We start from the raw sequence: 576716 nt of genomic DNA, 5'->3' as shown, positions 1-576716 counted from the left end.
GTTCCTGTCTGAAAGGATCTTAAAGGATAATGTGAAAACAGACAAGAAAAAGTAGTCGATTCAGAAGGATGCTGAGCTCTGTGAAGGCAGCCAGCATGGGTGCTCAGCAGTCCACCAAGAGGCTCTCAGAGACGCCTTCCAGAAGACGTCCAGACACCTTCCACTCAGTAAGAGCTGAAGGACTACTTGGGACTAAACAAAGGTGTTTCAACCTCAGCACTAGTGACAAGTTGGGCCTGATAATTCTTTGCTGGGCGGTGGGGGTGGATGTGTGCTGTGAACCATGGCAGCTTCTCTGGCCTCGACCCACTGGAGTCCAGTCTACTTCACTCCCCTTTGAACAATTGTTCAAATAAAAAACATCAACAAACAAACACTGCCAAATGTCCCCCAGGGGCAAAAAGATATTTCTTCTACCCAATGTCTTCGCGTTAACAATAGAAGGGAGTGTTGCCTGAAATGTGGCCAACACGAAATACTGACTGCCTTGTGGGGTCACAACATGACTTCCTCATGAAAGGCATTCTTTGTGGCCAAAGGTTGACGGCGTGCAAGAGCTTGGATTCCTCAGGCCGTTCTCTGGCACATGCCTGGCAAAATTCGTTGACTTGTTCTTGTTTCAATAGGATGAATCCCTTAACCACCAAGTCCTGCTGCAAATCACTTCCTTCTGAAGAAGCTTCTGTATCTTTGCTGAAGATAATTAAAATTTCTCCACGGGGGCGTGCTGCTGCCCAGTTACGAAAATAACAACAACGGTTCAATCTCTGTAACCCTGAAAAACCACAGCAGCTTGATGATTTTGGTGTAGGACATGGCAGAATACATAGAGGTAGACAAGATAGATACAGGTATAAATACAGAGGCTGTAGTGCGTCTCTATTGTCCGTATTGTGTGGCTGGATACTTTCCGGACAGCCCTGGTGTACATATATATAATGGAATGCGTCTTTGTTTTTCAAAAATCACAACCAGAGGCCACTTACATTTTATTAGTGCTTTTGCAGATTCCGCAGTATTCTGTGCATTTATCTCTGGGTCCTCTGAAGATAACATATGATAAATCTGCTTCTTTGTCAATAGGGTACCCAATACCAGGCCCAGAACTGCTCTATTATTCCTCACTTCTGACAGTTGCTCAGGAAGGCAAAGTCTAGTCTCTAAATCCTTACAATCCTTTAGTGCTGTGTTCTCACAGAATGATCTGAATAAGAAATAACAATACCTTCCTCACAGGGTTATAATAGAGATTAAAGGGTAATTAACACACCTTTTATCTTCACTGATTGGAAAAACTGTCCTTCCCTGATTGGAAGAACTAATTCTCCTCATGCCTGAGCATCTCCAGAATGGGAATGCACCTTCAAGTCATTCTACAGCATCTTACAGTCACCTTCAGGGAGAAAGCAGACACAATCCATTATCACATGCCCATGCACAAACTTGTTAACACTGATGCCGTAACTGGCAACTCCTCAACTTTCAGTCCCAGGTCCCTTCAAAACCAGTCGAAGAAAGTGTGTCATGGTTGTTGTGTGAAAACCTTCTACTGGCACCTCAAGAAAGCACCATACCAAATCTTGCTGAAGACGTACCAGTGGAATGGGAGGAAACCCCAGGGCTAATAAGAGAGCATTTTCTGAGAAATGCTGTGTTACCCACAGAAAACAAGTTTAGGTAGAGAAATAAGAATCCTAACAACTCTGAGCCAAAGAGTGATTCAGTAAAGATAGACTCTGAATGCCAAAAAAAAAAAAAAATCTTAGGAATACCTTAATTTGTTTATATTTCCCTTTTTATATCTGCACTAGAGTGATTGCTATGTGACAAAAGAATCAATGTCTAGCAAAGTCGAAGACAGCTCTTTCATTATGTATAACACTGAATTCTCTGTAACAATAAAGCAATTAGTGATAATTTAATTGCACTTTTTTCTAGTGATGCCAGCAATGATGGTGTAGCTCGGATTGAGGCTGTTTTAGGGTGACAAGAAGGCAATATAGAGAAGGCCAAGGACAGTGGCTCCCACCTCATCCATCCCAACAAACTGCAGCTGTTGTTGTTAGGACTTTTTAGTTGTCAAATCTGATTGAATCAAGAGGCAATGTTTGAGGAGAATCTGAATATTTCATACATAAAAATAATCCCCCAAATCAAGGGTGACACAGATGATACTGCATTATAATGTAAAAATTAATGTCTACCCTAGGCGTTGATTTCATTTCTGAATTTCAACCTTCAAACCATGACTGCAAAGCGTAATTTACATGATCCTTCCTTCTCCTCTCTCATTGGACATCATTTCTATGTGGTTAAATCCACCAGCATAAGGAATCTGAGCAAGAAACTAGAAATCAAAATAACACTAACCCACTGGGAGACACACCCATAATTCAATCCTGTGTGTATTTCAGCTTCTAGTAGTTTTGATTAAATCTCACTGGAATTTAAACTTTATCAGCAGAAAGGGTCAGCATTGGAATATGGAATTCTACCCCATATAGCCCCCAGTCAGGAAAGATACTCAAAGAATAAAAATTAAAGAAGAAAAGAAAAAGGGTGAAATATTCGGGGGTAGGGAGGTGGGGGTTATTACTAATAATATTTTAAATTCAAGAAATTATCTGTTATTGGCCAGAGACATAGGAATATGTACAGAACATTTGTTTTATAAAACAATAAAATGTGGGGTACATTCCTTTCCCAAGGTGTAGACACCTCCATTTAACAGATGTTTGGTTAAAGCAAGGCAATTTTAATATTCCTTCAATGTTAAGTTTTCTACTTATAATATACTGATTAATTTTTCTTAAAACTTTGCTAGAATTTAATAAGAATTCTAATTATTAATTTGATTCCAAAATAAAAATTTCTGTCTAAAAGTTACATTAGAATACATCAGCTCATTCCACATTAAAATTACTGCGGAAGAATTTTCCTGATAATATTGTCCAAAAATTACTTCAAATATATGAATAAATAATTATATACTAATCTAGTAATCTTAAAAAAAAGTTTCAAATTAGGCTTTTGTGGGATTATGGTTCCCTGGCACCCTGGACCAGCTACAGGACCCTCTCACTCAGTTTCATTTGCCTTTTTTTTTTTTTTTTTGAGACAGTCTCATTATGTCACCCTCTGTAGAGTGCTATAGTGTCACAGCTCACAGCAACCTCAAACTCTTGGGCTTAAGCGATTCTCTTGCCTCAGCCTCCCACGTAACTGGGACTATAGGCATCAGTTTCATTTTCTTTTTTGAAAGATTTTTTTATTTATTTTTATTTATTTATTTTTTTATTATTAAATCATAACTGTGTACTTTAATGCGATCATGGGGCACCATACACTGGTTTTATAGATGGACACATTTTCATCACACTGGTTAACATAGCCTTCCTGACATTTTCTTAGTTATTGTGTTAAGACATTTACATTCAAAATTTACTAAGTTTCACATATGCCCTTGTAAGATGCACCACAGGTGTAATCCCACTCAGTTTCATTTTCTTTTTTTTTTTTTTTTTTTTTTTTTTGTTTGTATTTCTTTTTTTTTTTTTTTTAATTTTTTTATTAAATCATAAGTGTATACAATGATATGATTATGGGGCATCATACACTCACTTCATAAACCATTTGACACATTTTTATCCCAGTGGTTAACATAGCCTTTCCGGCGTTATCTCAGTTACTGTGCCAAAACATTTATATTCTACATTTACCAAGTTTCGTAAATACCCCTGTAATATGCACCACAGGTGTGATCCCACCGATTCCCCTCCCTCTACCCACCCCCCCCTTTCCCACTTCCCCCTATTGTTAAGTTGTAGTTGGGTTATAGCTTTCATGTGAGAGTCCCAAATTAGTTTCATAGTAGGGCTGTGTACATTGGATATTTTTTCTTCCATTCTTGGGATACTTTACTAAGAAGAATATGTTCCAGCTCCATCCATGTAAACATGAAAGAGGTAAAGTCTCCATCTTTCTTTAAGGCTGCATAGTATTCCATGGTATACATATACCACAATTTATTAATCCATTCGTGGATCGATGGGCACTTCGGCTTTTTCCATGACTTAGCAATTATGAATTGGGCTGCAATAAACATTCTGGTACAAATATCTTTGTTATGTTGTGATTTTTGGTCTTCTGGGTATATGCCCAGCAGAGGAATTACAGGATTGAATGGCAGATCTATTTTTAGATCTCTGAGTGTTCTCCATATATCCCTCCAAAAGGAATGTATTAATTTGCATTCCCACCAGCAGTGCAGAAGTGTTCCCTTTTCTCCGCATCCACGCCAACATCTCTGGTCTTGAGATTTTGTGATATAGGCTAGTCTCATTGGAGTTAGATGATATCTCAAAGTAGTTTTGATTTGCATTTCTCTGATGATTAAAGATGATGAGCATTTTTTCATATGTCTGAAGGCCGTGCGCCTGTCTTCTTCAGAGAAGTTTCTCTTCAAATCCCTTGCCCAGCCTGCGATGGGATCCCTTGTTTTTTTCTTGCTGATGCGTTTGAGTTCTCTGTGGATTCTGGTTATTAAACCTTTGTCAGAGTTATACCCTGCAAATATTTTCTCCCATTCTGAGGGCTGTCTGCTTGCTCTGCTTACTGTGTTCTTAGCTGTGCAGAAGCTTTTTAGTTTGATCAAGTCCCAGTAGTGTATTTTTGAAGCTGCTTCAATTGCCCGGGGGGTTCTCCTCATGAAATACTCACCCAGACCAATTTCTTCAAGGGTTTTCCCTGCATTCTCCTCTAGTATTTTTATAGTTTCATGTCTTAAGTTTAAATCTTTAATCCAATGAGAGTCTATCTTAGTTAATGGTGAAAGGTGTGGGTCTAATTTCAGTCTTCTGCAGGTTGCCAGCCAGTTCACCCAGCACCATTTGTTAAATAGGGAATCTTTTCCCCACTGAATGTTTTTAATTGGCTTGTCAAAAATCAAATAGCGGTAAGTAGCTGGATTCATCTCTTGGTTCTCTATTCTATTCCAGATATCTACTTCTCTGTTTTTGTGCCAATACCATGCTGTTTTGATCACTATCGATTTGTAGTAAAGTCTGAGGTCTGGTAGTGTGATTCCTCCTGTTTTGTTTTTATTTCTGAGTAATGTCTTGGCTATTCGAGGTTTTTTCTGATTCCATATAAAACGAAGTAATGTTTTTTCAAGATCTTTAAAATATGACAGTGGAGCTTTAATAGGGAGTGCGTTGAAAGTATATATTGCTTTGGGTAGTATGGACATTTTGATAATGTTGATTCTTCCTAGCCATGAGCATGGTATGTTTTTCCATTTGTTAACATTTTCAGCTATTTCTTTTCTTAGAGTTTCATAGTTCTCTTTATAGAGATCTTTCACGTCTTTTGTTAGGTAAATTCCCAAATATTTCATCTTCTTTGGCACTACTGTGAATGGGATAGAGTCCTTAACTGCTTTTTCAATTTGACTGTTGTTGGTGTATATAAAGGCTACCGATTTATGAATGTTGATTTTGTAACCTGAGACGCTGCTGTATTCCTTGATCACTTCTAGGAGTTTTGTAGTAGAGTCCCTAGTGTTTTCCAGATACACAATCATATCATCTGCGAAGAGCGAGAGTTTGATCTCTTCTGACCCTATATGGATACCCTTGATCGCCTTTTCTTCCCTAATTGCGGTGGCTAAAACTTCCATTACAATGTTGAAAAGCAATGGAGACAATGGGCAGCCTTGTCTGGTTCCTGATCTGAGTGGAAATGATTCCAATTTAACTCCATTCAATATGATATTGGCTGTGGGTTTGCTGTAGATAGCCTCTATCAGTTTAAGAAAAGTCCCTTCTAGACCGATTTTCTTGAGTGTTCTGATCATGAAGGGATGCTGGATATTATCAAAAGCTTTTTCTGCATCAATTGAGAGAATCATATGGTCTTTGTTTTTTAATTTGTTTATGTGCTGAATTACATTTATAGATTTACGTATATTGAACCAGCCTTGAGACCCTGGGATAAAACCAACTTGGTCATGATGTATAATTTGTTTGATGTGTTGCTGGATTCTGTTTGTTAGGATCTTGTTGAATATTTTTGCATCTATATTCATTAGTGATATTGGTCTATAATTTTCTTTTCTTGTTGGGTCTTTTCCTGGTTTGGGGATCAGGGTGATATTTGCTTCATAGAACGTGTTGGGTAGTCTTCCTTCTTCTTCTACATTTTGGAACAGGTTGAGTAATATAGGTACTAATTCCTCTTTAAAGGTTTGGTAGAATTCTGACGTGAAACCATCTGGTCCCGGGCTTTTCTTTTTAGGGAGGTTTTGTATAGTTGATGCTATTTCTGAACTTGTTATGGGTCTGTTCAACATTTCCACTTGATTCTGGTTAAGTCTTGGAAGGTGGCGTGCTTCCAAGTATCGGTCTATTTCCTTCAGATTTTCATATTTCTGAGAATAAAGTTTCTTGTAATATTCATTAAGGATTTTTTGGATTTCTGATGAGTCTGTGGTTATTTTGTCTTTGTTGTTTCTGATTGATGATATTAGAGATTTTACTCTTTTTTTCCTGATTAGGTTGGCCAGAGGTTTATCTATTTTATTGACCTTTTCAAAAAACCAGCTTTTTGATTTATTGATCTGTTGTATTATTCTTTTGTTTTCAATTTCATTTAATTCTGCTCTAATTTTGGTTATTTCTTTTCTTCTACTGGGTTTGGGGTTGGAATGTTCTTCCTTTTCCAGTTGCGTGAGATGTCCCATTAAGTTGTTAACTTCCTCTCTTTCCGTTCTCTTGAGGAAGGCTTGCAGTGCTATAAATTTCCCTCTTAGAACTGCCTTTGCAGTGTCCCAGAGGTTCTGATAGCTTGTGTCTTCATTGTCATTTTGTTCCAAAAAATTGGTGATTTCTTTCTTAATCTCATCTCTGACCCAGCTATCATTCAGCATAAGGTTATTTAACTTCCATGTTTTTGTATGGGTATGCAGATTCCTGTTGTTACTCAATTCAAGTTTTATTCCATGATGGTCCGAGAAGATGCATGGAATAATTTCTATTCCTTTAAATTTACTGAGGTTAGACTTGTGACCTAAAATGTGATCAATTTTGGAGTAAGTTCCGTGGGCTGATGAGAAGTATGTGTATTCAGTTTTGTTGGGATGAAATGTTCTGTAGATGTCTGCTAAATCTAAATACTGGATGGTTATGTTTAAATCTAAGATTTCTTTGCTCAGCTTCTTTCTGGAGGATCGATCCAACACTGCCAAGGGAGTGTTGAAATCTCCAACGATTATGGAGCTGGAGGAAATCAAGTTACTCATGTCTGTTAGAGTTTCTCTTATAAATTGAGGTGCATTCTGGTTGGGTGCATAGATATTAATAATTGAGATCTCGTCATATTGAGTATTACCCTTAACAAATATGAAGTGACCATTCTTGTCCTTCCTTACTTTTGATGGTTTAAAGCCTACTGTATCTGCAAATAAAATTGCAACACCTGCTTTTTTCTGATTACCATTTGCCTGAAATATGGATGACCATCCTTTCACCCTGAGTCTGTATTTGTCTTTTAAGTTGAGATGTGACTCTTGTATGCAACAAATATCTGGCTTAAGTTTTTGTATCCAGTCAGCTAACCTATGCCTCTTTAGAGGACAGTTTAAGCCATTCACATTGATGGAGAGTAAGGATAAGTCTGGTGGAATTTTGGGTATCGAGTTTTTCAAAGGTCCAGTGGACATTTTTAATCCTTTCGCCAGTGTGGAAGTTGGAGTTTGATCCGAAGTTTCTGAGTGAGTTTACTTTTGTGGTATAGGATTGGGTTGGTCATTGTGGAGGATAGGTCTGAGAACATCCTGAAGAGCTGGTTTACTTATGGCAAATTTTTTCAACATATGAATGTCATTGAAGTATTTAATTTCTCCATCATAGATGAAACTCAGTTTAGCTGGATACAAGATCCTGGGTTGAAAGTTTTTTTGCTTTAGGAGATTAAAAGTTGATGACCAGCCTCTTCTTGCTTGAAAAGTTTCAGCAGAGAGATCTGCAGTTATTCTAATATTCTTACCTTTGTACGTTATAGTTTTCTTTCGCCGGGCTGCTTTGAGAATCTTCTCTTTCATGTTAACTTTAGTGAAGCTAATTATGATATGTCTGGGAGATGGCTTTTTGGGGTTGAATCGTGCTGGGGTTCTGAAGCTGTCTGCTATCTGAATTTCAGATTCTCTAGGCATGTCTGGAAAATTTTCTTTCATAATTTCATGTAGAAGGGCCTCTGTGCCCTTGGCTGCCACATCATCAGCCTCCGAAATTCCTATAACCCTTATGTTATGTTTTTTCGAATTATCTGAGAGCTCTCTGAGTGAGTGATCCGTTTTTGCTCTCCATTTCTCTTCCTCTTTGAGAGATTGGGAGCGTTCGAAGACTTTATCTTCAATGTCAGAAATCCTTTCTTCTGCTTGCTCCATTCTGTTACTGAGGGATTCTACTGTATTTTTCATATCTTTGAGGGCTGTAAGTTCTTGTTTCAGTGTGTCTAAGTCTTTGGTGGTTTTGTCTTTAAATTCGTTAAATTCTTGAGACAACTTTTGAATTTCTCCTCGAATTCCTAATTCCATTTTATTAATCTTGTCTGCAAACCAAATTCTGAATTCGACTTCTGACATCTCAGCCAGTTGTTTATGAATGGGATCTTCAATCACATCTGCCGTATCTTTTCTTGGGGGGGTTGATCTATTCTGGTTATTCATGTTACCAGAGTTTTTCCGCTGATTCCGCCCCATGGTTTACTCCCTTTGGTTTTTCCCCTGGGGTTTTATCGAGGGCCCGTACAGTGTTGTGGCCTGAGAAACTGGGGCCCTGTCTGGTGTGGTGGAGCAAAGTGGTTCTGTCTTGTTTTCAGCTGGTTTCTGTTCGATCCTATTGCAACTTCTACTCTGGCTGTAAGTCTCAGCTGTGTGAAAAAATCAGCAATTAAGTCACCCCGCCTGCCCACCTCTGGCCCCAGTTGGAAAAGGAGAATCAAACCTTCCTACAATCGCACACCCAGGGCACCACCTGAAAAGTCCTCAGTCTATTAGCCCAGTTCAAAAGGTCCGAATCAACTGTCTCAATCGGCACTTGTCTCAGGTGGAAGGGTTCAAGAGGTCTCTGGGAACTGGATCACAGGGGCCTGGTGACTCCTCTGAGACAGCTCACCCCAGTGCAGCGTGGAGTCAGGAGGAGCCACCCCGCAAACAGAGCAGTCTGGGAAGGTTGACGTTTCCTTCCCCACTTTGCCCCTCCGTCGGACCCAGTCACTGGTATCTCTGCAGATGGCTAACCCAGTTGCCTGCAGTGAACAGACACTCCAGGGGTTTGCACCTGCCTGAATCGCGAGGAAGTCTGCCAGGCCCCCGCAGACTGCCGCTATCTAGCAGGAGGAGATGGGGCCTGACATCTTTGAGTGTTTGATGCAGGTGATGGGAAGGAGGTGTTCACTCAGGCTTAGCCCCGTCCCTGATGGATGCTGCTAACAGAACAGAACAGACAACTTTGTGAGGTTCTGTCTCTGTTCCTGTCATCGCCTACAGGAGACGGGCTGTTTTGAGTTCAAACGTCTTTGCTGCTGGAGAATTGCGTCTGAACACCTCTCTGAGTCGGCCCCGCCCTGGAGGCTTCTGGGTTTGTGAGCCGTGACACCGGTGGCCTCCTCTGGTTGCCCAGGGAGACAGGGGGTGTGGCCTCAGAATATCCAGAAGTGAGCGTTCTGCCGTTAAAGAAAAAACGGCTGTTGATCTACCTCCAGGGAACTGCTGCTCTGGTGTGGGCACTCAGGCGACCCTTTTCTCCTCTGTCCCGCGCCCCAGAGTCAGCACTGAGCGGCTGCAGTTTGTGCTGGGTCCACACCCCTTAAGAGATCCCCCAAGAATCAGAACTCTTGGGGGATGGGCCCCCAGACCCGGATTGGGAGTGGGGCGGGGGGAAGCTAGAGTTTCATTCAGTTTCACGCAATACTACGGTCCGGGGAGGGCTCCTGCACTGCACCGCAGGGAAGTGCCGCCAAGGCTTGATTTCCCCTCAGCGGAGTGCCCTCTCCTTGCTCACGTGTCCCAGAGTCAGCGCTGACCTGATGCAGCTCAGGCACTGTGCACTCCCCTCGAGAAATCACCCAAGGAGCCGAACTCCGGAGGGATAGGCCCTCAGACCCCGAGTGAGAGTAGGGGCTCTCAGCTCTCAGCGGGGAGGCCAGAGTCTTATTCAGTCTTGTGCCCGGGGAGGGCTCCTGCACTGCACCGCAGGGAAGTGCCGCCAAGGCTTGATTTCCCCTCAGCGGAGTGCCCTCTCCTCGCTCACGTATCCCAGAGTCAGCGCTGACCAGACGCAGCTCAGGCACTGTGCACTCCCCTCGAGAAATCACCCAAGGAGCCGAACTCCGGAGGGATAGGCTCTCAGACCCCGAGTGAGAGTAGGGGCTCTCAGCTCTCAGCGGGGAGGCCAGAGTCTTATTCAGTCTTGTGCCCGGGGAGGGCTCCTGCACTGCACCGCAGGGAAGTGCCGCCAAGGCTTGATTTCCCCTCAGCGGAGTGCCCTCTCCTCGCTCACGTATCCCAGAGTCAGCGCTGACCTGACGCAGCTCAGGCACTGTGCACTCCCCTCGAGAAATCACCCAAGGAGCCGAACTCCTGGGGGATTGGCCCTCAGACCCCGAGTGAGAGTAGGGGCTCTCAGCTCTCAGCGGGGAGGCCAGAGTCTTATTCAGTCTTGGGCCCCGTATGTCCGGGGAGAGTTGGTGCACTGCACCGCAGGGAAGTGCCGCGAGGCGTGACTCCCCCTCAGCCCGGTGCCCTCTCCTCACTCGCGGGCCTCAGAGTCAATGCTACCAGTCGCAACTCGGGGACTGTCCACTCCCCTTGAGAAATCACCCAAGGATCCGAAGTCCTGGGGGACAGGCCTCCAGACCTCAGTGGGCGGGAGGGGAGCGCCGGGGATTCAGGGTTGCCGGCAAAGGATTCCCAAAGTTTTATTCAGCCCTATGTCCGGCAGGAGAACGCCACGGCACCCCAGTAGGGGAGGTAGGTCCAGTTTTTAGAAGGTCTTTCCCGTGGAGTGTAGTGGGAGGGCCTTTAATTTCTGCCCGCTTGTTAAATTGTGGGGCTCCAGAGCCGGTCTCATGGGGGAGGGGGACTCCCGTCCGCTTGGTGGTGGATTTTGTACCTTTTGTTTGCGTCCTTGTGATCACAACTTGCCTCAGCGGTGTTGATGTGCGTTCTTCAGCCTTCTCTCTTGGTGAGGCTCAAGTCCACCAGGATACTTACTAAATTCCTGTCCCTTAACTCTCCTTCTGGACGGGAGCCTTTGTTGAAAGCTGGCTTCAGTCCGCCATCTTCTCTTGCCATCCCCAGTTTCATTTTCTATAAAGCTTGGGAATTGTCCCAGCTTTCCCGGTCCCCTTCAAAATGAGCCACTAAACCATGTCTGTGTCTTTGAGAAGATTACCCACCAGAGGGCAGCAAAGCACCTCATAATACTTTTCTTCAGCTCAGTTACCCCAAGTCAGACTGTGGAATTAGGGGTTGATTGGTTTGGGGGGTTTCTGTTTATGTCTTGCAAGTCATTATCACATTAATAAAGTTACACTTTTTAAAGCTGGACATTGAGGACTTAGGACATTTGTCATTGATTGTTTTAAAGGAAACATTTCTGAGCACATCCCCAAATTTCTCTTCATGAATAAAGTTCTTATTTGTCAATCATGCTTACAACTGTTACATTAATGGAGGATGGAAGATAAAGACTTCTAGTCTTTACCAAGTAGCCTATTAAATTAAATGCAGTGGTTTTGGCAGAGGGATCCTCTATAAGATTGATGCTCTATTATGTGAGTCTGAAAAGCAGAGACAAAGGAGAATTGCTAGAGCCTCTGAAGTACCATCATCAAAGGAAATGAAACACGCTCCGTAATCTAATTTGTGAGCCTCTGTAAGTATAAAGTCATTGCAAACTGAGGAACAATAAACTAGCAAGATCTGATGTACTCTGGACATCACTAAATAATAATTTTATTTGCACTGCAAACAAAGAATCATATAAAGCAAAGAGCTTCTATTGACAGCCCTAAAAAGAAAGACAGGGCATGGTATTGTTGCACTGATTCTTTTTTATGGGATTTTAAATCATTCTCCTGGAACTGGAAACCCCTTATAGTTACAATGGTGATGAGAAAGCAGACGGTGGAGACTAGTAAAAGCAACAAGGGAGCAGTGGGAGGGTGTGCGTTCCAGCCAACACTTAATAGGTGGAGCACAAAAAGGAATCCAGCTGGCTGCGTTGTGTCCTGGGCATCTGTTTCAACTTCACACTGGTGCGGTGATGTGGACCACTTTGAAAGTTACGATAGTGGAATTCAAAATTGCAAAGCCAGGGAGAACAGATGCTAGACACTCGGGGACGTACATGATACTGAGATTATTGCAAACCTGATGAAAGATGTGAACGGGCCCTTTTATTAAACACAAAAAGAGTCCATGCCACAATAAATGCTGTGAGCTTGAGGACTCAGAGCGATGATGTGGCAGCAGGAGTGCACGAGAAATAAAAACTAAAGGGCAGAAGATGGGACAATCCAACAGCAACAGGTAAAATGTCTTGGCCAAAAGTTGGCAGCAGGAATTTAGAAGACATTGAAAAAACTTTACAATAAAAAATGGGGTAGGTTGAATATAGTGAATAATCATGCACCTTTTCAGTGTACTATTCTTAAATAACTGGAAATATATTTGAATAACAAAATATGTTTCTGTAAGCTTCAGGTGGGCAGAATGCTGGAATTATTTGTAGCAACCCCCCTTTTTCTTTTCTTCTTTATCTTTTAGATCTAAGATTATTGGATTTAAATATTAACCAGATATAGAGCACAAAACAGGAAATCAGAAACCTTTGTTTTTTGTTACTTGCTTATGATGGGATCAGAAGAGATGGTTTAGTTTTGTTGATTCAGGATAAAATAAGAGAGTAAAACTTAGCCACATCCTTCAAAAGCAGAGCTAGAGGGACGTCTGTCTCCTGAGTTTCTTCCAAGTCATGCTCTGCCTCATAAATGAACAACTAAACTATTCTTTACCCATAAATGTGCAGCTTACACAATATTTGCTTCCTTTTTTTCAGTATAATAAACATTATTCGAAAATAAGCCTAAAGTTGTAAATAACCTAAATGCTCAATGATGAGGAATTCTTTGTCATCATTATAATCATTCAATGAACTATCAGGTATTCATTTGAAATGATGTAGAAGATTATCCAGTGGCTTGGGAGAATGCTAGGTTGCTACAGGAATAAAAAGAAGCTACAAAACAAAATAGCCACAATTTTGACCTAAAAAAATAATGATACCAAAATGGTAGCAATATTAATCTCTGGTTCCTGGGATCATTCCAAATTAAGAATAAAAGATTCAAGCATAAAAAAAAAACCAAAAAGTCAACAATGCAATGATCTCTGATTTGCAGAGCTATGGGTGTGTGTGTGTGTGTGCTTTTCTACAACACTAAGACAACATCTTTTTTAAGACTCCAAAGATCCCATTTCTACTGAAACCTGTGCAAAGAAACAAAGCTCAGAGTGTCCAGAGCTCGTGAACAAGGAGATTGAGCATTGTTTTCACATAGACATAAGCTCTTCTGATGGCTTACTGTCCATTTGGCCTTTCATCAAGACCAACCACCTGCCCGGTCACTAAGAGGATATGAGTCAGGCCTCCAGGTAAACTGAACACAATGTGTGTTTGCCCCTGGAAACTCTCTCCCAAGCTGCCCCGATCCACCCACCACCTCATATCACCAGAGAGGCACCTTGAACTTACCAGATGTCAAACCATTGACAAGAAGCAAATTCAGTTAACTTAGAGAGATACTAACCATATACTGAGAAAAAAATTATATGAGCATGTAAAGCATGATTTCATTTCTTATTTTTTAAATGTATAATACTATGTAATACTAATAACATCTGAAAGGTAGCCACCAAAATGTTAATACTGTGGTTACCCCTCTCCCTAGACTTAGCCAGGAAGAAATAGAGCTCCTGAACAGACCAATTTCAAGCACTGAGATCAAAGAAACAATAAAAAAATCTTCCAACCAAAAAATGCCCTGGTCCAGATGGCTTCACTCCAGAATTCTATCAAACCTTCAAGGAAGAGTTTATTCCCGTACTGCAGAAATTATTCCAAAAAATCAAGGAAGAAGGAATCTTCCCCAACACATTCTATGAAGCAAACATCACCCTGATACCAAAACCAGGAAAAGACCCTACCAAAACCAGGAAAAGACCCAACCAAAAAGGAGAATTTCAGACCAATGTCACTCATGAATATAGATGCAAAAATTCTCAACAAAATCCTAGCCAACAGATTACAGCTTATCATCAAAAAAGTCATACATCATGATCAAGTAGGTTTCATCCCAGGGATGCAAGGCTGGTTTAACATAAGCAAGTCCATAAACGTTATCCACCATATTAACAGAGGCAAAAATAAAGATCATATGATCCTCTCAATAGATGCAGAAAAAGCATTTGATAAAATCCAGCATCCTTTTCTAATTAGAACACTGAAGAGTATAGGCATAGGTGGCACATTTCTAAAACTGATTGAAGCTATCTATGACAAACCCACAGCTAATATTTTACTGAATGGAGTAAAACTGAAAGCTTTTCCTCTTAGAACTGGAACCAGACAAGGTTGTCCTCTGTCACCTTTACTATTCAACGTAGTGCTGGAAGTTCTAGCCAATACAATTAGGCAAGACAAGGAAATAAAGGGAATCCAAATGGGAGCAGAGGAGGTCAAACTCTCCCTCTTTGCTAATGACATGATGTTATACTTAGAGAATCCCAAAGACTCAACCACAAGACTCCTAGAAGTCATCAAAAAATACAGTAATGTTTCAGGATATAAAATCAATGTCCACAAGTCAGTAGCCCTTGTGTACGCCAATAACAGTCAAGATGAGAAGCTAATTAAGGACACAACTCCCTTCACCATAGTTTCAAAGAAAATGAAATACCTAGGAATATACCTAACGAAGGAGGTGAAGGACCTCTATAAAGAAAATTATGAAATCCTCAGAAAGGAAATAGCAGAGGATTTTAACAAATGGAAGAACACACCATGCTCATGGATGGGCAGAATCAACATTGTTAAAATGTCTATACTTCCCAAAGCAATCTATCTATTCAATGCCATTCCTATCAAAACACCAACATCGTACTTTCAAGATTTGGAAAAAATGATTCTGCATTTTGTATGGAACTAGAAAAAACCCTGTATAGCTAAGGCAGTTCTTAGTAATAAAAATAAAGCTGGGGGCATCAGCATACCAGATATAAGTCTATACTACAAAGCCATAGTGATCAAGACAGCATGGTACTAGCACAAAAATAGAGACATAGACACTTGGAATCAAACTGAAAACCAAGAAATGAAACTAACATCTTACAACCACCTAATCGATAAACCAAACAAGATCATACCTTGGGGGAAAGACTCCCTATTCAATAAATGGTGTTGGGAGAACTGGATATCCACATGTAAAAGACTGAAACTGGACCCACACCTTTCCCCACTCACAAAATCGATTCAAGATGGATAAAGGACTTAAATTTAAGGCATGAAACAATAAAAATCCTCAAAGAAAGCATGGGAAAAACACTGGAAGATATTGGCCTGGGGAAAGACTTCATGAAGAAGACTGCCATGGCAATTGCAACAACAACAAAAATAAACAAATGGGACTTCATTAAACTGAAAAGCTTCTGTACAGCCAAGGAGACAACAACCAAAGCAAAGAGACAACCTACACAATGGGAAAGGATATTTGCATATTTTCAATCAGACAAAAGCTTGATAACTAGGATCTATAGAGAACTCAAATTAATCCACATGAAAAAAGCCAACAATCCCATATATCAATGGGCAAGAGACATGAATAGAACCTTCTCTAAAGAAGAAAGATGAATGGCTAACAAACATATGAAAAAATGTTCATCATCCCTATATATTAGAGAAATGCAGATCAAAACCACCCTGAGATACCATCTAACCCCAGTGAGAACGGCCCACATCACAAAATCTCAAAACTGCAGATGCTGGCGTAGATGTGGAGAGAAGGGAACACTTTTACACTGCTGGTGGGACTGAAAACTAGTACAACCTTTCTGGAAGGAAGTATGGAGAAACCTCAAAGCACTCAAGTTAGACCTCCCATTTGATCCTGCAATCCCATTACTGGGCATCTACCCAGAAGGAAAAAAATCCTTTTATCACAAGGACACTTGTACTAGACCGTTTATTACAGCTCAATTTACAATTGCCAAAATGTGGAAACAGCCTAAATGCCCACCAACCCAGGAATGGTTGGTTAACAAGCTGTGGTATATGTATACCATGGAATACTATTCAGCTATTAAAAAAAATGGAGAGTTTACATCCTTCGTATTAACCTGGATGGACGTGGAAGACATTATTCTTAGTAAAGCATCACAAGAATGGAGAAGCATGAATCCTATGTACTCAATTTTGATATGAGGACAATTAATGACAGTTAAGGTCATGGGGGGGAAGGAAAAACAGAGAGAGGGAAGGAGGGAGAGGGGTGGAGCCTTGGTGTGTGCCACACCTTCTGGGGGCAAGACATGATTGCAAGAGGGGCTTTACCTAACAAATGCAATCAGTGTAACCTGGCTTATTGTACCCTCAATGAATCCCCAACAATAAAAAAAAAGAGAAAAAAAAGAAAAAACCACATAGGCTTCACAAAGATGAAACTTAGAAAACACTAGAGAATACAGCACTATCAGTCCTTGAAGATGAGAAGATATCAACTGGCTAGGTTAATGAGAAGAATGAATAAACCCTAGGGGAATTATATGTTATTATACATGAAACATAGTTATCATTTCTGGACTTGCCACTCATGAAAAACAAAAGGTAGCCCTGAGATGTCACACTGTGCTTACCTCAAGATCTGACTGGTCTTAGGCTTCTGTCTAAAAGGAGTCTGGCAACAAGCAAGCTCACTTTTACTGGTCAATTTTCCAAGTGCTCTAGTTAATTCACTATTTTTTTTCTTAAGGTTGATTTTTAAAAAGGTCAACAAGGGGTTAGACTCCATAGCACGTCAGTAATGCTGATGTGCATGGACTGATACTACAGGTAAGAAAATTCTTAGAAAAAAAAAATATTGCGGTTCCCTCCATGTGGTGGGACGGGTGCTGTACATTTTCTTATTTTTGCCTACTTCTGTTTTCTAAATTGTGTACAATAAATATGTGAAACTTTAAAGAAAAATGAATAAGAGTTATTTTATGAATTTAATCAAGCCAATAATTCCGGGTCCCTTATTTATAAATAAACCAGTATAGGTACAGGACTAAAAGTTTCAAAATATTAAGACTTTTACTAAATTTGTTCAAATACATTTACTAAATTTAATTTACTGTTATTAGTAGCACCAGCCTCCCATGTTTAACGGAGGCTAGGTTTGATTTGTCCCTGTGACATGTCATCTCAACCTGCCCCACATTGCCCCGTGAGTCCCCCTACAGGCTCATTACTGGTATACCTTCCTCCCAACTTCTTTGAAACTTCTCTGCCCTGATTCTCCATCAGGGCCAGGTGGGATCAAAGGCCCAAAGAGATTACCAGTGTCTCAGTAAGTTCTTTAGGACATTCTTTCCTGAGAGATGAATGTCTGACATCTATCACGCTGGGCCTTGAAAATGTGCATTCTGCATATGCCCCCATGAAATAGAAAGACAAATTGTCATCCCTAAACTAACAAATGAATGCATGCTTTTGGAGACTAAAGCTCACTTTCTTGACCTTCTGGGAAGCAGGCTTTGGTCTCTTTTTCCTAAGTGCCCCAGATGGCAGAAACAGCAGTCATGTAGACATAAATGTACTGTACGTATAGAATTTTCTAATTTGCCATATTATTGCACACTCCATGTGGTGGGACTATGTAATGTCCCATATTGTGATGTTCACAGCCTTGTCAGTATGTTTGTATACCGTCATTTTTCTGATATGGAAACTGAGGCTTGGAATTGGAACCAGACTGACCTGGACTAGCACAGAGGTTGCATCACTGCAGAAGTCACGCTACTATGAAATGGCAGAGTGAGACCTGAGTCTTTGACACCCATTAGGTGTCCTCTGCGGTACCACAGTTCACTTTGAGGTCAATCACTCCGTAGTATTACCAGCTGAAAGTCTGTTTCACCAGATTTGCTTCAGATGGAGATAAGTGGAATTCCTAGGGGGGGGCCAACCAGGACTGAGAGATCACCATTGGGCCATTACTTCTTAATCTGGACTCACCTTAATCCATGTCTTAATCTGGACACGTCTGTAGAAAGGTCTTTTATTGGATAAGTCTGTCCTCCATGTTTCAAGAGGTACAGCATCCCTATTCCCTGGCTACTAAACCCTGATTGGGACAACCCAAAATTTCTTCACACATTTCCAGACACCCCCAGAAAAACTATCCCTTCCTGGGGTGAGCACTGCTTCAGGAATCAGAGAACCTCAAGAATCCCTGTTCTGCTAATAGGTGACAACTCAGAATAACAATTAGATCAATAGAAAGGTAATTACTGGGACAGGGAAGATAATCGGAACCAGACTGACCTGGACTAGCTCAGAGTTTGCATTGGACGGCAGATTTGATAGCTGATGTAATCAGCAGCCATTGGCCAGGTAGGCCACCGAGATAAATGCAGCATGAGCTTCCTGAGTGTGGTGTGATCTCATTAGAATGGAAAAAATAAATATCTGCATCTTCGAGGAGTATGTGTCTCACCTAGCTGTCCTTGAGGTGGTGATGATGAGCTCTCCAGCGTCCCAGACCCTCATTAATGTTAAATTCTTTCTAATTGGTGGAGGAGCCACCGAGACGGCACTAATGGATCTTGGCAGAAGTAGCAGCGTCAGGTTCTGTAAATGAGAAAAGCTAGGCAGCGACCTTTCAGAAAAGAGGCAGACAAGAATGAGAAGCCTCTACGATTCCTCTACCTCCTGGAAACAAATAGTTTCTTTTACTAGCACACAATGCTTTTTCACAGATATCATCTTCAAGGGCCATTTTCTCCTAGATGTTGTTAACAGATGAATGAGGTTTCCTGTTTGACTAGGAGAGAGGATTGTGCACTAGATCCTTTGGGGAGACCCCCTCCCATAAATCCAACTTATCTCCATCCATAGCAAACCGTCTGAATTGCACGAGCAGCTGGTGAAAGGGGCTTTGTGCTGGCCTGCTTTTCCCATCACAAGCCCTGCCTGGTTCTCAGACAGCTGAACTCAGCCCTTCTTTTTGTCTTGGCTGGCTGTAGGCCGACAGTTTGCTTTTCCCTGAGTGAAGACTACACAGCACAGCGGCGCCTAGACCTCAAAGGAGTAGGGCGCCAGCCCCATATACGGGAGGTGATGGGTTCAAACCTGGCCCTGGCCAAAAACCACAAAAAAAAAGACTACACAGCAAAAGCAACCCTGCTCTTATTCTAGGCAATTTGCTACACCTTCTCTCTCTCTCTTTCTCCCCTGGGGGGTGGGAGATTCAGAAACTTTAGCAGTCTGTCCTCTCATGGAGAGGACACAGTCCCTCCCACCGTATGTATTACTGAGCACCTCTGCAGCCTTACACAAGAGAGAGTTTCAAGAAAGTATTTCAATTCCATCTTTGTTTGAGTCACCAGTGAATTAGATATTCTACAACCCCCATGGGGTTGTGAGGTCTGACAAGTTCATGAACTCACCCTAGACAAAGGGCAAGTCCCGCACTGCTGATCATCCCCACGGTCACTGGATGGCTATGGGCAGCTCTTCGGTCACTTGATGGCTACGGGCAGCTCTTCAGGGTGATCGCAGTGATACGTAGCAGGGAGGGGTGTGCACTTGGTCTGGAGTGAGTTTGCAGACTTAATTGTCAGACCTCTTATTTAAAATCCTTCCCCTGAGAGCAGACTCAGGGATGCTCATGCTCTCTCTCCAGAATTTTGTTTCACAAGTTGCAAGTCCAGAGAACCTAGTCCTTGAGGTTTTTAAAGGAGTGATTGAGGTAACTCCTTTAATCTCAGGAATCAGATTTACCAGGAAAAAACGATTATGGCTCACCACAAATCTCTGCCTAACCCTGTCGAATCTCTAACAATTGTAAATAGCTATCTGCACTTGACCAAAATAACTCACCAATAATAAATCATCTTATTGTTTGTATTGTTCAATGTGTCTTATATAAAAATTTACATAATAGATTTCTGGCTGCATTGAGAGCTGGGGCTCTTTTCTCTCCTAATGGTTAGACAGACCTCTGTACCCCTCAACTGTTTCTTGATTCTAAGTTTACCACTAAGTTCTATGCTCTCATCTAGAGAATAGTTTAATAAAAATCATTGCCTAGTATGAAAGGCTCCTTACCCTTTCACTTATTCACTCTTGAATCTTATTTTTTTCCTCTTATTTTAGAGGTTTTACTACTTTACTGCTTGGGCTATTTTAATGTAAGCTACTATTCCCTTCTCTTTGGCTGTAGGTAGGATATGAATACAGTGTTTAGAATTTTCTAAAATATTCCTAATCTCAAATATATTCCCTATAATTTAGTTCCCTAAAGCCAGAACGCCACTGCAGCTTCCAGTGCAGTGATAAAATATTCCCAGACATTTGACATTCAGCAGCTCCATTGAACTGATGGGTTTGACTCTGAATCTTGACATCATTTGTAATAATCGCTTCTTCCCAACCCTGTTTTCCTGTCACTGCAGCCCCTTCTATTATAGAGTGGAAAGCCACCTCCGTACATGGAGGATTTTAAGCACCCTGGGAGTAATTTAAATACCTTGAAGAAGAAAGAAAAAAAAAAAACTTTCTTAGTGGCTTTCATTGAAAACAAAAATGTCACAAGTAGAAATGCATCCTTTGACTCAGAGATTTTTCTTACTTGAAAATTCAAGGGCAGGATTAATGCAAATGTCTCTGCCCTGATAGCGTTTACCTTTGGATGTTATTGAGTTTATTGGATTCCTTATCTGAGATCACAGTTGATAGAGGGGAAGGGATAAAAGGGCCGCAGAGACTAAAGCCCATAGCAGGAGGGAACAGAAGAGGACAAAACTGACTAAAAGGTGACAGCCTGCCGACAACACAGCCCCGCCTGTGTGGTGCCCTCCTTCCTCCCAGGACACCCGTCTCCAGGTCACAGAGCTCCCTGGACCTGCTCCAGGGCCGACTTCTAGCTTTGATGGGCAAGTGCTGCAACAGGACAATCTGACGAGTGTCTGTGTGGTTGGGATCACATCAGTTCTCAGAAGCCGAGCATCAGGTGTGAGGATGGGCTGCTCTCGTTTGAACAGAATATGTCTTTAAAATGCTGAAAAGTCCCAACATCTTACAACTACGTAGTGAAAAAGAAAAAAAAAACAACAACCAGCCGGGAGGCGGATGTGATATACAGTCATATTTCTCTCTTCTCTTGTAAGCAGTATTTCTTCTGGACCTCTGGCCCCACTGTCAAGCTGCAAACAAAGGGGGGATTCTTCACTCTTGAGGCCTTGTGGCAGGCGCAATTGGGCTGGTGCGATTTGGTTTGAATTCCAGGCCAACAGCTCTCTGCAGGACAAACCCAAGTTTCTTCCAGATGAGTGTTTCCACAGTTCCACGAGTGGAAAATTGTTTCATGGCAAGAAAATGAGTACAGCACTTTTAGCAACTGTTGAAGCCAGAGCTTGTAGAATGATTTTATTCCCACTTGACCAGTTTGTGTTTAGTGGGAGAACTGGCCAACCATGTGAAAATAATGGCACTTCTAAGGTATGGGGTATCCTCTGTACTATTAAAAACACACCTGTATAGGGCCGTGCCTGTGGCTCAAAGGGGTAGGGCGCCGGCCCCATATGCCGGAGGTGGTGGGTTCAAACCCAGCCCCAGCCAAAAATTGCAAAAATAAATAAATAAATAAAAATAAAAGGTAAAAAAAAAAAAAAAACCACTCACCTGTATAAACCTTACTGAACTTATTCAACAAAAATATATAATTTCTTCAATGTTAAACCTGAGTTAGAAGTTCAAAATTTCAAGAATATATAAAGTCTCCATGAAATTACAAATAAATACAAATTTTACTGGCACATCAGAAACAAGTTAATGTAGTAGCTTTTCCCTTTTAAAGAAAAATCAACTTTAAAATACTTAGAACTACATTCCTCTTAGTAATATATCACAAAAATTGAAAAGCGAGTATCCAATGTACTCAATACTAATATGAAGCTGGTAGATGACCTAATACACACCCACGTAAGAGAAAAACTCAATTCAATTCAAGATGGGGGGAGGGGGAAGGGGAGGGGGGAGAGGGAGGGAATGGGTGTGCTCCCACTGAAGGGGCATAATGTAAGGGCATACAGCACACGTCTTGGGTGCAGGACACAAGTACAACAAGGACTTTCCCTAACAAATACAAACATTATAACCTACATGTTTGTACCCTCACGTTAATCTGAAGTAATAATACAAAATACTTAGAACTGATTTAAAATGTAATTTTTCACTGATTACCGTGCACTCGTTATATACGGGAAATCATTCTGGAAAGCGGGTGGTTGTTTCTGTAACAGCCTCCTCCTCCTTCCTTGCTGGTAGAATCCCTGTATCATTTGCATGTCCACTCCTTCTGCACGTGATTCAAACAAATCCATCTAAAGCCCATGCTCACTTCATCTCCCATGCCCGTGATTAGTTTAGGAGTGGGTAATTAGTTTAGATCTGGCCAAGATATGAGAGGAAGTCTGGGGACTGCTAGAAAATTTTCCTCTCTCTCAAAAAAGAGAAATCCAGTAATACAGTCCCATTCTTCCACAGTATGTAGTATAATCTTGTGTCTGCAAAGGATGCTTTGAAACAATGAGGGGAGATCACCAATCCCTTTCAGTGCCTTGAGAGAATGGAGAGCAGAAAGAGGGAATCTAACTGCTCAAGCCAACTGATTAATCTTCTCTGGAACATCTCTGAATTCCTTGTCATATGACAGAACATATATCTTCATTGTTTAAGATCATTTATCCAGAGTTTTCTATTACATGGAACTGGGATCATTCCTAAAGATACATCATAAATACCCATAAATAGTTGGGTACATTATTTTGGTTAAACAACTATGCACTAAAATAAAACATCTCTAATTTGTGCTAAGCTCAACACTCTAATCAGAAATTGCTCAACAATCTCCCCTTTGATTCAACAAGAAGGGGGTGGTATTTGCAAAATATCTGTGTTTTTGTATTTTATAAATGGTTCTAAAAATTAAGACAAATAAACTATTCTAAAAGAATCTTATCCTTTTTAATTATTCCCTTATTTGTTAATCCATAATTCAGGAAGTAGACAAAATTAAAATTTTGAATCTCTGCATCTATATACATCAAAGGTATGTTCTCTAGTTATATGGATAAATCAAGAAGTGAAATGGTACTTTTTTCATAGTAATTTTAGAAGGATGATGAAATAGCCCCATGAATTGCAGTGGGAAAAACTAAATGTGAACATGTGAATGTGTTTGATTTACCTATAGCTAAAAGGAAACTTTGGTTAGGAGCAGGGTAGTAGGTAAGCAGGGAAGTGGCCAGTTTGTTATTTGATTAAAATTCGAGTTGGCCATCTTTGGAACCAGGTTCTGACTCCACACTCTTTTCTCACGCCCATTGAAATCATTTACACTTTCCTTTGTTTCAGAATTATCTGCCTTCAGCTGCCAGAGAAAGTTTGTTTATATTTCTCTAACACCAAAGCTTTAAGGTCACTTCCTACCATTAATTCTCTGTGACCAAGTGTCACTTGTGTCACTTGGGGCATTTCCTGTTCTTATTCTCAATAATGCTGAGGAAGAGAAATTCTCAATGGCCTCTCATTTTTAGCCGTCCACAGCAATCTTCAAATATGTGATGGCATAGTATTCATTTCTTACTGGTCGATGACAATTTGATAGAAAAGTGTTCACATAATGTCTCCAGTACAGATTTAAGACAGTAGAACCTCTACAAGTTGACCACCCAAGGGACTGCAGCAAACTGGTCAACATACAGAGGTGGTCAACATAAGGGATCAGGCCTACTGTATTGATATGTACATGTGGTGCGTGTCTAGTCCATGAAAATTGGGTCAGCTTAAGGAGATGGTCAATGTAGGGAGGTGGTCAACTAAGGAGTTTCTTGTTTGTGTTCCCTGCTGAGACTCTATCTGCAGAATGGGCAGCTGGAACTCGATCTGCAGAATGGGCAGCTGGAACTCGATCTGCAGAATGGGCAGCTGGGATTCTATCTGCAGAATGGGCAGCTGGGACTCTACCTGCAGAATGGGCATCTGGTACTCAATCTGCTGAATGGGCAGCTGGGACTCTACCTGCTGAATGGGCAGCTGGGATTCTATCTGCAGAATGGGCAGCTGGGACTCTATCTGCTGAATGAGCAGCATAGTATTTTCTTCCATCATTGGAAACAGCGAGGTTGAGTACAGATTGCTTCAAAATCAATGCAAGTAAATACTAGACATGAATATCAAGAACCAATTGTTTTGGTCATTCTCTTCTGAACTAAAACCAGTAGAACTGTAGATTCAAATTGAGAACATTCAATTAAGTAAAAACAAATAGTTTTAATTATTGGTACCTTTGCAACAAAGGAATAATCAGTTAATAGAATGATTATTTTCACTTTCTGATCAGTTATACCAAGATCAAAAGGTGAAAGCTTATTGAAATTTTCCAATAACTACATTTGAATAACCTTCAGTATCTGGTCATATTTGACATACCTATAAAAACAAAAATATTTTAAAACTTCTGATTTGATGCTATTCAGACAGAAGTAATTCTGCTCTACTCTACGAAGGTTCAGGCTATCTCAGCAGTACAGTGACCTGTGGAATCGAAAATTATCCACTATTATGTTTTATTTTCATCCAAAATTGATGTTTTTACACATTCAATGAAGCTATCTTTTTCACAGACTACCTGTGTAAAGACTTGTGTGAGAAAACTATAAAATGTCAGGATATAAGAATATAAAAAGAATATAAAAGCCTGTGTAGATTAATAGAAAAAAACATTATATTCCTAAAGGGGAAAATTTTCCACAGGAAATTTGACATTATTTTTAAATTTATCAGAAAAACTAAACTGGCACAAACAGTGAAGCAAATTCTGAAATGGTTAAAAAAAAGAGGAAAAGAGGGAGGACTTACCTTACAGATAATGAAGGCATATTACAAAGTTATAATAGTTCAAGCAGTATGGTAATATTGCGAGAATAGACCTAAGTCAATTTAAAACACATGCAAACACTATATAAATGCAAGAACAATCAAAAACTATCCTGCACATCACACAGCAAAAAGAATCCAAGATATAAGAGGGTATTGAACAGAATATGATGTCCATAAAAGAATGGGAAGAAAATATGGTTAAAATGTGTCAGATGGAGCTCAGAAGCTCTCCCAGGGCATAAAGACAGAAAACTACTAATAAATTAAAAAAAAAAAATGGATGTATATGATTGCATGTGAACATGAAAAAGAATTCTGAACAAAGTAAGAAGGTCAATAGCAGTAAAGCTCTTTTGGAAGATATGATAAAAGGACTTAACATGTTTACCAGAGCAATCTTTCCAATTAAGATGAACTCGGTGCCTCACCCCCATCATAGAAATACGGGCAAAGGCAATTCACCAAAGAGGAATTACATAAATGGCCATAAATATGAAAAAAAATATTGATTGACCTCAGTGATAGTCAAACAAACACAAATTAAAACATCCACAGTATATTTTTATACAAAACATTTGATATTTGGAGTCAACATACAGCTGTTCAATGTAATCATATCCAGCCCCTACAACTTCTTTCCCATGAACTAAGTGTAAGGGAAAATGCTCATGACAGATTTCAATTCAAAAAGAATATTTCAAAACAGTTTATGTTGAATGTAATTATTCAAAACTATGTGCTTATATATAAATATATGCACAGAAAAATAGTTGAAGGCTTACAGGTGTGATCTCTAGGTGGTGGGAAATTAGCTTATTTTATTTACATTTCTTTTTAAGGTTTTCTGTATTTATCTTTTATTTTGTTAATCAAAAAACAGTAACAATCGATGGCCCCTGTGGGGTCTGATTTCCAGATCTTGCCTGCACTGGCTTTCCCAGAAATGACCACTTGAGGACACTTGGACCCCTGTTTTGCCCGATTCAGACCCAGCCTTGCTCATAGGGTCCAACTACCACCAGTTTTATGTCCCTCCTTGAACACATACAGAGAGAATTAATCAGAGCCTTTCTGTAAGACATGAGATTTGTCGAATCTATGAAAACTAAGTAGTAAAATTTGACACACCAGCTAAATATAAGTGGTGCTAACATCCAGTTTAAAATAACTTCTGTACCTCAGATGAGGGCACAGCACATGATTAACCCAGAACTTTACCCAATGGCTGCTGTTATTCCCGCATTTTTCAAATGTTTTTACTTGGACCTTTTAAAAATAAACCATACCATTGGGCTTTATGTGCTTATATGGCAAAGTTGCTCCCTGCGATACCGTCACGGGGCTAAAGCATAAAGTCTAGTTAAGAGTTCTTGCCAAAACATGAATCAGTTGTAGCAGAATATTCTGCACTCTGTTCTTCTTTTTTTCCATTCTCTAATATTTCTTCACATCACAGCCCAAACAATTGCTCATAATTAAACTGAGCGGAGAAACAGGCCCTGGCAGGAAATGTACTTGGCAGAAACGCAATCGCCCTCCATTGTCTTCCACACACAGCAATTACACAGTTCCTTCCATTCCCAGAGAGAGAACGGGTTTTGCAGAGCAACAGCTGAAAATCAGAGGAAGGAGGCAGCTTATTTACATATTTCTAATCAGGTTAATAGATAATCTTTTTATGGGAAAAGGAAATGCCTTGAAGAATTAAATGATCATTTTGAGAACCTGCTTTCACTTCCTCCAGCAGCTGCACCACATGTTGACCACAACCCCTGCTCCCCAGTTACTCATGTCTGCTGAAAAACCACCAGGTTCAAAGGCAAATCCAGCCAAGAAGCGTGATGTGTTCCAGAGTCTGGAAGCTCAAGAGAAGTTAAATGCCATCGTGTTGCTGTTAAAGTTAAAAATGTATCATCACTCAGTTCTTCAGGGTCTGCTATTTATTCAGTATTCACCACGGATCCCAGTGCAGAAAGAGGATTTAGAATCTAAATTTGTACACTGAGACAGGGTAAGATAAGAGATGTCTTCTGAGTTGTTTGGCTTCGGCTTGTTTGAATGACACAGAATTGTAGCCAAAGTCTGCTGCATCCCCACCACTGATGCTTTATCAGCCTAAGGGGAGGCCGGGAGAGTCAGGTAGGGAGCCAAGGCCAAGAGCGGTCAGCCTCCAGACATGACTGATCCAGGCCTTTCCTCTTGTGCCTGTTACCAGCTCTTTGCAGCCTGGAACTTACAGGGTTCCCTAAGAAAAGGTCAATTTGGATAGAAGGGCCTGTTTCCACAAACCCAAGAAATACCAGAGATATCCCCGTAGTTCAGCCTCCAAATTACATCAGACGGGCGAACACTAGCTCCATGGGAGTGTCTCAGCCACTCAGGGAAGATGAGCCTCTCTTTGGATGCCAAGAAGACATTACACTTCCCATTCAGCCATTGCTTGAAGGCTTCAACTCCCCCCCCCCCATTGATTTCTCCCGGGCAAAACCCCTACATGCCATCAGAGAAGGGAACACGAAGAGACGAGTGGAAACAGTGCCCCATGCCCACAACCGGGTCCCGGCTCCATGGAGCTGCCATGAGTCCCCTTGTCACTTGGTTGAACCCAAAAAACCGGAAAGCAGAGGAGCCTGGGATAGGCAACAGGAGGGGACAGGGCAAAAAGTGTTCTTCCCTAGGAAATGCGGGACAGCTCCAAAGTGGTCGATCCTCTAGAACAGGGTTTTCAACTCTTTTCATCTCACAGCACACTTGAACCTATAGTTAAACTTCCATGGCATGCTTAAATTACATTGATCAAAAATATATATATATATATACATACTGTTCTTTGAATTGCTTTCAAAAATCACTTAATGATCTTTACAATTTTTTGCAGCACACCTACAATCCTCCCACACTGGCTGAAAATCACTGCTCCAGAAAATAAATTTTGAGGTGTGTCCTACACCAGAAAACTAATCCCAGGGGGCTGGACATATGCAAGTTCCTGGAGGGAAAATAGTCAGCCCTGATTCATGGTGTAAATGGATCTTGCACAAATCTACAAATTTTAGAGACAATCAAAGTGGACACCCTGACCCTGCCACTGGACACAGAGCCCAGCTCTCCTGTTCTCTCCAGCTGGAAATAATAGTCTTGGAAATACAGGAGGCAGGAGCAAAATCAGAGAAACTGTAGAGATTTGATCTAAGGGAGCATTTACACGGGACAAGGCAGAGACCAGCCTACGAGGCCGGCTGACAGCCATGGCGGTTCTCTCCTCCTTACCCTGGCTTGTCCACGTGCCGACACATCAAGAGTATTCAGAAAGTATTAGCAGAAAGACCTCGGTGAAAAATGCCCCCATAAAGAAGCGAGAATATGCTTTCCACACTAATAATGAAAGCAGTGCCATATAAGGCAGGAGTCTCTTGTTTACAAGTGACAGGCTCAACTCAAGAGGAAATTTGTAACTTGAGCCAAAAGGAAATTTATGAGCTTACATAAACAGGCCAGAGTCAAAAAAAAAAAAAAAAAAAAAAGACTCAGGCACCTCTAGATTCAGAAGCTTCAATCACACCATCTGGGCTTTGTCTGTCCCTCCAGTGTCTCGTTTTTTCTTTCTTCTTATGTTGGCTAATGTCTGCAGACCAGTTTTCCCAGAAATCGGGAAGGTGGCTGTTGTCATGGTACTGGTCATTCCTTTGTTTGGGGGCATTTGGAAGTCCTATGTTCAGGGAATTTCTCACCTCATAAGTCTTGGTGGGGCATGTGCCCTCCCAATATAGAAGCTGAAAATGTCAGATGCTTCATTTTCCAAACTCCTCTGCAGCTGGGGTTCAGGCATGGAACACAGACTACCCCACCCAGACACGGCCTTTCTAAATTTGGAAGCAGAAAGCAAAAGCAAGGGGAAAAAAAGAAAAAAACAGAAAGAAAGAAAAAAAGGACAAGAACTTGGAAGCCTGCTCCACAGCGAGTCCTGATTCCTGTGGCAGCGGCAGCAGCAGTATCATAGTTTATAATGTCTGACATCCTTGTGCATGGTGTCAGCTCTGGAGGCTGGCTCAGGGCTCAGCCCTGGTAGCAATGGTGCCCTCACTGTCTTGGCATAATATGGGGCCTTATTCCCCATTGTTGATTACCTGGCCATTTTCAGGGACTCCATCTGCTACTCAGTAACATGTTTTTTAGGGGTTTTTTTGTTTGCTTTGGTTTTTTGAAATGGAGTCTTACTATGTCACCCACAGTAGAGTGCCATAGCGTCACAGCTCACAGCATCCTCCAACTCTTGGGTTTAAGAGATTCTCTTGCCTCAGCCTCCCAAGTAGCTGGGACTACAGGCGCCCAGGCCAGGTACAAACCTGCCACCCTCAGTGTATGTGGCTGGCACCGTAACCACTGTACTGCAGGCACTGAGCCTTAAGTTAGTTTTTTGATTTAAAAAGTTTTAATTGATAAACAAAAATTGGTTAACATAATTTTTTGAAATATATATACATTATGCAATGGCTAAGTCAAGCCAATTCAAATGTATTACCTCACATACTTTTTTTGGTAGTGAGAACACTTGAAATCTACTCTCAGCAATTTTGAAGAATATACTATTATTAAGAATAAATTGTTTAGCCAGGCATGTGGCAGGCGCCTGTAATCCCAGCTACTCGGGAGGCTAAGGCAAGAGAATGGCCTAAGCCCAACAGCTGGAGGTTGCTGTGAGCTGTGACACCACAGCACTCTACCGAGAGCAACAAAGTGAGACTTTATCTCATAAAATATATGTCTATATATTGTTATTACATACAGTCACCATGTTTTACAGTAGATCTCCCAAACTTACTCCTCCTGAAATTTTGTGTCCTTTGAGCAACATATCCCTAACCTCCTCGTAAGACTTTTCATAAATTTTTTCCTGCTCAGTCAGCCAGAGTAGCTCTCCACAGCTTGCAAATTAGAAGCTGACTACTAACAGCTGCCCTAGACACCCCGTCCCTGCTAAGCAATCCTGCTGCCGAAAGACCTCCTCTCTCCTCGTGTGCACATCAAACCAGAAAGGGTTTTTATCGATACTTTGGGATCATATGCTCACTTCTACCCCCAGACATGTTGCTAGAGGAATGAGACTTTAGTTTTGGGCCCAATCTGTGTAAAATGTTCATTTCTTGGCCAAGAAGAGTGAAGATCATAAAAGATTGCCTCACAAAGACTTTATGGAATGGAGGAGGTGAGGTTTCCCAAAGAAATAGATGTCCGTGGTGATCACTTTCCTTTTACACAGACTTACTCCTAATTATTCACCAGACTGTTGAAACCCACAAATGCCAAACTGCAGGAAATTGAAAGAGCAAATCATGTGTTCTGGTTCTACCTTCCCAGAACAGGAGACCTTAGAAAGTGAAAAAGCCACAGAGTGTGATAAATAAAAGGGATCTGTGTGTATAATTTCTCAGAATAAGATATGTTTCCTTGTCCTCAAACTTTGGAACGTTTGCAGACAAGACTTTTAGGAATAGCTAAGCATCATTAGGAAATCAATGCTTCTAAACAAAATCCTATGCACTGCTGCCTTCTAATTATTAGTCATCTAGGGTCACCTAGGACTGGGGGAGGTTCTTCAGAATCTTGTGGGAAGACCACGCTCCTGGTGGAAGCTTGTCAGGAAACCAGTTTTTGTAGAGGGAAATAAACAGTTTCAACTATCTCTAGCGTCACCCTATCCCAGAGAGCAGGAATCCCACCAGGTCCCTGAGTAGAGCTCTGCACCGTGCCAATGCTCTGAGAAACGTGAGCCCAGCCAGAGAAGAGTGGGAGAAAACCAGAGCCAAAGAGAAAAGGATGGAAGGAATGTTAGAGACGGATGAAATCGCAGCAAAGTCAGCAAAACCCTAACGTAAACCGTGACAGCTGGATGCCGAGTCCTGCAGATGGAGCCTGCCCCAGATGTCTCCCACTGGCCCTCCAGACCCACTCTCCACGCTTTGCCACCCTGCTCTCAGACCATATGGACGGACTCGGTCAGCTCCTTGTCCACTTGGTTCCAGCTGAGGTCAGCCAGTGGGAGGCCCCGGTAGAAGGATGGGAAGAAAGTGAGTCTGAGATTTCTCCTCCCTGCGTCCTCCTAGCCAGCTGACAGCTCCCACTGGCAGTCCCCTGGGTGCAGCCGCCCTCTCAGGTTTTGGTCACTGCCCATTTTCCTTGCCCTTTCTGGACAAAGGGGGTGGGCACTCTCTGCTTTTCCTGCTCCCATGCATGGCACCATTGCTTTCTGATTTCCTGTGACCCTGCCCACACTTTGTAACTTGTCCCTTCGCACAGCGGTCTTCACACCCCCTCGTCACATCCTGTTCGGACCATGCCTGATGTAAAATCAAAACATTCCCTTCGGGCGGCGCCTGTGGCTCAGTCGGTAAGGCGCCGGCCCCATATACCGAGGGTGGCGTGTTCAAACCCGGCCCCGGGCAAATTGCAACCAAAAAATAGCCGGGCGTTGTGGCGGGCGCCTGTAGTCCCAGCTACTTGGGAGTCTGAGGCAAGAGAATGGCTTAAGCCCAGGAGTTGGAGGTTGCTGTGAGCCGTGTGAGGCCACGGCACTCTACGGAGGGCCATAAAGTGAGACTCTGTCTCTACCAAAAAAAAAAAAAAAAAAAAATTCCCTTCAAGACTTCATGATTATCCAAATATGGCTTGGGGTGGGTGTGGGAGAGGAGCACACGCGTAAAGCCAATGCAGGGAGAAAGCCAGCTGAATGGCCCTGAAGGTCACAGATGCATTGCATTCAGATCACACCCACCCCCACATGTCACTGAAGTGGTGACATTAGATAAATGCATCGGGGTGTGGAAGGTTTTGAAGATGGAGATTTAGGGATCATTCACACATATGAAATAAATAAAACTAGTGGATGAAGTTGTTCAGGAAACAAGAGCTGCAAGCAGCAATTCCCCAGAACGTAAGTGTTTAGTGGGTGAAAGGAAGAATGACCAGTGACAGAGCATCAAGAACCAGGATAAAAAACACGCAGAGTGATGTCAGCCAAGCCACAGAAGCAGAGAGTTTTCACAGGAAGAACAGGCTGGTTAACAGCATGAATCCAAGAGAAGGTCTTAAGGATTGAAATTTCTCCACCTGCTGCAATGCTTGAGGAGACAATTATAACCCTTGTCCCAGCAGTTTCCAAGGAGTGGGACTGTGGAAGGCCCTGCTGCCAATCCTCCAGTGGGAAGGAAAGGGGAGGGGGGAGGCCGGATATGAAGATACGCTTGCAGGCATCTTCACTGAGAAAAGAACAAGTAAGATATGGCGGTAACTAGAGAGGTAAAAGGGTAAAGGGAGGATTTCTTTTTTTATGAGAGAAATGTGAGCATTTTTATATGCAGAGAGAGAAAGTTTCAATGTACAGAAGGACAAAGGGAGGCAGGCTCCAGCAGGTGGGACTTGGATTGAAGGGACCTCATCCTTCATCTGTGATGGGAGAAAGGCTGAGCGGCCATATAAACAAATCTCTTAGAGATGGAGGACGAGTCATGGTATATTATACCTTATGGCCTCAATTTTCTCAGGAGGTTAAGAGGCATAGAAATTGAATGTGGGGAACTGAAATAGAATGGAGGTCTTGAGATTCTGAATAGTTATAGAAGAAAATACTCTAAGGCTGGGCTGAAATGGGGAGGCCATAAAACCTAGATTTTAATGATCAAGCACTTGGGGACAGGAGTGCCTGGTGACCACAGCAGGAAGAAAGAATTCAGCAGAGCTAAGATATAGATTAATATAAATGATATATAGATAACTAGGCTAAGGCGAGATAATGCACACTCACGCTCCCACCTTCTCTACATCCTACTCCCCTGCCCAGAAGGTCTATTCATAAAAGCTTAAAACTATCAGTTTAGAGGAGGCAGGGTAGGGGAAAGAATACGCCCTTTAAATGGTAAACATGCACACAGTGGTAACATACGGCATACTTTTTAAGTTCAATTTATCTCATTGAGATTTCTCGTTCTTTTATGAAGTTGTATCATATTCAGTGGTCTTAAGGCATCATTACTCCTTTAGTCAGACTTATTGATAAACGTTTACATAGTTGCTTTGACTTTTACCTTTATAAACAATGTTGCAGTCAACAACATTGCAGGTACAGTCATCTGCATTGGTACAAACAGAGAGAAAATAAATTCCTGCAGGTAGAATGGCTGGAGGAAAGCGCATGGAATGTAGTATTAAACGTTATTTCACTTTACATTCCTGCAGGCAAAGTATGACAGTCCCTCTCTCCTTACCACCTCTCTAACACAATATTTTATTCAAATTCTTTACCTTTGCTAATCTGATAAGCTGTAAAATGGCATCTCCTAATGTTAACTTGCATTTTTCTTAAGACAGGGGAGGTTGAGCATCTTTACATATACTTAAGAGTCATTTGTCTTTCTTGTTTCAAGATCTATCTGTTCTTTGTCTTTGCCCATGTTTATATTGAGCAGGTAGTTTTTTATAAACCCTTTTATAGACAATTAATCCTCCTTTTCACAAATACCACCTTTGAAAATTCAGCTACACAACAAATTTATTTGTAATCCTTAAATCAATACTCTTAGGGCTTTCGTGGTCACTCGTAAACACACACACAGAACAGTAAAAAATTTGCTACCTGATAAGCACATTCCCAGCTGAGGTCACAGGGCAACACTGTGCCTTCTTGTCCCAGTTCTCATACTGTAAATAAGCATCTTTTCCATGGTCTACTTAGTGCCACATTTTCCACATTTTTGTGCTTTTTATTGATGATTTTGCTGTTTAAAATGACTCCGTGCATCGTGCCGAAGTGCTACCTGGAGTTCATTAAGTGCAAAAAAGGCTGTGATATGCTTTATGGGGAAAATCCCTCTGTTAGATAAGCTTTGGTCAAGTACGAGTTATAATGCTCATGAAGATGAGTTCAATGTTACAGTTCGATGTAAATGAATCAAAAATATATATTAAATAAAGTGTCTTTAAGCAGAAATACACACATAACAAGGCTATGTATTGATTGGCTGAGGAACAATTTTGTAGCCAAAAGCTCTCACACTGAACAAACCCCATATTTCTCCTAAGACAGAGGTTCTCAATCTGTGGGTCATGACCCACAGGAACTGAAGTTATATTTACTATACATCTTTGGTTATTATAATTTAGTTAGAAAGAGGGGGGAAAGAATGAGTTGAATAGACACCTGAATCCAGGTATTACCTGCCATCTGGTCTATGGACCTCTGCCCAAGTAGAAACACATTGTCTCTCTATCCACTCAAATAAAACTCACCTGGTAGAGAGGAAAAGCAAGATTATATGACGGTTACTTCAAAGAGGAGAAATTAGATTCTCACAGGTACTATTTCATTTAATCCTTGAAATATTTATTTGGGGATGGCATGAACCCATGGCCTCAGTTACAAAGAAATGCATGAAACCTTTCACTATTCTTTCTACAAAAGTTATAGTTGGAACATTGTTATATTTTTAGTTTCACGTTAAACTTCACCCAACATAAGCTACAGAATCTGCTTTGGACAATGGTAATAAACTTTCCCTTTAATCAAGTTTGCCTGGGGATCATCTTCAAAAGAATGAGGACCCACCTTCCAAGCAAAGTGAGAGTACTTTGTCAATTATCAACTAAGACAGGCCACGGTCATATGTGAATGAAGCTGAAAGTGAGGAATGGACTCCAAATTGGAAGTAACACTTGCAGGGCCTCAGCTGGTCAAATCTCGGTGAAGGCTGATTTTTGGATAGCAACACTCTTGCACCATGGCACCACCCAACGCCTCTCCTTACACACAGTCCTCCTCGCCAGTAATTTGACTTCAGCAACAGATAAGAATCTGTGACCTAAATGCAAATTATCCCCATGACACGGATGCTGAACTTTAAAAGGAGACTAACGAAATCATCGTATCTGACAAGCATTTCATTTTACTACCACTGGGGCAGTAAGCAGGTCACACGTCATTCTGGTGAGCCTCTTTATGCATTCTGTATAATTTACACAATAGCACCCCTGAATTTTCAGTGGTTGGTGATTAATCCCACATTTGGGGATTTTAGTGCTCTGGAACTGGGTCTGGAATCCTCTCGTCCCCACTCCTAATTCACTCTTGCTTACTCCAGAACACTTGTATTGCACGTGTGTTCTCTATAGCCTCACAATTCTATTACAGAAATCCAGTCGCTTTATTGTTCTTACAGAGCACAGCCTTATTAACAGGGGAGTATCGCAGGAGGTGAAGTTGGGAAGTACGTTCGCTGCTCATTCCACCATCCTTTCTTTGCCTGCTGTGAACGAATTTGTATCTCCTGAATACACCCCCCAAAATTCATATGTTAAGGCCCTAACCCCAGTGGGACTATGTTTGGAGATGGGGCTTTTAGGAGGTAAGATGGTTAAATGAGGCTGTAGGGGGAGGACCTAACCTGATAGGACTGGTGGCCCTTATAAGAAAAGGAAAAGAGAAAGATCTCTCCCTCTCCCTCTCCCTCTCCCTCCCCTTTTCTGCTCCTCAACCCCCCCCCCCCAACACACACACACATCCTTTTTCCTCCTCCTCTCTCCCACCACCTCTCCATGTGAGGACACAGTGAGGAAGGCAGCTGTGCACAGCCAGGAGAGAGCCCTCACCAGAACTCAACCACACGGGCACCCTGGTCTCAAACTTGTAGTCTCCAGAAGAGTGAGAAAATGAATTCTTGATGCTTAAGCCGCCCAGGCTATGGTATTCAGTTGCGGCAGTGAAGCTGAGCGAGGCACTGCCTGCCCTTAACTCACAGGCACGGACGCCTCTCCCACATGGGTTCTGGGCACTGCGCCGTGCACATACTTCATCACACGGTCCCCTCATCTCAGCGACACTGAGTCCTAACCATTCCTGAGAACTCCTCCCAGTTAATCAAAACCTCTCTTTTCTGACCACTGTTCTTTTGTCTTAGCCAGTTCAGGCTGCTATAAAAATTTACCATAGATGAGGTAGCTTACACAGCAAACATTTATTTTCCCACAGTTTTGGAGTCTGGGAGCCTGAGATCAGGGAGCCAGCATGGTTGGGTTCCAGGTTGCAGACAGCTGCCTTCTTGGAGTCTCATGAAGCAGAAAGAGAGCTGGCTGGCTCTCTGGCCTCTACTTGTAAAGGCGGTAATCACTTGTGAGGGCTCCGCCCTCATGAGCTAATTGCCTCCCCAAAGCCCCTCTGCTAGGTATCGTCATATTGGGAGTAGGGTTTCAACACATGAGCGCTGGGAAGCACGCACATTCAGTCCATAGCAAGCACTGTTTCCCTATCGGCTGGGCATCTGCCATCTGCCCCATGCTGCAGTCTCCATGTCTGGTGAAGATTTGAAGTGTCACATCCATTTCCCCCCCTTCTCCTAGCCCAGCCACCCAGAGGCAGAGCAGGTCTCCTGAAACCAATCCAGCTGCCTCTCACAGATTTTGATAAGGACAGAAAAAAACCAACAATACAGTTAATTCTGGAGATGGGCAGAGGAGGAGGGCAGGAGCACCACCCAGAATGTTAACACCAAAGGCAAATTATCTCCTCACAGTTGTACCCCGCACTGCTGGGACACGACCCAAGTCTTTAGCTACCTATTCAACAGTCCCCTATCTACCCTGTTGCCTTCTTCAATGACTTTATTAAAATAATAATTTTTTAAAAGCTAAACTGTGATCATTTTAGACACCGAAGCAGGCTACTTCAAGAGTTACTTAAGGGCAAAGGGACATTTTAAAGCCCCCCTTCCTCCATAGCTCGATGCTTTAATCCATTTGCCAATATTTAAGTGAGTATGAATCTTAGTCCACACAAAGATGGAAGAAATATGTATTTAATTTTTTTCCTTTGATTAAACTAAATACAACTCTCAGACACATTCCTGCTAATTTTGCAAGGCATCCACCCCTCCAAAGCCCCTTCTCAGCATATGAAGTTGAGCAAATTTTTTTTTTTTTTTTTGTAGAGACAGAGTCTCACTTTATGGCCCTCGGTAGAGTGCCGTGGCCTCACACAGCTCACAGCAACCTCCAACTCCTGGGCTTAAGCAATTCTCTTGCCTCAGCCTCCCAAGTAGCTGGGACTATAGGCGCCCGCCACAACGCCCGGCTATTTTTTGGTTGCAGTTTGGCTGGGGCCGGGTTTGAACCCATCACCCTCGGTATATGGGGCCGGCGCCCTACCGACTGAGCCACAGGCACAAATTAAGTTTGACCTTGGCCATCTGGTGACAACAGTGATATTCAGCAACAGGGTATACAGCACTTTTTCTAAGATGAGTTTGCAAACTTCAGACTTCATGCAGTCACACCAAGATCCAAGAGGCTAATAAGTGCATGGAAATTAGGGGAAAGACACTTAATGGTCACTTTCTCCCTGGTGACCCTGCCTTCCTCATTAACGGCCCACAGTGCTTTCTGGAATTGGCCTCAGTTTGCTTCCGCAGCAAGAGTGGGCTGCGGTGTCTACGGTATAACTGCCCTCACACCCCACCTCACCCCAGCTTTTGTTTTTATTGGTTTGTTTTATTGTTGGGGATTCATCGAGTATACGTGGAACCAGGTTACATTGATTGCATTTGTTAGATAAGGACCTTCTTATAATTGTGTCCTGCCCAGGTTTCTAAATTGTGTGGGCCTTGACCATGGAATTGGGCATGGGTTTTCCTTCTCTCTTTTACCTACTTTAAATACTTATATAACTCTGACCTTTTATTTTGATCTATGGAAAAAAAATCTCTTCCCCTCTGATTGCCCTTAAAGGGCTTAGCATGAACTTGTCAAAAGTGAGGCTAGGAAACAAAAGCCATGGAGAGAAATCTTTCACTGACAGCTTCTGCTGTTAGCACAATAACAAAGACTTCCTCTAAGTCCAAAGAACAACAAAGGGCTTGGTTACACTGTGAAACTGGGGAAGAGAAAATACAAGGAGAAAACTAATATTTTCTTAAACTCTTCTGTTCCACTAACATTAGGTCCTAAGTAGAAATATTGAGGTAAGTTTTCCCCCTGGAATATTGCTAGGCAGCTGGTGAGAGTATCAGCCTGGGGAAAAGACTCAGTCTGTTCTGCTAATGAAAGCTGTAAGCTACTTCACTCTCTGGGCTACATTGTGTCAACTTATTCATTCAACAAATTGTATAATGCACTCAACAAACTGCTGGACTTTGAAGGAAGGAGTAAATGTAAGTCCTGAGGCTTGAAAGATACATTTTGACCTTGGGGAACACACAAGCGGCACCTAAGCCAACGCGTCCACTTCTAAGATGCCATGGAGTTCCCCACCCAGGAGGGAGAGTTAACACGGCCTGGAGGGAAGTGGTCTGAACTGAATCTGGATGGATGAGGATCAGGAGTGAATGATGACCAGGCAAGGGTGCTGGAAGGGAAACACGGGGACGGGTGGCAGTGGCCACTGGAATGACAGGATGCTCCTGGAGAGGTTGGTAGGTGCCAAGTCTCAAAGTGGCTTACCTTCCATGGTGAAGAGTACGTATTATCTCCTAATAGCAATGAAGCGTCTTGGAAAAGCTTTGGTGGAGGGATGTGTCATATGCTAAAATTTACATCTTTGTTTTGTTTTGGCAGCTTAAACAAAGCCAATTTCTTATCTTACAGTTTTTATCTTATAGGCCAGAGATCTGACACAAGTCTCACCAGGCTAAGAATCAAAGCGCTGGCAGCACCGTGTTCCTTTCTAAAGGCTCGAAGGGAGAAGCCCTGTCTTGCCCTTTCCACCTTCCAGGCTCGCCACATCCCTTAGCTCATGGCTCCATACTCCTCTTCAAACCTAGAAAGGGCGAGTTGCATCGCTGACATAATTTTATGCCTCCATCCATTTTTTTATTTCTTTGACATTTTAAAAAATTGAGGTATAATCCACTTCACATAAACATAGCCACTTTAAAGTGTAAAAGTCAGTGGCACCCAGAACTTCCACAATGTTGTGTAACCACCACCATGTCAAGTTCCAAAACGTTTTTATCACACCAAAAGAAAGCCAGTACTCAGTACGTAGTCAGCCCCGCTTCTCCCAGATCCTGGCAACCAGTAATCTCCTCTCCGTCTCTGCAGATTTGCTTTTCCTGAATATTTCTTGTGCCTGGAGTCACACTGTGCCTGACATTCGTGTCCGGCTTCTTATACTTAGCGCGATGCTTCTGAGATTTACCCACGTCCTGACAGGTATCAGCACCTGTCCCTTTCTGTGGTTGAATAGCGTCCCATCCTATGGCTCTACCACACTATGTTCATCCGTTTGAAACCACCCTTACAAATTAACAACGGGGTGCAAGGTGAGAACTGGGGTAAAGGCCTAGCTAAAAATAAGGCACAGGCTCAGCTAAAAATGATGATAGCAATTAACCACTGACCCCTGTCTGATACTCTGGAGTCACATAGCTGGTGGTTGTAAAGATTCTTAACTTTGTCCTTAGATAACATCACCTTGTGGAAACCTAAGGGTAATTTGTTTGTTTTCTGGTTTTATAAATGTATTTGATGTGTCTGACAATCACCACTTAGTTCTCATCCATGTTGACTGTAGATTTTTGGAAGTGGTAACACGCACATAGGTAACTAGAGTATAGAGTTAGTTTGGTGAATCTTCATCTTCATTACATTTTCTGGACAACTGCACAGGGACAGGTATGGGACATTCCTTACGCCTTTGGCCCAGACAGCTTTGTTGATCCTGGTATCACCACTCACATCTGGAGACCCCATCTCTTTCGTGACAAGTTTCCAGATCTCTTTGAACACCCAGGATGCATGTTTCCTGAAGCCCACTCCAAGATGTACCTGTGAATGGTGATGGTGGGTTCTCACCCACCACCTCGTTGACGGCAGACTGGCCCTTCTTCTCGCCATTCTGCAGGGCCCAAGTTGGAAAGAAAGAGCACAGGGGACCGTGAGAGAAGGCCTGTGTGTTGGCTGACCCACCCAGACCAAGGAACCAACTCAGCTGGTCTCCTGGCATCCCCGCCCCACCTGGGAACCTGGCCCTGCCTTCCCGTGGACTGGCTGAGCCACCCAGACAGCGGCCACACCAGGGACCGACAGCTCCACCCTGAGCCCAGCCAGTTAGCAGACCCTGCTTGCCTATCCCTCTGCCCACCAAACTGCCTTTAAAACCCTGTCTTCGAAAAGGAGAAAGAGGGACGGAGGGAGGGGGGTGGGGCCTTGGTGTGTGTCACACTTTATGGGGGCAAGACATGATTGCAAGAGGGACTTTACCTAACAAATGCAGTCAGCGTAACCTGGCTTATTGTACCCTCAATGAATCCCCAACAATAAAAAAAAAAAAAAGAATTCTTACGTTAAAAAAAAAAAAAAAAAAAAACCCTGTCTTCCAAATTCTTGAGGAGAGCCTATTCTCAAAGGTTTTTAAAGCATATACCTAGCAGTGAAATTGCCGGCCCATAGGATAATTCTTTTTAAAAAACCACCAAACTATTTCCCACGGAGTTTCATCATTTTATGTACCTACCAACAAAGTAAGAAGTTCAATGTCTCCACGTCCTCCACAAAACTTGTTCTCCTTTGTGTGTGTGTTTATAAGTTCTGTTGTAGCCTAAGGGGAGTGAGGTGGTAGCTTGTTATAGTTTTGATTTTCATAATTAATGATGCTCAGCATCTTTTTAAGGTTTCCTTTTTAAATATCATAAATGAATTTGGAGGTTGTAAGAAAGATGGATTTACAGGAAGTAAAAAGGAAGTAGGAAAGCCTGTTTTCCAGATTAAATCTGATGACACCATAAACAGTGGGAGCAGGGAAACAGAAGAGACAAGCTGAAGAAATATTTAGAAAGTAAAATTACAAGAATTTGGGACTCGTTGAACTTGGGAATGTGAAGGAAAGGGAGAGGTGAAAACCCTCCCACTATCCTCATCCATAAAATGAAAGATTTGTTCTAGAAAACCTCGAATGCTTCCCAGAGCTGACATTCCTTTCTCAGAGTGACCTCACCTTGCAAATATCAAAGAGGTTTATCAGCTGAAATTTACTCACGGCTCCTTAAATCAATGTTGCATGCATAGATTACTGCTTCTAAAGACAAGCCCCCATTATCACAGGGATAGCTAAGACAGGACAAAATTAAAATTGAAACAATTCAATCTATAGTTTAAAAATTATTAATTTAAATCCATGTAATCTCTAAATATTAGTCATCCTGGGGTATGTAACATTCCACAAGTCAAGTGCAAGGATTTGTCGTGTTGAATGAGCCTGTTGCTCTATCAGAATAGGAACATGGATTCTAACGGAAATTATTTTTTTTTAAAGTCTGTGCACTACAAATAAGTCAGTGCTCCAATTCCCAACTAAAGGTGCAAAAGTTTTATTTTATAATAGCACAATTCCCTCATTAGAAAGGCCAAGATCACATTTTACAATGTGTAATTTCTTTGATTTGGGTTCTAGTTCTCTCCTCTCTTGCAGGAAAATGCCAGACAAAATTGGCAGACTTCAAATTTTACCTTAGATCAGACCTGATTAGAGCCCAAACTGTTTCAGTAGGAACACTTCCTCAAAGTTATAAATGAATCAGTAGAAACTCATTCATTATACAACTCCTCCCTTAAAAATTTAGGAATGAATCTAATTTATAGAATAAATTTGAGTAATATGATCCTAACAAGCACCTACTATTAAAAAATAAAAATAATTTTATGATGTGTGCAAATGCTAGCTAAATGCATTTGATAATGCTATAGCACCACACATTTTATGTAAGACCCACTCAATCACTATAAAACTATCCTTTTCTAAGATCGATGACTCTTTTGGCTATATTAGGTCATTAAAATAGCTAACATACAGAAGCATTTCGCCCTTCACAATCTTTATTAAAACATCTTTCACTTTCTTGAGGGCTTTCCTCCCCTTCATTCAGATATAATTGCTCATTTTTTTCTTAGCTTAGTCGTCTTTATGCAACACATTCCATTCAATCATTAAATTGAATTACCATTCTGCCAAGTAACTTCTATCCTCTCAAACTTATTCCTAATAAAATATAACATGTACATTTCTCTAGCACTCAACCTGATCATGAGGTCACCTGCACTGAGGGCTCGCGGGGAGGCCATGATAAAGGTTGAACTGTGAGATTAGCTGTTTGTCTCCTTTATAATAAACTATAAAAGTCAATAGAGCACTTTCTTGAATTACGTGAGCTGTTTTAGCAAATTATTAAACATATAAGGAGATAGGAAGCTCCACTTTTGTTGTCAGTTGGGCAGAAGTTTGGGTTACTTGGGGATCCCGTTTGCAGCTGGCATCTGATATGGTGGCAGTCTGGCTGGACTAAATTCTTTAACTTATGGGATCTGACACTAATTCCAGGCAGATAGTATCAGAATAGGATTAATTTGTTGGACACCCCGTTAGTATCAGAAAACTGGAGAACTGATTTGAAAAAATGATGTATATTTGATATTGTGAAAATAAACAGATCACACACCATGCTGTTATTTTCAACCTATTTGTAACTTTGAATCTAAAGCATGTACCTTATAGACAGCAGACTGTTGGGTCTTGTTTTTTGTCAGGCTGACAATTAATACCTCTTGATTGGATTATTCCTTCACACTTAATGTTATTATTGCTTACAAACTATTTTGCTTTTTTAGTTTCTATATGTCTCATATCTTTTGTATTCCTTTTTTTTTCCTTTCCTATGCTCTTTTTGTATTAAGTGGATGTTTTCTAGTGTATAATTTTAATCCCTTTAATGATGTTTAGATCATATTTTTTGAATTATTTTATTATTTACTAGAAGGAGTACAATATATACCTTAATTTACTAGAATCTACTTCGGATTATTGAATTAATTCCTCTAAGATATAGAAACCTTGTTCCAGTATAGCTCCATTTCCACTCCAGCCTCCCAAATTTAATATTATTGCCAGCTCTGTATGTCACAAATCAAGAAACGCAGCGCTATAGTTAAGGTTTTATGTGATCTTATGTCTTTTAAAGAAGCTAAGAAAGAAAGAAATATATTCAAGGAGTTTTTCATATTAGCCTTCTTAGTTAGGAGTTTCCTTCTCTTCTTTTCTTCCTATGGATTTTGAGTTACTATAAGGTATTATGTTCTTATTCCAATATAGTTTTATTCCCTCCCCACTCCCTTGGGTCAAATATATGGTCATATATATTCTACCTCTATTATGTCATAGGCCTAATATAATTTCATAGACATTGTTCCATGAAATGTTAACGAGAAGAAACATGGTACTTTTTTAAACGGCTATCTGTATAATTACGAGCACTCCTTGTGTTTTTCACATGGATTGAAATTACTCTCCAGTTTAATTTTCTTTCAGCCTCAAGAATCCTTTAGTATTTTTGATAAGACGAGTCTGCTATAAAAAAATCTTCTTTTTCTCTCAGAATTCTTTCTTATCTTCATTTTCAAAAGGCAATTTTGTGAATTTTTTCATTCAGCACATTGACTACGTTACCACACTGTGTTCCAGACTCACTGTTTCTAACAAATACTCAGCTGTTAATCTTCCCAGGAGTCACCTGTATGTGAGGAGTCGTTATTCTCCTGTACTTTCAAGATTTTCCCTTTCTCTTCGTCTCACTAGAGGCATCTAAATGTGGATCTCTTTGTGTTCATCCTTCTCGTGGTTCACTGGGTTTCTTGAAGAGTGGGTTAATGTTTTTCATCATATTTGGGAATCTTTCAGCCACTATTTCTTTAAATACAGATGTTCCTGAATGTAAAATGGGGTTATGCCCTGATGAGCCCATCATAAGTTGAAAACATCATAAGCCAAAAATACATTTAATATACCTATCAAACTTCATAACTTAGCCTAGCTTATCTTAAATATGTTCTGAACACTTACATTAGCCTACAACTAAGCAAAAAAATCTAACACAAAGCCTATTTTATCATAAAATTGCTAGAAAGATTTTGAATCAAAATCCAAAATTCAAAGTACAATTTTCTTTTGAATGTGGATAGGTTTCTCTCCATAATAAAGTAAAAAATAAATAACTAAATGAAACCATCATAAGTTGAAACGATTTTATCTTTTCAGCCTCTTCACTCTCTTCTCCTTTGGTATTTCCATTACATACATTTTGGTGCACTCAATGCCATCCCACATTTTTCTGAGACTCTTCAACTTTATTTTTTAATGCTTTTTAATTATATAATTTCTATTGAACTATCTTTAAGTTTGATGATTCTTCTTCTGTCAGGAAAAATATACTGTCAAATCTCTCTAGTGCAGTGGTTCTCAACCTTCCTAATGCCGTGACCCTTTAATACAGTTCCTCGTGTTGTGGTGACCCCCAACCATAACATTATTTCCGTTACTATTTCATAACTATAATTTTGCTACTGTTATGAGTCATAATGTAAATACGTGATATGCAAGATGCTCTTAGGCGACCTCTGTGAAAGAGTTGTTCGACCCCAAAAGGGGTCACGACCCACAGGTTGAGAACCGCTGTTCTAGTGGGTTCCTATAGAAGTAGCTTCTGGCATTACTTCTGGACAATTCCTTTTCCAAAACCCAGCAATTCAACTCTGCCTCCTAGAAATGACCCAAGCCTGATCTCCAGTTACTCCCTCTTGGGGGATTTCTGGCCCTTGTCTCTACTAACTTTCATGGAAGGTTGGTCATCATTATGGGATTCTTGCTACAACCCTTTATTAACTTCAGGCAAACATCAACAGTTCTGTTTTTAAATGAGAACATTTAACTATGGAATTGAGCAGTGATTTGTCCAGAAAATGAAGGACTAAAACCCAGAATTTTAAGCAGTTACTGAGTGTAAGAAGCACCTAGGCTTTATCATAAAGACATGAATATTATCTAAACTGATAATGAACATGCAACTAATAGTTATTTAGCTATAAAGAAATTAGTTACTTAAAAATGCTGGTTCAAAGGAGTATGAGATAGACTGATACGCATAGAAAAGAAAAGAACGTGCTAGAATAAGATAGCTGTATGATTTACAAGGGAGCTAATATCCTGTAAGGTAATAAAATTTAACATTTGTGAATATCTTTCTTACAAAAATTATTTGATCTTACCATTCAAAACTTATTTGAAATGTGTTAATCTGCTATATATTGACATCGAATTTCATAGAATCTGGACCTGAATCAATAGTAAACATGAAGTGAAACAAAGAAAGATGCATTCCCAGATAATTAGATAATCATTGGGTGGACCTGTTAGAAAACGCTTCATCATGAAAATACACACAGTAATCATTTTGTCTTATTTCCAAGATTTGGATAGTTTTCAAAAATATAGACTTGCCCCGTAGCTCAGTGGCTAGAGTGCCAGCCACATATACCAGAGCTGGCAAGTTCGAATCCAGCCCCGGTCTGCTAAACAACAACAACTACAACGACAACAAAAATACCTGGGCATTGTGGCAGGTGCTTATAGTCTCAGCTACTTGGGAGGCTGAGGCAAGAGAATTGCTTAAGCCCAAGAGTTTGAGGTTGCTGTGAGCTGTGACACCATGGCATTCTACCCAGGGCGACATAGTGAGACTTTGTCTCAAAAAAATAAAAAATAAATGTACATAAAGTATTTATCACAGAGCCTGCCACATAATAAGTGCTCAAAATTTTATAGCATATTTGTTATTCCTGTGGCTCTGCCACATCCTACTTGATCAATCTTAGTCAATATCTCTTTGTTTTAGGTCTCTTATCTGTGAAATGGGGATAATGGTGGATTCCAAATAGTGGATTGTGACCTGCCTGGCAGCCGGTCATTTAACCTATCTTGGCTTACCAGGCTAATATAAGCCTGTGTAAGTATTGTGAGTATTAAAGGATTTAATATATGCAAAGCTCTTAGTATCTGGCAAATAGTAATCACTAAATAAACAGAAGTGAATGTCGTCATTCCCCAGAACATTTGGTGTCACATTGACAACTGACATTTTTATAATATAAGGAAATGAAAAGGAGGAAAAAAAAATTATTATAATGGCAAGAGGGTGGATAGTGGATACCCAAGCTAGTGGATCCCCAAAGATCTTTTGCAGTTTGAACTCAAACAGAAGTGCAAGCTATATATAGCTGGACTGGGAATCTAGCTCAGTGTTGCCTCAAACATTATTAAAATGGACGTATTCCAGGGTTCTGAAAGGAAAGACAAGTTTCATATTCTTGTCTGTCTGCTTTTGCCCTCATCCTGACAAAGTAATAATATATAACACACTCTCACCACTTTCTACAAGAACTGCCTGAGGTTTCTAGACCCAATCTAAGCCTACTGCACCCATGACCTTTCCCTGGGAGATGAAAATGTTAATTATTTTCTGCTAAGACCAGCTTCCACGACATATTCGACTGCCTTATTTGATGTGGAAACAGAAAGCAAATGCCATCACCAACCAAGCACTCTACATAATCACAGCACAAATAGCCAAGAAGCTAGAGCTATTTTCACAGTCTCCTTTTCTCCTATATATGTACGAGGAACGTCTGAAATGTGTGTGGAGAAGACTAATCATTATCATACCAGTGATCTCCTCCTAGCCCTGGTACACTGGGGAACACATTGTAGATAAGGGTCAGCTCATGCTGCCATGAATAAGACAGCCTTTTGAGCTTTGTGGCCATCTCTTTTCTATGACACATTATACGAAGGACAAGAACATGATTATAAATATCTAGAACCCAGCAATTATTTTTTTTAACACAACTAACATTGATGAAAATAGGCTTGATCATCATTCCAGTACATAGAAGTTACGACGCAGCCATCTGGAGTTGTTCCTCTTTCCCTCCAGGTTGCCTTTCCTCAGTGAAGAATGCAGCTTCTATGAAATCAGAGACCTTAGCACGCTGTCACAGAGGGTGTGTGTTTCCCTCAATAGATATATTTCAAGAATGAGATGGGGTATAATGTGTCACCTGTGTAAACAGGTGATTATGTTGAAAGGTTTTATGACCTTTCTCAGAAGTGATTCATCCTTCTCTATTTGTTTAGTCAGATACTCATTTATTTATGTTTCCTCTAATGATAAAGGTAACAAATGTATCACCAATAGCAGATAATCCATATGTCATAGGAAAGCACAAAGGAATAGCCAAAAGCTCTCAATAAGTCTATCACCCAAAGGTGATCCTACTGACGTGTGTTTATGTACCTCTAGTGCCTTTTCATGATAGAGGGATAGAAATAAAATGAGGGAAAATAGAGAGAGATCAAGAGAGATTATACCTGTGGATTGTGACCTGCCTGGCAGCCGGTCATTTAACCTATCTTGGCTTACCAGGCTAATATAAGCCTGTGTAAGAAACCAACTCAAAATTGAGTGCCTTTAAAAATAGCAACAATGGGCGGCGCCCGTGGCTCGGTGAGTAGGGCGCCGGCCCCATATGCCAAGGGTGGCGGGTTCAAACCCGGCCCCGGCCAAACTGCAACAAAAAAATATCCGGGCGTTGTGGTGGGCACCTGTAGTCCCAGCTGCTCGGAAGGCTGAGGCAAGAGAATCGCGTAAGCCCAAGAGTTAGAGGTTGCTGTGAGCCGTGTGACGCCACGGCACTCTACCGGAGGGTGGTACAGTGAGACACTGTCTCTTCAAAAAAAAAAAAAAAATAGCAACAATGGCTCATGCCTATAATCCTAGCACTCTGGGAGGCCCAGGCAGGTGGATCGGTTGAACTCAGGAGTTCTAGACCAGCCCGGGCTAAAGAGAGACCCCTGTCCCTAGCTGGGCTTTGTGCTGGGTAGCTGTAGTCCCAGCTACTCAAGAGGCTGAGGCAAGAGGATCACTTGAGCCCGAGAATTGGAGACAGCGATGAGCCATGATACCATGGCACTCTACCCAGGGGAACAGAATGAGACTCTGTCTCAAAAAAACAGACAAACAACAACAAAAACAGCAACAACATTGATTTTGCTCACAAAGCTGCAATACGAGCAGGGCTTGATGGAGACAGCCTCATTTTCTATCAGGGCGGGTAGCTCAAAGCCTGGGGCTGGTATGATCTGAAAGTTCTCTAACTTAATGAGCCTGATGCCGAGGCTGGGAAACACAGACAGCTGGGGCTAGAACACCTGGGCTTCCCTGGGCATCCCGGCAGTCTGTGCTCTCTCTTTCCAGGATGTCTGCAGCGTGGAAGCTTCAAGTGAGCTAGACTTCTACTATGGGAACTTTCGGTTCCCAAAGCTTGTGGACCTACAGAGAAGAGAGGAGGTGAGAAGAGCAAGAGGAAACTATATCACCTTTTATGACTTAGCCTTGGAAGCCCACAGTACCATTACCCAGCCATGCTCATGCAGAGGGACGAGTGTCGATGACGACGTCCTGGACATGTTTCAAAACCATCAGGGGGGTTGGCAATTAAATAGTTAGCAACTGACCATTTGAATAAAAAATTAGGGAAGGATGAATCATTTCTGAGAAAGATCATGAAAATCTTTTAACACTAATATCTGATTGCACTGTGTTACATCACATCCCATACCATTCTTGCAATATACAGGAAATGCCAAAAAAAATACACCTGTGGCAATAAACATTTGTTGGCTAAATGAGTTTAGGAAGTCATGAATATTTTCCTACATCAAAGAATATTTTACAGTATGTATTTAAAGAGTGGCATATAGACAGTAATTTATTTAACCAATTTCAAGTTAGTCACTTAGATATTTATTTACTTTGTTATATAGATAATTCTATGATCAATATGCTAGGACTAGTCTCTATTTTCTTTCAATAGAGCCACAGATATAGAATTTCCGGGTGAAAGAGATAAATATTTTTAAGGTTTTTGAATAGCTACTGAAAAAAATGCCCTTTCAAGTCCTTCTTGCTTACCACAAGAGGGTCTGCCAATTAGACTAGTAAGCCAAGATATAAATGCGGGGTGGAATATCACTATAAGTCTGGAACCAATAATAAATTATTTTTGATATTCTAATACATCACATAGAAAGATAATATTATATATGTTTTCAGATTTATAGACATCCTGTTCATTAAGAGAAAAAAATGGAAGTAGAAATGAAATTCACCCTAGAAAAGAAAGCCATGGAATCCTGTTTTCTTATTAGTAATAGTGCATCAAGTTGACTCAATGCTTTGCATTGACACCAAAAGAGAAAATAATATTAATAACAGAATTAAAACGTCCTTAAGGTATAAGCAATCTGGATGCTCGTCAGACCCATGGCTATTCTTGCTGCTAAAATGAGAAACTTCCTTGAGAGAGGACAGTGAAAGGTCATGGAAGGGGATTCTTACTGGCTCTAAACCACCTGTGTCTCTTCTATAAAACTAGAGCAATAGCAGGGTTGTGCTAAGAACAAGCTTTAACCCAGAAGGTGATCAGAACCATTCCTGGCACACAGATGCTCTAGATGTGAGCAGAGCAGTGGTTAAGAGATCAGGTCTGGTGTCCGACTGCCTGGGTTCAAATCCTCTAGTCACCACATCCCGGCTGGTCGTTGGTGTTCATGAAACATGAGCTATGATGATTATTTAAGTCCTATAGTAAACACATTGGCAGGTCATCCCAGGCCTACCTTGTAACAGAACGCTGAGGTAAACCAATGACATCCCACCAGGTCTCAATTCATTACGATCAATAATGCAGGAGGCACAGCTGGGTGGCTCAGGTGCAGCGCTCTCTGATGGAATATGAGAAAGGACCAAGAGGTTAAAAGTTATACCAATTGCCCCCACACTGCTGCTTTCAACCCAGCATTAAACTGAAACCACACTAAAATTGCTTATGATCACAGTACTATTTTTTAACCACTAAAACCACAAATTTAACCATTGATTTCTAGCAGAGGACCAAAAACATGGCTACCATGCGTCAAAATAGATACTCCGCATCTGTTTCTCCAAGTGCCGTTTTGATGGGATGAATTAGATTCTTAATAACTGTTTTCTCAAACACCAGGTCACAGTGAATTCATCTTTTCTCAAAGGATGCTCATTTTAACAGCTTCCACATACTTCTTAATATGAAAAACAGATTGTGAGAGAAAAGGACTATACCTCGCACATATTAGAAAATATCAAATATATATAGTATATAGTATACATAATCTATAGAATTCTATAGAATATTAAGTATAGTAAATTAATTAAATATTTGGAATACATTCAAGCATTGTGTCTACAACAATGAAGTTCATACATTCATATGTTTAGGAGGAGTAACTCTACATGGTTTCAACTCCTCATTAAGGAAGTCGTAAACACTTTTATATTCACTTGTGTTTTCTTGGATCATGATTCTAAGCCAATATCCAATCCAAAGGCTACTGAAAATGTGGTTAAAATATAACTTCGAGTACAGAACTATGTTAAACGAAATGGTGTTTGTTCTGATAGTATTTCATATCAGTTGTGTTTCTCAAACTAGCATTATTTAATTCCTTTCCTATTAAGTGCTTTGCTGTGGGAAACTTTTTAAATTTTATAAAATAATTTTTCTTACAATTGACTCAGGTCACACCTATAGAATTTTGGTCTCTCAACCTTTTTCCATTTTTGTTTTTTTATTTTCATTTTTTGAAATGAATTCCTTCCTATTGATCTACTTCTAATTTTGTTTTAAAATATGGCCTAGTCTTAATAAGCGGTGTAAATGTTTTTCTTGTTGGAACTGGAAATTATGCTTCCCAGTCCCAGCTTTCTTTTAGCTCTGCTTTCAATTACAGTTCAATTTCACCCCATTGTTGGCCCTATTATGAGATGCATTATATAAAACCTAATTTGCATATACAGAAACATTAGAAGCACATCAGAGGTAATTCTTAGTTACTTAAGTTCTAAAAATATTGTCTTATCTCACATCTGGTGAAATCATGTAATGTTCACTTTTTCTTATCCTCTGAAAACCCCCTGTGAGCTGTTAGCCTTAGATGAAGTCAACCCCAAAAGCCCCCAAAAGAAGTTTATCAAACCGTGGTACCGCTTATATCCGTTCTTGTTTATTCACTCATAAAAACTACAAATTCTCTTTGTAGTTTTTAACAATTCAGTTTTACCTATTTCTAAAAACATAATGTCATTATATTTATACTTAAGAAAATGAACATGATTGGTGATTTCTTTGGAATTCTTTGTCTCTCTGTCACACACACACCCCCAATCCCAAAGTCTCATATAAAATCTACTTTGGTTATGGCCCCGGTAGTTTCATGTAGCAGATACTCAACAAAAACTAGTCTAAGCAAGAGAATATTCTTTTAAAACTCATATAACTAAAAAGAGCAAGGGGAGATTTTCAGGCATTGCCATACCCAGGGGCTCTGGCAACAGGCAACGTCACCCGACCTCAGTCTTAACCAATCCCTCACTCTTTCTTTCTCTCTGTCTCCTTTTCTTCATTCTCACATAGCCATCTGCCTACATGGGGGTAAAGCAGTCACTTCCAGCTTTGGCCTTACAGCCTGCCAGCTCAGAGACCACAGTGAAGAAGATAATTCCTCCCTGCAGTCTTCAACAAAAGGCCTGAACTGAGCTATGCTGAACTGATTTGGATCAAGTGCTCCAAAATGATCCAACCTCTGTGGCCTGAGGCTGAAGCCTACTCATTCAACAGGCCAGGTCATGTGTATCCCAGCTCCAGGGATAGGGTTTGCCTCCACCCCCCCCAAAAAAAAAAAACACCAGTTAAAGTAACATATTTATTTTATCTATAGTCCAAAAACTCACTCAGACCAGGCCTGGTGGCTCACGCCTATAATCCCATCACTTTGAGAGGCCAAGGTGGATGGATTGCCTGAGCTCACTGGTTCAAGACCAACCTGAACAAGAGTGAGACTCCGTCTCTAAAGATAGGTGGGCATTGTGACAGCTGCCTGTAGTTCCAGCTACGTGGGAGGCTGAGGCAAGAGAATCACTGGAGCCCAAGAGTTTGAGGTTGCTGTGAGCTGTACCGTTACGGCACTCTACTGAAGGCGACAAAGTAAGACTGTCTCAAATGACAGTAAAAAATAAAAAGTCTTTAAGTTTTAACCTGGTAGCACAAAAAAATTGTAGAAGAAATTGTAAAGAAGCTAGAAAGCAGATGCACAAGACCTATGAAAGCTGAGAACTAAGCCAGCAGGGGGGGTCCTGGGGGTGGAACAAGAAAATCAGAGCAGAAAGGAGCTGGGGCATCAACTGAAAGTAGAGGAAGTAGACAAGAGGAGGAGGTTGCCGTCCAGACTTGCTTCCCGAGTAGCCTGGGGACTAGTGGTATAATCTGGAGAGGTTGAAGTAAAGAGACTCTGTAAGTGGGACCCCAGGCAGGCCTGGGTGCAGGATGTGGCTCTGAAAACATGTGGGCCTTAGAGGACATACTGAGAGGCCCGTTCATCCCTCAGAAATCAAACATTCTAAATTCAAGCCTGGCTTTCTAAGTCACTTTAAGGGTATAGTTGTCCTGGTAGAAGGCTAGAACATATGTTATGTAACAGGCATCGTCTGGTTTATAATTTTTGTGTCTGTATCACACGGAGTATTCTTGTCTCGGGTCCTACAAGCAGAGTTCAAAACTAACAGGAAAAAGGAATGTGAGGAATACAGACTGTGAAGGGAACAGCAACAAAACAGAACACACCACACTATAAATGACATTCTCAGAGAGACAGGAGACTTTGGAGAGGACAGCTCAATCTTCTCCCAGGACCCCTGGCCTACACAGCACCCCCACAGGGCTTCCCATGCTCCCCACAAGAACATCTCCTTGGCAGAGATGCCTTATGTTCTCATTGAGAGCAGCCGCCTTCCACAGCCGCCAGGCCACCATGGGTGGGAAGAGGGGTCACGTGGAGCTCTGTGTGCTGTGAGCAGGACCTCCCTCCCCTCAAACCACACCATTAGGTCTGAGCCTGTGCCTCTGGTGACTGAGGAGAAGATCAAACCAGAGTCTCAGCCTGGTTCTGCAATCCTTTGAACTGGCCCAAACACACTGCCACTCCGTAGCACAAAACCCCCACTGTGACCTCTGGAATAGAGGCTTGGATACCAACTAGATCAATAGCAAAATCCCTACCCCCTCATCTTTTCTGAAAATTCCCCTTTGCCTCCGGTCCTCAAAGGGACGTGGCTTCTCCTAAAGCTATCGTTTTCCCTGTGCCTACCTGTGTGGTCTCCCACATCCCACACACCAGCAGGCCTGGAAGGAAGGGGTGTCACCCCTCTGCTCCTTGTCACCACTTCCTCTTCCATCTGTCCCTCCTCCCTAGCATTGCCCTCTAGTGTCAAAACACTCCCTTCTCCAGTTCCACTTCCACTTTTCTAGATCATCTTCTTTCTCCTCCAACTCCCAACATCTCCATTCCATTTGCATCCTTCCCCTCCCCCAAGGCCCTCGCATCTTATTTCATCAAATCAATAGACATGGTCATGGTCAGAAGAGACGCTGCCGGTGTTACACTCCCATCCACCTCGCCTACCCTTACACTCTACCTTTACTCCCCCTAAAATGGGTGAGTGGTTCTAGCTCCAGTCTGAGGCCAACTGCTCTAACTTTACTGGATTCCACACATCCCCCACCAGAACCTACTCTAGCACAGATGTACTTGGAGTCCCATTAAAAAGGGGGGAGGGAGGAGGGAGAACCTTTGAATTCACATCCATCTCTAGCTCTGACCACAGCATTCTACTGTCCTTTCAGCAAAAATCCTCCAAAGATTATCTAACTGGCTGTATCAAATTCCTCTTCTTCCTTCCCCCTTGAATTCACCCAAGTAAGATTTTGGCCCTTATCACTCAATCAGAACAGGTTTTCTGTTGTCAGTGCAATGATTCATCTAACAGCAGCATCTGATGCAGTGAATCACTCCCTCCCTCCAAAAACACTTTCTTCTCTTGGCTTCCAAGGTAATGCTTTCTGCTTTCTTCGACCATGTTGACCATTCCTCCCACATCTGTCTTCGTAGCTGGGGTCTCTACCCTGTCCCTTTACATGGGGGCATTGGTTAGGACATTCCTTAACATGCATCTGACTTTTTTTTTTTTTTTGAGTTTCTGGCCGGGGCTGGGTCTGAACCCTGCACCTCTGGCATATGGGCCCGCGCCCTACTCCGTTGAGCCACAGGTGCCGCCCCACACCCTACTTTTCAAGTCTTCTTCATTCTTGTTCTTGAATGCACGTTTGAATATTAGACAACCCTTGAAACTACCTTTCTCCCATCTATAGACGTGAAACTAATTCACTGATATCATTCAACAGACAATTATACGTTTCTCTACTTACCTATTTTATTTAATAGTGGACAATAATATGAGACACATGGTCATACTTTAAAAGCTTATAAAAAAAACAACCTAGAGACTGTAAGGGGGCAAGTTTAAGAAGTCCTCTGGATTCTGATGCTAAGTAACTTTAATAGTTGCAGCGAACTCGCCAAAAGTCATTTTTATTTTATAGTCTTTTTCTAAAGTGTTCATTCCTAGAAGTTAACACTGATTACATTGTGCTAAAGAAAACCATCAAAATAGCCCATAAGCCCCAACTGTTTGATTTTAAGTAAGATTTTTACTCACAAAATGAGTAAAATTTGTAAAATTCTCTCTTTTTATAGGTAATTTAAAAAGGCTTAGTAGATTTGTTCAAGAACAGTTTTAGGCCAGGCATGGTGGCTCATGACTGTAATCCCAGCATTTTGAGAGGCTGAGGGGGAAGAATCACTTGAGGCCAGGAGTTCCAGACCAGCCTGTGCAACATAGTGAGACTGCCATCTCTATAAAAAAAATTATAAACATTAGACAGGTATGGTGATGCACCTGTTGTCCCAGCTACTTGGGAGGCTGAGGCAAGAGATTGCTTGAGCCCATGCATTTGAGGCTTTAGTGAGCCAAGACTACACCACTGGACTCCAGCCCTAGGTGAGGAAGATGAGTTAAATTAGGCTTTCTCACCTGGAGGCCACAAGCTGCCCAATTGTTTTGAAGCACTATGATTAAGCCCGCAGATTCTGTGTTATCTTAAGTAATTGTCATTAGTGTTTTGTTTGGAGCCTCTGTTGTTCTGGCCACTATATAAGGATCTGAGGCTTTTAGCCTATGGGACTTCCTAAAGCAATTTCTCATTTGGAGGGTTGGAGGAAGACATTCCCTATGCCACCTGGTCTGCCCTCATGAGCTGAATAAAGGTGGATGTCCCACACCTGCTCGCTGGCCACCATGAGTTGAATAAAGAGCATGTCACAGCTACCTTGGGTTCCTCAGTTCTTTTTCAGTTTGTCTGAATCCAGCACAAACCTTTTGGCCTAAACCATTGACACTACATTCTATCTTTTCAAAAATCCAAAAAACTATTTTAAAGATCAGTCTTGGCAACAGAAAGCATGTTCACTGGAGGATGGAGTCTATGAGATGTCAGACATGGGATTCCCCCAAGGCTTTACCCAACGAAGCCCTGGAACCTGCCAGGACTTTCTGACTCTACTTGTGTGTTGAAGAGTGTTCTGATGGAATGTCAGCAGCAAGCAGAGTTGGGTCTAGATCTCGTCCCCTGTCATCCATTGTCATTACCATCATTTGGAGTGATACAAAGGCGTCCACAATTTGTATAAAAATGAAATGTATTTTCAATCGGGGCCAGCGGAAACTAACCATCCGTATGTATCAGAGGCCAGAGTTGCTAATTTTCACTTTTTTGTGTGCAAAATGTAGCCTTTATGCTCACTTTTTCCTTTTTAACATATCTGACTGTAGTATATTAATAAGGAATGGATATTCCAGGTGTTTGACTTCACTCAGGCTTTGAATTGTCCCCAGGAATGAATATAGTATGGCGGTAAAGACAGCAAGAGGTACGGGTTTATTTGCATTTTAATTTTTGCCAGTGGGATGTATAGAGATAGAAAAGAAGCTTCATTTAAGGATGACATGCAGTTTCTGTTTCATATTTGGCCAAGTCAAAATTATGAAACACGAGTTAAAAATATTCGGTATAAAGAGATGCTAGTTCAAAAACTACTTCAGCTTCTCACCAACAGTGCACCTTTACCGTTGAATAAACAGGAGTGGTCACATGTGATAAGACTGGCATTTAAGGTACTTTTTTCTTCTTTACCTTTAGAAACTCTATTAATATGCTATTGAGTTATTACACCCATTTTTACCCAGAGAAAATATTCTATATCTTAGTATGTTCCATAGAGGCCCTTTATTTTAATTACTAACATTTGTTATACTAGAGAAAACCGTTTTCACAATTCTGTTCATAAATTACCACTATCAACTAAGCCCTGTGATGTTTGAATAAAATTATTACTTGGCAGAATTAACGTTTAATAATGTTTATGTGATATACTTTTCACATCAGTTTTTGTTGTGCTGCCCAGATTTAGAAATATTCTTTTGTTAATGATATTTCATGTTATTTTACCAAGAGATAATTAATCTTTACTTACAAAAATGTACTTTGACAGTACTTATTTTCCACACTAATTTTACAGACACCAAACTTTTTATCCATAAAACATGGTTTCTTGGGTATTTTCAAAACTTCAGAGTGAAAATGATCAATCTATAATTTTATCTGAAGCTGAACTATCCAATTATTGTGAGGATAGGATGAAGACATTTTCAAATATGCAAACTCTCCAAACGTCTATTACTCACGCGACATTTCTTGGGACGTCTTCAGAGACTATGTTCTGATAAAACAAATGAACAACCCAAGATAGAGGCAGGCGTAAATCCATCAGGCAGTTGTTCCACACAGAGGAGAAATGAAAGGAGGCCAAGGGTGATGTTAAAAGCAAGTCCAGGGACAGAGGCTTAGACCACAAACAGGTCTCCAGGAGCTGTTAGCCAAGAAATAACGCTACTGATGGACAGCCTGATCCGAGTATGGTAAGAGAAGATCTACGTATCTGGAGGAGATTCATGGAATAAATTAGAAAAGACACACCCGTGATGGTTACGTGAATCAGTTCAATGTAAGCATTCCACATTGTATATCAAATCAGCACATTGTACCCCATAAATGCATTCATGTACACGGACATGATTTAATAAAGAAAAAAATCTCATTTGGGGATGTTCTTTTAGAACACCAAAAAAATCAAAGAGAGGGCGGCGCCTGTGGCTCAGTCGGTAAGGCTCCAGCCCCACAGACCGAGGGTGGCGCGTTCAAACCCGGCCCCGGATGAAATGCAACCAAAAAATAACTGGGCATGGTGGCGGGCTACTTTCGTCCCAGCTACTCGGGAGGCTGAGGCAAGAGAATCGCTTAAGCCCAGGAGTTGGAAGTTGCTGTGAGCTGTGGGATGCCATGGCACTCTACCCGAAGGGTTTAAAGTGACACTCGGTCTCTACAAAAAAAAAAAAAACAAACAAAAAAAAACACTTAAAAAAAAAAAAATCAAAGAGAAACAAAGGTATGCAAAATAAAAAATATATTCATAGTGTGTGACCTAAGTGTGAATAAAATTTACATGGGAATAATTATGTAAGCAATGAAGATTGAGCTAGCCAGACATCATTATATATTGTACGTGAAGAAGGAAGCTGTGTGAGTGTTTATGTGCTTGTGAAAATGTTCACAATATCCTAGGCCTTTTGGAAAGGTTAAGATTAAGAAAGGTTAGTTAAGAAAACTAAACCCTCACCTTCTGAATGGCATGCCAAGCCAATAGATTGTAGTCAACACTGCCAAAACTAACACTAGCAATAGAATCTTGCTATTTAGAAAAACAGAGAGAAATAGTTAAGTAAATTGGAAGTAGTCACCTATGTGAAGCAGAAACAGGGTTGACGAGTGCTATCTTTTGGTAATAAACATAATGGAACTATTTAAACAAAAAATATAAAATTTCTTAAAAAGAGAGAAATGTAAGAAAAATATATTCAGAATTCACTTACTCTTCTTCATCACTAGTATTCAGCTTTACGTAGGAGAAAGAAATCTTACAGAAGAGGATCAAAATGTTTCAAATATACACAGTGGCTATAAGTGTGTAAGCCACCCGTGTAAATCCTTAGGAAGTGGTAACGAACTTTTGTGGATGACTATCAGTCATTCCTTTCAGAATCAGATATACATTAAGGTCTCTCTACAAGAAACATGAACTTAACTTTCACAGAGTTCCACAGACTTCCTGAAGCTTTGGACATTCATATATCATAACTTAAGAACCCTTGTTTTGGAGAAAATAACTAATATGCAGATATAATGTAAAAGTCTTGAAATGGACCCCATGAAAAGGGTTCTTTGACTCACCTGAGGTTCATAAAATTGGCTGTGATCACATGGCAAGGAGTAAGCCATTATGTCATTTTCTACAAGTCTACTGTTCCAAACAGATCTCAAATAGAGCCAGACTTGGGGCCTCTTAAATTATTTCCTGCTCACAGCAGTTTTAAGACCACAGGACAGTGTTGCTCTCGGGTATTCAATAGATCTCTTTATGTGAAGAGTAAAAGAAGGCACACGCTGGGGACTTGCTTGTGCAGGGTCTCCATACATTTTCTCTCCATCAGCAATGCTTTGTTTAGTTAGAAAATGTAGGTCCATAGCCGGGTGTTGTGGCGGGCGCCTGTAGTCCCAGCTGCTTGGGAGGCTGAGGCAAGAGAATGGCTTAAGCCCAGGAGTTGGAGGTTGCTGTGAGCTGTGTGATGCCATGGCACTCTACCGAGGGCCATAAAGTGAGGCTCTGTCTCTACAAAAAAAAAAGAAAGAAAATGTAGGTCCACAGTTTCATCTTCTGGACCCAATTTGGCCATAAAAGATTAAAGAAACCAAAACCACATACTTTTCGTATTAAAAATGATGAAGGCCCCATGGAATTTGGGATATGAATGTTTGCAGTTAGCATAGAAAGTCTTCAAAACACTACTGAGACAAACCAGCATTGGCCAGGAAAGCATAGTTTCCAGATTTGAGTCATTTGTAGGGGTCCGTTGTGGGGTTTTTGAAATATATTATAGAAGACATGCACAGAAAAGGACTATATTAAGAAGCATTAGGTAAAGTACTAGTTTGGAGTGGCTTTGAACCAGTGAGCTTTTGCAGTTGTACAATGACTATCTGCTGAGTAAGACTTTACACCAATCACTCCCTTCAGTGATTTGTAATTCACATACAGCCTACTGCCAGATGAAAAGGATGCCAAGGAACATTTGTTACAAAATGCAGTAAGTCAGTCTCTTTCTCTCTCTTTTTTTAAATACTGCAGCCCTCCCTACCTGAAAGGAAAAAAATAATAAGATTTTGCCAGACACTCCCATGAAAGAAAAGAAACTTCATTTATTTTTCAGCCTTTCAAGAACTCATCAATTTCAAAGTTACCCTCCCTCCGAAATTTTCTTTGGAAGAATATAGAAAGCTACCTCAGAAAGTATTAATTTTCCATATTTAGGCCTGTATTCACTTGATTTTCACGACAGTCCTCTCTCAATTCCGTTGATTTTTCCAAAAAAGGCCCTCGTGAACAGGAATGTTTAATGAAACTCTTTTTCACTATCAGTTAAGAGGCTTCCCTTACACATTCTTCTGCACTAAAAGCCAAACAAAGAATCCCAAAGGATTTTAATAAGAGGAATTAAGAATAAAATTGGACAAACTACAGATGAATACATCACATGTAATGAAATTGCAGGTGTTGGGTTTCAAGGCAGCTGCCTGTCTCCCAAAATGTTCAGGTTTCAGGTGACTCCTTGGATCCTTGGTTCTTGGAGCACTCTTGGTTGAAAAATGACCAGATACTCCAAAGAAAGGCAAGCATGAAACAATGTTATTGAGGAAGAGAAAGATAGGTTTACAGAGGAAGGAAGTTTATAAAGCAGGATACATCTGCCACAGACAGCAAACAGGCCTCCATTGCCAGGGCAAGTAGGCCAAGAGGCCAGGGTTATGGTCAGCGGTTTACTTTCATACCCCCAGGTCAGGCCTATTTTGTGGAATAAAAAATAGGCCTTGGAACCAGAGTCTTACCGCATACGTGGATCTCCCAGGAGCCTGAGAGCCCCTGGAGGGGTGTGGCCACATGATAATTAGTCTTAAGGCTGTTCTAGGTCCATTGTACCTATCACTACACTGGAGAGTCTGCTATATCCTTTTTGAGTTGGTACGCCGAGTTCTGACTGGTAGATTGGTAGGCCATTCCTTTCTCCCTAGGTGTGAGCAATCACTTGGAATAGAATTAAGGTGGGTGGCACAGAAATGGGGCCTGCCCAGCCCCACTCACCCCTACCACTTTGTCCTCCTTCCCAGGAGAGCAGTTCCTACTGTTTTGGCTTGTATTTCATTATGTCCCCCAACATAGGGACATAATTTTTTTTTTTGAAACAGAATCTTAGTATGTCGCCCTTGGTAGAGTGCCATGCCATCACAGCTCACAGCAACCTCAAACTCTTTGGCTTAAGCAATTCTCTTGCCTAAACCTCCCAAGTAGCTGGGACTATAGGCACCCGCCACAAAACCCAGCTATTTTGGGGGGGTAGTTGTCATTGTTGTTTAGCAGGCCCGGGCTGGGTTAAAACCCGCCAGCTCCGGTGTATGTGGCTGGCATCCTAGCCGCTGAGCTATAGGCACCAAGCCACAGGGACATCGAATCATTTACCACTTAAGAGGTGATTCCACTAACAGAGGGCGGTGTAATCACCATGACCTTCGGAATTAATGGGCGACTCTCCAGCCATTCCATCTCTCCAGATCACCTGCCAGCCACTTCCCCTTCATCAGAGAGCACATTGCTTTAGATACGCATTTTTAATCCTGTCACCTTCTAACGCATCCACCTCAGTACTGAAAATAGGATAATTTGCAAGTAGGTATTTAACAGTATTTCTAAATAGTGGGAAATGATGCTCAGAAGAACAGGCACCCCTTTGTAAGGCAGAAGCCCTATTTTCGCTGGCTAGTTATTTACCGTTGCTAACTGTGAGATGGCTTGGGGCTATCAAACCTTTGAGAGTTAGAACTCTCCTGGATGTCTTGACCAAGGATATACATTTATCTTAGCTCAGTGTCCCGAATGCTTTAGTAGACATCTTGTTTAATTCTGCTTTACTCAAAATATTTGAAAGACAACTACTTCGTGCCTCTTGGACCCACCCTCACTCATCCAGAACAATCTAGGAATTCAGTATACGTTTTCTGCCTTAGTTGTCCTCCAGGTTCTGGCTGAAGTTCCTGGTTGCCTACACTAAAACCATGGTTCTTGACATTCCAATTTTATCTAGATAATCTTCTTCCTCGCTATGAGTGCCATCAACCTTGGCAATCCCACCCTGCTTGCTATTGATTGGTTTAAGAATAGTCCTGTGATGCAATTTTGCCCCCTCACTCTCCAAGAGAGGTCTCTGGGGGTCACCCAGGATAAACGTGCCCTTAAAAACCAAAAAGACTACACTTTCTCTATGGACCTGGTAGTGCCTGGGATTGCTGCAATCTCTCATTCACAGCCCAAGGACAGAGCCAATGCTCAGAGGACAGTAGGGCCAACGAGATCATAAAAAAGCCAAGACAGAGCTGACAAATCATACCTGGAACCTGGTTTATCGCAGGACTTGTTACATGAAATAATGATTCAATCCCTTACTGTTCAAGCCAGTTGAGTCCAGGTTTTCTGATCCTTTTTAGCAGGAAGTAAATCCTTAGGAACTTTACCCAAGGATATTTCTCTTCCATCTCTGCTTTGTCCTTTGCTAGAGTTGTAACAATTCCCACCCTGGAGTGCCAATCAGCAGTGAAATAAACCAAAATGGCAAAGATCCATAGGCCAGAAGACTCACAGAATTTCCCATAACATCATCTGAAGTAGCCCAGATTTCCCAAAAAAATCTCAAACTGTACCTTTGGAAAATTACTGGAATCTAAGACATAGTAGTTACTAATGAAACAGAGCAATGCCTGGACAGAGAGCGCTTTCGCCATTCCATCGTCATTCCAACGTCATTCCATCAGTCGTTTCTGTTCATGTTGGGAGTTTAAAGAAAAAAGTGACAATTCATAAAATAAACCAAAAAGAACTATCAGCAAGTCACAGAAATAAAGTTCAGAGATATAAATTGAAAAAGAAAAGAAAGGCAAACGTAATATAAAGATATAGTTCTTCCCCATTGAGGGAACTTAATATAGTTTTCTTAAGAGATTTCTTTCTTCTAAATAAATTTTATTTTAAAATCACAACAGATAAGGGTTAGAATAAACTTTATTATCAGTTGTATAATGTTAACTTTAAAGCCTCATTTCTTACTCCTGTAAGTGGGCTACTGAGCATTGTTGGGTGGCCACAGAGAACTAAGTGTCCTCAACTTAGACTGATAACAAGGTTTCCAAACTGAACCAAATGTGCGGTAGAAACCCACCAGGCAGAGGCAGTATTGAGCTGTTACTAGTTGCTGTACTGACGCTCAACACTTTGATTTTGGAGTAGAGGACAGCAGTCCCACTCAGTCTCTGCACTTTCCTGGAACATCTGGGTGGACGTCATTCTGCTTTGCTTCAAACAGACAAAATTCACGCTTCAGATGGAATTGATAGAAAGTGAAAGACTAGGTCGAATGTGGTAAGAAGCTGTAAAAAGATTAGTAATGGCTTTGGGTGGAAAAACAATTATGTTGAATTACAAACACATCTGCCACATACCCAGAAAACTATCAGAGAAGCCAGATTTTCTTCACACATTACTTCTTGGATCCTTTTCCGTTTTCAAATAGAATATAGTGCACTAGTTATTGTAAGCATTTTCTTTAAATAAACTCAGAAAAAAACTAAGAAAGTCCAATATTGTTTCCTACAGAAACTTTTTACTCCCCAACTACTTACCCAACAGGAAATAAAAGCAACAACCTCTATTTCTTCTCTTTTTTTTTTTTTTTTTTGAGACAGAGTCTCACTTTGTCAGCCTGGGTAGAGTGCTGTGGCGTCACAGCTCATAGCAACCTCCAACTCTTGGGCTCAAGTGAGCCTCTTGCCTCAGCCTCCCAAGTAGCTGGGACTACAGGCATCCGCCATAATGCCTGGTTGTTCTTTACAGGCAGGGTCTCACTTTTGCTCAGGACGGCCTCAAATCTGTGAGCTCAGGGCAATCCACCCACCTCGGCCTCACAAGTGCTAGGATTACGGGCGTGAGACACAGTGCCCAGCCCAACAACCTCTATTTCTGTATTGCTTTACAATTTCTTTCTTTCTTTCTTTCTTTTTTTTTATTAAATCATAGCTGTGTACATGAATGCGATCATGGGGCACCATACACTGGTTTTATAGACCGTTTAACACATTTTCATCACACTGGTTAACACAGCCTTCCTGGCATTTTCTTAGTTATTGTGTTAAGACATTTACATTCTACATTTACTAAGTTTCACATGTACCCTTGTAAGATGTGCCGCAGGTGTACTCCCACCTATCACCCTCCCTCCGCTGCTTTACAATTTCAATATCTTACATGGGTATTCATTTGATAAAGAACATTCATCAGTTTATTTACATGAATTCATTTGATAAAAAACAATAAGCTTAAGCTCCTTGCAGCTCTATTTAGAGCCATTCTATAAAGAAAAGGAAGGTGCGTTCATATCTGCTATCTCATTCATTCAATAAATACGTATCCCCTGCTATGTGCCATTCAATGTTCTAAACTCGGGGAACACACAAGCAGGAGAAAGACACACTTCCTGTCCTCCTGGTGCTTTACAGCCTCGTGAACAACATAGAATTCTCTGGCACATTATTTAGGTTTTTCAATACCAAACAGCTTAGTAGCTTAGTTTTTCTGCCCTGAATTATGTACGGAAGGAGATTTAAATAATTATTTGAAGAAGCAAGGCCCCGAAACTAACAAATTGAGGTATATTAATGTTTAATGGAATTGGGAAAGTTCATTAATTCATGATAAGGAAAAGTCTTTCTCAAGTAAGAGAATAGACTTTTCCATTTACTATAAATCTAGCCAGCAACGCACATCATGGTACTTCTTACATCAATTCACAGATTAATGAGGAGCAGAGCGTATTACATTTGTTTGCACATCTATGCACACATCAACTCCCAGAAGTTAGCAAAATTATCCAAATTTTTCTCATTAAAACACATGCACACACGTAAGTGAGACTCGGAGAGGTACGGTGACAAGCTGAGAGTCACAGGTGTGGGGCCCCTCTGGTCCCAGGCCCAGATTTTTCCGCTCTAACTTGCTATTCTTGAAGATCCATGACTCATATGAACTTCTCATTTTGAAGAACTAACCAGAAGGACCAATTCCTACTTCACTGAACTGCCAAAACACATTTCCTATGTACCTCCTGTGGCATTTATCACCCTAATTTTATGTTAGGTTTACGGGCATTCTGTCCTATACCTTCCCCTGAGCTAGGACTTGATGGTCATCCACTCTGGTTTGTTGAATGAATATGTGACTGTATTTGTTTGCTTTGTTTTAATTAAAGAAAATGGTGGATTCTATGATACAATGTCTCCCATAAAAGGGGAGCTGAAATTGCCCAAGCAACACGGGATGGTTAGAGCAGAACCCTCAGGGGAGAAGGTCTTACACAGAGACAGCTATGCTATTATTGAGCACCTACTGCATGCCAGGCACAGTTCGAGGTCTTCTACATGTGTTCCATGGGAGAGGTCAGTACTGAGGATTGGTGTGGGCAATGTCACTCACATGAGCTCAGGAACTAGATGGCCTTGGTTTCATGACAAGGGTTTGCCACCTTGCAGCTGAGTGCTTTGGGCAAGTATTTAACCTTTCCGTGCCTCTGTTATTTTGTCTCATAAGTTTACCATGAGGCTTCAATACCATGCTTAAAAAAGCTCCTGGCAAAGAGTAAGTAAGCAGTTGAATGTTACATGTTACTATTATTTCACCAAATTTAAAGATGAGAAAATAGAAGCCCATGGAGAGAATCTGCCTACAGGGTGCAAAGCTGGTGAGCACCTGTCTCTTCAGAGGGACTGAAGAGGGGCTTGGGTCTGATCTCTCCTCTCTAGGGGTTTATCATTTCCAGGCTGTCCCGCACATTATGGATTAGAGAGTCATTGCTAGAGCACTATCTTCATATCATGCTAAAATACACTTAACTTGGGGGGAAAAATGGAGTAGGTGGCCCAGCACCCACTAATTATATGCCTAGCCCCTTGCTGCTTTAGAAATGAGGGAGAACAAGTTCTGAAAATATTGGACATAGACTGCTTCCTATGTGAGGCTAGGGACAAGGTCACAGTGACAGGTCTGGGTAGGGTGATGTTCTCCAACCTCCAGCAGCCAGGACAAGACTGAGGGCTCTAGGGGCTGGGAAACACCAAAGATACATGTAATTTGTAATTGTCTACTTTGTAATTTGTCTGGGGTTGTCATTCTTCATACCTTACTGGACATTCTTCCTAAGGTGATAAAGTCAGTGACAAGAAAACTGGGGAGCTGTGTCACTTCTGATATTCTGTCCCCTTCCTGTACACAATTCGTTGAAATCTACATGAGGAAGTGTCTATGTACAGCTGATGCCCAGGGACAAGGAAAAATAAAAAATAAATCAGAGTCTCTCTTTGGAAGAAAAACTTGTCCTTATCCAGGTCAATTAAAATTATTAATCTGAAACAAAACAAAACAATAAGAAAACAAACAAAAAACCCAAACTAATTTACTATAAGACTCTTGTTACCCCTTGTATGCTTCTACTAAGCAAAACATCTGTCAAATTATTCTATGGTTTCCATTCTCTGGGGTTTGCTTTAATTTAATAAAACATTACCCAACTTAATAGAATCCTAGTTAGTTGGCATTGAGGTCTTTACTTTTTTAGATTGGCTGTGTGCAATAATATAAGGAAACTATTTTGAACACATTTCAGTTTAAAAAATTATCCCTTTCAAGGCTCAGCCAATAGAGTTTTCCCAGGATGATCCAAGAGCAAAACACGTTCATGGTTACAGAAGGCCACTGTGCTGTACCGTCCCCTCCAAAAGGCCTCACAGGGCAGTGACTTTCCTTGTTTGCAGCTGGCTCTGGGGTGACAGATGGAAATGATCAGAAGCTGAGCAGTGCCCTGTGGCTTCCTGGAGGCTGCTGGAACCCCCTTCACACTGGAGAGCCCGTTAGAGCTGTCATTTGGCCTCCTAGACTGGTTGTTGCAAATTGTAGGTCAAAGTTCTATATTTATGGTCTGGCCACTGGCCACTGGGATGTTCGAACTCTCATCTTCACACTGGAAGGCCTCTAGAGTCATCCTCCCAAGAGCACTAAAGGCTCAAGTCCTGTCCTACTTCTCCAGCCGGAGGCTCTTTTTCATTCCCCCACGAGAGCTGGAATGCTAGATAAGCCCTGGCTTTAGTTCCAAAACCCACAGGACCCTAGAAAGCCAAGTGTGTGTGCCAAGCGGCTCTGACCGCGGACCGTCTCCATCAAGGACCTGGTTGCAACTACAAGCCTTACAGTTTTAGAAAGGAATCTCTCTAAGAGGCCAGAAAGGATCATCTGTGTCACACAGGCTCGATTTATTGGTATAAAAGGCTAATGATAAGCAAAGACTTGTGAAATCTTAGTTGTTATTTAAAAGATGAAAAAGTATTTAGCAACCTTTCAAGGATAAAAACATATACAAAAGCTTAGAGGACTTTTGCCCTCTGCCTGCAAGTCCATCCACAGGCCCAGGGAGGCCCTCGAACTCTTGAGAAGACTGTATTAGGCTAATAATTCTTTCAGAATACAAGGGGATAAATGTGCTACAGCCTTCCCACGAACCTTTTACCCCCAAAAGCCCAGAGTCAGGACTGAGGTACCTTGGCAGAGACAGGGAAGTTACACTGGATGCCGAGTTCAAGAGGAGGTCAAGTGCTATGCAGCAAACACCATCCCATTATAATCTATTTGTGGAAAGTATGATGTGTATTTTCGTTAAAGGACAATCATACACTGTGGAGAATTAAGTTGGCAGTCTCGCATTCAAAGGATCCATATAATTGACAAATAAAGAGGAAAATTTCACAAAAAAATCTTTTGACTTGAAAGATGAAGTTGCTGAGATGACAGATTAAAAAGCAGATTTATGCAGCATTAACTGAGGTCAAAGTGCCCCCAATGACAGAAAGTCACACACCTTTCTCAAAGGGACAAGCACTGAAAAATGGGGCCCTGCCCAAGCCATTCATTTACTATCCAGCCAACCACAGAGTTACCCAGTAAAGCATGAAATTGTGTCTGGAGGCTGACGGTGGCCAAGCCCAGAGAGACAATCCATCATTTTCTGGAGTGGCTTTTAAATTTTTTAAATAGGGAAGACACTCCATAAAAAAAACTAGATGCTTCATTAGATGACGCGTCTAATTGGACTAAGAAAACAGCACTGTTTAAACTCTATGTACAGGACAAGTCAAAATGAGGATTATTTAAAAGGACCTCCAAAAATAAATTAGTTAAGAGCATTTCCCCCCAGTGTTTTCAGATCTTAGCTTTGTGTAGCAAGAGGCTGGCTGGGTAAATGGCTAAAGCATTGTGAGGTCTTGTCTCTGGGCTTCCTAGAGAAGTATTAATACACCATCACAGAAATACCTCAGCTCCCTGAGAGCATCTCAGAGCAAAACTATGCTTCCTTTAACTCTCACCAAAATCACTTCCCACAAGCCCAAATCTTGTACTAGGTCCTTTCTAACACCACGACCACCTCACCTTAGCAAGACACCCCACAGTTCCCCAGGAGTGAGATTACCCTCACCCCAAACCCCAAATTTTCTTCCACTTACAGGTGAATTCCTGGCAATCTTTAACCGGAAAGCACTGACAATTTAATAATATACAAAAGTTGCTGATGTGATTTTATAGTTCAAACTGAGGCCACGAACACACCCACCAACAAAAACCATTATTGGTCAGGAAATTCAGTCAGATTTTTAAGAATCACTTCTATTCGTACATAAAACAGGGTAAAAAAAAATCATTAGATATTCAATGAAAAAAACAATCATTAGACAATGTTTATTTGTAGCCCCTTTTCCTGTCTCTGCCTCTCAACAGACTCCTAGGCCATGACCGCCCCTCTCTGCCCTGTGTTCCTAAGCAGGAGAGATGCTATGCTGACTGGCTCGGCCAACTCTGGGCCATCGATTGTACAGAATCTGGGGAATGGGAGAACCAGCAGTAAGCAAGAGACTTGGGAGAGGTGAAATCAATCTACGTGATAAAGAGCTGACAGCTGACGGGGTAGATGGAGGACAGAACGGGAAGAGTCTTCTTCTACTGGGTGTCGAGGGGCCAGTGTTTAGAGATGAGTTGGCAGCCAGAGAAGAGGGAGACTTTGCAGCAGCTGCAGCAGTAGAGACATTGGATGTAAAAAAAGATAAGGAAGGGCAGCACCTGTGGCTCAAAGGAGTAGGGCACTGGCCCCATACACCAGAGGCGGTGGGTTCAAACCCAGCCCCAGCCAAAAACTGCAAAAAAAAAAAAGATGAGGTAGAAGAATTCGGGGAGGTTTTCCTGTGCTTTATCAAAGTACCCTACATATAACCCTCAACTTTCTCTCCATTTACCACTTTCTTAAAACAAACACAAAAAGACAACAACTTGGTGTTTGGGGAGAAGGGATGGGAAAGATCTCCATTTCTTCTCTTTATTTTGTTGCTGCTGGTCTTTTTTTTTCCTGTGGCCTCCCTAGTCGCCGTGTCATGTGACAGTGGAGTTTTAGGCAGGATTCATTTAAAACTTGGCTCAGGAGTGCCTGGTTGTGCCCCTTTCCTGGGTTTCTACCCACTTCCAGGGGAGGCGAGGCCGAATGGCCTGCCTCTAACTGCTGTCATTTCCTCACTGCCTGGTCTGCCTTGACCACTGACCCGCGGATTCCCTGGGGACAGGGCCTGCACCATGCTGGTTTCTCTGTAGGCAGCCCAGTGCCTGGCCCAGGGCAGTGGCTTATTTTATCACTAAGTGTCACCTGGCCTTTTGTCTGAGCATCAGCACCTGCCTTCCTCACTGACAACACCTCAGAAAGTGCCATTTCCAGTCACCCACCCTGACAAATCCCTGCGAACACTCCAGCCATTTCTCTCTGTTTTCTTTCCCAGTTCGGGCTTTCTTTCAGAATAATGGTGATGAATGTTGTTATGAGCACCATACTAAGCCCTTTCTTCTCTCTTTTTTTTTTTTTGAGACAGAGTCTCAGTATGTCGCCCTCGGTAGAGTGCCGTGGTGTCATAGCTCACAGTAACCTCCAACGTTTGGGCTTAAGCGATTCTCTTGCCTCAGCCTCCCAAGTAGCTGGGACTACAGGCACCTGCCACAATGCCCAGCTATTTTTTGGTTGCAGTTGTCATTGTTGTCTAGCTGGCCCAGGCCGGGTTCGAACCCGCCAGCCTGGGGGTATGCGGCTGGTGTTGTAACCACTGTGCTATGGGCCCAAGCCATAAAGCCCTTTGTTTTCATTATCTATACTGACCCTTACAGCAATTCTGTGAGGTAGGCACTGTTTTGCCCATTTTAAGGTCAGACACCCAAGGCTTGGAGGTTCCATGACATTCTAGGATACAGCTAGTTGGTAATAAAACTTGGGCCCAACCTAGCTCTTTTGAATTTCAGGCTTGTCACTGTTATGCTGGGAAGGACAACTGAGTCTCATGCAAAACCCTTCAAAAAGGCCCTATCCTGTGTCAACAGACCCTTTCCATCAGCTTCCTACATCCCAGCTCTGTAGGACTACAGAGATTCCCTTCAAGTGTCCCTACAACTTTCCTTCTGTTGATGCCTCCTTCAGATGTCCCCCTCACATGGCACCATGTTCAAGGCCAGCTAAAAGGTCTTTTGTGCCATAAAGGCCATCTCTGCTTTCTCTACCTCTTCTTTGAGCCACAGGCACTGCCCTCTACCTCTTCTTTGGCTATGACCTTGCTTCTCCCTCCCATTTATTTTGAACTTCTCTCTTCTCAACACATATTATATTATGCCTCAAATTGAAGCTATTCTGATGCACGTCTTTTCTTTGTCCTTTCCCTTCCCAACTAGGCCTAATAATGGCAAGGACATATAGCGCTCACTAGGTGTCTAAGGATAATCTGAGCACTGAACATATAGTAAGTATCTGATCCTTAAAACAATCCCATTAGGTATATTTTCATCCTCTCTATTTTTCAGATGGGAACACTTAGAAAGAACAATAAACATGCCTGAGATCATAAAACTAAAATTCAGATTCAGAAATTATGATTTGTAGGTACAAAAATGTCAGTAAACTTGCCTGGGGTCATTAAACCACTGAGTTGCAATGGCAGGGCTTCCACTCAGGTGACACAGCACCACACCCACGCCATGTACCATCGAACCAGGCGGCACACAGCAGCAAGTTCTGCCAAGTCAAACAATGAATGAATCCACGGCTGAATGAATGCAAGCCAGTAAATCCACTGTACAATTAACCAAGCCAATCATAGTATCTTATTTAGTTGGTATCCGGTTAGCCCAATTTTCTGTTATCAGAAAGAATTTTTATGTATCCATCATTCACTTTTTGAATTAAGTCAACAAATATTCTCTGAAGATTCGATGCCAAACCCAGGGCTAGAAGCTGGATGAGTTTGTATCCTCAAGAACTCACAATCACCCTGCAAGAGAAGCTTACAGGTGTCCGTCATTTGCAGTGGACACCTATGGCAAAAATGTAAATAAACAATCCCCACCCAAAACCCAGAGATGGGCACAAAGCCCCCATTGAGGAAGTTTAACTCGCAGACTCCTGGAGGAAAAGGCCTGTGTAAAGCCGAGAAGACTAAATTAAACCACAGCAGTGGTGAAGAAACAAAGGACACACAGAGAAATAAAATCTGATTTGAAACACGCCTTCAACCCACAGTAACATTTAGCAAATTAATCGAATTGTGTGAATGCTGTCCATGGAACTGGTGTGCTGGAAGGAGGGAGATTCAATTTCTAGCCTCCCCAGAAATTCAGTTAGGAAAATGTATTAGTTAGCTATCCGTACGTGCTGCAGGGCTGAGGTTCTAAAATGAGAAACTCCTTCATCTAAGATGAAACATGGTCTCTCCATTTGAGGTGGGCAGGATGCTGGGATTAGGAATACCCATTCTATTCTGGGTTAGATATGGGCCCAGAAACCACATCCCACAGGTCAACCCTCAGCGAGGTAAGCGAGTGAGCCCCTTCTTTCCTGGCTACACTGGGAAATTTGGGCTTTTTTTCTTTTTTTTTGTAGTTTTTGGCGGGGGCTGGGTTTGAACCCGCCACCTCTGGTATATGGGGCCAGTGCCCTACTCCTTTGAGCCACAATTGCCGCCCTGAAATTTGGGCTTTTAAGAAGCTCCAAAGAGGGGTTGCTGTGGGATCCTGGAGGGACCTTCCCCACTTTTCTTCTTCCCAAAATACTTCTGCTCAACCCTAAATCTTCGTGAAGAAAGACATGCTTATTCTCAGAGAGGACAAAAGGGAATAAGAAATTTGGATAACAGTACCAGAATGCCAGTGTTCAAGTCCCAGTTCTACCACTTATTAGCTGTGTTGACTTTGGATAAATTACTTAGCTTCTCATTGCCTCAATTTTGCCATCTGTAAAATGGGAAATAACCCACCTCATTGGATTCTTAGGGAAATTAAATAAACGAATGCAAATAAAGCATTTAGAATAGTTTCTTGCCCATAATGAGTGCTGTGTAAACCTTGGTTGTTATTATCATTAGAGTGTGAGCCAATGGAAGGAAAAAGATACATCTCATTTTTATGGATTTCCCTACGCCTGTGCTACTCCCAGAATAAATCACCACAACTCAGCTCCCGAGCGATTTGCTTTGGTTGATATCAACATCTTCTTGGCAAGGATGATATAATTTTCAGTTTTTGCCAAGTCTCACTTAAAAAGAATATGTGTCTTGCAGTTTTGGGATACTGACTTTTTGTCTTTATTTATTTTATCAGTTACAGAGAGAGGTATTTTTAAATCTATGTCTCTGTGTGTTTGTCTAGTCTTTTTTTTTGGCCGGGGCTGGGTTTGAACCCACCACCTCCAGCATATGGGGCCAGTGCCCTACTCCTTTGAGCCACAGGTGCCGCCCTGTCTAGTCTTTTAAAACTTTGTTTTATGTATTTTAAGAATATATTATTAGTGCATGTACATTTTGAATTATGTTTTTCTGAAATATTGACCCTCTTTATTATTATAAAATGTCTCTCTTTATTTCTCTAGTACGATGCCTTGTGTCAAAGTATTCTTCGTTTGATTGTGACATGGCCGTGCCAGCTTTCCTTTGGTGAGTGTTAGCATGGTATATATCTTTACCATCCTTTTACTTTCACCTTATCTGTGTCCTTCCATTTAATGTGTACCTTATAAACAAGAAGTATTTGAGATAATGTTTAAAATCCAATCTGGCAGCTTGGCGGCCCTAGCACAGTGGTTACAGCACCAGCCACATACACTGAGGGTGGCAAGTTCGAACCAGCCCAGGCCAGCTAAACAACAATGACAACTGCAACAAAAAATAACTGTAGTTCCAGCCTATAGTCCCAGCTACCTGGGAGGCTGAGGCAAGAGAATCGCTTAAGCCCAAGAGTTTGACATTGCTGTGAGCTGTGATGCCATTGTACTCTACCAAGGGCAACAAAGTGAGTCTCTGTCTAAATAAATAAATAAAATTAAAAAACAATCCAGTCTGGCAGTCTTTGTCAGTCTGGAGTTACAGTATTTAATCCACTTGTATCTAAGGTAATTACTGATATATTTGGGTTATGTCTCCTATTTTTTTAATGTCCTTTTTATTAGCGGGATTTTGCTCCTTTGATCCTGCTTTCTTGACTTCTGTTTAGTTTACTAATTAGCTCAATTAGTATTTTTAAGCATTTCATTTTGCTTTTCCTGTTAGCTTTTAGTTAAACGTTTTTGAATTATACTTCTAGAGAATATAAAATGTAACCTAAAGATGGTAACACGCATTTCAATCCTCCTTAATTAGTAGTATCACCACTGTGTGAATAATGCAAGAATTTCAAAACAGTTTAACTCCATTTCCCCTCCTCCTGGCTTCAAGCTATTGTTTTTAAGTGTTTTACTTTCACATTTCATGAAATGTCTCTCTCTATCTCTAGTAATATGCCTTATGTTAAAGTATACGTCATTTAATTATGACATGGCCATGCCAGCTTCGTAACATGCACAAATGTTATAAGCCCCACAGACGTGATAATTGTGGTTGCTTTAAATGTAAGAGATAAAATAAAATACAATGTATTATTATTATTATTTTGAAACAGAGTTTTACTATGTCGCCCTCGGTAGAGGGCCATGGCGTCACAGCTCACAGCAACCTCAAACTCTTAGGCTTAAGCGACTCTCTTGCCTCAGCCTCCCAAATAGCTGGGACTACAGGCACTCAACACAACACCCAGCTATTCTTCGTTACAGTTGTCATTGTTGTTTAGCTGGCCTGGGCTGGGATCAAACCTGCCAGCCTCAGTGTATGTGGCTGGCACCGTAACCACTGTGCTATGGGCACCGAGCCAATAAAATACAATGTAAAACAATTTTTTTTCTTATTTACCCAGTCTAAGATGTCTTCCTACAGGTTCTTATGGTCATTTTCTTTCAATCTGAAGAAGCTTAGGAATTATTTTATTGCAGGTCTGCTAATGACAACTTTGCCCAACTTGTAATTGACTGAAAATGCCTGTGGTTTGCTATAATTTTTTGAAAGAGTTTTTGGGGGATATAGAATTCTAGGTTGACAGATTTTTTCTTCATTCCTATGACTTTTGCTTTTATACTTTTTGTTGAAAGTTGGCTGTGTTAATGTTGCCAAATGAAGATCATTTAGTCTGAAACACGTGCTTGTTAGATGCCTAAATTTGACATCTCTCTCCGTCACATAATGTAAACTGCTTAATGGCAGGAACCACACGTAACTTGTTCATCACCAGAGTCTAGAATTATGTCTGGTACATCTATATTCAATGTATATTTTCGGAAAGAATCTATAAATGAATGCATTTTATATCATGAGCACAGAGCAGTCACTTAACAGAGCGTGAATGAAGGCATTGTTCCTTGAAAAGAACTGTTGCCATTCAGACTGTTGCATAGACCTCTAGCTCAAATTAAATTTCACCACTGTACAAACATTTTCTTAACCACTTTAGTAGTTTTGATCAACTCTACTTATATGTAATATATCCTGATAATAAAATCTGAAAATAAGACATTAGCAGATTCTTCCTAGGTTATTTATTACATTGAAGATGAGTCAGGCCAAAATGTGTTCCTTTGAAATTAGTTTTCAGATAAATTTGCTTCATAATATAATCTCCAAAGAATGAAAATTTATTAGACACAGATATTAAAGGAAGTTTCAAGTGATTTAAATTAAATAAAGATGGTGCGCATCCTCAGAAAGCATCATCCTTAACAACTATCAGAGCCAGACTTACAGATAGGTAAAATTTCTTCTCCTTCCCAGGGGAAGGAAGACCCTGTATTTTAAAACATATCAGTCCTGTTGTTTACTGTCACTTTTTGCACCCTCAGCACATTTAGTCTTTTTGTCTGTTTACAAGTGCTACCAAATCAACTTAGGTTCACCTAAGCAATTTTACGTGGATGACTTGTAGATTTTCCCTATATCACTTTACAATCCAGGAGGCAAGCCTTTAAAGCTCAAATACCGACCTAACTCTAGTTCTTTAATGATACAAAAAATCTGGCTAGGCCTTAGTCAGGGAGAACTATTCCTGGGCCATATCCAATAAAGGGTATAGAAAAATTATGGAGAAATGGGAAAACTGACCATTTCTTCGAGTCAGATTTTTTAAACGTGGCTTTATCTTTTGAATTACCAAAATGGCAACCATTTTTCAAATAAGCACAAATGGGTGCTATAGAGTTCACTACATGATCTTTAGATAATCCATAGCCTGGACTTCTCTAATAATGGGAAGACCAGGGACCTGGCTATATTTGAATTTTGGAACATTCAGCTGAGATCAAGTTTTCTTGGTTATGGTGTCAGTCACATGCACCGAGGCTGGAGGATTTGAACAATGACAACTGCAACAAAAAAATAGCTGGGCATTGTGGCAGGCACCTATAGTCCCAGCTACTTGGGAGGCTGAGGCAAGAGAATCGCTTAAGCCCAAAAGTTTGAGGTTGCTGTGAGCTGTAACACCATGGCATTCTACCATGGGCCACATAGTGAGACTGTCTCAAAAAAAAAAAAAGAATAGCAATGAATACATTATATGTTTTATCAACAAAAATTTGTTGTACACCTGTTATGTGCTTATGTGCTCAGGACAGAAAAGTGAATAAGCTAATTCAACATAAAGATTGTCAAGCAGCTTGAATACAGTAGGGAGAAGGGGACTGAGAAGAGTAACAGAGCCAGGACAGTGATCAGGAAAGTGCGATGATCAGCAAAGAGTGAGATGTACAAGACTTGGCCAGAGCGATGGGGCAGAGATTGTGGGGTGGAGATGGAGAGGGCGTGGGTAGAGACAGGCAGCATTCACAATGAGGCAAGTGCTTTTCTGGGAACTAGGACATGGAGATGTCCGTAGTTCCTGGCTAGGAACACATTCCCCGCTGTAGTGGGTGCCTTTGACTCAGCTGGTCACCATAGAGAGCTACTCCAGCTCGATGAAGCTCCTGTTATTGATACTAGCTTCTTTTAAGTACTGATTAACATGTTAATATCAGCAACTATTTGTTGCATACTATCTCTGTAAAAAGCATTGCACGGAGGGTGCGGAGGCTGCCACGCTTCATCCTCTACTAACTTAAAGTGGGCACTTTTTATCCATGTAATGGATGTGGTCACAAAGCCTTGGGAAGGGCTTTTCTGTGCTATTCTGTGCTCAGGTTCACAGAAAAATAAATTGTTAGGCCAAGGTATTAACCTGCATCTGCCAGCCAGCAGAACTACTGTGTTTGGTGGAGGTCAAAATATGTGACTATGTATCCAGAATTATAACAATATTTATCCAGCACCTACCATGGGACAAGAATTGTGTTAAAGTCACAGATCCAAAGGAACCTATAAGACAGTGGTTCTCAACCTTCCACTGCCGTGGCCCTTTGATACAGTTCCTGTGGGTCACAACCTACAGGTTGAAAACTGCTGCTGTAGACTTTCTGGCTTAATCCTCCCATTACAGGTGTGAGAAAACAGAGGCTCATGGAAGGGTTGAAAGACTTAATAAAGTGTCACACTCATTTTGTGAACTATGAATGGGAGAGAAAAGCTAACTAGTGTGGAAGAAAGGACAGCACTGGGGATTTTTATTTTAAAACACTTAAAAGATCAGGAGTATAAATATTCCCTTTACAGTTGCTTTCCTTCAGTTAGTCACTTAGAATAAATATGAATTGGAGGAAAGTTTAAATTAAAAAAAAATTAAATGACATTAACTTTTCCCAAAAAAATACTTTCAGGGTAAAAACTATGGCTATGTACCTTTGTGTTTTTGCATTTTCACAGTATGCCTGTCAGTACCCTTCCCGAAATTATTATTCTATATGTTCATAATGACTTGTACAGATTGGTTGGAGACTGGTCTAACTAAACACGGCAACTCAAAGCAGCAGTTCCCCCCTCAACGAAGGACTCCTGGCTTTTACCTGGAGTCAGGAAGACTTTTAACGTTCCCCATACTGGCCCACCAAAATCTCAGAGTTTGCCACTACAATGGCATTACATGAGATGCACTGAATTAACATCTGGGTAAGGTTATCAGTTTTTTTCATCTGGAATATTCATTTTTAAAATTTGGCTCATACTCCCCATTTATATTTTGGAAGGTAAACAAGATCTCGGATACTTGCAGTAACCATGGCACAGGCGTCAACCTGGCTCAATTCTTAGTAAGCACATAACAAGAGGAAAATCTCTATGAGCTAAGAAACACCTAAGTATTTTGGGCAAATTGCACTGGGGAAGGAGATCAGGTTGATAATAAATATTAACCAAGGGTGTTCTTTCTATAAACCACAAAGGTAAACCTTAATCAACGTCCAGGAATTCTTATAGATTTCTATTTAATTCAGTCTGATTAAGAGGCTATGATTTATGGGAGGGCCCTGGCCATGATGAGTCCTGCCTTTGGCCAGTAAGAAAGCAGTGAATCAGAGCAGCCGTTTTCTCAGTACATTCCATAGAAAAAGCAGAAGTAAGAGTGAAAAAAAATAACTTTCATAAAAGGTCTTGCAAGCAAATAGGTTTGGAAAACCAGGTAAAATTTAAGGTCAATGATGTTGTTTTAGAACAGCCTCTTCAGGCTCAGCGCCTGTGGCTCAAGCGGCTAAGGTGCCAGTTATATACACCTGAGCTGACAGGTTCGAATCCAGCCCAAGCCTGCCAAACAACAATGATGGCTGTAACAAAAAAATAGCCAGGCATTGTGGCGAGTGCCTGTAGTCCCAGCTACTTGGGCGGTGGAGGCAGGAGAATCACTTGAGCCCAGGAGTTGGAGGTTGCTGTGAGCTGTGATGCCATAGCACTCTATCTACCCATGGTGATAGCTTGAGGCTCTGTCTCAAACAAAAAAAAAATTAAAAAAAAGAACAGCCTCTTCAAACTTATTTGCAGACAGCCTTTCTTTTGCAATCTCACCTTTTATCTTTTCCTTGCTGTGTGTCCTCATGGCCTAGGACGAGTCCCTCGCCCCTGTCACACACAGATTTCCCATTTAAAAAATAGAATAACACTTTAGATCATGGGGTTAATCTGAAGATTAAGTGGAAGGTTGTTAAACTTGCCTTGTAAAAGGTAAAATATTATACAAATGTTTATGTGTTAAGGCACTGCCCTAACGTTGGGTAGTAAAGTTTAATACACACATCCTTCACACTTTTTGCTCATTTAGACAGATATCTAGCCCTTTTACAGATTAAAAGTATGAAAACTTTTTCTTAAGCAACCTCATCTCTGCTTAGGCTACTTGGACCACTGTTCCTTACAGTTCAATCCAGAGCCTCGTTTTTGCATTTGTCCATTCTGTTGCTGGAATATACTCATACATAGCATTTTTCAAGGTGTGAAATTTGGGGGACACACAGGATTAAACAACGTTCAACAGATGTCATGTTTCCATCCAGCAAGACATCTCAGAGCCTTGTCTGTGCATAACATTATGAGTCTCCCACCAGAGACTCCAAATATGATTTGCAGCCTATTTTCCAAATTTGCTTTACAACAGAATTTGTTTTGTCCTGGAGTGCCTATGAGCACCAATGGCTCTTCGAACACACATTTGGAAACGTGCTAGATAGGCCTGGCAGAAATAATAGGGCTTCACTGATAAAGATAAGGAACATCTCAGAGACTGATGCTGGGAGAATGGAGACTGAAGACCCCATTCTTGGCAAAGGAAAGCACCCTCAGGAAAGGAGGAAAACTAAAAAGTAAGCTGAGTGAGTGGGAACAAAGAAAAGTCAGCTAGTTCATGTTTAAGCTAGCCACTGCTAGCAAGCTTCTTGCCTTTTCTGAAATTCTAGCCTGTTGGGGATACAGCTTAAAAACACCCTGCTGAGTCTGTGAGCACTCTGAAGAGAGTAATGGTCATAGAAGAGGCTATGACAAGTCCTAAGAAAAGATACTTCTAGCGTTTCCTGCCCATTAAACAGGCAAAAGCAGATACCCATTGTGGAGATTTGTATTTGCCTGGGGCAGAGACCAAGGGAGTGTCTTGAGCTCTGAGATATGGGCAGAAGAGCTTTTACCCCTTATTGCAGAGGAAAATCCTGCGTGGTGGTGCTGGGAAGAAAATGCCTTGCTCCCATCAGGATCCCTCAGAGGAGATTAACGCTACTCCACGGAGAACTAGCAGAGCTTAACACTTCCCTAGAATGCTGAAGGCCAATAATAATAACAATAGCAGCTGATATGATCAATGGAGAAACTGCTGACTTTTGTTCCCTCCCTCTTCTTACCCTCTGGGCAAACAGACTTCAATAAAATCAGAGTGGAGCAAACACTCGGGCCATTGCCAAATCCCACCACAAGCAATGGACTCCTGAGCTCCCGCTTTTAATTCTACTCTCTGTCTCTTGTCTTTCTTTACCTTCGCTCCTAACTCTATATTTCTTCAGTTGCTCACTGCCAGTTTCCACAGGTCTCAGGGAACGCTGTTCTTGGGGCGGGACCCCAACAACCATACCATGCCACTGCTACAGATCAAAGGTTTTAAGTATTCTAGTTCAACTTGAGTATGAAATCAGGAAAGTTAAATGAGCAAATTGCACCCAGTTTAATTACATTATCGAAAAATATCTAAACAACTTTGCGAATAGCAAAATCTTGAGTAAACCAAATTTCCCAGGCTATGAAGTAGCTGAAAATATTGAGTTTCCCAGTTAATTCAGGTAAAATTTTAGGCTAAAAATATTTATAAAATTTACAAGTAGACCTTTTAGGCTTTTTCAATTCCATATTTATTTATTTTTCTAAACATCAATTGAGACATGTGTTGGTGGTTCAGGATCTTTGTGCCAGATGTTGTTTTATTCAGTGACTATTCGGTGGTCCTACAGAAGTACAGGGTTCCGGGGGTTTGGCTCTAATCTCCTCAGACTCTTTCCATTTCAGTCTGGGTAGGAAACAGTAACAGAAACTTATTTTGAGGGAAGGCCAGTTTCCACTTGTTAAGATAATGAAAACATTTGATAAAATTGGGTTCTTTTCTTATATATTGGTTCTGGATAGATGTCATGCATTTGATCTGTGCCTCTGTGGGAGCATTTTGAAGTATTTCTCATGATTGTAACCTAAAAACATGTCTGTAGAAACATCGCTACTGCCAAACATATGCATGACTGATTTTTCATACTTTGAGCAGCCTGCATTCTGTTCTGGCACCCAGGCAGGGATTATGTTTGTCTTAACAACAAACTCCAGTAAACAGATCACACTGTGTGGGAGAATCAAATTTGAAAGAGGCCTCAGTTGAACTTTCATTATTTGTCAATTATTCATCATGGAACCCTTCTTATGGTTTATGCATGACAGGTTGTTAATACCAGGTGCTTGAAGGCACCTATTTAAAAAATAATATTCCTAAAGAGTTTTATTTAGCAACATTAAGAAATATTTGCAAAGCAATGGAAATAAAGTTTCATTAACTTTAAAATAGGGTCGACTTTTAGGTTATCATCCTGTGTGATGTGGAGGATCTTCCAGAAGTTATTTATTCTCAATCCCCATCTCCAGGAAGAATACTTTCAATTTGTTATTCTTTTGGGAACAAAACAGAAAATATATCGGGCATGTTACATCTTGGTGGTGAAAATTCCAGAATTCCTGATAGGAACACAGTCTTCCCTATAAATGTGTTTCTAAGAATCTCCACCAAAAACGCAGTTCAGGAAATCTTAGTAACGGGCAATATGTTGTCCTCTTTTGTACCCTCCACTGTCCCATGCACCTGCCAGGGGCCGGTAAGCAGTGAGATGATCCCACCAGAGGAAGAAGTCACAGACTCATCCATTTTCCCCTAACACTCTGTCCAGCTCTGAACTCAACAGAGACATCTGTGAAGATGGTGAAATCTGGACCACACTTTCCACACAACCCTGCCTCTACCTCTCAGACTTTCAGAACTTCAATACCTCATCTCTACGGGTCATTGGTACTTTTGATAATCAGCACCAGGAAGCAGACTCTTTCCTAAGGAGAGCTGCCACATTGAGCATATAAAAATATACGATGCCCAGTTACATTTAAATTGCAGATAAACTATGAATAATATTTAGCATAAGAATGTTCCATGCAATATTCAGGACATATTTACACTAAATTATTTTCAATGTTTATCTGAAATTCAAATTTAGCTGAGTGCTCTGTATATTATCTGGCAACTCTACTTCCAAGACAGGCACCTTAGGATAGGTGTAATGAATTAAAAGCTCTTCCTTAGGATGAAATAAAAATCAGTCTTTTACCCATTGGTGATTTTTTTGACATTCAGAAAAAGCTAGGGAATCATTAAAGTCAGACTTGGGTTTGTGACCTCGGGTGGTTTAACCTTTCTGTTTTCTCCTCTCTAAAATGAGATATTAGTACCTCCATTACGTGGAAATTATTATTATTATAATTCTTATAAGCCCTGAGTAATCTCATCAGGCCTTGTTAAAATAGTAGTTGTAATCAGTCACAGTTCTGAATTATGTTAAAGAAATTCTCAAAAAGACTATTTTCACAAAGGTAAAGCATTGAGAAGGTTGTTTTGATTTGCATTTCTCTAATAATTAGGGACAATGAACATTTTTTCATATGTTTATTAGCCATTCATGTCTTCTTTAGAGAAGCTTCTGTTCATCTCTCTTGCCCACTGATATATGGGATTGTTGGCTTTTTTCATGTGGATTAATTTGAGTTCTCTATAGATCCTAGTTATCAAGCTTTTATTTGATTCAAAATATACAAATATCCTTTCCCATTGTGTAGGTTGTCTATTTGCTTTGGATGGTGTCTCCTTAGCTGTACAGAAGCTTTTCAGTTTCATGAAGTCCCATTTGTTATTTTTGTTGTTGTTGCAATTGCCACAAAAGTCTTCTTCATGAAGTCCTTCCACAGGCTGATATCTTCAAGTGTTTTTCCTATGCTTTCTTTGAGAATTTTTATGCCTGCTGATTATTAGTTTATGACTAAACTCATATCTAGTCATTGTGAAGTCAGGCTCCTAAATCTGTCCCTTGGAAAGTACAAAGTTAGGTTCCTGTTGACCTAACACAGAGGTTTTAATAGTTATTTCTCAACAGTAACTATAACCTTGAGACTACATTTATTTGCTATAGAAAATGAATGCTAGTTGCAAACTTATTCTTGTTAGACTACCTAAAGTTTAAGGAAGTTCATTAACCAAATTGTGATAATTTGCATGTTAGCTGGATTTCACTGATATTACATTGATAGGAAGCAGTACGTAAAGTGTGTAGATACCCTCGCAAAGTAGATTTCCTTACAATAATTAAATTGCAATCATTTTTGTGGAAAAATAACATGAAATCTTATTCTTCCACATTATTCAATCCTCTTCCAACATGGTTCTGAGCTGCCCCTGGTCAATTACTTATAGAAGCTGGCCAGATGCCCATGTATTGTAATGAGGTACCACAGAACTTTCTCCGTTCCCCTGTGCGGGGCACTGCATTTCTATGAATGCAGCTCGGGATCATTTGACAGAAACATCACCAACTCACTTCCACTGAGCTGTCAACTACCTCTTTTTCCCATATATATAATGCTATGGATAAATTTATCTTATATTCTGCATTGCGTTTTCTTACTCCCAAATGTGTAAGACTTGAGAAATTTTACTGTTTTTTTAAAAATAGGGTATTAATTTAGCATGTCCAGATAGTTTTTGTATTCTCCTAATTATCCACCATCTGATTGGTTCCCCCCCCCTTTTTTTTATTGTTGGGGATTCATTGAGGGTACAATAAGCCAGGTTCCATCTGATTGTTTTAAAAAGTACTTTTGGATATAGAAAATAAGCTTTGAGACAACATGACTGAGGAATCCTAGGTTTAAAAACTAAAAGAGACCACCACTATGTAGTCACATGGGGAGGAGGGTTTTTTTTCTTATAGGCAATTGTTTGGTAACCACCATTTAGCTTAATGGAGAGTGGCCAGGTGGGTAATCAATCCCCGTAGTTACCAACCTCCCAGGGAGTGAGGAGGGAAGGAAATTGACGCAGAGGATAGCAGGGTTTTGTGGTATTCTGAGCTCAGTAGGAAAACAGATGAGACTTTCTATGCATGTGTTTTTGAATGTCTACGAGAATCAGATGGTCAGTCTTCCCTGATGTTTTTACACAACCCTGTTCGTGGGCACATGCCACATACCAACTGAGGCTCTGGCATTAACAGTCAGAAATGTGGTTTTGGAACAGCTTGCTAACTGGCAGCAGGGAAGAAAAAGGTATTTTCCTCCAAAGACCATCCTTGATCTTACGAGACTCAAGCACCACATATCAAAGAGATAAGAGGCAACTATAAGCCAGGATCACGGATCCCTGGCAGAGAGGATGGACTCCTCCATCCAGCTGGGATCATAATTCAGTCTAACCCTAAATGACGTTGACACATTATCTGCTAAAGCCGAGGATTCCCCTGCAAAACTGAGCACAAATCAATTGTGCATTTGAATTTACATGACAATGTCAAAGGGCCACATTTCTTTTTGCTTCCCAGTCACCATTTTAAATACTCCTACTTTTCTCTTTTTAAAATTTCTTTTTCTGCCTTTCTCCTTCTAATCTCTCCCCATATTTAGTTCCCAGGTAAGTAATATTTGCATATACCGGATGAATTTGATTTTTTAAAAAATAGTTGCTTTCATTTTGTGATGGTGGTGGAAAAACAGAATGGGGGATATGTATTTTTAATTTTTTTTAAGTTGCTTAAGCATTACAAGGCAAGAAACTGATATGGGTGGGACAGAAAATAAATCTAAAAAATAACTGCATGCACAAGTAATATGGTAGAGCAGAAAGACTATGGGGCTTTGGGCTCCAGCCAGAACTGGGCTATTAAGCTTGAATTCCCTTCTTGAGTAGCCTTGGACATGTAATTCCCAGAGCTTGTTTCCTTTTCAGCAGTTTGGGATAACGCTTACCTCAAAGCAATGGATGAGAATTAAGAAAACATGTTTCCTAGCACAGAGACACCTGCAAGAATCTTAATTCCTTTCGACCCTGCCAACAGCATGGGGGTAAAGGGAAGGTAGAAAAGGAAACACATACTCCAAAAGGGTTTTTCTCTACATGCAATAAAAACTGTAAATTAGCTTGGTCCCCTAAAGCTGATGTATGTATATGGTATGAAAAAATCCTATGTCAATTGTTTATTGGTTGCTTAACAATAATTCATCAGCAAGCTGGCTCATGGCTGCTATAAAAAACTCCAAGCAGGGGCAGCACCTGTGGCTCAAAGGAGTAGGGCACCAGCCCCATATCCTGGAGGTGGTAGGTTCAAAACCCACCTGGGCCAAAAACTGCAAAAAACAACAACCCCCCCCCACACACAGAAAAAAACCCCACAAAAAACTCTAAGCAGTATACACAAAAGCTCCTTAAACATAATCCTCCTTAAACAAGGATTAAACATTAAACTTCAGTTCAAAGTTCGCAAAGTAGTGCCCTGCTCATAAGGTGTTCTATGCACTTTAATTTTTTAGAGAACACTATGAAGCTGTTTCTCTCAATGCGAAAGCAATTTCACCTACACAGACCAAATGTCAAACCATGTTGGAACGTGCCTCCAGGGAGGGAGAGGTCACAGGTGCATGTTTTATTTGCTGCCAAACTTATTTCTTTTGCATGATAAGAGCATGGATCTTTTAACATGCATGAATCACAAATGTGAAATCCCTTGAAAAAAAGTTAAAATGAAATATTAACCCAAATCAGCTAATTAATTCCTGGGAGTGCCTAAGCCAACAGAGAAACATTTAAGTGCCAATGACAAGTGTTAGTCCCAGCCATGGGAATTAGGTGTTCCCCATGGAGACAATCTAACATCTCTGTGTCTCTGTGTAACAGCAACCTGGGGCCTCCAGTGTAACACTGGGAAGGGAGTTAATTGAAAAATGAGTAAGGTGGGGCGGCGCCTGTGGCTCAGTTGGTAAGGCGCCGGCCCCCTACCTGTGGCAGGTTCAGACCTGGCCCTGGCTGAACTGCAACCAAAAAATAGCTGGGCGTTGTGGTGGGGGCCTGTAGTCCCAGCTACTTGGGAGGCTGAGGCAAGAGAATCGCTTAAGCCCAGGAGTTGGAGGTTGCTGTGAGCTGTGTGATGCCATGGCACTCTACCGAGGGCCGTAAAGTGAGACTTTGTCTCTACAAAAAAAAAAAAAAAGAAAAAAAGAAAAATGAGTAAGGTGAGCTATAACCCAGATGGAATGTGGTGAGCTTTAGTGAGTCCCCAGCCTGTCACCATATTTGAAGAATGTTCAGTAACTTCCCTACTTCCCTGTACCTCTCTCTTAGGGACTGGTTGGCGTCCATTTGTATTCTAATCTTTTTTGTTTGTTGTTTTGAATGTTAGACAAACTCCTGTGTCTTGGGGCAGACCATGTTTGCTCGGATGTTTGTGTTACTCATTTCTAAATATTATAAGTAACTTCTTTAGTAAAGTGAACTTTTGAAGAAACATTCCTCTTCTAATCTAGACTGTATTGAAGCAGTAATTGAATTTCAGTGTATCATGTTTTCAACCACAAACTGATGGAAAGGATTTTAAGAGATTTTTTGTTTCCCCAAGATTTTTAAACCAGTTTATCCATTACATAAAAACGTTAAGGGATTAGAGTACAGCTTTTCTGATTTAGAATTGTGGCAGGCAGTTTTCAAAGATGGCCTTCGACAATCCCTGCCCACTGTAATCATGTCCTGGTACAGTCCCCTGTCCTTGAATTTGGGTCAGACCTACTGACGTGCTTCTTAATAATAGGATATGGCAAAAGGGATTGGAGGTCACTTCTATACTTCGGTTATGAGGCTATGACTTCACCTTGCTAGACTCTACTGACTTCCTTGGCTTCAACACTTAGATAAAGCAAGCTGCCAAGTGGGAGGGCCCCATGTGGCTAGAAACTAAGGATGTCCTCTTGCCAACAGCCAGCAAGAACTGTGAAGCTCTTAGTCCAACAGCCCAGGAAGAAAGGAATCTTGAAAACAATAAATGAATGAACTTGGAAGTTTGGAAGTGCATTCTGGCCCAGATGAACCATGAGGTGATTTCGGCCTCTGGCTGCCACCTTGATTGCAACCTCATAAGAGATTTGGAAGCAAAGGACCTAGCTAAGTCTTCCTCAGATTCTTGCCACAGAAACTGAGAGATAATTTATTTGAAGTCAAAAAGTTAGAGCAATTTGTTGTCCAGCAAAAGACAACAATACAACTATCACCCTATTTCCAGTTTTAAAAACTAAAATAATTACTATAAATAGCAGTGTGTTTGGCTTATAATAGCTTAAAAACATAACTGGAGATCATAAGAGCACAGCATGACATCACCAATTTAAAAGAATAGTCATCCCTAAATTTATCAATAATTTATTCTGAGTATTTGGATAACAAGTGATTTCATTTTCGTTTTAGGACTTTTATGTATTTTCCAAATTTCCTATAATTAACTAATTTTAAAATCATAAGTTGACAATAAAATGTGTCACTGAATGTATAAAATATTCTACTCTCAAAATGCAGTCACGAAATATCAAAGAAATGTAATAAATAAAAATTCTTCACTGAATTAACTACCTTTCAAACATGTTTTCACAAAAGCAAATGATTCCGATGTTTTCAGAGGTTATAAGAGTGAATAAGAGAACTCATGCATTAATGTACTAACATAATTTGAAATTTATTTGGTGATGGAATCAGGATAAATCCCCAGGACCACCTTATAAAGCACTGTCAGACTGGCCAAAATGAAGCAGGGAAATCTAAATGTACATCATTATTTATATATTTTTTATTAGACCTTTTTTCTTGGTTAGATGACATTCATTATATATGTCTCCACACTTGAAATATATTTTTGGAAACCACTTGACTTTAAAGTAACACACCTAAACAGTCAATGAAGAGGTCCAACATTTATCTGTGTATCTTATTGGAGCACTTAAGCAAAAGATAGAATATTTAAAAGTCGAATTCAAGTCAGTCATTTAGGACTGTGGTTCCCACCCCCAGGCTACTGACCACTACAGGTCCACAGCCTGTGACCAGGCAGGACGCAGAGCTCCATCTCCCCCCCACCCTATCCTGTCCCTGTCCATGGAAAAATCGTCTTCCATGAAATTCAGGAACTGGGCCACACAGCAGAAGACGAGAGGGAGATGACCGAGCAAAGTAGCTTCATCTGTACCCGCAGCTGTCAGCTGTGCCAGCTCACACGCCCCATCACTCACATTGCCACCTGGGTTCTGCCTCGATGGGAAAACTCTTTCATGAAACCCGTCCCCCATGTCAAAATGGTTAGGGATGGCTGGTTTTAGGTACTTATGCGGCAGCAGAGGAGGAAACAGGACTCTTTGGTTAAGTGTGGAGCTAAGTGATGACATAACTTTAGAGGGCAATGCATTGTGCATCTTGTAATGGTCCAAGTGGAAAAGTGTGCAACATATTAGCTGCCTTGGGTCAGACCGTGACTTAGCAAACCAATTCTTTAAGGTCGCTACCTTTTGGAATCAGATAATCTGATGAAACACAAAGCAATGGAACATTTGTCTACTTTTGGAACATAAGGCATTTTCAATACTCCCCAAAAGAATCTAAAACTATGTTAAGTCTGCCGCTCTGGAAAATCCAGATGTGGCATTTTTTCCTGAGAAAGGCCATGACGACGTCTTCCTTACGAAGTTGCCATCTTTAGAAGAGAATGCACAGGCCCTGGTGTCATGGTGAGAGGCGGTGGAACGGTCATTGGTGTCAGCATCAAAAGATTATCTACTCAGTCATTTTCTAGCTGTGTGACCTCGGACAAATAACCCCATAGCTTCACTTAAATATTTCTTAAAATTTAAGTCATATTTATCTACTAATTCAATGACTGGTTGAGAATCTCATATACGATACAGATTTGCGTTAAGAGCTTTATAAACTACAAATGACACACAAATGTAGGAAAAAAGAAATCAGTATGCATGCAATCAAGTAACTAAGATACAAAAATTTCTCAGGAGAAACAACTAGAAATCAATCCACTGTCAGATATGGCGCTGTAAAAATCTAAGAAGACATTGCTTCACACCTGTTCTATTCTCCTGAATTCACGGGTCAATTCTCAAACATACGTGTTGTGACTGAACTACTGTCTAACAGTGGTTCTCAACCTTCCTAATGCTGCGACCCTTTAATACAGTTCCTCATGTTGTGGTGACCCCCAACCATAATATTATTTTCATTGCTACTTCATAACTATAATTTTGCTAGTGTTATGAATCGTAATGTAAATATCCGATATGCAGGATGGTCTTCGGTGACCCCTGTGAAAGGGTCATTCGACCCCTGAAGGGGTTGCGACCCATAGGTTGAGAACCACTGCTCTAGACTGTATGTCCATCGACAGGTTATTTTTGAAACAAACTTTTCTATAGTGGATAATAAAACACATAGCCTTGTGCATTTGCCTACCCGGTTGACTCTCCTTTCAGAAAAGTGGTCTTTGTAGCAATCCATCGTTAGCTCATGCCCAGAGCCCTATCTGGTGAGTATGAAGTAAAATCTCATACGCCTGAAGCCTAACACGCCCGCCTTCCTGAGAAGCCAGAGCTACACCCTGCTCAAGTCTACTCAGGGCTTTGAAGCACAACCACAGCTGACCAGCGGGTTCTCCCACGCGCTCCACACAGCAGGCTGGGGAGGGGCTATGATTGCTTTCTCCACGCAGACTCTGCTGGAAGCACACTCAAAACCAATGAAGAACTGGAACAGCTGAGACTAATTAATTTAGAGAAATGCTGAGGCCCCCCAAATTTACATTCTGGCAACCTTTACAGCAGGCGTCCTCAAACTGCGACCTGTGGGCCACATGAAGAGGTGTGAATTGTATTTGTTCCCGTTTTGTTTTTTACTTCAAAATAAGATATGTGCAGTGTGCATAGGAATTTGTTCGTAGTTTTTTGTTTTAAACTATAGTCCGGCCCTCCAATGGTCTGAGAGACAGTGAACTGGCCCCGTTTAAAAAGTTTGAGGATGCCTGCTTTAGAGTTTAGACAATGCCCCCAATATCAGTCCCTCTTGGTCAAACATTGGCTCCTGTGTGCTCATGTAGACTTCTCCAGCCTCCACTACCCCAGTGTTTTTCAACCTTTTTTTTTTTATCTCACGGCACTCTTCAACCTATAAACTTCCACAGCACACTTAAACTACGTTGATCAAAAAAAAAAAAAAAAAGAGTGAAAAAAAATGTTTACTGTGCTTTGAACTTCTTTCAAAAATAATTTATAATCTTTAAAATGTTCATGGCACATCCTCTCAAGATCCTCTCAAGGCACAGCAGTGTGCCGCAGCACGCTGAGCCAAACTCCCGCCCACAGGGTGCCTTCCTCCCAAATCCTTTCCTCTGGGTACCGCAAGACCTGATGGTGAGGCAAATACCCATCCCCAGGCCCCACTTCCTTCCATTGCTGTACTGTTGAGCCCGACAGAAAACGCTCTAGCTCTCCGTTAATTAACTTCTGTCCCGTTTGTTCCTAAATCAGTGTGTGGCCTGGAGAGTTGGGTAAGTTTGAATCCATGGCCTCAGCTATTTCAAACCTCTGTTTAACTCAAATATCTTACCTGATGACCATTTCCCTAACTTCAGGTAGGAACCTGTATCTTCTAATTTACTGAGAAATAAGACCAGGCCTCATCACCTCCCCATAAGGCGAACTCCAGCCCTTCACATCAAAGACATGTCCCTCCCCGTGAGGCCAATTCTTCCAACCTGCTATCTGAAGACACTGAAAATGAGGAAATCAACAGGTGGTCATTGTAGTAGCACAAGTGAGAGGCAGCAGGGCTAGAACTATAACTGAAGCTCTGGAATGTGTCCCCTCAGCCTCCCTCTAGCCCAGGTGTGCATGTCCTTCGTAACTAGTGCCAGAGGAGAAAGGAGGGAACTTCGTGATACAGGGTCCCCCCATCTCAGGGCTGGACATAACCCTCATTTTCTAGGCCCAACCAGGCTCACAGACCACGTCCTCTAGTCCAAAGCAAGCTCATAAAACCAAATCTGACCTCTCAGCTGCCACTCCCAGAGCTGGGAACACACCCTAAAGGAAACCACATTCCTACACAGGCACAGTTTTAAAATTAACTTCTGCCCTTAACCCCCTGGTGCTGAATGGTTATGACATTTCATCTCCCCAGCCTCCCCCTGCCCACCCACAAGATAAAAAAGCGGTATATAACTCCCTGGACAGAAGGCCCAGATGGGCTGCCTGCTCAGGAACCGGCCTCTTCGGCTGGTGGAAGGCTCTGTCCTTCTTTCTACTCCTATCTATCAATAAAATCGATCCTGTCACTTATTGGCAGTGATCTGTGGACTCATTTCTTCGAATCTCTGAGACCAAGGACCTGGCTGAGGGAGAGATTCCGATGACTCCCATGTCATACTTCTGCTCTAGAAAAAGATGGTCGGGAAGAGGTAGAAAGGAGAAAGTAGTATGGTGCAATGAATCCTAAAACTGGTTGTATGAAGGGGACCTCATAGGATGTGGGAAAAAACTGTCTGTTTGTATTTACATTTCATCAAAAAGGAGAGGAAATTAAGCTTCACTGACACCTACTACAGACCCACACTGTGGCCATCTCTCCGGTGACATCCACAGCATTCAAGTCCTCTCACCACCTACTACAGACCGACACTGCTGCCATCTCTCCGTGACATCCACAGCATTCAAGTCCTCTCACTGTCCATATCTGAGGTGACCTAAGGGCAGGGTGGAGGTCCCAAGGGCCCTAGAAGTCTTTAATTTGCTCTCAGCACCTGCAGCAAAGTTTATCTCCAGCAAGTTGGGTGTATGCACAGATTTTTATTGTCTCTTTTTCACTAAAGAATCTTTACAAAAAATGGCCTCAGCAAATCCCTGCAAAGTATCCACGGATTTAAGGCACTCGTAATGCAGGAAATAAATAAACAAGAAAATGGCAGAGACAACACTTCTCTCTCTAGAACAAATCCTTCATCAGCCACATCAAGAGTTAAACCAGATAAAGTCTCATCCAATTGGCAAAAAATGTGGCCAAAAATGTTGTCCAGATACGGATGTACACCAATGTTGTTAAGATAAATCTCATTTTAAGATTATAGGGAGCCTTGGGCAGCGCCTGTGGCTCAAGGAGTAGAGCACCGGCCCCATATACCAGAGATGGCAGGTTCAAACCCAGCCCTGAACAAAAACTGCAAAAAAAAAAAAAAAAATTATAGGGAGCCTTGAGAAATTAACTAAGGGTAAAAAAATACATGCAAATAATATGTTAGAAGAAATTAATATATATTGAAGGTGTTTATTAAAAAAACTTTTACTTATAGGAAAAAAGATACCAGCAAAGAAATCCGGAAGCAATTGGCATAGAAGTTAGAGACTAAGGCTGTGGGAACTAAATTTCTAGTGTTTGCCCTGGAGCAAAAATAGATGTACTTTAAGATTAGCAACTTTAAGATTCTAATAAAAGAATGTTTCATTTTTATTTGGGAAAAACTTCTGAAAACTTCTTAACCTCTATTTTATTCTCATCTCCTATGCCGTTTTTGATTTCCAGCAACAGAGTTCACTAAGAGTGTGAGTAAACTAACACAAAATTCCTTTGAACACACTTCATTTACATACAGGATGGACATAAAGTTCATGTGTAATTTGAAATAGTTTAACATGGTAAACTGGAAGCAGTAGCAAGGATAAAAGATCTCCTATTTTTGTTGTCCTTCAACCTAACTAGGTAAATTTAACATTTACATAGACATACGATTACGTAAAATCAACCCAAGTTGCACGGCTTGGTAGGTGAAGTTAGACATTTTAAATAGTCATACTGTTTCTTGTGCAAACACCTTGTTCTTGACTCTATTTCCAGGTGATTTTGGTAACTGTCAAGTCAATCCCCACCATGAATAAACGGACCTTAGTTAACTAAAGTACTAAAAGACATAGCTTAAGTGGCTTGGCCTTTTTTGGGGGGGCTCAGGTGACAGTGTCATCAGACAGACAAAGGGAAGTGGCAGGCACTTGCAAATGTACTGTTGGGGTATGAGACCCCCCCATCTGAAGATAAAGGACACATTTAACTTCCCTTGTTACAAATATAGAAAGCAAGTTTTAAAACGACCCAAAAAAGGGAAACAAGATCCTTTCTTCGCCTCCTCCCTTTCATTTCACAGGTCAATCCAGGACAGCTTTGGTGACACTTCCTGAGCCCTTACACCTACATCTGAGATTCGGCCAGGCCTCTGCACTTCTGCACTGATGTCACACACAAATGCTCTGTTATTTTAAAGGAAGGTGGCAGTGCAAGACAAGCAGTTTTGATTCTTAGGACAAAAAAAAAGCCTACTCATGATTCCGCTTCCCTGATGCTTAGAATCCATTTTTCCAATTAAGATGTTTAGAGTTGAGGTTCATTCTAATGTCCTATTTTTTAAAGAAAAAAAAAGGGGGGGGAGAGAGAAAAAGAAAAGGAAAAGAGAAGGAATGTGGACAGGGTGGGGAAGAAGTGTTCCTGTTCCTTTCCCTAAAACTTTTAGGAGGACTCTTCAGAAATCAGCCTTGAGGCTCAGGAGGAAAGAAATGATCAGGCACCAGTCGGTTAGAAAAGCTCCCCATGAGAACAAAGGCATACCTGGGAGCAGTTCCCTAAGGGTTCTTATATTAAACCACTTATCTTTTTCAAAAAGCTTATTTTACTACTGAAAAAGCAAAATACCTAGTTCTTTAATAGGGATAGCGTTCAAAAAGGCTGAGATAAAATCATTGCCTTAAATTTGTCTTTGTAATGGAAATGTGATCATATGCAGGGAACTAAACGAGTAGAAACAATTTCCACTGCCTGCTCAGATGGCACCTTCATAATCAAATGCATGAACTATACAGCATGGGATCTCACTGGCTAGAATGACTCCATCCTCTCCCACCTCAGAGCCACACCTTGACAAAGAAGGAATTATTATTGCTTAAAAATGGCACCTAATTTATGCTAACGGAAACTGCAGGCTCTTCAGCGTGGCCTCTGTTACTAAGGCCAAGCAGGAAAAACACAATACTGTTTCCTTGAACCTAAACCCCATCACTCCCGCTTAAAATAAATTCACAAAGTTATGCAGATTGTTGGGACTTACCGTGGCCAAAAGGATCTGCTCTCCTTCCAATGCTATCTGCTATTTTTATATTTAGAAAGATTTTACAATTTGACATTTAAATGCACGCAGGCCGGAAGAATACTACTATATCACCTTAATAAAATCAGTCATCCTGTCCTGTCGTCTGCTCTCAGTTCATGATGTTTAGTGATAATTAATATAAGAGAGTAGTCCTGTAGCCTTGGTGTCACTGACAATGGCTTGCACAGGCTGGTACTTATTAAGCATATTTATAGAATGAGTAGTTAACACGGTTTTAACTCCCTGTTTTTTTATATTTCCCCGCTTTAGCCTATTTATTAATAGTAAACATATATACGTAACATTTATTTAGCAAATAAACAACAGAAAAAGCTCACTTTAAATAATCAGGTATTCCATATATTCAAGTGAATATGTTTTATTAAATGCATACTAATATCTTTCTATAGTATGTGAGTATACATAATAAATTAAAATGTATATATTTATTAAATATAGATATAATACCAGAACATGATTATTTCAGATGAGAAATCAAAATAAACCAATTTTTAGGTATCTTTTTGGTCACTCCAAATTGATATTGCTCGTAAAAAAATACACTAATTTTCCCTGGGGGGGGGAAAAAATTAATTCCGTAGCAATGCAGTTAAGGGACGTGTTTTATTTCATAGCTTTCTGCAAGCAAAATTGCTTTGATACAAAACGAGTTCGATGATACAGGTGCTACTGTCCACTCAAGCAAAAGAAAACCTCACATGTAAATGGATCACTTCGTAATTATATTCTTACAGTATAATAGGTCTAATATCCAGGGTGCGCCTCGTGGAAAGCAATGGCACAGAGAGGCTGCAGAGAGTTGAGTATCAGAGTCCTGGCAAGTGCGTGAAGTAACTTCCTGTGAGTTCTCTGTCACATACTGTTTAGAGAAAAGAATTGTGTGTGCATGTATTTGTCTTTCTGTCTTGCATCTTTTAGTTTACGTTTAAATCATCTCAAAATAGATTCCCTATGTGTGTCTTTCGGCTTTTCAGAGTTTCCATCAAAAGAAGACGGTGTCATGAGGTATCCTGAAGGTCAGCGGTAGGTGCAGTGCTGTGGCTGGCAGATCATGGAGACTTACCTGCAGGTACGGTCACTGATTTCAGTGTTTGCTCTCCACGGTACAGAGCAGAAATGTTAGTTCATGTTAAACTCTTTCTTCCCCCTCACAATGAGACTTAAACCCCAGACTATCTGACAAGAAAATTATACAGATAAAATAAAAAGACAAATACACAGATAAGGCCATCTGCAGAATTTTAAACTCGCCTCCTGCAATATTTCACAAGAATTTCTACATCGTATTTTACATGGTTCAAACTTAAATAATAAATGCTCGAGGAAGAATCCTGGCGGGACCAATTGCACTATCTCTTTGAGGACTTGTCCAATCTGCTGGCAGGTGATTTCCTCTGCGGTGTGGGGATTTTGGAAGGCTTGGCTGCGGATGGCCGAGAACCTGCTCGGGGCGTAGGTCTGTGTGTTTGGGGGATAGTCTCCACGTCTGAGCACACGGACTGGATTTCTGAAATGTCAAAGTCTGACGCGTCGCTGCCTCGGCGGCTGCTGGCCCTGCTGCCAGCCTTGCTTCCAGCCCGACTTCCCGGCCGGCTGGGAGTCTTCTTGGAATCTGAGGAGAGAAGGAAGGATGAGACACCCTGATTTTGGGGTCCATCTGTGACTGATTTTTGAAACCTGATGCCACCTTTAATCACAGCTGTTTCCTTGGCACCGGGTAGGAACTTGGAAAATAACTTGCAAATTTGTGGCCTTTCCCCATTACGCAAAGATAGGAAGGCTTACTCTAAGTAGATATAATACAGGAAAGGCGAGATGGACATACAAAAGGTAAGTTCGGGCTCATCCCACTTGAAACGGGATTCCCTTTATTACAAATAGATATAGGGAACATATCCATCATTTAAGATTATGCTTTTGAAAGTTTAGCCTGTATACCCAAGGATGCGTACAGCACAATCAACCAGCCAACTTTTAGGTATAAATCTTACCTGTAAACAGGTAACTCCAAGAACGTAGGAGTTTTGAAATATAAGACCTGAACTTTAAAGAAGCTTCATGCTTGCTGAGCTCAGAACTCAGGGATTCGTAAGTCAACTATTCAATGCAGAAACGTGTAAGGCTCAGTATGGCTGAGTTTTTCCAACCATCCAAAACATGTACCAGGTGATCTCAAGCAGACAGAAGAGCCAACACCTTCCTGTTTGCAGGGGTAGAATACTGTAGCATTTTTTCTTCCATTCTACAGTAATTCTTTCATCTTTCTTTAGTACTTTCCAAAAGGAATTTTTTAGTCACTTGCTACCATGACTCAGCTACCTTTGCTGAAGGACAGGGGCTACAAGTCATCTTAAAAGAATACAACAGTGTCAATTTGTCATTTCTTCCCCAATGAAGGGGGGAAAAAAATAAGAGACTTTAATCTTCAGATGATCGTGCTGCAAAAGTCATTAAAAAAAAGACACGCACCACACTCACCAGCAAATTGTGTTCGGACTCTGGCAGCTGCGGTTGTTATCAAGCCACTGTCCTCCCCCGAGTGGAAGCTTTTCCCTGATAAATATCCCGGCAGTCGAAGCTTGCTTCCTTGTATGGGCGTTCCCTGTATTTAACCAGTGACAAGACATTTCAAGATACTGCTCCTGGGCCATGATCTTCCACCAATGCCACTTTTTTTACAAATGGGGGTGCACACCCTCTTTACTAGACCTCTTCAGAATCCACTGGGGAGAAAGTTTTCAATTAAACAGGGCATGAGGTTCTCACTTGCTTTTCTCCCCTAATTTCTTATTCTAAGAATTCAAAGGAAACTTTCTAAAGAACATTAATCGATGGCTGAAGAGGAAACACAGAATGGAAAATCCCCAATTGAGTACAAAAGTGATGGCCGGGAACAAAAGACAAACTAAGTCGTGAGTACGCGTTAGTATCTTTTACACTGTCAGTGACTAGTACAGAGTTAAGAGAGTTTTGGCAAAAAGATGGTCAACTGCATGGTGTGGAGTGGGGCAATGAAGAATTGTGCTGAGATATTCTGCTGCCTCCCAGTGCTTTTAAGGAACCGGGCAGAAATAAACAGAGACAGAATGACAAGTAACTAAAAAATGCCTGGACAGCCATGATTTAAATAAACTTAACTGTACAAAGAAAAAAAAAAGAGCAATGTTTTATGACTTGGCACCATGCTACTTCACTTCTTGGCTCTATCACCGTCTACATACAAGTCTTTACATACATGTTTTTAAATCCTTATGAGGAGTTAAAATGTCTAAAGCAAATGTAGCTATGAGATTTTATGATAAAGCTAGAATCATTGCATTTTTTTTTTTCAGATCACAATATTTTGAAAATTCTCCCCAAATTAAAAAAATAAATAAATCTCTTAAGGAATATAAGGGATGCAATATTCCTCAGTGAACACAAAGCCAGGGGTCTATCTGGAGGAAATGAATCTATTTTCCCTTTATTAGATAAGCTGAAAATGTTTAATAAAGCATATGGAAGACCTTTTGATATATCAGAATTACATTAATATTAATATTCATATCCCTATCTATATATTAACATGCCTATTGTACATATACGTAGGTATAGGATTTGTATGTGATTTGTATACACAGACTGCTCAAGCCTTCAAAATACTTTCATACCCATAACCACAATAATCCTCATATTCACCCAGTTATATCCTTTCTATAAATGTGAAAAACGAGGAAACAACAGAAAAAGCTCACTTTAAATAATCAGGTATTCCATATTTGGCAAAAAGATGGCGACTGCATGGTGTGGAGTGGGGCAATGAAGAATTGTGCTGAGAGGAGGACAGTAACTTGACCAAGATCAGACAATGCTGATCTAGTTAAATTCCTAACTTAGAATCTCAACAATCCATGAAGGAGGAAGAACACACAGATTCTGAAGCCCATCACTCAAAGTGGCATCACCCTGTCAGAACGCCTTGATGGTTTTGATTTTCTTGTCACAACTCCTCTTCCATAGAAACATACTATTATGAAGTTTGGTCGATTGGTTTTCATTTTATGAGGTTTTCCAGAATGAAACATATTTTTCTATTAGTCAAAATAACATACTTTGTCTTTAATTTGGAGGAGTTTCTACTATTTAAAAAATTGAACTAACATAGCCTCATAGCCCTACACATTTAAAACAAATGATAAAATGTCACTTGAGTTTCTTTAAACCTTTCTCAGTTTTTGTTATGTTAAATCTATAAGAAATGACAGATGTCTCTGGAGGTAACACCACTTGGTGGGAAGGGGTGGGAGTGAGGGGCTGGCGGAATGAGAAAGAAATAAGGAAATGCTAAAGAGTCTGTTGTTTCAATCCCAATTCTCCCACTTATCAGCAGCATGACTTCTGTGGAGTCATGAAGGTAAGGAACTTTCCTTTGCCTACCGCTTATTGCTAATATAATGATTAGGTAATAGGTAAGAATGTGTTTTGAGAAGCATGAAGGGTTGTTTATAGTTATTATATTTTACACAAGCCTCCCGGCCATTAAGTGACATTCTTGATCATTAAGATGAAATACCTCCTTCATTTCAAGACATGGTTATTTATGGATTTTTTTCACCCTAATTACTATCATTCAAATCAAATATGTGGTATTCGTTGACTGTATTTGTCATTTCACAGAGAAGTGTCCTAAAAAGATAACACAGTTGACTTTCAACGGAATATAAATGATCTATGAATTAATCTTGGGTAAATTTTGTCTCACCTAAATACCTTATTCCCATATAGCATTCAGTATTAGAAAGCTAGAGCATGCATCGGTGATATTAATTATTAAAATCTACAAAAGATACGTTACTTTTTGAAAACGACAGATGACTTCGGCCCATCTAAGCTCACCTCACTGACCCGCACTGATAACAGAGAGCTTCTGTCATACCCACCCAGCATGCTCAGGCAGAAACGAATGTGACTGTAAATCAGAGGGACCCTGCCCACAGCGAACATCTCATACACATTCTGTTGATTGGGGATTCTCTTGGAAATGACTTTGCCTATCTTACTCCCATCCAAAGGGATTTCCTGTCCAAATTATGTCCAGTAGCAAAAGCATACCATAGCTTTAAAATAAATTTTACTTAGCTATGCATACAATCTCTTATATTTTACTCTCCCAAGAGATAAAAGCAGAATTAAGTACGAATGAGAACCAAAAAAATCAAAGGTGGTACAGAGCCCGCAGGTGTGACTACGTCCAGGTGACACTGTTCAAAAAGCCATCAACTATCTTTTCTGTTAACCTCGTATTCTTCCTGTCTTCCCACGAACCGCTGGGCTGATTCTGATTTTATAGAAGTCTATAAAAAGACATATGTAGCATTACCAGAAGAACTTCTATTAAGGGAGCGGTGAAGCAATGTTAGTGGGTGATAGTTTCAATTAAAGACTGTTAAGACTAGACTCTGGGGCCTTACAATACCTCTGCGGATGGCACGGGAAAGTCTGAGCACTCTGCTGGTTTACAAGGAGTTGACATTTTGCTGTTTGTCAACCATGGTTTACCATAATTGCGTGTTAAAGGATGGAGAATCTGTATGGAACAATGGCAAATCAAAAGTAAAGGACAGCAGATAAAAAAAACAAAGCCACAGAAAGAGATAGTCATAGCAAAGAGTCACATTTCACAGTAATAATAATAATAATAATAATTAAATAGAAAAATTTGATGGCAAATCATATACACCATAAAAAAATAAATAAATAAAATGCAGCTTTGAAAAGAAAAACCCATCTGAAAGAAAACATCCGTTACACAGATCATCTGTATATGGGCCACTAGGTAAAAGTGCACTTAAAGAAAGAAATCCTTCATTTCCCATATTGTGAGAAAGGGCATCAAGGGGTCCTACAAATTCTAGGGACCCAAATAAAACATTCATAATACTTGGGATTGACCAGGACTATACAGGAAGAGAAACAGATTTTAATTTATCCTCAAGTCCTACCTTGGGCGTGCTGGTGGCAGGAACCTGCGGGGAGGCGGCCTGCCCGGCCTGACTGGACGCACAGGCAGATCTGTTGGGGGAAGCTCCTCGGGACGAAGGCCGGGACCTGCGGCCCCGAGGTCGGAAAGCGGCCATGCCCTGACTGGCCCCGTCGGCTAGAATGAACTTCTCCCGCAGTTCCATGTTGGTTCTTCCTTTGGCTGCATTTTGCACATACGCCCCATGATGCACAGGAAGAAAAGAAGGAGAAGAGGTTCTCAGTCATTCATGGGAAGAACAAAGTGCTCGTCAGCAGAGACCACGCTGAGGAGTTCAAGAACAGCTTTTTGCCATGCCAACTCCAACTCAGCACAACAAAAAGTTAAATGCATTCCTTTACAATGCATTCCTTTCCAGTACAAGTGAGTTGGGCAAGGGAGAAAAAAAAAAGTGTGCTTATTCTAACACTAGACACCAGCAAGAATAACCGCTATTAAAGAAAGAATCAGCATGAAAATGGAAAGCTCATGCTAAAGTACTGTTAATCCACCAGCTACTGATGCCCGCGTGGTTTCAATTGCCCTTCACCACACTGAGAAGACAGGCCAGGAAGGCAGGGACTGTGTTTTGCATGTGCTATGGAGGTCAGGAGAACAGCAGTATTTTAATACTGGGATTAAAAACGCGATAGAATTACACAGAACGAGAGATGGGTTGTTAGTCGTGATGACAACATATAAACTTCCAGATTGTTCACTTAAATGAGGCGGCTAGTAGTTTTATTTTTATGCCTCGAAAAACTGTTTTACCAACATGCAATAACAAACACCAGACCCAAGGATCCGTGAGCTAATCAGTGATGCAGCACTCTTACAAACACATATGCACACGGAGAGCACAGGTGCCGCGAGAACCCGGGGAGCCACATGTCCGCCTGTGTGCGATCGCTTGCACGTTTTACAACGCCTGCCTTCGCAACACACCCAAGGTGTGCCGAATTTTCAGAACTTAAATTTGGAAGCACCAGCTCGGTTGGATATGAGTTAAGCCGTATGCAATGGATGAAGCAGGTTACTTCAACAACAAATGATTAAAGCAAGAATGGAAAAGTAGGAAAGAGGAAAGGAAAGAGGGGAGAGGCCAAGAGAGGGGTTGCCAACCTATAGTAGGCTGAGTAGTAGTGATTGAAGAGTTTGATTCCGAACGTAACATTTTACTCCCATGATGATGAACTAGAAAAAATGACACAGGATACCAATCACATTAAAGAATACTGTTAGCAGAGGAAGAAACAAAGTACAGTAGTCGAAAATGCAAAGGGTGCTCAGATCCGGCCTTTAGCACATATTTTAGAAGAAAAGTGACATCAGGAAAAGAAGCCTTCTGAAGATCTGACTCAATAAGCAAAAATGTATCTGGAAGACCATGCCGCAGTCACGTTAACTTTTCTAAGCAACCCAACAGAACGCTATGCATTCTGATTTCTTCATTTCAGAAAAAGAACTGCATTTCACCCTAGGCTGTATTATTTTCAACATATAAAATAAAATGGATCTTATTTTCCTTCTCTGGCAGGAGTATCTTTGGCCAACAGAGAAAGGGCTACTGCATAAGGTTGTATAATAACCCACGGTGGCCTTGGCAAAGAGGCCTGTTGACTCTGATTCACCTGTGTGTACTAGATGGTGACATAATTCCCCCCAAATCAAAAGGCCCCACTGAAGGAATCACGGCCTCCCACCTGGTAGGGTTAACTTGAGTTCACAGGTTAAAGAAAATTATAATATTTTTATTGTTTGTTTATTCCGAGTTAGAAAAATAGATCTACTGAGTAAATGGTACCTAATTAGAAACTGCAATCAAATGACCACTTTTAATGTAAATCAATTAACAATTCAAAAATAGACTGCATGATCTGAAGACAGGAAAATTAAAAGCTAACCTAGGACCCTTGGGCTGGTAGAGATGAAGAGAGCTACAGTGTTAAATATGTGTGTATATATATAAATAAATTTTTTTTTTTTTTTAAATGGAGACAAGAGTCTCACTATGCAGCTCTTAGTAGAATGCTGTGGCGTCACAGCTCACAGCAACCTCAAACTCTTGGGCTTACGCGATTCTCTTGACCCAGCCTCCCAAAGTAGCTGGGACTACAGGCACCCCCCAACAACTCCCCGGCTATTTTTTGTTGCAGTTGTCATTGTTGTTTTAGCTGGCCCAGGCTGGTTTCGAACCCTCCAGCCTCGATGTATGTGGCTGGCACTGTAACCACTGTGATATGGGCGCCAGGCCAAACATTTATATTTCTAATGTTCTAATCTGCAACTTCAGAGTAAGAGTAGGCTTAGCTGAGTATTATTTAAAAACTTTTTTTTTTTGCAGTTTTTGGCCAGGGCTGGGTTTGAACCTGCCACCTCTGGCATATGGGGCTGACGCCCTACTTCTTTGAGCCACAGGAGCCACCCCATTTAAAAACTTTTTAAGGATTGCTTTCTCCCCTTCTCTTCTTTTCATAAAAGCTTTGACTGTAAAACTTTTAATGTCCAGTATTTTGGGGCTTTATCACCTCAACTTTCTTTGCTTTTACTTTGCTATTTAATGATAGACCAGATCCTTTCCATGGCTGGTATAGCTAGTTATTTTGAAAATTGCAGAGGGTCTCACAAAGAAGATCTAGTCCATTATTTCCTGCCCACCTGTCTCATATTTATCTAGAAGAAGTTTAAAAAAAAAATCAAGGAGAAGGGCGGCGCCTGTGGCTCAGTGAGTAGGGCGCCAGCCCCATATGCCGAGGGTGGCGGGTTCAAACCCAGCCCCGGCCAAACTGCAACCAAAAAATAGCCGGGCGTTGTGACAGGCGCCTGTAGTCCCAGCTGCTCGGGAGGCTGAGGCAAGAGAATCGCGTAAGCCCAAGAGTTAGAGGTTGATGTGAGCCGTGTGAGGCCACGGCACTCTACCAAGGGCGGTACAGTGAGACTCTGTCTCTACCAAAAAAAAAAAAATTAAAGGAGAAGAACATGGTTCACGAGTGCCACAAGTTCTCTGGGAACTCATGGCTGACAGACCAATGTGAGACATTCACTATTGGAATAAATGACCAAAATTATGCCCAGTATGTTTTTGATGCTGAAAAAGAATACAAAATTGATATACTGCTATGATGTATCGTGACATGAGCATCTCCTTACCCCTGCAAGGGTCATTTTTCACTAAGAATTCATCGAGTGCCATCCATCCACCACCAACACGAACCATCACGGTACTTCGTAGGATCCGAACCAGCCGCAATTGCTGGGAGTCTCCAAACTGTGCGGTGAAGACAGAAATAACCTCTAATTGTCAATAATAATTCTAAACGAAAGGATGATGGGCAATTTGCAATAGTTCAAGCAACCGACTCTAATTTCTTGCTTAGTTTGTAGCAATTAGTAAAATTTCAGGAAAGGGGGTTTGTAATGATCTGCGCGTTAGGCGGCTGCATGCTGATTTAAGCCCCAAAGAAACAGTTTGAAAAAAAGATTATAAAGGTTACCAAGTGTCATATTGCAGCTTCGGCCTAAAATTATTTTCCTTTCTTGTGATAGAAACAGTATTAGTAAAGGTAGTCATTTTACGATGTTTCTAGAAGTTAAACACAGCTATGAAAATCAACATTGGCCCCCGTGTCCAGGGCTTATACAAAGTAAGAGGGCTCTAAGGAAAATTCACTATACTTTGACTCCTCTTCATTAAAACTACCTTTTATATTACATTAAAACTGTTTCCACTAAAGTATATGGGAGAAATCTTCGTAAGCTCATTTTGTTTTCTCTAAGAGCAGTTTTGACTTACAGGGACTAAAGTAGTAAATGAGTATGACTAACAAAAATTTCACAGTCAACTAAAATTTTTGCATCCCTAACGATCTGATAAATCAGTTTATTAAAGGCTACATTTATACGCCATTTCAGATTACTGTAATATGAGAATGGCCACCGACACATTATTAATGATGTAGCTTCCAAAACTATGAGAGTTTCTCTCAAAGCTGTTTATACCACAACTGTTGACACTAACTCACAAGCAATCATCCTCTTTTTGCCCTTTCAATAGGCTCATCAGTCACCTGGATGTGCTAAAAATTCTCCAATCCTGAATACATTTCTAGCCTAGTTCCTGGTAATATTTATTTGTTTTGAAAGCCTGTGAGAAATGATTTCATACTTTTAAATCACTTCTAATAGGCTCATGTCCAACTTATAAAAACTACCAGGCTAAATTTCATGGTTGCCAACCCAGAAGGGAACAAAGCAAAATGAACAGTCAATTAAACACAAATTCACTGTAAAGCAGGTAAAACACAAACTGTGACCTGACTGTGTTGTTTAAGTCATTATGGGATAAACAGAAAACTTTAAGTAGAAACCATCTGTTACTTTGCAGTGAGTTTTGACATTGAATTTCAGGAAGAGAACCCTCCAACAAAGCCAACCACGTTCCACTCAGGATCCTAAAACTCAGAAGGGCCCAGAAAGCAAGTAAAATGCACAGTAAGAACTTGTGCGTTTGCCATCAAACCTTGTTAAATAGCTATTTCTAAATCTGATTTTAAACACTGAGACTTAAGCTTTTCTCTAATCAAGACTGTTCCTGAAATTTAAATGAAAATTTTAAAATAAAAAAGATACATTTACTTTGTTAGAAAAAATTTGGTGCTGCTAATAAGCCAGGGGAAAGAAGGGGGTTTAAAGAGAATTACCCTTAAGAAACCAGATAATCGAACCAAATAATTCTGGGCCCAAGACCATGCTCAAAAAAAAATTGTGAAGGAAATAACTAGCAGTGCTTTATAGAGGTGACAATTCTAATAAATATGAATAATTTTCAATTTTATTGAAGGCATTCTCCAGACAGCTATCATTGTCTTCAAACTTCCCTAAGCTTCCCAATAGCCAAATTATGAGATAATAAAGAATGGGCTGATACTGCTCTTTGTGTTTTTGGTGAATAAAACCTTTTGAGGTAAATATTTCTCTCATCCTCTCCACAAATGAAAGACGCTATCCCATTTGCTGACTAAGAAAATAACAAAAATGGAAAAGTAATATGTTATGATATAACTGATAAAAGTTTTTTTTAAAAAATCTGTTTTAAAATAGCCAAATATTTCCATTTTAAATAAATTATCTGCTTGCAATAAATGGGGGAATAGGTAATTTGAAACTTGAGATGTAATATGGCTTAGGAACTAGATATGGTCAGGGACGATAGACTCATAATTCTTTCCAAAAGCTTACAGTAGAAAGAATCTTCTCCCGGAACATGTTTCTTATCTTTAGTTTCAAAATTCTGATGGTGAGGCAGTGCCACTGGACAGTTTTCTATTGCCTCCAATGTCAATATAAACATATGGTCAAGATGGCATGAAATATGACTTTAAGTTTGTGTAAGTTACATGTGATAACTTTCCACAAAAGGGGTGGCATCACTTGAAACCTGCAGGCTTAACACTTTAGGATGCAAAGCCCTAAATCAATGATTTGTAATAAGTGGAAAATGGCTGCCTTGCAGACAAAGTTACAAGTTACTCATGGCTGAGTGGCCAGGAGACCTCTCAGTCCTGTCTTCCTGTGTCACAGACGGATGCTGGTCATCCTCGGCTACCTGTACACCACATTTCCTAAACAGTCAAACACCAAGGAGGCTACACAGAGATGTGTGGAGAATTGAATTTGTATTCCACTGAGTATTTGCATAAAACATATGCTAATGGTATTATTAAAACAGGGAAATGAAAATCGCATTTGAAGCACGGTAGCCAAGCTACAATTCATTATCTGGTTTGCTTAAAAGTAATCTCCTCATTTGAGACACAAGGCAAAAAGGAATCCTGGTTCAAGGACCCTTATAGCGCTCACAGAGAGACACCACGCTAACCAACAATGGAGTAGCTAGGGAGACAGCATGGGAAAGATTGGCCATGGCAAGCTTCAATGACTATGAATTCGAGTTAAAAAGAATCATCAGGAACTTGAGCATACATTCCACTGGTTTATACCTGATTTCCCAGGAAGAACTGATAAAAAAAAATGGAAAATGGAAGAAAGACACAATTAGTTCAACAGGAAACGTTCTCTGTGACTGTAGAACACACACACATCCTCACACTCCGGCTTCTGGATGTAGTTTCTAGTTCAGAGATGTGCAAGCACCCAGCTGTCCCAATGTCAAACCAAATAATCAGAAAATTTTCTCTTTGAATTTTATTTCGGGGGGGGGAGGGAGAATCTTAGTATTTCAAATTGAAATTAAAAACTTGAATAGACAGATGAATATTTTCAATATGGAAGTATATGAGTATAAAAATGAACACTGTGTTATTTGTAAGGAACACACTGTGTCAGGGGAACTCAGCACATCTCCTATCCAGCTACTACAGATACCAGATGTTCCAAAAAAGAGAAACAAAAAACAGAGGGAGAGTGATGAAGTCACACTGTTCTTCTGTTTTGAAGAGGGTGAACCAACTTGATTGAGATTTTGAATATAAGCAAAAGTTACTGCACAGGTGGGAAAAACATTGCCTCTTTTTCATAGTTATAAAAATGAGTCAATATTTTTAACTTTGTGGTGCTGGTTTAAAATAGCTTTGCCATTTGAAATCTGAAAACTCACCTTTTAATCATAATAAAATATAAAGTAAAAGGAAACAACCTAAATTTTTGGAATTTGAGTGTTGTCCTGTGAATAATTCTCTACTTCAAAGTAGAAAATGTTCTAAATGTCAAAGATATATCCTACTGTTCAAAATGCAGGCCACCTTGGTATAACTTAAAATGATAAAAGTTGGGAGCTTCATAAACCGTTTAATTTTGGAGGTAAAATAAACAATCAGAATTCCTAGAAAACAATGCTGATCAAATTGCAAATAAATTTCAATTTCTATCTTTTGAAGAAAGTACCAAGTTATTTTGAAAACTTACCCTGTATTTGTTATCACCGATCTGTTCAACTTGAAATCGTTTTGCACATTTACACTTAGCTACCTGCCTTGTCACCTGCCAAAAACGACAATGAAATAGTCACTTCAATGTTAGCCTTTACATAGTGGAATCCTTAAAACTCTGACACAACTAGTTCTAAAGTGGAAATACAGAAAATGTTTGCATGAAGTGTGCATGACACGCGGGAAGAACACACTCTTATGGTGGCAGGCAGTGGGACGCTAATGAGTACCTCATCTTCGATTTTGTCAGCGTCTGTGACAGGTTTATAAGCATCTTTGTTTGGATGAAGGGCTGCTACAAATTCGTAGTAGTCGATGTATCCGTCACCGTCTCTGTCAAAGATGTCAGCGACTGCACTCATCTCCAGGCGGCTGGTTGGAAACTCTAAGATGTTCAAAAGAAGAGTAAGGCGGGTAGCTTGTTAATTCTGTCTAAGACATTCTTCATTGCACTTTTGAATCTTAGTATGGAGGGTTCAATTATTAGGGAGATCAAATATGTTAAAATCCTTTAAAAAAATAAAAAGCTGAATGATAGCTATGTACGTGATCCAAAGTTATCTTTATTTGGATGAATTGTATGAAAATGTTTTTGTGGGTCAGCAATTCCACAGAGTTCCAGTACTACTGAAGGAATAATTAATTCAAAGTTTACTTTAAGAATGATGCTTAGTAACACCTATCAGGGAAATAACCTATAAATGACTAACCCTTCAAACAAGAGGGTGACAAATATCTTTTTTTTTTTTTTTTGAGACAGAGTGAGAAAGACTGAGTGCCATGGTATCACAGTTCACAGCAACCTCAAACTCCTGGGCTCAACTGACCCTCCTGACTTAACCTCCCAAGTAGCTGCGACTACAGGCACCTACCACAACACCTAGCTAGTTTTCCTATTTTTAATAGAAACAGGGTTTCCTTCTTGCTCAGGCTGATCTCAAACTCCTGAGCTCAAGTAATCCATCCACCTTGGCCTCTCAGAGTGCTGGGATTATAGACGTGAGCCACCATACCCAGCCTGAGTATCTTAAGAATTTTAACAGAGTTCTAATTTCCAATTATTAATGACCATGTTAGCTCAGAATGTGAATTACAATGAAAAAGAAAGGAAAAAGCATTCCTATTATATGCCACACAACACAAAAACCTAAGACTCACATACAGAATGTCCATAAAGTTCGTGTGCAAAATTTAAAATACTTTATGGACATTATTTTAAATTGTACATGAACTTATGGACACCCTGTATTATTGACTTTACTATACTCATGAAGACAGGATTCATTAGTAGTGTATGCTTGATTCCAGAGCCATCATTTTTTACCAAAGACACTTTTTTTTAAGGTTTGTGACTTACTACCCAAGACAATGTTGTATCAGTAACACACATAAAAATGTAGTCCCACAATTTTAATCTGTGCCTACTTTCTTTAAAAATCTCCTTAGTTACAGTCACCTGTCTTGGGACTTACTTGAGGAAAGAATCCCATCAATAAATTCCTGTCGTGTTATTTTCCCATCCTGATCTTTATCAATCCTCCTGAAGAAGTCCATTACTCGAGATTTCTTGTGATTCATCCATCGCATGTATTTTTTGCGCCAGATATCAAAATCGAAGTTAGCAAATTCTCTCAGCTAAAGAGGACAGAAGGCACTTTGGTTAATGCTATGCTCAAATTATATCTTATACTGTATGAATAAATTCTTTATATAACTTTTTTTAGGTAACACACACATCTTTCCCATTTCCAAAAAAGATGATTTTACAAAGGAGACTCCAGAAACTATTCTTTCTTTATAGTTTTATTATTATCATCACTGATTTTTCTTTACAAATAGAACTGCTAAAAATTTAAACTGAAAATTTCTGATTAAGGGCGGTCTGCCCCAAAGTATGGCCACTAGTCACAGTCCTTGAAAACAGCAGGCCCACTCAATAGCTCAACTCACCCAACCTCTTACTTTCTCCGCCTCTGTACTATTAGCCACTCTCTTAACTCCCTAGACTTCTAAAAATTTCCCAGTTTCAGAATCTAAAATTCTGAATCTTATATATAGGATACTCACAGTTAAAGGATCTGAATTATAAATAATTATATTTTCCAGGAAGTACCTCCAGAAAAATATGTCAAGTTAGATCCTGTCTTAAGGAATCAGGTTCTGATTATTAAAATAAAAGAATTTTTTTTACTTTGATTCCCTAAATCCAAACCCCAAGTATCAGTTTTCCACAAAATTATACACACTTGCAGTATTCATTTTATAAATAAAACATATACTCAAAGAGTAAGAATTTGCTTATCAATTATCAGAGAAGCTTTTTTTTAAAATCAATATTTTGTCAATGAGTTACGGTGAATGATGCAAATGACCAAATGATGAACATAAGGGTTTTCTAAGTAAGAATTTGCTTATCAATTATCATAAAAGCTTTTTTTTAAAATCAGTATTTTGTCAATGAGTTACGGTGAATGATGCAAATGACCAAACGATGAACATAAGGGTTTTCTAACCTCCTCTAGCCTGTCCAAGGCATCGTTGAGCTTTCTCCTCCTTTCCAATGCCAGGAGCCAGACCTGCTGCCATTTGCTCACCAGTAAGTTCACCCTGGGATTCTTGGTTTCAATTTGCGTTTGTGATCCAGAGGGATACAAGCTGGATGCCGGGAAGCGTTTTCCTGTTAAAATGAACTTAGTTAGGGTGGCCGTTTCCAGGCTTCTGACATGAGGTAAGGCTTGGCCTTTTTGGTTCCTAGCTAAGACCAAATCAAGCTTAATTATTGAATTATTACAAGTAAAAATATCCTAATTTAGAAGATGCATAATGTCAAGATCCAACTCTGTTTTACTCATGAAGGATCATTTACATACTGTTTGTGTAATTTAGAAAAATATATCTTGACAGGGACATTTTTAAATAGTGGAATGCTCTCTCAATAAGTTTATGCTTAAAATGTCCTCCAGCTCAAAATTCACAGTGTTTCAATGACAATGCAGCATGCTGTGATCCTTCTCTTTGTTAAGGCAAGATGAAAGAAATCTCCCAGGGCATGGAGATAGATCTCAGAAGCCACTGGGAGAAACCCAGCTGCCCCTCTTAGACAAAAGGCTAAAAGGAAGGGCAGGTGAGGGCAGGAAGACATTAAGAGTCAGAGCAAGAGGCTTTACGAATTCCAATTAAATATGAGAGGACAGGCTAAAACAATTAAGTTCACAAACTTGTGCTAGAAAACTAGTGCTACTTACCTATTGCTGAGTATCACTTGGTCACCTCCAAAGTATGTCCTCGGGAAGCTCTGCAGTGACACCAGTGCCTAGTCCGCCCTTTGAGGCAATTTTAGAACTCTTTTTCTGGACTGGGCTTCAGACCTGTCATCATATGAAGTCTGACAATTAAGTTCAGAAACTCATCCTAGAAAAAGTGCTTTCAAAGACCGACTAGGCACTGGCATCAGTGCATAGCTTCCAAGGGGAGGACTTTGAAGGTGACCACAGAGATAGTTAACAAAAAGGTATGGAGCATTCTTCCAGCATGAGTTTGCAAACTTAACTGTTGGACCTTGTTGTGCGCAGGGTCCCAGCTGGGCTCAAGTCCACTTTCCACTGAAACAGCACGTCTCCTGCGCATAGCATCATCCCCAAGTTTTCTGCCTTATGGAGGTATCTTCTCCCACTTCCCAGCTATGTTTCACAAGTTTCAACAATTAGACAAAATAATACATTTTCCTCATCCAACTAAACGGTTAAATGTAGGCCAGCAAAATGACTGGCCTAACGTCATACAGAATGTTAAGAGTCCAGGCTGGGACGTACATCGATAATTAATATTTATCGAGCATTTAACAATATGCCTGTGAGAACGTTAAGTACTTCAACTGCATTTGCTCATTTAATTCTCATTGCAGCCCAAGGAAGGTATAATTAGCCCCTTTCACAGATGACAAAATTGAAGTCCAGAGAGAGTTTAAGTTACTTGTCCAAAATTTTGCTTCCCAGTTGTTAAGTGGTGGAGAGAGCTGAGGCGTCTCCAGGGCTCCTCACCAGTTTGTTACCTTGTCTCCTTGGGGAATACAGTAATTACAGCAGCTCTGACACCTCTCCTTTTTAAATTACCCCCCCCACTAAGAAATACACAAAATATACTTCCATTCAGAAATATACAAAACGTATGACATCAACTGTGCTCCTTTTAAATCTTTGTCTAGCTAACTCTTACTCTCTTGACGTTATTTCATTGGGTTAAGGTACCCCAGAAAATAAATAGAGCTAAAATCACATGAACACAGGCGAAGTCCATCAGATTGCTGGTCACTAATTAGGTCACGAACTTTAGGTTCAATTAGGTCATGAACTTTATCCAGGTCATGGTCCTTTCTGTTCCATTCAGCCTTAACATTATATAATAGAAGAAAAATGAGAAATTCAAAGGGCGTGATTTCTGTTTTTGTTTCACATTTTTTCCAGCTTCTTTTAGCTAACCTGAAAGATACACTTTAAGCAAACAAAGCTAAATATAGAAACCCGGATTTATCTTTTCTTTTATTTTTAAACAAGTTGTTGTAATACTTGAGTCCATGTATTCTTTTAAGAGGATCTTTTATGATAAGAGGACTCACGTAGAATCACCAACTGCTCTAACATTTTCAGAATCAAATGATAACTCATAATAAAAGGAAACTATCTGCCTTGTTTAACATCTACATTTTAAAGAAACTGGCCACTGCTTACTTCCCACCCGTCCCTTGTCCAGCACGGGAATGTGGGACTGTAATGAGGCAGGGTCAGCTGTCCTTCTCTTATAGGTCTTGGTAACTTTATCAACATCAGGCTGTTTTCTGGTCATTTCCTCCATGAAGGTCTGAAATGAAAAAAAAAAAAAAAAAAAAAAAAATGGAGTCAATTAAATAAAAGCACACCAGAGAAAACCCATCTTTAAAAATGAACTGAAAGAACCGTGCTATTATTTCCAAAGAAGAATAATCACCAGGTTTTAGCTTTAGGGGAAAAAAAGTCTAAGCCATCTTCATACATAGTACACCATTCACTAATTTTTAAAGAATGCAAATTTTTTTAAATTTCAGATTACTACGCGGGTATAGATGATGACTGCAGCTCAATCCACAACTGCCAAGACATGGAAGCAATCCAAGTGCCCTCAACCCATGCATGGATCAACCAACTGTGGTCTATGTATACCATGGAATACTATTCAGCCATGAAAAAGATGAAAATTCACATATTTTGTATTTACCTGGATGGAGTTGAAGCATATTCTTCTTAGGAAAGTATCATAAGAATGGAAAAGCAAGTAGCCAATGTATTAAATACTAATATGAAACCAAAAGAAAAACAAGTACACTCCGGAACTTGAAAAATACGAGTATATTCAAGGAGTGGGGGAGGGGCAGTAGGGAAAGGAGAAGGGGAGGAGAGAGGGTGTTTGGTAAACTCTCACCTAATGTGCACAAGGTAAGGGTATACAGAATGCAAAATGTTAAAGCTGGCAAAGAGAGTAAATTAAAATTAAGAATAAAAACAGTTTTAGTTTGAAGACTACACATGGGAGCTGTCCTATGAATGAAATAACCTGTGTACCAAGGAAGTTCAAGGAACCATTTAGCTGGGCTGTTCCCTAGGACTTTTTTGTGGCAGGTTTCGCCTAAATACTTGAAATATTTATGATGGCTTTGATATCCAGCGACACAATTCACCTTAAATATGGCTGCATCAAAATATTCACAATGAAGATATTCCAAGGAGGATGAGTGTTATTCATGTTAAAGTTTGTACGGTTATATGGAGAAGATCTGACTACCTGACCATTGCTCACCTTATCTCTTCTGGCTTATTAGTACTATCGTCTAGGTGTCTCTCTACCTGGAGTTTGTAGCGAAGGCTAAGGAAAGGCAGAGATTGTGAAAAGCGATGGGGAAAGGAGAGGCAGACAAAAATGAAAAGTAAAGGAATACATTTCTGGAATATGTGTCCCACTGGAGAACTCAGACCACTTCGATACCTGTAACTAGAAGGCGACGTGACCTGAGACCCTTAGGGCCATTATGGGCAGTGGTATCTTAGACTTCCATTAAAATTACAAACCCAGTAATGTTAACTGCTTAGCTAGCTGAGCTCACACTGACTGTTTCTCTTCGTAAATGCACATTAAACCAACCAACAAGCCACTGCATAAATCAGAGTGAATGTGACTCCCAGCGTTTAACTTTAAACAAGTAGGATACACAGGGGAAGTAGTTTTCCTCCTTAAGATGATGTGTTCCCTTTTACATATGATGGATCTGTGGTAACGGTGGTCATCCTGGGAGACAGATGAAAGTGCAAACACAGAGCAATAAAACAAGGCCCCAGATGACACCACCTGGCTGGATGGCATCACCAAAAAGGAGAGAGCAGAGTGAAAGAGTGAGAGGGGTCAGAGAGCTGCGGATAACGTGCAAGCCCCGAGGAGAGGTGCAGTGTGAGACAGGGCCACGTGGGTATAATTTCACGGAGGACAAAGAAGGAAGTCTCGGAGGATTACTGTGAAGGTAGGTTTTAAGGCAGCTGTGGAATTTGAAATCTAGTTGTAAGGAGCAGAGGAGTATGTTCCAAGAAGTGAAAATAACAAGCATACAACAAGGTTTTGATAAGTACAGCAGTGAAAGGAAAGAAACTGAGACGAGGGCTAACGGGAGTTAGGATTGTATTTATTTTACCTGGTGTTCTGCAATGAGGGCTTTCACTTCTTCAATCTCCTGAGGGATTACTTCTTTATCCTTATCGGTGAGTGTGGTTTCAGCCCACTGCAACCAAGCCAGCAAAGCTTCCAACAATTCCTGCTTAGCAATAAGCCCAGCCAGCGCACTCGCTAATCTCTGCTGATGTTGTTTGGCCCAGGCCAGCACCTGTTAGAGAAACAAATGTCTCTGAATTTCTTTCAACGTAGGAAATAATTGCATTGATATAAAATAAATAGCATTTTAGTTGTAGATTAGGATCATTCTCTGCTAGACCCATACTACTTCTAGTCTTTCCAGATCCGATCAGCGGCCCTAAGACCCAGCTTCAGGAGGACAGGGGAGCCCACTATGATGGTCGTCACCTGCAGAATTTAAAGATGTATGTCCATCACCCAGGCTTCTTTTGCCTTTCTAATTTACAATTGAACACGTGTGCCCTGATGGATCAAGTATGCTTCCTTTATGCAGCAAAGCAGAAATAAGAAGGCGAATATTTTAGCCAGAGAATTAAGACTTCACACATATCAATTCATTCCACAAGTATGCATTGCTCCGAGGCACCATTCAACTGTGGGATCATTCAACAGACACACGTGGAAATGTGACAAAATGTCATACAGTGAACCAAATATCTATCTGCCTTCTAACTTTCCAGAGACAGAGCTTCAAAATTCCCTTTAACTTTTTTTTTTTTTTTGTAGAGACAGAGTCTCACTTTACCGCCCTCGGTAGAGTGCCATGGCGTCACACGGCTCACAGCAACCTCCAGCTCTTGGGCTTACATGATTCTCTTGCATCAGCCTCCCAAGTAGCTGGGACTACAGGCGCCCGCCACAACGTCCGGCTATTTTTTTGTTGCAGTTTGGCCGGGGCTGGGTTTGAACCCACCACCCTCGGCATATGGGGCCGGCGCCCTGCTCACTGAGCCACAGGCGCCGCCCCCCTTTAACTTTTAAGGAAAAGTGAATTTCAGAGACAAGTGATGTACATAATAAGAATATTCTGAAGACCATTTTCTATGTAGAGGTCTCACTTTCCTGGGGTTGTTAAGTGTATGTTAATTGCTGAAATTTCCCACACCCTCCAACTCTCAGTGCTCTTGCTGCTCTGAAGATCATCTGAGACACACTGACCTCCTCAAACCTGGCCCGGATGATCGTTATCCAGTGCTTAATGGTGGTGATGGAATCAGGGTGGCAGATCGCCAAAACAGCGTCTCCCATATTGGTGGCTTTATTTAGTTCAGCTCTTTTCTCTTCCAGTTTCTTCATGAATTCCTACAGCAGAAACAAAGACTTCAAGTAGTTGCTGGCTGAAAACAAAACACTGTGATGTTTGTTTGACTGTCAGGGTTAAACAAATCAACAAGAACTTCAACTGGTTTATTCACAGTGGAAATCATCCACTAAGTGGGGAGACAAGGAGGACAAAATAGAAAATATATTACAGCGTTCAAAATAGGAGTACAGGTGTTCCTTGGTATCCCAGGGACTGGTCCTGTGCACCAGTAAATACTAAAATCCTCAGATGCTCATGTCACTTGCATAAAATGACAGTATTTGCATATAATCTATGCACATCCTCCTGTTATATTTGAAATCATCCCTGGATTACAAATCATACCTATACAATTTAAAATGCTATGTAAATAATCGTTACGGTATATTGTTTAGGGAATAATGAGAAGAAAAAAGTTTGTGCAATGTTCAGTACAGATACAGCCATCCATTTAAAAAAAAAATTTTTTTCACCCGAGGTTGGTTTAATCCATAGATGAGGCAGAAAGCCAACTCATGCTTTAAAAATGCATCATAAAAAAAGAAAACCTCTCCTACGTTTGCATATATTATGCTTATATTATTAGTGGAGAGTAGGATTGGCAGACAGGATTGCCAGAGATAGAAACAATATTGATTGCAATTATTTAAAACAGCCTTAACTGCTCCAGGAAAGGTAGGAACTTGTACACTAAAGTACCAAAAAGAAAGAAGGCGGGGTAAAGAACTAGAAATGTTTAGGGGTGTGGGAGAGAAGGCAAAATATTTAGGCATGGAAAAGTCACGGGGAGGTTGGAGGGAGCAGAAACCCTGCGAGAGAACCATCCCTTTAAAAAGTCCCTAAGCGTCACTCTCCTCTGTGCCGCAATTTTGGCACGTCTAGCCAGTTTCTGTGGGAGAATGGGATGGACAAAGCCCTGAACGAAGATTAAGGATAATTTTACAAAAAAGCTTTTTACAAATGGCTCACACACATAATTATACTTTTTACCATCAGAACCATCCATCAATAACATGGACCACACAACTCTACAAATATGGTTAAAAAAACGAGGACCTCTGTCCTAACAAATGTGACATGCTTTCTCACCTGTCCATCCCCATTTACGAGGGCTAAGCCGGTGGCGCTGACAGTGAGTACCAGAGGCTGCGGCCATAGCTGCTGCCCTTAATATGAACAGCAGGTGTTCACAGTAAAATGTGTTTTACTGTAACACGTGGTGACCGTGTGTTTCTAACCTCTGTGAAGCAGCTTTGTTAAATACCTCCTACTCTAGCATGTCACCATCATTATTTACATATATCTACTAGATTCCAAGGTCCAACAGACTGTGTTGCTCATTTTTGTATTTCTGGTAATTGGTTCAAGAGTTTTGTGATTGGTTGAATAAATGCTTTTAGTCCTTTTCCTTATGAATGTTTATTCTCATAAAGTCAAGGTTCAATTAACCATTTACTTTTTTAATATCACCTCCTTTTTCAATGTCAATAACCAACTTTAAAAAATATTTTAATTTCCCCCAATACAGACCTACTTAAATGAAAAAACTAAAAAACAAAAAACAAACAAACAACAACAAAAAAAAAAACCCCTTTTATTAGGAAGAGAAAAGTGTACACTAATCCAAGAGCTGTGTTTCCCCAGAGAATAATGGATACAAATCACATCCTTCCAATAACGTCTACGTCGGGAACAGGCAGGGTTCATGCCCCGGATTTGGTGGCCTGGACCATGAACTCCCTGCCCCCTTCACTACTCTTCCAATCAAGTCTGAATGTTACTGGAGTGGTTTGCACGTCTGTGAGAAAGATGGACATTTTTAGAAGTTGGATTATACTGAGAAGTCTCTAGTCCTGGTGCTGAGAAATTAAATCAAATATTCGGTTTTTCTTCAATCGGCAAATGGTGAATGTGTGAATAGAAGCAGAGGAAACTAAAGGGAATGAATAATGTTACTGCAAAGTATTATTACTGAGAAGCACTTTATAAAATTGCAGGTAATTTTATGCTATTTGAAACTATTTAAAAATAATCTGTTGGCCAGGTGCAGTGTCTCATGCCTATAATCCTAACACTCTGGAAGGCCCAGGCAGGTGGACTGCTTGAGCTCAGGAGTTCAAGACTAGCCTGAGCAAGAGCGAGACCCCATCTCTACTAAAAATAGAAAAACTGAGGCAACATGATCACTTGAGCCCAAACAGCTTGAGATTGCCGTGAGCTATGATGCCATAGCACTCTAGCTATGGGTGCCAGAGTGAGACTCGCTCTCAAAAAATAAAATAAAGACAGAGGTTTGGGAGGACCCATAAAAAAAAAAAAATAAATAAAATAAAGTAAAATAAAAAATAATAAAGATAACTTGTTGTAAAAACCACTACCCCAGCTCTGAATACTGGCCTCCTGAAGGTCCCCTGGTCTTGCTGTGAGGGTGGGGATACCACAAATAGGCTCTTTTCTGTAAGGTGCTAGATATATACTACGGGCTTCAGGGAATGTCCAACAGACACTTCCTGCTACTCTGAGAACCTGCTAAACCCAAGTGTATAGTGGAACTGAATGGCGGCTGACGGTCAGCCCCCAATAACACTGTATAAACTAGATTTTCAAAATATTAAGCTGAATTTAAAATTTACAGTAAATTTGATGTAATTGTCCTATGCTTACATCCTAGCTTCAAATTTAGCATTTCATTCCTGAGGATACTACTCTATAAGACTTGTGTTGCTTTTTTAACGACAAGGCAGTATTTCATTGCCATAGGTTAGGTAATCCACCTTTGAGAGAGGGTATTAATTAAAATAAAAAGTCTCTATTGATGATGTTATCCATGCTGCACTGGAATTAATGATGTATTTGACCAACTTGACCTTGACAGGCAGGCTTATTTAATGGTGTGAAAAAGATCCATTAAAGTTCATAGAAAATGCTGATGTCAACACTGCAATGAATGTTACCACTTCAAATTCCTGACTTTTGAGTCAAAGGTTAGAAAACATCTGTTAAAAGCTATCTGGTTCATTCTCTTAAGGGTCTTGCCAAGTTCCATGCATTGCCACAGGAAAGATCTTGAATTGAAAATTCAACAGTCAGATGTTTACTTGGTTAGTTATTCAACATTATATTTATGGAATTCATTTTTTAAAATTTATAATTTATATTATAGGTTACTTGTAAAAAGAATTTTAAAAGCCCCTGATTAAAAAACAGAAGCAGCTGAGGCTTGAAAATAAAATTTAAATATGAGTAGTTATTAAATTGCTTGTATTATTTACAAAGGTCAAAGTTATTAATGCACAATTCCACCGTATAATTTTATAAATGCCAAATGTTCATTAAGGAAGTTTCATTTTGGAAATCACATTAAAGTGCAAGAAAATTGACCAATTTTGGTCAGAAGCCAAATTAATCCCTAGAAGAATCTATGTGCTTCCTAGAGATAGGGAAGAGAGTGACTAATTTAAGAACAACACCTTCTCTGCAAAGAATACATAAGAAGACAGCTACGTTCACGTGTGTGTGAGTGCCCGGGGCACAGACATGAGCAGGTGAAGACATGTCAATTCAGAAATGTACCCGAATGCTTAATTACTTCTCAGGATGAGAAATATTTATGCAGTTGATATTTGCAATCATGAGTCTATTTTACCTTCTTTGTTCACCTGTTTATTTAAGTATTACTCACTTTATGCTGATCAATGAGAGTGCGGAGAGCATCCTCATCGTCCGGGAGAACGCCATGGAAACGCAGGGTCTGCTCCGCCTCCGCCAGCCACTCCAGGAGGGCATGGACCACCGAGTGAAACTCCTCTGCCTACCAGTTCACACACACACATCCCAAATATGCCTGTTAGCAAAATTTATAGAACTGTACAGATTCATCCCCTCAAAACAAGTCTTAAATTTAAACTGATTATAATATATGCATTATTACCCTCACTAAAAAAATAAAGATGTATGTATTTTACACATGTAAGAAAGCATCTTACCTATCAAATGCCTATCTGGAGACAAATTCACCATTATAACAACTTGATTTTTAGAAGAATGGCAGCCTGTCTTTCTTTCAAGCTGAAAAATTACTCAAGCAGCACTTTTATGTGAAAATTAGAAACTCTCCCTCTGAGAGTAATTTAAATTCTTGAGGGAAGGCAGGGGAAGAACCAAGGCAATTATGCTATCAGAATTTCCTCCTTCGTGACTGTCCTGGTAGAGGAATGAGCCTCCCGGTTCTTTACTAGCGACTTCTTATTGGAGTTGGACTTTTTCCATTATACCCAGCTCTAAGGAGTATGGCTCTTACCTGGCGCAGGGCTGCTTCTAATCGTGTCTGCTTTGATATAGAAAGTGCACACACGGTCTCCCAGCGTGTGCTCAGCTCCTGCATCTGGACCTTGACCCAGGAGGAGTCATCCCGGCTGCCTTCTATCAGCTCTCGGGCAGAGCGCTTCAAGGCCTGCACGCTGCTGGTCCTCTTCCCCAGCTCTTTCTGGAAGGCCTAAGAAGATCATATTTTTTATGAATTAATTTTTAATTACCAAACCAAAACAGCAAAATACCCTGTTTGAAATAGAGATGTGTATATATCATCCACCTACGTTTAAAACTTGTTAATGACCATATTTTTGGCAGAATCTTCAGAAGATAAGAAATGATGACCTTCAAATAGGATCCCATCTGAGCCCTGTCAAGAATGCAGTCCTGTATAGATTTGTTTAGTCTTGTAACATTCTCAAGAGGGAACCAGACAGGATTACTTTGTTTTTGTTTGTTTGTTTTTGGAGACAGGTCTCATTCTATTGCCTACGCAGAGTGCAGTGGTGTGATCACAGGTCATAGCAACCTCAAACTTCTGGGCTTAAGCCATCCTCACACTTCAGCCTCCTTAGTAGCTGAGACTACAGGTGTGTGCCAACCATGCCTGGCTACTGGTAGAGATGGGTCTCATAATTTTACTCAAGCTGGTGTCAAATTCCTGGCCTCAAGTGATCCTCCCACCCGACCTCCCAAAGTGCTAGGATTACAGGCATGAGCCAGTGCACCCACCCAGTTACCTTCTTTTTTAATGACACATTGGATTTAAATAATGACAGCTATCTTCTTTACTTCAATTTCATTTTAGAAAATGCATCAAATTCTTTATTTCCTATTATTTTTTAATATGGTGCTCTAATCCCTCTCAAATCATGAGTGTGAGTGCCGAGTGTGTGCTGGCTACCACACTACTGTAAGAGACACATCTAAGAGACCACCAGAGGACTAAGGTAACCCTCGTGTCTGCCACGGGGGTCTGAGAGACCATGGCAGGGAATCCCATAGGCACTTGGCACATGGTGCTTCTTTTCTGTATCTGCCTTGGTCTTTGATAAGCATTCTAGATACTAACTTACAATGTCAAATGTAGAGGCCTAAATCCCTATCTGTCACCGCAGAGGAAAAGCTTTTTTTTCCCCCTGTCTAATTTTGATGAACTTTTTGATGTTCCTGGAATTAAATTGGCTTCTTTCGGCCACAGACTTAATCCGAGAAGTGGGCCCGGGGTTCTGTATTTTTGATCCAAGTGTCTGATAAGCAAGCAGGTATTTCCAATAACCAATATTCTCTCTACAATGAAATTAACTTATTTTTAATAGATCATTACAAACTGATGTAACCAGAATAGGTCTCTATTCTGACACTCGGATCATTCACAAATATGAGCCCATCACAAAAATGATGAATTCTTTGATTTCATTGTTACAGCGTTAAATGAGATGTACCTGCAAATAGATAAGCACACACACAAATACACACGTACGCACACACAAAAACACGTGTATAGAACTTATAGTATGTTATCATTCCATTTATGATTGGACTAGTCCAATAGTTCTGAATAGACTTTCCATTATACTTTGTATACTTGAGCTTAAGTCTTTGGATTACACTACTAATGCTAAATGATTAATTTGTTCTTGATGACCTTCAATATATAAAAAATCTGGCAAGTATCTAAGGCAGTAAATATTTAGACAGTGAGCTTACAAAAATGGTATTTATGTGAAAAGTAACATTACAGTATTCATTACTCACTGAATGAATGCCAGGAAACAGCAAAGTTTGTATTAATCAAGCAAAAAACATTTGTTTCAATATAAGCAAAGCAATATAATTTGTAAAGTATTTAATTTTTGTAGGCCTGATCAATGTTCTTTACTTATTCTTTTGTTTTCTGTTAATATTAAACTTTTACAAACTCTTTCATGGGTATAATAATAGAATAGAACAGGAAAGGTTAAATAAATATGCGAAAGGACCAACTATTTAAAAAAGAACAGATAAGATCAAAACAGCATAATCAGTACACAGAGAACATTTTTAAATAAAACAAATTTTCTTAACTCCAAATTTATAAAGTAGAGAGGAAATGTGTCATGAATTCAAAAGTAGGGTGCTGTAAGATATCGATAAATAAAATCAACTCTGATACAACCATTCTGCATTGGAACGGTGCTTCTTGTTTCCAAATTCTTTAAGTTATTTTATATCATTAGATCACAATTTAGAACAGTGGTTCTCAACCTGTGGGTCGTGACCCCTTTTTAACAATGAAAATACATTACGGCATTAGGAAGGCTGAGAACCACTGATTTAGAACTTAGTCGGACACCTTGAACATTTTTACCTCTGATTTGCATGACAGGGTCACATGCACATCAGGAGAGTGCAGGGAAACCAATTTTCTTGAGGTAAATAATAATTAAATCTCTCACAGCACATGCTTCTGAATCATAAATAGCTATTTACGGCAAGGTTAAAACAGTTTTTTTCTTAGTAAGTTTTTTCTTTCTTTTAAAAAGCAACCGATCATTGACTTTGATGCATCATGTCACAAATCCAGACACTCATGCAATGACTTAGTGTCAGGTCACTGAAAGAATGATTTTAAATTTTATTACATAATTGTTTAAGTGAAAAACTAAAGACAGTAAACCATTCTTGATTCACGTTTTAAAGCACCCTAGACAAAATTGCTTTCTAAGTTCTAAAAAGGTTTTACATTTGGTAATTAAAAACAAAGGTCTTTCACTGATACTAAGGTAGTTTTCCCCCATCACTTTAAAGTTGGCTTCCTGAGTCTGCTCAAAAGAAAAACATATTCCAACAATAAAGACTGTTATGTAGTATGATACAGAGTCTCGTGATTTTAAAAGGCTAATTTAAATGGCTCATATTGCCTTTTATGCTCAAAATAATCAAACAAGATAAAATAAAATGGCCCAGATGATAATACCTTGTGATTATCGATCAGATTCATGACTAAATCAATGTCTCCATGGACAGGTTGGTCTTCTGCCAGCTGGGGTTCGACTTTATACAGCCAGTCAATGAGGGCCTGCAGGGCATCTGTGAACTGTCCAGAAAATAACAGAGCTTCCTCCAGTTTGTTTTGTCTGGGGGGAAAAGGTAGAAAAATTAATCTTAGCCACAAAAAGCTGTACTTATGTATATAACATTCATTTATGAAGGTTGTATGGTAATCAAGAAGAACAATAGATTGATATTTATTGCTGTTTCTTTGCTTTCTTTAGTAAATATAAAACTTTTCTCAAATTTTCTTTTTCATCCCTCAAATACATGACATCTGTTCCAGGAAAATCCCCTTATCCCTGCCTTTGGAAATCATGGATTCTTAACTTCTTTCATAAAAAATAGCTCTTTTTAATTTAAAGATTTTTTTTTCAAATTTGCTTTATATTATCAGTTGACTTTCTTTGATGTATAGTTTTTTTTTTTTTTTTTGAGACAGAGCCTCAAGCTGTTGCCCTGGGTAGAGCCATGGCATCACAGCAACCTCCAACTCCTGGGCTCAAGCGATTCTCCTGCCACCGCCTCCCAAGTAGCTGGGACCACAGGTGCCTGCCACAATGCCTGGCTATTTTTTGATTGCAGCCATCATTGTTGTTTGGGGGGGCCCGGGCTGGATTCGAACCTGCCAGCTCAGGTGTATGTGGCTGGTGCCTTAGCCACTTGAGCCACAGGCGCTGAGCCAATGTATAGTTCTATGAATTTAAAAACCTATATAGATTCAAGTAACCAGCACCACAACCAAGATACAGAACATCTCCTCTGCCATCATAGAAATCTCCTTCCTGCTATCTCCTTATAGTCACACCCTGCCCCCATCTCAAACCCCTGACATTCACTGAAATGCGTGCCATGACTGTAATTTTTTGTCTCTTCAAAAATGTCATAAATGAAATCATTTGTATGACACTGATATTGGAGAAGTCAATTTTTTTTTTTTAAATAACAGGACAAAAATCTACTTTGAATTCCTTAGAAGGGAATGTAATGATCTGCTTAATCTTGATGCTAACAAAAGCTAATTAAGACTAAGGATCAATGAAAATTTGAAAATATTTACAACATATTTAAACTCTTTCACTTCTACTGTACTTACTTAAATGCTTAGTTTTTTATTTTTATTTTTTGCAGTTTCTGGCCGGGGCTGGGTTTGAACCCGCTACCTCTGGCATATGGGGCTGGCACCCTACTCCTTTGAGCCACAGGCGCCACCCAATACTTAGTTTTTTAAAAAATAAGTTGGGTTTCATGGATGTGCAATGAGAAAGGCTGATCAGAAAAGGGTAGATGGAAGTTAGAAAGGCGTGCTGGAGCCAGGATACTACTATCCTTGCACAACACGTAAGGAAGCCTCTATTTTATTTCATGCCCATAGTAAGTCCCTAAAGGGTATGAAAGATGACAAGATCCCATTTACATTTTTAGAAAACCATCGTGGTGGTCATATGGAAATTAAGTTAAAGGAGGGATAAAAGAAGACCTGGGAAGACTTTTCAGAGGCAGTTGGTGTGAGACGACAGAGGCTTGGAGAATGATACCCTTTTTGATAGCAACAAATAGTTAAAAATAAAAAAATACAGCAAAGCCTTCTCAATGCAAATGCCTGTGAGTATGTAACTTAGGAAACGTGGAAGTTCCACAGGCAAAGGTGCTGTTTAAGGATCCCAAAATATCCCTGCAAAACACCAGTACAACCTATTTGAAAGAGCTCTGCAAAGTAACCAAAATGCCTGAAGGGACTTTCACCTCTCCACGGACTTCCCACAGATGGTGTCCCACTTGTCTCTGAGCTCACTCAGCATGTCGTCCAGCTTCAGGGTGTCATCAGCCAGGGAGGTTCTCTCCTTCAGAGAGCGTCCAGTTCTGTTGGTGGTGTCATAGACAGAGTGCTTGGCGCCAAGCGACTTCTGAAACTCCTACCGTTTAACAAGAAAATCATGTGCATTTTTTTACTTGGGACTAATGAACAAATGGATAAAAGGTATTAAAAGAGGGACTGCTAATAAATGGAGATTAATTATAGATGGTTCCTAACTTAGGATGGTTTGACTTAAGATTTTTTGACTTTAAGAGAGTACGAAAGCCTAGACATTTATTCAGTAGAAACTGTGCTTCAATACAGTAGTCAATGAATTACATGAGACAGTCGATACGTTTATTATAAAAACAGGCCTTTTGTTAGATGATTTTTCCCTAGTGTTGGCTAACGCAAGTGTTCTGGGCACATTTAAGGTAGGCTAGGTTAAGCTATGATGTTCAGTTGATAGGTGTATTAAATGGATTTTTGAGTTATGATATTTTCAATTTATGATGGGCTTATCAGGATGCAAATGTATCAGAAGTCGAGGAGGGTCGGCATATTCCTCCCAGGCAGCTCAACTATAAGCTTTTACAGAGCAAAGGGCATTGTCTTTGTAGGTCCTCATCATCATCTTACATCTAGGAGGTGTTTGTAAGTATTTAAAAGAAAGAACAGAAAAAATAAGACAACCGCTATCGAATAAACAACCTCTGAGATCAAAAGACAGAAAAGTCAACTTCACGGGCAGCTTATAAACTCATTAAATATCATGAAAACAGTAATACAAACCTGAATCTCAAACCTGACAGCGCATCATAATCACCCCAGATAGTAAAATGCTATCCAAATGTATAATTTTCTAAAATAATCTCAAGGTTACAATTACCTAATAAGTTTTATTTGTTTTAGAGAGATAAGGTCTCAAAATGTTGCCCAGTTGGACTTTAACTCCTGGGCTCAAGGGATCCTCCCGCCTCATCCTCCCAAGTAGCTGGGACTAGAGGTTCTACTGTCTTTAAAAGTTACACACTTTCAGTGTTTTAATATGACAACATTATTCATTTTGTCATGTAATAGCAGGAATTTACATCTGGAAATTTTTAAGTACTAAACACCACAATGAGAATCACATCTGTTTCTACAGACTGTTATCTGTAAGTACTATTTTTTTCAAGTTAGTCTAAATAATTGAGAATCATGGCACTGACACAGATTTTTTTCATAGAGCAGATACCTAATAAACGTTATATTTGAATATAGACAGATCGAGGCTTTTTAGAGACAACAGCACTCAAATGATGAATAGAAAATTGGTTTAATGAACCACCTGAATTGGTGTATGTGCTGAATATGTATCACAGAGAAATGGTTGACTCTGGCAACAGGGCACAGGAAAAAAAGGGAGGCTAACAGGGTAGACATTCTTATTTCCAGGATTCTCTGCCTTTCAGTTTGTAATATACTTTCTTAAGACTATATGACACATGTGTGTTCAAGTTCAAATAATGCATTTTTTTTTTTTTATTGTTGGGGATTCATTGAGGGTACAATGAGCCAGGTTACACTGATTGCATTTATTAGGTAAAGTCCCTCTTGCCTAACAACAATCATGTCTTGCCCCCAGAAGGTACGGCACACACCAAATAATGCATTCTACCGTGAGAAAGCAGCTCTCATTTTTCCATCAGCGGGGAAGGACTGAAGATGCTGTTTATTGACCCTGCACTTCCAACGTTCAATATGGCACAGAATAAGCCACTGAAAGATGGGCCCTCATCTAGCCAAACAACAGAGGTTCTGTGTTTCCTCCCATCACTCTCCAGCCACAACGTCCTTAGGTAAGACTCTCCAAAAGAGGCAAACAACCTGGGTGAAGGTGACCACTAGAATTTCCCCATGATATCAATCTTACATTGCCCCAATATTTTCCAGCCTTTAAAAATTATCATGTCTCAAGCACTGCTCTATATACAGATGCTTGAAATTATAAAACTGGTAGCAGGAATTGCTCTTGACCTTGATCCATGGGACCTCACCCTGATGGCTGGTGGCTATTTCACAAATAGAATTTTAGAAAAAGACCCAAATTCAAAAGAGTTGGAGAGGGTGAGAGGGCTTACTCTTCGAATGCCATGTAGAAGGAATATAAAAATTAGAAAGTATTAAAAACAACAACAGTGTTTCTACATGCTTTTCCAGTCTACAGAAAGAAGTCGCTAACTGTGTGTCTTTGATGCTACAGGTGGAATTTTAAACACACACAATAAAATATCAACTCAGGTATGAAAAATCAATTTTTATCACTCCCCTGTTTAAAAGAACCTGTATTGCAAAATCTGTATTGTTTTTTTACTACAGAATTATCTTCAAGGTAGCCTGTGGTCTGTGAAAGAAATTTTAAGGTAGCTGTTATGAAAAACTGAAATGGCAACATTCAAAGCACTACTGATCCTTCACACGTTTTAGATTGTACAGGACTTCCAGTTTTAATTATTAATTATTTTAATAATTAAAACCTGGAAACATTAATGAATTGGTCCCTGAAAAGTAAAGACTTTATCGTGACCTGACCAACACGAAAGGCAATTGGTTTTAAACTTAATGTAGGTTCACACTGGACAGTCTCACCTCCCTCCCCCCCCCCAACATGATCAAGTAAGAATGTGAAAATGATCTTGAAATAGATAACAAGATACCATTTTTTTTTTTAAATTGTACCCTCACCTTATGTTGTGCAAGCTGTGTTTTTATTTTGTCTGGATCATTGGCGATTTCCAGATCAGCATCCAAAGACTTTTCTGCCTCTTCTAGCCACTCCATAAGTTTACTCCAGGCTTCATGGAACTGCAAAGGAAATTCACATCTTTATCCCCCCAAATTTTAAACATATTGTATTTGCAATCCAGAATAGTTTTAGAACAGAGATTAATATTAATGAAATCATTAATCATTGTTAATCCAAAATTTCTGCTGAAGAAGAAAAAAGTAATGCTTTCATCAGCAAATTACAAAATGTTTGTGGTTGCGCCTAATGGCCAACTGTTGCAACTCATTTAACACATCATCTGTAACAAAAATAGCAATGAGCCCAGAAACGGTAAAGAAGCTCTAGGAAGTTTTCCTTTCCTTCCTTCCTTTCCTTTCACCTAATAATTAATATGAACTCTCAGAAAATGTTTTGTCCTTTTTTTTTCTTCTTCCTGGTCCACTGCAGGCTCTTGACAAATCTGAATTTACTTCTAAAGTGTTTAATTCCTGTGTTAACAAAAAGGAGCGAAAAGGAGGAGATAGAAATGTGAAGCCCATAAATCAGGTTTTAAAAGCACCAAGGACAAAAAGGGACCATTCTGTTCCTACTTAATACGAAGACACTTCGGTGTCTTTTTTGCGGCTATCAAAGTCTTCAAATTAGTGCTCGTGCTTCACATAATGGTTTACAGGTACACATGCCTACACAATCTGAGTTCTAGGATCTAGTTCCTTGACATATTCTGGTGCCATGTATATTTCATTTCAGTCACCGTTTCTTTTCTGTTTATCATAATGAACCAGCGGGTACTATTCTTGGATACAATTATGAAACTGGTTATAAATTATTTCTCACAATAAACTTAAGTGAACAGATACATAACAAAAACTTGAGTGATCAAAATAAAATCTGTTGCGAAACCAGAGCAGGTTAATAATGAAACAACAAAAAGAAATCTTACAGGAAGAGCAGAGGAAGGACAGACAGTCCCAATGCTGTAAGCACTCACTAAACATCAGCTCATTACAAACCTGCTCAGCCTGCCTATCTCTGTCACATTCTAATCAATTTAAACATGAACAAATGGAGGCCGGAATAGGCACATGAATTCCCAAAGAGCACCATGATCAATACGTGAGCCAAAACTGAGATATCAGAATAAGAAAAAGTAAATTAAGGAAAGAGCTTAGGCAAGAAGTTAGGTAGTTTGATTCCAAATAATGTAGAATGAAACAATTTGGTAGTAAGTTCAATGATATAAATGCACAAGTTCTAAGGCTGGTCCTAACTTTTATTTTTTATATTTTCTTTGTTTGTTAGACAGAGTCTCAAGCTGTTGCCCTGGGTAGAGTGCTGTGGCATCACAGCTCACAGCAACCTCAAACTCTCGGGCTTAAGCGATTCTCTTGCCTCAGCCTCCCAAGTAGCTGGGACTACAAGTGCCTGCCACAACGCCTGGCTATTTTTTTTTGTTATGGTTGTCATTGTTGTTTTAGCTGGCCAGGGCTGGGTTCGAACCTGCCACCCTCAGGGTATGTGGCCAGCACCCTGCCAACTGAGCTATAGGCGCTGCCTGATCCTAACTTTTAAAACTATTTATAAGCCTTATACATGGAGGGAATGCTATACATTTGCACTAAAAACAGCAGAAAATATTTATCACGTTAATTAAACAAAATGAGAAAATTAAATTGATTAAATGGAGAAAGGAGGATGAGGGTGGAAACCAGCTACTGGTATCCAAGAAACCTTTATGAATTAAATGTTCATAACTCAAGAAACGCCTGTACTACAAGGTGGCACCGTGCCACATTGGAGAGAAAAATGTCTGTCTCAGAATAAATAATCATGTTAAAGAAACATTAGAGACTGATGCTATCCCAGAGACTCGCTTGTAACACTGAGCATTCATACTTCCCACTCAGCAAGGGATACGTGACATGTCATAACAACACAATTTGTCACTCCCTAGGCCTTTAAAACTCTATACTGATAGCTTTCAACATATGAAGCCCTTGACTTCCATGACAACTGCAAAACAATGAGGTATAATGCCAAGGCTAGAGAAATGCAGCTGAGTAATTATAAAATCCTGCTGCAATATCACACTGAGTTTCTTGTGAAAATCAAATATATTTATAAGATACACGCCAAAGTGGGTACATCTCTCTCTTCTGTGGGGTACAAAGAAACACATAGACATATACTTTTACCTCTTCTTAGTCTGGAACAGAACATTAGTCACAGGTAAAGGGAATAAGGAAAGTTCCTCATGAGATCCCTGAAATTCTCAAGATTAAATTTATAAAAGAGACCCAAAAGAGTCATACAATTAATTTCAAAGAGAAATGGAATTTCTCAAATACTTGAGAAGAAATGAAGGCTTATCAACAAGAGCGGTGGGGAGCGCTAACCGACTCTCACACAAAATGCTCCCTTTCAGAAAGCTGTCCGGGGGCTCCACGTCTGCCTCTGAGCGCGGACAGTTTGTGAACAAAGTCTGGATTAGGAACTACACGAAACGTGGGCATATGATAAAGTACGACGAGAGAGGAGGTTGAAAAGACAAAGGAAAAACAAACCTAGTAACAAAAATTCTGAGCTGTTTTTTGGGCCTTAATGATAATGGCCTATGAAGTCAAACTATAATCAGTCTTGTCAAATTGGTCCCCAGACCTTGAAGTTACTGCCAGGTCAAAAAGTGATGTCAGCATCCAAACTCAGGCCACAGCGCTTTTAGAACATAAACACCTTGGCTCCACGTCATCACTGTTATACCTAATACAATCTGCAATAAAAGTACTTTAAAAACCTATATTTCAACAGCTAGAACTGATGCATCGCCAAGTTCAGAGCCTTTTCATAAAGCATCATTACCTGCTTGGCCCTCTTCCTTGCATCATCCAAAGATCTTCCTCTTTCTACCAACCGTTGAACCACTTTTTCCCATCGACTCTGGACACTGATAAGCAGATTCTTAATTAGGACAACATCTTGTTTCTGACTAAAATATTTCAGGTGAGTTCCAGTTTTGTCCAGCTCTATTATCTGCTCACGGTGAGAATTTACTTCATTGGCAAAGACCTTCAAAAAAAAAAAAAAGGACATGAGTAGAAACAAGTGAAAAATGAATCAACTTTAAAAATACTTCTGGCATCATAAAGTTAAAAAAAAAAAAAAAACTATTTTAAAGGACAAAAGATAGTTTTCAAATTACCAAACGCATGCTTTTGACATTAAAACAGACTGTGTGGAAGGAGAATGCTGTCCATTTGAATCACTACATACCTTGTGCTCATCGATTTGAAATAAGACTGTGTCCAAGATAAGACTTGGCCGAGAAGCTACATTTAGGGTCTGTTCCGCCTGGGTGAGCCAGTTGATGAAGTCCTGAAGAGAATTGTGGAACTCCACTGCCAAGTTGAGAGCCTCTTCCAGTTTAGTCTGTGAAGACAGATTATTTAATATTTGATGTTTAAGGGTTTTGGTTATTTTGTTTATTTCAGTTTAACCATTCTCTGAAAGATTCCTTTCCTATTTCCACTTGATTTAGGCCTATCTGTATTAACTAAAGATCTGATCAATGTAATGGGCCTTCACTAAAATACTTGCAAACCAAACCCCTTTAAGTCTAGTAAGAAGCATCTCCTTGCAACCAAAAAAAAAAAAAAAAAATTTAATATACACTAAATCATGTTTTTAGGTAACTAATCAAAGAACACATTTTTTTTTTTTTTTTTTTTGAGACAAAGTCTCACTATGTTGCCCTCGATGGAGTTCCGTGACATTACAGCTCATAGCAACCTCAAACTCCTGGGCTTAAGCGATTCTCTTGCCTCAGCCTCCCAAGTAGCTGGGACTACAGCCACCTGCCACAGTGCCCAGCTATTTTTTTGGTTGCAGTTGTTTAACTGGCCCAGGCCGGGTTCAAACCCGCCACCCTTGGTGTATGTGGCTGGCGCTATAACCACTGTGCTACAGGTGCTGAGCCAAAGAACACAATTATTAAATAGTATCTGTAAAAAAAATTGACATTGATACAATTAATTTGGGGGGGTCAATATACTGTGAAATATATTTTATGCTCTTTTAATGGTGGCATATAATCAATATTCCAAGCCTATTGTCTTTCTTATACCATTAAACAGTAATATTGAGATTTCTTAGATTATCATTCTTGTGGTTTTTAATAAAGTGACAAAAACATATTCACAATTTAACATTCATTTTAATCACTGCTTTATGTATTTTACGTAAGTGCCTATATATATATAATCTCCTTACTCGCTTTCTCTCCCTCTCCTCTACAGGCAAGTGGTTCATCCCTGAGTTACACTTGATCTATGATCCATGTATATTTTTATCTATATTGAAAGTATCCCTTTAACACTGTTCTTTCGGGTTAAAATAGAATACTGTTTTTCAAATGGCCCCAGATAACCTCCACATATATACAAAAAATTTTAAACACACAAATTATTAAAAGTTATGCTCCTGAGCATTCTCCTCAAGACTAAGGCAGAATTCATAAAACAACTAAAATGCTGGTTCTAGTATATTAATCAAAGCACATACTTTCCTTTCATTGAGTTTGGTTTCCACTGATTCCCATTTCTCTTTCAAGTTATTTATGTCTTGGTCGATATTTGTCTCTGCAGATTTGGGGCATCTTGCAAGCATCTGCTGGCCTTTCTGCATCAGATTCTTGTATGTTTCTTCTTTAGCATCAAAGGCTGCACAGATTTCCTAAATTGAGATACCCCCAAGTTATATCACTTTTAAGAGAACAAAATCTACGAGTTCTGTCTCTCCAAGTCATCAATCTCAAGCCCTCATCATGTAGTCATCATTCTCTGGCACACAGAGCACCCTTGACTGCACTGAATCAACACCAAAACCTACAGTCATACATGGTGTAGTGAGAACCCTCAGAAATGGCGCTATCGTTGTCAACCCATTCTGGCACACTGAGGGTTGAAGGGGCAGTTCAAATGCTGTGAAGAAAGCTCTGACGGTGCATAACTACAGCTCTGTGATCTTGGGCCAGGAACCTCTCTGAGCCTCAACTTCTTCATCTGTAATGTAAGGGGCTCTCATACTATGATACAAGGACTGTAATTTATTTTAATTCTACACTCAGAAAACATGCAATGGATAGAAAGTAAAGAACCAGGATGGTGAGACATTTAATTGTTTAGACACTGGAATTAAAAGACAAACTTGCAGTACTGTGAAAATTATTCTCACTTTCGACATTTTTTAAAGTGTCCAACTGGAATGTAGTAGGTAGCTTCCGTAGAGAATTTAATAAAGTATTCGCAAATTTGAAATTTAGGATCGATGAAACAATAGCTGTATTTTATCTAAGAAAGACTAAGACTGGTTTCATTCCATTTATTCAGTTACATGGGTCAAACCATAGTAAACCCCAAAACGATTATACATTCAATGTCTCACATTTTCTTTATAGATTTTAAAAATTGAGATATACTTCACATAGCATAATCTTTAAGACCATTTTAAAGTGTACAATTTGGTGTTTTTTGGGTTATTCGCAAAGTTTTACAATATCGCTACTAACTCCGGAACATTGTCATATTAAAATTTGATAATTTCTTAAGCCTTATTTTAAAAAAGCCTCCTTCTAAACATATTTACAATATCATCTACTAAAAGCTTTAAATTCTAAAGCAAAACTTTTATATATGCTAAAAACTCAGAAAACTAATATTGCAGGTTTTATACTTTCCTTTATTTCTAGTAAAACCAAAATCAAAAGACCATTAACTACAATAGTTACAAATAGCGATAACTCTTTAGAATAAATTCTTAAATTACAGAATTAATTATATGACATTAAATTGTACAGGGTTATAACAAATTCATTTTAAATACCCTACCACACAATCCGTCAAGCTGATATTTAATGTTTTTCTAAAAGTAAAGCATCCTAAAGGGAAGCTTTCTGCTTTCAAGTTCTTATAGTCCTCTAAATTATCATTTAAAAAATATTTCTGTTATTAGAGAATAATTCCAAGTATTTATTTGTTCAGTTCATTAAATTTATAATTAGTGGATACTATAAAAGCTATGCAAGCAAGTACTTCCGGGAATGTAAGGGAGTCTCTGGGGTTTTATGGAAGAGGAAGACAAGTACTTTCAAGTCAATAACTTTTCAGTGAAACAAATGGGTCCCTTGTGACATGAAAAGCCACCACCAACAATAAAAACCACACACACAGTAGTTTTATGAAACAAGGAATATACCTTAAAGATTTACTGGACTATCTATACTGGACTAACAGGACTTACTTTAACTGTTCTTGGCAATTGTGAAGTGATTAAGACATTAACTAGTATTATGGTCTATTTTATCTCTTCACAATATCTGTAAGATGGTCACTTCCTTTCCAAATCACCAAATTCAAAATTATTTGCAGAAAAGTACAGTTTTATTAAGTTTCACAACAATGTAAGGTATCTACTGAGGAATGTAGACTTTGATGTACAACAGCCCATTTCTTTTACCAAATCTCTAAAGTACTTCTGTTTTCAAAGATACTAATTATCAGTATTTAAATATTTTTTAGAAAAATGTCTGATGCACAATTCATAAGTGTAAAAATTAGAAGAATTGTTTTTAAAATCTGAACATGGTCTACTCTGAGAACTTCTTGAGTGGAACTGTAACAAAATAGGAACAGAAAATGACAATAAATCAAAGGTGGTCTCAGTTTGTCAGTCCATCATGTCTAGGAAAGAAAGCCAAAATTTCAAGTTTCAGTATTTTTCCTCCTCCTCCTTCTGTGTCGAGAGTGTCACAGACTCAGGGGGAGAACAGCTGATAGGCACAATGTCCCAGATTAGATAATTAAACAGAAGCTTCCTCCTCCCACCCAGGCTAGGTGTGGGTGTGAAGATGAAGATAAAGCTCTATCACCATGAAAACAAACAAGGAACTTTCTTCTAACAGAGCAGATTGTCCAGCCTCCCATGAAACCATGCTTAGAATAGTAATTTTCAGTCAATCCTGATTATTTTGGAGATTTTTCTTTACACATCAAAGCACAGTTGTTTACAATTTACCCAATTATCATTTTGTGAGGAAAGGTTTGTGTCTAAAAAATAAGTAGAATTCTAAAATCTCTTTTCATATACTGACACGCTAACTTTTGAGATCGAGAACAGGTCCTGGCTTTAAAAATTTAACCAATAAATGCTATTGGTTTAACGTACACATGGTGATTTCTGCCATAAAATTGTGTATCCTTTAAAGCAGGGGTGACCAACCTTTCTTTTCTCAGCTGTACATTGGAAATAAGAGTTGTCTTAGGCCATACATTAAATACACAAACACTAATGAAAGCTGATCAGGAAAAAACGTCTGTGCATACTTTTTGTGATATCTGATGCCACAGATAAAGGAAAACAAGTCCTCACAAAATCAGCATGTGGCCCATGGGACCCCAGCTTGGACGCTTCTGCTTTAAAGTCTTCTGCCATGATTAACGTTTCCCCAGGGCCCACACAAAATGGTCAGTTTGTTTTAATCTGAGGCTAAAGCTGCAGGAAATATCACCCTTACCATATGGACATTAAGCTGCTCCTTGGCGGTTTCTGGTAAACCTCCCAGAGGTTTGGACGCCAACAGATGTCGCTCCGTGTCAGTCAGCCATTGCTGTAAGTCCTCAATTTCACCATGGAACCCTTTGGCCTGAAGTAATAAGAAGTTTTAAGATTGGGGCCACAAACAATGTCGGTTCTAAGCAGAAAATAAGGCTGGAACAATCCCAGCCTGTTAAGCCTCTCTATGCATTCTTGCATTCCTGAGAACAGCCAGGTACCCCTGGATTTGCCTGGCCTTTCCCCAGCAGGGGAGCTCTGGCAGATAAGAGCATTATGCTAAGAACTAGTGAGCTGCGCTCTCTTCTGCTCTGTTCTTTATCCCACCTATTTTTACCACTCTCCTAAAGGTATAAAGGGTCTGTGAGCTAATCAAAGAATTCCGTGCTAGTTTGGTCTTGAACACCACAGAAGTTTCAGAATTTATTCTCTGATTCACCTGGCGCAAGGCACCATCCAGTTGCTGCTTCCTTTGTTCTGTTTTTTCCAAAACATTCTGCCAGCGTTGATTTAAAACCTCCAGCTTATTCTGAAGGTTGCTCGCCTCTTCACCTGCACTTGATTCAATTAGATCATTTCCCGCTTTATTCACGGCTTCCACTGTGGACTGATGGGCTAACACATCGTTTTGGAGCACCTGAAAATATTAAGATAACACCTGCTTGCTGGTTTGTAACATATTATCACTTTTAATGCAACTGCTTTATTTTCCGGTTCGGAAACATTCTGAAATGAAAACATCATAAGCACAGAATTTTAGTGTTAGGTTTTTAAGTGATGAACCTCTTTCTCTCAACTCTGTAACTTCCCTGGATATCTGGAGTCTACCAACACACCCTTCAATCATTGTGTAAGAACACTTTGCTAATTATTCCCATCAGAATGATTTTGCACTTGACAACACTAAGTATCTAGAGATTACAATTAAAAGGTTCTACAATTTCTTATTTGTTTCAAACTCATTTAAATTGAAGTAATTAATCACAAAAATATATTTACTCCTATATATTCAATTTCAAATATAAAATTATCTAATCTCAGGTGTATGATAGTACTATATTTTATAATAGCATTCTGAAAAGGGAAAAAGTAATCACAGAATATGCCTTTCCTTTTTCTTGGAGAAGGGTCTAGAATTAACTGCTAAGTTGAAAGGAATCCAGGAAAGCCCTAACAACTAAAGGGAAAGAGATTTCACTACGTATCAGGTATACTCAAGCCCAGCATTCCAAAGGTCAGCTGTTCTTTTCCTGGAAAGTACACATATGAAAAGCTTACTATACTATAGATCTCAGCAAATAATGCCTTCCTGTCACACAGCAGAAATAAAACAAAGACTAATAATTCTTAAATGCACTAAAATGGAACAACGGTGATAAGTGCATAAAGCAACTCCAAAGCTACAAAAAATTCCGTTTCTTATCTGAAAAGAGTTACACTTTTAAAAACAAATGTGGCCTTAGTCATAGTTTCACATTTTGGAGAGCCAAGAGAAACCTCCCTCGAACGTTAGTAAGAGCGGATCACAATCCCACCCTACACTCCTTGACTCAGAGTCAGCAACAGTAAAGAAAAAGAGCACCGTCTCTCACCCTGGTAAGACATCCCACCTCCGGAGACAAATCCCGACCAGAGGGGCTTCAGGGGAGAACAGTAGCCTCCTGACATCACTGGTCCTCTGACTGTATCCACTCATTTTCTGAGGCATCTGTTGATGGAGTGTTTTTCAAAGGCTATGCCAACTGAGTAAGAAGTTATCCTTCTGGAGAGCATACGCTTTGATATGTTAACAGGAGGAATCACTCTCAAAAATCAAAGAGTTCAATACTCTCGTGGTCAAGAAATGAAAGATAATTCTATAAAACTTACTCTTCTGAGCTGAGGAGCAAAAGAAAGCAGGAGATGGATAGAAACATACCCTCCCCTCCTATAACTCTGCTGGGAATTCTAAGCCCTCTAACTTTTGATCTTTGTCAAATGTAAGGAAAAGAGAAAAGGAGCCATTTCTAACTACTCATAGATAAACAAAATTAAAAGGTCCCTACTGAGCCCCTGCCAGAATAACTGGATCAGGTGCCTCCTTCTCCACCTCTGTCCTACCAAGCACAGCTCCTATCACAGCTGTGCGCTATTTTTAAGACAATTGCTGGGCAGCGCCTGTGGCTCAAGGAGTAGGGCGTTGGTCCCACATGCCGGAGGTGGCAGGTTCAAACCTAGCCTCGGCCAAAAACCAAGACAATTGCTAGATTTACAAAAATGAAAACACAGGTATTAAATCACACTATGAGAATACATATCTTTTGTTCTTATCCAGAGTCAATCTCACCAATCTCATCTTTTTGCTCTAAGCAAAGGTATAATATAGACATTAAATAATGAAACAGGCTTCTACGTAAGCATTAATTATGCAAAATAAATCTTAATTGCTTAATCAAATATGACTGGGTAATGACTATCAGACAGAACCAGATAAAAGAGAAAGAAAATTTTAAATGAGAGAGAAATTACCACTGGGAAAAGTATAAAAGGAGAACTAAATCAAGAATAATCAAAAACCGTAAGTCATGCTTTTAAAGTGCTAAAAAAAAAAAAGCTAGCCTTTATTATAAAAATGTTAATAAACAGGCAAAATAATCAAATAATTTCTGACAATCCATGAAATTTTATTTAAGGTTAAGATTCAGGACTGTGAAGGTAAAACCATTAATGTGAATGGTAAAGTCTACCGAAGAGTTGAATGTCAGGGTAAACTCTACCATGCATAACCTTTCATTCAAGTCTAGTGGAATAGGGGATAAGGAACGATCTATTAGGAATTGTCAGGCTTGGCGCTCGTAGCTCAGTAAGTACGGTGCCGGCCACATACATTGAGGCTGGCGGGTTCCAGCCCAGCCTGGGCCTGCTAAACAACAATGACAACTGCAACCAAAAAATAGCCGGGCATTGTGGCAGGCGCCTGTAGTCCCAGGGGAGGCCAAGGCAAGAGAATCGCTTTAGCCCAAGAGTTGGAGGTTGCTGTGAGCTGTGACCCCATACCACTCTACCAAGGGTGACATAGTGAGACTCTGTCTCAAAAAAAAAAAAAAAAAAAATTGTCACCAAGGTGATAATACAAAATTGTTTGACATGTAACAAAAACTTTCAACTAACATGCTCTAAATCAAAGATAGGACATATAAAAACTCTTTGAAACACAAAAAATATTTTAGAAAACTAAAGTCAGAAAAGGAACAAGGCACAAAAAGCCGAAGATAACAGCAACACGGAGAGAAAAAAACAATCCCAATGTAGTAAAAGATATACAGACAGGAAGGTGTCAGCGTGACCAACAAGCTGCAAGCGAGAGAAACGTGGAGACACAGACAACGGAGGAAACACTCAAAACCTGCAGCCCAACAGCATCTCACGCCTATGATTTTTTTAGGTTATCCCCAACAACTTTTAAAAATAGGTAGCATTAGAGATTTAAATTCCTGGTGTTTGCCTGCAGCTCTAATAAAAGCCACAAATTCCCCATCCTGGCTGTGTTTTACAATAATCGCCTTGAACAATGAGGAAAACATTTTGACTATAATCTTCTAAGAAGCATGTTTTAAGTAGTTTAGCTTTGAGTTATAAATGTCAAACATGAACTTGTGTTAAAATCATAAACTTGAACCACATGTAAAGGAGAAACATAATACGGCAATAACAAGTACATACGTGATGCTTGGCAAGTTCAATTTCAATAGCTTTGGGGTCCCCTCCAACAGGTTTCTGCTCGCTTAGCAAGCCCTCGGTGTGCGTCAGCCACGTCAGGAGCTCATCTAGGGCATGCTGGAACTGACCCAAGGCTAACAGTGCACCCTCTAGCTTATGCTACAGAAAATGTGGAGAGGAAGAAAATTTACAAATTAAGTATTGTGAATGACACATGTTTACAAAACAAAGGCAGAAAATCAACTGTTACGTGCTACATAAGTATACAGGCATTTCCAATGAGTTCAATCATCACACTCGTCTACGTTTTAAGTTTGATGCTCTTTGCAGTTAAAGGATGGCCCATGAGAAACAGGAAGCAGCCAAGAGTTCCAGCTGTATTTTTTATAACTAACATTAACCTCTGAAATTGAAAATGTGTAACTTCTTAACACAGTCACGGCAGTTACCTGTCTGTTGATAATTCTCTCATCCAGGCTATCCCAGATCAATTTCAGTTCCATTAATGGGTCTTGAACCGTGTGTTTGTCACTCTCTTCGGTTACTTTCTTCAGCAAAAGCTCTGCTTGATGGTTCAGTCTTTCCATTTCTATCTGCTGTTGATAGGCCTCTGACTTAAATTGCTATTAACAAAAAGAGATACGCAAGGAAAATACTGTAAAAATTAATAGCTTCAAACAAACAAACAAAAAACTATTGGCTAGATCTTTATTCTAATTTATAGTTTTTATAGGGGTGGTAAAAAAATAAAAATCTAACATGGGGCTCACCAATGAAAGAACACATAGATTTAAACAAATCAGAGAAATATTTTCTCTTTATTCAATGTTTTTGGACGGAAAGATGTTTCTAGTTACGTTTCATTTTTGTTCTCTAGAATAAGAAATTAAATTCCAAGACTGAACTTATACACCAAGGTCTAATAATATGTTCAAAAATATTAGTTTTGAATTATAGAAAAGAAAATATAAAATATATATTGATAAATGTGAAACCCAAAAGAGTCTTAAGAAACTCAAATTAATACTTCCTGCTCTAAAACTTACTTACATCTTGCATCTCTGATAACTTTAGGTTTTCTGTTGCTGTGTTATGTTTGATAATGTTTAGTTATTTCTATGCCTCACACACTGCTGATACCCAGTAACATTATTCTCTCTCCTGGTGTTTTCTAAGTCACTGACACATGTTTAATAATCTTGGCTTTGCCAACAGGTTAGGAAACACTTGCTTATAATAGAAAATTACCCTTTCATAAAATATCTCCATAAAATATTCACTTTAATGTGTAAGAGTAAATAATTCATGGCTAATCAGTACTTTAATTTTTAAGGAAAATATAAAAACAATTAAAAATAACTAAGATACATTGAGCGCTTACTATATTCACGTTACTTTTAACTAACTTAAAGGAAAATAATTTTTTCTTCAGTTTAAGCTTAGAACATTGGAATGAAATCAGATCATTTGGCTAGTAAGTGGATGAACTGAGAACTACCCACCCTCAGGGCACCTGATTTCAGAGTAAGCATTCCTAATCAGCTACTATATAAAAACCTCTGAGATACATGCATTAGAAATATTAAATTCTCCTCCACATCTGTAATTGAACAGAAAGTACACCACGTGTTTGCTACATTATCAGAATTAAAATAAAACCCCATAAATCTAGGGATAGTAACAGTGAAATGGTAAAAAAAAAAAGTTTCCAAATAGTCTGTCACATTTAGGAGATGAAAATACTACAATTTTAAAACCAGATAATAATTTCATATAAAAATCTAGTAGAGTTCATTGCAAATGGTGTGACGTCTCTGTATATAGAGACAAAGTTAGGAAGGAAATAGCTGATTTCTCTTTGATAAATGGTTATTGGTACAGAGCAATTCAAAGAGGAAACAGCCATTTTCACAGCTGTAGATCAAGAGCCAAAAAAGCAAAAATTACAGAGGAAAGAGATAGAAAACAAACATTTACAAGATAAACATTTTGGGAAACATGATTACACCATGAATGTGCTCCAGCCTGTTAGGACTAGATGAATTACTCAGAACACATTCAAGAGGCCAGGCGCCTGTAATCTCCTATAATTGTCACGCCTATAATCCTAGCACTTTGGGAGGCCGAGGTGGAAGGATTGCTTGAGCCCAGGAGTTCAGACCAGCCTGAGCAACATAATGAGATACTATCTCTACAAGAAAATTAAAAAAAAAAATTATTCAGGTATGAAGGACTCATGCCTGTAGTCCCAGCTACTTAGGAGGCTGAGGTGGGGGAAATTGCATGAGCCCAGGAGTTTGAGGTTGCAGTGAGCTTTTAAGCCACACCACTGGAGCGAGACTATGCCTCAAAAACAAAAACAAAACATACACACGCCCCCCACAAATAAAACAAATAAAAATGAAACAAATAAAAATGTCCCTGCAGTGTTGTAGTGTATAATGACAATACATTACTCAATAACTGAATGAAACAAGTTATAAAAATCCTCACAATATGATCTAAATATGTTTCTCACTGTCTCCACAGACATACCTCACACCCCATCTTGATCCTACCATGAAGATTGTTTCCTAACGTGACGTTATCAACTAAGTATACAAATCAAAACTAAAGAACGCTTGCCTCTTGGTACATAACATTTTCAATGGCTTCAAACAATTTTTTTTTCATTTATATGTGTGTCCTCTGATTTTTCTATAATGTACAGGTATTCAATTGATAAAAAGATAACAACGAGTATTTTATTTCCTTCATTTAGTAAGCACTTATATACTGCTTAGTATGTAAAGCCAGTACGTATACACTAGTTTTATTGATATAATCAAACTGCAATACTTTAATCAGATAAAGTAAATTTACATAAATAATTCTATGAGCTAAGAACTTAAAAATGAAGGGAAGTCTTTGACAAATTAGTTAGGCCCCACACATACCTTTAGTTCTTCAATCTGCTGCTTTACGGTTTCAAGATCTGTTCCGATAGGAGACATTGATGCTAATTTACCACCTGCAATATCTACCCAGTCGAATATTGCCTGAAAGACACATTAGTCCACGTGTTATTGCAATAGTACATCTGAAATTGCTACAATATCTCAAGAGTTATAGAAAAGTATAATCATAAATCTAAAAAGCTATTATGGAACGAGCCTGTTTTATAAAAAATTAAGAAGTTTCCCCCAAATAAGTAAAGGCAGCAATACTATGAAAGTTTTGAGACGGACTGTGTGATGGAGCTTCTGTGCATTATTTCACTTCCAAGAAACACAGTAGAGAGCCTCCTTCCTGATTCATCTGTGCAATTTCAACTTGTTGAGTTTATATGGTGTTGCTAGGAGGGGTTCATTTGTTTCCATCTGCATGGATTTTATGTTTTTTGATTTTTGTGTGTCTCAAAACTTCCATAATGATCCATACAGGGTAGGGGTGTCCCAAATAAGTAATAGATATAACCAGTTCTACATCCAAATTTGCAAAAGAAATTCTTTTTTTTTTTTGAGACAGAGCCTCAAGCTGTCGCCCTGGGTAGAGTGCTGTGGCATCACAGCTCACAGTAACCTCCAACTCCTGGGCTCAAGTGATTCTCTTGCCTCCACCTCTCAAGTAGCTGGGACTATGGGCACCCACCACAATACCCCACCATTGTTTGGCTGTAGCTGTCATTGTTGTTTGGCAGGCCCAGGCTGAATTCGAACCCGCCAGCTCTGGTGTATGTGGCTGGTGCCTTAACCGCTTGAGTTACAGGTGCTGAGCCAAAAAGAAATTCTTGTTAAATAGATTCTTAAAACTTTTGAAAGAGCTCATCTGAAAAATTTTTTAGAAATTCAATCACATAAACTAAAATTATCTATTTTATTTTATCTGCCTAAAAGGTAACCTATATATTGAACAAAAAGATGCAAACTTCCTTTTTATTCAAATAAGCAGTAAGTTACTGTTTAGCACTGGAGCAAAATACGAGGCTCCACCAAACCCTTATGTATTATTTAGATTAGCATTAAAATCCTGCACATAAAAATAGTTAATATTAGGATCATTATTCTGAACTGTAACACAGACTTCGGAATGTCCTGTTTTTCCTATTCTTTTCAGGTAATGTAAAGTCTAAAAGCTTTATTCATATTTTGGGGAGTACTGAATACATGACAAAATTATTTTACACTTTAATAAAGTTGCCAGACCATACAGTAAAAGCAAAAATCTCGGAATTTTCAGGTCTCCTCGATTAACTATGACTAAGAACTTAAACAATAACCTGAGAAAATGTATTTTATGTTACAATCAAAAGTTGAAATATCTGGAGCATCTGACATTTACGTACAGGTAGCCATAGCTCCTTAATAAATCAAGCTGCCCTTTGTTATCAAAGGCGATGCTACTAACACGAGACCAACAGGGCTTAAGATGGACCTTGTTTTTCTCATAGTGATCACGAAAATACACAAGGCACGGTGTCTTGCCTGTGTCCTCCTACATGGCTCCGTGTGGCAGCAGAGCCACCTCTCATCATGTAAGACAGCACAACTCAATGGCTTACCAGGGATCTGGCATCAAGGAGGGCTGGGGCTCAATTTAGTTACTGACCACTGACACCTAACTGATAAATTGCCACTTTGTTTTTTAAAAAAAAGGGGTGGGGGGTGGTGCCTGGGGCTCAATGGAGTAGGGCGGTGGCCCCATATGCCGGAGGTGGTGGGTTCAAACCCAGCCCCGGCCAAAAACTACCAAAAAAAAGGAGTGGGGAGAATTATAAAAAAGTGTTATTTGCAGTGAATTTTTTCATATATTTCCAAAGTTTAAAGAACGTCTCAGCTGGCAAAAATCCTGGCTTGTGATATTTATTTTTACAAAATACAGAAATGGAGTGGCTTAATGAAAAAGGAAAAGACGTCCTCATCTGAGCTTCAAAAGTAATATTCACTTAGTGTTACGGAGATACTTAGAAAGGCTTTTTCCATACGGTAAGAGGGATGAAGGATTAAACTCCTGCCAGCCTGTCAGGAAATGGAACAAAGTTAGGGAAGGTAGGGAGAGAATTATCCCCGAGTTGGCTTCAGCTGACAAATGAACTGAATGAGAAGCCTTAAGAGATGCAAAAAACAACTGCTAAAAGGAATTGCACATACGGAAAAGAAGGAAACACTTTCTACACACCAGATGATGACTTAATAAAACAGAAATCTATTTTTAGTGCATGGGGAACACTGGCTTCGAATCAAATTTCTTTACTTCTAACTTTAGTTAAACTTGGTGATATTTTTAGATAATGTTTACTCTGTTCGTCTTATTCCACTCAACTTTAGAACAGAATTCGGACTCAGTTCCATTTCAGTGGCTGCTTCTGAGCCACTTACAAAAAATATTATGTGGGAACATTTACTTTCACTTAAAAAAACATTAAAATATTTCTTTTCAAAGTAAATTTCACTGAATGTGTGTACAGAAGTGTGTGGAGACGTGTATATAAATCTATGCATATTTGAAAGGTCAGAGATATTCTCTAAAGGACAAAATATGAACTGAAGTCCCTGCCACAACCCCAGGGAGATTTGCCCGTGATGAGGCGCACACCTGCAGTCCTGGTATCTCCCGGTCTGACTCTGGACACCCCGACCCGCTCACCTGCAGTCCATCCTGGTACTGAACAGCGGCCTGCATGGCCTCCTCCAGTTTGTCAACCCGGTCTTTCCAAGCTTTGTTCAGAGAATCCCATGCTGAATTTAACTACAATATAAATGTTGGAACTCTTTTAGTGCCACAGTAAAATTTTTGACTATCAATGCTTTTAATAAATAAATTTCATCTAACTAAAAATTTTTAAAAGCATTCTGATAAGAATAGGAAATAAACCAGCTGTACCTCATCTATGCTCTTCTTGACAATGGGTTTATCTGGTTCCCCACATGCGGCAATGAGTTCAGAACCCAGGTTAATCACGACATCCAGCTCTTCCTGTAGCCCGTCTATTTCTTCTCTAATGGCCTGGAAAAATAAAACAACAGCCTCGGAATTTTAAGCAAAGACACACTGAAACTAAAAAAGACGTACACAAAGATGTTAATGGTCGTTATTTCTAGGAGGTGGGATCATAACCACTTTTGTTTTCTTCTGCTTTCTACGTTTCTATAACAAATTTATCTACAAGAGGAGAAATATTTTAAAGGAGAAACAGCACTCTTTGAGTAACAAATGCTTCGTGTTTATCATAAAGGCAATATTTTAAAAATAAGAAATAAAAAAATACTGTAACAAATACCAGGAAAAAAATTTTTTTTTAAATATCAACACTATAAAGCATAGAGAGCCTTTTTGTTTTCCCAACTAAGTTGGGAAATATACATTTAAAGTAGACATAAATAAAATACCGATTCGAAGACTTAATGCATTTATTAGCAGATCTAACTTTGGAGTTACATTTTATGTCATTACCATGGGCAAGACCTGTCGATTACAAAAAAATGCTTCAACAGAAATGAAGTCATCAGACCTTTGCTTTCATCTTCTTGGTTAAATATATTCATTCAACAAACATGAATGAGCATGAACCAAGCCCTCAACTAGGTACTGGGGAAACAAAGAAAAATAGGTAGGCAATGGCTATTCCCGTCCCAGGGGCCAGGGTCCAATAGGAAAGTTATAAGTCCAAGCAACAGTTAAGTCATACTGCCTGCAGAATCCTGGGCAGGTGAACTGACTCTGCTAAGTATACAAGAAAGACTCGTGGCCAGAAATTCAAGTGAACCTTGAAGCTTGAGCCCACCTTTCCAGAAGAGCGCCAGTATGCAAAAGCACAGTAAGCAAAGCAGTTTTGGGGAAAGCCACTTTCTGGTTACTGGAAGAGAGGGAGCTTGGTAAAAGAGCAGTAGAAAAAAATGGCTTTGGGATTGTAGGCCTGGGGTAAGCTGGGATGGAAAAGCCGCATGCCCCGCTCTGGGAGCCTGAACTTTTTCCAGCAGGCAAAGGATGTCTCTGAGGAGCTTAGGCAGCAACACGCTAAGAACAGATCCTGAGAGACGGCTGGCAGTGAGGTTAGATGCCTGGCAGGGAAAGACACGCTATACTCTGGATTACTTTGGAGGCCAAAAAAAAAGAGATAATGAGCCCCTGAAGTGAGGTAGAATCAGTGAGGATAGAGAGAAATTACTTTAAATAAACAGTCTCCAGGAGAAATTCGTGCTGTCTCACTGCACATTCCACTTCTGGAACCAAATATAAATTTTAACAGAGTGATTCCTAATAGTAACCAAAGAAACCCAGGTTTCATTATGGCACAACTTGCTTTTTTAACTTTAAATGAGATGTTCTGCTCACCTCTGCTGCTTCTTGCTGTTGTTTCACTACTGAGGGATCAATACCAGGATCTTCCAGGTCCCGGATGAAATCTTGAGAATCCTTAGTGGTAACTACCAGCGACATGTGATCACACCAGAACTTCTCCGCCAATTCCATCACATCCAGCAGTTTGGCTTCCCTTTCTTCCACCAGCATGTGTATGTTATCCCAAATGAAAACCATTTGGTCAAGCTTATCCTGAACAGCTAGGGAACAAAACAACATCGGCAGGCTCCTGGTGGGCCCCACATAAGCAACGAAGCAGAGTGTTTCAGAGTTGATTTGCTAAATCTCTACACCTGAACCAAGTCTGGGTTGACCCCAGTCTAGGAGGTATCAGTGGGACCTGTCCCAGACAATGCAAGATTGCTAAGTGTCCCAGTCCTGCTGAATCGAGGCTTTTCCTGACAAAAGTGGATGCTCAAAGTTAAGTAAATTCACAGTAGAACCAAGTTTGTCGAGTTTCAAGTTCACCAAGGCTGGCCTTACTCCAAAAGAAAGTGAAATAATCACCTAAGTATATTCTTTACGCTCTCTAAATCAAGAATAAAGTTGTCTGTTCAGCCCCAGGAATATTAACAATGTAGGGTATGTATTTGGGGCTTGCTTCTAGAGTGCCCCTCTCACCAATGTCCTTTATACATCACTCATGCTCTTCCTTTTAAGGCCCAGCTGATACGTGGCCTTGGTTCCCATTTCTGTGGCCACAGCATGGAGTGAACACTCAACGTCTAGATTTGGCCTATCAGCATCTCGCTTTAACCTACTGTTTTAAAGGGCCAGGGGAACACATAATCTTTATATAAAGGCACACTTTGTATTTAACCAATTGATTTTACAAACACAAGAAGACATTAACAAGGGATTTGTGTACACAGTCCTTTAACCCTAAACACATCACATGTGTAATACTTTTTCTAAGATCTGGTATTTGGTATCCAACTGAGCCAGCAGTAAGCAGCACAAGATTTTAGAACTGCTTAAAAGGTCAAGTTTAATTGTTTCCTTACTCCAAAATTATTACCTTTGGCAGATATGTCTTTATCGGTGCCCCCAGATCTGGCAATCATTTCTTCTCCTCGCTGTTTAAGGGTTTCGTACAATGGCTGCAGCTTTTCCATATCTACCAACACGTTCTTATTTTCACTGATCTGCTCCTTGATCTTCTCCACCTCCACCGAAATAGATGGTGGCTGCCTCAAACGCTCCACAATGCGTTCCAGGCTCTCCAGGATCTGATCTGTCTTGTCATGGAACTAGTAGTAAAACAAAGGGATAATGTCTGGGGGAGGAAAATCTGTAACACCCAACGTGAAATCTGGATGAAAAAATCCATTTAATATCACAATTAAGAATTAAATCTTAGCTCCTTTACTGACACAGCCATCCAAAGAGTTACATCTAGCTAATATATGAAGACATGTATGTACGTAGAACAGACTTAGTTTCTTATAAATAAATGAGCATATTCATTAAAAGGTGGTAGATGTTAATATGTAACTGGGCCACTCGGCAGTAGCCTCTGTTTCACCTGTTTTTTCACCTGGTTATCATAATTCAAATTGATTTTTAAAAATAAGTTCATTAAGCTAGGTTTCCATCTATTAAAACTGTTCATTTTTAATGTCTATTTTGGCATCCTAAAAAATTATATTATTAAATGTGAAATTCATGAACAAATTTTGATTGGATTCAAGGGATTGCTTAAGTCATGCAGTTCTTGAATTGAAAAATGTGAAGAAACCAAACAGAATGAAAATTTCCCCAATGTTGTATCAGAAGTTTATAATAATTCATGGCCACACAATCAGAAATATGGGAGAATTTTAAATCTGTGTTTGCAAAGGTATCCTAGACAATTAAGCAAAGTTATAAAAACTTGCTCATTCACATATCCTATCGTACCTTCCAAGTTAAAGGAACCATCACATGGATCCCAAAAATTGGACAACTCAAATGTCCTGTATCTAATGATAAAAACCAGTATCGTTAGAAATGGAAACTCTTTAGGTATTTCAAAATTCAACTTCTTAAAAAAAATTATCATTGTTGTTTTTGAGACAGAGTCTCCCTCTGTTGTCCCAGGCTAGAGTGTCCTGGCATCATAGCTTATAGCAGCCTTCAAACTCCTGGGTTCAAGCGATTCTCTTGTTTCAGCTTCCCAAGTAGTTGGGACTACAGGTGTTTGTCACAATGCCTGGCTAATTTTTCTATTTTTTTTTTTTTTTTTTTAAATAGAGATGGAATCTCACTCTTACTCAGGCTGATCTTGATCTCCTGAGCTCAAGCAATCCACCTGCCTCAGTCTCACAGAGTGCTAGGATTACAGGTGTGAGCCACTGTGCCCAGCTGAAAAAAAAATTATTTTCAAAAAAGAAAAAAAATCAATTTCCAACTTTACTTTTTCTTTTTATTCAGCCTATCATTCTATCTTTCTTCTTATTGCCTTCTTGGGAACATTTTATTAACGATGCTTTCTTTTATCTCTCTGAGTGGCAAATATCACATTCCACTCAGGACAGACACTGAAATATTCAGACAATGATGACAAGTGCATATTTTGTAAGTCACTGAAAATGTTTTTTTATTGTACCCATAATCAGGAAGAGAAATATAAGGGCGGGACCAAGCAAACATCACCTTCTAGGGACAATGTCATTGATACCAGATTTCATGTAGTGAAATAATTTTAGTTGAAATTTAACCAGGAGATCCAGGAAATTGTCTCTCTGTGCTCTGCTGTTTAGAAGGGCGTGATTCTATTTTTAGTGTAAGTGATTACCTGAGTTGATTGAGAAATGGCTTCATCCAAAGCCACAGCTCGCTTTTTGACGTCTTCTTTAATTTGACTGTAAAGGGTGTCAGCTGCCACATACTTCTCTTGGATAGAAAAGCCTTCCCCTGGGCTCAATTCCAGTAACTGCGGCCCAGTTTTGTTCATCTTATCTATGTGAGGCTTGTGTTCGGCTATCAGCTCTCGCAGTTGCTATAACAAACCAAACAGCTTCTCAGTATCTCGGGGTCACACCTCCACATTACAGCTGTCTACACTCCCAGGGCATCCAGCTGGCAAGAAACTCCAAACAAACGCCCTCCCCATCCCAAGGCATTTAACACGCCATGGCTCATACAACTCTTTGCCAGGAAGAGGTGGCCCCGACACAAAGATTAAACAACAGTCTGGCCATGACAAAGCCCTTTACAGGGTACTCACAAAAATACCGGTTGAGTGAAATAATGAATCTCGGTTCATAATGTGTTTCATACCAGGAGCAGTACATTTTGACCAGAGCATCTGACAACGGCACTTATATTAGTGAGCTGATATAAAATGCACACTCACTGCATCACATGTGTATATGATTCAGACACACAGTAGGAAGAAACCCGTTTCTATTCATTATTTTTAAATGTTAAAGGGTACAGGGCAATCAATCTACCAAATATACAGCTGTACACCGAGCATTATTTGTAAGGTGTTTTTAAGGAAAAACGTGTGTCATATGAATGTCACAAGATTCTGTCATCTAATCAAGAGATGGAACGACAGGCATACCAATGAGCGGGTGTGGAATCCAAGTGGAGCCCATTCCCTCTAATGCAGATGACGTGCTGGGAACCTGAACAAAGCTGGAACATCTACACCTCACAGATCCCAGAGCTTCCACGGAGAAGTTTTTCTTGGATCGCATCCAAAACTACCCCCAAAGGAAAGTATCTTGCCTGTAGGTTTCCCTGAGGCCAGCCTCCAGAGAATTTAGGGAATCCTGAATTTGTACGAGATTATTGCTTAGGTTCCCTCATGAGCAGTTTCTCGTCCTCACTACAATGTGCACTTCCAAACTGTGTGCTATTCTGCCTCTAACCAAAGCTTCCTTGAGATAAATGACATCATCAGTAAAGTCTAGAGATCAGCTACCGGTATCTTCCTGCGAATTTTAATTTCTATCGTTCATCAGAAGAATCACCAGGATGGCCACATACTTAGATAGTTATTAAAAGTGTTTCTAAAAATCAATCATACAGATTATTCTGAGAACTGGTTGAGGAAACTGGTACATTGCATCAACTATCTCCAATGTAGTAAACTACTATTGAAGCTTTTCAGAAGACTGAAAGAAGTAAATAAACACAAATTCAACTTAAAAGTGGGACAGGGGCCTAATCTAACTCAATGTACATTAAGAACGTGGGAGAGCCGCATCTGTAGTCTTGTGCCTGCTTGTTCCAGGTTTTCTTGCTTTTGTTTCATGTAATTAGATCATATCTTCACGCTGCTTTACCAAATAGAGGCTGTCATGGTAATATCAGCCACATACAATCTCATGGAAAAGGAAAAGTTATAGATGTCACACACATTGCAGTTTCGATAGTCTTAAAGGCATGTTTGGATAACAGGCTCACAATCTGAGTTATCAAGAGACTCTCAAGTAAAATGCAAGATCTTTGCTGAGATCTCTTGAGTTGACTACATTTACGTAGATCTCATCTGCGCAGCACCAATGTGAGCCAACTTGCTGGGGGAGTAGCAGGATATATATTTTGGTGTTTGGCGGGGTGCAATGGGCCCAATAAGAGGTGCCTTTGCCTCACATGTGACAAAATGATTCTTGGCAACATACTGTCATTGGAGTCCAGTGTGCTGGAGATGCCTACTCTGACTGTAAGTTATCTGTTACTTAGTAACACGGCCCTCAGAGCCATTTTTCATTCCTGGCTAGAATGAATTTGATCTTCCAAAAAATAAACAGAGAGGGTCTTGTGGAGCTGGAGAAGAAATACCACTGTGGGAGACTGTAAATGCTCTGAAATGGCACAGCTTCCAGTTTAAACAACGCGAAGGCTTGGCTACACAGTTCTATATATGACACTCACACATTTGTTTTGCGTGCTTAACGGCACTACAAAAAAGGAAATAACTCAATTTGAAAATTTCAGCTCAATAACAAGACCCTCCATACTAGTTCATGGTAAGATAAGAACACAGCTATTCAAATCGCTTCAGAGTTGAAGAAATACATAAAACATATTGAATTAAATATAACTCAATAGGAGCTGGCATGGATGGAGAGAGGACACTTATACACTGTTGATGGGACTGCAAATTGGTACAGTTCAAGAGTGGATAAAGATTATCGAAACTGGAACGCGTGTGGAAAACAGTACAGAGATTCTTCAAAGAAATCAATGTTGACCTGCCTTTATATCCACAGCAATTCCACTGCCGGGTATCTACCTAAAGGAAGTGAAGTCATTTTATGGAGAAGACACCTGCACTCAAATGTTTATTGCAGCACAATTCACAATCCTGAAGATGTAGAAACAACCTAAGTGCCCTTTAGTTCATGAGTATAAAGAGTATTATTTAGCCATAAAAAGCAATGAAATAACGTCATATGCAGGAATGTACAGGGAACTGGAGACCGTCATCCCATGTGAAGTATCCCAGGAATGGAAAATCAAACACCACATGGTCTCACTAATAAGTGGGAGCTAGTAGATGGGTACCCCACAAGCACAAAGTGATATAAAGGAGATGAGAAGCCAAGGGGGTGGGGAGGAAGGGTGGGTGTGGGACAAAACCTTACCTGTGGGTCACAGTGAACACTACTCTAATAACAGGCGTGCCAAAGGCCCTGACTTGAGCAATGTGTAAGAAAGATAATATAATAAAAACACCTGTACCCCCAATTAATATTAAAAAATAGCAAAACATTAAAAAAAATTCAGTGACCAGGTATCAAGATTTCTGTCATAAATAAACCTTTATACTAAAATTAAATTCGATTCTACATAATTTGTCTTTCTCCTGCTGAATGATGTAGATAGAACTCCATAAGACTTCTATTGTGCATTAAATGGTGTTCTCTAACATTCTCTTCTAAATAAATACTTGAGTTAGAGAGAGTCTTCAATGCCAATACATTAAAAAAGTAAACAAACAAGATTAACAAGTATGTCACATATTCCAAACAATGATGTAATATAACGAGTTAAATCTCTCCCTTCCTCTCTCTCACACAAACACACACACACACCATAATAGGTCTCAGAGTACATCTTGTACAGATTTGGGAGAGCAGCAAGGTTCACCGTCCATAAACAGCAAGAACTCCAGGATTTTTCCCAATAGTCTGGAATCCTTTCTCACTCAAACCCTTGCAAAATTTTAAGCCACACTAACAGTTAAGTGAGCTGAAATGAGGACTAATGCCATTTCATATACATTTAAAACGAATATAACTGCGGTCACAAACTCCCCAGTTTACTCATCTACACTTACAGGGGCAAGAATATAAAGAGTTCCAGGTATGTAAGATGAAAAAAAAGGAGGGGAGAATAACTTGTCTTTACACCTCAGTACTTCTCCTTTTCATAGCCTTCACCATACTGCTATTTTGACATATTCATCACATTGTACATTTTCTCCAAAATCAATGGCCTTGTCTCTAACTCAAAGGAGTCCAGTCAAGGCTCTTCCATATATTTCTACTCTTTATTTATATTCTAGACATATAAACCAAAAGCAATTTAATGAGTACAGATCGAAAGAACTTCAAAAGTTTGTTTCCATAACATGTTAAAATGGGAATTTTTTCTACCCAGATGGTTTATATTTTATACTATTTATAAAAGTCGTGATGCAATTAATGACATATACAATGTGGTCTATCTACACAAGTCTTCTCGCTGAGACCCTGGTTAAGAAGTTAAGTAGTTATGGAGTAAGCAAATGAGGCAGACCAAAACACAACACTAATGAAATGTCCTGTTCATACAAGGTGTCTAACAGCCTTAAGAACACCACAAACATCAGGCCTCTCTTTCCTGGGGAGTACTGCGCTTCTCTTTCACACCAAGCTTACCCGATGTTCTTCCTGCTGTTGTCTTAGGGTCTCATACTCAAGGGCGGGGGCAGGAAGTTGAGAGATGACTCTTTGGGTTTCTGTCAACCATGGCCAGAGTTCTTCATATGTTTCCCAAAACTGGTTAACCAGAGACTGTGCCCGCTCTAGCTGCAGATACCTCTCTGAGTTTATCTGGCAGATGGCATCATAGTTCTTCAGTACCTTGTCCAGTTTTTTCTAGAAAATTAGAGGATGACATCCATGTAATTGGTAGGATTACCTACTGCTAGGCCAGGTAGCACGTATACTCCAGAATGCTTTGTCCAGCTCTGCACAGCTGGCACAGGGTAGGCACTTGAGAAATGTATGTTAAGTAAATAATCAACAAAAGCTGTTTAGATTTTAATTATTTCTATGCATAAAAGTTCATTTTAAATTAAAGGGGCACAAATAGTTATGAATAAGACATCGAGCTCTCCAACCATAATAAGTAAAATTCTCTAAGGTAGAAAATCTTGAAGGTTAGAAAGTCTCATTCAATTCTAGTAATACTTACTTTATTTTCTAGAAAAGACAATTTGTTTTTGCAAAAGAAATTGCTAGTCAAGAAAATTAATTACCTATATTAGAATCAGAGTAGCACACTGTTCCATACGCTGCTTTTATGGGGCAGTCGCAGGGATACAGACTCTGGTATAAATTCACAGCAGACTAAGGCAGAAGATAAAACACAACAGGAACCCAACGAACCACGGAATAACAAAGAAACTGTTCCATGATGATCTCTGTTCATGTCAGGTTCTTCATAAAAACTATAAAGATTCGATTACAAACGAGCAGATTGCCATTGCGGAGTACAAATAAAAGAAAAAGTATCACTACACTATGCATTCTGTTATTTTATCTATTAGATACCTTAAAGGCAATGCATATTCTTTAAAATGTCATTTTAGGCATAGAGATTTGTGTCTGTTTTTGCCATGAGATAGTCTTCCTACCAGAAGCATTACTATGTCTTAATTTCTTGAGTCTGATCAAACGTTGAAGTATGAACTAACCATTTTTACTTAGGCCTAATTCTCTACCAATTTCAAGGACCACTAAAATAACACAAACTGGATGCTTCCTTGATTACTCAGCTCACTTTTTCCATGTAGCTTACTTTGACTTTATACAAAATGGATTTTAGTGTTAGAGAGAACCACCTATTTTGGGTTTTGTTTCAGTTCAAGAGGCCCAAATGTCCCTAAATCATAAAAACAAAAATTGGCATATATCAAAACAAAACTTACACTGATAATGACAGTAATAATATAGCTAACATTAATTGGATGCTTAATGTGTATCAGTTAATCAAGGATTCAAACTTTAAAATCCTTTATGCCTATTAAAATAGATTGCCCTCACGGTGATTCGCTTAAGGAATATTCCTTTCACTGTTACTCTGTGAGCTTAAAAAATGCTTTATTTAAAACTAACAATTTCCCTGCTTAAAAAGAAGATGCAGATGAAGGAAAAAGTGCCTTTCCAGGACTGGGAGTGGAACGCATGCTGTTTCTTCAAAGCCCCACCACCGGCCCACGGACAAGATACCTTCATTGACTGCTTTTCCTCTTCACTGCACGTGCTCATGACTTTATGCCCAGATTTAACAAGTTCATCAATAATATCCTTGTGTCTCAAAATCTCCATGGTGAATGTCTGTGATTTACCAAAATAAAGACCAAAAAAAAAAAAAAAAAGTTAAAAAAAAGAAGGTGTGTGACTAAAATGAAAACGATTAGGCGAAGTAGTTAAAAACAGCAAGCAACACTAGAGGGGTCTTGAGAGGTAAATCACGCAGGCACATTTTATAGACTTGGAGGCAACTGGAAATGCATTTCTTCACCTTTTGAACCTGCAGTTGAGCAGAAGTCTGGTCTTGCTCAAGCCTGATGTCACCCAGAGACATCAATTTCTTTTTTGTTTCAGTAATCCAGGATAACTCAGCATCAGCTGCTTGGTCAAACTAAACAAAAGATAAATAATTAGATCAGCAAGTTCCTGTAACTGGTGCCAGAAAAATACCTATCTACATTTCTTTTCAATATCCTTATTACACAAGTGGAAAATGAAAATCTGAGCTTATCTCTTCATGGCATCCCAAAATGATTCAGGATAATGACTGAGTTATAAAGAAAGGGAACTTTCCATGGAGCAATTAAGTACAAGCTCTTACAACCTATTGAATTCATAACATCATATTAATGAATTCAAGACAGTTAGCACTATTGCCTTCTTTTCTAGAAGTCTTAATTTGCTCCACAGGAGTACTATCAAATGTTAACAGCTATACAAGTGAAGAGCTAGGTACCATCTTTAAATCATTTTACCCATCACCTCAACATGATTCCTAGCAAAACAATGAGATACAAGGTGTACACAATGAGATAACCCCATTTCTTATACCACTATGTCTAAATGTGTAAATATGTCTTTATGCATGCAGAGTACACCCCCAAATGATTTGTGTATAATTTTTGAACATCTCATTTAATGATGAGAAAAAACTATTTTATGAGCACTCTTAAATATTTTAAGAAATTTTATTTTCCTTATCATAACAGTAATTCATAAGCACAGTAGAAATTCATAAAGCACAGAAAAATATACAAGAGAAAATTAAAATTCAGAGGTAACACAGTTGGTATTTCAGTGAATTTTCTTCCAAAGATTTGTAAAGGTCTGGGATAACACTGTATAAACAGTCTCACAGCCTGCTTTTTCATTTACTATGAACATTTCCCATTTCATCGTCCTCTTAAATAGCATCACTGTATTCTAGCATACCTGGATATTTTCATCTAAACTCTCAGCATTTTTTTTTTTTTTTGCTATTATATAAGCAGTCCTATAATGAATATCCTTGCTTCTAAATTCCTGTTCACATCTCTAATTAGTTCCTTGGTGTGGATTCCTAGAAGCGACTACAAAGTCAAAGAGCATGAGGTTTTCAAGGCTTTACATCAGATAAGCCCATTGCTTTCCAGAGCCCAGCAGTTTATCAGAAGCAAATGAAGTGGGCACACGTGACCCCACAAGCCCAGGGACGAACGGTAACTAACGATGGCCCCCCATGGAAGGATTAATGGACAATGGACATTGTGGGTATTCAAGTCCAGTACTGACACATCTTCTAACTTTTCAAATAAATAAATCCAGATGTGGATGGGGGACTAGGTAAGTCAGGGAAAAGATGGGCAGAGATAAGAAACTAGAATAAAAAATAATTCATCCTTTTAAAAGTCGATGCAACACTATGCCAACTAAGGGGAAGATGGAGCAGATGCACTTTTCTCTGTTCTGCCTAAAATCCTGGGACATTCTGTATAGGACATCAGTAAGAAGACACCACAAAAAGAAAAGGGAAGAGTTACTATGGAACTTGGGCCTGCAGGAACGGCCCAGTGGGGAGCTCTCTGGGTTTTCTTTTTGCCTCACCTATCCAGGATTGAACAGAAGAAAAGCTGGCAACACCAATGTACACAGACAAAACTCCAGATAACCCTGAACCAGGAGAGAAGCAGCCAAGCAAGACGGGAAACTTAGACCATAACCACTCTGTTCCACCAAACACCAAAGAAAGAAAACAACCGTGGCCCCACCCACACTCCTGCCCAGACAGGATGGAGGGGAAGCCTGTTCTGCTGCCCTCAGAAGGCTCCCGCAAGGTCCCCAGCACTGCTGCTGGGATGATGTTAAAGAAGGCCATTTCGGGAGCTGGAACCTTCATCCCCACTAGACAAAAACGAGGCTCCAACCCACAGTGTCCGTGGACACCACGTGGAGAGCCTGGATTTCTACCCTCACCAAGAGGTAACAAGTTGCCCCTTCCTTTTCTTAGAGTCAGGATTTTCACAGTCACTCGGACCTCACCATCACTTTATCAGTGGAGACCACAGGGAGAGCTGGAATTCCCACTCCTATTCAGAAGTGGGGGGCACCCGCCCCCAGCCACCAACGAAGATTAAGTGGGGAATGTGGACTTTGACAACCACCCTGTAGCATCCCCAGAGGGGTATCAGAGAAAGTTTAAAATCCATGACTCAATATCGTAAGAACCAGCAAGTCATCTGCTCATCAGAGGGAAGGGGTGATGGGTGCAGCCTTCGTGTTTGGGACCTGAGGAGCCATGAGGGGTAAATGGAAGAGGGGTCAGGCCCTTTGTGCCACAAAGCCCATCTGATTTCTATTTGTGTGAAATGGTCTTCCCCAAGTGAAGCCAGCACCTGATGAAACTTCCTTCAGTGAGTCCTTGCTTAAGCTTAAAGGAATCAGGACCTTGCTCCCAATTCTGCCAAAGAGGCCCTTATCCTTCCTCTGGCTGCAAAAATAAACAATGTGATTGACAACTTGACTGTGGCTCCAGGAACATTTGAGGCCCAAGTTGAAGATGTCTGACAGGTATGATCGTATACAAAGGGCACAATGACAAGCAGAGACAGTGTGGCTGACCTGTGTCCTATTAAAGATTCTGTCACCACTGGAAGCTGCTGCTGCCCTGGGGAATGAAGTCAAGGGGCACCTCAGAGCACCAGATCCTTCTGTGATTTTAACCATACTGACAATGACACTGGCTTTGACATGAGCTCTTCTGATGCCACATGAAGAGTCTCATTATAATAGTGCCACCCAATCTCCAAAAACTGGACCCAGAACACCACCTGGATATAAAGGTGGTACAGAATGCCTTAGCAGCCATCTGAAGTCTGCTGGCTTGAGGAAAATGCTTCTCAGTCCACAGTTAAAGTTCTCATCAGACTGCAGGAGGACTTGAGGATTCCTTTTCCTGCCTCTGAGCCCCTGACTCCTTAGATCCTTGATCCAACTGGGTCTCTGTGCTGTGATGAGCACCACCACGAGATGGCCTTTGGCCCTGGATGTGGCATACAGGCGCTGCTTGCAGATTCAGCTGTCAGGCTTGGTGAGTGTCACTGGCCCCTGTGATGATGGCAACTTCACAGTACACACAGTTGTGACTCTGGAACAGTAGCACATGGTCTGCTATCGGCTTCAACTCTGATCTGAAACCTCTCACATGGTGGGTGGCTGTAGGAAGATCCTTGGCCAAGACAGTGAGGCCAGCTATCTTGCTTTTGAAATATCTACGTGGGATGGAGAATGGAGTGACAGTGATACCCTCAGAAAAGGCTCATGAGAAGCCACCAGAGAAAAAGGAAGGGGAGGAGAGGAGGACTCTAGAAGGCCCACCTCCAGGAGAGGATGGGCAAAGCTGGAAACTCAGGAGTGACCTTCACCTCCAGGAGAGGACGGGCAAAGCTGGAAACTCAGGAGTGACCTTTACTCCTTTCCCACCCAAGAGGAAGATGGAGCCCAAGCTCACTGCAACCAGACTCAAAGTATGGAAGGCCTCAGCAACAAAATAGAACATCTTGGCAAAGAAATAGAATACACACAAAATGAAGACCCAAAATAAAAATTTTAGAACTAAAAAATATGCACATAACTGAAATAAAAATCTCAGTGGATGACCTCAGTGATGGGGCCAGAAGAGAGACTCAGCAAAGTGGAGGACGTAATGATAGAAACTATACAACCCAAATGGAGAAAAGGAAAACAGACCACAAAGAAAGAAAAAAAAAATCAACATAGCCTCCTCACAAACCTATAAACTTAAGAAAGAAGATCCAATATACATGTTCTTATATTCCAAGATAGAGCAGAGAAAAAGGCTGTGGCTGAAAAAGTATTCAAACATTCTTGGAATGATGAAAGTAGAGAACTGGAGACTAGGTTTGCGGTTGACAGGAGTTAAGCAGAGGGTAGAGATGGGAGAGAATGGGTGTGGTTAAACAGGGAAAAGTGAATGATGGAAATGTTCTGTATGTATCGATGTCAATATCCTGCTTGTGATACTTTACTATAAAGATGTTACCACTGGGGAAACGGAGTAAAGGATAAAACAGGATCTCTGTATTATTGCTTAAAACTGCACGTGAATCTGCAATTACGTAGAACTCTGCAAGTTGACCACCCGAAGGACAGTAAGAAACTGTCAACATACAGGGGTGGTCAACATAAAGAACTGGGCTGTGTACACGTGGTGCATGTCTGGTCTATGAAAATTAGGTCAACTCAAGGAGGTAGTCATTGCAGGGAGGTGATCAACTATGGAGGTCGTCTTGTATCTTAAAACAGTTTAATTTAAAAAAAGAAAAAGAAAAACAATTCTGGGGTAACATCTCACCTGAAAGTTCCTGTTTGCATTCTCTCTTTTAGATATATACTGTTAGATTGCACTTCAGATAGAATTATTAATTTACACTCCCACAAGCAGTTTTGCTGTACCCCTAACAATATAGGATATAACTTACTTTTTAATACTTGTCAAGCTTATAGACTTCCTTGAATTATAAGGAATCCAAGAAGCCATTTGAAAAAGTCTATGTTAATCTCGTTCAATAATTATGATATTTAATTTTAAATGAACTACTCCTTAGCAATTATTAACATAAAAACAAAAGAAAAAAATTTCATCAACTAATTTAGTAGCTTCAGGTGCAGAGAAAAACTCCGACTCATGAAAAAAATGAAAAACCCAGCTGGGCGCTGGCGAGCGCCTGTAATCGCTGGCGAGCGCCTGTAATCCCAGCGGCTTCCGGAGGCTGAGGCAGCGGGGTGCCTGCAGCCCAGAGTCTGAGGTTGCGGTGAACTACCATGCCCACTGCACTCTGCTCAGGGGCATAGGATGGGACCCTGTCTCAACAACAACAACAAAAGAAGCAAAAGTCTTCTAATGTGGATACTTTTCAAGGCATATACAATTAAGCCACATACTTAACATTTCCGAGTGTAAATACTGTAAGATATATGAATAAAATTTAACAGTCATGAATTTTTTGTTTCTATTGTCCCTGATAAAATAAAAGTGATACATCACCCCTCTTGTTTGTGTGCAGGCTGTTAAAATGTGACAGTTCTGTTCAAATAAAGAAAGTCAGGCTGTTCAGTGTTAATATTAATTTTACACGATGTCTCCTCCCTTTAAAAAAAAGTATCCAATGAAAAACAGCATGATGATACTATCTAACTTGCCAAGATGGAAAGCTGAAACTTAAACAATGCCTCTTTGACCAAGTCAAATATTTGTTCTGTTAAAAGAAAACAAGAGTTCAAGCAGAAATATTTCCCTTCTGCCATATCAAAAAAAAAAATTATTAAATTAGCAAACCATTATTGTTAAGCAACAAATAGGATAGCCACAGGGTCTATATGAAGCAAGGCGAGGCATTTTAGGTCTATGAGTCATTCGAATGACTGGTGAATGTGTCTATTTCCAATGGACTATAAAAACGGCTCACTTCTCACATGAACCATGTTGGAGAGCAGTAGTCCTAGACCAAATTTTAATGAATCCATTTACTGCTCATACAAGCAGCAAAAGTGGACTTACACTGTTGATAATCTTGGCATCCATAACTGCATTCTGGCAAGTATTTTAATAGCGTCAGTGGAGTCTATCCATCAACCCTAGCTACTGTAACTCAATAGTTGAACTAGCATATCAGGAATTTCCTAAAATTTAGTGAAGACATTTTAAGTGGCCATCTCTAAATATTCCTGCAAAACACTCTGTGAAACAATCACAACCAGCTTCCCCCTGGACATATGGTTCTAGGGGCTTAATATGGTCTCCTTTAAGCCTGGCAATTGAATAATGTGGGGATTACCATGACCTGCACTTGCGCTGAGAAAAATGAGGCAAAGGCAAATCTACCAAAGACTGCCCGGCTAGTAAACGCTGGGCCCGCGATTCTAACCAACGTGGTCTTACCACAGGGCTGTCCGTCCTCCGACTTGCCATGTTTGTTGTTTGCATTTGCATATAATTTGGGCTTCATGAATTCCAAATATTCATGTGATTTCACCAAAAAAGGTTCAAATGCCACAGGAGTCAATAATAGGTCTTAACTTAATATTTAAACATTTCTCTAATCTCTGACAAACGGCTTTTACTTACCCACGAAGTACCTCCTGAGTAAAAATAGGAACTAAGACAAAGTGAGAAGCCAGCCTGACCCTCAAGAACATCCTTCTACTCCCTTCCCCTGATGGGGATCTCAGCACTTTCTTTTGATTAGCATTTCCTTCCACTTTGCTTCTGATTATTTATAACACGGCCTGTATTTTCCCACCCTCAACACCTGGAAGGTCTAAACAAATCTCGTTTCCATAGGGGATGTTTATTTCTGTTTCTCTAAAGGAAATAAACAGGTGGTATTTTTCTCCAAGGCTGATTCCTAACCACCGAATGAGCTGTTTGTTTTAATTGCACCCGAACCAACAACCCATGGGCCTTTATAACACAGTTATTAGGGACCCACTTACATAAGCCAAGCAATTAAAACTGCCAAAGAATGCTTGGGATTCCCAAACCTGGTGAGATACACATATTTTAGCAACTTCTGACAACTGTACATTTATAAAAGGCAATGGATGATGGACCTCTCTAAGAGGTTCAAACAATCACAGTAGTCTGAATTCAAGATACAAGTCTGTGTATCTGCCATACAAATGTGCCTTTCCACAGAGCTTGTAGAAAGCAAGCAACAAATTTATGCAACTTTGTGTGGGTTTAAAATGCAAAAATATGTAGTTTTGAACTCAGATAAGGGCATGCCTTGTGAGAAGAGGCAGTTCAGCTCACCATCATTATTTACTAAGCTGCCTTATATGCTGCTCAGGTTTTTCCTAAATGTGATGAATGGGCCAGATTCTTTTTAAAAAAGAATATACTTTTCAAAACATGAATGCCTGCAAATCTGTAGAGTCAGGAGTAGGAACTTGTTGATGGGCAGCACCTAACACAATCCTCAACCCTTTGTGCATAACTGAGGCTGTTCAATTATTTCTCAAATAATAACAAATAGGGTCTGCACCCCTATGATATCAAAATTCAATTGCCTTTTTTCAAAACTGTTATTTTGACATAGGATTAACACACGAGCCTAACCATGTCAAATCAGAACATTTTTAAAAACTAAATTCATACAAGTTGGTTATGGAATATATGCTAATTAGAAGATATGCTCCTTTCTCTTTTCTCAATTTTAATTCTTTTCCATGTTTTTCTTTGCATCTTTCATGTGGTGTTTGGAACTCAGAGTCATTATCACTCTGGGATAGGGGCTTGACAGTCTGCAAAGTGCTTATGCTTTTGGCCAAATTCCAAAAAGCAGGTTACGACATTATAAAGGAAGTACACCTGTATATAAACAACCTTTAATCCTGGACAAAATATGAAATATCTTCAGAGAAATTTGCTTAGAAAACAGAATATCTAGTCATTTGAAATCTAGTTTAATTTAGCCAGGTCACTCAGAGACAAAGCATTAAATCTATAAATTTTACAATTACCAAGTATTATACGAGGCGCATATCCTCAGCTTAACAATTATAGGCGTGGGTATGTCGGAGGTTAAGGGTCTGGGGAAGATTCTCTTTGTTAATAAAATGAAGCAGATGTGACTGTAAATGTGTTTAAAAAGCTGACATCAGATCACGTTCATATTTCAAATGTAGAAGGGACACAGAATACTAGATAATTTTTAAAATATAAAACAGATCGTATAAAATATGTGGCTAACATCCAGGTCCAAAAAAATTTTTTTTTTTTTTTTTGGTCCATCCTTTTTGTATTTCATGGCTATATTATCATTGGGTAAAAAAGAAAATACTTTATTATTAAAGTATGCTCTGCTTCTAATGCCAAACATCTAGAGAAGGGCAAGATTATAAAATAATTTCAGTGATACATAAACTCCTTTATGAACATGAAAATTGTGAGTTTAGGAGCTGATTTCTGAAGTGCAAAATCTCAGCCACTCAGAAAGACAGGTATCTACTACCCCCGTTCTTAAACTTGCCTGTGCAGTGATGCTCTAGGACCCTTCCAGTGCTGCGTTCTTGTGCCTCATGATCCATATAGCTGGAAAAGTTTACATCACATATTTCTATTTTGCTCTACTATTGGTAGCTTTCTTTGAATTACTGAAGAATAATAGGGGAAAAAAATGGATCTCCCCTTAAAGCAGTGGTTCTCAACCTATGGGTCCGACCCACAGGAATTGTATTAAAGGGCCGCAGCATTAGGAAGCTTGAGAACCACTGCTTTAGAGTAATTCATAAGGAAGCACAGAGAGAGACGGAATGAGAGTTGGATTAAATTCTGGCTGCAACTCAGCCATGTACTGGGACCACAGGCCAAGCTGCTTCTCCATGTATTACAGATGTGTTCCTCCCAGCCATACTGTCTGGGCCTGTTTAGCTCTGTTGGAGGCAGCTCACTGGACAGACGTGCAGGTATTTCAAGGGAACAAAGACATCATATGCACACGAACAACCAGAAGATAGCCATGGCCATGGTCAACTTTAGGTGTATGACTGACTACTAGTAGTTAAGACTTTTACTACACACATATTCATTTATATAATACAGACCAAACTGCTTACACATTCTTTCTTTCATGAATTTTTCTGTATTCTTTCAGAAAATCCCCAAATGTTCTATAAGAAATGATTATATCAGAAAAAAAAAATGATTTCCCTATAGCATACATTAACATATGTTTTGGGATCCTAGAAAACTTAAACTGACCTGGTTACTTTCTTTCCCTTTGGAAAACAGGCGCAAAACTCTGAATGGAATTAGGTCAGAGTTAATGACCTTGGCACGTATCAGAGCTTACTAACCAACTGAAACTCAACCTGCGACCTTGCCCTTCTGAACAGTCGCCCTTTGTTGAACTAATCAACCATGGTCAATTTCTCAAGAAAATCTTACTCCCAAGAGTACAAAATACTTGTCTTGCTATTTAGGGAAGTCTTCAGAGGCAGTTCTGAAATGTTCAAATAAAATTTCAGCGAAAAAAATTTATTTTTACACAGTTGAATAAGCTTCACAAATAAACACACTTATTTGCCTATAATAATAAGACCTACAAGTTCCTCTAAACTTGAAAAACATACAGGATACGTTCCTCCAGCATGAATGCCCTCTCTCACAAAAATTTCTTGGGCAGCATTTTGCTATCACTGTAGGACTTCATCAGCTTTTGACTCCAGAGCACAGCACTAAAATGAGGAGTGGAACATCATCATGCTTTAGAAAATTAAGTTTGGACGCTCCCACATAATCAACTTGATTTGTGTTTCTTGCTTTTGGCTTGTACTAGTAAAAGCTTAGTCACTCCCCTTCCCAAGCCCTGCTCCAAAGTTCAGTGCAATACCGCACAACCCCCCACATACAAAGTTTGTAGTAAGTCTGATGACTTAATGTAAATATTCCCAGAGATTTCAATAAGAGCTAATCAAACATGTATTATCAACTGTTGTGTGGTATTTCCAGCTTTCCACTCACTGGCCACAGCCTTCTGAGGGAGCTGTGGCTAAGGGCTGAGTGGCTAAAAAAGCTTGGAGTATACACTCTGTATGAGTCGCAGACAGGTCAGAAGCTATTAATTTTTTTCCCTTCAGTCAGCTTCAGGAAAAAACTCCCCATTACCAACAAAATAGTTTCCATTTTGAAAAGAATACTTTCTCTTCGCCATAGTTTTCTCTAAATGAGCAGTTAATACTGACTTTATGAAAACTCAAAACCCTTACACAGATCAGACGTAGTCAAGGCATACAATTTTAATTTTCACATATGCATATATGTAGACAAAAGCATTTTGTGTGGGAAGCAGGGCCGATCTTCCCAGTGTCTGACTCGGTAAGGATAAATCTCTGGAACAATGTGGCAGATGGCTTGTTCACAATGTCCAGATTAGTCTTGCCCTGGCACTCAGACATCCAAGTAGCCCAGTCGGATTCTTTTCAAATCTACCCTTTCATTTTTGAAGCACCACAAATGAATGGAAACACTACCAACAGGCATCTCTGTTCAGGTAAAGGCTCTGGGAACAGCGAGAGAAAACTGCCTGCCTAGACAACAAACCGCTTGTCCCTACCTGCTGGGACCTCAGAATGGCGGCATCGATCTCCTCCACCTTCTGAGTGATGGTGTCACTCACGAGTCGGTAGCGCTCATTGTCCTCAGCCACCATTTTCTCGAGACCTTCTCTGGCTCTCCATGGAACCAGTTCCAGCAAAGCACTGCTCGCTTCATTAAGGGAGTCCAACAAGGCTTTGTTGTTTTTAGCTTCCTTTTTCAGTTCCTGAAAGCAGACAAATACGTGGACGCCACTTAAAGAGTTTGAACAGGATTTTCCTTTGATTATATTTTGAGGCTGAAGTCCTTTATTGCAGGCCAATAATGTGATACTTTGGCCATCGCCTTAGTTTCAGTTAAGTTAAATAAACCACTGTTATTTAAAGCTATTTTGCAAAAAAGGAAAGTTTTGTTTCCTGAGAAGTTCAAAAGAACAATTCATTTATCCACGTGGCAAGATTTTATCTTTGAAATTTAATATTAATATAAATATTTTAAATTTGGGAAACAAAACCAAGCAAGAGAACATGTATTACTCTTTGCTTTCTGGAAACCTCTTAGTAATCAGGTAATAAAGAAGTCCAAAAAAAAAAAAAAGAAAAGAAAAAGAGGAATTAAGCCAGAATTAAGTGACCTTCAAAATGAGGACATACTGGCCTTAAATCATTCTGGCTGAATCACTACAGGCTCAGTAGTGAGCCTGACCTCACCAATTCCCCTTCACCCACATGTGATCATACTCCAGGGATGATGAAAACAGACTGATAACTCTGAAAAGGAGAATGATTAGCATGATCGTTTACTATTTCTGTGATATAATTAGGAAGCCTGCCCCATGCTATCTTATAGAAATAAAATTACATGACTCTCTGAGACAATGATTATTTTCCTCTTCTTCCCTGTTTTCATCATTCTGTTCCTTGTGTACTAAGACTCTTGAAACAAATTATAATATACTGTTTTCATCTCTGGACCGTTGGTCTACTGCCAAGCTCGGCTGGGTCCCTGCCCACCGGAGCATCTTTCAGTAGATTAATAACGACATGAGACCAGCATCATCTCATTTCTGTGTGAATAAGACTCCCCGACAGATAAGAAACTGATCCAAAGCGTATATATCAGAGCATACTTTTTGTCTTGCTTGCGCTTGGCTCGCCGCTTCTCTCTTCAAAACCTGAGTTTCATATGAAAGTAATTCCGCCTCCGCCTTGTCCAGCCAGGTGCACAGCTCTCCGTGCGTGGCCTGCAGCCGCTTTGAAAGCTGCAGTGCCTGGTCCAGAGTCTGGGCCACGTCAGTGCTCAGCTGAGTAATCTCTTTGTATCTTGCTTTAATGGCTTCCAATTTATCTTGAATTATTAAAACTTCATCACCTAAAATTTCAAAGGCATATTATTTCTTCTGAAAGGACAAAAGGGCTGTGTGTGTGGTGGGGGTGTTCAGATATTATAGTACACTGATGACATTTTCTGGGGAAAGAAAGGAGACATTTTTCTAAAGACGATTTGATATAAGCAAAGCCCTTTTTTAGATTTTAATTTTTCCCAGGATATCAGGCAACTCTAAACCATTCTGAAAATACGAATGTACAAACTGGAAAAGCCCGAGTGCCTCTAGGTGTGGGCAAAGCAGTACTTTCGTATATATCTGTATGAAGCTTTTGGTTTTCAAAGAACAGGAGTTAAAAAACCACCCGAGTTCAGACACTAACTTCATGCATGGCTTAAAAGCTGGCTTCCTTTGGGCAAGATGCTTGGCTTCTCTGCTCTTACGCATCATTACTCAACCCTCCTACTCCAGCAGATCCTTAATTGCCTCTATCTCCTTCTCAGACACACCAAGAAATTAAGTCCTGGACTTTAGACTTCTAACTCAAGGCCTTAGATATTATATTGAATGTCTCCAACTCATAACAAATGGTACTTGCCTCCACTCATACAGAATGCTGAATTAGATATAGGTACAGCGAAATTCTATGGTCAAAGGAATCACTAAAACAACTTAGTTTCTCGGAGTTATTCTAAAACCACCTCATACAGAATTAAATCAAGCATATTTTTAAGCGATTCAAACACGAAGAAATGAAGCATGTGTACAGCCATGCATATAACCAGAATATAAGTTAACTGCCGTAAAAATCTATCTTAAAAAATAAAACATTGTCTACAACCTACGTGTTCATCTGCCTTCCGCAAGCGGAAAACTAATGTAACTCTGCCGTGGGCTTCTGTGACTAGCTCCTGTGCCAAAGTACTTTGTGAGTAATAGACACAACTTCCACCAAGAACTCAAGTGAGATCATGAGAAAAAAGTGAGATCATATTCTAAAACCCCCCTTGACAGGGCTTCAAAGCATTCTCCAGACTAAAGTCTTGGAACGGCCCCAAAATTATAAAGTGTTTTGTTTTGTTCCCCCATCCCTAAAATAGTTTGAAAACAATGCAAAATGCTGACTGCATGATGATTAGTTCGGAAAGATATCTCACCTGTAGTTTGTTTAAGGAGCTCTAAACCATTTAGTAAGGCCTGATCTACATTTTGTTTCCTGAGTAAGATGTCCTCTTGCAGAACCTAAAAACACAGGTACCATTTTTTATGTAGGAGGGAAAAAATTAAATCGGTATTAGCATTAGTCAGTCTCAGAGAATGTAAACTTGGTTTTACAGAGATATATCTGAGTAGGAACCTCACATTTTCAAATAGACATTATTGTTTCCATGTCTATGCCTCTTCCTTCCCCCACTGTGCCCTATGTCCCATATCCCAAGTCCCATTCAGGAAATATTTAAGGCCCTGTGGAAATGGGTCATAAGGACATACTGCTTCATGATGGGTCTTTGTATACAACAACAAAGTAAGAACATGAAAAATCCAGCCAATAGGATAAATTCAATCTCTTTTTAAAATGACTTCATTAAAAGTAAACTGGATACGCAGGCAAAGTCTTTTATGAGTACAGTGATTCGTTTAAATCATAATTGACATGAAACAGCACAGAAGTAAGAAAGAATGGGAAAACAATGACAACTAAAATGAAAAAAAATATACATAAAATGAAATAAATCAAAATACCCGAAGTTCAGCCTGCTGCCTGCACAGCCCCTCAGTGCTGCACTCCTGGACCGAGAGTTTGCTCAGTCTGCCGTGCACTTCGTTCAGCCAGTTCATCAGCTCAACTTCGTCTTCCCCAAAAATCTTAGCATTACACAAGGCCTGCTGGAGGAGCTCAGACCTGCTGTGACTTTTCTCTTGAATCTCAATGTACCACACTTGAGAGGAGTCTAATTTATTCTGCACCATGTCTTTATCCTCCCTGGAGCTCAAAACCTTTAAGGACTGGCCAATGCTAACAGCCTGGTGTAAATGTTTATTGTGATGGATGATGTCATCTTCTAAGGCCTAAATAAAGTTTAAGAAAAGAAAGAAAAGAAACAAAAAGAATGGACAAATAAAAATGAAAACATAAATAAAGCATGGCATTGGAAATGGATCTGGTTTGCAATTATGCATAACATAACAATGGGACGCAACTCAAATTTATGTCATAAAACTGCAAAACAAAAAACCGAATCTTGCTCATGTGCGATTTACATCTTACTTTGTGCTGTGCAATTTGTTCCTCAAGTTTAGATGCTTGGGTTCCTATGGGTTCACAATTCACCAGCCTCTTTTCTATGGTTGTCAGCCACTCATTCAGTGGTTCTAAGGTTTCATGAAATTGCTGTGCTACCACGGAGATACCTTCCAGCTGACGATTCCTACACATATGCCAAGATAAAGGTCATTTAGGGATAAAGAATGTGTGAAATATTCAACAAAAATCCTCGGTCATTTTCCTGCATTCTCTTCTGAACACTCTTTGCAGAAACTATCAAGGTTAAAATCTAACTCTCTAATACTTAATGGGCATGTTACGACAGTATTTCAACGAAATAAAGTTGGGCAACATCCTCAAGTGCCTGAATCTCACAAAAGTTGAAGTAATCTTTTTTTTTTTTTTTTCGGCCGGGGCTGGGTTTGAACCCGCCACCTCCGGCATATGGGACCGGCGCCCTACTCCTTGAGCCACAGGTGCCGCCCTGAAGTAATCTTTTATAATAATACTTCCAATAATTACAGTTGTAATAATAATAGCAATGTTATAACAACAGCAGCAGCAATAATAATAATGATAGTCCTCGGCAATATCTATTGAACACACAATCTGTGTCAGGTCCCGTTTTAAGTGTTTTAAGTATTAATTTTGATTGGATTACCAGTTACTGAGATAACTATTAATCCAATGGTCCAAACTGGATTCAAATTTTAAAGACCATACATAGCCTGCAACTACCACCTTCTCCTTACTGGAATGAATAGCGATTTCTACTTTATAAAAGTTCAGAGTATATTTCCCAAAAACAATAGTTAGTATTTTACAGATTAAGGTATCACGAACAGAGGACAAATATTCCAAACCATTCCTTGGAATTGTAGTTTGAAGAACTTTTAGAAAACACATTGTTTCTCAGTCACAGAGGATGCATGTAAATTAAAATGTAAAACCAGCTTCCACTGTTTATCTAGGGCAAGGGACTGTGGGTTTGTATATAGAGAACCTGAGTCAGTATCAAATCCTGTAGATCATTTCTGCTGGGATCAAGAGTTGCTATTGTTTTAACATCTCATCATGTTTAATTCTGAGGGAATTATATGATTTGTGAAATTAATTTTCTATGAAGAAAAAGAGAATTATGGAAAACTGGTGCAAGCTACTAAATCTAATTTCTGTATTAATATACAACAAGCCATATGCACATATATTTTTTAAACCTTTCAGTTGAAATATACTTGATCCTAAAAAGCAAATAAAATTATTACATCCTTTTTAATTTGTGGATTACTGGTACATCTATGACTTTTTTTTTTTTCTAAATTCAAATATCCAATAATTTATAATCAGTAGAAATAACTATTTCATAATTGGGTTTAATTTATTATGATTTAAATTGTGAACAGTAAATTTGGGAGGTGAATCATAATTATTACCAACATCCCTCTACTTACTATCACTGTGAGGAAGGTTTTGGGAAAAGAAGACCAGTTATGGTAGTAAAGCAGAGATCTAGACATTCGTTCATTTATTTTCAAAAAATTACTGAGATTATCTTCTATCTCAGCCACAACATCCTAGGACAGTGGTTCTTAACCTGTGGGCTGCAACCCACAGGAACTGTATTAAAGTTAAACCCTTTAACTCCATTAAAGGGTTGCGGCATTAGGAAGGTTGAGAACCACTGTCCTAGGACATTGCAAAAAAGAGTTAATCCATGAAATAAGGACAACGTGAGACTTTTATCCTTCTTAGAAGCACCTCCCCTGTGCTCCAAAAACTACAATTAACTACACTCCATAATTCAAAATTAGACAAATCCTTCTCTTCACAATTCTAGTTCCAACAAGGGTAGGAATTTGTGGAACATACTCATTCAGTTCAGTGGTTCATCTATTTTCAACCCAACCAGCCTAGATGGCTACTCTTCAATGTAGCTACTACGTAAGCTGGTTGATGTGACACCAAATGCAGAGAATGAAATATAGGTTGAGATTTTGTAATAAGAAAACTGCAGAGAACAAACACCCAGTGGTGCCAGGCTCTAGGCTTCATGGCTTCCATGAAGGTAGAGCATTTTCTACCTGCCTTGTTTCCTGGCTAACTCCCGTTCTTCCCTTAAAACTCAGCTGTCATTCCCCTGCCCGCCAACTAGGTTCCCATAACATGCTCCTGAAGCACCTTGTAACTTTTCTTTCAAACATGACGTTTGTCATTACTTCCCCAGGGCTATAAACCCTCCTAGACTGTACCCAATCTGTGGGCCAAGATCTGTCCACCTTACTCCTGTACTCAACACCTACCTCTGTGCTTGATTCGTGCCTGGTAGACAGGCAGCAACCGTGCAATAAACAAAGGTGTGAACCACCCTCAAGGCAACTTAAAACAAAGAGTTGGCGGGTAGCTGGTGATTACAAGGTGTTACCATCAGAGGAATGAGGAGAGAGGCATCAACGGTGACTGCGATTGATGTCCACATTCATGACAAGGATCGGAAAAGAACGATTTGAAGGAAAGTGTTATAACACAAAATCTCAGTATTAAGGCCAGTGCTACTCCTTCAAAAGAACTGGGAGTATGTACAATACCTCGTTTCAGCTTTATTAAGTAATGCCTCCCATCTACTGTCCAAGAGACTCAGCTGCTTCAGAATCTTCACTTTATCTGCAGGCTCCGCTGTTGCAGCGATTTTTTCACCTTCTCGTTTAATGACCTCCACGGTAGATTTGCGGTCATCCAGCAATCTTTGGAGAAGCTTGAGACAAAACATTAAATGCTTTTCAAAAAGGCAAGGGAATAATCGTATAAACACAAAATGCATCCTAAGTACATCTGATTTGCAATAAAATACATAATTTTGTCCTGGTGTGCATGCGAAAGGATCTGAGAAGGGGGATTTTAAAACAACATTTTATCTCAGGGCTTAATACTGTTGTGTCACACACTGTGGTAGGGGCTTTACACAGTAGACAAAACTAATAATGGTAAGGCCTGCAGTGCCAAACCCCAGGGCCGTGGCCTGTAGGAACCGGGATGCACGGCAGAAGGTGAGTGAAGTTTCATCTGTGCTTACAGCTGCCCCCGTCACTGGCATCAACACCTCCTGTCAGATCAGGGGGGGGCATTAGATTCTCACAGGAGAATGAACCCTAAACTGTGCATGCAACGGATCTAGGTTGCCTGTTCCTTATGAGACTCTAATGCCCTGAATCCCAACCCTGTCCATGGAAGAATCATCTTCCGTGAAACCAGTCGGTGGTGCCAAAAAGGTTGAGGACCACCAGGTAAGGCCACTAGACTCCTTATGAATTTTTAAATATAAAATGATAGCATAGAGGTGCTGCTTCGGATAACCCCACTGAATCATGAGAAAAAGGCAGAATCTCCATTCCTCTAAGGAAATGGGAATGCTCTAATATTCAACAGCTATCTTCCCTGTCAAGATACAAAAGATGCTTACGAATCGTTACTGTTTTCAAAACCTTTTCCCATGTTAAATAATCCATTACATATCAGGAAGTTAAGACTCAGACCAAGTTCACAAGTTAGCAAGGCTAAAACTACAGGCTCTTGGCTCCTTTTAATAGGTGTGAACTAGCTCCTAAAATGCTTTAGGAGGAAGAAGACTAAAAGAGCCTTTAAAATATCATTCTCAAAAGGAAGGGAAAAAAAAGAAAAAAAAAGGAAGGGAAGATTGATGTGTGAAATCTCCAAAGCTGGCTAACTAAGACTAATATTTCAGGATTTAGCAGCAGAATCAAAATTCAATTTATTTCCAATTAAACATATCAAGACACCTGGAATGGAATGTTTGCTATAAGGAGCCAGAACTCAGGAATACTTTCGTTTTTTCTAATCTAAACACATGGTTCATGAGCAACTACTAAGTACATGAACTTAAAGGACACTTGCTTAACTTGGGGGGAAAAAAAAGGCGGGGGGCAATGTGGAAGGCAAAGGTGTCTAAAACACTATTTCATTGACTCCTTCATCTGACCCTGACTGATAGCTAAGGATTAAAGATTTGACAGTTAGCCAGAAGTAAAAAGCTAGAAGACTATTTGAGATCCAGATTGCGAAAGAGGTTAAGACGTACTTGTTTTAAAAGAAGGGGAAGAAACGCAAACTGTAGTGACACAGGTTAGAGTCATTATATAATCAAAGGGTGGTTTAGGCAGCCAGGGGAACTAACTGAATGGATTGCTTTTGATAAATTTTAATGCCAAAGCTTCTAGCATTAAGAAAGCAAAATTAGCAAATAGGTTTTGTTAGCTAAGCATTATTTACTCTGGGAGCTAACTTTAAATTAAATATGAATGGTAGCAGTTAGGGTATTAAAAAAGAAAAATCACACAGATATAATGTTTCCAGTTGTTTTTCCTAAATCCTTACCTGTAAATCTATTTCTAATGGGTATAATTTCCCAGTATGCTAAAGTTTTCAAAGAACTCTTAGAGAGTTAGAAAAAATGCTCAACATCACTAATCATCAGGGAAGTACAAATTATAACCATAATGAGATACCACTTTAACCTCTGAGAATGGCTATTACTAAAAAGTCAAAAAACAAAAACAAAAACAACCAGATGCTGGTGTGAATGCAGAGGGAAAGGAAAGCTTATACACTGTTGGTGGGATCGCATATTATCATAACCTCTGTGGAAAACAGTATGGAGGTTCCTCAAAGAAATAAAACTAGACCATTTGACCTAGCAATCCTACTACTTAGTATCTACCCCAAAGGAAAAGTCACCTGTGCTCGAATATTTATTGTAGCATAATTCACAACTGCAAAAATGTGGAATCAACCTAAGTGTCCATTCATTAGTTCATGAGTGGATTAACAAAATGTGTTCTACATTCCTGAGATACTTTGCTAAGAAGAATATGTTCCAGCTCCATCCATGTAAACATGAAAGAGGTAAAGTCTCCATCTTTCTTTAAGGCTGCATAATATTCCATGGTATACATGTACCACAATTTGTTAATCCATTCGTGGGTCAATGGGCACTTGGGCTTCTTCCATGACTTAGCAATTATGAATTGGGCTGCAATAAACATTCAAAGATGTTTGTACATCTTTGTTATGATGTGATTTTTGGTCTTCTGGGTATATGCCCAGTAGAGGGATTACAGGATTGAATGGCAGATCTATTTTTAGATCTCTAAGTATTCTCAAGAATGGAAGAAAAAGTATCCAATGTACTCAGCCCTACTATGAAGCTAATTTATAGCTTTCATATGAAGGCTATAACCCAACAATAGCACAAGAATATGGGGAAAGGGCCAAGGGAGGGGAAGGGAGCGGGGAGGTTTGGGTGGAAGGAGGGTAATGGGTGGGGCCACACCTACAGTGCATCTTAGAATGGGTACAGGTGAAACTTACTAAATGCAGAATACAAATGTCTACATACAACAAAGAAAATGCCATGAAGGCTGCGATGAACAGTTTAATGAGAATATTTCAGATTGTATATGAAATCGGCACATTGTACCCCTTGATTGCACTAATGTACACAGCTATGATTTAACAATAATTAAAAAAATTAAAAATAAAGAAATTGTTTCAAAGAAAAAAATGTGTCCTACACACACACAAACACCCCTTAGAATACGGTGAAGCCATAAAAAGTAAATGAATTAATGTCTTCCAGAACAACCTATAGGAACTGGAGACCATTATCCTATGTGAAGTATTTCAAGAAGGGGAAAAAAAAAAACACCACGTGTCCTAATAATTTGGAACTAATCAGTGGGCACACGTGGCCACAGAGAGAAGTAAAACTCATTGGAAATCAAGAAGTGAGGAAAGGGGATAAGAAGAGAGGTACAAACCTACCTACCAGGTACAATGAACACTAGTCAGGTGATAGGCTCGCTAATAATCCAGATTTAGGCATTATAAAAGCTGTCCATGAAACACAAACATTTGTACTCCTTGATATTTTGAAATAAAAAAAGAAATTAAAGTAAGCAGTAAGTTTTCAATCAAAAAACTTTCTGAGGCCAGATGAGGAATGTTTTGTTGTTTTTTTCTCCCATTTTTAATTGACAAATAATAATTGCATATATTTATAGGGGACAATGAAATCTTTTGATATATGTATACACTGTTGAATGATTAAACCAAGCTAATTAACATATCCATCACCTCTCCTACTTATCATTACTTTTTGTAATGAGAACCTTTAAAATGTATTCTTTTAGCAATTTTGAAATATGTAATACATTATTATTAACTATGTTATGTGAACAAACTAAGCATAGGAAGATGAATTTAAAATGTTTTTACTGGCAGGGCATGGTGGCTCATGCCTATAATCCCAGCACTCTGGGAGGCCCAGGCAGGCAGATTGCCTGAGCTCAGGAGTGTGAAACCAGCCTGAGCAAGAGCAAGACCTTGTCTCTAAAAAAACTAGCCGGGTATTATGGTGGGCACCTATAGTCCCAGCTACTGGGAGGCTGACAAGAGAATCACTCCAGCCCAAGAGTTTGAGGTTGCTGTGAGCTGTGAAACCATCAACCTCATGGTGACTGAGAGATACTCTGTCTTAAAAATAAATAACTAGGGCGGCGCCTGTGGCTCAGTGAGTAGGGCGCCTGTCCCATATGCCAGAGGTGGCGGGTTCAAACCCAGCCCCGGCCAAAAAAAAAAAAAAAAACCACCAAAAAAATAAATAAATAAATAAATAAAATGTTTTCATTCAAAAATAGTTAAATGTAAAAAATTTTAATTAATTCTTTACTTAAAATAGTCACCCACTCCTTTCAAGAAACCTTACCAATGTTCTGTGTGGCAGTCTCCTTACCACATGTAATTTCAAGTCATGGCTGACAAATTACTACTGAAAGTGTCATTAAATGCCTCATAACTGACCACCACAATCAGAAGCAAAAAAGAAACTGTACATGTGGTCCCAAGTTGTTGGTCCTATTTTTACTACTAAAAACTGGTACATTCTTCAGCACATATGAATCACGTATTTGCCTCCCTCTAGTTATAGGTTAAACCCAAAAAGGCAATTTCATTTGGGTGAGGTGGGTCACACCTGCAATCCCAACACTTTGGGAGGTGGAGGCAGAAGGATTGCTTGAGGCCACGAGGTCAAGAACAGCCTGGGGTAACATTGTGAGACTGCGTCTCTACAAAAAATACAAAAATTAGCTGGGTATGGAGGCACACACCTGTAATCCCAGCTACTTGAAAGGCTGAGGCAAGAAGATCACTTGAGGCTGCAGTGAACTAGGATGAAGCCACTGCACTGTACGTAGCCTGGGTGGCAGAGCAAGACTCATTCTTTGAAAAAAGCAATTTCATATGGATCAATTTAATATACAGCCTGGCCATGGAGTTCGTTTGCAATTTAAAATAGGGTGTAATTGCTCATGAACTTTATGGCCACTCTGTATAGGAGAACAATGATATTGCCATCCAAATGCTGTCATCTTGTCAGTAATACCTCGTTGACTATGGTGCTGAAAACTGCCCACACGCCCCTTCCCTTGAAGCTCTTCCTGCGCCTGACCCTTGCTCTATCACATCCTGATTCCTTTCGCCCAACCCTGCTTTATTATCACTTGCTAACTTGCCACAACCCATTATTTACTTTATTTATTGTCTCTCCCTTCCCATTAGACTTTTAAGCACAAGAGAAATCTTTACCTTTTCTGTTGAGGGGTGTATCTCCAGCACCTAGAGCAATGCCTGGCCCACAGCAAATATTCAATATTTGTTGAATGACTAGTAACATGATATCATCTGGGTCAGCATTAACCAGTTAAGTAGGATATAGTATTAATAAACATAAAGAGAGTCACAGGCAAAGGTTTACTCTTACTGTTAAGATTTATTGCAAAACACAATGCAAAAACATCTCTCACTTACCTTTTGCTCTTGTATCTGGGCCTTCACCACTTTGAACTCAGCTGATGGGGGCTTCTGGTTGGCCACAAGCTCCTCGGTGTCCACCATCCAGCTAAGCAAGGACTCCAGGGCATCCTGGAATCTCCCACAGTGCAGCAAGGCCTCCTGCAGCTGGGCTGCCCGCTGGGCCACCTACAAAGGTGCCGCTTGTATCAACTTACTTATTTTGCAAAATGAAATCAGTCCATAGGCCATAACTTTTCACACTATTTTCCCCATATCTTCACACATTTCTTTTTTCTTTTCACTTCTAAATTTACACAAAGCATTGATAGTGCAAAGGAAATAACTTTAGCAAGTAAGCCATGAAAGTAAGGCCACCATTGCCAAACAGTGAACAGAGAAGATGAAATCTTTGCGATTTGGCAAATGTCCAATACGTTTATGATTGGCAGTGAATGCTTCAAATAGTTTAAAGTTATAGTAAGAAACAATGCTTTAGTCATTTTTATCATTTTAACTTTTTATTTCCTCCTGGTGAATATCTGATATGATTTTTTTAAACAACTAAGATTAAAAGAAACTGTTATGTAATAGCAGAAAGAATCACAATTACATTTTGCTAGAAAAAACAACTGTAAAGTATCCAATTAAATCCTCCTAGCTTCAAGCTATAAAGTCCTTTTTCAACAAACTATGGCCTTATTCTTCTAGTAAATGGACTCTCTGTGTCCTACATAGAGATATCCATTGCCTTTCTCATAGATCTTTTCCTTTAGAATGGAAAAAGTGGTTGGCAAGAAATTTTAAGCACTGTGGAATATATTTACACCTGCATGCCAATTGTGTTTAAGGGAGAACTGTAACATGAATCAGACTGCAAAGAATGTAGTTTTATGATCTGGCAAGATTAAGATCCGCTTAAGATTTCAATGTTGGGAAAATTGTAGACAGTTATGATTCAATAAAAAAAATCATCATCACCATCACCACGACTGTTGTGTGCCAGCATTACTTCCCTAAGGTATTGGAGCATTATTTGTAGCATTTTCCCTCATGGAAATTTAGAAAAATGTGGGATTACATTTTGTAAGTAAAATAGTATGTGAAGATGATGGTCTACAGTGAGGGTAGCAAATCCTTAGTCCAGGACTTACAGAAAATACATCAGGACATCAGGAAGGTTGAGAACCACTGTAATAAGAGAGAGACATAATTTCTTTTGGTTGTACAGTGTTGACTAACACTGTGAAATTAGTCACCAACATTTGAAAATTGGAAGGTTTCAGATATAACGTGAGATTTCCATGTTCTTTTGAAGGTTAAGTATTATATCTGGCCACAGGGAGCCTACACCCCTACATGTCAATGATATACTGGAACTAAGTGCCTGCCCACACTAGAACAGTGCACGTGACCCTCCACACAGAGCCACAGACTAACAGTGCACGTGACCCTCCACACAGAGCCACAGACTAGCAGTGCACGTGACCCCTCCACACAGAGCCACAGACTAACAGTGCACGTGACCCCTCCACACAGAGCCACAGACTAACAGTGCATGTGACCCTCAACACAGAGCCACAGACTAACAGTGCACGTGACCACTCAACACAGAACCACAGACTAACAGTGCACATGACCCCTCAACACAGAGCCACAGACTAACAGTGCACATGACCCCTCAACACAGAGCCACAGACTAACAGGGCACGTGACCCTCCACACAGAGCCACAGACTAACAGTGCACGTGACCCCTCAACACAGAGCCACAGACTAACAGTGCACGTGACCCTCAACACAGAACCACAGACTAACAGTGCACGTGACCCTCAACACAGAGCCACGGACTAACAGTGCACGTGACCCCTCAGCACAGAGCCACGGACTAACAGTGCACGTGACCCTCAACACAGAGCCACAGACTAACAGTGCACGTGACCCCTCAGCACAGAGCCACAGACTAACAGTGCACGTGACCCCTCAACACAGAGCCACAGACTAACAGTGCACGTGACCCCTCCACACAGAGCCACAGACTAACAGTGCACGTGACCCCTCCACACAGAGCCACAGACTAACAGTGCACGTGACCCCTCCACACAGAGCCACAGACTAACAGTGCACGTGACCCTCAACACAGAACCACAGACTAACAGTGCACGTGACCCTCAACACAGAGCCACAGACTAACAGTGCACGTGACCCCTCAGCACAGAGCCACGGACTAACAGTGCACGTGACCCTCAACACAGAGCCACAGACTAACAGTGCATATGACCCCTCAGCACAGAGCCACAGACTAACAGTGCACGTGACCCCTCAACACAGAACCACAGACTAACAGTGCACGTGACCCCTCCACACAGAGCCACAGACTAACAGTGCACGGGACCCCTCCACACAGAGCCACAGACTAACAGTGCACGTGACCCCTCCACACAGAGCCACAGACTAACAGTGCACGTGACGCCTCCACACAGAGCCACAGACTAACAGTGCATGTGACCCCTCCACACAGAGCCACAGACTAACAGTGCACGTGACCCCTCAACACAGAGCCACAGACTAACAGTGCACGTGACCCCTCAACACAGAGCCACAGAGTAACAGTGCACGTGACCCCTCCACACAGAGCCACAGACTAACAGTGCACGTGACCCTCAACACAGAGCCACAGACTAACAGTGCATGTGACCCCTCCACACAGAGCCACAGACTAACAGTGCACGTGACCCTCAACACAGAGCCACAGACTAACAGTGCATATGACCCCTCAACACCGAACCACAGACTAACAGTGCACGTGACCCCTCAACACAGAGCCACAGACTAACAGTGCACGTGACCCCTCAACACAGAGCCACAGACTAAAAGTGCACGTGACCCTCAACACAGAGCCACAGACTAACAGTGCACGTGACCCCTCCACACAGAGCCACAGACTAACTGCACGTAACCCCTCCACACAGAGCCACAGACTAACAGTGCACGTGACCCCTCAACACAGAGCCACAGACTAACAGTGCACGTGACCCCTCAACACCGAACCACAGACTAACAGTGCACGTGACCCCTCAACACAGAGCCACAGACTAACAGTGCACATGACCCCTCAACACAGAGCCACAGACTAAAAGTGCACGTGACCCTCAACACAGAGCCACAGACTAACAGTGCACGTGACCCCTCCACACAGAGCCACAGACTAACAGTGCACGTGACCCCTCCACACAGAGCCACAGACTAACAGTGCACGTGACCCTCAACACAGAGCCACAGACTAACAGTGCACGTGACCCCTCCACACAGAGCCACGGACTAACAGTGCACGTGACCCTCAACACAGAGCCACAGACTAACAGTGCATATGACCCCTCAACACCGAACCACAGACTAACAGTGCACGTGACCCCTCAACACAGAGCCACAGACTAACAGTGCACGTGACCCCTCAACACAGAGCCACAGACTAAAAGTGCATGTGACCCTCAACACAGAGCCACAGACTAACAGTGCACGTGACCCCTCCACACAGAGCCACAGACTAACTGCACGTAACCCCTCCACACAGAGCCACAGACTAACAGTGCACGTGACCCCTCAACACAGAGCCACAGACTAACAGTGCACGTGACCCCTCAACACCGAACCACAGACTAACAGTGCACGTGACCCCTCAACACAGAGCCACAGACTAACAGTGCACATGACCCCTCAACACAGAGCCACAGACTAAAAGTGCACGTGACCCTCAACACAGAGCCACAGACTAACAGTGCACGTGACCCCTCCACACAGAGCCACAGACTAACAGTGCACGTGACCCCTCCACACAGAGCCACAGACTAACAGTGCACGTGACCCCTCAACACAGAGCCACAGACTAACAGTGCACGTGACGCCTCCACACAGAGCCACAGACTAACAGTGCATGTGACCCCTCCACACAGAGCCACAGAGTAACAGTGCACGTGACCCCTCAACACAGAGCCAGAGACTAACAGTGCACGTGACCCTCAACACAGAACCACAGACTAACAGTGCATGTGACCCTCAACACAGAGCCACAGACTAACAGTGCACGTGACCCCTCAGCACAGAGCCACGGACTAACAGTGCACGTGACCCTCAACACAGAGCCACAGACTAATAGTGCACGTAACCCCTCAGCACAGAGCCACAGACTAACAGTGCACGTGACCCCTCAACACAGAACCACAGACTAACAGTGCACGTGACCCCTCCACACAGAGCCACAGACTAACAGGGCACGTGACCCCTCCACACAGAGCCACAGACTAACAGTGCACGTGACCCTCCACACAGAGCCACAGACTAACAGTGCACGTGACCCCTCCACACAGAGCCACAGACTAACAGTGCACGTGACCCCTCAACACAGAGCCACAGACTAACAGTGCACGTGACACCTCAACACAGAGCCACAGACTAACAGTGCATGTGACCCTCAACACAGAGCCACAGACTAACAGTGCATGTGACCCCTCCACACAGAGCCACAGACTAACAGTGCACGTGACCCCTCAACACAGAGCCACAGACTAACAGTGCATGTGACCCTCAACACAGAGCCACAGACTAACAGTACACGTGACCCCTCCACACAGAGCCACAGATCATGGCCACCTGCCATCATCCTGCACTGTTACATGTGCAGGATGTCTCTATCAAAGTCAAGAAAACTGGAGGGAAGAGCCCTGTTTCACCCAGCTCACTTCTTTTATTTATATCCCCTACTCAGCTTCTGTGGGCATCTGAGTTTGAGCCATCCATTTTATAGCAATAGAAAAAAAGGAGCCATGTTTAGAAAAGTTTGGCTACTCTAAATATGATTCATGGGCACAATAAGTGTTTGTGAACAATAATCAATAAAAATGACAGTGATGGGAATGAGAAAATTACCTTCTTATTGAGAGTTTTCCACCGTGTGTTGACATCATCCAGGTCTCGCTCCAAACCCTGAGTGCTGGTGTTTTTAGCAGCACTCTGAATAAGGCCTTGACCTAACCAGTTTACATCTTGCTGTTTAACCTGCAAGGGTTCAATCTCTTCTTTCTGGAATACCTGAACGTGAAAGAGCAGTAATTACATCAATTATATTATCTAGCAATCGCCAAATGCGCAATAAGCAACTATCCATTATTTCGGAGGTAGAGATAATTTTTGTTGCCTCTTCATAGGGTATAACTTTATGAGTAACAATAAGAAAGTAAAGTATAAATTCATAGCATATCAAGAGCACTCAGGAACATCAAAGCATGATAGTCTAAGTCTAAGAGCAATTAATCAGATTACTTATACAACCAAGAAGAGAGTATGTGTGTCCTCTCCTTACTGCTTCATAATCAAAACATGGGGAATTTCCTATTGTTCCAATTTAACTCTAGCAAAAGATATACAGGAAATGCTAAGGAGTATGAGGGGACCCAGACCAGCCTTCCTGGGCAAGGCATCCCTACAGGCTCCCATAATGATGGCCGCTGCTAGCGAGCAAGTGGAGGTGGAGAATTATCAAGAAGATGAGGCAAGCCCAGTGGATAAATACATGGCTTGTCAAGAGGACCAAAATATAGAGATAGGAAAAGGAAAAAGACCCAGGTGTTTGCTACAATAGTATGGACCTCACTCATCTAACCCCCTCAGTGCCTATCAAGATGCCCAGGGACTTGCAAAAAGGATGAAGACCTCACTCCACGGAGCTAACCACACACATCCCTGACAGAGCAACTCGGCTTACTCTCAGGTCCCTGCCAGTGGTTTCCTAGTACTGTCTGCACCACCATCCAACCCATCCTACTTCCAATTGTCCAGGACTGGCAAAGCCTCTAGCACATTAGATTAATATACAAGCTCCACGGAAGCAGAAACATCACTTTCCTTGCAGTAGCTCTAAGCTCTGGGCCTACCATGGTACCCCATAATTATTTGCAAAATTAATATACATATCAGTAAAGAAAAATCACATTTCTCTCTCTTACTGGATAACATCAACCCCATCACAGATACCACTGGGGTAGATAACATTGTATCTTTCATAGGTAATGTAAATGTTTTTAACATAAGGCTTAGAGGATGCTGGGAGGAAAATCAAGTGTTTTAACGAAGGAAGGAAAGTTTCAGATAGTAAAGTAAATATAGTTTGGGATTCTGGGTCTTATCCTGAAGGGCATTATAAAAATATACCAATGATTAGACAGTTATTCAGAATGTATAGAAACATAATAAATGCAAATAACTAAAACAACACTTAAGAAAAACTTACAGGTATAGTATGAAAAATAATTTTGAAAGCTATGGAGACTGCTGGAGGCAAACTCTTTAGACTCAGGTCCAAGGCCTAGTATACAGGATACTCTAATGTTACTATATGTGAGTAAATTTAGGAATAGCACAAATTAATGATCGCTTCCTCTGGAGTCCCCTTTAAGTAAAAGCCCAAGCTGCTTCTTTCATAAAAAATCCATATAGACAACTTCCACACTGGCTAGTTGTTTTTACATAACAATACTAAATATAAAAAAATCAATTATACATAATCAAATAAATTATGAGATTCTCCCAAATTAGTGAGAAACAAGTTTTCATAATTCTTCAAAAAGGTGTAAGTCAAAAGAGAGTTGCAATAATCCAGTGCAGATAGATTCTGGCATTATAATTCTATTTCTTTTTCTATGCCAATTCTAAGTTACTACTTCTAGAAACTAATAGTTTTAGATATGTTTCACTACTCACCCAAAAGTGGGGAGTATAAAGAAACTGCTATATTTTTACTTTCAGGAACTTGCATGATAAATAAGAATTCAGAAAAACATTTTATTCTCACTGTCAGATGGTTTGCAAGTACAAAAAAAAAACTAATAATAATGTTCTAGTAAACAGTCTTAACCGCTGAGCTTGGCTTTAAATTAATTTTAGAGTTCTGTATCAGAGCAGATCTGGTTGAGTTTGGTAATTTTTCAAGGTGCCACAAAAATATGCTAAGGATTAGAAAAGATAACTAGTAAAGAATATACACTTGTAAGATTTAGTTACTATCTACGAATAAACTGAAAAATCCTTTGCAGGAGAAAAACTACTTTGGTGAGCTTAGCATGATTGACAATTATTCCATAGATTGAGAAGAGGAACTTTTCTGATACTGTCTAAATCCCTTATCTCTCAGGGGTAACAAAATCCCTCTTCCCCCACCAACACGAAGAGAAGCTTAAAATAAAATGAAATTACCTCTGAGGCAAAGTTTACCAGAAGAGTTTAGTAAAAGTACCAAAACAGCAGAACTTCAATCTGAGTGGGAAGAAAAAAATTACAGGCCTGACAAACAACGTCTACTTATTACAAGGCTGAACCCTTTACTTTCTTACGTCATTCACTACTCAACAAAAAGTCAGGAGCTATAATGCTTGCAAAATACTGCACGGTAACTCTACCCTCACATGCAGAGCTCCTGAGAGAAAATTTTTCAGCACACTGAAAAAGTCCTTAAATTGTGTAGAATACTTTGTATTTGCAGACCACAACAATATATTGTGTTTGCACTTTCATGACTAAGCCTGTTGAAGCTTAATAAATCCAACATAATGACCCGTAAGTGGCAGTGTCTTGTGTAAAAGCCTAACATCTACCACTCCTTGTGTAAAAGCCTAACATTAACATAAATTCACAGTGGAGGCATTCTAAATGATGGGGAACAGCCAGCCTCTGTGCAATCAATAGCAGGACCCTACACAGCTGGGAAGAATCAATCGTCCCTAATTAGTTACATAAATGACCAACTTATCAACAAGTGGCATCTTTCAGGGTGTGAGTCAAACCCCCCAAATTGGAGGCCTAAATTTGATCGTTAACCACAAACTTTTGGCACTGCAGAGTTTCCCATTTCCATGAATTACCTGAACTGACTGGAAGCCCTTGCAGACTGTATCCAGCATGCCTGCCTGGGCCACTGTTTTTCTGGGCTCTGCTTGTTTTCCTGTTGGTATGAATTTCAAGGAGCACTTCATATGGAGCACCTCCAGCTCCTGGGCAGGAAGGGGAGCCTCCATGTCTCTAGAGGCTGCGTTGAATCCTTCTGAATCATACTGTGTCATGAGTGACACATTTTCCACTGAACTGGTGCTGCCACCATCTACATCATTCTGCCCCAGAGCTGTGTGACAGACATGTAAATCCTGAGGGGAATTCTTCATAAGTTCCCTACTTTGTGCTACGGTTTGGGATTCTCCTGCTCCGTTTGTTTTCCCCTCTTCTCTGAGGCTGGAAATATGCTCAGTGTCTCCATTTCTTGGCATAATTAATGGATCATACTGAACAGTACTTGCTTTCAAATCATTCTGCAGGCAACAATTTTCATCATGGATTTCCCTTTGACGATTCACACTTTTCACTGCCTCGAGTAGAGAATTATCATGTAAAATCATCTTGAAGTTTTCATCAGGGTGGACACTTCTACATGAAAGCAGTGGGATTTTCTGTTCGCTAATGGAATTAACAGAAAAAAATGGTCTATATTGCTCTGTTATATGAATATCTTCAGCAGAAGACAAGCTTCTAATGTGTGACTGGTCTCCAGTTAAAATGCCTTGTTTTCCTTCCCTCTCTGCTGGAGGGCTACATAAACCAGAGTCATCCTCCTCTGAAGTTAGAGAATTAGTACCCCATCTGTACTTGCTGGCCTTGGCAACGGTATCTGACATATCAGTAGGTTCAACAAAAGAGCTTTCACTTTTGTTTGCATAATCCATAAAATTGGCTGGGACAAACATTCGCCATGATCGTCTGTGCTCTTTCTTTTCTGTGTGAGATTTGGCTTTGGGATATCCTGTGGTTCGAATGATATCGCTGTTCAGTTTGAGTGCATCAAAGATCATCTTTTCATCTAGTTTGTTAGCTTCACGACCTCTCACCTCAAAAACACTGGAGGAAGTCAGGGCCCCGTTTGAGCATAAAGAGCTAACATCCAGTGTTCTGTGACTGTAGGGTAAAGTCCGATCCGTAAAATGCCTGGAAGACAGGCTGCCTTTTGAACCGGAGTCTATCTGTTCATTTAGTCTAACGGTGTCATAGATTGACCGCTGGGGGACGTAACAGTCTTCAATGTTCAGATCCTCCTCTTCTTCCCCCTTCCCACATGGGGGGTTCTGACGTAAACAGTCTGGTCTGCTGAGTGGCTTCCCCATTTTGCAGACAAGTTAAAACAAATATTGCAGCTCTTGATACAGAAAATAAGAAATAAAATAAAGCATCTTTCAAGAAAGTATGCTTCTGAATAGAGCTATGAAGTGTCTTCAGCATAAAGACTCATGCTCCAATAATCTATGTCATACCATATGAGGTGTTTAAGGTCATCAGCAGTGCGTCAGTACAAATGCAACTATCCTTTTACCTGGTTGATTTTAGGACAATTTAAAAAAATAAAGTGCATCAAGAACAGAGAACAGAAATCCCCTTTGTCCACCTCCCTCAGACCCTAGAGTTCCCTTTCACACACTATAAAACACAAGGGGAGGAGGAACAAAACACAAACACACACTTAACAGTGGCTCAAACACTCAGAACATTCCATGGTCAGTCCATTTCCCTTTTTAGTCTAATTTTGCATCTGAGATTTCCAGATTAAAATTTCCAAATGAGCAAGCATTTTAACAGGCTGACTGTTAATTTCAGCAGAGCTCTGGTTAACTGTAATCCACTTAAAGATGGCTTGCAAAACTCCATCTCCTTTATAAATAAACCATGCTTCAGAAACTTAAAAAGGCAAACAGAGACCTTGTATTGTTCAGATCAAGGCACAGAACAAATCTTCAGAGAAACATAAGTCTAATGTTGTAAGAAAGTTAAAATTTTCTTTTACTTTTTGGGGGTGGTGGTGGTGGAGTAGCTATAAATAATCTTGGATTCAAAAGGCAGGTTTTCTTCCCATATTAAGCTTCTTTGAGGCAATTCAAAAATACCCAAAGGAAAAACAAATTGGACATTTTGGACAAGCCAGGGTAGTACAATCCAGCAACCGTTTACAGTAAACAGAAAGCAAGGTGTACTAGTAAGTTTCCCTTAGAAAGAAAAAAAAAAGTCATTTCCAAAGATTCTTATCTGATCCTCCTTAAGAGGGCTTACTCCACCTGATGCAACTGCAGCCAGGAACAGCTCCGCGGTTTCCTTAAGGCACCGGCAGGGAATTTCACATTCAGCTGAAAACCCAGGGACTCCGCGAGCCTTTGAAACTGACCGGCCGCTGCGGCCGCAGAGGGGCCTTCATCTCAGCTGGAGCTGGACAGAGGGAGCCCGCGGTGGGGGCGGCAGAAAGGGCATCCAGCGGGCAGCTCCGGGGCTGTGCAGGCTGCTCAGGGCAGCAGGGTCCCGGGCGGGCATCCTCTCCAGCCGGGGCGCTTCCAGCGACGCCCTCTCTCTCCGGGCAGCATCTGCTCCGTGCCGGGCCAGCCGGGCGCTCGCACCCCGCGGCTCTCTCTACCAGCTCGGCGCTACGCCCTCGCGCGGCTGCACTTCGCAGTCATCTCTGCTCCGACTCCGCGCCTGTTCCCCGGAGCTGGCCGCGGTGTCAGGGGGGAGGGTCCTCGGGGCGAGGCGGCCGCGCAGCAGCCTGGAGGTGACATCAGCGCACAGCAGGCCGCGTCTGCGGCGGAGACGGGCGGCTCGACCCAGAGGTCGCCCGGGGCCCGCCGACCGCTCCGACGCGGGGCAGCCTCGCCCCGGGAGCGAATCACCGTGTGGACGTCCAAGGCTGCGCTCATTTGATTACTAAGTGGGAAAAGGAGTCCTCGCCCCTCGGTTGAAACCACCCTCGTTCACACTGGAGAAATCTCTGTTGTTGAAGCAGTGTCTGCGATGCAAAGTGCAGATCACTTTAAAGCCGAAAGTATTTTGTCATTCCCTTTTAAAATCCAAGTTCAAACCTAACTGTTCTCCAGGGTAAATTATTCCTACCAGCACAGGGCTCTGAGCACTGCTGCATTAATATTAGTCGTTACTAATAACCATCCAGGTTAATGCAAGACCCAGGCAAAGATCAATGGCAGTTACTGACTGTGGATATTTAACAAATAAAATCACATCCACAATGTTTATCTATTGGACCAACATCCTTTAAAAAATAGTGTCTGACAAATTCAGCAAGCCAACTCTTAGCCTTTGTGGGAGAAATCAGTAGTTTTATTTAAATAAAATCTTTATTTTATGGACTGTGCAACATGGCAGTGTAGCAGACAGGGTTACAGATGAAGGTAGATAGTCTTCTGTCAATCTCACAAAATAATCGTTTGCACACGAATCAAGCCGTGGGGACCCCAAATGAAGAAGGCAGGCCTGGTAAAAACAATCTTATACTTTCTCTGATAATTTTACAGAAAAGGTGTGGGAGGAAACGTTTGTACCTTTAATGAGAAAACATTATCTCAAAATTATTTTTATAAACCTAAGAGTTGTACCTTAAAAAAAGTCTTTTCATAACCTGAACTCTTTACAGGTAATTCATCCATTGGCCATCATTAGATGCAACTCAGTGTGTGGCCATCATTAAGTTGAAAATATAAATATACATACACAGACATAGCGTATATATACATATATGTATGGCCATGTATAATGAAAAAAAAAATCAATATAAAAATACCCATCAGCACCACAATATCAATGCCCATTTTTCCTGGTCAAGAAGTGAAATATTTCAACAAGTACTGGATTCTGTGGTGTTCAACAGATTATGTACTAGGCTGGGAAGTAGTAGACACCAAGGGTCTTATTCCCAACTGCCACTATCTTGACATGGAAGCCTATTCATGGCTGTATTAATAATGTTTCCATGAAACCTGTATGAGTGCCTGTCTCTGAACACGTGAAAACCCTTATAGAATTGTCCTTAAGAATAGCTCTAATTCAGTACACCTTAGAGTCCAGAGGTCCTCAAACTTTTTAAACAGAGGGCCAGTTCACTGTCCCTCAGACTGTTGGAGGGCCGGACTATAGTTAAAAAAATATGAACAAATTCCTATGCACACTGTACATAGCTTATTTTTGAAGTAAAAAAACAAAACGGGAACAAATACAATCAACACCGCTTCATGTGGAGTTTGAGGACCCCTGCCTTAAACTTTACCTCTAAATCATTAGCACCGTATTATTCTAGCTTGATAAAAAGCTAAGAAGAAACACATGTAACCTCATACTTGAGATGGGCAATACATTTTAAAACTGCTTAGGGTAGGGGCGGTGCCTGTGGCTCAAAGGAGTAGGGCACCGGCCCCATTTGCCAGAGGTGGCAAGTTCAAACCCAGCCCCAGCCAAAAACTGCAAAAAAAAAAAAAATGCTTAGAGTAGTGGTTCTCAACATGTGGGTCGTGACCCTTTTGGGGGTCTCCTGCATATCAGATATTTACATTATGATTCATAAGAGTAGCAAAATTACAGCTGAAGTAGCAATGAAAATAATGTTACAGTTCCACCACCATAACATGAGGAACTGTATTAAAGGGTCACAGCATCAAACTACGGCCCACGGGTCTCATGAGGTGGTGTGATAGTATTTGTTCCCGTTTTGTTTTTTTAACTTCAAAATAAGATAAGTGCAGTGTACATAGGAATTTGTTCGTAGTTTTTTTTTTTTAAACTATAGGCCGGCCCTCCAACGGTCTGAGGGACAGTGAACTGGCCTCCTGTTTAAAAAGTTTGAGGACCTCTGGCAGAGGATCCATTCATAAATTCAACCACTGAACAAACTGTGCTGTCTACCAAACACCATGGTAAGCACTGGAAAAATGATGATGAACAGAGATACAGCCATCACTGCCCTTACAAACTTATAGTAGACTGGGAATATGAACAAGAAAATGGGCACGAGGCAGTCTGAAGTAAGGGGATGCTATGAGAAAATGTTGATTAGAATTGTTTACATATATGCCATTTAATAACTGCATTCTTATTTCATTAAACTGATTCCAGCTTATTCTCATCAAATGCAAATGTGTACCATCATATTGCAATTTATGAGGATAATTTACATATACCTTTGTTACTTGAAATTACATTCCAAAGTCTTATCTGGATAATACACAAGAACTCATACATAGAGCAGAACTGAACTGGTTCATCTTTTCCTCCCAAATTGGGTTTCTACAGCTACTATTAATGTTAGAGTCTCTAATATTAATAAAATCAGGATATATAAACTGTATTCAATATTAAACATATCAAAATCTCTCACGTTTTTATGAGAAATATAAGAATATAAGCAAAATTTTCCTGAAAAATAGTCAACATTTCACATATATAGTCATAATACTAAATGATTCAAAATATAATTTTACTTAATTTACATAGGCTACTAAATATAATTCAGTTTAATTATCTATTAAAGCAGATGATTTGGGGAAAATATACAAATATTAACTGAATTATAAACAAAATAGTACCATTTTCTCATTTCATATTCTTAAAGTTTAATTATTTAGAAAGAAAAGTTCCTGAAAAATCTTACCACTAAGTGCAACAATTTATCTCATAGAGACATTAAAGACTAATTCTATCAGTCAAAATGTGGATTTTTTTTTTAAGAGTTGAAAGCACAGAGGTATTAAGAATTTCAATGTGTAATCAGTGGAAACTATCCACGTCAATGAATGCAATGTTATCCATGAAAAGTGACTCAAGTGACTTCTGGCCCATTATCTCTTGAAATCTGGATTAGAAGCTAAACAAGAGTTTAGTGTTTTGTGCCACAAGTACATAAACAACAGGACATAAGACCAATAATTTCTATTGTTTTTTTCTAAAATAGGTAAGCTATCAGCTAATTAAAGCAAAAGCATCCTTTAGTTTTAGTTTTCAAACTAGTTAGACTTCTTCACATAAATGACTAAAGGATTTTCAAGGATAGTCATCACATGAATATGCAATGGCTATTTATTTTCCTGGAGTATAGTTTCTATTTAAAAGCAACTAGAATATTCGGGCCCCAGCACAAAAGTCAACAAAATTTAGAAACATTTAATAGATTCACTGACATTTGATGGGACTTGATCTTGATGTGAACCTTAGTTAAAATCTTTAATGAGCACTGGCTGTTCTTCCTGTAAGTTACTACAATACTAAGACTATGACTTTCCTGAATCTTCAGTGAAGTTTTCAGGTGACAGTAAATAAAAAATATTCTATGTAACAAAAGATGATTCTATATATAAACCTTATTAATTGAAATATATGCATATTTCATATTTTAATATAGGTACATAAAATGTCTAAAACCTTATTTTTTTAGAAAGTCACCTAGGAAGAAAAACAAATGCACACACTAATGTTCCCATGTAATTTCCTTCAGAGAAACACCAACCAAACAAAATATGAAGCTATTTCTCAAATCAAAACACTGATAAAAGAAATAAACTAATCTTGAAATTATAACAATTAAAATAGCTGAAATAGGGTATGTGAGCACAGACATTTGGGGAGTATTCTGGTTCTTGAGCAGCTCCAAAACCTTTTCATTTTATTTACAACAGCAACCTTTACCTCTCCTATGTGGCTATTTAATGAATAAAGAGACCTAAATAAACATTGGGAAAAAAATAAAAACATTTACCAGTCAAATTTTCTTATCAAGAAGCCAATGTATAATTTTATACTACAAAGCAAATTCTTCTCTCTCTCTCATACACACCCAGACACACCTTTAGGCAACTTTCCACATTAGTAAAATAAATTATGGAGCTCTCCTTTATTCTAAGGGAGGCCTATGAAAATGCCAGTAGATACTGCCGTTTGGCTCTTTTTGGGGGGATCACTTCAAAATGGTGATACAGGTTTATCAAGTTAAAAGCAAAGCAACAAAACAAGTACCAAAATATCCTATGCTATAAAAAGTCTCTGGCTGAAACCGTCTTCAAAAGAAACTAATTCCTCCATCTTAAATGAAGCAATAGACATTAAGCTGTGACATAAAGGGCCACAGCCCTAGTCAGCAGCAACACTGGAAAGAGAGCCCACATTGTCAAGTTCCCTCTGACAGTCCTTTCAGAGAAGTGTGGTATAGTCTTTGTGTAATGTAGGGAAGGGGGCATCCATCTGTTATGCCTAGTTTGTGTGGATGAGAATATGAGGCCTTAATAATACCACACAGCAGATCAGCTCCAACTCTTAACAGCAAGGTGGGGTCTCTGCCTTGGCAGGGCGTCGCCCTTGCTCAGCAGATGGGGTATTCTTTCTTCCCCCAAACCTTAAATGTCACTTTGATGTGGTTTATTAAATAATATGACCTTGCTAGAAAAACTCATGCATCTAGTTAGTTTCTATAGTGAAAGTATTAAGTATTTTCACCTTTAAAAATACCAGAGGAAGGTATCAATTGTGCAACCCCTTTGCTCATGCAATCTCATTAACGAAAATCCAGTCCATTAAGAAATTCACCCTAACAAAAACCTCTTCTGTAACAACAGCTTTATCTAATTTTCCCCTGTTGTCAAAAAAAAATGGAGAACAATTCATCACTGACCTCTATATAATGTGAATATACTTAAAAACTACTATTAAAACATTATTTAAATAGTTTACCTTTAAAATGTGGTGACATCACACCATATTTGTTCATTTAATAAATACCCAAAAGAGAAATCTGTGTTCAAACTGCCTGGCTTCTAGCCCCACAAAACTTAGCATTTTAGCTTACCCAATATTCAAATAATGACACCCGGATTAAACAATGCCTTTACCTGAACCAGAGAAAATTCATTACAGTATAATTAGACATGTGTTCTGGTTTCTGTCTCTGGTTTTAACTTGGCTTAAAAATCCTCTGCTGTATGTAATGCTATCTCCATCTCTATGTAATGCTTTCTCCATTAAAATAAGGAGAAATCGTAAAGCATCACAAGAATGGAGAAGCAAGAATCCTATGCACTCAATTCTGATTTGAGGACAATTGATGACCAAGCACACGGTGAGGGGTGGGGGAAAAGGGGTATAGGGAAAGGGAAGGAGAGAGGGGGTTGGGAGAGACTTTACCTAACAAATGCAATCAGGTTCCCCAATAATAAAATAAAATAAGGAGAAATCTCCAGTTCAGAAAGACTTGTACTGGAGATATGTTCATCTGTGGGGGCAAAATTAATTACAATTGGGGGAGCAAAAGAGAGGCCAGAAGTAAACAGGAAGCAGGTTCTGAGATAAGACTTTTTTTTACACAGAGGTGGGGCTGGATACAGATTTCAGTAGGATGTGACTGTATGCATTCATGAAAACATCAAGTTTCTTTGATCTTTATAAATCAATTCAATATGGTGATTACTTCATGATGATCAGAAGACCTCATTGGCTGTTAATGACATCATGGGAATTACTGAGATGGGTTCCCTGTATAAAGAGTCAGTGACACATGTCTTTGATAAATAAAAATGTGGAAATATTAATGTTACTTAATAACGTAGTTTAGATTTGAATTTTTTCTTGAACTAAGTGTCTTCCAACCGGAGGCAAGGATAGAGAGAACACCAAAGGGGCTTTCTTTCCTCCTGCCTAGAGAGACAGAATCACTCTGCTATTCAATCTACCAATTTATAAGTGTGCACAGAATTTAACTGTAATTAAATTAGTTAAATTACAATTAGAGAAGTGTTAAGTAGAAAGCTGATACCCTGACTTATCGAGAGTATAGAAACACCTCTCTCTTCGGTCATGTTAGTCTAATGCTTAGTATTTAATAGAAAAATGTATGGACAACAGAACTTACATAATCAAAATAGTTAAAAAAAAAACTCAAACTAACATAAAAGGTAACATCCATCTAACTACAGAACAGTTTTCACTAAGAGGTAGGACATTTGGTTCAGAACAGCATTTGCTTTTTATTATTATGTTTGGACTGGTATCTTAAACGTGAATTTTGTCCTTTTCAAACTTAAAGTAAATATTAATTGCTGTTTCTTAGGTTAAATTTTAGGGAGAAAAAATGAAATTAGAAAATCTATCTGTCTTACCTAGTTTAAATAATCTCTTATGCCCCCTCTCAGTATAAGGCACTCCCTACCCCTAACTGGATATTAGCTATTACTAAGTTTCAGTCCTGCTCAGAAGGCAGTTTATTTTTGTATTAAGAAAATGTATCATAGGATTTCATCTGTCGCATTAGGTTAAACTAAAGCTACCAGATAGATTAATGTCAAAAAGGATTACATTTTGAAGTTAATAGTGAAAATAAACCCTTCACTGTTCTTTTCTGTTACACTGCTAGAAATTTATAACTAGCTTTTCACTCAATATACATTATCCCACTTAAAAAATCTTAAGAAAATTCCTAAAATATTACATTTTTAGTTTAACAAAAAGCTAATGCCCAAACAAAAAATAAAGTGAGTTCTGAACTGTAAACAACTTAACTTACTGCTTTAATCAAGAGAGTTAGAATCGCTAAGACGTTGAACTGTCTGGTTCCATCTCAGTAGGAGCAGCGGTGGCAATGACAGTCACCATCACCCTCAATACCACAGCGTCCACATACCATCAGTTCCTAAGACAGATCTACACATGTTATCTCATACTTCTCAGAGCAACCAGCTTGACAGAATACTTTCCTTAAGTGGGGGTTCCTGGTGATTCGAATTAAAATGAACACTGGCTGTTTATTCAGCCTGCCCAAATTAGGCTAGAGCAAACATGAAGTGAAAATTCCCCAGAGAAAATATCAGATGTGACAAGGGACAAATAAAGTTGACACAAAGTGTTGCATTATTTCCAACAAAACATCAGATTCTGACACTTACTACCTGTGTGACCTTGGGCAAGTCACTTACCCTCCCAGGGCCTTGGTTTCTTTACAGTAAGTTGGGGACAAGTAACATGTACTTCTCATGACTGTTAACAGGATTAAAGCCAGAAGAGTTTATAATAGTGTTTCACCCACAGTGAGCCCACAATAAATGTTAATTGCTGTAATTACTATTTTCTTTACAATAGAGACACACAAATAAATAGAATTACTGGCTGTGTAGGTCTATCATATTGTTCTTTTTTTACATGGCACTGGACTATATTAGAGGCAGATGATTTTGCCACTTGAAAACTTTTTTTTTTTTTTTACGTCACTGGGTTTCAAGACATTGAAAGTATGTCATGATGTTCTTTTATATTGCTGAACTTCAATGAAATCAATTGACTCCTAAATAATCAGAAAACAGACAAACACGCACAGCAGGCTAAATGGTTTAATTTTAGCCGAAATGATCACTCTATTTTTCTTCACAATCAAATAAGAGATCTCTGCTACTATTAATGGGGATGTTGCTTATTTGGTGCTTTTTAGTTTGCAAAACACTCTCAATGCAAAGTCGAGACAACGCCTCCCATCTCCTGCTTTCTCTCACTGTCAACTCCCCAGGGGAAGAGCCCTGTTTTCTTCACTGCACTCACTCTTGTGAACACAAAGGGGAAGGCACCCAGGACCAGCAGCACCAATGTTGTTATTTTCCCCATTTTCTCACAAGTCGTTGAAGCAGGGAAGAGCAATGAGGACCTACTCTTTTCTCTACACAAATTCACAAACAACCTAGAGAAATCATAGTGTTTCATAGAAGCACTTAACATGGTTAAATTGCATCAGTACAAAACTGCTTGGTTACTGTCATTTAAGCTTTCGATTGTTGGGGTTCTGTAGAAATTTTCAACTTTATTGATGGAGGAGGTGTCACGCCCAAGATCTCACTTTGAAGCAACAATTGCCACATAACTACATTTATTTAATAGAGGATTCTCTCATGAGAAATTTTTATTTTGCAAGTCAGAAACGGAGTTTCCTCCACCTTCAAGAATCAAGATTTAATCTGGGCATGGTGGCTTACACCTGTAATCCTAGCACTTTGGGAGGCTAAAGAGGGAGGATCCTTGAGGTCAGGAGTCTGAGGACAGCCTGAGCAAGAACAAGACTCCATCTAGACTAAAAATAGAAAAACTAGCTGGGGATTGTGGTTGGCACACATAGTCCCAGCTACTTGAGAGGCTGAAGCAGGAGGATGGCTTAAGCCCAGGCATTTGAGGTTGCACCACTGCACCACTGCATTCTACCCAGGGCAAAAGAGCAAGGCTATGTTTCTCACACACACACACACACACACACACACACACACACACACACACACACGACTCATGATCTAAATAAGGAATCACAGATGTTTACGTCTTGAAGGAACTGGCATCAAAGGCATTTAATAATTAGCAAATAACCATAATAATGACACAAAGAAAAATAAGTTATTTTTCAAAATTCAATCACCTAAATAACATTACTAATGATGAACAAAGGAAAGAGGGTACCAAACACAGCCAGCATAGAATTTGGAAGTCCATTTGATTTTTGCTTATTTCTCATGGCAATAGTCTGTAGCTCTATAAATCCTGGGAGGTTTTGTTTGTTTTGAGAAAGCAACTCTTACATGCAGATGGCAGCACTGCAAACTAGTGAAACCTCTATGGGAAATCGTACGGAAATACCTCAAAGAACATAAAGTAGACCTACAAATTCCACTGCTCGGAGCAAACTTATATACACACACACACCCCTGCACTCCAATGTTTGTGACACCACAGTTCACCATGGCAGAGACGTGGAAACACCCCATGTGCCCACCAAGACACGAATGAACTAATAGAATGTGGTACATGCCACGGGGTATGTGGGGTACTACTCAGCCATAAAAAAAAATGGTGAGCTCACATCTTTTTGTATAACCTGGAGGGAACCGGTAACCATTCTTCTAAATGAAACATCCATGAGAAACAAACACATGAACTCAAAACCAAACTAGAACTAATTGAGCAACACTTAAGTAAACACGTGGAAGTAATTGTCAGTGAAAATCGAGCTGGAGAAGAGGATGGGCAAATTCACACCTGTCAGGTACAGTGACACTGTCTGGGTGAAGGGCACATGGATATGTGTAATTTGGACTCAATCTGTACAAAAACAAAGTATGTACATAAACCATGTACCCCTAACATTCTGATGCTAACCATGGCTATCTCTAAGAAAAATAACATAAAAGAAGCATTAAAAAACACCAATTCTATTTTTATTTGGTCTTAGTTTATCCTTCACATGCTAATGTTACAATATACCTCCACTGGTAAGATACACCTTATAAACAGAATAGGGAACCTGGCAACCCCAAAGGTTTACACCAACCCTGTGCAGTTTGAATGCTTGGTATTTAGGACCCTCTGTTTCCATGGATGAACCCATCTCTGTCTTCTGTAGAGACACAACTACTGCTCTCACTATGGTAAATAAGGCTAAATACAATGACGCTGAAACTGCCCTCCCCACCCCACCCCCGTGTCATCTAATGTTCCATTCATTAAGTCTCACTGAGCGCTATCAAGGGCAGACATTTCTTTATACAATCCAATCAAAAATAATCTACTCCTGACAATCTGGGCCATGAGCCCAAGATCTTTGTTTTATGAAAACAGGATTGCAATATGGAACTCTGCAATGCCTTTAAAAATATGAACTTTTAGAAGAAAATAATTTATAGAAGACAGTGGAAGAAATTAAATTAAGAAGGTTGAGAAGAACTATGTAAAGAGCAAGGGCAGTAAAAGAAAATAATTCATGATTTTTAAAAAGGCTGGGAGAAAAACATCTGCAGAATTCAAAGCACAGCTCTGGTCTCCACAGTTGGCAACTGTGAATAACGTCAGACCTGGACTCCATGGTGTCAGCTTTGGGCTTGCCGAGGACCTTGTCAAGCACCCTATTGTCAAGCACCCTAAGGACCTTGTCAAGCACCCTATGGTCCTCATGATGTTCTCTCAGGCCTTATCCCATGAGGCCTGAAATCCCCAGTAGGCATGAAACTGCCCCACATGCTTGCATGTTACCCCCACATAAAATTATTCAGGCTTAAATACTATGCAATGGTCATATTAGAAGGTACTACAATATAGGCAATCTCCTTTCTATACAATTAGAAATTACTTTTATAATGAAAACACTTGGCAAAAATGAAGAGTTCCCTACCTTGAAGACATTAAGCTGCTGATTAATTGTCTCCGTTTCCATGCCAACAGGACCTTGTGACTCCTCACGTTCTTCAGCGTTCTGGAGAAGGGTAGAAAACTCTTTCAATTTGCTGTAGAATTCTTCAAGACGCTCAATCGTCCCTGCAACCTGCTCTTCTCTGGCTTGGGCTCTGTCCAGTAACTTGTTGCATTGTTTACTCAAAGCCTCCAAGTCCCTCTTGATTCCAATGAGGTCAGGAGACGTTTCTCCCGTGGCTAGCATCAGCTTGCAGGTTTTATTGGCATTGTCGTTGCTTGCTATGAGGGCTTCCAGCTTCTTCAGAAAGGCTGTTATAGCCTCCTTTTGCTTTTGCAAAGTTTCTACATCTCTCCCCACCGGAGCCATGCTATCGAGTTCATCATCAAACTCTGCAAACTGAGAAAACATTTCTCGGATGGTATTCTGGAAATGCCCAATGCCTTGCAGCTTGGTTTCTAAGAACGAACACTTCTCATCAACTTGCTGACTTACTGTAGTATGCTCTTGCACTAATGTTTCTGCTTGTAATAAAATATCAGAGGTTCCCTTTGAGTCTGAGGTTTCTAGCACCAGGTCCTGTGCGAGTCTTTGGGCCAGTTCTACCTGAGGCTTCAAGGTCTGAAGTGACTTCTGCTGGGTCTGCAGCATGGTCAGGTTTTTGTTACTGTACGCCTGGGGTCCTAGGGAATCATGGAGGTCCAGCTGTTCCTTTGCACACTGAAGCTGCCTGTGAGCTTCTTTGGAAACTTCTTGAAATTCCTTAAACTTCTGAGCCATATTCTCCAGAGAGAATTTCTTACTGTGAAGTTGTTCAGTGACCATGTCCACCTTCTGGATCAGTGATTTATTCTCATCTGTAACAACCTCCTTATCTGTCTCACAGACACTGAGCAAGCTATTGGCTGTGTTGTTTAGTAATTCTACCATCCCGAAATGTTGGTCCATTTCCTTCTGCAGAGACTTTAATTTGGCAATAGAATTCTCAGTCTCAGCAGGATCCAAGCAAGGTTTTACTTCCTCCAGGTCGTTCTGACATTTGCCTATCCATGGCCGGAGAGTCTCCACATGTTCTTTATACTTGAGGGATTTTTCCAATGCATCTTTTAACTTGTCTTCTCTTTCTTTCACCTGCTTATTAAATCCATCCCAATTGGTTTTAATCGTGTTAAGCTGTAATTGTAAGGCTGCCTTCTCAGACCCTTGTGTTTTTAATAACAGATTTTCACCTTCTGCAATGGTTTTTTCATAAATACTAGACTCAGCAGTCAGAGTTTTACTGAAGTCTTTCTGATCTTTAATTAATGATTCTAAGACATCGAGTTTGGCTGATATTGGATGAGACCTGTTTTGCTCTTCTTTCTTGGCATCCAACCAAGCCTGAAAATCTCTAGACATTTCCTGAAATTGATGAGAGCTTGCACAGGCTGACTGAAGGTGCTGGACATGATTCTCTGAAAATAAGATTACAGACAGGTTTTTCTTTTTACAACAACATTTTATATAAAAATATTAACCTCATCTGTGAAAAGCCAAAAGAAAAATCTCTGAAAGAACATACGGAATTATCTAAAAGCAAAGGCTCTTAGCGTTAACTATAAGAACAACAAGTGAACTTAAATCATTGATCAAGGGGGGGAAAAGAAGCAAGAAGCAGGCACAATAAAAAGAAAAGAGACAAGTCAAGAAGCAGGCATGATGAGAGGGGAAATCAAAGATTGCGGGAATGGGTAAAAAATACCCAGAGGTGCAGGGCGCAGTCACACCACGTAGCACGTGCTCTGAGAGTGTCTTTTTTATTCCAGTACTGGGAAGTGACAATGATGGAGTCCTTGGCTATGTTAATAAATAATCCATCTCTTATCACATAGGACTTTTTCACTTCCATGACTTTTACATATCACGGAGCCAACATGACGTAGCATGTAAGAACTACCTGAGTTTGTATCATGGCTTAACCTCCTTAGAGTTGCAAGACCCTGGGCAAATGACTAAACCTGTAAGCCTCATTTCCGCAACTATAAATTGGCAACATTAACAGTAGCCGTTGTGAGGATTAAATGAAAAGTTCTTAGTTTACTGTCTATCACATGAAAGTGTTCATACAGTAAGACCAATAGGGATGGGCTGGGTGCAGTGGCTCACACCTACAATGCTATAGCACTCTGGAGGCCAAGGCGGATAGACTGCTTGCGCTCAGGAGTTCTAGACACTACCTCTACTTAAAATAGGAAAACTGAGGCAAGAGGATCACTTGAGCCCAAGAGTTTGAGGTTGCTGTGAGCTGTGATGCCAGGGTACTCTGCCTGGGGCAACAGAGTCTCAAAAAAAAAATAATAATAGTGATAACAGCCAATATGTCTTTATTATCAGTATCATGTTAAACAAAGGGGTAAGTATGAAATGGTTGCTATGATCAATAAATAAATCAAACCAATTAAAAAACATAAACTGAATATTTACGAGGCACATGGCCTAGACACTAGTGTTACTTTTCAAACAGAACAAACAGAGCTACAAAACGTGTCTTTCTCGGGCAGGCCTTTCTGAATTCTAATAACTCAATATTGCTGCATCTGACAAACATCAGCACATCTGCCCCAGAACTCTGGCGGCAGCGGGAGAGCGAAGAAAATAGTGTCAGACGCTCCTCTTTGACGCATTTCTCTAGGTGAGTTTTCTATGACAGAACAGTTAAGGTAAAGCAGGAGATACAAGGATCCGAGACCTTTTAAACAACTATTCCTCTAGATTTTTTTTTTTTTTTTAATCTGGCAAAATAAGACTATGTCACACTATGAAAATGTTTCCATCTTTTAAAAACCCATTTGGGATATCCAAAATTCCAACGAGACTTCATTAAGTGGATTTTGCCAACAGCCCATCTCTCTGTCCCCGTACAGAAAGACCCTGCCTTGGTGTGCTATGAACACAGCACGGCCCTCTGTGCCTGGTGTTCCGTCTCCTTCTCATTCACGTTCTCACTCGGGCAGACTCTCCTTAGGGTCCTGCATTATTGGCAACAGCTCAAAAATGGGCAATGTGGATCTGCGTCTGACCAGGAAATATATAGGTACCCAAAGTAGACAAACCTGCTTTTTGTTCAATATCTTTAAATGATTTTGAGATGCCGTCTAGTTGCCTGCTAAGTTCTGCTTTCAAATATTCTTCTTTCACTAGTGCTGACAAATCGTCACAGAGTGCCCGGGCCACCTGCATCTGCTTCCTTTCCTGCTCTATCTCCTGCTTCCATTTCTGGGCAGTTTCCAACTGCTGGTTCATAGCATCGGGGTGTGAGCTCACGGCCAGACTGCTGCTAAGTTTATTATCCAAGTCACTCAGTTTATCGGAAAGGCTTCTCAGCAGGCTTTGATACTGGGTGCTTTTAACAATGGCTTGGTCAATCCAGTCACATCTGTCACTCAATTGTCCTGTGAGGCTATCCCATTTTTGGGTCACAGCTGCCAGTTGCTCCTTCACGATCCCATGTAAAGCAGGGTCTTCTCCGGGTCTGCTCAGAATGCCCCAGCCAGCTGCTGTGAGCTGTTCATACTGAGGTTTCCGAGTATCGAATTCTTGTAGCAGAATCTAAGGTAACAAGGATAAATGCACAAATTATCGTATCGTTCATTATAGAAAACATAGCCTTCAGTGTCCAAAACAGACAGAAATGATAATGATTTATCTAGTTTCTGTTTTATAGTGACCACTTCCCTAATTTTTATTTAAAGCGCAGCATAATTAACTTAAATTCAAAGCACCACGGTGCTTCAGAGACAGAATCTTGTCTAAACTAATCATATCTTCCTTGAGGGAAAAAAGAATAAATATTTTTGGAAATAAGGGCAAAATGAAGAAAAAAATCATGTACAAATTTTCATACACAATGGAAAACACCGTTATTGGACAAGTTTATATATAGTGCACTAACACCAAGTTTGCATCTTCCTACTCACGTTTTTCCCTTTGTGGGAATTCGGACTGTCCTATTGCATTTTACATTAAAGAAAACGCACAGTCATAACAGTGTCAGAACAGGCTAACTCACGATGCATTAATTTACAAAGGTGTTTTTAACGTAAGGTTGAGTGATGTTTATGGTCTTTGTTATAAAGGTTTCAGCCAACAAATCATGTTACTCAGAATGTATAGGCTGAGCAGGACACATTAGTCAGTGAAGGATCCTCAAATTCCTTTAGTATAAAAATTTTTATTTATCTTTTATTTTTGATCTTTATTTATCTATTTTGGGGAGACTACCAAGATGAAAAGCGATTATTTCTCCCCAGATACTTATTTTTATCTTTTGTTTTCATCCTCTTCACATTATGGATATGAACTAGAACTAGTGACTCTGACCTAGACTTACTGAACTAGCCTCCCTGCTCTAAAGCCAGTACTCTAACCTGAGAAAAGCCGACTGAAACCACAGTGGAGCTCTTGCTATTACACCTCACTTAAATTTCATGGATTTTTTTCCCTTGTGGATTTATCTGCTTTGTAATCAGATGAGAGTCTAAAGCTGAGGCACTGGTTTCAAGGTCCCCTTTGTTTCCCTTATTCTTTGTCCCTTCTTATTCTTTCTCCCCTTCAGGACCTTGCTGAGTGAGTTTTACAAGTTTCATTATTTACTATCACAATCAGAATGAATAAAACATCAAAGGAGTAATTTCTAAACAGTAAAAAGCATATACTAGCTTCTCATAAAAATATTAATCACAATAATACTTCAAAGAAGACCCTTTTTAACAGGATCTGGACCACCCACAGTCTGACTGAAATACTCAGGGGCTTGGCCTACTCACAGGCTCCAGGACACTACTCTGGGCTGCCTCCTAGCTCTAGTTCTCTGAGGGTTTCCCACTAACCTCAGCATGGTACCTTGTGGTCGTCTGAGACATTACAAATATACAAAGGTAAAGCATATACCGCCCCAAATTAATGAATTTATAATGACAACAGTAAGTCACGTTGCTGTGCGTGAGACAGACTGACACTCACCTGCACCTGCTGCCTTTGTGTGTTTAGCATATTTGGGTCAATTGACAAGGGCCCAAGAACACTGACCATCAGCTCTTTTTCCACAAGCCACTGTTTTAACTGGGCCTCTATGGTCTGGAATTGGGTTAGGTTGTTGGAAGACTCTTCCAGTTTTTGTTGTCTATCAACTGTTAATTGATTGAGTTCTTGCCACTTAGACTCTAAAAGAAAAAGGATGAAACTGGTGTTTGGTTTTTTGCATTAAAACGACGATATCTATGAAGACTATATATTATGCAAAATGATATGCAATGGCTATCATTCCATTTTTCAATAATTCTTCTTACCTAGTTAAATAAATACCTAAACTAAGAGAAAACTGCATTTAATAATACACATTTTGTGGACCTGGTGGTTGTGTGTCAACTGAAATATAAGAAAAGAAAAACAAACTTGAATCTGATTTTAGAAGACATTGTAGAATATGAAATACTCCTTAAAGCAAATAGGATCCTGAGATCTTCATTTCTTCCAGAAATCCTATGGAGTCTGTTTATTTCACTATAACTAACCTACTAGAATAATGAAGATTAATCCTTCACTGTTATATCAAATCTTCAATTAGCAGGTGTAAGTAAACGACTCCCACATTTGACTATCTAGCCCCAATTATTCTCTTTTATTCAAATCGCATATTAACAACCAGCCACTGGAAAGTTACAATAAGAAATCTTACCAACCCTTTAAACTCAACATTAAAAAATAATTCCTCTAAAAACAGGTGGGTTTTCCCTCTAATTCCTTACATTCCTCTAAAAACAGGTCGATTTTTATAAAAGCTACATCTCTGTCATGTCACTGAGATGCAATAATTCAGAATGTTCTATCGTGAGTTTCCTAACCCTCATATGTTCTTGACCATAAAACCTTAAGTCCCTCCTTTATATCCCTTATGCTCTGATTCCATTTTGGCCCTCACCATGTGTTGTTTTTTAAAAATTTGTTTAATCGATACACAACAGAGGTCCCTATCTTTGGGGTACGTGTGATAATTTAATACCATCCCGCCAGGCGATGATGAGTTAACCTCATCATGTTTTGCCTGGATCAGTAGTTCTCCAACTTGAGCTGCACTAGAATCACCTGGCGGGATCATTAGCCTCCACCCACAGAGCATGTGATGCAGTCGTTCTGGAGTGGGGTCTCAACTTTTGCATTTCTAAAAAGTTCCCAGGTGCTGCTGCTGCTGCTGGATCCAGGAGCGTACATCTGGAGAACTACAGACCAAGACTACCCATCTTCTCACTGCTATTTCGGCTATCAGTGTTTCTCAGGTGCAATCTATTTGGTTCTAAAATAATTTCCCTAAAAAGAAAGATCACTTTTAAATATGTCAAGGCCTCCTACGATCTGGCCCTCGTCTACTAATCTTAGAGAGTTTGTATTTTGAGATGAATCATCTAATCTAGCCCTGCTAATCTTATTGTAATCATACAAATGGGCTGTTGCTCACACAGGTCCCACGTCTGAGATGTTCTACCTCCTCGTCACATACCCCAATCTTATCCTGCCTTCATAATTCCAATGTATCTTGCCCTCTGCTAGGAAGTCTTCCCTGCTCTCACCACCCTCAGGACAGCATGCTCCCTGTACCCAAGGGTTACTGATCGGAGAACATTTAGTCCAGCACCTGGACACATTAGTTGCTCAATAAACATTCATTATTGGCCACGATTACTTGATGTGAGAGTTTGATTTTTTACCAGTTTAATACACTAAAGGGGTGACTTCAATAGAACACAATCCCTAAAATCTTATCTACTGACATCATTCTATATGGCACGTTTTAGTCACACACAATCTGACAACAAAATAATGCAATCAGAGCAATAAATCAGGAAGAAGAAACAGCAAAGTCATCAGAAAGCTTTTTTGATGTGCACATTCCTCATTCCTACCCCTGTTGTAAAATGTCCTGAGAATACTCTTCCTAAGTAATTCTGATATCCCAGGGGAGAGCCACTCAATTAGGGCCAAATTAATTACAATGAGACAGGAGTCTCTATAGTTGGATTAAATACATCTTAGAACTTTAAGATCCTCTAGAGGAACATTTCTTCAAACTGAAATATACTTCCGGATTTCTAAACTTATCACAGGGCACCTAACTCTAAAAGAAAGACAATATTTAGATAAACATAATGGAATGGAAGATAAAATAATTACTATAATCATAGTACATGTACATAGCACTTACTATTTGCCAGGTGCTATTCATCTGAGCTATAGATATATTAAGTCATTGAGTTGTCTAAACAATACTGTGAGGTAGGGAAAATTATTTTCCTTCTCTTATACTAATATTCCATATTATTATAATAATGAAAAATTTTAAGACAATAGAGCTAGTGAAGAAAATTCTGTAACTAGGAGGAATAGATTATACAAGGACAGAGTAGAAATGGGAGGATGACCCTAGATAAAGAATCAAAACTACCAGTCTTCAGTGGACAGCTGCTTTTTAGTATTTCAGTGAACAGCTACTTTTTAGTACTGATTGGGAGAGAAAAGAAGATAGTAAAGTATAGATCTAGAGCAGTCCCAGGAGAAATTCCCTAAAGAACCAAGCCTACCTTTTCCAAATAAATGAAAAGAACATTTAAAGTAAAAGATAATGAAACTTTTAAAAGATAAAGCATCATAAAGCTAGTAAAAAAAAGTCAATAATTGTTAATGAACACGATGTTACTCAATGCGTAGCATTGAACTAATTAGTATCTACCTTCTTCAGAAAAATAAGTGTAGGCACTGTGTTTACCAGGAAAAATACAAGAAAAGATAGAAAACCTAAGTATAGCAGCAGCCGCGTGGGACTGATGACTGATTCTTTGCTTTGGACTTTTTCACCTTCCTTCTTTAATCTTAGGTGTAAGACATGATGAAGGTTGTAAAAAATGTATCTAAAAGGTAACCCAAACTAGACAAACTGTCAAAATTGTGTTATTGGTTTACTCTTATTATGAATATACAGGAAAGCCTGAAGGAACTTGCATATATAATAACAGCCAATATCAGATATGTGTGCCCCCAGAGGGCCAGCTGTTTGCTATAATCCTTCTGAATCCCCAGAGCAAACTAAATTTGCTATGTGGTATACTGATATCCCTAGAAAGACCTGAGTTATAACAGAAGGAATACCTAAACAAATAAAAAAAATCATTAATAACAATTTTGCAATATATTTTTATATTGAAAATATAAAAAGACACAGACATGAAAATATTTTATATTTTCAATAATAACTAGATGTTTTCCACGTAGAAATACTATATATTTCTGAAGAATTATTTCTATATATTTCATATTTTGTGTTGTTATGTTAACTTTAATTCTCTAATTGTTAATGATATACAATGGATATTTGTATACTGAACTTAAAAACATAACTTACAAACATAATGTTTGTAAACATTGAAAAAAAACCTAAGTGCATAACACAGAAGATATATTGTACATAAATGGAAGTGAGGCCAATTCCCTGCACAATGTTAATTTCAAGTGACACTTTTAAACATGCAAAAAAAAGGTTCTGAAACATTAAAGCAAATCCAAAACTAAGTGAGGCTGTTGGATGCTTTAGATGGATACAAGTGAAAAATGAATGAGCTTCTGTGAACTTTCATGTAAGTAATACAACATACCTATTTCTGCCAGCATCTGCTTCCACTTGGGAGCCTCAGGAGTATCTGGGTTTTCCTCCAATAGCTCCGTCAATTTGTCTTTCAACTCCTGCACTTTGTTTACATTTTGCTTTAGTTCTGCCTCAAATGACTAACAAGGGGGGAAAAAAAAACTACATTAAAGTGTGCCAACTGCAAAAGGCAAAAACACAATTATGATCAAGCATTTTTTTTTCCTCTAGCATGACCAAAAGAGGAAAAAAATACACTTTTAGAAGATAAAAGCTAGTGAGGACCTGGATTCAGCAGCTATTTCCTTTCCTTTTTTAGCCAGTCTTCACTGTGTGACAAGAATCCCCCAGAGAAGGCCTGTACCTATGGAGATAATGACTCTCGTGTCCATTATTGAAGAAGAATTTCATATTTTCTTTTTTTTTTTGTAGAGACAGAGTCTCACTTTATGGCCCTCGGTAGAGTGCCGTGGCCTCACACAGCTCACAGCAACCTCCAACTCCTGGGCTTAAGCGATTCTCTTGCCTCAGCCTCCCGAGTGGCTGGGACTACAGGCGCCCGCCACAATGCCCGGCTATTTTTTGGTTGCAGTTTGGCCGGGGCCGGGTTTGAACCCGCCACCCTCGGTATATGGGGCCGGCGCCTTACCGACTGAGCCACAGGCGCTGCCCAGAATTTCATATTTTCAAATCAACCGGCTTTGGATAAAAGCAAGATGACATCAGTAGGTTGTAATTAACAAAAAAGTTAGCCTTGACAAAGGCTGCTGGTATTTCAGAATCTACTAGTGAATAGCACTTTTTTGGACACCACGTAAAACAATCCTCCCAATCTTGCCAGCTACAGGAAGAAATGTCACCGATTAAAGAAAGGGAAAGTATTAGCTACCCTATTTTACACTAGACAGAACACTTCCCTAAAACACTTAGGCTTTATGTAAATATTTCCCAGTAGGTGGCTGGTTAACATCCCAGACTTCAACTGATTCAAAGGTGATGAAGGTGCTTACACTGACAGCTTGTTCATCTTCATGATGGGGGAGCACAAAAAAAAGTGGGGGGTAAATTCACACCTAACAGGTACAATGTATGCAATTTTAGTGATGGGCACACTTATAATAACTTGGACTTAAACTAATATTGATGAAATTGTTTTTAAAGAAGGGACTCTTAACATTGATCTCTACAGAAAGACACATTAAACACAACTATCACATTTTGTGCTGCGGGTGACAGAGCTGGAAAGCAACAAAGCTCCTGACCACATGGGCTCCGTTTGAATGCTGCCTGGTTTTCTTTTGCATCTTCAGTAGGAACCCACAGAATATACCTTATTCTGCTCAACTTGCGTCTTCACAGCTTCAGTGTCTGTGGGTGCAGGGGTCTGACGCCACTTTGTCGCAGTTTTGTTCATTTTCTGTAACCACTGCATCATAGCACTTGATTCTTCCTGAGCTTTTTCCAATTTGGAGAGTTTAGAATTCAGTTCTGCTATTTTGTCCTTGAGTAAGAGGCCAAGATCTTCATAATCATGACTTACGTCGGTCATGTCCTTCTTAATGGATGCTAACCCTAGAGGAAGAAAAGAATTATACTGATGCATTTTCAGGTCATTTCAATTATAGGTCTAGAAATAATAGTTTGTCATACTCTGTAATTAAGCCTACCATGATCAAGTCATAAGCTTTTTATAATTAAAAGTTTAGACTATCATATAATACTATTTAATCACAAATAATTCAAGAACACTACATAATACAAGCAAAATAAAAACGGTATTTCAAATAGAATAAAAACCTCAAACCACAAAATGTTACTAATTTCTCAGGCATCAAACTCAATAAATGAGATAAAACTAATGTTATCTCAAGTAGCAAAATATCTCAAATTAACCAAATAAAAAAGAAAATACATTGAACTAGCTTTTACTAATTTCAGATGAACAAAAATGCATGGAATGTTACAGAAATTAAAATGATATTTAGGGGGATTTGTGAGCATTAAATATCATTTTAATTCAAGGTTTAAATTTCAAATATATTGTCCTCTAAGGAGATTTTCTCTTTCAAAAAAATACCATGTTACATTAATCAATAACCAATGAAAATTATTATTCACCTTTATTTGCCAAAAATTCCTGAGTATTTGCAGCTGTTCCTTCACCATTTAATATTACTCCACCTGTAAAAATATTAAAACTGAAGTAACATAGATCTCCATAGTATTTCTACACATCAATAGTAAATGGCATTGCATTAAATTAAACAGTAATCGCTATATACAGTAATCACTTAAAAGTGTTACGACTACTTTGAAACATAAAATACTAATTTAACTTCAAAATCAAATGAAGGCCTAAAATTTAAATATTGAACAGTATCCCTTCTTCTATGTAAAATGTGTTCTTAAAGTAGTAATATGATCATCTTAAACACTCACATTTCAATGTTTATATTACACTATTATAATATAAAGCTGCTTTATTGCTAACGCTATCTCAATGATGAAGGTCCCAAAGCCCAGAGGTGCTCCGTGTACAAGTGTGTTGAACGAAGCACAAAGACTGATGAACCGGAGCGTCTGCCCTCCTCAGGGACTGAAAACTGGCTGACACAGCCACACTGCGCTTAATGGAGGCAGATTGATTTTTTTTAAAGACATGAAAAAATCTTAAAGTTTAAAAACAAACTGTATTCCTAAAACCACCTTACATCAATACTAAGAGAGAGAAAGAGAGCAAACAGGCGCCCAGACTGGTTAGGAGGACCTGGGTGTTAGTGTGCAACTCACCTGAATTAAATTCCAGCCTCACTAGTTACCAGCCAGGCAACGGATCAACCAAACTGATGGGAATAATAACACCTCACTGTGGGAACTAAAGCCCAATTGCATGGGAACTACTCGGTGAGTAGCAAACTAATATTTCTCTCTTATTACATCATCGTCTAGCATTGGTTATATTTTCATAACCAGAGTATTATAAAAATCAATTAGACTTTCTCAGATAGTGCCCATTGGCTAGCTACTCAAAACACAAAGGCATTTGTCAAATCACAAAAGAACAAGTAGAAACAAATAGAAACATTTAAATATCTGAAACCTAAGTTTTGTCCTTCAAAAATAATCACACACAATGGCATTTCACATCAAAGTGTTAACTATCCCAGAGATGCCCAAGACTAATGCCTGCCATGCTTGGTAGTTACCAAGAGTACAAAACAGAATGAAACCAAACAACCCCCTGCAAAAAACAAAACAAACAAACAAAAAAACCACCCAAGAAACACTGGTTGGTGCTTATATTGCAAATATAAAGGGGATATGAAGAGCTAACATAAATAAAACGAATAGAATTCCTTTTCTTAAAGAAAGAAAAAACTTGACACTTTAGGAAATCTGATTAGGGGCTGAAAGGAGAAATCATCATACCATATACAATATGGGTTGTCCCTGAAATGGGATTAATAGAGTGGAATAAATGGTTGGTTGAGAAAGGCCCAGCTGGAACATCAGTATCACAATAGGGACAGCTGGGGAGTTGGTCCGACTAGATAAACCACAGAGGAAACTCAGAAATCTCAAATAAAGATACGAGACTGCCTTCTGTCTCTGCTCGGAGTTGGGTTTGTTTTCTTCATTTGATACTGTATGCTTTAAACTAAAACCTATACCACAACTTAATTTTACAATCAATATTTATACATAACTCTCCCATTTGTTGAGAAGAGAGGCTCAACCACGTCTCAGATTGTGATTTAGACATATTGGCCAACAGGAACAGCACCCAGAATAAAGAGGACAGGAATAAAACAAGAGAGGGTCCGCTCTACAGGAGAAGAACCAATTTCTTCCCTCACTTCCTTCTTTGCCGGGAGCCCAGATTCATTTCTTTATCAAATATTATAATAAGAATAGAAATAGTTCAAATAAAATTTCAATATACCCATTTCATTAAAGGTAAAAAGCAAGCAAATCAGAATCTCATCTGTCCTCTACCTCAGTATAACACTCCTCACTCTTACATATCAACCTGATTACATTTTAATTTAATAAAAGAAAACAAAGAGAAATTTGAAATTTGATTAGTACAGATACTTTTTCATAGCAGGTTTTAATGTGTTTTAGATGCCATCTTTCTTATCACTTCCACTTTGTATTTCTAGGGTTATTAGTTAAAAAATAACATACGCATACACAAAATGAACATGAGTGATTCTTGTAGTTTTTGCGATAAATGTAACAAAAGCACATACCTGATTTAACTGCTGCTATTGCCTTTGTAGGGGTAGTCACAGCACTTATTAGGTTACATAGTGAGATCCCACTGTTGTTCACTTTCTGAATCTCTGGTGTTTTTAAACTCCACTTTTCTTGTAATTTCTTGAGATATATAAAAATACATTATTTTCAGTCTTCTTTATATTTTCAAAGTGGCACGTTATAATTCAATTTCTTAAGCATATCTTAAAGCAGTAATAACCGTGGGCCTTGATTTGTGGGGGAGGTGAAGAAAAAAAGGCACCATCCCTGTTTGTTCCCACAGCCCAGGTGACTGTTAGCACTGTTAGCAGTGACAAGTGGGGGTATGGCCCATTCTGCTCCTTGCCACAGTGGAAGTAAGGTTATTCCCGGCTGCCATGGGTTCCAAAGTAACTGTCAACTGTAAGTCTGGAAAACTGTACTAGGTCATAGCCAAGTTACAGGAGAAAATGTATTAGGAACATTAAAAATAAATGGGAATTCAGAATTCCATTTTACAGTGTGTTTTAGTTATCAAAATTTTAATGAATTTTTTAAAACATACATTTTCACAAATTTGGAGTAGAAATTTGCTATAACTTCATAAGTATCATAATGTGAATCAGGTAACAAAATACTTGCACACTATTTATGCAGGAGATAACTTCTATCTTCAATAACTCATTACAGTGATATATACAACCTAGCATAAAATGCTAATTAAAGAGAAAGATCTTCTACTCGGGAGGCTGCTGTGAGCTGTGTGAGGCCACGGCACTCTACCGAGGGCCAGAAAGTGAGACTCTGTCTCTACCAAAAAAAAAAAAAAAAAAAAAAATTAAAGAGAAAGATCTTTTACTAAATATTATGAGAAATGGTATCAAAAATAACTGAAGCTAAGTAGAGGTTTAGTAGGGAAAGAAATTTAGACACTGTCACAGTCAGCAACTCATTAATCATTTTTTAAAAAAGCAAATTAACTGAAAGTTTATGTCCTTCCTCAAAATCATCAGTTAATCACATGTCACGATTTCCAAAGATCATCAAAATACAGGATACATATAAGGATCTAACTTCCATTAGATATTAGATCAAGAAAATCACCACTAGTCTTTCAACCTTTCATTACAGACACAGTCAAATGAAAACTTAATATTAAATAGAATGATTCACCTTAGTTTCTTCCAAAGATTTTCCTAAATCCTCTGCACCAAAAGAAGGCTGCACAATGGGAACTTTTTCTGTTGTTTCTTTTATCCATGACTTCAGTGATCTAACAAGGACTTGGAAAGCATCCAATTGTTCTTGACAAGAAGTTACAGCTTCTTTTCTAGATAACAAAAGTCATAAAAATTTAAGCCACAGAGAAATGATGCTCCAAAGGGCTAATTACTAATAAATAAATCCTTGTTCCCACATCAGGCTTAATATTAAAAAAAAAACAAAACTTCCGTGTGCAACCTAACCCTTTAAAACAGGAGAAAATGTTTCATAGGTGGTAAGTGAAATCAGCTCCATCTCTGCTCCTCAGGCAAGATTCACAGATCAAGATAGCAGCAGTCAAGAAATCTGTAACCCATATGTAATGGCACTCTATAATGCTACATAAACTCTAAGACTACATAAACAGTTTTAACATTATTTAGATTTGGGGAGCTTTGATCTGTCCACTTTATGGGATGCTTAATGCCAGCAGGCACAGAACCAGAAGGGAAACATTCACAAATCACAGACTGGAGGAAAACATAATGCCACCTAGCGTCCTCTACACTACACTACAGTCTTGTTAATGGACTTCATAAACTCAGTGTTTCAGGGAATACAGATTTAAGTCTCCTAAAACGAGATGTAACCTAATAGGTGGAGAGTTTTGATGGGTACCTCCCCCGAGGAGGTTCAGGAAGCTCCACGAGGAACCATGTGGATCTTTGTGTGTGGTGAGCCCCATGGAGGGAACATAAAGCGCTCCGCACAGGAACTACGAGGACCGTCGCGTTTGGCATGTGGATGACAGGTGCACATAGGCAAGTGTGCACAACACTGGCAGATGAAAATACACCACCGTGGGACTGGCTGCTGATGACCACATGGTTCTAAAGTGGACCCATTTGAAAGAAAAACCCCAGAAATTACCTAAAAAAACCAAAAACATTTCATCTGCACAATGTGAATTAAATATCACAGTATGTGATGGAAAACATAGCTTTGTGAGAAGTATTGACTGGACTCAAAAGTTTTAGGTAGAGAATTCTGAAGAAATAAAGAAGACTAGTTGAAAGAGAAATGACTACTTTCTATCTTTGGGGGCATCTTTTACATCAACTTTAGGAAAAGCTGTTGTATAAAGAAAGCTACACAAGATAAGAAATACACAAGTTACGCGGAAAGGGGAGGGGAGCGGAGAGGGGAGGATGGGTGGAGGGAGGGTGATTGGTGGGACCACATCTACGGTGCATCTTATAATGGTACATGTGAAATTTACTAAATTTAGAATATAAATGTCTTAACACAATAACTAAGAAAATGCCGTGAAGGCTATGTTAACCAGTGTGATGAAAATATTTCAAATTGCATATAAAACCAGCACATTGTATCCCATGATTGCATTAATATACACAGCTATAATTTAATTAAAATAAAAAAGAGAAATACACAAGTTAAGTCACAAGGTCCTGCATAGGTTTTTAGCTCAACTCAGGTTCATTCTCTTGTTTCTTATTTCTTCATGGATTCATGTCTCATGTGCTACTCCTCGAAAAGTAAACTATTACATAAAAATGCACACAGTTTATGAATTGAGCTCAGAAATAAAGAACCATGAGCTGTCTTCAAGGTTATGTCTGCCTTTGCAAATAAAAATGTGGGATTTATTGGCTCCCAGTCTGACATTTCAGATGTGGCAAGTTTAGATCATTTTTAGTAAGAAACTATAACCACCATTTTTCTTATATAATGCTTTCCACTTTTATGTAAGAAGTACTGAATTTTCTTCTTAAATATTTTTTAAAATAATGTACTTAATTAAAATAACAAAATGTTTATCAAAAAATACTTATGAAGTAGCCTTTTGCTTATTCTCAAGTTTTTTAAATAGTTTCAGTTATCTATATAAGAAAAAAAGTAATTGATTCTAATTACAATGCTATCAAGTAGAATAAAATATAATTTTTTAAGTAGTGCTTACTTTTCTTTGATGGTCTCTTCCATTTCTTTGAATTTCTTTGACAAATTATTTGTTTTTTCAAAAACCAGAGCTTTATCGCCTGGTAAGCCATGGCTGGATATCTCCTTCAGGAGACTATGCAAAACTTCAAGATCCTTCTTATGGTCTAAGAATTCAGAAGTTGATTCCTAAAAAGCATTTAGATACTTAGTCAATACAGATATTGCTAGATGCTCAATGGACATTCCACCCACATGCATGTGGGATCAGAATAACTCTACTTGGAACTTGACAGGGGAATAAGTATCTGCCTAAGATCAGTAATCTAAATATAACAAAATGCAAGAAGGCTATTTGAAAGAAAACATAGAAAACTTTATTTAATTTAAAATGCATTCTATATTTGTCTCTCTGTGGGTTATAGCATATAAGATCATACTTTTATCATCTATGACATGTATGAAAAGTGGTGTTTATTTCTAATCACTGAGCAAAGTACTTCAAGGAGAAGATGGGGTTTTGAGATTTTTAATGGGAGAAAACATCTTTCTTAATCCATAAGCAATTAAAATGACAACTGTTGATTATAAATCTGCCAATAGCGTATGAGTTAGTCTTGACTCCCTCCTTGACTGGCCTCATGTGTTTTTAGGAAGACACACCTGCATATACTGAGACAATTCAGTAACATCTTTTCCTGGCACGTCTACTTCAGTGAGAGCCTGGGTTTTTGTTTCCAAAAATGTCTGGAGCTTTTCTGAGAGGTTCTCAAACAGTTCTACTTTGGTTTTGAGCTCCTCCATTTTGGCGAGCTTTTCTTTATGTTTACAACTTGCTTCCGAAAACCGAACGGACAAGTCCTTCATCTTGGCTTGCAGTGAGGATGCAGTCGAGGGGTCTGCTGTTTCCATAAATTTCTTCACTTTTTCATTCATGGCATTTACACTGCTCTGTCTCCCTGCGATATCCTGTTCCAACATCTGAAACAAACCCAATATTGCATCTGTTTTATAATGACGTTTACAAATAATGTGATAGAATTCTTTTTATGACTACTCATAACAACATAAGCTTGAACAACCTGTGACTGAGAGTGCTAACGGTTGGAACTGAATGACAAGTTTGATCTGTCCCCGGAGGAATCCCATCCCAAATCTCCTCAAGGGAGAGTGGATAGCAGCTGGCTGTAGTTGCCTGACTGAGGCAGGAGGCTGCTGCTACTCAGCAACCCCCAAGATCTAATGGAGCCTGGGGATTAGCCATGGTCCTAATTTTTAAAAGGCCAGACAACAATGTGATTGATCTGATTAGCCTCATGTGCAGCTGGCTGAAGCAATGATAAACAAGACTCAATGTATGTGTAAGGCCTCTATAATGAATAATATTCCAGGAAAAGTACACAGAGCTCTTTCTATTCTTCTTTACAGAAAAACAATTTTGCCCACTTGATTTTTCGCAAGCATTACTTCCCAGACTGTTATATTCAGGAAACATCATTCTCTCTTTTTTTAATCCTTAAATTTATCTTAAATCTACTCATTTTTTTGAGCTTATAAAACTTTTTCAATATAAGTATTTTTTTTCTTTTTAAAAAGTCACTTACAATGGTTTTACTAATGATATCCTGAAGAGCAGCAGAGTTTAAAGGCACTTGGCCTTGTTCTTTCAGAGAATTTTCCACACTTCCCATCCAGTCTAGCATTTCATCCAAGCCATCCTGCACGCTCAGGGAACGGGTCAGGGTTATCTGCAGCTTTTCATTTCGTTCATTAACAGACTTGGATAGATCATCGTATCTCCCAACAATGTCATCTAATCCAAACAGATCAGGAAATTATTAACTACAAAGTTCTATTTGCCCTACCTCTTTTCAAAAATACACCAAGGTGAATTATAAGATTTTAAAAAGAGAAAAGTTTAAGCGATAAATTCATAATGCATAATCAGAATATCACCTCAAATCTTAGGAAGAAAAAAAATGCCTAGTAGAAAATGAAAAATTGACATTTTTAAACAAGTTATTATTTATATCATCTGCATTCAAAACCAGATTTTTTCGGATACACAAAGATCTGAATTATCTTAGAGAGATGAAAGAACAGTCCAAACAGCAAACCTTTGGAATAACTATTGGCTCCCAGTCTGACATTTCAAATTAGCTATACTTACTGGTAACTACTTGGAGAAAAAAAAGATGATGGTCAATATACAGCTATCCGCAAGAGACAATACACTGTTATTGTCATTTTTCGTAACTTAAGTAAAATACTCAAATACATAGAAATTGCTGATACAAATGAATTGAGAAAATAGACAATGAAAATCCACTTAAAGAAAGTTGAGATTATGCTTCTAAAATATACAAAAATTGAATTTACTTAAAAGTGTAATAGCAGGAAAAAAGGGAAAAATAAACTTAACCAGCTAACCACCTATCTCATAGGAGATAAAGATGCTTTAAAAAAACCCTTTCTGGGTTAGTTTTCACTTGACTATATTTTAACATCCTACATTCTATATTGCAGACCAATGGGAAGTTTAAAGAGCTATGGTTTTTAATGCATTCATCTCTCTCTGAAATGCAATCTGTTTTTAAGCATGAATTTAATTTATCACATATTGTCCAGGAATTTGGAAAGTATTTTACTAATATCTGAATGCTTTAGCCTGATACATTGTAGACTGCTTCAGCAGAAGAAAGTTGTGACTTGAAACATTTCTATAAAACCAAGTATCTCACATGCTGTGTTTGGCCTGTGATATATAATCCACAACAACACAGTTTTTCTTTTAGATCATTTTAATGATATGTCATGAGAAAACAGCTGGCCAAATCTTCACTGAATTGAGAGGTTAAGTTTAGATGATTTAAGGAGACAATCACGTTCCTCTTACTAAAACATAATGAAACTCACAAGTGGGGAGGAAGCTGGCATTTCACATGTACCAAGATGCCATAGGCAGAAGAAACAAGCAGTGGGTTCAAATATGAGCCCTAATCTGAAAGTCACACGAGCAGGTGCTCTGAACTGCAGCTTGAGATCAGCAGGTGAGCTGCCTGTCAACTGGGCAACTCTGGAAGTAACTAACATCAGCGATCTGTTTAGCCATGGTCAGTCATAGCCCAAAGAAAGTCCACTGTCTTCATATTAGTAGAACCTCTGCAAGTTGACCATCCAAGTTCGTGTAACAAACTGTTCAACATATGGAACTAGGCCTCTGGTACTGATACACCCACGTTAGGTCTATGAAAATTAGGTCAACTTAAGAAGGTGGTCATTGTAGGGAGGTGGTTAACTACAGAGATTCCGCTGTAAGGAAGACACCTTCAGTGTTACTGTTTGCTATGGACTGAAGGTTTTTGTCCTCCCAAATCCATATATTGAAGTAAACTGAAGCCTAATCCCTCATGTGATGGCATTTGGAGGTGGGGCCTTTGGAAGGTATGATATTGTGATATAATAAGAAATATTTGATCTTCGACCATGGTTCCCAACTAAGAGCCCCTAGCACGCTTGTGGTTTCCTCAGAACATGTGCACTGGGAAGATCTTCTGTTCTGATATTTGGTCTTTGATCCCAGTTCCTGACACAGAGCTCCTAAATTTCTTGAATTTCCTGGGTGACAGGAGCATTTTTTATTCTTAACAGGTAATGAATGTTGGTGGACTCCTACACAGCCTGAGGATGGAGACAGGTTGCCAGGGGAACCAACCATGTGATGGAAGGCTGCAACTGACAGTCTCATTCCCTTACCTCCAGGGAAGTAGAGGGTCTGAGGATTGAGTGGATATCAGTGGTCGTGATATAATTGATTGTGCCTATGTAATGAAGCCTCTGTACAATCCGAAAAAACTAGGCTCAGGGAACTTCCAGGTGGCTGAATGCTTGGAGGTTCTTGGAGGGTGGTGCATCCGGAGAGAGCATGGAAACTCTACTCCCCTTCTCTCCTACCTCATTCTAAGCCAGATCGCTTTCATCTGGCTAGTTTTCTATATCCTTTGTGATAACCTTTATAATAAATGTGTAAATGTAAGTAAAGTGTATCCCTAAGTTCTGTGAGCTACTTTAGCAAATTCATCAAACCCAAAGAGGGTTATAGGAACCCTGGTTTATAGTTGATCAGTCTGAAGTATAGCTCACAACCTAGGATTTGGGATTGGCCCCTGGAATGGGGACAGTCTTGTGAGGCTGAGTCCTTAACTTTTTTTTTTTGAGACAAAGCCTCAAGCTGTCGCCCTGGGTAGAGTGCTGTGGAGTCACATCTCACAGCAACCTCCAACTCCTGGGCTTAAGCAATTCTCCTGCCTTAGCCTCCCAAGTAGCTGGGACCACAGACACCTGCCACAACGTCTGGCTATTTTTTGGTTATAGTTGTCATTGTTGTTTTGGCAGGCCTAGGCTAGATTTGAACCCACCAGTTCTGGAGTATGTGGCTGGCACCCTAGCCACTTGAACTACAGGCACCGAGCCATGAGCCCTTAACTTTTAAGGTCTGATGATAACTCCAGGCACAGAGTGTCAGAACTGAACTGAATTGCAGGACACCTATCTAGTAAACACTGGAGAAGTGTGTGGACCATGGGGAAGACATGCTGCACATCTGCTGACAGAAGTGATCTTTGTTGTGGTGAAGGGCACAAGAGAGTAGGAAAAATACATGCTTTTCCTGTCTCTCTAAGACCATAATGAGGTCATGAGGGTGGAGCCCCTGCGAAGGGGATTAGTGTCCTCATAAGAAGAGACATGACCAAGATGATCTCTCTCTACCACTCTCAACCATGTGGGGACACAGCAAGAAAGCAGCAATGTGTATGCCAGGAGGTGGCCCCACCAGGAATCTGACCACACTGGCACCCGGTATCAGCCTTCCAGCACCCAAAACTATGAGAAATGAATGTTTGTTGTCTAAGCCTCACAATCGATGGTACTTTTCTTATAGTAGCCTGAACAAAGACACTGTTTATTCTGTACTTCTTGGTGATGAAATATTATTAGAGTAAATTCTTGTTTTTTAGTAACTAAAAATATTTTAGAAAATGGTACAAAAAGAACCTACTGTAAGTGTGCTATTGTTTCAAAGTCATTGGTTTTCTTAGAAGTCAGATATATCTTGAAGAAACTCTATATCTTAAATACACTTTCACATATTTCTAGAAAATTATGGCAGAAAGGTTTCAATGTCTTAAAGTAATGTGACAAATGAATTTTAAACAATATGAAACTTATGTATACTTAACGATGGGAAAATATTAAAATGCTTCTTCAAATAACAGAAATACAAATAAGATAGCCTGTCTTTGTCTTTTAAATCCCTATACCCAAGTAAGTTCTTACGGGACTAGCTTCCAATGTAGATCTACAAGAGACACATTGGGATGGAAAAACAAAATATGAGAAATGTGTTCACAGTCTCATCTTAGACCTTAAAATTCTGTATTTTTGTATTTTATAATGACAGTACACATAATAACGTAGCAATATGTACATATAATTATATGTATACATAATTTATATGCATATATAATACTTGTGCCTATTTGAAGGTGTGTTTCCCTTCTACAGCACCATTTTAGAAAAGCAAAGTTCCAGCCTCCTCTTCATATAAAATTTCTACCCAGATTTTAATTCATGCTCTGTGTGGTATGAAACATATGTCTCATCATCTGCTGTGGAAGGTTTTTATTTCACACATTCACACATGGAAATATATAATAACCTTGACTCACACATTAAATATTATGAAAAGCAGCAAACTAAAAACAAAAAATACATACAATGAGACAGTAAAAAAACACTTATTGATAATCTACTGTACATTCAGCATAAACTAAATACTACGAGTGGATAAAAAAATACATAATATAGTTCTCTCAAGAAATGCATTCATCTAATGCAAGAGGGCACAGAAGTGCCACTGTATCTACTTACGAGTTTCTAGCATTCCTAAAGAATTGGGGTCACTAGGACACCCACTTTGAGTAAGGCCACTCAAAAACTTCTTCCAGAGCACAGACAAGTAACAACACTGCTTCAAAGCATGACTCTCAACTCCTAAACCCTGTGTCCCCACTACTGATAAAGACCCTCAGAGAGTCTATTTTCAGGCCATGGTGAAAGTCGATCTCTGCCCAATCCCGTCAACCCAGAGAATTTTGTGGAGTTCTACTTCCTGTGGTGGGTGTTACATAATGAGTTTCTGTTACATTTTATAAATACAAAATGAAAATGAAAATAAATTCATTTCAAGCTGCATAGCTCCCCCTCCTAATATTCTGATACTGCCAAAGAAGGCAGGCGTTTTCCCAGATTCAGCAACACCATTTCACAAAGAAAAATCACAAATAATAAACTCTATAGTAGTGAACGCTTTCTCCCCATCGGTCAGAATAGCTGTATGTAGAATTCACCTGCGAGACAGGAGGCGGGGAAGTGAACACCTTACCGAGTGTTTTCTGGATATCATTCTTGGCAGGAAGTAGAGAACCCCTGGCATCTAAAAGCACTTCAGCCGTTTTCTTCAGTTTCTCGACAGCAACCTGCTGACTTGATATTTGTCCTTGCAGAGCCTTTGGGATTAAATGCTTTTCAGTTATACTTGGTAGGACTAAAAAATAGATTTCTGATATGGAAAAAATTATTTCTAAGATGAAGTTAAACTGAAATGAGCAAACTTTTCATCATATAAACCTTAACTATCCTAAACTTATTACAAAGTTCTTAAAATAAGGCCAGTTATAAAGCAGTATTAGCAAAAGCATCATACAGGCTGCATAAGACATGTACAAAGTCAGGCTTGAAATAAACCCCTTTGTCATGGGTTCAGAATAATTTGCTTGGTTCTTAATCTTATAACTCTGTAATGTTAGCCTGAGTTATGTCTCGATCTATGGTTCTAGACTTGGTACAATACCCCCCCTAAAAAAGGAAAGAAGGGAGGGAAGGAGAGAGGGGAAAGGAAAAAATGGAAGGACAAAAAACCCAAAAGGCCCTTCTTACTCCAAGTAAGGAGATAATTAATGACATCCCTATCAGTAGATCCTGATTCAATGCTGAGTTATGTTTATTTCTGTTAATTCCACAGAAGTTACCGTCTTACTCCAATTATAATCTCCATTATTAAAAAGTCAAAAAGCAATAGATGCTGGCAAGGAGGGGGTGAAAAGGGAACACTTACACACTGTGAATTAGTACAATTAATTAGTACAACTTCTATGGAGAGCAGTATGGAAATTCCTCAAGAAACTAAAAGTAGATCTAGCATTTGATCCACCAATCACACTACTGGGTATCTACTTGGAGGAAAAGAAATATTTATATCAAAAAGATACCTATACTCACATGTTAAAAACAGCACAATTCACAATTGCAAAGACACGAAATTGACCTAAGTGCTCATCAACTGATGAGTAGATAAAGAAAATGTGTGTGTGTGTGTACACCTATACCTATAACAGAATACTATTCAATAATAAGAAAGAATGAAATAATGACTTTTGCAGCAACTTGGATGGAAGTGGGGCCAGTATCCTAAGTGAAGTAACTCAGGAAAAGAAAAATGCTGCACATTCTCACTTATAAACTGGAGCTTTATCTACAGCTACGCAAGGACACAGAAGGGACACTGGAGATCACAAGGTGGGAAGGCGGGAGGGGGTGAGGGATAACAAATTACCTACGGGTACGATGTACCCTACTTCAAAAGCCCAGACTCCACCACTATAAAGATAAACATGGAACAGAATTCAACTTGTACCTCGTAAATGTCTTAAAATGAAACAAACAAAAAATAAAAGTTACTAAACATTTAAAAAATTCAAAAGGCCTTGAGAATACAAAAATAAAAACGGACAAAAAGCTAACTCACGAGGTACGTCTAGGGCTGTGCCAAAGGTGAGTAAGAAAATGCAACTAGAAGTGGAGAGGAAGAAAAACTGGGGAGGGAAATGAGGGGCACCTCAATGGGACGGCACTGGGAGGGGTCCTCGAGAAGGGAGAGCATTTCCCTGAAGAAAAAAGATGACACGGAGATGGGGACAGAAGAATCACAGGAGAAGGGGAAGAGCCCTGTCCAGTTTGAAAATACATCTGGGTGAAAAACCAGAAACAGAGCTGGAAAGGGCTCCAATGTTAGGCTAACATTTGATGGGCAGCAATCGGGAGTTAGTTATTCAAGGCTTTTGAGAAAGGCGTCGACCTGCTCAGGGATATCTTGTAGCAGGATTAAGTTCGTAGCGCTGCATGGGGAAAATTCCACAGGGAAGATATAAAGAGGAGCTACAGTTGGGGGCAGCTTCAGCAGTAACAAAACAGTGAGGACTGCTGGGGCCGAGGACTCCTCCACTCCTTAGTCATCTGGGGAATGAAAGTAGAATTAGTTACAGGGTTGGGAAGAGACCAAAGGAGTTGGTAAAAAGTTACCAGATATGGTAACAACTAACTACCCTGTTTCCCCGAAAATAAGACAGTGTCTTATTTTAAGGTGTGCTCCCAAAGATGCGCTAGGTCTTATTTTCAGGGGACGTCTTATCTTTCTTGTAAGTAGGTCTTATTTTTGGAGGATGTCTTATTTTCGGGGAAACGGGGTACATAGGCTTTTCACATTTAAATTCGTTTAAATTAAATAAAATACAAAATACAATCCCCTCAGTTGCATCAGCCACATTTGCAGTGCTAAGCTGCCAGGGGAGACTAGTGGCTACCACACTGGACAGTGCAATTACAGAACATTCCCATCACCTTAGAGCAGTCTAGTAGACAGCACAGCTTCAGGGGCAGGAACAAAGGACAAAGGAAGGAAAGGATCCAAAGATTCTGAAAGAGGTCAGAATCTTTTGTTGAAAATAAAAGTGAGAAAAAGATAAGCAAAGCTGGAAACTGAGGGGACTCTGAACACAGCTAGAAAACTGGAGGTCAAGATATGTGATGAGGGCTCAGCACCCGTAGCCCAGCCTGACCCTGCTATACAACGATGGCAACTGCAACATAGCCAGGCATTGTGGTGAGCATCTGTAGTCCCAGCTACTGGGGAGGCTGACACAAGAAAATCGCTTAAGCCCAAGAGTTTGAGGTTGCTGTGAGCTATGACGATGCCACGGCACTCTACCAAGGGCGACATACTGAGACTCTGTCTCACAAAAAAAAAAAAAAAAGAATACGTAATGAGGCTGCTAAATGAAAAAGCACAGGACAGCAGAGAAGGAGATTATGAAGAGTATTTACATTTAAGTAATGGGGAGAGGAGAGAACACAGGTGATCAGGGAGGTGGCAATGGGTCCAGGATAATTTTGTCCCCAAAACTAAAGGAAGAGAGAAAGGGGAAAAGGTTAATGGTGTCAATTGCTTCAGAAAGGATCACGTAAACCAAGACTGATGAGTCCTTGAGTTTACTGAAGAGAGGTCCCTGCCAAACTCTGAGTGAGCAGAGGCAGTCCCACAATGAGGGGAAGGAGGAGAGAAAAGGTAGACGCAGGAAGCACGGGTGAGTCTTCAGAAGTGTGGCCCTGCGTTCCTCCCGTGCCTGGCGGCGCTCTCTGCCTAGTGGGCTGTCTGGCCACACAGGCCCTACACGTGTCGTTGATCTCACCATCTCACAGCAGGTACTAGCTCCTCTTCAAGTCTCACACTCAGAATTCAGATGAACTCATCCCTGGACACGGGCCCAGGTTTCTAGGTGCCTCGTAAATGTTTCCATCTGGGTGCTTCCAACAGTCACCTCAAACTCAAAAAAAGCTAAATCTGTAATCATCTTCTCATTCTCAATAGCTGTACTTCCTCCCGGGGTCAAATCTCATCACCCAAGTAGTAAACCCAATTCTCTTCCTAGATAGCAGCCTCTCTAAGGCTTCTTTTCCACCTGCAAATTTGACCATCAAGCCATGATAATTTTACCTACTTAATATTTTTTAAAAGCTAACTTTTGCTCTGATCAAAATTTCTGGATCGCTGCAGGATAATCTCTCACTTGGATTAAAGACTCCTACTGTGCTCCCGTCTCCAACCATTTCCCTGTTATGAGTCCCAGTATGTCTTATCTAAAATACATATCTGACCATGTACCACTTCACGATTTGAAACCTTGCAGTAGCTTTCATAACAAAGCCCAGGATGTGAGCATGTAATAAAAGGTCCAGTCAAATCTATTTCCTAATTCTATTTTTACTCTCATCTTTTTTCTGCTTTCTCTTCCAGAAATGTCCAACAAAACAGCTATTTCTTAGCTATTTATTATAGCGGGACCCAATGCCTTAACATCACCACATATCAAGCTTCTCATGGAACATATAACCTCTATCATCTAGAACCTGGCTCTTAATCACCATTTAATACTCAGCTGGGAAACCCTCCTTAACTCTCCTCCTCACTCCGAGTTTCATTACGTACTCCCCTGCCCTCCAGGAGGTTCCTAGATACCCTGTGACTAGTATTGGATTTATTTGACTATCCCATCCAACTATCACCATCTTGAGAACTAAGGAATTCCTCCTTTTCAGCTTTCTATGATCAGTGCCTACAGCTCTCCAATAAAATTTTCTGATTAAATGAATGAATAAGTAACTAAATGAAGGAGCTAAGTGTAAGACCTCAACAGGGCTTCCTCTACTTCAGTATCATTTATTGTTATTTAAAATAAATGCCCAATGCTAATGGTAAAAATTTCCTCAACTAATCATAATCCAGGAAACAGTGGTGGCCCATGCAGGTGGCCCCAGCATACGTGGAAAGGCCCCCAAACTATGGTGGACATGCTGTCTGAATCCTGCAGTCCCTACAGCTGTGTCAAGGTGCCAGAGGAGCCTCATCAGAGTGGATCTGTTCAGGACATTTTCCTAGAGATTTAGTCACAGAAAGTCTAACAAATCCCTTAAGACATGAACATTATCTTTAACCAAATTGAAGGTTAGGCTATAGGAACAGTTCATTCACATCACAAGGTCATATAGCAGATGAAATAAATTTAAGGGCACCACCGCCTTAGAATGTGACCTTAGAATGTGAGTTGACTAAGGGCAAAGTCAGGGTTTTTACATCTTTGTATCTCCACAAAAGCCAGCACAAAAATGTTTATAAATATACATACATATATATATATATATACACATATGTGAAAAAATACCTTAGAAATAGGTTATAAAAAAGACATCTCCTCTTCACTTCTTTTCAAAGCAATCCATGCCTTTACTTTTGATGATCACATTCAAGAGAGTTCATAGTTTTAATTCCTAACATGTACCCAGTTATAACTTAATGACAATTGTGGTTTACAGTGCCACTCTGAAACAAAACTGCAAATTCCGAGTATTCGCATAGGTATCTTATATTATTTTGAATGGATTTCCTTGAAATTAAAACAGGAAAGAAGCATTTGTGATAGGAAATACTGCGAGATTTACAACCTCTGTCTCCTTGCCTGGAGAAAGGAGAAAATGTGACAGAAAAATGTGAGGTCCATAAAGCTATGGTCACTTGTCCAGTTAAGTGACCTGACTTAACTTCACCCTAGGGACTGGTGCGAACTGGAAGGAGACACTGTCAGTCAACATACTCTGAGTCTAGAGGGCCTCTAGATTAGCCCCAGAATCCTGCTTTCTGTACCTCTTATGTGTGTAAAATCTTGTTTTAGCCACTGATTTCCCTGGAAGGGGCTCTTGAGGAATGTTATTATAGCCCAGCGGTATCAGACTATTGACAATAATGTTAACAGTTCCTTGAATAATAATGTTAACAACAAGACACTATTGGAAATAATTATTTCAAATAAAATAACTGGGTGTCCCAAAATTACACGTATTATACAATAGAATTTAAGTAGAAGATATAGTGTGTTACATGTGGAAAAGACTGACTTTTATAGTAGTGTTATTGTTAAAAGTAATTGTAAAATGTTGTTAATAAAAATGAAAAAGTGGAGACAACCTAATCCTCATAAAAATTTATCCTTGACGTATCTTGAGATATTATGCAGCAAAGGTTTATACATGTGCCAGGAACAACTTTATACAAGTAATTTTTAAAATTGTTCTGTAGCTTAATTGGAATTTATTTTCGTCTGAGATGTCTCTCTCATTTTTATATTCTTTAACTGCCTTAGGACTATAGGAGCCTTTTTCCATAGCACTTACCAAATACGTTCTTCTATTTTAAAATTAATACATGCATCTACTTAATTAAAAAGTCACATCATTCTAGCATTCATTTGGGTTTTCTTTCTTTTTCTTTGCTCTAATTATATAAAAATTATTTTTATAGAGGATATAATCAGTTTCCTAATATAGCTCTAACTTTAAATATATTTCTATTTTATATATTTCCCATATTAAAATACCAAATTTGCTAATTAAATGTAATACAGGCGATCTTAATCATTTTAAACTAGTGGTAATTCCTACCAAAATAATGGCCTTAATGTATCTCTGCCCCCACCACAGATAGTGTCCTTGAACACTTAATTAAATGGGAACTGAAAACTTAATTAAAGCAGATCTGTTTCTGTGCTTGTGGAAAAGAGGAAGAAAAATAAAAACAAAGACAAAAATCCAGGACTGAAAATGCACATGTGAAGGCAGGAGGCCTTCAGGTGAATGTCTGGGAAGGCTGCATCAATCTGGGGATGCTGATCTGGCCCAGGGCACCTCCCCGGTGTCCACTGAGGGACTGCATAACTGCATAATATGAAGAGGATAGAGGTATCATCTTTACTTCCGTGCCCTCCCCGTCCCTCCTTTCGGCCTGCTTCCACCTCCTTTACAGGCCCTCTGCTGGGCCTTACCCAGCCACATTTCACCCCAGGTAAGACTTAGTGTTCTTCCAGCCAGAAGTCACTGGTCTCAGCCCATGCCTGACTTCAAGCTTGCCCAATAAGCTTATAAACATGGCAAAGAAGATTTTGACTCTTTAACTAACATGCGATTAAATTCTGAAAGGCAGTTGTTTAATCAGTAATTAAGCTACTATTACTCATTGCTAAAAGGAATCACAGAATAAATTTATGAAATAATGAAACTTTTAAACTGTACAATAATTGGTTGTACTGAATAAGAATAAACTATTCTAAACTTTCTTCCCCTTTACCTTAAAGTTAAATATGCTTTAAATTTAAAAAATAAATTAAGAGATTTCCTTTGCCACTGTAAGCATGAAAGAAACCCTCCCTGATGATGTAATTCCGACATAATACGTATTTCTGGAAGAGCAGAAAGGCTTTCTGAGAACTATGCTAGGTAATAATTGAAATTTGTGTCTCTATGAATTATGGGACACTCAATGTGAACTCTACTCCTGGTCCTTAGAACACCCAAATATGACAGTGACATCCCTTCTTCCCTTCCACCTGCCCATTCTTGAACAAATGCTGAGTCCCTACACTGCGCCAGGTAATGTTCTAGATGATGTGAAAACAGCAATGAAAAAAACAGACACAAACATCTGCCCTCTGAGCATAATTTTAATGGAGGAGAAAAACAATGTGAAAAATAAATAAATATAAAGTGGCCTGGACAATATTGGGTTTTCTGGGGTGGGGGGTAGAGGGGATAGTAGAATGCAGGTGACAAACCCTCACAGCAATGTCAAACCGGTTAAATGATAGCATGGGGCTGTGAGGGTGGGAATGAATGGACTGTAGAGAAATAGTCATAACTTCCCTTGGAGGGAGAAGTACACTTTCACATTGTTCTTCCCCTACCTTAAGTGAAGCTTTCACAAAATTATGGGAAACAGTAATCCTTTCAGGAAGACTATTGAGAGGTTGGATCTCTCTCTCTCTCCCCTTACCTTGGTCTCTTCCAGTTGTCTTTGCAGATTTTGGGGGTCTACAGCAACAGGCTCAGATAAGTGTTTGCTTGCTGTGGCCTCACAGGCCTGGAGGCTGGAAATGAGCCCGCGTGAAGCATCTTCATAGTGTTGGTATTTATCCACCAGATCTTTAAGATTATTTCCAAGAACATTGCACTAAAAATTAAAAGAGAAAAGGGGTAGGAGATTAAAACCTATTATTTTCATTTGCATTAAACAATTTTACAGCCTGTGATCTAACTTGGAAAAAAACAGACTTCAAAGTTTACGAAATCTCTTGTAAGGGGCTAAGATTTTCTTCTTTATATGAAGAAATATTCTCTAAGAAGACAAAAGAGTAGCCTTAAAAATAGGGAGAGTGTTCTAGATTTTACCAACTCAAAAATCAAAAACGTATTTACAAGGGCTAATTTTTAAACCAGAATGAAGGCTAAAGATATCAATCATCATAGGAAACAGATCTGCCACGCCCATTGCCAGTGGGCTTTATACAACCTGTGTACAGATACGCATTGGATGGACAGTTTTAAAGGTGCTTGGTAAATTTTTTCTCCATATTGCACAAGATTAACACAAGGAAGGCCGTCTATTTGAATGAAGTAATGCCCAAGAGACGATAATGGTCTTCAAATCTTTCTACTTGGTAAGTCTGTTCAGTTTATGATGCAAACAGGGGAACATATTCTTAGATTTTCTTTTTAAACAGAACCCTTTTACTTGTCGTCCACAGAAGTAAAAGAAGAAAAAAAGTCTGTTGGTCATTACGTATTAAAATAATATACTGATCAAATACCTGTAAAACAAGTACTTGTAGTAGTTGTGAACAGAACAGCCTGAGACGAATCTTCGGTTCCCAAGCTTGAGAGGCTGCAAACTATTTTTGCTTCCTCAGTACACAAATGCCATCTGGTGGTCAGACTGGATATGAACATGTTCTAGAGCTGCGGTGTCCTGAAAACCACTCTCTCAAAACTGAGTAAATAAAATACCTTTAAGCCTCTATCTTAAAGCGCATTCTTTAGAAGTCAACAAAGATGAATAAAACCAAGGGAGGTGTCAGAAAACTACCTTTTTTCCCTGCTTCTGGTTTAGATTTTCTTGCTTCTAATGCCAAAAGAAAACTTAAGAGGACAGAGTGAAGAGGACAGTCTCAGATTTCTCTGTCCTTTAAAAAATAAAATTACCTTAGAGTAGAGAGACCTGAAGCGGTCAGTGGCGTGATCCAGTTTGCTCTGAACTTCTCGGTGGGTGGCAGAGGTGTCAATATCAGCCTTACTGCCATCTCTCTTGCCGCAAGATTTGGCAGCTTCTAACACTCTGTTTCCAGAAATGGTGATGTACCTCAGGTCGCCTTTGTGAGAAATGACGTCTTCTGAGAAACTCTTCTGCCTCTTCAGTTTGGTCATTAAGCCACTGAAGTCATCTGCGCCGGCCTCCAGGTTTTCCAGCTCTTGCTCCGACTGCTGCAGCCAGTGCTCAAATTCGGCATAGTCGGCGTCAAACTTCTCTAATTCTTCCTGCAGGGAGTGCGTGAGCTTCACCTTCTTCTCTGACTCAGCCAGGGCCGTTTCATAATGAGCTTTCAGTTCCTTCATGTTCCTCTGCAGCTTCTCTTTCTCCTCGGGAGAGAGATGGTGGCCTTGCTTGTCCAGCAAGGCTTGTGCGGACTGAGTGGCGATGATGACGGCTTGGTGCTGAGAGACGATCTTCTCGTGTTGGGCCTATGTAGAAAGAAACTGACGGTGACCTGCACGCAGTGACAGAATGACACTGTGACAGCTCCCTGTTGCTTCAGGACTGACAGGATTCAAAGATCCACAAAGGTTACAACTTGTTTCTCACTCCCCTTTTCAAGCTGCACAATATCCCCCTTTCCCAGATGAATTTCAGAATAGCAAGAACTGCATTTTGAGCACACTAATCTTATTTTTAAGGTTTCCAACCTTCACTAGAAAGCATTTAGATAATCACACGGGACAGATACTGGTTTTGCAAAATTTGGAAAAAATGTAACAAATTTCTGTTCCAATTCATAAGCATCTATCATTTGATCCCATTTTATTCACTGCTTCCTTACAAGCTATCCAAAAAGGACTACTAACGTTGGTACCTAAACGTTGAGCAAATAAGTATGTTATTTTTTTTATTAAGAAATGATCCTAGAAAAACACTGATGCAGAACGAAGAGTGTGTCATTTTAAAGCTATAAAAACATTTCAACAATAATTAAGTAAGAACACTGTGCATTCAGAGAGGCTCAACGGAAGTTAAAGGAAGATACGAAGAGAGTAGCAGAGGGAGCTGCTTAGCTGCACGGGGCCTCCGTTTCCTGCCTATGAAAATGGAGGTAATAACTCCTACCTACCCCGGGTTTGCTGTAAGGAGTATATGAGATCACATACTGCAGAGTCTAGCATATCCCAGAGATCAAATCCACCCTGCAGGCAGAAAGGCAAAGCTCCTGGATGGGTGTACTGTGAGCAGGTCACATATGCCCAGAGCTACTGGTCCCCACAGCCTTAAGAGGGCAGCAGGTGGCTAACGTCCCTTTCCTTCCAGCCATACAATCTCTTCGCATTCACCCCAATATGCCACACAAAGGTGGCAAAAAGGAAAATAATCCTTTGAGGCAACTTTCTCTGTTTCTTATAATAGTTTACATGCAGCCGGTAACAGAGCTCTTTCCACAACCTCTAACCTCTTTGCTACACTCACTCTTCTCCCCACCTTGGAAGATCCTCAGGACCTTTTTCTTATATTACTCTTTGTCTATAACATCTTTCATCAGTCATCTCCTTTAAGCCTTATTTAAACACTGAAAAGTGGCCTCCAACCCCACACTCAACCATCCTCTTCTAACTCCCCAATTTTTTTTCCCTTAGCACTCACCACCTTTTAACACCCCATCTAAATTAGTTCTTATCTGTGGGGCCAGGATAGGGAATCCCAAGAACCCAGAAAGGTGCTAGCACTCGGGGGCTGAGTACAAGGACTGTGTGCTGTGAAGTGAAAAGGAGTTAGAAGCACTGGTGTAGGGCAACTGCTCCCTCACTGCGTCTGCTCCCAATTAACCAGCTGACGATAGGCTCCTTAACATCGGGATCCTCAGGTCTGTAACAATGCCTGCAGCCTTATAGGCACAGTTTTTGATTAAATAATATTTCTCCCACAGACTATCTTTGGTATTTGAATTATATTCACATGCTAGCCTCCAGAGGAGCTTTGCACACAACAGCACGGACAGATATATAGAATACCTTGTAAATTATCAAATCCATCCCTTTCCTTTTACAGTTGAGGAATCTAAGGCGTAAGGAGGAGAATGGCTTTGCTGAAGACCCATGGCACAACTACTCAGAGCTAGAAATCACTGGTTCCGGCCGTTTGGCCATTTCTCCACTCTGCCCAGAGATGAGAATTTCCTAAAACATATTCAGATTCCTATATTCTTAGAGGTAAAAAGATCAGGAAGGAACACCATGACTAAAAACAAAGACTTTCCTGTGTGACACCTTTTACTGGTATTTTTTACTACTGTGGACAAGTTACTAACCTTTCTTGACTTCACTGTAACTGGCTCATAAAGTTCCTTTAGGAATTCATCAGATTTTTTTCATTTTAAGAGATCTGATTTTTCATAATAAGGTCCTCTAACAGTTCCTTGATATGATGACAGAGTGAACACTCCCACCCTTCTTCTGGAATAATTTATAGTTTCTATAAAAACCCCATATCCTATGCCAGAGATTCCAAAAACTAAGAGTGGGAGGGAAATAAACAGAACTGCCAAAGTTTCTAAAGTCCAGTTGTCCAACTACCAAAGGCTGAATATTGAAACAAAATTATCAGTTGTATGACACTCTTGAGAAATGGCTGTACAAAAGTTGCCCTTGTTCCTACAGTAGCATTAATGTGAGCTTTAACGATCATGCAGAGACTTTTTAGAATGACTTTTATACCTCTTCTTAACAACAGCTGTATAGCTGAGCTGAGCTGAGCTCAGGAGGAACTTAAGTGAAAATGGATTAATATTTAGCAGGGTGGCTGAGCACACGGCCTAATTTTAAGTCCCAACTTCACCCCTTACTAGATGTATTTAACTTGAGAAATCTCCTTTAATACTGCTACAGTTTCCCTATCTGCAAAATGAAAAACCAAAACCTAGAACAGTAATTGGGATGACTAAATTTGTTTAGACAGAATTCCTTGGAAGAGTGCCTGGCCCACTGCAATCGCTCTGTAACTGTTCTGTTTCACTTACACGGAGAATGCTGTATCTAGTGATTTATTTCTCATTATTCTTTGACTTGGTTAGAACTCTCACAATGACTTATAGTATTTGACATAATGATGAACCTAGAAAAAAATGGATTTTACTCTGTGGGGTCATTAAGGTTTGAAAAGATAACCAACGCCCTAGTTTGTTTCCACGTGACTGCTGGAAATAGAAGTGAACAATATTGTCATGTTTACAACACACCTTAACTTTCTGGTATTGCTGGTTCAGATTCTCCTCAGGGGTTTCAACTTGCCCATCAACATCAGTTTCCAACAGGTTGCCATTAACTTCATCCTCTTCTCCAATCATCGACTTGCCATCACTTTCTTGAAAATGGGTGCCATTCTGCTCAATGACCTCTTTGAGTCTCGTCTCTGCCCTTTCTGAGTCTTGGCCCACAGCTGACAGCCAGTGTAACAGGTTTTCTATTTTGGTTTTGCTCTCTTCCAGCTGCTTCACAGCTGCAACCTGGGCAGGGAAAGTTCACAGAGGGAATCTGAACATGGGCTGAGGCAGAGTTTCAAGACACTGCAAAAGCACAGAGATCATTTTAAAATAGAATAAGGATACTAAAAAGTGACACACGTGGAAAATTTAGCACACTGAAATTACACATTAGTGCAACAGGCAGTTTCTTTGAAGTTTTCTTGTGCTTAAAAATACATTCCGATAATTTTATAATTGATGGGTGATCACAAATTTCGTAAGTGGAAAGTAAGAGACTTTCCACTTAGGAAATTTGTGAAACGTAAGAAAGTCTTTTCTTAAACTTTAAGAAAAAGTTAAGCAAAGCCAACTCTATAAGCCTTTTGTAATATTTGGTCAATTATATATGTGCCTCTAGAAACCCAGAATTCCAGCCCTGGGTGCTAATCATTGTTTACCACCTGGTATCAAGTAATACATCAAGCAGCAGTTCAGCTAATCATTTGGACGTAGCAATAATGCGCCACGTATGTAAATAGGAACCTTTTCAGTTTCTTCTTTGATGGCTGTCGTCACAACTTTATCCAGCTCCTTTTTCGATTGTTCTGCTTTTAAATTGAGCTGTTCACACTTCAGCTTAGCTTCATTAAGCTTCTGTTCAATCAAAGCCTTGTCGTCACGTGACAGCTTCTCCCCACTCTCTTTTAAGAAGTTCTCGGTGTTTTTCACTATTTCTGCCAAAGCCTGTGCACGCTCCTGCATGTCGTTCTGTAACTCCTTGTAATACAAAAAAACCCCAAATTATTAGATTATATCTATTTTACTCTTCTGGAGTTGTAATTGTAAAAGAGGGCGTGAGCAGAGAGATTGAGAGTTTAGCACGTGTAGTCTGAACAGCATATTCAGTACGTTAATTTGAATTGGTTTATTTCAATTACAATATTTAATATAATTTAAAATCTCAAACAATATTAAAGAAAAGCATGAATTTTCATGTTTAACAAAAGAATATAATCTCTGAAACACTGAACACACTGAAGCATTCAGTACGTAGTCTGTAAAAATTTCTACACAGCAGCTAAATTTAAGCTTATAAATACAAGATAATATTTACTGTTTTAAAACCTTTATTTTTTAACTGGGTGCAGGAGCTCACTAGCACTCCTAGGTCTGGGAGGCCCAGGCGGGTGGATTGCTTGAGCTCAGGAGTTTAAGACCAGCCTGAGCAAGAGTAAGATCCTGTCTCTACTAAAAATAGAAACACTAGTCAGGTGTCATGGCAGGCACCGGCCACTCGGGAGGCTGAGGCAGGAGGATCACTTGAGCCCAGGAATATGAGGTTACTGTGAGCAAATTTGAAGCCACAGCACTCTACCTAGGGTGGCAGAGTGAGGGTCTGTCTCAATAAAATAAATATAAAAGTAAAATAAACCTTTATTTTCAACTATATATCTATTGCTCAGGATAAAAACAGTTTCCCCAGTGAAATAAGATACCTTCTTCATCTAAACACCAGCTTCTATAATAGCAATGTTTGTCTCTTTGCCCTGGCTGCTGGGAAGCTCAAGATTCAGATCCCTCTTGGGTAGTTCTAGCTTTTCTCTGTTGAGATTTCTCTATGTAATTTTCCTCTTCTTCTCCTCCTGTATTATGCATTTTAATTCTCTACATTGTATTATTTGAGTTTTTTTTATTTTTTGAGCCAGAGTCTGACTATGTTCCCCTTGGTAGAATACCGTGGCGTCACAGCTCACAGCAACCTCAAACTCTTGGGCTCAAGTGATTCTCTGGCCTCAGCCTCCCAGGTAGCTGGGACCACAGGCACCCACCACAACGCCCGGCTATTTTTTGTTGCAGTTGTCATTGTTGTTTAGCTGGCCTGGGCCGGGTTCAAACCCACTCCCTCAGTGTGTGTGGCCGGCACCGTAACCACTGTGCTATGAGTGCCAAGCCCTATTTGAGTTTTAATATTATTTTTCTCCATACGTTATTTTAATCCTTCTCAAATTTTTCTGATGAGTTTCTGAATCAAAAAGAATCCTATTTATTGGGCCATTAATATGTGACTTTAACTGTGCTAGTGACTTACACAATATTTACTTAACTTTTAAACTATGCAGCAACGGAAGAATGACCAATGGGGAAACTGAGGCTCACAGAGATTGAGTTATAAAGCTGGCAATAGATAGATAGATAGTCTGGCATAGGAACTAAGAGCTATCTAATTACAATGAGAATGTTTTCTCTCCTGACTCTAAAATAAACACATCTTTAACTGTCATTTTTGTTATTTGTTTTCATTTTCCTCCAATAGAAAGAAACAAATTGCAGAGAAAGAGGGAAGAAATAAGAAGGAAGTAAGAAGAGGAAGAACTCAAACTGATGGCTATTTTTCCTGATGTGCATGTGAGTAGGCTGGCCTTAAATGGATGCAAATTTTAATTTATCACACAGGTTATTTCCATTGTCAAACCACCTTTCTACCTTTTCCATTCAATTTTTCCTACCAAAATAGTAGGAGAAGAAAATATCCTGGCTTGCTTGAAGTTAGATATCTAATTTTCAGCATAAAGTTTAAAGCTCAAGCTCATGCCTTGCTTCTGAAAAGGTAAAATTATTGGTATTCTTCAATAACCCTAACTGCCTTCCAAATGATAGTAATTAAACATGCACACAGAGCTGCCAATACAAAACCAAACTCTACCTCTTGCTTGGACTGGTACTTCTTTAACTCAACTGTGCCATCCCCAATCACAAAGGCTTCTTGGTGACCAATTAGCCGGTTTTCAGTCTGGGTGAGGAGATCGCATATGCCCTGGAGTTTTTCTCTGTATTCCTGCTGACGCTCTGCCACATCCTAAAGTGAAGATAAACCAAAACATCTTAAATGCCTGGTCGTAAAATCACGATTGTGACAGCTTCTCATTCAAACACATTTTCAAGTTTCCTGTAATAAGCTTTCAGAAGTATGCTGTAAACATGGTAGCAGTGGGGTACAGACAGAGCCGGGTGAGACAGAAAGTACAAGCTTGTTCCATGTATATGGACAGAGATCACGTTTAGATGAAACTGCTCAACAGAATACTGGCCATGCACATGTGTAAGAGATGGAACTTCTGACCAACAGGAAGAAACATCCCATTTTCTTAAGCTCTTGGAAACTGCGACACACAGAATTAATTCTGCAAAAAGACATCAAAAGAGAAGTTAGTCGTGATTTGTCAGTTAACATATTTGATATGTGCATACAGGTTATCATGCTAGAGAAAATGCCTTGTGCTTCAAGAAATAACAAAAGGAACGCTGCATGCAGTCTTTGACTTAATCCCTGTGCTGCATTCCCACCTCTTTACTCATTATTGCTATTAGCACTCTTACTATAATCTGTTAAATCTTGAAGATTAACTTAAAAGTCATTACTAATTACCTGCCTCTTTCCTTTTCCTATTATATGTACACTAATTATTCATTTGATAGCCATAGATCATGTTTAGTAAAAGTCAAACACATGCCAGGCAAGGTACAAAATGTTTGTTTGTTTTTTGGTTTTGTTTTGTTTTATTTTGACACAAAGTCTCATTCTGTTGCCCAAGCTAAAGTGCAACCTTGCCAATAGCAACCTCAAACTCCTGAGCTCAAGTCACCCTCCTGTCTTAGCCTCCTGAGTAGCCGTGACTATAGGTGCCTGCCACAATGCCCAGCTAATTTTTCTATTTTTAGTAGAGATGGGGTCTTGCTCTTGCTCAGGCTGGTCTCAAACTCCTGACCTCCAGCGATCATCCTGCCTCAGCCTCCCATAATGCCAGGATTACAGGTGTGAGCCACTGCATCCAGCCATAAAGTATTTTTTTAAATATGCATTTTTTTTTTTAACCAATGCTCACGAGACTACCAGGCTAGAACTATTATGATTTCCAATTTCCCAATAAGATAACTGACCTTCTGTGACTTGCCCTAAGTCACACAACAAATGAGTAATGCAGCTGGGATGTCAAGCCATGCTCTGAACTGCTTTGCCACTTCACCTCCCGGAGGAAAAGCAAACTCTTAACCCTCTTTAGCAATACATTTGCCAATTCAGTCCTTACATTTCTGAGTACATCCACATGTCCTACCCTTAGTGGAAAAAATTCAAGACTCTCAGCCAAAATGAATATTTTTGAGAGTCGGGAAAATTAAAATCAACTATAATATAGCATCATTATGGAAAGCGATAATCTTTAAATATTATATTATACCCTGTCCATTAAGGCCTTTCCAGAAAACCTTTCCTATCATGCTATAATCCCTAGGTGTCTGCATTACAGTTTCACACTAAAAGTAAAGAATTCCAACTCCACGAAGACAGGCAAACCTTCTGATCATCGAGATCTTGCTCTAGCTGTAACTGAGTCTCTAAACGCTCCACCTTGGTGGTTACTAATTCCTGTACATCCAGGAAGCACTTCTGAGTTGTATTTAAGAGCCTCAGCAGTTGTTTGTTTTGGCTGGGAGACAGATCTTGTGCATATTCAGAAATGAAGAACTGCACGTCAAAGGCCGTGGCTTCCAGCTGCATTTTGGTATGCCCAAGTTCTTTTACGACATTCTGTGAACAAAGTAGCACAGAAATGTTTATATTAACATAATGTATTTTAAATATGCTTCTTATATCAGTGACGGAAAGGTTTACTGACTTTTGTGTTATTCATCGAAGATCTATCATCTAGTAACAGAGGACAATAAATTATTTCAACACCAGGGTAGCTGGTATATTATAAAAAAGGTAAATACTCTCTCTAAGAATATCTTATGTTTGCCTGCCACATCATACTTAAAATGTAACTCTGACAAAAGGCAAATTTCCAGCTTAGGTACATTTAGCACATTGAAGGGAAACATCTACATTAAAATATTACATTCTAGTATTGACAACAGCCACAAAGTTGTGGTAACACCCAAGTAAGACTATGGGAAATTTGAAATATGAATTAAACGGGCCAGAATTTCAGTTTTCTGACTCCTAGGCTGGAAGCCTAACGGCCGGGCATGAGGCATCCTGTCCAAATTAAGAACTTGGAAAAAAAAATCCAGCACACCAAAAGTGACTAACATATAAATACAGTCATACACCGGGGAACAATGGAACAACGTTTCATCCAGCAACTGACCATACAGTGTGATGCTGGTCTCCTAAGGTTACTATACTGGACTTTCCCTGCACCCTTTCCATGTGCAGCTGTGTTTGGAGGCACACGGAGTTACAGCTGCCCAGGGCGTTTAGACTGTAACAAGCATGGCTGTGTCTTCCAGGCTTTTAGAAGCACAGTCTGATGTCATAGAAAGACAAAACTTCCTACTGGCTTGCATTTCTTAAAAGCATCCCCATCATTATGAGACACATGACCGTACTACTTATATTGTTGCGTATTTCTGTGACTATTTTATATGACTAATTACTACCGTTACACATTTATGTACCTATCATATAAATATCAACATCAATACGAATCTCGACACGTCAGCAGCAGTTAAGAGTTTGATAAGGCATTTGGGATCATAGCAGGATGGCAGCGTTAAGTTTCACAGCTGTAAACAAACATCTCTAGAGACAAAGAAAGGAAAGAATCCCTTACAGCCTTAGCAAAGTCATATTTTCTAAACACTTACTATATGAAATCTATAGGTATTTTAGATATACTATGTCATATTTATTTTGATACTTGCCTTGAGAAACTCCAAACTTTTCTTTACATGTTCAGTATCTTGAACACTCCCAATCTCAATATCCTTCACAGATTTGCTCTTCTCTGATATCCAATCGGAGAATGACTCAAGTTTATGCAGAAATTCTTCATGGGAAACTGCTAGTTTAGACTAGAAAATAAAATTATTCATTCATTTCTGTCTGTCCCCCAAATTTCAAGTCTTTGAGAATAGTGGTTCTGGTTTAGGGGTTTAATCTTATAAAACAAAAGGCTTCATCTTACGACTAAAATCTCAAATAATCGAATTTTCTTCAAGTATCAGAATTTGACATTTTATACCTACCATTTCAGAGTCAATTGCAAGCATGATCTGTTTCATTCTTTCTGAAGACACATTGCTGAGGGAAGAAAAGGAAGTCTGCAAATTCCGGAGGCTAACACCCAATTCCTCCAGTTGTCCTCTGGGAAAGTCACTGGGAAGTGACTTTAAGAAATCTTCTGCCAACTTCATGTCTTTTTTTAAAATAATAGCAATTGGAGCCAATCCCAATTCAAATGTCTGCAAAGAAATTTGCCTATTTAGATTTTCTATTTAGTAAAAAATACAAGCATAAACAAGAAACAAAACTAACGTGCTCTGCTTCTCTTCCCAAATCTAACATCAGCTGACCACCATTTATAAACAGGCAGCAGACAGCCCTTACCTCTAAGTGTTTTAACTGATTCTTCAATGCTTCTAGATTGTTATCCAGGGACGCCTGGTTGTCTAAGGGGGGTTGCATATCTTGAAGCAAAGCCAAATACTCATGCATTTTTTCAGTGTGCTGTAAACACTGCTGTAACTCACTGGAAAACTAAAAACAAATTTGGACAATTTTACTTCAATAGCCTTTATACCGATTTTTAAAACAAAAAATACAGCAAGTGTTTCATGCAGGTATTTGAATATGAAAATGTCAACTTACTTGTCCCATTGAGTTATCTCCAGAAGTTTCTCGTTTTGACTCTGAAATACATTCCAAATGGTTTGGGGAATTATTACATAGATCCTCGAGCTTCTCACTGCTGGGCAATGCTGATCCACACCCAGCAGAACTTTCTAGGCCAACTTCTTTTATTGTTTGTAAATTAAGGGAACAGTAGTTTCCTTCTTTGCTTTTAAGATCACCAAGAATGTGTGGCCTTTTTTCCACGGTCTCAGAAGTAGCATATACTTTTTGATTCAAGTCTCCAACCTGTTCTACTTTTTCTGAATATCCATCAGCAAACAGCTTGTAGAAAATATTTTCAACTTGCAGTGGAAGTACTTTGGATGCAATACCTCTTTTCCCTAGGTCATACTCCAATTGAGTTAATTCTCTCATCAATTCAAATGCCCCTGGAATCTTTTGGCTATGTTGACTTTGCTTCAGCAGAGCAAGGAGAAGCTCAGACTTGAGATTTGCAATAGAATCATCTCCACTCTCTGCTTTTAGTTCTGATGAGATACTAACAGGGGAAACGCCTGTATAATCACTGATCTTAGAGTCACTGGGTATAGCAGACGCTTCATTTACCAACTGTGATGTGCTAATCCTTTTAATTAAGTTTTGAATTAAAATTCTACTGTCTGCACAGGCTGAAGTTTCTTCAATCTCTTGAAGATCCGTATGACTCTCTTTCAACCTGCTTTTTAGAATATCCTTTACATCCTCAAGAAATTCAGATAATTCAGAAATCTGAACCTCTTTTCCTTGGGGTCTTGGAGACAAGGCTTGTTCCTTTGGTGGCTGGTGCTCAATTTTTTCTTTCTCATCATTTATTTCTAAGTATGAGTAGTCACTACCTAACATACCACTGGTGTTATTTCTACAGAGCTCTGACCGCACAACACCTTTTCCAAGGTCTTCCACCATTTTTAGAGGTAAGATGGAAAGTGTGGCTTCATTACTTTCTAGTGCGAACGAAATTTCTGTTCCTTCTTCTGAGATACTTTCTTTAGTATGAAGATCGTTAGGTTGCACCATCTCATTTAGAGGTAAGTCTTCTTGGATACAAGTTGAGCTCTCTTCTGTATCATTAACTCCTAATCGTAAATGTTCTTTTGTGGGAGGGGCAGCTATTAAAACACAGCTTGGGATATCTTCATTTGGTGTTGGCAGGTCTCTTGCTTTTGTATTTTTAGCACTATGTTTTAAATACGTAAACAAATCAAGGTCTTTTTCAGGGCCATCAGAGAATACATGTTTCTCAGTATGTGTACTCCCTTCAAATGATGTGACGTCCGAAGTAACACCATCACCAATCACTGTGGAAGCTGATGCGTCAAATATTTCTTCAAGATTCTCAGATGGAACGGGACTTTTACTAATCATTGCCTGTAGATTCTCTGGTTCATCTGCAAGAGGTGCAGCTGCTTTTTTAATCCTTCCTTTCTGAGTAAGTTCTTCATCGTTTGCGATTTGTGGAAATGGACTATTAGTTAAATTAAGACAATCCCTTGTAATTTTACTAGGTAAAAGTTTGAGATATTTATTTTCTTCTACCAAGCCTTCTGCAAGCACTTCTCTCTCATCCAGGTTTGTCTTCTGAACTGACGTCTCATCTTCTTTCGGTGTAGCACTTTTGCTGACTCTCCCTCTGACGTGACCTCTTCCATTTCCTTCACCATCACTGTCAGTGACAAAGGCTAGGGATGAACGATGGCTTCCCTCAGCAGACTTCCCTATTAAATCAGGCTCAGAATAGATGACTTTATCAAAAGATGAGTCAACTGTAGGTTTTACATTCTCAAGATACTGATCTCCACCTTTCACAAGATCAGTATATTCTGGCTCTAGAATCAACTTAAACTTTATGTTTATTAGATTATCACTTAATTCAGAAGTTGAACTGATATTACTACCTGAACTACTTACAGGGCTAAAGTCTTTTTCAGATTCAGCCTCTTTAATGACAGGTGGCACTACATGCTTTAGTGTCATCTCATGATTCAACACATCTTCTTTGCTTTTACCAAAAATCTCAGTTGCACCTTCTGGAATGTTGCTTCTTTCTGTAACTAAGCTACTCATATTACTTGATTCTGGCTGTAAAACACTTGCACTTTGCTGTTTTTCTGAAAAACTATAATCATGCATTTTATCCGGGAGAATCATTTTATTAACACCCTGACTTTCATCACTGTTCTCCTTTTCCTCTCCAATGGAAGCACACAACTGGACACCCCTATCTTCAGCCTTGTCTTGGCACCTGGGCTTTTTCTTCTCACCTCCCATCCCTCCTCTGCCTTCTCCTTCTTCAACACCAACGTCGTCATTACTCTGGTCATCAGAACCACCGTTGTCATCATCCTGATCATTACTGTCACACATATAATCTCCACAACTTTCTTCACTTTGCACAGAATCGAAATACTCAGCATCAGATTGACTTTCTTGTCCAGTTACATACTCTTCTTTTCTTTCTCTCCAACTGCCAGTGTCATCGAATTTTAATGAAGCACTGAAGCTCTCCTTCTTTCCTGCAATTTCATAATCAGTCAATGAGTCAGACTCATCACCTTCAAGGGTATTTGCGCATTCCCCTTCAGTTTCCAGCAACCATTCATTCCCTTTGTCTGAGCTAAACCAATCCAGATGCATCCTTTGACTAGAATCTAATTCAGCTTTCTCGGTATCTATAAGAAAATCCTGAAGACACTGTGCTTTGCCTGTCACACTTAAGTTACCAATTAGTCCCTCCTGAGGAACCACAGAATTTTCATCCTCTTTTGAAACATCATAAAAAACATCAGCTGGAGGAGTCATCCCATCATTTTCCTCCTGCAGTGTGTCATAGTCCTCAGGCTGCAGACAATCCCTATCGTCACCTTCAAGAAGCAGAGAATCGTGGTCATCATCTTCAAACAAGGGGGTATCGTAAAAGTCATCATCACTCTCAGTGTCTGTTCCTGTGTCACTCTTCTGACTGTCCAGCAGTGACGTTTCATAGTCATCAGCACTGACAGTTTCTTCAAGCAACAGTGTCCCACAAGCAGGACCTGCACAGGGGTGCTCTTCTAACTCAGCCTCACTTTGCTCATCTTCAGGTTTCTGCTGAGAAGCAGTGTGTATTTTTTCATCCTCACCAGAAGTACACGACATGTATTTATCACTGTGATATTGCACTTGAGGATTCCTACTAGCAATATTTAAAGCTTCAAAGTGCTCTCCCTGCAAACTGATGTTAATAGCTGCAATTCCAAGAAACTGGTCTTGAAATCTTTCTCCCATTGTATGACCCAATAACATGGTTTGGTCATTACAGGGCAATGCAGAGGTGTCAGGTGTATGTCCTCCACTTTCTGGGGTATGTGCCTCATTAAAACCTCCCATACTGTGCCTCAATTTATCATGACTTAACAAGGCACTTAGCCTGGGGGAATAGTCAAAGATAGAGGAATCCTCGTTTGTATTTTCTTCATTCTCTGTTTTGTTCAGATCACAGAATCTACCCGTTTTTGATTTCACAGTAGGATTTGTTATCAAATCACTTGCAAAGTTTTTAATGTCTTTAGAATGACTATGTTCATTTGCATGTTCTCTTGTGTCAACTTGACTTTGATTTTTACAGTGTTCAAGTATATACTCAGAGTCAGGTCCAAGCACTCTAACTTCTGCAAGTTCAGTCTGTGTTAAATAAGACATAGGATTAGGATTGTTAACTTTATGATCAATTGATACTATATTTGCTGGGCTCTCTGACTGATAAAATTCACTACTCATGATGTGATTTCCCACCTCATGAAATTCTTCATCTGTGGCACAGTTTTTATTTTCAGGGATCTCTTTACGTTTGGGTTCTCTGCCATGATATGTATCGAAACTACTTGGGGAAACTGTACATTCATCCTTTTTGTTATGTGGAACATTATTTAGAAATGTGCCAGGGAATTCTGTACTACAGCCTTCCAGCAGCATACCAACAGCCTCATCCAAGTCTCCATCGTACAGCAAAAGCCTCTGCCCTGTGTTTGCATCCATGTAGCTATTTATCATCAAGTAAGACAGGAATAATTTTTTAGTTTGTTCTGAGCTCTGAGTTGCCACTGGCTCTTCTCCATCAAAAACATCCTCTTCTTGCCTATAATCATGAACCGTTGATGGCTGGAATTTACAAAAAGAGAGCCATCTCCGGGCATTTTTACAAGTTTCTACATCTCCTAAGTCTGGCATTTTATCAGGCAGTATTATATTTTTTAAAATCAATGCTGTGCTATTATCTATAATTCCCAGCTGTTTAGCAACATCCAAACCAATGACTTGAGAACTTTCAGGGATATAAAGAGCAGCTATCTTCTGCCTGCCATTCAGGATTTTGTAGGCCAATTCATTTGTAATCAACTCTTGCTGCAAGGATGAAGATGTGGGAAATATTTCACCAGAGTGGGGCCAGATGAGTCCAACGTAGCCTTGCTGAGCCTCCAGTACCAGCAGGGCACTACTAGACGTTATTAAATCACACTGGACTGCTTCATCTACCGTTAAGCGCTTGGCGGGGTTTGAGTGGATGATTCCACCAGTTTGAACCTGGTAGGTGAGAACACTGTTGGCAGTGTCTCTGTCAATAACCCCTTCTGCCACAGCTTCCTCAACGGTCATTCTCTGACCAGAGTTGCCATTGATCAGACCTCCAGAAAGAAGTTGTGCACCTAATAACCTAAACATGGTTTCACGATCTATGAGACCTTCATGGGCTGCTCTTAAAATGCTTATGCTTCTTCCACATTTTAATGTTATCCGACCTCCTTCTTGGGGTCGCACAGGTAGAAGCCACATTCTGGTATTTTCCTGTAAAACACTTCTTTGTACCATATCTGTTAGAGACACCTTCTCAGCGGTGCAGGGGTCAATGAGATCTTTGCACATATTTTGTCTTTCCAGTACTTTGGAAAATAATGCTGAGGAAATCAAGTTCTGTTGGAAAGCCTTCTGTAGGCTCAACTGTTCTCCTGTGGCTGGAATGACGAGAAAGCCTGTGGAGAGCAGTATCTCCAGAACTTTGATGGCCATGGGTTCTGATATCATGCTTTGAGCCAAGGCATCCAGTACTGGAATTGTAGCAGATGACACAGCAGAAATAATCTCCTTAGCTTCGTTTAGTTCTTTGAGTTGGCACAGAATTTGCTCATCAATAAGGCCATGACTTTCGGCATCTTTGAGCTCAAAGCACTTTTTTAATTCTGGTGAAATTAGACCAGAAATCATGAGCTGTGTCTCCAGCAACCTAATCCCTGTGTCATAGTCAATGAGGCCTCTTAAAACTGCCTGAAAGATGGAAAGGACTTCTCCAGTTTTCTGATCAATGGTGCCTGCAATCACTTTATCCAGCTGAAAGGAAAATACAAAAATTTCAGGTCAGTCTGTCAGACAAGGGTGGGCAGAGCTTCATGCAACTTAGTTTTGTTTTTGTTTTAATAAATAATACACTTCAACATAAAAATCCTCTACTTACCAAGGTGCAGCAATGCTGTGAATGTTAGGCAGCTCAAATGCACAAGTGATCTATGTCAGTGATCTATTCAACAGCACAGGATGTGATAAAAGCTTTGAAAACAACATGCATCTGTGAATTGAAAACTTAACACCGTGTATATTAACAAGGTTAGTGAAGACACACAGAGTAGATGATGATAGTGAGGAAACAGAACACATACCTAGAAGGCAAATCATGCTTTCTGCATTTGGGTGAGATTAGAGTCTAGTGGCATGAAAGAGAATATCAAACCCCATGCTATTGATGTTTACAGCATATGACTTCTTCAAACACGGTCAAAAACCAAACCAGAAAAATTGCTATATACCCCCAAAACGTGACAAATTATGTGGAAAGTATTCCCAGGAGTAACAAAATTAAATATAAAGATAACTTTTTGAATATTGAAAATTATATTGGGCAGGTTGATAAAGGTACAGTCAAATTTAAAAAATTTAAGTGCCAAACTTCAAGAAGACGGCAAGGCATCCTCACTATGATAGATGGCCTTGTGTTACTCAAGTAAGTCTCCTGAATATCTCTGAAAATCAAACCAACTCTTTAACACACCAATGCCACCTTTAAGGATGGACTTATAGGTCTTTTAAAACATATAACATGTAATATACTAGAAGAATGGCTTTTAAAGAGTAGAGTTAGAAACATGAATGATTCCTTTCTTTTTACATGCAAGGCAGAGATTAAGATGTCACAGAAACTGATGATCAGCAAGTGTAAGACTGCATTTAATAAACACCGAAATCTTCAAACATTTGAATAAACTCCATCCATGTTTTATCCACGTACAAAATTCAGTCATTTCTTTATTATTGACATATACTTCCACAGCCATGCAATAAAACTAAACTTCTTCAGGTAAACATTACCTTTTCCTCTACCTTTTTATCTCCTGAGGTTTGTGATTCTTGTAGTTGTTTCAGAGATTCACTGAATAATAAATTATAACCTTCTTGAAGAGTTTTCACTTGTTTTTCCAGTTCATTTCTCTCCTCATCTGTCATTCTAAAATAACCAGAAAGTATTAACAGGGTAGTGCAAGTCTTCAAGTGATAAAGATGATACATTAGGCTCACTTTGTCACATGCTTATAAAGTAAAATGCAGCCTCACATATATATTTCTCAAGTCTTGGCATGACTGTATAGTAATCTTTCCCTTGCCTGAGAACAGGACCGAAGGAAAGCTATTAACTAAAAATATACTGGCACTTCTCTACCATCCAAATTTCCAGAATAACAACTATTATTATCTGACAGAAGGAAACATGCTAGTGTTAGTCCCCAAATGGAAAAGGACCAATAAGGCACCATTTCTCAAGACAAATCTAGTTTCAACTTAAGGAAATTACCTGATTATCTAATACACAGTCATTCTGGAATAATCCTAAAGAGGTCATCTAAAAAGGGTTTAAGAAAAGAACAAACTCCTTCCCTGACACATTGACTGAAATACATAAAAGTGCCTTATTGCAAAAGGTAGGACCAAACTCTGAGAAACCAGGCTGCCATACGTCTCACCTAAGAAAATGAAGAGGATATTCACACATATTTTTCCAAAATGTTAAGTCTACCTTTCACTAGCTATTAATCCCTAACCTCTCTGAGCGTGTTTCCTTATCAAAAACGTATAAGGAAAATTGGTAAACTTCAGAGTTGTGGTGACAATTCAAAGTGATGGTTAATTAAGTTGCTAAGTTTATATTCGTTGTGTTACCATATTAAGGAGAATGTGATTAGTTTGTTTCATCTTATAAATCTCGATTAATTAAAACTTTCCATCTCCTTTTTGAAGAACACTTCCCTACTTTGCATCAAAGAGATCATGACAGCCAACATACTTGTCTCCATGTTTAGCCAAAAAAATCTGCATGGTTTGAAGTGCTTCAGATAACTGTTCCTTTTTGGTTGATATCTCCTCACTAGAAATCTGTAAAGTAAAGAAGTCACATTCAAATCCTTCCCTCAAAAAAACTAAACAATGCTAGCTTTTAAAAAACTAAACAAGTTTTAATCAAGACCCAAATGATGGATGGGTCTCCCTTCTGGATGACCCAAGTCAACAATCTGTCAGTTATTAGCAGTCTAGAAGCCCAGATAAGAAGAGTACTTGATTTAGGATGAAGGATTCAGGAAAGCTCCTCTCTAGATCCTTAATGCCATCCTTTTTATTAGGAAATAATCATACAACATGATATGATAGTTCTCACACTTGCCCCAACCCAAGCATAGATAACGGTGTCCTTAACGCCCACATGGCCCAATGTTCAGCACTGGCCCACATCATCCTCATACATCACAGAGATACATGAATGTGGAATACTTCTTCCAAGGAGCACCTTTTTCTCCCTTGGTTCCCAAGTACACCACTCCTTTTGAAAAAAATATGGTGAAAGTATTAATCTATAGGTACCCAAATCAAGAATAAATAACCTCTAATGCAAAGACCCTCCTTTAAAGGTTAGAGAAATGAAACTGATCTGTTCGGGGAAAAGCAAGAGGTCATAACACTTCCTCCTAATACTTCAGTGTTTCCCTTTGGAATCTTCCATTCAGAGATTAACTGCCATTCTTTTAAATGAGCAGAAATGAGAGGAAATGTTCCAGTGAAAAGATGTATTTTTTTCTCCTGTGTATTCTACTTAGGGCCAACTTAAAAATCTATTTTTCACAGTTACAGGTAATCATGAAGCCATAATGATTTTTGAAGAACACATTCATATCAAATTACCTTAAATTTCCTTTAACAAGAGGCCAAATATTCTTAGAAAGTCATAATTAAGGCCATTATCTGCATAAAAATAGTATCTCTCTACTTTGATGTGTATTAGGTCTAAATCTGATCGAGTAATATGTAGGATTTTAAACTATTAGAATGTTAAAATACAATGGCTTATAATGCACATATCACAAAAGAAACTTGTTCTCCCAAGAAATCTTTAGAAAGGTTTATGTCCTTATTTTATTTGTCTTCCTATTTGATGAGAAAACAAAAGCGAAGATTGTATTTTAAATGAAATATTTGCATTAAATTTATGAAGGTTTTTGAATTAAAACACTGAACAACTTCTCATTTCTTCTGCACTGTAAGGTATACGGTATATAAGCATATGAGCTAATACAAATTTATTTCAAATGAGTAATATTTCAAGTATATACTCAGATATGTAAATTTCTCCAAGAAAGAACCGGAAATAGGTATGTTTGGCTCATGTCACGGATAAAACTAGTCAAGACATAGCCATTTTCCTCTAATTCGTCATGTTGACAAAATCTGTTTTAACTGATGACAAGTATGTACTGAAGCAGAGCTAGGAGGGGCTGCTAAAACATTGAAATGTGGCAATAGCCCATGAAATTTCCAAACATCAGGCAAGGACAGGAAGGTAATAATAAAGGAGAAATACTCCTTGAGGAAAATGCTTCTTATCTTAGCAGAAATTTGTCTCTTAAAAATACAACAGCAATTCCAGCGCTAACACCAGCAGCATAAGCACAGAAGTCCCAAGAGCTACCAGTGGTGCAGTCCAATGGAAGACCAACATCTCACAAGCTGCAGCCTAACGCTAAATAGATGGGACATAGACCACGGCCCACGGGACTAAAGAATTCACTTGGGTAGGGGAAAGAAACTGGAATTTCTGGTGAATGACTATAAATCCCTCCTTATGAAATAGAACAGATGCAAAAAAGTATCTAAAGTCAATACTCAAGAGTGTTAACAACCTAGTGTGTATGTTCATTGATCTTGAAACTTTTTATGTTAACATATTTAGAATATGGAATGCATGGATAATCCAACAGGATGATTCTGCTCTTCAGCAATTTTCATGATAACGATCAGGAGGGAGACATAACGACATATTAGTTTAGTAATAGTAAGGCCAATATATAGAATTCAGGCTTGGGAATCAGAGATACCTTCTTCTGCCACATACTAGCCTTAATTTCTTGGGCAAGTTACTTAGTCTCTCTGCCCTTCATTATAATTACCTATAAAAATGGGGGAAATTGCTAAGAAGAATATGTTCCTGTTTCATCCATGTAAACATGAAAGAGGTAAAGTCTCCATCTTTCTTTAAGGCTGCATAATATTCTAGGGTGTACATATACCACAATTTGTCATTAATCCATTCGTGGGTCAGTGGGCACTTGGGCTTCTTCCATGACTTAGCAATTATGAATTGGGCTGCAATAAACATTCTGGTACAAATATCTTTGTTATATTGTGATTTTTGGTCTTCTGGATATATACAGTGGAGGAATTATAGGATCTAATGGCAGGTCTATTTTTAAATCTCTAAGTATTCTCCAAACATCTTTCCAAAAGGACCGTATTAGTTTGCATTCCTACCAGCAATGTAGAAATGTTCCCTTGTCTTCACATTTAATAAAAAAAGTGTGTGTGTGTGGGGGGGGGATTAAGGCAAAGTATTAAACGTTGTGCTAGCTGGACTATACCAACTCAGTAAAGACTACTCGCTGTCATTAAACCAGGACCTCTGTTAATACCTTTTGCTTAGAGAAGGTAGATTTTCCAGCCTTCTCTCCATCTTTCAATGTCTTGCTGATCTTTGAGACCCATTTCTGTAATTCTTTGGCTTTATCAACATGTTCTTTCTTTTCTTCTTCCAGTGACCTCTGACGAGTGTGGTGGTTAAAAAAAAAAAGACATTCCAATAAATGACTGAGTTATTAAACTGACTTCTCCATATAAAACAAAAATGTAAAAATGTTTCTTCCTCACACACAGGCTACTGAAATATTTTATTTGCTTAACCGTGTTTAACATGTTATATAGCAGATGTGTCTCCAAAATGTTTATAGTAGCATAGAAAGCTGTGACAAACATTCTTTAGTGATCGGTCCAACCTCCCAGCTGTTCCATCAATATGACAAATTAAAAAGTTCAACTTTATTCATGAAGCAATAGAAGATCTTTGAATCGCTGCCTTTGCATTAGCGTTATAATCATGAGCGCCTTGGCAGAAACATAATCAGAAAACGAAAAGATGAAAGAATGGAGAATGAATACAAACATGAGAAAAGTACACGAATAAAGAAAATCCTTCCCCTCTTCAAACACACAATGCACTCATAATGCTAGCTTTTAATTCCAAAATCTTAACTAGAAATGAGAAATTGTGGCAAACTTTCTAATATGTAAAGAAGGCCATATACATGCATACGGGAAAATCCAAAGCTTTTTCGTTTTTTGAAGCAATCTAAAACACCGCAGCCTCACGGATATAGGAATGAGTTTTTGTTTTCACGGCTGCTTGGTGTGGTTTCAGTGAGGGCAAGGCATCATTTACTAAACGGGAACCCTACTACCAGGCTGGATCTATTTGGTGAAGAAGAATTCTGAAGAAATGATGCTGTGAACTTGTTGCAGTTCATCAAGCTTATGCCATATTCTAGGTAAAACATGTTTATTTTAGCATGGGCAAAGATTCAAAAACTATTCTCAAAGCTAAATGAAACCATTTTAAGGGCGGCAAATCTTTTGTTATTTTCAATTTAAAACTTACTCTCTTTTCTCAGCAACAAGTTATTTCTAGCTCTCAAGAAATAGAGTATATGTTACACAATTAGCTGATGTCACATGTTCTGCATAGACAGCATGAACCAGCTGGCATCATCCTCTGTACAAAGTTATTTAAACACATCCTCTTAGGAAGAATAGTAGAGGCTAGAAATTCCTGTCATCAAGGGTTCTGAGACTTCTAACAGCTTAAGTCCAGTGTGGAAATCAAAATCAGCTTTTTCTAAGGCTTCTTTATACGTCAACTTTCTTTTTGTCTGGGGACAGATTATACTTCTGATGTAGGACTTTTGATCTTTGAGTTTTGTAGCAATGAGGACATCTATAATACCTACTTGGAGAGCCTCTTCTATCGACAACCGGGAGTGAGCCTGTGGCTCTATCAACCCCCCGGTCAAGTACTGAAATTCCAGACAGCGGATTCCCATTTCCTTACTTATGATATTTGCATTCACAGCTTCCATCACTGACATCATTTTCTTAGTGACAGGATGGCCAATCCCTGTGATTACTAATTCACACTGTCGCAATTGCTGGGCAAAGCCCTCATCAACTAGGCTTCTATGTAAAGCTTCAGCTACCCGGTACTTTTTGCCAGTAAGAGGATCAATGATCCCTCCTGTACTGACTTGGGCTTCAAGGCATCTGAGCGCAGTAATCCGGTCAACCAAATTTCTACGGGATGCCTTTAGCACAGAGATCCTTTCCCCTGTAGCAGTCAGCCAATAGCCTGCAATAGGACTACGCAAATCCTTCTTGGGAACTAACTGACTGAGCAAAGAATCAGCAAGTTCTGTAAGTGTGATGAGGCCTTCCTGATGCTTTTTGACCATGGCTTTGTCAAGCATTCCCTGCTCTATAGCCTCATTGATGTTGAACTGTAAGCCTGTTTTGGTATCAGTCAGCATATGAGAAGGATGCCCATAGGATTCAAAAAATGTGGCTTCCTTCCACTGATATTGCTGTCCTGAAAGTTCAAGATATACGCTTTTTTCAATTAGGTTTCTCTGAAAAGCCTCATATGCAGTCAGTTCTGCTCCTGTTTTAATATCCACTACAGAAATTTTATGAGTTTTCTCTACATTGAGGGTGGAGATGTCCCTTTCCCCAAATGGAAACAGAAGGCACTGGCAATCTATATCAAATACACACATCCGCAGTAATTCTGAGTAGTACAGAGCTTGCTTGTTATTGGGATTAGGAAAGGCCCGTGTGTTGCTGGATGGCTCGTGTAAGAACTGTAAGATGGCATTATTTAATAGCCCCTGCTGCAGAGCGATTTCTGGAGGAACACGAATGCCCCTCAGAGGGTCAATGATGCCCCCACTGGCAATCTGGGCCTCTAAGATGTGTTTACCTTTTTGTCTGTCAAGCATTCTATTTTCCATAGCTTGAAACACTGACAATGTCTTGGAAGAACATGAATACCCCACGGCTGCCTTCTCTGCCTCAAGAAGCCTAGCTTTGAATTCAGGGTCAGTAACCCCTTTCAGAATTGCATCTTCCACAGAGTATGTCTGACCTGAAATGGGATCGATTATAAAACCTGTTGCGGCCTGAGCCTCCAGAAATGCCAAAGCCATCATCTTGTCTATTAGAATTCTCTTGGCTGCTGTGGAAAATGAAATCTTTTCTTTTGTAGATTCTAGGTAAAGCCCTGCAATGGAGGTGGCTTTTGTCAAAAACTTGCTGAGAGTTTTCTGAACTTCTTCAACAGTCTTAAGACCAAGTCGCAACTGCTCGATTGTTCTCATGTCCAGAAGCTTAGCTTCAACCAACTGCCTGGCAGTGACACTGTGCCTGAGCCCTTGGAATTTAAACTCATCGTCCCTGACTGAACGTGCATAATCACTGTCAAAGTTCTGGACTGTCTCTGGCTCTAAGCCTTTCTTAAGGAAATCTCCTCTCTTGAGTCCACCAGATGCTCTGCACCCTTCAAGCATCCATTCTTCAGCACTGGGAACTGGGTTCTTTTCTTGTTTCAAGGTTGTGACTTCGGCATGCATATCACACTGCTTGTTCTTAGCTATCTGTAACAGGAATTTATAAGATGTTAAAAGTCACCTAAAGAACATTATGCCACTTCACCCTTCTCAGTCTAAAAATAATTTCTTGAATTAAAAAAATGAGATAAAAGACAAAAATCTCAAACCAAGGCAGGATCAGGAATAAGAAGTTGAGAGTCTGAAGTATACTGTACACAACAATTAAAGGTATTAAAATAGTTTATTTAAGTAAGATTAAGCCGGGTACAGTGGCTCATGCCTATGATCCTAATATTCGGGGAGGCCAAGGCGGGAGGATCACTTGAGCTCAGGAGATCAAGACCAACCTGAGCAAGACCAAGACCAAGACCATATCTCTACTAAAAATAGAAAAATTAGCTGGGTGCAGTGTCGCCCACCCGTACGCCCAGGTACTCAGGAGGCTGAGGCACGAGGATCACTTGAACTCAGGACTTTCAGGTTGCTGTGAACTATGCTGATGCCACTGTACTGTACCCAGGGCAACGAAGAGAAGGAAGGAAGAGATGGAGGGAGCGAGGGAGGGAGGAGAAAAAAAACTTAACTGGTGTGGTGGCTCACGTTCGTAATCCCCTGTAATCCTAGCACTCTGGGAGGCAGACTAGGGTGGATTGCTTGAGCTCAGGAGTTTGAGACCACCCTGAACAACAGCAAGACCCCATCTCTGAAAATAGCCAGGCACTGTGGTGTGTGCCTGTTGTCCCAGCTACTCAGGAGGTTGAGGCAAGAAGATCACTTAAACCCAAGAATTTGAGGTTGCAGTGAACTATATGACACCATGGCACTCCACCAAGGTGACAAGGTAAGACTCTGTCTCAAAAAAGAAAAATGGCTGAGATGAAATTTAGCCATAGAATATGTTAAAAGTTAAAGTTAACGGCTCAGTTCTTCTAATATTTTTATAGTCATGTTTTTCAAAACCTAGTTCTTCAGATATGACAGCATTCCCACGATATGTCTGTATGTTTAATCTCAAACACTCAAAATGAAAGAATGATAATTTATAATACAGACTCTGGTAAAGCACTACAAGAATCACAACATTATTTTCCTGTCAAAACTACCAAGAGTCAATCACATTAAGAATTGTTAAAACTTTAGTCAAGGAGAAAAAGGAAACAAGATAGGAGGCTGGACGTGAGGAGAGAAAGGAAACAAGATAGGAGGCTGGACGTGAGGAAGCCGACAAGGTTTCAGAACACGGAGTATACCTCTAAGGGCGCCAAAAGCTTCACCAGTTCTATTTCATACTTGTTGTCTTGGTATTTAGCAGGTGGTCTGGAACTGTGCAGGGCTTGATCTCTTATCTTCTCAATTTCTGATAGTCTCGTGAGAGGGTTTGCCTCATCAAAAGTGATCTGTAACTCAGTGCTCGTCTGAGAAAAGTACTCCGAGTAACACTGCGGGCTTTTCTCTTTCTCGAGGGGCGCCCCTGCTGGCCAGAACTGAACTTCTTTTGGTTTTTGTTCGACAACCTGACGCAGCCACTTTTCTTCTAACTGCTGGGGTTCTTGAGTCCATCTCAGCAGAGGAGACCTGGCTGCCTGGTGAAGGTGACCAGGATTCCTCGCAGGGAGGTCTCCAGATTGCTGATCCTCCTTCACGGTTGTCTGGAAATCCGGTTTGAAGGTGCAGTCTTTGGCTGTGTTCTTTCCTTGGATTTCACACTGGAGCAGAACTAACTGATGCTCATGTTCCTTTATCTGTTGGTCCATCTTGTGCTTCAGCTTCTCAACCTCCCGTTTCTGAGCGATCAGCTCCTCCTCAAGCCTCCGGCACTTCTGGTAATGGTCGGCTTCCACGTGCCGCCCTTGCTGCATTTGCTCACGGTACTGCTGAAGCTGGTTTTCAAGTTCTTTGATATTTATTTCACAAAGCTTAGCATTCTCTTGAGCTCTGACGTTTTCTTGCTGAAGAGACACAAAGTCAAGCTTAATGCCGGAAATATCGTTTTCCGTGATGACTTTGGACTCCATTAATTTTTCCATCTTTTTCCGAAACTCCTCTGCTGAACGTTTGAATTTATCAGACTCTTCCTGAAACAGAACCATCTTCCTGTGTGTCATCTGCTCCTCTATGGTCTTCAAGTGCAGTTCGTCCTGCACCTTCTTCAGCCTATCACTCAACTCCTGCACCTGAGCTTGCTGCAGCTGGACCTTCTGCTCCCCCAGGCGCTTTTCCTCTTTGGAAGCGTTCAGCTCTGCATTCAGATTTCTCACTTCTTTCTCGGTATTCTGGATAATAATGTTCTGCTGGTCACACTTTTGCTTAAATTCACTTACTAAATTTTGACTTTTGGCCAGGTCCTCTTCCAGGCATTTAATTCTCCTCTGAAAATCCTGTTCTGTTTTTGTCTGTTTGTGCAAGTGTTCGTTTGTGTTGCGTAGCTGCTCTTTGAAGCCATCGGCCTGAATTTTCAGGGTTTCACATCTTTGCTGGATAGCTTGTTTCTCGAAAACCACTTTCTCTGATTCTGTCTGAATTCTCTGCATCATTAATTTGGTTTCATTATTCCGCCTCGTAAGCTCATCTACTTTTTGTTTTAGCAATTCTGCACACTGATTACTTTTCTCTAATTCTTCATTAAGCTTTTGAATTTTGTCATTATTTTCTTTTTCAGCTTTGATATTTTGAAGCAGCCTCTCGTGGCTTTTCTCAAACTGTTCTTTTAAATGATCTGATTTTCTCTGGCATATTCGTAGTCGTTCCAACTCCTTCTCGCCCTGCAGAGAATGAACTTGTGAATTTAAATGCTGAATATCCCTCTCAGCCATGGTGTGTGCCCTGGTGATTCTGTCCACTTCTTTCTGCAGTTTCCCTTTTTCATGATGAAGAGATTCTAGTTCTAACTGATAATTGTGCTTTATTTTCTTGAGATCATTGGCTTCCTGCATGGCTTCTTCTGCTTTACCTGTGGTTTGGTTCAACTGCCTATCAAGTTCTCGGAGTTGCTGAGAATACTCTTCCTCTGCCTGGTTCTTCCGTTCCAACTCCAATTTAAGACACTTCAGCATATCATTTGTTTCATCCAGTTTATCTCTTAGCAATCGAGCCTTTTCCTCAGACGAGGTCTTCTCGAGCTGCAGGGCACTGAGCTCGTACTTCAGCTCTTGCATGTCCTTTTCGGCCCTCCTGTTGGCCACTGTCAGTTCGTGCACCTGCTGCTGGAGTTCTGCTGTTTTCTGCTTATCGCGATCGTTCTGCAGGCCGAGTGCTGCCCTGCACGATGCAGCCTGAGGCATCGCACAAGTCGGCAACGCATTTTCTCTACACGAATGCTGAATTTCCGTTATTTTCCTTCTGGCTTCCAACTCGATTTTCTGCTTTTCTTGCACCTGTTTCTCTGCCACCTGTTTCTGAAATGCGAGGTCTTTTTCCATCTGCTTTATCCGTTTCAAGAGTTCTTCCTCATTATCTCTCTTTCTTCTTAATTCATCCATCAACTTATGTTTTTGTTGCTCCAAGTCACTGAGACTTAAATCTTTTCTTTTAAGATGATCTTCCAGCGTTCTTCTGGTGAAGGTGTTTTCCTCCAACTGATTCCGAAAATTGAGCAGGTTCTCTTCCACAGCCGCTCTCTTCGCCTCGGCCTCCACTGTGAGCTGCCGCACGCGGTCCAGCTCCCGCTCAGCGGCCTCCTTCCCTCTCACAATGGCCTCCAGTTTCCGGCGGTACTGCTTGGCCTCACTTTCAGCCCTTATCTTCTGCAGAGCAATGTCTTCCACATTTCTCTGCTGCTTTCTCAGTTCATTTTCCGCAGCCTCTTTGACCTTAGGAAGCTCCTCCTCCACGCGGGACTTTTGTTTCTTCAGCTCGACCACCATCTCTTCCAGTTCACTAATCTTCCCTGTCAGTTTGCTATTCTCAACCATCGTTGCCTTCTGGCGCTGAAGCAGATCGGAATATGCCCCATGTTCAGAAGTCTCCTTACACCTTTTAATCTACAAGAGATGTTTTGAAAGTGTCAATCCCGTTCTGTTCAAATTTATCTTAAAAATACGATGCATAACGTACTTAGAAAACCAGGTGCGCCCAAATGCAGAATAAGCACTATCACCACCACCACCAGCACCACCTTCAGAGGAAGCATCAGTAAGTCAGCGGTAGAAGACAAAAAATGACCCTTCAAGACAGGTTTTCTGAAGCATCTTATTTTGTCCCTCGGGAGTAATTTTATTTAAAAAATTAGCTAGCTCAGGATTTTTTAGCAAGAAGGGACCTCGCAAAACATATAGCACGACTCCAACCTTTTCCAGGTAAGGAAATTGAGATGTGGGTGTTAAACGATTTTGTAAACTTGTGATGGGTGAATGACATAATAGGAACTAAGACTCTCACGACATTTCTCTTTCTGTTCTTGCACACAACATAGAGTCCTACGAACTAAAAACAGACAACACACAGGAACTGAACGACGCTGAAGAATTTAGTTTATCTAGCTTGATGCAAATTAAAAATGATATTTACATTCTCACATTTTATGGTTAAAGAAACAAAAAACTTCAGAATAGACAGCCAAATTAAGAAGTAATACTTAACATGGGGGAAAAGGAAAATACATAAAAACTTGAAAATTTTCAAGTCAAATTCCTTACTTGTTTATATCTGCCATATGATGACAATTATAATAATCGTAATTGCTAATGCAAAGGCAGTTCCATTCCCTGCTGGCTTTAGAAAGATATGCTTCATGTACTCACAGATTTTGTTGTTGTTGATAATGACATGCCTCATATGAATCCACCTTGACAAGTACCTTTAGATACTCCATGAATATAAAGATTTTTGTTAAATATAATAGCTTCTTTTAAATACACTTAGGGCTTGAGCTTCAATTTGTGAAATAAAATACAAAAACACCCCTTTTTACTCTACTGATGATAGAATCAACCTCAGCTGGGAGGAGTACGCTTTATATTAACTACAACATGATCAAAGTTAGTGCATAATTACAATTTAATTATCTTTATTAATAAAGATAATGTTGTTAGTTTTGTATCAATTCAAAATCACAATAATTAGAAACAACTTAAAAAGTAGTAGAGACATTATTTTGGGTAACAAATTTGTTTTCATTTTAAAACATGAAGGAGTGGGGCGGGGGTGAGGGGTCACGGTGTTCAGCATACTGCTGGGGATGGGACACAGTTATAGACAGACTTTATCTAACAAATGCAATCAGTATAACCTAATGTTTTGTACCCTCAATGAATCCCAAACAATAAAAAAAAAAAAACCATACATCTTATTTTACTTCCTCTAATTCCTTGGTCCCCAATCATTTTGATGTGAATTTCCTCTGCTAACCTAAATATGGTTTCTAATAATAATTCATATAGAAACAAATCTCATCACAATCTGCTAACCTCACTGCTCTGTCTTCTTTATTTCAGTATCAGGCATTTTATCTATTGAAATATTGAGTTTTTCATATTTTTTTAGGAGACTATTTCTAAGAGGTTCTTTTTCAGTTTATCAAACCACCTTTAAAACTTAGCTAATGCTGAGAAGTTTTAAGACTTCTTTTTTTTTTTCCTGGTCAGGTTCTCAGGTTTAAAAATAAATGGAAATTCCCTCTGAAAAATAATACCTATTGTTGAAACCTTCAATATCTTAAGTATAGGCAAAGTGATTTGTTAATAATCTTGTGTTGTCTGGATAACTCTTGAATATTCTAGCCACTGTAAGAAAAACTATTAGGAATAATAGTCCATTTGCTGCTTTGTTTTCTTGTAGAGCTCAAACTCATTTGCATAAAAAGTAATTTCTTCAGGTGGCACCTATGGCTCAGTGGGTAGGGTGCCGGCCCCATATACCAAGGGTGGCGGGTTCAAACCTGACCCCAGCCAAACTGCAACAAAAAAATAGCCGGATGTTGTGGCAGGCACCTGTAGTCCCAGCTACTCGGGAGGCTGAGGCAAGAGAATCACTTAAGCCCAAATTGGATGTTGCTGTGAGCTATGACACCACAGCACTCTAAAGAGGGCAATAAAGTGAGACTCTGTCTCTTAAAAAATAAATAAAATAATAATAGTAATAGTAATAATAATTTCTTCATGTTTTCCCTAATGTTCCTCAAAGTTGTCCTTTAATTTCGATGATTAATATCTAATAATATTTAATCTATTTTGCTCTGAACACAGACTAAAGAATCTCTTCATCACATCTACAACCTATTACAGATATTCTATGAACCTTTTCCTAACTAATTTGGTATTACTTCTGAAGTTAACTTGCATCTATGTTGATTTTATATTTGTTATGATAAATTCTGCTCTCAGACCAATGTTTCTCATCTGGATCTTTAAGACTTAGTTTCAGAAAAACTACACTTTTGAGTCTAAAAGCTGATATATATATATCTTTCCTAAGGCATTCTATTAAAATGATTCTTAATGGTGGTCTTATTTTCTATTTTAAATTATAGTCATTGCATGATCTCTCATTAACTATATATTGTTTTGTTTTCCATTAACTATAAATCTGTAATATTTTAAAAGATAATAATTTGCGTATATTTTAGGTATTCTAAAATATTTTTTGTTTCTATTAATTGCTAGTATTTTGCCTCATCAGATAAATTGAGCCAAGCAGCCCATACACATACAATCAAATATATAAGAAAGGAAAAAAGACAAAATTATTTTATATCTGATTTCTGCATATACAATTTAAAAGATCTAAATATTACTTAAAATGGTATTAAATTTCTTAAAAACTAAAAATGTAAAAAAGGGGGGGATTTCTTTCATAGATCAACATTCTCGTACTCCTTTTTAAGCACAGAGGAAGCTGGTTATAAAGTCTTGCGTTTAGCTATGTTAGTGATTCAGCTACAGAAAACTTAACTCTGAACAGACTAAAATAATTCACAAATGTGTTGACATTTTTACAAACTAAGAAGTAACATCTAATAGATGTTTACTAATGTCTTGGCTCTCTTGTATGAATAGAGTTACACCAAGCATAATCACCTTCAGAATTCAACAATAGCCCAATTTAAAATGGCTGATCCCACAAAATTTATTTCAGGCGTTCGTGAACTACTTTTATCTGTTCTGAGCAATAGAAAGCAGATCAAGATAATAAAACACAGTATAATTCCTTTAAGATTAAATACAATAGTCTTTTATGACAATTGATTTTCATAAGTAACTCCTTACTTTTCCCATTTCTGAACAGAATTTTTAAATTCAATATCAAAGTTCCAAAAGCCCTCCAAATCATTATGATACTTACTAGTCCTCTTACCATGCACCATATCATCTTTTTGGCAAAAACAAAAACAAAACTAAGAACTCCGTAATTCTTAAAAAGTAATATTGTTTTGTACGACACCGACTACTTCTAGGTCAATGACTCCTTAATATAGTTATTATTTATAATAATTTTAATTTGAAGATGCAAATTAATTTTCAATGCATAAAACAAATGCATCCAATAATATTTCTATAGATATCACAGTAGCAGTAACTATACTTCAAAGAAATATATTTCTGAGTTGTGAGAAAGATGAAAAAAACTCCACCAATCTGCCAATATTTCATAATTTAAATAGATTCATTTAGGACATTAACCCTATTGTATTAGAGTCCTGAACTGAAAATTTTTAAATGCCTTTCTATTTGAGAGAATCTTAAAAACAAACAAAAATCCTAGGCCTTTACTTATTTTCACTGTAATGTTTTTATTAATTTACTTGTGTAAATTAATCTGCTATCAGCCAGAAAAATTTATCATGAAACCTTTTCTGCTTGCACAAACATTTCTGTAGTTACTGCTCACATTGAGCTCCTTTTTATTTATCTGTTTGTAGTTAGCAATTACCTCCTCCTCCTCCAGCCTCTTCAGTGAGTCACCAGCAAATTTAATATACTGTGTCATGAGAGTGACCAGAGCCGTGTACCGAGTCCTCAGATCCATGAGCTGCAAATAAGGAGAAAATAATAACATAATCTCCAGTTGCCCTTATTAAATTAAATAACCTTTGAGTAATAATTACAATACTCGCTAGGCTTTGGAACAGTAAAGGATACAATTCCCTAATAATATATGGGAATGAGCTTATTACTGTTGTACAAACCACACTAAATAATTTTCTTCTAAATTTAGCCATGAAGCACATTTACTTATCTCTAGAGTTAATAATCTTGAATAAAAGAGAAATGCAAATCAAAACAACCCTGAGATATCATCTAACCCCAGTGAGAATGGCCCACATCACAAAATCTCAAAACTGCAGATGCTGGCGTGGATGTGGAGAGAAGGGAACACTTTTACACTGCTGGTGGGACTGCAAACTAGTACAACCTTTCTGGAAGGAAGTATGGAGAAACCTCAAAGCACTCAAGCTAGACCTCCCATTTGATCCTGCAATCCCATTACTGGGCATCTACCCAGAAGGAAAGAAATCCTTTTATCATAAGGACACTTGTACTAGACTGTTTATTGCAGCTCAATTTACAATCACCAAAATGTGGAAACAGCCTAAATGCCCACCAACCCAGGAATGGATTAACAAGCTGTGGTATATGTATATCATGGAATACTATTCAGCCATTAAAAAAAATGGAGACTTTACATCCTTCGTATTAACCTGGATGGAAGTGGAAGACATTATTCTTAGTAAAGCATCACAAGAATGGAGAAGGATGAATCCTATGTACTCAATTTTGATATGAGGACAATTAATGACAATTAAGGTTATGGGAGGGGGAAGCAGAAAGAGGGACGGAGGGAGGGGGGTGGGGACTTGGTGTGTGTCACACTTTATGGGGGCAAGACATGACTGCAAGAGGGACTTTACCTAACAATTGCAATCAGTGTAACCTGGCTTATTGTACCCTCAATGAATCCCCAACAATAGAAAAAAAATAATGATAATAATCTTGAATAAAAATATTTTAAAGATTTTTTAAAAACCCTTAATAATGTTTGGGGTATAGACTTTCTGTCTGGGATGATGGAAGAGTTCTGGTAATGAACAGCAGTGATGGATGCACAACACTATGATATACTGAAATGTCATTAAATGATGGTTTTAAAATGGTTTTATAGTCTGTTATTTTTACCACAATGAGAATAAATAAAATTGTTTTTAAAAATGGGGTTTCTTTTATCCTCCTTCCCTTCTCTCTCTCATACTCTTTTTACCTCTTGAATAATGAGATCTGCGGAGCTCTGCATTCTTCGGCGTTTCACTGGAGATTTTTGCTGTGAATCCACCATGGCCCGGTATGTCATTGTTTGTAATTCATAGTCCTGCAGAATGGAGTTAGAAAGATCAATCTAATTAAAGCAAAGCACTGAAGCTTCATGCCTTCGTGATTCAACACTGATAATTAGAACCTAGTTCCCCTGAATTAACTTTATAAATAAAGAAAATACAGCCATGTATAACAACATTTTGATCCAGGGCAGACCTTACATTAGACAGTGGGCTCTTAAGATCAAAATGGAGCTAAAAAATTCCTATCCCCTACTGATATCCTAGCACAACACATTCCTCGCATGTTTGTGGTGATGCTGGGGTAAACAAACTTACCATGCTGGCATTGTATAAAAGCGGAAGGCATACAATCATCCACAGTACATAATACTTGATGATAAAGGACCACGTTACCATTTGATGTATTTACTATATTATACATACTTGTTTCATTATTATTTTAGAGTGTATCCTTTCCACTTACAAAAAAAATAAATCGACTGTAACAGTCTCAAGATAGGTCCTTCAGGAGTGCGACTGCCCCAAAGACCTTCTGGTGGGAAACATGTACAGGTGGAGACAGTGATGGTGATCTTCACCCTGTGTAGGCCGAGGCTAATGCATGTCTTTGTGTCTTAGTTTTTAACAAAGTAGTTTAAAAAGTAAAAAAAATGTTTAATATAAAATTTTTAAGCCTATGACGATATTAAAAATATTTTTGTATAGTGCGTGCCAGCATTTTAAACTATACTAATAAAGAGTAAGTTTAAAAAATTAAAGGTTTATAAAGTAAAAACTCAACAATAAGCTAACTACAATTTATTATTAATTTATTTCCAATTAATATGAGAGTACAACCCATTAGGTGACAATGTTTGCATTTGTTAGGTAAGCGCCATTGTAGTTGTGCCCTTCACCCAGGTGTGCCATATACCCTTAGGGATAATTTATTCTTGAAGAAAATTTTTTTTCTTTTTTTACCAATTAGTGTAGCCTAAGGGTGAAGTGTGTGTGAAGTCTCCAGTAGTGTACAGCAGTATCCTAGGCCTTCACATTCACTCACTGACTCACCCAGAGCAATTTCCAATCCTATAAGCTCCATTCACAAGTGTCCTATAAAAGTGTACTATTTTTTATCTTTTATTGCCTATTTTTACTGTGCCTTTTCTCTGTTTAGATGTATTTACATACACAAGTACTTACCTTTGTGTTACAACTGCCCTCAGTACTCAGAACAGGAACATGCTGTACAGATTTGTGGCCTTGGAGCAACCCCATACGGCCTAGGTGTGTAATGAGCCATTGCATCTAGATTTAAGTACACTCTGTAATGTTCCCATAAGCATAAAATCACCTCACAACAAATTTCTCAGAGCCTATCTCTACTGTTAAGTGACACATGACTGTACTGAAAAACTACATTTTTAGCCAAGCATGGTAGCACATGGTGGCCTGTAATCTGAGCTACTCAGGAGGCTGAGGCAGAAAAATCCCTTGCGCCCAGGAGTTCCAGGCATCAGTGACCTATGATCACACCACCGCACTCCAGCCTGGGCAACAAAGTGAGACCCTGTATCAAAAAAAAAAAAAAAACCAAACAAACAAACAAAAAAAAAAACCCTACATTTTTAGAAATCTATCTAATCATCCTGAAGATGCTTTTAAGGTAGGAATAAAATCAGAAACATTTAGGGTGGTCAGGTAATGTCCCACATTTCTTTGGAAGCTCACAAAAATTGTATTACAATATCCTAGTTATAGGCAATCTCCCTTTCTTCCAGATAGGCAATGGATCTGGAAGGCTAAAGCTGAGAAGTTGTCAATGATAACTTGAAAGAATAAGAAATGTCCCTACATGAGAAAGTGAAAAGTTCTTCCATAGAATATTCTAGCAATGTTAAGGGAAGAAAAAGAAAAAAGAAAGAGAAAGAAAAAGAAAGAGCAGAAGTGATTCAAAAGCCAGCTTCAGAGCTCTGTTTTGGGGGGTGCACACAAGCTCAGGCACGTGTGTGATGCCGAGAGAGAATATGAATGAATCAGGACTGTTATTTGACTCCAATCTCACAAAGAATTATTAGATAACACATCAAAAAAGTTCGAATGAAGATTTCCTCTTTTTACTTTTTAACACAGAGTGAAATGATTTGTATGACTTTGAAAGTACACTGTAAATTATACACCTAAATGTTAAATTCGTCTAAAGTAAATCAACCTTCTTACCTTCACTGTAGCTGAGTACTGTTCTGCGTATTTTTGACACTCATCCATTTTGCTCTGTTTCATTTCTATTTCAGACACCAGCATCTATAAACACATATAGTTTATAAGAAAAAGGACAGGGAACTATATGCGATTCCACCACCTAAGATCCGCAGGACCTAAGAAATACCCACATTACTTAACAATATAGATCCTTAGCCCTTTGCAGTTAATATGCAATGTGACATGTGGGTAAATAAGGCAAGATAAAGCCACGTAAAAAACTCAACCATGAGCAAAAAATCACTGAACTCCATGGGAATTATCCACAAGCAGACTTGATGCCCTTGGCCAACCCCTACTCTCGATGAAAAAAGAGCTAGAAATTATCGGCCCCTGAAGATAGAACAAAATTCTCAGCTTTCTGTCAAATGTGATGCTTTAATTTTCTACCACGAACCGTTTTTATTTATTTAGGAACCCACAAAACTAGAGGGGCCAGCAAAATACCAAAGAGCTTTCCATACCTATGATTAAAAAATGATCATTAGGAATTTGAAAATCATGAATGACCAACTACAGGCACCACCTTAGTACAAGAAATGGCTTTTACATACCTTTTGTTGATTCAACTGTGTGGCGAGGGTTTTACTATTTTCAGGCTGATTTTCCTGAATTTTTCTCTGAGTAGTCTCAACCTGTTGGATCCAGTCATCTAACGGGTGATAGGTATCTCGGTAGTACTTCAGGGATTTGCCGATGGCCTCCAAGTCTCGTAACCTAAGAGAGTAGTAACCAAACAGGAAGGTGGGAGGAAGAGAAGGGAGAGACAAGTCACTGCAGGACACGGCCCTGTGTGTGGGAAGAATTCGCCGGCACTCCATCTAGGCTTGGGGTGGAACACAAGCATTTTGGTCCCAGAGTTGTGCGATATCGTGGTAACTTATTATTCTCGGGACAAGCCAAAAGTAAAAATCAGGAAAAGTGGAACCTTAACTATAAGAATTATCAATCAGGATGTCTTGAATAACTAAGGCTTGCAACAAATGTTAGTTTTACTTTTGAAATAAGGAGAAGGCAGTTCAGTGAGTGGTTCAACATGGTTGCAGAGAGTGAAAGCTGTGATGAAGTACTTGTTTCTATGATTTTTAAAACTATCACATTAAACCTTTTTATCACCTGTAAGAGATGAGGTAATACCATATATTTCCACATAATTTTATTTCTCAAGAATGGTATTATGTCATAAAATAATTTTATTTGCATTAATATAAACATGAAAACGAATGAGAAAGGGTACTAATCCATTTCTTTTAAGATGAGCGTAAAACCATCCCATTTCCTTTTGCTTTTTTAACTTAGTTACTGGGCAATGTCAACTTTTTCCTGTTTTCTTTCTCTTTTTTTGCTTCTGTCTTTTTTTTTATTAAATCATAAACACATAGATCATGTATACATTAATACATTTATGGGGTGCAAAGTGCTGATTTCATATAGAATTAGGAACACTTACATCACACTGGTTAATATAAACCTCATCTCATTTTCTTAATTATTGTATTAAGACATTTCTACTCTATACTAATAGATCTGACCATCGCGTCATTTCAATTCCTTCACATTTCTTAGGTCTAGTATAAATGACTACATACGACCCCAACCAACACACGATTAATGATCTTACTATATCAAGGTTATTTGAATATTATAATAATTAAAGAACTGTATTTTTTTCCCTTAGAAAAGGCAAGTAGATTAACTATACAAATGCCAGAATATGTTGATAATTTAATAATATAGAGTTGAAAAATGCTTATTTTGAAGTGAAATGTCTTACTAAACTTCTTACCGTATTAAGAAAGAAATACAATTAGGTAGAGCTATTACAGTTAACAGTTAACTATGGAAGGTTTTTAAAAGCCTAACAAATTTAGATTTTACCAAGTACACAGAGGGATATTAAATCTGTACTAAAACTGAACAAAAAAGGATTGACAACTAACCTGTTGTCAATCTGCACGTGAATATTCTGCCATCTTTCAACTAATTGATCTGCTTTTTCCTTGTGCCAGTCGAAATCAAGGTCCCGTTCCTTATATGTTTTAAACATCTCATCACTGATGGCTTTAGCTTTCTGCAGCTCATCCTCTAGCGCATGGAATACCTCTCTCTTTTCATCTACTTCAGCTCTCCATTGCTAAAATGCATTAATTTGAAAGTTACACAAACATCCATCACTTGCTGGGTAAACACAGTCTTTACCTATTTTTATAATTTGTTTATAAATGACTGATATAAAATCAGATAAAGGAAAGAAGAGTGAGTATCTTTCCTTTATAAGATGTTCTATTAGGTTGAACCTTATGAAACCGCCAATATTTGACTGCACTTTGATTTTCCTAAATTGACAATTTTATGAAGTTTGGCTCAGTTGAATTTGCACATCAAGAAAATAAAATATATTCCATAAGCAAGCTGTAAAATAAGTGAAATATGTCCTTTTATTGTCTATTTTTAATGTCTACTAATTCTGTTGTTAAAAAAGTGAATATCTGCATGAAAAATCACTGAGATAACGTCTCACAATTGCTTTCCAATAGTTTTACATAGAGAAATATATAGAGAAATATATGATACGGAGGAGTACAACTACTCGTCCTTTCCCTTTCTTAGAGTAAGTCCTCTGTCTACCTCTTTGATATTTTAAAGTAAGTGCCTCTTTTAGCAAGCATATCTTTTACAAAAAAATTTGATTTTCAGCTTCAACTCCTCCTCCTGCTCAATTATCGAAAGCTACTGTCAAAAAAGATCAAACTTCAAATGAGAACAACTCTTCTCAAACCCAAGTGATTGGCCAGACCTATTCACAGTAGCTGCGGAATTATGGAAACATAAAATGGAATAAATCCATTCAAAAATACCTTCAAAGGGAGAAATTTAATGCTTGATGTTTAAAGATCTGAGCTAGTGTGAGAGAAATACGTGGAGTACGGTCTTGAAAAAATAGCCAAAAGGGAGACTCATACCTTTAAAGTACTTATTAGATTCTCAATATTATTCTTGTCGGCTGTCACTGCTTCTTCTTCACACAGTTTAGTTTCGTAGAGTTTTACAAGGGTTTCTGCCGCTTGAGTGTTTTTTAACACCAAATTAACAGTTTTCAACCTTAAAGAAGGAATTAAACAATAGCCACCTGCTGTTAAACGTTTATTTCACGTAATTCAGTCCTAAGGCATCATTATGACACGTGGCACAGCTTGCTCTCTCTCTGGGAACACGGACGCATTTACTACAAGAGCCATATTTACCTCTTAATAGACAGCACGTCTTCCCCCCAATCCCCTACCCTGCAAGTGCACAGTATTTAGCAAGATATTCCAACGTAAGATGGTTTCCTTCTACCCTGGCCAAGCATGCAAGGAAAATCCTAAAGTTACAGCAGCTGGGCTACTACAGCGACTGGGAGCATAACATAAGACGTGCTAATCTCTGAGGCACAGCCCCTTTCGACACAGAGAAATATCATCAATCCATAAAAGCATTTAACGTCTTTCTTAAGACAAAATAAAATTGAATATTTACATTAATAACAATGAATGTTTAAATTAACAGTACATAAAAATGACAGTTGCATGAGCCAAATTTCACATTGAGACAGCAGTTACGTACTTCTCTATGTAAGTGGAAGACATGGAATAGACTTGGTTCATGTTCTGAATGACCATGCTGAGCTCAGATCGTAAGGTGGGGACGGAGGAAGAGGCTGCTGCTTGACTGAAAAATTCCTCACATTTATTCGTGATGGTTCCCAAATCATCTTTAAGTCGGTCCAGTTCTTTTTTTAGTTTCTGTAAGACAGAGAAAGAACATGAGAATTTGGCAATCATCTTAGATGAGGCATTTTTCTCAAAACAGTTTAAAAATGTACATTTCATGTTATGACCACTGAGTTAAAAATCAACACATTGCTTACCTTTTCATTATTAAAGAGACTAATCCATGGCATCAAAGTTTTACATTCAGTAACTCCCTTACTGCTCACCTCCTCAGCCCCAACATCTAACTTAGTGCTTTTGTACACAGCAGGTATATCATGACCTTCATTATGAGGAGCCTTCAGAGCCTCCACCAGAGGGTGGAGGGTACAGGTTCCCTCATTTACCTGAGTCAGAACTAATTTATAGAATCCTAGTTTATAATCAGCAATAAATACATACTCAGATCTCACAATGTGACCAATGAGCAAAGTTCAATACATAAGAAGTCACAGGGGTTGAGGCCTAAGGTCATTAAGACAGTAATTTACCTTGTTGTTTATTTTTCCAACATATTTATAACTCTCACCTCCTGCTCTGTGATTCTGAACACACTTTCATGCACATCATCTCGTTCCAGGGGAGTTCGGATCTGTCTGATCAATCGATCTTCACAGTTCTCCAACCGAAGTCTAATGTTTCGAACTTCAGAGATGTAGAGATTATAAATTGATTCCTCTTGTTCCTCTGTGAAAATAAATACAATGCTCCCTGGTTTCTACCTTTTGACTGCTCTTTTTCATGTTTTAATGTGGCAGTTTTACTATTAGAGGACATAGCTAATCAAACGAATGGTCCCTATTTTTATCACGAATCTTTGCAAAAGATATAAACCTTAAACTATAAATCTTAAAATTTAAGAAGCTGCAATGAAAATTCCCTAATGCCATTTCAGGTACCAAGTTCTGATTAACAATGTCCAAAGAAAGTAGTATTTTAGGCCAGGCAAGGTGGCTCACGCCTGTAACTCCAGCACTCTGGGAGACTGAGATGGGTGGATCGCCTGAGCTCACAACTTCAGACCAGCCTGAGCTGGAACCAGACCCCACCTCTAAAAATAGCTGGGAGTTGTGGCGGGCGCCTGTAATCCCAGCTCCTCAGAATGCTGAGGCAAGAGAATCGCTTGAGCCCAATAGTTGAGGTTGCTGTGAGTTATGACACCACGGCACTCTTACCAGGAGCAACAAAGTGAGACTGTCTCAAAAAGCAAAAGAAAGTAATATTTTGCTCTTTATGTTCATAAAAATGTGAATTTTATTAGTTGCAGATTAATTATAAAAAATTAAATAAAAATCCTTAAAAGGGAAAAGAATGTGTTAATGTTTAAGATTTTTTTAAAAAATAGAACATAAATATCTCTAATTCAGATCACCAGAGTTCAAAATAAAATATATATTTACCAAAATTTAATTAGACAAAACCTTTTGCTGTAATTCATATATGAAATCAAAGTTTGATAGATGAGAAAATAACTGCATCTTTTCTGAAACTGAAGAATCATCATTCTGAACACTACATAGCAAAAATAGTGAAAACGTTGAAAAGAATTCACTGTCGTACTATTTGGTTTGTGTCTTTTGATTAACTCATCATTTGGAACTGTAATAAATGAATCCTTCCTGCATCTTCTACCTCAAACATGCTTTTGACATTCCAGCAATTGTGTCTACACATCATGTAGGCTGAGTGATGTGACACATCTAAGCCTGAAATTCCCCTTGAGAGTGAAAAAGAGGCTGGACTGAACACCCATGAGGAAAAAAGACAAGGATTCTCATGCTTTACCTCTTTCTGCAGATTTAAGAAGTTCTTGATAATACTGTTTACATACATTAACCTCCTTTTCCAGTTGTGTTATATCTGAGCCTGAAAATATTTGGGATTCTTGGCTGTCTTCCAGAAAATCTTCAAAGCGAGACTGCAGATTACTCAGAACTTGCTGATGTTCACCAGGCAACATTGTCTTTATCTAAAGAAAACCAAAGATCCATGTAAATAAATGAGCATAGTACCAGGAGTTACATTTGAATGGGACAGACCTCAATGTGGTCTCATGGTATATGCCAGCGTATACTTACAGTTCTAAATAGAAGAACCATCTGAAATTTTCTTTTTCATTAGAAATTTCAGGTTTTAAAAGAGAAGGAAAAATAAATCCACAAAATTCAATACATGGAATAAACTATACCCAAGTCTGGACGGCGAAACACTGTCCTGTCTCCTTACCTCCCAGTAAGCATGGGATGAAATCTGTTCTCTCCACATGTCCCCAATTCTTAGAAAGTGCCTTAAATACAGCAGACACATAGCAAATATTCATTTATTAAATGAATATTTAATAAATGAATATTAAATATTCACTGCTCCATCCTATTCTGTAGCAAATATAAACTTCACCCCACAGATGACAAAGTATCCCACATTTTTTAACACACTGGGTTGACAGGTAGATTTACACTTACTGAAGCCACATTGCTAGCTCGAATTCTATCAATTTCATTGATGAGATAATGCCAGGATACGACACTTTTCATGTTTACATGAGACTCGTGCCAAAGAGTCAGGACATTCTGATACTGTTGCTCAATTCTGAAATACATGAAAGAAAACAGATTAATCCTTTTTACTTCCTCTGAAAACATACTACAGTTGTCCTTTATCCTGTGTGAAGCAGCCCAGGTGTATTATTAGTTCTATAGCCTATGACTCTTTGTGGCCTTGACAAAGCAGTGACTGTTTCTTCAATCTTCACAGAACCCCCAAAACCGACCCTATGGTTTCAGCTGACGCGTACATACCTGTTTGCAAGATCAACTGCTTCTTTGTTTGGTGGAGGAACGGTGAAGCACACGGAAGGGACCATAGCCTCATTCCCAGTAGGACTAATGACCTTCCATTTAGCGCGATGAGAGTTATTCGCCAAAACACACTCATCATCTTTGTAAATGGTTATCTGGTTTTAAATGAAGAACAGAAAAACTAAATGAGGTCACTGTTAACTAATCATTTTCCATATTCAGTCTTGTATTTTTTTACTTTATAAAACAGAAAAACTTTACCACCGGTAAGCCATATGATCTCATCTCTAAAAATAGATGAATAAAGACAGTAACGGGTCTATTTCAAGGAGTTACAAGTACCTCAATTTGTCTGTAGTCACAGATAGCTTTGATGGGAATAGATGTTTTGAGTGGACAGTCAGAATTCCTTGGCTTCAGTTGCGTTATTGTTTTCGCTTTCCCCATCAAGGCTGCTACTGTGCTTTTGTACTGAAGAAGTTCTTCCTTCTCTTCCTAAATAATAAAAGCAATGGATTTTTAAAAATAAGACTTGTACTCCCCATTCCTTTGGGGCTTTGCACAAATGAAACTTCATTAGAAATGTTCTCCCTGACTACCTAGTCTGAACTTTCTACTCCTCCCCACTCCCTCCTGCATCTCCCTTCCTTTATTTTGTTTGATTGGCTATTTCTTTTCCTCTTGAGCATTGACCACTATCTAACATATTACATATATTTTATTTATATATTCAGTTTGTTGTCCAGCTCTGCCCCCAGCACAGGAATAGAGATTCTTATCTGATTTGTTCACAGCTGTATCTCTAGAAGCTAAAACAGTGCCTTGGGCACAGAAAGTACTTAAGCAGCACTCATGGAATGAAATGAATGGCTAAACACCCCCCCAAAACCAAAAGAACACTGAGCAAGCATATCATAAGGCTATCAAATAAAAAAAAAAAAAAACATTGTATTTCTTATCAAAGCAATAATGAAACTGAATGCTTAAATGCTTAATTGAATGAGGTGGAACTATCAAGAGTGCCAATAAAATCTAAAGTTCTAAACCCCTAAAAATAACAAAACACTAATCTGATCACCACACATTACTGATGAAATGTGTAAGTTTTTGTGTTAATACCATTGATTCCTGAACAAGGTCTTCCAGTTTGTGAATGCTGCTTGATCTATCACAGCTATACTTCCGCTGAATAGCATCTTTGAGATTCCTTAAGTAATCAGTAGCTTCTTTGGCATCATTGAAAAACTAAGAAAAGATGAAATTTGGCAGTTAAAGTATGGCAAATCCCAGTAAAACACAGAGATGTCAAGTTCAGATACCAGGGCCCTGTGTGTACCCCTCGTAAACAGAACACAAGAAAAGCACCACAAGACAACTTGATAGCCGCATCCTTCCTGGAGCCAAACAACCCTTGGGCTTGGGGGATTATGAAGAAATCCTAAGTGTCCTAAGTTTATGCGCATGTTCTGACTCTATTATTTTGATCGAAAGTCTGTTTTACTTTAAGGTTCAAACAACTTTTAGGTAGAGGTATTCCAGGAATACTTTAAAATTCTTACAAGTAGAACAAAGAGCTCATTTGGTTGACTCTCTGTGATGAAAACATTTCCTTAGTAAGAGACATATTTGTAGAATAAAGACTTTATGATATAATATCTTAAGGGTTTTTTTTTTAAAGGATTTCTTCCTTAATAGAAAGCTTAAGAGAATTGATCCTACAGAACATGAAACTAACCCTTTTATACAGGATGTCCAAAAAGTTTGTGTGCAATTTTAAATTGCACACTATTTTAAATAGAACACGAACTTCATGGATACTAACAAAAAAATTTTCCACTAATTGCCCTTGCACAGGAAATATATGTTTATATATTTTTTTTTTTTTTGAGATAGAGTCTCACTTTGTTACCCTCAGCAGAGTGCCATGCCATCATAGCTCACAGCAACCTCAAACTCCTGCGGTTCAAGCAGCCTCTTGCCTCAGTCTCCCGAATAGCTGGGACTACAGGCGCCTGCCATCATGCCCAGCTAGTTTTTCTATTTTTAATAGAGATGGCATCTCGCTCTTGCTCAAGCTGATTTCGAACTCCTGAACTCAAGCAATCCACCGCCTCAGCCTCCCAGAGTGCAAGGATTATAGGCGTGAGCCACCACACCTGACATGTTTATATATCTTAACCATAAATTATGAAGAAGATTTCTGTAAGTCAGCCAAAATCACAATGCCATCTATGGAAGTCATGCCTTTATTCACAGACCTCAAAATACGCTGTGTTTTCCTTTATGTGCTGCTCCACACACTGGCAGAGCTGTAAGATCCAGCTCCACTGCGTCTGCATCGCCGCTTTGTAGGCCTGGGAGATAAAACACAGCCACCGTGACCAGCTGGAGAGCAATAAAGCACATGCACACTGATGCTTCTAAACACTCCAGTACTCAGCTGTCTGAACTGCAGAGTCGAGCACTGAACACAGTGAGACTTAAACATCATGGTAATAGAAGGCCCTTCTGACCTAGGGGTTGCCACCTGCACACAGCCAGTCCTAAGTTCAAAATTGGCCCAGTTTCTTTTTCTTCAATTTTAAACTTACTAAAATTTCTTTTTAAAATGCAAGAAAAAAATTAACCCTGGCTATTTTACATGAAAAAACAACCATGGACATAAATGCAAGCTATCCCCCCTAGTTAGAAAACCAACCCTTTTACTCCTTTGCTACTAACCCTTATACCTGCTCTGAGGAATCCTCAGATATGCTTTCCTTCGTGACACCTTCATCTCTTTTTCTGAATTCTCATCTTACTTCACCATGAAATACACCTTCTAATACAGAAATATCTAGTGCTGTCATTTTCTTTTTCTTTTTCCTGGAATTAAGGTTTGGGCAGGGAAGGAAAAGGGATGCGTGCACTTTCAAACAAGTGTAACGCTAGAATTATAATGGTGATAATACTAACATTTTTATTAAAAATTTTGTTTTCTTAAGCCTTTAATTTAATGCAGGGTGTACCTTTCGTAAGAGCAAAAAATACTGTAGAAGGAAATCCAATTCATTAAGGAAACATGGAACACTTTTATAGTTAAGGTGCAATTCACTGACGTCCAGGAGAGGGCGCTCGTGATGCTTTAATGACTATATTAAGCAAGTCTCATTTTATTCTTGTTTTGGAAAAACCCATACTTGCTAAGCTATGCTCAGGTAGCTTTTAGACAGGAACATGCAGTGCAGCATTGGAAATACAGCAATATATCACGATCATATTATGTGCTCCCTCAAATTAAGCAACTTTGAATAAACTGACCATAAAAGACTATAGGAATCTAACAATAGTCGCTTTTTTTCATGTAAAACACGCAATAGTGTTGATAAATGAACTAAACATTACCCACGTACCCATACACAGAACAAGCCAGTGAAATCATAAAGATTACTAAGGCCTCTTTTTACCCCTTAAGAAACTTTTCATTAATTAGATTATCATTTCTGCATATAAATGGTCAGACTAACATTTTCCATCCCCATCAAAATTCTTAATCTATAATTACATTTCCTTACAGCTTTCTTCTTTCTGCCCTAAGCAGTACTCTATTTTTAGTTTATTATCTTACAAAACTACCCCACCTTATCAGCCTTCTTTTCCCTTCCAGTCCCCTATCCTTCTGTATCTTTATCATTCATACCCAGCATTTCATGTGGATGCAAAACCATATTTTATATGAAAGAAGGTCCAATATAACAATCTCCAAACTCTAATGAGGCCTGGAACTTGACTAATTTTCTGTGTCATAATGATTTCAGCAGACCACCAGATTCCATCCCTCAACTCTAAGTGAGTCTCAAGCATGTCATCTCCCATGCAAGGCATCTTTCTTTCCCTAGTCCAGCAATATGCCACATCTGTCTGCCCGGGAGTGACATTCCTGGTCCTCTTACCTAACCCCTTTTCCCACTCAGAAAGTCACTAACTCCACTTAGTAAATATTTGCTCTAAGAATTAACAACAACACCACTGCTGGCAACCTGATAAACCCTTCATCAACTGAACACTTCTGTATTTGAAAGGTTTACCATACACCATGAGGCTGCCCGGATGTTGTTGCAATACACGTCACAAAACCAGATTATAAGATTATTAAATTAAATCATAACAGCTGATACTTCTTAAGAATATGCCATGTTTATATAAAAGTAAGTAATTTCTTCTCATTTTCAATACAGCTCTATTGATCAGAGGCAATTTCTCCTATTTTTGGTAGGAAATGAGGCTTAGCAAGACTATATCACTTTCCCAACGTCACACAGCTGGAAAGAACTAAAATGACAAAGCTTATAAAGAAAAGGTCTTTCTTATTTATGGTAATACATCTCCTCAGCCAGAGGATTAACAAAGGGACCTTTATTTCAAGTGATAAGGGACCTACTTTGAGCAAGAGAACAGAAAGCAAGAATCAGTATGATTTGGTAGAAACATTATTTTTAAATCAATGTAATAAAAGTTTGATAATTTGTATTTTTCAATTTATCAGCAATAAAAGAATCTGAAAGGCAATAACCACATGTCAATATTCAACCAAGACCATTAAACACTTTTTTTTTTTTTTTTTTTTTGGAGACAGAGTCTCACTTTGTTGCCTTCAGTAGACTGCGATGGCATCACAGCTCACAGCAACCTCAAACTCAAGTGATCCTCTTGCCTCAGCCTCCCAAGTAGCTGGGACTACAAGAGTGCACCACGATGCCACACTATTTTTTTTTTTTTTTTTTTTTTAAGAAACGGGGTCTCACTCTTGCTTAGGCTGGTGTCAAACTCTGACCTCAGGTGATGCATCTGTTTCAGCCTCCCAAAAGATTACAGACGTGAACCACCACACCCACCTCCCATTATACTCTTTCTGACTTACCTCAATAGTTAACCGAGCTGGGTGATTTTCTAGAAGTAGCTGCTCTGCTATCTCCTGAACTGATTTAATATTTTCTTCCTTTTGATCAAGTTCTCTCATTAATTCCTAATTTGAGAATTAAGAAATGTGTTAGAAAAAGATCTAAACCTCAAGTACAACCTTATTCTGCAAGGGCAGGGGTCATACTTACAGCATGATAATCTTTTTTCCGAGCTATGTTAGTATTTCTCTCACTCCAGTCATAAGCAACTTCCTCCTCTTCTTTTTCATTCAGCCAAATAAGTTCATTAGTTGCACGACTTACAAAATTGTGGAGTGTATCAAGGTGCCGCTCCTGATTCCTGGATGTATTCTTTATAAGGAAAATCATTGTAAGAATCATGTCTTTACCAAACAGAGAGAAGAAAAATAGAACGTCATTAAAAAAAAAAACTTACCAGAAGTTTTGCATACTGACTCTCTAATCTGTGCAACTTTTCTGCATAGGTTAGTTTAAGAGGTGCTGTCATTTGAATCTACAACAAGGGATAAAAACATGTCAAGGTTAGACAGGAATCTGAAGGAATTCTGATTCACATTTAATGTACCTCTTACTGAGTTACAATGTCTTTATGTAAACAGCAAAACAACAATAAACTGAAATGAAATATACACAAATTTTATACTATTTAGAGTCACATACCTCACTGATTTTAGCTTCTTTAAGGCTAGATTCGAATTCTTCAATAGCTCTGTGGACATTTTTATGATTTTCTAAATGGCTTTCAACACTTGGCAAATCGGAGCCCCATTCAGTACGGTCCAGCTGTCCCTTCAAATAACAAAAAACTAGGTTAAAAAAAAAAACTGACAGCAAGGAAGACTGAAACACTTAAACGTTTTTCTTTTTACCTGCATCTCATCCACCCAATTCAGAAGATCCTGAACAAATTTCATGTTGATTTCCTCTTCCGTTAAATTTTGATCCAGCAAAGACGACTTTAGGAGGGGTTTTCGGATCTGCATCAACTTCAGAGTTTGCAAGGAATGTGGCTCAACTCCTGAATTAAAATTTGAAACTAATCCTGATGGGAAGCCAGGTGTGTAGGCTGGAGTGACAGACGGAGTTAGGTGGGATGTCATCCCTGATGAGAGGCCAGAAGTCACACTGGATGAGGTCAGGGAAGGTGTTAAACTCTGGGTCAAACCTGAGTTCAGACTGGGGTGTAAGCTCTGTGCAAATCCTGAGTTTAAACTCTGGGTAATTCCTGATATCATGAGCTTTGTCTGTTCCGTAGTTAGCATGCGTCCTTTGCTATACACAGAAGAACATTCGTTTCTTAAGGCCAAAATTTCATCACGTAGTTTTGCAACCCTGAAAAGGTACAACATAAAAGGCACTTGTCACTAAGAGGGAACCCTAATGTAAATTCTGGGCTTTAGTTAATAATAGCATATCAATATTGGCTTTCTAATTATAAAAAACGTACGACACCAAGGCAAGATATTAATAACTGGGGAAGTGGGAGGTCTGAGGGGGCATATGGGAGCTCTGCAGTTTCTACTCAGTTTCTCTGTAAAGCTAAACTGCTCAAAAAAATAAAGCCTTTAAAAATAATAATAATGGCTTGGTGCCTGTCTCTCAGTGGTTAGGGCGCCGGCCACATGCACCGGGGCTGGTGGGTTCAAACCAGGCCAGAGCCTGCTAAACAACGATAACAATAACAACAACAAGAAAAAATAACCAGGCATTGTGGCGGGTGCCTGTAGTCCCAACTACTGGGAGGCCGAGGCAAGAGAATTACTTTAGCTCAAGAGTTTAAGGTTGCTGTGAGCTGTGATGCCACAGCACTCTACCCAGGGTGACACAGACTCTCTCAAAATAAAAATAAAAAATAAAATAAATGTAATAATAATGAAAAGGTCATTGTAATCATATTGGCAAAATTTTGCATAATTTTTTTGCAATGAATACTGTCCTATGAGGAATTTCCATATTGTTAGTCTTTATAATTATCATTTATAATGAACACAATTACTATACTATAATGCGATCATTCTCCCATTATTTGACATTTAGGATAGTACCAAACTTTGTTATTATAAAATGTTTCTGGCATGAAATAAAGCCTTTTTCCTACATTTATTTATGTATTTTTCATATGTAGAACTACTATATATTTCTAAAAATAAAACTATTGGATCAAAGGATCATTAAAAAATTTTGCTTTTAGATAAAATGAGAGAGAGAGATGCCACAGCCTGAAAGGTTCTATACCTACTCCCAAACCCACTTCTCAGAGATATAAATTTTTATATCCATGTTTTTCCCAAAATTTTGTTATGAACACTTTCATTAACATAAACAGGAAACTGAAAAATCAAAATGACATTTTGCTGATTTTTTCCTTTTTAAAAAATGAATGTATGTTACATATGTACATATGTGCATTTAAAGTGAATGCTTATATGTAAATGTGTGAACAAATACATGTATGTAACATACATTTGAAGTATTCATTTTAATGAGTATGTTAGTTACTGCAGCCATAAATATTTTATGAATCTTAAACTATTTTTTCTAATACTAATCTTTGAAGAGCAAATGACTATTTAACACACCAAAATATTGCAGAATTGATGTGACACCAATTTTCACCTAAAAAGAGCTAAGAAATGTTAAGTATTTCATAAAATTGTCACATTCTATATTTCCACTATAAATACCTATGAAATAGTTACACAAAGGACACGGTGTAGGAATAAGTGGCACTCTTACCTCTGTACCAATTGATCTGCCTGGTAATATTTCCCATCAATAAGAATCTGTACATCAATTACATGCTGGCGTAAAAGGTTCTCGCTTTCAAGGATATACCCAGCAATTTCCGCTTCATTCTGAAACTGCACTCCTGATTCTAATCTTTTAGAATCCTGTGTTTTAAAAGAACTCAACATTAATTGTGTGAAATTCAAATATAAAACTCCAAAAAACAAAACTGAAGCCCACTGGTGCCCTCTTTAGTTTTCCTTGTTGATTCAAAAATATGTTGTCCCTTTTGCTAACTGTCCCTCAAGAGAGCACACACCAATCATAATCTTTAACAAACGTCTAGTGGAGAACATATGTCAAGAATCAATGAAACTTTATGCAAAATTTTAGTTTACCCAAAGGCACTCTGACTCCTCTACTACAACCTCAATGGCTGCCTAAATTAACTTACAGACTGGAGAGCATTCCGGGCGAGAATCAGTTTGTCTTCACAGATGACGCTGTCCCTCTGAACTCGGTTGGCAATCTGCTGCAACATGTCCAACCTAAAAGAGGAGACAATAGAAATAAATCTTCTTTTGAAGTCAAAGAGCTTACCATTCCTGAAAAATGTTGCCTGCCAAAAGTAAAACATGAGCCCAGACCAATACCTCCGTCTACCAAAGGATTCATTGCCGAAGCTGATGCAGGAGTTGATCAGTGTTGGACCACAATGAACGGAGAGAAGATTTTCGTTTGAATCGAGACTAGTCCGAGTACTGGTAGTATTACTAAACAGGGAATCACTGCTACGGTAACTATAACTGCTACTATGCATTTTTATTCCTGAACCGGTATTCTTTCTTTGACCATTCAAAGTAGATTAAAAAGTAGAAGCTCTCCTTCCTAACGGTGAAAAGGGGCAGCTGAACGTTACAGCTTTTAATGGCTCCTTAAATATGCTTCGACATGCATATGCAATGCACAGCAAATAATAGCTGATAACTATTCAAAAGAACCTCGCCTAAAGCCATCCGTTTTGCTAGCTGAGGTTTGCCTTTTGTAGCCTGCCTTAAAACCCTACAAGTACAGACAAGGCAGACCAATTTGGGCGTCACTGAAAAAGATATACCAAATATTTTCTCAGAGAGTCATCCAATTGCAACTACCTAAAAAACAACCCAGAAGCCTCCTCACATAAGGGTTATTCTGGCAATACCAACCATCAGCTAAACGAACACAAGTATCTGATCCTGGCCTGACTTTTGCAAAGGGCCAGGTCTGTGCTGAATAACAGGGTGAAGGCAAAAAGCTAGAACTCACCAAGTACCTCTAAACAAATGAACTGGATGAGAAACAAAATACATTTCCGTTTTAAACACCATGTTGCGTGTTTATTAGAGTTAACTGAAAAATTATCCATTTACCTCTCTTTATATAACATGTTCTCAGTAATGTTACTTCTAACCTATGATAGCTACTTGACATTTTTAAAAGCCAAAGTGCCAAGCACAGTACCCATGCAGCCTGCATATGTCATCTGTCCGTGCTTGTTTTTCCTCTCTGTAGGTTATTATAAGGCATAGGAGTATTGGCTCTTTCCCAATTCTCTGTGACACGCTTTCAGGCCACATAGCTATTATGTGCAGTACATAGTCAATGCCACAAAAACTTGTTGCATCAAGAAAAATGAAGGTATTTATCCAAACAAGCTCCTAAATATTTTTCTACCACCAACACTATACAAAGCCAAACTATTGCTTCTCCTCTCTGAGGGCAGATACTTTTCTTTTCAGAAGTCAAGAAAGGGAAAATTTTGAGAGTGTCATGTCAAATACAGTGAGTAAATAGAACTGCTCAAAATAATAATAGCAGCATCTGACATTTATTAAGCAATCATTATATGAAGGAAATTAACTAATCATTTGCTATATGTTACCTCCCCTCATATTCTAACCACTACACGTGGTAGCTGTTATCACATCCTGTTTACAAATGAAGAAACTAAGGCTTAGAGAGTTAAAGAACTTGTCTAAGATTACCTAATTTGCAAAAGAGCTAATATTCTAATCCAGGATTGAGTGGATCCTGGGCCCTGAACTCTCTACCACTCTGTGCATTCTTTAATTAGCATATATTATAATAAAATTCAGCTACTGTTCTGCTGACTACCAATCTACTCTGTATCTAGACCTACACTTTTCCATTACTTCGGATGATTGGCTTAGTGTCTCATTTTAATCTCTGGAAACTACATCCACCATCAAAAGCTCCATTTGATTCTAATGATCCAGGTATACAGATGTAACATTATGTTCTAACAAAAGCATAATCAGTAATTTAATAAAGGAACTGAAGAGCTAGACTGGCTCCCACATCTCCAACACATTGTTCCATATTCCATGAGTGTTGAAGTCAGCGTGTGAGGCACAGCGCACTTCACTGTACCAAGCACTCCGACTGTGTACCAGGCACTGTGCTGGGCGTGAGCAACACAAGGCACACCAACAGCAGGAGGCCATCTCCACATTCTCGGAGTTCACATCTAGGGAACAGGCAGCCTTTAATCAAGCCATCTCAGAAATAAACATTAATATAAAATAACAACTGAGATGAGCACCATGAAGGGACTAATAGGAGCTTTCTAAGCGACACACCGTAACTGGCCTGGGACCACAGCAAGTTTCTCAAGGAAGCTATGTTGGAGCTGAGGTCTCAGGAGGATTAGGAATAAAGGGAGTTGGGGAGAAAAGCAGACAGTGTGGCTGCTCTGCAGACAGCCCAGGAGGCTGAGAGGTGTGCCTGACACCGCAGGCTTCACATGGTGAGGCCAGGCCCGCGGACCTCAGGGCTGATGAGCAATACACACAGATCAAGACTCCCAAGTCCCACACCCCAGGCTGTGAGGTAAGCACCACCCCTCGGACAAATTCACCTAACTAATGCTCCCTGAAGACTAAGGGTAGGTACCTTCCTGGGCAACAGTGAGGATTTCATGGAATCAATGCGTTTGTAGAAGTGCAGCAGGAAGGTCACTGAACTGACATCTACGGAGAGCATTCTAGACACTGCCCCAGCATCGTCTAAGCAGAGGCAGGCTAGATTTTGGTTTCTAGTCCCCCATGGACAGAGGGCCCTAGCCAAAAGTGTAACAAGGAACAAAATAAGTTAATTAGTGACTTACAAGCTTCCAAATCTGGGCTCTGGTAAGTTAAGGCCCACGTGAGACATATGGGTAATTTAGATCACACACACATCCATATATCTTACTTCATTGATTTATTCCTAAAAACCTTTTGGAAGAGTTTCTAGATAAGAAAATTAAGGATCTTCAAGACTAAGTACCTTATACAAGGACACACAGCCAAGTAAATACAAGAGGTAAATTAGGGTCCAAGGCCTGCCTGGCTCTAAAACAAGTTCCACTGAGATCCACAGCCAGAACCACCTCTGGCCTACCTCTCCACCTCTGGACGAAGTGCCTTCTCCCTCTCAAGCATGGCAATGATGAGTTTTCCCCACTCCTTTTCTATGTCATTTGGATGGTAGCCTTGAAGGAGCTTGATACGTCCAAATTCTATCCAAATCTTTAGAAAACAGAAAAATTTAACGTGAACTAAAGATGTAAAAACAACACAACAAAGACTGTGCTTCACAGTACAAAGGAAACTTGAGCTTACCTCTAATAATTTATATAGGCGTTTAATTTTGGATTTTTCTGTCTCTTTTGGTGGAATTTCTGTTTCTTTAAACTGTAAATACTGATTATAAAGTGCCTAAAATGAAAGGTTAAATACGTTAAGGGCCAAACTTCAAAGATCTGATTTCATTACCTTACTAAGCCCACACTTTTTTCGCTATTTACGGAGTTAAATGCAGGCAGTGGAATGCCTTTATGAAACTGATTATCAGAGACAATACTGATTCCCAGCCAGGTGGTAACCTGGGTTGACAAGGTTGTAATTATTGATGTGAGGCATGATTAAACACGGCCACAGAGGGATCTGGATAATAACAAACCACGGCAGTATTTAGTGCTCTTGAAAAACCTCTTATCATCCAAATAAGAAAATATACCCTTTATAAGATACACTTTCCCAATGTTGTACTTTATCTTTTAGTTTTTGGAAAAATAATTTTATTCAATTCCCATAAACTAAGAAAAAATACTGTTCTATTTCATGATTATATCTTTGAAAACAGGATTCTTAGCAGATAAACAGGGCTAGAATTTGGTTTCAATGACCCATCAGCAGATAAACAGGGCTAGAATTTGGTTTCAATGTCCCATCAGCCAATTAAAAGATTTCTCTCTCTTTTTTTTTTTTTCCTTTTGGACTTCTCCAATGACTTGAAATAAACCAATTTTTAATTTTTACTTTTTTTGCAGTTTTTGGCTGGGGCTGGGCTTGAACCCATCACCTCCAGTATATGAGGCCAGCACCCCACTTCTTTGAGCCACAGGCACCGCCCAATAAACCAATTTTTTAATACATTAAGGTAGATGCTATTATTTGAGGGTGCTATTATAAAAGTTTCAACCTTATAATTAAATCATTATCTAGTTTGTAGATATTAATCTGAGAACCTCTTAAATATAATTTACTGTATTTATTTTAAAAGACCTCCATAAAAATTATGTAGATAAAACATCTCCATGTTTAATAACTACATACTAATTATTTCATAATTTATGCTGCTTTAAAACAAAACCCTATAAATGTTCAAGCGGACACATTTCTGAAGGATTTCATTCAAAGTTGTGCTAACATGAAACTCTGCATTTATCACCATATATTTTCTTTCCTGTATTTCCTAGCTTAGGCACCAATAAGCAATCTGTGTGATCCCTCTAAGTTCTTCCACAACTTTAGGAATCTTGCACTAATCACAAGCTAGTATGAGTCTACCCCAGGGTCTGGACAATAGCAATCTATTTGGAAATAAGTATGTTTGAACATGAAATCTGAAATTGGTTTGAATTCAAAATGTGATGTCTTAGGATGTCTACTGGCCACTAAGCACTGGCTACCACTGTGTGTTAGACACTGTTCATGGTACCATGTGGTGGTAGAAAAGAAAAGCTTTCCTGCCCCAGAAAGTTTCACGACCATTTAGGGAAACATCACATAAACAATATAAGAACATTTTCAAAGTATCCTATCATTAGGTGCCAAATAGCTTCGTGCCAAGAACAAACTCCCTCTGGTAATGGAAATAAGAACTGTTCCATAGATGTTCTGTAAGGAGGCAGAAACATAATAAATAACTTCAAGAGGGCCCACCCGGGATGTTATAATTTTTTTTCAGTTTCAGTTTTATCATGAAAACAAAGCTTTCAAAGCAAGAAGTTAAGGCTTTGTAATCAATATGCACATTATTGGCATCTAGAAACAAAGTAGACGACTTTATTATAAATCTAAAAGTAAAAAGAAACAATTGATTCTTTGACAAATTTACATATCTATAACATCTTTTATACTTCTATAATCTCTTTGCCTCAAAGCGCTTGACCTAAGTTTTACAGTATTAGCAAATGTTTTACTAAACATGAATTCACTTCTATTGGAAGTCAGATAGGTATTTTTGAATTCGTGGCAAAATACAGCATGGACCTCTTGCTATATGAGTCCTGGAGTCTTTAACAGGATTGAACCACAAGCGTACTCCTACCCCTGTCCCACTGTGTGCCCTTCTCAGAGGCCCTTCATCCTGCCATCCAGAGGGCTCCAAGCATTTCCCATGCACCAAAGATGATTTGGCAATCTCTGTTCCAGAGACTCTCTCAAATTAAACCTTTAAACACTCAACAAAGCGAAGCTTCAGAACTACAAATTTCTTTGAGACACTGCTGCTATTACGGTTTTCCTTACTGACGTTTACCTCTACTTCCTCTGTATAACAGAACAATGAATAAATGAAAAATTTTTTCTATTTATTGGTGGCTTACTAAGGGCAACTTTGCTTCAGCTTCTAAAATTACAAAATGATTACAGCACTATTTAACAATCAAGGCGATCCTCCTGAACATCCATAGTGACACTGACCTTTAGTTCTACAGGATTATTCGGAAATGTTCTCTCCGACATGGTGGTCACATGGTGTCTGATCCACTGAATGAGGTAGTTCACCATATTCTGGTATTCAATCCACTTGACTTCAACATCCTAGAACCATGAAATGACAGAAAAGGTGCATATCTGTAGATCATAACATTGATAGCTAAATCTGACACGATTTAGTCAGAACTCATTCTATGAATTTTAGGTGTCTTGAAGCCTGACAGAGGGAACCAGCTAAGTATTTTCTTACTTTCTACCCAGCCCAATCCCTTCCACATAAACAGTTTTAAAAATGTCATCAACATCTGGCCACTAACATTAGCCCAATGAGGGGCAATTCTGGTCCAAAGCTGCCTCTTAGTCCCCAGGGGACACTCTGTTGAGAAGGCTTCTGAGGCTGTATCCAAGTACAGTAGGAAAACAACAACAACAACAACAACAAAAGCTCATGGCCAATTTAGATATTTGCCAGGGTTCAAAAAGGATAGTATTTAAGTTGCCATCTCTGCCAACCATTTTAGATCTGCACATCTGAAACTCAAAAGAGTTTTACAGTATGTAGAAAACTGGATAGGAATGAAAACTATAGGGAATGTAAACAGTAGGACTATTCAAACACTCATTTAGCAAACATTTTAAAAATGGAGAACAGTGGGCTCAGCGCCTGTGGCTCAAGAGACTAGGGCACCAGCCACATACACCTGAGCTGGCGGGTTCGAATCCAGCCCGGGCTGCCAAACTACAATGACGGCTGCAACCAAAAAATAGCCAGGCGTTGTGGCGGGTGTCTGTAGTCCCAGCTACATGGGAGGCGGAGATAGGAGAATGGCTTGAGCCCAGGAGTTGGAGGTTGCTGTGAGCTGTGATGCTACGGCACTCTACCCAGGGCGACAGCTTGAGACTGTGTCTCAAAAAAAAAGTGGATAACAGTGGAAAGCTGTCAACTACTTTGTTCAATTAAAGTATTTGAAATGCTTATTAGATTCAAAACTGTGCTGTAGGGCGGTGCCTGTGGCTCAGTCGGTAAGGCGCCGGCCCCATATACCGAGGGTGGCGGGTTCAAACCCGGCCCCGGCCAAACTGCAACCAAAAAATAGCTGGGCGTTGTGGTGGGCGCCTATAGTCCCAGCTACTCGGGAAGCTGAGGCAAGAGAATCGCTTAAGCCCAGGAGTTGGAGGTTGCTGTGAGCTGTGTGAGGCCACGGCACTCTACCGAGGACCATAAAGTGAGACTCTGTCTCTACAAAAAAAAAAAAAAAAACTGTGCTGTAAAAATAATACTTTAAGATATAATACCTATTGTCAAGGAGTTACTTTCTAAATGGGGAGACAAGAGAGATACATAAACAGTTAAGCAAAATGAAAAGAAGTATTTAATTGCATGTTGAAATAAAAAAAGCAAGCAGTATATGCTAAAAGTCAAGATAAGAATCAGGTAAGCCTGCATGTGCCTCGAAAGTCACTGAAGGCTTCTTGGGAAATGTCGTCTCTGAGCAGTTCTGCCATGATCAGTAAGTGGTCATTAGCAGGGAGGGGCGGTGGAGAGAGTAAATAAAGACAGGAGAGTCCCAAAGAGACAGGACACCTGACAAGGAAATGCCCGGGTTACCAGCAAACAGTTCATGCTGGGAAATCACAGCTAAAAATGTAGGTAAGCCAAATAATAAATATATGCAGAATTTGGAATATCAGAAATCCTAAATCGGATTTAACCTGGTAAGCAGTATGTAGCCACTGAATGTTTCCACGCTAAAGACATCAGGTGTCGTAAGATTAATGGGGCAACGGTGTGCAGAGATGGTGGGAAGAGGGGGAAAAAATAGAGATGGGAAGACGTAAGAAAGCTGTCACCCCAGTTCTAGAGTGGTGAGAGGCACGAGTGGGGTGAAGGCAGAGCAGAGAAAAAGCAAGAGATGGTCAAAAGAAACCCTCTGAAGCAACACTCCGCACTGAAGCTTGCGGGGTGAGCATAGGAAGGAGTTGCTCAGAGAGGCGAAGACGCTAAGACCTTTGCGAGAAGGAACAAGAGGAGACTACGGAAATAGGTCCAGCACACGGAGCTGACGTAAGAGACCAGAAAAGGGAAATCCTTATCCCAGGGAGCAAATCCAAGATGAGCTCCGGCATCTTCAGAGCAACATATAAAAAACGTTATCTCCAAGGAGGAGAGAAGCCCCGAAGTCTAACACATGCATTGTTTCCTGTCCTTTTGGGAGACGTGTGAGTGCCCGGCTGCAGGAGCACTACAGAATGCGTGACTGAACGACAAGGTCCATTACAGGTACCTTTGAAAAACAGGGAATGAATAAACAGCCCAAAGCTGCATGTCAGACACCTTGACCAGTTTACAAAGTAGCTCTGTTAACTTGGCCAAACCCCAGTACTTTTGTCTAGACTTTTAAATCTGAAAAATAATTTCTAGCCTACTTATTTCATGAGATCCTATGAGTTAATAAGTTAATTTCACTTTTGAAACTGTTTCTAAAAGTGAGATATTCTATATACAGCAAACAGCAGTTGTAAAACAACAGTAAGCTAAAAATGAAAATCTCCACATGTTTGGAGTATACAGCTTTCATTTATAAAATGACCTATAACTCTAAATAATCTCTTTTTGACACAGAACTTTAATTTTAATGGTGGAATGATGCCATCTATACGGTGCCAGTTTATTAGTCAGCATGCTAATCAAATTCTTTAAAATACATTTGATATTTAAAAACTGCAAAAGTACCAACTATAAAAGAATTCAGTGAACTAGTCATTACTGAATCAACAGCTTCTAGAACGGAAAAATCAATACTCACATTCGCACCAATGCCTTCGCCCCCTTCAGGGACCTTAGGAAACGCGTCATAGAGAGATGACACATACGTTATGACTGACTTTTCATCAGGTGAGGAGACATCAACATCTGAAAACAGCACCATCAATTATGTCATGATGTTGACAGTTTACTTTTGATTAGACTTTCATGTCCGTCCACATACAGTCAAGAAAACAACTCACCTTCAGGGTCCAGAAGTCTTATAACACCAATCTTTTCTGCTACATAAAAAGCGTGCTCTAAATTTGCAAGGTTGCTTTGAACAGCAACAGTATTCATGTCTATCAGGTCCGGCCTAAGAAAAAATTCACTGGGTTAAGTCTTCTCACGTGACAATTCAACATTATCTTTACATATGTACTTATTTACATAATAGTGTCTGCAAATATTAATACTAAGCCTATGTTAAAATAGAGAGTTCATCAAAATTTAATACTACTTACTTTTCTCAGAACCTTTTGTGTGTCAAAAGCAAATATGACTAGGCAAATATAAAAATTTGAACACACATAACTTTTAACAAGGTCTACAAATGTCTTACAGTCAGAATAATTAATATATGAGTATCTGCCCCATTCAACTGATGTAGGGTCCACTGCTCTAACAGCATCTTTCCAATCCAACCGGCATCCTCTCAGTATTCTCCCCAAATACAAAAACTTTGTGCCCAGTCCAGTGCCAGGGCCCCATGCCCTTTCACGTCACTGCTGTCTTCCGTAACCCTACTCAGCCTCCCAAGAAGAGATCAAGCCCCACTTCCTCTCTGGGGCCTGTCTGATCTTCCCAGCCCACATTTCTCTCTCTGTCTCCTAAAGTCCCTATGGTTCCTGGTCTGAGCCACTCAAGGAGGCACTTAGGATACTCTTACACTTCCTTAAGGATTCTATTAATTAACTGTTTAGTGTACATGCACATCCTGGTTCTCTCTACTAGTTAACTCAGGGACTGTAAGTACCATGTATTACTAAAATTTTCTATTTTACCCTTTGGCTGAGACACAGAGTGACATATACATAGCCAATCCTCAAAAAATAAATACTGATAAGTTGGTAAGTAGGCTGGTGAGTTAGTAATTTGAATCATAAATGAATGGCCAAAATAAGCCCTAGATTCTATCTTCACAAGCACCGATGCGTGCTTACAAGTACACACACATAATCTCACTCTCACATACCAGATTTCACCTCTTTCTAATATATGAGACGAACATGATACCCTAAACCAGCAGTTCTCAACCTATGGATCGCAACCCACAGGAACTGTATTAAAGGGTCGCAGCATTAGCATGCCCTAAACCGTGGGAATACTTTGAAGTTAGGTCTATCTACATAAAAAGGGGAAAGACTCCTCAAATATTCCGTGTAGCAAAACTGGCAAAATAAGGGAGTTGGATGTCACTCAAGACCAGAAGCCAGTCAAGAGACTTTGCTCTCAAAAACAAAGCATTAACAGAATGCAGAAACAAATGTGGAAAGAGCAAAGCCTTACCCCCAAAATCACTGAGTAAGAATCTATTAGATCACCTTACAAAAGGAAGGCTCTCTAACACCTGGTTTGCTAATAAACTTCTCTTTCCTTCTCCTCCAAAAAAAAAGAATGGAAGAGTTCAGAGGTAGTATGGGAGGAATGAAATTATTTTTTGTTTGTTCTTTTTTTTAATTTCAGGTTAATTTGAGGGTATAAAGAAATAGGTTACAATGTTTGTACTTGTTAGGTAAAGTCCCTCCTATAATTGCGGCCACACACCCTCTAACATTGGGCCCATTAAGTGGGAGCATACCCATCATCCCTCTTTTCCCCATCCCTTCACTTTGACTTGATTTGAGTTTTTTTGTGTGGGCATGTATTAGCTTGTCTAGTGGCTTCATATTAGTATTGAACACATTGGATACTTGCTACTCCATTCTTGTGATACTTTACTAAGAATGGGTTCCAACTCCATCCAGGTTAATACAAAGGATGTAAAGTCTCCAACTTTTTTAATGGCTAAAGAATATTCAACGGTGTACAAATACCACAGATTGTTAATGCATCCCTGGGTTGGGGGGCATTTGGTTGTTTCCATGTTTTGGCGATTCTAAATTGAGTTCAAATTATTTTGTATACTATTTGGCATGTTGTTTATGTGAGAACTCTTTGAAAATATATCATTAATCTTAGAAAGGTAAATGGCAATTTGTACTCTTATTATCATGGTGACCTCCCAAGAAATCTACTTAGAGGTTCATAGCACCTTGTACTCCATAACCTAGAAAGGCAGCTACCATTACCTGCATGCTCAGATCTCTGGAAATTATTAGGAAATTCTTTAATGTTTTTCACATGCCATCAATATGATCACTCATAATAATCCTGCATTTATGACAGGAATAAGCATTATGGTGGTCTAGTGGTGAGCATGGCTCCCTTCCGTTTATTATAGGAGCAATAAATCCATTGACAACACAGGAAAAGACAGATTTCTAAAAATAACACTTTTCAATTCCCATACAAGCATATTGAAGTATCTGCCAACTTCAAGATTACCAAATAGGTAAATATAATAGTGCAGACAAAAACAAGTACCTAAAGCTCTTTCATTAAAAAAAAGGGTCTGTTTCCATAAAAGTTCACACATTCGAGGGAAATAAAAAGCAGTCTTTCTGTATCTGCCAAATCTCAGAACAAGAAGGGGCATGTTGTTGAGAACCCTGCCATTAGCAAAGAAAGTAAACACTGACTAATTCCGGGGAGAATGAATAAAGTCATTGAAGAATCAAGTTTTTTAACTAAGAGAATAGAACATAAGACTTACTTCAAAATGACATAGTCATGTTTACACAAAAGCAGCTGCATGACACAATGAGACTGAGTAAGTCACCTCTTCTGTCCCAATATTTAACACTTTTATGGCTTTCCTCCACTGAAAATGGTACTTGGGTAAAGAAAATTAGTTAGGCAAAAACGAAAAAAGAGAAGATTTCAAATCCCACTATGAAAAAATAAAGCCTGTAAGTCTTCAAAATGCTATTCCTTCCCTGGCCCGTCTCCTAACAGTGTGACTCCTCTGTCTTTCCAACTTTCTTCTATTTGCCTGAAGCATCCAGAAGAGGTCTATACTGTATGCTGCCTTCTTTCCCTCTTCCTATATAGCCTCACTGGGATAATATAACCTTTAAAACTTCAGTTATTTTTCTCACACGAGAGATATTTATTTTCATTCTAAAGATCTCATTGCACTGTAATATCTTTTTACGGAACATTAGCAGTAAATTTCATTTCCATCTTAGGTCTGACTAACCAAAGAGCATGACTCAATCGTCGCGGATTGCAAGCTTTTTAAACTTACATTTATATCCCACCTTTTCTTTTATAAATGATTATAAAACAGTTTACAAAGAAATGAAAGCAAAAGAAGGTAACATAAAATTCTAAATTTGAAGTATAAAGCCGAGACAAGGCCTTAAAATGAAGTTGCAACTGAGGCCAAAAACTACCAATCACTTACATGCATGCTTTACACCCTTAGTTTGTTCCAAAAATATATAGTAGAAGGTATCAAAACAGTGCTATCGCCAAAATACAAAATAATGCTGGAAAAAAGGCAATGTTTATCTTTTATGCAACACCCATCTTAAAAGAGCATCCTCCCTGGCAAAATAGATATCCATGTGCATATATACAAATATGTATGTGGGCACTTAGGTATATATAAGTGTGTATACATATGGCTAAATGTATTTTATATAGTATATTACCACCTACACTAACAGACTGCCTAGGACAGCTGACCATTAACATTACAAAAGAGATTTATTTTTTGGTATAGATACCTCCAAAGTAACTTTTCCATCTTTACTTTATTAATATACATTAGCTCACATGAGAATTTGATAGGATTATGTAAGAAAACATGAGTTATACAGTGTTATGAATTGTTGAAGATTTAGCACAAGAGACTACCTAAAGTTTCCAAATTCTATCATGTTAACACCAATATACTCAACCACAAGGAGCATGAGACAGTCAAAACATTCGGAAAGCATACTGGAGGGGACAGTGACTAAAGTTAGCTAACAAAAAGAAAAAAAAAGTTAGTTAAGAGTACATTAATGCAGACACAACACATCAAATCCTGAACCAAAATGTGACAACAGCTAAAAGGACAAACGTTGAGAAATATCAATAGTCAGGGTCAAAATCAGGATTTTCTTTAAGATGCATAAAAAATAAATTAAGTGATTTAAATTCATAGCATTTATTAGGCTATGCTGACTCTCAATTGGCACACAATAATCATTTAAGTGAAGATACAGTTAGGTTTTGACTAATCCCTTTGGAACCCCTTTCCTATGTTTGAGAACTTGGGAGAAGGAGATGGACAAAGCCCAAGAAACACAAACACTCAGGTTTTTCTTGCTTCTTTTCTTGGCTCAAGAACTGCCCACTGCATACGTTACCCCCATACAGGACACTACCTAGCCAACCCAGATTCTTCCTGTGGAATTTTCCCTGTTCCCAAATGCTCTGTGCTATCTCTATTTCTACTATATTTACCACATTTCATGAGAAGTATACATTTGTCTGTCTCTCACACTGGACCACGGGCAGAGCCGTTTTCTGCCCATGTTTTAACCTTCTTGTCCAGCACCACGCCGAGCACATGAACATCTGAGGAGTGAATGAATAAGGAAGGGATGGACGAGCTGAGGGGCTGGAAGGCATCAGCGATTCAAATTCTTGGAGACATTTTCCAGCTTAGATTTGATCCTTTTCTTCTCTTTTTACTAATTTCTACAGACAAAGTCACGATCTATCACTTCCAACTAAGATTTTAAATCTTTATCAAACCCCACACAGAACAGGTCCAATGTTGCCTCTTCTCCCTTTACTAAGCAAGCACACACCCTTCTGAGGTTTCCTAAAGTCTTTTCCCTGCAAAAATCAATGTGGAAAATAGGCAGAGTGTGAAAACAATAAAAAGAGGAAAATTATTAAGTTTCAAAAACAAACTGCTGCTTCTAGGTTACCCCTCCCTCCTTACATACTCATATGCCCCCGCCTTCAGCTAAAGTTGCCAACTGCATTGCCTTATAAAATAATAACAATCACAAAAATAACAGGGATTAATAAATAGTGATATACACTATGTAGTAGGCAATGTGTTAAAGAATATACAAAACCCTAAGCAGTAAGTTGTGCTCTTATCCTGAAATTACGAATGAAGACTCTGCTTTAGGACAGCACCTGTGGCTCAGTGGTGCCGGCCCCATATACCAAGGGAGCCGGGTTTGAACCCAGCCCCGGCCAAACTGCAAGAAAAAAATAGCCGGGCTTTGTGGCAGGCGCCTGTAGTCCTAGCTACTTGGGAGGCTGAGGCAAGAGAATTGCCTAAGCCCAAGAGCTGGAGGTTGCTGTGAGCAGTGATGCCACAGCACTCCACTGAGGGTGACAAAATAAGAAAGAAAGGAGGAGGAGGAGGAAAAGAAGAAGAAGAAGAGGAGGAAGAAGAAGAAAAGGAGGAGGAGGAGGAGGAAGAAGAAGAAGAAGAAGTAGTAGTAGGAGGAGGAGGAGGAGGAGGAAGTAGGAAGAAAGAAGAAGAGTAGGAAGAAGAGGAAGAGGAAGAAGAAGAAGAAGACAACGACTCTGCTTTAGGAAAACAAGTGTCTACTAGCACAAAAATAATGTAATGGAAATGTAATCAGGGAAGATATAACTTGATGCTTCGGTATACTACTTATAATAATTCTTCTGTCAACAAACTGGCAAGTTCATTCATTCATTTATTCATTCCATCACTCAGTATTTAATACGCATTTACCATGTGCCAGGCAGTGAGGCGATCAGAATATCATTATACTATATACTAACTGTATATGGAGGGCTCAGAGCTCCAAAGCAGCAAACCAGGAGCCAACTGCTGGGAGAGCATCAGGTGGATGGAACAAGCATTGCTCAGCTCTGTGGTGGGAGGAAGCAAGAGCACAGGGAGTACGGGGACCAACAGAGATGGGCCATCATGAGAGATGGCTTGGTGAGTGGCCAAGGACCACGGTGAGGCAGAATCTCAGCACAGGGAGCACGGGGGCCAACAGAGACGGGCCATCACGAGAGATGGTCCTGGTGAGTGGCAAAGGACCAAGGTGACACACAATCTCAGCACAGGGAGCACGGAGGCCAACTGAGACGGGCCATCAAGAGGGGAGATGAGCTTGTTGAGTGGCAAAGGACCAAGGTGACGCAGAATCTCCAGAAACTTCTAAAAGGACTGTGAAATTTTTTCTAAGAACTATGGAGAGCCAATAAAATGCACTAAGGAGGATTGTAAGAGATTAAATTATCAGATCTTGAGTCAGATGCAGAAGTTGAAAGTAGGGAACTGATGCTCAGAGCATCTAGATACGTGACCATGGTGGCTTGCAGAGAAAATGTGGCTGCACTGAAGAGAAGTGGACAAGATAGGAGATATTTAGAAGGTCAAGTCTACTGAACTTAGTTATATAACACTGATGATAGTACTCAAGGCTGTGGACGTGGATGAAAGACAACATGGAAAGAAAAGAGAAGGCTCAGCATGCAACCCTGCAAAACTCAGACATTTATTAGCCTTGTAAAAGAGGCTGCATTTGCAAACAGAACTGAGCACGGGCAGCCAAAGTGGCAAAAAACAGGGAGTACAGCGCTAAGGGAAAGACTAATTTAAAGACAACAATACTCAATACTGAAAAGATGGAGCCCTTAAAAACATACATCGACACTCTCCCACCTCCGGAAGAGCTACTCCGGGACCCGTGATCGGCACCCTCCCACCTCTGGAAGAGCTGCACAGGGACCCATGATTGGCACCCTCCCAGACCTCCAGAAGAGCTGTGCCCAACCGGACCCCGGTAAGAGCTGCAATGGGAAACGCTACCCCGCCACCAGGCCTCCCAAAGCACTGATGAGGAACTCCGGGAGTTGCACAACCCCAAGTCCTCCCTCCTGTACCCTCCCTGCATCCACACCGCCTGCTCATCTGGCCATGGACTCTGGTAGCCACGTGCCCTTCAGAGCCCTCCCTGCCTCTGCACAGAGCCCTTGCTCCTGGCCAGAGACTGCTGGAGCCCTGGGCCCTCTGTGCCAAAGTAACCGGGTGCAGGCACTCCCAGAACCGTGTGTACCACCCCCCACCCTGTTGCTGGATCCGGGTGTGTCACACTCCAGAGCTGCTCTCACGACCAGAACTCCCTGGCTGGGGCAGCCCCAGAAGAACCACACAAGCTCATTCCCTACAAAGATCCAGCAATAATAGAGTGATCCACCCTGGGTCTAATCTCTGAGAGACACCACCCCAACTCAGAGAACGGCCAGAGGCAACGGTGAAAAACAATCATGAGACGAAATCAAAGGAAAAACTCTGGCAATATAATAATTAAAGTAGATCAACTCCCCAAAGGAACAATGGGGCAGACACAGCACAAGATCCCATGCACAAACAAATAGCTGACATGTCAGAAATCGAATTCAGAATCTGGATAGTAAATAAGATTAAATTAGAATTCCAAGCAGTAACTGAAAAGATGTCTCAAGAATTCAACGAATTCAAAGACCAAATGACCAAAGATTTTGACACATTAAGACAAGAAGTTGCAGCCCTCAAACATCTGAGAAACACAGTAGAATCCCTCAGTAACAGAATGGAGCAACCAGAAGAAAGGATTTCTGACATTGAAGACAAAGCTTTCGAACGCTCCCAAACTCTCATAGAGGAAGAGAAATGGAGGGCAAAAACAGATCACTCTTTCAGAAAGCTCTGGGATAATTTGAAGCAAACCAATATTCGTCTTACAGGGATCCCCAAAAGCGATGAAGTGGCTTCACAAGGCACAGAGTCTCTTCTCCATGAGATTAGGAAAGAGAACTTTCCAGACATGCCAAGACATTCTGAAATTCAGATAGCAGACAGTTTCAGAACTCCAGCACAACTCAACCCGAATAAGACATCACCCAGAAACATCATAATCAATTTCACTAAACGTAATGTGAAGGAGAAAATTCTGAAAGCAGCCAGACGAAAGAAAACCATTACCTACAAAGGGAAGAATATTAAAATAATTGCAGATCTCTCTGTTGAAACCTTTCAAGCTAGAAGACAATGGTCATCGACTTTTAATCACCTAAAACAAAATAACTTTCAACCCAGGATCCTGTACCCAGCTAAACTGAGTTTCACTTATGATGGAGAAATTAAATACTTTAATGACATTCACATGTTGAAGAAATTTGCCACAACTAAAACAGCTCTCCAGGATATTCTCAGACCTATCCTCCATAATCCTCCACCACAAAAGTAAACCCACCCAGAAAATTTTGATCAAATTCCAACTTCCACAGTCGCAAAAGGATTAAAAATGTCCACAGGAGTCTTGAAAGGCTTATCAATACTCTCAATTAATGTGAATGGTTTAAATTGTCCTCTAAAGAGGCACAGGTTGGCTGACTGGATACAAAAACTCAAGCCAGATATCTGCTGCATCCAAGAATCTCATCTTACATTAAAAGACAAATATAGACTCAAGGTGAAAGGGATGGTCATCTATACTCCAGGCAAATGGAAAGCAGAAAAAAGCAGGTGTTGCAATCCTATTCGCAGATACAATAGGCTTTAAACCAACCGAAATAAGGAAGGATAAGGATTAAGATTTCATATTTGTCAAAGGTAATATTCAATATGATGAGATTTAAATTATTAATATTTATGCACCCAACAAGAACGCACCTCAATTTATAAGAGAAACTCTAACAGACATGAGCAACTTGATTTCCTCCAGTTCCATAGTAGTTGGAGATTTTAACACCCTTTTAGCAGTGCTGGATGGATCCTTCAAAAAGAAGCTAAGCAAAGAAATCTTAGATTTAAACTTAACCATTCAACATCTGGACTTTACAGACATCTACAGAACATTTCACCCCAACAAAAGTGAATACACACTCTTCTCATCAGCCCACGGAACATACTCCAAAATCAACCACATCCTGGGCCACAAATCTAACTTCAGCAAATTTTAAAAAATAGAAATTATCCCTTGCATCTTCTCAGACAATCATGGAACAAAAGTTGAACTCAATAACAACAGGAATCTGCATACCCATACAAGAAGCTAAATAACCTTATGCTAAAGGATAGATGGGTTATAGATGAGATTAAGAAGGAAATCACCAAATTTTTGGAACAAAACAACAATCAAGACAAGGATTACCAGAACCTCTGGGATACTGCAAAGGCAGTTCTAAGAGGGAAATTTATAGCACTGCAAGCCTTCCTCAAGAAAATGGAAAGAGAGGAAGTTAATAACTTTATGGGACATCTCAAGCAATTGGAGAAGGAAGAACATTCCAACCCGAAACCCAGCAGAAGAAAAGAAATAACCAAAATCAGAGCAGAATTAAATGAAATTGAAAACAAAAGAATTATACAACAGATCAATACATCCAAAAGTTGATTTTTTGAAAAGATCAATAAAATAGATAAACCTTTTGCCAACCTAACCAGGAAAAAAAGAGTAAAATCTCTAATTTCATCAATCAGAAATGGTAAAGATGAAATAACAACACACCACTCAGAAATTCAAAAAATCCTTAACGAATATTACAAGAAACTTTACTCTCAGAAATATGAAAATCTGAAAGAAATAGACCTATACTTGGAAGTACGCCACCTACCAAAACTTAGCCAGAACGAAGTGGCAATGTTGAACAGGCCTATAGCAAGTTCTGAAATAGCATCAACCATACAAAATCTCCCTAAAAAGAAAAGCCCAGGACCAGATGGCTTCACGTCAGAATTCTACCAAACCTTTAAAGAAGAACTATCCTGTTTCCCCCAAAACAAGACAGTGTCTTATTTTAAGGTGTGCTCCCAAAGAGGCGCTAGGTCTTATTTTCAGGGGATGTCTTATCTTTCCTGTAGGTAGGTCTTATTTGAGGAGGATGTCTTATTTTTGGGGAAACAGGGTAGTACCTATATTACTAAACCTCTTCCAAAATATAGAAAAAGAAGGAATAATACCCAACACATTCTATGAAGCAAACATCACATTGATCCCTAAACCAGGGAAAGACCCAACAAGAAAAGAAAATTATAGACCAATATCACTAATGAATATTGATGCTAAAATAATAAGATCCTAACAAACAGAATCCAACAACACATCAAAAAAATTATACACCATGACCAAGTGGGATTTATCCCAGGCTCTCAAGGCTGATTCAATATACATAAATCTATAAATGTAATTCAGCACATAAACAAACTAAAAAATAAGGACCATATGATTCTCTCAATTGATGCAGAAAAAGCTTTTGATAATATCCAGCATCCCTTCACGATCAGAACACTTAAGAAAATTGGTATAGAAGGGACATTTCTTAAACTAATAGAGGTCATCTACAGCAAACCCACAGCCAATATCGTATTGAATGGAGTTAAATTGAAATCATTTCCACTTAGATCAGGAACCAGGCAAGGTTGCCCATTGTCTCCATTGCTCTTTAACATTGTAATGGAAGTTTTAGCCATTGCAATTAGGGAAGAAAAGGCGATCAAGGGTATCCACATAGGGTCAGAAGAGATCACTTCCATTCTTCACAGATGACATGGTCGTATATCTGGAAAACACTAAGGATTCTACTACAAAACTTTAAGAAGTGATCAAGGAATACACCAATGTCTCAGGCTACAAAATCAACACCCATAAATCTGTAGCCTTTATATATACCAACAATACCCAAGGCGAAAAAAGCAGTCAAGGACTCTATTCCTTTCACAGTAGTGCCAAAGAAGATGAAGTATTTGGGAGTTTATCTAACAAAGGATGTGAAAGATCTCTATAAAGAGAACTAGGAAACTTTAAGAAAAGAAGTAGCTGAAAATGTTAACAAATGGAAAAACATACCATGCTCATGGCTGGGAAGAATCAATATTGTTAAAATGTCTATACTACCCAAAGCAATATAAAATTTTAATGCAATTCCAATTAAAGCTCCATTGTCATATTTTAAAGATCTTGAAAATACTTTGTTTTGTATGGAATCAGAAAAAACCTCGAATAGCCAAAACATTACTTAGAAATAAAAACAAAGCAGGAGGAATCACGCTACCAGACCTGAGACTGTACTATAAATCGATAGTGATCAAAACAGCATGGTACTGGCACAAAAACAGAGAAGTAGATGTCTGGAACAAAATAGAGACCAAGAGATGAATCCAGCTATTTACCGTTATTTGATCTTTGACAAGCCAATTAAAAACATCCAGTGGAGGAAAGATTCCCTATTTAACAAATGGTGCTGGATGAACTGGCTGGCGATCTGTAAAAGACTGAAACTGGACCCACACCTTTCACCATTAACTAAGATAGACTCTCACTGGATAATAGATTTAAACTTAAGACATGAAACTATAAAAATACTTGAAGAAAGTACAGGGAAAACTCTTGAAGGAATCGGCCTGGGTGAGTATTTTATGAGGAGGACTCCCCAGGCAATTGAAGCAGTATCAAAAATACATTACTCGGACCTGATCAAACTAAAAAGCTTATGCACAGCCAAGAACATAGTAAGTAAAGCAAGCAGACAGCCCTCAGAATGGGAGAAAATATTTGCAGGTTATACCTCCAATAAAGGTTTTATAACCAGAATTCACAGAGAACTCAAACGTATTAGCAAGAAAAGAACAAGTGATCCCATCTCAGGGTGGGCAAAGGACTTGAAGAGAAACTTCTCTAAGAAGACAGAGGCGCAATCTACAGACACATGAAAAAAAGATCATCATCCTTAATCATCAGAGAAATGCAAATGAAAACTGCTTTGAGATATCACCTAACCCCAGTTAAGAGTAGCCCACATAACAAAATCCCAAAACCAGAGATGTTGGCGTGGATGTGGAGAAAAGGGCACACTTCTACACTACCGGTAGGAATGCACACTAATACGTTCCTTTTGGAAGGATGTTTGGAGAATACTGACAGATCTAAAAATAGACCTGCCATTCTATCCTATAATTCCTTTACTAGACACACACCCAGAAGACCAAAAATCACAACATAACAAAGACATCTGTACCAGAATATTTATTGCAGCCCAATTCATAATTGCTAAGTCATGGAAGAAGCCCAAGTGCCCATCGACCCACAAATGGACTAGCAAATTGTGGTACATGTATACCATGGAATATTATGCAGCCTTAAAGAAAGATGGAGACTTTACCTCTTTCATGTTTACATGGATGGAGATGGAACATATTCTTCTTAGCAAAGTATCTCAAGAATGGAAGAAAAAGTATCCAATGTACTCAGCCCTACTATGAAGCTAATTTATAGCTTTCATATGAAGGCTATAACCCAACTATAGCACAAGAATATGGGGAAAGGGCCAAGGGAGAGGAAGGGAGGGGGAAGGTTAACGTGGAGGGAGGGTAATGGGTGGGCCACACCTATGGTGCATCTTAGAATGGGTACAGGCAAAACTTACTAAAGGCAGAATACAAATGTCTACATACAGTAACTAAGAAAATGCCATGAAGGCTACGTTGAACAGGTTGATGAGAATATTTCAGATTGTATACGAAACCAGCACATTGTATCCTTTGATTGCACTAATGTACACAGCTATGATTTAACAATAAAAAAATAAATTAAAAAATAAAATACATCCATCGGAAGGCATGGGTGACACTAGAAGAAATGTTTTAGTGAGTTATGGAGTCAGAAACCAGATTAGCATGATCTGGGGAATAAATATGAAGTGAAGAAATGAAGATGGAGGAGACGCGTCTTTTGAGGAGTTTAGCCTTGAAGTAAAGTGGTATAAGGTAAGTAGCTGGGGAAAAATAATAGCACAGAGTTAAGGAAAGGTAAATTTGTTTGTTGTATTTATTAAGAAGAGACCTCCATGTGCTGAAAATCAATGACAAAGATCTTTGGAAGAAAAAGTTGAATTTTACATGTGAAAGGAGGTTTCTGAGGCACTACGATGAGACTCAGAGCACAGCAGGAGCGGGAAGGGAGGCTTTGACAGGTGGAGGGAGGACTCAGGGCTGACCAGGCGTAAAGCCAGTGAGGATGGCGGGAATGAGGGAGGTTAGGATCTTTGGTAGCAAAAAAAGAAAAAGAAAAAAGACTTTGCTTGTCAGCTTCAATTTTCTCTGGGAGCAGGAGATCACAGTGTTAATAGTGAGGAAAGGTGGAAAGAGGAAGGAGATGTAAGGGAGAGGAGTAAAGAAGAGGTCTGACAATTAAGTTTGTGGACTTGGCATTGCATATTTAACGTTAGCAGCACTGTGCAAACAACTCAGTAAGGTTTCGCAGCTTTGGTATTTCAGTGTCTCAGATGTGTTCATGTTGACATCTGGTGGTGTCTTGTAGAGTGGAGTGCATTCTTGTTGCATGTTTTTGTGCGCCATCACAAGAATGTCAGAGCTTAAATTAGAGAAACAAAACACTTGTTCATTTGTGCATCCAAACTGTCAGCTGACTGTTAGAAGCATAGCAGACCAGATAACACTGATAAAAAAAAAAAAAAAGGAGAATTTTAACTGAAAATCTTGGGCAATAACTTTTATCTGTCACATCTCACACTCTCTGTGAGGGAGTTTTTAGCCGTATACTAATAACTACTTTGGAACAACGTAGTTGCGTATTCAATGGATTTAGCCCCCAGTGGCTTTTCTCTTTACCTAGAGATAAAGTAAATATTGAAAGGAAGATATTTTGATGACATTTAGGACATCAAGGGTAATATGACAACAGCTTTGATTTTCAGGAAAAGGGTTCTAAAATTGCTTTTAAGGGTGGACTAGGACCTGGCGTCAGTGCATAGCTTCCCAAAGGGAGTACTTTGAAGGTGACTGAAGTGATATTCAGCAATAAAGTATGTAGCATTTTTTCTAGCACGAGTTCACAAACTTAATTGTCAGACCTTGTAACATGAATAACAAAAACTACTCTTCAGAACCATTTCAGGCTGAAGATGGTACGTTGTAGGGACATCAAGTTATCCTGAGGTCCAGCTGTGATGTGCTTCCCTGCTAGGTACACACACACACACACAGTGCACACGGCGGGGCTCACACCGGTCAGTCCTTGCTGGGAGGAGAGCATATATGAGCAGTTTCCAAGGAACTGAAAATAGATTCTGAGGAAGATTTAAAACAACAAACAAAACAGATTTTAAAAATCCACACCATTTATCTAAAGATCATTCTTATAACATGCTCAATGCTCCCAAACACAACCCATACATGGAGGTGCGAAGCCGCTTAGGCCAGTTCACATCTCACACAGTGAGAGCACGCAACCAATACGCCTCACTTATCCTGTGATAGCAGAGCAGTTACCACAACAAATTCCTGAGGATGACTGTTCTGATGAAATCATGTTCAGGCTTAGCATACACTGTTCTCACTGGTACAAAAAGTACCTCACCTTACACTCTTCCCCTAGGAAAAACCTGTAATATGAGCCTCCCCTCTCCCACAGCACATAAATCTGAACGTGCAGGAGACCTGTGCATAGTTGCATAACTAGGTACAGGCATGCCTTTTTTGCTCATATTTGGGCACAGATTGTCGAAAGAAACAAAACTAAGCACTGTCAAGGTAGCAACAAGATGCTGGCCTAGGTGTGGTGGCTCACGCTTATAATTCTAGCACTTTGGGAGGCCAAGGTGGAAGGATCCCTGGAGGCCAGGAGTTCAAGACCAGCCTGATCAAGAGCCAGACCCCATTTGTACAAAAAACAGAAAATTCAGCTGGGTGTGGTGACATGTGCCTGTAGTCCCAGACACTTGGGAGGCTGAGGCAAGAGGATTGCTTGAGCCCAGGAGTTTGAGGTTGCTGTGAGCTATGATGACACCGCTGCACTCTAGCCCAAAAATAAATAAATAAATAAACAAAAATAAAACCTAGATGTCCAAGCTTACTTTATATAGTCTTCTTTTTCCCTAGAAAGTGACTCTCTATTAACAGCAAGGCAGACAGCAAAGATTATAAACACTATAACTTATAGCAAGCTTTGTTAGTACTTTAGGGTTAAAATCTAACACTGTCAATACTTGCAAGATACTTAATGAATTACAGCTCTTACTTCACAGAGAGTAAAAAACCCCACAACAGCCTCATGGAGAATAATACTGATTTACATAAAGGAATATTCCTTTAGTATCTATATTTCACTGAACTGATAAGAGTAAAGTTGAAGTAAACCCTGGGGATAATTCCTCCCTCTCCCCCCAAAGGAGGAAGAGTTAATTTATTTGGTAGAAAATTGAAATCTTAAACTACTTCATATCACAGAATAAGATGATCAAGGTGAATAAACAAGTCAAAATTAAAGAAGTGTTGAAACAAGTAGGTGAGCCTACCAAACAATAACAGAGGGAGAGACAGGGGCCAATTGCTCCTGTAATGTAGAAGAAATCAATACGAGAAATAAGAGAATGCTGAGGGGAAACATGACAAAAAAGAAGGACCAGTTAGGTTCAGTCCCAGGACAGCCTTGCTCACAGCCCTTCTTTTCTGTTTCAGTGGATCAGCAACAGCGTATGGGGAGGAAGGGAAACTAACGTTTATTACACACTTCCGAAGTCTCTGGCATGATGACAGGCACTCTTGTAATATGATATCTCAAGACAGCTCTGCTGCTAGTATTGTAACTTTTTCAATGATCACATAACTCTGAAATTTGCCAATTTATTTAGTCCATTTTTCCCCTCACACATGCGTATTCAGACTAACAACTTGCACATCAAACAGAAGGAAACATGGGCCTGCAGTTTTCTCTCTGACACTCTATAAAAGCAGAAAACAAATAATTTTATGAATAAAGGGGCAAAGTAAATAAAAGAAGAGAGAATGGGCTGGGTGCAGTGGCTCAGGTCTGTAATTCTAGCAATTTGGGAGGCCAAGGTGGGAGGATCACTTGACACCATAAGTTCAAGACCAGCCTGGTCAAAAGCAAGACCCCATCTCCACTAAAATAAGAAAAATTATCCAGGTGTTGTAGTTGGCGCCTGTAGTCCCAGCTACTCAGGAGGCTGAGGCAGGAGGATTGAGTGAGCCCAGGATTTTGAGGTTGCAGTGAGCTATGATTATGCCACTGTTCTCATGCCCAGGCAACAAAGCAAGACCCTGTCTCCAAAGAAAAATAAAGAAATTTAATTAAATTTTAAAAGAAAGAATAGAAAACAATTGAGGTTTAGATCTGCTATAATATAATTAACAATCCAGGAAAAGTTTCTTCCTCAAAAGTATCATGAAAGGAAAACAGTACAAAAGGAGTATATTATCAGAATAACCCTTTCTGGCGGACAATTCTTGCCGAATTGCAATCTGCAACTGGCAGTAATAGGTCTTAAAATTTTTAAAGTAATATCTTCTGACCCAGTAGTTTCACTTCTAGGACCTTATCCTACAGACATATTCACACATCTGCACAAAGACCCAAAGTTCAATACAACATTTGCAACAGCAAAAAACAATATCATGTCAGTCGATAAGCTGCTATAAATAAATAAACACAAATAAATTGTTACACTCATAGAACAGAATACTATGTATCATTTTAAAAAATCACATATGCAGGAAGAAGCAGGGTGATGACAAGAAACTGCTACCAGGTTTACCAGCCAGCCAGAGGAGCCATCTTCCTGTTACGGTGTGTTACTTTGTCAGTATTTTGCTCAAAAATGGAAAGCAGGCTGTACTCGACTTCCTATCTAGAAAGATCTACTTTATACAGTAACAGGAGGCTTAGTATCACAAAGAATTTCTATAAATGAATCTGAATAAGAAGGCCATGAACATAGAGAGAGATATATGCAGGTATTTCTTTAAATATTTACGTGCAAAATTATACACCCCAAAACTGCGTGTGAAAATGGACAGACACGATAGAAACAGTCTCTGGACGTGGACACTGACTCTTACACCTCAGCTGGATGCAGAAGATACAGTATATTACAAGCAGTAGTGTATCCTTAGCTCATTGAGGATTTTAAAATGTAATAATGGTTAGAAGTTATCCATTATCCGTTTCTGCTCTCTTAGCTCAATCATTTTGAATTCACTTGCTACGATAAATAAGCAATTTGATTCTGCCTCACAAACTGAAATATGAATGCCAGTTACCCGTATACACAGACTGCACGCTCTCTCTCTCTCTCATACTTCTGGATTCTGCAGCTTGAAGGCAAAAGGAAAAGAACCACTTACTCAACATTAATCCAACTTCCTGTGGGAACTTTCCAAACCCTAAAGGGGCTCCTCCCAGTAGTAAACCAGTCCAATCCAGTTTAGCTTCTAAGGTGTGACTGAATCCAAGCCTATGACTGAATCACCAGCCTCCAGGTCATACAAACAAGATGACTCTGACCACAGCTTTAAAGTCTAATCTTCCCAATTATAGCATCTTTAAACATTTAATATAATAAACTATGATGGCCCATTATATTCTCATTCAAAATGCAAACAATGAACAAAATAATCACTACCCAACTTCATACTCCAACAAGTGAAAAGTTCCTGGCTGCTTAATTAGAAAACATGTAAGTGGCATACAACCTAGTCCCAAAAGTCTGAGTTTTACGTGGCTCATATATTTAAAACATGCCTAAGAAAAGAACGCCGGGAGCTTTAAAAGGTTTATCAATAAATAAATGAATGAGATAAGTTGAAAATAAGAATAGGACAAGCAGAAATAATCTCTCTTTTATCTGCTCCTCCCCAGCATTTTAAACATTTCAGTCGTGACATACTCAGTGCCTTCCCGTATCACCATCTCAGATTTGCATCACCCTCCTGCACATTTTGCACTGTCTTCCTGGCAGATGGGCATATATTCATGTTGACACCTGCTCGAGCAGATGTGATTTTGCACTGAGCAATACTGGGTTCTGCTGTTTGGGAATGCGGCTTTCGTCAGTGTTCTAGGGTGGATATATCCACAGGGAGATAGAAGCCACACTCAGAGGCTGAACTTCAACCTGGAAGTCGGAACTTTATCAGTCCCCAAGAGAAACAAGTTCCGGAGCACACCCTTCAGTAAGAGCATAGCTGAACCCTCTGCTCTTAACATCGACCTCTCAGGAACATGAAATGTCAAAAATTTCATTCTTCCAGGTTGACCCTAACTTTTTTTGTTTGTTTTGAGACAGACTTCCACTCACTCTGTCACCTAGGCTACACTGCCATGACGTCATCATACCTCACAGCAACCTCAAATTCTTTAGGTGATCCTCTTTCCTCAGTCTCCTGGGTAGCTGGGACTGACTACAGGTATGTGCCACAAAGCCCAGCTAATTTTTCTACTTTCAGTAGAGACAGGGCCTCGCTCTTGCTCAGGCTCATCTCAAACTACTGAGCTCAAGCAATCTGCTCATCCCGCCTCCCAGAGTGCTGGGATTACAGAAGTGAGCCACCGGCCCATCCCTAATTCTTGGTGATACATTAATCCACTCGTGTTTAGCGGATACTGCAGGGGTCCCTCACCTATTGACTCTCAGTTAATTCTACTTCAACCTCTCTTGCTTTTGAGCTACTCACTCACCAAATATTTTTGTGACATCCCTTTGATCTAAGTTCATCAAATACAGTATTCTTTGTTATTCTTTTGAATGAAAATTAAGGTCAGGTTAAGGGAAATAGGGAGGTTTATTTAGCTAAGATCTCTTACCAGTTGCGGTTTTCAGTAAAAAGAGCTTGTAACACTTTAAAGAAAATTTAAACTATGTAAACAAACAAGCAGAAACTAGTCGACATCTGTGGTATTTTTATTTGAAGCCCTTCCACTGAAAACTGAACATAACAAATAGAAGTTCCTAGAAGGAATTAGGAACAGAATTATCTAACACTGGTTTAATGAAAAAACATAATGTATTTATCAGTGACCTATTTAAATAGAAGCTATAGAACTATCCCGTGTAATCTTCCCACTAAATCATATTACTTTTTCATTCTTATTACCAATGACATAATCTAGGCCCTTTAAAGATATCCTCTGTAGGAAAGTATGACAGACTAAAACCACAGAACAGTTCATCTGCAATTTTGTTCTTACTTATTCTAAGTGACTTAACGTTCTTTTTTTTTTGAGACAGATCCTCAAGCTGTCGCCCTGGGTAGAGTGCGGTGGCATCACAGCTCACAGCAACTTCCAACTCCTGGGCTCAAACAATTCTCCTGCCTCCGCCTCCCAAGTAGCTGGACAACTGGTGCCTGCCACAACGCCCACCTATTTTTTGTTGCAGCCATCACTGTTGTTTGGCAGGCCAGGGCTGGATTCGAACCCACCAGCTCAGGTGTATGTGGCTGGCACCTTAGCCACTTGAGCTACAGGCGCCAAGCTGACTTAATATTCTTTTCCCTACCATTTTCCTACCTTTCGTATGAGCTGTTACTGATAATCTTTTCATAGATGGCTAACTCTTACGTTAAGCAACTAATAGTATCCTTAATTTCTTACAAGGGACCAAGACCTCAGTTGGTGCTATTCATTTTGTCATTCCTTCCGTTTAACTTCTGTATCTTTGCTGAATATTGTTCACCTTCAAGATTGCACTGTCGCAATTGTGCTGGTCGACAGTTCCATTTCTGAAATCTAGTTTTTCTAAAGAAAACTTTAGAAGAGTTACACAGACGTGTATGGAGATGATGATGTTAATCCAGAGCACTTACCTCCATTATTTAACAAGTATGTAAAGTCAGACGTCTGAGTTACCTTTTGAGCCTCAGGGTTTTTTAGTGATAAAAATGGAGTCACTATCTATTTCACGAGATTGTGGTAATTTTACAAGCAAGCACATATTCAAAACAGCCAGGACAGAAACTGCTACATAATCAATATTCTACATATGTGGGAACACTAATAAAAATGTGCTAGATAATCCAAATTAATATATTTGATTAATAACATTTAACAATACAGGCCAGGTACAGTGGCCTATTCCTATAATCCTAGCACTCTGGGAGGCTGAAGCCAGAGTATGAGACCAACCTGAGAAAGAAAGAAACTCCCGTCTCTACTAAAAATAGAAAAACTAGCCAGGCATCATACCAGACACCTGTAGTCCCAGGTGGGACTACAGCTACTCAGGAGGCTGAGGCAAGGAGATGCCTTGAGCCCAAGAGTTTGAGGTTGCTATGAAACATGATGCCACTGCACTCTACCCAAGGTGAAAGAGTGAGACCTGTCCCCCAAAAAATTAAAACTTAACAAGATAACTCACATTAATATAAAATATGAAATACGCTATTTGTTTCAGATCAATAGTTCTAAATCTTTAGAAAATATGATGTATAAAAAATTTACTAAATCACTTATTACAAATAATACTGGTTTACTTTTATTTTTTATTATTGTTATTTATTTATTTATTATTTTTTTTTGAGATAGAGTCTTACTATGTCACCCTCGGTAGAGTGCCATGGCATCACAGCTCACAGCAACCTCAAACTCTTGGGCTTAAGCGATTCTCTTGCCTCAGCCTCCTGAGTAGTTGGAACTACAGGTGCCCACCACAACGCCCAGCTATTTTGTTGTTGTTGTTGTTGTTGTTGCAGTTGTCATTGGTGTTTAGCTGGCCCGGGCTGCATTCAAACCCGCCAGCCTTGGTGTATGTGGCTCGCACCATAACCACTGTGCTACGAATGCTGAGCCACTGATTTACTTTTAAATGAAAAATGCTGTATACTGTCCTTCTGATCTTCAGAGAAATATCTCCTATTCTATAGAATGTGCAAACTGCATAAGGGCAGCAATCAATGATTTCGACCCTGCTAAGCCCCTCACTCCCTCTTAGACGTCTGCTCAACAATGAGCGTTACGTGATTAGAGTCTGTATTTGAGCTGAAACCAAACTCACTGGGCCATCTCAGATACTTTTTATAAAAGCCAAATAAAATCCATATAAATAATGAAATGTTTATCCAAATAAATACAGAAATAAATCCCAATTATATGCATATGTTTCCACAGCAAATCCAAATTATCACAAAATTTATGGGAATAATAAGTAAAAACAATTGTTAAATAGAACATGATTCTCTAAATGTGATTATTACTGTCTAATATCCCAAAATCTATTCATGGTAATAATTCAATTGTTTATAACTTTGTCTCTTCTGTCTTTAGAGCAAATCGAGGCACTCAACAGTAAGAAATGCCTTGCAGTTCAACCTTCTTCGTTTAATTCCCACACATGCTAGAGGCAGAAAAGTACACCATTGTATTTTTAAATAAGAAAGGCCTAAGAAATTAAAAATACAGTTCTACAGATAAAAGGTGTCTTCTAGCAAAAGAAACACATTCATATTTTATTATTTTTTTAGAATATAAAAGTATAAGTTTATTTTATGTTAGAGAAAGGGAAGTGGGGAAAGAGATGAGAAAGAGAAAGAAGAGGAAAGAAAGGAGGGAGTTAGAGATGGGAAGAAAGGAAGAAGGCCAGCCCCCAGTAATATTTTATGAGACACAGAATAACGTAACAGAACTTCAACAACAAAGAAATCCTGTAAAAACTTCAACCTGACAGAAGGTATTTTTACCATTAATTCTAACAAAGGAAAGCAAACCAAACTAGGAAAACTGAACTTCAAAGTTAAAGCTAGATGATTTTTTAAAAAGACCACTGCCAAAAGAAAAGTTCAAAACAAATAACATTTGCAAGGTTCAAATTTTCGCCTGGAGCAATAAAGCTCTGTAACATCAAACTCTCCTAGGAAATTCTCGGATCTTTGACATCCACAGTAAGTTATTTGAGTATTTAGGAGAAAAATGCACTATGTGTATACACACACACACACACACACACACACACACACCAATTTGTACTTATAACTCTTCCTGAGTATTGAAGAGAAAATTGTCCACAGACCATTGTTTAATTTCAGAAGAATAGCTGGGTTTATTTCTGCCTAAAAAACTTCAAAGAACAGAGCGCCCACTTTCAAAGATAACATTGTGACATACATCTTTTAGATATCACAATCAAAAATTTTAATTCAAAGGCCACAGAGATCTTATCATCTCATGTACAGAATGTGTCCAGCAACACAGACTTCGACAGCCTCAAGTCTGAAGTCACCGGGGAAGTGCAGTGTGAGGGTGGCCACGTCTGTAATCACTAAACCTTCTTGGCACTGTTCCTCAAAAAGATCTCGTTCTGTACTTAACACAAGTGTAGGCAAGTTGATCTTAGTTTCTCTTTTCAGTTCAGAAACCTACACCCACCTCTATTTAAATGTTGTTCCACAAAGGAAGGAGCCTATTACAGCATTTAAAAATAGGGACTCTCGGGTGTGGATATACAGGGGATTCATTACAGTTGCAGAGATGTTGAAATTTCCAAAATAAAAAAAGTGAAAGAAAAGGAGGAGAAAGAAGGAATGAAAGGAAGGAATGCAGGGTAAGGAGAGCTGAGAGTGGAACATGGAACCACACTGAACCTTAGCTCTGCAACTTATCAGCAGTGTGACCTTGGTAAACCTAAGGCTTCTCACCTGCAAAACTGGATAATAACAATTGCTGCTTTATGGACTTGTTAGGAGATTTGAAGCAGATAATATATATACTATCTGTCCATACCGTATTTATATGTATTATATATACAAGGTGGATCCACACTGTATATATACATATTATATACAGAGGATGGACATAAAGTTTGTACACAATTTAAAATAACTGTAACTTTTGCACGTGTAACAAATTAGTTACATGCCATAGTTGTAACAAATTAGTTACATGTGCAATAGTTGTAACAAATCACACACGAACTTTATGTCTACCCTGTATAATTTTTTATATATGTATCACTTAAAAGAATGCCTAACAGGTAAAATATTATCAAACCATTAACTTTTCTATATAATAATATTTATTATAATCAAGTAAGTTTGTTAGTTTAATGAAGTTATAGCTTAAGGTTATTCACTAGGAATATATTCAATATTTCAACAATATGACATGACCCTTGTAAAACTAAGAAAAATAACTGAGAACAAAAAATACATAGTTTTCAAATCATTCTTTCTGGGGCTTCAACTTTTTTTTTGAGACAGAGTCTCAGTCTGTCACCCTGGGTAGAGTGTCGTGGCATCGTAGCTCACAGCAACTTCAAACTCCTGAGTTCAAGTGATCCTCTTGCCTCAGCCTCCCGAGTAGCTGGGACTACAGGTGCCTACCACAACTCCCAGCTAGGTTTTCTATTTTAGTAGGGACGGGGTCTCACTGTTGCTCAGACTGGTCTCAAACTTGTGAGCTCAGGCCATCCACCCTCTTTGGCCTCCCAGAGTAATAGGATTACAGGTATGAGCCACCCTGCCTGGTACTAGGGCTTTAACTTTTTATAGGGCAATAAAAACATGGATTCAACAGCTAGGCTGCCGACATTTGAATTCCAAGTCTGCCGCTTGCTGGCTGTGTGACTTCAAGTAAGGATTTACTCAGTATTGGCTCAGTTTCTGTTTACCAGCTGGGATGACAACAGAGGCACTGTGAGGATTATATGAATTAATATATGCGAACTGCTCAGAACAGTGCCTGGCACTCAGTGAGCGCTATGTAAGTGTTAACATGAATTTAGTGATTAATAATTCTCACCAGGAGGGCGGCGCCTGTGGCTCAGTCGGTAAGGCGCCGGCCCCATATACCGAGGGTGGCGGGTTCAAACCCGGCCTCGGCCGAACTGCAACCAAAAAATAGCTGGGCGTTGTGGCGGGCGCCTGTAGTCCCGGCTACTCGGGAGGCTGAGGCAAGAGAATCACTTAAGCCCAGGAGTTGGAGGTTGCTGTGAGCTGTGTGATGCCACGGCACTCTACCGAGGGCCATAAAGTGAGACTCTGTCTCTACAAAAAAAATAATAATAATAATTCTCACCAGGAAACTGTTTGCCACCCCAAAACTGACCATTGTTAAACCCAACTAAAGTACTTAGACCAGGAGACATAATTTGGAAACTTACCAGCTATAAATCTGAACTAAACTCTTACCTTCCTACTCAGAAGTCCCGTGCAGACACAATCTTGGTCATCTACCTGCAAATTCTACATATCAAAGACCACCACCTGCTAAAATACTGGCAAAATCCAAAGATATATGACAACTATGTTTGTGTGCGCATGTGTGCACAGTATAGTATAGAGTGCTAAGATCTGAGCAATGGAAATATGTTTTTATTTTAATTTAACTGTATTTTCTAATTTTCTGCCATGTCCATGCATTGCTTCTGTAACCATAAAAGGTCATTTTAAAACACAGAAATGAAAGAAACAAATATCACATTTGTATAAGGAAAAAATCCACAATTCCCATACCTGTATTTATGAATAATGGCATTAAATAGTTTTCCGTCTCTCCAGCAGGTAGTGAAATTTTCGCATCGAATTCCAGAATAGCCTTCTGTTGCCTGCTGTGTCCACAGAAGCAATCTCTCTTTTGCAGACATATCCTCTGACTCTCCAGTAACATGGATATCAGATATCTAAATATAACAGAAAGTGTTAAACATTTAGAAGGAGGGAAGCTAACTCAGATTAAGAACCTACCTACTATGTGCAAAGCACTTTACAAGTGCTATTTTAGTTAATCCTCACAATTCTCACTTATAAACTAAATAAATTTTCTCTACATATGAGAAAACTGAATTTCAAAGAGATTAACAACAGATTTTAAAAGTCAGGCTTAACTCTTATGTGTCCAATATAAAAGTATCTAATAATTTTTACTATACCAAGACTTCACAGCATTGAAAAGTATACACCCTTCTTTGCTAATCAGATCTGTTAAAACAATGTAAGCAAACATTATTCTTAGTTATCAGAGGCAAAACCTATGAATCAGTCTGCACTATCACCTGCAGAGCAGAACTTAGTCCCACAGGTATTCTCTGCAAAGAACAAAGAAAAAAATAGTATTCTCTCCTGTTAACTATATTAGGTAACAGTTTGGTTGAAAAGTCCCCACTTTTCTCTTCAGTGCTTGTTCAGCTTACTCTACTAAAACCTTTAACTGATTTCCCCCCATACTTTGTTTTATTTAAGTTCTCTAAAAGACTCTTCCATTGAAGAATAATGAAAACAGATCACCAATTTTCATGATTTATGCTTTCCCAGAAGTGCCTTTTCGATAAGGGTCCTACTTAACCTGCTGATAATTATATTGAGGCACAAAGTGACTTTAATAAGGGTCACACATTAATTCCGAGCTGGGATTAACACCACCACCAACTGTTCCCTCAATCAGTGCAGGACAAAACGCCAAGGGATCAAGAAGGCAGGCGGCAAGCCAGGACGAGGATGAGCAAGGGAAAGAGACTGGAAGTCAGACACAGGACGCACAAATCATTCCGTAATAGGGAAAAAAATCACCAGACCCGGGTCATGAGACAGGCCGCTAGACCTGGCTTTGGACAGTTGGCGTCTGTGAGGCAACTCCCTCATCTATAAAATGAGCAGGACGTGGGAGGCAGATGATGTTTAAGACCCTTTTCAGTCTAAAGTCTTCCTAAGAGTCTATAAATACAGCACAGGAGTCAGGGGTCAAAGTAGGCAGAGCCAAGCAACTGAACAAGAATAAAAGAGAATCCAGACTAAAGAAAATCCTTCCCATGTGGCAGCACCAGGCTCAGACAGGAAGCCCTTTATTCCTCCCAGCTGCCGCAGAGCCAGAGGCACAGCCAGAGGCGGACCTGGGGCAGTGGATGCCCTTGCCAGGCCTGGCAGCCCCTAACACCACCACTTGCTGCAGAGGCCAGTGTGGGCCTTACACACCCTTTCTCCAGGGTTGGGTGGAAGCAGCCAAGCTCCCAGCGCCTCTCTCAGCCACTGTCTGAGAAACTCCCTGACAAATGCCCGGGTTTTCAAAGTGAAGGAAAGTTTCTCAATTTTAATTTACCTTCCTGGGTATCTGTATAATTTCTGTAGCATGGCTGCAAATGAACTGTGTGCATGAACACCTTATATCGCATATAGAGGGATTTTTTTTTTTTTTTAATGTAGAGGGAAAAAAAAGAGTATAAAATCCACCCATATTTTTCCACCCAGCTTTCAATGGATATGCTGGTCTAAAACTGCTTGAGTGTCCTCCTGGCACATCTCATGAGTTTGAACACCACCCCCACCATTTACATGTCCAGTTACTTAAAGGCTTTAAAAACCCTTCACTCACATGTAACATAATGAGAAGAATAATTTCTACTGAAAATTCAGCAACACCAGTGCAGTGCAATGCCTGGCACTTAGTAAGTATAAACTTAGCATAGGTTAGCTGTTTTACGGTTGTGGTTATTGTTATTCTTTTTCACAAAGGGAGAAGTGACAAAAAACTTGACTTTTTATTCTCTCAATTCTCTTCCTGTAGGAGTAAAAGAATAAGAGTTTTTAAAAATCTATTACCTCAAATTAATTGAAATCTACGAACACAAGGGTTCAAAGAAACTAATCTAGAATACCATGAATGAAAAAGTTAAGCCTCCAGGTAAAATTTCACAACAGGTCCCTGTAAGCCTGTAAAAATGATAAAATCAGCTGCTTTGGGGTACTCTGTATGGGTGGTGGTATAGCAACGCACTGTATAGAAAAGGCAGACAGCTGGGGAAAACAGGGACTGTTTTCTGCTGATTCAAGTGCATTCCATGTCAGTCTAGTTACAAAAGTAATTACCTATTAACTAGAGTAGTCAGTAAATTTCAACTACAAAGTACAGTATAGCAGGCTCAAGTGCTACAAGGTAGTTTTACTAGAGGAAGGATGTGGGAGGAAGAGTTTAGAGTCTGAAAGGGTTAACATATCAATTAAGAGAAAACAATGTATTCTTATTATGTAAGTTTCCAATGGATGAATTTCAGATTGTTACACACACTATTTCAGACTGCTATTCATATGTACACTATTAAAAAGCTGTAATTTATGTTATAAACCAAGTTTTAAAATATCAAAGACTAACACATTAACTCATTTTTAGCATCATCTTGCTTTTCCCATTTAAATGAACATCTTCCTCTTTTGGTAATTTAAGGTATTTTTAAAAAATATCCTGTTACCATTAGCACCAGGCTAAGCATATCAGACTTTTCCTGATACTGTCTACCCAGAACAAAAAAGAAAAATAAATTAAATGCTAAAAATTCTAAGACTACAGTTGCCATTCATAATCCCTGACTTGAAATGTGTGGTTCAGCGAAACAGCCTGAGTCCTTCAGCAATGACAAGTTAATTGATGGTTCCGTATGCAGGTTAGATCCTGGGAGGTAATCAAGCTGCCTCCTTTCCAAAACCTAGAGGCAATACAGTGATGATCAGAGAAGGTTGCAACTGCTGCCTGAGTTTAAATCTCAACTCCAATAATATGAAATGCATGGCCCAGACTAGGCACATAATCTAAAATCCATTTTCTTCATCTTTAAAATTTAAACAACAAACTATCCATAAAAAGACATCAAGAAAGCAATCTCATTTATAATAGATTAAAAAAAACAACATAGTAATAATTATAACCAAAGAGATAAAAGAGCTTTACACTGAAAACTAAAATATTGACAAAGAAATTAAAGACACAAATACATGGAAGAAAATGGAAAAATATGCCATGTTCATGGAGTAAAATAATAAATATTGTTAAAATGTCCATGTTAATCAGAGTAACCAACAGATTCAAGGCAACCCCCACCATATTTCTCACATTTTTTACAGAAATAGAAAAACAACCCTGAAATTCATAGGGAACCACAAATAACCCCAAAGCGCCAAAGCAAGCTTGACCAAAAAGTGCAAAGTTGGAGGCACCAAGAAGCCACAGCCGCCGAGCCTGACTGCGCCCGCTAGCTGCCCGGCCCGCCTGCGCTTAAACCTTCCCCAACCTGGTGACTCTTTTCCTAAAAGGACAGACCCACATGGGAGCTGCCTCCAACTAAAGCATTTGAGATGAAAGCAAATTGGCTCCACTTTTAAAACTTGAATTAGAGTGAGGCAGAGCAAGATGGCAGCCGAGTAACAGCTTCCTTGCATCTGGGCACCGTGAGTCTGGGGATATAGGACTCCAGGCATCTCTGGCTGGTGGGATCTGCCTATCATCACCCCTGAGAGGATACAGGGAGTCAGCGAGAGACTTCTGGACCCCAAGAGGAGGACTAAAACAGTGGAAAACCGGCAAGTGGTCGCGTGTGTTCAATCAGTCTAAACCCGCCCGCAACTGTAAGTTCAGTAGCAGCCAGACTGCAAACCAGAAAGGCCTTACCTATGAACTGTTTTGGTGTCTTTGGACTTGGCACTCAGCTGAACTGCCTTGGGGAGAGCCTGAGGGGGAGTGTGGAGAACTTTGGCCTTTGTCTAGGGCCCCAGTCTGAGCTGCTGAGCCAGACGGAGCTAATAGTGTTTGGCTCTGGGTCACAGGCAGACATTGTGAGCGATCTGCCCTGGCAAGCTCCGCCCTCAGGGTCGCAGAGCTGGAATTGGGTGGGAGCTGGTAACCCAGCGACCAAGTAGCCTAAGGGCGGGGTCTGAGCCGCCTTGCAGCCCTAACACTCAGGGGCAGAGGGAGACCAGTTTTGACACACAGGGTAAGTGGATAGCCACTTCAGCAGTGATTCCAGCGACAAGCACTTCCCTGAGAAAGCTTCTGCTCAGTAAGTGAACAAGTTCAAAGTGCCTTTTAAGTGGGCTGAAGAGAGATTTAGGGTGTCTACCTGCTGGGGTTTGAGAAACTAGCAGCCTCCAGTCCTATCAGAACTGTGATTAACATCTCATACTCCAGAAGACCACGTGTTGCCCAGACAATATTCAATAACATATACATACTGCTTTGTTTTTGGTTGTGTGTTTTGTTTTTTTTTTTGGTTTGGTTCTTTTTTTTTGTTTATTTTGATGTTGTGGACTGTTCTTTTGTTTTTTAAGTTCAACCTTTTCCATACAGATCCTTTTTCTTTCTCAATTTTTCTAGTTTAATTATAATTTCCCATTGCTGCCTATTTCAATAATTAGAACTTCATTTTTGTTAGTGTTTCTACCGCTATTATTTGGTTTTTCCAGCCAATTTTATCCCATAAAGTTTTCTGTTTGCTTGTTTTGGTTTGATTTATAGCATTTTTGTCTTTCCTCTCTACTTGGTGGAGGTGGGGTACTGTGTCTGATCAGGTTAGCAAAGAGCTGCTGACCTCAAGGGAACCACCCAACTGGACACCCCCAGAAGGTGGTTTTTTTTTTAAGGTTGTATCAAAGTACCCTACTGTACACCTATATTGCTCTGTCTCCCTCTTTCTGTGCCTCTTCTTTTTGTCAATATTCCTCTTACCCACCCCCTCTCCTTTCTCTATTTTTCTTTTTTTTTCCTTATCACTCGGTCCTCCTTTCTTTCATCCCTTTTTTGCTCTTAAACCTTCTCACACTTCTGGTCCTGTAACCCTTAGTCTACAGGCATGAGAACTTAAAGAGCAAGAGGAAGTGAAAGGAAAATTAGGGCAAGGAAACAGATAAAAGAAATCACCCATGAGGAAGAATCAGCAGAAAACTCCAGGCAACATGAAGAACCAGTCCAGAACAACCCCGCCAAGGGACCATGAGGTAGCTACTGCAGAGGATTCCACCTATACAGAAATGTTAGGAATGACAGAAAGGGCATTTAGAATACACATGTTGAAAACAATGAAAGAAATGATGGAAACAATGAAGGAAACTGCTAATAAAGTGGAAAATAACCAAAAGGAAATCCAAAAACAGAATCAAATCAGAGATGAACGATATGAAGAATATAAAAAGGATATAGCAGAGCTGAAGGAAATGAAACAATCAGGGAACTTAAAGATGCAATGGAAAGTATCAGCAACAGGTTAGACCATGCAGAAGAAAGAATTTCAGAGGTAGAAGACAAAGTTCTTGAGATAACTCAGATAGTAAAAGAGGCAGAAAAGAAGAGAGAGATAGCAGAACGTTCACTGTCAGAATTATGGGACTTTATGAAGCGTTCCAACATACGAGTTATAGGAATTCCAGAAGGGGAAGAAGAATGCCCCAGAGGAATGGAAGCCATACTAGAGAATATTATAAAAGAAAATTTCCCAAATATCACCAAAGATTCTGACACACTGCTTTCAGAGGGATATCGGACCCCAGGTCGCCTCAACTCTAACCGAGCTTCTCCAAGACACATTGTGATGAACCTGTCCAAAGTCAAGACAAAAGAAAAGATTCTGCAAGCTGCCAGGAGTAAGCGCCAGTTGACCTACAGGGGCAAATCCATCAGAGTGACCGCAGACTTCTCTAATGAAACTTTCCAAGCAAGAAGACAATGGTCATCTACCTTTAATCTACTTAAACAGAACAATTTCCAGCCCAGAATTCTGTACCCTGCTAAGCTAAGCTTCAAAATTGATGGAGAAATCAAATCATTTACGGATATACAAACATTGAGGAAATTTGCCACAACAAGACCAGCTCTACAGGAAATACTTCAACCTGTTCTGCACACTGACCACCACAATGGATCAGCAGCAAAGTAAGAACTCAGAAATTAAAGGACAGAACCAAACCGCCACACTGATGCAAAAGATAAAACTAAGCAATGGACTCTCACAAAATAAGACGAATAGAATACTACCACACTTATCAATTATCTCAATAAATGTTAATGGCTTGAATTCCCCACTGAAGAGACATAGATTGGTTGACTGGATTAAAAAACACAAGCCATCCATTTGCTGTCTGCAAGAAACACACCTGGCTTCAAAAGACAAATTAAAGCTCCGAGTCAAGGGTTGGAAGACAATTTTTCAGGCAAATGGAATTCAGAAGAAAAGAGGAGTTGCAATCTTATTTTCAGATACATGTGGATTTAAAGCAACTAAAGTCAAAAAAGACAAAGATGGTCACTTTATATTGGTCAAGGGAAAAATACAACAAGAAGACATTTCAATTCTAAATATCTATGCACCCAATTTAAATGCTCCCAGATTCTTGAAACAGACCTTAGTCTGAGCAATATGATATCTGATAATACCATAATAACAGGGGACCTTAACACTCCTCTTACAGAGCTGGACAGATCCTCTAAACAGAAATTAAACAAGGATATAAGAGACTTAAATGAGACCCTAGAACAACTGTGCTTGATAGACACATATAGAACACTCCATCCCAAAGATAAGGAATATACATTCTTCTCATCACCCCATGGAACATTCTCCAAAATTGATCATATCCTGGGACACAAAACAATTATCAACAGAATCAAAAGAATTGAAATTTTACCTTGTATCTTCTCAGACCATAAGGCACTAAAGGTGGAACTCAACTCTAACAAAAATGCTCGACCCCACCCAAAGGCATGGAAACTAAACAATCTTCTGTTGAATAACAGATGGGTGAAGGAAGAAATAAAACAGGAAATCATTAACTTCCTTGAGCATAACAACAATGAAGACACAAGCTACCAAAACCTGTGGGATACTGCAAAAGCAGTTTTGAGAGGAAAATTCATCGCTTTAGATGCCTACATTCGAAAAACAGAAAGAGAGCACATCAACAATCTCACAAGAGATCTTATGGAATTGGAAAAAGAAGAACAATCTAAGCCTAAACTCAGTAGAAGAAAAGAAATATCCAAAATCAAATCAGAGATCAATGAAATTGAAAACAAAAGAATCATTCAGAAAATTAATGAAACAAGGAGTTGGTTTTTTGAAAAAATAAATAAAATAGATAAACCATTGGCCAGACTAACGAGGAATAGAAAAGTAAAATCTCTAGTAACCTCAATCAGAAATGATGAAGGGGAAATAACAACTAATCCCACAGAGATACAAGAGATCATCTCTGAATACTATGGAAACTCTATGCCCAGAAATTTGACAATGTGCAAGAAATGGATCAATATTTGGAATCACACCCTCTACCTAGACTCAGCCAGGAAGAAATAGAGCTCCTGAACAGACCAATTTCAAGCACTGAGATCAAAGAAACAATAAAAAAGCTTCCAACCAAAAAATACCCTGGTCCAGATGGCTTCACTCCAGAATTCTATCAAACCTTCAAGGAAGAGCTTATTCCTGTACTGCAGAAATTATTCCAAAAAATTGAGGAAGAAGGAATCTTCCCCAACACATTCTATGAAGCAAACATCACCCTGATACCAAAACCAGGAAAAGACCCAAACAAAAAGGAGAATTTCAAACCAATCTCACTCATGAACATAGATGCAAAAATTCTCAACAAAATCCTAGCCAATACATTACAGCTTATCATCAAAAAAGTCATTCATCATGATCAAGTAGGCTTCATCCCAGGGATGCAAGGCTGGTTTAACATACGCAAGTCCATAAACGTTATGCACCATATTAACAGAGGCAAAAATAAAGATCACATGATCCTCTCAATAGATGCAGAAAAAGCATTTGATAAAATCCAGCATCCTTTTCTAATTAGAACACTGAAGAGTATAGGCATAGGTGGCACATTTCTAAAACTGATTGAAGCTATCTATGATAAACCCACAGCCAATATTTTACTGAATGGAGTAAAACTGAAAGCTTTTCCTCTTAGAACTGGAACCAGACAAGGTTGTCCTCTGTCACCTTCACTATTCAACGTAGTGCTGGAAGTTCTAGCCAATACAATTAGGCAAGACAAGGAAATAAAGGGAATCCAAATGGGAGCAGAGGAGGTCAAACTCTCCCTCTTTCCTGACGACATGATCTTATACTTAGAGAACCCCAAAGACTCAACCACAAGACTCCTAGAAGTCATCAAAAAATACAGTAATGTTTCAGGATATAAAATCAATGTCCACAAGTCAGTACAGTCAAGATGAGAAGCTAGTTAAGGACACAACTCCCTTCACCATAGTCTCAAAGAAAATGAAATACCTAGGAATATACCTAACGAAGGAGGTGAAGGACCTCTATAAAGAAAACTATGAAATCCTCAGAAAGGAAATAGCAGAGGATATTAACAAATGGAAGAACATACCATGCTCATGGATGGGAAGAATCAACATTGTTAAAATGTCTATACTTCCCAAAGCAATCTACCTATTCAATGCCATTCCTATCAAAATACCAACATCGTACTTTCAAGATTTGGAAAAAATGATTCTGCGTTTTGTATGGAACCGGAAAAAACCCCGTATAGCTAAGGCAGTTCTCTGTAACAAAAATAAAGCTGGGGGCATCAGCATACCAGATTTTAGTCTGTACTACAAAGCTATAGTGCTCAAGACAGCATGGTACTGGCACAAAAACAGAGACATAGACACTTGGAATCGAATTGAAAACCAAGAAATGAAACTAACATCTTACAACCACCTAATCTTTGATAAACCAAACACGAACATACCTTGGGGGAAAGACTCCCTATTCAATAAATGGTGTTGGGAGAACTGGATGTCTACATGTAAAAGACTGAAACTGGACCCACACCTTTCTCCACTCACAAAAATTGATTCAAGATGGATAAAGACTTAAACTTAAGGCATGAAACAATAAAAATCCTCCAAGAAAGCATAGGAAAAACACTGGAAGATATTGGCCTGGGGAAAGACTTCATGAAGAAGATTGCCATGGCAATTGCAACAACAACAAAAATAAACAAATGGGACTTCATTAAACTCAAAAGCTTCTGTACAGCTAAGGAGACAATAACCAAAGAGACAACCTACACAATGGGAAAGGATATTTGCATATTTTCAATCAGACAAAAGCTTGATAACTAGGATCTATAGAGAACTCAAATTAATCCACATGAAAAAAGCCAACAATCCCTTATATCAATGGGCAAGAGACATGAATAGAACTTTCTCTAAAGACGACAGACAAATGGCTAACACATGAAAAAATGTTCATCATCTCTATATATTAGAGAAACGCAAATCAAAACAACCCTGAGATATCATCTAACCCCAGTGAGAATGGCCCACATCACAAAATCTCAAAACTGCAGATGCTGGCGTGGATGTGGAGAGAAGGGAACACTTTTACACTGCTGGTGGGACTGCAAACTAGTACTACCTTTCTGGAAGGAAGTATGGAGAAACCTCAAAGCACTCAACCTAGACCTCCCATTTGATCCTGCAATCCCATTACTGGGCATCTACCCAGAAGGAAAAAAATCCTTTTATCATAAGGACACTTGCACTAGACTGTTTATTGCAGCTCAATTTACAATCGCCAAAATGTGGAAACAGCCTAAATGCCCACCAACCCAGGAATGGATTAACAAGCTGTGGTATATGTATACCATGGAATACTATTCAGCCATTAAAAAAAATGGAGACTTTACATCCTTCGTATTAACCTGGATGGATGTGGAAGACATTATTCTTAGTAAAGCATCACAAGAATGGAGAAGCATGAATCCTATGTACTCAATTTTGATATGAGGACAATTAATGATAATTATGGTTATGGGGGGAGAAACAGAAAGAGGGAAGGAGGGAGGTGGGTGGGGCCTTGGTGTGTGTCACACTTTATGGGGGCAAGACATGATTGCAAGAGGGACTTTACCTAACAATTGCAATCAGTGTAACCTGGCTTATTTACCCTCAATGAATTCCCAACAATAAAAAAAAAAAAAAGGCAAAAAAAAAAAAAAAAAGTTGGAGGCACCTATCTACATTATTTCAAAATATACTATAAAACTACAGTAATGAAAACAGCATGGTAATAGCACAAAAATAGAAACATAGATCAAGAAACCAATGGAGGGTTCAGAAAAAAATTCACACATTTCTGGTCAATTGATTTTAGGCAATAGGGCTAGGAACATACAATGAAGAAAGGACAGTCTCGTCAATAAATGATGTAGGGAAATCTGGAAGCCCATATGCAGAATGGAATAAGATCCTTATCTCACATCACATTCAAAAATCAACTCAAAGTGAATTAAAGACTTATAGTTAAGTCTTACAACTGAAAAACTACTAGAAATCATAAAGAAAAGGTTCTTGACTGTGGTCTGCACAATGTTTTGCTTTTTTTTGTATATTACCCCAAAATGACAGATAACAAAAGCAAAGATAGACAAATGAAATTACGTCAAACTAAAAAGCTTCTATACAGCCAAGGCAACAATCAACAGAGTGAAGAGGCCACCTACAGAATGGGAGAAAATATGTATTTGCAAGCCATTCATCTGACACTGGGTTAATATCCAAAACATATAAAGAACCCAAATAACTCAATAATAAGAAAACAATAACCCAATTTAAAGATTGTCCAAGTGCCAGGGATTTGAGACAAGCAGGAACAGAGTGTCCTTGTAACAGTAAGACATATTAGAGAGCACAAAGGAAAAAACAAACTGAGCTGGATTCAGAATTCACTGCTTGCTAAGGAATTGTGGCAAAGAGAAAAATGTAGTATTTCCAGGAAGGATTTTTGGTTATGTAGGGGAAAGCAATATAAGTAAGTAAAATAATTCCATAAATGTGTATGCTATATGAAATGTCTTTTGTAACAAAATGAAACTCTGATAGTGAAAAAAATATATAATAAAAATTGTCCAAGGATCTAAATAGACATTTCTCAAAACAAGACATTCAAATGGCCAACAGGTTTGAGAAAAAATGCTCAACAATACTAAGTATCAGAGAAATGCAAATTAAAACCACACTTTGATATCTCCTTACTCCTATTAGAAGAAGTATTCTCAAAAAGAGGAAAGATAGGGGGCAGCGCCTGTGGCTCAAAGGAGTAGGGCACTGGCTCCATATACGGGAGATCAGGAGGTGGTGGGTTCAAACCCGGCCCTAGTCAAAAACTGCAAAAAAAAAAAAAAAAAAAAAAAGAGGAAAGATAACAAGTGCTGGTGAGGATATGGAGAAATGGGAACCCAGGCACACTGCTGGTGGAATGTAAATTAGCACAGCCATTATGAAAAACACTGTGTAGTTGCTCCCAAAATTAAAAATAGAACTAATGTAATCCAGCAATCCCATTACTGGGTGTAAATCCAAAGGAAATCAAACTAGTATGTCTAAGAGGTATCTGCATCCCCATGTTTCCTGCAGTGTTATTTAATAGAGCTAAGATATGGATCAACCTAGTGCTCTCAATGGAAGAATGAATAAAGAAAATACAGACACAATAGAATGTGTGTACTTTTTATGCTTTAAAAAAAAAAGAAGGAAATCCTGTCCTTTGTGACAGCATGGATGAACCTGGAGGACATCATGTTAAGTGAAATAAATCAGGAATAGAGTCAAATATTGATAGATCTTACTTACATGTGGAATCTAAAAAAGTTGAACTCATAAAAGTGGAGAACAGAACTGTGGTTCCCAGGGGTTGAGGGTGGAGAATGGAGAGAGGCTAGGGAGATGGTGGCCAAGCAATAACAAAATTTTAGTTCAATAGGATGAAGAATGCACAATTTCAAGACATCTGCTTGTTGTCTGTAGCTAATAACAATGTACTGTGTTCCTGAAAATTACTAAGAGAGTAAACTTTAAGTGTTTTTATCACAAAAAATGATAATCATATGTGGTAATGCATATGCCAATTACCTTGTTTAACCATTTCACAGTGCATACATATTTCAAAACAACATGCTGTACACAATAAATAGTATATATGATTTTTATTTGTCAATTTGAAAAATACTTAAATGATGATAAAATAGTGTCTCCCTCTGGGGCCAGGCATGGTGGCTCATGCCGGTAATCCTAGCACTCTGGGAGGCCGAGGCTGGTAGATTGCCTGTGCTTACGGGCTCAAGACCAGCCTGGCAAGAGCTAAACCCATCTCTAAAAATAGTCAGGCATTATGGCAGGCACCTATAGTCCCAGCTACTCAGGAGGTTGAGGCAAGAAGATCACTTAAACCCAAGAATTTGAGGCTGCTACTAAAAATAGAAAAAATAGCCAGGCATTGTGGTAGGCACCTGTAGTCCCAGCTACTTGGGAGGCTGAGGCAAGAGAATCACTGGAGCCCAAGAGTTTGAGGTTGCTGTGAGCTATGACACTACAGCACTCTACTGAGGGTAACAAAGTGAGACTCGGTCTCAAAAAAAAAAAAAAAAAGTCTCCTACCTTGGATGGTTCTAAAGATTAAATAAGGTGGGATTGCAAACTAACACAACCCCCATGGAAAAAAGTGTGAAGAATTATCAACAAATAAAAGTAGACCTTCCTTGGGCGGTGCCTGTGGCTCAAAGGGCGCTGGCCCCATATGCCGGAGGTGGCGGGTTCAAACTCAGCCCTGGCCAAAAACTGCAAAATAAATAAACAAATAATAATTTAAAAGTAGACCTTCCATTTGATCCTACAATCCCATTACTAGGTGTCTACCCAAAAGAAAAAAAGTCATTTTACCACAAGGATATTTGTACTAGAATGTTTATTCCAGCTTAATTTACAATTGCCAAGATGTAGAATCAACCCAAGTTCCCATCACCCTATGAATTCACAGATTACACACGGTGGCGTACGTACACCATGGAGTACTAGTCAGCCATAAGAAAACATGGAGACTTCGTGTCTTTTGTGTTTGCCTGGGGTTGAAACACATTCTTCCTTGTAAACTATCACAAGAATGGAAAAGCTTGAGTATCCAATGTACTCAATACTAATGTGAAACCAATATATAAACAACTACACGCTCACACTAAAGAAAAAACACAAGTTTAGTCTAATGAGGGGGAGGGAAGAAAAGTGTGTGTGGGGGGCGGTGATTGGCGGGATGTCACCTAATGTGCACAATGTGAGAGTGTTCAACACACCCCCTGGGCAAAAGGCTGAACTACAACTTAGAAATGAAAACAATGTAAGCTAAACATTTGTGCCCTTATATCAATTAAATGAAATAGTCACATCAAGTGCCTGATACACAGAAACTAAACGTTTGCTTCTCCCACCACAATTTCATTACCTATGATAGTATTTGCTTCTTAAAGCTTCTCACCAACAATCTGTCCCCAGCATCAAAAACAAACACAATACTTTACACCAGAGTTCCTTTTGGAAACTTGAAGCTCTCAGGCCTCACATCCTGGTCACTGCTGGCTACCACCCAAATTCAAGTTCTTCCTGTCACTGAGCCTCTCGTGTGCATACTTCAACTGTGATGCATCCTCCTGATCCAGCTTGCCACCAGAAAAATCCACTCCATGGCAAACAAAGTCTCGAACATCTTCAGTATCTTAAACTGCTTTTCCATTTTTACTGAACCCCAAGTCTCCCCCACTGTGTTAACTAAAATTTAGTTGAGTCTGAGACGCCAATAGCCTGAAGGCAGGGCAGGTATATTACTCCTCTAGTAATGCAACCAAGTGCTTTTCAAACAATTATTGACAGGTACAAAAATGGCATTTTTTGCATGGTGGGCCACCCTTGCTCTTCCATCTCCTTCCTCTCCTCAAAATGATGCCCACGTCACAACCAAGGTGTGGCAACTGGATGAGTGTGCCCCTGCACTCTCAAACCCTGTCTCCACCCTGTCCCCACCTTCAGTCCTCTGTCCTTTTCCATTTCAGCAGTCACACACCTGTGCCCCAATCTCATCATCTGACAGCAGCTTCCTGCTCTCCCGGCGCTTTCCTTAGCTAACTCTAGCTCACCCGCTTATCTGACTTCATCGACATCTCAGATTCCTTGACTTGCCCAATTTTCTTCTAATCTATGAGCTACAGGGGAGGAAAAATGATGTTTCCTCAGCTCATAAGTTCTTAGCTAGAAGTTCTTAGTTGGAATGGACAAGAAGTGAAAAACAAACAGATGCTTATTAGTAGGTATATTTCATATATACTTGGGGGGAAAAGGAGGGGTTGGGAAGCCAGAAGATGCCATTCTAAAATAGGAAGGACTGTTGAGGTGAAGACAATAAAAAGAAGTGGATGTGCCAGGCGCTGTGACTCACACCTGTAATCCCAGCACTCCGGGAGGCTGAGGTGCGTCCACTGAGTGAGCTCAGAAGTTCGAGACCAACCTAAGCAAGAACAAGACCCCGGCTCTACTAAAACACAGAAAAACTAGCCAGGCATTGTGGCAGGCACCTGTAGTCCCAGCAACTTGGGAGGCTGAGGCAAGAGGATCATTTGAGTCCAGGAGTTTCAAGCTGCCGTGATCTATAACGCCATAGCCCTCTACCCAGAGCGACAGAGTGAGACTCTGCTCAATAAATAAATAAATCAAAAGAAACAGATGCAGGAAAGCTCTCTGTTCTCTATCTATAATCTGCCTGAAAGCTGGACACAGATTTACAAAGAAAAAGGTATCCTTACCCCCTTAACCAGGGAGAATTAAGGTTAACCACCGAAGACAACCTTAGATGACGATGGGCTTGGAGATAGTACTAAAGGAATCCATACAAATAAGTTTAACTAACTAGCCTTTTTATCTGCCATTTATCTGCCATTTGCTGCCCCCAGAGGCTAAAAATTATTTTCTTTTGTCACTTCTCTCAATATTTACTGCCCTTTGTTGAAGATGCCACATAAACTGAAATTCAAAGCCACCTCTTTTGAGAACTGCTCATTCCTGGGTGTCTCCTATGTACATGCAAAATATACGTGTTAATAAACTTCTGTGCTTCTTTTGTTAATCTGGCTTTTGTTACACGCATCCATTCTAAGAATTTATGATGACTAAAGAAAAAAATTACCTTTCTTCCCCTCTTACAGAGAGCCCTCTTCTACCTTTACATCTTCTCTGCCTTCTATTGCATTACCCATCACTTAACTACTTTCTTACTAATATCCCCAACTCCCCCATCCTCCTGTTCTTACCCTGCAACCTCTCAACCAGACTCCAATCCTCACCAACCCAGCTGTGTGTGTTCTCTGCTCTAAAACTCTCTAGCCTAGGGCTAGATTACAGGGGTCCTCAAACTTTTTAAACAGGGGGCCAGTTCACTGTCCCTCAGATGGTTGGAGGGCCGAACTATAGTTTAAAAAAAAAAACTATGAACAAATCCCTATGCACACTGCACATATCTTATTTTGAAGTAAAAAAACAAAACGGGAACAAATACAATCACACCGCCTCATGTGGCCCGCGGGCCTCAGTTTGAGGACCCCTGGATCTCTACTAGAAAAACCACCATGTGACTTGTTGTACCAAAACTCCAGATGTGCGCTCTCAGCTGGGTGCTCAGAGAAACTTGGCAATTCTTGGTGCCCTAACTGGCCGGTTTTTCCACTCCTCACAATGCTTCTTTCTATTTTCTCAGGAAAGAAGGACATTAGATTGTTTTCCTAAACATAAGGGAAGAGGGAGGGAGGAGAGCGCCTATCATGTCCTCTTTCACCATCTCCCTCATTTGGCAAACACTCATCTACTTGTACCATTAACAGGAACTGGTTACACAACCATCCTCCTGGAGCTTACAGTCTAAGAATAGAAACACAGCGTGGAGAAGGGCTCGTGCAAATGCCTCCCGTCTCTCATCCTGATCTCTCTGAGGCATCTGTCACTGGCAATCTTTCCTCTTTGGCTCCCACGATGTCACCCTTCCTGGTTTTCCTCTTGCCTCTCTGGCCATTCCTTCTCAGTATTCCTCAGAGGTGCCTCTGCTACCCAATTTTATTCGTGTGTTTTTTGGGGGGTCTGTCTGTTCTTGTTTTTGAGAAAATATCTCACTCTGTTGCCCAGGCCAGCATGGTGTCATCATAGCTCATCACAACTTCAAACTCCAGCGATCCTCCTATCTCAGCCTCCTGAGTAGCTGGTACGACAGGCACGCACCACCAGACCCAGCTAATGTTTCTATTTTTTGTAGAGAAGGGGTCTTGCTCTTGCTTAGGCTGGTCTTGAACTCCAGTTCCCACAACAAGAATGCATCTCCACTGTGCATTTACATGGCCCACCCCTACCCAGAGAAGGCTGTCACCAACCCCCACCCCACTCTACTCTTCCCTCATCCCTCTCCTTGTGGAAGCTTCAGCAGATTCTGTCTCAGGGATCTGCAGGAGGGACCCCACCGCCCGGTGTTTTCGCGGCTCCCCACGTATACTATTGAGATGTACGTGCTGTGCGTCACTGCTGTCTGTTGATATCATCTTCCCTTACTTTACATGAGCAACAGACACTGAAGGACAAAATCATGTTTACCTTAGTATTACAGTGTCCAGCTCATTCAATACTCGGCACATAATAGACGTTGAGTAAATACCCCGTGAACAAATGAGTCCGACAGAGGCAGACACCGTTGGAATCAGCACAGCAGATTAACAGCAGCAAGGATCCTCTTGATCAGTTCTGCTTGGTCGTATATTTCAAGGTTAAGGTCCCACATGGGAGAATAGGCATAGATACCTGTCACTTTTTGTGATATATACACAGAATCAGCCAAATCTTTATTTCACTTGAAAATTACAGGAAAAAGATTTTTTCCTTTCCATGGAACAAAACCCAAAATGTGGTGGTGCCGCTGCACACACGGAGCAGGAAAGGGCAACCCGCCTCTGACACTGACGTGGATTCCTTTTCCAAGATATTCCAAGCTTAAATTCGAAATAAGAATCTTTAAGATTTTTTTTTTTTTGACAAGTTCAAATATTTTCCAGAGCCCTAACAAAAACTGATTTATAGAGAAAGTTCTGGGTTATAAAAACACTCCGCATGAGGCAGTCTCAAAAACTGCCTGGGCAAGTTAGAAAGCAAGTTCCCCAAATGCAGATTCTTTGAGCTCCTCCTGGTAACAAATACTCAGAAAATCTCACCGTTTGGATAAGAGGTCCTCAAACACATTGAGTTAGAAATGTGGCTGGTGGCTATATTAGTTTTAGCAAGATGATCTTGGGCCCTCTAGGACATAAAAGTAAATCTAGATACCCAATATATAAAGTCATTTTCATAGTTCAGGATTCTGGGTCTTCAGAATAAAGCTGTACCCTTTCATTGCACATAGGTAAGCTCAAAACCTGAAATAAAAATACTGAAAACTAACAGTTAAAAAAAGCCCTGCCACTCGTCCCTGCCCTGGCTGCTGCTTTTCCCGCACCCCCTCTCATCTTCTACACAACACTGGAACTTCACTCCCTACTTTCCCTTCTCCTTCTTAGCAGAGCTGAGACGACATCTAATTACTGAAGCACCAGTGACTGGAACTGAAAGAAGAAGGTGCAGGAGACTGCAGGCGAGAACCTTGGGGAGAAGGGGCAAGGACAGGCACAGTTCACATACAGAGACTAAGCCTGCCCCTCCTTCACACAGCTCCCACGGTGGAGTCCCCAGATGCAAGCCCGCCCCTGGTGAGTGAGGGATGTAAACAACACAAGGTCTAACCAAATGCCCCCGAAAGCACGGTCAGGCAATGCGGTCCACAGTCTCCACTAACAGCTACAGGGCACTAGGAACAGCTGAGAATAAGCGGAATGTTCTGATTCCGCAATCTGAGCACCAAAGCAACCAGCACTGGAGCTCTCAAAGCACAAAAGGATCTAACTGACGGACGTCTCTGAATCCTCCTCATGTGCATTGCCTCATCCTGCCGAACACTCATCTGCTACTTTCCCACAAGCCTAGGGAAGATATAAGCACCTAATACTATGGACACGTTAAGTTTTGGGAGGCAAATCATCTCTATTTCCTCTCTTTTCCCACTACCAATCTGAGTTGAGGCAACTTCTGTCTCTCGTCTGGACCATTACCTCTCATCTCCAATATCAATACTAACAACATCTTTGAGAACACAGTCGTGATGGGCCTAGAATAACACTGACCTTCCACCTTCTGGCACTGAGCCTCAGTGACTGGATTAGTAACTGTCTCCTAAGTAGTCTCACTGCACCACGTTTTGCTCCCACGATCATTCCCAGTCCAGTTTGTTCTTTACTCTGCACCCACAGTCATCCAGTTTAGTCTTGGCTGCTCCCTCCAGATCCACACCATTCTCCTTCTCCTGTATGATGAAGCCATATAAACATCAAGCCGTATGACCCCCATGCTCCCTCTCTCCTAGGAGCCTTTGTTCAAGCTACTTCTCCCCTTGGAACATTCTCCCCATGCTCATATTTGGTGCTTGATAACTATCTGCTGAATAAGAGCAGGGAGGGGTACAGAAAGGAAAGAAGGAAGTCAAAAAGAAAGAAAAACTACGAATGATTGGAAACATGTTTCATATTTGCTGTAAATGAGTTCTACCCTGTCACGTAAACTTCGTAATTTCAGAAAATTAAATGACTTCCAATTGACCTCACTTTTCAGAAACAACACACTACACCTATCACTGCCCAAGAGTGTCCAGCAGGAAGCACAAGTCCAAGGACCAGTCAGTGGGAACCCAATGACCAGTAGGGAAGCTGGGCTTCCTCTGAATCACTTCTCCAAAAAAAATTTCATAAACTTGGCATGGTGTATAGACTCAAGAGGTCTTTACAATGAAAGAAACAAACCAACATATCCCATCCTACAGCACACTATCATTTCACTCACAGCTTAGTGCTAAGTGACCCCTTACTGCTAAATGAACTGCAACAGCCTCACCCGTGTTAGTCAGCTGAATCTGGAAATGTGAAAGTCCTATGAGCAAAGTCAATGGCACCAGACAACTGGGCAACAGGAACACCCTATTTTTACAGATGTTGTCATGGTCATGGCATGCACTGAGCACACAAGAACGGCCAACTCCAAAGTTGACTCAGATCCTCCCTAAAAGCTAATTCACACTTTTTTCCCTTTATGTGTGTAATTATTCTATATAAGGCAAATACCACTTTTCATTTTAAATCACTTTTTAAAATCATATAATTTATTAAAAAGTATTTCAAATCTACTACCTAAATAATGTAGGTAAAACAGTAGAAAAGGCAACATCCTGTAGTTAGGAGAACTGAGGTATTTAGCTTAGAAAAGGTTATAAAAATAGTGAAGATTAAGAGAGCATGGGAATTGAAGCTGAAAGGAAGTAGAGCCACGTGGCGGATGCCCTCACCTCAGTGGTGAACAAGCTGAGATTAACAAAGGCGCTGTCACTTGCCCAGGGTCTCACAGCACACTAGGAGGGGGCTTAAGGTATGAACCTGGGTACCCTAAATTCCAGTTCGGATTTACAATGGAATAAAATTTCTTCTTGGTTTTTAGAAAAGAAATGTCTCCTTACAATTCATATTAATTTTTCCTCTGTGTCAGGAGCCAGCCCGGCTGCTCGCCCGGCTTCCTGTCAGAGCTCTCATTGCTGGGAAAACGGCTGCACGGACAGAGGTCCTGAAAGGGAATCTCCTGGCTTTGCCCCACCCCTAAACTCAGGACCCTTTTCACTGCAGCTTCTCAGCCTCTATATCAGCAGAATAGCAGAGACAAGGAACACCGCACATTTTCGAGGAAGATGTACTCGGGATCTCTCATGTGAACTGGATGGCAGGGTTCACAAACATTTTCCCCACGAGACCAGCCACACCTCCTTACCTGACAGCCTCTCCCCACAGAACAGCAGATTTACCTCTGGCCTTATTTTCCCTTCCTTTATGGTATCAGAGTTAACCCCAATAATGGCCCTGAAATGTGTCCATACCAGAAAAGGTGTCAATTACCAGAAAAATAGCTCCCAAACTTGGTCCCTCAGAAGGTGATTTCCATTCCAACAGCCTGACAAAGTTTTAAGCTAACTATGGAATGTGAAGAATACGGTCAGCACGCTGACATGTAATAGGTATTCAGTAAATATTTTCTGGAGAAATGAGTGAGAAGATGAGTGGAGGTGGCATTACAAGGACAGATAAGGTGGCAGCCTACTCAGTTTATGCAGAATGTTCTATGTCTGAAGGAAAGAAAGAAGCATCCTGTTAAAAATGGTGAAAACTTATGGCACTCTTCTACTCAGAGGGTGGTTACAAGATGTTTCCTCCAAGGGTACATGTGAAACTTAGTGAATGTTGAATGTAAACGTCTTAACACAATAACTAAGAAAATGCCAGGAAGGCTATGTTAACCAGTGTGATGAAAATGTGTCAAACGGTCCATAAAACCAGTGTATGGTGCCCCATGATCGCATTAATGTACACAGCTATGATTTAATAAAAAAATAAAAATTAAAAAAAAAAAAAGATGTTTCCTCTTTTCTCTGGAGTAGAAAACAGCAGAATAGAACTTTTAAAGCACTTTATACTCTCCAAAGTCTTTTTCACATGTATGATATCACGGAATCCTCAAAACAAGAAACCACTCCAATTTTACAGATGTGGATATTAAAAAATTGATGTCTTCTGACTCCAGGTCTCTTAAGTTCTCTCCCCTCTACTCCACCAACCTCAGTGACTCCCTACAACATGGAAGACGGAGCTGTAGCTACGGATGACCCAGCTCATTCTACAGAAGCGGAAACGGACCTGCGGGACACACAATGGATGCAGACACGATAGCTTGCCAAGTGTTCTTCCACACAGAACATGAAATTCTTACCAATTTAGAGCGCTAGATACAAAAACATTGCCAAAAAAATCAGTTCCTTTATATGTTTTTTCTTTGTATGTTTTTATAAAAGCAAAAAATAATGATTATTTTCTATTCAAGAGAGTTTAGGTATTAACAGGAATAAAGCAGAAGTTTGGAAAAGGTAGAGCTCAAGGTTCTCCTACTCTCTAGTCTCAAGTTATTCCAAGAGTAAAAGTTTAACATTAGGAGGAAGACGGGTGCAGAGCTATGGAAGACGGTGACTTGCATTTAATTCCTGCTTCCCCATCCACTGGCCCTGTGACTTCCCTCTTATACAATGAGGATAACAATAGTACCCTCTCAATGTTGAGATGGGGGTGACATGAACACAGGGCTCAGAACTGCGCCTGCCCCACAGTCAATGGAGGCAACTGTGTAAGAGGACGAGTTTTACACGGCTGAGACTATTTCATTCACGACACTTGACACCAGTCAGGCAAAAGCAAATTCCATATTGAATTTATCAACAACAAGCAAATATTTCCAAGCTAAGATGTTTGCTTCCAAAGACAATTTTTTCAAAAATATCTTAACTATTTTGGCAGAAACAAATGTAATCAACACATTTTAGCATCTGCTTCCAAGTTTTAAAAAAAAAAACAACCAAAGTGTGAAAATGCTCCACACAGTATTTTAAACTGAAAAGACTACACAAACATTTGGAAAATTTTAACCTCTTGCGTATTGCCTACATAAAAGGAAGAGTTAAATGGACAAATACAATTAAAAAGTTAATAAAGTTCAAGTTTAATATTCTGAATAGATGATTACCTTGAACAAATTCTTATCTATTATTCGAACAGGGAGAAAACTAACATGTGGCTCAGTGAGCAGGGCGCCAGCCCCATATACCGAGGGTGGCATGTTCGAACCCAGCCCCGGCCAAATTGCAACAAAAAAACAGCCGGGCGGTGTGGCGGGCGCCTGTAGTCCCAGCTACTCGGGAGGCTGAGGCGGGAGAATCGCCTAGGCCCAGGAGTTGGAGGTTGCTGTGAGCTGTGTGACGCCACAGCACTCTACCGAGGGCAATAAAGTGAAACTCTGTCTCTACAAAAAAAAAAAATAATAACTTTTTTGTAGAGCCAAGGACTTTGAACTTTTTCAAGTCCCTCACTGAACTAAAAAAACAGTGGCATTGTAATGTTAACTTAGGAACCCAAGTTCTATTCAATTATTTTAAAACTAAACTTTCACAAACTGGTTGCAAAATCTAAATGACTAAAAACAGCCCAAAACTCAGTAAATGAGGTCCGGTGTGGTGGCACATGCCTGTAATCCTAGCACTTTGCAAGGCCAAGGTGGGTAGCTTGCTTGAGCTCAGGCGTTCAACACAAACCTGAGCAAAAGTGAGACCCCATCTCTAAAATATGGCTATTCATTGTGGCTGTAGTGGGTACCTGTAGTCCCAGCTACTTGGGAGGCTAAGGCAAGAGGATCACTTGAATCCAAGAGTTTAAGGTTGCTGTGAGCTATGATGCCATAGCACTCTACCAAGAGCAACAAAGTGAGACTCTGTCTCGGGGGGGGGGGGGAAGCCTCAATAAATGCATTATCCTTTAAAAAAGAGAGAGAGCTCTTCATGGTGGCTCACACCTGTAATCCCAGCACTTGGGAAGGCTGAAGCAAGGATCACTTGAGCTTGGGAGTTTGAAACCAGCCTGAGTAAAAGCAAGACTCTGTCTATACTAAAAATAGAAAAATTAGCGTGAAGTTGCAGCAGGCACCTGTAGTCCCAGCTACTTAGTAGGCTGACACAAGAGGATCACTTCTTGAGCCCAAGAGTTTGAGGTTGCTAGGCCATTTGAGCTAGGCTGACACCATGGCACTCTTGCCTGAGGCAACAGAGTGAGACTCCATCTCAACAAAAAAAGGAGACAGAGAGAGAGAGAGACAACAGACAGAGGGATAAAACAGTTCTGGGGGAAAAAATGAGTTGGTCAACTACAAAAAAAAATGACCTTTGTGTTCAAGATCTGTGGAGCTATTATATGAAAGGAAAACCATATTTAGATTTTGTCCTCTAGAATTCCAAGTGAGTTCTGTAGACTAAACGTCACAAAAGATTTGGTTAGAGAAAAAAATCATGAATAAATATACTGTAGGTAGGTTGAATATTCATTAATGTATTCCTCTCATATTCTAAGATGATCCTTAAATTTTTTTCAAAGTTTTTTGAATACAAAAGTCAATGTAATAAAAATATTCAACTCTTCATTACTCAGAGACTGATAATGGAATGTCTAGAAGTCCACACTCCTGCTTCTCAGTCTTCTCTCCTCGGCTTCTTTCCTTAGGTCATCACACTAGTCATTAGCAAGTCACCAAAGGATGGAAAGGAACATAAAAATAGTTCAAGTTTCACGAGTGAATACAGCCACATGATTTGGTGAGAAGTTAAAATTACTCACAATCGTTATCCCGGAGGTCTAACTTTCAGAAGTCTAAGTTAACAGCCATGGATCCTGTCATGTTATTAACAAACAATAGGATATAATGCAGACAGAAAAAGGACTATGTTCTACTTAGCTCAGAGTGCCTACTTTTGGTTCAATACGTAACGTATAATTAATGTTTGAGAAAGGAGTAACAGAAGAGAAGAACGAAGGAGTAAAAACATGGAACAAACAAAAGGTATGCTTTATGTACATGGATTCACAGAAATTAAAAACTGGAAGACCATTTTCCTGGTTATGGAAAAACAGGGTAAATTGTATCGGTGAAGTGTTCACCTTGGTAGACAATTTTAGATCAAATCCACCCAAGCTCTAGCACCACCAGTTAAGTGAGTTGAGTAAGTTACTTGGTAAGCCAGAGTTTCCTCATCTATAAAGATGGAGCTAAAAAGAGAACCACTCCATAGGCTTGCCCTGAAGATCAACAAGGCAGTCATGGAGGGCCCAGCAGCTCAGAGGAGAACTCAAGAACAGCGTCATTAGTAATAACAGAATCGTGATCGAGTCTAACATCCTCCTTCTGCAAACATGAAACTAAGACCCACAGAAATTAAGAAGACTGCCAGAGTCCTACAGCTCTCTGGAGATAAAGCCTGGCTATACAGACTCTGACCTCCTGCCTTCCAATCCCATAATCCACACTGCTTATCAGGAAACCTTTCCTGAGAAGAACACGGGAAAGCAAATGCCAAGCAAGGGCGATGCTGGTCCTTGAAATTTAGTGTGGTTTTAAAAGCACACCAGCCTGTACCTAACATGTGGAATATTCTCTCACGATCCACCAGAAGATATTCTGATTAAATTAAGTCTGGGATAAGGTGTTTTCAATAAACATTCTAGATGATTCTCCCATAGGGACCCTGTGACCACACGTTCGGAAACACTGCTATGGAACACGGCTAATAAAAAACTCCCTATCCATAGTCTGGACCATTAGAATCACCACAGAGCCCCACCCTGACCTATTTATTACATTAGAATCATGGGGGGTGACATCTTTCTGGAAATCTCCTCAGATGCTCCTTACATGTGGTCAGGTTAGAGAACTCATGGCCTGTAGATGGTGAAAACAAGCAGTTTCACTAACAAGAATGGGAAATGGTGCGATTTGTGAAACTGAAGAATGAAGAATAAGCATACTTTTGTGAGACGAGCTCAAGGGCTCAGGTAGGCAACTTTGTCACAAGGTACAAGGTTAGTCTTAGAACAAGAGATCCCTAAAAAAGGTGCAGACACTGAGCTCATTACTGCCCATCCCTTCGCATGACCCACCCTTTGCCATCTCTGCTTATAACACTCATCTTTCACCAACGACCCTATAAATACAAACCCCTGCTCTGATCTCCCAGTAATTTCCTTCGGAACTTTCCAACAATTAAATCAAGTAGGATGTTGTGCCATAGTTTAACTCAGCTATTCCCATTTACTATGTTACCATAAGGACTTATTTAAACTCTCTGAGTTTCCATTTCTTCGTTCTCTGTAAGAACTGTCCATTCTGCCTATTTCATACAGTTGCTGGGATGATGAAAAGGTACAATGTACAGCATGCAAATGTTTTCTGCCATTCTGTAGGTGGAATCAAAACATGATAGGATTAATAAAATGTGGTTTATGAATACCATGGAATAACTACTCAGCCATAAAAAAGGTAGCACCTTTTTTAACAATCTGAAAGGAACTGGAGACCATTCTTCTAAATGAAGTATCACAAGAATGGAAAAACAAATGCCATATGTACTCACTATTAAATTGAAACGAATAGATCAATACTTATGTGCACATACGGTAGTAAAACTCAACAGAAATCAAGCAGGTGGGATAAGGGGATGGGCCAATTCACACCTACCAGGTACAATACCTGTCTGGGTGATGGGTACACTTGTGACTTTGACTCACACTATGCAAAACAATTCATATAACCAAAATATCTGTGCCCCAGTAACATTCTGAAGTTAAAAAAGACAATGTGTCTGACAGCATTTTTCCAATTTCAAAACAATATATAAATGTAAGATATTTTCTTTCAAAACCTATTTAATCCTAATAAAGATGCGACATGCTTATGGAGATTTATATTCAGAAGAAGGGGCTGGTTGAGCCTCCTGGGAGTCCAGCTAGGCTGGAGGGCCACTCTAGGTCACCATCATTGCAAGGATTTAAAGAGGAGGTCAACTGTACTTAGAATAACAAAAGTCACAAGACCAGAGGAGATCAAGTCAGGTTTATACACTGTTCTACTTGGAAGTTATCACAAAAGTGGAGTCCAACCCCACACACAATTAAGAATGAGAATGAAATAGGGAAAATATGAAAAATAACTTAGAAGAACAAGGAAAAGGAATGTTGGCTAACAGGACATTTCCGGGATGAAGTGCTAGTGAAAGGGCTGGGGCCTCACACGTGCACGTAATTCCTCCATGAAAAATGTGGAATCCATTGTAAGATAAAGAGGTACTTGGTCAATCCTAACCAAAGATAATTAAGCAGAGTCAATCACTTCCTGGGTTAACAGGAAGAATTCTGAACTTTTGCTTCTGGCTCTTTGCATGCCACAGAATAAACAAACAGTCTTTATACGAACCATAATGATGGGAGACACCAAATCACTCAGATAAAATAATGACTATCCTATTCAGCGTTCACCTAGAAGACATCAGGCTTTGTAATATACCTCCCCATTGTAGTTATTTAACAAATCCGATTGGCCAAAAATCATGAGCTATACAAGTTACAGAGAAGGGTCAAATCCTTGGCACGAGGATAATACAAATTTTAAAAGGCTTACATATCATTTAGGAACCAGATTTTCAGAATTTCCATTAATGAAAAAATGTAGAGCTCACTTGAAGCCAAATTATGTAAAAAGCAGTTGGAAAACATATGTGAAAATAAAGCAAGTGCTTATGTTCATAAACATGTAACAGCCAAGTAGTTTTCCCTTATACTGGCCTTTATGCCAGACCTACACAGATAATGACACAGACTGGCCATGTTCATTTCAAAGTGTTAACCACTGTAAAATATAAACAGAACTGATGACTCAATATTGGCAAGGTGTGGTGGTGGAATTAAACCGGACACCTCCAGGAGAACTCAGCCACCAAGGTCAATGACGATGAGACACCCCACCCTCAGTAAAACCTCATTCTATCACTGTGCAAAGGATCTCTGCCCGCTGATACAATGAACGACCTTGCCAAGAATGTTTAACACCACAAATACCATTTACACCTAGATTCTTGGTTAAAAAATAAAGTTAGGAACCGCTTAAAAGAAAAAGCCATTAACTCCCAAGTAGTAACACGCAGAGGTTATTTGGGTAATGTTCTTATCGGGCAAGTAAATATATAGACATCCAGTTACATTTTAAAGACAAGTAAAAACCCCAGATAAGTAACTTGTCTAAAGCTAAATACTGGTGTTAGGAATAAAGATCTCAACTTCCTGCCATCTGTATCGGATTCAAATTCCTATGACATGCTACCCTAATGACTTCTGATTTTAGATTGGGGCCTGGGGAATAACTCACACAATAAAGGAACAAAATAGATTTGGGCAATTTCATCCGTGTCCCCATCCTCAACACACACACACACACACACACACACACACACACACAAAATTGAAAGCAATTCTGTGAATGTTTCTGTTACAATAAAAAATGGTAGTGACCCAGAGTCTGGCTTTCCAACTTTATGAACCAGCAAGTCAGGACTGACTGGTATTCACTGTGCCTTCTCTGTGTTCCTCATGAAGCTGCTGCCTTGTCATGATTCCTTTCTACTTTAACTTTTACCTACAGGACAGCCAAGCATCCCCAGGCTCTTCCAGGAGAAAAAACAAGAAACATGAACTACAGAAATTCAACCCACTCTCTTAAACTAGTGCTTTTTCTAAGTCTCCCACCAATAACAAAAAATGTCCAGGATTTCTGAGATTAAAGTGAAAGAATGTGGATAGCAGAAAAAATGAAATTATAATCAAACCTAAGGCTGCAAATAAAATGCCACAAAAACTCTCTAGCTTTTACATCAACAAATATAAAAATAACTTTTATGAGAGACAAATTATAACACTTCAATTCCACGTGAGCACCTGGAATACTTAACACCTCAGATTCACACTCCACACTTCACTTACCTCATTTCGACTTGTGGCCTTGGAAACAGAGGACACGTCAGTACCGAGGGAATGGGATCTCTTTTTTCTAAACTGAAAATGGTGTTGAGGACAAAATCTCTCAGTGTTTTGCCTTTCTCGAACACAGCTGTAACTTTCTGATGGGTCTTCAGTAAATTCACTTTTTTCAAGTGCTCTCTCCCCATAGAAAACAGAACTTAAGCTGGCTGCCTTTTGAAAAGGAAAAACATCAGTTTTTTCCTGGAATGTTCTTTCTCTTGTGTTGACATCATCTAAATGTTCCTTCCTCTCTGTGAAATATGGAGTGCTGTCTCCTTCTGAAATTCTTTCATCCAGTTCCCTAACTTTTCCTTCTGTTTCTCTGTCTTCGGAAGGAGAAATGCTCACAGAGTGAGATCGGCTGCTCGCAGCACTCGGCAGAAGTTTCTGTTTAACACTGTCAGCTACAGCTTCTGTCTTTTCTTGCTGAATACCATCTTCCAGAGTGAGGTTTGGGGTAACAGACTCCTCCTGTACCAGTCCCCTGGATAAAAGAGCTGGCTGTTCTTTTGAAAGCTCAGTGCCACTCTTCTTTTCGCCTTCATTTTCATTATTTGGCACTACTGACGCTGTGTCACCGACAATTTTCTTTATCGGTTTTCTTCTGAAATATTTTCTTCCGGGAGAGTATTTTTCAGGGCTCCAAGGAGTTTTGGCAGGATCTAAATATTGTTCTTCTTTCTCCGCTCTTACACATCCACAGACATTCCCCATTGGATTCGCAGGAGCTCACAACTCCACGAATTCACTCATTTCAGAATCAGGGCTCACTTAGACCCTCTCCATTTATGTCTGAGAACTCCACTCGGACCTCCAATTGCTCACAGACTTGGTGACCATCCTCTTCGGTCTGAAGCCATTTTGCTTATGAGACAGGCACACGCAAGAAATGCTGTGGCATCTTGCCCAGCCGGGTCCCTGTGTCTCATTAGACACTGTGGCTTATTTCTGGCCACCAATCCTCTTAGACAAACATTGCTGCTCACTGTCAAATTACAGCACTGATGAGCTTTCAAAGCAAACTCCCAGCTTTACTGTATTGACATAATCTGAGGGCGGATCATGACCCTTTCTGTTTTCTGAAATGCAGACACACCACCAAAGTCTGCACTTAACCTTTGAAACCACCAGTGGTTCAACAAGTCAGAGCAAACAGAAAGTAAATACCATTCAGGTGAGGTTTAGGAAAGTGCCTTTCAAATGTACTTTCAGAGAGTCTCTACCCTCTACCACACAATTTTTTTCCTTAAGAAACACCAACTAATTTTGGTACTTGCACATTAACAAAAAGCTAAAAAAATCTCTGTAAATTATACTAAGACTCTTAAAAAATACCAGTGTGATTCAATAGGTAGCTAATGGAGAGATAATAAATGTTTCATGCCTAAAATATTTTAATAAATTTGTTTCTAAAATTAATCTTTTAAACTAGTTGGTAATATTTTTTAAATGACAGAAATTTCTAATTCATTGCCATTATCTGATCGCTCGAACTTTCATATGAATAAATAAATCACTTGTCTGATGAAACAAAGGAAATACCTGTGCATTCTTATACAAGAATTAAGGCAGTTAAACTTTATACGTAACTTTTATAATTGTACCCTAGTTAAATATTATGCAGTTTTACTAGGGCCTCAGTGGAATAATAATAAATCAGTATGAAACCCGGTTATCTAAGGTGTACATATTTCTAACACTGAGTCATAAACATGATAAAAAGGAAATCAGTATGGCATTAAATGGACTTACACGTACACAGAACTCATTTGACTACTAAAAAAATCAGTAACTGCCTTTCTCCAGGTAGTCTTTAGACTGATCAAAAGATGAAATTCATCATCTTTTGCTGTGTAAGAATGTCTAATCATATGGTGGAGTTAGCAATGATGTTGTAGATGTGTGTTAGCAACTGACCCTGCACTGCAAAGTTTATCTGACTCATTCAAAAAGAAAGAAAAGTAAATATTCTCCAGTGGCAAAACCTGAATATCCTAGAAAACAACCAGGTCAAAATAAGGTATTGGGTTTGTTTGGTTTATTTCTTTAACTGACAGATAATAACTGTACATATTCGTGTGGTATACAGAATATTTTGATACATAATGCACAGTGGTCAGATCAGGGTAATTAGCATATCTATCGCCTCACATAGTTATTCCTTTGTATTGGGAAATTTGATTTTCAATGACTTCAAAGGCAATGGAACATTATTCAAGAGAATTTAAATGTGTAGTGGCTGGTACTTGGGCTGACATGATAGACGGGAACTGGTGATCTGCACTTCTGCCTTCTTCCCTGTAGCCCTGGCACATAAAGCAGCTGTCCATTTAGGGGACTACAGGTATTGCTCCCACTGCCAGAAATGGCCCAACTCTAGTCTCTGTCTGGTAGCTGGCACTTATCTTGTAAAGCCTATCTCTAATATCTGCAAAAATCTCCCTTATACTCTAACATCCTCACAATCCTACCACAAGGCTCTCTCCCCATACATTTCCATTTATATCACCAACAATCTACACCCTAAATTGTAATTAGTTTCATGTAAATTCCTCCAATAGATAAAAAACAGAATTCATTACCTTGGTATCTCTGGATCTAGCATATGGTGGGGCTAAATGATATAGGATTACTGTCATGATAATGCCTACCTTAAGAGAAGCCTGACTGAAAAATAGATTTAATTATAATATGTATAACAAATATTTTTTTAAATAAAACAAATTGGTCTCCTGAAAGTTCAGACACTCTGAGGTTAATTACTACTGTTATAAAATCTTTACATCTTGACATAACCAGAAATAGTTCTAATCTATATTGTAGTACTAAGAAAAGTTGTTGCATTTAAATAGGAAGGATCATTTCCATTTTACCAAAACATTGATATTGCTCCATTTAACTTTTTTTCTTTTTTTCTGACAGAGTCTCACTTTGCCGTCCTCAGTAGAATGCCATGGCATCATAGCTCACAGCAACCTCAAACTCTTGGGCTCAAGCTGTTCTCTTGTATCAGCCTCCAGAGCAGCTGGGACTACAGGCGTCTGCCACAACACCTGGCTATTTTTTAGAGACGAGGTCTCACTCTGGCTCAGGCTGGTCTCAAACCTGTGAGCTCAGGCAATCTACCCGCCTCCACCTCCCAGGGTGCTAGGATTACAGGCACAAGCCACCTCACCTGGCCAATATGCTCCATTTTAAAGAGATCTCAGTGTAATTTTAACATTGGTGATAATTTAACAGTCATAGCACCTTGTAATTAAGGTGAAATGACTGAAAATACAATGGTTCTATAACATTATGCAGGATCCTAATAAAAGAAAAAATTCTTTTGGTATTTCTGTGACTAGTTCTCCTCTCTCTTCCAAAGACAGCTGAACCCCAAAGAGCTTCTTTACTATATAATTCTTTTTTGAATAAAATTTTGCCTTAATTTCTTTCTTCAAATGAAGCCCAGTGTGGTAGAATAACAACACTTTGAGAGGCTGAAGCAGGAGGATCGTTTGAGACCAGGAGTTTGCGATCAACCGGAGCAACACAGTGAGACCTCATCGCCACAAAATAGAAAACAATTAGCAGGATGTGGTGGCAGGTGCCTGAGTCCCAGCTACTCGAGACACTGAAGCAGGAGGACGGCCTGCAGCCCTCAGTTCAAGGCCATAGTGAACTACTACACTCCAGCTTGGGACTGGGTGATAGAACAAGACCCTATCTCTTAAAAAAATTATTTTCCCTCAAACGGCCTCTGAATACGCTGCTTCTAATTCCACAACTCTTCACGCTAGCCCAGCTGAGTCTGTTATTTTCTAGCTTGTGTACTTCAGGCTATTTTCTGGTCTTTGTTCCCAGCGGCTGAGGTCTCCCAGGTCCTCTGGGCAGACTATTAACCTTCACGCTGTGTTACATTTCTCTCCGTCTCTAGCAGCACTCCACCCCACTCTCCATTCCTTCCAATTGCGATTCTCTCCCCTTGGTTTCGTCAGTATGTTCTCCTGCAATGTCATCCATCTCTCCAAATGCTCCTCTTCTGTCTCCTCAGCAGAGTCTCCCCCGTACCCACAATCACGGGCCTTCCCCAAATTTCCTTCATTGGCTCTGGCTCTTTTCCATTTGTGTTCTTCTCCTAGATCCTCAGAAGAGCTCTTTTCTCTGACAGAATCAGCGACCACTGTACAGAGCTGACTCCCAACTCTGTCCTCTGCACCTCTGACTTCCCAGCTCTGCTCAGCTCACACTTCCAGCTGCTCAGCAGACAGGTATGCAGCGTATCCACCAGAAGGTCCTGAGTTTCCCCCCTTACCTTCCTCCCATGTCTCCCAGTGGCCTCCCATTTTTTGTTCTCCCAGGTTAAAGGGTTCGGATACCTGTAATTTTCATCCTCTATGTCCTATATCTATATCCTTTCCTTGTTCGTTCAAAATACCAACTGTTGGATTCAATTTTTCATCCCCAACTGAGTCCTGGCCTTTATCACTCCACTCTGAGATCACCACCTCATCTTCTTTCTTATCTCTCTGAATGTAGGCTCTGCTCGATTCTACTTATTTTACTAAATTGTAAGATTCTGTTTCCTAAAATGCAGTTTTTCAAGCTCAAATTGGTAAAGTGACTCACTGAATGCCATCATAACAATTAAGAAAGAGTGCCAAGACTGAAACCTACCTCTCTCCAAAGCCTGGGTACACTCCTCTACCCCACAGTGATCCTCAGTCTGACAGTGGAATTTCAGACACAGCCTGCCCCACCAGCGCCGTGGAGATGAAGTGCCTAGGTTCTCTGCCCTGATAGGCCTCTGACTTCCCATCGGGGGTTCCTATAGTTTCAACCCTCCCAAAAGCTCTGATACCTTATCTGTTTATAGCTAATTAAAGGGTCCTTGAAAAAGCCACTGAAGAATTCCACATGCAATCAGTTTTTTGGCCACTTTACCCAAGGTCTGGCTCTGTGCTCCCTGCACAAATCCTCGCCTTAGTTGGTACTCAGTATTCCTGGTCCCCTGGGGATGGATTCCTCCTGTAATGGGGACCCCAGCCCTGTGGCATCCTGGATCTCCCTGACACCAACACCCGGCCGCCCTGCAGTCTGGCTGGCTAGCACCTTTCCTCTGCTTACCTGCACTTCCTCCACTTTCCTCCTGCTGAAACTGTTTCAGCTGCCTGTTCAAGCCCTAGAACCCAACTCGACACTGCTTCCTACAGCTCTCCATACCCATCAGATCTATCCTGTTTACAAACGAACCCCCAGTATATTGTTTATCACTGTTCCCCTACAAAGCCTATATTTCAGGCAAATTTAAAACAAAGTCTCACTCCTCATAAGCCTTGTTTCAAAACCGCTGCCCCTTTCTGCAAAAGGCAAGCTCTCCCCTGCTCTAAGGTCCAGTGCACAGTAATCGGTCAGTCAGAGGCACTGCCCCCTGCGGCCAGGTTCTGCGCATACACACAATACATGTCTTCTGCAGACCCACAGTTAATAAACTCAAGTTCCAAAGTTAGGAGTCAAATGAGAATGATATTTTTAATGTATTTCACAAAAACTAAATAAAAATCAGTCTTCTATTGACACAGGTTTATTAGATAATAATTGACAGTCAATAAATTTGTACTTTTTTAAAATCTAGAGTAAGAAAGCACAGCTCTACACAAAACATACTTTTCTTCTCATTCAGATCTCTTTAGGAGCATTATACTGCCATCTAGTGTCTATCGAAGGAGAAAATAGTTGACATAATTGAGAAACTTGTTGCCAATAAAAACCACTCTAAGTAAACAGTGAGTCATAAAATCTTTTGGTTTCTAAAACAGGTAATACTGTCCAGTAAACAACAGACATGAGTCTACATTCAATAAAAAGAAATGTCTGTCTTCCAAATCTGAGATTACAAACATTGTCCTTAAAACTCATGTAAATTCATCAAGATCTGGAAAGGAGAGATTCACAAGCAGCATGTTACTTGAAAGAACACTTCACTATATCATTTAAGAAAAGAAGTCAGCAGCACCCGCAGATCTATGGGTAGGGCGCCAGCCACATATACAAAGGCTCACAGGTTCAAGCCCAGCCTGGGCCTGCTAAAAAATGACAACTGCAACCAAAAAATAGCCGGGCATGGTGGCAGGCGCCTGTACTCCCAGCTACTCTGGAGGCTGAGGCAAAAGAATTGCTAATGCCCGAGAGTTTGAGGTTGCTGTGAGCTGTGATGCCACAGCACTCTACCAAGGGCAACATAGTGAGACTCTGTCTCAAAAAAAAAAAAGAAAAACAAAAAAAGCCTGAAATGTATTATTTTCCCCATAGGACACAAATGCAAAACTTACCCTTCATATGAGCCACCTGAACAGCAGCAATGAGAGGCCAAAACAAGTGACAATTAAGAAATACGGGGCTTACCTGAAAGTGCAGAATTATTGTCCATATTAGTCCCAAAGTCAATTTGGGATTTCCATCTGTTATGTCATCATTTCTAATATTCACTAATTTCACCTGTTTTGTATGAAAAGAGATTAAAAACTGTCATAAAGTCAGCACATGAGTTATCTTTACCTATGTAAAAACAATTCTAAATAAAACAAAGAAAAAAATGAAGTAATTTAAATATCAGTAATCCTCCCCAATACTATTCTACCCTTATCCTCAATAATTACAAATTATAGGATAGCCACAAAGCAAAATCAGATATTGTTGCAGTTTTTTCTTCTACAGTAAATATTAAACATACACTTATTTTGTCAAAACAAAAATACAACTCAAGTGTGAAGTCCTGAATACTTGACATCTTAAAATTAGAAATAATTTTATCTTTTGAAAATAAGTTTTAGTTTACTCTTACCGTTAAGTAGGAAACTGCTCTAAACCATAAAATAACTTTAAAGATTTTCTCACACATCCATCACAAAGTTTAAAAAAAAAAAAAAAAGCATTTTTCTTCTATCAATTTACCATTAATAAAGAAATAAGTCACTGGGCATTTGAAAAGCTGGTCAAATATTTTTTAAAGATACAATACTCAAACTTAAAGCTGATCAACTGTTAAAGTGTGCATTTAGGTAAATTAATGTAACAATGATCCCTAACATACATTTATGTCCTGGACAAAAAAAATTTAGCATTATAATATTTACTTTAAAATAAATTAAATGAAGGGATAATGAAAGCTAGTGTTTCCTTCTTTTTGAGACAGAGTCTCACTTTGTTGCCCTCACTAGAGTGCCATGGTGTCACAGCTCACAGCAACCTCCAGCTCTTAAAATAGCATATTTTCTTCTCTTTTCTTCCTTTTTTTATACTATATTAAAAAGCAAAATTGTTAGGGCCGGGTGTGGTGGCTCACACCTGTAATCCCAGCATTCTGGGAGGCCAAGCCGGGTAGATTGCCTGAGCTCACAGGTTTAAGACTAGCCTGAGCCAGAATGAGACCCTGGGAATTGTGGCAGGCACGGATAATCCCAGCTACTTAGGAGACTGAGGCAGGAGAATCACTTGAGCCCAAGAGTTAGAGGTTGCTGTGAGCTAAACGCCACAGCATTCTACCAAGGGTGACAAAGTGAGACTCTGTCTGAAAAAATAAAATTCTTGCCACCTCTGATTTCTCATTGTTTTTGATAATTTTTAACTCTTTCATATTTCTTTTCCTTCTTTTTTCTATTAATTGAAAAATTACTAATATTTTGGTTTATTCCACTATAATACACAATACTACTAAATCAAGATCATATCCAATACAGTGCTAATTTTTAATTATGATTTCTCCTGAAACCTCAAATTAAAGACTATTATTAGAAATATTGCCTTATTTTAACCACTCCTAAGTTATTCAATATTATGTAGTTATAAAAAATAAAATATTGCCTTATCACTAAAAGTATTAAAAATATTTACACTAAGTTAAAAACATCATATAAAATATTTGATTTTTTTGCCTTTGTAAAAACAAAGTACTTTTTTTTATATACTAAGTATAAAAAATAAAGCCTTACTTCCCCACAACTTATAACTGTTCATAGGCATTCTTAACATTTTGCTGCTACTAAAATATCACTAACTTCCTAGGCAAATGCATTCCAACGCAAACAGAAGGAAAATCAGTCTCTCTCATAGAGATGGAAATACAGCCACTTACAATTCCGCTGCGCTTATACCTACTATTAACTTCCTCTTCTTGGAAGCAAATGTTTAAAAACATTTCTAAATATTTGCCTCACCAAAGCACAAGCTTACTGATTATAATTCACAGCCAAATTTAACCTTGTCATTCCCTGACTTGCTTCTACGTAGATTTACTTAATCACAAATGTTTGTATGATTACAGTCTTGGAAAAACATCATACCTGGCGTCTTTTCAAATAGTCTAGTGCAATTTGTACATTCTGTAGTCTGTGAAAACGCATCCGACCTTTCTCTCTGGGCTAAGAATAAAAAAAAAAAAATGCAGGTTTCAAAACACTATAGTTTCTGATACCATGGCTAATTTAAATATACATTTTGCTCACCTTAATACAAAATAGTATTTACTATTTAAGTAAGGCCATAACATTCTTTAAAAAGTTTCTAATTTCTTTGGAATAGCTGGGATTGAATTTAAATTTTTAGGGATTGCTTTCTCTGAATTTGTTTTTATTTAAACATATACTTTATTCCAAATGTTTTATTTGAGCAAAAGGAAAAAAGAAAATGTCATAGAACATACAGACTTTTTTTTTTTTTATGTTTGGTTTTTTTTTTTTTTTTATTGTTGGGGATTCATTGAGGGTACAATAAGCCAGTTACACTGATTACAATTGTTAGTTAAAGTCCCTCTTGCAATCCTGTCTTGCCCCCATAAAGGGTGACACACACTAAGGCCCCACCCCCCTCCCTCCATCCCTCTTTCTGCTTCCCCCCCCATAACCTTAATTGTCATTAATTGTCCTCATATCAAGATTAAGAACAATTCTGGCCTACCATTACTTAGCTAGGGAGGCACCAAAATAATTAAATATCATTCCCCATTCTTTTTTTTTTTTTTTTTTTTTTAATTTGGCCGGGGCTGGGTTTGAACCCGCCACCTCCGGCATATGGGACCGGCGCCCTACCCACTGAGCCACAGGCACCGCCCCATTCCCCATTCTTAAACACTAACTATTAGAAAGAGACTTTGTTTAGAATTATACAATGAAAGGTTAATGAAAATGAGGTAAAACAGCATGCAGTTAGTATAAAAATCACTGAGAAGGGGAAAGACAGAGGTTTACTTGGCCACAATAGAGGAAAAGAGAAAAGCAATTAAAGCCATGGAGTATATTTCCTGATTATTTCACTTCGAGCTTTTCACAAAATTGAACTCCACAATAATCAGAAAGGACTCTCTATTAGTTTTTCACTGCTCGGAGAGGGACATGATTATTTCCTCATCTTGGAAAAAATGACAAACTGGAATCATTTTCCTTAATGCCATTTCCCTTAAGAAACATAAGTCAGCAGAAGGAAAACTAAAGGAAACAGGGCTGAGAAATGTTGAACAAAAATACAAAAAATGAAGTTGAAATTTATCACATAAAATCTTCCAAAGGGAAAAAAGAAAACGGACAGCTTAGCTTCTTAAAGACAAATAGGTTGCTGAAGCTAAAGGTGCCATAATAAGACAGACAGCATATCACAGAAGGAAAAGTAAGTTTTCCATAACAAATAGAAAGGATGTTGATAAATTCAACCCATTTGATCCAACAAAAGCATGATTTTCAATGATGCTTTTCAAGGGGAGCTAGGCATGGAGAAAACAAAGCAAGGGCATCTGTCTTGCAAACAAAGGTGGGCTGTAGTCCACTAGGTGTCTACACTATTTAATGGAGATTAAACAGCTCTATGAGTTTTATCAGGACACTAGGTTTTAAATCTTTCTCCCTTTTAAATACCCTGAGATATACAGATAGGTTTTTAAAAAGTCCATCCAATACTATTGCCAAAAGGTATTATTTAAAGCAGAAATTTAAATACTAAGTAAAATTTTTGTAAGTCCCTTAAAAAAAATAAATAGTTGTCAGGTTTAAAACATCAATTCCAGAAGAAAAACAAATTTGCACAAAAATTTTTAGCAGGCTAGTTGTAAGATTTCCATATTTATATACAATGTACATAAAATCCTTTTTAAAATGCCATCAGTAAAATTTAAGCAAATACAGAGGGTGCCAAAAAATGCATACACATTTTAAGAAAGGAAAAAATTGTATTAAAATTGTTATACTCAACATATACCAATGACAAAAGAAGACAGAAGTCACCCTGAGCACCTCTTGTAACTGCAGAAATCAAATGTGACTTGAGTATTACATATTTAATACATTTTCCTTCTTTCCTAAAATGTGTACACATTTTTTGGCATCCTCCGTATGTTCAATTACCATGCAGTGCACAGTATAAATGATTCAGTTGCTTTTGCTCTCTGAAGATAAAATTAAAGGGAAACTATTTCCTTTCTGCAATGTTTTGGTACACATCCATCCACCTCACTGTGGGCTGAGGCCCTATCTATGCTTTTCTGAAAAGGAGCCTGAACCTGGCGGTTACTCCCTATTGGGTTAGCGCTCACCACACTGGACCGGCTAGGTTAGTCGAGTTATGGGGGCCGACACCTACCCCCTTATCCTCATCCTCCACATCCTCATGCTGTTCATATGCGCATGCTTCTGTTGCACTCACCAATCGTAAGGTCTTCAAAAAATCTCGCTCCCTTGGCTAATGAATATAACAGACAGAAGATAGGACAGCAAAGACACAAGACAGACCAGAAATGAAAAGAAGAGTGTGAACAGAACATAATGACGGAGAACAGGTCACCAAGACAGGGAGGTAATGTTCACAAAAAAAAGGGAATGACACCTGTGGATTGCGTTAAGACCATTTTTCAGAAAGCAGCATTTATTTCCTTGCTATGCGTGAGTCTTTTAATATGTGGTGGGTTATATTATGCATCAACTCCTGCTAAGCAAAAACCAAAAAAAACAAAGATAAAAACGGAGCAAGAACAAAAATATTTTAATTATAGAACTGATTATTTAAGCGAAGTCATTCAAGTGCTTCAATCTCTCAAATTCATATCATTTGAAATCTGAAAATGTTTAGGAAGCTAATCAGAACTCTTTTTCTCAAGCAGGCTTTACAGCTCAAAAGATGAACGCTGCAAAAATCTGAACAGTCTGTGTTGAGAGCACACTGGTCATGTGCAGACAAGATTACACGTTCTTCATATATATCAAGAAATTTAAAACTTACCAAGGTATCTCCCGAAAGAACCTCTAAAAGAGAAATTAAATTGTGTCCATCCCTTAAGTCTTCATAGAGATCATTCACATGTTTTCGAACCTGCATAGAGAAAAGCAAAACTTTTGGTTCTAGAACTCAGAATTATCCTTAACCTGCTTAAACACACAAGGGGGCAAGTAGAAAATGTTCTGCAGTATTTAGTCATCCACCTTTTTTATTTTTTACTCTCTTATTACTTAAAAACTGAATTTAAACTAAAAAACTAAAAGTGAATTTCAGATTAACAATTCAAAAAGACAATTAGAACTGTTATAATTGTAACACACTACAAGTTTAGACGACTATAAAATTATAGTAATGAGGTTACAATTTGTTAAATGAAAGCCATGTCCTGACTGTATGTATGATTCCCGCTGCAGCAACCAGAGGTACTTTAATAAGAGGTTAAAGAGTTTAGCCCCTGGTTGGTCTTCCTACTCTAAGTTAGCCCACATCAAGATCGAATATGCACAAACATTCCACATTTTTAAAAACCCTAGATGTAAGCTGGGCAAAGGGGTACATGAGACTCTATCATTTTCATAATTTCTGTGAACCTATAATTATTTTCAGAAAAAAAAGTTTTTAAAAAATTCATATGTATCAGGTTAGAAGGCCTCCATCCAAACCCTTCTCTGTGCAATATAAATTTTCCTGTAGTGGAAGGTTTTCAAAACTAAATAACACCAGCACAAAATTCACACTTGACCTTTAATAGCTTCCCCCAAAGGCCTGATTTAATCATGTGGTTTCAGAAATCTAACCACCAAAGATTTCCCCAAAACTCCACTCAGTCTGCCAAGTAGGGACAGCTCCTGTAACCACTTTGCCTACTGCAAGGTTTGTGCTAGAAAGACAAACGTCAAAAGAGGCTGTCAAGGTGGCTGGTTCCACAGTGGGCTGGCCCATTTCCATTTTCTCACCTTCTAGGATTCTGGGCTGCTCCCATGAAAGGAGCTAAAGAAGTGGTCCAGAAAGGGGCAAAACAAACAAAAACCCACCTACTTAACCCACGGCACAAGCCCTATATGGAACTCCGAAGGTCTTATAGTAGGAATCAAACTCCTTTGCACTTCTAAAATGTCAAGCGAATATACAGCACAAAGTTAAAAAAAAAAATCTAAAACTATAATCAAAACTATCTGACTACACAACAACAATCAAGAAAAGGCCTAAGGTAAATGAGAAGCTAATCTTCAATGCTAAGTCTCTCATTCCTAAAAAGCAGCTTAAATGCCAGTGAACTATTATCTGTATTGACGATGTATGTGTTTTGCAATATCTTTCATTAGTGTCAGAAAATATTTTTGATTGATAAAGAAAAAACTTCTTTTACCAACTTCTACATCTCATATTCTGGACCTTTTCACTTAAGTCACAAAACTTTTAATATTCAATTTCTCATCTAGGCACCACAGCCGCAAATAATATAAGTATTAAACTCAGGTTAGTGTCAATAGTACCTTTAAAATGGCTAGCAAAACTGAAAGTAAGTCAAATTACTTTTAACCAAATCTCTATCTTCACAGACTCATTTCTTTTTCACATTTTGTTTTTTGTTGTTTTTTTTTTTTTTTTTGTAGAGACAGAGTCTCACTTTACTGCCTTCGGTAGAGTGCCATGATGTCACAGGACTCACAGCAACCTCTAGCTCTTGGGCTTCCGTGATTCTCCTGCCTCAGCCTCCCAAGCAGCTGGGACTACAGGTGCCCGCCACAACGCCCAGCTATTTTTTTGGTTGTATGCAGTTTGGCCGGGGCTAGATTTGAACCCGCCACCCTCAGTACATGGGGCCGGTGCCCCACTTACTGAGCCACAATTTAATTTATTTATTTATATATTTTTGAGACAGAGTCTTCCTTTGTCATTCTTGGTAGAGTACCATGGGGTCTAGCTCACAGCAACCTCAAATTCTTGGGCTCAAGTGATTCTCTTGCCTCAGCCTCCCCAGTAGCTGAGACTATAGGCACCAGCCTGCTATTTTTAGAGACAGGGTCTCACTCTTGCTCAGGCTGGTCTCAAACTCATGAGCTCAAGCAATCCACCCACCTTTGCCTCCCAGAATGCTAGGATTACAAACATGAGCTACCACACCCATCCATATTTTATTTTTATTTCCTTATTCCCAAGGAATAGCAATCAAACTTCTGGGATCCCAAGATTATACCAGAGTAAGAGAAAGTTCAAAAGTACTTCATTTCTTTAAAAAAAATTATAATGCAATGTTCAATCCTTATTTAGAAAATCCATAAACATTTGAATAGATTACAATATAATTATCCATTCCATTATTTACTTTGGGACCATGAAAATGACAAGTTCTCAATTATATTTCAGAAATAAACCAATTTTCAAGGATTTTTTTCAGGAACATATCTACCACATGCATACCATAATCCACATGCAGACAGGCACTTACTGATTGAGTACTAACGCTATAATTTTCTACTCACATATCAGTGCACATGCTCGAATTCATAAGGCTGAGACCAAATTAAAAACAAGGCAGAAAAGCTGAGCTTGTGGCTGTCACACATATTAATGCACCTCTATCTAGAGGGACTTCTTGGTGTATCTCCAGTGTAACCAGAAAACAGCCTAACTCTAAAGAGCCTGGACAAGAACGCTAAGACATCATATAAACAATATTATGCAGCTCGCGATCCTCAGCCTGTTGCTTAATCTCTCAAAATAAATGAATTTATTGTATAGGCCTGATACCCTCAGCATACAGGACAGTGGAATCCAAGCACATGATGGGAATGGGGCCTCCTGGTCAACACCTAAGACAGTGCTGAGAGCTCTGCGCTGTCTGGTCCACGATGCCCACACCCTTCCGCATTTCATTCCATACCCCACTTCCTGTGTCTTCCTCACTGCAGGACGGTTAAAGATGGGGTGTGATCTTCAACACTTATTTCATAGGAAGGCGATTTCACAGCGTGTCTTCCAGATTGAACTAAACCCTCCACGTCAGGGAAACGTTCCAAAACCAGCTGTCATTTATCACCAACTTATTTATATGACAATATAGAAAAATTAAATTAGGCATGAAGGAAAATAATAATATTATGTGGTGCAAAACCAAATTAGGAAAAGACAGGAACCTGCAATAGGGAAAAAGAATTAGGAGATCTGTATTACAGTCCTGCTTTCGCCCCTGGACTCACGAACTTGAACCAACCACCTGAACTCTTTAGGCCTCAGTTTTCACAACTGCATAATAAAAGTTTGAACACAGAGGCCTTCTAGTTCAATCTAGAGAATAAAAATTCTCTGATCTGAAAATAAAATTATCATTTTAAAATGATCAATGACCTGTCAACTTAGAAAGTATGTGAAATCTGCTGGGCGTGGTGGCTCATGCCTATAATCCTAGTACTATGGGAGGCCAATGTGGGAGGATTACTTGTACTCAGGAGCTCAAAAACCAGCATAAGACCCCATCTCTACTAAAAGTGAAAAAGTTAGCCAGGCATTGTGGTGGGTGCCTGTAGTTCTGGTTACTCAGGAGGCTGAGGCAGGAGGATTACTTGAGCCCAGAAGTTCGAGGTTGCTGTCAACTAGGCTGAGGCCACAACACTCTAGCCCAGGCAACACAGGCCCTTATTTTTAAAAAAGTAAAAGAAAGAAAATGTATAAAATGAAAAGCAACTCTTAAGATCTGTGGCTTGGCCGGCCATAGCGGCTCATGCCTATAATTCTAGCACTCTGGGAGGCCCAGGCAGGTAGATTGCTTGAGCTTAGGAGTTCAAGACCAGCCTGAGCAAGAGCAAGACTCTATCCCTACTAAAAATAGAAAAATTAGATGGGTGTTGTGGTGGGTGCCTGTAGTCCCAGCTACTTAGGAGTCTGAGGCAAGAGGATCACTTGAACCCAGGTATTTGAGGTTGCTGTGAGCTAGGACACCATGGCACTCTACCCAGGGTGATAAAATGAGACTCTGTCTCCAAAAAAATAAAAAAAGAAGAAGAAGAAGATTTGTGGCTTAATTTCTCAAGAACTTTAGAAAAAAAATGCAGAATTAGACTAACTTCTATACTTCCTGAAAAATCTTAAGGTGTTGGCTATCACATAATACTACCTGCTTTTCTTGTCTCTGGGGGACCACAGAAATACTATACATGGAAAATGTTCTATAAACGTTAAGATATTATTATCTCTATCGTTCTCTGAAAAGTAAATATCACCATTATTAATAATAAAAATAAACATGCTATGAGTTATCCTGAATTTATGCTAAGTGCTTTATAACATTGACTCAGTCTCCTCACCACAAATGGAATAAAAGAAAATGTTTATCAAAAATTAAAAGTCAAAAATAGCCAGGCATGGTGGTACCACCTGTGGTCCCAGCTACTTGGGAGGCTGAGGCAAGAGAATTGCTTTAGCCCAAGAGTTTGGGGTTGCTGTGAGCTATGATGATGCCATGGGTGATGGAGTCAGACTCTGTGTCAAAAAAAAAAAAAAGATTTTGCTGGATTGAACTGGTTGCCTCCTGCTGTTGTGGAAGGGATGCTCTTCCTCTTGGTTTTTGGATCTTTTTCTGTAGATTCTATTTCGGTATTTTAAGTGTTAACCTTATTTTTTTTTTTTAACAGTTCAGCTCTTTAATTTTTCCCCTTCTTAATAACACAGCGTGTCCCCAAAGGCTGCCTTGCCCTGAAGCATCTGATTCTAGTGACTCTTCTTCAATGCCTGCAATTTGTGGGCCTGAAGAAAATTATCCATTCTTGCAAATGTCTTCTACAGAGGTGCCCTTCACATTGACTGCCGCTCCTCTTCCTACTTCTATGGATCTGCTGGCTCAGGACAGCCCTGACTCTTCCACTAGTCCCAAAGTAAAACAACCCAATTCTGTAGAGAAGAGAGTAATGAAGAAGGAAGGTAAGGTCCAGGTCAAGAAACAGAAGACCAGAGCCGTGTTCTCTACCACCCAGCTGTGTATACTCAACAATAGATTTCAGAAACAGAAATACCTCACCCTCCAACAGATGCAAGAACTTTTCAAGATCCTGAACCTCAGCTATAAACAGGTTAAAACCTGGTTCCAGAACCAGCGAATGAAATCTAAGAGATGGCAGAAAAACAACTGGCTAAAGAACACCAACAGTGTGACTCAGACTCAGGCCTCAGCCCCCATGGAATACCTAAGCTTCGACTCTTCCTATCACCAGGTGTGCCTGATGAACACATCCGGAACCTTCCAGTGTGGAGCAACCAGACCTGGGGTAACCCAACCTGGGGTAACCCAACCTGGAGCAGCCAGTCTTGGAGTAACCGTTCCTGGAACAGTCAGACCTGGTGCACCCACGCCTGGAATAGTCAGGCCTGGAACAATCCCTTCTTTAACTGTGGGGAGGAGCCTTTACAGTCCTGCCTGCAGGTCCAGCAAAATTGTCTTGCCTTGGAAGCTGCTGGAGAAAGCCATAATGTGATCCATCAAACCACTAAGGATTTTAGCTCCCCACAAACCGTGGATTCATTCCTAAATTACTCAATGAATATGCAGCCTGAGGATGTGTGAAGATGGGTGTATTACTCAGTCTTAGCGTTAGTGCCTAATCCTCTCCTCTCAGGATCTTTCTTATTTTCAGTCTTTTTTTTTTTTTTTTTGAGACAATTTTACTCTGTCACCCTGGCTAGGGTGCCAAGGTGTCATAGCTAATAGCAACCTCAAAACTCTTGGGCTCAAGCAATCCTTTTACCTCAGCCTCCCAAGTAGCTGAGACTACTGGCAATCACCACAATACCTGGCGAGTTTTTCTATTTTTAGTAGAGATGGGGTTTTGATTTTGCTCAGGCTTTTCTCAAACTCCTAAGCTCAAGCAATCTACCAATACACCTCAGCCTCCCAAAGTGCTGGAATTACAAGTAGGCTTGAGCCCCTGTGCCTGGCTGATTTTTTTATATTTATTTATTTATTTTTATTTTTTATTTTATTTTATTGCAGTTTTTGGCTGGGGCTGGGTTTGAACCCGCCACCTCCAGCATATGGGGCCAGTGCCCTACCCCTTTGAGCCACAGTCTGCCTCTGTTCTGGCCCTCAGTGTGCCTATTGCAAGACTGGAGTCTAATCAGAGGTTTCAATAACCTTGGCTGTTATGGATAACATGATAGAAGATGTCTCTGGTTATAGATAAAGTAGTTATAGTAACTAGTTTGGATAACTTTAGAAAGTAAAAAGCATACAAAGCTGTGTGAAAGATTATTTCCACTTTCTGGGATTAGGAAGTCTTATTTTTGTTTTCTCACAAGCGAATACTTAAAAGGCGAGGATATTTTTTATTTTTATTTCCAATTAATTGTAATTGTCTGTGGTTAGAGTTGAATGCTTCGGGGATGGACAAAACCAAAAGGTAAATTAGGTAACCATTAGGTTGTATCATCTACACATGAAAGGTTAAAGGCAGAGTTGTAGCTGTGTCCTGCGCTCTGGGGATGTGCCATATATCCCATGCATTGTATCTGGTGGGCGGGAAGCTACTGAATCCTTTCTCCCTCCCTTTTTGAATTTGAGATTTTCTCTCATGTGGGTCTGTGATTCTTATCTTCTTGTCTCAAATTGGTATTGAGTACATGTGAGGATTGTTTTTTCATTCTTGTGATACTTAGGAAAATGTTCTCCAAATCCATCCACGTTGTTGAAAAAGATACAAAAATCTCCATCTATTTATTTTTCTTTTTTGTAGAGGAAGAGATTTATTATAAGGAATCTCCATCTATTTTTATGGCTGAATAGTATTCCATGGTATGTGTGTATATATATATATACCACATATATATACACACACACACCAGAATTTATTAATCCATGTGTTCAAGGGCACATGGATTGTTTTATTTCTGTATCTTTGCTTTATGAATTGTGCTGCTATACAGATTTGAGTACAAATGTCCTTCCTTAGGGTAAAAAGTCTTTCTTTTGGGTAGATAGCTGGTAGTGGGATTGAATGTTCAAATGATAGGTTTCCTTTTCATTCTTTTTTTTTTGGCAAGCATGAAACAAATTTTATTGAGGAAGAGAAAGGTAGGTTTATAGAGTAAGAGCAAGAAATGTTTACCATGGACACCGAAGTGGCCTCCACTGCCAGGGAAGTGGGCAAAGAGGCCTACTTCTATTTTGAGAAATAGAGGGATTTCTTTATTAAAATCCTCAACTTTTCAGATGAAGTGTTAGCTAGAATGCACTTCATGGATTTCCTCTGCCCCTTTTGCTTTGTTTTAGTACAACCCTTGATTTGTTCGTTACTCTACTATTCTGTAGAAAGATGTGTTGTTTGGCTGCATCGTGTATCAGTAGCAGTTTGCATGGTCTAAGTACAAATAAATAAAATCCATTTTACCTTAAAAAAAAAAAAAAGAAAGGAAAAAAATTTAAAAGTCATAATTATGGGGAAGAGGTTGTAGTGACTGAACTGAGGGCAAAAAAAAAAAATGGGTTCTAGAATAATATCAGATGAGGTGAGCATTTTAGAGGAAAATAAAGAAGGGGAAATAAACAGTTAAGCCTACACAGCAAAGCTTTTATTTTATCCAAAGACTGAGTCATAGACATTTGGCCTGGTAACCATCCTTCACAAATGATGGTAGTAACTGCCAATAGTCTTAACCTTCCATTTTCAATTTTTAATAAAACATTCCTTCTTTTGTTTGGGGGAATATTTTCTCCCTGTGGGACAAAAATACTGTCTGAATAAACAGTGCTAGAGAAAATGACAAGCAAAGTAAAAGCACTATGAAATGCTCTGGGATTAAATTATATAACTTGAATTACGTAACAAGCATGAAGCAGCATTTTCTATATTTCACACAATTCTCCCAGAATTTTGCAGTGCTTTTAAAAATGTGTGCACAGCATTGTACCTACAGATCACCTGTAGGGGGCACTAATCTTTTGCTTAAGATAATATCCTAAAGATGAAAAATACATGATTGAAAAAATGAAAAAAAAAAAAACATTCTATGAGCAACAAAAATTCTAAACAAGGTACTCATGACAACACAGACAATAGTTCAAATTTATTTTGGAGAGAGAAAAGAATAGATCATGCCAAGATTGTATTATCCAAATGGCTTAACTGATCAAAAACACTACACCAATGGTTTCATTTTATTAACCTATAAATATTTGGTTTTATGTAGACTAAATCACATTCCACTTGGAAGCAAAGTGGCCTATCACATACTGCTTACTTAATGTTTAACCAGCCTTTTTCAAAAGTATGACATTGCAATGGTTTATGTGAATCTTCACAAACATTTTTATTCCCATATTTAAGTATAATTCATATTGCTATCACATAGCTACAGTTCAATTCAGGTCACTAAATATTAATTAAGCATCCATCATATGCCAAGCTATCCTTTAACATCTAAAGGCACAAAAAAGAATAATAAAAGTACCATCTCTTACAGCCTACGATTTGAGATGACAGAAATTTAGGGAGGAAGGTTCAGTATGAAGTGAATACACTCTAGCACAGTCAGGAAGCTGTGAAGAGCTTCAACCCAGTTTCAGGTCCTCCCAGGAAAGAAGACGGGGATGTTGCAGGTACAGGGAAGAACAGAGGGAAAAGGCAAAGACACAAACAGCCGTGTGAATTCCAAGGAAGGAAGCGGTCATGACGTCAGCGAAGTCTGTGATGTGGAAGACATCAGGAAGGTGGGCCAGGAGACCAGGCATCTTCACGTGCCAGGTGAAGAAGCGTGGACTTTCCCAGGTGGAGAAAACTACCAAAGGCTTTTAAACAGAACGTGGACATAATGTCTCTGATGGATTGAAAAGCATCCTTACAAATTATTATCCTAAGCAAACACAAATGGCAGGTGAAGCTAAGGGCGCAATGTGCACACAGTAAAGAAGGACAAAGCAAACTCCAGTAGACATTAAATCAATGCGCCCGGAATACAGTAACACACCCAGCATAGTGGCAGAGGGCGGAGCATCAGCCACATAAAGGGTTCACAGTCCTCCCTTAAGAAGTCCTACATGTAGAGGATGCAGGATTCTGGGAAACAATTAGCTATCTTTAGGGACATCAATAATGAAAGAAGGCTTGTCCCAAAGGAGAGCGCCTCACTGCCTTGTACTAACTGGGTGAAGAAAAGGAGACAGCCGGCTGTAGTGAAAACTGAATTAAAATGTTTCTCAATATATATTTTTCAATTCAAACAAGCACGTTCTTCAAAAATAAGCCATCAACTTACTCCTGGGTCAGAGCTCCTTAGATCAACTACTTGAAAAAATAAAAGTTGCATATATATCACATATATATTTTCGTATCCATTCTTGATAAGAAAATTGATGCTTAAAAACAACGTATTCTCTCAGGGAGCTGCCTCATCTGAAAAGCTGTTTATTATAAATTTATTTTAGTACTAATTATTTAAGAGTTGTAAAAGAATAAACCTAGAATGCAAGATTCTACCTAAATTACAATAATTTTCCATTGATGCAATTCAATGTAAAAGAGAAATATCCTTATTTAATGTAGTAAAAAGATAGTCATGCTTTAAGTACTATGTTTAAAGTCAGCATTAAGGTCACACATAATTCACCTCTTTATCTGTAAACTATAAAAGAAAGACGTTTGCCATACATCTTAAGGTGCTAATGGATACTATGATGAACATTTTAAACAATCCACATTAGTACCAGGGCAAACAAATAGTCTGTCTACTTCATAGTGGACCAGATTAGTTCTCTGACAAAGAAGGTCTTAAGTTCTCAGGATGATAATTCCCAATCAATTAAAAAGCAAAACGCAGAAGGTCTTTTCTAATCTCTTAACACAAGGTGGAACTATAAGTGGTTAAATAAAACCATTTACATGACTGATAAACACCTAAGATTTGCTGTATTTTCGTCTATACAGTTTCAGCATAGTTTTAGCAACCTTTTTGAGTTTAATTTTTTTAAGTGTGTAATGCTTTGGTAACAGCTTTGTGTGGGGTTCCAGCTCTTCTCTTTTATCAGCGGGGAAACAGACAAAACTATTTTTTTCTTAGATTTCTCCTCACCCTGCAGAGATCTTTCAACTCTTGCACAGCTGTACAGATCTTGGTGCGGGACAATCGTATGGTAACTATAAGGGAGAAATAAAGTCAGAAACCAGTACACTCTGCACAGTAACATCCCTTCTGCTATTTGTCCTGTTTCTTAAAGTTAGCTTGATTAAAAAGTTTTGTTCTAGACAACCTCCATAAGAAATTGTCAGCCAAATGAGCCCTGATTTGTAAAGGCATTAGCATTATCTATGCCATTTATGAGAAAGAAAAGAGCAGCTAAGAAATATTGTACAGTCTTTTAGAAAGAGGGGAAGGTGGCGTCTTTGCCTACTTGCCTTGGCAATGGAGGCTCATTCTCTGACTAGGACCAGAATAACCTGCTTTGTGAACCTTCTTACCCTGTAAACCCTCAATAAACCTTATGTCATGCCTGCCTTTAAAAAAAAAAAAAGAGAGAGAGAGAGGGGAAGATATTTTAAGTAAGACCAATGATGTTTTCTGTCTAGTACTCAGTCACTGAAGGTAAAATCCAGTAATATTTGGCAGGAGACTATAGTTATCACCTTTTAAACGTTTTTCAAATATCCTCTTAGTTCATTTCTCATGCAAATCTTTCTTTAAACCATTTATCGTGTCAAAAAATCATGGTAAGGTTTAAGAAAGGTTTTTTAATAATAGCATACAGAAAAGAGAAGGAGCTGATTAGTGGCTTGTTAAACTCACCTTTTTCCCATTCCTCCCAATTTCTCACAATGTGGGCAATTAAAAATAAAAAGCTGGAAAAGCAAAGGTCATAATCACCCACATCTAATGAGTAGTTAATAAGCTACTCGATGAAACAAAATGGTGATATAAATGGAAATATGTGACTATACCATGTGATACCATGTGAAACCAAAGACTGACCCTTAAGTAGAATGTAATTTTAATAGCCAAGTACTACACAGTCCCTACGCGCCACATCTTTATAAAACATTACTAGGTCCAACAGCATGTTCAACACGGGGGGTCTGTAACCACAGCATCACAGTCCTGGCCTTTACCACCAACACTTTAAACAGACTACGCTGTATTTTTAAATTTCAATTTTTACTAAAAAAGTTTTGAAACAGAATTATATTTTTCAATAAAAATCAAGTAAAAGTTAAAGAATTTTTAATTAGTTTTAACTTCTATTCATGATTTAAATTCGTAACTAATTAAAAAAAAAGTGTATTTCTTCAGTAAATGCCCCATTCAATGACTGTCTGGCAATGTTACACCAAATTCACAAATTAGGTTGAAGTTAACTTTTTTTGATCTTTTTTTTTTAATTAAATCATAGCTGTGCACATTAATGCGATCATGGGGCACCAAACACTGGTTTTATAGACCATTTGACATATTTTCATCACAATGGTTAACATAGCCTTCCTGGCATTTTCTTAGTTATTGTGTTAAGACATTTATTCTCTACATTTACTAAGTTTCACAGGTACCCTTGTAAGATGCACCGCAGGTGTAATCCCACCAATCACCCTCCCTTTAGAGATGCATGGAGGTAAATCCATTCAGTTCTTTAATAAGAAAAACAGCTTGCAGGACACAGCAACCTCTCAGTCAGTTGCCTTAGTGCAAGGTGACTTTATCAGACTGACTTTCCTCTTTGTATCTATCTATCACGGGTTTCAGAGACCTTACTCACAGTTGGCGAGAGGGAATATGCTGTAGGGAGAGGCACTGCGGTGTAGGGCATGGTCTGACCCCAGACTAAAAGGCAGCCTGAGGACTCAGGACAGCTGGTGAGCAGGAAGAGTCCAGGCAAGGAATATAGGGAGTGACAAATAAAAATTTCAACTACTGTGCAGTTCTGATTAAAGTGCTAGTTGTGGCAACTGCTGTGAAAACTTCTGAGCTGAATGATCTCTTTCCAGCCTTTTGTCAAATGAGTTTCAGGTTGTCAATGGCTGACCTCTTACACAGTGGACCCTTGCTCCAAATGAGAACTGTCATTTCTCCGGGCATCATGTAAAATAATGACATTTTACAATAGATGTTTATAGAAAAAAAAAATCTATAACCTCAGTGCACACACACAAACACACATACACACACAAGTCAAAAAAACACCAGAGCCCTCAAAAATTAACTTCCCCTATTTCCCGGATGACGTCTAACATGGCTCTGTCCTCACCCTGTGAGCTACTCTCTGTGGAATGGTTATAAATGAATGGGGCTCTAGGATCCAGAGGAAGCATCTGCTGGGTAAGTAATGGAAGCCACCGTGGAAACACCTCCAGGGAAGGTGGAGCTGCCGAGTGCCGAGGTCTTCAGTTCACACCATCACGGGCACTTTCAGAGCTTTTGCTTGCCAGGGTCAGAGACTACCAGGTAGGCGTGACATAAGTGGTTGTTTCATCTATTTTAAAGTCTCAAGGATTAGAAAATGTAAGCGTCTCTCAGCAGCGAATTTTACAGTTTTAAGACCTTTATGATATTCTGACACTCTCAGCCGCTTTATATGCAAACCAATTCACTCTTCTTTAAACAGAAGCCCATTTCTCAAGTTCTTACAAATAAACTGAGAAAACTGGTTGCATCCTCTACATTAAACCTTTGAAATAATCCAGGATTATGATGAAGACAACTGTCACAGGAGAGGAACGCCAAAACTATTTTTAAAGACACCCCCAGATGCTGAGATCCCACTTGCCTCTGCTATAATCCATTCTGATGCGTCACACCTCTTCCCTGTCAAAGAATGTTTCCTTAAATGCAGAAAACACTCCAGGTCCCTGGTTCCAAGATCTGTTTTTTTCCAAAGAAAAACCATTGGGCTGGGTGTGGTGACTCAAGCCTGTAATCCTAGCACTCTGGGAGGCCAAGAAGGTTGGATGGTTTGAGCTCACAGTTTGAGACCAGCCTGAGCAAAAGTGAGACCCTGCCTCTACTAAAAAAAAAAAAAATGAGGGTGGTGCCTATGGCTCAAGGAGTGGGGCACCAGCCCCATATTCCGGGGGTGGCGGGTTCAAGCCAAGCCCTGGCAAAAAAAAAAAAAAAAACTGAGGCCAAAGCATCACCTGAGGCCAAGAGTTTGAGGTTGCTGTGAGCGATGATACGCATAGCATTCTACCAAGGAGAACAGAGTGGGACTCTGTCTCGGGGGATGGGGAAGGATTAACTCACTTAAAAAAAAAAAAAAAACACTGAAAATTCTATCTGGGGAACTGATGTGCTTCCCAGATAAAACAAGTTTATTCTTTTAATTGATTCTGTTAAAAACTTAATAAAAATTTGACAGATGCTATATACACTTTCATTAAATTAATCTCTGCAACATATACTTTTTGCAGGAGGATTAAAACTTTCCAAGTGATCGCTTTCTAAAAGACATATTATATTAATTTTGCCAAAATTTCCACATTGTAGTCTACTTTTTGCAGAAGGATTAAAACTTTCCAAGTGATCGCTTTCTAAAAGACATATTATATTATATTAATTTTGCCAAAATTTCCAGATTGTAGTCTACTGGAATGGTCCACTATGAACCACAGATGCTGAACGGCTAGCATTCCCATTTTTATAAGACTACACAGGCAAAGAGGAGACGCATTTATCTTGCCTCTTCACTAAAACTTAAATCTACCTTTTTTTTCTTTCTTTCTTTTTTTTTGGCGGGGGGGACACAGTCACACTCTATCACCTTGCGTAAAGTACCCTAGCGTCATAGCTCACTCAAACTCTTAGGTTCAAGTGATCCTCTTGCCTCAGCCTCCCAAGTAGCTGGGACTACAGGTGCCTGGCTAGTTTTGCTCTATTATTTCCTTTCTTTTTTTTTTTTTTTTTGCAGTTTTTGGCCAGGGCTGGATTTGAACCCGCCACCTCTGGCATATGGGGCTGGCACCCTACTCCTTTGAGCCACAGGCTCTGCCCTAGTTTTGTTATTTTTAATAGAGACAGATATCACTCTTGCTCAGGCTGGCACAACCTAAATCTAAACAGAAGTTATTTTCTCCTCAGCACCTACTCTAAGCACCTCCCTTTTACTGCCAAGTTACACCAAGAGAGGGCTAGAACCAGGTAACACCTAGCAAGTCATAGGCCACATTCCTGAAAGTGAACCACAGGACACTACAGTAGGTTTACTGAAAGATACTCAGGTCCCAGGGCCCTAACAGTACAGCTTCATGTCCAATCACAAAGGCTAAGAGAATTTGTAAAGAATGTCTGATGAATAGTTGAGATCACATTCCGCAAACTTCCACTGTGGCATTTCCCTGCTTGCAACCACGGTATTCCTTCCACCTGAAATGGTGTTCTGAGCCCCCTCCCATACCCCCTGGCCATTGAAATTTTACTTTTCCTTCTAGGTCAAGTTCTAAGGAAACTAGACAGTGAAGGCTTCCCTCTTCTGAACTCCCATATTCCTTGGTTTATACCAGCACACTGATCAGCATTTTTACTTACAGAATAGTTTTATGTAAATGATATATAGAAACATAAAGCCCCTCAAAAGCACAGGGCCCTGTGTTGGGTCCTCATTATAAAAGCTTCATGCTCTACACAGTACTTTCTAGATAGTAGATACTCAAAGAATACTTGGGGGATAAATAAACGATTCCTTTTCTGCACTTTGTATGTGACCTCAGCTATGCTCTCAGTTGGGGGCCCTACAGTGCCTACCCAATTACAGGGAAAAAACAAAGACTCAGGAAACAGATACACAAAGTCAGTCAAGCCACTTGCGTGGAGGGAATTTGTCTTTGCCCCCAAGGCCCATTATGGCATCTATGAGAGTTAGTGTCTGACCTCATGTCCATCCAAACCATTCATTCATGTTGCTGAATGACTGACAAGGAGATGAGGAATATCCACTTCTGCGTGCCAAACCTCCTAAGTACTCCCCCTGTTGCTGGGAACAGAGATGGATACCCCAAAGTATTGTGCTAAGCACTTTGAATTAAAAGAAACGAAAGGTCTCAGAAGCTGCCTAACTGTCTAACCTTCTGCTGTTTCTCTCTCCCTCCCCACCAAGAACTGAGAGGGACTCTGTCTGGAGTTTCCTTACCAGACTAAGAAAACGTCTTTCCGAAAGAACTGCAATAGTCTTAAGGCCTTCTCCCTAGGAATCCCATCAAATAACCGGAAAGGAGTAACCATTAACCACCAGAGAAGAGAAAAGATTGAAAGTTCTCATTATGCCCAGAAAGGGTTTTCTTCTTTTTTTCTCAGGGCATCTCCAAGAGATGACCTGTGGAAATAGATAGGCTGAGACCCCCTGGGCCCTTCACAAGCTAGGGAAAAGCCCCCGGCAGGCCACCCCTGTACTCCTGAGAAGAAAGGAGTCTGAAGGTGCCGTCAGGGGAATGTCTACACGACTGGCCCTGCGTGGGGAAACCAGCAGTGCAGGCAGCTGAGACCGTCAGCTAGTAGCTCGGGCTAGAGAAGCTGAGATGTCTGCCTGAGGAGACGAGACTTGCTCCCCGCCCTTCTCTTTGCACGTTTATCTGGCCTCCTCAGATGTTCCACCACCCTATGTCCCTACTTACCTTTACTCAACCTTCCTGGGGGCTGGAATCTCCCCGCTCTCGTTCTTAACCTTGACTGCTGACGAGTGACTGCAGTGCATCCTTGCACGTACACTCTTCTGTGTACCCAATGAAAAGACTCCCGGAAACAGGACGGGGGCTGTGCTGTTGTCATGCTGCCCCCCCTAGGCATATGGAACAGTGTATGCCCTTACAGGCTTCCAGTTTTATGCACTAAGTTCGGTGTAAGTTTTGTCCTTTCCTCAGTGTGGTCTCCCTTGCTGGACACTGTCTTAGGTTGGGGTCAACTAGACACCCAACAATGACCTAAGAGGCTTTATCGGCAAAATAAGACAACAACCTTTGTTCACAGTGAGGTTCTGTCCCTCACCTTCCACTGTCTGCCTCAGAGTTCAGAGGAACTTTGCCACAGGCCATTGTTGTTTGGGGTTCTTCATTTCTCATAATAATCATTTACTGCCCCTCTAAAATTTTCCACAGTCCCCCACTTACCTTTTCCCCATGAAGAGTGTATATAATGCTCAACCACCTGGCCCTTCTTTGAGTCTTGTATTTGTAGGACTCCCATGTCCATGCAGACAAAAATAAAATTGTGTGCCTTTTTCTCCTACTAATCTGTCTATTGTCAGCATGTCAGCAAACCTTCAGAGGGGGCAAAAGTGAAGCTCCCCCTATACTTCTACATTCTTTAACCATCTATCTGATAAATGGCAGGAAGAGATTCAGATACATCAACTTTCTAGATTTAATGATGAATTTTTTTGTTTTTGTTTTTTTGTTTCTTTTTTTTTGAAGACAGAGTCTCACTCTGACACCCTGAGTAGAGTGTCATGCCATCACAGCTCACAGCAACCTGAAGCTCTTGGGCTCAAATGATCCTCTTGCCTCAGTTTTTCTATTTTTAGTAGAGACAGCGTCTTGCTCTTGCTCAGGCTGTTCTCAAACTCCTAAGCTCAAGCAATCCACCCACCTCGGCCTCTCAGAGTGCTAGGATTACAGGCATGAGTAAATGTACCTAGTCTAATGATGAATTTCAAAAGGAAATGCTTCTAATAAAAATAGATATATAACTCCGCTGGACAGAATAGAGAGTTCACAACTAGACACATACATTTATAGATAACTAGTTTTTGACAAAATAACAAAGTCAATTACTTCGGTAGAAAATGATGCTGGGAAACTGAATATTCACATGCAAAAGCATTCATTTGAATCTTTCTCACAAAATGAATCACAGACTTAAACATAACGGCTAAAACTATACAGTTATTAGATAAAATCACAGCAGTAAATCTTTTTGACCATACATTAGGCAAAGATTTCTTATATATGACACCAAAAGCATATGTGACAAAAGAAAACTCAATAATGACAGTGTTTAACCCCAAAATTAAGATAGGCAAACATATGAGCAGAAATTTCACCAAAGAATGTATACAAATAGCCAATAAGCACATGAAAACATGCTCAACATCATCAGTCATCAGAGACATACAAACAAAAATCAGTGAGAGAGCACTTCACACCTACCAAGAGGGCTACAGTCAGAAACACAGACAAGGACAAGTGTGAACAAGAACGTAAAGAAACTGGAACGCTCGCACATCGCCAGCAGAAATGTGAACTGGTGCAACCACTCTGGAAAACAGCTTGGCAGTTTCTTAAAATGTTAAACTAGATTTGCCACATGACCCAGAAATTTTACTCCTATGTAAAATTGGACATACATGTCTACACACAGACTTGCACATTTCTGTTCAGAGCAGCATCGTTCATAAGAGCCAAAAAGTGGAAACAGCCCTACTGTCCATCAGCTGCTAAGAGGATAAACAAAATGTGATCTATCCACAGCATGGACAACCACTTGACAATAAAAGGGAATGAAGGTGCACACTGTAACTGGGCTGAACCTTATACAGTATGCTAGGTGGAAAACGCCAGACGCAAAAGAACACCGACTATATGATTCTGTTATTGTGAAAGATACAGAAAAAAGAATCTATTAATACAGAAAGTTTATTAGTGGCAGCCTAAACCAGGGGGAGGGGCGGGGAGAGAAACAGGACAAATGGGTACAAGGTTTTTGGGGGAGGTAATGGAAACATTCTAAAATTAGACCAATTAAATGGCTGCACAATTCTATAAAGTTACTAAAAAATATTCAATTATATGTGTAAAATGTGAATTTTATGGTATGGAAATTATATCTCAACAAAGCTCTTTTTGAAAAATATTTTGAACCAGGCACAGTGACTCACACTATAATCCTAGTACTTTGGGAGGCCGAGGTAGGAGGATTGCTTGAGGCCAGGAGTAAAAGTGAGCCAGGCTTGGTGGTTTGTGCCTATAGTCCCAGCTACTTTGGGAGGCTGAAGCAGGAGGATCCCATGAGCCCAGGGGTTTGAGGTTGCAACAAGCTATATTATTGCCACTGCGCTCTAGCCTAGGAAACAGAGCAAACTCCTATCAAAAAAATATATGTACACGTATATATATTTTAATCACACTCCTTTCAAGAGCAATGTTTGCACGTAAGAAATGTTCACATCATCATTCAGTAGGAATTAATAGCACCACCCAGAATATAGGATAAGAGTTGGACTATTCTAATATAGGTCAGTACCTGCAACTAAAATATATTTAAAAGATGAGTGATTCATATGTATTGAAAAATTGTCCCAAGGATTGTCAATGAACAAATATGCAAAAGGTCTGATCCTAACATTAATAAATAAATATTGAAAAGCTGTCAGTGTCAACCACTACAAAACCTTTCATCTAGACCAGGGGTCCTCAAACTACAGCCTATCACTCATGACCACATATTGACTCAAAGAGAAATAAAATTTTGCCCAAGTAGTAAGGCAATATACTGAACTGGCCTTTTCAAATATCATTTGGTTAAATAAATCAGAGGGAAATTCATTCCAAAAGGCTATGGTAGAAAACTACACCCATGCAATCCCAGCTGGTATTATATACAGGAAAGCCATCTTCAAAAATGGATTCAGAGGAAACATTGTTTCTTTACCATAAAAGTGAATTCACACAAAGCTTTCCCCTAAATATACAAACCTTCAGCCTAAGACAAGAGGTCAGAAAACATTTCTTTTTTAAATAAAAGGCTAGGGGCGACACCTGTGGCTCAGTGAGTAGGGCACAGGCCCCAAGGGTGGCAGGTTCAAAGCCGGCCCCAGGGAACTGCAAAACAACAACAAAGAAAAATAGCCAGGCGTTGTGGCGGGCACCTGTAGTCCCAGCTACTCAGGAGACTGAGGCAAGAGAATCGCCTAAGCCCAGGAGCTGGAGGTTGCTGTAAGATGTGTGACGCCATGGCACTCTACCAAGGGCGATACAGTAAGACTCTGTCTCTGTAAATAAATAAATGAATAAATACAAGGCTAGATTATACTAATGCATAAATAACTGTGGCTGAGCTGAATACAATTTTATTTATGAACACTAACTTTTGGGTTTCATATCATTTTCATGTGTCACAATACATTCTTCTTTTGATTTATTTTCAGTTATTTTTTAAAAATGTAAAAACTATTCTTAGCTGGACTATAGGAAAAAATAGGCTGGGGCTAGATCTGACCCACAGGCTATAGTTGGCAGGTCCTTGCCCAAAGCCTCCTTGGCCATCAAATACCCTTAGGACAAGCAGCACATTAGTCATTATCAGACCTTAACTCTTTTAAAGGAAGATGAATTAGATAACTGCCTTCCCCTCAGCTGTGGCAAATGAAGAACAGCAAAGACTTAAGTTTTTAGAAAATCATACTATCTTGTTCTTCGCTGACAGTCCAAGTAATACATATTCTCTGTAGAAAAACAAAAGTAGTTAAGACTAAATGAACTATCCTATGATGCAGGGGGAAAAAACATTGTCAAGGTAAGTAAACAAGTAAACAGCGTAGTATGTACCAAAGGTAGGGAGGTGAAGGGCAGAAGATAACACAGATACAGCTGGGGACAACTTCTGCTCATGTCCTTATTGTATAACTCTGCGTATGTCTTAAACGTTCCTTCAACTCATTTTCAGTCTTCAATAGTCTTAATAATTTCGCATGTAAAAATGAAAAAGAACATGTTACGTAAAGAAAATTATGATCAAAAAAATCTTATCACATGAGACTCAAATAAAGGAAATGGAAAAGGAAATAAAGGTTAAGTAAAACAACAACAGCAACAACAAAAAACCAGCAGTGGGTTTGGGGACAAAATAGCTCCTTCAGATATTTAAGAGCTGCCATAAAGGCTGTGGGCCTAAGGTAAGTTGAGGGAAGTTGCAGTAAGCAAATATGAGACAATGAAGGAAATAACTCGGTTACGATTCAAAGGAACCAACAGGGTAAATTATCCACAAATTAGAAAATCAATGACCCATTAAAAAGGGCTGTGAGAAAACACTTATGCAATAACCACCAAATTAACTAGAGCTAATACAAATCTGTGATTCAAATTGTACAAAATAAACTAAATTTGCTTAAAAGCGGTCACTTTAAAACTCTCCCAAGATTTCCCAAAGGGATATTAATAGATATTGTTGATGAAAGAAATACAAGAACAAGGGAATTTGGGAAACAATGGATTAAACATGGTTTTTTACCACAGGATTTTTCGGTCTTTAATATGCTAATTGTGTACTATAAATCTCTTCAACTAGAAATGCTACTCTCCAAACCCTTTCAGTAAAGGAAACCACCTCCCCACCCCCAGGACATCTCACAGTATCTGTGTCCCTGGGAACAAGTTGTGAGAAATGCTGTTCCTCTGCCCCCAAGATAAATATGTATACATATCTGATCTTGTCAACCTGGAAAATGAATTTTAAAACCCAGCGAGAAACTATTAATCAGAAATAAATTTGAATTAAATTAACAACATGGAAGAAATGTTAAAATCGTTCTATTGTATACACTTCTCAGTAAAATCAGAGTGTCTGTAAATGTGGTTTCTTAAATTTTTAAAGTTTATGTATTAAAGTTAAATGTTAAAAATATTCGAGAATAACAAATTATGACAGTAAAAGAAAGGCTAATATTAAAACAATAACTTAGATAACAGATCTATAGGAACACTTCTACTTTAGAACATTTAGGGACACCTACTTTATGTTCTTCAGGTATAATTGTACTTTAAGATACGGAATTTTTATCCTATTCTTCAAGAATTCAATAGGTAGTACTATTGGTTTTTGTTTAAAAAAAAAAAAAGAAGAAGAATCAGAAGGCTGCTAATGCTGTTGTAGAAAACCTACACGCCAGATTCTCTGCTCAGACAGGAGGTGGAAATGCTATGTTGTAGCCGTTGCTCTACTGGGCTATTCCTCTGAATTATCTTATCTATGCTGAATTCAACCAGTGATATGATGGCTCACAAATAATCTGCTGTGCACTCACACCATCTCACCTCACACTGCCATAGCCATGCAAGGGGAGAAAAAGGGTGTTAGGAATGGTCCTTTGCCAGACCATGAAAAACACATTCCTTATTTAGCATTCACTATTGAACTGGCATTCACTGCTGTGGTATTATTATAAACCCACCATAGCTGCACATTACAGAGCTCTCCTCTTTTCAATATATAGGCAATACTACATTCAAACACACAAAAAAAGTGACATGAGGATCACAACTGTCACTGTTAGGAAGATAAGAGGACAAATCTGAAGCTTTACGTGATTTTAGAGTTCTGTAGCTATAAAGATACTTAACAGCCTACCTTATACACACACACACACACACACACACACACACACACTCCACCTCCTCTTTCCCTCTGGGTACATTAACAAGCATTGTCTTCAAAAGTTTTGTATGCACTATTTCATTTACTGTCCATGGTAACTGCAGTAAGACGGCACTATTCACAGGTGAGAAAACTAAGGCTTAGGAAGGTTCAAGGACACACCACAGGAAATAGTCCAGGGGAGATGTGTCCCAGCAGCTGGGTCCTGAGCCTGCGCTCTCACTCACCGTGCTGTGCCACCTCCCTGGGTGGAAGACGCCACAACCAACCAGACTCCGAGCGTGACCAGCTTATTTCCATGCTGGCCTTCCTGGACACAGCTGACTTTTCTTCTTGAATCTATTAGAAATTCAACTGCAGATGTATTTTCCAGTGGGACAGGCGAAGCTCTGTATCATTCATAGACTACATATGGGGAATTAGGTTCCCCCTGGTCTTTGCTCCTGGCCCTAACTGGAACCAGCTGCTCTGGGAATCCAAGATGAAACAGAAGCACTTCGGAAAAGAGCATGCTTCAGAAGCACACAGACACAGCTGCGGCCCTTGGGACAAGAGGGTGATCCTAAGGAATGGACAAAGAAACACTGGAACTGAAATCTACTCAGGGACGAGAGGAGAGGACCACTCTTTCTCCTCCAGTGTGTACTCCTTGATCTCAGGACTTAAGCTCTTCATGTCTGTAAAATCGCATATGCATTAAATAAGCTCTAGCGGGCTGCCTGAGAACCCTAAGATCAGTATCACAACAGATTACACTCATTGAGGGAAATGCAATCTTGGGCCTCTAAAAATGACTTATACAACTTCCTATTCACATTTTATGTAGCAGCAAGAACTAGTGGCATAATTTCAAGAGTTTTTTTTTTTTAAAATCACAAAGAATATCTGAAAAATTATAATAAAAAATTATTTAAGCGAACAACAGTCTTAGAATGTGTTAGCACTGTCCATCTACAGCCCGGGGCCATCAGGCATAAATTTCAGCATTTTTAGAAGCATGCAACAGATCTCCCAGCTTTAAAAGCTTCCCTTTGAAGTCAGTCCTTTTTTCATTTTTTTGTGTTTTTTTTTTTGTTTGTTTGTTTATTGTTAAATCATAGCTGTATACATTAGTGCAATCAAGGGGTACAATGTGCTGGTTTCATATACAATCTGAAATATTCTCATCAAACTGTTCAACATAGCCTTCATGGCATTTTCTTAATTATATGAAGACATTTTTATTCTGCCTTTAGTAAGTTTCGCCTGTACCCATTCTAAGATGCACGGCAGGTGTGGCCCAACCCATTACTCTCCCTCCACCATAACCTCCCCCCTCCCTTCCCCTTCCTTGGCCCTTTCCTCATAGTCTCGTGCTATAGTTGGGTTATAGCCTTCATGTGAATGCTATAATTTAGCTTCAGAGTAGGGCTAAGTACATAGGATACATTTTCTTCCATTCCTGAGATACTCTGCAAAGAAGAATATGTTACAGCTCCATCAATGTAAACATGAAAGAGGTAAAGTTTCCTTCTTTCTTGAAGGCTGCATAATATTCCATGGTATACACATACCAAAATTTGCTAGTCCATTCGTGGGTCGATGGGCACTTGGGCTTCTTCCATGACTTAGCAATTATGAATTGGGCTGCAGTAAACATTCTGGTACAGATGTCTTTGTTATATTGTGATTTTTGGTCTTCTGGGTTTAAACCTAGTAAAGGAATTATAGGATCAAATGGCAGGTCTATTTTTAGGTCTCTAAGTATTCTCCAAACATCCTTCCAGAAGGAACATATTAGTGTGCATTCCCACCAGCAGTGTAGAAGTGTGCCCTTTTCTCCACATCCACGCCAACATCTCTGGTTTTGGGATTTTGTTATGTGGGCTACTCTTACTGGGGTTAGGTGATATTTCAAAGTAGTTTTGATTTGCATTTCTCGTATGATTAAGGCTGATGAGCTATTTTTCATGTGTTTGTAGATCATGCGTCTGTATTCTTTGAAGTTTCTCTTCAAGTCCCTTGCCCACCCTGAGATGGGATAACGTGTTCATTTCTTGCTAATACGTTTGATTTCTCTGTGGATTCTGGTTATTAGACCTTTATCAGAGGTATAACCTGCAAATATTTTCTCCCATTCTGAGGGCTGTCTGCTTGCCTTACTTACTGTGTTCTTGGCTGTGCAGAAGTGTTTTAGTTTGATCAGGTCCCAGTAGTGTATTTTTGATACTGTCTCAATTGCCTAGGGAGTCCTCTCATAAAATACTCACCCAGGCCAATTCCTTCAAGAGTTTTCCCTGCACTTTCTTTAAGTTATTTTTATAGTTTCATGTCTTAAGTTTAAATCTTTTATCCAGTGAGAGTCTATCTTAGTTAATGGTGAAAGGTGTGGGTCAATCTTCTACAGGTTGCCAGCCACTTCACCCAGCACCATTTGTTAAATAGGGAATCTTTTCCCCACTGAATGTTTTTAATTGGCTTGTCAAAGATCAAATAACGGTAAGTAGCTAGATTCATCTCTTGGTTCTCTATTCTGTTCAGACATGTTTTTGTGCCAATATCATGCTATTTTGATCACTATCAATTTACAGTACTGTCTGAGGTCTGGTAGCATGATTCCTCCTGCTGTGTTTTTATTGGTGAGTAATGTTTTGGCTATTCAAGGTTTTTTCTGATTCCATATAAAACAAAGTATTATTTTTTTCAAGGTTTTTAAAATATGACAATGGAGTTTTAATAGGAATTTCATTAAAATTATTTAGTGCTTTTGGTATTATAGACATTTTAACAATGTTGATTTTTCCCAGCCATGAGCATGGTATGCTTTTCTATTTGTTAACATCTTCAGCTATTTCTTTTCTTAAAGTTTCATAGTTCTCTTTGTAGAGTTCTTTCACGTCCTTTCTTAGGTATACTCCTAAATATTTCATCTTCTTTGCCACTAGTGTGAAAGGAATAGAGTCCTTGACGGTTTTTTCGGCTTGGTTATTGTTGGTATATATTAAGGCTACAGATTTATGGGTGTTCATTTTGTAGCCTGAGACATTGCTGTATTCCTTGATCACTTCTAAAAGTTTTGTAGTAGAATCCCTAGTGTTTTCCAGATATACGACCACATCATCTGCGAAGAGTGAAAGTTTGATCTCTTCTGACCCTATGTGGATACCCTTGATCGTCTTTTCTTCCCTAATTGCAATGGCTAAAACTTCCATTACAATGTTAAAGAGCAATGGAGACAATGGGCAACCTTGTCTGGTTCCTGATCTAAGTGGAAATGATTTCAATTTAACTCCATTCAATATGATATTGGCTGTGGGTTTGCTGTCGATGGCCTCTATCAGTTTAAGAAATGTCCCTTCTATACCAATTTTATTAAGTGTTCTGATCATGAAGGGATGCTGGATATTATCAAAAGCTTTTTCTGCATCAACGGAAAGAATCATATGGTCCTTATTTTTTAGTTTGTTTATGTGCTGAATTACATTTACAGATTTACGTATATTGAACCAGCCTTGAGAGCCTGAGATAAATCCCTCTTCGTCGTGGTGTATAATTTTTTTGATGTTGTTGGATTCTGTTTGTTAGGATCTTATTGAGTATTTTTGCATCAATATTCATTAGTGATATTGGTCTATAATTTTCTTTTCTTGTTGGGTCTTTCCCTGGTTTGGGGATCAAGGTGATATTTGCTTCGTAGAATGTGTTGGATAATATTCCTTCTTTTCTATATTTTGGAAGAGGTTTAGTAATATAGATACTAGTTCTTCTTTTTTTTTTTTTTTTCAGGGGTGTATTTTTTTTTTTTTTTTTTTTTTGGTTTTTGGCTGGGGCTGGGTTTGAACCCGCCACCTCTGGCATATGGGACCGGCGACCTACTCCTTGAGCCACAGGCGCCACCCGGTACTAGTTCTTCTTTAAAGGGTTGGTAGAATTCTGACGTAAAGCCATCTGGTCCTGGGCTTTTCTTTTTAGGGAGATTTTGTATAGTTGATGCTATTTCAGAACTTGATATAGGCCTGTTCAACATTTCCACTTCATTCTGGCTAAGTCTTTCTACGTGGCGTGCTTCCAGGTATTGGTCGATTTCTTTCAGATTTTCATATTTCTGAGAGTAGAGTTCCTTGTAGTATTCATTAAGGATTTTTTGAATTTCTGAGGGTTCTGTTGTTATTTCATCGTTACCATTTCTGATAGACAAAATTAGAGATTTTACTCTTTTTTTTCCTGGTTAGGTTGGCAAAACGTTTATCTTTTTTATTGATCTTTTCAAAAAACCAACTTTTGAATTTATTGATCTGTTGTATAATTCTTTTGTTTTCAATTTCATTTAATTCTGCTCTGATTTTGGTTATTTCTTTTCTTCTGCGGGGTTTGGGGTTGGAGTGTTCTTCCTTCTCCAGTTCCTTGAGATGTCCCATTATGTTATTAACTTCCTCTCTTTCCGTTTTCTTGAGGAAGACTTGCAGTGCTATAAATTTCCCTCTTAGGACTGCCTTTGCAGTATCCCAGAGGTTCTGGTAATTTGTGTCTTGATTGTCATTTTCTTCCAAAAATTTGGTGATTTCCTTCTTAATCTTGTCTATAACCCATCTATCCTTCAGCATAAGGTTGTTTAGCTTCCATGTTTTTGTATAGGTATGCAGGTTCCTGTTGTTATTGAGTTCAACTTTTATTCCATGATGGTCTGAGAAGATGCAAGGAATAACTTCTATTTTTTTAAATTTGCTGAAGTTTAATTTATGGCCTAGGATGTGGTCGATTTTGGAGTATGTTCCATGGGCTGATAAGAAGAATGTGTATTCAGTTTTCTTGGGATTAAATGTTCTGTCAATATCTCTTAAGTCCAGATGCTGAATGGTTAAGTTTAAATATAAGATTTCCTTGCTTAGCTTCTTTTTGGAGGATCTATCCAGCACTGCTAAAGGGGTGTTAAAATCTCCAACTACTTAAAGGAAATTTTTAAAAAAAAAAAAAATCTCCAACTACTATGGAACTGGAGGAAATCAAGTTGCTCATGCCTGTTAGAGTTTATCTTGTAAATTGAGGTGTGTTCTGGTTGGGTGCATAAATATTAATAATTGAAATCTCATCATATTGAGTATTACCTTTAACAAATCTTAAGTGTCTATCCTTATCCTTCCTTATTTCAATTGGTTTAAAACCTATTGCATCTGCGAAGAGGATTGCAACGCCTGCTTTTTTCTGCTTTCCATTTGCCTGGAGTATAGATGACCATCCCTTCACCTTGAGTCTATATTTGTCTTTTAATGTAAGATGCGATTCTTGTATGCAGCAGATATCTGGCTTGAGTTTTTGTATCCAGTCAGCCAACCTGTGCCTCTTTAGAGGACAATTTAAACCATTCACATTAATTAAGAATATTGATAAGCCTTTCAAGAGTCCGGTGGACATATTTAATCCTTTTGTGGCTGTGGAAGTTAGAATTTGATCAAAATTTTCTGGGTGGGTTTACTTTTGTGGTGGAGGATTACGCTGGTCTTTAAGGAGGATAGGTCTGAGAATATCCTGGAGAGCTGGTTTGGTTATGGCAAATTTCTTCAACATGCGAATGTCATTGAAGCATTTAATTTCTCCGTCATAAATGAAACTTAGTTTAGCTGGGTACAGGATCTTGGGTTGAAAGTTATTTTGTTTTAGGAGATTAAAAGTCCATAACCATCCTCTTCTAGCTTGAAAGGTTTCAGCAGAGAGATCTGCAGTTATTCTAATATTCTTGCCCTTGTAGGTGATGGTTTTCTTTCGTCTGGCTGCTTTCAGAATTTTCTCCTTCACATTAACTTAAGTGAAATTTATTATGATGTGTCTGGGGGATGTCTTATTTGGGTTGAGTCATGCTGGAGTTCTGAAACTATCTGCAATCTGAATTTCAGAATCTCTTGGCATGTCTGGAAAGTTCTCCATCTTAATCTCATGGAGAAGAGCCTCTGTGCCTTGTGGATCCACTTTGTCGCTTTCGGGGATCCCTATAACATGAATATTGGTTTTCTTCTAATTATCCCACAGCTTTCTGAAAGAGTGATCTGTTTTTGCCCTCCATTTCTCTTCCTCTATGAGAGTTTGGGAGCATTCAAAAGCTTTGTCTTCAATGTCAGAAATCCTTTCTTCTGCTTGCTCCATTCTGTTACTGAGGGATTCTACTGTGTTTCTCAGATCTTTGAGGGCTGCAACTTCTTGTCTCAATGTGTCAAAATCTTTGTTCATTTGGTCTTTGAATTCATTGAATTCTTGAGACATCTTTTGGGTTACTGCTTGGAATTCTAATTCGATCTTATTTTATCCAGATTCTGAATTCGATTTCTGACATGTCAGCTATTTGTTTGTGCGTGGGATTTTGTGTTGTGTCTGCCCTATTGATCCTTGGGGGAGTTGATCTACTGTGATTATTCATATTGCCAGAATTTGTCTGTTGATTTTGCCTCATGATTGTTTTTCACTGTTGCCTCTGGCTGTCCTCAGAGTGGGGGGGGGGGTGTCTCTCCAAGATTAGACCCCAGTGGGATCACTCTATTGTTGCTGGATCTTTGTAGGAAGTGACCCTGTGTAGTTCCTCTGGGCCTGCCCCAGCAGGGGAGTTATGGTTGTGGAAGCAGCTCTGGAGTGTGACACACCTGGATCCAGCAACAGTGACTTTGGCATAGAGAGCCCAAGGCTCCAGCAGTCTCTGGCCACGAGAAGGGCTCTGCGCAGAGGCAGGGAGGGCTCTGGAGGGCATGCGGCTACCAGAGTCCCTGGCCAGACGAGCAGGCCGGTGTGGGCGCAGGGAGGGTACAGGAGGGAGGACACAGTGTTGCCCAGCTCCTACAGTTCCTGGTCAGGGCATGCGGAGGCCCAGTGGGCTCAGCTCTTATGGAGGTCTGGGCAGTGCCAAGTCCAGGAGTTTGAGGTTGCTATGAGCTGTGATGCCACGGCATTCTACCCAGGGCAACAGCCCAAGGCTCCAGTGCACCAAAACGGGTCTCATTCTGTCCCTGAGGGTTAAGGCTGTAAGGCAGCTCAGTCCCCACCTTTAGGCTCGTCAGTCACTAGATTACTAGCTCCGGCCCGATTCTCTGTGACCCTGAGGGCGGAGCTTGCCGGGGCAGTTCTCTCACAATGGCTCCCTGCGGCCCACAGCTGAACACTATTAACTCCGTCTGGCTCAGCGGCTCAGTCTGGGGCCCTAGACAATGCCCAAAGTTCTCTGCACTCCTGCTCAAGCTCTCCCCAAAGGCAGTTCAACTGAGTGCCAAGTCCAAAACCACTGAAACAGTTCACAGGTAAGGCCTTTCCGGTTTGTAGTCTCACTGCTGCTTGTACTTACAGCTGCCGGCGGGATGAGGTTGATCAAACACACGCAACCACTTGCCAGTTTTCCACTGTTTTTGTCCTCCTCTTGGGGTCCAGAAGTCCCTTGCTGACTCTGTATATCCTCAAAGGGATGATTATAGGCAGATCCCACCAGCCAGAGACGCCTGGAGTCTTATCTCCCCAGACTCACCGTGCCCTGTTGCAGTGAAGCTGTTACTCAGCCACCATCTTGGATTGTTCTCCTCGCCCTACATTATTCTAACGTGCAGCCCAGCATGAGGCCTCTGGTCTGCAGCATTGCAGGCGCCCTCCAGCAGGCCTACTACTCAGCCTTCTGTTTCAGACCTCCCACCTGAGTATGCTGATAATGGGTATTAGGGCAATGATTCCCTCATCCTCATGCTTCCATAATCCAGTGGATGACATTGACCAAGCACAGTCCATGACACTCCAGATGCTCAGGGCTTTAGGCTTGCATATGTTCACTCACGTAGCCTCCAACCACCCAATAAGGCAGATATGGCTGAGACATGGGAGGGACTGGTCATTTGCCGGGCATCACCCCTTTCTACACCCCAGAACATTGGCCAGCTGGCTCATCCTTCACTAGGAGAACATAGGAGCCTCATTCCACCAAGAGAGGGAAGGGAAGGTTACATTCCCTGCCATGCTCCCCTGTTGGAGCTCTTTCAAGGACAAGTGTATTCCTCTTGGTGTCTGCCCAGCCCAGGAGTGAACCTCACAGAAGGATGTGCTGAGGTCTGTATGTGTTTCCCCCTGGAATTCATATGCTGAAATCCCACCCCCCAAGGTGATGGTATTAGGAGGTGGGGCCTTCAGGAGATGACTAGGTCCTGAGAGTAGCACCCTTTTTTCTTTTTTTGTTAACACAGAAATTTTTTTCTACACAGGCAGTCCTAGGTTACAGATGAGATAAGATTCCTGAGAATGTATTTAGGTTGGATTTGTATGTAACTCAAAATCCCTGATAAACAGCACATCTGTGATAATAACAATACTAACAGTAATACTATCATAGCTCATATGTGGTAATAATACAGTATGATACCACAATTACAACACCCTTGTCTATAATAAGAAGTTACAAAAACTATTGCGCTCTTTCTTTTAATTCCTAGGCTAATAGGAATGCCTGGCTTATTTTGATCTCCTAATCTAACCAATAATTACCTTTCCATTTCTGTAATTAATCCATTCTGCTCCTTAGTACTAACTGATACTTTCATTGGAGTACGTACTGCTTTCACATGTTCCATCATTCTTGTTTTATCCTTTATAATTGTTCCAGTAGTCCAGCAACTGGGGCCTAATGCTTTCCCAATGAATGATGGCACTTCACTTTTTCTCCAATAATTTCTACCTTCATTTCCACTGTGATCACCTTTCTCTTCAGCACAGAAGCACCTGGACTTGCAGTGGACTTTCACTTTGGAGGTGTGGTCATAAGGGTAAACACAGGCTCACAGAACTGAATTTAAAAGTTAAGACGGAAGTGAAGCCATGTGTAAGCCAGTGTAAACAATGAGACTTGTGCTGGCACAAAGCTGCTGCACAAAGAACCATTTATACTGTGTGGGTTTGTTTACATGTGCAGAGGACACTAGCTCCCCAATTATTTTTAATTATTTAATCATAAACTACCCTTCTGGGGACCCTCGGAAGCCCATCCTTAGGTAAAGAGTGTCAGTAAGTCAGGTGGTCAGTAACCTGGGGACTGCCTCTATTATATGAACATTGAATGGCTCCATCAGTTTCCAAACTTCTCAGCAAGTCCAATGGACCCACTGATACATTTCACACCCCCTGACCACTTTCATCATCAAATTCCCTCCCCAGAGGCCACAGCCTTCTCAGGCCTCTCTGATCACAGGAGTCATCTCCTTTGCTGCTTGTCTTCCTCCGTTGGTCCCTTTGAAATGTAGTTCCTAAAAGCAGGTCTTCAATATAGCAAACCCTGCAAAAGCCTTGAAATGGGGTATTATATTTGACTCTGAAGGCCTTAGTCCTTCAAAGGAACCTGACTGCATCTTCAATAAGGCTGCAGAGATCCTAATAATTTTATTAATTTATTAACAATTTCCAAGTGAGGAAGATCTAGTTATAGCCAATATTCTAAATTCTGAACTAATGAACATTAACAGTGATTAAATCTAAGGTCCTGAAAAGATACTCCATTTGCACATTTTAAGAACTAAAAACACTGAACTCATATGAGCAGTATTTTTCATTAGCCCTTTATATAAAGTCAATACTTCAAATATTCACCTAACCCCTCTGTGTCCACAGATGTAAAATTACTCAGTAACCCTGCAATAGTCAAAGACACAGAGCAAGCAGAGATTTTTTTTCTATTCTCTAAATGATATTACTGACCTCAAAGTGTTCTCAGCTTGGGAGTTTGCGTTTCCTCCCAGCCACCAAATCATAAAATAAAGAATAGTATGACTGATTCAGTGAAGTCATGAAATTGTTGACTTTACTATGTGGGCAAAGGACATCTATGCCATAAGTAAATCAAGAGTCCCAAAGACATGATGGAACAGATATAAAAATGGGATAGTCAAATAGGTGTCTCCCATGCAGTAACCATGGTTTGTGACTAACAAAGGGTGTGGTCCAACACTGGCATCCAGGCCTCTTCCTCTCCAAATGCATTTATGTATCAACAAATTACAATTTAGAAAAAAGAAAAAAAACATTTAGACCAAATAGCCTACTATACAATGTTAAGTAATAAATTTGCAATATAACTGATCAGTATTGAGAATATATTTCCACTATAAGTTGGAAATATATTTCCATTATAAATATACTGAGATTATATTTCCATTATAAATTGCCAATTAGGAGCAGCACCTGTGGTTCAGTGAGTAGGGCACCGGCCCCATTTACTGAGGGTGCCAGGTTCGAACCCAGCCCCAATCAAACTGCAAGAACAACAACAACAACAAAAATAGCCGGGCACTGTGGCAGGTGCCTGTGGTCCCAGCTACTCGGGAGGCTGAGGCAGGAGAATTACCTAAGCCCAAGAGCTGAAGGTTGCTGTGAGCTGTGACCCATAGCACTCTACCAAAGGCAACAAAGTGAGACTCTGCCTAAATAAATAGCCAATTAGGTGGATAATATGCAAAGAAAGCACATTATATACACTTTCCCAGACTCCAATCATCTCCTTAAATCATTCATTCCCTTAAATTATTTGCCTTGAACACAGCCTCTCAGTTACAGCTTAAGTTTTAATCCTGGGCCCAAGTAAACAATTAAAAGGAATCTTCTAATCTCTGATAACTGTTCAAATGTTTCAGAAAAATGAAGTACTTCCTTCTTTCTTGTCCTATCCCCACACCTCAAGAAAGGCAAAAGGTAAATTGTAAATACTTAAATCTTAGAAGCCATTTCTTATACTATTATCCTATGAATTTCTAACCAGCAAATTGCATATGGTCAGTAACAAGTAGTTAAAGACTCTCTAGTTTATAAAGAGATAGGACTTTGTGCCATTAGTACAATAAGCACAAATAAATGCTGTAAATGAAAAAAGAATGTCACCAATTTTATATTGTAGAACAATTTTCCAGGTAAAATTTAGCTAACGGAAGCCATGAGTTATTTTCAATAACAACCAGCTCATATTCTAATACTATAGTTTAAATGATGCTAAAGAACAACATATAAATATTCCTGACACTGGTTTACCTGGAAACCACAATGTGCTAAGTAAATAATCTGGTCTACTTGGTGTATAAAAACGCTTAGGGGGCAGCAGACATGAATGTGTTAACTAGACTTTATTCTTAAAAGGATTCTGAAGAATAATGAATCAAAAGGAACACATTCTTGCCAGAACAATCCCTTTAAGGATAGACTTAGTCATACAACTGAACTACAATGCTAAAAGTTAAACATCTTTGCAAGAAAGCCAGTGATGCCTGTTCACCGACAAACAAGTTTTAATTACCCAGCCTATTTACTTCTAACAAATGTAATTTTAGCTCTGAAAAGTATACAAAATATTCAATTTTTTCTGAAGGAAAAGTTATCTTTTAAAAGTCCTTGCCAAATATTAATATTTTAAGAAAAAAATAGATGCATTAGCACATATAAGCTATGCGATCATTTAAAAGTTCCACCACGATGTTCACTTTTCTCAGCCATATAAACTTTTAAAAAAATTGACCATGCCAGAATCATCCCTGGGCACTGGGTATATGTTATTTGACAGCTATAGTCATCATACCTTCCTAAGGCACAGGGATCTAATTAGCAAACAGCTAGAAGAAAACACAATCTCCCAGGCCAGGGGGACCTGCAGCATATCACAACGCTCAAAGAAGTCAAACACTGGACACCTCACCTCATTCGAGTACATTTCACAACTTGTACTGCCACTGTACCAGCAAGCAGGGGTAGCAGGCTTCCCCTTCTGTTAAGGGAGGGAACTGAACGGGATGATTTGCTAGATACCTGCCAACTGTGACTCCAAGTAAAACTACCACTGAGGACCCCAAATTGCCAATCTTTCAGAAGTACGAGGAGTCTGCATTAATCCCCTTTCTCTGAGGAGAGTGTGTAGGAGAAAAGGGGGGAACAGAAAATGACTTCAGGCCTCCAGTCAAGGCTTATAAATCTGGGGCAGGGGGCCCTAGGCGGGGGCAGGGAAGACAGATGCAGCTCACAGGACACTTCAGGTAAGTACTTCTTCAGTGTCCCTCCTCCTCTGAGGTAAGGAGGCAACAGGCCAATCTATCTCCTCAAGAGATTCTGAACTCGAAACTCCAGCCTTTCCTAAAACGAATAAATGAAAAGGGCAAGCATTTGAGGTAAGAAAAGGGATATGGCGGCTCGGCGCCCGTAGCTCAGTGGTTAGGGCTCCGGCCACATACACCAAGGCAGGCGGCTTCAAACCAGCCCTGCTAAATCATGATGACAACTGCAATAATAATAAAAAAAAATAGCCAGGCGTTGTGGCGGGCACCTGCAGTCCCAGCTACTTGGGAGGCTGAGGCAAGAGGATCACTTAAGCCCAAGAGTTGGAGGTTGCTGAGCTGTGACGTCACGGCACTCTACCGAGAGTGACACAGTGAGACTCTTGTCTCAAAAAAAAAAAAAAAAAAAGGAATCTGAGAAGGGGTGGTAGAAGGGTACCTAAGGCAACTCATACTCCCTTCATTATTTTGTCTGCCACCATCCAAGTCAATCCACTCTTTTACATCATAAGCTCTCATTTACTGAGTGCTTAACAACACGCTAAGTACGGTGCTGACGCTTAGGGTCCTCACACTAACCTGCTATTACCGCCATTTTACAGATGGGGGCATAAGAAGATTAAGTGGACAGAAATAATACATTGCAAAGCCTTAAACACACCCCAGTTGCCTGACCTCAAGGGCGGAGCTTCTCTGCCGGCCTCTGCTGCTGCGTTTCACGTTTGGCTCACATATCCCACACTGATCACCTTGCAGGAGAAAGTCTCCTTTCAAAGGTCATTTGCTCTACGTTAGCACAATATACTACTACAAAATGGAAAAAAAAAATAAAATCCCGGGAAGAAAGGTCTGTTTGGGGACTAACTTCTAAAGCACCTCAGTGCCCCAAAGGAGCAGAACTACCAAGAGCTGTTCTCCCCGGAGTCACACAAGGGTGAGAAGACCAGGATAAAATAATTATACAATGCTAAATTAAAATCAACAAATAAAATAAAAATTTAGAAAAGACAAATTTTTTAAGAATTATTTAAAAGATGAAGAGCACGTCCCCAGTCTGAATCAGCACTCCGGGCAGCTTGTTATAGCGTATGAAGCCGAGGACAAGGGGTCTCCAAACCCTGGGCTCCTTCCAGCACCTCTATGCACAACCCCCAGGCCAAGAGGGACACGCTGGGTGCACCAAGCTGCTCCTCCCTCCTTTCCCTCTTTAACCTCCTCCCTTGGCCCTTCTTCTTCTTTTCCCACTCTGGGGGCACTGCCCTCCTCCCATTTCCCCTTCTCTCTCTTTTCACCTTTAACCTACCATGTCTCCCTCTCATGTGACTACAGTTAAAACCAACAAAACAGAGAACACACACAGAAATACTCAGATTTTATCTGAATGATTTTACTATTATTTCTTTCTCTCCTTATTCATCAATTATACTTTCATTTCATCAACTTATCTCTCATGGTCACCCTTTTCGTTAAACATTTATAGAATATGATCCCATTTAATTAAAAGCTCTTCAGATAACATAATTTCCATTCATTAAAAAGGGTTATGATAGAGCAAGAAAGACAAAGAACCTACTACCTTCCTTTCTCTATTTCTCCCTGAATATATTCAACATTTCAGATGAAGAATTTTTTTAAAAAAACCAGTGCAAAAGAAATATCTTTCTAATATTAAGATTTTTTATCCAAAATTCATATACTTAACTTTGTATTTCTCACTAACTGGATTATGACCAAATGGCCACCAAAAATGAAAGTATTCAACATTCCTTTTAGTGAGACAGAATGAGGCTATCTAGTGCGACATTCCTTTCATGAAATCTTAAGTAAAACATGGAAGAGATCACATGCATAGAGTGACGGACTAGTACAACACAAAGCTTACAAACCCCGAATATTTGGGGATATTTGATCATTTTTCTCCACTTGAGGTTAAATGCTATAACTTCTACACATAAAAGAATGAAGGCTGCTGACATCTGTAATCCTAGCATTCTGAGAGGCCCAGATGGGTGGACTGCTTGAGCTCAGGAGTCCAAGACCAACCTCAGCAAGAGCGGGACTCCCATCTCTACTAAAAATACACAAATTAACCAGGTGTGGCAGTAGGTACCTATAGTTCCAGCTAATTGGGAAGCTGAGGCAAGAGGATCACTTGAGCCAGGAGTTTGAGGTTGCTATGAGCTATGACACCAAGGTACTCCAGCCTGGGCAACAGAGTGAGACTCTATCTCAAAAAATAAAGAATGAAAGACAAAAAGCTTTGTTCTGACACAGTGGAGTTTTGTGTCTGAAATTTTAATGCACAACTCTCAGAATTACAAGAGAAGTCCATTTTGAGAAGATACTAAAACAGAACAAGAGTCTAAGCAGCTCCCAGGCAGGGGGAGTGAGCCAAGACGGTACTTTCTAGCTTTCCCCGCTCCCTGAAGCGGCTTCTTATTTCCTAAGAGCTCATTTTAAATTCTGACCTATAATACACTTCAAGAAACAAATGAACTTTGCTTACAACCCTAAACAGTTAGACTGGCTTCTACCGGCTGTTAAGCCTAAAACACTTACTTTTCCCAATTTTTAGTGTGTTGCAGCAGAAGTAAGGCTTAACTCTTTGGGATGTGTCACTTTATCCATTTTTCTTAAATTACACATTCTGGGTAAATCAGGATTTGAATCCTTGCTGCCTGACCCTAAAGACTGTATGTATGCAGCCGCTAACTTATGGCAGCTTGGAGGATTGTCAGAAGGAGCAGAGGACTGAATGTGTGTGATGTGTACTGCACACAATTCTTGCCAGGCACCACGAGGGGACCCAGAGATGAGTCCAATGCCTTCTGTCCTCAAACAGCTCCACTAGTATTTTGACACTCTTAGCAAAGGCAGCATCCTTATACTCAATCATCTAATTAATGAACAACTTATAAGATGAAATTCCCAGTCCAACATGCCCAGCACATAGTAGGCCCTTCAATGAATACCTGTCCAGTGCCAGTGTGATGGTCCTCCCATGAGGGCCATTCTCATTTGTGTGTCTACTTCTATTTGGTGGCCACTGCCAGCAGGTGTAACGTGATGACCAACCTGGAACCACAACAGCTATGAAAGACAAGGGGCAACCCTTTGTGCCGTCTGTACATACGCACACACCCACCGTCAGATGATCAAAGCTACAAAAACTGCTGGGCCAGCAGCAGCCAAGAGCCTGCTTCCCCTGGAGCCACCTCAGTGATGGGAAAATCCTGCCAGAACCTTCATCTAACTCTCTGCCACCCACATAAATCTGATGCCAGAACTTGGTTCGAATCTTGAGAGAAAAAAAATTCTTACTGAGAAATGCAACTTTTCCATGCACTAACATATAAACATTTACAAATGTCTCAGCTGAGATAGTTTAGAGTCCAATAATAAGAGGTTTCACTAATGTCGCAGAATGCACCTCAAACTTCACCCTAGTCCAATGCCGCAGACGAGAGTCCTTCTTCCACCAAGTGCGTGGGACAAAAGCTGGGGAGCGGGCAGATGAAGTGCAACATCCTTCATTAAAGTGTACAATATATTTCCTCACAAAAGCTTCACAAAGCAGAGGGTCTCAACCTTTTATCTCTTGCCAACCACTGGAGGGAGGACTCAGCTCCCACTCGTTACAGAAGCCCCCTACAGATGAGACTCTCATCTGGGGTGTGGGTGACAGGCGCTCCCCAAGGGGCATTATCAGAGTTTGAGGAAAGGATGCCAATGAGTGGTGAGGGAGAGGGGACTGGGAGGGAGCTCTGGTGATTCCTATACGTCCCTTTAGATAAGGTGATGAGACACTCTTACACAATTGGTAATAGGAATATCACTATTAGCAATAGTGTAATATCACTGCTAAGCAATGTGATAAGTTTAGACAAGATTTATGGGCTACTTTAAGACTATGACCACATATAAAATAATGTTTCCCCATGAAAAAATTCTTTCCGCATAGAAACATTACCTATTTCCAACTTTAAGGCTGCCCATGAAAGAGGAGAAGAGCAACCAATAATTAACTGCGAAGTCCTAAGAGTTCTTTACCTGAGATGTATAGAAGGCTTCCGTGAAGTTAAAGGAGTCCTTGAAATTGTATGCACACTTTGTATCCAACCGTACATTTCTAAAGAGCTTATGTCTGATTCTCAAAGTGACCCATGGCACACAAATAAATGTTACTCTAAGAACCAGGACTACTAAGTGCATCACAGAGAAATGTAAACATAAACACCAATCCCTGGATTATACTAAGTATAAGAACTAAAATTATTATTTTTTTTTTTTTTGTAAAGACAAAGTCTAGCTATGTCATAGGCTGGACCCCAACACCTGGGCTCAAGCCAAGGAAGTAAAATTAGTCTATACTTCTGTCTCTACAATCCCTTTTTATTATCATCTAACCTCTGTCATCCACAAGTTCTGATGCCAGAACATAGTTTCAATCTTGAGAGAGAAAAAAAATATTACTGAGAAATGCAGCTTTTCCACACAGTAAAATGTAAATATTTACAGATTTCTTAAAATGCTAAGATTGTTCAGAGTCAAATAATAGCAGGTTTTACTTACAGAACAGAAAGCACTGTAATCACTAGGTACTTATCTTCCCACCTCCGTCACCACCCACAGTCCACACACCAAATAATTATAGATGCCTAAAACGCATGTGAAAGGCTCTAGGATTTAAACTTTCAAGTTGATATTCTAAATCTGTCCTTCAGAGCTACACAATCACTATACAATAAATTGAAGTATGCAAAAGAATTCCAATATGTGAAAGAAATAAAAGCTGACCTTCATGAGATGCTGATTTATCCATTTTGTAAATGTTTTCTTTTGAACTTTGTCCCGTTCATCTGGAAGAAAAAGAAAGATATAAAGTTGGTAAAATCAATGAATAGGAGACTTTAATAGTGATCATGCATGTAAAATAAAAATAAGATAGTCAAAAGATACTGTATAGTACATTAGAGGTTTTTTGTTAACCTTTAGCAACTTTAGGCTATCTGAAAGAAAGTGTTGAAGAGTTGTTTGCCAGACTGGCCTCTTCCCAGTGCTGTATTTGCCAACATTCCTCCACTAAACAAATGCCCCCTGTCCCTTTGACCCATAATCTACCACCACAAAGTTGTCTAACCTGAGCCTTTCCAGGTCAGGTGAGCCCCTGCACTGCACTGAATTTCCCAAATATTTGAACACAAGTTACACGCCATTTGCTCTCACAACTGTAAGAGGAAGGTAGGTATTATCATCACCCTTTTACAGAAAAAGAAATCAAGACGTAGGTTAAAAAATTTGTCCAGGATTATCCAGCAAACAGTTCAAAGTCTTGACAAAAGGCAGAACCTAGGCTGAGATTCTTTGGCTTTAAGTAGACTCTGGCTTAATTATCAGAATTAAGTATTATGCTTAATTATTCACTTTCTCTCCAGGATTCCCTTGAAATGCCCCAACTATGTCCTCACTATGGAGAATGACCCTGCTTTGGTTACTACAGACAGAGCACAGAAGAGTGAGAGAAGAAGCCTAATCACAACTCAAACATTCAGCAGTGACAGGTAGCTCGTGGCTATCACACTGCAAAGCACAAACAGAGAACAGTCCCATCATCACAGATGTTTCTATCAGGCAGCACAGCTCTGGAACAAAGCTCTACCAGGCAGCACTGCGCTAGAACAAAGCTCTATCCAACAGCACTGATGTGGAACAAAGCTCTATCGACAGCACTGATCTGGAACAAAGCTCTATCAGGGATCACTGCTCTGGAACAAAGCTCTATCAGACAGCACTGGTCTGGAACAAAGCTCTATCAGGGATCACTGCTCTGGAACAAAGCTCTATCAGACAGCACTGGTCTGGAACAAAGCTCTATCAGGCAGAACTGCTCTGGAACAAAGCTCTATCAGGGATCACTGCTCTGGAACAAAGCTCTATCGGACAGCACTGGTCTGGAACAAAGCTCTGTTGGACAGCACTGATCTGAAACAAAGCTCTACCAGGCAGCACTGCTCTGGAACAAAGCTCTATCGGACAGCAATGCTCTGGAACAAAGCTCTATCCGACAGCAATGCTCTAGAACAAAGCTCTATTAGGCAGCACTGCTCTGAACAAAGCCCTATCAGGCAGCAATGCTCTGGAACAAAGCTCTATCGGACAGCAATGCTCTAGAACAAAGCTCTATCAGGCAGCACTGCTCTGAACAAAGCTCTATCAGGGATCACTGCTCTAGAACAAAGCTCTATCGGACAGCAATGCTCTAGAACAAAGCTCTATCAGGGATCACTGCTCTAGAACAAAGCTCTATCCGACAGCAATGGTCTGAAACAAAGCTCTATCGGACAGCAATGCTCTAGAACAAAGCTCTATCAGGCAGCACTGCTCTGAACAAAGCTCTATCAGGGATCACTGCTCTAGAACAAAGCTCTATCGGACAGCAATGCTCTAGAACAAAGCTCTATCAGGCACCACTGCTCTGGACAAAGCTCCATCAGGCAGCAATGCTCTAGAACAAAGCTCTATCAGGCAGCAATGCTCTGGAACATCACTGCTCTGAAACGACTTGCCAATGTGTATCCAAAAAAGCCTTAAAGCCTTTCCCAGAAAGTCTACTTCTGAAATTTATTCTGAAGTTGTAGTCATAGTGTGTAAGAAATCCATCTATGAGAACATAACCCAGAGTGTTTATGATGGGAAAATAAAGTTTTGAAAAAACATAAATGTTCAAAAATGAGGAAGTAAAATAATGTTAGGAAAGCAATCCAATGGCTTCCACATATTCAATTATTTGCAAAGCTACTCCATAACGGCATAATACTTAGAGTTCTCCTACACATTAATGCCAATATGAAGGGGGTCGAGGGACCATATCACCTAGTATGTATTTCATAAGCATTTTTCATCCCAAGTACCTCCTTGAAAACCCTTTCATTTAGTTTATCAAAGATAAACTAAATACAGCCTATCATTTGATTCTGCCTGTAATAAACCCCTTTCCAGTGCTGCAAACTTCTACCTACATCTTAAATGACAGTGGGTATTAAAAATTTGGACAAAAGGTTGTAAAACAAAACGGGGAACCAGAGCAAGATGGTGGCCGAGTAACAGCTTCTTTGCATCTGGGCACCGTGAGTCTGGGGAGATAGGACTCCAGGCATCTCTGGATGGTGGGATCTGCCTATCATCAACCCTGTGAGGATACAGGGAGTCAGCCAGAGACTTCTGGACCCCAAGAGGAGGACTAAAACAGGGGAAAACTGGCAAGTGGTCGCGTGTGTTCAATCGGTCTAAACCTGCCCGCAACCATAAGTTCAGTAGCAGCGAGACTGCAAACCAGAAAGGCCTTACCTGTGAACTGTTTTGGTGTCTTTGGACTTGGCACTCAGTTGAACTGCCTTGGGGAGAGCCTGAGTGGGAGTGCGGAGAACTTTGGCTGTTGTCTAGGGCCCCAGTCTGAGCCACTGAGCCAGACGGAGCTAATAGTGTTTGGCTGTGGGCCACAAGGAGCCATTGTGAGTGATCTGCCCTGGCAAGCTCCGCCCTCAGGGTCCCAGACCTAGAATTGGGTGGGAGCTGGTAACATAGCGACTGAGTAGCCTAAGGGTGAGGTCTGGGCCGCCTTGCAGCCCCAACCTGCAGGGGCAGAGTGAGACCGGTTTTGGCACACTGGGTAAGTGGATAGCCACTTCACCAGTGATTCCAGCGACAAGCACTTTCCTTGGAAAGCTTCTGCTCAGCAAATTAACAAGTTCAAAGTGCCTTTTAAGAGAGCTGAAGAGAGATTTAGGGTGTCTACCTGCTGGGGTTTGAGAAATCAGCAGCCTCCAGTGGTATCAGAACTGTGATTAACATCTCATACCCCAGAAGACCACGTGTTGCCCAGACAATATTCAACAACATATACATACTGCTTTGTTTTTGGTTGTGTTTTGCTTTTTTTTTTGTTTGTTTGCTTGTTGTTTTGTTTACTTTGATGTTGTTGATGTTGTTTTGTTTTTTAGTTTCAACCTTTTCTGTACAGATCTTTTTTCTTCTCAATTTTTCTAGTTTAATTGTAATTCCCCATTGCTGCCTTTTTCAATAACTGAAACTTCATTTTTGCTAGTGTTTCTACTGCTATTATTTGGTTTTCTATGCAATTTTATCCCATAAAGTTTTCTGTTTGCTTGTTTTGGTTTGATTTATAGCATTTTTGTCTTTCCTCTCTACTTGGTGGAGGTAGGGTACCGTGTCTGATCAGATTAGCAAAGAGCTGCTGACCTTATGTTCACCCAGCTGGGCACCCCCAGAAGGTGGGTTTTTTTTTAAGGTTATGTCAAAGTACCCTACTGTACACCTACATTGCTCTGTCTCTCTCTTTTTGTGCCTCTCTTCTTTCTGTCAATATTCCTTTTACCCACCCCCTCTCCTTTCTCTATTTTTTTTTCTTTTCACCCGTTCCTCCTTTCTTTCATCCCTTTCTTGCTCTTCAACCATCTCATCCTTCTGGTCCTGTACCAAAAGGACTCACTGAACCCTTAGTCCACAGGCACGAGAACTTAAAGAGCAAGAAGAAGTGAAAGGAAAATTAGGGCAAGGAAACAGATAAAAGAAATCACTCATGAGCAAGAATCAGCAGAAAACTCCAGGCAACATGAAGAACTAGTCCAGAACAACCCCGCCAAGGGACCATGAGGTAGCTACTGCAGAGGATTCCACTTATAAAGAAATGTTAAGAATGACAGAAAGGGAATTTAGAATATATATGATGAAAACAATGAAAGAAATGATGGAAACAATGAAGGAAACTGCTAATAAAGTGGAAAATAACCAAAAGGAAATCCAAAAACAGAATCAAATAAGAGATGAATGATATGAAGAATATAGAAAGGATATAGCACAGGTGAAGGAACTGAAACAGTCAATTAGGGAACTTAAAGATGCAATGGAAAAAGTATCAGCAACAGGTTAGACCATGCAGAAGAAAGAATTTCAGAGGTAGAAGACAAAGTCCATGAGATAACTCATATAGTAAAAGAGGCAGAAAAGAAGAGAGAGAAAGCAGAACGTTCACTGTCAGAATTATGGGACTTTATGAAGCGTTCCAACATACGAGTTATAGGAATTCCAGAAGGAGAAGAAGAATGCCCCAGAGGAATGGAAGCCAAACTAGAGAATATTATAAAAGAAAATTTCCCAAATATCACCAAAGATTCTGACACACTGCTTTCAGAGGGATATCGGACCCCAGGTCGCCTCAACTCTAACCGAGCTTCTCCAAGACACATCGTGATGAACCTGTCCAAAGTCAAGACAAAAGAAAAGATTCTGCAAGCTGCCAGGAGTAAGCGCCAGTTGACCTACAGGGGCAAATCCATCAGAGTGACCGCAGACTTCTCTAATGAAACTTTCCAAGCAAGAAGACAATGGTCATCTACCTTTAATCTACTTAAACAGAACAATTTCCAGCCCAGAATTCTGTACCCTGCTAAGCTAAGCTTTAAAATTGACAGAGAAATCAAATCATTTACGTATACAGACATTGAGGAAATTCGCCACAACAAGACCAGCTCTACAGGAAATACTTCAACCTGTTCTACACACTGACCATCACAATGGATCAGCAGCAAAGTAAGAACTCCGAAATTAAAGGACAGAACCTAACCTCCACACTGATGCAAAAGATAAAACTAAGCAATGGACTCTCACAAAATAAGATGAATAGAATACTACCACACTTATCAATTATCTCAATAAATGTTAATGGCTTGAATTCCCCACTGAAGAGACATAGATCGGCTGACTGGATTAAAAATGACAAGCCATCCATTTGCTATCTGCAAGAAACACACCTGGCTTCAAAAGACAAATTAAAGCTCCGAGTCAAGGGTTGGAAGACAATTTTTCAGGCAAATGGAATTCAGAAGAAAAGAGGAGTTGCAATCTTATTTTCAGATACATGTGGATTTAAAGCGACTAAAGTCAAAAAAGACAAAGATGGTCACTTTATATTGGTCAAGGGAAAAATACAACAAGAAGACGTTTCAATTCTAAATATTCATGCACCCAATTTAAATGTTCCCAGATTCTTGAAACAGACCTTACTCAGTCTGAGCAATATGATATCTGATAATACCATCATAACAGGGGACTTTAATACTCCTCTTACAGAGCTGGACAGATCCTCTAAACAGAAATTAAACAAAGATATAAGAAATTTAAATGAGACCCTAGAACAACTGTGCTTGATAGACGCATATAGAACACTCCATCCCAAAGATAAAGAATATACATTCTTCTCATCACCCCATGGAACATTCTCCAAAATTGATCATATCCTGGGACACAAAACAAATATCAACAGAATCAAAAGAATTGAAATTTTACTTTGTATCTTCTCAGACCATAAGGCACTAAAGGTGGAACTCAACTCTAACAAAAATGCTCGACCCCACACAAAGGCATGGAAATTAAACAACCTTCTGTTGAATAACAGATGGGTGCAGGAAGAAATAAAACAGGAAATCATTAACTTCCTTGAGCATAACAACAATGAAGACACAAGCTACCAAAACCTGTGGGATACTGCAAAAGCAGTTTTGAGAGGAAAATTTATCGGTTTAGATGCCTACATTCGAAAAACAGAAAGAGAGTACATCAGCAATCTCACAAGCCATCTTATGGAACTGGAAAAAGTCACAAGCCATCTTAAGGAATTGGAAAAAGAAGAACAACCTAAGCCTAAACTCAGTAGAAGAAAAGAAATATCTAAAATCAAATCAAAGATCAATGAAATTGAAAACAAAAGAATCATTCAGAAAATTAATGAAACAAGGAGTTGGTTTTTTGAAAAAATTAATAAAATAAACCATTGGCCAGACTAACAAGAAACAGAAAAGTAAAATCTCTAGTAACCTCAATCAGAAATGATAAAGGGGAAATAACTGATCCCACAGAGATACAAGAGATCATCTCTGAATACTACCAGAAACTCTATGCCCAGAAATTTGACAATGTGAAGGAAACAGATCAATATTTGGAATCACACCCTCTGCCTAGACTTAGCCAGGAAGAAATAGAGCTCCTGAACAGACCAATTTCAAGCACTGAGATCAAAGAAACAATAAAAAAGCTTCCAACCAAAAAATGCCCTGGTCCAGATGGCTTCACACCAGAATTCTATCAAACCTTCAAGGAAGAGCTTATTCCTGTACTGCAGAAATTATTCCAAAAAATTGAGGAAGAAGGAATCCTCCCCCAACACATTCTATGAAGCAAACATCAACCTGATACCAAAACCAGGAAAAGACCCAAACATAAAGGAGAATTTCAGACCAATTTCACTCATGAATATATTCAAAAATTCTCAACAAAATCCTAGCCAATAGATTACAGCTTATCATCAAAAAAGTCATTCATCATGATCAAGTAGGTTTCATCCCAGGGATGCAAGGCTGGTTTAACATACGCAAGTCCATAAACGTTATGCACCATATTAACAGAGGCAAAAATAAAGATCACATGATCCTCTCAATAGATGCAGAAAAAGCATTTGATAAAATCCAGCATCCTTTTCTAATTAGAACACTGAAGAGTATAGGCATAGGTGGCACATTTCTAAAACTGATTGAAGCTATCTATGACAAACCCACAGCCAATATTTTACTGAATGGAGTAAAACTCAAAGTTTTTCCTCTTAGAACTGGAACCAGACAAGGTTGTCCTCTGTCACCTTTACTATTCAACGTAGTGCTGGAAGTTCTAGCCAATACAATTAGGCAAGACAAGGAAATAAAGGGAATCCAAATGGGAGCAGAGGAGGTCAAACTCTCCCTCTTTGCTGACAACATGATCTTATACTTAGAGAACCCCAAAGACTCAACCACAAGACTCCTAGAAGTCATCAAAAAATACAGTAATGTTTCAGGATATAAAATCAATGTCCACAAGTCAGTAGCCTTTGTATACACCAATAACAGTAAAGATGAGAAGCTAATTAAGGACACAACTCCATTCACCATAGTTTTAAAGAAAATGAAATACCTAGGAATATACCTAACGAAGGAGGTGAAGGACCTCTATAAAGAAAATTATGAAATCCTCAGAAAGGAAATAGCAGAGGATATTAACAAATGGAAGAACATACCATGCTTATGGATGGGAAGAATCAACATTGTTAATGTCTATACTTCCCAAAGCAATCTACCTATTCAATGCCATTCCTATCAAAATGTACCAACATCGTACTTTCAAGATTTGGAAAAAATGATTCTGCGTTTTGTACGGAACCGGAAAAAAATCCATATAGCTAAGGCAGTTCTTAGTAATAAAAATAAAGCTGGGGGCATCACCATATCAGATTTTAGGCTGTACTACAAAGCCATAGTGGTCAAGACAGCATGGTACTGGCACAAAAACAGAGACATAGACACTTGGAATCGAATTGAAAACCAAGAAATGAAACTAACATCTTACAACCACCTTATCTTCAATAAACCAAACAAGAACATACCTTGGGGGAAAGACTCCCTATTCAATAAATGGTGTTGGGAGAACTAGATGTCTACATGTAAAAGACTGAGACTGGACCCACATCTTTCCCCACTCACAAAAATCGATTCAAGATGGATAAAGGACTTAAATTTAAGGTGTGAAACAATAAAAATCCTCCAAGAAAGCATAGGAAAAACACTGGAAGATATTGGCCTGGGGAAAGACTTCATGAAGAAGACTGCCATGGCAATTACAACAACAAAAATAAACAAATGGGACTTCATTAAACTGAAAAGCTCTGTACAGCTAAGGAGACAACAACCAAAGCAAAGAGACAACCTACACAATGGGAAAGGATATTTGCATATTTTGAATCAGACAAAAGCTTGATAACTAGGATCTATAGAGAACTCAAATTAATCGACATGAAAAAAGCCAACAATCCCATATATCAATGGGCAAGAGACATGAATGGAATCTTCTCTAAAGATGACAGACGAATGGCTAACAAACACATGAAAAAATGTTCATCATCTCTATATATTAGAGAAATGTAGATCAAAACAACCCTGAGATATCATCTAACCCCAGTGAGAATGACCCACATCACAAAATCTCAAAACTGCAGATGCTGACATGGATGTGGAGAGAAGGGAACACTTTTACACTGTAGTGGGACTGCAAACTAGTACAACCTTTCTGGAAGGAAGTATGGAGAAACCTCAAAACACTCATGCTAGACCTCCCATTTGATTAAGACCCAGAAGATAAATGCTTGCTGATTCTGAATATAAATGGACAGAATTGTTTTTTTTGGAGACAAGGTCTCACTCTGTCACCCAGAGGGGTGGGTAGAGGCATGGTCATAGCTCACTGTGGCCTCAAACTCCGGAGCTCAAAAGATCCTCACCTCTCAGCCTCCCCAGTAACTGGGACAACAGGTGTACACCATGACAATAAGTCAATTTTGTTTGTTGATTTTTTTTTTAGAGATGGGATCTTGCTATATTGCCTAGGTTTCTCAAAACTCCTAGGCTCAGTGATCCATTCACCTTGGCCTTTCAAAGCACCAGAATTAACAGGTGTGAGCCACTGCACACAGTCTGATTTTACATTTTCCTGATTCCAAATGTAAAATTCCCAGGCACATTGCTCATAACTAAGTACTATGTCAAGAACAATGATATTAATAATTATTAACCAACAATATCATCCATAAAATATTTATTAATTCCCCTGCTGAGCCCTTAGGGACATAATCTACACCACACTTGCTTGATTTACCCCATACTTGATGCCACAATGCTTTTTTTCACTTAACAAGTATGTGCCCATTATGTGAATTAATTACATTTCAGAAAGGACAACCCAACTCAGGAAAACAATCCAGACTTACTTAAATACTTATATACAGTAGTATATACAACTTTATCTCTTAAAGCAATAATGGCATCTTAAACGTCTTTTGGCTTTGCTATTCCTAAAAAGGTCAGAATGAAATGAAATTATTAAGTTGTACCTAAGGCAAGAACAAAGAGGAGGAAAACTCTACTAGTCCCTCTTGCTCATAAAATGCAGATTCGACCCCTCCTTTATATGCTCATGCATTCCAGCATTTTTCAGGTCACCTGATGAGCCCAGTGGCCTGGTAATGCTGGAATCACCAGGCTGGAGAAAAGAAGAACTGGCTTTGGACTCTGAAGCTCATCCTCCAGAAAGGACAAAGGCTAGGAAGGCAGTGTGATGAATTCCCCAACTGAGGAAAAGGACACAGCACTCACCATGGACGCAGGCAGTGGAGATACGGTCCGCACGACCCTGCCCAGGGCAACGAGGTGGGGCTGCAGGAAAGGACGCAGGGTAGCAAGACAGAAGCCAGACACAGACTGACTTTTCTACCAAAAAGAAACGCTGATTCTATAGTTTAATATTGAAAGAGCCGTGGTGAGGACCCACGCATTGTGATTCCCTCCAGAGTTGCTTCCGTATCCCCAAGATAGTGTCATCTTTCAAATGAAGTGCTGAACACACTCCATCACGGGGAGCTGTGGAATGTAGTCCTGCTATGTGAGAGGAACTTTGGACAAGTGATCGCAAACAATGGAAGTTGTGTGCCAAAGCCTAGCACTCATATCACATTTTCAGCAACGCCCTTCTAAGCATCCAGCAAAAAAAAAAAAAGAAGAAGAAGAAGGAATAAACAACAACAAATCTTACTTCCTAGGTAACATTCATATCGTTCCCTTCCTATTAACAACCTAGGACCCTAAAGTTAAATTCTCAAGAAAACAATTAATTTAAAATCTTTAAAATTCAATAATAAACAAGCTTCTGTATTGAGTCAAAAATAAGTTTAACTATTCTCCAAAATTTTATTAATTTATCTAATCATCTTGTAATAATATGAGTTCTTACAAATCTACTCTGCTCCATTAAATTTAACAACATATAATATGCATTACGTGAACTCCTGTCTTCTTAGGACATAAAGGTTAACAAAACAGATTTCTTATTTTCTAAATTAATGAAAACAGATCCAATATTATAAGGAACATGAAGAAGGAGAGCAAGTTTTAAAGATGAACTGGCTAATTTCTCACCCAATGGGTGTATCAACCAAGCTGTTTAATCAAATAATTTACCTCCAAGTACAGAGGAGAAATTCACTTAAAATTATTAATGTAACTACAAAAAGGTTCTTTTGATCCCTGAGGTTTTGTGGGTGGTTGTGGGAGAGGCTGAAATGTATTGCTAATAAGGTGAGATGGTGCTAAATATGTGGAAGGTAACAGTATGTGGAAATAATGATCCCCAACTAAAGCACAAGAATAAGGTACAAAGCCTGAAACTAACCATCAGACACATCACTCACAAACTCTAATGCTGTTTTCTGACAGTAACAACCTCAATCTTTCCTTTTAAAATCATGACAACCTTGGATGAGTCCCATTCCAGTAGCAAGGGAGGCTCTTTAAACTGGAATGGTACCCCAGTGCTATAATAATGACAGAAGAATGCATATGAATTTTAAGGGCCTCAACTTTCTCCAAGAGATTACCCTACAGTCAGGGAATAATTAAAGTCTGGGAAGACTCCATAAATCATACTACTTTCCATATGTATTATTTCAAAAGGGAGTCATTTTAAAAGAAAGCATTTCAGATTACACCATCTAATTTTCCAATTACAAATGTCATAATGGGTCTCTATTTCATTTCAGTCAAGTATGTCTAACACAGAGATTTATATTTAGGGCAATGTTGCTATAACAACAAAAAGGGAAAATCATTCCTGTGATTTTAACCAATTCCATTGGTTTTATCATTTATTATTCTGAGAGAAGTTTTATAACACGCCTCTGTTTGAAAGTTATTTCCTTTACGGCGGCGCCTGTGGCTCAAGGAGTAGGGTGCCGGTCCCATATGCTGGAGGTGGCGGGTTCAAACTCAGCCCCGGCCAAAAACCACAAAAAAAAAAAAGAAAGTTATTTCCTTTATAGATGAAGTTTTAAATGAAAACATACACTTATGTTCACCTTATAAATTAAACATGGCTGAAAATATGTAATGACACTAAATGCAAAGAGTTAGAGAATGGGGAACCAAATATGCAAAAAGAACACTGACTACTACAACCTACACAGACCGGTTTTCAGTGAAATCCAACCAAAACTAAATGCACTTGTATCACACACATAGTAAATACTGAGGTTATATAAATACATATCCTGTGAACAACAAGGAGGGAGCAAGGGCAGTTCTCTCCAGGAAGCCTCAGAAGTTGTTCTGATTTCAGTCCAGATTTCTGCAGGGTTGCCCCTCTACTCTGCCAAACTCGCGCCATGCAAACAGAAGCATGTCACTTTCCTTTCCCGGTTCTGAAAATGTGAAAGCGGTATTAGCAGGTGATACTACTGACCCATGCAGCACATCAGCCCCACCAGCTTTTCGTTCCAGTCTTGATCATTTTTCATAAGCTGCCCCATCATTCTGCAGGAAATCTGTGCTGTCGCTCCCTAAACTCTCTCGGTACAAACTCTGATGTGTCAGAGTCCTGTTAACTTTCTGAGAAGAAAGGAAAACACTGACTAGACACTCCTACTTGCGAGCTGAACACCAGTCAACACCTCCTTTTAAACAAACATTAACAAAGGCAGACTCCTCTATAATTTTGTAGGGGACAGCACCTACAACTGTTACTAAAAAGAAACTGTCACCAAAAGAAACATTTATCCTTTTAATCTTAAAGCTGTTTATAAGAATCCCTTCAAAAAGAAAGTTTTGATTCCCCCTTTTTTTGCAATGAAGCAAACCAATAGGATGTTGAATTTCACAGCTGAACTAACTCATCACATTCTCTCTCTTCTAACACCCCAGGCAGAATTCTCCTGAAATGAAAACAATATCCAGCCTAACTTGTTTAACTTATTCCTGATACGTATGCTAGGAACACGAAAACTCACCTTTATAGGCTAAATGTATATCCTTCGAGGAGAATACTGCTCTCAGGCATTTCTTTATGAATACGTCATAGATAAATTTTCATTTGGATCTCACGACAGTTCTCTGAGTTGGGTGGTAGTGTCCTCGTTTTAAAAACAGTGAGGGGGGCGGTGCCTATGGCTCAGGAGGTAGGACGCTGGCCCCATATGCCAAGGGTGGCGGATTCGAACCCGGGCCCTGGCCAAAGTCCAAAAAAAAGAACATTCTCATTTGGGGTTGGTGCCTGTAGCACAGTGGTTACAGCGCCGGCCACATACGTTGAAGTTGGTGGGTTCGAATCCAGCCCAGGCCTGCCAGACAACAATGACAATGTTTGTTTGTTTAAAAATGGTGAGGGTCGGGTAGAATCGCTCACACCTGTAATCCCAGCACTCTGGGAGGGAGGTGGAAGGATTGCTTGAGCTTAGGAGTTCAAGACCAGCCTGAACAAGAGCAAGAACTCATTTCTACTAACTAAAAAAAAAAACAGAAAAACTAGCCTGGCATTGTGGTGGGTGCCTGTAGTCTCAGCTACTTAGGAGGCTGAGGCAAGAAGTTCACTTGAGCCAAGAGTTTGAAGTTCCTGTGAGCTATGATGATGCCACAGCACTTTACCCTGGGAGTGACAGAGTAAGACTGTCTCAAAAAAAAAAGGAAAGAAACTAGCCTGAAATTCCACAGTATCTTAAGTCTGATACCAACACACTGATTTTCTGTGTCATCAAACATTAGAACTCCTCATCTCATAAAACAGAACAAACAAGGAGCCACCAACATTTGAGAAACTCCACTTCCAAATTATGAATAAAGAAATGTCAACAAATGGGAAATTCTAAACAAACAACAAACCACTTTCAGCATTCCTACATTTGTCTAAAACATTAGACAAACAGCCTTCCTGAACAGAAACTGCACACACGGTAACTCTAAAACAACAAACAAACAAAAAATGATCACTCATGTTCAGCAACAGAGTCATGCCAAGGGAAAAGACACTGCAATATGCCAGATTAACAGTTGCCAACAGGACTTGAAATATCTTTATATGTTTTCTAACTCTAAATACACTCTGAATAAACTGTATCCACTGCTGCTGAGAAGTTCAAAGTCTCTGCTTGTTGAATAGCCCTTCTCTTCTTTTTCCAACTATCCTTTTAGTTCTGGTACCCCTGCCTCCACCACAGAAAAGCTTCAGCCTGCCTATTTCACTGAAAACAAGATTATAATTATAACAGCAAACACTGAGAAACCACTTAACATTTGCCAGGAATTGTTCTCAGTTACACACATACATATATGTAACATGTATATGTTATGTTCATAATAGCCCTGTTAGATTATCTCCATTTACAGATGAAGAAACTGAGGTACTTAGACAACTTGCAGATCACCAAAGTCCTAAGGGGGTAGGGACATAGTTTGCAAAAGCATATTGAATGTTATAATTTCATACTTGGAAAACAAGATTTTAAGTCTTTAAAAAAGGAGTCTGAAAAAAAACAAGAAGAAAGTAAGGCTTGGCCAAATCAGCTGTGGTAGGAATTCAGAGGAGATGGAAAATACCTTGTGTAGAATATCGATTCTGAAGAAAGGAGAGAGGGGAGCCATGATGCTTTACTAAGAGTTTATAATACATCAGGGAATTTAGGGCAGGGATGAGATTTCTGTGTTTATCAATAAGTATCAGATACAAATTTTAAAAGAATAAAGAAGCACTATGCAAAAGGCTGACACCCCATCTCAAAAAGAAGAAAACAAAGAGGAAGATGGAGAAGAAGGAAGCTTTAAGTGTTGGAGTCGTGTGGATATGGGGGGATCTAGTCTCTCCCCCCTGCTGCCTAGAAATGGCGCTGTAGTGCAACACAGTACACACACTGCAAGTAAACAGTTGTAAGATTTTGGGCATTACAGAAAAGAGAAAACTGACCAAGAAATAGTTGAGATCAATGAAAAGACCAGTTCCTGAAAGCGATGGACAAAGCATAGTTGATGAACAGGGGCTCGTGAGAAAGGACACAGAGGTTGCACAGCACCACCCTCCGCTCTACCCAGGCCTACATCCCATCTCAAACCACCTGTGAGCTAACAGGCCTCACCCCCATCATCACTGGCAGCCCTGCCTCATTCCATTAACACTTTGCTTACTCGCCCCACTTGACCTTCAACCACACAAGTCTCAGCCAACATTAGCCTGGTACAACTGGAGGTTGTAGCTGCCAGGGAGATGAAATATATAAAAGGAAGGGAGTTTCTACTCACATTTTAGTTAGAAAATGTTACCAAACATCCCCAAAGAAACACTGCTATGGTTTATTTCTCTTAGTATAGACCTATAATTGATTTTTATTGTCCAGTTAATCCAACTTTCCTCCAATGGTCCATGTGACATACCTTTATGGGACTACAGACTTAGAGGAAGCTACTTAACATCTGTGAGCCTTAGCCAAGACCCACTCCCCAAGCACTGACACCCCGCGCCCCACCCTTCCACCCCACTGTTGTTAAAAAGAAGGCTCCTATCAGGAAAAATACACCACATTATGACATTAAATTCTTCATCATTTAAAAAAAGGTTTGCAAAATATTTTAGGATTCCATGGACAAAAGTTATTCTTGTAATTTCCCAGTGATTTCTTAGCTTACTCACTCCTGCAGAATCCCATATATATCAACCCTAAAGTTGATCTCACAATTATAAACGTTATCTGCCTCAGCTGTAATTACTTTTGGCAACAGCAGATTCTAATGCTGTAGAATGGTACAAAGAAATATTTTAACACTTTGCTTGAGAGAGGCTTTCTTCTTGCACATTTCAAGAAAAACACAGAACTCAGACATCCAGCTACAATAAAAATTTCAGATTTATACTAACCAGCAGTATGTAAAGAAATTATGTAACATCAGAAATGAGAAAATTTTAATAACAAAACAGTTAGAAAACTGTGTTTTTAAAATAATTGGATAGGAAAAGTTTCAAAACAAATTATTAAACCAAAAAAAAAATAAAATAAATAAAGCTAACAAATTTGACAAACCACTGATATAACAGCAGACACTGTAAACCAAAGTTTTGTTTAAAACTGCACATTTGTAGTACACACCAAGAATATCCAAAACAGGGCGGCACCTGTGGCTCAAGGAGTAGGGCGCCAGTCCCATATGCTGGAGGTGGTGGGTTCAAACCTAGCCCTGGCCAAAAACCAAAAAAAAACAAAATAATTAAAAAAAAGAATATCCAAAACAACTTAAAAACTCCCAGTGATCAGTAAGAGAAAAGGACAGTTCCCCCATATTATAAATGGTATAAGCACACAATTCACAGAAAGAATGCAAATGGCCAATAAAGAGAAGAAGAAATAGCCATCCTTCTAATCAGGAAATGCTAATGAAGAAAGCTATTTCATACTAGTATCAATTCATAAAAACAATAACACCTAATACAAAGAAACGGACAGTCCCAAACCACTGCAGTGTGGACGTGTAAAACAGCAAGACTCTTTGGAGGGCGATCGAGTATCCATTACAAATTAAAATGCATGTAGTTTCTGAACCAGTAATTCCACTTGCAGGAAATACTAAAGAAATATTTGCTTATATATGATTAGCATACAAGGATGTTTACTGTAGCAAAATATTTGAAACATTAAAAAGTCAATGGGATGAATGAATTATAGTTCACCCATCCTACACAATTTTCATTAAAAAAAGCTGCACATAGTAACATAAAAAGGGTTTCCAACATACACTTAAAAGAATTTAAAATAAATATATATAAACGATACACATCATGAGAAAGGGAAATTCCATCAGAACACCGTGGAAGCTGGAAGGAGAGGGGGTTGGTATGATCTTTGATATTTCATTCTACTTATTTCTAGATTTAGTATCTGATTCTTCTACAAAGAGGAGGTATTTGTGTATTACTATTAATGACCATGAGGAAAAAATGTGTTTCAAGTTATTCACTTATATATTGAACATTCCAGTAAACTCTATAGAAGATATAGAAAAAAAAAAAACAAAGAAACACAGGCCAGAGTGCCCCCATTCAGGTCTGGAGACAGAGCTAAGCACTCCAGGTGTGGCTGACGTGGCTTGCTCCAGGGCTGATGGCTGCAGGAGAGAAGGGAAAGGGGGGAAAGGGGAAAGGTTAGAGCAGAGAGGTAGGGACGCAACTGCTAATACCTTATGCAAAGGATGATTGCCCAGGCTAGAAGTCAAAAGGTTGAGGCTGCAGAAAGGAGAATCAGTAACTAAGGATACAGACAGAAATCACCTTGCTTTTGAAGGGTCTCCATTTTCAAAGTTTAATTGTCACAGAACAAAATGCACTATAGTTTTGACCACATTTGTCACGAATCCAGAAACAGGACATGGGTAGAATGGTAGAATGTGCTAGGTAAGCTGAGATGTGCAACAATAGAGGCCACAAATCTCTCCCCACAAACGCTGGTTGCTGTATCTCCTCTCTGCTTCCCCACCACCCGCCCCCTGTGAATTAGCAGATCCCAAGCTTTCCTGTGTGGCTCAAAACCAACCGTTTTGTTGGCTCGTTCTGCTCTGGAAAGAACTTTACTGGAATCTAGTCTCATGTATGGCCAAGAATCAAATATAAAACTAGAATCTGCTTTTAATCAACGTTCTCCTACTTAAGCATCCTAAAAACTTATGAACATAAAGAGACTTCTAATTATAATTACACTGCTACAATATTTAAGTATAATAAATAATCTCACTCATGTTGATCTCAGTCACTGTTAAGGTCAAGAAGTTACTGTAACTCTTTATATTTTACTAACTTTAAGAAACTAGACTTTTGTTTTTAAGTTTTCACTGTCAGCCTTTCTTTGCAGATTCATAGGTGTGGGTAAGAATACCTCCCAAAGCACACATACTATATCAATTGATGAAAATAATTTTAAATAAATATTTCTATATGAGATAAATCTATTTATGACTACTTTAAATAATTTGGGGTTTTAAAGTCTTTAGTTTTGAAAACTTTTATAACTCCTGCTGTATATATAAAGACAGTTCACTTTAAAATTCAAATTAATATAATGCACCCTCAAAAATTATCAAAGTAGGACTTCTACTAGCTGAGATAAAAATATAAACAACAAACTATAGGGAATGCATATAGTTTCTCCAGTTTCTTTGAAATTTTATGACTTTATGGTTTCAGAAAAAATCCAATTTCCTCTTACCTTTATGCTATAACCTGTCCTACCAAAAACCCTACCTTGACAACATATACCTATACATTCATTAAGTTCACTAAGTAAGCAGGTGTCTTTAGACTGCAGAATATAAAGGCAATGCCCCCTCTATCTGGTTTTACCAGAGTCCATCTGGGAGGTGTGGGGAGGCAGCTATGGTAGGGAAACATGACTTAGGAGCCAGTGGAGCAAGGACTCTGGGTTCTGGGCTATTGAGAAATCAATCCCTTCACTAAATAAACTGCATAAAATTCCTCTATAAACTGCATAAAATTCCTCTATCTAGTAAATTATTACAGAAATAGGCACAGAGAAATTCTTCATTCTTCTCAAGGTGAGACCATATTATAAATCAATATTAAGTCAAAAATAAGAACTTGGGAGCCCTTATCACTCTCTGATACCTGGTGACAGTAGGTTACTACATAAGGAAACACTCTACTGCTGTTTTCCTTGAATGTAATCAGAGTCTTTTTTGATAAGTATTGACAAATCTGACAACACAAATTTGTCATAGTGGCCTAGGGAATAAAAATAAACATACCTTAAAATGTGGTCTAATACTCACCTACCAAATTTTATTTTTCACGAATTAGTAACTCCTTTCATGTAGTTGTGATCTCTTTTATTTTGATCAGGGTGTTTAAGACTATTTTCACGGTTGGAGGCCACACTCCTCAAGGCAATGGAAATTACAGGTACAATTCACACGCCTAACACTCTTCATTCCTGTTACAACAAGGCCAGTCCCAGGGTGAGTCAGCAGGGATAAAAGGGTGGAGAATGCCAGAAACAACTGCTCTGAACCACTGGAAAAAAATTCTCATTCTGGGCCTATGTCAGAATGAGCTGGCTTCCCACCCAAAGTTTCTTATTCAAATGTAGTTCACAACTGGTGTGAACAACGGCTTTAGTTACAGGATCACCACAGATGGCCCAGTGGGCTTCAGAGCCACACACCAGGTGAACTAGCCCCATCCACAAAGGCTTTGCCATCAGCAAACCCTCTACCTGCAGCCACACTATGAGCACCAGGAGCAAAGGGAAAGAAAGGCACAGTATCTGGAGTGCCAGACACTCCTCTGAGACACAATTCCTCCGTGGGGGGAAGACAGGAGGGGAGATCTTCAACCCTGTTTTAGCCAAAGACTCACCCTCCCAGTGAAAGCTTACCCTAAAAATAATGTGTATAACAGAGGGAGGCAACACAGCTCTGGCTGAAGTCGGAGGAGACGAGTGCTTCCCTCTGGCTCAGGCTTTTTCAACCTTTTTTATCTCATGGTGCTCCACAGCACCCTTAAATTATGTTGATCAAAAAAAAAAACAAAGAATATACTTACTGTGCTTTGAACTTTTGAAAATAATTTAATAAATGATCTTTAACATTTTTTGAGGCTCGTCTAAGATCCCCTCGCAGCACACCGGTTGAAAATCACCTCCTTGGGTTCACTCATAGAGGATGCACCTTGGGCTGATCATCACTACTCTGGGTTCACCCATTAGAGGATTCACCTTGGGCTGATCATCACTACTCTGGGTTCACCCTTTAGAGGATTCACCTTGGGCTGATCATCACTACTCTGGGTTCACCCTTTAGAGGATTCACCTTGGGCTGATCATCACTACTCTGGGTTCACCCTTTAGAGGATTCACCTTGGGCTGATCATCACTACTCTGGGTTCACCCATAGAGGATTCACCTTGGGCTGATCATCACTACTCTGGTTCACCCATTAGAGGATACACCTTGGACTGATCATCACTACTCTGGGTTCACCCATAGAGGATTCACCTTGGGCTGATCATCACTACTCTGGGTTCACCCTTTAGAGGATTCACCTTGGGCTGATCATCACTACTCTGGGTTCACCCATAGAGGATTCACCTTGGGCTGATCATCACTACTCTGGGTTCACCCATAGAGGATTCACCTTGGGCTGATCATCACTACTCTGGGTTCACCCTTTAGAGGATTCACCTTGGGCTGATCATCGCTACTCTGGGTTCACCCATAGAGGATTCACCTTGGGCTGATCATCACTACTCTGGGTTCACCCATAGAGGATTCACCTTGGACTGATCATCACTACTCTGGGTTCACCCATTAGAGGATATCACCTTGGGCTGATCATCACTACTCTGGGTTCACCCATTAGAGGATATCACCTTAGGCTGGTCATCTCCACACCCCAACTTTCTAGAGAGCTCTTGCTTTGTCCAGTTGCCTTTTGCCAAAACCAAAGGCAAATTTTGAAGATGTGAATGTTCTTCTCAAATGACTTTCAGTAGTTTTAAAATATTCTGTGCATCTTCATTGACTACTCTTAGAACAGTGGTCTCAAACTTTCAATTCCACAACTTCTCCGACCTATTTAATGAAAAAGTAACAAGTCACCTTTTAACTCAAAAAAAGAAAAATATATATGAAAAAGAGAATAGTCAATGATATTTCATTTACTTTTATAAATGAGGAAATAAATTAACAAAAATCAGGCTGAGTAGAGCAAAGAAGAGTTACTAAATGATTTAGCGCCAATAACAACAGATGCCCACGGTGAAGTTTTGCTCAGAGCTCATTCCGTGTGGTAAAAATGGGCACCCTGAGGCATAACCATAGTGCTAATGGCAGACTCCAATAGTAAAACCTTCTGGAATTTGGCATTACTGACCAAAAGCTTTTAAAATGTTCATGATGTTCTGTTCTGTAAGTATAATGTTTGATTATTTACATAGCACTTCCTATGTGCCAGGTCCTGTCCTAAGCATTTTCATCTTTCACAGTGGAGAACTGTTATTTTTTCTATTTTATGGAGACAGTCGCAAGTTAAGTAATTTGTTCATGGTTGGAAAATTAAGTCAGTGGAAAATCTGGGATTCAAACAGAGTCACTTGACCCTGGAATCCACACTCCTAACCCCTAATGCCTCAGCCACTGTAACAGATAAGAGTGTAAACAAAATCCGAAAGTTAGACTAAGATTTATTTTTAAAAATTCATTTTCAACATTAAATACAATACTTGTTTAATAACAAATACTTGATATTTACTAGCCATTATTAATTAGCCACTATTAGAAAATGTGAAATAATTTGAATATCTAAGAATAGAAAAATTACCAAGTCAGTTATAATAAAGCCACCAAAAAAAGATTAGGCATTCATTAAATAAATACTGATGAAAAGTTCTGAAGATATAGAAATGATACGTAATATCATACAGGAAAAATACTTCCGGATGCTTAGGGAAAAGATCCTCAGGAAATACAGCACATAGGAATTAAATCTAGGTGGTGAGCTTATTCGTGATTTTTATTTTCGTCCAATTTTTTCTCAAGGAGTTCACATATTATTTTTTACAATGAGGAGAGGAGGCTTGTGCTGCAGCCATGCTTATGATATTTTTGTTTTGAGAACCTCTCAATTTGTATAATAGTTTTTCAAATGTCTTATACCTTCCTGGCTATGACTGGTGTCATCTCGAACATGTAGGGTTAACCCCGACATCCCGGTCAGTCTCAGTCTGCCATTTAAAATGCTGAGGAATGAGTTTCCTCAGAGAAGACAGGACACTACCATGTGGCCCATTAGCTACAGACCAACTATGCATCCAGCAGCCTCTGCCTGACTTCTGAAATGAAATTTGTAAACTAAAATTTATTTCAATAATGAAGTACTTGACAAGCCTCCTAAGGCAAAACATGTGACTCAGAAATCTGCTCCAGTACAAACCTATTCCAAAAGAAAAAGGGAAAGAAGAGGGTAAAGTAGAGGAATTATGAAATTTTAAACTTCAGGTATCACTTTAAAATAAAACTCAAAGCAAATCACTAAAAATACTACATTTTCTATAAACAAATCTCTAGAACCAAGTTACATAATAATGGCATGAAATGCAACTCCTGTGAAGTTTAGTCACCCTGAAGATCGCCCCTAAAGATTAGGAAATACACTGGTGCGGCCCCACTATTCCGAACCCGCTTTTTTTGTTACTGGTCAAGGCGGCATTCCATTCAATCCACAGGCAACATTCCATTCAAACGACAAGCACCTCTTGAAAGGCACTAAGCTCCAGGCCAGGACTCAGCCCTGGAAATATGGAATGAATCACACATCCTGCCTTAGCCCAGCAGGAGAGACACAGGGCAGACAGAATATGCAAACTACATGTTAAATGGTATAACAAAAATACGCAAAAGCAGCTTAGCCTGATTTTGTGTGTTGGGGGTGGGGTGGGGTGGAGGGGTGGTGGTTATTTTTTAAATTAAAGTAGAACATAAAATAAGTAAATCTTAAGTGTTCATTTCTAAGAGTTTTGACAATTGTTTGCATCCGTTAACCAGCTCCCAAAACAAGACAGAACATTTCCATCCCCCAAGAAAGTTCCCTGTGCCTCTTTGCACTGAATACCCACCCCCTCCCACAGGCAATGTGATTTCTATCATTGCAGATGAGCTCTGCTTGTTCCAAAGTTTCGCATCAATAGAAGCATGAAGTCTTGTGAACCCAGTTTCTTTTGCTCAGCATGTTTCTGAGGCTGACCCACACTGTTACTGCTGCTGCAGCATCCTGACTCTGTAATCTGCACCTTGGGATGACTGAGGGGTGTTGACATGTGCACTTCACCGTATGGATAGACTAATTTGTTTACTCATTTACCTACTTATGGGTGTTTGGGCACTTTTAAATATAATAGCAAGTTGTTTTACCAGGAACAAGACTGAGTTTGTCCAGTTTTGTTTAATCTCTTCGATTTGTATTTGTGTGGGTTTTTTTGTTTGTTTGTTTGTTTTGAGACAGAGCCTCAAGCTGTCGCCCTGGGTAGAGTGCTGTGGCATCACAGCTCACAGCAACCTCCAACTCCTGGGCTCAAGTGATTCTCCTGCCTCCGCCTCCCAAGTAGCTGGGACCACAGGCGCCCGCCACAACACCCGGCTATTTTTTGGTTGCAGCCGTCATTGTTGTTTGGCGGGCCTGGGCTGGGTTCAAACCTGCCAGCTCAGGTGTCTATGTGCTGGCAGCTTAGCCACTTGAGCCACAGGCGCCGAGCCTATATTTGTGTGTTTTTAATGGAGAGACCAGGGATCTGGGGAGTATGTGTACGAGGCAGAAGGAATAACTGTGAGGGAACTGCGAGTCTAGGCATGGCAATGCACTTAGAATAGAGATGGTGAGACCAGAATGAAAGGCTGTAAGGAGCCCTCACGCTAAGGAGCTGGTGCTCTATGAGGAAGGCAATAGACAACAGGGAATGCAAAGGTCAAATACGGGCACAGAAGCAGAACCTGTTTCCTTCCAACCTCAGCTTACAAAGCACCAACTTCAAAGGCAGAAAGACCAGACCTCAAATCCCCACTCTGCTACTGACTCTATGGGGTGCAGCAAGTTAATAAAACTCCCTAAGATTTATTTTCATCAACTGTAAAAGGACACCACCACCCATTTCAAACACTTGTAGAGAAGCTCAAAAGAAATAATGAATGCTGTGCACCTAAGGGAACGCTCAGCGTAAAACAGGAGTTCTTCTTAGTGCTGTTCGATGGGGTTGAAATGCAGTCACCACAAACATTTCCTGGAATCTGAGTGGCAACGTCGAAAGCATCTTTGATGGTGTCTACTAACCCCAAACAAACTACTTTAGCAACTACAGATTCATCAGTGGGACTTCTAGGAACCTATTTTTTAATTAAGTTAACCAAATTTCTCTGGAAAAGATTTTTAAGAAGAAACAAAAAGAGTGAGCACAAGTTAACAAAATAAGGTTTAGAAGTACAACAGGACATGGGATGTACATTCATCAACCAGACGCCTGTTCAAAGTTATTGCTACCCTAAAAAACCCACATCTGATAACCCAGTTTTAGTAATAGCTTAATAGCATCACAGCCAGAGAATCGTCCACTGAATTCTAAAATGCAGCCTGCAGCAAAGCAGACTGTAATGTTCCTTAAAACAGAATTTTTTGTTTACGTGAACCAATTTGAAATTCACTTAATACCACTGATACAATGATAATTTCATTTATTACCATTGATAATGAAATTTTCAATTACAAATGAAATAAAAACTTTCTGCTTCTTTTAGCAATAGAAATGAGAAAGATATTTAAGTATTATTTAGTAAGATAAACCATTCCAAGAGATCTCTAGTGGAAGCACAGTAACTTATTCATAAAGTAAAATTCTTAAAAGAAAATCAATTAATTCAACAGAAGAAATATATAACTCATTTTTAGTTACTGACTTTCAAGAGTATGAACAAAACCTACTGGCATTCATAGCAAAAGCAGATCTTTGTCTGAATATGTACGATTTTTCTATAAAGTATTTCTTTTGCAGACAGGGTCTGTGTGACTGTTTTTAAATTCTATGCTTTTAATGGAGAGTCCTATGTTCCATTGATCTACTTTAGCATGTCATCTACCACAGAGCCTAGAGAGTAAAGGTGCTCGACTGATTCTGAATTCATACCATCTCAGTTATCAATACTCACCCTCACCTGACAGCCTCATGAATATTTATTTTAAAAAATACATAAAATCTACTTAATTGCAGAAACCACAGACATCATCCCTAAGAAGATCAAAAAGCTATCTATGTAAACATAGCCACCAAAATAAAAATTACATATATTATCAGATCTGGATTCAAACAAACTGAGGGAAAAAAAACAACCTTTGAGCCATAAATATTTCAGTGTGATAAAAAAATGACTTCATAGTTCAAGACAAATTTCTAACACCTAAAAATATTTTCTAAAAATAGTTTCTAGTCAAAGCTAGACATGGATAAAGTATTTAAATTAAACATACGTTCTTTATTTCATCAGTCCTAATAATTTCAGCTAGCTACAAGTTATTCAGCAGTTAAGTACTTTCCAGATTCAGAAAGGGATGAGATAGAAAACAGGATTATAAAGGAAATACAATTGGATTATCGGTTTTATTTCACTAGTTTATAGTAATACCAAGTAAGGCCTATTTTCTTTTTAAGCTCCAAAGTGTGTTCAAGGATTATAAAAAAGAGCAGATGTATGAAATATATAAAAGGTATATCAAGTGCACTTCCCACCATCAAGGCATTTTGGATCTAATGGAGAAAATAAAACAAAAAATAAGATAGACTCAAAACGGGAACCCTGTCGACCTCATGCACGACCACGACGGGGCATGATGGGGACGGGGAGAAGAGTGAGCAGTGTAACCCCGAGTAACCCTGAGCACTCACGACGGCCCTGTGCGAAGGCAGGAGGAGCCGTGCTGTTTGGGTGGGAGCCACAGCAGCAGAACTACAGAAAAGGGAATGAGCACCATGTGAGATGAGAACATCAGTACTGATAAAACCGCACTGCCTTCTGGAGCTGGCAGAATGCGTTCACTGAATCACCCAGCTTTATGTTGACATACCCTCTGCCAGGCAGACACTTATTCTCTAAAGATGGGAAAATGAGGTATAAACAGATGAGGCCAAAATACCCAGCATCACCTTGCTGGGAGCTACGACTTGAACACAGATTACCAAATCCCCTATTCTTGCTAAACACTACCAGCTGAGAGACTGATTTTGATGCTACAAAGCTTAAGAAGACAAAGGTTTTAGCACACCTTTAACTAAGTGTCATAACATTAATATTGTGAAGTTTATTCATATTTTCTCTTTTGCCTTTTGGCATAAAATGTTTGTCAGCCTAAAAGAGATTATACGTATCTACCCCCCAAAAATGGGAGTAATCATTTCTGATCTGCAAAATAGGATGATTCAGCAAGACTACATAGCTTTGCTAGCCATTCTATTGTCTAGAGGGAATTTTCTAAATTGCTTTATTCCTGTCTCCCCTCCCTGCCTCCTTTTAATGAGGGGACTGAACTAGCTCTTTTATTCCAGACTAGAGAAGATCCCCTTCCATCTCTGACAGCAGGGCCACAGTGCTAGCGGAAAGGAGCACGTGATATAGAGAAAGGACAGGGAGTCAAGACGGGAGACCCCTGTCCAGGCTTTGGCCCTGAGACAAAGAGGTGTCAAAGAGGAAGGTAGAAGGGGGCTCTTGGCCCACTCCCTATGGGACCCTGGGAAGGAGTCCACCCTTGGTTCTACTTGGTACAGATCAGACACAGAAGCACATCTGACACCTGCCAAAGGGGTCATCCGAGCAGAGAGAGGGGCCTCTATAGCTGGGGCTGCAGAGCAGATCACATGTGCCAGGAACAATCAAGTATCCCAGACAGACCTGAGATGGGTACGGAGCATCAGCAGGAGCCAAGGTGAAGTCGAGTCAGCGTAGGACATGGCCTGAGTCACAGAAACAGGCCAAAGTTCACTGGTCGTGAACTTGACATTCAGTGGCCCATGGGGTGCCCAGAATACAAGACAGAAAAGGGTTATAGGTCACCCAGAGGCATGGGTACTAAAAGCAGAATAAAGACCCTGGGAGGCATGAGCTCAGGGCTTTTCCCAGGTAGGCAAGGTCGCAGAGGCCACATCTGTCCATCTGTCCCCCGGATACCCAGAGAGAAAGAGAGGGAGGAGAGGCTGCCTCCAACCACCAAGCGTTTTTATCCAAGACAGAAGGTCAGTCAGAGAGACTGTTCCAATTTACCATATTAGACTGTGCTTTAAAACAGAATCGTTTTAGTTCATTTTCTCTATTGATGAAAAGGTGACACTCACAAAGATGACCATATCATGTACAAAAAGAAAGAAAATATGTTCTCCACATTTCCAAGTTCAATCACAGCAGAAAAGTTGGTTTGATACAAAGAGTCATGATCTTTTCTCTAGAGAGTTATTAATAACACAAAAGCTCTTAAGAGTGTTTGTGATACTAGATGAATCAGTGCCTTGCAACAAGCTCAGACTCATTCCAGCTACAATGTTCATTCAGGCTAGTTCAATTTTAAAGCAAAGGAAGAGAAATTCTTCCAGGAAAGGAAAAAAAAAAAACACTTTTAGAAAAACAGGATCTCAAACATGGCAACTTTGGACAAATGAGAAAGTGACAGATGGCCCTATTATGTAGATACTAGAAATGAGATTCACCCCTCGTCCTCCCCCTGCCCGGAAAGGCTTTGAGAGCTGAGGCTGAAACAGTGACAGTCTGAACATGGCATCATTTGGCAGTAAACATCACGTGTCCCCACAAACCCAAGTGTTTGTGATAACGGGGAAAAGAATGGCTGAAAATCTATGTAAACACAAAGGTAGATCACGTTCTTAAACTTCCGTAAAATTTCTAACTATTTTCTATTTAAGGTACAATAGACAGTGCCGCCCAAGTTCTGGCAAACCACACGGCTCTTTTTAAACTGAAAGTGTGTAGCACAGCCTGCTGCTGACTCATGCCACGTTCCTTAGTAATAAAACCTTGGATTTTATGGGGCACATGGTTGCCTGGATTAAAACTACGCCTCCCAGGCGCTGCCTGTGGCTCAAGGAGTAGGGCGCCGGTCCCATATGCCAGAGGTGGTGGGTTCAAACCTGGCCCCGGCCAAAAAAACACACACACACCAAAAAAAAAAAACTACGCCTCCCCAGTCTTACTTTCAGAGAGGTGTGGACAAATGACATGGTTCTGGTGAATGACTGCTTAAGTGTTGTATACAGCTTCCAAGAATTTTCTTTGAAAGGCGTCTGGTGTGGGCCCCTGGCCTGTTCTCTCTCTCCTCCTTTTTTCTGGCTGGGGTACAGATGTGATGGATGAAGCTCAAGCAGCCATCCTGGACCATGTGGCAGCAGCCTGAGGCTGCAGGAACAAGATTTATACAGGGAGCCATGGTCACTGAAGGTGATTGTAACCAGGCCAGACTGCACTGTCCCCTACTGGGCTTCTTTCATGTGGCACAAAAGTAACTTCATTCTCTTTAAGTCACTATTGTTTCATTTTAATCTGCAAAAAGTAGGATTATTACAGCTGATTCTAATCCCAATCAAAATACAGTGTTTTCCAGCAAAACTGCTACCACTTACAAAGAACTTGCTATAATCTAGCCCACACGACTTTGCAGAAACTGACTTCACCAGTATCCTTGTACCCCTCTCTGGCAAAAAAAAATAGAGTCCCCGATTTTCAGGTGCACAATCACCAGGAATAAAGACACATTTCCCAGCCTTTCTTGAGGTAGATGTGGTTGTGTTGTGAATACGTTGTGGCCACGCAGATGTGAACACAAGTGACTGTGCTACTTCTGGGGCATGCCCTTAAAGAGGAAGGCAGGGCCTTTTCCTGTAATTCCTCAGTTCAAATGGCTAGAATGCAGATGCAGTGGTAAGACATCTAACACATTTAAGGGTAACAACCTTGGGTGACAAAGCAGTATGACAGAAGGAACCTGGGTCCCTGGTTCCAGTTACTCTTGTCCCATAACAAACCACCCTGGAACTTAAGTATATAAAACAACCATTTCATTATGCTCAAAACTTTTGTAGGCCAAAAATGCAAACCAGGCATTTCTGCACAGTGGGGGCTCACACCTATAATCTTAGCCCTTTGGGAGGATGAGGTAGAAAGATTGCCTGAGCTCAGGAGTTCCAGACCAACCCCTGCAAGAGCAAGATCTCGTCTCTATTAAAAATAGGAAAATTAGCTGTGTGTTGTGGCGGGTGGCTATACTCCCAGCTACTCGGTGAGGCTGAGGCAGGAGGATCACTTGAGCCCAGGAATTTGAGGTTGCCATGAGGCACGCTGATACTGCACTCTAGCCTGGGGCAATAAAGTGAGAGACCTTCTCAAAAAAAAAAAAGTGACCCAGGCACTCAAGAAACAGCTTGTCTGTATTGCTTGATATCTGGGCTCCAGCTGTATTACTTGATATCTGGGCTCCAGTGGTAACTGGCTGGACCCCTGGGAGGTAAATCATCTGGTGGTTTCTTCACTCACATGGCTAGGGTTTGGTGCTGACTATTGGCTGGGACCTCATTTGGGGCATCAGCCACAATACCCACAAGTGGCCTCCACAAGTGGCTGGACTTCCTCACTGAACGGCAGCCTCAGGGTAGTCAAACTTCTTCTGTCGTAATTCAAGATTCCAAAAGCAAGGGTCCCGGCCACAGGGCAGAGGCTGCGTCACCCTTCCTGATCTAACTGAGGAAGTCAGATAGCATCACTAAGCCCACATTCTGTGGGGTGCAAGAGAGCCAAACGCTCAGCCAGATTCATGGGGAGGAGACAAAGGGAAAAGCAGCAAAGAAACTGCACATATTGAAACTTGGTAAACGGTCTGTGAAGCTAGTGAATGATGCCCCATGATTATATCAATGTACACAGCTATGATTTAATAAAAAAAAAAAAAAAAGAAAAGAAACTGCACATATGTTTTTAAACCACACCAGCCGCAGCCAACCACAAGGAGCTGACTCCACGTCTGAACTGCTATAGGAACGGGAATAAGAATGATTATTTTAAGCCACTATTATTATGGGACTCCACAGCAAACTTATTAAAAATACTTACGTGGCCAATATTTTAAAATAAATCATCCAACCTACGAAGCAAGAATGTCTATCTCAAGAAACTAATTTTACAACTACAAGAATGACCATGTAGTTATAATCAATTTGACAGCATCAATTGCTAGCATACTTTTTCCATTCAAAATTGTTACTGAATATCAGAAACGTCTAATATAATACAATCCCTGCGTCAGTCACTCGCATGTTGCCAGTTTCCCTTCCTGGTTTGGAGCACCAAGGGACTGCTGAGCCCAGACAATAAAGATGCTGACACAGCCAAGGAAATGCAGCTGAAAGACAAAGCCCCAGATGCGTTGTGAGAATGCGACTGAACCGCCCTAAAGCCTCTCCTGCCACAGCCAGTCCCCAAGAGACGCCACTTCAGGCAGAGTAAAAGCCCCCTTCCACCTGCAGTCCTTCTATTTTTAACTAAGCAAAGTGAATCCCTGGGGAATCTGATACATGTAGCTCAAAGAATCATTTCACAGTCAAACCATATAGTATGAATTTAATATATGGCAATACCCTTTTACTTTTCTTAATTAATAGATCATAGGATTTCTACCTCCTTATACCCAAAGGATGTAGCAAGATCTTTGGCTTCTCCCTGCCCTCCCCACCCCAAGCAAAAAAGAAAATATACAAACATTCTAGGGCATACAAATTTATTATTTTTTAAAAAACTGTGAAAGTCTGCACATTTCAAAGTACATTCAAAATCACAAAACTCACTCTGAAATATAGGAAAATCATTAAATGGCGAATCTATGAATACAGAATTCAGAAGCACAAGAGCTTCTGAAACAAAATTATTTAAAATACAAGTTCCACAAACAACCAGCTACATAACCTAAGGAAAGTAACTTACCTTCCTGAGCCTTGGAATACAAAGGCCTGTGTATTACATGGAACCAACTGTTGAAAAATGCCACAAGGATAAATCCACGTTTCAGCATAATGTGGGTAAGGATATTATACAACCCTGACAATGAATTATTAAAACACACTGTTTAATATATCAGAAATACGGTATATTTTATTAAACTAATTTAAAATTAGTTTCCAGTTTCTCTTAATCCTGCTTTATTCTTTGTATGTCTCCCCATTTGCATCAGACACTAAATCCAAGTTAAGACCCATTGTATAATGATGCTTAACCTTCCTCTTTAAACTCTAATGTGTATCAGCTTTGAAACAGCTCTGAGCTTCAGCCTTTTTTTTTTTTTTTTTGGAGTAAAACTCTGTCACCCTTGGTAGAGTACCACCATGGCATCACAGATCACAGCAACTCCTGGGCTTAGGTGATTCTCCTGCCTCAGCCTCCCGAGTAGCTGGGACTACAGGCTTCTGCCACAACACCCGGCTATTTTTTTGTTGCAGTTTGGCCGGGGCCGGGTTCAAACCCTCCACCCTCACTATATGGGGCTGGCGCCCTACTCACTGAGCCACAGGTGCTGCCCTAAGCTCCAATCTTTTGGCCAGAATTTGGTTAAGTAAAAAGCAAGCTGATCAGGATGTGAGTAAAGGTATTGGTGCCAGGGTAATTACAAATGCAAGCAAGTATTGTATTTTCCCCTAGCTCTTGCCTGTAAGACACCTAAAAACATACCACCGAATTTCCCTTATTCTGTCAATACAGGAAGGACTGCCATGAACACTATGAAACATATCTTTAAAGTAATAAAAGGAAGCATTTTACAAGCACTTATTTTTGGAAGTCTTTATTGTTTTTATTTTTTATTGATACACAATATTTTACATATTTGTGGGGTAGATGGGATATTTTGTTACGTGCATAGGATAATGATCTAGTCAGGGTGCTTGGGGTATCTATCACCTTGAGTATTTATCATTTCTACTGTTGGGAACATTTCAACTTCTCTCTCCTAGCTACTTTGAAATATAAAATACATTCTTCCTAATTTATAATTACCCTACCCTGCTGTCAAACATCACAACTTAAACCTTCTGTCTAACTAGATGTTTGTACCTTTGACCCATCTCTCTTCACTCCCCCTCTCACTCACACACCTTAAAATGATTTACTATTATTCTACTCTTCACCTCTATGAGGGCAAATTTTTTAGCTCCCACATGTGAGTGAGAATATGCAAAAACTGTCTTTCTGTGTATGGCTTATTTCATTTTAACATAACAACCTCCATCACTTCTTGGCCTTTTGGCTAAGATCAAGTGTGGTAACATTATGATCTCCAGTTCCCAACCATGTTGTCGCAAATGACATGACTACATTTGAACAGCCAAATAGTATTCCATCGTGTATCTATAACACATTTTCTTTAGCCATTCATCTGCTGATAAATATTTAGATGGGATTCTGTGCCTTTGCTATTGTCAACGGTGCTTTGATAAACACACAACTATCCCTTTGACATAATTTCTTTTCCTTGTGGTAGTACCCAATGGTGGGATTGCAGAATCATTTGGTAGTACTATTTTTAGCCTTTTGAGAAATCTCCAGACTGTTTTCCATAGTAGATCTACTAACTGACATTCTTTTTTTGTGTGTGTGTGGTTTTCGGCCAGGGCTGGGCTTGAACCTGCCACCTCCAGCATATGGGACTGGCACCCTACCCCTTTGAGCCACAGGCGCCACCCCTAACTGACATTCTTACCGACAGGGTTAATAAGAGCGTCATTTTCTCACATCCTCACTAGCATGTAGGATAATATTTAGAAATAAACATATCCTACATCAAGCACACAAAGTGAACTCAGTGTGAGTTTAAAATGGCTTGTTATTGGGCGGCACCTGTGGCTCAGTCAGTAAGGTGCCGGCCCCATATACCGAGGGTGGCGGGTTCAAACCCGGCCCCAGCCAAACTGCAACCAAAAAATAGCCGGGCGTTGTGGCGGGCGCCTGTAGTCCCAGCTACTTGGGAGGCTGAGGCAAGAGAATAGCTTAAGCCCAGGAGTTGGAGGTTGCTGTGAGCTGTGTGAGGCCACGGCACTCTACCGAGGGCCATAAAGTGAGACTCAGTCTCTACAAAAAAAAAAAAAACGGCTTGTTATTCTTACAGAGGTTTAAGGGACCTGGGCCCTGCTGAAGCACACACAGAGCTCACTTGCCTGGAGTTAAAATTCCACAAGCCAATTCTCTGAAGCTGTGCACCCCGTTAAGCCTGAGGCCAAAGGGCATACCGCCCTTCCTCAGAGATACTGGCCAGAGGGTTGACATATGTTAAAATGAGGTAATGGTGAAACTAACAGATGATAGATTAAGTGTGTACGTGACTAGAAGTGTATAAAATCAGACCCCCCCAAATAAAGAACTTTGCTACACGCCATCCCATGCTGTGTAGTCTGTTTATTGCCCTCATTTCTTAACATTGCAGGAGTGAGCTTATCCCTGAAAGCTGCAAGGCTGTCTTTCTACAGCATCTCTTATTTTCATCTTTTTCATAGTAACCATTCTAACAAGGGTAACATGGTATCTCATCATGGATTTGACTTATATTTCCCTGATAATTAGTGATGTTGAGCGTTTTTCACACACAGATGTGCCTGCTTTTGAGAAACGTCTATGCATATCGTTTGCCCATTTTTAATGGGATTATTTGGTTTTGGGGTTTTGTCACTATTGAGTTGTTTGAGTTTCCTGTATATTCCTTGATGCCTTGTAAGCTGAGTGGTCTGCTGTTCAGCAGGTGTCTCTGCAGTCTGTCGATTGCTTCCTTTGCTACTGAGCACTTATTACATGACAGGAACTGCCACTGAGCACTTGTCATGTATTGAGTTCTCAAATCCTTCAAGAACAATACGAAGTGCATATCACAATTAAATCGTCCTTTTATGAATGAGGAGACTGAGGTATAAAATGGTTTAATAAAACCACACAAAAAAGTCACATGGTGGCTTTAAAATACGTCCACAGATGGAGGCTTCTCCCTTCAAATGGTGGAGCTAATTCTAACCCCCTGAGGGTAGGAAATCTAATGGAATGCAGCTGAAGTGACCATGTAGCCTTCTGAGAGTACGGCATTAAAAAGCAATGTGGTTTCCTCTCTAGCTCTCATGATCACTCCCAGTCAGGGAAGCCAGTTGTCAAGTCTTGAAGATGTAAACAGTACTGTGGGGAGACCCAAGTAGCAAGGAACTGAGGCCTCCTGCCCTCCTGCCCTCTTCCTGTGGCCAGTGAGTGAGCCACCAGGAAACACATGCTCCAGCCCCAGTCAAGTCTTCAGATGGCTGCAGCCCTGGCCAACATCTTAGCTTCAACTTTACTCTCACTTAAGCCACTCCTGCATTTCTGGCTCACAGAAAGATTATTAAAAGTTTTTATTTCAAGTTACAAAATTGGGGGGAAATTCTTAATGGAGTTAAAGATAATTATTAATAGCATAGCTAGCTACAAGTAGCTGACCCGTGGCCAAACGCAAGCAGTCCAGTACTTAAAGCTGGTTTAGGTAAAATCAGATCATATAGTTGGGAATTTAAACAAACTTACAATTTTTCCAAAAACTGTAAGTATCTTTAAATCCCACTACACAAGTTAGACAGACATAGTAGGGTGGTTTGAAGCCCTGCTGAACATTAAAATCATTTGTGCAACTTTTTTTTTTTTTTTAGAGACAGAGTCTCACTTTATGGCCCTCAGTAGAGTACCGTTGCTTCACAGCTCACAGCAACCTCCAAATCCTGGGCTTAGGCGATTCTCTTGCTTCAGCCTCCCGAGTAGCTGGGACTACAGGCACCTGCCACAATGCCCGGCTATTTTTTTGTTGCAGTTTGGCAGGGGCCAGGTTCAAACTCGCCACGGTATGTGGGGCCGGCGCCCTACCCTCTGAGCCACAGGTGCCGCCCACTTGTGCAACTTTTAAAAAATACAGATGTGTGGGGTTCACCCTCAAAGATTAATTAGGCCTAAGCCTAACCTGGCATTTTAACCCCAGGTTAAGAACCTGTGGAAAATATACAAACTTGAATTTTCACAACTGTCCTTAAACTTCTTCTAACAACCTTAGGATCAGTTTTTACTCACTGACACTTCAAGAAAGATCTTACAACATAATTGCTTTTATCAAATAAAATGAGAACGTATTTTAATGCCTACTATTTACTTATCATAGGTAAAAGAAATATACAAGAGTAACACCTTTATTCCTTTTTTTCATTTCAGATTAATGTGAGTATACTAACAACCCAGGTCACGATATTTGACTTTGTTAGGTAGAGTTCCTCTTGTAGATGAAGAATAACACCTTTATAGAAAGTAACCCCTCTTTGGTTACTTTAGTGACATAGCAGATGGCCATATGTTGTAGCTTCTTACATATTCCAGATATAAACATTAATTGACATAAACATTAATTCATGCCTCATCTTCCTGATCACTTACCCAGCAAGTCAAAGTGCTGCTTCTCTCTGCCTGGATCAAGGCCAGCACATCCCAGCTCTTATCTGTGATCGATTAATTCAAAGACAGAGACAGGGAGAGGGCAAGAACACACGCACTGTGGGGTTCTTCTAGCAGACAGTCATTTGTTTAAGGAATGACAGTCCAATCCCACAGGGAACTCTAATGCTACACATGTATCACCTACATTTTTCATGGTTTGGGAATGTACTTAGCTTAAGTATGCAATTACTTAAGGCTTGGAAATACTTTTGTTATCTAATATGGAGAGTTCCCTCTAGTGAAAATAAACTCTGTGAATACACAGATTGATATATAACAATCTAACGTAGCAGTAATTACAGGCCAATAATTAAGTGTGATATTAAGAAGTCTCCAGCCAGAATCTAGCTACTTGTTCCCAAGCACCCTTCCTCACAGTCAAAATCTCTCTCTCTCTCCTTCTCCCCCTCCCTCCCTCCCTCTCTCTCTCTCTCTCTCCCTCTCTCCCTCCCTCTCCCTCTCCCTCTCCCACCTTGGGGAAGAGAAACCACACCTGATTTGATCCTTCTACCGGGGCAAGGGAGAAGGATCACTGCCGAGTTCTCTTGCGCTCCCCAGTGGCTAAATTGAAAAGTGCAAGTCCTCAACAAGTGAAGCAACAACCATACTCTCTAAGAACCTCTCTCTTCAAGCCACTTTAACAGCAAATACCACCTGCTATTCTGCTTGGCTACCAGCCTTTTCTTCCACTTCCTTTGGTCACCTTCGATATTCTGTAACTTCTGGTGCTTGACCTGTCCTGCTCCTTCTGCACTAGTGGCCTGGGATCCCCTTGGCTGCAAGGTCAAGCACACACACGGTACAGCTTGACAGCCATGACTTTATTTCATTTATCATTACATTCCCAGCAACAAGTACACTGTCCAGCAGACAGAAGACATTCAAATATTTATGGAAAAGAAGGAAGACAATTAGGAAAGAAAGGAGTTAGGAAAGGCAATAGGATGTTAGAAGGAAAGAAAAGTAAGAAGCAAAAGACACTGACTTGAGGATCAGGAAATCTGTACATGATCTCCCACCACTTGTGAGCCACCAGAGCAGGGACAACCCATCCACCGGGCCCAGTTTCTTCATCTGTAAGATTACAGATAGTCTATAGTCTATGATCTTTAAGACCCCAGAACGTGTATATTCTAACAGCTTTTAATTTCATAGAAGTGCTCATCATGCTTGTGAAAGTCACCACAACAAACCCTGTTTCCAATCAGATTTTCCAAAGCAAAGCCTCTTCCTCCTATACTGGTCTCTGCAGATGCCACTTCCCTGCTAATGTTATGCTTCAAAATATTTTTAGAGTTTCATATCAGATATAAATACTGAAATGCAAAATTGTAGAATTTGCAAGCGTTATCAAATTGCCATTCTAGTATTATGGCAAGAAATCACTGTAGAAAAAAAAAAAAAGAAAGAAAGAAATCACTGTAGAAAGAAGTTAGGAACCAACCAAAACTTCTAACAAAGTAAGAACAATACAGGAAACTTACACATGCTGGGCCATGACAAAGGGCAAGATGAGAGAATAAATGGACAGCACAAAAGCCAGATACCTAAAAGAGATTTCTGTCTGCATCTTGAGGCGGAGGTGGTGAGAGGCAGCAGAATGCAATCTGTGCTTGGGACGGAAGATGTGAAAGATGGACAGAGGAATATGAATTATAGGAGATGACAGAGATCTTGATGAAATGCCAGAAAGACCCAAGTCAAAGCAATGACTAGTGTTTGGAAGAAGCCTTCGCAGATTTGACTGAGACTTCAGCTCACGATCCCTGACAACTACCAGCAATAAAGCTATGAAGAGGCTTCTCCATCAACCTTCCTAAGCCAAAAAAAGAGGCATCTCTCCCTTCTAAAAACACCTAAATTCTAAACATTCTAAAAAACACCTAGTATAACATTTCTTCTCGGGACTTAGCAAATTTGGTTTGGAGTTCACTATGTTTAACTGAACTGCATGTGGACAAAGAATCTCAGTGAAGGGATGTGTCCTACTTAGCTAGGCATAAGCACCACTTAGCATTCTTATTCTTCAACCTCATGGGACAAGAAACCCAATCAATTGCCTGAGACTTTACATCAAAGACAATTTGCTTAATACAATTTCTGTAAGAGAGTATGAAAAGTATGTTCTTTTAAAATAAAGACACATGAGTATACCCATTCCCATGTTTCATGACATGTCTAGATCATGAATGTGACTGAGTTTCACTGACAATACATTCTTTCAACATGTACTTTCTGAGCACTGCCCCTACTCCGTGCCAGGCACTAACCAGGCTACAACCTAAAATACAAAGAGGGGTAAAACAGGCTGGGTACAGTGGCTCACGCCTGCAATCTGAGCACTCTGGGAGGCCAGAGTGGCTGAATCATCTGAGCTCAGGAGTTCAAGATCAGCCTGAGCAAGAGTGAGACCCCATCTCCACTAAAAATAGAAAAACTATCCCGACACTATGGCAGGTGCCTGTAGTCCCAGCTACTTGGAGGCTGAGGCAAGAGGATCGCTTGAGCCCAAGAGTTGGAGGTTGCGAGGTAGGCTGCCACGGCACTCTACCTACGACATACAGTGAGACTCCATCTTAAAATGTAAATAGATAAAAAATAAAGATGGGTAAAATAGACCTGGTTTGAAATCCTGTTTAAAACACTGTTTAGGAAGTCAGTGCCACTGGCTTCCTGAGGTTCACAGTCTCTCATCAGGTACAGAAGCCCCTCTCTCTGCAACTGTTGTGCTACCTTTAGTAGTTCTGATTATACAGGGAAACCCCAATTTGCTTAACCCACAAACACAAGTAGACAGCTTGAGTTTTAAAAATCTAATGAGTCAGTGCTTTTCTTGGTCTATTTTGACTTGGCTGATGCCCTTAAGCTGCTCATAAATAACCCAGTAAAGAAACCTATTTATACCACCACAAGCAGCTGCAGCTTGTCAAAAATCAATGAATTTACTAAAAATATTGCCTTGGTTTGGTTTCAATTTTGACTTCATCCTATAAGGTCCTGAATTTAAAAGATCAGGTAAGAGCTAATGAATCAGCATTCTTACACACAACTAACATTCCATCAGTCATCAACTCATTTGCACATTCGTTCATTTTTTTTTAAATCATTATTTATTGAAAACCCACTATGTTTTATAGTGGGAGATGGAGATACACTGGTAAACAAAACAAAGAACCCTACCATTGTGGAATTAAATTCTAGCAGGAGAGAGACAACAAGTAACATAACAAGTAAGTATGTAAGACGTTAAATGTAATGATAACTATGGAATAAAACAGAGCAGGTTAGGAGAAATTGAGAGCATGGAGCTGGAGGGACAGCTAGGAGGCAAGCTGAGATCTCAAGTAAAATGATCAGAGAGTCCTCACTGAATAAGACTTTAAAGAGATGAAGGAGTTAGTCATGCAAAATCTGGGAAAGACATTCAAGGCAAAGGCAAACCACCATTGCAATCTGAAGACCTAAGACAGGGTGTGCCTGGTGTATTAGAACAAGAGCAAGGAAACCATTATAAATGTGTGGAATGAAGAGACTGAGGAGAGAGAGTAACAAGAGAGGAAGCTTGAGAGGTAACAGAAGGGCAGGTTCTGTAGGACCCTGAAAGCCATTTATTTCTAGTGCTTTCAATTTGAATCTCACTGAAATAGAAAGCCATCACAGAGAGTTTTGGCACTTACAAAGATAACTTTGCTATATTGAAAAAAGATTTTCAACACAGAGTATGTGCCAAGGGCTTATTTCTGAGGTATACAAAATTATTCCAGTTCAGAACAGTCAATACAATACCAAAGGGTAACAAAAACTAGTATTACTCAACTCCAAGACCACCTATAAGGCTACAGTAATCAAGTCTTACTTGGAAAAGGAATAGACAAACAGATCAATTGAGAGCCCAGAAACAGACCAGCACACATATAGTTAACTGAGCTTTGATCAAAAAGCAAAGGCAACTGAATAGAGAATAGATGAGCTTTTCAACAAATGGTGCTGGAACAACAGGACATCCATATGCAAAAAAAAAAAAAAAAAATTAATGTAGGCGTAGAGCTTAAACCTTTCACAAAAATTAACTCAAAAGGAATCACAGACCTAAACGTAAAATTCAAAACTATAAAATTTTAGAAGATAACACAAGAGAAAAGCTAAATGACCTGAGATTTAGTAATGATATTTCAGGTGCAATACCAATATCATGATTCATGAAAGAAAAGAGAGTCCAGTTGGACTTCATTAAAATTAAAAACTTCTGCTCTGCTAAAGACACTGTTAAGAAAACAAAAGACAAGCCACAGAGATAAAATATGTAAATCTCGTATCTGGAAAATGGACTAGTATCCGAAAATACACAAAGAACTCTCAAAGAATCTATAATAAGAGAACAATTCAATTTAAAAGTGGGCAAACGATCTGAACACTTTGCCAAAGGAAATACATAAAATAGTTGGCAAATAAGCAAATGAAAAGAAGCTCCATATCACATGTAATTAGGAAACTGAAAATTTAAACAATGAGATACGACTATACCTTTATTAGAACAGCTACTACCTAAAAAGATTACACCACCAGATCAGTGAGGCAAGGATGTGGAACACCAGAAACACTCCTTCATCGATGGCAGAAATGCAAAATGGGATAGCTACTTTGGAAGACAGTCCCGCAGTTTCTCACTAAGCTAGACAAGGTCTTACCTTACAATCCAGCAAATGTGCTCCTAGGTTTTAACCTACATGACCTGAGGACTTCAGTCCACACAAAACCTGCACGGGAATGTTCAAAGCAGCTTTGTACAGAAGCGACCAAGAAATCTTTCAACCTGTGAATGGATGAACAAAATGTGGGCTCTTGTTCAGGATTAAGAAGAAATGAGCCAGCAAGCCGCAAAAAGACGTGGAGGAACGCTAACTGCATATTCCTAAGGGAAAGAAGCCAGTCTGAACAGGCTACACACCGTACCATTCCAACTACAAGACCTTCTGGGAAAGGTGAAATTACAGAGACAACAAAAAGATCAGGGGTTGTCAGGGTTTCGGATGAGGGTGGAAGAGAGGGATAAATAGGTGGAGTATAAAGGCTTTCTAGGGCCATGAAAGTATTCTACGTAATACGATAAGGGTAGATACGTGACATTATGCACTTGTCAAAACCCATATAAAACACCTTACTGTAAAATACGGATCTTAGTCATCACGTATCAATATCGATGCCTCATTTATAACCAATGTACCACACCCAGGTACCATGTTAATAAGTAGAGAGGGGGGATATGAGAAATCTCTGCACTTTCTGTCCAATTTTTCTTTCAACCTAAAATTACTTTAAAAGCCTATTAATATAAAAAATGCATGCCCTCAAAAAGCTTATACCTTTGTTACTTATTATCTATGTCCTGCCCACTTCCAAAATGGAGTTAAGATAAAGTAGATATAAAATATCAAGATCGGGTGTAAGAAAATCAAAATTATACCAGAATTTTGGCCAAAGAGTTACTTCTCAGTATTCCCTGACTGATACGCCTTCAGTCAAACCCTGCTATGCTCTCGCTGCACATGAGTCTGTCCTTCAGAGCATGGGCTCCACTGCGATGATCTCATCCGTGCCTGACCCCACCTTAGACTCCTTAAGAGCAGATAAAGGAGCAGTTTCATCAGGAAACTGTCAATTTGGTAAAGAAACTGAAGTACAGAGAAGGTAAACCAATCAGGAAAGGTTCCAGCTTCAAAATGGCACAGCCAGGATTTCAACACATGGTCTGTCTGACCCCAGACCTAATGCTCTCAGGGGTGCACCAGCAAGTAGTTCCCCAGAGCACGAGACGCCCCACTTTACTTCATGCATCTGCCCAGAGTAGGGGGCTCAGATCCACTCCTGGATAAAGCAAAAATCTGCCACACTCAGTCAATTCATCTGAAATGCTACCACGTAATATGGATTGAAGATGATTAGCCAGGATATTTCCCAGATTAGCTTTTGTTATACCCTGAAGATGGGAGAGTATAATTTGCTGCCTATAAAAATATAAGCAAAGAGGGCGGCGCCTGTGGCTCAGTGAGTAGGGCACCAGCCCCATATGCCGAGGGTGGCGGGTTCAAACCCAGCCCCGGCCAAACTGCAACCAAAAAATAGCCGGGCGTTGTGGCGGGCGCCTGTAGTCCCAGCTGCTCAGGAGGCTGAGGCAGGAGAATCGCGTAAGCCCAAGAGTTAAGAGGTTGCTGTGAGCCGTGTGACGCCACGGCACTCTACCTGGGGGTGGTACAGTGAGACTGTCTCTACCAAAAAAATATATATATAAGCAAAGAAAGGAGTAAGCCAAGAATCTAAATTGTCAAGGAGTATGATAGAAGGTGGAGAAAGGAAAAACCCTGCTTACAACAGTATCTCTTCTAGTCAGTATAAACACAACATCTCCAAATAACTTAGCTTTAAAAAAAAAGAAAAGAAAAGAAAACTGATCATCCAATTACCGGGAATACTAGGAGGAAACATAACTCTATTCCTTTTAGATAATAGTATCCCTGGAATTGAGAATGGAATTATAAACATTACTCAGAAAACTATGCATTACTTTAGATGTTCATAAATTCTTTCACATAGTGCCCTGGATTTAGGCTACCACTAATCCTCGCACTCGTATGTAGCTAAAATTGTCTGCAAAGAGCAGTTGTCCAGCTGACATTCTGGATCTGTAATGTAATAGTTAGAGAATGTGGTGTCATTTAAGGAGACACTATAATTTCCTATATTGAAAGCAGAGTATTAAAATGTTGCCATAAAATTGCTTCTAACATTTCTAAGTGTATAAATTATCACCAAATAAATACAAGAGTCCTGGGCCAAAATATTTAGGTATATGAATTTCTTATGTTTCTATTATTGATGACTTATGGCCAAAATGCTGAGACTCCATTTTCCTATCCAAAAAAATTAGAACTCTCTAAACACTGTCATGAACACAAACTGAACACACACAAGAGCAAAATTAGTCACAACTAGAGGACAAAAATTGCATCAAAGACTAGAAATTACTAGCAGTTTTTAAATCATTGCTCTCTGCAAGAACTTTATGAAACCCGTGGCTTTTTTTCCAAATGTAGCTAATACATGTTTACAAAATTATACCTGCAAACTAAGGAAATACCTTAACCTCAGAGTAAAAACTTCTGACCTTAGAGGAAAATCTCAGATCAGATTGCATTAAAGAGTCACTAGACTTGTACCATGGCTTGTAAGACACTGACCCAGGGAGTTTATATACAAAGTATTAATACTCCAGTGAGAAAATAAAAGAGCACCGGTATTATTAATAAAATGTACTCCAAAAGAGAAATTTCAATAAAGGTAGAGCAGAGTGATACCCTAGTACATGGGTATTACTATTCTGGGCATTAGGATTAAGTAACACCAAGAAAGTTGACATTTCAAAATCTCTTTTAAAACAGATATATTTTTAGACTTTTTTAGCAGACTTTTGTAACAATCAATCATTTGGAGAAACCAACTGTCAAATTTATGTATAAAAGTACATAAATTTTCAATATAATATTTGAATTATTTCATGTAACAGAAAAGAACAAAAAGTATAGCTAGTTATCTGCTAGATGAATCACGGGTGTAAGTTTCCTAAAGTACCATTTTTACTGCGATTATACTGTCCATGGCAGGAGGCCGCCTGGCAGAGCACAAACAGTAGCCCCCGCAAGTCTGCAGCGTGGGCACCTCTCCCCTGGCTCTTGGATTTCTCATTCTGGGGACAGGCAGCTGCCACACTGTGAGCTTGTCATCGCCTGGCCAACAGAGGCATGGAACTGAGGCCTACTGACAAGCCCAGGAGGGCTGTAAGCGAAGTATGACAATTTGTCTTCCACCTAATGGAAGATCCTGAGCCAGAAACAGTGAGCTAAGTCCTTCCTAGATTCCTGACCATCAGACACTATGGAAGATAATAAATACAGCAGACCCTCCATGGCTGACCACCTTCGTAAGTTGGCCTGATTTTCCCAGACTGGACGTGCACCACCTGTACGTGCCAGTGCAGTAGACCCAGGTCCTCGCGCTGACCACTTCCATATGTTCATCATTTACAGTCTCGTGGGTGGTCCACTTACAGAGGTTCTATTATATTTGTTGTTTTAAGATACTAGGTTTTGGGATAATGTGTTACATAGCAATAGATAACTGACTGAGTCATTTTTTTATTCTTTTCTCTTTTGAGCTTACAGGACCTTGTAAGTTACTGCTCACGAGATTTATTTGATTCTCCTTTCACCCTGTCTTTTAACCACTTCCCATACAAAATGTTTTTCCTTTCTTCTGCAACAATACAGATTTAGGTCCTGTGTATCTTACCTACTAATTAAAAATAACCACAAAAGCTACAGACTGTACCTCTTAATCAAGAATCCCTAATTCATATATGTATTAGGTTTTCAGGCAACATCAAGGACTTGGGTAGAGTAGACCAGGTATAAGGTTACAGGGAGGTTGGGGACAATGATCAATCTGAGGACCTGTGAGCCTTCAGAGGGGGCTGCGTTCTGCTTAGCCCCAGTCAATTCTTACCATGTGAGTATGTGAGCTCAGTATTGACAGATTACCTACTTCTCAGAGGAACCTTAATTCTGAACTTTTATAGGATACTTCTCAGTTTTTAATTATTCATTTAAAATTTTTATGCACCTGAAACAAAACATACCTATATCTGGATCCAGCCTGTGAGCCACCAATTTCTATGCCCTGTTCCAGGGGTGTTCAACCTGTGGCCCCTACGCCACACACTGATTTCGTGAGGACTCTTTTTGTTTATCTTTGCTGTCATCACAAAAAGTATGCATGGATTTTTTTTTTTTTTTTGGCTAATCATCTTTCTCTATCATTTGTGTATTTAATGTGTGGCCCCAAACAACTTTTATTCTTCCAATGTGCAGCAGAGGAGAAAAAAAAGATTGGATACTATCTATTCTACATCCATTCTTTCAAGAATTTTCTCAGGACTCGGTGCCCTAGCTCAGTGGTTAAGGCGCCGACCACATACACAGAGGCTGGCAGGTTCGAACCCGGCCAGGGTCTGCTAAACAACTGCAACAAAAAACAGCCGGACATTGTGGTGGGCACCTGTAGTCCCAGCTACTCGAGAAGCTGAGGCAAGAGAATTGCTTAAGCCCAGTGGTTGGAGGCTGCTGCGAGCTGTAACGCCATGGCACTCTACCCAGGGCGACATAGTGAGACTGCCTCAAAAAAAAAAAAATAAAAATAAAAAAGAATTTCTCTCAGATTTTGATTCCCCTGTTTACACTTTTTATTGTCATCTGTGGTTTGAAACAAACAACTTCATCTGACTTTCACAGACCTCTTCAATCTACATGACCCCAACTTACCTTTCCGGCCTTGTCCACTGGAATGTTCTGCTATAGCAGTCTGGCTTATCCAACGCCCTTCCGAAGAGTCCTGTACTTAGTCCCCTCCCATGATGTTCCAGCCCCATCCACGCCATATTCACCTCCTAAAACCAAACTAAATGTCACTTCCTCAGGTAAGACTTGCCTGACTGCCTGGGCCATCCTCTGATGTCCTGGAACAAAGAATGGTGAAGACATTCATTTAGCCATTCACTGGTTCTTTTACTGCCATGTAGAACCTTTCTTTGTACCTGGCATATATTTATCTTTTCAAACATTTATACTGTTAACTCGTCGTCCTGTGATACTGTATCTACAATACATTGAATTCAGTTTATTTCAAACCATGATTACAGAACACCCAGAAGTCATATACCAATATATGTACCATATATTCTGCGTTAAAGATTAGATAAAGACGAAATACAATCCCTGCCCTCAAGGAGTTTATAGATTCTTGGGAAAGAAAGATCAAACAGCTTCGACAGCATGGTGTGCTAAAGGTTGAAGAAAAACGATACAACAGCAATTGAACGCTCCGGGAAGGACAGAAAGAATACAGGGAAGAAATCATAGTTGAGCTGGACCAGGAATTATAAACAATTTGCCAAAACAGAGTCCTCTTCCCACCCTCTTCAGCCAAGAAGGATCCTCTAAACAACTCTTGTAGTCTCTGTCAACTCAAGCAAAATTGCGTCCACTATCAGCATCATTCACTACTCATGTAACTTTAAGCTGCTTTGTTTATTTAACCTTAAATATCTCCTTCTTATCAGTAAATGGAAGTGTAGCCATCATAATTATGCACGGTTTCTCCGTGCAAATACTAAATGGCATGTAATTCAAGAAATGCAGGAGACACAAGAGCACAAGGCATTTATGTTTTAAGGAGACCCAACAAATAGGAAGCCCTATTCCTGCCCACACTCTGAACCAACTGGGAAATGAAATAAAATAGGTAAGAGAAAGAAAAAGGCAAATGAAGGACTATCAAAAAAGCCTAAATTAGAGAACACTGCTTACTAGGGGCAAGTAGGTGGTTTCTGTATACTGAACCCCATCATTCAACAAACTTAAGACCCACCACCCTGCTAGTCACATGCCAGGACAGCCTGTCCCTGTAAAATTTACAGCATGGTGGATCAGACTAAACTGGGGAAAGCTTTCTTTGTGACAAAGAAAGAGGGAAAACTGGGTGGGCCAGTTTTGAAACCTATGTTCTAATTTCAAACTCACCAATCAGAATAAGCCCCTTCAACTCCCCTAGAAAGGCATAGGAAGGTCCAGGTGCAGTGGCTCACACCTGTAACCCTAAGAGGCCGACATGGATGGATTGTTTCAGCTTGGGAGGTCAAGACCAACCTGAAAAAGAGTGAGACCCCATCTACTAAAAAAATAAGAGAAAAAACTAGCAGGGTGTAGTGGTGCATGCCTGTAGTCCCATCTACTCGGTAGGCTGAGGCAAAGAGAATCACTTGAGTCCAAATTTGAGGTCACTGTGAGCTATGATGCCATCTACCCAGGGTGACAGAGTGAGACTCTGTCTCAGATAGATAGATAGATAGATAGATAGATAGATAGATAGATAGATAGATAGATAGAGACTGTCTAGATAGATAGATAGATAGACAGATACTGTCTTAGATAGATAGATAGATACATGGATGGATGGATGGATAGATAGAGGCACAAGAAGGCATAAATATTACACCAATGAGGTTTCTACTACACAAAGCAAAATATTAGGAATGAAGTAGCAGCATTTCCCCCACAAGGTAAGAGTAAATCAAAATTCATTCAGTCACATCATGCTATGTATCATAAGGATTTTTTTTATTTTTTTATTTTTTTGCAGTTTTTGGCCGGGGCGGGTCTGAACCCACCACCTCTGGTACTGGGGCCAGTACCCCACTCCTTGAGCCACAGGTGCCACCCATCGTGAGGAATATTAATGCCAAAGAACATCTAAGAAAACTTAAATAGGAATATTACTCAGCTTAGTTATTCCACTGTCACGAACGTATTATATGACGTAAGAGCACAATGAATGAGTAAATCCAAAGAGTGTTTCTGTGCTACAGAAGAGTGCTGCAGTTCTTTAGGTCACCAATATAAACAAGATCAAGGAAGTGGGAGCCTTTCATTCATCTCTCTCTACCTAAGCAACACCATGAATTAGGACAAAAATAAACCAAAATTATCCAGGGCATCATGGTGCAGAACTGAGGCAGGAGTTCACCAAGAGCATAACAGGTCTGGGGCCTGCTGGTACCCATTCGTTCTTAGTCTTGATCTTGCTCATAACCTTGTTCCTTCCACCCAAAGGAAGCTGACCAGCAAGGGGCTCCTCTGTCTCTAGTCACATGTCAACCTTTTCACATCAATGTGACCTACCATTCCATAAAACTATCAGTGTGTTTTAATTCTCTGAGGCTTCCTCTTCACATCCCTGGCAGGTAAGTATCTATCATTCATGAGTAAAATTGTGTGTGTATGTGTGTGTGTGTGTGTGTGTGTGTGTGTGTGTGTGTGTACATGTCTTTAATTTTAAGGGGAAAAAAACAATTAAAAAGTCTGCTTCCAGCAATGATCCATTCCCCCACCTTGGACTGTTACAACACACAGTCTTTGTTTCTTTCAGGTTCATGGCCACTTCTCAGACATCCCTTATGACCCTTACCATCAGCAGACAGTAAGCCTGAATTCTGCACAATGTAACACTAATCTTAGCTGGCCTTGTTCCAGTGCTTGAGTTCACGATTGCTCCATGATAATAAGAGCCTCAGACCTGCTTGCTGACTCTTATGTATTTACCATCAAGCCCTATAGTTTCTGATTATTCCTTCCTTTGTTATCATGTTCCTAGGACCCCAGTCCTGGTGCAGCATTTTTAACCCAAGATGAACCTAAAAATGCCCAAGCGTCCTCTGTATCAAAACCAAGGGTCCATCAGTGATGGGAAAGAAAATCACTCATGACCTGAATGTGGGCCACGTGCTGCCTTTTTTAAATAATGCACTAGAGGACCTGACAGCAACTGTCATATCCACAAAGGGCGAGAAAACAGAGCTCCTTCAAAAGAGTTTATGGCTAGGAGGAAGCCATAAATTCAGGAGGAAGTAGTCTGAATTTCAACTCCAGAATCCTGATTATTAGGAATTGTCTGCTGCTTCTGATTCTGCCCAATTTCATATATATTACTTATTAGAGTTCATAATAATAATAATTACATAAGCTTTAGACCCTCACAGCATTAGTCTACTGCAGTGGGATATTAATTAGTTCCCTGGAAAAGCAGAATCTGAATTGACCATTAGCCAAAGTGCAATTTCCTTGAAACCCTTATTTGCTGCACAGAGAAAAATGTCTACAAATGTAAATGTTCTTATTTATTTATTGAAATATTACAAATTATACATGATAAAGTGCCTCCCCATACTCTGAACTAAGGCAATAGCAATAATAAACATTGATGGAATTATTAGCCACCATATACCATGCACCATTCCAAGAAATATACATGCAAAACTTCCTTTCTTCTCAGAATAACTCTATGAAGCAGATACCATCGCTGTTTCCATTCTATAAATGAGGAACTTGAGGCCCAAGGATATTCAAACTATCAAAGCACAAGAGAACGGAGAACCGCTGAGGGAATGGAAATTCTTATGCTTGCTCCAGAGATGGTAAAACAGATTCTGCAGGCCTGACAAGTGTAGTAAAACTTGCATGAGGTAAATGACTTGGAATGAATAATATTCTATTCACAAAAATTAAATATGAGCCTATTTATTTTCACCTCCTCTTTTCCTCCAAGTGAGTAAACTGAAGCTCAGGGCGATGAAGTAATTTCACCAGGGCCACTCAAACAGAAACCTGACTTCACTGGGAAGCTCAGGATCAAGTTCAACAAATGAGACTAAATAGTCCACATTCCTAGACCCTGTACAAAACAATACAAAATAGCCTGAGGTATTTTGTGAGCTGCAGTACTTCATTATCTAGGGTAGGCTATAATTCTCACCAGGGTTAGCATGGAAAAACATAAAACAGTTTAACACATACCAAAAAAAATAATATGGAGACTTCTACCCTTCAGGAATAGAAACAAATTTACAGAGAAACATAGTAATTAACCATGGATAGCTCTTGATCATTATAAGTTATTAATAGCCAAATGAATGTCACAGTTTGTTAAAAAGTTCCACGTCTATTAGATTCTAACAGAGAATTATTTAATAACTTTATAAAAGTATCATAATGTTAACTTTATTAAATGAATATAAGGTAAGAAGAAAAACACAACTTTCATAAAATACACATTGTTTTCAAAATTAGGCTCTGAACAACACTTAAGTTTAATCATGACAGTATAAAGAAAAGTTTTGGGGTTTTTGTTTATTTTTTAAGACAGGGTCTCATTCTGTTGCCCTGGGTAGAGTGCCAGATGTCACAGCTCACAGCAACCTCAAACTCCTGGCTCAAGTGATCTTCTTGCCTCAGTCTCCAAGTAGCAGGTACTACAAGTGCCCACCACAAAGCCTGGCTAGTTTTTCTGTTATTTTTTAGTAGAGATGAGGTCTCACTCTTACTCAGGCCAGTCTCAAACACCTGAGCTCAGACAAACCACCCACCCCAGCCTCCCAGAGTGCTAGGATTACAGGTATGAGTCACCATGCCTGGCCAAGAAAAGTATTAAGTTGTTCTTTCTTATCCAATACTGTGAGGATCAAAAGCTTATGTAAGAATTATTATGAACTATAATAAGTAATATATATTTCTATTATTAATAGAAATCACTTTCTATTACTAATAGTTGGTTTTCAGCTTTTGAAAAGAGAGCTAGTATAATTTGCACAATCAAGAAAAACACTTCGTACAGCCAAGGCAATTCTTTGTAATAAAAACAAAGCTGGGGTCATCAGCCTACCAGACATTAGGCTATACTACAAAGCCAAAGTGATCAAAACAGCACGTCATGGTATTGGCACAAAAATAGAGACATCGACATCTGGAACCAAGCAGAAAACCAGGAGATGAAACCAACATCTTACAGCCACCTAATCTTTGACAAACCAAACAGAACATACACTGAGGGAAAGAATCCCTATTCAACAAATGGTGCTGGGAGAACTGGATACCCACATGTAAAAGACTGAAACTGGACCCCCACCTTTCTCCACTCACAAAAATTGATTCAAGATGATCTAAGGCACGAAACAATAAAAATCCTCAAAGAAAGAGTGGGGAAAACACTTGACGCTATTGGCCTGGGGAAAGACTTTATGAGGAAGATTTCCATGGCGATTGTAACAACAACAAAAATAAACAAATGGGACTTAATTAAACTGAAAAGCTTCTGTACAGCTAAGGAGACAACAACCAAAGCAAATAGACAACCTACACAATGAGAAAGGATATTTGCATATTTTGAATCAGACAAAAGCTTGGTAACTAGGATCTAAAGAGAACTCAGATTAATTAACGTAAAAAGAGCCAATAATCCCTTAGATCACTGGGCAAGACAGATGAATAGAACCTTCTCTAAAGAAGACAGGTGAATGGCTAACAAACATATGAAAAAATGCTCATCATCCCTAATCATCAGAGAAATGCAAATCAAAACCACCCTGAGATATCATCTAACCCCTGTGAGAATGGCCCACATCACAAAATCTCAAAACTGCAGATGCTGATGTGGATGTGGAGAGAAAGCAACACTTTCACACTACTGGTGGGACAGTAAACTAATACAACCTTTTTGGAAGGAAGTATGGAGAACCCTCAAAGAACTCAAACTAGACTTTCCATTTGATCCTGCAATCCCATTACTGGGCATCTACCCAGAAGAAAATCCTTTTACCATAAGGACAACTGCAGCTCAATTCGCAATCACCAAAATGTGGAAACAGCCTAAATGCCCACCAACCCAGGAATGGATTAACAAGCTGTGGTATATGTATACCAAGGACTGCTATGCAGCCACTAAAAAAGATGGAGACTTTACATCTTTTGTATGAACATGGATGGAAGCGGAACATATTGTTTTAGTAAAGCATCACAAGAATGGAGAAGCAAGAATCCAAAATACTCAATTCTGATATGAGGACCATTGATGACCTAGTATATGGGGGGGATGGGTAGAGCAGAGAGAGGGAAGGAGGGAGGGGGTGGCAAGTGTACTAAATATTAACAGAGCCTAGGTATGTTTAATGTCAAGATATACTTCTGCAACACTCTATTTCAATGAATTGATAGACACACCATAATATATTTAGCTAATTCTCAAAACCGAGAAACTATGATTGCTTCCAACTTTTCACTATTACCTTAAGCAGTACTGTGACCAATATACTTGTTAAAATTTTGTACATACTCAGTTTTCCTTATGATAAATTCTAGAAAGTAAAATTTCAGAGTCAACATGAATATATACCTTGTCCCACAGAAAGACTATAAAATATTTAGTCTTAATAGAAACAGTTGGAAATAGCATAACATGAAATACATGCATGTACTAATTTTAAAATATTTGTATTTTATAACCAAAATGATAGATACATCTGTATACACATACTCTCTACTATACAAATAATATATTTTAAAATACTGTGATTATTTTTTACTATTTTTATTGGGGTAAAAAATTTATAACAGAGGCCAGGCACAGTGGTTCACACCTGTAATCCTAGCACTCTGGGAGGCTGAGGCAGGAGGATCCCTTGAACCCAGGAGTTTGAGATGAGCTGGGCTGATGCCGTGGAACTCTAGCCTTGGGTAACAGAGTTAAGACTCAAGCTCAAAAGAAAGCTTTGTAACATAAAATTTACTATGTTAATCAGGTCTATGTGTACAGTTCATTAATTAGTGTGTTAAGTATATTCACATTGTTGTACAACCAATATCCAGTACTTTTTCATCCTGTAAAACTGAAATTCCACACTCAGGAAAGAACAACTCCCAATTTCCTTCTCTCCCTACCCTCTGGCTATCACAATTTACTTTCTGCTTCTATAAAAGGACTGCTCTAGATATTTAGTAAAAACTAGTTTGTACTTGTGTTTGAAACCTAAAAACACCCAATAATAATACTGATCAAATAAGGGAAAGTAGACAGGTACTTTTAACAAAAGAAATCCCCATTGCCATGACATTGACCGACCACACCAAAGTACATGGATCAGGAGCTGTCCAAAAGGAACACTACTTATTAGAGGGTAATAATCAACCTAATAAATTCCCCCACACTTGGGGAGGTTGAAGATGAGAAATGAAATGCAGGGACACTTGGAACTAAAATGAGAAGCCAAGAGAGTGGGTGAAAGGGAGTAGCTGATTCCAGAAGCTCCTTAGATCCAAGCTACTCTGTATCCTTACACAGAATCCTTTATCCTTTTCTAGCAACCTGAGAGAAGCTCTATACCTTGAATCTAATAAGACCAGTAAGGGCATAAAAGTAGTAATGGAGACACCAAAATGTGTACATTACACAGGAGAGAGCAATTAGGTAAATACAATAATGTTGGGAACCAGAGTTCTCACTGCTGGGAATCAGGGAGATGGAATGGGAACAGATAAAAAAAAATAACTCCATAGCATCAGATTTGATTTTAACACACTAAATTAAAAAACAAAAAGTCAACACTGACATTTTAAAAAAGAAATGGAGGGTACGGAAAGAAAACTCTTCTTTATAGAAAATGTCGATGGGTGGAGGGAGGGTAATTGGTGGGACCACACCTACAGTGCATCTTACAAGGGTACATGTGAAACTTAGTAAATGTAGAATATAAATGTCTTAACACAATAACCAAGAAAATGACACAAAGGCTATGTTAACTAGTTTGATGAAAATATTTCAAATTGTATATAAAACCACCACATTGTACCCCAGAATTACATTAATGTACACAGCTATGATTTAATAAAAAAAAAAAAATGCCAGCTCCTAAACAAGAAAAAAATGATTACTATATTTACAACGAAATAATTGACGCAGGCAAGAATCGGGAATACTAACCATTGTAGTACTGGGGAACACCATATGCATAAATTACCTGCAGTTCACCTACCCATTACAAGAGAGAAAAAGTACCAAAAAAGGTTCTTTCACAATGGAGAAACCTAGCAGATACCAATCACATCAATTAAGTGATTTCTTTTTTTTTTTTTTTGTGGAAAGGGTTTTATTATGTTGCTCAGGTTGGCCTCAAACTCCTGGATTCAAGCCACCCTCTCACCTCAGGTTCCTGAGGAGCTGGGAGCACAGACTCGTGTCACCATGCCCAGAGAAGTGATCAAATTTCAAATTTAATACCACCATCACTAGGACACACGGACATGTGCCTGCCGATATGATGCAATCAGAAGTATCCACCATCACCTGTGTAGTATTTTTGCCAAATAAAATGTTTTACCTGAATCCAATCATGAGGAAATAATAAGACAGATCCAGACGTGGGCATCCTATCAGATAACTGGTGAGGAGGGGGTCTGCTCTAGAATAAAAGAGACTAAATATGCGTACCAACAAAATGCAATATGTGATCCTTGTTTGGACCTTGGAGTCCTGGAAGGGGAGGAGAGCAGGGAGTTAAAGGTTGGGAAAAATCAGGAAAGAATGCATATTTCATATTAGTGTTATATAATTGTTTCTTAGGGTTGAAAATGGTGTTGTGCCAGGAAGGACTCTTTGCTAGAGCCTCAAGAGGGAGTGTGGCCCTACTGGTACCTTGATTTTGAACTTTTAGCCTCTGGAACTGTGTGAGAATACATTTTTCTTGTCTTAAGCCAAAAAAAAAAAAAAAAGAAAAGAAAATGGTGTTGTGATTATGTAAGAGAAAATCCTTATTCTGACAACACACATAATTATTTAGGGGTAAGATGTCACAACGTCCAAACTTAATTTTTAAGGGTTCAGTAAAGATCAAGAATACAGAAAGAGGCAGGGCACAAGTGAACCAAATGCTAACCATCAGTGGCGCGAGGTGAAAAGCATGGGGTCTATGTCGCTATTCTTTCACCTTTGCTACAGAGTTTAAGTTTTTCAAAATGAAATACTGGCATTCACTCAAACTACCCAGAGAATTCTAGTAACAAAAGAATTTCTGAGACAGACAAGAACACCATCTTGTCTCCTTTTGAAGAGGGGAGAAAAAGAAATTTTTTTTTGTTTTTGTTTTTGTTTTTGTTTTTTGGCCGGGGCTAGGTTTGAACCTACCACCTCCAGCATATGGGACCGGCGCCTTCCTCCTTGAGCCACAGGCGCCACCGAAAAAGAAATTTTTTAATGGCTGTTTCTGGTAGTGCAAAAATTTTTAATCTGGCTTTTTCTCAGTCCAAGAAAATTTCCAGACTGGCTTTTTAAATTTACATGAGTATGTAGGGAAGAATGTACACACTGTCACAGACATATACGCAGAAGTAATGATCATCAATTTACCAAAAAAACTATTTTCATTAGTAGTTCCTTAAAATGCTCTGTTATCAATTCCTTAGAGGAAGAAAAAAAATCTTAAAATGCAACAGTATATTGTAGAGCTTATATTTTAAATATATAATAAAAGAATTAAAATGAACTATAATTTCTAAATTTTCTTTGTGACATCTGGTCGAGGTATAAAAGGTACTGAAAAGACAATGTTTAAAATGCTAATATAGTCATGACTGATTTAAGAAGAAAAATCAAGATTTGGGGTTAAAACCAACACAGCACTCTTGGGTTTCTAAAGCAAACATTTTATTTTAACAGAGGCGGCTGTCAACCTACATTGCAACAGAAGAGCTTAAATAACTTTTCCAAATTTAACTTTCAGTCCAACTGACGGCAGCATGATCCACCACCAAAGAACACCAAATACGAGCTATGGCTAGATCTCTGCAGACAAAAACACCAAGTAATCTGACTGAAATCCAATAGTGACAAACCAAAAAAGAATCATTATGACCATAGGAGGCCTTTTGCCACCTCTTTATTTTTTATTTATCACAATCTCATTATTCAGTCTGATTAAATAGAACTCACTCACGGCTCACCTCTTCTCTTCTAAAAACACATTAAATTAACAGTAATAGGATTTGTTTTTAACAAACACCCCTAAAACAAGGAGACAGAGGAAGGAGTTGATAAAAAAGACATTTGGGAGCTGTAAAGCCAAAGATTGAGTGGTACCTGACTTAAAGAGCCAGCAGCCAGGAAGACAGAGGGGACCAAGCTAACACCTGGAGACCCCCAAATTCCACCAGAAAAGGACAGCACCAGGAAGCCATGACAGCTGGGGGGTGGGGTTAGGCCTGGACCCAGAAGGGAGTGTCTAAGCAGCAGATCCCCCTCCCTTGGATGACTGCATAGCTCCCAAAAGGCAGGAGGTTTATTCTCTGAAGATCGTAAAAGAGAGAGGGGTCTCCAATCTGTGTTTAAAGAAATACAAATGACAAAGACAAGTTAAACAAGCATTCACATACTAAAATTTATTTAGTGTCTTCAAACAATCTTCTCTCTCATCAGCTCCCAAAGGTGGAGCTGAAAGAGTATTTTCTGAGGAATCTGAGCAGCCCAAGAGAAAACACCAAACTCTGATACCAGGGGTCTCCCTACTACAGCGGCCCCACCATATTGTCCTGTGGTAAAGGCTAAAGGTGACAAGCCCACCACACAGAGAGTGCCCATAATTCGCTTGTAAACATGGCTGGGCACACAGCTAAGGAAGACAAGAGACGAAAACAAATAGATTTTTTTTTGAAGACAGTCTCACTTTGTTGCCCTTAGTAGAGTGCTGTAGCATCTTAGCTCACAGCAACCTCAAGTCTTGGGCTGAAGCAATCCTCGTCTCAGCCTCCCAGATAGCTGGGACTACAGGTGCCCACCGCAATACCCCACTATTTTCAGAGATGAGGTCTAACACTTGCTCAGGCTGGTCTTGAAGCGATCCACCTGCCTCAGCCTCCCAGTGTTAGGATTATAGGCATGAGCCATCGTGCCCGGTAAATAATAGATTTTTAAAAAATAATTTAGAGGAAACAGAGCTGGGAAAGAGAAAAAAACTTAAAACATTATTAATACCTTTACATAAGAGGGGAAACACTGCATCCATAAAATATAAATATGATGCCATAAAAACAGAATAATCAGAGCATACAAATGAGTTCTTAGAAAAATGAAAATATGACAACAGGAAAAGAAAAGTCATTGGAAGGGTTGGAAGATCACACTGAGGAAATCAGAAACCAAAACAAAAGAAAAATCTATAGAAAATTAGAGAAGACACAAGCAGAAAGCCTACACAAAGGGGATTTAAGGAGGAATAATAGGAAAGCTGGAAGAAAGGAAATCAGAACCTTTCCCAAATTAAAGAATATAAACTTCCAGACTGACGGAACAAATACCTAGCATGATGGATAAAAAGGGACCCACATCATAGCATGTCATCGTTAAATTTCAGAACAGTAGAGACAAAGCAAAGACCCTAAAATGATGGTTCTCAATCACTGGCTACAAAATAGAATGACTCATGTGTGAGCTGGTACAGTGGCTCACGCCTATAATCCTAGCACTCTAAGAGGCCACGGTGGGAATATTCCTTGAACTCAGGAGTTTAAGATCAGCTTGTGCAAGAGCAAGACTCCATTTCTACTAAAATAGAAAAAATTATCCAGGCATTGTGGCAGGCACCTGTGGTCCCAGCTACTTGGGAGGCTGAGGCAGGAGGATTGCTTAAATCCAGGACTTTAAGGTTGCTGTTAATGTGGCTGATGCGATGGCATTCTAGCCTGGGCAACAGAGTAAGGATCTGTCTCAAAAAAAAAACAAATACAAGAGAAAAGATGGGAAGACACGGGAAGAAACGAGATGAGACAAGAAGAGAAGAGAAAGAAGGGAAAGACAGACAGACCTATGTGTGGGCTCTACTCTGGAACCATTATTTCAAAATCTCCCATATCAAGATGTGGTCAAAGTTTCAAGACCATTCTGAAGCAAAGCCAAGATTAAGAATCACTATCCACAAAATTCCAAAAAAGGCCAGGGGGCGGGAGGTAGTGCTTTCAAACTTCTGAAGGAAAAATTATTTCAAAATTAGATATTATCAATAAAGTGTAAGGGCATCAATAAAAACTTTTTCAGAACGCTGCATCTTTCCTCCAGGCATCTTTCTCCTCCACGCATCTTTCCTCAGGGTGTCACTTGAGAAGGTAGTTTAAACATCAAATAAAAACAGTCAAAAGACGTAAGTACTTGTCTCTAGGATACAAACAATGGTTGAGGGTGGTTGGGGGTGAGTAGTTATGGATGATAAGCTTCGTAGAGCTGTTTCACTTTTAAACTATGCACATAAACAATTTCATACAATTTAATTTAATACGAACTGAGACTAAGTTATATAAAAACTGTATGACAAAACAATTAAATATTGTTGCATTGGGGCGGCGCCTATGGCTCAGTGAGTAGGGCACTGGCCCCATATGCCAAGGGTGGCGGGTTCAAACCCAGCCCCAGCCAAACTACAACAACAAAAAAAAAAATAGCCAGGCGTTGTGGCGGGCGCCTGTAGTCCCAGCTGCTGGGGAGGCTGAGGCAGGAGAATCGCTTAAGCCCAAGAGTTAGAGGTTGCTGTGAGCCGTGTGACGCCATGGCACTCTACCCGAGGGCAGTACAGTGAGACTCTGTCTCTACAAAAAAAAAAAAAAAATACATATTGTTGCATTGTATAGTAATGTTGACAATATTAGAAAAGCGGAGAGAAAGGGAGAATAAGCAGAGTGAATCTTCACCTATGAGAACAGAGGTTAACAGCAGATGCCTGCAGTTGGCCTGTTGTTTTTAAAATCACAGTATGAACATTTTATTTAGAGACATGGAACTACAGGCCTGCCTCATTTTATTGCACTTTGCTTTATTGCGTTTTACAGATTCTGCATTTTTTACAAAGTGAAGGTTTACAGCAAACCTGCGTCAAGCAAGGCTGTGGACTCCACTTTCACAATAATATGCATTCACTTCTGTGTCACATTTTAGTAACTCTGACAAGATTCAAACTTTTGCATTGTTGTTATACCTGTTATGTGATCTGTGATGAGCAATCTTTGATGTTACTCTTGCAATTATTTGGGGGCACCACAAGGCACACAGATAGAAAGGCAAATAATCAATAAATGTTCTGTGTTCTGACTGCTGCACCACCTGACCGTCCCCTGTTACTCCCCCTCTCCTCAGGCCTCCCTATTCCTGGAGGCAAAACAATATTGAAATTGGGTCAGTTAATAACCCTACAATGGTCTCCAAATGCTCAAGGGAAAGGAAGAGACAAACATCTCTCACTTTATATTAAAAACTTTGGCATAAGAGGTCTAGCTTTTGGTCTATCTTGGCTTTTAACGTGTCTTCCTCACTAAGCTTCATCATTTTCTATCATAGAAAAAAGCCAAGACTTACACAAGCTGTGAATACAAAGGAAAAGTTCTTAACAGTGCTACTCCAGTGAACACATCAATGTCAGAAAGCAAAAGAGTGTCATTGCTGATAAAGGAGAAAGTTATGAAGGTCTGGATAGAAGATCAAACCAGGCACAACATTCCCTTAAACCAAAGCCTAATCCAGTGCAAGGCTGTAACTTTCTTCAACTCTGTGAAAGCTGAGAGAGGTGAGGAAGCTGCAGAAAAAAAGTATGAAGCTAGCAGAGCAGAGGTGAGTTCATGGGATTTATAAAAAGAAGCCACCACCGTAACATAAAAGTGCAAGCAAGGCTCGGTGCCTGTGGCTCAAGCGGCTAAGGCACCAGCCACATACACCTGAGCTGGCAGGTTCAAATCCAGCCCAGGCCCGCCAAACAACAATGATGGCTGCAACCAAAAAATAGCTGGGCGTTGTGGCAGGTGCCTGCAGTTCCAGCTACTTGTGAGGTAGAGGCAGGAGAATCGCGTGAGCCCAGGAGTTGGTGGAGGTTGCTGTGAGCTGTGATGCCATGGGCACTCTACCCAGGGCGACAGCTTGAGGCTCTGTCTCAAAAAAAAAAAAAAGTGCAAGGCAAAGCAGCAAGTGCTGATGGAAAAGCTACAGCAAGTGACCCAGAAGATCTAGCTAAGATAACTGACGAAGGCAGCTACACTTTCAACACAAACCAACAGCCTGCTATTGGAAGAAGATGCCGTGTAGGCCTTTCATTGTTAGTGAGAAGTCAATTCATGGCTTCATGGCTTCATGGCTTCAAAGCTTCAAAGGAAAGGTTGAGTCTCTTGTTGTGTCTAATGCATCTGGTGACTTGAGATTGACGCCAATGCTCATTTATTATTCCAAAATTCCTAGGGCCCTTAAATATTTTGCTAATTTTATTCTGCTCTATAAATGGAAAAATGAAGCCTGGAAGACAGCACACATGTTTATAGCAGGGTTTACTGAATATTTTAAGCCTACTGTCGTGGTCCATTGCTCAGAAAATAAGATTTTTGTCAAAATATTACTGTTATTGACAATGCACCTGGCCACTCAAGCGCTCTGATGGAGACATGCAAAGAGAGCTATGTTGCTGTCACAGCTGTTAATACTACCATCCATTACACAGCCCATGTAATGGATGGTAGTAAACACCACTTCAAGCCTTATTATGTCAGAAATACATTTTGTAAGGCTATAGCTGCCATAGTGATTCCTCTAATGGATGCGGGCAAAGTAAAATAAAAACCTCCAGAAAACATTTGCTACCCTAGATGCCATTAAAAACACTTGTGATTCATGGGAGAAATCAAAACATACTCTGTTGAACAATTCTAGTTCATCTTTTTAACTGATATGCAATATTGATCACACAATTACACACTGAACCATTTATCCATTATGATACTGATTAGCACTGGGTTATTTCTAAAGTTTCTGTATTAAAAGCAACAGTATGATAAAAGAAAAACTCTTAGCTACTTGCACATGTGCAAAGTTTTCCCCTGTTCAGTTGTCTTCAAACATTTTACTTTATGGTCCCTCAATTTTTAACCTTTTACATAGTTTTTTTTTTTTTTTTTGTTAAACTAAATGCCAGACTTAAAATGAATTTCACCAGTTTTTCCTTAATGTCATCTTTTGTTTTAGGATCTCATCCAGTATGACAAAACATTTTAACCTCTCTCATCCTCAGATCCTTTTGCTATAAAATGAGGAAATATTATCTGAGAATGACTAAGGTAATGATATAAAAGGGCCCTAGAGGCTCCTGTGGCTCAAAGGAGTAGGGCGCTAGCCCCATATGCTGGAGGTGGTAGGTTCAAACCCAGTCCCAGCCAAAACTGCAAAAAAAAAAAAAGGGCCGTATAAACTTTCTTTTCCAAACCAGCAGTACATACTCGCTTAATATGTATTATTCACAGGCCAGACAAGGATCAGTAATGTCTTGCCTACTAAATGCCCAGATAAAATGAAAACCCTCTGTTCCCCCAGAATATACAATCTCATCTTTATAATTACATGGAGAAACCAATCACTCTTCACATGTTCACATAGGATTTGCATGTAACATGAAGTTTGAGAAGCTCCTGGGAAAAGTATCATAATGAGAAGCCAAAAAAAGCAATGATATAAAATTTACTTAATGTTCTTATCTTATGAAAACACATCACACAATAATTATTAAGGGAGAAACTAATGCTGATTTCTAATTCCTTAATAGGTACTTTATTTCTGCATTTTGAATTTTTATTTTGTTTCTTCATTAATCTACTTGATTTTTATATTTAAGACATAATCAGAAAACAGGTTTAAAACTGAGCATTACTAATAGAATAAATGCCATGAATTAATAACATGAGTAATATTCATTTTTCTTTTATATTCAACTTTTATAATATAATTCTATAAACACAATTATATTGCCTAATCTCCATGAACAATGAGCAAAAACTTAGCTTTATGGACTCAAGTACACACTTTTCTTAAAATTCTTTTTTTTTTTTTTTTTTGGCCGGGGCTGAGTTTGAACCCACCACCTCCGGCATATGGGACCGGCGCCCTACTCCTTGAGCCACAGGCGCCGCCCTTTTCTTAAAATTCTTGAGGAAAGATTTCAGTCAATCTTTCAAATTTGATAATAATAGGAAATTCCTTAGCCAATATCACTTTAACAAAATGCAGCATGTAAAATTTTAATAAGTATCTTTGTTTGGGTTTCAATACTACTAGTTTTCTGAGAAATATGAAACATCCTAGTAGGATTCAGCCACTGAGAATTATATCAAATATTGACCCTTATTGCCGGCCTGATCCTCACGGACCTCAGGACAAAGACATCTTTTAGGACAAAGCATGAGATCATGGGAACATACTGATTTATCTTATGTAGCACACTGCCCTACTTTTTAGTAGCAAGACCTTTCCCTTGCTCTACACACATAGCACCCATTGATATTCATGGGAGCCTGGTGGCAAGAAAGGAGCACCATGTGGCCTCTTGTAAAGGGAAAAATTTATGTCTGCTTTTCAACGTTGTTTGCACCTGGCTGCCTGCCAGTCCAATATAAACATCCCCATTCATAAAGCGTTGGATAATTCCTTGTCTTCAGTAAATTCCAGACTTCTGAAAAGGTCAAAATTCAACTGGGAAAGGACAATCATTATACTTAAGAAGGCCTAGAACACAGAAAGAATAAAGTACAGTAAAAGACAGTGCAATACTGACAAATGACCCAAAATACTTGATTGTAGCTGACATGAAAATCTACACAATCATAGCTGACAGCTGGGGGCTGTTTGTAATGTGCTAAGCTACATGTTCCACATATATTGCCCCCTTTGATGCTCACAGAAGTCCTGTAAGTGGATGTTGTCTATATTTTGCAGGTGAGGAGAGTTACACTTAGAGAGGTTACCTGGCAGAACCAAGATTGTAAAACCCTTGTACTCGAGCCCAGCCCAGGCCTGGCAAACAACAATGACAACTACAACCAAAAAATAGCCGGGCATTGTGGCGGGCGCCTGTAGTCCCAGCCACTTGGGAGGCTGAGGCAAGAGAATCACTTAAGCCCAAGAGTTGGAGGTTGCTGTGAGCTGTGATACCACAGCGCTCTATCCAGGGCGACAGCTTGAGACTCTGTCTAAAAAAAAAAAAAAAACCCTTGTGCTCTTGACACAAGATGGCATACCCAACCTACAACAGGACTACAATACATGTTAACAGAGTGTCTGGAAATAGCCTGCTCCTTTGGAAGTCACTTTTAAAACTTATGCTGTGATCTTATTTGATACTTGCTTTTCAGGAGTTTTTGTTTGTTTTTTTCCCTACCTTAAGGCTTTAAAACAATTCCCTAGGATACACTGCCACAGGAATCTCTGTGGCTCACAGAAAAATTCAAACAGCACAAGTGTAATTCCTTTGTAACTCTATCTCCTAAAGTGGGAATTGTGGTGCTAGAAATGAAGGCAGCTTTCTTATCACATAAATTAAAGAACAGAGGTCAAAGGCTATAACTTCATTTCACTGAATCTCCTGAAGTCCTGAAAAACAAACATATGACAAACTCAGCTTTCTAAATTATCAGGTATTTTATGATTTAGCTGGTTTGGGTATTTTGTTTTTGTTTTTGTTTTTACTGCATGGTTTTCTATATATCGTTTAAACTACAAGTTTCATTCATAAAATCAAGCTATCAAGATACAGGCTATACAAAAGTATATACCTTGCATAATTAAGTAGCAAAACATCCCAAGGGCTCTAACTACAATTAGGTTTTTAACCTTTAGGACTGAATGCAAGGTAATCAGAAAGATCAACTGCAGATGTTCAATCAGAAGAATTTAGACAAACTTCTAAATTCTAAAAACCAGGCTATTGCAGCAACTTTGAAATACAGTTTTGAGTAAAGGGGGCACTAAGTAAGATAAAAAAAAAATGTTAAGAAAAATTTTAAGGTAATTATGACCCTACTTACACAGAGATAACTATTTGGGCAACACTATCTCATTATTTCAAAGAGAATTAAATAACATGAAATATTATATTGCTTGGTCCAAAACATTCTCAATATATCTTAGTGTCTTTTGACAATTAAAACACCATGAGGCTAAATACAGGTTCACCTAAAATTCCACTGAAATAGTGTAATTCTTTAGGACCATACATCATAGAAGAGACAACATTCCAACAACCATAGTAAAGGAACTCCATTAAACACATTTGCTTAGAGGAAATGAACACAACTGTTGTAAACCAAACTGTGATTCTCCCCAGATCTTGTGAGAGTAAGCCTTTTATTCTTGTGATAATTATTAACACCTTTCCCCCATGACTGATAAAAAGCAGAATCAGCAAGTTTTGTATTTTTCCAAATCCAAATACATAATCAGCATTATGCATTTTTGCATATGAAAAGTGAATTTTAGTTTCTACTTTACTGCCCTATATCTCCTTTTCATTTTGTCTCTGCAGGCATATTTTTTCCCAGCAGTATTTTATGTTATCAACTTTTTCCCAAGTGCTATGGTACTAAATGAATGTTCTATTATCATTACATTTATCTGACAATGTTTAGGTGTTTGTAAGGCTTTAATTAACCCAGACTATTGTTCTAGTTGAGACAGCTTCAGTCATCAGTTCTCAACCTGTGGGTTGCGACCCCTTTGTAACAAAGAAAATATATCCTGCATATCAGATTACGATTCATAACAGTAGCAAAATTCCAGTTATGAAGTAGCAATGAAAATAATTTTTATAGTTGGGGGTCACCACAACATGAGGAACTGTATTGAAGGGTTGCAGCATTAGAAGGCATTAGGAAGGTTGAGAACCACTGGGTTAAGTGATTTTGAATTCACTCTACAAAAATGTAAAATTATATTTATATTTAATTGAATTCTGAATTCTTTTGAATTCTGAATTCTTTTTCACCAAATTTCCTTTGGAGTATAAAATTATAAGAGTTTTTATTATGCAATGATCAATTCCATATTTTTAATTTTATATTTAAATTTAAACATTTAAGTAAATACACATTTATTCACAGGTAAGCATTTATTCATTAAAAATTATGCAGCCTTAAAGAAAGATGGAGACTTTACCTCTTTCATGTTTACATGGATGGAGCTGGAACATATTCTTCTTAGTAAAGTATCTCAAGAATGGAAGAAAAAGTATCCAATGTACTCAGCCCTACTATGAAACTAATTTATCGCTTTCACATGAAAGCTATAACCCAGTTATACTCTAAGAATAGGGGGAAGGGGGAGAGGGAGGGGGGCGGAGGGAAGATGATTGGTGGGATTACACCTGCGGTGCATCTTACAAGGGTATATGTGAAACTTAGTAAATGTAGAATGTAAATGTCTTAACACAATAACTAAGAAAATGCCAGGAAGGCTATGTTAACCAGTGTGATGAAAATGTGTCAAACGGTCTATAAAACCAGTGTATGGTGCCCCATGATTGCATTAATGTACACAGCTATGATTTAATAATAAAAAAAATAGATTGTTTTTTAAGCCCTTAAAACAAGGTCTAAACAATTGACAAAATTCTTAAGCTAATGCCATATGTAATTTAAAAAATCATACATCATGCAGTTTCTAAGGAAACTGCAGAAACAAACTAGGGAGTCAAGAGTTTTGATTTCCTATGTGTCTGTTAGCAAATCAAATACCTTCCTTATGACTCAGTTAGTTTATGTAGAAACAAGGTAAAACACAGGATATTTGGAAAATCTGATTCAATATTTAAAGATAAAATTTCCGTGTTACCTTAAAAAACAAAACTGAACTTGATATTACCTATAATTTGACCTTAACATCACCATAGAGTCCACAGACTTTCTCTCACCTACCATAGTAGTTATACCAGCTCTTACGTAAAAACAAGAAGATTCACATTTCTTAAAAAAATCAGTATTTCCTAGTTAAACGGAATAATTAAAGAATGAAACTGGCTAATCCATCAGTTTGGCTAAATGGCTTTTAACTAAAGCAAGCATAGGATGTCACTATTCTATTGCTTAGAATAAAAACAACCTGCTAACATTTACTGAGGACCTACCATGTACCTACAGGCACTATTGTAAGAGTGTAACTTATTTACTCCTCCAAACGGATGGGTACTAACATAACTCCCATTTCAGAAGCAAGGAAACTGATGCACAGATGGGAGACATGTTTTGCCCAGATTTAAATAGTTGGAAAATAGTATATTATGTTCTGAAACCAATAGCGAATAAAATGTAATGATTATTTGATGATCCAGACAAAAGCAGCATATTTAGTCCCAAAATACAGAATACTCTTTCTAAAACTAAATGATGACTATACAAAAATGTGGACACTACATGGACACGGAAGTCCCAAACCTCCCCGTGAGAAACTACCCTGCCTTTCCCTGAAGATCTCCGGGAGGAAGATCTCTGAGCATGGGCCCAGGGGTAAACGTTCTGATTTCAGAGCATTCAACTTTTCTGAATTCATGAGACTGAGAATAACAATATAACCACAACTGATTTAGACATCAAATTATTTTATCTCATCTTTTAAAAACTTTTAAGTAAAAACAAAATATTACCCAGCTTCTCCCCACTTGCACATAAAATAAGGCAGAATTTTAAAATATTTATCCTGTGTAAGCTTTTAAAATGCTACCCTAATAAACTTAAGTTATTGCTTTAACTACAAAAATCCTCAAATTGAACCTGGGGTGATTTCCTCATCTGGAAAACAGGGACAATAACTCAATTTTGTATAAGGGTAAAAGGAAATAATAAAAGGAAATATAAGGGTCCTAATATTGTGCCTGGCAAAAAGTGATGCAGTGATGCAGTCCCAAAATTCTAAAAATTAAACACAAAGGAGAGTTCAAACAGTGACAGATGAACCCTCGGGTTCCAAGCAAAAGCAGAAAGCAAGATAGGACAATCAAAGGAAGACGGTACAGAACGCAAAAGAAAGCTGTGGTCTCATCAATGGTATTACCACAACCCAAAGTAAAAATGTGTAAGCAGCTACAGCTGGAGAATGGTCAGCGTGGAATAGGCAAAAGACAGACCCAAAGAGCAAGAGCTGGGCAGTGCTCGCCAGCCACGCTGACCACAAAGGGAGCCCTGAGCAGCTGCCATAAGCTGTCTGGTCCCTGGGCAAGAATAACCATCTGACGGAGACGGCTGTACCAGGCTGTCCCTACTTGATGGCAAAGACAACAAGGATGTCACAATGACAACAGCTAATTTTTGCTGCCCACTAAACTTTTTGCCAGGCACAGTATTAGGACCCTTATATTTCTTTTATTATTTCCTTTTACCCTTATACAAAATTGAGTTATTGTCCCTGTTTTCCAGATGAGGAAGCTGAGGCTTCCAGAAACTAAGTAACTTGTCCAAGGCTGCTTAGACAGTAAGTGGCAGAGCCATAATTTTAACCCAGAGCTGAGTTCAAGGTCTATGTTCCACTAATCGTTAAAATAACGTATCTATAAATATGGCAGAGAGAAATTAAAAGAGATCTAAATAAACACTGTGTTCATAAGACTCAATATTGTTAACATTTCAATTCTCCCCAACTGACATATAAATTCAAACACGGTCACAATCAAGAGCACAACTAACATTTTTGTAGAAATTGATTAACTGATTTAAGAAATTATATGGAAAGAAATTATAAGAAACTGATTAACTGATTTAAGAAATTATATGGAGCCAAAACAACTCTGTAAAAGAACAAAACTGTAAATAAGACCCATATTACCTGACTGCAGCATTTAAAGGTATAATCATCAAGATGATGTGGTAATAGAATAAAATTAGATACATGGGTCAAGAGAGCAGAATAAGGCACAGACAGACCCAGCAATATATGGTCAATAATGGGGAAAAAGACAGTATTTTCAACAAATGGTGCTGGAACAACCAGGTATCTATACACAATTAGCATACATACCTAGCACCATATACAAAGATAAATTCAAAATGAACCGCATTCCTAAATATAAGAGATAAAACTATAAACTTTTAGAAGAAAATGTAGGTGAATATTGTTATATTCTTAAGTCAGGCAAAGACTTCTTTTTGTTTTTGTTTTTTTTTTTGGCCAGGGCTAGGTTTGAACCCGCCACCTCCGGCATATGGGACCAGCACCCTACTCCTTGAGCCACAGGCGCCGCCTAGGCAAAGACTTCTTAGACATCACATCAAAAGCATGAACGACAAAAGAAAAAACTGATAATCTGGACTTCATTGAAATTAAAAATTTTTGCCTTCAAAATGACCTGTGTAATTACCACGGCGATGGCTTCTCATATAGCTCTTGTGATAACGTGGCGTGAATGTCCAACCCCCCTGGCTGTCCCATTCTTTTCACCACATGTTAATAAACTGACATTCTGGTTTACACATGTCAGAGTTTGTTTACCTAGGAAGGGTCAATCTCCCCACGTGGGGTATACTAACAACACTAAAATCTAAGAACCAGACCCCAGCTGTGATTTCTTCTTAAATCACTCTATCAAACCCTAGCAAAGCTTCTTCACTGTTATGGTTTTTTAGGAAAACCAATGTTCTGTTTAAGAAAAAAAAAAATCAGCTGAGATTGTCTATGTGGATTTTCTTTTCCTCAAAGATACAAAAAAATTGTTTCTGTCTTTAGTATTCTGTTGGAACAGAATATTTAAGTTTTGCTACTAAATGCATAAAGTTTGAAAACAAAAAAGGCTCAGAGGACTGAGTGATTTGAACTGAAAACAAATCACGGTGATAAATTAACAAAACCTAACACAGTGGAGGGAAAAAACTTAAACTTCACCTTTCCCATTCTCATTAAAAACTCAGGGAGAAGGAAAAAAAGGATCTACCTTTTACCTAATATCTAGTGATCATTTCTAAATGAAAAATAATGAAATTATACACAAATGAGTCTAACCAACCTTTTTTTATTTTATTTTATTTTTTTTGTTGTTGCAGTTGTCACGGTTGCTTTAGCTGGCCCGGGCTGGGTTCGAACCTGCCATCCTTGGTGTATGTGGCTGGCGCCGTATCCACTGAGCTATGGGCATGGCCCTAACCAACCTTTTTTTAATAAAGAAAACTATGTATGTAGCTACTTAGAATCAGCACGAAATATCAGTCTATTTACTAATTGCTGTTCAAATTAAGTTTGATTTCCCATAGCTAGTAAGACATCATCTACAATTTTTTTCCCTTAGTGAGCTCCAGTCGAGAGATTAAAATAAATGAACCAGTGATACTTTTATAATCAGCAGATGGAGCACAATCTAATAATAGAAGCTGGACAACATTTTCTACCACCTGTTCATTGGTCAGTGATAAGGATTTCAGTAATTTCTGAAATACGGTTAATAGGCAATTCTGTTGCAAGAGACCTATTATGATGGTGGACGCCCGAGTGTCTGGTGGGGATTCCACAGTGCTGCTCAGCCTTCCCAGTCACCCACCACTCTACAGAGGCCTGCAAAGTCAAATCACTCGGCATGTGATGGCATAGGGAACAGCTGGGAGGCAGGATTCCGTGAGGACTGCCTATGCTATGGGCTCATTCCTCCTGAATCTCCCCACCCTCTCTTGAAAGGCACTCATCTCTCAAAATTTGCCCCATGATCTGTTTCTGTGCGCTCTCTCTTAAGTCTCCACGACACCACCCCACCCCAAATTCCATCTCACTCTCCCACTCCAAGTCAACCTCGTCAGTCACAAGTATTTAAGGAATGAGGCTTGTTAGTACCAGGGAACAAATCTCAACTCCCCTCCCTGAGTGAGACATAACCTTTGGATGTTCCTAGCATCTGCCTCTGTCAGGGTGCTACCTGCAGTCTGAAAAGGGGTATATAAACCTTTAAACGTAACACTAAACAACTCCATTGACAACCTAGCTACAATGCAGCTAACCTAACAATGTGACTACCCGAAATTTATGGGTAGTTGCGTAAATGTTAAAATGAACATGTCATCTTACAAATATTATATTTTCATGCAGTAAAACATTAGAAACCCAAGAAATTAGAGCCTCCAATATACTATCCTTCTGAACTGAGGAAAAAATTCAAATTATCAGAATATTATATATTACAAGCATCACATGTGCCAAACTGGAACTAGTAGGTTAACACCGCCATGATCACATGAGAAAAAAACTCAATGAAATTCAAGTAGGAGGAAGAGGGGAAAGCTGTTGGGTAAATTTCCACCCAACGGGCACACTGTGTACTTCCTGAGTGAAGGGGACACAGCTTAGACTTCAATATTACAAAAGCAAAATGAATACTCTGATTTCTCTTCAGATAGTATAAATCCGCTGCCTTTTACAAAAGCAAACTATGTAACCTAATCGCATGTGCCCTCATATTAAATAATTAGAAATTTTAAGTATTTAATAAATTGCTTATTGGCTGGCATCTGCACACATTTGGTTTAACTTCCCACCTCCCACATGGACAGCTGATAAAACCATAGTAAATGTCCCCATCAATGACTCATTCTGTGGTGAAATACTTAAGAAAGCTCACTTATGTCTACCACCCCGAACAAAGACAGGAAAAGAGACTGATATATGTTAGATAGATTTTTTTAATCACAAAAGTATACATTTTAGCCTGGCGCAGTGGCTCATGCCTATAATCCTAACACTCTGGGAAGCCAAGGCAGGTGGATTGCTTGAGATCAAGAGTTCAAGAGCAGGCTGAGCAAGAGCAAGACCCTGTCTCTAAAAACAATAGCCAAGCATTGTGGTGGGTGCCTGTAGTCCCAGCTACTTGAGAGGCTGAGGCAAGAGGATTGCTTTGACCCAAGACTTTTAGGTTGCTATGAGAGTTATGACGCCACAGCACTCTGTACTCAACAAAGTGAGACAAAGTGAGACTCTGTCTCAAAAAAAAAAAAAGATACAAATTTTAAAAATCTTTCTGTTTAATTTTCACCTAGGAAATTCCATAAACCATTTAAATTTTGATATGCAAATTTTTAGGAATTTTAAAGACAGCAATTTTATTTATATTACTTCATATTCTTAATAGTTTTGTCACCCAATAGCAGCTAGGCTACAGAAAATAAAAGAATGACAACTTGTACTTTCAGTAAACTACTGAAGAGCACATTTGGGGGCATAATGTTAAAATTATATTTATATACAACATGATACCATCCACAACAGACATCATGTCATTTTCTTAGTAACACAACAATACCCTGTTTCCCCCAAAATAAGACATCCTCCGAAAATAAGACCTACTTACGGGAAAGATAAGACATCCCCTGAAAATAAGACCTAGCACGTCTTTGGGAGCACACTTTAAAATAAGACACTGTCTTATTTTCGGGGATTCAGAGTATGTCAGTTATTTATAGCATACTCAATTATAAACATCCTACTTCTAAGGAGTTTCTTATTAAACCATGGTTAAAATTTTCTGTATTCCATGTTAAAAAAAAAAACAACTCACCTTCCTTATCTTTTAAGAACCTAACCATCTGTAAGCCCCCTTCTGAAATATGAAATCACTGCATATAATGTTACAGTAGTGAGGGACACCAGAGGTAGCCTAAGGCAACCTACTCACCAATACACTAACCGCCCGCCGCCACCACCAAACAGAACAGAACAGGGAAGTGATTGCCCAAGATTTGCACAGGGAAGAATAGCAGCAGCAGGCTGACTCCAAGTATTCTGACTGCACGTGTTTTATTCCTCCCCCTTCATCGTGTCGTCTTTATCAAACAAGCAGCAGCAGCTCCTTCAGGCTGGAACAGCCCTGCCTCTCTCTGCAGCTGCCAAGCCGCCATCTGGGGGCAAAGAACGCAGAATGGGAAGCAGCCCCCCCCTGAGAGGGCTAGCAGGAAGCAGCTAGGGAAGAGGGAGGCAGGGAAGTCTCCGCGGACACCAGGGGGGATCCACAGGAAAGCCAGCTCCTCTCCTCACACTACCACAAGGAGTTGAGCCGGGCAGCCAGGGGGTCTGGATTCTCTGAATGGAGCGAGAAGATAGACTTTTCCCACAGGAACCGCGGCCGCTGTAGTCCGTGTCATCAATCTGAAGCCTTGGCTGCCTAACAGAACATTTAAGGAGATATGCTTATGAGGTCCAGAAGGGCAATTTTAAAAGAAACTTTGAAACACATCCGTTTGTAAAGTGGACACTATCCTTCATTTGAGATGAAGAGGGGGGAAAATGTAATGTGAACTACCAGCTGATGATGAAACTGTATCAGCCTCCTGTTCCCATCCGCCTGATGAACACAGGGTGACCTGTCAAAGGTCTTCCTCATTTTAGCACACTCCACAGCCTGACAGATCAATGTCAAGACTGAGAGGAAAGCAAGAGAAAACACTCAAGTCTTTCCTAATATACGCTGTGTGGGGGCATGTGAGTTCGTTGATAAGAAAAAAGCAAATCTCCCATACTTCTTAATGATTACAGTAACTGATATAAAAGTCCAACAAAAACTCTTAGCAGTTATATAATGAGGATGACATGTCTTTTACACAGCCTACTTAATTTTAAATTAAGCCATTCTTGTTTGTTTGAAACTATAATTACTCTCTTAAAAATAAACTCAAGAGTATTTTAGCTTCTTAAAAAGACATAAGAAAAAGAAACATCATGTCATAACTAATTCTAAGAGAATTTACTAATAAATCTAAAATAAAACTCTTCAGGAAAAAAATAAAAGCCTCAAGATAATAAATCTGAAACAGAAACTATGTAACACAGAAGAAGAAACTACCCTTGGGTAAATCTTACAAGGGGCAATATGCTCCAAATGGAAGATCTAAACTAATATCAATTTGCCAAGAATTGAAATGAATACTCTGATTTCTCTTCAGATAGTGAAAAAATCTTCTGCCTTTTACAAAAGCAAAGTATGTAACCTAATCACATGTACCCCCATATTAAATAATTGGAAATTTTAAATATTTAATAAATTGCTTATTGGCTGGCATCTGCACACATTTGGTTTAACTTCCCACCTCCCACATGGACAGCTGATAAAACCATAGTAAATGCCCCCATCAGTGACTCATTCTGTGCTAAATAAAGTGGACAAATGTTTTAAATGGGGTCATTATTAAAAACCTCAAATTTTGCTATAAAGCATTGGGTTGAAACAGTCACAGCATATTTGAGTATCTTCAAAACTCAAAAGTAACATATTATCATATTATAACTCTAGATGAAAACATGCTTATTTTATTTGGAAGGTTCATTACTAAAGCAAATACTTTGTAAAATTATATTTTAATGTATTTAATTCTTATGCTGTTTCTTACAAATATATACCATATATTTGCCTAAGGAAACTACAAAGAATTAATAAAAACATTCCAGCTCTTTAATCCACCAATAATGTTTTACTAAATTACAAATGAAATAAATATAAATAATAAGACTAGTATCTTACTATTAAGAAAGAAACTAAAAAAATTAATTTGGGAGATACTTTTCAGAAAAATGGTTCTTAATGTAAAATTGGCTATAGGAAATGAAATAGGATGAAAATTCAAAGATGGGATTGAGTTACTGTGGTTGGTTCTTGTTATTTTATTATCTATTTTTACTGTTTTGTTGCTTCTGTGTAAAAATTTTTAACCCATTATACTGGGGCTTCCTTATGTTTTTCTTGGGGATTCAAAAATACATACCCAAAGAGATTTAAACTTAAATCATTAAGAATCTTATATGTATTAAAATAGACCTATCCTATCATAACCATGAGGGAAATGTTACCATCTAGCCAAATAAAATAAATAAAAATAAATATCTTTCATTAAACACATTTAAAAGAAATGACTACGTCTAAACATCCTTTTTGTGTCATTCATTCAAAAATAAGTTAATTCCCCACCCAAAAAATAAATAAATAAGAACACAATAGTTGTGATGGTCCCAACATGCAGACACAATAATACATAATTATTTATTAAATTTTTATATAAACAATATAGGTTCTCATAGGAAAGGCATTCTTCTATATGACTTTATTTTTAAAGTACAAAACTAATGTATGTGGAAAACAAGCTATTTCGCTTTGTTAAATTTTATTTTTACTAATACACAAGGTATTTTTGTATGAAATATGAGGCTGTGTCTCAAGAAATAAATAAAAAGCAAAAACATTCTTTGATTACAATCCTTCCACAAATGGAAGGATTGAGAGAATGACAGAATGCTTCTATTTGGGGATGTCACTGCATTAAAAATTAGTAGAGACGGTCCTGGTGACAGAAATAGCACCTGCCACTAACAGTCCTTCAGAGCAGGATTTGACCTCCCGTGAAGTCCAGGACAGACCAAAGAAAACTTGATTGAGGCCCATCTCTTCCACCCTGCTCACAAGGGAGCAGTTTCCTGCAACAGGATCTGTCACAGCAACAGTTACAGTTGTGCTTTCAAAAAAAAAAAAAAAGGAAAGAAAGAAAAAACAGCTAAGTGCACCACCCTACAGAACTATCAAAAGCAAATCCTCCAACATGGAAAATGAATTCTCTACTCTAAAGACATTTGCTAGAATAGGAAGGGGACTCCAAAGGTAACACCAGACTTGTATGTTAGTCAACACAGCTTATACCTGTAAGTTTAGTTACTGAATCAAAATATTATTGAACAAAAAACACTAAATGTAAAATATACTATATGCTGAAGGGTTTTATCTGTTTATTGGTATTCCTACCATGTTTCGAAAAGGATTTTAAGTCACTTACAAAATTATATCAAGATAAATTAGAAGTAAACAGCAGCAGGGGCACAGGCCGTCTAGCATATGGGATTGGGGGACCAAGGGCTGCTAACCCCACAAGCCTGGCAGAATCACGGCTCTGCCATTCACTAATTTAATCCCTGGGTGGCCTTGGGCAAGGTACTCACCCTCTCTGCACACCCAGTCCTCATCAGGAAAATGGGGATTATGATATTTTCCTCATGAGGTTATTATGTGGATTAATTTAACATATGTAAGGCGTTCAGAACAGGACTTGGCAAGAAGAAAATTTTATTGAAATGTTAGTCTAGAAGGGAAAGGTTGGATAGAGAATAAAACGAGAATAGAAAACAGAGCCACAGAAGGCCAATCCGCATGGCCCCCGTGACATGTGGCATATATAACACTTGTTTTTTGTTTTTTTTTTTTTTGTAGAGACAGAGTCTCACCTCATGGCCCTCAGTAGAGGGCCGTGGCCCCACACAGCCCACAGCAACCTCCAACTCCTGGGCCTAAGCGATCCTCTTGCCTCAGCCTCCCGAGCAGCTGGGATCACAGGCGCCCGCCACAACACCCGGCCATTCCTTGGCTGCAGTTTGGCCGGGGCTGGGCCTGAACCCGCCACCCTCGGCATATGGGGCCGGCGCCCTACTCACTGAGCCACAGGCGCCGCCCAAGACTTGTTTTTATTTTATTCACACTTGTCCATCACACCAAGGTATACAAATGCAAATTTTAAATTTGGGGCATTTATATCTATTTTTACAGGGCAGGACAGCTTTAGCATATTTATATCCTGTCTACACTGGGCAAATTAATTAAGCACTGTATTTACTAGGCGTAAGTTTGTCACCTCTTTCCAAAGAGGAATATGACGAATTCAAGCAATTTTCAAACCACAGTAGAAGTGCTCTACTTTTAGAACTGGGTGAAAGGTCTGTGCACATGCCCTTTAAAGATGATCCCCAACGGAGGGGAATGGAAGATCCCTCCGAAGCCCAAGTCCCAGCACCTCTGCCTTCACTATGTTCAGAGCTTGAGCCTCTGCAGAGGACACCAGGGGTGCAAAGGAGTTTAAACTGGAGCAGCTCAGCCTGACAGCAGATTATAAACTGCTGTAAACATTCAATTTCCCACTCTTTCTAATTTAAAGATTTCAGCCAAGGATGAGGCCAGCAATATTATCAACTATATTAAATGAAAAGCACAGCAAAACTGTTATATAAAATGTACTTTAATCCACTGTTAGCTAGCACCTACTGTATTTGGTTGCATCTAAACAAAGATACTTAAGACACAATGATTATTTCATATAATTTGAGTATCTGCTAACAAAATAATGAAAGTTCATGTATAATCTCATCCTCTGACTCTGAAAAAAATTAGGATTGAGCAATTCATTTCGCTTTTCTTTCATCCTATGCGTTCCATGAGAATTTAGGATTCTAGTAATAAAATGTCTATTCAGAGCATTTCTGAGTTTTGACCAAAGGGGTAACTTTAAGGTTAAAAAAAATAAACACCCTGGGCGGCGCCTGTGGCTCAGTGAGTAAGGTGCCAGCCCCATATACCGAGGGTGGCAGGTTCAAACCTGGCCACAGCCAAACTGTAACCAAAAAATAGCCAGGTGTCGTGGCGAGCACCTGTAGTCCCAGCTACTTGGGAAACTGAGGCAAGAGAATTGCTTAAGCCCAGGAGTTGGAGGTTGTTGTGAGCTGTGACGCCACAGCACTCTACCCAGGGTGATAGCTTGAGGCTCTGTCTCAAAAAAAAAAAAAAAAAAAATACCCGGCACTGTGGCAGGTGCCTATAGTCCCAGCTACTTGGGAGGCTGAGGCAAGAGAATCGCCTAAGCCCAAGACCTGGAGGTTGTTGTGAGCTGTGATGCCACAGCACTCTACCAAGGGCAATAAAGTGAGACTCTGTCTCTAAAAGAGTAATATTTTAGTCTCTTTCTCCCTAAGACTGCCTTCGCTCCAGTTCTGTATCTCCATTTAATCAATTCAGTTCAATAACTTGAGGTACACCCAAAGTCACAGGGGTTACTGAGCTGGTGAAAATTATTTAAGTACCTTGGGAATCTGCTCACCTGTTATTTTTCAAGCTATCCCTGAAACCCAAACTAATGCAAAATGTACTTCCATACTCTGATGTCTCTCCCTTGGCACACAGAAGAGGCTGCATCCACTCTCCACAGACTCAGCCAAGAAAGAGGTCTAGTAGAGCCCTCGGGAGCTGGGGCCTGTGTAAGGACACTTACCTTGATTCCTAATGTATTATTAAAGGCCTGTGATTCAACTTCATGGCAACAGCATTCGTTTGTGATCACTCTGGTCGCTCACTGGAAGCACCCTGGCAGTTTATTAACAAGCCTTATCTACGAAATAAACAGTGCCGAAGGAATTGCCTGGCTGTGCAGGGCTGGGCTGATGGTAGTCAACGGGAAACACTCAACAAACCTCAAAATTCAGTCTAGTTAATCTATGTTACCCTTAACTTCAGAATTTCCTGTGTTCATAACTATATCAAAAGTGGAAGGAGAAAGCCATCTTAAATAGGCTTAATTTTTTGTTTGTTCATGTTTTTCAGAGTCTTTTTTCTTTTTTACTTTCTTTCTTTTTTTTTTTTTGCAGTTTTTGGCTAGGGCTGGGTTTGAACCCACCACCTCCGGCATATGGGGCCAGCGTCTTACTCCTTTGAGCCACAGGTACCTCCCTGTTTTTCAGAGTCTTTGTAAAGACTTTTTATTATAACTTCTTCGTAATAATGTTCATACTTAATTTTAATTTCTCTTTTATAGAAAATCATTGTAGCTTCTGCTTGATTCTAATTTCACACTGCTCTAAAGGCCAACTACCAATGAAGCCTTTGTGAGTCTCTGGACAGAGAACTCACCTATTGAACAATGCCCTTCCTGACCCACGGAAACTGCAAGATAATAAATGCGTACTATTTTAAGCCTTATAATAAAAGTATAAGGAATCAAACAGCCTTTTTTAATAAGGGGTAAAAAAAGAGTAGCCTTAAAAATACTTAAAAATATTAAACTCAAACTAACCAATAAGCACACGTCTGCACGGAGCAAAGCAAAACTCAGTAGAAAACAAGCAGAAGAGAGGAGGGAGGAGGGAGGAGGCAGGAGCCACCCGGACTACCAACACTATGTGGGTGATGCGCACACTGACAGCCCTGACTCAAGCATTACAAAAGCAAGCCATGTACCCAAAAATACCTGTACTCCTGCAGTATTTTAAAATTTTTAAAAAGTGGTTAAATTAGGAAAAAAAAAAAAAAGACTTACATACAAACTTTAACAAGGACCATCACTTTTCACTGTTGCATCTCCCTTTCTTTCTGAAGATAGCTTCTCTTCAGGTAACCTTACTAATCTAATCATTTTCTTAAAAGATGAAGAATTTAAATAGTTCTGTTTTTTTCCGAGTGTCCATAAAGCAGCCCACCATCTTTCAAAACAAGAGGAGGGTCCTGCTGGGAGAAGCTCCCTCAGTACTGTAAGAACATGGGTCTGGGCTTCCAGACTCCTAAGAGGCCACTGAGGGTCCCTACATGGAGAAGGAGGCCCCTTCCCTGGTGACATGTCCATGTAAGGGCAGATCCTGTCTGACCTGGTGACCAAGATGAAGAGGCAGAGGACCACTGTCACCCCTGAGACTATCTCCCTACACCCCCAAGTACAGTCGCTTTGAGAAGTGCATGAATATGTCTGTGCACCTGTCCCCTACTTCAGGGACATCCAGACTGGCAACACTGTCACAGTGGGTGAATGCTGGCCCCTAACCAAAACAGTGTGTGTCCATGTGCTCAAAGTCACCACAGCTGCTGGCACCAAGAAACAGCTCCAGAAGTTCTGAGACTGGATGTAGACCCCTCCCCAGAATGAAATAAAGTTATTTTCTCATTCATAGGGCCACCCCCCCAAAAAAGAAATAGTTCTGAAGGCAACTTCACAACTGAGATAATAACACAGCCTTTCCTAAGAGCCATTTTATTTTTCAGATGAAACAAAATACGTTCTTTATGTATGCAGGTTGGATATTCAAAAAGCAATCTGTGAAAAATAAGATTTCTGATAGCATATTATAGGAAAAATGGTTTTTTGGGTTTTTTTCAACACTAGCATTTTATTACAAAACTCAACAGTAAAATATCAAGTCATATTTCCTTCGAGTATTTCCCCTCTTTTTATTCAAAACAGCATACAGTACAAATTAGCCAAACTTGTCATATTTTATTTTTATTAAATCATATTCTGAGTTAATAGAAATCGTGATGATTTTTTCAAAGACTGTAGACACTATCCCTGGTCTCCATTATGATCAACTAACGTGGGAAAAGTTGTACTACTGATACTTTGCCAAAAAGTCCTAAAAATTTCTAGGGCCAACAGAGTAACAGTCCCCCCAAAATATCCACATCCTACTTCACAGAACGGATGAATATGTCACCTTATGTGGCAAAAGAGACTTTACAATGTGATCAAGTTAAGGATCTTGAGACTGGGGAGACTATCCCGGTCCATCCATGAGGGACCAATGTCATCAAAGGGTCCTCGCAAGAGGGAAGCAGGAGGGTCAGAGTGAGAAAAAATGTGACATGATGCAGAGGTGACAGTGATATGGCCATGAGCTAAGGAATGGGGGCTGTCTCTAAAAACCACAAAAGCCAAGGAAATGGATCCTCCCCTACAATGTCCAGCAGGAACATATTATGATTGATGCCCACGGGTCCATTTGAGACTGCTGACCTGCAGGACCATACAACAATAAATTTGTAGTGTTTCAGTCACTACATGTGGTACTTTGTTATAGTAGCAATAGGAAACTAATGCAATTTTCTTCTAGAGAAAACTGTCTTTTTTTTTTTTTTTTTAAACAAGAACTACTGTTATTATAAAGGAAAGAGAGGAAGGGAGGAAAAGTATGGCAAGGAAGGAAAAGGTTCTGCACCTTCTGGAAGTTCAGCAAAAGAAACGAGGGTACCCGTTATGGAGGTAAACCGGTGTTTTGATCCTTTAATCCAGTGATTCTCAACCGTCCTAATGCCCGATGTATTTTCATTGTTACAAAGGGGTCCCTACCCACAGGGTGAGAACCACTGCTTTAGCAGGCTGGCCTGTGGCAGATGAGGATCCTAAGACAGACCAAGCGGAGCAACAACCGTTAACCCTTCCAATAAAAAACACCCTTTTTCCTCCAGCTAGCATTCTACCCTTGATGGGTGGCATGATTTGGAGAATGTGTCATCTCCTAAAAGAACTACTCTTAATAATAATAAATTTTCCTTTTTAATTAGTATAAAAATACTACATTGTCAGAAACATTGATCAACATAAAACTTAGAATAAGTTAATGTAACGCCAGCCAAAAACAGAATAACTCAATATTCTAGCCAACCTTACTTGGGATGTCTTTTGAATACAGAAAAGAGCCCGCCTCCACAGTTTTCAAGTACTCTGGCAATGCTTCGCAATCCCTGATACAGAGCAGTAGGATTGTATTTTACTAAACTGCACTGCTTCCCTATCACCTCCCTCTAACCTCATTTCCAAATTGCTGAATGAGAAAGCTTTTACTTTAATGATTAACGCATGTATACACACTTAGCACTGGATCTGACCTGGAGTCATCAATCAATGTTTATCCCTTTTTCTCTTCTCCTTCCCCCTCACTGCCTTCTCTATCTTCAGGCAAGATCTTCATTGTCCATACCAAGAGGCAACAAGTCCATTAAGGTCAATAAAACACTTCTTTCAGACCAATTCAGAAATCTCAAATTCCTCATCTCTAAATTCAGCAATCGGCAAATACGTTTCATTATTTCTCAAAGTAATTGACAACATCCGCCAGAAATACATGGGAGCTCTGACATGGCTGAAACAATGTCTACCAGAGAGGAGAAAGAGATGGTAAACCAGGAAAAGCCACGAAGGAAAACGTCACTGTCTAAACCGCCAGCGCACACCGTTTCCCAGAAAGGTTTGCGGACAGTACAGTTCAAGGCATTATAACATCACTGCCTGTAATATAAAGGACCTAGAAACTGCACAGAGATTTCTCATAATTCCCTTAGGAACATCAATTTTACTGAGTAAAATTATATATATAAAACAGCATTTATTGATTATTCACTATAATTAAGAAAAGAGTAATTTATTTGGCCTCCTTGCTTGAAATTGGAGGGTTGTGATAATAAAATGCCTCCAATAATATAATGAAAATACTTTTTTTTAATTCCTTTTCTTAACTAAAGGTGACATTAGAAAATACTATTAACAAAAGGACAAGAAATTTTTATATGTGCTTCATTAAAATGTGTAAAAAATTAACAAGTCCTAAAATAAAATCTCGGAACCCTGCTGCATGTCAGGCACTTTGCAAGGGAGGGTCGGGTTAATATGATGATGAACAAAACGCACACTGTCCCTGCCTTCAATGTTCACGGGCCATTGTCAGTTCTTTTCTTATGAACTGCCTATTGAAGTCTCTGGTCTGTTTTTCTACTGAAGAGAAAAATCGCTTTTCTTGTCAATTTATATAAACATTACAAATATTAACGGCAGTAACATTTTGTCTGAGAATTCAAATAAATTAAAATCCAAACAATTACTGGAACAAGTCATAAAATAATCATGAAGCATGAATAATGTACTCAAATTGAGTCACAACTACCACTTCTTCCCCTCCAGAATGCCTGTACCCTCTACAGCAAGCACTGCGAGGTGGTTAAGAGCACAGGCTCTAGAGACGGGCGTCCGGTTTAGAATCCTAGCTCTACCGCCTCCCAACTGTGACCGTGGCAAGCTGTTTAACTTCCATATAACTCAATTTTATCAACTGGAACATGGGGGATAACTTAAGTACCTACTTCAATGGGTTACTTTAAGGATGATGTAAGTCACAGAAAACAGACTACGCCTGGCATGTGGTATGTGTGTTACTTCTTTTCACTGGTATCCTAGAGCCAGCTCATCACAATTTGAGAGAGTTGATTATTGAACTTTTGGAATTGTGTTAGCCAGTTGTTAAAGCCATCATTAAAACTTACATTGCAGGGAGGCACCTGTGGCTCAAAGGAGTAGGGCGCTGGCCCCATATACCGCAGGTGGCAGGTTCAAACCCAGCCCCGGCCAAAAAGTGCAAAAAAAAAAATTATACATTGCGTAAAGCTTCCACTAAAAAAATTACTTTAAAAACAAAGTTAATTCAAAACTCATCACTTACTAATTGCTTTACTACATTTTATTATTGTCTTTGCTCTTGAATTTATTTACATCCACTGCATCTGTGTGGTAGAAATACTACATAATGGTTAACTACTGCAAATGTCTTCCCAACTCTACATTCAGGGACAAACTTGCAGCCTGACATCTGGCCGTGATAGAAGTATTTATATCAAGCAAATGAGGAGGGCTATCAATCTAGATTTTTTCCCTAGATAACTGATTGTCAAATATTGACCAGTGTATTACTATCATAAGAAATCATCTTTAATTTTTCACCTCTAATTTATTTTTCACAGTAAAAGGAAAGGGTGACAAATCTAAATGTCAGTTCTCTTTACTTCTCCTGCCTCCAGGCACTGTGTATACAAACTGACTGCAAAACTCAGATTCCTTTTCAAAACTCTATCTCTAAAGGACCACATCTCTGTCTATAATTGCACCAGACAGTGGCCCTGCCTTTTCTGTACTGCCAAAGCCCAACAGATTCAGTATTTTTTTTTTAAACAACAAGGCTAATGTTCCATGGCTCAATATGGAAGGCCACCTTAAGGAGATAATAGCTAAGTGCCAAACTGTCATCAGATACAGTCCACACATCTCTGAAAATTGTTTTGGCCTCCTGACATTACTTAGCAACTGAAGTCAATATCAAACAGGCCCACAGTCACTCTAGCTGAAACATAAATATTAACTTGCAAAATAACTCGAGGACTTCAACGGCCTTCCAGTTACTTACTGCATGTCTCATGTGAGGAACCAGTATGGTAAGTGCACAAATAATGTGTTCAGAGGCATCAGTTAAATACATGTATTTCGATTCGTGTCAAAAGTGTGGCCGTGCTGACACAGCACAGAATGAAGCTTTCAGGGAAGCAGGCTGGCTGGGCCCTCAAGATTCACCCTTGAGGGTAAGTTCAGGACCAGAAGGAGCAGGCAATACAGCACACATGTCTGAGTGCTTACTGAGTACAAGGACTTTCATCGGTCAGCATGATCAAGTGGAAAAAGCGTTAAACTGGAAATTAGAATATCTAGTCTTTAGTTCAACCTCTGTTACGAACTACTACTATGAGCTTTGTATCTCTGAGCCTAATTCTTCTCAGACATAAAATGTAGGAGCCAAATTATGCAATCTCAGCACTATGATTCTGCTCTCTTATTCAGAATAAATATACTGCTGCTACAAAAAGAACCCTTCCTCTCTGCCTGCCTTACCATAATGTAGTTTCATTAAACCAACCCAAATTTAAATATCATATAAATAGAAACATTGACATCACTGGGAAAACACAGAAATCTTACTTATTCAGTCATGCTCCAGCTGCACCACTTTAACATTTTTAGAATTAGCATAACACAAAGGCAAATGCGTGAACAAGGACCATACTTTTTTTCCTTGCTGTACCATCACCAAGCTCAGTTCAGAGCTTCCATCAGGCAGAAAGAACTTAATGAACATAATGTACTTAAGGACTTAAGTAGGACTTAAGAGGACTGCAAGTCTACAAGATTTCTATGGTCTAATCGTAATAAAATAAAATCAGTGCAAATTTTATATACATACGAGCCTTAAAGAGAAAAGGAAGACCTTCCACCTCTGGGCATGGCAGTAACAGGCACTACATTTATTCTCCCACCTTAAACAATTTAAACATTGAGACTAAATGAATCAAACCACAATTTTTGAACATTAGACAACAGGCAGCACATGTGAATGCGATCTCTGAGAAAGGAAACAAAGTGAATCCTGTCTATCTATCGCTACCCAGCTGATTGCCAGGAAAGACTTTCCAGGAGGCAGTGCAGGGGTGAGGGGTGGGGGTGCACAGGAAGACAACAGTCTCTCTCAGGTGAAGAGACACAGTTCCTCTGAGGAGGTTAAAACAGCTAGAATTTGCAGGGCAGAGAACCAGAAGAAGCCACACAAGCCCAAATTCCGGAGACCTGCAAAGGGTAAGGAAACTATCTGAAGCCAGGTTTTAAAAAACTATCAGAAAGGAGCAGGGAAACTCAAAGGATATTACCACTAAGGTAAAAAGGAAAAGTTTGTAGTGCAATAATTTCCCAGATCCTTTAATCATTAAAATCAAAGAAAAGGTAGCATTAAATTTCCCCTTACCTGAAGCTGCTATAAAATAAAATATACTTTGTATTTATTTATTTATTCATTCATTCATTTGTTTATTTTGTAGGGACAGGGGTTTTGCTCTGTTGCCCAGGCTATAGTGCAATGGCACGATCATAGCTCACTGTAGCCTTGAACTCCTAGGCTCAAGCAATCTTCCTCTCTCAGCCTCTCAAGTAACACTAGTCCTGGCTAAATTTTCTTATTTTTTTGAACAGATAGGGATTCAATATATTGTCCAGGCTGGTCTCAAATTTTTGAATCCAACCAATCCTCCTGCCTTGGCCTCCTGAAGTGCTGGGGTTATAGATGTGAGCCACCAAACCCAGACTGCAATGTACCATTAGACCTGTTCTATCTAAAGTTTCCAGAAGTATACACAGATGTTTTAAAATGCTACAGCATCTCTAAAGTAAACAAACATACTCTCAGGCAACATTATTCTGAGTTTCCAACAGAGTCTATTGTGTCAATCAGTCTGTCCATGAATTTTGCCATTTTTTGTACAGCAGCACACTCCTATTCTGAGTTCCCTCCCACATGGTCCAGCATTGTGTTTATCTAAATTGAATCTTATCTCTGCCATATAATTTCTCTGGTCATATACTATGGCAACAGTTTGGCTTGCCTATCTTCCTATTCAAAGAAATTGTGCAGCACAAAGCAAGGTAAGTTGTATACTTCTTGAAAATTCAAAAGTTATTTCAAAATTCATCTGCCTGGCAGTTTAGAATTGCAAGAAGAAAATTAGTTAAGTTACTACACTTAACTGGAACTATTACTTAGCATGAGTTTGCTTAACAAACTTAATTTAGAAAATCTTAAAGCCTAAAACCCTCAGTAGAAATTCATTCATTCAATCCATTGTTAAAATAATCATTAGACACTGACAGTATGCCAAACACCGTGATATCGTGGAGGTACTGAAAGGCCTCAATGAAAGATATTTTCATAAAACTAATTTCCCTACTTGGTTTTGTACACTTCACAAAAGTATTATTTTTTTGTTATTTGATAATACTAAAAACAAACATTCAATTTGCCCTTCCTTAATTTCCCTACTGTATTTCTATATCATCGTTTCGTATTAGGCACTTCCTTATAATCCTCGGATTATTTGATATTCTAATTCCCAGGAAAAAAAAAATTATACTATAATAGCAACCTAAAGAGTAGGAAAATCTCTTTATTCCTACTGTCAGAGAAAGAAAACTTTAGGAAATTAGGAAACAAGGTAATAAGTACAGAACCCACTAGCCTCACCAGGTAGATGATTTAAGAAAGTTATTCCTGGAGTATTTTATTCCTACCACATGTATAGTTCCTTAACTGTTCCCTGATTCATCTTGCTGGTTTTCTCCAACAGATCAAGTTCCCCTAAAGGAAAGCAACATTGTCTTTTTTCATCTTTGTATATGTCATAGGTATTCAATAAATTCTTATGTAGTTTGTTAAATATATGAATGGAAAAATTAAGTTAGAGAAGAAAGAAAACAACTAGATGCTCTAAGGACAGCCCTCCTTAAAAACCAGTACTACAGGTCGGTGCCTGCAGCTCAGCGGCTAGAGTGCAGGCCACATACACTGGGGCAGGCGGGTTTGAGCCTGCTAAACAACAATGACAACGGCAACAAAACAATAGCCGGGCGTTGTGGCAGGCACCTGTAGTCCCAGCTACTTGGGAGGCTGAGGCCAAAAGAATCACTTGAGCCCAAGAGTTTAAGGTTGCTGTGAGCTGTGACTCCACTGCACTCTACCCAGGGCGATATAGAAAAAACGCTGTCTCAAAAAAAAAAGAAAACAGTATTACATTTGTCTGACCTGTTAAGTCAGGGTCTACTGGGTGCTGCCTAAGAAGACAGCCTGCAAGTGTATGATCAAATCAGACACTGAAAATAATAGCTCGGGCCGTAATGGACCACCTCACCCATAAACGACCACACTAACAGTAAGTCTGTAAATTGTTTATGACAGTGCCAGATGGTCTCTTAAGCCAATGTCACTTAAGACCCACAATGTGGCTTATAAATTATACCTGTCAGAATCACATGTATGAAGCTTTTCTCAAAAAACAGTAATAGTTTGTATGCACGCCAATATTAAATAATTATCTTTTTTTAAATGTCCTATTTTATTTGAAGTGGTATTTTTATTTATTACTTCTGTCAAATACAGAGATTGAAAAAAAAATCATTTTAGAATTAAGCACTGTTAGCAGTTTGGTTTCTATCTTTTCCTGGCTCTCTATGTTTGCATATAGAATTTTCTTTTAATAAAAATGCTAAATACATACTCCCCTGGCTTTTCATTTTCCTTAATAATATATGAAGGAAATGTTACAGGTTAACGCTTAGCAATCTAACTTCACATTCTTTATTAGCTGCTTAACATTTGAGTCTCAAAATTTCTTTGACTATTCCCTACTCGTGGTCACTCAGATTGTTTCCTATATTTTACTATTATTAATGTAACAATAAATATTATTATACTTAAATTCTACTCATAGGAAAGATTCTAAAATGCTGATGGATCGAGGAGTATATGTGACTTCAGCAGCAACCTCCTTTCCCCCAAAGATGCACTCTCATAAACAGTACAGAACAATTCTGTTTCGCCAGTCTTACCATTATTGGATGTTATCACGAATGGTCCTGAAGATAAGAATAAAAGTGGTTACTAACTTTGAAAAAGAAAAAAAAAAAAAAAAAAACACTATTTCTAGGGGTTTTTTCCACTAAAACCCTTTTAAATAGGGCGGCGCCTGTGGCTCAGTGAGTAGGGCGCCGGCCCCATATGCCGAGGGTGGCAGGTTCGGACCCAGCCCCGGCCAAACCGCAACAAAAAAATAGCCGGGCGTTGTGGCGGGCACCTGTAGTCCCAGCTGCTCGGGAGGCTGAGGCAGGAGAATCGCGTAAGCCCAAGAGTTAGAGGTTGCTGTGAGCAGTGTGATACCACGGCACTCTACCCGAGGGCGGTACAGTGAGACTCTGTCTCTACAAAAAAAAAAAAAAAAACCCTTTTAAATACCCACCGTCAAAAATTTGCCAGGTGGTTCTCCAATTAAGCAACGGACTGTGCTATCGAAATCCACTTATAAATTTTAAACAACCAATTTGTAACACCTTTTGTCTGAAAAAATGCTGATTCAATGAAAGTTAGATAAGCCAGGCTAATGCAAAGCCCTATTTTTAATCTAAAAAATGGTAAAACACTTTCAATGGCCAATACATACAGACATTGTACAATCGAGAATAATAATTAAAATGTGTAACACTGGTCCATAAAAATGTTTGACAAATATATACAACAGGCATGTTCATACTGGAAACACACTTTCCAATTCACATCCTTCCCAACCATGTACTTACCTGTTATTAATATTATCATAAAAAGAACTGAATAGACTGAGATTAAACAGAACTGAGGGTGGGGGTGTAAAATGTGTATGTGTGGAGACCCGCAAGATTAGGAATGGAGTGAGGCTACCACTCCCCTAAAAGCCTCCATCTTCCGCCTTCCCAGAAGCACCAAAGGGTAAGAGTCCTCCCTCCTTCCCTCGCCCCTTCCTCCTTCACTCTCCCGCACATACATATCAGATGCCCATTGGAGGTGAGAGCAAATCCAAACTTCTCATCTCTTCCACTGCTGCCCCTACTCTCTGAATGTGTCAGAACTGAGGCCACAGAGCATCATGCACTCCTCTATTCAGTCCTGATCCAAACAAGGGAAGGCCCCAGATTGCAGCAGATCCTCAGGCCATGAGGAGGGGTGATGTTTTGGGAACTAGTGGCCTGGATTTGCCTGCCTGAACCCTGGACCTGACAGATAACCAGGAAGTAGCCAGATAGCCCAACTGGTACTGGACCCTTCAAAGTGAGAGAATATTTTAATTGCATTATAACTACAATTTATATTAGGCCTAATCAATATCTTAAAGGCCTTGAACGCTGACAAGCCTGCTGCCTGCAAATCTCTGGCCTGGTGCAGTCTCCAGAACACACTAACATCGTACGCAATGCTGAAACCTCAGCATCTCTCTCCTGCATATAAAGAATAACACCACCTCACTATCTCTGTCTCTGCTATTGCTTCACTTTTTCCGCTCAGTTCTTCTAGGTTCTTTCCCTTAATAATTCTCTAGTAATTCTTGGCTTTTTCGTTAAGTGAATTAGATACAGCCAGTGAAAGCACCTTTTCCATCCACAAGTAAGAAAGGAGACTGAGCTTGTAATCAGGTAGAACTTGTAATCAGGAGACCTCAGTTTCGAAGTTTAGATCTTGCCTTTTCTTTCCTTTCCCAACCCTACTGTTCAGGACTTCAGTTTTCTCAAGTATAAAATGAAATGACTGATAATGAACACACACAATGGTTCTACATCAATCACAGTGATGGCTAATTCTCAACGGATGGATGTGCAGAGAAGAGATGGGAATCAGGGGTAGGTATATAACTATCCCATAGTTTCGAAAATAAGGAAAGGAAAAGCGAAAAACAAATGTAAACTGCTTCAGCAATCCCCCAGAAAGAAGCCACCTCAAAGCTGAAGCTCACATTGAAGCCCTTCCCTTAAGTGACCATTTAACTAAACACAAAAGAAAACTCGGACAAAGATATGCAAGAACAATACACAGTGATGAGAAGGACAATCTTAAAACTGCCGGAAGAGGTCATTTGCACACGCTCAACGTATCATTAAAGCATGTAATAAGAGTAGAACAACTCTTACAAATGTGCATTTTTTCTGAAGTTCTACTTCAAACATTACAGATAAATTTAATCTCCCCGAGTACTCCTTGATTCAATGCCATTAACAAATAACACAGCACAAGTGATGAAGTGCAAATGCAATGAATGATCACAAACTGTATCAAAAACCCAGAAAGCATTTAAAAAAGGGTTTTCAAAAGGAATCAATAACAGTTTCCGGAGAAAATTAAAACTATGAATAAGGTGATCATGTTCAAAATAAAAAAATGAGGTGGATGACATGAACAATAAATGGAAAGCATGTCAGAAAATGATGTCAAGGGTAACCAAACATCCATCCATCCATCACTCAACAGGAAATATAAAAGACCAATCTCTTATGTCTATCGCTCTAAGGAGCTGACATACCAGAAACACTCAGGAGATAAACAAACGATGAAATAACTAAGGCAAATACTATCAGATAATTCAGAACCTTGGCAATTATTCACTTTAATTTATAAGCCATCTAAGACCAGCTAGGTAGCGTAAGAGCTAGGATCTCTGATTATTAGAGATCTGCTGATTATTAGTAATTGCTTCCTTTGTTGTTGAATTTCTAGAATTCAGAGCAATTAGAATTTTTAAATTGGATATGTAACTCAAGAATCGACTCAATCATGAATTAGGCAGAATCTTATAAATAGTTCACTGCTAAGTGGTTTATATAATCCACATGACTTCCTTCTTAAACAACTTTACTGAAGTTTGTAATTAGATGGAGAGTTACCAATGTAATAATATTAATCAAAAATTATCAGGATACAAAATACCGTAAATGTTTTATAACAATGACTGCCACCAGTACGTACCAGAAGGCATGAAACATTCATTTAAAATGGTTTGAAATAACATTAATTAGACAATGTCATGATACAGTAAATGAATAAGCAGGATATAGAACTTTATACACAGTGGTCCAAATTTCTAAATGGTACATATTAAGGAAGAAAGAAAAATAGAAGCAGAAAAGGAAATAATGTCAGAAAACTGATTCGTGTATTTGAATAACGGAACTACAGATTATTTTCATTCATATTTTATAAAGATTTTTATTTTCCAAAAGTGTTAGCAAATACATGTCAGACGTTTTCTTCCCATGTTTCCCCAAGTACTTATAATATTCCTCCTTTGTCAGTGAATATTACAGAAATTATATCTTTAGTCAACGGGATTGTTTTTTTCCTGTCTAAACATACAACCCTCTAATTTTAAGAGCTGCTTGAATTAACAATGGAAACGAGAGATAACGTAGTTTTTCCTTCTAGTAACTGAATCCTCTATAGTCAGCAATAGAATTTTTCCCCAAAGTGTACAGATTATGGAAGCCCAAAACCACATTAAACAAGAAGTAAACTATACTTCTTCCTGGACATGGACGTCTATCAATAATATGGATGGACAAAATTATCTATAAGACGGTGCTCTCAGGACTGGCTATCAGAAAACAGAATTCTAGACCCCAGAAGCCCACCCAGTCAGTGTGATCATGGAGACCTGATCATGGAGACCTGATCCTTGGCTATAAAATAAGGTCACTGGCACCTACATTACTTCACTCAGAAAGGCTTTATAAGAATCAAATTGTATTACGCATGTAAAAACATGATAAATGTTTAAGTTGCTAAAATTATTATGATCAATCTAATTCAGTTTCCTACACCATGTTAAGGATGTTTCACACAATGTTTATATTTGCTGAGCCATACTTAAAAGGCATTTCTTACTACTAAACCCTCAGATTTGATGATATATTGATGCAGGGTTCTTAAAAATAGAGGATAAAATTTTCAACTCAACCTTGATGACCTATATAGCAAAATCTTTCTTGTTTATATTAAAGTACTAATTGAACCATTATGATAATACTTTTCCTACAACACATTTCATTCAAATGAGATGGCCAGGTCGGGAAAACCCTCTGTCCACCCCATCCACCCCCACACAAACACTACAAAGCCTCCTAGACCCAAGTTATGCCTCCTTTCAAATGCCGACCCTGCTTGTGGAATCCGTGACGCTCAGATCACTCTTTTTCTGTAGTATTCTCTTACAATTACTGGGCCTGGTTCACCTTTCTCACCGCACTGTGCTCAGAGAGTCTACAGGCCTGTGCGTTCCTCTTCCTTCTCCAGGCCCTGACTCCTCTGCACATTAAGATCAGTAAGTACTTAATTAAACCACATGTTCCAATATGGTGAAAATCTACTTCTCCTGGCCCCAAGTGCTTCATCTCTTGCCAGTTTTTCTAGGGAAAGACTGAGTACAAAGCATGATGGGGGCGGTGGGGGGGGGAGGGGTTTAAAAGACATATTACATATTAGTTTGTTCACTTGGAGCATATAATCAATTAATTTCCGGCTAGAAATATGAGAAAGGTTGGAAATGACCTTGCTTGAATGCTTCCAAAGGAATGCTAATACAAACATTTCATTCTACGTATAGTATTTTACCATTTTAATAAGACTGAACACAAATTTAGATTTCTATATAGTTTTCTAAATGCAAAGGGGTAGATGATAAATATATTTCTGTCTTTCCACAAGGAAACTGAAGTATTCCTGCATTTGCTTCCTGTAATTTTAAATCCTTCGATTCTATTTTAGACTCTCCAAAAATGTTCAAAGAAAAAGGATAAAGATACTAATTACCTACAATAGTTAAATTGTTATAGCTTCTGAGATTGCTTGAAGGTCACATTCAGATAACACTGTGAAATGCCTTCATATACATACACGTATATAAGCCTTCGCTTAAAGACTTATAAAATGCACATGCAAAATCAACACCTGAATTTCAATCACTCAGCTTTTTACCTACTAAATATTTTCAATATTCTACTGTTACATAGATAAGGTTATCACAAAGATCACAAAAGGAACAACCAAATACTCCTTCAATCACTCACTTTTTCTAGTATTCCAGCATTCATAAATATTTATTTAGAGGCTGTGGCTCTTCTAAAATATGGGAAAAGAAAATTCAAATAATCTTTCTTTAACTCAACTCATTTTAAAAATCACACATAACCATATAAAAGCACTCATTCTTTTTTTTTTTTTTTTTTTGTGGTTTTTGGCCGGGGCTGGGTTTGAACCCGCCACCTCCAGCATATGGGACCAGCGCCATATGCCATACCTCCTGGAGCCACAGGAGCTGCCCAAAAGCACTCATTCTTGTAAGGGGCAACAATGTAAAACCTTAGATTCCTAATAGTATGCACACACAGCATTACATCCAGACTACAACCAAATCGCCATGACAAAAGCTTTCTAAAGAACTAGAACAAACTACTTTCTATCCAACTCCACTTCTGATTACATATCAAAAGAAGCAATTTAATCATATGCTATGAGTTTAACTTTCAGATATTTTACAGGACATGGACTACTAATGTCAGTCTATCCTTAAAATAGAACAGCGCAACTAATTTTAGACTCAAGTGTTATGAAGCAGCATAGCTGGCAACTAACTGGATACCTGAATTACAGCTGCAGTAGCACATGAAGACACACCAAAGCAAACTGTCAGACTGCTGAACTCTGAGCCACCGCACACAACTCTCCCAAATAGGTACACATAATATACTTATCCAAAACAAAAAAGAACACTTCCATATGAAAAGAAATAATGAGACTCTTATTTACTTAAATAATATGTAAAATAGGCAGTGGATCAAAGGTGTCAAAAGGAGATGATGGTATAAAAAGGCTGGCTACCGACCATTTGCAAAACATATCTGATAAAGGACTGACATCCAAAGAACTTTATTCAACAATAAGAAAACAGCCTGATTTAAAAGTAGACAAAATATGTGAACAGATACCTCATCAAAGGAGATAAACAGATTGCAAATAAGTATATAAAAATATGCTTACCATCCTTTGTGACTAGGGAATTGCAAATTACAACTCAGTAGTACTGCACACCTACTGAAACGGGTAAAATACAAACCAGTGACAATATCGAATGCAGAAAAGGATGTGGAGCAACAGGAACTCTCACTCTTTGCTGGCGGAAATGAAAAATGGCACAAGCACTTTAGTAGACATTTGACGGTTTCTTACAAAGCTAAACATACCATATGATCCAGTGTCACACTCCTTTACCCAAACAACTTGAAAATTTATGTCCACGCATAAATCTGCACATAGCCATTTACAGCAGCTTTACTCATAACCACCAAAACTTAGAGGAGTAACCAGGATGTCCGTCATCAGGTAAATGGATAAAAAACTCAGATACCTTCAGATAGTAGTCTATTACTCAGCAATAAACACAGGCGAGCTATCATGCCATGAAAACACATGGAGAAGTCCTAAATGCATATTGCTAATCAAAAGCAGTGTGAAAAGTCTCCGTACAGTAAGACTGTAGCTATACAACATTCTGGAGAACACAAAACTTTCGAGAAAACAAAAAGATCAGCAGGTTGGGGCAGGGGGGAATGACACTATAATGGTAGGTACATGACAGCATGCCTTAGTCAAAACCCTTAGAACTGCCAACAGAGAGAACCTTAAAAAAAAAAAAAAAAATGGAAAAGGCTACTGCCCTGAGAAGAGTGAGCACTTGAGTTCTTCAGTCTCCCTCAGAATATTTCATATGCCCCATCTCATCCCACTTTTATTAACTTGGTATTTACCACACCAGGTTAATAAAAGTGGGGTAAAATAAACACAAAGTAGTATTATTTTATGCCAAAAATCAAGAATACAAATAGTCACACTGGCCTTCACAGCTCAGAGAACCATAACTCTGAATCTGAGGACATGTTTTTAATTCACTGGGACAACAGTATCTTTGTATAATATCTTTAATACCAGGATTCACTGGGAAATACTTTCACCCACTAGAGAAAAATCAAGACTTTGTCAACTCCCTTTGACAATTCTTTCCAGGAAACATTTCAGGCATGTATCAAAGCAGCCACATTCATTGGTGACATTTATAAAAACCTCATTCTTTTCCAAATTTCCTCAACCTAAATATACCCTAAAAATACTCATATTAAAATTTTATTTCCTGGGCGGCGCCCGTGGCTCAGCGAGTAGGGCACTGGCCCCATATGCCGGGGGGGGGGGGGGTTCAAACCCAGCCCCGGCCAAACTGCAAAACAAAAAAATAACCAGGCGTTGTGGCGGGCGCCTGTAGTCCCAGCTACTCGGGAGGCTAAGGCAAGAGAATCGCCTAAGCCCAGGAGTTGGAGGTTGCTGTGAATTGTGTGACACCATGGCACTCTACTGAGGGCGATAAAGTGAGACTGTCTCTACAAAAAAAAAAAAAAAAATTCATTTCCTTTCAGGGCTATCTAATTATTAGAATCTATAAAACAGCTGACAGTTCTACATCCAAAATCTAATATCTGAATTGTAATAATCTCTATAAACATTTAAGCTCTTGACTCAGATTTAATGCATCCATTTAACATACCTCAGAAAGTTCTTATGTTAATCAAAATCATAATCCTAATAAACATTTTCTCATAAAAACTATTTCTGCAGCATTTCTCAGTCAATATAATGACACTCACATAGTTTATGACAAACATCCACTTAATGTTCAAATGCCATTGCTGCCATTTACAGCAATACGATTTTTTAAAACATTAACTTCTCTAATCCTCAATTTTCTCTTTTGTAAAAGGGTAATAATTGTAGAGATAGTTATATAAATTAGAATTTTATATCTATATTTTATATATATGTACGTGTATATATATGTAATACACACACATTTTTTCACATGCAATACCAGCACTATGCCTCAGGCATATAAATGGCAGTTACTATTTTTATAATTTTAATTTCAAAATTAAAGACAATGCATAAATTCTAAGATGGCTGAGAACTTATATTAAATGAAAATAAAAATACTAAACGTCTTGGGTAAACAGCTACATGTTTGTTGAAGTTTGTGTAGAAAAAATTAATTAAGAGGCTTTATGAAATAAATTCAAATTTTAAAAAATTATTGAAATATACTAATATTTTTTCATCATTTATTCTTACCTTTTTTTTTTTTTTTTGAGGCAGAGTCTCAAGCTGTCGTCCTGTGTAGAGTGCCGTAGCATCACAGCTCACAGCAGCCTCAAACTCCTGGGCTTAAGCTATTCTCTTGCCTCAGCCTCTTAAGTAGCTGAGATTACAGGCACCCGCCACAACACCCGGCTCTTTTGTTGTTGTTGTTATTGCAGTTGTCATCCTTTTTTAGGAGGTCCAGGACAGCTTCAAACCCACCAGCCTCGGTGTATGTGGCCGGCGCCATTACCACTGAGCTACAGGAGCCGCCTTTTTTTACTTTTTTTTTGGAAACAGTGTGTGCTTTTATTGTACTTTCCACTATTGGGGGTTACCAGTTGGAAAGGGGAGAGCTTGGGAGGAAGAGGTTACCTCCATAACGCGAGGTCATTCTATTTTACTTTTTTATTATTATTAAATCATAACTGTATTCCTTTATGGGATACAATGTGATGATTTCATACACAATATGGAATGCTTAAATCAAACTGCTTAACATAACCATCACCTCATTATTTTTTGTGGTAAGACATTTACAGTTTACCCTTAGTTGTTTAGAAATATACCCTTGCATTGTGCACATTTTTACTTTTAAAAACATGAAATCAATTATTTGCTTATAGAAAACAGATCCACTATAACCCAATTATAGCCTAAGAATATGGGGAAAGAGGAAAGAGGGGGGAGGATAATTATTGGGACCACACATATGATGCATCCTACAAGGGTACATGTGAAACTTAGTAAATGTAGAATATAAATGTCTTAACACAATAACTAAGAAAATGCCATGAAGGCTATGTTAACCAGTGTGATGAAAATATTTCAAATTGTATATAAAATCAGCACATTGTACCCCATGTTTGCATTTATGTACACAGCTATGATTTAATAAAAAGAAAAGAAAACAGACCCACTGCTGTAAGATGCTACTAATCACGCTTGGAGGATTCCCAACAAGACGACTGATAAGGTATCACAGAGCGCTAAAGAAAGTTAGAATCTTGAATTTGAACGGTAAATAGAGCAATCTAGTTTTCTAGGGCACATTACTTGCTGTACTCCAAAGTCAAACAAAATATCATTTACTCTATTAAGCTATCAAGGAAGATCTAATAATGATTAATATAATTTTTAAAACATCCTTTTTAATAAATACATAACACAATTTTTTTAACAAGTCATAATACACCAAGCCTTCTTTGAACATAACTTCTACAGCAAAATTGGTGCATTCCTTCCCGTTCCCACATACAGAACAAACCAGTCAGCCATCTGGACAATTTCTGAAATTTCAACCACCATGATTTTGCAGTAGCCCCGTCTCCCTGCCTCCAGAGTCTTCCCTTCCACCCAATCCTCCACATTGCTGCCACAGTTCTCTCTTTAAAATCTATCTGACAGCCTGCTTAAGATCACCAGGAGCCCTCCTGCCTGCCTATCAAATAAAGCTCAAACTGGGCCTTGGGTATGGCATTTAAGACCTTTTCAATCTGGTTCAACATTCATCCATTTCCATCTTCCTATAACCTATAATCTATCCATTCTTATCCCTAAAAAGCTACTGTGCACTTCAGCTAAATATTCAAAATGGATTCTGTGGTTCTGCCAGTGAAACGCAACAGGCAGGCTAGTTTCTCCTCACTGAGTTTTCCTCCCTGGTACTTTTTACCTCCACACGGGGTAAAATCCCATTTCACTCTAAATACAAGCTTTCTCCAACTCTCAATCCAAGCAGAATTATTTGCTTCCTCTGAGAGGAAGTAGGAGAGATGAAAGTAGGGTTGAAAGTAATGGCAAATAAAATTGCATTAAAGGGTAAGAAAGAAGAAGATCTGTTTGCCCACCTATAGAAACAGTGGCATTCATGAGCAAATAGTTGCCAGAAATTCCTCTTTGGAAGTAGGTAGACTGTGATCCCTAAATTGCTAAGAGCTGAGCAATAGGCACAGAAGTCTTCCCTGTTTTTTCTCAAAGCATCCCGTGCATGTAACAGAAGCTTCTGAGTTTCTTGTTAATTAATATGGACTAATTAACATTCTGAACTATAAATCATTGTCTCTCTCTCTCAATTTGTTCCTTGGGTTTATACAGTCAGGTGCTTTGGGTACATTTTACACATTGTTGCACACAGCTGTGGAACTAAAACAGAAATGAACACATGATATTCCATCTTTTTGTCACCTCTACATGTTTGAATGTTTTCGTAATCTCCAATTTCATGATGTCACTTTTGTTGAACACTGCAAATCCTCACACAGCCAGGATCCTGAGGCATACATGACCCAAAAGCAGAAAAACATGCACTTCTTTGCCAGATTACAAAATAACATTAAGAAAATAAATTGTTCTCCCCACCTGTTCTTACATTCATTATCTTAAACTGTTGTGGATACAAAAAATATGCACATTGTCCAATAAAAAAACTCAGTTTCTAAAAAGTATAAAACTTTTTTTTAAGTCTCTGATTAAACTGACTAAATAAATGTTGAGATAACTCTAGGTCAGAACAAAAGAAACTAAAAAGAGCATCAGTATATTGGAAATACAAAGTTAAATTCACTAACAATATCCAATGATTGTTCACATTCTTGAGCTGATACTTTATGCTGTGAGGCAATAAATAAGCTCTTCGGTCAACTTAAATCCTAATTATTTGTTGGAAATTACTTTTCAAACTCATGTTGTAACATGATAAAATATTCAGTCTGGGTGCAGTGGCTCACACCTGTAACCCTAGTGATGTGGAAAGCCCAGGAGAGAGGACTGCTCAAGGCCAGGAGTTCAAGACCAGCCTGGGCAACACAGCTAGACCCTCTCCCTAAAAAAAAAAAAAAAAAAAATTAGCTGAATGGATTAGTTACATCTGTGTAGTCCCAACTGCCGGGGAGGCCAAGGCAAGAAGATGGCTTGACCACAGGAGTTGGAGGTTGCAGAGAGCTATGAAGGCACTCTAGCCTGGGTAACAGAGTGAGACTATCAAAAAAGAAGAAAGGGGAGAGAGAAGAAAGGGGAGAGAGGGAGGAAGGAAGGGAAAGGAAGGAAGGAGAAGGCAGGCAGGAAGGAAGGAAAGGAGGGAGGGAGGGAGGGTGAACCATTCAATTATGTCATTCTGAAAATCCTCAGAAACTTCATAGAGCTCTAAGATAGTCCCTTAAACTAAAGTGAAGGCAAATATATCGTGCTATGGTTATTAACATGTGTCCACACTTTAAGTTTCCAATTTCAGCACATTTTACCCTCCATGTGCCAGACACGGCTGGTTACAAAACAAGTAGTCATTCTTTCCTTACTCTTTACAAACAGAACTTTTATTTTGTTCAGGGCACTAAATGGAGCCAGCTTAAAAATCCACATTTCCTAGTCTGTTTGGAGATAGGGGTGGCCCCTAGAACAGCTGTTGCTTAGAAATAAGACACAATGGCTGGAAAAGGAACAGCCATGTTGTGATCACAAAACAACCACATGACACACTGTAAGTGGCTAAGCAGAAACAGCGCGTCTGGGTCCCCTCTGGCAAACCGGATTCCCCCATAACCCTGGTCTGGCTACCCTGAACTTCTCAGTACCTGAGAAAAGTAAAGAGTCATTTACTTAAGCCTTATCACCTGTTTTCTGTTACAAATAGCTAAACACAATCTTAACTAACACTCTCCAGATTAAGCTTCTTTCATTTTTGTAGAAAAAGGCTGAGGGCCAGGCATGGTAGCTCACACCACAATCCTAGCACTCTGGGAGGCCAAGGTGTGTGGAGCGCTTGAGATCAGGAGTTCAACACCAGACTGAACAAGAGCAAGACCCCATCTCTACTAAAAAAATAGAAAAACTAGCGAGACATAGGGGCACACGCCTGTAGCCCCAGCTCCTCGGGAGGCTGAGGCAGGAGGATCGCTCAAGCCCAAGAGTTTGAGGTTGCAGTGAGGTACGTGATGATGCCACGGCACTCCACCCACGGCAACAGAATGAAACTCTGTCTCAAAAGATACAAAATTAATTAATTAATTAAATTTTAAAAGGACCAGATAAATGGTGTTATAACTAGCTACAATATAACATTATCATGACTCAGCACAGCTAAAGTTCACTTATTACATAACTCACTATTAAGCCATGAACAGAGCATGAACAGATGAAATCTGAAATCAAGGTTTTGCAGAATCCAGGAAGCCAGCTGAAAACCAATGAGTAAAATCATCACTACATCAAGGGGAAGAAATTCCCTGAAACTTTTATACTCAACTCCTCAATCCAACTGAGTATCAGAGTTAGTTTACAGGGTAAATGACAGGATTTTTACCATCACATATCTATAAAAGGCCATAAAACTTAACTGAAAATTAAAGCTATGGTAGTCTTACTTCCTTTTGTCACTATGCAGGTAAGCAGAATTACATAACCCTACTGAGAGAAAGGACTAAGGCAATTACTCAAAGTATATATGAAAAACAGAGAAAACTCCCTATTATCTACATAATAGTCATAGTACAGATAAGTAACAAAATTGTCCATTTAGCTTTCTTAGAGAATGATAATGTAACACTCATTATAGTTGTCTGGGGACAACGGATTAATTCCCAGATCAACAGAAAAATCACCATTTTGTTGGATCAAAATAACTTAACATTTTAAAATAAATCTAAATTGTACAGAATAAAATATATTGAGTTCTTATTAATCATCCCATTTCCTCACTTTCCACATAAAAAATGTAACAATATATTGGGAAAATAAAATCTACCAATGACACTCAAACAGCAGAATTTCATAGATTAAACTGACAGCTTATTAATTTAATCATTTATAATAACAGTACATGGGTTAATTTCCTTAGACTTGAGAAGACAAGAGAAATCATTCTGTATCTTTTAAGCTAGGCTACTAAAAATGTTTTGCATTACATGGTAAATGCACAGGCTAATTTACTACAAATGTAAAAGAAAGCCATAGAGACAGACAATTTCTAGCATAAAGAATAATACAGAATTATGTTTTATTCAAAAATAAATGCATTTATTCACCCTGATTTTGGTATCAGCTGAAGTTATATGCTTTTTCATCAGACAGCCCTGAATATATTCATATTTCGTAAGTAACAAGACAAGAATATGAATCAGAACAGTGCACCCTTCTCTGTAGAAAACAGCTTTGTGTTATTCTAATTCAGCAAACAGTTGCCTATTTTTGCTCAGATGTAAAAGGCCAGAGCAAGACACAAGAATAGACCACACCAAGCATAATGAGGGCTCAACTTGCCACTGTTCTTGCTTTTCTACCGACAGCCTGGTTTGAAGTTCTTCCAAGTCTGTCTGAAGAGTAGGTCTAACAAAACTCGCAACCTCTAAATCTAATATTCATAATCCCTCATATTATAGACTCCAATTATTCCATATTTCTGACAACAGGCAGATTTTGAATTTGTTCCAGCTGACTCCACCACTTACTCTAGTCAACAGCTGGGATATATGATAACTTGGCAACCTGATAATATTCTAGATGAATGCAAACTCACACCGTAACCAAGGAACTTTGTCAGAAATAAAAATCGAAACAGACTCTCTTAAGTTCAAATAAGAACATAAAATGTTCTGAACAATGCATGATTTCAGAAAATGAGCAATGGTACTTTGAAAGTTTAGCAAACTGACACTCCCTATTCAAAGCCTACAATTCTTTTCTGATTAGATCAGTCCCCACAGCAAGTCATCAGGATAATAAGCACTGGAGTGAAGTCATCATATTGGATACTGATGGGAAATCATAACTAGCTTCAAAACACATCAGAAAACAATGAGTTTTCCAGTTCTCCAGCTCTTCTTGTAACATACTGCCCAACGCTCTTACTTTCCTTTCCAAGACTAAATGAAACATAGAACATCTATAAAGCCAAGCACAAACTGATGAACTAAGCATTTCAAAATCACAAAGGAAATAAGGGAAATTCCCCTCACTTTTTCAGTGAAATCTGGACAGTAGGTTTGAAGAAGTATATGTTTAAGAGCAATACTGAACATTCGGTTATGATTAAAGTGAAATGAGAAGCAAAATGACCCTCAGATCTTTAATTGCCTTTTATTTCCAACAGCAAATAAAGACAAGCTTTAAACAATGTCTGCTCTCTCAAGACAAGTCAAATCAGCACTTATCTGTTTTCAGTCACCTGAAATCACATGTTACTTAGGTAAAACATGATGTGACAGATATTCATACAGCTATAATTTTTTCAAAAGTATAAAACACATACACATTAGAATTTTCAGACCTTTTACTTTCCAACTTCATAGAGCACAGATGTTATTTCTTCAATAAGGATTACTGGTCCATAGTGCAATATTTCTCATGTTTAAAGTTTGGGAGACAATGAATTAAGAACCTTATTCCGGAAATGGAAAGATGGAGGTAAACATGAGCATATTACACACACACAGGCTACAAATGTGCTTTAACCTAAAATATCATTGCACTTGCTCAGTGGCAGTATTATACACAATAGAGCCTTGGCACAAAGGAATTCTGATGTGCTGTTTACAAAATTCTACATAGACTGCAAGAAGTTACAAAACATATTCTAGAAAAAGATAAAGCACAATTGTGGATGAATTTTGAGCTTTGGGGAGATTTAGAATTTTATTATTCAGTTCAAGATTTTGTATTTCTACTTTCTTCTTATAGAAAACCATATATGTTTTTTAACCATATAATCCCATTCAATATACAGAAACTGATTTACTGAACCCAAAGCAAATATTCAAAGGATGCAAAACCATCTGAATCCAACCTGTGAATATAGGCCACTATTCACTATTATAGTAATATAATAGTGAAAAATAATGTAATAGTGGAGCTACCCTTCAGTGTCAAGTGTTGTAGGAGCCACAATAAAGAGACTGTATACACTTAAAACATATTTCACAAGACCAAAAGACTCTTAAGATGGAAAGGTGCGATCTCTATTTCATTTTATTATTTTTCAGATTTCTACTTCATTTAAATTGTATTTAACTATAAAGTCAATGTAAATACTAAATATTAACATCAAGCTGGCATAGAATTCCTTGACATAAAGGATAGGCAGAAAAACATCACAAAATTTATTTCTCTATGTTTAAATTTATAACAAACTCACTAGAGTCTTTCATCCATCATGCCATAAAATAATGTTTACAATACATCACAAACTTTTTTCACATACAAGATCGATCATCTTAAGAAAAATGATTTAGTGATGCTCTCGGTATTGCCAGAGTCCATGTAAGAACCTTTTTATAGGGTTAACCAATACCCCGTGCCAAGCAGGAGCAGCAATGCCTTAGTAATCCCATGAAGAATTAATCGGTATCCACCCTCCCAGGAAGAATTATGATTATGCATAGTGCTTAAGAGCTTTTACAAAGCATAGAAAACGCAATGTACTTCTTGGAAACCAACCCCCCCCCCACGCCCCGCTCTATTGCCCATCGAAGGGCATCTCTGGACCGTCACCTACCCCACCACCCTCCCTGCATTAGGGGTACTGAATCCCATCCAGAAAGAACGTGATCCTTCCCAAGACTGGTCCAGACACCTGTTTACTTGTGCCCAAGCAGTGGTGCCTCTGATTAAGAAAAGGTAACGGTTGGCTGCGGTTGGTGCGGAGCCAAGCCCGGCGAGGAGACGTACCTTTGTACCTCTCCAGGACATCCTCGTAGGCCTGGAGGTATTCCTGCTCCTCCACATACAGGTAAGCGGCAGGGGAGAGGTAGCCCGCCATGCCGAAGTTTATCTAAACGATGACTGGCCAATTCCCCTCTCCCCGTAACCCTAGGACAGTATCGTAGTCAGCAAGACGCAGCCTTGGGAACTGAAAAGAGGAAGGAGCAGCCGGCGGGGGCAGAGCGCTGGAGCGGAGACGCAGAGCAGGGGCGCCAGGGGGCGGCCGGCGCGGGGCCGGCAGAGGAAACGCCCAGGCCCCCTGGCGGGCCGCGGTGGGCGCCCGGCTCCCCGGAGCCCGAGTCCCTCTCGGCTTTCAGCAGCCGCAAATCTCCGCAAGACCCGGGGCGGTGACAAGCAGCGCGGCGCCACGCGGTGGAGCTGGAGGCGCGGCGGGGGCGGGCGGGGGCCGGCGGGCGTCCGGACCCTCTGCGGCCGGCGCCGCCGCTGTCCTGGCCCCGCACGGGGCGCCTGCTCGGGGCCCGGCTGAGGCCGCGGCGGCGGCGGTGCGGGAGGGGCGGTGCGGGAGGAGCGGCGCGCTGCCTCCGCCCGGGATGCTGCGCGGCGCATCTGCGGCATTTCCTGGCCGCCGCGCTGCAGACGCTCGCCCGCGCCCCCGGAGAGAGGGAGGGAGGCGGAGGGAGGAGGAGCGCGCGGTCAGCGCCCAGGCTGGCGCGGCTCCGGCCTCGGCGCCGCCCGGCCCCTCCCTTCCAGGCAGAGCCGCCGCTCCCCGGGCCCCCTCCCCGGGCCCGCCCACTCGGTGGATCGCTCAGCCAAGGACGCCCACCCCCGGACACCGGCCGCCCGGCCCCGGATCCCCACGGGCGAATTTTCTATTTGGGACCCACAACAGGTGCCTGGGAAACAAAGCCGCAGATTGTGGCCACCGATGTGCGCGGCCCCTGCTTAGGGGACCGCGCTTCTCCCCAGGGAAGGGGTGATCCGGTGGAGTGCTGTAAATACTTTTTTCAACCCATCTTATTACATAGGAGGACTCAGGTCACTCAGTGGCAGAACAGGGCGGAGAGGGCACGGGGTCCTCGCCCAGGGGACAACCCGGGGACGGGGCGGAGCGGCCTCTGCAGGTGGCCTCGCGCATCAGGGCAGACAGCCGGGCCACGCCTGCGCCTGCGCACCCGGCCTCCTGTGGCTGCCGGAGGACCAGCCCGCGGTCCCTCCCTGCTGCCCCCAAGAGCCCGACTGAGCATCTGCTGCTCTGCTCCTGGGCGGGCCTGTCAGTTCCCAACAGCCCCATATTACTCTGTCAACTCCCTCCTCCTCTCTATCATTCATTGCACACAGTGCTAGTAACCATTAAATTGAGTAAAATAGGTAGTTTCCTTAAATTTGGTGTACCTGTTTTACATCCTAAAGTGAGTGAATTTAAGAGCCCATTGGAGGAACTAGCTGGTACCCAAAGAATGTTTAAGAATGTTTAAGAATAATGACAGAAGTCAGGCTGTCTAGGATGCAATCCTGGCTCTTCCCTAACTCTGTGACATGAACAAGTTAATTATCCTTTCTGAGACTCTTCATCTATAGAGATAACAATGCCTAATTCATAAACTGCAATAGTAAGGGCTCTAAGTTAGCTGCTTTTACTACTATCATGATCTGTGTCAACTTTACCTCTTGTCCAAATCTTCCCTCCCTATTTCCTCTTATCATATATACTGAACTTTTTGCCCAGTGAATTTTTCTTCTCTTTTTTAGCACTGGGTGTTGTGAAATCTGAACTTTTTCATTAATGTTTAGAGGAGAATGAGCTTCTCTTGAAAAAAACTGACTTGAGTTAGAATTGGAACACTTACCTCCTCCTCAGATCATCTCTCTCTTCTATTCTGACCACTAATTTATAATCTGAGTTTGATCCCTTGTCCCACTAAGTCTTTAATATCACTAGCGTTTTCTTGCATTTATGTGCCCATCAGTTCCAGAAGTAGCAAACAGGTATCGTATGGGACACCTGAAAAGAAAGGGTTAGCAATGAGATCCCTAAGAGTCATTCCATGTATAGACCACATGCGTATAAACATAGGTCTTTCAAAACTGTCTTGTCTCCCTGGCATTAATAAGGTCATTGAGGGCAAGTTGGAGTCTTCATCAGACACTGACACCCAATAGCAGCACCCAGTTTTATGAATAGTGTCGGCACACATTTGGTGATTTTTATCTGTTTAAGGAGCCAGGCAAATGAACAGAGGCAGCATTTGAGGTTGTTTGTAAAAACAGCCTTTGCCCCATGATTTCTTGGAATGGTAATATTGTGTCAATATGCTGTATAGCATGTTCTACAAAGAAGCCCCAAAAGCCCAGCAGTCTTACCTCTGGAGTTAAGACTGCCTGAATTTAGATCCTAGCTCTACTACTTCCTAGTCCTATATGGGAATCTCTAGCTGCAGATTCTGAACTGAAAAATGGAGAAAATCATGGTGCCTACTTAACAGGGTTCTTGGAAGGCCTAAATCAGGTACCATGTTAAGTGTTTAGAAAAGAACAAACATGCACCAACCACTTTACAAAATGTTTTGCATTCACAACCATGATTCTTTGATAAAGACACTGGAGCTAAGAAAATTCAGTAAATTTTCCAAATAAACACAACTAGTTAGAGACAGAGCAAGAATTAAAATCCAAGTGTGCCTGAGTTCAAAGTCTGACTCTGCTTTGATCCTTCAGTTCCAACTTCAAAGTATTGAGATAGGACAAACACCCTTATTTTAAAATAGCATTATCACTGACAAACCAAGTTAATTTATGATTAAAAACCCAACTTTCAACATCTTGTAGCTTGGAACAGCAGATCTGTATTGTATATACATATAAGCCATTTATACAATGGATGTTACAAAGCCCCTGTCCTTACGTTTTGTCTTTTTATTCTCACACTGACCCTGAGAGATAGGGAGTGAACAACTAGGCTATATTTTAATATGATGAAACTACAGTAAATGCAAAAGCACTTTTTAAAACACGAAGTGTCAGATGTGTGACAGCAGCACTAATGTGACTTTCTGAAAGCAAACCTAATTACGTCACTAAACAGCTTAAAAATCTTTCAGTGGTTTTCCACCACTTACAGCATAAATAGTCTAACTCCCTCAGTATTGTGCACAAGCACCTTTACAGTTTCTGTCATTCTCTCCCAAACCCCAGGCTGAGCTACAGACAATACCAGCAGGTCTAATTTAAACAAGTCTCCCTACCTTTGTTCTTAGAGTACCATCTCTGAAGTGGCCTTCCCTTTCACCCTAATTCCATCAAGTTCTTTAAATCTCAGCTCAGACGGCACTTCCTCCGCAGAAAGCTTTCAGGACCCTCCCAACCCTCCCTCATCCCCCCAAGTTAATTAGACTCTCCTCTGGGTTCTTTTAATATTAAGTGCTTATTGCCATTACAATCAATCTCTCACACCACATTGTGATTGTCTAACAACACATGTATTTATCCATAATAGACTATGACTTTTTAAAGGAGAACTCTGTGCTAGTCTTTATCTGATTGCAGGAGCTCAGTTAAGTATTTGTTAAATGCAGATAAATTATCCCACAGACCATGCAGTCTTTTTGACTCGATAGACATTTTCATGCAATCAATTCTATTTTTATGAACTTAAACACAAATAAAAATAGTAAGCTTTCAGCTCTTCTATTAATAAGTAAAGAACATCACAGACAACCTCACACTGTTTCTGAACCTCACCCCATCTTTTACAAGAGATGAGTTTCAAAGATGGGATGAGTTTCAGGGAGAGTTTGAAAACGTATAATAAAATTAAAGTCAAAATTTTAATAGTATGCTGTCGAACTATCCATAGCACTAAATTCTCTTAGTTAACCTGTACCTTTTTTTTTGAGACAGAGTCCCACCATGTCACCCTAGGTAGAGTGCATCACAGTTCGCAGCAACCTCAAACTGTTGGGCTTAAGCGATTCTCTTGTCTCAGCCTTCTGAGTAGCTGGGACTACAGGTGCCCGCCACACACCTAGCTATTTTTTGTTGTTCTTGTGGCAGTTGTCATTGTTGTTTAGCAGGCCTGGGCCAGGTTTGAACCCACCTGCCTCAGTATATGTGGCTGGTGCCCTAACCACTGTGCTACGGACGCCGAGCCAGTTAACCTGTACTTTTATCATCACACTGTAGTCAGGTGGTCAAGTTAACATATAATCTATCTGAATCTCATAATTTAGCTTCCTTATGAATAAAACAGATTATTTGTGAACTGGCCCCCAAGTCAAGTCTTTCCTCCATCAATGATTACTGTTTATGATTTCTGTAGCAAACAACCTATTACCATACTTCCATACTGTTTTATTTATTTCATTTTGTTTCATTTTTGAAGAAATTAGTGTAATTTTAAAAATATGTAACTTTGGGGTCTCGAGTGCATCAACGGCCACCAACCTTATAGCTATCCCCACAAGACTAGTGAACACCTTATAATAAACAGGAATAAACATGGCCCCTGCTCTCAAGGAACCCACAGTGTGCTAATGTCATCAGCACCTGTGGGTACAGGACATCCATCAGAACCCCTGGACCTCCCCCACCTGTAGCATAAACAGATGGTCCAGCTTTGCAGGACTTTCTGCCTGGTGAAGTCTTTCCCAATTTATATATCATTCCCCCTGACAATACCTACTCTGTCCTCACCTAACCTTCACTACCAAAAGCAGAATATCCACTGTGAAACCTCTGAGGGCAGAAGACCTTCTACCCTGCATAGGTAGCACAGGCATCCTGCTTGATGTCCCAGACCCCAACAGCTTCTCACATACACCTTCTTTCACCTATCTTCCCCTGCTGCTGAGTCAAACATCTGGGTATGGGCAGTGTCCTCTTCCTTTAGCCTCAGGCCTGAGGGAGGGTTCTCAACAGAACAAGCAGGCAGGCCTCAGTGACTAAACACTTTCCGGTACTCGAGGAGGGCAGAGAGGGTGGGGAGTGCCAGGTCTGCCTGGCTGTCCAAGGCTACCCTTGTCTCACTTGGCTCTGAAACAGTCTCTGTTCTCCCTCCTCCCCTTTCTGGATCCAAGCCTCCCTTCTCCAAGGCCTGGATGAGACTAGCCAGCATCTCACAACAGAAGCCATAAAAGTTCAAGGCTGTTGCCCCAGAAACCCTGACTGGAGAATAGCTGGCTAGGTCCTGCTTGTTTTTTCCTTAATCAGAAAAGCCCGCTAGGGGATTCGAGGAAGGATCTCAGCTGCCTTCGTGGCTAGAAGTTAGACTGATTCCCTCCAGCCCCTAGAAGGAAGAAAAAGTGGCAACTCTGCATTAATAGTGGGAAGCAAAAGAGACTGTGGAAGGGGGACCCCAAGAGTTAAGAGTGGGGAAGGGGGGAAGGAAAGGAGGTCTGAACTGCTGGCTGCAAAAACCAACTCAAAAAACACCTGGCCTTTCGCCTTTACAAGTGAGTTCTCCAGGACATACTCCAGCCTGCCCTGTTACCACTTCCAAAAGGAAAACATAATTACTGAGAGAAGGTAAGAAAGGTAAGAACCACTGCCCCAGGAAGTAACTCCTACACAATACACATACACACAAACCACATGGGCACCGCAGGGTTGGAGGGCTGATTTCCACAGCGTTCTCATCTTTCAGCTGGGTAAAACAAGCCATCACTTCTGGTTCAGCTTTTACAGCCAATGCAAGAGAACACCGGGTAACACAGAACAGAAACATTAGCACCTCCCATAAATGAATTAATCAGGGACGCATGATGGTTAAACAAGGTAGAGAAAGCTGCTATAGCCACGCTGCTGACAAAGATGCTACACTTCAAAAGAAATGACAGAGCACATTCCCAAGTCACTGGGAGATGATTGCAATTCTGGGTACCAAAGAATCACGAATCTACTTGAGTTAAATCTGCGTAGCTCAGTGCCCCTGGGCAAAAATGAAAATGAAGACTGCTTTCTAACAGCCCCCAGCAAATAAACCGGGAATCACTGGAGTTAATACTTTCAGATGTTGTGGTAGCTACTGCATGTAAATAGGGAAGTTTAATGTAGATGTCTGTAAATATTTCCTTGCATTTCAAAGCAATCGATGCATCCAACCAGAAGGCAGGGCCAAACAGCTTAGTCACCAGCAGGCAGGGCAAATCGCTCCAGCGGTAAAACAAGGCATAAAGTAAACACGGTCATCCTCCTCCCCCACTTGAGCCAGAGCATCAGCTCCCGATATGGCCCCCAGGGAGCAGATGGGTGAATTTCCGTGACTCTTGTCCCCAGCGCCATCCTCTCCCCCATGCTCTTACCTGCTATCCTAAGCACTGCCCTCTCGGCGGGGTCCAGCACTGAGCCCCCTTGAATCTTTCTTTTTGATCTCTCATGTTTAGGCAGATTCCAGGGTAAGGTGTCTCCCGGAGCCGGGGATGCCGAGCCAGATTTCAGGCTGAAATCATCTTCGTCAGAAAAATCCGCAGAGGAAGACATAGAGCAGCGATAGGATGCGTTCCCGGAACTCTACAGAGGATGCCACAGAAAAACACATTAACGGCAAAACACTCACACATGCTCTTCAATTTAAACAACCCTCCCTCTTCACTCCCCCCTTCCAAAAAAAATCGGCTCCGGGATCCTGCACCAGCCTTTGAGATGAGGAGACAGGCAGAAACAAAAATAATGAAACCCAGGGCTCACCATCTTTTCTTGGCCAATCTCTGATAATAGAAACAATATCCAGGCAGTTCCAGTACATGAAGATTTGCACGGAAGAAGTGTGTGGCCTGCGGTCCGGCCACCAGCTCACAAATGACTGGCCCAACAATGAAGCCAGAATCAACAGCCTTCCTGTTACAAATCTATAGTATCTGGCTCCCCCACCAGGACAGGAGAAACATTTCCCATCACTAGACTGCTGGTTAATTCATTAACGCAACTAACTCGAAGTTTCAAAAACAAAGCACAAATGCAGGATGTTGGGTCCCAACTCCTTTCCGTTCCAAGCCGCCTCACTGCTGGAGGCTCCTTTCTGACCGGTTTGGAGCCCCTTGTCTGCTTTATTTCATTTTCTTCGTAAGACTGAAGCAGGTTCCCAGAAAAGAGCAAGGAGGGAGGAAGGGCTGATTCTGAGAAGAGCCTTTTCTTAAGACTGAGCGAACACAAAAGACTGTTTTCAGAAGCCGAGGGCAGCGCCAATAAACAAACATCTGAACTCAGTTTAGAGTTCCCGAGATAATTTAAACCTCTAGCAAAGTAACAGCTGCCAATAATGTAAATGAGAATGATGCTGCACAGCGACAGGAAACAGAGCTCTTCTGGGCTCCTGGTCATTACCCAGTGAAATGAGGAACACCATGCGTTTACCAAAGCTCTCTGCCTGAAGGATAGTCCTCACTTCAGGGAGCGGGACCAAATCACAAAAGGGTTATATCTTCCAGAGAAGGAAAATGCACAAGATGTTATTCCTTCCTTCTTTTGGGGGGTTGTGATCGTGATTATTTAGAAAACCCCTGACTTACTAATGAAACAAGAATGCTGACTGTCCCTGCCAGGAACAGGGTTACAAATAAAGTATCAAAGGGAACTCTTCCTTTTCCCACTGAGAATTCCACTTTGCTGAGGCTCTTGGTGAAGATGCAAAACTGGTATAACTTGAATTCCTGAAATGTAAGTTGCAGCCACGGATTCCTAAGAGGCAAGTTGCAGGCAGGAATCAGTGAGGCGTGCTCCAATCGGAGCAAAAAAAACACTGGGCTGTTCACAAAAGCAGTGGGAACTGCAGCACAAACAGGCCGTGTGAGCCACATCCCAAGGCATGTGAAATAAGCTATAACTGAATCAGGACTTCTGATATGGCTACACATTGTCCACACCATCATTTCAAAGGCTCATGTGAGGCATGTAAGACTTAGCCCCATCCCTTCCTCAAAAAGCAGTTTTCCATTTCATTTTACAGAAAATTTCATCCACTTGGCTACCTTATTTATTAGATTTTGTACGTTTTCCTAGTGGCAATAAGGTTAACAGGTAAACTTGAAGCTAACAAGTACATAACATTGATTTTCTGAGGCTAAACGCCAGAGAGTTGTCAGTGGCACTGACTCATGCGATTATCAACCCAATTTATTTTCCATGCTTTTCCAAAAATTCATTTTGCCCTCTGTGAGGTTTTGTTGTTGGCTGTCTCTGTGAAAAAGGGTGACATTCTTAAGGACTTTTAAAAGGGTATTGGGTTTCTTTGGTTGCTCTGTGTCTTCCTGAAAGTGGCTTCTTACCTGTCCTTACTTAAGGTCATTCTTTATCTGTAAGATTATATTTCTTGTTGCCTGAACTATTTTTGTTGAGTATAGTAATTTGATTATTTATCTTTACAGACTGACTTGTGGAATAACTGTTAAAGAACTGCTCTTTTCCCAAAATTACTGATTATTGAGTTTTGTAGAGTAAATTTTTTTAATGGCCAGAGTCTCAGCTGATTGAATAACAAAATGTGATTTATGCCATGAATAAACACCATTAATCACCAGCAGCCAGATGGGAACAGTTACCACCCAGGACCCAAGGGTGTTGACTGGTGCACTCTAATCTGGTAGTGTCATTGGTAAATAGATAAGAGACAAAAGGAAGAGAAGGCAATCAGTAACACCTCTGTTAGCAATAAACCACAGGAAAATACAGACCACACACGCACCCACAGACACACAGTGAGAGAAATCATACACATTTACATATGGTAAAGTCTTTCCCAGGGTACAGGACTCCAGAGTTTTAAATGATTACATTGTTTCCACAAATATTTCCATAAATACTTTTTAAAAATATAAGGTAGGTAAACCATACAAAATTAGTCCCAACCGAACTCAGAAAATTGAGAATGGATTTAAATGAAACTGCTTTGAAATGGATCAATCCTATTTTTTTTTAAATGTTATATTCTTTATGGACTTGAAATGATTTGCCAAAGCTGTCACTAGCTTGGTGGTTAAAGAAGAACATGAGAGTTCTTTTGTCTTGGGAAAAGCAAACATATTCTCTGACCCAAAGTCCAAAGCCTAACCTTTGATGTGGGGCTTGGAAAGGTAGGACAAAGAAAGATGGCTTCTATGGCCAAAGAAGCCCGAGCTTCCTATTAGTCTAGTCTTATAACCTAACTATGCCTCCCGTGAAAATACAAATACACTATGTCCATCAATAAGAGATGGGTTAAATAAATTATATATACATAGTAGCCCAACACCATGGGCTACTCTGTAACAATTAAACAAAAATGTTGTTGATCTACATTGAGCAAAGAAGGAAGAATTCTTATAGAACAATTCCTTAAAATCTTTGCCTGTGTATGTGTAAATGGATGGATGGATGGATAAATAGATAGGCAGACAGCTAAACCAATACATAAACAATGATTATCTTTGAGTGATGACCAAGATTATGAATAGATTTAATTCTATTCCATGTAATGTTTTAATCCAACACAAATGCACAAAAAGATCGTCAAAAAGAAAATAATACTATGTCAAAGGTCAAAGAAAATATCAAAGACTCTATGAAGAAGTAACTATGTAAGCCAGTGCTTTTAACTGTTCTGGGCTCATGGACAGCCCTGAAAGGTCAATGAAATCTATGGAAACCTCTCTCTCCATGAGCAAATACACACGAACTCTCCAAATCATTTTATGGTATTCACTGACCCACTGACCTCAGGTTAAGACCCCAATTTGCACCATCATTTGTCGTCACCATTTGGCTGTTTGTATGTTGAGAACAAGAGATACAAGAAAAAACTGTGGAGTAAGTACACCCAAAAGGGAACAGAGTAATTATAGAAGTGAAGAAAAGGTTGGCCTAGGTCATAATATTTTTAACAGTTGGACCCTTTTTTATAAATGTCCATGAGCCACCTCTGGACAGATGTCAAATCTCTACAACCAAAAGAACACTAGGTTTTAACAAACAAAAAAATCTTGTATAGTAAGTCCTCACTTAACGTTGTCCATAGGTTCTTGAAAACTGCCACTTTAAGCAAAACAATGAAACAATGAATAAGGAAACCAGTTTTACCTTAGGCTCATTGATATAAACAAGAGTTAATTATGTCACATCTCTATTCACAAAAACATCCCCAAACTCAAAAATAACCAAAATATTTCTATTATTAAACGTTAAAATAAACACGAGCTATACTTACACTTAAAGAAAATTAAGCAAGTAAGATAATTACTCAGTTTTTGATGAATCAGTGGGTGACAGCCTGTGGTAGTGGGTTAAATCAAGGAACAAATGTCTGCAAAGTGAAAACTGTAAGCAGCATCTCCTCTCGCCACACACTTCAAAAAACAGTCCCAATATGGCGGGCTCTCTGATGCTTTCTCACCACATCATTTATTGCCATGCATTTGTTTGATTCTTGTAGACTTCAGAAATTTTTATTATAGAATAATTTCTTTATTCATTCACTCTTTTTTCAACCTGCTTATTCCAGTTCAGGGTCAAGAGTAGCCAGAGTCTGTCCTGGCAACTCAGGACGTAAGGTGGGAACCCACCCTTGACAGGATGCCATTCCATGGCAGGCAAATGCACACTCATACAGACAAACACACACACTCACTCATTCTGGGGCAGTGATGAGTAAGTAACCCACACATATCTTTGGATGTGGGAAGGTCCTGGAGTACCCAGAGAAAACCCTCACAGACATGGGGACAATATGCAGATTCCATACAGGCAGCGGCCCGGCCAGGAATAAATTTTTTTCTAATTAACCTTATAACAAAACAAAGTTATTCAAGGGCCTGCTGTGTCCAGTCTTCTACAGTTATTCAGGCAGTTTTAACAACTGAATTAGATCACCAGAAGGTTTAAACTGACTTTCCTAATAGCCATTCATTCTCCTTGTATAAAAACTCAGATCTCCTAAAGCCAGGACAATTACATAATACAACATTTTTAGAAGGGGAACTGAACAATAACTTCTTTAATTGAAACCCCGGTGGGGGATCATAGATAAGTACAATGGAATTGCCTAAACTGGAAGCTGCCCAGCCTTAGCACCCTGATCTGTAGGAAAGCACCAGGAAATGGTCTTAGCACTCAGCATTCTTCACAGGCAATGGAGAAACAAGTACAGAGATGAGGGTTTGTGAAATAGCTCGTCTTGGAGAACCCCACAGCCTGGGAAGCAAACTTCCACAAACACACAGACTTATGCACATTTCTGTATGTATATTTCAAAATATTTACAAAAAAGTTTTAAATGCACATGAAGAAACAGTTAGACAAATCCCAATTGTGGTGCATCCCACAAGATAAGTGTCCTAGATAATTCAAAAAAAGGTCAATGACATAAAACAGACACACCCATAAAGGACAGACTTCTCTAGATTTAAAAAGACAACAGTGGCACAACAATAAATGCATGAACCTGGGTTGCATTCTGTATTTGGTTTATTTTTTTTAAGCTAAAATGATATTTTCAGGGACAACTGGGAAAATCTGAACATGGAGCATAGACTATTTATTACATGGTATTAGGAAACTATTGTTAATTTTCTAAAGTGTAACAATGGTATTATGATTATGAAGGAAAGTGTCCCTATCTTCAGGAGATAGAGGCTGAGGAAACTTCAAGATTGTTTCAATAGGGGCGGCGCCTGTGGCTCAGTCCGTAAGGCGCTGGCCCCATATACCGAGGGTGGTGGGTTCGAACCCGGCCCCGGCCAAACTGCAACCAAAAAATAGCCGGGCGTTGTGGCAGGCGCCTGTAGTCCCAGCTACTCGGGAGGCTGAGGCAGGAGAATCGCCTAAGCCCAGGAGTTGGAGGTTGCTGTGAGCTGTGTGAGGCCACGGCACTCTACCGAGGGCCATAAAGTGAGACTCTGTCTCTACCAAAAAGGAAAAAAAAAAAAAAGATTGTTTCAATAAAAACCAAAAGGATTATTAAATGTAACAACAGCTGACACTATGTGTGCGTTAGTCTACTCTTTGAACTTTTCTGTGAATCTGAATATTTTTGTCATTAAAAATTGAGGGGAGGGGTGGCGCCTGTGGCTCAGTCGGTAAGGCGCCGGCCTCATATACCGAGGGTGGCGGGTTCAAACCTGGCCCCGGCCAATGCAACCAAAAAAAAAAAAAAAAATAGCCAGGCATTGTGGCAGGCGCCTGTAGTCCCAGCTACTTGGGAGGCTGAGGCAAGAGAATCGCTTAAGCTCAGGAGTTGGAGGTTGCTGTGAGCTGTGTGAGGCCACGGCACTCAACCGAGGGCCATAAAGTGAAACTCTGTCTCTACAAAAAAAAAAAAAAAAATTGAGGGGAAATTGATGTCTTTGTCAGTTTTTTAAAGTGTTGCTTGTTCTAAGCCTATTCTTTACATCAATATTTTCAGGTTACAAGGACACAATGATTTTAGTTTTGACCTAAGAAATTCCTCATAACATTTTTTGATAAACACTTACAGAGGCACTGGAAGCAGTGGCCTAAGATAACGAGCCACTGTAGAAAGATGATCTGATTTCCTCAGTCCTGAGCATAATTTTAGACTGAAAAATAGATATAAAATTTCCTGTGCCATTTATTTAATATATGTTCCCATGAACACAAAGTTCAATATCACATAATTTTTGGTATTTAATATAAGCAAAAATAAGTTTTATTTTTTCTTCAAGATTTAGAAAAAATCAAAGATCCAATTTTTTTTTTTTCTTTTGAGAAAGAGTCTCATTCTGCTGCCCTGGCTAGAGTGCCCTAGCATCACTCCCGGGTACAAGGGATCCTCCTGCCTCAGCCTCCTCAGAAGCTGAGACTATAGGTGTCCAGTATTTAAAAAATGCCCAGCTAATTTTTTTCTATTTTTAGTAGAGATTGGGTCTTGCCTCTTGTTCAGGCTGATTTAAACTCCCGAGCTCAAGGGATCCTCCCACCTCAGCCTCCCAGAGTGCTATGATTAGAGGTGTAAGCCACCACACCCAGCCCTAATTTAAAATACCCTAAGTTAGGTAAGTAAAAATACTAACTTCCTACATGTTATATAAAAATACACTGTATGGCCAAAGACTATCCTTAAATAATTAGTTTTTTATTTAAAGATAAGTCAATAAGCAATAGCATAATACTTGATTTTAGAGGTCCCAAGGAAAACAACCTCTACCATATATACAAGGATACAGAAGAAAACAGTAAAGGAAAATAGGAGAAAATGTGTTTAACTCCTAAAGACAAAATGAAATGTAGTAAATTTGGGGGATCTCATGCTTGCTTTAATTAAAAAATACTTTTAGGGCAGGGAATGGTGGCTCATGCCTATAATCCTAGCACTTTGGAAGGCCAAGACAGGAGGACTGCTTAAAGCCAGGAATACAAGATCAGCCAGGGCAACATAGCAAGACCCTGTCTCTACAGAAAAAAAATACAAAAATTAGCTAGATGTGGTGGTGTGGGCCTGCAGTCCCAGCTATTTGGGAGGCCAAGGCAGGAGGATCGCTTGAGCATGGGAGTTTGAGACTGCAGTGAGCCCAGCCTAGTCAAGACAGACAGACCCTGTCTCAAAAAAAACAAATAAAAAATGTCAAATAAATAGCTCTTAATTAGTCTCTCAGGGGAAATCACCTTAATAAAGTGGGGGTGGGGGTATCTGATTTGGTAAGTCCTCCACTAGCTCTCTCTCCTTTGAGAGAATATTTATAGGAGCTCTGAACTCTTGAGAGGTGGAGGAGCCTGAGTATAGCTGGAGAGGAAGGAAAGTTTGGAGGCAGAGGGAACGAGAAGATTACTGCTAGGTTCTGACCCCAGAGAGGAGGCTTTAGGCCAATGGTTCTCAACCTTCCCAATGCTACAAGGTATTTTCATTGTTAAAAAGGGGTCACGACCCACAGGTTGAGAACCACTGCTTTAGGCAAAGAGTTAAAAAAGTCAAAGGATTCTTTCTAGGTGGAGAGCCCCAGTTCATCAGCCTATTAGAGAACACTGGAATTCAGGACACAAACCCTTTTTTTTTTAGAGACAGAGTCTCATTTTATCGCCCTTGGTAGACTGCCATGGTGTCACACAGCTCACAGCAACCTCAAACTCCTGGGCTTAGGTGATCCTCTTGCCTCAGCCTCCCGAGTAGCTGGGACTACAGGTGCTCGCCACAACGCCCAGCTATTTTTTGTTGCAGTTTGGCCAGGGCCGGGTTTGAACCCGCCACCCTTGGTATATGAGGCCTGCGCAACTACCCACTGTGCCCCAGGCACCACCCCAGGACACAAACCCTTTCTAAGGTACGCCTATAATTATCCATTGGTTAAAATACCCTTAATACTGTATTTCTAGGAAAACTGAGCTTGCTGAGGGGACACAGGAGAGAGAAATTTTCCATCTTCATTTTCCCCTAGCTGAGTAGTCTCTCTCACCACTATGTGAAGTCAGTATCAAAGATTTGTTTCCTTCCTTTTTTAAAGCTGAGCAGTGTTCCATTGTGTATATATACCACATTTTCTTTATCCCTTCAATGGCTGATGAACACTTAGGGTGATTCCTCTCATCTTGGCTACTGTGAATAACGGTGCAATGACCAGGGGAGTGCAATTCTCTCTTCAAACTATTAATTTCAGTTCCCACTAGTAGCATGGCTTTAAATTCTAGACAATCATTGCTTCGCTCTAGGACACTGTACAAGACTCTTTCAGTTTAACAAGTATATTCTAGCTGGACGTATCATTAATTAAGTGAGTGTAATCAGGGACTACACTAAGCTTTCTCATTCACTATCTCATTTAATACTCACTGAAAACCAATAAGGAAACAGATATTTAGGGAGGTTAAGTAGCTTATCCACAATCATTCTGTCAGGACAAGGTGGAGGCAACATTCTCATCCAGGTCATTTTGATTCCGAAGCCCCTGCCCTTGACCACATGAAATGCAGTCCAACCACTACAGGAACATATAACACACTCACAGCCCCCAAAGATCTTACCATTGCTTTGCAGAGATCAAAACAATCAGACTTGATCTGGGTTCAGTACTAGGTCCAAAGCATAGAAATGACCCGGAGACAGGTGTCAGTTTAAAATAAAAAGAAACATCCAAAAATATGTGACTACAGTACACACAAGGACTGCTGCGTGTGTGGTGAGCATCCTCCTACTCAAGGTCCCAAGCCTTCACCTGCTCTACAGTCTCCTTCCTACTCTTAAGATTCTTTGATCCTATGTGCTCCCACACTTCCACAAATCTCCCCAAATAGGTTACAGATAATAAGAAAACCATGTAAAGTATCAAAATACCAAATTTTTCTAAAAATCTTTCAAAAATTTCACAAATTGTTTTGTAAGTCCATCTAAATCCAATCATACCAAAATTTCATAGAGACATCAAGAACTACCTTGAATATCTACATATAATAGTCTTTCTAAACAAAGGAAAACAAACATATCTCTGAAAATAGCCCCCCCAAACAGAAATACATTAGGAAACTCAAATAATAAAAACATACCTTTAACAAGAAAATACTTAACCTTATCATTTAAATGGGTATATATTTATGTCAGTCAATGAAAAAAATGTCTTAAGCACACACAAGCTGCTTCTTTTTTTTTTGTAGAGACAGAGTCTCACTTTACCGTCTTCAGTAGAGTGCCATGATGTCACAGGACTCACAGCAACCTCTAGCTTTTGGGCTTCAGCGATTCTCCTGCCTCAGCCTCCCAAGCAGCTAGGACTACAGGCGCCCGCCACAACGCCTGGCTACTTTTTGGTTGCAGTTCAGCCAGGGCTGGGTTTGAACCCGCCACCCTCGATATATGGGGCCGGTGCCCTACTCCCTGAGCCACAGGCACCACCCACAAGCTGCTTCTTTAGAGGAACCTAAAATGTAACTGGGAAGGCAGAGGTGAGAAAATAGCAAACTTACAATTAAATATCATCTAATCTTCATGTATTATACTTTAATATGTCTTCCACTGGAATAATATAAATATGTAGTATACTCATAAGAATATGATTCAGAGTATAAAATCAATTAGCAGAGAGACACTGAGTCAGTCTAAATCATCCACGGTTCCTTCAGAAGCCAGGGTGGAGATGCAGTTCCCTACTCAGCTCATTCTTCCAAGAGTACCCTGCCTAAAAATGCATGTAGATGCATTGTGGCTGGCCTACCCATTTAAAAAAACAAATTAATGTCAAATACTTAAAAGTTGGGAAATTTCAAACTAGGCAAGATGGCGGCCAAATAACAGCTTCCCTGCAACTGGGCACAGTGAGTCTGGAGAGATAAGACTCCAGGCGTCTCTGGCTTGTGGGATCTGCCTATAATCATCCCTTTGAGGATACAGGGAGTCAGCAAGGGACTTCTGGACCCAAGAGGAAGACAAAAACAGTGGAAAACTGGCAAGTGGTTGTGTGTGTTTGATCCACCTAATCCTGCCAGCAGTCCTGGGTACAAGCAGCAGTGAGACTGCAAACCAGAAAGGCCTTACCTGTGAACTGCTTCAGTGTTTTTGGACTTGGCACTCAGTTGAACTGCCTTGGGGAGAGCTTGAGGAAGAGTGCGGAGAACTTTGGGCATTGAGTACGGCCCCAGACTGAGCCGCTGAGCCAGACGGAGCTAATAGTGTTTGACTGTGGGCCACAGGGAGCCATTGTGAGAGAACTGCCCCGGCAAGCTCTGCCCTCAGGGTAGCAGAGCAAGGATCTGGCGGGAGCTAGTAACCTTGTGACTGAGCAGCCTAAAGGCGGGGACTGAGCTGCCTTAAGGCCTTAACCCTCAGGGGAAGACTGAGACCAGTTTTGGCACACTGGAGCCTTAGGCTGTTGCCCTGAGTAGAGTACAGGGGCATCACAGCTCATAGCAACCTCAAACTCCTGGGCTTGGTGCTACCCAGACCTCCATAAGAGTTGCGCCATGACCCCGAACCCATGATCCACGCCCGCAGGGCCTCCGCATGCCCTGACCAGGAACTGCAGGAGCCGCGCAACCCTGCGTCCTCCCTCCTGTAACCTCCTTACCTCCACACCGGCCCGATCGTCTGGCCAGGGACTCTGGTAGCCATGTGCTCTCCAGAGCCCTCCCTACCTCTGCAGCAGAGCCCTTCTCCTGGCCAGAGACTGCTGGAGCCTTGGGCTCTCTATGCCAAGTCACTGGGTGCCAGGCACTCCCAGAACTGTGCACACCACCTCCCGCCCTGTTGCTGGATCCGGGTGTGTCACACACCGGAGCTGCTTCCACAACCAAAACTCCTTGGCTGGGGCAGGAGGAACCCAGAGGAACTACACACGGTCACTCCCTACAAAGATCCAGCAACAATAAAGTGATCTCGCTGGGGTGTAATCTTGGAGAGACACCTCCCCAACTCTGAGGACGGCCAGAGGCAATGGTGAAAAACAATCATGAGGCAAAATCAACAGAAAAATTCTGGCAATATGAATAATCACAGTAGATCAACTCCCCCAAGGATCAATGGGGCAGAAACAGCACAAGATCCCATTCACAGACAAATAGCTGAGATGCCAGAAATCGAATTCAGAATCTGGATAGCAAATAAGATCGAATTAGAATTCCAAGCAGTAAACCAAAATATATCTCAAGAATTCAATGAATTCAAAGACCAAATGATGAAAGATTTTGACACATTGAGACAAAAAGTTGCAGCCCTCAAAGATCTGAGATCTCATTCTGTTACTGAGAAACACAGTAGAATCCCTCAGTAACAGAATGGAGTAAGCAGAAGAAAGGATTTCTGACATTGAAGACAAAGCTTTCGAATGCTCCCAAACTCTCATAGAGGAAGAAAAATGGAGGGCAAAAACAGATCACTCTCTCAGAGAGCTCTCGGATAATTTGAAGAAAACCAATATTCATCTTATAGGGATCCCCAAAAGTGACGAAGTGGCTTCACAAGGTACAGAGTCTCGTCTCCATAAGATTATGAAAGAGAACTTTCCAGACGTGCCAAGAGATTGTGAAATTCAGATAGCTGACAGTTTCAGAACTCCAGCACGACTCAACCCAAATAAGACATCCCCCAGACACATCATAATCAATTTCACTAAAGTTAATATGAAGGAGAAAATTCTGAAAGCAGCCAGACAAAAGAAAACCATCACCTACAAGGGCAAGAATATTAGAATAACTGCAGATCTCTCTGCTGAAATCTTTCAAGCTAGAAGAGGATGGTCATCGACTTTTAATCTTTAAAACAAAATAAGTTTCAAACCAGGATCCTGTACTTAGCTAAACTAAGTTTCATTTATGACGGAGAAATTAAATACTTCAATGACATTCACATGTTGAAGAAATTTGCCATAACTAAACCAGCTCTCCAGGATATTCTCAGACCTATCCTCCATAAAGACCAGCATAATCCTCCACCACAAAAGTAAACCCACCCAGAAAATTTTGATCAAATTCCACTTCACAGTTGCAAAAGGATTAAAAATGTCCACCGGACTCTTGAAAGGCTTATCTTCTCAATTAATGTGAATGGTTTAAACTGTCCTCTAAAGAGGCACAGGTTGGCGGACTGGATACAAAAACTCAAGCCAGATATCTGCTACCTACAAGAATCGCATCTTACATTCAAAGACAAATATAGACTCAAGGTGAAGGGATGGTCATCTACACTCCAGGCAAATGGAAAGCAGAAAAAAGCAGGTGTTGCAATCCTATTTGCAGATGCAATAGGCTTTAAACCAACCAAAATAAGGAAGGATAAGGATGGATACTTCATATTTGTTAAAGGTAATACTCAATATGATGAGATTTCAATTATTAATATTTATGTACCCAACCAAAACACAACTCAATTTATAAGAGAAACTCTAACAGACATGAGCAACTTGATTTCCTCCAGTTCCATAGTAGTTAAAGATTTTAACACCCCTTTAGCAGTGCTGGATAGATCCTCCAAAAATAAGCTAACCAAAGAAATGTTAGATTTAATCTTAACCATTCAACATCTGGACTGAACAGACATCTACAGAACATTTCAACCCAACAAAATTGAATACACATTCTTCTCATCAGCCCACGGAACATACTCCAAAATCGACCACATCCTAGGCCACAAATCTCACCTCAGCAAATTAAAAAATATATATATATTCCTTGCATCTTCTCAGAACATCATGAAATAAAAGTTGAACAGGAACCCGCATACCCATACAAAAACATAGAAGCTAAACAACCTTATGCTGAAGGATAGATGGGTTATAGACAAGATTAAGAAGGAAATCACCAAATTTTTGGAACAAAACAACAATCAAGACATGAATTACCAGAACCTCTGGGATACTGCAAAGGGAGTCCTAAGAGGGAAATTTATAGCACTGCAAGCCTTCCTCAAGAAAACGGAAAGAGAGGAAGTTAATAACGTAATGGGACATCTCAAGCAAGGAAGAACACTCCAACCCCAAACCCAGCAGAAGAAAAGAAATAAACAAAATCAGAGCAGAACTAAATGAAATTGAAAACAAAAGAATTATACAACAGATCAATAAATCCAAAAGTTGTTTTTTTTGAAAAGATCAATAAAATAGATAAACCTTTGGCCAAACTAACCAGGAAAAAAAGAGTAAAATCTCTAATTTCATCAATCAGAAATGATAACAATGAAATAACAACAGACCCCTCAGAAATTCAAAAAATCCTTAATGAATACTACAAGAAACTCTACTCTCAGATATATGAAAATCTGAAAGAAATCGACCAGTACCTGGAAGTACGCCACCTACCAAGACTCAGCCAGAATGAAGTGGAAATGTTGAACAGGCCTATATCAAGTTCTGAAATAGCATCAACTATACAAAATCTCCCTAAAAAGAAAAGCCCAGGACCAGATGGCTTTACATCAGAATTCTACCAAACCTTTAAAGAAGAACTAGTACCTATATTACTAAACCACTTCCAAAATATAGAAAAAGAAAGAATATTACCCAACACATTCTACAAAGCAAATATCACCTTGATCCCCAAACCAGGGAAAGACCCAACAAGAAAAGGAAATTATAGACCAATATCACTAATGAATATTGATGCTAAAATACTCAATAAGATCCTAACAAACAGAATCCAACAACACATCAAAAAAATTATACACCACGACCAAGTGGAATTTATCCCAGGGTCTCAAGTCTGGTTCAATATACATAAATCTATAAACGTAATTCAGCACATAAACAAATTAAAAAATTAAGACCATATGATTCTTTCAATTGATGCAGAAAAAGCTTTTGATAACATCCAGCATCCCTTCATGATCAGAGCACTTAAGAAAATTGGTATAGAAGGGACATTTCTTATACTGATAGAGGCCATCTACAGCAAACCCACAGCCAACATCGTATTGAATGGAGTTAAATTGAAATCATTTCCACTTAGATCAGGAACCAGGTAAGGTTGCCCTTTGTCCCCATTGCTCTTTAACACTGTAATGGAAGTTTTAGCCATCGCAATTAGAGAAGAAAAGGCGTTCAAGGGTATCCACATAGGGTCAAAAGAGATCAAACTTTCACTCTTCACAGATGATATGATCGTGTATCTGGATAACACTAAGGATTCTACTACAAAACTTGTAGAAGTGATCAAGGAATACAGCAATGTTTCAGGCTACAAGAACAACCACCCATAAATCTGTAGCCTTTATATATACCAACAATAACCAAGCGAAAATACAGTCAAGGACTCTATTCTTTTCACAGTAGTGCCAAAGAAGATGAAATATTTGGGAGTATACCTAACAAAGGACATGAAAGATCTCTAAAAAGAGAACTATGAAACTTTAAGAAAAGAAATAGCTGAAGATGTTAACAAATGGAAAAACATACCATGCTCATGGCTGGGAAGAATCAACATTGTTAAAATGTCAATACTACCCAAAGCAATATGTAATTTTAATGCAACTCCTATTAAAGCTCCATTGTCATATTTTAAAGATCTTGAAAAAATAATACTTCTTTTTATATGGAATCATAAAAAACCTGAAATAGCCAAAAGGTTACTCAGCAATAAAACACAGCAGGAGGAATCACGCTACCAGATCTGAGACTGTACTATAAATCGATAGTGATCAAAATAGCATGGTATTGGCACAAAAACAGAAGTAGATGTTTGGAACAGAATAGAAAACCAAGAGATGAATCCAGCTACTTACCGTTATTTGATCTTTGACAAGCCAATTAAAAACATTCAGTGGGGAAAAGATTCCCTATTTAACAAATGGTGCTGGGTGAACTGGCTGGCAACCTGTAGAAGATTGAAACTGGATCCACACCTTTCACCATTAACTAAGATAGACTCTCACTGGATAAAAGATTTAAACAAGACATGAAACTATAAAAATACTTGAAGAAAGTGCAGGGAAAACTCTTGAAGGAATCGGCCTGGGTGAATATTTTATGAGGAGGACTCCCCAGGCAATTGAAGCAGTATCAAAAATACATTACTGGGACCTGATCAAACTAAAAAGCTTCTGCACAACCAAGAACACAGTAAGTAAAGCAAGCAGACAGCCCTCAGAATGGGACAAAATATTTGCAGGTTATACCTCTGATAAAGGTCTAATAACCAGAATCCACAGAGAACTCAAACGTATTAGCAAGAAAAGAACATGTGACCCCATCTCAGGGTGGGCAAGGGACTTAAAAAGAAACTTCTCTAAAGAAGACAGATGCACGATCTACAAAAACATGAAAAAAAGCTCATTATCCTTAATCATCAGAGAAATGCAAATCAAAACTACTTTGAGATATCACCTAACCCCAGTAAGAGTAGCCCACATAACAAAATCCCAAAACCAGAGATGTTGGCGTGGATGTGGAGAAAAGGGCACACTTCTACACTGCTGGTGGGAATACACACTAATAACGTTCCTTCTGGAAGGATGTTTGGAGAATACTTATAGACCTAAAAATAGACCTGCCATTCGATCCTATAATTCCTTTACTAGGTTTAAACCCAGAAGACCAAAAATCACAATATAACAAAGACATCTGTACCAGAATGTTTATTGCAGCCCAATTCATAATTGCTAAGTTATGGAAGAAGCCCAAGTGCCCATTGACCCACGAATGGACTAGCAAATTGTGGTACATGTACACCATGGAATATTATGCAGCCTTCAAGAAAGATGGAGACTTTACCTCTTTCATATTTACATGGATGGAGCTGGAACATATTCTTCTTAGCAAAGTATCTCAGGAATGGAAGAAAAAGTATCTAATGTACTCAGCCCTACTATGAAGCTAAATTATAGCTTTCACATGAAGGCTATAACCCAACTATAGCACAAGACTATGAGGAAAGGGCCAAGGAAGGAGAAGGGAGGGGAGAGGTTAGATTGGAGGGAAGATAATGGGTGGGGCCACACCTACGGTGCATCTTAGAATGGGTACAGGCAAAACTTACTAAAGGCAGAATACAAATGTCTACATACAATAACTAAGAAAATGCCATGGAGGCTACGTTGAACAGTTTGCTGAGAATATTTCAGATTGTATATGAAACCAGCACATTGTACCCCTTGATTGCACTAATGTACACAGCTATGATTTAACAATTAAAAAAAAAAAAGGGAGAGAAAACATAATTAAAAAAAAAAAAAGTTGGGAAATTTCATGTGAAACTCAGATGTGCAACACTGGCCTACTAGTGGTTTCCCCATATAAAGGAATTGTGCTTTCCAGGACGACAGAGACTTATGTGGCCTACTGTATTCACTTACGATACCTGTCCCCTGCAGCCATGTGAGCTTGGAACCCCTGGCATAAAGTAAAGGATGAGGGACATTGTTTCATTCAGAGTAAAGGAATGATAGAGGTGGGGGAAATGGGGGTCATGATTATCAATAGAAAGGGGAAGAAATTTCTAAAATAGGAAGAAAACTAGACAAGAGAGGACAAAACAAAACAAAAAGGTCACTGGGGCAGCGCCTGTGGCTCAGTGGGTTGGGCGCCAGCCCCATATACCGAGGGTGGTAGTTTCAAACCCGATTCCAGCCAAATTGCGACAACAACAAAAAATAGCTGGGCAATGTGGTAGGCGTAGTCCCAGCTACTCGGGAGGCTGAGGCATGAGAATCACCTAAGCCCAGAAGTTGGAGGTTGGTGTGAGCTGTGATGCCATAGCACTCTACCGAGGGCAATAAAGTGAAACTCTGTCTCTATAAGAAAAAAAAAAGTCACTATCACACTATTTTAGTTACATGAATGTGAAACAAAAATAGGTAATGCCATGCTTCCACAGATCCAAGTGCTGATCTCATTTTGCTCCACCCCCCAAAACCCTGATTAATGTTTCAAATGGCCAGAAAATGGAAAAGAACTGATGACTCATGTAAATGCTGCCTCAAGATGTGCATGCACCTAGGGGCCCTACACACATGGAGACTGCTGCTGACTCCCTGCTGGCCTCACTCCCACCTGCCTGTGATCACCCTGCTTCTACACCTCTCTCTCCTTCCTCTAGCATGGGAGAGACTCGGATTCAAAGAATCTCATGGCCAGGATATCGTTATGACTTCTGTTGTAAGGAAAATGTGGATGCTCAGCTATTAAAAGACAGGATCTTTGTAGAGACCAAACCCCACCTGCCATCTATGCTGTTTTGTCAGAAAGTTAAAGATATGTACATGTTATGCCAAAGACTAAATGTTGGGTGAAAGCTGTGTGACCATGGGAAAATTGCTTGGCTTCTCTGGGCTTTGGTTTTCTCATCTGAGAAACAAGAAACATAATAGTACCATCACATAGGGTTTTAGTAGAAGAATAAATAATACATGAAAAAATGCTTAGGGTAGGGCGTCCCCTGTGGCTCAGTTTGTAGGGTATCGGCCCCATATATTGAGGGTGGCGGGTTCAAACCCGACCCTGGCCAAACAGCAACAACAACAAAAAAAAAATAGCTGAGCACTGGGGCAGGCACCTGTAGTCCCAGCTACTCGGGAGGCTGAGGCAAGGGAATCAGCTAAGCCCAAGAGCTGGAGGTTGCTGTGAGCTGTGACACAGCACTCTATCCAGGGCGATAAAGTGAGACTCTGTCTCAAAAAAAAAAAAAATGCTCAGAGCAATGCCCAACACAGAGGAAGCATTAGTAAATTTTGGCGATTAGGGGATGTTACCTATTCACACTTGTTTGTTCCAGGGGTCGATAACTAACTACAGCTGAGCCATTATGACCATCACTCCAAGAAACATGAAATAAGAGAGACACAGAGACCAGAAGTTACTGGAACCAGATCACCTTAATAACAGCTCTCAGGAGACCAAGCCTGTGAAGTTTCCATATTTATCTGCCTAAATTTGGTTAGGATGTCCATGTATCTTTCCAATACATTCCTCTTTTTTTTTTTTTTTTTGTAGAGACAGAGTCTCACTGTACCGCCCTCGGGTAGAGTGCCGTGGCATCACACAGCTCACAGCAACCTCTAACTCTTGGGCTTACGCGATTCTCTTGCCTCAGCCTCCCAAGCAGCTGGGACTACAGGCGCCCACCACAACGCCCGGCTATTTTTTGTTGCAGTTTGGCCGGGGCTGGGCCTGAACCTGCCATCCTCGGCATATGGGGCCGGCGCCCTACTCACTGAGCCACAGGCGCCACCCCACATTCCTCTTTTTTTAATCTTAAATTCAGTGGATTTTTTTCTTTTACGTTGATTGTCTCCACTGCTAAAGACAACAAAAACTCAGACAAACACATTAGTATTAAAAAAGCAATTACAGATGTTCAAATTTTTCCTTACTAACACACAAGCAAGGTTCTATCTTTATACCTTCCTTGTGCTTCCATTTTCATTATCTGTCTTCATTCAGGAGACTTCAGAAAACTGCTTTTTGATAATAGCTTTTACATAGTGATTCTTTCACTTCAAACAGTTACTACTTAAGTTACAAGCAAGAATTACTTTTTCATTAAAAACAAAAGGCTTTATTATCACCCAGAAGCAGAGTCTATGAAACTTTTAGTACCTGGCATTCCCACTTCCCTCTGCTGAGGAAAGGAGGGCTGTTCCATGTGCATTAAGTGAAAACAACTTTTCTACCTTAAGCCACGCCTGACTGCGACTAGAGACCAATGCCTGCACATACAGAGGTCCACTGCATCTGAGCTGCCTTGGTGGAAAACTCTGCTCAGCTGGGAAACTTCATATTGCACGGCAGCAAACTAAACTGCAGCCTCCCCTCTGGGAAATAAATGCTAAGTTCATTTCAAATGCCCTTAATAATATTTGCGTTTTCCCTAAGATCTGCTGCACATACCAGTCTTAGAACACCTGAGATCCACCCAGAATAACTATGTGGCTCAAGTCCCCAGTTTGCACTAAGGGCCACTGCAAGTTTCATTTTGTCTTTTGCGATAGATCTCCCATTCCCAAGGTGACTGGGCCTGGCCTTCCTTGCTTTGTCCCTAGCGGAAGCTGCGTAGCAGGACAGGATGCACAAGCAGCCTGCGAGATCTGACTTTTATCTTCCACAAGCCTAAATATGTTGAGACTAGGTCACAGAAAGAGACAGAGGCCTGGAGAAAAACACATTCTCAGCCTTTAAAAAGACCCCCTTGGGCTAAAGAAAGAATCTGTGGGTCCTGGAGCAGAGAATTTCCTAAATCCCAGAAGAGGACTTAGAGATGGCTGCCTGGTATGTCTACGAGAAGAGAGCACAAGGTTAACCTTTCAGAGGATGCCTTTGTCCTGAGAATAACCCAGATGCGGTCTGCAGGGCCCGGTGGGGAAGTCACAGGAGGCTGACAACACAACCCGGAGGCACAAATGTTCCCTCCAATTCACTGACACCCTGGCCTTCATTTTACAACAGCTCTCAGTGGGAGGAAAAAGGGAGCACCAAGCCTGGTATGACGGAGCTCTGAGAGTCAGGACCTGAGTTAAGTTGGTAAAAGAAAAATGTGATATATGTTCCACTGGTATTTATAGACTAAGATACAGATTGCCTGTGTGGGCAGTGGGTATTGCTGATCTACTTCAGGAGCCCCCAGTGAACATCTGTTGAATGAATTCATTGGCCTCAGAAGTTGGGTCCCATATGAGTAGAGATTCAGAGAGGAAGTTCTGCCACAACTAGGGCTAAAAATGCCCTGAGTGTGTGTGTGTGTGGGGGTGTGTGTGTGTGTGTGTATGAAAGAGAGAGACTGGGAGGCACCTGTGGCTCAGTGAGCAGGGCGCCGGCCCCATATGCCAAGGGTGGCGGGTTCAAACCCAGCCCCGGCCAAACTGCAATAAAAAAATAGCCGGGCGTTGTGGCGGGCACCTGTAGTCCCAGCTACTCGGGAGGCTGAGGCAAGAGAATCGCTTAAGCCCAGGAGTTGGAGGTTGCTGTGAGCTGTGTGACACCACGGCACTCTACCGAGGGCCATAAAGTGAAACTCTGTCTCTACAAAAAAAAAAAAAAGAAAGAGACAGAGACAGAGAAAACACACCAGCAAGATCACCAAAGCAGCTCCCTCCTCTTCCATCTCCCACTTCCCCCAGCACCGCTTTCCATTCTAAGGCTGCTGTGAATTACTCTAGAGCCAGGTAAGAAAGGAATATATATTTGCTTGCTTGCTTATTGCCACCTTATTCCAAAACAGGTAATAAAGTAACTAATAAGAAGACAGTGGGGAGAATGAGGAGATGTTGAGACCTACGAGCTATCCAACCAGCACCCCAGAATAAGAAATGGGAGAAGCATAAGGTGCTTACAAAGTGTAAAGTGGAAGTGGCTCAGATGAGGCTGGGGAAGCAGGTGGGAGCTGGAGATCATGTCGGGTCTTGCACAAAGTGCTAGGGCCTAGATTTAATCTGGCAGGAGCTAGATTGTACCCGAAGGGTTGTAAGTCATTTGTTGCGACAGCTGGGTGACTCATGGACTGGACAGGGGTCAACCTCAGCAGCCAAGATTAGCTGGCAGCTACTGCAAGAGTCCAGTAATAAATGATGAGCAGCTGACTGAAATCACTGAAATTGGGGTTGGCAAGGAGAATATGGATATGAGAAATATTTAGAGGCTAAAAAAAGACAAGCCGAGAAGAAGGCTGGTGTGTGGCTGTTAGGATAAGATGGTAGCTTACCAAAAAGAGTGAGGGTAGGTCAGGCAGAACTGTAACACATGGGTCATTAAAAAAGTTTTAGATACACAAAACTCAAGAAACCTAAAATCTAGGCTGGGAGCGATTGCTCACACCAATAACCCCAGCCCTCTGGGAAGCCAAGGCGGGTGGATTGCCTGAGCTCACAGGTTCCAGACCCGCCTGAGCCAGAGTGAGACCACAGTATCTAAAAATAGCCAGGCGTTGTGGCCGGCGCCTGTAGTCCCAGCTACTCGGGAGGATGAGGCAAGAGAATCGCTTAAGCTCAAGAGTTTGAGGTTGCTGTGAGCTATGATGCTACAGCCCTCTACAGAGGGAGACAAAGTGAGACTCTCAAAAGAAAAAGAAAAGAAATATAAAATCTGTGCAGACAGAAAAAAATGAAGCCCTTCCAGCAATACTAATAAGCTGAGCAAATTGAAACTTGCATGGGTGACTCAGAAGGAGGCTGTTGACTGACTGTTTCTAAGAAGTGAAATAATAGACCATAACAGTCTGTCTCTAAACTTTCATAGTAACCCACAGAGTAGGCAACCAGAGAAGAGCAGTAGGAAGAAGAGTGGGTCCCAGGCAAGCCACACAAGGAGGGCATGCAATGTCAAGGCTCTTTCTGCGAAGCCACCCAGTGCCTGATGACTCAGATTGATTTAAGGTAGGAGGCCGGCTAGATCGTGACCTGCAAAAAACCTGCACTTCCCAAGACAGCCTTGGACCCTGACTGCAAGGAGAGACCTGTGCAGACTTGCTCCTGAGAGAAGCTGTAGGTGGTCAGCTTCATGCACCGATCTGATGAGAGCGTAGCATGCTGGTAACAAAGCATTACCGAGCCACTCTACCCTCTATTTGTCCTTTCCTCATACGCAGAGAGCCAAGAGTGCACAAAGCATCTCATTCATTGTCCATCACTGTTGTATTGGAGAAGATAACAAACGTGCCACTTACACATATTTCCTGCAATATTTTATGAGCCAGGATATTATTCCACTTAAAAACACAAAAATGACAATACCCATATTATCATCTGACTTCTAATTGTCTAGCAGCAATAGGTAAAGTGTTCCCACTGCACTTATAAAGTGTAGCACTCACTCTTCACAGGGCCACCAGGGCCCTCTTCCTGTTACGATCCCGTGCTCCAGCTGCAGAGCCCCACACCCGACTCCTCCTTAGTTAGTCATGATGTGTACTTAGGATCTGTGTGAATTCCGATCCCTGACCTTCTCCCTTCCCAGCTGCCCTCCTGACCCTGAAATATTGCTTAAGGATTTTTTCTCCTCCCTTTCTCAACAAGGGCTTTCTCAGGTAGCATAACAGCCTCCTCCAACAATGACATAAAACAAACAGGAATTTTTTTAAAAATGTATGTGTCCAGAAAATGATATGGTGAATTGTATCAGAAACACACACACACATCATACAACATATGAACAGCTGTTCCCTTGCACTGTGCTTCATTCTCCTCCTGAACTGACCCTGTGTTTGTGTCCAAACACTGGAAAGCTGGCAGGTGAAGAATCCAGGTACTTTCAAAAGTCTATTCAACGAAAATCACTGTTAATTGGTGTGATGATTAATATTCCATGTCAACTTGGCTAGGTTATGATACCCAGTTTTTGGTAAGATATCAGTCTAGATGTTATCTGAAGCAATTTTTTAGGTATATTAACATTTAAATCAGTAAGCTTCAAGTAAGGCAGATTGCCCTCCAGAGTGTGGATGGGACTCATCTGGTTACTATAAGGCCTTCGGAGTGAAGAGTAAAGAAGGAATTGTCCTCAAGACTGCACCATAGAAACCTGATAGGGTGCAGTGGCTCACACCTGTAATCCTTGCACTCTGGGAGGCTGAGATGGGTGGGTTGCTTGAGCTCAGGAGGTGAAGACCAGTCTGAGCAAGAGCAAGACCCTGTCTCTACCAAAAACAGAAAAACCATCTGGGCCTGTGGCAGGGACCTGTAATCCCAGGTACTTGGGAGGCTGAGGCAAGAAGATAACTTGACCCCCTCAAACCCAAGAGTTTGAGGTTGCTGTGAGCTATGATGCCATGACACTCTACCCAGAGCAACAGAGTAAAACAAGAAAGAAAGAAGAGAGAGGGGAGAAGAGAGGGGAGGGCAGGGGAGGGAAGAGGAGAGGGGAGGGGAGAGGCGAGGCCCAAAGTTTCCAGCATGATGGCTTGAGGAATTCAGAATCAACCCTGCAATATTAACTCTTACCTGAATTTCCAGCCTGCTTGTTTGCCCTACATTTTCAGATCTGCTAGCCCCACAACTACATGAGCTAATTTTAAAATAAATAAACACGTGTGTGTGTGTCTGAAAATCAATATGTCTTATTAGTTCTGTTTCTCTGGAGAACCCTAACTAAACACAACTGGCTACCATGTTGTTTTAGAAGAGGTTTATGACTCACCTTTACTACATTTCAGGGAAGTAGAAACACCAGCTACAACTCACACTTTACAATTTTATAGGAAGAAAAACTATGCAACACTTTTTCCTGACTGAGTTAGAAAACCACAATGCTTCCTCCAGTTCCATAGTTAACTAACCATACTACTATATAAGAAACTTATTTAACCTCTCTGAATTGTTCATAGTTAAACTGTGGGTAAATATACCTGTTTTGCTAGATATTAGACAGGACTAAAATGAAACAATTCATACAAATCCTCTAATATGATGCCTACCTAGCATGTGATACCCAACACATTTTCACAGCCTTTTATTCTAAGACAGAAAGATAAAATGAAAACCAGGTATAAAGTACTTAGGTAGCAGTAATTGTAATTATATTACGAAAAAGTGTCTCATTATGACAACTTAGAAAAAATTTCTATCTCCCTTCACATACCTACACACCATTGCCTAAAATTCCAATAAGAAAGATTTATCTAATCAATCTTTCTAGGGATGAAAAACATTAAGTGGTACATTATTAATCATTTATAATTCAGACTATGCCTTATATTAATGTTTTGATAACACAAAAAGGGAACACTGAGACTCCTAGAGGTAACGAAAGATAAACTCTGCCTATTTCACTATTTTTCTTGGAACCATTTCTGACCATTACAGAGAGAGAGGTTTGAGGAGTCAAATTAGTCTGTCCTAACACAGACAAGCATGGACAGGCCCAATTCAGAATACTACTCAAGAGAAATACGACCTGAAACACAGGCTTTTAACTTAACTGTGACAATCCACCCTGTTTTAACTTAACTGTGACAATCCACCCGTCTGCTTCTCTAGGCCAGAGTGAAAGCTCATCATTACTGCTCTGTTGAGTCGCAGAGACAGATGGCCTTATCTCACCTGCCTTCCTGATTCTCCAGGGAGAATATAATCTTTGATGTGATCTGACAAAGTCAGAAGATCTGCTACCAAAAACTGGTGCCACAATGTCTGAAATGCTCCCGTGACAGAGTCGCTCTTCCAGGTTTCTCTCCCTGTGATGGGCTTATAAAATGCAAGGACTTATAGAAGAGATAATATAATATGCAAAGGCATTTTAAGCAATTAGTAACTTATCAGACAATTTCCTACAAAAAGGATGATGTGGATCATCTCAAAACAATCTAAGCCAAGGGGGGAAAAGGCAAAAGGGGAAGAAGAGTAAAGTATTTTACAATTTTTAAGTGCTGTGCCTTCCCACAATTAAGGGGGGGCCCACAGATAAATCTCTCTTCATGTCAGAATGGGGATTATAGAAGTACTTCTGGGAAGTATCAGGTGTAATAGGAAGAACAAAGGTTTTAAAGTCAAATGAACAGGGCTTCCAAATTCTGCCCTTGAATGGCTTCGTTGTAAGTCACATCTTTTGTAACCCTTGGATTCCTCATTTAAAAATGAGAATAGGCCGTGGTGGCTCACACCTATAATCCTAGCATTCTGGGAGGCCAACTCGGTAGACTGAAGAGTTCAGTTCGAGACCAGCCTGAGCAACAGTGAGACCCTGTCTCTACTAAAAAAAAAAAAAAAAGAAAAAAAGATTAGTTGGGTATTGTGGAGGGTGCCTGTAGTCCCAGCCACTCAGAAGGCTGAGGCAGGAGGACAGCTGGAGTCCAGGAGTTTGAGGTTGCTATGAGCTATGATGATGATGACATGGCACTCTACCAGGGAGACAGAGTAAGACTCTGTCTCAAAAACAAAACAAAACAAAAAAGAATTATACCTACTTGTCATAGTTAAGAGTAATATATTCAAACCTTTTAAGACTAAATCTACCATAGAGGTAAGCACCTTAAATGATAGCTGTCATTTTAAAGAACTGTGTCTAAACTGTCAATTTGATGGAGAGCTGCTAAGGCACAGCTGGGTAGCCTGAGGCAAATTTCTAAGCTGCTATGAGCTTTTTAGTCCTATCACCTGCTGCACAAGGATCACTAAATTCAATCGAATTACTGAAATGATTGGCAATGATATAGTGGAAGTACACAGTGGGCATTCAATAAGTAAGAGCTATGCCACTCTTATTCCAAGTCACATCCACCTCCTGCCTGAATGATTATTGCAAAATAGCTTCCTTGCTTTTCTCCTGCTTCTCAATAATCTGTTCCCACACAGAAGCTAGATTGAGTCTTCAGAAACATGGGGCTCAAAACCCTCTGTGGCTTCCCACTTCACTCAGGGTAAAATGAAAGCCTGTGCCAGGACCTGCTCGGCCTCACGATGTGCAGTTAGATCTCCACTCAAACGCCACTTTATACAGAAAGTGCTTCCCTAACAACCTTGTGTAACTTTATCCTCCCTCCAATCACTACCCCCACCCCGTAACCTACCTCAGTTTCCCCCACTGGACTTACCACCACCTGGAACGTTATAGATTTACTTGTCAGTCTGCTTGTTGGCTCCCTCCCTGACTGGAAAATAAACTCCAGAACCTCTGGATGACCAGTTCCTAGCATGATGACAAAGCCACAGCAGAAGCTTGGAAAATATGTGAGGAATGAAAAAATGAATAATAAAGGAATTTAGCAAAAGCTCCCATACTACCTAGCACACAGTAAATAGGCACTCAATAAGTACCAATTTCCTGCAAAAAATATTAGGTTTTTTCCTTTTTATCGCCCCCCACCCAACAATCAGTGCCTGCTGTGCTTGCAGTGAAGCTTGTTCTAGAACAAATGAGGATTAAAGCACAACATAGTGTTGTGACCCACCATTAAACTTAGAAGGGAGACTGCTGTCAGCAAGCCAGCTGGAAAGCAGTTAGCTTGTCTCAGGGTTCCTATTAGGATTAAATGAGCTAATGTCCACTGCCTAGCACAGTGCCTGACTCACAGGCAGTGCTTAAGAAATGCCAGCTATCATTACTATTATCAATTAGCATCAATAAAAACCGCTGCTGATGTGAAATGCCTCTGAGTCTTTGTAATTCATTTCTTTTACCATCTCATTCATAGTTATCTCTGGAGCTACAGACAGCTGATGAAGTTCCAAAAGTTTTCAGTAAGATTACAAAACAGGAAATAATGATAGTCATTTGTTTATAAAAAGCAGCATTCTTGTTTCAGAAAAAGCTCTTTTCACTTCCCCAGTATCCTGAAATGTCTACATATCAGACTTCCTGATTCTAATAAACAGATGAGTTTGCCTGGAGTCATGGTGATTACCCGTGTTCTAGAAATAAACTTAAGAAATTTATATTGCCTGCTTAGTACTCCCATAAATTCCAAAGATTATTAGATAGTTTTTTAAAAAAAACATTAAATGTCTGGGTTTTCTAAAATAGTTTTAAACATGAGGGGGTGGTCACTTCGTCTTACAAAACATATAAATAGAAATAAGTTTTTTTAATTTATAGATATAAAAAAATTAAATGCTTAGCTAAATATGGGAATATAAATAGGGAAACACGTAGAATGTGTTCAACTAAGAAGTCTTATTTCCAATTACAACTCTTAAAGTTACTAGGTACGTGGTGTTTGGCACCTCAGTTCACTTTTCTAGGTCTTGTTTCCTCAACGTGACAACCAAGGATAGATGATTTTTTGAGGTTCTTAAACTGTCCACAATCCATCATCTATACAGCACTTTTGATATCCAAATTACAATATTTTTACTGTGTCGAATTGAAACTTATACAGAGCCTATTTATATAGTTACCCTGAACTAAGTTTAAAAGCTAATAAATTTTAGATATTATGTATTGAATGGCACATATAAAGGGAAAAAAACCCCAAAACATCCTCTTCTAACCCGATATCTCATCCTCCCCTCTAAAAAAAAGTATATTATGGACTACAACATTTTTTAGAAATTTATTAATTACCAAAAACAATAAATAAAAATCAATGAATAAAATAAATTGACAATAAAATAACTTGACAACCACAATTTCTTTTCTTTTTTTTTTTTTTTTGAGACAGAGTCTCAAGCTGTCACCCTGGGTAGAGTACCGTGGCATCACAGCTCACAGCAACGTCCAACTCCTGGGCTCAAGCAATTCTCCTGCCTCTGCCTCCCAAGTAGCTGGGACTACAGGCGCCCGCCACAACACCCAGCTATTTTTTGGTTATAGCTGTCATTGTTGTTTGGCGGGCCTGGGCTGGATTTGAACCCACCAGCTCAGGTGTATGTGGCTGGCGCCTTAGCCACATGAGCCACAGGCTCCAAGCCAGACAACCACAATTTCTATTTCATAACTTATCTGATATATATAATAAAAATATTACATGAATATTTTGTTTTATGTTCAACTCCAAATTATTACAAGACGTTAGGAGTTGGTTTGACTTAACTGAAATGATAAATAGGTAATGAAATTTCAGACTTGAAAATAAATGAGTCACAAGAGTACTTCTCCATACCCAATGTGAACGTGATTTCTACCCTCTGCAGGACATGAAAGTGCTGTGTCATCTGCTTTAACACTGAGAGATGAGGTGCAATTGGCTAAACGTGCTGCACAGCCCTGGATGGAAATGAAATTATACTAGAAATGAGAATGAAAATCAATGTCTTAGCAGACAATGGCTGGTATACTTAGACAATGATACTACAGATTTTTTAACTTTTGGTAGCTATAGGGAAGAATGCTAGAACTTCGATCACATGGCTCTGATCTAGAGGACTTATTTTGGGAAACCTTTGGGTCATATAAAAATAAAATAAGGGTTTCTCAGATGTATTATAAACATGACATCCTAACAAGTCTTCTTACAGCATAGTATCTAAAAATGCTGGATAAAATAACAATAATATATTTTTTTAATTTTTTTATTAAATCATAACTGCATACTTTATAGAGTACAATGTGATGATTCGATATACAATGTGGAATGCTTAAATCGAACTGATTAATATTTGCAAATGCATTAATGAAGGAGCAGGAAAGTAAAAAAAAATCCATAAGAGAGATAGAAAAACAAAAGCCCAAATACAGAAATGTTCTGCTGACCCCTCTGGTTTAACATGTCACTTGATGGCCAAGCACTTGACAGAGACAAAGTCAAGGGAGTCTGACTAGAAAAACCCCAAGTAAAGACACAGAAAGCATGAACTGGAAAATCAAAACAAAAATACCCTGAGAGACCCAGGACACTCACCTGTCTCAAGCTTGTGGCTGAAGCAGGGAAAAAGAAAAATATTCATAACCATAAGCTGGATCTCACGTGTATTTAGTGGCCCAAGTTCACACCACCCATGCAGTATGAAAAACTCTGAGATTTAGAATGCACTTTCAGGTTTCCCTGGATTAATAGAAGCCTGGCAAAAATAAAATAAGATCTTGCCTAGAGAAATGTACCTTCAATCCAAGCCTCCAAAATTATCACAGATAAAGTTCAAACATAGCTCATGATAAAAAGTCACAAAGTATCCTGAAACAAGGCCGCTCTGGTAAAACCCACAGAAACAATAGTCACAAACCCAACAGACAAAAACTTCAGGTATGTTAATATAAAATAAATACATTTTATATGTTTAAAGAAAGAAAAAAGGGTATCAAAAAATAGGAGTTAGGAAAAAGAGACGATCAAAAATAACCAAGCAATGAACAACATAATAATATAAATTAAAGCTCAGTGAATAAAGAATAAATAAAGAACTCATTCAAATCAGTAAGAAAAGTACAAACAATGAAATAAGAAAAAGGGCAAATGAAGTGGACATTCTGCAGAAGAGGAAACATACGTGGCTAGAAAACAATGAAAAGATATTTGACAACATGATGAGCAGGACAAAGCAAACTAAGCCCACAGTGAGATTAACATTATATCAATTTAATTGGAATAAAAAAATTTTAAGTTTATTTTTATTTATTTATTTATTTTTGTTGTTGTTGTTGCAATTTGGCTGGGGTTGGGTTTGAATTCGCCACCCTCGGTATATGGGGCCAGCACCCCACTCACTGAACCACACGCACCACCCTAATTGGAAATAATTTTTAAAGTCCAATATGACTATGTGTCAAAAAGAGCATGGCTCCTCACGGTCACTAAGATATGGTTGGTAGGCTGGGAGCCCCTAGCTCAGTGATTAGGGCGCCAGCCACATGTTTCAGGGCTGGTGGGTTCAAACCCAGCCCAGGCCTGCTAAACAAACAAACAAACAACAACAACAACAAAAATAGCCAGGCATTGTGGCAGATGCCTGTAGTCTCAGCTACTAGGGAAGCTGAGGCAAGAGAATCTCTTGAGCCCAAGAGTTTGAGGTTGTTGTGAGCTATGACGCCACGACACTCTACCGAGGGCAACAAAGTGAGACTCTGTCTCAATTAAAAAAAAAAAGACATGGTGGGTAAAAGTACAAATTGATGCAAATGTTCTGAAAAACAGTTTGGCCTTATCTCCTTAAGCTGAACTTTCAATCCAGCAATCCCATTAAAAATATACCCAAGAAAAACTCTTATACATGAACAATAAGAGACATATATATACAAGGAAACTTAGATTAGTATCCCAACAGTAAAAGCCTGGAAACACATGGCAACTTACAAGAGAGTGAATAAACAAACTGATACATTCACACAAAAATCATAATGCATAAGCCACAGCAACAGTCAACTATATGGATGAACGTCAGCAACACAGTATCAAGTGAAAAAAGTAAGTTCCAAATATTACAGAAAGCATGATAATCTTTTTTATTAAGTTAAAAGGGAGACAAGAAAATGATAGAATGTTTCGCAATAATGGTTACCTTGAGCAGGAAGACTGAGGCCAATGGGAAGAGTAAGATCGTAGCCTTAGACACAGACTACTGCAGGATCCTAGCTTTTGTTTTGAATGGGGGCTGTGGGTACATATCAGATAGAAAGGCAGGTGATTGATTGATTGATTGATAGATAATAAATCCAAACAAGCAGTACATAAGCTAATGATGAGTTATGAATCTACCTTCTTACTTTCTTTTCTTCCCTTTTAAACACCACCATGCTATCTAAAACACCTGTAAACTATGCTTGTAGTGTGCTGTACAGCCCATGAAACCTTGTCAAAAATACAATCTCATTTAATCCCTGCAACAATCTTCTGGGGATAATATTGCTATTATTCTCATTGTACATTACAAGAAACCATGGCTCAAAGATGAAGTGATTGTTCCAGTTTAAATCCAGGCCATAAGCTTGGCACCCGTAGCTCAAGCGGCTAAGGCACCAGCCATATACACTGGAGCTGGTGGGTTCAAATCCAGCCCAGGCCCGCCAAACAACAATGACAACTATAACAAAGAAAATAGCTGGGCGTTGTGGTGGGCACCTGTAATCCCACCTACTGAGGAGGCTGAGGCAAGAGGATCCCTTAAGCCCAAGAGTTTGAGGTTGCTGTGAGCTGTGACGCCATGACACTCTACCTAGGGCGACAGCTTGAGACTTGGTCTCAAAAAAATAAAATAAAATAAATAATAAATCCAGGCCTTAAAGCTTCAAAATCTATATTCTTTCCTGTGATATTTAAGAGATTTCAAAGAAATAATAAAACGAGGCCTCCAAATCACCAAAGGTAGTTGTCAAAACAAATTCCCTTGAGAGGTGAGATTCCTCAGTATAGTGAGTGGATCCCCCTCCCAGCCACACAGAAAGGATCATAGTAGAGGCCTGTTTATCTTTAACTAATGCCATCCTTAATTGCACGCAAACACAACCTTCTGTACCACTCCTGACTGAGGCTAGAACTCAAGCTAAAGATGTTTTAAGATCTTCACAGGGCCCTACATATGCTTTTACAGGCTCCTTCCATATCACGTCAGAAATAGGATCAGACAAATTCAATATATTTTTACATTAAATGCTTGAAAGTTTTTTTATTGAGACAAAAGTCTTACTCTGTTGCCCCAGGCTAGCATGCCATGGCATCATCCCAGCTCATAGCAACCTCAAACTCTTGGGCTTCAAAGATACTCCTGCCATATGTGCCCCATGATCGCATGAATGTACACAGCTATGATTTAATAATAATAAAAATAAAAGACACCCCTGCCTTGGCTTCCTAAGTAACCGAGATTACAGATGACCCCCCCTCACAATACCCGGATTATTTTTCCTATTTTTAGTAGAAATGGAGTTTTGCTTTGCTCAGGCTGGTCTCCAACTATGATCTCAGCCTTCCGAAGTGTTAGGATTATAGGCAGGAGGCACAGTACCTAGCTTTAGAAGGTCTTCTATTTTTTAAAATCTAAGTTTTGAGGTGGGTGGATTGCCTGAGCTCAGGAGTTTGAGACCAACCTGAGCAAGAGCAAGACCCCATCTCTAAAAATAGCCGGGTGTTGTGGCAAGCACTTATAGTCCCAGCTACTTGGGAGGCTGAGGCAAGAGGATCACTTGAGCCCAAGTGTTTGAGGTAGCTGTGAGCTATGAGGCCATGCCACTCTACCAAGGGCTACAAAGTAAGACCTTGTCAATAAATAAAATCTAAATTTTGTTAAAAATCATTTTTGTGTATTTTTAAACTTCATTTATGCACCATTATAGAAAAGTTGAACCTCAATTGAACCATTGAAAAAATGATACATTTTGTAGTCACTTAATTAAAATAATTTTTAAAGCTCACGTTCCAAAATTCTTACTTTAGGTTTCAGTGATCCCCAAAGGCTCATGAATTATAAGCACAGCCTAGAGGGTCTACTGGCCAGGAGCCAAGGCTGCAAGACTGTCAGTGTGGCTGGCAGAGTGCTATCTCTGCCTGCCCCGGGGCCATACCCACTGGCTGCCGTATTTCAAATACTGCCCCAAATCCCAATCCTGTGGGCAGCTCTCTTCTCAGAGACTATCATCCTTCTGCTGGCCTGTGCTTCCTGCACTGCTGGCCTTCCTGCCAGCTCTTTCTATGTGCTCTCTGGAACTGTTTTCATTTCATTGTCAACAAGCTCTACCTCATCAAAGAAGGCGCCATCTCCACCACTTGTCTTACCTTGTGAAGAGCCTGCTCTCTGTACCTCTGCCTCCCTCTGACAGAGGCTGCTCCTGCACGTTCTACCAAAATCCTGCCCCTCTCTGGGGCCTGAGCCATTATCCAATGCCACTTTCTTCCCCCCCCTGAATTGTCACTGTCTGACCTCTGGCCACACCCCCTCATGAGGACTTTGGAGCCTGATTCATGGCTTCTTCTCTGCTGCTCTGAGTGCTGTTATCTTCTGGGAAGATTCGCACATTCACATGGGTGAGCCATCCAACAGCTCAGAACAAAGGTTCCCGGCCTCCTGAACTCGAATTATCATCACCGTCTCTCCTTTTCTGCCAGCCACCCTTTTGTCCTCATTCTGGATGACAACATCACCTGGAACTCAACCAACTCTGAAAACCTCTCATCCTAATCCAACAACGTGACCTCCAATTTCTGGCTCTCCAGTTCTCACTCCTCTTCAAGCTAATCCAGATCTCCAATCCTTTTTGTTCCTGGTCAGATCCATTACTGCTGTGAAGATTTCCTGTTCTTCCTCATCCGGCCTCATGATGCACCATTTCAAGAATTTCCTTGACATCAATATCCCAGCCCACCCTCCATCTTAATAAATCAGTTGAAATATTCAAAACTCCTCATCCTACACTGCTGAAACCAGCTTTGAAAACTACTCAACCAGGCAGCTTGGTCTAATACCAGGTGCACTCAGCACTGTAACTATGTAACAACCTCTAGCTGTCTCAGGATGTTTCTATAATTTCTCCAGTTATCCTCACCTTCATTCTGTCCAGGCCCAGGATGGGCCCCCTTTCCTCTCCCTAAAACATCTCAAATGAGATTCAGAAAGCAAGACCTTCTGAATCCTATATCCCACCAGCTGACTGCCTAAATTCCTCAGACTCTTTTTGGGCAGATTTCTTTAAACAGTAATTTGCAAATGCTCACTCGCTCCAAGTCCTCATCACCCAGTCCTTTCCCTACACCCATTCATTTTTAAATTAACTTTTATTTTTATCAAAGTAAAATATGCCCATAAATTAAGATGCAAATAATTCTAAAGAGCACTTGGCCTAAAAGGCTCTTACCCAGAGACTTGGCTCTGTCACTGAATAGGCAGGTTACTGATCAAATGTCACCTTATCAAAGAATGTTCCCTGACTGTGCAATGTGACCCTGCAGCTTGCCATGCCACCCCCTGACTGATCCTCCCCTCACTTGAAGCCTTTTCCTTCATACTACTTTATCACCTCCCAACATAATGTATATTTAGTTATTTGTTTATCATCTCTCTCCCCTTTCTAGAGTGGAAGGTTTATTGATTGATTGATTTTAGAGGCAGGGTCTTGCTATGTTGCCCAAGCTGGACACAAACTTCTGAGCTCCAGTGCTCCTCCTGCCTCAGCCTCCCAAGTGGCTGGCTCTAAATGCCTGTGCCACCATATCCAGGATACATGTTTTATTTTTGTAGGATCTGTGGCACAAAGGAAACACTTAGCAAACATATATGGAATTAATAAAGATTTAGAATATTAAATTAGAACTTTTTTGATCGACTTCAGCTGATATCCCAAATACCAGGAATGATACAATAAATGCCACTATCCCCCCATCTTAAAAGAAAGTGTTAGAACAATTTAAATTATGCCCATGGACTGGTACTAGTCTGAGAATGATTTTTACTGGTTTGCTACACAATAACTACAGAAATAAGAAGTATTTAGGAACTTTTAGAATAATTTGACATTGCCTTGGAAATGCAACTGGTCAGGAGACTTGCCATGTTGAACAGATCATTTCAAGTGCAGCTGAACTCACGTGGAAAGTCACCTGTGATGTGAGCTGAACACCAGTCATGCATTAAAGGGCCATGTGTGGACCTGCAATAGATTAGAAATTAAAAAATACATATTCTCCACAAATATACAAAAAGCACTGTTAAGTGAGGGTGACACCAAGCAGAGCAACATGAGCTGAGCCCATCACTACGCTGAGAGAAAGAGACAAAACCAGAAACCAAGAGAAGAGGTTATTTGGAGAAAGCTACTGATGCCTTAAGCAGTTCTTCCTAGAGGAGGAGTTGGTGTGCTTACCCTGTACCTTAAAGAGATCACTTAAGGGCAAAGTGTGTCTCCCCTTGAATATGACTCTCACCAAAAGAATCTCCAGGTGAAGACAGTGGCTGGAGTAAAAGTCCCGCCTGGCACTGAGCTGCCCCTTCATGGCAGCGAAGGCACATGCTTTGAGAAGGTCTGATATGGACCCCAAAAGGAAAATAGCGCTAGTTTAAGCTCCTTTTCAAAGGGAGGAGGTTTAAGCTCCCATCTAGGATGAGTTTGTGGATGGCAGGAGGAACTGAACAGAGGGGGTGAACCATCAGAAGCTCAGAGGGCCAAGGCAGGAATACACAAGCAGAAAAAGACAGTCTCAGCTAGAAGGAACTAAAACACATTCAGGGGCATCCATGCCAGATCACAACTACATGGGCTGTGCAAAACGAGGCTCTTGTCCCTTGATCATCCTCTCTCCTTGCACCAATCCTAGAACAATCAGAAGCAACAACTAAAGGGGCCATGAAAAAATAAGGGAAGAAAGGAGACGAAGCCAACCATATCCTTTGCCACTTCAGCCTGAATCTGGCTCAAGCTGAGGGAAGGGGAAAATATTAACTTAGAACACAAAGTTGTAATAATTCAAAAAGCTAGGCTGGAGGTACATTATTATTGAGAGGGCTAAAAACTGACCCAAGGACTTTCCATTATCTGAGAATGACCAGTAAAGGTACAAAACCTGTCCTGAGTCTTTCCTTAGAATAAATATAGGTTAAATGATGATCAGTGAGAAAGAATAAATTGGATTTCTCTTTGCATTCTAATCAATAAATATATTATACACCTAATCGATAAATATATTATACACAAAGCTTGTGGTCTTCTGACTCTACTTCCCATATACAACTACTTTCAACTCTTTTTTTTTTCCCCTATGGCATTTTATCTTAAGAGTTCTAAGTAACATGCATAGAGATTCATTAACTTTAGATATAATCTATTGAGTCCCTATTATGGTAAACAAGGATCACAGCTTTTTAACAAAAAGTTTGCATAAATCCATATTCAATGATGTCATGGGTAATTCCATGTTAATATTATTCACTGCTGAATTAAGTAGCACACCATGATTAAATTTTCTTGCTTATTCAAATCTATAAAGATCAAGCCACACAGTAATATTATGACCCCCATCCTAAAGTTGAGGAATCTGAGCCACAGAGAAATTAAGTAACTCACTTGCCCAAAGACAGTGAGCTGGTAAATGCTAAAGCCAGAATTGAAGTTTATGTTAGGCTGTGTGGCCATAGAATGCACATTCTTAGCCACTTCCTTATACTGCTTGTGTTTGCTAAAGCTTTTCAGTTAAGTCTTAGCTCCAGCAAAATTAAACCAGGCCAAACCCATTACTAAACAGCATTAAGAAAGGCACTTCTGGATGTATAAAACATCATCTAACTTGCTACTCATCACGACAACCAAGCCCATGATTCTCCTTTTTTCTATTTCTTCTCACCGCGACTTCTCGCTTTACAACTTTCACTTACTCTTTGAAAACTAAGCAATAACTGTTCAGGAATAAAAGTAGACTAGAGAGGTTCATTATTAAAAATGTATTGAAATCCTACAGTCCCCAGGAGCTAAGGTGTAGAACACAAAGCACAATCTCTTTCTCCGGGTGATATAATTCTTCTCACTATTAAAGTCAGAATAAGAGACAGAAGAAGAGTGAAGAAATTAGTTTGGAAAAATAATATTATTGATAATATATTTCTTCTAAAGCAGAACCACTGTTTGTTTTTTAGCTTATCTAATTCCGTGATTAAATAAAGAGATACTTTTAATTATCAATTAATGAAATACATACACAGTACACTATAATATAAAAAATACTCCATATCAAAGTTGTATACACCTGAGGAAATTTTTAAAAAGTGAAAATAACTAAGAATATAAAATGGACAGTAAGTAACTACAAAAAGAATCAGACAATGCCTAACATCCAATTGGCTGATCTTACTCCACCTTCAGGCCCAACAGTGCATTTTCATATTAAAAAAAAAGAAAATCCAGGTTTTTAAGAGTAGACCATGGGCCACAGAATTCTAAAACCCTCCAACCATACTCAGTCTTTTACTCCTAAGAAGAGGCAATCATACAACTCAAAAAAATAACAATCTGGTATTTAATCTAAATGATTTCTTTTTATTGGTAAAAAAAAAACACACACACACAATTTCTATAATTTGTCACCAGTGGAAGAAATCAAGTCTAACTCAAGTTCACACTTTATTAAACAGGTGGCTAATCTTCTGTTTCACAGAGACTAAAAAAAGCACCAAACACAAAATGGGGGGATGAAAGTGCCAAACATCTCAGCTGATGATTTTCAGACACCTCTTGCTTAAAACTCCAAAGAGCTAAATGAGCACGGAACTCCACTTTAAAGTATATATTCAAGTTGAATGTATAATTTTTGCCCTTCTGAACTCCTGGGACGAAGGTTTATGTTCAATAATGTTTAACCTTCTTGAAACACAGAAGGAGGAGAGAAGGCTGAGAGCAATATGCACGAGTGATCATCACGGTCCAAGGGAAATGGTTATTCTGATAGGCAAGAAAAATGGGCTCATTTTCAACACTGATGCTGGCCACTTAAAAATAATTATTTTTCTGGGGCTGCAAGTGGTGAAAATTAATAGCATGAAAGCACATGTCCTGTAAGGACCCCATTGCTTCTGAAAGGTACCCACATCCAGCTATCCAGTTTTAGAGAAGGTAAATGGTGTCTTTTATTGCATTTGGCAAAAAGCAGCTAAAAATTAGACTCTGTTCTCAATTATTCATGCCTATTTGTAACAGGGCTAATATATAAGAAAATGCACAGATAATTCTAAAGCATCCTAACCTAATGACAGTTTCAAACTTTAAGTTTTTAACAGAGTTAAAAACGCTTAAATCATTGGTTCACCTCCCTATGTAGCAACAGAAAAGTAGAAGTATGAGCAGCAAGATGAAAGCAAATAATCTAGCACTGGAAAACCATCTCCTGAATCGAGAGTCGCATAATGGAATGTGATGTCAATATTAAAGATTAACTCCAATCCATTAGGCAACTCAATATCTTGCGTTTTAGCCATCATCAAAATTTCATGAGCTCTGTAAGAAGATGTAAGTGTAATAGGGCTAGAATAAGTGTGGCTGGAATAGCCTGTCCCCTCCCCCTCCACCAAAATTATGATGAAAAATTGTTAGACCGGGTGTCATTTGAATTTCAACAAGACAAAGTCAAGTAAGATAAGAGCATGTCGCCTTTTGGGTTAGTTTTGTTCCAGTAATGTTTCTAGTCTCTTATAAATTGGTCTGCAAAAAACAAAAATGGCAATTTGGGGAGAAAAACCAGCTGTTAGATATTAAAAGAGAAGACTATGCCTATATAATTCTGTATCTATATTACATTATCTAAGTTTTAAATATGATGCACTTATTTTATTTTATTTTATTTTTTTTTGCAGTTTTTGGCCAGGGCTGGGTTTGAACCTGCCACCTCTGGCATATGGGGCCAACGCCCTACCCCTTTGAGCCACAGGCACTGCCCCCCATTTTATGCACAATTCACCAATATGGTTTTTTAAACATTGTCAGCAAAAAGTCAAGTAAGCAAACAGTTCTTTGTTAAAAGAAATAAATTTTAAAAAGAAATTAAAAGATGGCCATGAGAATATTACCCCCTTAGGCTTTTCTAGAAACCTTTTAATAATAAATGTCTAAAATCTGGAAGTGTTACTGACAAAAATTTAGGCTTAATCTATGGAAAACAAAAGCCAGAAGAGGGATTTGGTGAAGCAAAATATGGAGGATATAAACTTCAGATAAAGGGTTGTTTCTTTTTTCTAATGTTTTAAACCTTTTTTGTGTTCATTGGGTTCAAGTTACCTCAGTTTTCTAAAGAACTCTTTTTTGTAATATTCAGTTTATTCATCCAAACAAGGCATACACATTGAATTTGGTTGTAGGCCTCCTAATTCTCTCGCTTTTTTTCTTGTAATTTATTTGTTGAAAACACTGAAGTGTTTGTCCTAGACAGTCTGACTGTGCTAACTGTATCTTCACTGTTGTCAATTAACATATTCCTCTGTCTCCTATATTTTCTGTAAATCTGTAATTACTGCTAGAAGTTTGAAGTGACTTAGGCTTCATTTTTTTTTAACAAATACACTTTATGAGTATTATTGTAGAATTTCTTTTTTTGAGACAGAATCTCACCATGTCACTCTCAGCAGAGTGCCATGGTGTCACAGCTCACAGCAACCTCAAACTCTTGGGCCTAAGCGATTCTCCTGCCTCAGCCTCCCATGTAGCTGGGACTACAGGTGCCTGCCACAACGCCTGGCTATTTTTTTGTTTCGGTTGTCATTGTAGTTTAGCAGGCCTAGGCCAGGCTCGTACCTGCCAGCCTCGGTGTATGTGCCCAGTAACCTACTCATGAGCTATGGGTACCGAGCCTATTATGGTATACTTTCATCAAGAGGTACATATGTGTTTCTCTTTTTGGTGTTAGCAATCATGAATGATCACTTTCTGGGTTCATTATTTCATTAGCATTTGCAAAATGGTGACATTTGTCCATTCCTTTCCCTTTGAAAAAAATTTCAAAATAAAATAAAAATAAATTTCAAAAAATGGTGACATAGCAATTTCACCACTCTTTCTTCCCCCAACCATTATTTAATTACCATGTGAAGTAATTCTTACAACAAAGACAGGATAATGCTTGAATCTTTCCCTTTACCACCTTTTAGAAAAGTAAGATGGTACCCTAGCATTTGCCAAAGGTCCTCAATGAGGTGGTTTTTAAAAATATAATAGATTTGCCAGGCATGGTGGCTTATGCCTATAATCCCAGCACTTGGGAGGCCAAGTCCAGTGGATTGCCTGAGCTTATGAGTTCAAGACCAGCCTAAGCAAGAACGAGACCCTGTCTCTAGAAATAGCCAGGCATTGTGGCGGGCATCTATAGTCCCAGCTACTTCGGAGGCTGAGGCAAGAGAATCGCTTATGCCCAAGAGTTTGAGGTTGCTGTGAGCTATGATGCCACGGCACTCTAGTGAGGGTGACAGAGTGAGACTATGTCTCAAAAAAAAAAAAAAAACCATATATTTTTTTTCAAGTTCTTCTAAGTATGACATCAGTGTTTATATGGGCACTGCATTAAATTTGTACATCACTTTGGATACTATAGACATTGTAAAGGTGTCAATTCTTCCCAGCCATGAGCACGGTACCTTTTCCATTTGTTTTTTTCTTTCTTTGTTTGTTTGTTTGTTTGTGACAGAGTCTCACTATGTTACCCTCAGCAGAGGTCACAGCTCACAGCAACTTCAAACTCTTGGGCTTAAGCAATTCTCTTGCCTCAGCCTCCCGAGTAGCTGGGACTACAGGTGCCCATATCGTCCGGATATTTTTTATTGTTGCTGCAGTTGTTTAGCAGGCCGGGGCTAGGTTCAAACCTGCCATCCTCGGTGGATGTGGCTGGCACCGTAACCACTGTGCTACGGGCGCCGAGCCACCTTTTTCCATTTGTTAATGTCCTCTGCAATTTCTTTTCTCAGTTTCATGGTTCTCACTTTAGAGATCCTTCACATCCTTTGTTAGGTACAGTCCCAGGTATTTCATTCTCTTTGAAGCTACTGTTAAGGGAATTGTGTCTTTGATTTGATTTCTAGCTTGACTGTTGTTGGTGTATATGAAGTCTACTGATTTATTGATTTTATATCCTAAGACATTACTGTATTTCTTCATCACTTCCAGGAGTTCCATAGCTCAGTCCCTGGGGTTTCTAAGTATAAGGTCATGTCAGCAGCAAAGACCTCCTCTGTCCCCATTTGGATACCCTTGAGATCCTTCTTTGTATCACATGGAACCAGAAAAAACTCTGAATAGCCAGTGCAATTCTAAGAAATAAAACAAATCTAGAGGCATCACTGTATCCGACTTCAGGTTATACTACAAGTCTATAATGATCAAAACAATGGTACTGGCACAAAAATAGAGACATATATCTATGGAACAGAATAGAAAACCTAAAAATGAAACCAGCCTCATATCACCATCTGATCTTTGATAAACCAAACAAAACATACACTAGGGAAAAGAATCTTCATTTAATAAATGGTGCTGAGGGAGACAAGATGGCTGACTGAAGCCAGCTTTCCAGAGGCTCCTGTCCAGAATGAGAGTTAAAGGACAGAAATTTAGCAAGTAACCTGGCAGATTAGAGCTGTGCCAAGGGAGAAGGTTGAAGAACACACATCAACCCTGATGAGGTGAGCTGCAACCCCAAGGATACAAAAGGTACAAAATCCATTACAAGCGGACAGGAGTCCCCTCCCCCATGAGAATGCTCAGAGTACCCAATAAACAAATGAGCAGAGTTCAAAAGTCTTCCCATTATACTCCACAGGAGAGACCCTCTAAAAATTGGACCTACTTCCCCTACTAGGGTGCCTTGGTGCTCTCCTGACAAGCATAAAACTGTGTAAAACTGTATATATTCTCCACCTGCAATTCTGAGCTCCCAGCACTCCCCTCCACTCTCACTCTGAGGTCTGGAGGCCTGTTCCCCAGGAGTGCACATTCTTGAATGTTTTCTTGAGAGGTGTGGATGGGACCTGGACTGCTGCTGGTCAGTGCTGATTCTGTGGCACGGGAGTGAGGAGAAGACGATCGGCTGAGAGGAAACCACACAGGAGTGGCAGTGCCCCGAGGCACAAAGCAGCAGCCATTTTTTGGCAACAATAGGGCTCACCCCTGGATATTCCAGAGTCACATCCCTGTCTCCCTGGGCAACCAGAGGAGGCCGGGCATCTTCTCCTGTGGGCCACCGGTGGAACAGATTGGGACAGAAACGCAAGCCCCAGTGAGTAAATGGTTTGCCTGAGGCAGTACCGGCCTGGGTGGACCATGGGGACTAGAAAACGCACGTGCAGTGCCAGCAGAATTCCAGGGCGGGGCTGAGCCAGAGCACCGCTTTACTGAGCCTAAGATACACCCAGCCCTCAGGGGATCATCAGCCTAGACAAAGGAGGGCAAGAGGCTAGAACTGACAGCTAACCATGCTGCGAATGCAAACTACCAGGCAGCAGCAAAGACAGGGCTGAGGCGCAGGTTCTGTGAACTCAAAACAGCTTCTCTTCTGCAGGGGAATTTAGCTGGGACAGAAACAAATTCCACAAAGTTGTTCTATTCGGACAGTAACATCAATCAGGGGTGGGCCTGGAACGGAGTGAACGGCCCCAGCTTTCATCAAGCACCCGAGGTTGTCAGGCTTCACCTCCCCTGCCGAATAGTGGCAGAGAGCAGTGGCCTGGCTGAGGACACATAGATCTCCTTGTGATTCAGGCAGGTGCAAACCCTGGAGTATCTGCTCATTGGAGACAACTGAGTCACAGCCCTGTGGGGTTATCAGTGACCGGGGGTGACAGAGGTGCAAGGTAGGGAAGGAGGACCAATCCTCTCAGACTAATCCATTTGCTGAGTGGGTCCTTCTGACCTCACAGAGCATAAGAGCAAGTCATGTTTGAGTTGTCAGCAGACCCCTGTGATCTAGTTGCCAGAGACCTTTTAAACTCTTCCACCTGAGACAGGTGCTGACTGAGACAATTGATTTGGACCTTTTGAACTGAGCCAATCGCCCAAGGACTATCCAAGTGGTACCCTGGGTGTGTGGGTGTAGGAAGGTTTGATTTTCCTTTTCCAAATGTTGCCTGTGGGGGGACTGGGGGACTTAATTGCTGGTATTTCTCCACAGCTGAGACTTCAACCCAGAGTAACTTTTTCACTAGGGTCGGACAAAAACCAGCTGAAAACAAGACAGAGCCACTTAGCCCCACCACAGACCAAACAGGTCCCAGTTTCTCAGGCCATACCACTGTACGGGTCCTCACCAAAGCTCCAGGGAAAAAGTCAAACAGTGTAAAATAGTCATGGGGCGGAATCAGCAAAAAAACTCTGGTAACATGAATAACCAGAGTAGATCAACCCCCCCAAGGAAAGATATGGCAGTTGTAACTGAAGATCCCATTCATAAACAGATGGCCGAGATGTCAGAAATCAAATTCAGAATTTGGATTGAAAACAAGATTAATAGAATTGAGGAAAAGTTGGAATTAGAAATTAGAGGAGCAATTCAAAAGTTGGAACTAGAAATTCGAGGAGCAATTCAAAAGTTGTCTCAAGAATTCAATGAATTTAAAGACAAAACCCACAAAGATTTTGACACATTGAAGCAAGAATTTGCAGCCCTCAAAGATCTCAAAAATACAGTACAAGCCCTCAGTAACAGAATAAAGCAAGCAGAAGAAAGGATTTCTGACATTGAAGACAAAGCTTTTGAACACTCCCAAACTCTCAAAGAGGAAGAGAAATGGAGAGCAAAAACTAATCATTCTTTCAGAGAGCTCTGGGAAAATTCAAAGAAGACTAATATCTGCCTCACTGAAATGCCTCATTGAAATCCGTGAAAGCGATGAAGTGGCTTCACAAGGCACACAGGCTCTTCTCCCTGAAACTATGAAAGAGAATTTTCCAGACATGCCAAGAGATTCTGAAATTCAGATAGCAGACAGTTTCTGCATGACTCAACCCAAATAAAACATCCCCCAGGCACATCATAATTAACTTCACTAAAGTTAATATGAAGGAGAAAATTCTGAAAGCAGCCAGACATAAGAAAACCATAACCTACAAAGGGATGAATATTAGAATGACTGCAGATCTCTCTGCTGAAACCTTTCAAGCCAGAAGAAAGTGGTCATCAACTTTTAATCTCCTACAACAAAATAACTTTCAATCCCGGATCCTGTATCCAGCTAAACTGAGTTTCATTTATGATGGAGAAATTAAATACTTTAATGACACTCACATGTTGAAGAAATTTGCCATAACCAAACCAGCTCTTCAGGATATTCTCAGATTTATCCTCCATAATGACCAGCCCAATCCTCTAACACAAAAGTAAACTCACTCAGAAACTTTTGATCAAACTCCAACTTCCACAGTGGCAAAAGGATTAAAAATGTCCACTGGACTTTCAAAAAAACTCGATACCCAAAATTTTACCAGACTTATCAATATTCTCCGTTAATGTAAATGGCTTAAACTGTCCTCTAAAGAGGCATAGGTTAGCTGAATGGATACAAAAACTCAGGCCAGATATTTGCTGCATACAAGAGTCACATCTTATCTTAAAAGATAAATACAGGCTCAGGGTAAAAGGATGGTCGTCCATATTTCAGGCAAATGGTAATCAGAAAAAAGTAGGTGTTACAATTCTATTTGCAGACACAATAGGCTTTAAACCAACAAAAGCAAGGAAGGATAAGAATGGTCACTTCATATTTGTTAAAGGTAATACTCAATACGATGACATTTCTATTATTAATATTTATGCACCCAACCAAAATGCGCCTCAATTTATAAGAGAAACTATAACATGAGCAACTTGATTTCCTCCAGCTCCATAATAGTCAGAGATTTTAACACTCCTTTGGCAGTGTTAGATAGATCCTCCAAGAAGCTGAGCAAAGAAATTTTAGATTTAAACCTAACCATCCAACATTTGGATTTAACAGACATCTACAGAAAATTTCATCCCAACAAAACTGAATACACATACTTCTCATCAGCCCATGGAATATACTCCAAAATCGATCACATCTTAGGTCACAAGTCTAACCTCGGTAAATTTAAAGAAATAGAAATTATTCCTTCCATCTTCCCAGACCACTATGGAATAAAAGTCGAACTCAGTAACAACAGGAATCTGCATACTCATACGAAAACATGGAAGTTAGGGCCGTGCCTGTGGCTTAGTGATAGGGTGCCGGCCCCATATACCGAGGGTGGTGGGTTCAAACCTAGCCCCGGCCAAACTGCAACCAAAAAATAGCCAGGCATTGTGGCGGGCACCTGTAGTCCCAGCTGCTCAGGAGGCTGAGGCAAGAGAATTGTATAAGCCCAAGAGCTAGAGGTTGCTGTGAGTCCTGTGATGTCATGGCACTCAACCGAGGGCAGTAAAGTGAGACTGTCTCTACAAAAAAAAAAAAGGAAGATAAATAACCTTATGCTGAATGATAGCTGGGTCATATGTGAGATTAAGAAGGAAACTGCCAAATTTTTGGAACGAAACAACAATGAAGACACGAATTATCAGAAACTCTGGGATACTGCAAAGGCAGTCCTAAGAGGGAAATTTATAGCACTGTGAGACTTCCTCAAGAGAACAGAAAGAGAGGAAATTAACAACTTAATGGGACATCTCAAGCAACTGGAGAAGGAAGAACATTCCAATCCCAAACCCAGTAGAAGAAAAGAAATAACCAAAATTAGAGCAGAATTAAATGAAATTGAAAACAAAAGAATTATACAACAGATCAATAAATCAAAAAGTTGGTTTTTTGAAAAGGTCAATAAAATAGATAAACCTTTGGCTAACCTAACCAGGAAAAAAAGAGTAAAATCTCTAGTTTCATCAATCAGAAATGACAAGGACGAATTAATAGATTCCTCAGAAATTCAAAAAATCCTTAATGAATATTATAAGAAACTATATTCTCAGAAATATGAAAATCTGAAGGAAATTGACCAATACTTGGAAGCATGTCACCTTCCAAGACTTAGCCAGAATCAAGTGGAAATGTTGAAAAGGCCCAAATCAAGTTCTGAAATAGCATCAACCATACAAAATCTCCCTAAAAAGAAAAGCCCAGGGCCAGATGGCTTCACGTCAGAATTCTACCAAATCTTTAAAGAGGAACTAGTACCCATAGTACTCAACTTATTCCAAAGTATAGAAAAAGAAGGAATACTACCCAACATGTTCAATGAAGCAAACATCACCCTGATACCCAAACCAGGAAAAGACCCAACAAGAAAAGAAAATTATATCATTCTTTTTTTTTTTTTTTAGAGACAGAGTCTAACTTTATGGCCCTCAGTAGAGTGCCATGGCATCACACAGCTCACAGCAACCTCCAACTCCTGGGCTTAAGTGTTTCTCTTGCCTCAGCCTCCAGAGTAGCTGGGACTACAGGCGCCCGCCACAACACCCGGCTATTTTTTTGTTGCAGTTCGGCCAGGGCCGGGTTTGAACCCACCACCCTCAGTATATGGGGCCGGCGCCTTACCGACTGAGCCACCTGCGCTGCCCAAGAAAAGAAAATTATAGACCAATATCACTAATGAATATAGAGGCAAAAATATTCAACAAGATCCTAACAAACAGAATCCAGCAACACATCAAACAAATTATACATCATGAACAAGTCGGTTTTATCCCAGGGTCTCAAGACTGGTTCAATATACGTAAATCTATAAATATAATTCAGTACATAAACAAATTAAAAAACAAAGACCATATTATTCTCTCACTTGATGCAGAAAAAGCTTTTGATAATATCCAGCATCCCTTCATGATCAGAACACTTAAGAAAACTGGTCTAGAAGGGACATTTCTTAAACTGATAGAGGCCATCTACAGCAAACCCACAGCCAATATCGTATTGAATGGAGTTAAATTGAAATCATTTCCACTTAGATCAGGAACCAGACAAGGCTGCCCATTGTCTCCACTGCTCTTTAACATTGTAAGGGAAGTTTTAGTCATCACAATTAGGGAAGAAAAGGCAATCAAGGATGTCCATATAGGGTCAGAGGAGATCAAACTTTCGCTCTTCACAGATGATATGATTGTATATCTGGAAAACACCAGGGATTCTATTACAAAACTCTTAGAAGTGATCAAGGAATACAGCAGCATCTCAGGTTACAAAATCAAAAGTAGCCTTTATATATACTAATAATATTCAAGCTGAAAAACCAGTTAAGGACTATTCCATTCACAGTAGTGCCAAAGAAGATGAAATATTTGGGAGTTTACCTAACAAAGGATGTGAAAGATCTCTATAAAGAGAACCATGAAACTCTAAGAAAAGAAATAGCTGAAAATGTTAACAAATGGAAAAACATACCATGCTCATGGCTGGGAAGAATCAACATTGTTAAAACGTCCATATTACCCCAAGCAATATACAATTTTAATGCAATCCCTATTAAAGCTCCATTGTCATACTTTAAAGATCTTGAAAAAATAATATTTCGTTTTATATGGAATCAGAAAAAACCTCGAATAGCCAGGACATTACTCAGAAATAAAAACAAAGCAGGAGGAATCATGCTACCGGACCTCAGACTATACTATGAATAGATAGTGATCAAAACAGCATGGTACTTGCACAAAAACAGAGAGGTAGATGTATGGAACAGAATAGAGAACCAAGAGATGAACCCAGCTACTTACAGTTATTTGATCTTTGACAAGCCAATTAAAAACATTCAGTGGGGAAAAAATTCACTATGTACCAAATGATGCTGGGTGAACTGGCTGGCAACCTGTAGAAGACTGAAACTGAACTCACACCTTTCACCATTAACTAAAATAGACTCTCACTGGATTAAAGATTAAAACTTAAGACATGAAACTATAAAAATACTTGAAGAAAGTGCAGGGAAAACTTTTGAAGAAACCGGTCTGGACGAATATTTTATGAGGAGGACCCCTGGGGCAAAATCATCAGAGAAATGCAAATCAAACTACTTTGAGATATCATCTAACTCCAGTAAGATTAGCCCCTATCACTAAATCCCAAGACCAGAGATGTTGGCATGGATGTGGAGAAAAGGGAACACTTCTACACTGCTGGTGGGAATGCAAATTAATACATTCCTTTTGGAAAGATGTTTAGAGAACACTTAGAGATCTAAAAATAGACCTGCCATTCAATCCTATAATTCCTCTACTAGGTATATACCCATAACACCAAAAATCACATTATAACAAAGATATTTGTACCAGAATGTTTATTGCAGCCCAATTCGTAATTGCTAAGTCATGGAAAAAGCCCAAGTGCCCATCAATCCACGAATGGATTAATAAATTGTGGTATATGTACACCATGGAATATTATGCAGCCTTAAAGAAAGATAGAGACTTTATGTCTTTTATGTTTACGTGGATGGAGCTGGAACATATTCTTCTTAGTAGAGTATCTCAAGAATGGAAGAAAAATATCCAATGTACTCAGCCCTACTATGAAACTAATTTATGGCTTTTGTATCTAAGCTATAACCCAGTTATAACCTAAGAATATGGAGAAGAAAGAGAGGGCGGGGAGGGAGTGGGGAGGATGGGCAGAGGGAGGGTGACTGGTGGGATTACACCTGAGGTGCATCTTACAAGGGTACATGTGAAACTTAGTAAATGTAGAATATAAATGTCTTAACACAATAACTAAGAAAATGCCAGGAAGGCTATGTTAACCAGTTCGATAAAAATATGTCAAATGGTCTATAAAACCAGTGTATGGTGCCTCATGGTCGCATTAATGTACACAGCTATGATTTAATAAAATAAAATAAAGAAAATATGTCAAATGGTATATAAAACCTGTGTATGGTGCCCCATGATTGCATTAATGTACACAGCTATGATTTTTAAAAAAATAAAAAATAAACAAAAAAATGGTGCTGAAAGAAATGATTAGCCATATGTAAAAGACTGAAATTGGACCCACCCCTTGACTCATGATGGATTAAGAACTTACAATAAAAACTCTAGAAGAAAGTATAGGAAAAATTCTTGATGATATAGGCCTGGGGAAAGACTACATGAAGATTCCATTGGTAATTGCAGCAACACCAAAAATAAATAAATGGGACATGATCAAGCTGAATAGTTTCTGCACAGCTAAAGACACAACAATCAAAGCAAATAGATAACCTTCAGAATGGGAGATGATATTTACATGTTTTAAATCCAATAAAGGCCTAAAATCAGAATCTACAGAGAACTCAAACTAATCAACCAGAAAAGAACAAACAACCCCATTTATCAATGGGCAAGTGACATGAACAGAGCCCTCTCCCAAGAAGACAGATGAATGGACAATAAACACATGAAAAAATGCTTATCATTCCCAATCATCAGAGAAATACAAATCAAAACCACCTTGAAATATAACCTAACCCCAGCAAGAAGAGCCCACATCACAAAATCCCAATGCTGCAGATGCTGGCACGGATGCAGAGAAAAGGGAACACTATACACTATTGGTGGGACTGTCAACGAATGCAGCCTTTTTAGAAAGAAGCCAGGAGTATTCTCAAAGAGCTAAAAGTAGACCTCCCATTTGACCCTGAAATCCCAGTACTAGCTATCTACCCAGAAGAAAAAAATAATTTTATCATAAGGACATTTGAACTAGAATGTTTATCACAGCTCAATTCATAATCACGAAGATATGGAAACAAACCAAGTGCCCACCAACTGACAAATGGATAAATCGACTATGATATATATGTACCATGAAATACTATTCAGCCATAAAGAAAATGAAGACTTTACATCTTTTGCATTTACCTGAATGGATCTGGAGAACATCCTCCTGAGTAAAGAATCACACAAGAATGGAAAAGCGAGCATCCATTCCATTCCAAGAATGAAAAATTGAGCATCTCACTACTGTTATGAAACTAGTAGATGAACAACTACAGGCCCACAGGAGAGGAAAGCACAGTTCCATTCATGAAGGGGGGAGGGGGAGAAGGGAGGGGATTTGGTAAGCTCTCACCTAACGCACACAATGTGGGGATATAGGGCATACCCCTGAGTGAAGGACTCAACTACAACTGGAACTGTACCTAACAAATGTAACCATATGTATTAATCTGAAATAAAAATCAACCAATCAATTGATAAAATACCATAGATTCATGGATTTTAAATATATTGAGGTGTATTAATCCACTGTGATCATTGTTCTTACTAATTAGGCAGTAGGAGCCTCCCCAAGTTCGCTCCTGCTCCCCTGACATGACCCCAACTATTCTTTGACGCTTTTTTGCTTTCTGGTTTGACAAGATGTGCCAGATTCATCCTATGTTTCCTAGTTTTAAAATTAGACACAGCTAGCAAAAACAGACAGTTCCTGACTTAAGATGATGGTTCAACTCAATTTTAGGATATAGGGATTTTCTTAATGTCCCTGATTTTATATATCTGTATCTCTTTTCTCTCCCACTGAAAATCCTAGCTCCTAACAACATCAACATCTATTTGCTGAATTGCTAAATAAAGTTTCTGAGCAATTTTTTGACACAAGAACACACACTGATCATGAAATCATGTAATGTTTTGAAGCAATATTTAAGTTTATATTGTTTTAGGTAAATTATTATATATATATATATTTTTTTTTTTTTTTTTTTTGAAGCAGTCTCACTATGTCACCCTGGTTAGAGTGCCATAGCGTCACAGCTCATAGCAACCTCAAACTCTTGGGCTTAAGCAATTCTCTTGCCTCAGCCTCCCAAGTAGCTGGGACTACAGGTGCCCGCCACAACGTCCACCTATTTTGTTGTTGTTGTTGTTGTAGTTGTCATTGCTGTTTGGCAGACCCTGGGCCAGGTTTGAACCTGCCAGCCCCGGTGTCTGTGGCCAGAGCCCTAGCCGCTGAGCTACAGGAACCAAGCCTTATATGATATATTATTAATAAGTAGACCTCCCATTTTTAATAATAAGTATGATTTGTAACTTATTCAAGAGTATAAAGCTATAACTCATGTGGGAAATGCATTATACAATATCCCTTAAAATTTCAACTAACAGTTCACGTTCTAAGTGGATTCTCTTTCCAAAGAGTAATGATACCAACTGCCATTTCATTCACACAAAGTACATCTTGCAATCTAATATTCAATCCACGCCATGCCCATACTAAAAATGTAAGGAAATGTCCCCCAATTAGTAATCAAATCCTTTTTCTTAGCATTTTCTCCTGTTAATCTCCTCTTGTTTAACTTACGCCTCTCATACTTCATGATCTCTTATTGTAAAGTTGCTAAGTATATACATTCTCTAATGTTCTTACCACTTTGGGCCCTTATTCTATGAACCTTTATTGTTATTTTTATGCCTCCTTGCCTGCAGTTGCTTTGTTTTAATTTGTAATTTTTTTTTTTTTTTGAGACAGACTCTCACTATGTCACCCTTGGTAGAGTGCTGTGGCATCACAGCTCACAGGAACCACAAAGTCTTAGGCTTAAGTAATTCTCTTGCCTCAGCCTCCCAAGTAGCTGGGACTACAGGTGCCCCCCACAACCCCTGGCTATTTTTTGGTTGTAGTTGTCATTGTTGTTTGGCAGGCCCAGACTGGATTTGAACCCGCCAGCTCTGGTGTATGTGGCTGGTGCCCTAGCTGCTAAGCTACAGGCCCAAGCCTATAATAATTTTTAATTGTGGTAAAATACACAAAAAATAAAATGTATCATCTTAAATATTTTTAAGTGTATAGAAGTTTTAACATTCAGATTATCACATAACCAATCTGCTGAACTCTTTTCATCTTGCAAAACTAAAACTTTACATTAAACAACAATCCTTTCTCCCTTCCCTGGACTCTCTGGAGACCACCATTCTACTTTCAGTTTCTAAGAATCTCACTATTCTAGATACCTCATATAAGTGGAATCATATAGTATTTGTTTTTCTGTGTCTTGGCTTATTTCACTCAGCATAATGTCCCCAAAGTTTATACATATTATAGCACATGTCAGAACTTCCTTCCTTTTTACAGCTGATTAATATCCCACTGCATGGACACCACAGCTATATCACATTTTGTTACCCTTTCATCCACTAGTGGACCCTTGGGTTGCTTACGTCCTTTGCCTGTTGGAAATAAAGCTGCTATGAACATGGCTGTCTAGCATTTCTTTGACAGCCTGCTTTCAATTCTTTTGGGTATACATCCAGAAGCAGAACTGTTGGCTCACAAGATAATTTCATTTATTTTTAAAAGATGGAGTCTCACTCTGTTGCCCTAGCTGGACTGCTGTGTTACAATAGTAGCTCACTGCAGCCTTGAACTCCTGAGCTCAAGTGATCTTTGTGCCTCAACCTCCAAAGTGGCAAGACTTACAGGCACATGCCACTGTATCCAGCTAATTTTCTTTAAAAAATTTTTGTAGTTAGAGGTTCACTATGTTGCCCAGGCTGGTTTTGAACTCCTACCCTCAAGCAATCTTCCCACCGCAGCCTCACAAAATGCTGAGATTACAGGCATGAGCCACCACTCCTCGTCCTCTGTATTTAAATTTTTGAAAAACTACCATGTTGTTTTCCAGAGCAACTGAACCACTTTACATTCTATCACCAATATACAAGTAGGTTTAAACAAAATTTTAGCACCAAATTAATATGTATTCCACACAAAATTCATGTGATGAAATATAATCCTCAGAGGGATAGTATTAAGGGGGGGGCTTTGGGGACGTGATTGAGTTACGGGGGGCTATGCCCTGCCTGATACATGAATTAATGCCATTATAAAAGAGGTTTCAGAAAGCGACCTTGCTCTCTCTCCCTTCTACTTCTGCTACATGAGGATGCCCTGACAAGGTGCATCAGTGAGAAATGGCACCTTACCAAACACCAAGCCTGCTGGTGACTTGATCTTGAACTTCCCAACCTCCAGAAGAATAAGAAAATAAATCTCTATTAGTTATAAATTACCCAGTCTCTGGTATTCTGTTACAGCATTGAAGACAGACTAGGACGGTATCTGACATCCACCTTAGTAATGCTGAGCTGTGTGGAGTGGGACTCAGTGTAGACAAGCCAGTGATACTCCTCAGCATCAGAAGGGGTTATCTACTTTACCAACTGAACACTGAGGAGGACATGTGGAGGCTCCAACATGAACTTAGTAGTATTAGACCAGAGTGGACTTGCCAGTATTTTGGCATCCTGGGTGGCCAATATGGGTAGTGCAGACTATGAACAGACTCTCAAAGATGTAAAGCTACTCCCAATCACCAGGAGAAGACAAACAATATCTCCAGTCAACTGAAACTTATATTCTTCTCCTGAAAGTTCTCGCCCATTTCCCGAAGTATTATCTGAGATAGAAACTAAACATAAGATAAACATAAGAGATAACAGATAGTAAAGCCTGAGGGATGTCTATCTCTATCTAGTTTTATAAACTTGGCTAGTTACTTACTGTCTGAGCCTTAGTTTTGCCAAATTGAGTTTATAACATATGTCCCTACCTAATGCTCATTTAATGTTCAGATTAAATGAGATGATGAGGGCAGCGCCTGTGGCTCAGTGACTAGGGCAATGGCCCCAGATACCAAGGGTGGCAAGTTCGAATCTGGCTCCAGCCAAACTGCAACAAAAAATAGCCAGGCGTGGCAGGTGCCTATAGTCCCAGCTACTCGGGAGGCTGAGGCAAGAGAATAGCCTAAGCCCAAGAGCTAGAGGTTGTTGTGAGTTGTGACACCACAGCATTCTACCAATAGTGACAGAGTGAGACTCTAGCTCTTTTTTTTTTTTTTTGTAGAGACAGAGTCTCACTTTATGGCCCTCGGTAGAGTGCCATGGCATCACACAGCTCACAGCAACCTCCAACTCCTGGGCTTAAGCGATTCTCTTGCCTCAGCCTCCCGAGTAGCTGGGACTACAGGCACCCGCCACAACGCCCGGCTATTTTTTGGTTGCAGTTCAACCGGGGCCGGGTTTGAACCCGCCACCCTCGGTATATGGGGCCAGCGCCTTACTGACTGAGCCACAGGCGCCACCCGAGACTCTAGCTCTTAAAACAAACAAAAAAATAAAAAATAAAACTAAATGAGATGAATAGGAAACACACCCTAAAATATATGAAGTGCTACTTAACTACAAAGTACTACTACAAAGCAATAACTTTTTTAGAACATCACTGTCACTTCCAGAACCGACTCCCCTCTCCTCTCCCAAGGTACAAACTAAATTTTGTTTGGATTGTAATAGGCCAACAGCCCCCCAAAAGACCCGAGTCTATCTCAAACTGTCTCAGCCTGAGTCTCAAACCCCAACCCCCAGCAAAATCTGGGAACAGGTTTCAGAATAGAATAAGGAAGTTCTCTGAGTTCTCAAAAACTCCCAGCCACGGGTAAAATAATAGTGAAAACTTACTCAAGTTTTCAAAGTTGCCCAAGCTACTGAGTCTCCTAAGTTTGTCCCCATGCCAACTGCCACAATGTAGCCCCCTGAGCCAACTCACTGTAACCCCGCCCTGAGCTAACCGCCACGTTCTGCTTCCGTACTTGCCAGCTTGCCACGCAGCACAAAAATGGTATAAAAATCAGCCTGCTCCTCCTGCGTAGGTATAATACATCACCATCTGATTTATACCTAAAGAGGGGTCCAAGTTGTTCTTACAGGTGGCAACGAGTACAACAGGATATGTTCAATTTCCATGTTGATTTTTTTAACCACGCTTATCATCTCACAACTTTAAAAAAGAAACACACACACAGAGGCAATATTGACAGAATCAGATAGATACTTGCCATTCACTTGGAGGTGGTTTAGAGAAGTGCAACAAAGGTGATGTTTGGAAAAATTAAGAATTAGCCCTTGACTAGAAAACGTCTTGGGAGATGGAACCAAAAGCCTAGGAAAGAAGCAGTTTATTGATGATTGAGTACAATGAACTTTCTGCTCCTTAGAGCTACCTAATGATGGGAGATCTTATCACCAAAAGTACTGAAGCAAAGGGAAATAAAGCATTAGAACTGTTTTGAGTGAGATAAGCTTTAATATCCCCTCAAACTTTAACAGTCTTTGATTCACAAAGACTCACAGCAACACTGTGATGGGCTATGCTTCATCCTCTTCACAGAGGGCAGGACAAACCTAGTACAGGGTGGGAAGTGGGAGAAGGGGAGAGCAGAGAGAGACAGAGAAGTAGGGAGGGAGGTGGGGAAGGGGAGAGCAGAGAGGTAAAGAAGGAAGGGGTGGGGTCTCAGTGTTTGACACAATTGACTTTTGGGGACAAGACACAATTGCACCTAACAAATGCAATCAGTGTAACTTGGTTTCTTATACCCTCAATGAATCCCCCAACAACTTAAAAAAAAAAGGGGGAAATGATCTTACATTGTAACCCATGGGATTTAGAGCCAAGATCAAGGCGTTGTCTCAGGCAAAGGTAGCTATTAAATTCCATACTGAATTGTGAGGGAAGTTATGGTTGAGTTCTTTAAAATAAAAAAAAACAAAAATTCTGCCCATATTCCCAGAACAATTTAAGGATTTTTCTAGTTAGAGGTAGAGTAATAAACAAGACCATCTTTGAAAGGGCTTCCTATTCAGTCCTTTGATCCACAGTTGTCTGTGAAAACTTTGAAAGTAGGGCTGGGCACAGTGGCTCACACCTGTAATCCTAGCACTTTGGGAGGCCGAGGCAGGATTGCTTGAGCTCAAGAGTTGGAGACCACCCTGAGCAAGAGTGAGACCCTGTCTCTAAAAATAGCCTGGTATTGTGGCAGGTGCCTATAGCCCCAGCTATTCAGGAGGTGAGTCAAGAGAATCATTTGAGCCCAAGAGTTTAAGGTTGCTGTGAGCTATGACATTACAGCACTCTACTGAGGGCCACAAAGTGAGCCTCTGTCTCCTAAAAAGAAAAAGAAAAGAAAACTTTAAAGCATAAGTGAATATCTAAAATGTTTTTCTTAAAAAGATAAGTGTTTCAGGCAGCGCCTATGGCTCAAAGAAGTAGGGCACCGGCCCCATATACCAAGGGTGGGAGGGTTCAAACCCAGCCCCGCCCAAAAAGTGCAAAAAAAAAGTGTTTTCGGGCTGCGCCTGTGGCTCAATGAGTAGGACACCAGCCCCATATACCAAGAGTGGCAGGTTCAAACCTGGCCCTGGCCAAACTGCAACAAAAAAATAGCCAGGAATTATGGCAAGCACCTGTGGTCCCAGCTGCTCAGGTGGCTGAGGCAAGAGAATCACCTAAGCCCAAGAGCTGGAGGTTGCTGTGAGCTGTGACTCTACAGCACTCTACCAAGGGTGACAAAGTGAGACTGTCTCTAAAGAAAATAAAAAAAAGAAAGAAAAAGAAAAATGTTTTCTGTGGCTCAAAGGAGTAGGGCGCTGGCCCCATATGCTGGAGGTGGTGGGTTTAAACCCAGCCCCGGCCAAAAAACTGCAAAAAGAAAAAAGAAAAATGTTTTCTTTGTGTTTCCTTTGCTTGGAGCTGAAACAATTTAAGGTTTTTTTTGGGTTTTTTTTGTAGAGATAGAGTCTCACTTTATGGCCCTGGGTAGAGTGCCGTGGCATCACACAGCTCACAGCAACCTCCAACTCCTGGGCCTAAGTGATTCTCTTGCCTCAGCCTCCCGAGTAGCTGGGACCACAGCAATTTAAGGTATTTTTGAAAGACAACAGGTGACTCTGAGTACAAGACAAGACATAAAAAGAATGGCAAGAGACCTTGCTGCAGTCAAAATCCTAACCTCAGGAAGAATCATTTACAAAGTTGCAAAGATAGGCTTATTATTCTCTAGGTAGAGCATATGAATCCCTTTATCAAGTTCACGCTGGTTTAATAAGTTGTTTGAGAGGCTAAACACTATATCAACACTGTTCATTCAGTATAACTGAGCTATGTTGCATGCTCCTGCATGCCAATTAATCTCAAATCTTTTGATGGTAGATTTAAAATAAATGAAATCTTTTATAAGATTCCATTAATTAAGAACCTAAAAAGGGAGATATAGCAATGTGTAGCAAAGATTCTGTAAATCGAATGGGTGTCATTCAATGAAATTCTTTTCATGTAGTTGGCAAAAGAAATTTGACTTTATTAATTCAACTCATTCTCTAGAATTTCAAAGAGAAAAAGGAGACAAACATTTCCTTTAAGAGCTTTGGATGTGCCGACTAATCAGCCAAAGTAAGGTATGAGCTGTGAAGTCAACCCTTCCACGTAAAGGAAGTGTCCTGAGGTTATGCAAATAAAGCTGCCTCCACCGATATATTTGAAAAGGAAAGGGAAAGGGAAGACCATTTAAAAATCTAAGCAGGAAAGGAACAGAGGAACACCCTGCTATATTTTCAATGAGATCAAGGATATATGTCAAGTCCTTTCTATACTGCAACAATTTCCCAACTATAAAGATGATCTAAAATCTTGTTAATATTAATTTTAAAAAATTAAAACTATGCAATCTTCCAAAGTATCATGTAGCCTCACATCAATGTAAGCTGTAGATTAGAAAAGCAGAAAATTTCCCCAAGACTCAAAAACAGTCACCAACAACAGAAGGCAAAGAATGATGAGGTCAAGGAAGTGGTTTAGTAGGGCAGAATGCAGGGGAGGAAAAGAGCAATGAATGAATGCATCTGGGAAATCCCTTTCTGCTATTTTCTCCAGGACAGACTAGAAAATGGCCTTCTCTACCTGAATGGCCTTTTCTTGGCCTAAGATGAGTATCTTTAAATGAAAGTCAAGAGCCCTGGACTCATCCCTCTTTAAGGCATCTCTATTTCTGAGGGAAGAGTTGGACATTATAAGGGAAGCTCAGTCCTCTTCCCAAATCTCAACACTGGAGGACTTCAAGGTTCAGTCCTCAACTGTCTTTCTCTTCTCTTTGTCAATTTTCACTTCCTGCGTCCTCCCATCCAGTCTTGTACTAATAACTTCCAAGTCCAAACCCACACCTTCCATGAAATCCAGACACAAATATATCCAATTGATATTTCAAACTTAACATATCCAAGTTGGAAATAGTTTTAAATTTCAGATTAATATGTGGGTACAAATGATTGTTACACTGCTTGCATTTGTTAGGTAAAAGTCCAAGCTGTAGTTAAGCCCTTCATCCAGAGGCCTTATACCCGGACATTGCACCCGGCAGGTGAGAGCTTACCAAACCCCCTCCCCTCCTCCTCCCCCCAACTTGAGTTTAATTGTGATTGTTTTCTCTTGTGTGGGCATGTAGTTGTTCATCTACTAGTTTCAAATTAGCATTGAATCCACTGGATGCTTGTGTTTTCCATTCTTGTGATACTTTACTTAGGAAGATGTTCTCCAAATCCATCAAGCTAAATACAAAAGAAATGTTTATCTTTACCCCTCAACCCAAACCTACTTCTTCCTTCAAATTTACTACTTCAGAAAACAGGATCAATCACTGTACCGGACCTATTGTCCTTCAATATCTGAACCAAATTTTTCAGGCTCAATATCCAGTTGTGTGCTTGGGGTTGTAGGCCCAAAAGAGGGAAAACAGAAGCTCACAAGCAAAATTTTCCCAGCAGGGAAGCAATAACCTAGGAACACTGATTTTCATTAAATTTCTTTCAGCTCAGAGGAAAGTCTCAGCAATTCCAAGTCACACGCAAGCATAGGCAACTCTGTTGAAGTGTGAAAACCTGGAATCAGTGAAATGGAACAGGAACGGCAGTGCGTCTCACTGTTTTCTAGTGCTCTAAGACTTTTATTTCCCTATACACCACCCTCAACCTCAAAACACATAAATACCTCTTGGGCCTGAGAGTTATACATTAACTGGTTCATGTGAGTAGGCCGTAGGGCAAAATGACTTTTGCTACTTCCTAGGTGCTATGCCACAAAGAAACCCAATAAAATGCATAGCAAAAAAATGAGCTTTCAGGTTTATCTGTGGTTTTTCAATACCATCTTAAAATAGGTCCTAATTGATTAATAGTTTAAAAACACAAAGATCTCAACTACATCTACCATCTAGAGTTAGAAAAACTGAGACTGAAACTAATTCAAATCCTTTCTGAGGGTGATTGGGTTAAACATCTGGCACTAAAATTGTGGTCACTTGGAATTCTCCATTCTCGAACTGCTCAAGTCAAGAGCACCTGGGTTTAAATGTTAGCTCCATTATCTACCAACTGTGGGGCCTTGCCAGTTTCCTCCCCTGGTAAGTGAGCATCTACCCCAGAAAATTACCAGGAAGATGCAGTGAGGGGAAAAATAAAAATAGGGAAGAGTGAAGAGAACATTGCCCATGTGTCGTCAACAAGGTAAGCCTGTAGCAAGTGCAAGAGCTCTTGTGATGATGATGACTTTTAAAAATTCTAGTATTCAGAAACAAAGTAAGTGTTTTGCAATGTTAAAATACTGAAGAACAAATAGAAATGTGAATCTAATTATCTTTCCTCTTCAGGGGAGTAAAAAGCTCCCAAGCATCCTAGTGACTTTTTTTTTTTTTTTTTGAGACAGAGCCTTGCTCTGTTACCCAAGTTAGACTGAAAGGGCCTCGTCAAAGCTCACTGCAACCTCCAACTCCTGGGCTCAGGGGGTCCTCTCTGTGAGCCTCCTCCCTCAGCCTTCTGAGTAGCAGAGACTAAGGGAACACTCCACCATGTCTGGCTAATTATTTTTTAACTTTTTTAAATTTATTGTAATTTATTTTTTTACATATACATGTGTTTATTAGGTTTCCACTTTTTGTCTTCACAGAATTAAAAAGGCTTAAATTTTAATAACAACAACAATGTTAAAGATAAGGACTAGAAACAAAAACCTTGTAAAGAATGAAGGAAGACAGGGGGGAAGCAGAAAGGGGGGGGGGCCTTGGTGTGTGTCACACTTTATGGGGGCAAGACATGATTGCAAGAGGGACTTTACCTAATAATTGCAATCAGTGTAACCCGGCTTATTGTACCCTCAATGAATCCCCAACAATAAAAAAAAAAAAAAAGAGGGACTTTACCTAACAATTGCAATCAGTGTAACCTGGCTTATTGTACCCTCAATGAATCCCCAACAATAAAAAAAAAAAAAAAGAAGATAAAAAAAAAAAGAAAATGTTCTGCTTGTATGATAAATAAAAATTTTAAAACCCACAAAAAAAAAAAAAAGAATGAAGGAAGACAAATACATTCAGAAAAGAAATCAGACGATTGCTGCATCGAAATACTAAGCAATAATAATAATAACACAAAGAAAGTAACATTCACATTGTCAGATAAGAGTATGTCTATTATAGAATGGCTTTGACTCTGAGGTTCAGTATGGAGTCATCAGTTAACTTCTTATTTTTTTTCCCAAAATCTCAAAAAATAGTTAACTAATATTTATAAATAAAAGTAAAAGATAATTTCAAAACACAGATCATACCAAATCTTTTATTTATTTTTTTCTTTTATTTTTTATTGTTTTTTTTGTATCTTGTGCCAAATATTATAGACAATAAAAAAAGAAGAAATACTTCAAAATCATTCTACTTAATCTGGATACACCTGAATTGGAGAAAACATATTATCATAAAGAGGAAATTACAAACTATTTTTTAATTTTTTTTAAGACAGTCTCACTCTGTCACCCTGGGTGGAGTGCCATGGTATCACAGCTCACAGCAACCTCAAACTCTTGGGATCAAGCAATCCGCTTGCCTCAGCCTCCCAAGTAGCTGGGAATACACGTGCCTGCCACATGCCTGGCTACTTTTTCTGTTTAGTAGAGACAGGTTCTTGCTCTTGCTCAGGCTGGTCTTGAACTCCTGAGCTCAGGCAGTCCACCCACCTCAGCCTCCCAGAATGCTAAGACTACAGGAGTGAGACACCACAGCCAGGCCTAATTTTTTTATTTTTGATTTTTTATAGAGATGAGATCTTGCTCTTACTCAGAGTGGTCTCAAACCCCTGACTTCAAGCAATCCTCCCACCTCAGCCTCCCAAAGTGCTAGGATTACATGTGTGAGTCACCAAGCCCAGCCAACACATCTGAATATACAGTATAAATGCCCAGACATATGTACTGAGAGAAAACCAGGATAAAATTTTAGTTTACTCACCTTCACCTTTAAAAGCATCTAATTTTCTAAACGAGTGAAATAAAATAAATATATAATTACCTAAGGTTATATTACTGATCTCCCTTACAAATTCTTATAGACACATTTGAGATTAACTTATAAAATCAGAATGAGTAAGGCAGGTCCGAGCAGTCCAAGGTGCTGAAGTGGAATGCATTCCACGTGACAGTTCATCAAAAGGATAGTCCCACTGAAAGTGGCAGAAACCGCACAGTCACATCTTCTGATTCATCTTTGCAGCCACTTCTGTTTCAGTCTTACTCATGAGCCTATTCCTTATTCAGCTTGCCACTGGAAACGCCTGGAGTGCTTCACATAAAATCATTCAAATAATCCTGAATCACGATAGCTGATTAATTTCAATTCCATCTCCAAACCACAATCAGAGTTGCTTTTACAGTGCAATGCTATATTAACACTGATTTTCTCCAAATGGGTAAGTTAGAGGAGACAAAGGCTTTGGGCACATATTGAATAGGGTAAGCCCAGTGGGTACTACTGACTGCATCTGACCAAATCCAGAACAGGGCACAGCCTCAGTTCAAATCCACGTATGGCGTGAGAACAGGAAAGTGTCAACAGGGGCTGTAAGGTTTCACAAGACTGCACAGGAATTGCCTGAGACAAGGAGCCCCTGTCCCCTCACCTCCAACTGGAACAATTTCCAGTTTCCAAGACAACTGAAAGGAGACGCAGTAAGATGGTGGGACTAAGCTTGATCTCCCCTAAAGAACACTCTCCAAGCAACTGAGTAGCCTCCATGCCACTCTCTAATTTGTCTCTGTTCCAATTGACCCTTCAAGAGAGAAGTTGAGGCCGTTTTCAGATTCCCCACCATCATCATCAGACACCGGTAGAAAGCACCAGGGGACTGGTCCCAAACTCTGGCCCTAATCACCTCAGTCCTGGACTGCTGCAGTAGCTACTTAACTGTCCCCTGTCCTTCCCCCTGACTCGCCTGTCACATGCTTAATCTTCCTAAATCATGCTTTGATCATGCTACTCACCTGTTCCAGTGTCTCCAAGAGGCATAGAAAGTAAAGTTGAAACTAGCAGTCATCTGAAATGTATTCTGGCCCCATCTATTTTTCTAGCTTTAGCCTGTACTTCTTTCATATAAATCCCCACAACCGGTCAGTTCTCATTGCTTTTGCTTACTCTACGTCTCAGCCTCGACACCTGCTCCCTAACCACTCCCTACACCCACCCACATTTTAAAGCCCAACTTAATCCCAATTCTTCAATAAAGTAATTATGTCCTAACCATAACTACAATGAAGGGGTTTTAGAGTAACCCCCCTCACTGAGGGATGGACCCCTTCTGTTCCCAGAATTACTACTTAACCACTCATTTCATAAATTTTATTTCATATACAAATATCATTTACTTAATAAAATACATTCAGATGCCAGGGGATATTCTAAGACCAATGACATGGCCCTCAAAAAGAACTCAAGAGTCTAGGGGAGGAGAAAATGGAAGGAACTATCTTTTTTTTACACAAAATCTCACTCTGTTGCCCAGGCTAAGAGTGCCATGGTGTGGGCCTAGCTCACGGCAACCTCAAACTCCTGGGTTCAAACGATCCTCCTGTCTCAGCCTCCAGAGTAGCTGGAACTACAGGCACCCACCACAATGCCCAGCTTATTTTTTCTTTTCTTTTTTTTTTTTTTTACTATTGCTTAGGCTGGTCTTGAACTCCTGAGCTCAAGAGACCCGAGTGGTAGGATTATAGGCGTGTGCCACCACACCCAGCCAGAACTACCATTTACTGAGTGTTTGTTCTAAGCAGGTCACCACATGCAGTCTCCTTCCATACGCCAGCTCAGTTCATCCTCCATAAGGTAGTTTGTGTCATTATCACTTCATAATAAGGAAACTGAGTCTACAGTCAAAACAGCTTGGCTATCCCTGTCCCTCCCACATTCTCTTCCCCTGTCCCTGGGAGGCTGATAGCTGTGATCTGCATCATCCAAGCTCCTTTGCCCCCTGGCTTCCTGTTAGGTTGGGTCAATGGGATGTACCAGCAGGAGCTAGGAGGGCAGGGTGTTTACGCCCCCTGCGTCCTAGTGGTGGCTGCTTCCCTCTGCCACTGGTCTTATGAAGAGCTCTTCCACGGCTCCAGCTCTTCCTACCACGATCCAGTAAGACCGCTGCTTTCTGCCGCCATGCTGGGGGGAGAGGGACTCCGCTTGGAGGCTGACGAAACACCTCTGCCCTGCACGCACCTCTGTAAATACCACGTCCACTAAACTCTCTTCAGGTAAACCCTGATGGTGTGCCAACTGCTTCTTGCAAATACAGCCAGCAGGATTTGAACCCTCGTAGGTCAAACTGCAGAGCTCTCCTTTTTTGCTAGAATTACTGCTTTGTTGGAGGTCTACACAAACTGCTGAGGATCGAAAAGAAGGGCACCCTACTCTGATAGAAGATCAGATAAGATTTCACTGAACAAGTCATAGAAGATCAGACAAGATTTCACTGAACAAGTCATGGAAGATCAGACAAGATTTCACTGAACAAGTCATAGAAGATCAGACAAGATTTCACTGAACAAGTCATAGAAGATCAGACAAGATTTCACTGAACAAGTCATTTGAGCATGAGTCAGTCTTTTTTTTTTTCTGAGACAGAGTTTCACTATGTCGCCCTGGGTAGAATGCCGTGACATCACAGCTCACAGCAACCTCATCCAACTCTTGGGCTTAAGCGATTCTCTTGCCTCATCCTCCCAAGTAGCTGGAACTACAGGCGCCTGCCACAACACCCAGCTATTTTTTGGTTGCCGTTGTCATTGCTCTTTAGCTGGCCCAGGCCGGGCTTGAACCCACCAACCCCAGTGTATGTGGCCAGCGCCCTACTCACTGAGCTATGGGCACTGAGCCAGCATGAATCAGCCTTAAAAGGTGAATGGTAGTTCACCAGGCAAACAAGGAGTGAGAGTAAGCATTCACAGACAAAGAACCGTGCATTCAAAATCACAGAGGCATGGAGAACAAGCCTTATTAACCAAGGCAGTTATATAGACGGCACATAATGAAGAATGATGGATGAGGCTTTCTAAACTTTGATAATAATCACTTACTTCTTCATCCTGATCCACCTGGAAAGATTAGATGAAGCAAAGATTTAAGTAGATTCTGAACAATAGAACCAATTTACCTCTTCCCCACCTTCAACTGATTCCCATCACCAAAGATAAGTCCGACTGTTTTTTTTTTGAGACAGAGTCTCAAGCTGTTGCCCTGGGTGCCATGATGTCATAGCTTACAGCAACCTGCAACTCTTGGGCTCAAGTGATCCTCTTGCCTCAGTTTTTCTATTTTTAGTAGAGACGCGAGTCTCACTCTTGCTCAGGCTGGTCTCAAACTCGGGAGCTCAAGCAATCTACCCACCTCAGCCTCCCAGAGTGCTAGGATTACAGGCATGAGCCACCGAGCTGATAAGTCCAACTATTTAGCACAGTGGTTCTCAACCTTCCTAATGCCACAACCCTTTAGTACAGTTCCTGTGGGTCACAACCCACAGGTTGAGAACCGCTGATTTAGCATAATATACCAAAATCCTCTATAATCGGGCCTCTACCTAACCCGCCCAGTCTCATCTCGCAGCACCACCTCCGGGGCTACACTGATTAAGCCGAGCTCTCTCATGCCTCTGTGTTTTTATGTACGCCTCTTGTCTGGGCTGCCCATTTCTACTTTGTACTCAGAAAACCCCTTCTTATCCTTCATGACTCATCTCAGGTGTTTGCTTATTTGTAATATTTCTGGACATCCAAGATAATTCCATAATGCCTTGTGTTTAACTCTACGATAGGTCTCCCACAGTACAGAACAGGCATTAGGTTTACTTATTTGCATGTCTGTCCATTGACCCAACTGTGAGTTCATAGAAATCCCCTGTCATATAGGAAGGTACCAGAGTGCAGGGATAATGTTTGTGCTCTGGAGGCTGCTGACAGCCAAATCCTACACTTTGCCCCAAACAACTCAGTGGTAGCCTAAGGCAAGTTATTTAGCCTCTCTGGCCTCTGTTTTATTGCTCATAAAATGTGAATAAAGACATCTCACAGGATTGTTAAGTGAATGACACAGAATAACACCTGTTAGACACTAAGTCCTCAGTAACTGCTAGTTATTAACATAATACCTATGTGTATATCCTTTATCTCTTATATATAAACCATATGTTTGAAAAAAATGGAGACTTTACCTCTTTCATGTTTACATGGATGGAGCTGGAACATATTCTTCTTAGTAAAGTATCTCAAGAATGGAAGAAAAAGTATCCAATGTTCTCAGCCCTACTATGAAACCAAGTTATAGCTTTCATATGAAAGCTATAACCCAACTATAGCCCAAGAAGAAGGGGAAAGGGGAGAGGGAGGGAAGGGGAGGGGGGAGGATGGGTGGAGGGAGGGTGATTGGTGGGGCCACACCTACGGTGCATCTTACAAGGGTACATGTGAAATTTACTAAATGTAGAATATAAATGTCACATGATAACTAAGAAAATGCCGTGAAGGCTATGTTAATGAGTTTGATGAAAATATTTCAAATTGTATATAAAACCAGCACATTGCACCCTATGATTGCATGAATGTACACAGCTATGATTTAATTAAAAAAACATATGTTTGCCAAATGAATAAATCGTCCTATTTCATATTTCTCTGTATACATGCCAAATTCTACTTACATAGCCTTTGTTTTATTAAATCATGAAGACTCTCATCTCTAAAGATGCATAATTAACCCTTAAACAACATGAGCATGAACAGAGGGGATCCACTTAAACGCAGATTTTTTTTCCAAACTTTTTCAGTCAAACATGGACTGAAAATATAGTATTCATGGCATGCAAAACCCATGTCTAATATATGGAAAGCCAATTGAGGGACTGGAGTATGTGAGGATTTGGGGGGCAGAGGCTGGAACCAATCTCCCATGTAAACTGAGGGACAACTGAGTGCTTATTTTGCAATTGGTTAGAGATAAACAGGTCCTTTTCTATAAAAGAATTTAGTTTCTTAACCATCTACTGATGGCCTAGTTACGCTCCTGGCCTTCTAACAATCTCCACGTGCGTTTGCCACACCGTTAACCCCCCACAGAAGGGCTGTTCTGTTTCAATGACATATAAAGACTTGATGTCTCCCCTAGGTTGGCATGAGAAACAACAATAATATGCTCCCTACAGCAGAGGGATGAATGACACACTTTTTTAAATGCTAAAGCAATGTAAAATTATTGCAGTCATGAAATAAAGTTTTAATATATCATTTTCTAAGCACCAAATTCCTAACTGTTTTTTGTTAGAACCCCAACCAAGAAAACAGAATCAGAGCACACAGAACAAGGTGCTCAGGAAGTGAGTAGATGAAGATAAGCTCCCAGCTGAACCCAAATTTCCCAAGAAACCATAGCACTGTAGCCTACAGAGACTCCGGGCACTTGGTTAGGAGAGGACAATGGTTTTGCCTTAGAACAATATAAAGGCCACACCTGAGAAAGCCAAGACCTTCACATCCGGCCACCCCGGGCTGGCTGCACAGGGAATCAAAGGCCTCACGGATCAAGAGCCTCTGGAAGGGGTTCAGCCATGACCCACACTCCAGCCCCACCTTCCCTCACTGCTTCTCCTGTCCCAACACTGGCTTTGATGTTACCTGTTCACCAGCTCTGATCTTTTCACTACTATGCTTCAACTCGTTGAATCTATGGCCCCTCTCCTCATTCTAGACTCCCACCCCAATGGGGCCAGGAATTCACTGGTTTTTAGATCAGTCTGCCTGATAGTAACTAACTCTTGCCTTTCTGACATCTACCTGCCCTAGCACCTTCCAAGCAATCACATTCCTTGCTGAAACTCACGTGCATACACCACCACTTGTTGGGAATAACAGGACAACCTTTACTACTAAAAGTTAATTTTATAATTTTTTAAAACTAAGAGAACAACCACACAATTTGACAGTGTTTAATATTCCTATCAAGACAATTCTCTACTTACAGGCCTCCTGGTTGAAGCACCCTGAACAGAGTGATAAAATTCTGGCTGGACTCGGCTGTTTTTCTTGATTCTTCGTTTCCTCACCGAAGATTCTTGCTCACTGGGATGGTGAACCTCCACCACGGGCTTTACTTCTTCTAGACGGGCAGCTGCAGCCGCTGCAACTCGTCTTCTAATATGCCGAGGGCTTGCTCTGAATCCCTGTGGTCGGAAACACAACCCAAAAAAAGGCAGATTTGTATCGAGTTAGTTTGGAAGTTCTCTGGTGCTGGTTCTACAAAGAGTTCCAAAAGGCGCTATGTCCAATGAGATAATTTTACCTCCCAACGTGAGTGTGAAGAAGTAGGCTCAACACACAAGCAGTTTTATCCACACGTGTTCTGCAAAGCACCCTAGTATTCAAGGCCCCGAGTTATTCTACATTAAGAAATGTTTTTAAGCCAGTCAAGCCAGTCCAAAAGGAAAAGGGAGGGGCAGATGGGCACACTGCTTTCCTCAAACATCAAGCAGACTGTGTGTGAAGAAGGGTGTTTCTACTTCAGATGAAGCAGGGTGCAAAGAGCAAGAGAGACTATCACTCCAGGGTAGAGTGCCGCCCCACATTCCTGAGAGCAGGAAGAAAAGCAGGAATGTGAAGTATCAACACCATAAAGGGAAGGTCCAAAACTAAGCCTGGGGCAACGCCGGGGATGAAAGATGTGGGTTTGGGCATCAGATGGGCCTGGGTCCAAAGGCTCACTTGTTCATGATAGCTGCACAATGTATTAAACATTTCTGAGCCCAACTGTTCTAATCTATAAAATGCATAACATTATATATAAAAGCCCACTCACAGGGCTTTTAAATAATATCTTGTAAAATTAATTCCAACATGGTGTCTGGCAAACAGGCGGTCCACAATAAAATTATTATTTTCTTTCCCTCTTACCGTAAGGTGAGACTAGTTAAGCCACAGTATACATTTGAGAATGTGCAGCTGAAAAATACTGAAGAATTACATTAAATGGTCTCTGTCCTCATGGCTTGTAATTTGTTTTTTGGTTTTTTTCTCATTCAGTTGCCAGGGTTAGAGGGCTGTGGCATCAGCCTAGTTCACAGCAACCTCAAACTTCTGGGCTCAGGCAATCCTTCTGCCTCAGCCTCCCTAGTAGCCAGGACTACAGTCACGTGCCACACCACCAGGCTACTTTTTCTAATTTTAGTAGAGATAGGATCTCACTCTTGCTCAGGCTGGTCTCAAACTCATAAGCTCAAGTAATCCTCCTACCTCAGCCTCCCACAGTTCTAGGATTATAGGTGTGTCATGGCACCTGACCTTCTGGCTTATAATTTACTGATGATCAGAAGAAGAAATCTAACATAGAGTCCACAAACACACAGGAACGGGTAATTAAGGGTTAAAGTGGGCAGGTCAGGACTCTCAGAGCTAGCAGATCTCAGAAAAGGAAATCAATGAATGAAGCTGAGAAGAGCCTGTGTTTAAACTTAGTTGAGTGGGTGGCAGTTAAGGTCTGAATAGAATTTATGTTACATGCAAGGGAAACAACATAAGACACGAGTGAATAAGTAAAATAATTTACAGATGGTTGGCATATTTATATAACAGTAAGAGATAGTCTTTGGTGATGTGCCACCATGCGGCCACGAGCTAAGAATGATGGAAAATGAGAGCTGGGGAAGCAGTAGGTGCTCCAAGGAAGACTACTTTAAAGCTGTGGGCTATCTGAATTTTAAAAGATACATAAAAAGCTTCAAGGTTGCAATAAAGGCATAAAGAATGGGGATTAAGGATTTCAGGGGGAGGCCGGGCGTGGTGCTCATGCCTGTAATCCTAGCACTCTGGGAGGCTGCGGCGGGTGGATTGCTTGAGCTCAGGAGTTTGAGACCAGCCTGAGCAAGAGCGAGACCCCCTTCTCTACTAAAAATAGAAAAACTGAGGCAAGACAATGGCTTGAGCCCAAGATCTTGGCACTCTAGTCAGGGTGCCCGAATGCGACTCTGTCTCAAAAAAAAAAAAAGGCATTTCATGGGGAGAAGCATTCTGAGAAAAGATGAATGTGAACAGGGGGATTTTCGGCAAGGGACCCAGGAGATGGGTTAGACTAGAGACTGATGATGGAGACCCTGTACACCAGGCTGAAGGATGAGAAGGGAGAACAAAACAGATGGGGAGGGTGACCCACAGAGTCACGAGTAGTGCTGAGGTCAAAACAATTCAGCAAGGAAGAAATGCAAATGGATTTGGCAAAGCTGAGGTCACTGTCTGGGCCCTTCTCATCCCCAAATGCATTAGTCTGTTTCCAACCCTCCCCTGTGTGCAAGCTCAGCTGGCCTTCCTCAACTCAGAATGGACCTAGAAGATCCCCACCACTCCCACATAACCCAGGAGGTCCTACAATAGCTGCCGGGGAAGAGGATTAAGGAGAGTGAGCTGAACCAACTGCTAAACTGCATTCTCCAGCAGAGTTTGGACCAAACATGTCAGAACCCACAAACACACAGGCTGCTTTTTAGATATACATGTGCCTGGACACCCCCCACCACACACACACAAACACCTTCCTTCCTTCTGAATGAGACCCACTGTAGGTGATGTCCTGTACCTCATTTTTTTTTAATTTCTTTATTAAATCATAAGTGTGTACGTTAATGCATTTACAAGTTTCTCTGGTAATTTTTCTACACGTTCAAGACTGAGAACGTCTAGGAGCAAGAGCTTCGTCGACCACTAGGTGGCACTACCTTCCACACCCTTGCGTTCTTCCTCGTTCAGAAATGTGTGCAGGTAGAGTGAACAAATCACTCAGTAATGTACTAGCTTCTGCAATAGCACAGTAAGTCGAATATATTTCCTTGTTAAGAACACAGATTCCCCTTCTCTTAGGAGTAATAAGCAACCAAATCTGCTTAACTTGTATCATTATTAATAGTCCTTAGGGGCCTACAAATTCTACAAACAAATTAAGGGGGGAAAAACTGCATCAAATTCTATTAAAGTAACAAAAAAAGGGGCGGCGCCTGTGGCTCAGTCGGTAAGGCGCCGGCCCCATATACCGAGGGTGGCGGGTTCAAACTCGGCCCCGGCTGAACTGCAACCAAAAAATAGCTGGGCGTTGCGGCGGGCGCCTGTAGTCCCAGCTACTCGGGAGGCTGAGGCAAGAGAATCGCTTAAGCCCAGGAGTTGGAGGTTGCTGTGAGCTGTGTGAGGCCACGGCACTCTACCAAGGGCCATAAGGTGAGACTCTGTCTCTACAAAAAAAAAAAAAAAAAGTAACAAAAAAAGATTAGAACATATTAGTAGAACTATTCTAGACAGTAATACAGTGAATCCACATCCCTGTATCCAGCCTACAGAAACTGTACTGAGAGTGCCCAGGAAAATAATCTGTGCAGAATTATTTATGAAAATAAAGTTTTGAGACAAACCAGTCTTTCCTAAACTTCAGTTGTTCTCATTCCATTTTCACATTTTTTCCAGATCTGAGAACCACCGCGTAGGCCTCAGTGATTGGTTATATCCAAATACACTTGTACTTCCTTTGCTAAAGAGAATCCCAGGCATTTACTGTGCAGTGAGTCAAACTATCTGGGTTGAAAAACCATGTCTATTACTAAGCGTATAATCTTAGCTAAATCAATTCTCTGTGCCTGAGTTTTTTTTAATTTGTCAAGTGCAATAATAATATCTCTCTATAGGGTTATGGTGTTGTTTAAATAAGACAGTCCATATCAGTACTGGGAACAGTATACAGCATATAAAAGGTAGTTAATAAATTATTACCAGTATTTATTATTACTTCACTTCCCAGATCTGACAGCAGCAATTTACATATCGCCAACTCAGAACTATGACTACAAACACTATAAATAACACAGAGTCATCAATGGTCAATCATCTTTATCCTCTTACATCACTGCAAAGAATTACAGCTCCTTGGTTTATGACACTTGGTTGTCCCAAAAACTACTAAAAAAATAAACCATGACTTTTAACGGAAGGAAATTTTATTTTAAAACAGTAGGTGGTGCTATAAGCTCTTCCAGGTGTTAATAAGACTTGATGGTGTCAGTATAAAGTCCATTTCTCTTTCTATTAATTTGATCTTACCTAGATACCACTCCATTTAACCATTAGTGATGGGCATTTGGATGCCTTTTAGTAGTGGGCTTCTGCTGTTTCAAGCCACCCCAATTTATCTTTTTACTTTGGGTAATAATTTCTCAAGATGTGCAGTTTTGCATATGTATATATGTTATATGTATATATGCTTACCCTAAGATCTGCTCTCTTAATTTTTTAAGTGCACAGCACAGTATATTAACTATAGGCACAATACTGTACCGCAGATTCACATCTCCCCCACTTTCCAGCCCCTAGCTGGAGTTTCTGTGAGTCTCTCACTCTTACCGCTTTAGATATGTCAGTGGAATCACGCAGTATCTGGATTTCCGTGGCTGGGTTACTTCACTGAGCGTAATGCCCTCCAGGTTCATCCGTGCTATAGCATATGGCAGGATCACTTCCTTTTTTAAGGCTAATATTCCATTTTATGTATACTCTGCAGTTTATCCATTCATCCTTCAACAGACATTTAGGTTGTTCCCATGTCCTGGCTATTGTGAGAAATGCTGCAACGTCCATGGGAATGTGTTTATCTCTTCAGGATCCTGATTCCTATTCCTGGTTGTGTATCCCGAGTAGGAATGTTGGATCACAGGGTAATTCTATTTTTAATTTTTTGAGAAATCAGCATACTATTTTCCACAGTGGCTACAGCATTTTACATTCCCACCAATAGTGTACAAGGGTTAATTTCCTCACATCCTCATCAATACTTGCTATCTCTGGGGAGGTTTTGGTGATGGCCGTCTTGATTTGTGTGGGATATCTCATTGCAGCTTTGATCTTCGTTCTCCTGATGATTACTGATGGCTCGATACATAGTCAAGTCAAGGTGCTCCACAGCCCACTCTACATCTTACCACCTCTTAACCCAAACTATCTCATGCCCATGGCAAAGGCTCAACAAATTCAAATCTCTCTGCTTGAGTTCTGAATACATGGAGGCATGTTAAAGACTGAAAAAATTAGTAGGAACTCCTTAGTTCCAGCAGCTACACCCAAAACCTTCTGAAGCTGCCTAGTTTCCTCTGTTCTATCCAGATATTAAGTCTTGAGTGTGGATTCTCCCAGCTACTTGTAATAATAGATCCTCTTTGGGTTTAAGTCAGAGTCGGATTCTGTAGCTGCAAACAAAAACCTCCAATGCATACGCTTTCTGCTACGCTTTCAGATGGCTATCTGTTTTCTTGGCAGTTAAATACTCAGACCTACCTAGGCTGTTTGGCATGAAAAGGGAGAAAATATTACTAGCAATAATTTACTAAGCGCCATTTCAGTGCTAACCTTGTAATACCCACTGCAGAAACAAGCGAACTTGAGACTTTTTAAGATTAATTAGAGACTTGCAATTCGCAAAGCCCAGATCAGAACCTAGGTTGATCTAGCTCTACCAGGGGCCCCTCATCACTCTGCTCCCCTGCAGAGGGATTATAAGGCAGTAACGCATCCAGAACAAACTGACATACGGTCAGGACTGGGAAGTAGGCAGGAATATTAAAATAAAAAAAGGCAAGAAAGTAAAATAAGTAATGTCTATAAAACATGGTAGACAAATCAGACAGAAATGGGAAAAAATTAACACTTGTAGGCAAGCATTGTCATTATATAAGGTCAAACTGCCATCAAGTTTACTGACGAAGCATCTGAATGGACGGAAACTTAATACATTGACTCACTGAGCATTTATATAGAATTACTGTTGTTTGTGGGGTATTTTTAAGGCTAGTCACATGAAGCAGTGGGAGTAAAAAAGGAACAAAGGAATATGTAACTGGTTGTGATCGATTAATTGTAAACACCACTGCACTCAGATCAGCCATATAAAGAATTACTTTGTGTTATTACTATAACTGAAAAACTGAGGTGTGTAGGTAAACAAGATAAACTTGTTTATAAACTTACTATATATAAATATTATGAAGCTCAGTAAGCTGCTGTATGTAAAGCACATAAGACCCCACAAAAATGCAATGATTCCTCTCATTCTAGGTTAGATATGTGGACAGCGGAAGTCCTTGGGTCCATGGATAAAATGTGAGGGAGATGAGGAGTGCAGCCAACATACCTGAATGGGAGAAAATTGCTTTTATTTTCATGAATCTTTGATGGACATTTAGTATATGGTTCAATTATGAATTCAGGCCACAAACCTGAATCATTAGTAGGTTTTGCTACCAAAAATAATCACAGATATTTAAATATTGTGGCATGGATATCTTGAAAGGCCATTTATACTCGCTACTTCAAAATCACAGCAGTTAGTAAAGCTGCCACTAGATCTTATTATTGAATGCAGTAATAAAGTAGTGCATACGACTCTGTCAAAGATATTTTCAATAATTTATATTTCAATAGAGTTGGCTTCCTATAGAATTCTATGTATTTTATTTTACACATTCAAAAACATTCTGAGAATGAGTCTATGGGCTTTACCAGACATCCAAGGGAGTTGATATAAAATAGTATAAGATAGAATACAGAAAATCTCAGAAATTTCTGTAAGGGGGTTGTGATAGGGACAGCTAATTTCTCACCAAAATTCATGTTTGCTTCTTTCTCTTTTCCTTGTTTTATTTTATTTTATTTGAGACAGAGTCTCACTTTGTCCCCCTCAGTCAAGTGTTATGGTGTCACAGCTCACAGCAACCTCAAACTCTTGGGCTCAAACGATCCTCTTGCCTCTGCCTCCCAAGTAGCTGGGACTACAAGTGCCCACCACAATGCCCCACTATTTTTACAGACAGGGTCTCACTCTTGTTCAGGCTGGTGTAGAACTCCTGAGCTCAAGCGATGCACTCGCCTCAGCCTCCCAGAGTGCTCATCACAGGAATGAGCCACCATGCCTGGGATCACAGGAATGAGCCACCTTCTCCCTGGTCACGAGCTAGATGACATTGCCCTTGCAGTTCGGTAAGGCCATGTGACTGGGTTCTAGCCAGGGAAATGTGGCCATGTGTGAGCCATTTCTGGACTGAGCCACTTCTCGCTGCTCTTCCCCTCTTTTGGCTGGGATGACCTGCAGAGCAACTGTGGAAGTCACGTGTTAAGGATGGCAGCACCTCCAGGATCCTGGGTCCCCTCAATAACTACATGAAGGGGGCCACTCTGTCAACCTGGTCACACATCTGTACCTTTAAGTGAGTAACAAATACATTTCTATTTTGTTTGAGCCAATAAGTGTACATTGGCTATATGAGTTTGTAGTACCCTGACTCAGTGACTCTCAATGACTCTCAGCATCAGAATCACCTGGAAGGCTCATTAAAATACAGATTGCTAAAATAAATAAATAAAATAAGATAAAACACAGATTGCTAGGCTGCACTCTTGGGGTTTCTGATTAACTAAGTTTGGGTGGGGCTGAGAATGAGCATTTCTAACAAGCCCTCCAGGGACACTGATGCTCCTACATCATATAACCACCGTCTGAGAAACCCTGTTCTGACTAATCCTCAGTCCTGCCCCTTACAGTGTGGTGAGTAATTTGGGCCATAATAACACTGTATCCCATTGTGCTGTATGCAAGGGGACTCTCAGGATTAGAGCAATTTAGCCCTTTGTGGTTTGAATAACCCTACATCAAAAGCTTGGAACGGGAAGCTGCTCTGTGAGCTGAAGAAAGAAAATAATGTACCTAAATTCTAGCACTACTTTTCTGTTTTCAGAAAGAATGCATTTCCTAGCAAACAAGGGATAATGGGACAAAATATTACCTCTTTTAAAGGTCTTTTCTAACAATTAATCATTCTTTGGTATAGAACATTAGTTCCTAAAGGTATGATGACAGAGAAAACGTCTGTTTTGGAACAGTCTAAAGAATTATGCATTTGTTTTAGATGAAGTTTCATGGGTTAATAATATCATGTTTCTTCATATTGACTGATATTATATTAACTGATTATTAACTCCTGCTGATCAGAAGCCCTGACTTACAATCAGAGATCCTAGATGTTTTTTTAAATTGCAAATGAATTACAACTTAAATGCAATTTCGTAAATGGAAACCTTTTAAAAATCTCTCAGTGATGTCAATCATTCCCTTCTTGGACAGAATGCCCCACCCTCAGGGAGCCAGAGGGAGCATGTTATGTACCATGGTGCCCCACCCCTCTAGAAAGGGCTGCTGGGTGTTGACAACACTCGGGCTGTGTCTATCACAGTCCCTCCCCTGAGAGTTTGAGAACTACTGAAAGCTTGGTCTGCTTAGCATAGAGGGAGGAAGGAAGGGCAGGAAGGGAAGAAGGGAGGGAATTCTGTAAATCAGTGCTTCTCAAAACCTAACATGTATATGCCTAATCTGTAAATCTTATTAAAATTTAGATCCTAATGCAGTGGGTCTGGGTGAGGCCTGAGATTCTGCATTTCTAAAAGGCTGGGGCAGGGGTGGATTCTGATGTCACCGGATTCCAGATCTAACTTCAAGTAACAAGGATGTAGGACTGGCCCAGGGCAGTAGCTTGCGTCTGTAATCCCAGCACTCTGGGCAGGTCATCACCTCCTTGCAAGGGAAACTAACAAAATGAGTTAGGCTATATGCCCAGAAGGAGAGTTGCTCACAGATACTGGTGAGCAACAGCAGAGCTGGTGGCAAAACCAATTTCACAGCCACCTCTTTTTGCAAATCCTATACAGGGATCTATTCCTTCCTCTGGCAATGTTAGCCTTCCAGACTCAAACTCTGAGGACCTCAAACAAAACTAAGACAAAAAGTTCTATTTTCACATCTTATTATAAAGCTAAACATAAGCCCAATTTATCTAACACTTTCCCGCACTGTTCAGTTGTTACTTTTATCTAACTCTAATTCTTTACAGCTACATAAACAATATAATTTCTAGTTATCAAGCCTTTGTGCCAAACACTGTGCATGCATTATTTCACTATTTCCTGCCATATTCCTAGGAGGCAAAGACTAGTTTAAAGCCCATCTTACAGAAAAGGAAATGGGGGGGCAGGGGGGGTTGCCCATAGCTCAGTGGTTAGGGCACTGGCCACATGCTCTGGGGCTGGTGGGTTCAAACCTGGCCCTGGCCTGCTAAACAAAAAAAAAAAAAACATAGCTGGGTGTTGTGGCAGCCTCCTGTAGTCCCAGCTACTTGGGAGGCTGAGGCAAGAGAATTGCTTGAACCCAGGAGTTTGATGTTGCTGTGAACTATGACTCCATGGCACTCTACCCAGGGTGACAAAGTGAGACTCTGTCTCAATAAAAGAAAAGAAAGAAAGAGGAAGGAAGGAAAGAAAAGGAAATGGACATTTAGAAGTTTGCCTAAGACATACTAAGCATCTGCTCCAGGATTGACACTTTGGCCACCTGATCTGTGTCAGGGGTCAGTAAACTGTGGCTCTCGAGCCAAATCTGACTTACCAATCTGCTTTTGCAAAGTCCCATTAGAACATAGCCATTCCATTCATTTACATATTGTCTATGCAACTTTTTTTTTTTTTTTTTTTTTGTAGAGACAGAGTCTCACTATACCGCCCTCGGGTAAAGTGCCGTGGCTCACACGGCTCACAGCAACCTCTAACTCTTCGGCTTACGCGATTCTCTTGCCTCAGCCTCCCAAGCAGCTGGGACTACAGGCGCCTGCCACAACGCCCGGCTATTTTTCGTTGCAGTTTGGCCGGGGCTGGGTTTGAACCCGCCACCCTCGGCATATGGGGCCGGCGCCCTACTCACTGTGCAACTTCTATGCTACAAAATCGGGGTTAGGTTGCAACAGAGATCATACAGCCTGCAAAGTCAAAAATATTGAACTTGCTATCTAGTTCTCTACAGAAAAATGTTGCCAACCCCTGCTCATAGACTGAAAAGTAATTTTGACTTGGTGTTTTGGTCTGCTAATCTGTACTGACAACAGCCTAGTCTGTGAAATGTAAGGTCAGTCTAATTTCCCTCTGGCAGCCATGACTACTCCATCTGTTTGTAGTTTCTAGGCAGATTAAACAGCATCTGTTATGTTGTTTCGTCAAACACATAATGATACCACCAAAGAATGTACTTGCATTATTTTTCTAATCTGATAACTTTTTTGTATTTGGACTGTAACTACCAAGCAAAAGTTGACATAAATTTTACCAACTTTACTGCTTTTGGTACAATAGGTTCCAATCCTTTACCCTTTCCACCTCCAACTTTGGTATTTGGGGATAAAGTCATCAGCCACTGAGCAAAAGTGATTTTTTTTTTAATGGGCAGTGGCTGTTCTATAAGGCAGAACCTACTTTACTGAAATTGGCCTATGCTCAATTCTTCCTTAGACTGAATTCATCAACTCTATATTTTATCAAAATGAGCCATTAAAAGAAAATAAATATGTTTGGCTCCTAAAAGACTCTCAGAGTATGGAAGCAACATGGCATCCATATTAAAATCAAGTTAAGGGTACAAATTTCACCATATGCAAAACTATGCCAAGAATATTTTCATGGATGCTGTGGGGCATCACCCAGATCTCCCCTTCCTGAACCAATCATTTGCCCGGCAGCTCTGAGTGGTGGCAGCTGGTTTTCTGCTGACTCTCCATCTGATAATTGACTTCAGCCTAAGAGCTAGCTAGCAGGTTCCAGGTCACCCTCCCTCCTCCAGGCCACTGCTGGTCGGTGGGAAAAGGGGAATGCTTGCTGGTATTACAGACAACTCTGAACCTGCCCAGGGGATCTTCAGACCTCTTGCACACACATTGCCATTCACCTTCTCCCTCAGCCCAATCCTGCTTCCCTCGCTCTCTTAGGGTGTGTTCCTGAAGGCACACACCAATAAAGCTCCTGCACCCACTCTCCGTCTCAATGTCTATTTCCCTGGGAAGACGACCTGAAACAAAAATGAAGTCTGATTTCCTAAACAGTGCCATCAATAACACTTATGAAACCACTTTTAACATTCAGTGACAGAGAAAATTCAGGAACGAAGAGGTTCCAGAGAACAGCAAAACCATCAATACAAAAAAAGGGAATAATAGCAAAACGCGCGCACACACACATACACACACACACACGCTCACTATACATCAAAAACACGTGACAACAGGATGCAGAGACAGTAGCCATATGCAAAAGCAAAGTGGGAGTAGATGAGCTCTAGAAAGCCACGGAAGCCCATTCAGAGCTGAGGAGGGCAGGGGAGGCGGCTGCCTGAGGAGCAGGAGCAGCCGTCAGCGCAATCTGCTCGCGTGGCAGCCAAGCTCGTGGCTCCTCTCAGCACCGGGCCCACAGCCCGGGCACAGACAGTCATGCGCAATGACAGGCTCTATAAATAGCTGTGCAACCAGAAAATCATAACCCAGTCTTTGTAATTACAGACTGAGGGGTCTTATAGATGATTCTTTAAATATGAGCATAATCTGTCTGCATGCAGCCCTGAGATAATCCACTCACAGACAGCATCACCAGCGAGTACATCCTGGTTCAAAAACGTGCCTATCAAAGACACATGTCCTTTTCAAAACAAGAAACTAGGAAATATAAGATGAGGAAGCATGTTCTACCGGGTGTTTTCAGCTTCCCAATGGCAGATTCTGAGAGGCCAAAGGGCACCCAAACAGCAAGATTTCTGAAGTGTAAAGAGTTACACAGAGGGCGGCGCCTGTGGCTCAAGGAGTAGGGCACCGGTCCCATATGCCGGAGGTGGCAGGTTCAAACCTAGCCCCGGCCAAAAAAATAATAATAATAATAAAATAAAATAAAATCAACTGGGGGTCTGGAAATGTCTCCATGCCTTAACAAAAAAAAAAAAAAAAAAAAGAGTTACACAGAGACCAGTCATGAGAGAGAAGGCAGCTTCCACAGAAGGGTGTGAGGAAGAAAAGGGGGAAGGGGGGACAGAAGAAAAGCACAGGGAGTAAATTCACTGAGACAGGTGAGGCTGTTTATCTCATTGAGAATGGCTGTGGGAGGGGGACGATGGAGAAAATAAAAGAAAACATAAAAACAAGAAAGTAAAAACATTTGTGCTAATTTGCAACAAGTCACAGCAAAATCCTAACAAGTGGTCACCGAGTCTTTTCCAAGAGCATCCTTGTGTACCCCTCAATACCCACTACAAAATTAGTCTCCCAGACAACGCTCGGCTATTTGTTGTTGTTGTTGTTGTTGTTGCAATTGTCATTGTTCCTTAGCTGGCTCAGGCCGTGTTTGAACCCACCAACGTCGGTGCTTCGAAGTGGCCAGCTGTCTACCCACTGAGCTACAGGTGCTGCCACTAATAATGTTTTAAAAAACAGAACCTTAATTCAACTTTTACAGATTGATTGTTTTAAATTATTCAGTCTAAGTGGTGAGCAAGCTGGCGGCCGAGTAACAGCTTCCTTGAATCTGGGCACCGTGAGTCTGGGGAGATAAGACTGCAGGCATCTCTGGCTGGTGGGATCTGCCTATAATCATCCCTTTGAGGATACAGGGAGTCAGCGAGAGACTTCTGGACCCCAAGAGGAGGACAAAAACAGTAGAAAACTGGCAAGTAATTGCGTGTGTTTGATCGGTCTAATCCTGCCGACAGCTGTAAGTGCAGTAGCAGCGAGACTGCAAACCGGAAAGGCCTTACCTGTGAACTGTGTTTTTGGACTTGGCACTCAGTTGAACTGCCTTGGGGAGAGCTTGAGGGGGAGTGTGGAGAACTTTGGGCGTTGTCTGGGACCCCAGACTGAGCTGCTGAGCTGGACGGAGCTAATAGTGTTTGGCTGAGGGCTGCAGGGAGCCATTGTGAGAAAACTGCCCCAACAAGGTCCACCCTAGGGGTTGCAGAGCAAGGATCAGGTGAGACCTAGTAACCTAGTGACTGAGCAGCCTAAAGGCGGGGTCTGAGCTGCCTTACAGCCCTAACCCTCAGGGGCAGACTGAGACCGGTTTTGGCATACTGGGTAAGTGGATAGCCACTTCAGCAGTGATTCCAGCAACAAACACTTTCCTGAGAAAGCTTCTGCTTAGCAAGTTTAGAAGCTTAAAGTGCCTTTTAAGAGGGCTAAAGAGAGACTTAGGGTGTCTACCCTGTCGGGTTTGAGAAACCAATGGAGGCCTCCAGTCATAACAACATTGTAATTAACATCTAATACCCCAGAAGACCACCTGTTGCCCAGACAATATTCAACAAGATATATATACTGCTTTGGTTTTGGTTGTTTTTTATTTTGTTTTTTTTGTTTGTTTGTTTTGATGTTGCTGTTGTTTTGTTTTTTAATTTCAACCTTTTCCATACAGATTTTTTCTTTCCTTTCTCCAGTTTTCTAGTATAAGTACAATTTCCCATTGCTGCCTTTTCCAATAACTAGAACTTCATTTTTGCTAGTGTTTCTACCCCTATTATTTGGTTTTTCACCCAATTTTATCCCATAAAGTTTTCTGTTTGCTTGTTTTGCTTTGATTTATAGCATTTTTGTCTTTCCTCTCTACTTGGTGGAGGTGGGGTACTGTGTCTGATCAGGTTAGCAAAGAGTTGCTGACCTCAAGGGAACCACCCAACCGGGCACCCCCAGAGGTTGGGATTTTTTAAGGTTGTGTCAAAGAACCCTACTGTACACCTATATTGCTCTGTCTCCCGCTTTCTGTGCCTCTCTTCTTTTTGTCAATATTCCTTTTACCCACCCACTCTCCTTTCTCTATTTTCTTTGCGTTCTTTCCTTCTTTCTTTCACCCCTTCTTCCTTTTCAACGTTCTCATCCTTCTGCTCCCATACCAAAAGGACTCATCGAAACCTTAGTCCACAGGCATAGGAACTTAAAGAGCAAGAGGAAGTGAAAGGGAAATTAGGGCAAGGAAACAGATAAAAGAAATCACTCATGAGGAAGAATCAGCAGAAAACTCCAGGCAACATGAAGAACCAGTCCAGAACAACCCCACCAAGGGACCATGAGGTAGCTACTGCAGAGGATTACAGAAATAAAGAAATGTTAGAAATGACAGAAAGGGAATTTAGATACACATGATGAAAACAATTAAGGAAATGATGGAAACAATGAAGGAAACTGCTAATAAAGGGAAAAATAACTAAAAGGAAATCCAAAAACAGAATCAAATAAGAGATGAATGATATGAAGAATATACAAAGGATGTAGCAGAGCTGAAGGAACTGAAGCAGTCAATTAGGGAACTTAAAGATGTAATGGAAACTATCAGCAACAGGTTAGACCATGCAGAAGAAAGAATTTCAGAGGTAGAAGACAAAGTCCTTGAGATAACTCAGATAGTAAAAGAGGCAGAAAAGAAGACAGAGAAAGCAGAACGTTCACTGTCAGAATTATGGGACTTTATGAAGCGTTCCAACATACGAGTCATAGGAATCCCTGAAGGGGAAGAAGAATGCCCCAGAGGAATGGAAGCCATACTAGAGAATACTATAAAAGAAAATTTCCCAAAAATCACGAAAGATTCTGACACACTGCTTTCAGAGGAATATCGGACCTCAGGTAGCCTCAACTCTAACCGAGCTTCTACGAGACACATTGTGATGAACCTGTCCAAAGTCAAGACAAAAGAAAAGATTCTACAAGCTGCCAGAAAGTAAGTACCAGTTGACCTACAGGGGCAAATCCATCAGAGTGACTGCAGACTTCTCTAATGAAACTTCCCAAGCAAGACGACAATGGTCATCTACCTTTAATCTACTTAAACAGAACAATTTCCAGCCCAGAATTCTGTACCCTGCTAAGCTAAGCTTTAAAATTGATGGAGAAATCAAATCATTTATGGATATACAAACATTAAGGAAATTCGCCACAACAAGACCAGCTCTACAGGAAATACTTCAACCTGTTCTACACACTGATCATCACAATGGATCAGCAGCAAAGTAAAAACTCCGAAATTAAGGACAGAACCTAACCTCCACACTGATGTAAAAGATAAAACTAAGCAATGGACTCTCACAAAATAAGATGAATAGAACACTACCACACTTATCAATTATCTCAATAAATGTTAATGGCTTGAATTCCCTACTGAAGAGACAAAGATTGGCTGACTGGATTAAAAAAACACAAGCCATCCATCTGCTGTCTGCAAGAAACACACCTGGCCTCAAAAGACAAATTAAAACTCCGAGTCAAGGGTTGGAAGACAATTTTTCAGGCAAATGGAATTCAGAAGAAAAGAGGAGTTGCAATCTTATTTTCAGATACATGTGAATTTAAAACAACTAAAGTCAAAAAAGACAAAGATGGTCACTTTATATTGGTAAAGGGAAAAATACAACAAGAAGATGTTTCAATTCTAAATATTTATGTACCCAATTTTAATGCTCCCAGATTCTTGAAACAGACCTTACTCAGTCTGAGAATATGATATCTGATAATACCATAATAACAGGGTACTTTAGCACTCCTCTTACAGAGCTGGACAGATCCTCTAAACAGAAATTAAACAAAAATATAAGAAATTTAAATGAGACCCTAGAACAACTATGCTTGATAGACGCATATAGAACACTCCATCCCAAAGATAAAGAATACACATTCTTCTCATCACCCCCATGGAACATTCTCCAAAATTGATCATATCCTGGGACACAAAACAAATATCAATAGAATCAAAAGAATTGAAATCTTACTTGTATCTTCTCAGACCATAAGGCGCTAAGAGTGGAACTCAACTCTAACAAAAACATTCGACCCCACACAAAGGCATGGAAATTAAACAATCTTCTGTTGAATAACAGATGGGTGAAGGAAGAAATAAAACAGGAAATCATTAACTTCCTTGCGCATAACAACAATGAAGACACAAGGCACCAAAACCTGTGGGATACTGCAAAAGCAGTTTTGAGAGGAAAATTTATCTCTTTAGATGCCTACATTCGAAAAACAGAAAGAGAGCGCATCAACAAACTCACAAGCCATCTTATGGAGTTGGAAAAAGAAGAACAATCTAAGCCTAATGTCAGTAGAAGAAAAGAAATATCCAAAATCAAATCAGAGATCAATGAAATTGAAAACAAAAGAATCATTCAGAAAATTAATGAAACAAGGAGTTGGTTTTTTGAAAAAATTAATAAAATAGATAAACCATTGGCCAGACTAATGAGAAACAGAAAAGTAAACTCAATCAGAAATGATAAAGGGGAAATAACAACTGATCCCACAGAGATACAAGAGATCATCTCTGAATACTACCAGAAACTCTATGCCCAGAAATTTGACAATGTGAAGGAAATGGATCAATATTTGGAACCACACCCTCTCCCTAGACTTAGTCAGGAAGAAACAGAGCTCCTGAACAGACCAATTTCAAGCACTGAGATCAAAGAAACAATAAAAAATCTTCCAACCAAAAAATGCCCTGGTCCAGATGGCTTCACACCAGAATTCTATCAAACCTTCAAGGAAGAGCTTATTCCTGTATTGCACAAATAATTCCAAAAAATCGAGGAAGAAGGAATCTTCCCCAACACATTCTATGAAGCAAACATCACTCTGATACCAAAACCAGGAAAAGACCCAAACAAAAAGGAGAATTTCAGACCAATCTCACTCATGAATATAGATGCAAAAATTCTCAACAAAATCCTAGCCAATAGATTACAGCTTATCATCAAAGAAGTCATACATCATGATAAAGTAGGTTTCATCCCAGGGATGCAAGGCTGGTTTAACATACGCAAGTCCATAAACGTTATCCACCATATTAACAGAGGCAAAAATAAAGATCATATGATCCTCTCAATAGATGCAGAAAAAGCATTTTGATAACATCCAGCATCCTTTTCTAATTAGAACACTGAAGAGTATAGGCATAGGTGGCACATTTCTAAAACTGATTGAAGCTATCTATGACAAACCCACAGCTAATATTTTACTAAATGGAGTCAAACTGAGAGCTTTTCCTCTTAGAACTGGAACCAGACAAGGTTGTCCTCTCTCATCTTTACTTTTCAGCATTGTGCTGGAAGTTCTACCCATACAATTAGGCAAGACAAGGAAATAAAGGGAATCCAAATGGGAGCAGAGGAGGTCAAACTCTCCCTCTTTGCTGATGACATGATCTTATACTTAGAGAATCCCAAAGACTCAACCACAAGACTCCTAGAAGTCATCAAAAAATACAGTAATGTTTCAGGATATAAAATCAATGTCCACAAGTCAGTAGCCTTTGTATACGCCAATAACAGTCAAGATGAGAAGCTAATTAAGGACACAACTCCCTTCACCATAGTTTCAAAGAAAATGAAATACCTAGAAATATACCTAATGAAGGAGGTGAAGGACCTCTATAAAGAAAATTATGAACTCCTCAGAAAGGAAATAGCAGAGGATTTTAACAAATGGAAGAACACACCATGCTCATGGATGGGCAGAATCAACATTGTTAAAATGTCTACACTTCCCAAAGCAATCTACCTATTCAATGCCATTCCTATCAAAATACCAACATCGTACTTTCAAGATTTGGAAAAAATGATTCTGCGTTTTGTAACCAGAAAAAACCCCGTATAGCTAAGGCAGTTCTTAGTAACAAAAATAAAGCTGGGGGCATCAGCATACCAGATTTTAGTCTGTACTATATAGCCATAGTGCTCAAGACAGCATGGTACTGGCACAAAAACAGAGACATAGACACTTGGAATCGAATTGAAAACCAAGAAATGAAACTAACATCTTACAACCACCTAATCTTCGATAAACCAAACAAGAACATACCTTGGGGGAAAGACTCCCTATTCAATAAATGGTGTTGGGAGAACTGGATATCCACATGTAAAAGACTGAATCTGGACCCACACCTTTCCCCACTCACAAAAATTGATTCAAGATGGATAAAGGACTTAAATTTAAGGCATGAAACAATAAATCCTCAAAGAAAGCATAGGAAAAACACTAGAAGATATTGGCCTGGGGAAAGACTTCATGAAGAAGACTGCCATGGCAATTGCAACAACAACAAAAATAAACAAATGGGACTTCATTAAACTAAAAAGCTTCTGTACAGCCAAGGAGACAACAACCAAAGCAAAGAGGCAACCTACACAATGGGAAAGGATATTTGCATATTTTGAATCAGACAAAAGCTTGATAACTAGGATCTATAGAGAACTCAAATTAATCCACATGAAAAAAGCCAACAATCCCATATATCAATGGGCAAGAGACATAAATAGAACCTTCTCTAAAGAAGACAGACGAATGGCTAACAAACATATGAAAAAATGTTCATCATCCCTATCTATTAGAGAAATGCAAATCAAAACCACCCTGAGATACCATC

At 39.8% G+C, this 576716-nt stretch overlaps 2 protein-coding genes and 1 pseudogene across 34 annotated transcripts; 2 read left to right on the top strand and 1 right to left on the bottom strand.

The window, feature by feature from the left end:
* Positions 1-93400: 93400 nt before the first annotated feature.
* On the bottom strand, positions 93401-558608 carry DST (dystonin). 33 transcript variants are annotated; one of them, XM_053603761.1, is made up of 101 exons: positions 558407-558602; positions 492517-492724; positions 386170-386231; positions 348035-348124; positions 345115-345192; positions 343178-343270; positions 309119-309285; positions 284976-285088; positions 284774-284880; positions 281952-282071; positions 279585-279680; positions 279364-279491; positions 276377-276470; positions 275932-276086; positions 274065-274527; positions 273856-273984; positions 273611-273688; positions 273364-273525; positions 273174-273278; positions 270532-270627; positions 269393-269518; positions 268616-268768; positions 268274-268428; positions 267938-268064; positions 267261-267444; positions 266005-266162; positions 265330-265508; positions 264687-264825; positions 263664-263857; positions 262278-262440; positions 261682-261765; positions 259407-259514; positions 258081-258179; positions 247197-247325; positions 244526-244614; positions 243556-243691; positions 237139-242523; positions 236878-237027; positions 236517-236732; positions 236193-236342; positions 234841-235074; positions 233191-233343; positions 231030-231263; positions 230262-230528; positions 226966-227502; positions 225761-225937; positions 218432-218555; positions 213591-213799; positions 212650-212967; positions 212009-212175; positions 209998-210154; positions 208839-208965; positions 206704-206766; positions 205916-206157; positions 204596-204725; positions 200916-201115; positions 199007-199502; positions 195897-197368; positions 179789-179950; positions 174883-175053; positions 169587-169753; positions 167005-167164; positions 166479-166805; positions 165893-165977; positions 164538-164779; positions 163428-163634; positions 153305-153424; positions 153010-153117; positions 151435-151653; positions 147351-147554; positions 145593-145824; positions 144548-144774; positions 143096-143218; positions 142859-142960; positions 140170-140271; positions 137683-137856; positions 137237-137392; positions 133974-134171; positions 133497-133625; positions 130487-130657; positions 129200-129355; positions 128789-128995; positions 125887-126006; positions 123108-123277; positions 121288-121447; positions 118318-118512; positions 117700-117828; positions 113873-114016; positions 112716-112904; positions 110731-110860; positions 108517-108680; positions 107476-107638; positions 106234-106388; positions 105981-106055; positions 105056-105073; positions 102207-102324; positions 100179-100250; positions 99040-99239; positions 98514-98624; positions 95537-95660; positions 93401-94670 (listed from the first exon to the last, which is right to left on the bottom strand). In XM_053603761.1, exons 2-101 carry the CDS (start codon positions 492692-492694, stop codon positions 94408-94410), a joined length of 22794 nt encoding a protein of 7597 aa, XP_053459736.1. In that variant the 5' UTR covers positions 492695-492724; positions 558407-558602; the 3' UTR covers positions 93401-94407. The 33 variants fall into 33 exon arrangements, with proteins under 33 accessions (XP_053459736.1, XP_053459725.1, XP_053459730.1 ...); XM_053603750.1 differs by lacking the exon at positions 558407-558602 and adding an exon at positions 524609-524716; XM_053603755.1 differs by lacking the exon at positions 558407-558602 and adding an exon at positions 492902-493145.
* On the top strand, positions 154935-156706 carry LOC128593762 (interleukin enhancer-binding factor 2-like; annotated as a pseudogene).
* Positions 352693-353591, top strand: LOC128594877 (homeobox protein NANOG-like). The gene is made up of 2 exons (XM_053603782.1): positions 352693-353205; positions 353259-353591. The coding sequence occupies exons 1-2, from the start codon at positions 352759-352761 to the stop codon at positions 353589-353591; spliced, it is 780 nt and encodes a 259-aa protein (XP_053459757.1). The 5' UTR covers positions 352693-352758.
* Positions 558609-576716: the final 18108 nt, after the last annotated feature.

Source organism: Nycticebus coucang, chromosome 9, assembly GCF_027406575.1.
Source record: "Nycticebus coucang isolate mNycCou1 chromosome 9, mNycCou1.pri, whole genome shotgun sequence".
Lineage (NCBI taxonomy): Eukaryota > Metazoa > Chordata > Mammalia > Primates > Lorisidae > Nycticebus > Nycticebus coucang.
The sequence above is the reverse complement of the archived record's forward strand: the minus strand, read 5'-3'. Positions and strand labels throughout refer to the sequence as shown.

Bases quoted from the DNA above. Each gene is read 5' to 3' on its own strand.
- DST (XM_053603743.1), bottom strand. From the start codon at position 337,504: ATGGGGAATGTCTGTGGATGTGTAAGAGCGGAGAAAGAAGAACAATAT. The intron at 279,492-279,584 runs GTAAGCTCAAGT...TGTTTTCTAAAG, and splicing joins GCCTATATAAATTATTAGAG to ATTTGGATAGAATTTGGACG. The intron at 230,529-231,029 runs GTTCCTATTTAC...TTCCCTGCCCAG, and splicing joins TCAAAGAAGAAACTGAAAAG to GTTGCAGCTGTGAAGCAGCT.
- LOC128594877 (XM_053603782.1), top strand. From the start codon at position 352,759: ATGCCTGCAATTTGTGGGCCTGAAGAAAATTATCCATTCTTGCAAATG. The intron at 353,206-353,258 runs ATGGAATACCTA...CCTGATGAACAC, and splicing joins AGACTCAGGCCTCAGCCCCC to ATCCGGAACCTTCCAGTGTG.